The sequence below is a fragment of the Anastrepha ludens genome, chromosome X (genome assembly GCF_028408465.1).
Source record: "Anastrepha ludens isolate Willacy chromosome X, idAnaLude1.1, whole genome shotgun sequence".
NCBI lineage: Eukaryota > Metazoa > Arthropoda > Insecta > Diptera > Tephritidae > Anastrepha > Anastrepha ludens.
The window spans coordinates 68,722,531-69,299,246 of NC_071503.1; the positions used below are offsets into that span (position 1 = coordinate 68,722,531).

The following is a 576,716-nucleotide window of genomic DNA, read 5'->3' on the forward strand; positions in this document are numbered from 1 at the left end:
GTTCTTGTAGTCGCTAGGCATAGAATTTTAGCTTTGAACGACATACGCATTTACAGGAATAAAGTGGTCTGTGTGTGCGGTTATATGTAGATGCATATTAATAAGCATTGTTTTGCTGGAAGTTCAGAACACAAATATGTATGTACGTACATAGGCTAGGCCATAGTATAGCATACATACATATGTATAAAAAATTCAAACCAAGCGTCCTACGAATGTTTGCGTGTATGTTAGTACGTCTGTGTAATACACGCGTTACGACGCACATAATAGCAACCGCGTGTGCTGTATTGCGTCCGTATTTTTATATTCGTAAATATTTTCATTTTTAAATATTTACCGAAATTATGCCGAATAATGCAAAAAAGTGTCGTGAATATCGACAGAAAAAAAACAAAAAGAAAATAAAACTAAAACAGTTTTAATTGTGGCAATTTATATTTCACCGAATCAATCAATAAATAATATTAGCATCACGGAATTCATTCACAAAAATTTAATAAAGTATACACCAGAAGTATCGCGGATACTTAGAAAAGATTATGATAAAGTTCCAATGATATTAAGTGGCGATTTTAACGTAAATTTTGCATTGGACACAGCGGTTCCTTTAATTGACTTTCTCAATACAACATTCAATTTAAAAATGTGTAACAATCGCAATGAATCGACAACACGATCAAAAACACGATCACTAATTTTAATTGAACAATTATTATATCTTATGATAAAGTTTCCGTTCGTAATTGGTTTCTCTTTATTACATGTTTGATTCATTTGTAAATTTACAGCATTTTTAACAATAATCGTTTTTACGTCTATGGCTAGAATTTCAAGATCCTTATTTCTGGTGAGGTGACAGTTTTGTTTTAATATACAGTGTTTACTTGGTTTCGGAGGATGGTTCCATGTGTAGAAGTCCACGCAAGTGGGGAAAGTTACGCAAGGAAAGAAAGCCATAGGACCTTGCGACATCTACCACAGCTGCCATGTAAAGGAGCGCAAATTCGGTGTCGGATTTGTTGTGGGAGAGAGACTTCGTCGCCAAGTACTGGCGTTCACTCCGGTGGACGAGCGTCCCGCAACAATCCGCATCAAAGGCCGTTTTTTCAACATATCGCTAATTTGCGCCCACGCCCCGACGGAAGAGAAGGACGATAGGACCAAAGATTCCTTCTATGAGCGCCTGGAACGTTCCTATGAGCACCGCCCCCGCCACGACATAAAAATCGGTCTTGGCGACTTCAACGCCAGGGTGGGCAAGGAGGGAATTTTTGGTCCCACAGTCGGAAAATTCAGCCTGCACAACGAAACATCCGGTAGCGGACAGAGGCTGATCGACTTCGTCGGGGCCCGAAACATGGTAGTCTGCAGCACCAGATTCCAGCATAAGAAGATTCACCAAGCCACCTGGCTGTCTCCTGATCGAAAAACACAAAACCAGATCGATCATGTTGTGATAGATGGAAGACACGCTTCTAGTGTATTAGATGTACGTAAGATCCGAGGACCCAACATCGACTCGGATCACTACCTTGTTGCAGCCAAACTGCGCACACGCCTCTGTGCAGCAAAAAACGTGCATCTACCTACGCAAAGAATGTTCGACATCGAAAAGCTGCAATCACAACAGACAGCCAGAAGATTCGCCACTCGACTCTCACTCCTGCTCTCAGAGAGTGCTGCCCAACAAACCGGCATGCATGAGCAATGGAGCAACATTTCTCGTTCTCTACGTACCACCGCCGAAGAGGAAATCGGATTCCGGCGAGCCCGAAAAAACAATTGGTACGACGAGGAATGTCACGCTGCCGCAGAAAGAAAGGATGCCGCCTATAGAGCCACGCTGCGATCGGGCGCAACGCGAGCCAAGTGGGATCGCTACAGAGAGCTGATAAAGGAAGAGAGACGTATTATCCGAAAGAAGAAACGAGAGGCCGAAATACGTGAATGCGAAGAGCTTGAGATGCTGGCCAACAGGAACAACGCCCGAAAATTCTACCAGAAAGTTCGGCGGCTTACAGAAGGTTTCAAGAGCCGGGCGTTTTCCTGTAAGAACAAAGACGACGAACTGGTGACTGACGTTCAGAGCAATCTTAAATTATGGAGGGAACACTTCTCGAACCTATTAAACACTGACAGCTGCGCATGTCACCGAGAAAGTGAAGATCCCGATACCCCAACCGTCTACGACGGAATTGTCGTTCCGCTACCCGATCATGACGAGGTCAGAATAGCGATAACGCGGCTAAAGAACAACAAAGCCGCGGGCGCCGACGGACTGTCGGCTGAGCTATTCAAACATGGCGGCGAGGAACTGGTAAGGTGCATGCATCAGCTCCTATGCAAAATATGGTCGGATGAAAGCATGCCTGCCGATTGGAATTTAAGTGTGCTCTGCCCAATCCATAAGAAGGGGGATTCTGCAATCTGGGCCAATTACCGCGGGATAAGTCTTCCAAATATCGCCTATAAGGCTTTAGACCTGGAAAGTCTACCATCGACCAAATATTCACAATACGCCAAATCTTGGAAATGACCCACGAAAGGAGAATCGACACACACCATCTTTTCGCCGATTTCAAAGCTGCATGCGACAATACGAACAGGAGTTATCTGTATGCCGTGATGTCTGAATTTGGAATCCCCGCAAAACTAATACGGCTACGTAAGATGACGTTGCTCAACACCAGCAGCGCCGTCAGAACTGGGAAGGACCTCTCCGAGCCGTTTGATACCAAACGAAGTTTCAGACAGGGTGACTCGCTGTCGTGTGACTTCTTTAACCTGATGTTGGAGAGCATCGTACGAGCCGTAGAACTTAATCGCTCAGGCACAATTTTTTATAAGAGCATACAATCGCTGGCGTAAGCCGATGATATTGACATCATCGGCCTTAACAACCGCGCTGTTAGTTCTGCCTTCTCCAAACTGGATAAAGCGGCGAAGCGAATGGGTCTGGTGGTGAACGAGGACAAAACGAAGTACCTCCTGTCTTCAAACAAACAGTCGGCGCACTCGCTTATCGGCACCCACGTCACTGTAGACAGTTATAATTTCGAGGTTGTAAAAGACTTCGTCTATTTAGGAACCAGCATTAACACCGATAACAATGTCAGCCTTGAAATCCAACGTAGAATCTCTCTTGCCAACAAGTGCTACTTTGGGCTAAGTAGGCAACTGAGCAGTAAAGTCCTCTCTCGACGAACAAAACTAACACTCTACAAGACTCTCATCATGCCCGTCCTAACGTATGGCGCAGAAGCTTGGACGATGACAACATCCGATGAAGCGACGCTTGGAGTGTTCGAGAGAAAGATTCTGCGTAAGATTTTTGGACCTTTTCACGTTGGCAACGGCGAATATCGCAGACGATGGAACGATGAGCTGTATGAGCTTTGCGACGACATAGACATAGCGCAGCGAATAAAGATCCAGCGGCTACGTTGGCTGGGTCATGTCGTCCGAATGGATACAAACGCTCCGGCTTTGAAAGTATTCGATGCGGTACCAGCTGGTGGTAGCAGAGGAAGAGGGCGGCCTCCTCTGCGTTGGAAAGATCAGGTGGAGAAGGACTTGGCTTCACTTGGTGTGTCCAACTGGCGCCGGTTAGCACGAGAAAGAAACGACTGGCGCGCTTTGTTAAACTCGGCCAAAATCGTGTAAGCGGTTGTAGCGCCAATTAAGAAGAAGAAGTTTACTTGGTTTCAATCTTTTTAAAGACTTTTTTTTTTCAAATAATATAGTTTTATTCGCATAAATGAATATTTCTTCTATTTTTGCTTCTATTTCGTTATTTTCTTTATTAGGTATTGGAATAACCTTTCTTATTTTTACATATTCAAAGTTTTTAGGTATTTTAATGCCGAATATTAGATAGGTGTTATTTAAAATGGCTGTGCCTAATTGTAGATACTTAAGCTTATTATAATCAATATTATATTTTACTATATCTTCACTAGTTAAAATATTTGGGTGTAATATTCCATATTTGGCTGATACAACATTTTCTTGTATTTGCTCAATTTTACTTTTTAATAACTGAATCTTTGTATACTGGAATAAGTATACATTTTGTTTATATTCGTCATACATAAAATTAATAGAATTAAGTTCTTTTTCAATTTTTACTCTATCACTTTTAACAATTTCTTTGAGATGCTCTATAGCTGAACTGAAATAATTGTTTATTTTGATTTGTTGCTTCAATGTGTCATTCGTCTGTAAAAAGTGCGTTTGTATATTTTGTCTATCGTCTTCGTCCATTGTACCAAAAAACCATTTTGACATACTACCTATTGCATTAATTAGTCCGCGTTTATTTCTAGTTTTTACTGGCATGAGCGGTAGTAACTTATTCCTTATGTCTAACAACTCTCGTTGTAGTGTCTCTTTATTTTCTAATTTCATTAATATTATATTGTCCGTCATTTCGTTGATAATAGTTTCTAGTTTGTAAACGTCAATCATGTGTAGTACCATGTCACTATCCTTGGGTATTTCTTGGTTTCTAATTTGTGAATCTATAAATCCGGTTTGTTCCGTTAGTTCCGTCAAAGTAATTATACCTTTACATTGTCGTATCGTTAGTATTATTGCTATCATCATGATCCATGTCAGTAAATTTTAAAGGTCGTTTAATATTGCTTTTATGGACTTTATCTAATTTGTGTTTTCTGTATTTGGGTTGTTCTTTGTGTCTAACTGTCTTGTAATTCTTTATAAATCCTTCTGTTCTTTGTTCCGTATACTCTTCTCTGTTTCTATTTAGTTTGCCAATTGTTTTTTCCTTTATCTGTTCCAAATTTCTTCTTACAACATCTTGATTCACTTTATTATTATGTACCTCGTAAGGAGTGAATTTTATAGTAGAATGAAACCTATCATTATAGTTTCCAATAGCTTTTTGTATTAACTGTTTAACTGATATGCCCTTGTTTAATTTATGTAACATTCTAAACTTTTCAGAAATGGTAGTATGGAATCTCTCAATGTCCGCATTGCCAGTGTGACTGTTAGGCTTGGTTAAATGAAGTTCTATGTCTTCATTGCTTAGAAATTCCTTAATCCTTGTCACATTAAATTCGTTGTCAGCTATTATCTTTTTCGGTTTACCTATTTTAGTGAAGTAGTCTTCCAGTTGTTCAATGATAGTAATATGATTTCTGTCGTTTAAAGAATATGCTACTCCATACTTTGAAAATTTGTCTATAACTGTTAGAAAGTGGCAACTCTTCATGACATAGGTATCTATATGAATAATTTCTCCCTTATTTGTGGGTGTTTCCGTGTGAAAAAACTTTGGTTTGATTGGTCTTCTATCATATTTAATTTCCTGACATGTCTCAGATTGATTAATAACTATTTGTATTAGTTCCAATAATTTCGGGTAGTAAATTTTATTTTTAAGTTGGTTATATGTTTCTTGGATACCTGAGTGCATGCTTTCTCTAACATGATATAGCGAAATTTGTTTAACCGCTTCAACTTTCGGTTTCGATATCTTGTGCTCTTATTGTGCACTTTATAAACTCTATTTGTTTATCGTTGGAATACATTTCTTTTAACTTTTCCTGAACTATGTTATATTTTTGTTCCGATATTTCCGAGAATATTCCTACTTTTCCTTTTGTTATGTATTTCCTGAAGATATCCCTCATCCTGTCGAAATCGTATTCGGATACAAAAATTATTTTTTTTCCATGTAGCCTTTTTAATTCCTCTACCTTGTTGTTTGTTAGAATAATTTGTGTTTTATATTTGTTAACTATCTCGTCTTTAATATAGAAATGATCATTTAAGTTTTCTTCAGCTGAATGTACCGTTTCCATCGACACATCGTCATCTAAATTGTCGATTATATTTACGTTACATTCATAATCTTCTAAATTTTGTAATGACTGTGCTTTGTTGGTATTTTCACCCTCCTCCTTATCTTTAATAACGTCCTCGTTATTCTCTATTCTGCTTAAAAAGTCTGCTACTCTATTTTCCTTTCCTTTAATATATTCTATATTAAACTGATATTCTCCTAATTTTAATAGCCATCTTTGATGTCTCGGTGACATATCTTTACCTCTATATTTTGAATGTAATATACATATTTTATTGGTTGATGGTCTGTTACTATTTTGAATTTCCTTCCATACAAGTATGGTCTAAAATAATTCACGCTCCACATAATAGCTAAAAATTCTTTGTCAGTTGCTGAGTAGTTTTGCTCGTGTTTGTTAAGTGTTCTTGACGCGAAGCATACTGGATGTCCTTCTTGTGATATAAATGCGCCAATTGCATAATTTGATGCATCTGTGGTAAGTGTAAATTCTTTTTCAAAATTTGGGTATCGCAAAATTGGATGCGAACTGACCAGTAGTTTAAGTTTTTCAAAAGACTCTATATATGTGGGATCTTTTACATTAATTTTTACGCTCTTTTTTAAATATTTTGTAATGGGCTGTGCTACCTTGGCATAATCTTTAATGAATTTCCGATAGTAGCCAGTATGTCCTAAAAAACTTTTTATTTGCTTCTCAGTTTTAGGTAATACAAGATTTTCAATTACTTTAATTTTATTTGGGTTCGTCTTCATGCCGTCTTTTGTCAAGATATGCCCTAGAAATTCCGTTTCTTTCTTTAAAAAATTACATTTGTCTATTTGTATTTTCAAATTTTTATATTCAAGAACTTTAAATATGTCCTGTATTGTTTTGATGTGCTCACTTAATGATGTACTAAATATTAAGATATCGTCCAAATATACAACGCAAGTTTTGTTTATATAGTTTCTTAAAATTTCGTTCATTAGCCTTTGAAATGTGGCTGGTGCATTCTTTAAACCAAATGGCATTCTTATGAATTCATATAACCCAGGTGGAGTTACAAATGCCGTTTTTTCGCGATCTTCAGTTTTTACTAAAATTTGGTGATATCCTTTTGCCAAATCTAACGTGGTAAAGTATTGAGCTCTTCCTAATTTATCTAAAATTGAGTCAATATTTGGAAGTGGGTATTTATCGTCTATTGTAACTTCGTTTAGTTTTCTGTAATCTATTACCAAACGGTATTTCTTTTCACCTGAATTATCTAGTTTTTTTGGTACTACTATTAGAGGGCTTGAATATCTGGAGTGACTTTATTATGCCTTGTTCTTCCATATCTTTAATTTATTTTCTTACTTCTAATTCATGTTGGGGTGGATATCGATATAATTTTGAATTGATCTGTTGTTGAGTTGTAGTTTTGATTTCATGTTGAATTTCCGTAGTGTTAGTTAATTTATCGCCTTCTTTGAATAATAAATTATTAAGGGGTTATATACCTTGTGGTCCGGTGAAATTAGCGAAAGTTGGGTTTTTTTTAAAGATATGTAGCAATAATTTTATTGTATAAAAGTTTTTATTATTGGATATTACAATGTTTAAAGAAAAAAAAAGGCTTTGTTTGTGTAAAAATATTTAAAAATGGCGGAGTTATGGCGTTTTCCCCCAAGACCCTTTTTTTGGAAGAGGCTTGCGGTGGACGCGATTCAAGTCCACCAAGTCAACTGAAATCAAAAAATCGAAAAGATTTCATTAGTATAGGGTTATATCTTCTTAGTGAACGATCAATATATTAAATATTTTGATTTTTGTGAAAATAGGAACATGTTTTTAAAAAACTCCACTTCTACAGTCCTAAAATTGGCATTAAAAAATTCATATCTGCAAAATAAAAATTTATACATAAAAAGTTAATCGTTCACTAAGAGGCGACATCAATTACGAACAATTTAAAAAAAAAATTATAAAAATCGGTTGAATACTTTTTTTGCAATCGCGTCCACCGCAAAAGCATTTTTGGAAAAACACGTTTTTGAGATAATCGCGTTTAAAGTTTCAAGCGCCGCATGAGGCCGTACGCTCAGGACGTGACGACGCACAATTTAAAACGCTGTAACTTTCGATCTATTGCTCAGATCTCTATGAAATTTTTGGAAAATGTTCTCAAGGGATTGTACTTTACGATAAAGAAATAAAATTTATTTTGATTTTTTTGAAAAACACAAGGTATATAACCCCTTAAATCGTTTTAGTAATTTTGTGATTTCTCTATGCTCTTCTGCATTCAGATGGTGTAATGATAATCTGTCTAAACTTAAGTCAGTAGTTTCAAGGCTATGAATTTGGGTAAAATTGAATGGGTCATTTAAAAAACTGCATTCCCTTTGGTTTAGAATTAAATATTTTCTTTTCTTCAATATCTATTTGTGCATTTAGAAAGTTTAGTATATCCATGCCAATTATGAAATCGTATTTTCTTCCTATGAGTGGAGTTGCTTTCCATCTCACTCTTGCGTTGCTGGGAAGATTAAATTCTGTTGGTGCCACTGTGCATATTTCATAATTTATCATATCTTTGTTAGTAATTGTGCTGAATCGTATTTGGTCTTTTAATTTTATTTTAGGAAAGTCTTTTATTTCACTATTAACTAAACTTAGGTTAGCTCCTGTATCTATCAATGCATTATAATTTTTATTTTCTATTCTCATTTCTATTTTTGGTAAGCATTCCGAGGCTGTTTCATAAAAAAAATTGAATTGTTGATTTCTCCTTGATTTTCAGATTCTCCATAGCTTTGCCTAGATAATTGCAAGTGATTTTGGCTGCAATTATGGTTAGGGTGTCCTGCATTTGGCGATCTATCGTAATCTCTTTCCACATTATCTATTTCCATTGGTTCTCCTCGATTTTCCCTTATTTGCTCTAAGTTATTGCCTCTATGAAATTGTTGATTCCTTCTTCCTTGACCTGAATTGTTATCTTTATAAAAATGTTGATTATTTCGCCTTACTGGACCTGAATAATTGTCTCTACTTCCCCAGTTTGGTGTAAAATTTTGATTATTCCATCTCCTTTGGCCTGAATTGTTCTCCCTATTTCCCCAATGACTTGTAAAATTTTGGTTATTCCACCTCTTTTGGCCTGAGTGATTGTCTTTTTTACCTTCGTGGGAACATTTTTCACGCTGTTTATACTGGTAATGTGTTTTATTCTGTTTAAACTGTTCGTCTGTTCTTCTAAATTTTTTGAATTCTGTCCGGATGCAACTGTCTTCATATCGTCGTTTTGTCATTATTTCTAATATTGTATATAAATCGTGTTCCTCATATATCTTGTCCAACAATGTCCCCTGAGAGATTTCTTTTAAGTTGTTCACCAGTACACTATTTATATTACTTAAATCTATACCTGCATCTCCTTTATAATAAACATTAATTTCATCTCCCTTATACTTAATTTTTTGGGCTTCTGTTGCCAATTCACTTACCGTGTTTGCTCGCAGGTTACAGATTTTTCTATATATTTCGTAAGGCTCCACGTCTGGTTTGTATCGAAGTTTAAGCGCCTTCTTTTTTTGACTCCAGTTGTCCGGTTGAGGAATGTTGATGGCTACGTCCTTTGCTTCACCTTGAATTACTCTACAGAATATTGCTTTTGTCGCTTCTCTTCGCGTTCCTTCGTCTTGAATAGTTGATAGCACATATTCGACACTGCTCATGAAGGAGTTGACTGTTACTTCGCCTGTTCCCGTAAATGTCGGAAGGTGAGTAATGTTCTTCATTATTCTCTGTAGATCGTTGTCATTGGCTGCGTGTCGTTGTTGTAGTTCGATGTAAGCCAGTCTTAGCTGTTCCAATTGCTGTTCTCTCCTCGCCAGTTCTTCCACGATATCCTCTGGCGGCATCCTTCCTTGAGCCTGCTCCATCTTCCTTCTTTCGTCAAAACTTTGCTGTCTTTTGTTAATTTTTTCGATTGTTGGTTTATCAGCTTGCTTGTTTGCTAAGCTGATGGTTCCCTTTTTTTATGTTGGTGGTGTCTACTTTATAAGTATTCACTGCACTGTAGTATTAAATTATAGTGGCGTTCACTTTGTAAGTGTTCACTGCACTATTTTCTTAATTTATACCCTGGAGGGTCCGGTCAACTACTGAGTTGGCTACGGATTCGCAGGATTAGTATGGGTATTATAGTGTTTATAATTTTTGTTCACTACTTTATCCCGTATTTTCGTATCACTATCCTTTCATTACTTTTTTTTTTGAAAGGACAACCGACTGCGCCAATTTTATAATTGATTTAGGAAAAGGGGTTTTTAAAAAAACGCAAAACAGTTGTTTGACTATAAGGTTTCAGTCACAGACTATCTTTATTAATTAATTTTAGGTTTAATGAAATCTTACAACTGTATACATAATTGCTTATTCAACATATTATATTGCTTAATAACAAAAATGCTTATTTATTAAAATGCTTATTTTATTAAAATGCTTATTTATTAAAATGCTTATTTACCAAAAATGCTTATTTTTGAGTTCGATGAAATATTGGGAAATCAACGGAAATGATATCATATTACTTTCCTATTGTTTGGTTTATTTGACTGATAAATTCTGCAAACTTATCATTTTCCTTTACCTGTCTATGTGCATATGTAACTCGCGCAGAGGCATACACTAATGATGTAAACAAAAGCCGCCGTTAGCTTAAGATAAGTTTACGTCATCGAAATTTCGTACTATTGAAGATTTCGAACACATTTCTTTTTGTTCCCTCATAGCAAATAAATACTTAATTAAAATATATTTTCACATCTTATCCAATTAATGAAAAGTTGACGAAATATGTACTTAATTAAAATATATTTTCACATCTTATCGAATTTATGAAAAAATCGACGAAATATGTATAGAAACCAGATTGCTGCTTTTTATGCTGTAGTGTATCTATATTTACATATACATTTTTCTGCTGCGTCATGCAGTGTCTTCTTCGCGGGCACAAATAAAATGTGTTATTTTCCCAAATATATACGTATTTGGATTGTTAAAATGCTTTAGAAAAAAAATTTAACTTCATTTTGGACTTAATTTCATAGAAAATGTAAAAGCTATGAAAAACCAAAAAATAATCCGGAATGTTCTGAATCTAGCTCACTAAGGAAACAATTTTTATCAAAATGCATTCATTTTTCCCACTGTTTATATTGAGCCTTTACTATTTGTGTTTACGAGTAAAGCCATCATTGGGGGTCTTTATTACTCGACACGATGATTTGCGTATCTCTATGCATTAAGTAATATTATGATACTGGCTTCAACCAACACGCTTTCAAGCTCGATTTAAATACGATTCAATACAAAAACATTACTTGATCCATCGAACTTTTTCAACGGCCCAGGAGCAGTGCTTTCGTAGAACCACTAGAACGGAAAAGTCTATGTTGGAAAAATAACTTTTACGATTAAATAATTAACACTAGTATTTTATTTATGTTTACTTTGATGATTGCCTTTTATTTTATAGGTTACTTTTTAAGCAGCACCAAAACCACGTCTACCTAACCTATACCTAAATAGTGTTGCATAATGTTATATTATTATTTGAATAAGGGTATTCCAACACGCTCCCTTCAAATATAACATTATTAGTAAGCTTACAAACAAAAACAAATATTCAGTTATTAAGCTAAAGTTGTTGGTGTGCGTTCTTGTAAGTGTTAAATGATTCAGCATTCGCTGCAAGGATATAGGAAAACCCAGAAAATCTTATATATATATCATATAAACTTAACATATGTGTTTCAATTGACAAATTAAATATTCAATGGTTTCTTTTGTTTAACACAAAAAAAAAAAAATTCTTAGAATTCAAAACATTGGTGTACATATATATAAAAAAAGCTCTCTTGAAGCAATCTCAAACTGTCTCGTTGTTCTGCAAATCGTCCAGCAGGGGTAGCGGTTTGTTGAAGATGTCAGCCAATTCATTTTCTGTGGATATATACTTAATACAAATTTCGTTATTCTCAACTTTTTCTCCAGAGAAATGATATTTGATATCAATGTGTTTTGCTCTCTTATGAGATGTTGTCTGCTATACTAAAACATCCTTGATTATCTTAGTTACTTTGTTTGCTGTTTAGTAAAAACATGTTAATCTTTTGTTATTCTTAACATATGTTTATCTTTTGTTATTCTTAAAATAAATATGTTTGGATTTGTTCAGTCCTGCATGATTATACTTAGAATTTACTTAACTCTTCTTCTTCTTAATTGGCGCTATAACCGCTTACGCGATTTTGGGCGAGTTTAACAAAGCGCGCCAGTCGTTTCTTTCTCGTGCTAACCGGCGCCAGCCAAGTCCTTCTCCACCTGATCTTTCAAACGCAGAGGATGCCTTCCTTTTTCTCTGCTACCACCAGCTGGTATCGCATCAAATATCAGGTCAGTCCATAAGTTCGTGCGTATTTTACCCATAATTTCACTTTGGTTCCCTCATCATGTTGGTCTCCTTGCCGCGGGGATGAGGCTTAAGTGTTGGTTTAACTCCCATATTCATGGAGGGTAAACCACCACGAACTAAGAGGGAAGCTCCCTATGGGTATTGGCTAGCCACCCATCCGTTAAACGGTGGCGGTTGCCCTTCAATCACCATGCGGAGATTACCGTACCGACGATCCCATTGTCACTCCTTATCCTGGTATCCTATCATTTCCTTTCCCTGCCCCCCCCTAATCCAGGGTGTTACGCGTCACCGTGCCCAATGGATGGTTTGCAACCAGGGGTATCCGGCTGTATTCTAACGGCGCCCTCCTGAAACTGAGTCACCTCAGGAGGTAGAATGACCTTGCCATGGTAGAGAAGACTGCCATGGTCGACGTTTCCCCTTTCCCCCCTAAAAAACTTAGTCCCCCACGCTTGCCACGTCGAGCAGCGCGGACGATTATGAAATACGCAAATGAACAAAAAATACCTAGCCTCGGAAAACCAAGGCACAACAAAACCAAAACCTAATCCCTCGGGAAGGTCCCCTTCAGGGACTGCCTCCAAGGCAGCGAGGTCTCTTGCTGGCCTCCATACCAACAACCCCAACCCTGTCTTAAGACAAGTTGGGGACAACACTCCATCCACGTCTGGTGCCAGTAGTAGACCCCCCCCCTCGCAACACAACTCTTGGGAAGCAAAATCAGCCCTGTCAAAAGACAAGCGGATCTAGCTGTCCCTGTCACTCCAGGTGACACGGGAGCTCCGGGAGGAGAAACACCCACAGCAACGTCGGCAGCACCGGACCACATGGCTCAGCCAATGGCTTCTGGTGCCTGCCCTTCTGATACTATCTCTGCCCCGGGTAGTACCCACCCCCGGAAGCAAATAAGTGCCTCAGAAAGGAACTATCGTACCAGGCGATCCGCCTTCAGAATCCTGGAGAGACTGAAGTACATCAGACTAGAGGACCTGACTGAGGAACAGCCAGACTCCAAGGCGTGGGCTGAAGCTTTCATCACCGAACACCGGGAGAAGGCCAAAATAGACTCTGCGCAAGGAAAACGCAACCGATCGAGTGAAGGGGCATCGGCCGTAGCCAAAAGAACTTAGATGCTCGCCACTCAGACGATAAATGTTACGGCAAAGAAGTCCTTCGCGGATATAGCGAAAGAAAGCTACATACGGGCGGTGATTGATCGCAGTTCCCATGATGGTGCGATCTCTCAAGAAAACTGGGACCTGATAAACAGGAGTCTTTGGAAGGTGTACAGGGTCATCCTAAAAGAGAATCCAGGACCTCCACCCAGCTGCTCGGATGCGGGATGGTTTCAATCCCGCGTCAAACTAATAAGGTGCGCTGATCAGCGATCCGTGGACCTTTACACCCTGGCGATTAATCGCATAGGGGAACCTTGGCCGGGGGCTCGCCTTGATGTCGTCCCTCGAGAAGACATTCCCAACCGGCCAAGATCGAGAGTCTGGATACCAGACTTCCATACTGACACAGAGGAAGTACTGGAACTGATTAAACTAGGCAACCCTGAGCTACCTACCAGCGACTGGAAGGTAGCAAAGATTGACGAAGTGGACGGCAAGAGAAGACTAGCAGTGATAATCCTAAACGAGGAATCACTAGACCCACTCGCCAAAAGCAAATGGAAGATAAACTATGGCTTCCAATCACTAACTCTCCATGCCTACAGACAGGATGTAGCTAGTAAGAACACCTCCACAGAAAATACGACCACATCTGCAGAGGCGAACGAAGTTGTCACAGACAACGATGAGGTGGCATCCAACTCCGGCATGGTTGGTGAACTCTTTGAAAGGGTTACCTTAGAGGATATGGGGGAGTACTCTGATTTCTCCGCTATGGAGGATGAGGAGTCTCTCCCCCCTACATCCGATGAAGAGAACGCCGACCAAACCGTGGTTGGCTGCCCTTCAATAACGCATACAAGCGATGGTGAGGGTTGTACAAATCAATCTTCACCACAGTAAGGCGGCCTCGGCCGCACTCATCCTCCGTCTCGCAGAAAGAGAAGAGGATATAGTGCTCATCCAAGAACCATGGGTCGTAAAAGATCAGGTTTGCGGTTTGAACAATAAAGAATACAAATTGATCTATGTCACTGACAAAGGTAAACCCAGGTCGTGTATACTAGCAAAGAAATGTATTAATGTATATTTACTAATACAATTTAGCGATGCGGATAACGTCATCATATCGGTGGAGTCCTGCGGAAGGACGATATGGCTTGCCTCCTCATATATGGCACATGACGCGGAGCAACCACCTCCATCACCACTTATAAGAAGTGCAACTGAGCAAGCATCGAGATGCGGTACCCCATTCATACTGCGAGCAGATGCAAATGCACATCATCATGTCTGGGGCAGTTCAGACACAAATGCACGCGGTGAGTACATTTTTGAATTCATTATGTGCATTAATCGCTATATTAGCAATATAGGCAATACCCCTACCTTTGTAACTACTACAAGAAGGGAAGTTCTAGACATCACTTGTGTCAATGAACAAGGGGCGCGAATCTTACAAGAATGGAGAGTGTCTAAAGACAACTCCTTCTCAGATCATAGGTACCTAATGTACAATATTTCATTACCAACTAAGAAGTGCAAGCCGGTCATAAACCGCAGACGCACAAACTGGGGCGTGTTTGAAACCACATACCAAATTGACTCCGAGCTACAGATCGGCACAGCGGTTGACGAGATAACCTCAGCATTTCAACAAGCTACGAAAGCAGCATGTCCTCAGAGAACAAGAAGAGGCAAACCGAAACCCCCTTGGTGGTCCACTGACATAGCAGACCTTAGAAAGGAGTGTAGAACTATGTATAACGAAGCGAAGAGAACTAACTTTTGGATAGATACAAATAATGCCAACGTAGATTTAAGTATGCCATAAGGGCAGCAAAAACAACGTCTTGGAGAGATTTCTGTCAAAAGATAGAAAGTGTTTCGGAGACTAGTAGGCTCCGGAAAGTCCTATCAACGAGCCCAAGCAGCCCTAGCTACCTCGTAAAAGAGAACGGCCACTGGACAACTAGCAGTGCAGAAACACTAGAATTACTAATGCAGACACACTTTCCAGGTTGTCTCTGCAACAAAGACAGTGGAACTCAAACTATAGTTCACAACGGGAATCCCCCAACAGATTTCATAACGGAGGATAACATAAACTTTGCCATTGGCAGCTTCAGACCTTACAAATCGCCAGGTCCAGACGGAATCATCCCCGCTGATCTGCAACATACAAGAGATACGATCGCACCTATACTCGCCTTAATCTTCAAGGCCGCGATACAACTCAATTATATCCCCAAAAAGTGGGCGGAAGTAAAAGTGATATTCATTCCCAAGGGAGGGAAAACCACACACACGAAACCGAAGGACTTCAGGCCGATTAGCCTATCATCCTTTCTGTTAAAAGCCCTAGAGCGTTTACTAGATATGCATATCAAAGGAGAAATTGGCAATAAGCTATCACCGTCCCAACACGCATACAGCAAAGGCAAATCCGTGGAAACAGCGCTCCACGCGCTAGTTGACACGGTTGAGAAATCACATCACTATAAGGAATACACCCTCGCTGCCTTTCTAGACATCGAGGGTGCCTTCAATAATATTTATCCGGAGGCTATTACAACTTCGCTAACGGAAATGGGTGTAAACAGGGCCCTTGTCTCGTTTATAGAACGAATGCTAACTGGGCGAACAATAATTGCAAATTTGGGTGACACATCCACCAAGAAATTCCCGATAAGGGGCACACCCCAAGGTGGGGTAATCTCTCCACTTCTGTGGAACTTAACTGTCAATAATCTTCTCCAAGAACTTGAAAAAATGGGAGGGAAAATAATTTCATATGCCGATGATATTGTTATAGCAATCTCGGGGAAGCACCTTCCAACTTTATGCGATCTTCAACAAAGATCCCTCAATAGACTATCACTCTGGTGCAAAAGTCGAGGGCTTGAAGTAAATCCGGAAAAAACGGATCTGATACTATTAAGCAGAAAACATAAAACACCTGCTCTTAAACACATATTCCTAGGAGGGAAACCACTTAGAGTAACAGAAAAGGCGAAATATCTAGGACTTATACTGGATAGGAAGCTAAATTGGGGGCTCACAGTCGCAGATAGAGTACGCAAATCTATGATGGCGTTGTACTCCAGCGGAAGGCTAATTGGAAAGAGATGGGGATTGGAACCCAGAATGGTACACTGGCTGTACACAGCAGTGGTTAGGCCTATTCTCTACTATGGCATTGTAATATGGTGGAATGCCCTTGAGAAGGGGGTGAACATCAAAAAACTTGACAAGGTTCAGAGACTAGCATCTGTTCTCATAACTGGCGCGATGTCAACCACACCATCGAAAGCATTATATGCGATATTAAACTTCCTGCCAGTAGATCTGCAGGCAAAATATATCGCGCGCAGCACGGCAATAAGGCTGAACACTCTAAGCAAGTGGTCAAATAAGAGCTACGGTCACGGCAAAATCCTGGCTGGCACTTCGGAGATTCCCGGATTGGTGGACTATGCACTCCCGCCCACACCTGCCATTACATCGTTCACGACCCTCCTACCCTCAAGGGAAGAGTGGGAACGGGACGATGTAAGACAGGGCGAGTCCATTCATGTATACACAGATGGCTCAAAGCTCGAGGGCAGGGTGGGCGGAGGTGTATATTCTGAACATCTGGGGATCTCCTTCAGTTTTCGGCTCCCCGACCACTGTAGTGTCTTTCAGGCTGAACTGATGGCAATAATAAAAGCCGCGACACTGGTACAGTGTGATGCGATATCCGGAAATTATATCTACATTTTCACTGATAGCCAAGTGGCGATAAAATCCCTCACAAAACAGTCGACAACCTCCAAGGTAGCCATAAAATGCCGCACATCTCTTAACGAGATGGCTGACTCATTTCGCCTAAGGATAATATGGGTTCCTGGCCATCGCGACATTGAGGGTAACTGTAGAGCCAATGAACTAGCGAGGCTCGGCACCAAGTTGACCGATGAGTGCATAGACAATGACATAGGCATTCCCTTACAAACATGTAAGCTACTTATCCTTGAAGAAATCGTAAGGAAAGCAAACGAAAGATGGCGCAATGAAGCCACCTGCAAAATCGCCCATCAACTGTGGCCGACTCTTAGTGCTAAACGCACAGAATCTTTGCTAAGCCAAAATAAACACAATCTTAGCACACTGATTTCAGTCATAACGGGACATTGCCTAATAGGTAGGCACGCCCAAAGGATGGGTGCGCAAGCACACGACTTCTGTAGAAGTTGTCTTGATGAGGAAGAGGAGGAGACAATCTTGCACCTTCTGTGCCATTGTCCTGCTCTATCCAGACGGAGATTTGCTATTCTAGGCAAGCAATTTTTTAACGAATTGGAAGATCTCAGTTCCACAGAAATAGGAGATCTTCTAAAATTTTTGAAAAGCGCACAATGGTTTTAGGAGAAATAGGGAAAGCTCCCCCACGCGGCATCACAATGGGCTATGAGCCTGAGTGTGTCCCACAAGACAACCGCTTCAACCTAACCTAACCTTCACTTTGGTACGATTTTTGCATACAAAAAATTATTCGCGGAATATAACGGAACTATTTATATTTTCTTCGATATATTGTGCACTCAACAAGTGATTTTAATCGCGGATTGAAGCACGTGTTGTTAAAAAATTAAATGGAATTTTCGAACGCGTATAAGAGACATATTTTGTATTTGTTTTATAAAAGTGGTAAAAATGCAACAACTACTGCTGCAGAAATAAACACTGTTCACGGAAAGGATACCGTGAGTGTAAGGGCCGCACAAAAGCGGTTTTCAAAATTCCGAAGTGGTAACTGCGACGTGGAGGATGCCCCGTACGCTGGTCGTCCTGGAAGCTGAGCCAAATTTGACAGTCGATATGATAGCTCAGAGGTTAAATTCATCGCATGGAACAGTTCACAGGCACCTGGTTCAGATGGGAGAGGTTTCAAAGCTGGGAAAATGGGTTCCGCATAGACTATCGGTCGCCAACCTTCAGCAGAGAGTGAATGTGTGTTCTCAGCTGCTGCAACGGCTTGAAAATGAAAGTTTTTGAACCGTACCGTTACTGGTGATGAAAAATTGGTCCTTTACAATATTCCTGTTAGCAAACGCCAATGGATAGATAAAGATGAAACACCAGAATCGATCAGTAGAGACGGCCTTCACCCCAAAAAGATTCTCCTGTATATTTGGAGGGATATGACCGGTATTGTTTATTACGAACTTCTGGAACCAAACCAGACCATAACTGCTGATTATTACTCCCATCAGCTGTCAAACCTGAATGAAGCACTTAAAAAAATCGACCGTCTTTAGTGAGAAGACGCAAAGTTTTGTTTCATCACGACAACGCAAGACCTCATACTGCAAAGCAAACATTAGGCAAACTGAACGAACTCGGATGGGAGCTAATGCCACATCCACCATACCCTCCGGATATTGCACCTTGTGATTATCACCTTTTCCGTGGACTTCAATCCCATATGAGTAACAAGAACTACTCCTCAAAAGAAGCTATAGAAAGGGATATCGAAGCGGTTTTTGGCTTCAAGGACAAACAATTTTTTGAGCAGGGAATTAAAATTTTGGCTAAACATTGAGAAGACATTGTAAATAATGAAGAAAAATATATTATTGATTAATAAATACTTATTTTTAAAGTTACCTTTAAAAAACGCACGAACTTATGGACTGACCTGATACTTTCAGAGCCCGAGCGTTTGTATCCATTCGAACGACATGACCCAGCCAGCGTAGCCGCTGGATCTTTATTCGCTGCGCTATGCCTATGTCGTCGTTAAGCTCATAAAGATCATCGTTCCATCACCTGCGATATTCGCCGTTACCAACGTGCAAAGGTCCAAAACTCTTCCGCAGAATCTTCCTCTCAAACACTCCAAGCGTCGTTTCATCGGATGTTGTCATCGTCCAAGCTTCTGCGCCATACTTTATGACGAGCATGATGAGAGCCTTCTAGAGTGTTAGTTTTGTTCGGAGGGAGAGGACTTTACTGCTCAGTTGCCTACTGAGTCCAAAGTAGCACTTGTTGGCAAGAGAGATTCTACGTTGGATTTCAAGGCTGACATTGTTATCGGTGTAAATGCTGGTTCCTAAATAAACGAAGTCTTTTACAACCTCGAAATTATAACTGTCAACAGTGACGTGGGTGCCGATACGCGAGTGCGCCGACTGTTTGTTTGAAGACAGGAGGTACTTCGCTTTGTCCTCGTTCACCACCAGACCCATTCGCTTTGCCTCTTTATCCAGTTTGGAGAAAGCAGAACTAACAGCGCGGTTGTTAAGGCCGATGATGTCAATATCATCGGCATACGCCAACAATTGTATGCTCTTATAAAATATTGTGCCTGAGCGATTAAGTTCTGCGGCTCCTACGATGCTCTCCATCATCAGGTTAAAGAAGTCACACGGGAGCGGGTCACCCTGTCTGAAACCTTGTTTGGTATCAAATGGCTCGGAGAGGTCCTTCTCAATTCTGACGGCGCTGCTGGTGTTGAGCAATGTCATCTTGCATAGATGTATTAGTTTTGTGGGGATACCAAATTCAGACAACGCGGTATACAAGTAACTCCTTTTCGTACTGTCGAATGCAGCTTTGAAATCGACGAAAAGATGGTGTGTGTCGATTCTCCTTTCATGGCGTATTGTAAATATTTGGTCGATGATAGACTTTCCAGGACTAAAGCGCACTGATAAGGTCCAATCAGTTGGTTGACGGTGGGCTTCAGCCTTTCGCACAATACGTTCGCTAGAGCCTTAAGGGCGATATTTAGAAGACTAATCCCGCGCTAAGTGGCACAGATTGCAGGATCGCCCTTCTAATGGATTGGGCAGAGAACACTTAAATTCCAATGGGCACGCATGCTTTCATCCGACCACATTTTGCATAGAAGCTGATGCATGCACCTTACCAGTTCCTCGCCGCCATGTTTGAATAGCTCAGCCGGCAGTCCGTCGGCGCCCACGGCCTTGTTGTTCTTTAGCCGCGTTATTGCTATTCTCAACCCGTCATGGTCGGGTAGTGGAACGTCAATTCCGTCGTCAACGATTGGGGTATCGGGATCTTCACATTCTCTGCGACATGCGCAGCTGTCACTGTTTAACAGGCTCGAGAATTGTTCCCGCCCTAATTTCAGATTGCTCTATACGTCAGTCACCAGATCACCGTCTTTGTTCTTACAGGGAAACGCCCCGGCCTTAAAGCTTTCTGTAAGCCGCCGAACTTTCTGGTAGAATTTTTTGGCGTTGTTCCTATTGGCTAGCATCTCAAGTTCCTCGCACTCACGTTTTTCGGGATCTCGTTTCCTCTTTCGGATAACACATCTCTCTTCCTTTCTGATCTCTCGGTAGCGATCCCACTTGGCTCGCGTTGCGCTTGATCGCAGCGTGGCTCTATAGACGGCATCCTTTCTTTCTGCGGCAGCGTGACATTCCTCGTCATACCAATTGTTTTTTCGGGCTCGCCGGAATCCGATTTCTTCTTCGGCGGCGGTACGTAGAGAACGAGAAATGTTGCTCCATTGTTCGTGCATGCCGGTTTGTTGGGCAGTACTCTCTGAGAGCAGAAGTGAGAGTCGAGTGGCGAATTTTCTGGCTGTATGTTGTGATTGCAGCTTTCCGATGTTGAATATTCTTTACGTAGGTAGATGTACGTTTTTTGCTGCACAGAGACATGTGCGCAGTTTAGCTGCAACAATTCTACATCTATTGCACTAGAAGCGTGTCTTCCATCTATGACAACATGATCAACTCGTAATCCTTGTTTCGTTTGCAGTGGTCGTCATCAGTATGGGAAGGTCTCATCCGAAGCTTTTTTAATATTTTGATTGCGGGGGATTTTTAAGTGGCGGGTTCCAAACCCAGCACACAACTAGCTATCCTGGAATGTTTCGCCTTCTCACGCTAGCTCACTCCCAAACGGGTGCTTGGAAGCTACCCAGAGGATACATGGGCTAGTCCCGGACGTTGGGAGCTGCTTGAACCATAAGCAGAAGAATCGTCCTGGCCACTCCCAAGTGAATGGGGATCAGTATCTTTCCCCAGTTGCGTGGACTGCTATGTATGAAATCATCCTCCAATGTACTTAACTATTTTTATTTATTATTTGTGAATGAAATCATTCCTTAACTCCCCCCTTCTGAAATTAAATCGTCCCGATTTATACCGAATTAATGTTTGTTCCTGGTGCTTGCCTAAATAATTTGTACAGTTATTCACTCTAGTGTAAATATTGTTGCTTAGTTCTAAGTGGTGTGAATTTAAATAGCTTACAATGATTATTCATGATAGGATATTTGTAAATAGCAATGATAGGATTATTAGTTCTTATTAAATATTTTTTCGTATGATGTGGCAATTTTTTGTCAATTAGATACGTAGAATAAAAATGTGAATTCGTCAAATAAATATGCATAGTCGGTTCTAGCTAGAATATATTTCCTGTTAGTTATGGTTGTTATTTTGTTGTCTCCTTCTACTTGGATTGCGATAATGATGACCATGGCTAGTTATATCAGGTATTTCATTGTCGTCTCCTTTAACTGTGTAATTTTTTACGTGGTCTTTGTGAATAACTTTTCCCTCCTTAGTCAAAATCGTGTCTTCCCGATCTTCCTGCACTACGTACTTTTTGTAACGACTGTGGCTTTTACTTCTGATGTTAGTCCTTAACACCAATATCTAGTCTCCTTGTTTGAAAGTTCGGTGTCTAGTTCCCTGATTTAGACGTTGTAATGTTTTCTTCGATGCGTTTTTTAATTTTTTTTACTACGCCTTCCTTGCTGTATGATATTAGGTTAATCCTATGATATTGGGTATATCCTTTGGTTTTTTACTGTGACGGTATGGGTTGTGTTGTTCAACTCCTTTATATTGTAGCTACAAATAGCTCCTCGGTTGCTGATGTTGAATTCTTTATTTTTAATATTCTTGCCAATTCTGATATGGAATTGTGCGTTCGTTCTACCTGACCGTTTGCCTTTGATCTATATATTGCTGTCTGTATTTTGTTGATATTTTTTTTTATACACATTTGTTTTAACATTGGTGTATTCAGACAACTTTCGTTATCTGCCATGAGTCGTTTACAGTTCGGAAAATTGTTGTTAAGAATTTCTTCTACTCTTTTGACCAATTCTGTTTTTAAGTTTAATTGTCTGACAGTTATGTATTTTGAGAATTTATCTACTGTATGTATTCCCCTGGTTGTGTTGGTAAGTCTGATTCTTTTAATGGTTCTCTTGTGGGATTCCGTTCGTATTTGCCGTAAAGACAAGCTGTGCACTTTTTGTTGTATGCCTTACATTGTTGTTTTATTTTCGGCCAACAGTATTTTTTTAATAGTTCTTTCACATTATTTTTGTATCCCCTGTGTGCTCGCTCGTGTGTTTATTTAACTAATTCTAACTGTCCATATGGTTGTGTTATGTATTCGAGTTTATTTGGTGTATACACGAATTGCATATCTGTTAACGTGTTTTTTATAATTTGTCCGTATCTAAATAAATCCTCAGCTGTTGTATGTATTGCTGCGATTTTTTCGGCTGCAAAAACCTTTTTAACTCGGATATCAGATAATTTTCGTCAGCAAAGGTTATTGTGTGACGTATTTTACTTTGAAATATAATACGCGAACTTGTATCATTCTTTTGTGTGTTTGGTATCAATTCTATTTGGATACCGCAGGCATTTAGCGGCTGGCATACTGCCTTGATTATGTCGTTGTATGAACTATAAGATGAGTGTACAGTATCTACCTATAGAAGATATGTTAATTATTTGTCGTGACAAGGCGTCAGCTACAACATTGTGTGCGCCTGGTTTATACACGACTTTTGCTCAATAATCTTCGATAATATTTTTCCATCTTTTTAGTTTATGATTCGGATTCTTATCCGATATGGCGTAAGTAAGCGATTGATGATCGGTATATGTATGTATATGGTTAAGTCGGCTATGCCGTATATGTAATTTCGTAATTTTTGTAGCGTTATATGGTCGCGAAGTAACTCTTTCTCGTTGGTACTATAATTTTGTTCTGTGCTACTGAGTGTGCGTGATGAAAAATAAATCGAATATTTATTTTGACTCAATACAGCTCCAATGGGTATATTGGAAGCGTCTGTAGTGAGTTCAAAAGCTTTCTCATAATTTGGCTGGCATAATTCCACCTGCCCCTTTAAGCAGTTTCTCAGTTTATTTACGGCTTCTATGGCCGTTTGGTCTAAACTAATTTTTGTGTTTTTACTTTTATTTTTTCCGATATGAGAATTATCTTCTTTAAGATGTAAAGTTAAGGCTTTAGCTGGAACTGCATAGTTGTTTACGAGTTTTTTATAGTATCGAGTTAGTTCTAAGAATCCTCTAAGGTCTTTGAGGGTTTCTGGTATTGGGTAATTTTCTATCGTTTTTATTTAATTCGGATCAGTTGAAATTCTATTGTGCCTTACAATATGACCTAAGTATTTAACCTCTTCCATGAAAAATTTTGACTTTTCATTGGACAATTTTAAAGAGGCATTATTTAATGCGGCCGCCGTACCCGAATGGGTTGGTGCGTGACTACCATTCGGAATTCACAGAGAGAACGTAGGTTCGAATCTCGGTGAACCACCAAAATTAAGAAAAACATTTTTCTAATAGCGGTCGCCCCTCGGTAGGCAATGGCAAACCGTGAGTGTACTTTTGCCACTAGAAAGCTCTCTTAAAAATATTTGCCGTTCGGAGTCGGCGTGAAACTGTAGGTCTCTCCATTTGTGGAACAACATCAAGACGCACGCCACAAATAGGAGGAGGAGCTCGGCCAAACACCCAAAAAGGGTGTACGCGCCAGCTATATATATGTATATATATATTATTTAATGCGTTAAAAATAGTTCGGATGTGTTTCATATGCTCTTCATAGCATGAGGAGTAAATGATTACATCGTCAATGTAAACATATGCGAATTTACCTATGAAGTCGGATGCAGGATGTCATCCACACATCTTTGGGAAATAGATTTGGCGTTCTTCAATCCGAAAGGCATTCGAATGAACTCATATTTACCTCCATTCACAGAAAACGCTGTTTTCTCTCTGACACTTTCTTTTATCTTAATTTGATGAAAGCCGGACTCCAAATCAAGTGAGTGAAAAATTTGGCTTTCCCTAAGTTTTGCAGCGTAATATTTACGTCTGGTATTACGTATCTGTCTGTGATCGTATGTTCGGTTAATTTCCTAAAATCTATAACCATACGTCTTTTGGGTTTTCCGCTCTCATCTATACCTTTCTTATGTACGGTTAACATGGGTGAGTTGTATGGGCTGTAGTTTTTTTGTATTGTTCCCTCTTTCAATTGGTCAATTTCCTTATTTATGAATTCTACGTAATTTATATTACTTGTATATTGTTTGGTCCATATAAGATCCTTTGTATCTGCCCGTATGCTAGCTTCAATCCTTGTAGTGAAGGGTAACGGTCCTATGACATTATTGTCCTTCATTAACCTATCGATTTCTGGTCTATACGTGTCTATCCCTATAGTGTAATTTGCATAATTTTTTTCACTAATTTCCGACTTTCTTAACACCTCCAATGCCATCTTGTTCAAATTTATAACCGCGTGCAATTTCTTTATTCTGTTCCATCCTAGTATCAAATCAAATCCATCAATCTCATCTACCTCAAGAAAATCTAAGTCTTCATTCATAAACTTAATAGTTTTTATCGTATTAATTATAGAATTACCATGCATTGATATCACTTGTAATGGTTTTACTTTTTTGGTTATATTAAATTTGAAAGTTTTCTTAACATAGTTATGGGTTGCACCTGTATCTACTATATTAAAACATTATAATTTACTTTCCAATCATTCATTACTATACTGGGCCAACCCGTTTATTAGTATAAATACTTAACTACTAAACGATTTTGTCTACCTGTCTCTACAATTTTGCTAGAGTTGTCTTCTTCGGATGTTAAGTTCTTGGTACGCATGAGTATTGGTTGTTGGTATTGATTGGTGAACTGGCCACTGTTACCTCGTGGTGTTTTCCAATTTTTCTTGTTTCTATTCACGTCGTATTAGTTGTTTTGATGCTGAGTTGGTTGCCTGAATGTTGTGTTTCCAGAGGTTGTGTCCATTGGTTATAGTTTTGGTAACTGTGATGGCGGCTGGTAATAGTTGTATTTTGCTGATACATGGGACGTTTCTGGTGATGTTGTTTCCCATAGTAGTGTTTATTGTTGGTTGGATGAATGTTCTGTTGTGCATAGCCTAGACGTAACTTTCGATGTTCTTCATCGTGCTCTATGGTACGGGCTACTGCAAATGCATGCTCTAAATCCCCTATAGGATTTCCGCATAGGGTGGAACGAATATATGAGTTATTTATTCCATCAACACACTTAAACACTCTTACCGCTTCTTGTGTTGCCTCATCAGTCATTACTTTGGCCACTTCTTGGCTATGACCAGACATAGATATTTTTGACGTGATTAGCGTCCGGGCTCTATTCACATTGCCAAGGAATTCACTTAAATTGTGTTAACCTTGTGTGAGTCTCTTCATTTCGTTCTGCAACAGATTTAAGGTCGTTGATCAGCATAGGTATAGTCCAATCTATTCCTGATTGCATCAAAATTAAGTATTGTGTAATGGTTGGACAACACGTCAGCTGCTAGTTTTTATAATTGATAGAGCTCCTACGTATCTGTTGGAATTCCTATGATTACTAATTCCATCCATAAGTCTAGAGACATCTTCCCTCCATACGCGGGATTTGGAAATGTTGTCGTCAAATACCGGTAGTGCTTTAAACAAGGTCCAGGTTGATATTGGTTGGATTGGTAAAAGTTATATTGACTGGCTCCAATCGTTCTGCTGCTTGTGGAATCATTGCTGGGTTAACTTGGATCAGATCTATCCGGGCTCTTAATGTCGCATTTTCGGCTTGTATACTCTGAAGCAATACTTGCACATTGGCCATCTGCTGAATCATGGTGTTCACGTCGATTTGTTCCATAGCGTCAATGGTGTATAAATTTCTTCGTGTATTAAGTTTATTACGTTTCTCCAAAGATTTTCTCATCTGCTACTTTCTATGAGAATTAGATCACTGTTTTTATTTTTTTTTAATGGAAGAAACACGAATAGTTTTTCTACTGATTATACTTAGAATTTACTTAACTATTTTTGTTTATTATATTAATATTTCTAAATGAAATCATTCCTTAACTAGCTTCTCTCACAGCCTCAAATAGGGCCATATAGTCATTTTTTACTCAAAAACTTTTTGAAATCACTCAATCTTTTCATGTTTTCTGTAGCTATTACTACATCATCAACGTAAAACAATACATCAATATTTTCTTTTATCACACCTTTGTCGAGGATATGTACAGGGGGGCCATATAGCGTTTGCTTTTTGAAGCACCTATTTTTTTGAGAATGGTAACACAAATGACATGTCAAATGTGTTCATAATTTACTTAAAGGTTTGACATTTACGAAATGGGACGCTATACGCTTGAACAAAATTGGGAAATATTGAAAACCTATTTCCAAAGTTGTGAGTCTTCTTCTTCTTTTCTGATGAAGCTCATTTTCACATCGGTGGCTACGTCAATAAGCAAAATTGTCGGATTAGGGGCTCAGAAAATCCACACGTTACTGTAGAGAAGCAAATGCATCCACAACGAGTCACTGTTTGGGGCGGTTTTTGGTCTGGCGGCATCATCGGGCCATTTTTTTTCGAAAATGAGCGGGGAGCCGCGGTTACAGTAAATGGCGAGCGTTACCGTGACATGCTCAACGAGTTTTTGTTTCCAAAAATTCAAGAGGATGACATGGACGACATTTGGTTTCAACAGGACGGTGCAACTTGCCACACTGCCAAAGTTACACTCGAACTTTTGGCTACCGTTTTTGAAAACCGAATAATCAGCCGAAATTCCGATATCAATTGGCCGCCTCGGAGCGGTGATTTAAGCCCGTTGGACTATTTTTTGTGGAGAGCCGTTAAGGACAAATGCTATGCGAACCATCCAGAGACGATTGATGCTTTAAAACACGAAATCGAAGTTGCCATTCATGAAATTGGAGCCCAAACAATCGAAAATGTGCTTAAAAATTGGGTTGATCGAATGGCCTACTGTAAAGCCACCCCTGGCAGTCATTTGAACGATATTATTTTTCATTCATAAATTACAATGTTCAATATTCAAAATAAAAAAAAAAGTTTAAAAAAATATTGATTCGTTTTTTTCTATAGCCGATTCAAAAAGAAAATTTTACATGGCCTACCCTATATATAGCGATCTACTGGATAGTTTTTAAAGCTACATTCTTTCAATGCATGCTCAAACACCTGAAACCAGCACCTAGCTGCCTGTTTAAGTCCGTAAATTGCCTTATCTAACTTAGAAATATTTTCTGCATCGCATGGTACGCCTTGAGGAGGTTGCACATATATCTCCTAATTTAAAATTCCATTAAGGAATGCTGTTTTAATATCCATTTGATGAAATTTTATATTATATTGAGCTGCTAATGCTAGAATGGATCTAAAACTTGCAATTCTAGCAACAGGAGCAAACGTCTCATCATAATCAATTTGGTACTTCTGAGTAAATCCTCCTGCAGCTAGTCTAGCTTTATATTTAATTGGAATTCCTATCTCATTAAAATACCCATCTACTGTTAACGATATTCTTATTTACTGGCTTCTTTGTAATTGTCCAGGTGTTATTAATTTCATGAGCCTCCAACTCTGTCTTTACTGCTTCCTACCAAGCAGGTTTATCATTTCCTCAAATGAACTTGGAAATTTATAAAAAATTATGTGGGCATATAATACCTTTCACTTTTTCTAGTTGCTACTTTTGTATCAGTTTTCTTCTGAAAACAATTTTCTGGTTGTTCAGCTCAATCCATACTCTCATTCTGGATACATATTTCCTTACTCTTATTCAGGAGATCAGTTTGTTTTCTCTTTCTACTTTCATTAGGAAAATTAAGGTGATTACTTTCCTTACTTTCCTTACTTTCATTCAGGAATTCTGGCTTATCACCTTTCGTATCATTTCGGAAATAAGGCTGATCACATTCCTTACTTTTGTTCGGGACTTCTGACATATCACCTTCCGTACTATCATTCCGGAAATTAGTCTGGTCACATTCCTTACCTTCGTTCAGAAATTTCTCATTTTTACTTTCCTTACTCCCATTTAGGACTTCTGGTTTATAACCTTTAACTGCTCTAGAATAAATCATATTTGTCTCATCAACAATAACATCTTTAGCAACAATAATTTTTCTTTAATCACATCCCACAATTTATAGCCATTGGGCTTATACCCAATAATAATGGTTTTATATGATTTTTCATCGAATTTACTCGTTTTAATCTTATTGTGAACATATAATACAGCCCAATCCTAAATATTCTCGCGGAATTTCTCTCTTGTGTTTTTCGAATGCTGTTTTGCTTATTGTTGTCAATTTTGCAATGCGTTTAAAATGTGAATATTGTTTATTTTTGCGAAATATAAATTGCATTTAAATAGAAAACTGAAAAATGAATAGCTTAGCATTAAATATGTTAGTGAGTGAAATAAATGAAGAGGAAAGGGAGCACTTAAACGGGCCACGAGTGGCGAGGAGGAAACTCCGGGACTTAATGAACCCCTTGAAGATGCCTCAATCTTTGTAACGAGTGAAGAAAAGTGTGTTAAAATAACTAAATATTCAACTTTTTTTAATTGTTTAAACAGATTTCAGAAGTATTTCAGGTTGAATAAACCAGCGTTTGAGTACTTGCTAAAAGTGGTGACGACTCATAAACAACCAGCTAGGAAGCAGTTTGCTGTTACTCCAGTAGTAAAGTTAAGCGCATGTTTGCGATTCTTTGCGGAAGGCGGTTACCAGACGGGTGTGGGAAAAGACCGCGACGTGGGGCTAGCGAAGTCCAGTTTCTGCAAAGCACTTGCGGACGTCCTCTTCATATTAGAACAATATCTATGTCCAAGGTGGATAAAGTTTCCAGTGACAGCAGAAGAAAAAAGTAAAATTGCGACTGCTTTTTACATTAATCATAAAATTCCATCTGTTGTCGGTTGCGTTGATGGAACGCACGTTAAGATAATTGCGCCATCCCAAAATAGTCACCTATACTACAACAGAAAGGGTTATTATAGCTTAAATGTTGTGCTGGTAAGTTATTAAATCCTTTCTGAAGTACATTTAATGATGCTTTATAATAATAGGTATGTGACCATGAATTAAAAATACGCTACGTCGACGCTTCTCATCCGGGTACTAGTCATGATTCGCTAATTTGGAACGTTAGCGAATTACGTTCCCATTTTGAGACACAATTCTCAAACCACCAAAGAACTTTCTGGTTGTTAGGTAAAATTTTACATTTATAAAAATTGTTTATTTATTAAATTTTATTTTATAAATTTATATACTCACTCAAATCTGTAGTCATAAGCAATAATCGCCTAAGTCGTTAACTTTGCTTCCGAGATAAATAACCTTTTATATTCAGAAGCGTTTCTGAGAAATGTAGAAAGGAGCTTTAAAAAACTGTAAATACATAATTATTGATCATTTCAAGTACAATGCTCAGTTAAACAATTATAATGAAACTTGGCTTTGTTTAGGAGAAATTTAATAAAAAGAAATAAAAATGTTTATTGCAAACATGACATATGATATAAGAATGACTATGTTGACTAAGGCTTTTATTGTAAAAGAATTGATTGCTGTTTGTATGGCAGATATTGAGTTGAGGAACTATTGCACATATAAATTTACCAAGATAAAGAGTTAGTCCATTTCACTAATACGAGTTTATTTAAAAAAAGGGAATTTTACAAGTTCATTATTTTAAACTAAATGACATTTTCCGAAAACTTATTTTTGTAATATTTATATGTAATACTAGCGTACCCTCGCCCGCTTCGCTAGACGATAAATTCAATGATTTGCTGAAAGAGAATAAAATTAATACGAAACAAAGCAAATTCTTTGATACAATTTCATTCGAACTTTATTGTAACACTTTTTGGTAGACAACGTTTTTGGTTTTTTCATCTTTCGCGTGAATAATGACGATGGTTTGCCAACTCGTGAGCAAGCAACATACAATTGTCCATGAGAAAAAATTGGGTATTCTAAATTAATACCGCACATTTATAGAGACTGTCCTTGCGCCTTATTAATTCTCATAGCAAAGGCAAGGCGAATCGGGAACTGCAAACGTTTGAAATCGAATGGTAAATCCGCCGGAATCAGTGGAATTCAGGGTATCAAAATGTCTTCTCCTTTGTACTTTCCTTTCAAAATTGTTGCTTCGATAACGTTACCCATTAGCTTCTTCACAGCGAGTCTGGTACCGTTGCAAAGTCGGGGCACATTACTATTGCGCCTGGCCTATTGGTAAGCCTGGCAAATCGAGTGAGTTTAAGAATTCAGTTGGATAATTTACGACCTCATCTTGATCAGTAATAGTGTCCATTGACTTATACGCAACTATGTCACCAGGTATTTGATCTAAAATAGCTGAATTTATATCATTGACGTCCTTATTTTTCCCAGCTAAAATTGCTCTTTCGCTGAGTCAATCATGGTTTTTGTAATGTTGAACTATGTTTGGAAATACACTCTGTATCAATGCCTCTTTAGACTGTGCAAAAGTGCAGAAATTGTTAGGCAATGTTATCATTCCTGTTGTTTTTGAAAAAAGGTTTATTTTTTTTGGTTAAAAAGTGTTTTTTGAAGTTTTGAAAAACACTTCGCTCTAACAAATTTCTTCTCAGTTAATTGCTGAAAATTAAATATTTTGAAAAAACTATTTTTTTTTAATTTAACGTTTTTGAGAAAATATTTTTTCTTGAAAAAATTTCATACTTTTGTAAAAGTTTAAATTGATTTGTTAAAAAAGATTTTTTTCCGCTTTGAAAAACACCCCCTCGAAAAAATTTATTCTCTATTAATAGTGGAATATGAAATGCTTTGAAAACACCTTTTTTTTTAATTTTGTTTGGTTTTCAGAAAATTTTGTTTTGAAAAAATTTCATACCCTTGAAAAAGTTTTATTTTATTTTATTTGTTTAAAATTTTTGAAATTTTTTTTTTTGTAGTTTTACCTTTGAATTTTTCCAATGAAGCACCATTCATTTTAAATTTTCCAAGAATTTTTTTTATCATTTCGCGTTTCTTTCCTTTTTCATTCGATTCCAACATTTGTTCATAGCCGAAAACATCGTTTGCAAACGCATTCATTTCCATATAGAATTGGTCAAAGAAAGCATTGCTCAATTGAATTGAAACATTATTTTCATAAATACTTAGGACCTTAACTAATGCACCTTGGTACATACCTAACGCAGATATTCATCGCGACCTTGATATCGATACTATTGATGAAACAATACAAAGCGCTAGCAGAAGACACATAAATAGATTATTAACGTACACAAATTCTATGATGAGAAGACTATTAAATAAAGAAAAATCTACCCAAAGTCGGCTTAACCGTCAAACACCAACAGATCTTGCAAAATCCATGTAACCAATTGTCAACTAATCGTATATGTCATTGTTTGTTAACCACTTGTTTTTAAATAATATGTATATTTCTTCTAAATGAGCTTGGGGACATTGGCCCTTCAATATCACTCTCATTCCATCTTTTTGTAAATCAAATTACTTATTGTCTAACAACAGGTGTAATATTTTATGGAAGAAATAAAAAAAAAAAAAATTTTCATTCGAATCATTTGAAATTTCTGTATACAATAACGAAAAATTCAAAAAAAGTTGTACACATAAAATGAATGTCGATTCGAAACTTACTTTAATCTAAGAATCGAGCAAGTTTTGTTTAGTACAATATTTTGATTTTTTCTTTTTTTTATATGAAGAAAATATTTAAAAGATATTTTTTTTTTGCTAAAAACCTTCCCCTAGTGGATCCCTATAATATGAAAAAAGAACGAATAAAATTGGCCTCGTATCGGCCCAAAAAAATGCGTACAAACGAACATCATTTCATTTTTATATATATAGATTTATTTAAAAGTATAAGTGTAATATATCAGTCGAAGTTATTCGGTTTCTGATTCACCTTCTACTAAATCTGGATGTACATCAGTTGAGTTATCTGTTAACAAACTTTTATAAAAAGGATGAAAGCATGGATTTACAAATGGTAGTAAATCAAGGAGATCCTTTTTCTTTTTTGAGCTGATCTTAATGTCTTGTGTTAGCATTGATATGTCGCTTATTGCTGTTGAATTTACACCACGTTTTAACAAGTTCAATGTTTTAAAAGGAGCGTGTTCGTCTAAAGTGGTTTTATAAAGAATTTTTGCAAAATTGCTCTTTGTAAATCTTAGCCATCTAATATATTTCCAAACGAATTTTTCCCCATCTAGATTATTGCTTCTCCACATTAGCTTTGTTTTTAAGAAAAGCTGGAAATCAAAAAAATCTTCTTAGTTCATTTCAATTACGTTGAACGGATTTCTGGAACGTACACTTCTTATAAAATTGTACCAGTCACATGGATGATGCATTTGTGCCTCAGTTCTTTTCTTTTTTCTTTCTCTCACAGCGTTATCCACATCGCATTCCATATGCGTGTGCCCAGGTTCTAAAAGTTTGTGATCAATAATTTAAGTAGGGTTAATTTCAAGAGCCAATGTGAACATTGCACACACGAATGAATTCTTATTTTGTCCCATACAGGAACCACTGTAAAAGATTGCATGATTAACTTGTGGAAGATTGTTTATATGTTTGAATAAGCATGATGCGATTTGATTGCTGCCACGGGCAGAAAGTGCCTCATGCCACATAAAGCAATGTGGGGTGCCAGTTGTACAGTCGTGTACGGTTAAATTATAGGTCCAAAGCTGCGTTTTGTAGAAACTTATTGAGTTTCTTAAGTATGGGGTAGGCAAGCATTACTGCAAATCAAAAGTATTCACTTTAACTTTGGGATCATCGGAAGCGCAAGTTTTGTCATTTCTTTTTTACTCATATGCAAAATCTGCTTTACTCGGATGGGCTAAGAGTTCCTTTTCTAAATCACGTAGTAGAATATCATCGGATTCCTGTTTAGCAATAGCAATTTTAGATCTAAATTTTTCGCACGTAGAACAGGTATCAAGCATTGGCTTCTTAAATTTTATATTCATGGCTGTAAAACATTTTTTAATGAAATAATTATAAGAAGCGTAAAAGGCTTCTTACACTATATGTTTTGTCATATGTATATGTCTATTAAGAAAACTGCAGATACAAAATAGAAACGATTCTATTTTCGCCTGACACATAACTACATTAACCTCTTCCTTAATTTGTTGGCAACATTTTTTGGAGTTATTTATTTATTGTAAGAAAAAAGCAAATAAATTGAACTACTTAAAGCATTGGAAGTCATACGACAATACGTGAGTGTAGAAAGAATGACAAGTCATATGTACAAACCATATCGTGTAGAAAGGCCTTAAGGGGGGGGTAGGGTCACAAAATCGACATTTTTTTTCTTCACTCATCTTATAGTAAATCATTTCAAGAATGTTGTGTCAAAATTTTAAGTGGATCGGAGCAGAACTCTCAAAGTTATAGCCTTTGTAGGCACTCTACCTCGAATGCGGAGCATCGATAATTTCTCAGAGTCATTTTTTCAAACGCGTTTTTCCCGAAACGACTTCTTAAAAGTCGGTGCCAATCACAACTCCGAAACTATTCAACCGATTCTTTTCAAATTTGGCACACGTTTTCTAAATCAAAAATATCTCCCCCCTACACTGTTTTTTTTTTATTTTTTTTTCTTTAAGGTTGTTTTTCACTTACAAATATGGCGAAATTTTTCGCCAAAAATGCTCGTTTTACGTTTTTTTGCCACCAAAACTACAAATGTGAAAAAAAAAAAATTTTATTAATGTAGGGGGGAGCATTACGTCATACTTTAACTGAAAAATTCGACTTTTTTAGTTTCAGATGATTCTACGACGAATGCCGATTCGCACCGCAGAGCACCTCTCGAAAAACATATATTATCTCCAAAAAAACTCTGTCATGGGCTTATTTGTCAATATTTTATTATTAATATTTTTTAAAAACTTATTGAAAAGATGTACAATAACATGCAACTGATTTTGTTAAAGTATCTTAAGCCATATTTCTGTAAAAAATTCAAAAAAAAAGTGTTTTTTTTTTAGCGCTAAACCCACTAAATTTCAAATGATTCGAATGAAAATTTTTTTTTTTTATTTCTTCCATAAAATATTACACCTGTTGTTAGACAATAAGTAATTTGATTTACAAAAAGATGGAATGAGAGTGATATTGAAGGGCCAATGCCCCCAAGCTCATTTAGAAGAAATATACATATTATTTAAAAACAAGTGGTTAACAAACAATGACATATACGATTAGTTGACAATTGGTTACATGGATTTTGCAAGATCTGTTGGTGTTTGACGGTTAAGCCGACTTTGGGTAGATTTTTCTTTATTTGATAGTCTTCTCATCATAGAATTTGTGTACGTTAATAATCTATTTATGTGTCTTCTGCTAGCGCTTTGTATTGTTTCATCAATAGTATCGATATCAAGGTCGCGATGAATATCTGCGTTAGGTATGTACCAAGGTGCATTAGTTAAGGTCCTAAGTATTTATGAAAATAATGTTTCAATTTAATTGAGCAATGCTTTCTTTGACCAATTCTATATGGAAATGAATGCGTTTGCAAACGATGTTTTCGGCTATGAACAAATGTTGGAATCGAATGAAAAAGGAAAGAAACGCGAAATGATAAAAAAAATTCTTGGAAAATTTAAAATGAATGGTGCTTCATTGGAAAAATTCAAAGGTAATGAGAACATACACAAGATAAAGTTAGAATTCGAATTTTTAGATTTATTTTGTTTATTTCTCATTTTTTCAGAAGTACACCACACAACAACTCATTCCAACTCTGATTTTGAAATCCTGTTGGAATTGGTGATCGATAATTTTGTCACTATAATGGTCAATGGAAATTTGCGTGTATCAGACCCTGCATATTATTTACCATATCAACTTTTTATGGAACATATGGACCAAATGAACACAAAAAAATAATTTAGTTTTGTTTTGATTTTTTGCTACATTTTGGTTTTCAGTTAATACAATAAAAACAATACTGTTTTTTCGTGAACACAAAATTCTAAATTTATTACGTTGTTTGTTTAGAATTTTTTTAGAAAAAAAGTAAATTTTTTGGTTTTGAGGAAATTTGTTTATTGTTGCTATTTGTGAAAGCGTAGATATTTGTAAGTATTTGACTATAATCCTAAAAGTTAATGGAATACCACTATGACACATAGACAACATTTTTTCAAAGGGGTGTTTTTCGAAAATTATAAAAAAAATTGTTTTCAAAAATTTTGAAGAAATAAAGTAAAATAAAAAAATTTCGAAAGCATGAAATTTTTTCAAAACCAAATTTTCCTCAAAAAGATAAAAGAAATTTCTTCGAAGAGGTGTTTTTCTAAAACTACAAAAAAAAAATTTCAAAAATTTTAAACAAATAAAATAAAATAAAACTTTTTGAAGGGTATGAAATTTTTTCAAAACAAAATTTTCTGAAAACCAAACAAAATTAAAAAAAAAAAGGTGTTTTCAAAGCATTTCATATTCCACTATTAATAGAGAATAAATTTTTTCGAGGGGGTGTTTTTCAAAGCGGAAAAAAATCTTTTTTAACAAATCAATTTAAACTTTTACAAAAGTATGAAATTTTTTCAAGAAAAAATATTTTCTCAAAAACGTTAAATTAAAAAAAAAATAGTTTTTTCAAAATATTTAATTTTCAGCAATTAACTGAGAAGAAATTTGTTAGAGCGAAGTGTTTTTCAAAACTTCAAAAAACACTTTTTAACCAAAAAAAATAAACCTTTTTTCAAAAACAACAGGAATGATAACATTGCCTTTCTGCACTTTTGCACAGTCTAAAGAGGCATTGATACAGAGTGTATTTCCAAACATAGTTCAACATTACAAAAACCATGATTGACTCAGCGAAAGAGCAATTTTAGCTGGGAAAAATAAGGACGTCAATGATATAAATTCAGCTATTTTAGATCAAATACCTGGTGACATAGTTGCGTATAAGTCAATGGACACTATTACTGATCAAGATGAGGTCGTAAATTATCCAACTGAATTCTTAAACTCACTCGATTTGCCAGGCTTACCAATAGGCCAGGCGCAATAGTAATGTGCCCCGACTTTGCAACGGTACCAGACTCGCTGTGAAGAAGCTAATGGGTAACGTTATCGAAGCAACAATTTTGAAAGGGAAGTACAAAGGAGAAGACATTTTGATACCCTGAGTTCCACTGATTCCGGCGGATTTACCATTCGATTTCAAACGTTTGCAGTTCCCGATTCGCCTTGCCTTCGCTATGAGAGTTAATAAGGCGCAAGGACAGTCTCTACAAATGTGCGGTATTAATTTAGAATACCCAATTTTTTCTCATGGACAATTGTATGTTGCTTGCTCACGAGTTGGCAAACCATCGTCATTATTCACGCGAAAGATGAAAAAACCAAAAACGTTGTCTACCAAAAAGTGTTACAATAAAGTTCGAATGAAATTGTATCAAAGAATTTGCTTTGTTTCGTATTAATTTTATTCTCTTTCAGCAAATCATTGAATTTATCGTCTAGCGAAGCGGGCGAGGGTACGCTAGTATTTATTAAAAATGCTTTTCTGAAATGCAAGCGGAACCTTTGATTTGCACTTCATGCGACAATCAATAATAAGAGGTCTCAATTTTCTTTCCGACACAACAACACCCTTTACATTAACGTATGCCTTTCCCAAGTTCCGTCTTGTGCATGATTCTTTCCTCGAATAAGCTCTTTGGGATGTAGTTGGGGCCTCATAGAGCAGTTCTTCATCGTCTAAATTGCTACTAAATATTTCCATTATTAGCAGAAGTTGAGTCCTCATAGTCGGAATCTGGGACTGAGTCATCACTGTCAAAACGGAGATTTTCCTGTAAATTTGATTTATCTGCCTCATTCTCACTGCATAGTGGAGTATTAGACACATTTGTTAGTAAATCAGCCCCACTGCCCTCTAAAAACGACATGTGACTGCTTTCATCATAACCTATTAATTGCAAAAATTTAAACAACTTAGCAAAGCTATTTGTTTGTTCAATCTTACCTGTTACATTTACTTCGTTTTCCATTTCATTAATTTTAAATATTTTTATTAATTGCTTTATTATATGTATTTTTTTGGTTCAGAAAATATTCAATTTAACCGAAACTTGTTTTTTCTGACCTCTTATAACCCCTGCATGAATCACAGGAAATTGCTTAACTCAAATGATTTTAAAATGGCGCTTTAGGCATACCAATCTAACTGCACTTTGAAAAAAGAATAAGAGCATATGTCATTCGCATTTGTCGCGTATGAAGATATAGCTCTCTTAAAAACTCACAACAAAAATGCATTAACAACTTTTGAAGAGATAGTGCATGCTTATAATAGGACTATGAATAAGTTCGTGCGGTTTTTTTTTCGAAATTTGAAACTTTATTGACGTAAAATGGTTACAAATTTAATATTCAAAATATTGTCCATCGCTTACTACTACTTTTTCCCATCTTTCTGGCAATTCACGGATTCCCTTTGTGAAAAATTCGGTCGGTTTTGCCGCAATCCACGAATCGATCCATTTTTTGACTTCATCGTAATTACGGAAGTGCTGGTCAGCCAGGCCATGTTGCATCGATCGGAAGAGATAGTAATCGGATGGCGCAAGGTCTGGACTATACGGCGGGTGGGGTAGGACATCCCATTTGAGCGTTTCTAAGTATGTTTTGACCACTTGTGCAACATGTGGCCGAGCATTGTCATGTTGCAAAATAACTTTGTCGTGTCTATCGGCGTATTGCGGCCGTTTTTCTCGCAGTGCTCGGCTCAAACGCATCAATTGTCGTCGGTAGATATCCCCCGTAATCGTTTCATTCGGTTTCAGTAGCTCATAATACACAACACCCAGCTGGTCCCACCAGATACACAGCATAACCTTCAGGCCATGAATATTCTGCGCCGACGTCGATGTTGAAGCATGGCCAGGGTATCCATACGTTGCCCGACGTTTTGGATTGTCGTAATGGATCCACTTTTCATCGCCAGTCACAATTCGATGCAAAAAACCCTTTCTTTTGTGCCGTTGAAGCAGTTGTTCGCATGCCATAAAACGGCGTTCAACGTCTCTTGGCTTCAATTCATACGGCACCCAATGGCCTACCTTTCGGATCATTCCCATGGCTTTTAAACGTTTGGAAATGGTTGATTGATCAACTCCCAAAGTTTTTGCAACCTCTTCTTGCGTTTGAGCCGGATCTTGATCGAGCAATTCCTCCAATTCGGTATCCATGAACTTTGGCGGCGCACCCTCGCGTTCTTCGTCTTCCAAGCCAAAATCACCACTTTTAAAGCGTGCAAACCACTTCTGGCACGTTCGCTCAGATAGAGCATGCTCACCATAAACTTCCACCAAGATACGATGACTTTCGGCTGCTTTTTTCTTCATATTAAAATAATGAAGAAGAATTCCCCGCAAAAACACATTATTTGGCACGAAATTCGACATTTTCAAGTGTGGTAAAAATATTGTTGTTTACGCTTCAAATAAAAAACTTATACTGACGTTTGTGCCTTACGACAGTAGCTCTCCAATGAATGTTTGGAAATGTGGATCGATGGAATAATAATCAAGTTACGCCATCTGTTGTAAAACCGAAACGAACTTATTCATAGTCCTATTATATATTTTCAATTTGTAATAAACACTCACCTTCACGTTGGCTCTTATGTCAGCTCTCTTGTGTATGACAAACTTAAAAAAAAATTAGGAGCAAAAACAACTTAAGTTATTATAGACCATTTAAATATAACAGTATTGTAATTGACCATCTTCTTAAGTATACTTAGACTCATATAGTAAATGCAATAGCGCTTCGTTCCGAGTTAGGCTAATATGTTTTTATTAACTTTTACACTAAAAAAAATAGTTAGAGTGATAGGAACTTCGCGTAGATATACAGTTTTATTAGTTGAATATGCTAGTATACATAATGCATTTCATTCTTAAGTCGATTTAAGCGATTATTGCTTATGAACACAGAAATATAGAGAAAATCTATTTCCAATTATTTATTAAGGTGATGCTGGATATCCGTTAGAACCATGGCTTATTACTCCTTATCGGACGCCGAACCAAGCAGAAATTAAGTTCAACAAAATGCATTCATAATTGAAAGAACTAATGGTGTTTTAAAGAACCGATGAAGGTGCATTCTTGGTGGACGAGAACTACACTACGCTCCAGAGAAAGCAGCACAAATTGTAAATGTTACTTGTTGCGTGCATAACATCTGCATTCATTTCAGAGCGAATATACCCGATACACCCGATGCCGAAGCGCAGTTAAACCTTTTCTGAAATTCACGACGTCCATCCATAATTCAGTTACATAAAATCTTAGCTAATAAGTCTCATTATTAAATTAATTAATTGTTTTGGCGTTTGCATGTTTCCAGTTCTTGTATTCCAAGCAGTCTTTTATTTTTTTCTAATTTGTGTTCAATCTCTTTCCTTCTCATTTGTTCCATTACATAGTTATGCCTTTTATTTTCTTCCAGCTTTTCTCTTTTGATAGCGTTAGCAATTTTGATTTCTTCCAGTTTCTTCTTTTTAATAGCCTCGATCGCCTTCAAATGCGTCTTCTTTAGCTCATATAACACTAGTCTACAAGGAAAAGTATCCGAAATAATTTAAACTAATATCTGCTTCTCTGTCCATGCAAAATTCGGATTGATAACTAAAATTAATTTATTAGTTTGAGCTTTCGAGATATCCTAACCTAAAAGTGCAAAAAACCCCATTTTTGCCCATATTTGAGGTTATGTAGCCTTGCAGATGTTTTCTTTCACCAAAATTAAAGGATGGCATCTTTAAATACAATCCTTCTTTTTTCAAATGGCGTTTTGTTTGCTCAACTATCATTTTTTTTCGCAGAGATATCGCATTTTGAAATTTTCATGTTTCGAAATTTTCCTACACCTGAAAATAGATTAAGATAACATAGACATGATATAGTCGCTTACTAATTTTCTTGGGTTTGAGGGCCTGAAATATATGGATTAATAGTATGTAAATTTGGAGTTTGTGGGAAAGCCTGCTTGCGGTTATGTGGGTTAGCCTGCTCGCGGTATGATAGGGGTGGTTTCTAGGGGTTAGGGCTGTGTGTGACTCGGTACCCAAAGGTTAGATAGTGTAGGGATGTGGTGAGTCAGCACACTTATGGTGTGAGACAAAATTTTAAGAAAAATAAGACTCAATTCAAGAAAATTAGTAATCGAATATATCATGTCTATGTTATCTTAATCGATTTTCAGGTGTAGGAAAATTTCGAAACATGAAAATTTCAAAATGCGATATCTCTGCGAAAAAAAATGATATTTGAGCAAACAAAACGCCATTTGAAAAAAGAAGGATTGTATTTAAAGATGCCATCCTTTAATTTTGGTGAAAGAAAACATCTGCAAGGCTACATAACCTCAAATATGGGCAAAAATGGGGTTTTTTGCACTTTTTCTGAGGCCAGATTTGGATTCAGCGCATCATAAACCTTCGGAAATATATAGTCTGGTTTCTGGGTCTGAATGTTGGTTAAATTTTGTCGGCCTGTGTAATTTATCTAGCCTTCATGCAGGCAAATGTTTAATTACTTACACATTTTTGTAAAACTAATATTAACCTCTGGTATATTTTTTTTAAGTTTTCACGTTGCCCGTCCTGGTTTGTAACCGCAGTCTTTATATTAGCGCTGATCTCCCTTTGTATTTTTATTTCCTCATCTTGTGCATGTAAGGAACTTTCTTTTTCCGAAGCCTTTTGGCTAGAATATGCTTTTTTACTTGATGGTGCCACTTCGCTTTTATCTGCAGAGGGGTCTTCATTCGTAAACGCCAACGAATCTACAGAGACAACTGGTGGACTTATAGGACTTACTCCGCTGATGTCCATAAATCCATCCAATGTGCCAGTTTGGGTCAGATTTAGAGACTCCACTTCTGGGCAGTTTTCTTCACAGGACATATCCAAGTTCTCCTGAATTCCAAACTTCTTAACCGCCGGCCCCTCTACTGACTGCTTAATGCCAATCAATTTGAAAATTGCTTATTCAAGGGGGGAAAGTACCTTCTCCATATTTGGGCCGCCCCCAGTACCTTTTTGCATTTTTATACAATATTATTCGCCACTTTTTGGCGAACATATTTCTTCTGGCCTGCCCATACCTAAATAAAGGATTCAACAATTAAACAATGTACGCATTTGTATAGTTGAAGCATTTACAAATTATTCTCCCAATTTTGCATGCATACACTGATTAACTATTTGAAACATTGGCAACTAACGAATCATTGCCACTAAGAACTTATAAATCTTCAAGTTACCTTTATTCATTCGACAATTGTTTTAATTGGGGGACCTGCCGCATTCAGCTCCACATTCACCTTTTCCCAAAATCTGGCGGCCTCCTCCTTACTTCCCTTAAAAAATCCCCGCGCAATAGCAGAATTACCTTCCATCATATTTACCAGCATTCCCATTTGCATTTTATTTTTTGATTTCGTCCTTAAACAAACAAATTTTGTATTTTTCTCTCATTTTATTAAAATACTCACATTTTTGCTGCAAATTCCCTTTCAAAATATAGATGAAAAATTTCTAACGGAATGTGAACAGTTTCCGCAATTATTTCATGTTTAAAATACCTACTTTTCGTGTTCGAAATTTTTCGAAGATGTTTAGGATATTCCGCAAAAACATTTTTATTTAGGATAGTAGGATTACGGAAAGGGGAAAGACTCGTTGGGAAATTTTATTTCGGATTGGGCTGATACAGTTGAACCGAAAACTTTAAGAGACTTTAAATTATGTTGAAAACTTCTGATTTAAATTTTAGTAAATAGGTTACACAGTAATGCGTATATTGATCTACAAAGATCACAAAATAATTTTTATCATCCAGTGTTGTTGATGTAATTGGGCCACAAACATCTAAATGTATTACAAACAAGTGTCGCTTAATGTAATTTTTGCCTTTAGATTGCTTAAAAGGTAACCTAGCCTGCTTTTCAAACACGCATGACTCACATATCTCGTCTGACATTTTTAAATTAGCTAAGATGTTGCTGCCACTAAACAAATCATTATTCTTTATTTCAAATAATTTACCCTTGCTCACATGACCTTACCTCTCATGCCATAATTGATAATTATTCCTTGCATCTACACTGTATGCTTGGAATTTTACAACAGGAATATTGTTGATGTGTTATGTTATATCCATTTTGTAGCCTCACAATTCCACACTTTGTAGCAAATATATATTCGCCCTCTTTCGCTACAGCAATCTTCACTGGTTCATCATTAATTCGGTGATCAGTTGCATCCGAGTCAATAATAAAATTTAGTTCAGAATTTAGTTTTTTATTTTGGCGCGATAACCGCTTACGCCATTTTGGCCGAGTTTAACAAAACACGACAGTCGTTTCTTTCTCGTGCTAACCGGCGCCAATTGGACACACCAAGTGAAGCCAAGTCCTTCTCCACCTGATCCTTCCAACGCACAGGAGGCCGCCCTCTTCCTCTGCTACCACCAGCTGGTACCGCATCGAATACTTTCAAAGCCGGAGCGTTTGTATCCATTCGGACGACATGACCCAGCCAACGTAGCCGCTGGATCTTTATTCGCTGCGCTATGTCTATGTCGTCGCAAAGCTGATAAAGCTCATCGTTCCATCGCCTGCGATATTCGCCGCTGCTAACGTGCAAAGGTCCAAAAATTTTACGCAGAATCTTTCTCTCAAACACTCCAAGCGTCGCTTCATCGGATGTTGTCATCGTCCAAGCTTCTGCGCCACACGTTAGGACGGGCATGATGAGCGCATTGTACAGTGTTAGTTTTGTTCATCGAGAAGGGACTTTACTGCTCAGTTGCCTACTTAGTCCAAAGTAGCACTTGTTGGCAAGAGAGATTCTACGTTGGATTTCAAGGCTGACATTGTTATCGGTGTTAATGCTGGTTCCTAAATAAACGAAGTCTTTTACAACCTTGAAATTATAACTGTCAACAGTGACGTGGGTGCCGATACGCGAGTGTGCCGACTGTTTGTTTGAAGACAGGAGGTACTTCGCTTTGTCCTCGTTCACCACCAGACCCATTCGCTTTGCCTCTTTATCCAGTTTGGAGAAGGCAGAACTAACAGCGCGGTTGTTAAGGCCGATGATGTCAATATCATCGGCATACGCCAACAATTGTACGCTCTTATAAAAAATTGTGCCTGAGCGATTAAGTTCTACGGCTCGTACGATGCTCTCCCACATCAGGTTAAAGAAGTCACACGACAGCGAGTCACCTTGTCTGAAACCTCGTTTGGTATCAAACGGCTCGGAGAGGTCCTTCCCAATTCTGACGGCGCTGCTGGTGTTGAGCAATGTCATCTTGCATAGCCGTATTAGTTTTGTGGGGATACCAAATTCAGACACCGCGGCATACAGATAACTCCTGTTCGTATTGTCGCATGCAGCTTTGAAATCGACGAAAAGATGGTGTGTGTCGATTCTCCTTTCGTGGGCCATTTCCAAGATTTGGCGTATTGTGAATATTTGGTCGATGGTAGACTTTCCAGGTCTAAAGCCTTATAGGCGATATTTGGAAGACTTATCCCGCGGTAATTGGCACAGATTGCAGAATCCCCCTTCTTATGGATTGGGCAGAGCACACTTAAATTCCAATCGGCAGGCATGCTTTCATCCGACCATATTTTGCATAGGAGCTGATGCATGCACCTTACCAGCTCCTCGCCGCCATGTTTCAATAGCTCAGCCGACAGTCCGTCGGCGCCCGCGGCTTTGTTGTTCTTTAGCCGCTTTATCGCTATTCTCACCTCGTTATGGTCGGGTAGCGGAACGTCAATTCTGTCGTCGTCGATTGAGGTATTGGGATCTTCACATTCTCTGTGACATGCGCAGGTGTCACTGTTTAACAGGTTCGATAATTGTTCTCTCCATAATTTAAGATTGCTCTGTACGTCAGTCACCAGTTCGCCGTATTTGTTCTTACAGGAAAACGCCCCGGTCTTAAAACCTTCTGTAAACCGCCGAGCTTTCTGGTAGAATTTTCGGGCGTTGTTCCTGTTGGCTAGCATCTCAAGCTCCTCGCACTCACGTATTTCGGCCTCTCGTTTCTTCTGTCGGATAATACGTCTCTCTTCCTTTATCAGCTCTCTGTAGCGATCCCACATGGCTCGCGTTGCGCCCGATCGCAGCGTAGCTCTATAGGCGGCATCCTTTCTTTCTGTGGCAGCATGACAATCCTCGTCGTACCAATTGTTTTTTTGGGCTTGCCGGAATCCGATTTCTTCTTCGGCGGCGGTACGTAGAGAACGAGAAATGTTGCTCCATTGCTCGTGCATGCCGGTTTGTTGAGCAGTGCTCTCTGAGAGCAGGAGTGACAGCCGAGTGGCGAATCTCCTGGTTGTATGTGGTGATTGCAGCTTTTCGATGTCGAACATTCTTTGCGTAGGTAGATGTACGTTTTTTGCTGCACAGAGGCGTGTGCGCAGTTTGGCTGCAACAAGGTAATGATCCGAGTCGATGTTGGGTCCTCGGATCTTACGTACATCTAATACACTAGAAGCGTGTCTTCCATCTATCACAACATGATCGATCTGGTTTCGCGTTTTTCGATCAGGGGACAGCCAGGTATTTTGGTGGATTTTTTTATGCGTTTTAAGTGGCGGGTCCCACAAACCCAGCGCACAACCAGCTATGCTGGGATGCTTCGCCTTCTCACGTTAGCTCACTCCCGAACGGGTGTTTGGAAGCTACCCAGAGGATACATGGGCTAGTCCCGGACGTTGTGAGCTGCTTGAACCATATGCAGAAGAATCGTCCTGGCCACTCCTAAGTGAATGGCGATCAATAACTTTCCCCACTTGCGTGGATTTCTACACATGGAACCGTCCTCCAATATATAACTCGTGTCAATGGAAGTCATAGTTTTCGCAAAACAGCTGTTGAAAGTTAAAAAAAAGGCATGTTTGACGTTTTTTACTAAACTATCGAAGTTTATTAACTTTTTTCTGGAACAAAAAAATTTTTTATATCCACATAATATAGGTTTTTTGAAAGACAATTTTGTCACCTAGACTTTAAGCCTAAGTTTGTCTGAATCGACGAAAAATTGTAGAAGTTATAACGTATTATGTGAATGAAGACAATTTCATCGTCTGTCGTATATCCTTTTGATGTACTAAATACAATACGGTTTCGAACAAAAGTAAATCATGCCAGCCTGCGTATTGAGTCATGCAAACTAACTGTTCTTAGGCTCACTATAATTAAAAACTATATGTATTTCATACAAATAAATAAATAAATATATATATATACCTTCTGCTCAAATATGAACGAGACGTTATCAATAAAACGGTCCGCGGATGACATGTGGCAAAAATAATTTTTTTGTTTTTTGGTAGGATTGTTATAAGCTTACATGGCAAATTTCAGCGTGATATGTCACATAGTTTGTTTTTTGTGCTACTGTTAACAAGTCAAGCTCGAGTGTGTTCTTCGAATTATCTTTTATGACTTTAATTGTCTCAAAATGTTTTCCACGGAGCGGCAACTTGAGCTTGGGAAACAGGAAAAAGTCACATGGAGCCATATCAGGCGAATGCGGTGCTTGCGGAACGATATTAACATTATTTTTGTTCAAATAATCGCGAACAAGACGTGATGTGTGAGCTGGTGCATTATCGTGATGCAAGAACCATGACTATTGTCCCACAATTCCTTCCTTTTAAGACGAATGTTCTCGCGCAAACGCTTTAAAACGTCTAAATAATATTCAGCGTTAACCGATTTTGCGATTTGTGCGATTGTCAAGCACAATTTCCTTTACTTTTCCGATGTTTTCGTCGTTTACTGATGTTGCTGGACGACGTTCATGAGGCAAGTTTTCAACCGATGTACGGCCCTCTTTGAACGATTTGTACCACTGGAGAATACGTGCACGCGATAGAGCAGAGTCCCCATAGGTTGTCTGCAACATTTTTAAGGCGTCTGAAGCCGAAATTTTGTTGGAATAACAAAATTTCAAACAAATTCTTTGTTCAACTTGAATTTCCATCGTTAAATTCGAAGAACACACTCGAGCTTGACTTGCTTACAGTAGCACAGAAAACAAACTATGTGACATATCACGCTGAAATTTGCCATGTGAGCTTATAACAGTCCTACCAAAAAACAAAAAAATTATTTTTGCCATATGTCATCCACGGACCGTTTTATTGATAACGTCTCGTTCATATTTGAGCAGAAGGTATGTATACATATGTCGCAGAATAGGCTTATTTGCCCATTGTACCAATTCCAGCTAAATAAGAGCTAGGTATGACCATTTTACGTCTGTGTATATTTTTCGGTGGCGCCATATTTCTGCAAGTATGGTATAAATTTGTGCACGACGACATAGGGCTAATGAAGAATTTTGTAAAAGTTTTGGCAAAAAAACCGGAAAACACAGCCCTTAAATACTTGAAAACCTAACATAGTTCCCAAGATTGTCAACAGAGAAAATCAAAGCGGGTATATTCGTCGGCCAACAGATAAAGAAGTTGTTTACGGACACAGAATTTCAACAATGCCTTGACAGTTCCGAAGCTAAAGCTTGGAAAACTTTCCAAAAAGTTGTTCATGGATTCTTGGGAAACAACTGTAGTATTGTAAAACGTACATACTCCAAAATATATTTATCATATAAATTGATTGGAAAATTATTGGAAAATTTACAATTAACTTTGTTTTTGTTAACAGGAGCTCGCATGTCGTTAAAAATGCACCTACTTCACAGTCATTTGGATTTTTTCAAGGAATGATGAGCGACTCCTGCTAGATGCAACTTCGTGAAGATTCCGTGCAACATAAAAGAAGAAGTTTGAGAGTAAAAGCGTATTTTCGACCTCAAACATAGCCAAGTCAAAAGCTGAAAAATCACACGTGTTGACTTTATGGTTCATAACTTCTACAATTTTACGTCGATTCAGACAAACTTAGGCTTAAAATGTAGGTGACAAAATTGTCTTTCAGAAAACCCATCTTATGTGGATATAAAAAGTTTTTTTGTTCCAGAAAAAAGTTAATAAACTTCGATAATTTAGTAAAAAACGTCAAAAAGGCGTCATAAAAACGTCAAAAAGGTCATATGTGTGCCTTTTGAAATTTATGCACTTCAAAGAAATGGCGCGCACTGTTTTTGAGATTGCAGGTAATAACTGCACTATTGCCCAAAAACAGGTTTTTTGGGAATATCTCGGAAACCATTCTTTGAAAAAAATAAAATAAAATTCATTTTTGGTTTCAGCGACCTCAAATTAGTTTAAAAAACGCTTTTTGGTCGAGGACCATTTTTGGTGTAAACTAGTGCAATGCCCTAATCCGAAATTTCCATACGGAATATTTCTCGCCATTGAACGGTTTGTGCTTATTCTTTTCCAATATGTTTTTTTTTAGGTGTGCAACTAGGTTGTCGCTGTTTTTTTTTGATGAAAATACAACTTTATTCTGAAAAAATGGTTACAAGTGAATCATTGAAAGTATTGCACATCGCTTGCTACTACTTTTTCCCATCTTTCTGGTATGATAGATCTCGTATACCGTCGTGGTAAAACTATTTTTTGAGGCTATCCACGGAACAGGTGATAATCGGACGGCGTAATATCTGGAGAATATGGCGGGTTCGGTAGGATTTCCCATTTCAGTGTTTCCAGGTAGGTTTTAATGGGTTTGGCAACGTGAGGCCGAGCGTCGTCATGCTGTACAATCACTTTTTCATGCCCTTCCGAGTATTGCCGCCGCTTATCCCGCGGTGCTCGGCTCAATCGCACCAATTGAAGTCGATATCGATCCCCAGTGATGCTTTCGCTTGGTTTTAACAGTTCATAATAAATAATACCAAATTGGATTCACCAAATACATAGCATAGCCTTCGCAGCGTGAATATTCGGCCGAGGCGACGACGTAGAAGCATGACCGAGCAGTCCCCGTAACTTTCCTTTCTTCAGACTGCTGTAATGAATCCATTTTTCATCTCCCGTCACGATGCGATGGAGAAAACCCTTCCTTTTTTGCCGTTGGAGCAGTCCGTCTTTGAAGCGACGGAACCAATCTCGCCAAGTTGTTTCACTTAAAGCGGCATGCCCATCAACTTTTTATAGCTCTCGATGCGCTTCAGCCGCCGTTTTTTTTTTCAAATGAAAGAGGGAAATTAAAACTTCCCGCAAATGACGATCATTCGGCACAAAATCAGACATTTTCACAAAGCCAAAAGTATATGATTCCAAAACAAAATCACGAATGTGTCCAAGCAGTTTGTTTACCATATGTCTAAGCTTGGGTTATGACGTTTAGGTTATCTTAGAATCGACAAGCACACACTGCTGGCGGCATCTATTGACAAACAGCGGGAACTTAGTTACGCACGTAATATAAAAAACAAACACTGATAAAAAAAATGTATGTACGCAAAAGTGCGCACGTAGAATAATTTCACAATAAACTGTATAAATCTAGTTTCTTTAAATTGGAATGGACTGGGCCCATAATCTGTTGGAAAACTAACTTCTACGATTGGATAAATTACACTAGTATTTTATTTATGTTTACTTTGATGATTGTCTTTTATTTGATAGATTATTTTTTAAGCAATACCAATACCACGTCTACGAATACAGAGAATCAAACAATAAGGGAGAGATCAATTTTCAGTGTGACAAGATATACTTATATTTATATAATTGGCGCGTACACCCTTTTTGGGTGTTTGGCCGAGCTCCTCCTCCTATTTGTGATGTGCGTCTTGATGTTGTTCTACAAATGGAGGGACCTACAGTTTCAAGCCGACTCCGAACGGCAGATATTTTTATGAGGAGCTTTTTGATGGCAGAAATACACTCGGAGGTTTGCCATTGCCTGCCGAGGGTCGACCGCTATTAGAAAAATGTTATTCTTAATTTTAGTGTTTCACCGAGATTCGAACCAACGTTCTCTCTGTGAATTCCGAATGGTAATCACGCACCAACCCATTTGGCTACGGCGGCCGCATTTTTTACGCATTGATTAAAAAAGTTAATACTATTAAAAGGAAATAATTAAAGTGAGTATAAAAATTTAGGGAAGTTCGTTTTGTATTAATTTTTCCGACATTTTTAGTAATGGCACTAGGATGAAAAGAGCTTTCTGATGATTTAAAAAAACTGGTTATAAAATATCATAAGGAACATGAATCATTGCGAGAAATCGGTCGTTTGATAGATAGGAGTTTTGCTACAGTTCAAAAGATTGTGAATAAATATAAAAGTGCGAGAAGCACCTCTAAAAAAAGAGCGTTGTGGGCGTCCGCCGCTCTTAAGTCCCAAAGAAAAAAGCTTAGTCGTACGGAAAATCAGGACAAACCCCAAAGTAAGTGCGCCCAAATTGAAATCTGAAGTTGAAAATGAGACTGGAAAACAATTTACCATCCAAACTATTCGCCGGGTTTTTCATAGTGCTAGTTATCATGGGCGCAATGTTAGAAAAAAGCCTTTCGTGAGTAGTGTCAATCGGAGTAAACGGATTTCATTCGCAAAAGATCATGAAAAATATGACCAAACGTTTTGAAACCAAGTCATATTTTGTGATGAGTGTAAGTTGAGTATCTGTGGATCTGATGGCCGTGAAAAAGTTTGGAGAAAAGTTAACGCGGAATTGGATCCAAACAATACGACCGGCCTGTGAAGCATGGAGGGGGCTCTGTGATGGTTTGGGGATGTATGGCTGCGAACATGGTTGGAAACTTGGTATTTATCCAAAATATTATGGACCGATATGGTTATTTAAATATTTTGGAAAATAATTTAAAAGAAAGAGCCACGAAATTAGGCCTTGGAGGAACGTTTATCTTCCAGCAGGATAATGGCCCCAAGCACACATCCAATATTGTACGAGAGTGGCTGTTATACAATGTGCGAAAACAGCTGACAACACCGTCACAGTCCCCGGATACCAACCCAATCGAACATTTATCGGAACACTTAATGGTTATCCTACCAAATACTAGGATTTGATTTTAATTATGTTTTTGATTTCACAAATTAATAATATGGGTATGCTTACTTTTGAAACATGAATTTTTATAAAGTTTGATATAAAAGCTATAACTTGGTTCCTTTTTAAAATTTTGTCATTATTTGGATTAAATATGATTTTTGTATTTCATTAATGTAAATAAAATACAACTTCGCTACAACTTAGGTTTTTGAAGGAATCGATTGTGGTAAAATTGAAAACGTGTCCGGTATATACTTACTTCTGTTACTAACTGTATGTGGGATAGATTACTGCGGGTCCATTCACATAACTTTAAAAATTCGCGGTCGGCAACGCGCTGTTAACCGATGCTTTTTCAAGCAACGACAGCTTCAGCAGCGCAAATAATAATCGTACAGCTGCAGCCCAACGTCCAACCAGGCCAACTTGAGGTTGTCTATGAAGACATCGTGCCACCGCAGCAGTGGGTCGCAACTAGGTCGGGTGAAGTGATACGCCCTATCCACAACCTCGCCGTACTACCAGTGGAAAACAAAAATGTAAATCTGTTGGATTCCTTCAAGGTGACCGGTGTCACGCCAGATTCTGGCAAACTTTCTCATAGAATAAAATAAAATAAAATAAAATTGAATTTGATATATTAAAATTAGTATTAAGTAGCTAATAGAAATATTGTTTTAAATTTTAAGTAATTGAAATTAAACAAATAAATATGGAAATATTACTTATATTTAAGCTTAATATTAAGTTATATATACATATATACATTGTATGTACATTACTGTTTCTCGCTTTCCTTTTCTCCTTTCGCTATTTACTTTCGATCAGTGATTATTTCTACAGCTATACTTTCCGTTCTTCTTATTTCTATTTACCTAACTACTTACTCTCTCTTACTATCCACGTACTGTTCTTTCATTTCCGCTATTCCTTTAATCTTAGTTTTGAGTATAATATAAGGACAGAAATTAATAAAGAGCATCACTTTTAACTTGTTAATCGGACGTGTGCGGTGTTATTTTTTAATTACGCAAACGGGCAATATCAAATTAAGTTCGCGCTACCCCATATATAAAGTTTTTTAAACAATTTAAATATCTTTACCAGGCAGTAAACATTTTTCACATGTAATAGACCGTAAGCCAGCGACAGTCGATAACTCGTAAAATGCTTCAAAGAGTCGCATTATGAAGCGTTGTAAACGTCAGCTGCGGCTCCGAGGATGGGTTGAGCAGTGGTAGCCGCCCACGCACGTAATAAAAAAAGAGAATGTCTGTAAAGTCGGTTTACTGTCGATAGTTTAACGTGACAACGTAATAAGAAAATACTGATGGAATGTTTGCATTTTTCAAAAGAAAATTTTAATTTTATTTGTTTGATAGATATTTTGTATGGATATAGACAAGGAGGTAAATGGAATCGCAATGGAATTGATCAAGTTACATTTACACAAACGTGAAAGATTACGAAGCATTTATCAAATTCATGAAAGATATGTTCAACTTCAATTGTGCATCAGACGTTAATAAGTCAACAACACTAAGAGGCACCATCATCGATTTGACTTTTTCAAGACATATTACACTCGAAACACTCCCTTTCATTTCCTACTTTTCCTATCATCGTCCTATTCTCAACAGAGAAATGGTTCATTACCATGTACACAGGAAGAAAGCATATGCAAATACAAATATGTTATAAATTCACATATTCGCATTCCGCGCCCTCGCTTGCAGTTCAAGCAAAGTACATTAGCTTACATTTGCTTGCGTACAGAATAGATTCGTACATTTGATATGTCCATATAATTTGTATGCATCTTTACATATACATTTGTTCTTTTTGTTTGAAAATTACGCGAAATTGTATATATGCATGCTTACATGTATTGGCATAGGACATATGTGTATTATATATATATATAATTGGCGCGCACATATGTATATTAGGCTATGGAAATTGCACCAAAGTATATGTATGTATGCATGTTTATATACATATATTAGTATACAACATATCTTATAAGGTATGTGGTAAATGTTACCATACATTTTTTCCTTCATATATAATATAATAATAAATTAATATTAAAAACATCAAAACAACAGGTATTATTAACAACTAGTCGTCACTAATTATAAATTCGATAAGGATGATGTTGATACAATTGGTTTTATTTTAAATTCTTCAAGTAAATCAAATTAATAATTCTCATAGAGAAATGGTTCATTACCATGCACACAGGAAGAAGGCATATGCAAATACAAATATGTGAATTTATATATGTACATATGCGCATAAACATACACATACCTATATGCCCACTTAAGTAGGAAAGAGCCAGATGTCGAACATTGCCGAACATGGGGGCCGATTGTGCCTCTTTGTCGTTCGTTCCGCGCTCTCGCTTGCAGTTCAAGCAAGGTAACGCCTCATGAGCAAGATAACGCCGGATGAGCAAGATAACGACGCATGAGCAAGAAAACGCCGAAATTGTTGGTATGTATGTGTATCAGCTAAATGTATCAGCTAACGAGTTTTCCCCTAACATACTGCCAGCTGATTTTTTTTATTACTTACAGGATCATATCAACAATCCGTACAAAAATTTTATTTCGGGCGGAAATGACGTGCTTAAAGTTATTCAACATTACATTTAATGTGCAAACTGAAATGTATAATTTTGTGGCAATGATTCGATTAAACCAAATTTTTTAAGGGAACTCTACGATTCTTAAGAATAGAAATAAATAAATACTTTGCTAAGCAAATCAATTAATTTGTAATTTTTCAGTATTTAAATTAATTAATAATTTTATATAAAAAGTTATTAAGCTGCGTTTAGACGAGTATATTGTATATGATATTGTTTTTATTTTCTCTCTCACGTAAGTAAGTGATACTAATACTAATACTCATGGCGTAAATGTAATATACACAATCAAACAAAGTGTATAGTAAATAACACAATCAAACAAATAAGCATTAACAAAAAAATATTCTAAGACCGTCAGATTATGAAATAATGCAGCCACTCACGAAGGGCTTTTTTTTTAATTGTATGTGTTGTACTGTATTTTATATGTGAAGTTATGGATAAATCCCCAAATTTTATTTTGTTAATTCATATTTTTCGTTCTCGCTTTGACTTATGTTACTTTCATGCAGTGTGGCCAGATGGTGGGGTTTGTACAACATTTCAACTGGTGAAGCAGCACCCGAAAATATTGAGAATTTCTCGCTCAACGTTGAAGAGGAGGGTAATACAAAAAGAAGATTTTATTCAAAATTGCGTAAACGACCCGAACAAGTTTGAACAGAATATTTCTAAGTGGAAGGGTTATACTTTCACAGACATGATTAAAAAAAAGAAAATTACAGTTGCCCGAGGAGAGATAGAACTGCGAATGCAACGTGACTTATTCGGACAACTTCTTCAAATTTCTCTAAAAAAAAAACTTGATATGGATAAAGTGCTTACTTATCCATTAACACCAGTGCCACTGTCTCTGTGTCACCTTGACGGCACCATTTGCAAAACACTAAAGTCGGCTTTGGTGACTTTATTAAAAAAATATAATCAATCTGAACCTTCTCAAGATACAGACGTTATTATATACGATGGATATTTCATGTTACATCAGATGAAAGATGTACCGCTTAGCTTTGGAAACATTTAAAAAAAAAGTATTGCAAATTATTTGTGCAAACAGAGCAAAAGTCATTATCATTATTTGATAGATACATTTTCCCATCGATTAAAGACACTGAGCATAAACTCCGAGGTATGGAACAAGTAAACTTCCGTATCGATGGTCCAGATTAAGTGCGAAAAAAAGATTTTTCAATTGAGTTAAAAAATACCAACTTTAAAGAAGCACTTGTACAGTTTTTTAATGAAAATTGGGAATAAAATTATATGGCACCATATATTAATAATAAAATAATTTATGTGAATGCTGAAGATTGTTTTAAGTACGTAGTTACAGCTTCTAAAGTGGTAAAAACGGTAGAAAAAACACTTTCGTGTCCAGCTCACGAAGCAGCCGACACAAGTCGGTGTCGGAAAAAATCAAAGATTTATCAACGTAACACAATTACATAAAGCACTGCATTTCACGCATTCACACTTTCACATTCACACACGCACTTTTTTAAGAAGGGGAAAAAACGCCCATTTTCAATAATGTTACAATCTGAAGATTTCACTGAATTTTTGATCCAATTGTCCCAACCATCTGAGAAGAGACTTGGCTTTTTTGACAAAATACAAGAGTTTGTATGTAATGTATATGGCTGGAAACGATTAAAATTTATAAACGAGGCAAGAGGAGCATTGTTTCAAAAAACATACAAATTTCTTGATAATGACAATTAGTTTCGATTACCTAAGAAAGGTATTGATAGCTCATCTCTTCCGCCGTGCAAAACGGAAATTTGGTCTCACGCACACCTGAAAGTACCAACTGTCAATGTACCTTCTGACTATGGCTGGGTACAAATAGATAACAGATATGAATTCATGTGGTTTTCTGGTACTCAGTTACCAACATCCATTGATCAAATAACTCAATCAGAAGAAGGTAAGAATTTTTTTTTAAGTTTATTCGTGTAACGTTAAACATGTATACTAAATTATTTTTTGTACTTTTGATAATCAAGAAATGGTGAGAAACAGTTCTGACAGCGAGTCTGACAGTGAGTCAGAAACAGAAGAAAGTGAAATGAGCAGAAACGAAAATGATTAAATTACCAAACATAATTAAATTACTTTTTGTATTAAATATTAATAATGTTTAAGATTAATTTAAATACTGAAAAATTACAAATTATTTGATTTGCTTAGCAAAGTATTTATTTATTTCTATTCCTAAGAATCGAAAAGTTCCCATAAAAAATTGATTTAACCGAAACATTGGCATAAAATTATACATTTCAGTTTGCACATTAAATGTAATGTTGAATAACTTTAAGTACGGCATTTTCTCCCGAAAAAAAATTGTTGTGCGGATTGTTGACATGATCCTGTAAGTAATAAAACAAATCAGCTGGCAGTATGTTGGGGGAAAACTCGTTAGCTGATACATTTACTTAGACTATAAACGTTTCCGACTAGATCCTACGTTACTCCTTCAGGGCATCAGCTGACACACATTCCACCTACATATAGCCAGCTGACTTATTTATTTATTAAAAACAATACATAAACTATCATCTGATACATTTTTTTTTGGGAGGGAATCACTGAACACATATGTATATATTTTTTTCATATTAGTGTAACGTTGACGTATAATCCACCACTTTATAATTAGCTGACAATTTTATTTCTTCAAAATATTAGTCTAACTTTCACTTGATCAATTTTTTCTTCTTCTTCTTAATTGGCGCGATAACCGCTTACGCGATTTTGGCCGAGATTAACAAAGCGCGCCAGTCGTTTCTCTCTCATGCTAACCGGCGCCAATTGGACACACCAAGTGAAGCCAAGTCCTTCTCCACCTGATCTTTCCAACGCAGAGGAGGCCTTCCTCTTCCTCTGCTACCACCAGCTTGTACCGCATCGAATACTTTCAAAGCCGGAGCGTTTGTATCCATTCGGACGACATGACCCAGCCAACGTAGCCGCTGGATCTTTATTCGCTGCGCTATGTCTATGTCGTCGTAAAGCTCATACAGCTCATCGTTCCATCGTCTACGATATTCGCCGTTGCCAACGTGCAAAGGTCCAAAAATCTTACGCAGAATCTTTCTCTCGAACACTCCAAGCGTCGCTTCATCGGATGTTGTCATCGTCCAAGCTTCTGCGCCATACGTTAGGACGGGCATGATGAGAGTCTTGTAGAGTGTTAGTTTTGTTCGTCGAGAGAGGACTTTACTGCTCAATTGCCTACTTAGTCCAAAGTAGCACTTGTTGGCAAGAGAGATTCTACGTTGGATTTCAAGGCTGACATTGTTATCGGTGTTAATGCTCGTTCCTAAATACACGAAGTCTTTTACAACCTCAAAATTATAACTGTCAACAGTGACGTGGGTGCCGATACGCGAGTGCGCCGACTGTTTGTTTGAAGACAGGAGGTACTTCGTTTTGTCCTCGTTCACCACCAAACCCATTCGCTTTGCCTCTTTATCCAGTTTGGAGAAGGCAGAACTAACAGCGCGGTTGTTAAGGCCGATGATGTCAATATCATCGGCATACGCCAACAATTGTACGCTCTTATAAAAAATTGTGCCTGAGCGATTAAGTTCTACGGCTCGTACGATGCTCTCCCACATCAGGTTAAAGAAGTCACACGACAGCGAGTCACCCTGTCTGAAACCTCGTTTGGTATCAAACGGCTCGGAGAGGTCCTTCCCAATTCTGACGGCGCTGCTGGTGTTGAGCAACGTCATCTTACATAGCCGTATTAGTTTTGTGGGGATACCAAATTCAGACATCGCGGCATACAGGTAACTCCTTTCCGTACTGTCGAATGCAGCTTTGAAGTCGACGAAAAGATGGTGTGTGTCGATTCTCCTTTCATGGGTCTTTTCCAGGATTTGGCGTATTGAGAATATTTGGTCAATGGTGGACTTTCCAGGTCTGAAGCCACACTGATAAGGTCCAATCAGTTGGTTGACGGTGGGCTTCAGCCTTTCACACAATACGCTCGCTAGAACCTTATAGGCGATATTTAGAAGACTAATCCCGCGGTAATTGGCACAAATTGCGGGATCGCCCTTCTTATGGATTGGGCAGAGCACACTTAAATTCCAATCGGCAGGCATGCTTTCGCCGCCATGTTTGAATAGCTCAGCCGGCAGTCCGTCGGCGCCCGCGGCTTTGTTGTTTTTTAGCCGTGATATTGCTATTCTCACCTCGTCATGGTCGGGTAACGGAACGACAATTCCGTCGTCAACGATTGGGGTATCGGGATCTTCACATTCTCTATGACATGCGCAGCTGTCACCGTTTAACAGGTTCGAGAAGTGTTCCCTCCATAATTTAAGATTGCTCTGTATGTCAGTCACCAGATCGCCGTCTTTGTTCTTACAGGAAAACGCCCCGGTCTTGAAACCTTCTGTAAGCCGCCGAACTTTCTGGTAAAATTTTCGGGCGTTGTTCCTGTTGGCCAGCATCTCAAGCTCCTCGCACTCACGTATTTCGGCCTCTCGTTTCTTCTGTCGGATAATACGTCTCTCTTCCTTTTTCAGCTCTCTGTAGCGATCCCACATGGCTCGCGTTGCGCCCGATCGCAGCGTGGCTCTATAGGCGGCATCCTTTCTTTCTGCGGCAGCATGACATTCCTCGTCGTACCAATTGTTTTTTCGGGCTCGCCGGAATCCGATTTCTTCTTCGGCGGCGGTACGTAGTGAACGAGAAATGTTGCTCCATTGCTCGCGCATGCCGGTTTGTTGGGCAGTGCTCTCCGAGAGCAGGAGTGAGAGTCGAGTGGCGAATCTTCTGGCTGTCTGTTGTGATTGCAGCTTTTCGATGTCGAACATTCTTTGCGTAGGTAGATGTACGTTTTTTGCTGCACAGAGGCGGGTGCGCAGCTTGGCTGCAACAAGGTAATGATCCGAGTCGATGTTGGGCCCTCGGATCGTACGTACATCTAATACACTAGAAGCGTGTCTTTCATCTATCACAACATGATCGATCTGGTTTCGCGTTTTTCGATCAGGAGACAGCCAGGTAACTTGGTGTATCTTTTTATGCTGGAATCTGGTGCTGCAGACTACCATGTTTCGGGCCCCGGCGAAGTCGATCAGCCTCTGTCCGTTACCGGATGTTTCGTTGTGCAGGCTGAATTTTTCGACTGTGGGACCAAAAATTCCCTCCTTGCCCACCCTGGCGTTGAAGTCGCCAAGCACGATTTTTATGTCGTGGCGGGGGCAGCGCTCATAGGAACGTTCCAAGCGCTCATAGAAGGAATCTTTGGTCGCATCGTCCTTCTCTTCCGTCGGGGCGTGGGCGCAAATTAGCGAGATGTTAAAAAATCGCGCTTTGATGCGGATTATTGCGAGACGCTCGTCCACCGGAGTGAACGACAGTACTTGGCGACGAAGTCTCTCTCCCACAACAAATCCGACACCGAATTTGCGCTCCTTTACATGGCAGCTGTAGTAGACGTCGCAAGGTCCTATGGTTTTCTTACCTTGCCCCGTCCATCGCATCTCTTGGATGGCAGTGATGTCAGCCTTTACTCTCACGAGGACATCAACCAGCCGGGCAGAGGCACCTTCCCCATTAAGGGACCGGACATTCCAGGTGCATACCCTCAAATCATATTCCTTATTTCGTTTGCAGGGGTCGTCATCAGTAAAGGCAGTTCTCATCCGAGGCTTTGTAATTCTTTTCATTGGGGGGGGTTTTAAAGTGGCGGGTCCCAAACCCAGCGCACAACCAGCTATCCTGGAATGCTTCGCCTTCTCACGTTAGCTCACTCCCGAACGGGTGTTCGGGAGCTACCCAGAGGATACGTGGGCTAATCCCGGCCGTTGTGAGCTGCTTGAACCATATGTAGAAGAATCGTCCTGGCCACTCCCAAGTGAATGGCGATCAGTAACTTTCCCCACTTGCGTGGACTTCTACACATGGAACCATCCTCCTGATCAATTTTTTAATCAGGAATAAATGATTAAAAATAAGTTTTTTTATTACGTGCGTGGGCGGCTACCACTGCGCAAATCACCCTCGGAGCTGCAGCTGACGTTTACAACGCTTCATAATGCAACTATCTGAGGCATTTTACGAATTATCGACTGAGAAGAAATAATTGACAAAAATTAGCGCCTGGCCAACGGGCTTTAACTTCGCTTTTCGATCATTCAAAACGTTTTTGTGGAGTTTTTTGATGAATGAGCCGAGCTTTTGCATTTTCTAACTACGTTGACAAATTTTATCTGACATGGCCAGTATGTTGATTTAACTTTAGTTTTTACAACATAAAATAACGATTTGAATTTTGCGTTGCATATATGTAAATTGAAGATTGAAATAGATGTAGACAATGTAACACGTTTTTTTTATATCTGTACAGTGTTAGCTAACTCACGCAACTTCACTTTTCAATCATTCAAAACGATTTTATGGATTTTTTGATGTTTTCTGGTGGTATCGCCTCATTTGGACGTCCACAGCGTGTGCATCATTGGTGTCTCTACGACCGAGTTTGAAGTCACCAAACCATCGTTTTATTGTTGTTTATGATGAATCGGTGTCCCTATAACCCTTTTCAAGCGATTGATTCGCTTGAACTGTATTTTTTCTCATGAAGAAGCAGTGTAAAATTAAGTCACGAAATTCTTTTTGATCCATTGTTTGTAACAAAAGTAGCGCTCCTTTTAACACAATAACTCATGCACTAATACATATAATAACATGAAATTTAACAGCTATCTTTTTAAGGTTAGTAAAAACTGAATGCAATGAAAGTGCCACCTACAGTATGTGAAGAATGTTGTTGTTGCTGTTGAAGTAGTTGAGTATTTCTACTGAAATAATCCTAATTAGCGACCAGCACCGTTTCACTACCACTATCCTCGTGTGATGATGTCTTGTTTGTTTTTTTTTTTTGTGCTTCTAAGCCAGATCATTTTGTGAGACCCAAGTATAGCAGCAAATTCTTAATCTCGATGACTGAGATCTCAGTAATTTGCTGTAAGAAAGGCTTACCGAAAGAGCGAAGTCGTGCCCTAGCTAGCCCTCACCATTCACATAAGAAGTGGAAAAGACTTCCGTTCACCCCTTCCGCTTATCAGCTTCTGCAGGTGGGATTGAAAGCGAGGTTGAGTTTGGCTGCATGATCCCCTACCTTCCAATGACCTGTAAGAGTTGCAGTGTTGCGTGAAATGTTTGGTCGAGAGCATCCTAACAGGTGATTCGTCGTTTGGATATTGTACGGCGGCTATGTGTTTTGGTGTTTCAAGGCATTGCAACGTTTTGGGCATTTTTGTTCCGCGAGAGGGGAAAAAGATATAACGTAGAGGAAAAGGAGAGAAAGAGCTATACCTTATATAGGTATATCTTAGATTTACGAACTTTACACTTTAGGCTATTCACGTCTCCCTTTTTTTGTTTTTGTACCATAAAATATTCTAAATTGTTCAGCGCCGTCGCGACTAAAAGAATCATGGCCGCTGCGACTGCGTCTAGGAATGTTTTTTGTTTTTGTAGTCGCTGGTGTGAATGCGCTGAGTTTTTGTTGTGTTCTAGAACATTTTGGAATGCGTGGTGCTAAAGCGGCTTTTGCGTTGCGCTTGCTACTGCTTTTGCGTCAATCAAGGTATTTTGTTTTTGTCAGTGCAATATTCGGAATATCGACTGGTGGAAGACAAAAGTACACGGAAGCAAGAAGGGGGCGCTGTGCTCGCGCATATGTGCATGTATGTTTGAACGTGCATGGATGTAGTTACATATGAATACAATTATTTTGTAGGAAGTTTAGAAGGCAAGTAGGTATGTGTGTATGTATGCATGCTAGGACCTAAAGTGGGTATATATACATACACACCTACATAGGCTTTAGAGCAAAACTGTTTTTGCACTTGTTAGGAAGAAACTCATTCAATAGTGCATATGTGTATCTGTTTTCTTGTAGGAATGTGATGTGCTGTGACATGTGAATAAATAAGTCAAGGTTATTTGGGCATACATGCATATGTACATATGAAAGGAATATGATGTTCTTGCGCTTGTGCATTATTGTTTTTCATATATAAATGTATATACATACATATGTAATTTGCCGTCGAATACATCTAAACTAATATTATAAAGAGGAAAGCTTTGTTTGTTTGGTTGTAATGAATAGGCTCAAAAACTACTGGACCGATTTTAAAAATTCTTTCACCATTCGAAAGCTACATTATCCACGAGTAACACAGACTATATTTTATTTTGGAAAAAATAGGGTTCCGTAAGATATTTGGATTTTTCGGACACAAACTGAAAAAAATCAACCAAAGAAGTTACTTATTTTGTGTACGCTGCCTAAACTACAAAAGATAGAACCATAAAATGTTATAATTAATTGTAGATCTTATAATCTTATAAATATCTACAAAAAAGTCCGCGACACACTATACTTACTGGGTATTTTTAGTCGAGCTCCTCCACTTATTTGAGGTGTGCGTCTTGATGTTGTTCCACAAATGGAGGGGCCTACAGTTTTAAGCCGACCTCAAACGGCAACTATTTTTATGAGGAGTTTTATCATGGCAGAAATACAATCGCAGAATTGCCGTTATCTACTGAGTGACGTCGGCTAATAGAGACTTTTTCTATCATTTGGTGTTTCATGGCCGGAGATTCGAACCTGGGCACTTCCTATTCGACTGCAGCGGCCGACATGTGAAGATCCAGCTAGTAAACTATAAATTGAAATACAACAAAAAATAAGTGTTGATTTATCTTAAACCATTATTTTATTTTTGTAACTTTGTTTTCTCTGCGAATGTTGTGAATTTATTTAGATATATATTCTTTCTCTCATTCTCTCTCGGGTCTCTCCCTTTTTCTTTGTCTGGCTTGAAAGTTTCACTTCTGTTATGTGTACTACGCTACACGCACTTTTTTTTGTTGTAATGCATGTAGTTAATTGCTTCCATCTTCTTTTGGCTAAAGCATGATAGTGTGAAGCAATGGATGCTTTTATTGTGTTGAGTGGGGTGGAGACTGCCATCGACTCAGTTAGGTATAGTGCCGAACCTTTTCCTGCTAGCTCATCCCCTATCTCATAACCCCATATGTTCCTATGACCAGGAACCCGTATTAGAATAATTTCAAGCCAATGACTAAGCAAACCTAGTTCCTCTCTACTCTGCAAAACTAGGTTGGATGAAATGGAGTTGGAGTCTAAAGCCTTGATTGCTGCTTGACTGCCTGAAAAGTTAGCTACTATTGCTGCAGTAGAGTAGAGTTTTAGTCATTGACATGCTTCTCTGATCGCTAATAGTTCTGCCTGGAACACGCTGGCATAGTCAGGAAGTCGAATTGACTGAGATAGGTTGAGCGGCTCCGAATGGAAGCCACCTCCCACACCACAGTTCATCGTATAACCGTTAGTGTAGATTTCAATAATGTATCTCCCAATCATCTTTCCTTTGCCCCATACGGCTCTCGGTGGAAAACGTACCGTATAGTCTTTCTTGAAGTTAAGGTCGGGGACTGCTTAGTCTGATCTGTTTTTGAGCAGCGAGGGTCCCTGTAGGAGGATCTTGCTGTGACCGTACGATATTGTTGTTCAGCTTCCTATATCTCTGAGTCACACCGCGCTGCAAGTAGCGATTGTTTGTATATGTAAGTCTAATGGTAATAGATAAGTTAGTATATTGAGCGGTTAAGTAGAACTAGTGCTAAGCGCTCCTGTAAAAAGATACACGATGTTCTTTGTATCTTTTTCAGCTTGGTTTGATTATATTTCTTTTCTATTACGGGCCACCAGACTAGTGCCGCATATTCAAGTATTGGCCTTACAATGGCTGTGTAGGACCAATTGGATAGTTTTGGTTGGAGACCTCATTTTTTACCCAACATTCTCTTAAACGTGTAAAGTGCTATACTCGCTTTTCTTTACCCTGTACTCTACGTTGGACCTCCAGCTGAGTTTGGGATCTAAGATAACACCTAGGTATTTTGCCTGTTGGGTTAGCAGAATTCTTAAGAACTACTAGCAAACCCGGCCCGCTTCGCTGGGCACACTAAAATAGAATAGATATGGTTTAGAACAGAAAAGATATGGTTTTCATATTATTTAATTCTTTATTCAAGCGCTTTGGCATAAACAATATTTCTTGTTTTTCTATTTGTTTTTGCGTAATTATATAATGTTGTTGGCTTCCCAACACGTGAACAGCCAACGTATGGTTGACCATGGGTGAATACTGGTTCTTCTAAATTCATCCCGCATATTTCTAAAGTTTGCCCTTGTGATTTATTGATAGTTATTGCAAATGCTAAACGAATGGGCAGTTGCAAACGCTTGAATTCAAATGGCAATCCAGGTGGAATCATTGGAACTCTTGGTATTAGAACGTCTTCATTCTAGAATTTGCCAATTAAAATAGTTGCTTGGATAACTTTATTCATCAATCGTTTGACTACTTCATTTTGTTCTTGACGTTCTTCTGATGTCGCGTTATTCCGGGCATTTCTCATTCGCCTCTTATTATTTGTCGAACGACCAATATGATTACGTGATTGTCTTGACATTTGTACTGTAATAAACATGATTGTAATTATGGTATTCTGAGATTTTAAAACATGTTTTTTTTTTTAATTTTGTAAATTATATTTTCGATGCATATGTGTTTAAAAGCCCAAGTCCACATGGTCAGGATTATTTTATTTTGTTGTGATTTTCTTAAATCATCTCTTTTCTTCTGAAAATTGTTGACAATTTGCATGATAAGACTATTAATTTCTTCATCAAAGTTACGCATTTTTCGTGCTCTTCTTTTGCATCCTTTAACAATTTCTTTGGTTTTTTCATTTTTTTTAACAGTTTTTTTATTCATGGTGTATCGTAGCTTATCGCATATGAACCGAAAAAATAAATCTACAAAACATAATTTCATTTGAACATTCGGATTTCACATTAAATTCTCAAATTTCGTAAGAAATTATTTACTGTTCCAAAATCCACTCCAAAAAAATTCACAAAAAATGTTTACACTTTGCACTTACGTCTTCTCCTTATGGCGTCCAAATCAGAAAAAAATATGGACACATTGTAACTCACACTGTCAATTTGACAGTTCAGTTCCGCCCCAAGCGTTAAAAAAGTAAAGGACATTATATCTGGTTCAAAAGAACGCTGTACGCGTTGTCGGGGTTCCGAATTACAACCAAACTTTACGAAACCCATTTTCAATACTTACTTAACAATGTGAGTAAGTTTGGTTTAATTCGGTGCAAAGACACGGCGGGTCCACGTTTTGGCATATATTTCGAGACCCTAGTCATCAATAGGTATGAAAATTACCCCGTATTAAAGCACTTATCAACAGCTCTCATTTGATACCCATATTGTACATACACAACCAAAGGTTACCCGGGTCCACGTTTTGACCTATATCTCGATACCCTAGTCACGGAACGGCATGAAAAATACTCTGTACTACAGAAATCAGCAACAGCTTCCATTTGCTACCCATATTGTACAAACACATCCTAGGGTTACCCGGGCCCATGTTTTGGCCTATATCTCGAGACCCTAGTCAAGGAACGGTATGAAAAATACGCTATATTATAGAAATCATCAACAGCTTCCATTTGCTACCCATATTGTACAAACACATCCTAGGGTTACCCGGGTCCACGTTTTGGGCTATTTCTCGAGACCCTGGTATCCGATTCTTAAAATTTCGAAACACAAATCTTCTCCACATGTGTCTCTTCAATGTGGCAAAGTTCGGTTAAAATCGATTGAGCTATTCTCCGTAAAGTTCATCACAACGCGAACACGGCTGAATTTTTATATAGGTATATAGTTGACCGATTGCCACGCCCCCTTTATATATTTCTTCACATTATCACTACATATTATAAAACAAAGTCGCTTTTTCTGTCCCTATGTCCCCTTATACGCTTAAATCTTTAAAACTACGCAACGGATTTTGATGCGGTTTTTTTTTAAAGATAGATTGATTGAAGAGGAAGGTTTATATCTATATAATGTGAAGAAATATATAAAGGGGGCGTGGCAATCGGTCAAAATGTGGCAAAAAAACATAATTTTTTTGTTTTCACGGTCATTAATCATAAACGAATCAACCAATTAAAATGAAACTTTCTTGAAGTTTAACTTTGAAATATTTACTTTCGTTCTGCATCAAAAAAAATAATTGATTTATTTGTTATTTAACCAAAATTGTTTAAACAAAAGCAGCTCTTTTTCCAAAAAAGCTGTTTGTGTGTGTGTTCGCTGCCAACCGAATGAAGCAACAGGCGTTAAGCGATAACCTCACCACACCTCATTAATGTTGAATTACATCGTATGGTGACGTATGTATGTATGTATTTACGAATCGCTCGCATTATTTCATTTCGGACATATGTACATATGTATCTATGTATGTACTGAATTCCATGTAATTATATGTACATACAATTTTACAGCGAAATAAAACGCTATTTTCAGGTTCTATATTAGTAAATCGCACATACACATAGTAGAAAAAGTCTGCGTTCACCTATGCAAATATTCTTTGCATTAGAAAAAGTTCAAAACAATAAATATTTCAGAATTTTTTTTTAAAGAGTTTTATTAAGTTCACTTAAACGTAACTATCACACATATTTCGCTACCAATAACAAAATCAAATTTAAAATGAGATCACATAAAATTAAAAAGGCCATTCAAACTAAACGGAAAAAGTTTGCGTTCACTTCAATAATAATAAAATAAAAGGCTTAAGATCATAGAAATGTTTTAAAATTAATAGCTAGTTGGATATCCCCGGCTTTTTATGACTTCTAGGAGGCGTCTTTTCATTGATCCAACTAGGTTGGCTGTTATTTCTGGACTTATGGGTTCCCATTCCTCGTTTAGCGCGTTCTTAAGCATTTCCTTGCTAGTTATTGTACGCTCTCGTATTTTTTTTTTCTAGAACGTCCCATAAGTGCTCAATGGGGTTAAGGTCAGGTGATTGTGGGGGTGTGCGAAGTTGTTTTGGAACATTATACAACAACCACAACCCAACAATCTCTGCTGTGTGTTTCGGGTCGTTGTCCTGTTGGAAAACAAATCTTTCACCGAGTCCCAGTTTGATTGCACTTTCTCTCAAATTCGTTTTTAAAATATCGAGATAATCATGTCTGTTCATTATCGACTCAAAAAACTGCATATTTCCAACGCCCGAACTAGCCATACACCCCCATATCATGGCACCTCCTCCCCCATGCTTTACCGTAGGTACCAGATTTTGCTTTCCAAGTGCCGTTCCGTTTTTCCTCCAAATAATTTTACGACTTTTTATCCCGAAAATGCAAAACTTGCCCTCATCTGAAAAAATCACACTATTCCAAAACTCAGGTGGCTTGTTTACGTATTCCTTGGCGAAAGCCATCCGCTTAAGTCGATTTACTCGCTATATGAAGGGTTTTTTTCGGGCCACTCTGCCGTGAAATCCGATTCTTTTTCGAATTTTTCTTACTGTATCTGGATGTACTATCTTTTGGTATTTTACTTCTATGTCTTTTGAAATTCGGCTTGCTGTTAGTCGTGGATTAGAATTCACAAGAATAGTTATGTTGCGTTCTTCTCTTTCCGTCATTTTTTTTGGACGCCCAGAACGAGGCTTAGACTCCAAACAATTCGTTTGCTTGAAGTTGTTTATCACTCTTTGGACTGAGGAGTATTGCCTCCCAACAATTTTCGCGATTTCCCGATAGCTCTTACTATTTTGCCGATAGCTCTATCTTTTCGCCTTTGGTCCATAGTAACAAAAAATGTTTTGTAGATTTATTTTTTCGGTTCATATGCGATAAGCTACGATACACCATGAATAAAAAAACTGTTAAAAAAAATGAAAAAACCAAAGAAATTGTTAAAGGATGCAAAAGAAGAGCACGAAAAATGCGTAACTTTGATGAAGAAATTAATAGTCTTATCATGCAAATTGTCAACAATTTTCAGAAGAAAAGAGATGATTTAAGAAAATCACAACAAAATAAAATAATCCTGACCATGTGGACTTGGGCTTTTAAACACATATGCATCGAAAATATAATCCACAAAATTAAAAAAAAAAAACATGTTTTAAAATCTCAGAATACCATAATTACAATCATGTTTATTACAGTACAAATGTCAAGACAATCACGTAATCATATTGGTCGTTCGACAAATAATAAGAGGCGCATGAGAAATGCCCGGAATAACGCGACATCAGAAGAACGTCAAGAACAAAATGAAGTAGTCAAACGATTGATGAATAAAGTTATCCAAGCAACTATTTTAATTGGCAAATTCTAGAATGAAGACGTTCTAATACCAAGAATTCCAATGATTCCACCTGGATTGCCATTTGAATTCAAGCGTTTGCAACTGCCCATTCGTTTAGCATTTGCAATAACTATCAATAAATCACAAGGGCAAACTTTAGAAATATGCGGGATGAATTTAGAAGAACCAGTATTCACCCATGGTCAACCATACGTTGGCTGTTCACGTGTTGGGAAGCCAACAACATTATATAATTACGCAAAAACAAATAGAAAAACAAGAAATATTGTTTATGCCAAAGCGCTTGAATAAAGAATTAAATAATATGAAAACCATATCTTTTCTGTTCTAAACCATATCTATTCTATTTTAGTGTGCCCAGCGAAGCGGGCCGGGTTTGCTAGTATAGATATAAACCTTCCTCTTCAATCAATCTATCTTTAAAAAAAAACCGCATCAAAATCCGTTGCGTAGTTTTAAAGATTTAAGCGTATAAGGGGACATAGGGACAGAAAAAGCGACTTTGTTTTATAATATGTAGTGATTACCAATTGCCGAACTAACAAAAAACTTGCAAAATGCTAATTAAGCAATACTAACATTTAGACAATAAGCAAACTAAAATTATTAAGAAATTGGTTTATTATTAAAATACAGAATAAGCTATTTTGTAATTAATTTATAAGTTTCATTTAAACATTTTTAACAATAACAAATCAATTTTAATTCTGTGGTGAAAGATCCAAGTACTTTGTTTTTATTTTTTCCATCTTTTGAGCAAAACAGTTGTTCGAGACTCTCGAACAGCGGTTTGCCCAGGGTTAACAATCTGTCCTTAAATAGGGCAGGGCATTCATAGAGAAAATGGAATATTGTTTCTTTTTCTCCGGTTGTTTCAGTATGTGTTGCCCATTTTGGCCTCTTGTTCTCCGACAGACCAAAAGCCAGTTATGACTGCCGTTAGTCTCCAGGCATCCAGTCGTTTCATGCTTAACAATATTGACGATTGTTTGAGGTTGTAGGTAGGCTATAACGACCTGTTAATTTTGCATTTCGTCTGGTCTCTGCATCTACAATCCGCGATTCGGAGGTAGTTTAGGGAAATTGTATTCTTGAATACACCTCATGGTGTGAATACCGATTCTGCAACAGCGTTATTCATGGCAAATCCCCCTCTTGCCAGTTCCTCTGCTTTTTTGTTACCTTCAATGTTCCGATGTCCCGGGGTCCAGATCAAGACAACTTTATGGTTTTCACTCAAGGGGAAAGGCTATTCCTGCTTTGTTCCACCCCCATAGAAATTGTTGTAGCTGAATCCAGTGTCTTGATTACAGCCTTGCGCCGACGGACTGCCGGCTGAGCTATTCAAACAGGGCGGCGAGGAGCTGGTAAGGTGCATGCATCAGCTTCTATGCAAAATATGGTCGGATGAAAGCATGCCTGCCCATTGGAATTTAACTGTGCTCTGCCCAATCCATAAGAAGGGTGATCCTGCAATCTGTGCCAATTACCGCGGGATTAGTCTTCTAAATTTCGCCTATAAGGTTCTAGCTAGCGTATTGTGTAAACGCTGAAGCCCACCGTCAACCAACTGATTGGACCTCATCAGTGCGGCTTAAGACCTGAGAAGTCGTTGCTAAACACCAGCCGCGCCGTCAGAATTGGGAAGGACCTCTAAAAGCCGTTTGATACCAAACGAGGTTCCAGACAGGGTAACTCGCTGTCGTGTGATATTGACATCATCGGCCTTAACAACCGCGCTGTTAGTTCAGCCTTCTCCAAACTTCGAGGCTGTAAAAGACTTCGTTTATCTAGGAACCAACATTGACACCGATAAAAATGTCAGCCTTGATATCCAACGTAGAATTTCTCTTGCCAAAAAGTGCAAGTGCTTTGGGTAGTAAAATCCTCTTATCATGCCCGTCCTAACGTATGAGTGTTTGAGAGAAAGATTCTGCACAAGATTTTTGGACCTTTGCACGTGGGCAACGGCTCTGAAAGTATTCGATGCAAAATCGCGTAAGCGGTTATCGCGCCAATTAAGAAAAAGATAACCGCCATATACAATCATAATGTACGCTTAGGTTGAAGACGCCATCTTCTTCCAAGCATACGTTTACAGGCATATTAAGCAATTTTTGCTTTCCTTACCCGTTCTTCGACGTTTAATTTCCAGCTAAGTTTGGAGCTCAAAATTATCCCTAAATACTTTGCACTGGGTTAAGTGAGGGAGTTTTTCCGTATATATTTTGTAGGGTAAGGGTTGATAGCTTATACATATATATAATATATATAATTGGCGCGTACACCCTTTTTGGGTGTTTGGCCGAGCTCCTCCTCCTATGTGCAGCATGCGTCTTGATATTGTTCAACAAATGGTCCCTCCATTTCAAGCAGACTCTACCTCTACAGTTTCAAGCAGACTCCAAACGGCAGATATTTTTTATGCAGAGCTCTTTTATGGCAGAAATACAATTGGAGGTTTGCCACTGCCTACCGAGCGCGAGCGCTATTAAAAAAAACTTGTTCTTCATTTTTGGTCTTTCACCGAGATTCAGAATGATAGTCACACACCAACCCATTCGGCTACGGCGACCGCCATTGGTACCTTATATATGGTGGTTAGCCTGGTTGGCAATAAGCCACGCATAGACCTTTTGGTTCCTAGCGGTACCAGATGGAGACCGACGTATATGAATACCTAAAGTAGACATCATGTAGAATGTCAGCGCTTTTGGCGAATCTAAGTAAAGCTGGGAGCTCCGCTTTTGAGACGTCCTCCAGACCCTCAAACAGTGAGGCTCCCAGGCACCTTAGTCGCGTTTTTAATAATGCCTGACAAACGCACAGAAGGTGTTCTAAAGTTTCCTTAACATCCTCTCTGCATTTCCTGCATTTCTCCGTGCTAGCAATCCCTATCTTGTACGCATGTGCAGCCAACAGATTATGGGCTGTTAGCATACCTATGATACACGAAAGGACTGCAGCGAGAGCGTAAGTACGAGCTGAGTAAGTTTTTTGTCGTTAGTTTTACACATAATTTTTGCTGTTTTGCATGTGGTCAGATTAGTCCACCTAGCTTCCACTCGCCTTTTCATGTGGCCGTCCATTTCATTGTATATTGTGTTTAGCGGTTTTGGTATGTGGTTCTCTTGTTCAAATGGTAGTCTCACAGCACTTTTTGCTATCTCATTTACTATTTCGTTCCCCATAATGCCTTTGTGACCAGGTATCCAGTAGATATACAGCCTTCTGTTTGCGGCTAGGCTTTCTATGGCCTCCCTGCTCCGTCGAGCATTTTTGGACTTAATACAATATGAGCTTATTGCTTTTATTGCTGCTTGACTATCCACGTATATATTAATTGTTGAGTTCTTTCTTGTTCTAGTGTAGGCTAGCTCTGCTGTGGTCTGACAGCTTGATAGGCTGCCGTATCCCTAGTTTTGAGCAGTAAATACCCGCTCCCACTCCGTCTAAAGTTTTAGAGGCGTCTGTATAGATGTAAAAAAAGTACCATGGCCAGGCTTCACGCCTTTGTGCCATTCCTCTTCTTCAATCGTAGTGCGAAACCTTCTCTCGCAATTAATGTACGGAGTCATGTAGTCCGTGCAACCTGAGCTCCACTTTCCTATTGAGCTGTGACCGAAGGTTCTGCAGGTGAATACCCCCGCAGCCACTAGCCTCCTCGCGGATTTCGCTGCCAGGTTTTCCGCCATAAGGTCAGTAGGTGGCATGCTGAGTATAATTTCCAGCGCCACCGTTGGAGTTGTTTTCATCGCTCCTGTTATGCACAGAGCAGCGAGTCGTTGAATCCTTTCCAGTGGCATTAAGTATGTCAGTTGCCTTGTCGCAGTCCACCATACTAAGGTTCCATACAGCAATATCGGTCTAACTACTGTCGTGTATCACCAATGCATCAGAGAGGGTGATAGACCCCAACTAACGCCCATCATTCTATTACATACGTACAACGCATTACTGGCCTTTTTCACCCTCTCCTCAAGGTTGTGCTTCCATAGCATTTGCTGTCCAGTATTACTCCGAGGTACCTCGCCAGATCTTTGAGAAGTAGTTCGGTGTTGCCTAGCTTTGCGAGGTTCCACGCCGGGACCTTGTACTTCCTGGTAAAAAGTACCATGTCCGTTTTTCCCACGTTTATCCCTAGCCCTGCGCAAGATGTTCATTGGTGTACCGTTTTGAGAGTGTTCCCGTAACTACTACAGCTATGTCATCGGCATATGCCACTAGTTTAGGTGCCCCTCCGTCAAGTTTCTTGAGCAGTTCATTTGCTACAAGTAACCATAATAGCGGCTATAGTACCCCACCTTGCGGGGTACCTCTGCATGCATATTTGGTGACGCTCGCATCGTTCAACTCCGCTCTTATCTTTCTGCTAGCTAATAGCTGCCTTATCCATAGATTAACCGCGGGTTGCACGTTAAGTACTCTATGCTATTTAAAATAGCATCTTTTGTCACGTTGTTAAAGGCCCCTGATATATCTAGAAATACTCCTAGAGCATACTCCTTATATTCTAACGCCTTTTCTATGTTTAGTATAAGTGAGTGAAGTGCAGTTTCAGTGGATCTGCCTTTAGTGTAAGCATGCTGCGCCTTGGATAATTCCTCCGGCGCAATTGTGTCTCTAATGTATGTGTCTAACGTTTTCAGGACAAATGAGGTCAGACTAATGGGCCTGTATTCCTTTGAGTATAGAGGGTTGCTTTTTCCCGCTTTTGGAATAAACACAGCTTTCGCTTCTCTCCATAATACAGAAACGTAGCTGAACCTCAGGCATCCCCTTAATATTGTTCTTAACCATGGCACCACAATATGGCTAACCTTTTGGAGCATGGCTGGGAAGATTCCATCCAGTCCTGGCGATTTATATGGGTCGAAACTTTGTATAGCCCATTCTATCTTGTTGGTCGTAATTACGTTCGTCGGGATTTCGTGCACAATATCTCCTCTAGGTTCGAGATCTGCAGTGTCTACACACCCTGGAAAATGTATGCTGATTAGGTCTTCTAGAGAGTCCTCACAGCTGTCAGCTCACTCCCCTTTAATTTTTCGTTTTGTTCTTGGCATACACGGATTCTTGGATAACAGTTTCCTAAGTCTAGCTACATCGTTAGTGTCTTCCATACTGCTACAGAAGTCTTTCCAAGACTCTCTCTTGGCTTTACGTATCTCTTTCTTGTATACTTTTAGTAGATCCTTATACCCTTTCCAACAGAACTCATTGTCAGCAACCTTGGCTAACCTATAGAATTCATGTACCCTACGCCTCCTAATTCCTTGTTCCACCATGGAGGCTTCACCTTGCGTCTATTACGTGTTGGAGGGCAGGATCTTTTAAAGGCTTTGACAAGAGTAGTTGCAAACAATTCAACCCCTTTCTCAAGCGCGATGCTTGACTTATATTTCCGGGGTATCATTGATGTTTTTCATAGTAAAGGGTTTTTCAATTGGCGCGGGTCGATTTTGGCGCCCTGTGGCAGCCATTTTGTTTTACTGACATCTGTCAAATCTCTTGTTTATTATTCACTGGTTTATGCCAAATCATCAAACTTTATAATCAAAATGAGTGTTCATTAACGCAAACGTTTTTCAAATGACGCGGGTCGATTTTGTTGACATCTGTCAAATCTTTTGTTTATTATTCAGTTGTTTATGCCAAACCATCATGGCAAGTTACACGATTGAACAGCACGTTCAAATGATAAAACTATATATAATTAAAATGAGTGTTCATTAACGCAAACGTTGCGCGCATTGCGCCCATTTTTCGGTAGACGTGGTGGCCCTTCCAATTTTTTATGGCCCATATTGAACCATATGGACCCAGACGACATGTTGTTCCAGCAGGACGGCGCTACGTGCCACACAGCAAACGCCATTTTATTCCATTTCAACATCTACCCGCCATTATCGAAAAGCCCTTTATATCCCTATACAAGTCCCAGTTCTTATTCTTAGGATTTCTAAAGGATATACGTTTATTTTTGAGCAGAATATAACCTGAAAGCTTATGTACCTGTGATCAGAGAATGAGGTCCTACTCAACACTTCCCATTTCTGTACCATAACATGCTTGCTTGTGTAGAGTGTTAAATCAAGTACATTCTTCGAGGTTGGTCCCACATATGTTGGTTCTTCACCTCTATTAGCTATATCTAGGCTACTCTGAAAAATATAGTTAAATAATGACTCACCTCGGTCGTTTATGTCTGCACTACCCCAGACCGTGTGATGTGCGTTTGCGTCCGTTCCTACCACCAGAGCAATCTTCTTTCTGACAGCTGTTTCTACCAGCTTCCGAAGTTCCGTCAGTTCCAGAGAGTAACGTCTCATCCCTACAACCCTCCAGCGCCACCACTATCAGATCGTCTGAAGAGAGATCATGATCAATATAAGAACATGTACTTTTTTGAGCATTATCGCTGTTCTTACCTTAATTTTGGCAATCGGGATGTATGTGTTGAAGTTGTGTGACTTTAGACCGGACTCTTTGTTGCCCTATGCTATCCATGGTTCCTGGACTAGAGCCACATCGTAGCCGACTCCCTCTATGTTGAGCAGGAGCTCGGCTGAGGCGTTTTTACTTTTGTGGAGGTTTATCTGAAGGACTTTCACCATCTGGCCCCAGTACCTTCTCGGGGTTGGATACTACCTCCTACCTTGTGGTTGTCGTCTGCCGGGTTGCGCTTTTTGAGGCGAAGGTGCACGCTACCAACTCCCCAAGCCATCCTCCCGAATCGTGCGTAAAGCAGGTCCTCTGCCGACTTGTTGATTTGGATAATGCAGTCTTGGCCTCCATCAGCAGTTGGTGGTTTTGCCACGCTCAACACTTTCCAATCGTCTGTGGCACGTCTGTGTTCTGTCTTTGTAGTAGTCGCAATGAATTTTCCGATTTTACCACTCGCGGAATGAAAACCTTTGCCTTAGGTATTGAGGGAATGCAGCTGCGATCAACTATTTCTAGTGATGCCCCCTCCCACAGGCCTCGAAGCGTTTTTACTGCTTCCTTTAGCCATGTGAGCGTGGGGTCATCCTTACATTTTATAGTTTTGACGCCGCTGAACCACCCTGCTCCGTCGAATGCTGGCATGGGTGCGTTCGGCTCTGCGTCTATTTTCGTAAACAGGGTTTCCAGTAGCTTCATTTCTACTACCTTTCACCGTTCCTGCGACATTCACCCCAGCTGGTTACTACGGTCAGTGAGTGCCACTATGAGGCGCCTCTTGGCAATTTCACTGGCAGGTGCCACTGCTTTCGACGTCGTAGGTCTTTTGTCTCCGTTTTTCGGTGTAGCCATCTCGTGCCTGCGCTTCTGTTTTTTCGATGACACTGAGGCTTAGCTATCCGCAGAACGCTGCCTCTTGATGGCTAGCTCTTCTTCGATTTTGTTCGCATACTTTGGATTGGAGACTGCGAACATTAGTTTCGCTGCGTAGAAGGCCCGACCATTTTTGATCTCCTCTCTGGCCCAAGCCAACCGTTCCTCCTCTTGCTTCGTCAGATTGGACTTGCTGCCAAATCGGTCACAAACTTTATCCGCGGCCTTGTATCGAGCTTTGGCCTTCAGCTTCTCTTTATCAGGCTTGATCCTTGGCCTGTTTTTGCTATCAGAAGCATAAGCCGACAACGGCACCTCCGCGAGGAAGAGCGTTATGTGTGTGCTTGGCAGTAGCATTACGACCACTGTAGCCTACTCCCGCTGCAATGGAAGTACTGTTGCTTAAATTATTATTGGTATTCATCTTTTTCGTACGACCACCTGCTCGACGAGGCGAGCGCAGTGGTCTATTTATATAATGGGAAATTAAAAACGGTCCACCACGGCCCCATGCCGTGGCAAGGCCACAGTTACGCCCTAAGGGGGCCCGGTGTTAGGAAGGCGCCGTTGAAATACAAACCATCCAACGGGCACGGTGTCGCATAACACCCTGGATTAGGGGGTGGGCAAGGAGAGTAAATAACGGAATGAAAGGGGTTTGGGGATGACAAAGGGTACGCCGTAAAGCGGATGGCTGGCTAGCCAATCCCCATATGGAGCTTCCTTCTTAGTTCCACCTCTATTAAGTTGTATTAAGTGGAGATAATACTCCCCCCTGTGGAGTACTATCTATCTATGGATCCTCTAGCTAGTTATATTAGCTCTAATGGTCCTTGTTTCTAGCACAGAGATGATCCAATTGCTGATACAATTTTCCACCCTAAGTCAATAAACGCTCTTTGGATAGCATCAGTTCTAACGTTATTAAATGCGCCTCATTTTTCTAGAAAAGCCGCCATGGTATACTACTTGTTTACTAGGAACCCCTCTATTGTTCAGATTGAGGTAAGTGTGTTGTACAGTTGATATACTGGAGATCTCCAACGAATTTCTAATGTGCATATCTAAAAGCCGTTCTAAAGTTTTTAAAAGAAATGGTTAATGTCCTCTACTACCTTCGTTTGTTATGAAGGCGCTTCTAACAAGTTTTCAACTATCATATTTGGAATATAGCCTAGGTTTAGATACGCTTTGAAAAGTTCTATTAGTTCTATCAAGAGTTTCCTGTAACATCTTGGGATAGATCCCGTCAAGGCCTGGAGATTTGAAACGTGAAATTGATTTTATTTTTTATTGTCCATGCTACCTTTTCTTTCGTAACTATTACATCGACAGGATGCTGGAGGTCATATCGGCTCGGCCGAATTCTCCCAGCATCACTGTTATGAGTGCTACGTCCCGGAAAATGAGTATTTAAAAGAAGTTCTAGAGATTATTCTCTGAAAGTCCAAGTACCATCTGGCCTCTTGACCCAAGAAGCTATTGAATGATATTTGGTCGAAATACCGCTAAGCCTCACATAATCTCTGGTAAATTCGATAGAAGAACTAAATTCCCTCCTGCTCTCTTAGTTGGAGGCCCTGATTGTACTCTTGTATTATCTCCGACTTTCTCTATACAATTACCAATTACCTGTTGAGTAGCTGAGATTAAAATTTGATCTGGCTTCTTACTTTAATTTTGAGAGCCCTACTAAATGTCTTCTTCAATGTTGTGACCCTTATGTCAATGTTTTCTGTGAGAGTGATTTGATCAGAATCCTGCCTATCCTGTTCACTACTACATTTTTGAGCCGCTTCCAATTTGTTCTAAAACGGTAACGATATCGTAACGGTGGATTTACTTCAAGATCGAGGCGATAGAGGATCCAGCTATGGTCTGACAAAGACTTTCTCCTTGAGACCTGCTGATTTTTTACCCTCACTGAAGTATTTTCAGACAGTAATGCTATATATGTTGTTGTTGTTGTTGTAGCAGTAACTTTGCCCTGTCAGCGTAGTGTAATCACCGGTCATCTTCGTCTAGCTGATTTAACTGTAGGCCCAGGAAACTAGCTGTTTCGTCGGGTTGGGTCCAGCGGGAGAGGGGTGTTAGATGAGTGGGTTTGATTGGGCATGCGAAAAGGTGGTTGGTGTCGTGCCGGGTGCCTTCACATGCCGTACATATGTTTAGTATGTCGGGTCGATTCTGGATGGGTAGGAGTTTAACCTGCTACAGTATCCAGAACGTAATTGTGCCAAGGTTACGCGGAACTCGCGGGGAAGTTGGGTCTCTTCGTCTGCGGTTGGTGGTGGTTGGACTCCAATAACGGCATTCGTAGGTAGGGAGGTTAAGAACGTGGTGAGGGTCTCCCGATGAATGTAGTTTATGGCCTGTCTGTGCACTGTACAGCCCTTGGTCGGAAAAACCTGAGTCATTCCGGTTACGTAGAACCGGCTGTGATGTTATATCTATTATTTCGTCCTATCCTCTGAAGCATTACGTGCTTGTAAAGGTGAAATTCATATAAGAACTCACCTCTATAATTCGTTTCGGTACTCCCCCATAAGGTGTGCCTCGCATTGGCGTCCCATTCTAGTAGCAGGATATTGTTTTTGTTATCAAGTCAGGCTGTTCTGGTTGATCATGTGCCATATAGATGGACGCAATTTTGATTCTGACGATTGCTGTAGAATAGGATTAAAAATATTTTTAAGTTTTTTTTTAGCTACAATACATGCCTTGGGGTTACCCTGAGGCCACTTATAGTAAAAGCTGTAGGTTGTGAGAGAGAATACGCTTACGTTAATCTCGTTCTGCTTATCCTCCGGATTTGCAGAACAGAATAACTTCAGATGCGCTTTCTTCACGCAAAACCGAAGTTTGTTGTCTACTTTTTCCAGTGACTTAATACTCTCCTCCGAGATTTAGAGAAGAAAGGACCCACTGTTTTTTGCGGAGCCTTCGCTTTGATGATGCTCCAGTCATCCATCGGAACAGTGCGGTTGTGTGCTTGCAAGTATGGGATTAGCAGCTTAGCTTCGAACTCCATGTTCGGTATACAGATACGAGCTCTTGGCCATCGTAGGATCTCGCTGACCGGGATTAGTTTGAGCTTCAAACCTTCCCAGTCGATCCGGATTTCGCTAAAAGCATTCTGCAGGGAATCAAAAGGGAACTGATTGTTATATTTGATCTCCCTGTATTCTGGCACCGGACCCTCCGGACTTGGCATGACGTGATCAACGGCGATCCGTGATAGCCGTGGCCCGATTTCGGACCACTTTTCCAGCGCAGGTTTGCCGCAGGTTGTCAATCCACTAACGCCGTTTGCAGGTGATCCCGTGCCATCTCATTAAACGCGTGTTTGGCTGGTTTAGGCGTCAAAGCAGTGTGTGACATTTTTTTGTTTTTTTACCATTTTACCTCTCTCGTCCTGCGAACGATTGCGTTTCACGGTTTCTGCCTTCTGGGTGGCTGAAACGCCAGGTACTCATCGACCACCTTTTGGCAATTCGCCTTATCGGCCGCGTCCTTTGAATGAGTTTCCCTTTCGGCCTCATTTTTGATTATACTGCCGAGAATAGCCAGAGACTTCTGGCTTATAGCTTATACCGAGATGAACCTTTTTTAACGTATTGACGCATAGTAGTATATAGTAGGTTGATTTAGAGTTGATAGCGTGCTGTGGCCAACAGATTTGTGACCGCCCTGTTTTAACATTGGGTATGTATCTTGTTCGCCTGCTTGTCCGTCTGACTGCCCATTCGTGTTGTCTTTATGTCAGTCCGTTTGGCCGAGCTTAACAAAGCGCCCCAATCGTTTGTTTCTCTTGTTAACAGGTCCCAGTTGGAAACACCAAGTGAAGCCAAGTCTTCCTCTACCTTATCTTACCAACACCGAGGAGGCCTTCCTCTTCCTTTGCGGCCACTAGCTGGTGCCACATCGAATACTTTAAGAACCGAAGCGTTTGTGCATTCGGACCACTTGATCCACCAAACGAAGCCTCTAGATACTTATCCGCTGAGCTACCTCTATGTCGTCGTAAAGCTCATACAGCTCATCGTTCCATCGCCTTTCTCCAAGGGACGCCTCATCTGATGTTATCATCGTCCAAGCTTCTGCGGCAAACGTTAGGACGGGCATGATGAGAGCTTTGTAGAGTGTTAGTTTTGTCCTTCGAAAGAGGACTTTACTACTCAATTGCCTACTTAGTCTAAAGCAGCACTGGTTGGCAAGAAAAATTCTCTGTGGGATTGCAATGCTGACATTGTTATCGGCCTATGTTGGTTCCTAAATAAACGAAGTCTTTTACAACCTCGAAATTATAGCTATCCACAGTGACAGGAGATACTTCGTTTTGTCCTCGTTCACCACTAGACCCATTCGCTTTGTTTCTTTATCCAATTTGGAAAAGTCGGAACTAACAGCGTGGTTGTTAAGGCCGATGAAGCAAATATCATCGGCATACGCCAACAATTCTACGCTCTTATAAAGAATTGTGCCTGAGCAATTAAGTTCTGCGGCACGCACAATCTTTTCCAAAATCAGGTTAAAGAAGTCACACTACAGCGAGTCACGTTCTCTGAAACCTCGTTAGGTATCGTGTTATATAGGCAAATCCTTTTCGTACTGTCGAATGCAGCTTTAAAATCGACAAAAAGATCATGTGTCTCGATTCTCCTTTCATGGGTATTTTCAAAGACTCCAGTCTAAAGCTATGCTGATAAGGCCAATCAGTTTATTGACGGCGGGCTTCAGCCTTTCACACAATACGCTCCCTAGAACCTTATAGGCTATTTTTAGAAGACTAATACTGGAGTAATTGGGCATACCGCAATTCAATTCCCATCATCAGGTATGCTTTCACCCGCCCATATTTTGCATAGAAGCTCATGCATGCATCTTATCACCATGTTTGAATAGCTCAGCTAGCAGTCCGTCGGCTCCCGTGGCTTTGTTGATCTTTATCTCCGTCATTGCTTTTCTCATCTTATCATGGTCGGATAGCGGAACGACAGTCCCGTCGTCAAAGATTGGAGACCTTCACATTATCTGTAACATGCGCAGCTATGCCTATTTAGCAGGTTTGTTTCCTCCGTAATTCTGGATGTCAGTCACTAGATCGCACTCCCTGTTCTTATAGGAAATCGCCCCGGTCTTGAAACCTTCTGTAAGCCGTCAAACCTGCCGGTAGGCTTCTCATGCGTTTTTTCTATTGGCAAACATCTCAGGCTCCTCGCACTCACGTATTTCAGCCTCCCGTTTCTTCATTCTAATAATGCGTCTCTCTTTCTTTTTTACCTCTCGGTAGTGATCCCAAAATTCTTGTGTTGCTCTCGACGGCACCGTGACCTTATAGACATCGTCCTTTTTTTGAGCGGCAGCACGACATTCTTGGTCGTACCAATTGCTTTTTCGGGCTTGCTGAGTCAATTTCTTCTTCGGCGGCGGTTCGTAAAGAACGAGAAATGTTGCTCCAATGCTCGTGCATGCCGGATTGGTGAGCAGTACTTTCAGAAAGCAGGAGTGGGAGTGGATGGGCGATTCTTCTGGCATTCTTTTGCGATTACAGCTTTCCGATGTCGAACGTTCTTTGCGTAGTTAGATGTAGTTGTTTTGCTGCACTGGGACGTGTGAGTCGATGTTTGGTCATCGGATCGTACGTACATCTGAAACACTCGAAGGCTGTCTTCTATCTGTCGCAATATGATCAATCTGGTTTCGAGTTTTTCGATCAGGTGACAGCCACTTAGATTAGGTTAGATTATACTGGCTAGTCGAAGCCTTGCCATTTTGGTCTATAATGATACCAGATCAGAGTCCTTTTTTTGGCGAAAATATGCATCAGTCAAGATGCGTACTGTTCGCGAATTTTGTAGGTTCAGGGGTCCAGTTCAGAGATAGATTCTAGCCTTTTAAAACTGAGAGCACCCCGGTACCCGGGTGCCCTGTTAGTCTACCAACTAAAGTTCTACAATTCCTTCTATCGAACTTATATTGTTTAGTAGTACTTGTCATTTAGTATACTTGATTTAGTATACTTGTCATCAATGCGTGTTTACGTATGATCCTGGCAACTTTGCAATTGGTTAAGCTAAGCTATCTGCCGTCCGTCTTAACACGTGCTCCTCTAGTTTTGAATTGGGCGTAGGGGTTTAAGTACTTGACTTACTTGATCCCCTGTAAGTTTCGCGCCTTCTTTAGCTATTCAGTTCACTGTCTCATTTTTCTCTATGCCGTTATGCCCCGGCACACAATACACAAAGCTTGCGGTTACGAGCGAACTTGTCAATTGTTTCCTTGTATTCCTGGACTTTTTGGATGATGGAATTGATTTCATAGATCCCGTAATATAAAGCGTGGAGAGTCAATGGCTTGAGATATGTTTTCTTCCTAACCACCTTCCACCACACCAATGTGTCATACAGTAATATTTGTAGGTCTAACAATTGCAGTGTAGCACCAGTGCATATGAGCAGGTGAGACCCCCATGTGTTTCCAAGCATTTTTTTACATACGTATAAACCATCGAGGACTTCTTCACCTCAACATTGGATTCTCACGTTAATTTATTGTCTCCTATTACTGTTTATTCTAAACAAACACATCAATATATTGTCCTCTTAAATTCTGAAAAGCGAAAGGACAATGCAGGAATGAATAACCGCACCAACATAGCCAAACGTTCAGTTATTTTTTAACTAGGAGCGCAAGGACACATCCAAGTGACACCACACCAAATACCAAATTCTATTTCAAAGGCCTAAAACGGATAAACAAGTTAATATTAACATAATTGTTAATAAATTTATAACCAATATACACCCACACACACTTGTACACACACCCTATTATACCTTTATGTACATATAATAATAAAATTATAAAGAATTTAAACTAACTCTACTTTTCCTTATTTCGGAATCGGCTACATATCGTCGACATACCCCGGCATTTGGTCCTTCGAGCCAAATAGGAGCATTTCAAAAGTGGAAAATATGATTGGAATATTTACCCGATATACCCAAAACAAAAACCCAAACAGAGGAAACATTTATGCAGACATATGAGCAGAAGCTACCAAAACCCTACAACACATAAGCAATTATTTACAATATTAAATAAAAATCCACACGGAAAACTGTAAGTGCGACCCAAAGTTCTCGAAGTTATCAATTTTCTCTTAAGTGCAATCACAATTTTTCAAAAAAAAGAAGTTGTGATTAAGCTAGCTAGAAAAGCTAGTTACTTGCAATATATATTCTGCTTTGCACTTTTTTGTACATACATATTTGCGTAGGAGTGGGAGAAAAGACGAAGGACCGCACAAAAGGGAGACGTAAATAGGCTAAAGTGTATCTAAGATATACATATATAATGTATAGCTCTCTCTCTCCGTTTCCTCTACATTACATTTTGTATTTCTCTCGCGGAACGAAAATGCCCAAAACGTTGCATGGCCTTGAAATTTTACTCTCCATTATCGCTCGTCCATCGACGCCAAAGAAGTTTCACTTCAAAAATTCCTTCGCGAAATTTTAAATTCAAAAGCCCTCTTGAACTTAAGTTTCCAATTAGTAAACGAACTCAATTCAATATATTCGGTTGTAAACCTTACCCCTTTTTAAATAATATGGAGGACTCATAATTAACAACTTCTGATTTGATCGAATTCGCGGATGATCATTTCCAGACCCTACCAGAGACAGTTTATACTTTGGAAATCAAAAGAGTTGAACTTGATTCTCTCTTCAAAAATTGAAGAATACATACGATACCTTTCGCAGAGCCCCTAAGAGTACCGACGAAACCATCGACTTAAACAAAATGAAGATAGATATAAAAAATGATATCAAATGTATCTAAACTGTTTAGCTTCAATAAATAAGAATGTGGACATTCTAAAGAACCCGAACCCTACCCAAACAATTAAGGAGAGCCGTTCAGAGGTCCCGATGTTGGAGCTTGCACCCACAGTCCATCTACCTCCATGCGACACGGACATATTTTACGGAGATTATGTCACAGCGCCTACATTATAGACAAGTTCGCAGCCATTATATCCAGAACACAAGGATAAGCAATGTGGAAAGACTCTTCCACTTAAATCAAAATACCCGAAGCGAAGCTCGGGAAGCAATTAGATACGCACCCCTAACGAACGATGGTTTCATACAAGCATGGAAAATATGAAAAACATAACATGATAATGCAGGTGAATACTCCACTGAAAATCCACAAGTAACCCACGAGACAAGCAACTCCATTAAAAACCTACAAAAGAACGTTTAACAGTTATTTGACGAACTTAACGAATCTCGGGATAGACACAATAAGCTGGGACCCGATCCTAATATACCTTTGTAACTCTAAACTATCAAAGGAAACCCTAAAAGCCTTTGAATACACCCTCGAAGATAACTCCACAATACCATCATGGTCGACTTTCGATAGTTTTTTTACTTTAAAAACAACACGTCGAAACTCCAACGGACTCTATGTAGTAACCCTACCTTTCAAGGACCCCGAAAGCATGGAAATCGGGGAATCAAGGCACATAGCGCTAGCTCCATATTTCAGGTCCTTTCTTTAAAGACCCGAGGTCAAGGCGGAATACGATAAAGCCTGGAACTTGGTCACATGAAGAAAGTAGAATATAAGCCTTCGGATAAAACAACTTCATATTATTTACCACATCACGCGGTCGTTAAGCGCGACCACATAACAACAAAGTTACGAATGGTATTTAATGCATCAAGCCCCACATTGAATCGAAAGAGCCTCAATGACATTTTACATATTGCACCCACGCTTCAAAAGGGCTTAGTTCTTCTAATTCTAAAATGGCGGCTCTTCCGATTTCTTTTTAACGCGGATATTCAAAAATTGTATCGACAGATACTTGTCGACCCGAAACACATCCGGTTCCAAAGAATACTTCTCAGAAAATCTATCGAAGACCCAATAGAAGACTTTGAGCTCCAAGCAGTTATATTCGGTATAAATTGCACACCATATTAGCCATTTGAACCCTATTAAAGCTAGCCGATTATGTCCAAGATACACACCCTATAGCATCAAACATTCTCCGAAAAGAAATGTACGTCGACGATCTTAACAGGAACCCACGACCTATTAACTGCTAAAAGAGCTAGAGATGAATTAATTTCAGCCCTAGAGCCCGCTTGATTTGTCTTACGCAAATGGAGCTCAAAATACCCAGAAATATTAATAGATCTTCCTTAGGAGCACAAATTAGACAAGGAATCACTGAATTTACCTGAGTTCGACAACACCAAAACCCTAGGTATTCGATGGAACTCCAAAAAAGATTATTTTTTCTTTCTAGTCAATCCAATCGAAATTAAGCCCAAACGCGAAGTTTTATCAGCTACAGCAAAGTTATTTGACCCCGCCGGATGGCTCAGTCCAGTAATAATAACGGCAAATTATTATTACACAACAAATATGGCTTGACAAATTCGACTGGCACGAAAGTCTTGAACCACTCACGCGTCACAGATGGCTGAATTTCGTAAAAGACCACGAAAAGGCAAATAACATTGAAATACCCAGATGGACTCATTTCTCGTTATCGGCAACCATCGAATTTCATGGATTTTCCGATGCCTCCAGGGAGCTTATGCCGCAAGCTTTTACATTCGAGTCACTATCGAAACCGTAGTATGGGCCAGCCTATAAGTTTCGAAAACAAGAGTTGCCCCACTCAAAATCATATCGCTGCCAAGGTTATATCTCTGTGGAGCCGTTATACTAGCCAATCTTGTGGTCTCTACCCTACCCCAATTAAGCTTAGATTAATATAGAAGCTATTTTTGGACGGACTCAATCATAGTTCTCTCGTGGTTATGCAACCCGCCATATTCGTGGGGCACATTCGTGTCTAACCGAGTCACCACCATTATGGAAGTTGGAGTTAATAACTGGCGTCATGTCGGAAGCCATGACAATCCCGCAGATTTGGCAAGGCGAGGATGTACGACCATGGAACTTCTGAACTGCGAACTCTGGTGGCATAGACCCAAATGGTGAAGATTCGAACAAGAGCAGTGGCCAAAAACTCAAAAACTGAGAATCTGCTTCCAAAGGAATGGAAATTAGGCCGAATAAAAAAGGTGTACTTCGGTTCAGATAATATGACCCGAGTGGTTGACATTCGTACCGCCCAAGGAACAATAGCCGTTCCATAACAAAATTAGTTAAATTACCCAATAATTAAAAGTTTCTTTTTCATAGGATCATGGCTCCCCAAACTCCCAAAAGGAAGAAAACTTCATAGCTCAACGCCATTCGCCGAAGCAGCCCAACGTTAAGCATCCGCTCCCTCAGCACGACCCGCAGTATGTCACCACTCCCGGTCGAAAGAGCTCTAAGAGCTTTCGCAATTCGCTCCCGACGATTCCGTGCGACTCTTTCTTCTATTCAAGAAGAGAGAGATAGTCGCATCCCCCGCACAGCACGTTCCACGTTATCTAACATTACCCGACATAAATACAATGCACACCGACATGTTGCATGTGGGATTTGCAAGAGTTTGACGCAGTAACAACACACAAATATTGCATTAATTGATTGGTCAGATCACATCGGACAAAGGATTGTTCGAGTGAGAAGAAATGTTCCACATGCAATCGAAATCATCATTCCACCCTGCATGGGCACCCGAGATTAAAGTAGACGACGGTCGCTGTTAGTGCGAAGGCATTTTGAACCCTACCTCACCCACCAAAAAAAAAAAACACTGCTTGCCATTCCATTAACATCTTTACTTGCTGTGCTGATAACACGTTTGGAGGCGTCCACTAACTTCGCAACAGTCGGTTTTCCATTGTGGCACGCTTGTGCATCGTGGCCTACCTTGTTGCACTTCGTACACTTCTGCTTTTATTGTGGTTGCTGACATTATGACGCAATGTGATCGTATTGATTGCAGTTGTAACATTTGAGTTTTCTCTCATTCGTTGATCCAGAATTTTTATCGTTGTTAGCTTTCTCGTCCATCGTGCTTGCCTTTGATGGTCCTGAAGCATTAACCATATCTTTGAATGAGCGCAATAAGTCATTACAACTTGGCAACTTAAGCGCTTATAACGTGTGTGTTAATGACGGATCATTTAAGCCCGCAATAATATACGAGTTGATAGATTTTTCATCCATCCGCCAATACTCAGCATGATGTAGTAGTACTCTTCAAATGACTCTTTGGGTTGACGTTTCCGTTGGGCCATATTGCGGTGCATTTGCGCTGACGTAACTGAAGCTGGAAAATCAAGCTGGAACGCTTGCATGAAATCTGACCATGACTGAAAAACTGTTTGTGAATCTAGCCACTCCTTGGCCACTCCTTTAAATTTCGATTGTGCTGCTACCAATGTCTCTTACTCGGACAATTCGTATGCCCTACGAAATTGTATTACTTTTTCGACAAAAACTTCACTGCTTACGTTGTCCTTCAATGGATTATACTCTGGCATTAAAGCATAAATTTCCCGCAAATTACTTGTTCGATTGTGGACAGCGACTCCTGTTGCTCGTGTTGCGTTTCCGACATCACTTTCATTTGATGGCGTTGACGAAATATTTACAGTCCCTTATGCTGCACTTGCACTTGCATTTGGCCTTTCACGTGAGGTTACCAAATCGCTCACCATCTTTGTCGTCCATTTCATGACGAGCACCTGTATTTTCCCCATCGTCTTCAACTTCGTCCACATCTATTTCATTATCTGGATATATATATTTCAGCCCGCCTTCACTTTGTTGCGTCTCTCTTTGCAACTTCTTTCTTTGCTTGCTTTTCCCCTTATCATCAACGTATCGTCGATGAAAGGCGATTTGAAAGATTCAAATGAAATAATTGCCCAATCCAGTCTTTCGTGGTTAATTAGGTCTGTTTTAGTGAATCCCACTGTCACCCTGACTGGGTTGGTATTCCTTAGGTCAACTCAGCCTGGAAAGTGGGTGCTTATGAGATCTTCTAGAGATTCTGCGCTGTTTTTGATCCATGTACCATCTTCCTTCCTGACAGGGCTAAGTACAGAATAGCTTTCTAAGTCTTGTCAATTCAACCGTTTTTTCTAAACCTGCGCAGAAGTCCTTCCAAGAGGTTCTTCTCATTTCTTCCCAAATAACCTCACATTCTGCCAACCTCGCTAGTTTGCTTTAATATTGTATGCTTTAATAAAGGCTTTTGTAAGACTACGTATTTTTCCTAATTTCCTTAGTCAGACTCTTTCCATAAAGATCCCAGTTAGTGTATTTGGGATTCCTCAGAAGTTTGCGGATTTTTGTGAAATGGAAATCAATATTAAAACTGAAGTCATTATGATCTGAGAATGAGGGATCTTCCAGAACCTTCCAGTCCCTAATGATAGTTTTATCTACAGTAGTGACTCCCACCTGGCTCCTGTACATGGAGCTAGCCTGTTATTGTTCTTATCCTTCGGAGGCCGCTTTATGAGTCGGAGGTACACGCTCCCCACACACCACACATTTTTCCGAAGCTCGGGGAAAGGATATCCTTGGCCAACTTGTTGATTTAAGGGATGCAAGTTTGTCCCTCGTCTTCAACCGGTTTGATGACTTTCAGCACTTTTTGGCACATCAGGATTTTATCGCAGTAGGCGTGGCGCATCTTCTGGCTTTACCACTCGAGGGATAAGGACCTTCGCTTTGGGCAGAGCGATGCATCTTCCCATAGGGCTTGGGGCATTTTAACAATCTCCCTTAACCACTTCGTGGTTGGCTCATCCATACATTTAAGAATTTTAACTCCACTGAAACAGCCAGAGCAGTCGAACGATTGCATTGGAGAATCTGGTTAAGCATCCATTTCTGCGGTCATGGTGTCTAGTAGTTTCATCCCTACTACCTTCCAATTGTTTTGCGACATTTGTCTTATATCATTGCTGTGGTCGAAAAGTGCTACGATCAACTGTCGTTTAGCCACCATCTCTACAATAGCTGCTTCAGACGTGGACGCTTCCGGCTATTCCTAGCTTTCGTCCTTGGTTTTATGTTGTTGGTAGCAACATATTTTTGTTTCAGTCTCTTACCAGAAGGAGCTTCGCATTCCATTGAGCGCTGCTGCTTGCCTCTTCCTCGGTACAGTTTGCAAACTTCGTATCCGAGGCCTAGCAACATTTTTGGACATTGAAGTACGCACGACCTTTCTCCACCTTGTCTTTTGCCCCGACCAACCTATTCAGACGAGCGCAGAGTTTGGTCGCCACCTTGTATTGCGCTTTGGCTCTAAGCCCCTTCTTGTTCGTCTAGGCTCTAGGCCTGTTCTGTCTTATGAAGTTGCTTTTGGCAGCTTTCATGAACCGAGTCTGCTGGAACTATGGCATCACTACGTTGCAGCATGCTGCCATTGTTGTTGGAGTTACGACCCGTGTCTGCAAGGGCTCTGGCAGCAAAACTCCTTATAGCGACAGTAGTATTACAACTGCTGGAACCTGCTTCGAACACAGCAAAGGTGCAATCGCTGACGATGCGGTTTATAAGTTCACCGCGCCCGCCGCTGGTAGCAACTGGTTCTTTGGGCTGATATTCTAGACCGGCCTTTATCCTTATTGGATCCCAGCATGGTTTTTGTTATGGTAAACCAACCGTTACATATTATGCCAGGCACCCCAAAGCTATGACTTGAGAAAGGACTGATAAAGTATGAGCATACATAAACGACTCGTAGACGTATTTGCACGATCATACCATATGAGAAATTTCTTTCGTCCTTACTAGACTCACCGCATCTCCTGGCAAGCCTCGCTGTGATCATAGACACGCTCCAAAATATCCCAGCTCGGCCTGCCAGGGGAAGGGTGATGCACATTGCTCGGTCAGCACCCACGGGGAAGGTTTGCTAACATGTTTTTTGCCAACCAAACAGGCACTTAGCATAGTGTATTTTGTATGCTAGAATCTGGTGCCATGTTTCGAGCGCCCGCGAAGTCGATCAGCCTCTACCCGTTACCGGACTTATTACATGCTCAAAAACTTTTCCAATAATGTCAAGCATGCAGAGAGGCCTGTACACTGTCGGCTGGTCAGATTGTTTATCGGGCTAAACACCAGGACTAAGCGCTGTTCTTTCCAACTCCTGGGGAACGTGCCTTCGGCCAGACACCAGCTATAAAGGTTAACAAACACAATTCGATTTGCACGAACCGCGGCTTTTATCGCTTATTCGAACCAGCGTGTTCAGCACCTCTGCAACGATACAGCAGGTGTCTTGTATTTATCCATATGCGTACTAACGTCATTATTACATTCCTGTTGGGGAAAGAGCGTTGCGACTATTCTTTATAGCAGAATAGGGCATATTGGTTGAGGAAATTTAAAACATTTAAGCTTTGTCATCACCACTTTGTACGCAATACCCCGCGGATTGTCATCAGCGCCTTTAATCATATTTTTTAAGCACTTATTTTTACTAGCTTCAATGACTTTGCTAGTTTTCGATGTTTATGTCGAAATTCTTCGTGAAGTTGTTGGAAAATCGATTTGCCCTTGCACTCTGGTACCTCCTATCTGCTATTTCATCTGACCGCCAATACACCGGTTGTCTCCAGTTAAGAGAGCCGGTAATTGCCATTATTGTTGGTGTTTGTTATTATTCGTGTGTTATGTGTGTTTGCCATTTTTTCGATTTAGGCAAACCTCCGACTGTATTTCTGCCGTGAAAAAGCTCCTCATAAAAAATATTTGCCGAATGAAAAAAACTTTTTGTTTCATATATTTGAGGTTATGTATTGTAACAAGATAAAGTACTCCTTTTTCAAAATGATCGTTATGGGTGTTTTCTGTATGCTCAGGTATTCTTTTGTTTCTTTTTTTCATTTATATGAATATAACCTGTTGCTTTAAATTTCAACTTTAATTTTTTAATTTTCGCATTTTTGCTATAAAAAAACACTAAAATTATTGTCACGTACTCTCTGATGGGCGCAATCTTGTTTCCATGATTCTTAATATTTTTCGCATATCACCCAAGAATGATAGAAGCAAGATTGGCGTCACATTAGTGTAGTAGTGCAGTATTGCAAACCCTTTGCTCTTCGCAATAAATTTAGTGCTTTAGTGCAAAAAATGCGGAAATTTTCGAATTGGTGATTACCATTTTAATTAGAAGATAGAAACATTTTTTTAATGTCAGGAAGATAGAACTAAAATATGTTTCATTTATTTTAAGTCTTTATCACCAATTTGCTATCACAAAAATATACCGCGTACAAAAGATATTTGTTAAATTTTAAGCTCTTTAAAATGTTGTGTCCCATATCCTCCTTAAAGCTCTCGTTTGGTTTTAATTGGATTAAACTCGCTTCAGTGCAGCAAATCGATTCTATCGTTTTCTTTTGTGTTTAATTTAATTCAAGGGAGATTGATGAGGTGTTTCTTTTGCAACACATTAACTTTCTTAATCATGCGAGAATTTTTCGAAGCTCTTACCCTTGTTATCTTATAAGATATTCAAAACGAATTTCAAGTCCAATGCATCTATTCCCCGGGCTCTGCGCGAATTTAATGATACCTCGAACTCCATATCGATAGATTGTACAACTAAAAAAATTAATAAGTAAATAATAAATAATAAAAATTAATTTCTTCTTTGACGCATCATTTAATTCTCTAAAATAATTGTATTACGTTTATCAAGCTGTATTTTAGTTTTGGTTCATTTTATTTGTTATTCTATTAATATATTGTTTATATTAGCACTAAGTCAATAGTCTTAATGTTTTTGACTAAATTAAACTAAAAAATTAATAAAAAATCGGAGATTAAAGGAAATAAGAGCTAAATTTAAGGGGTTAGGGGTAGTCAGAGGCCCGAAAAAATGATGATTTTCACGAATTTTTTTTTGCTACTTAATTAATTTATTTAACAAAAATAAAAACATAGCATAAAAACATCATGTTTTAACTTGACTTCACCAAAATTTCAAAAAAAAAAATTAATAATTGCAAAAGTTATCGCTGTTTGTGTGAAGCCCGTTTCTCCAGAAGTCCCTTGCGGTGAACATCACAAGTCCTTGCAGATTCATCTAAAACCAATCGGATGAGAAAAATTATTTTTATTGATAGATAATCTCGAGCCGGATCGAAGCTTTTTTTTTTTTTTTCAAAATGAACAAAATGGCGGCCTCAGGAAATATTTTTCAGATTTTCGGGAAAAAACCAACAGTTAATTGTTAAAAAAAAATCGAAATTTTTGAAAAAAAAAAAAATCCTTCGATCAGGCACAAGTTTTTTATGTTTTTCAAAAGCTGTATAAATTTTATTGAAATCTACGTAGCGGTTTTTAAGTTACAGTGTTCACCAGTTTGAAAAACATAGTTTTGAGAAAAACGCATTTAAAGTTTTGCTATCGGCTCCGGAGCGGCCGAGCGCCCTTTATTAATTGTTGAATAACTTGAAAAGTATTTGTCGGATTCACTTCAAATTTTTACACAATATTTTTAAAACATTATACTATAAGAAAATGCAAAAAAAACAAAATCGATTTTTTGAAAATTCTGACTACCCCTAACCCCTTAAGTACGAAAATGGTAATCTAGGCACACTGATCGCCAATGGTGCTAGGGTGACGTCACGAAAATCAGGTGATATTGTCAAATTCGCTAAGGGGGCGTCCATAAATTACGTGAGATGTTTAAGGGGGGGAGGGGGTCGAGTCAAATCTCATCTAATCTTACGTTGGAGAGAGGGGGGGTCTCGGCAAATATCACGCAATTTTTTTTCTGATTGAAACAAAAAAATTGTACATGCTTAAGATTTAATCTCAAGCGTAATCGTAGTATGGTTAAGATCATTCACTAATTCGTTCGAAAGAAAATAATTTCATTCATACTTCGACGTTATACATTACTACTGTCAAACCACCATATTTGTTATATACCAAATAGCTCAATTTAATCAGAATTTGCGGTACAGTGTAGCCCGTCGGTTGTTTTCGCGCCACTATGAGCCGAACGCCCTATCACTCAGGTTGACGTTTGACAATTCCGGACTTTAAAGAACATGACGGAAAATCATTTGCTCCATTTCTAATACGCGTACCGATTCAACCGCTGAATGCCTTCATCAGCACGCCTATTGATCTCTATTGCCCAAGTATACGTGATGATTTAGAGAAAATATGCTACAGTACATGCGGTATTTACTTCGCATCTATCACAAGAGCTGCAGAGCACAGGCGAGCAGCTCACATTGCACCAGCTAAGCAAGCGCGTATGTTCCGCAAAGTGCGTCCCTGACGGATTGTCACAAGATGAGCTAATGAGTTACTGTGCGCAAGCGTCAACGGCTTAGAGTGGCTAGATTAGAACGAAGTTGATCATATGCTCCTGATTTTACTGAAAATCATATGGACATGTTGGTCCCAATAGTCTCTCTTGAAACCGCGCATGATTCTCCATGGACTGAATTAGAGTAGATATTCTTTTTTTAATCGCAGTAGTTACGATTTAAGTCTTCTATTGTTAAATTTTTATTACACTTATAACTCTCAGCAATATTGATTACTAGTCTTAACTAGTCGTAAATAAAAGCACGAAGCAAATTTTTTTTCTTTTTACAATAACAATCCAACGCGTTTACATAAGAAACCCACATTTTGAAAAATCTCACGTGAGATTGGGGGAGGGGGGAGGGGGTTGAATAAAATCTCACGACATCTCACCAGGGGGGGAGGGAGGGTCAGAAAATTGAAAAAAAACACCTCACGTAATTTATGGACGCCCCCTAAGCGCAAAGCAACGTGACCACGATAGGCGCTATCGCATTATTCTCTCCATCGTGGTATATCATCAAATACTCTCAGTTTTTTCGTAAAAAACCGCCACCACAACCCCCATGAAGTGACGAAGACATAAACTTCGTTAAAAAACTCTCTCAACCCAAGGTGTGATGCGACCCGTGCCTATTGGGTGGGTTTGGTAGCCGGGGCAGGGACCGTACGAAACAGTAATGAACACAGAAAAAAACGGATAGCATCCACAAATGGACTGAGAAGCAGACAGACAAACGGACGGACAAGCAGACGCACCCATTGACAAAACAGATGGACAAATGGACTACACGGACCGACACTAGCGAACTGAGGAAGTTGGAAACTTCCTCAGAGGATGAACTCTTGACCTCCAGCCAAGAGACAGTTGATGACAAAGCTGTAGGCCACAGCACGCCATCAACTTTAAGTCAACCATCCAAATCCCCTGATGTCAAGGGCCAAAAGCGTCAAAACGTAAAAAAGGGCCCTCCTTATAAGCTTTACCAGGGGTCTCTGGCTATACTCGGCAGAATAAAGAAAAAATGAGCCGATAAGTCAGGGTGCCAAAAGGTGATCGTTGAATACCTGGTATTCCAGGTCACCCAGAAGGCAGAAACCGTGAAACGCAATCGTTCGCAGGACAAAAGCAAAAACCTACGAAGAAGCACAAAGTGTCGGTTCACACCACCTCAATACCAAAACCAGCTAGCTCAAACTAATCCCGGCCAGCGATATCTCTCGACGGCCGAGGGCTCGCATCTGGATACCGAACATGGAGTTTGAAACTATACAGCTAGTCTCATATTTACAAACGCACAACTGCACTGTTCCGATGGATGACTGGAGCATCATCAAAGCGGAGGCTCCGCAAAAGAACATTTGTCCTTCCTTCTCCAAATATCGGAGGAGAGCATCGAGCCACAGGGAAAAGTGAACAACAAACTTCGGTTCGGTATGAGGAAAGCGCAACTGAAGATATTCCGCTCTGCAAATCCGGAGGATGAACAGGAGGCTGGCGGCGGAGGAGGACGTCGACATCGCATTAATCCATGAATCCAAGGTGCGGAGCACCGAGGTGAAGGGGCTTACTCGAAAAAACTACAACCTCTTTCACAAACGGACTGAAGGTAACCCCAGATCTTGTATTGCAGCTAAGAAATCTTTGCAAAACGTCGTGTTCAATTAAATATAGCAAAAAATCGTATCCTCCCTGGTGGAGCAATGAGTTCTCGAAATTAAGGGAAGATGCCAAATCAAATTTTAATCTCAGTTACTCAACAGGTAATTGGCAAATGTACCGAGAAAGATGGATACAGTACAAAAAAGCAAGTAGGGCCTTCAAGAGGGAGAGGTGGAGAGACTTTTGTTCTTCTTCTTTTAAATACTAATTTTCCGTTGTAGCGCTCACGATAGTGATGTTGGGAGAATTCGGTGCAACCACTATGTTCTACAGCATCTTGCCGATGTAATAGTCACAAAAGAGAAGGTTGCATTGCATTGCAATCAAATCATTTTCACCTTTCAAATCTCCAGCCCCTGACGGGATCTTTCCCAAGATGTTAGGGGAAATTCTTGATAATATTCTACCATGGCTAAAGGAAATTTCCAAAGCGTGTCTAAACCTATTTTATATTCCAAATAGCTGGAAACTTGTTAGAGTCGTTTTCATGCCAAAGGTAGGTAGAAGGGGACATGAATCAGCAAAGGACAATTAGTCTGTCGCCCTTCCTTTTAAAAACATTTGAACGGCTTTTAGACATACACAGTAGAAGCTTGCTGGAGAGTTGTAGTATATCAATTGCACCTCAAAGGTAAATCGAAGGAGACAGGGTTTCACGAGGTAATACGAAAAATAGAGGGGTCTCTAGCAAGCAAACAGTATACCATGGCAGCATTTCTTGAAGAAGAAGGCGCTGGGTGATGACTGGCCAACCCAGTTGACTTAATTTTTATCCGCAAATTAAAACACGAAATTAGATTGAAAAACAATTCTTTAGTTCTTAAACGTAAATTATTTCGATCCGAAGCAAAAAAGGGCGATGAAGTAATTTATGCTTAATTGATTAATTACCGATACCGGGGGAGCTGTGATGGAAAACGAAAACGAAACTGTATCAAAAGTGCTTAGGCTGGTCCTTTTATAATGGTTTTCGGCACCGCTATCCCTTTATCGATGCTAGGTGAAGGGGAGATCACGCGAAGACGATGCGACGTGGGCTTTATGTATTTTTTCGGTATACATATGTGTCTATGTGCATATATGTTGTTGGCAATGCAGATGTACTAAATTCTGCGCAAAGAAATGATGAGTGAGTGATAACAACAAAGTGTAAAAGAACAAAGAGCGAAATAAACGATGAGAAGAAATTAGAGCGATGAAGAAGATAGAGAAGTGAAAGGAATAGGGTGAGCCCAAATTGTGGGTGATGCGAAAATAAAGTTTAAACCCTTAACTAATGCTATCCAGCGGGCGTTAATAGACTTACGGGTGGAAAATTGTATCAGCAATTGGATTATCTCTATGCTAGTAACCAGGATCATTAGAGCTAGTATGGGTAATTTTAATATAACTAAGAGAGTCCATCGGGGTATTCCACAGGGGGCAGTATTATTTGACGCTGATGCTGTGGTGTTAATGGCGCCCTAATAATATCAGTGGGATCATTCAAAGGGCATTAGGCGAGCTTCACTCGTGGGCCACAGGCTGTGGCATAAGTTTAAACGCGCGTAAAGCAGAGCTCATGCTATTTACGACCATATATAAGGTACCAATTTTTGCCCTGCCAAATATTAACGGACAAACCCTCTCACTTTCAACCAGAGCAAGGTACTCCTAACTTAGTTGGAAATTAGATACCGAAGAACTTGTAAAGAAAGCAGGAATCGCTTTATATGCCTGTAAACGTATGCTAGGAAGAATATGGGGTCTTCAACCCAATTTTATCGTATGGTTCGGGGGTTTGGTGGAAAGCTCTAGAGAGAGAATACAGCATCAAATTGCTTGGCAGAATAAAAATATCAGCCTGTGGAATAAAAGTCGGTGCAATCAGATCATGCCCTAGGGAGGTTTTGAACGCACTGACACACGTTTTTCCGGTAGATCTGCATATCAATGAAGCGGGTCACTGGAAGGAAAAAACTCATGGCCATGCCAGTCTATTACTGCGACAAACTCAGTTGATGTCGGTAGGACTGACTAAATCGTCCCGACGGTAACTTTCGATAGGAATTTCGCCACTTTCTTTCCATCTCGTCTTCCTGATGCTTACAGTGTCTTTTTGGCGGAAGTACTGGCAATTGGCGAAGCTTGTAGGTTACTAATCGCAGATTTCTCTTTTAAGGGCAATATCGCTATTTTTTCGGATAGCCAAGATGTAGTCCAGGCACTGGATTCGGCGACAACAATTCTAAACTGGTAGAACAAAACAGGAAAAGCCTTACCACCTTGAGCGAAAACCATAACCCGCGACATCGGAACTTTGATGGTAACGAAAAAGCAGGTGAACTGAAATACTAAAATACCTCCGAAATAAATACCAGACGAAATGCAAAGTTAGCAGAACGTTATGGCCCACCTATAACCTTAAGTAATCGTCAACATTGATAAACATGAAACAACGGGGCGCCTGGAGACTAACGGCAGTCATAACTGACTTTTGGTCTGTGGGAGAACAAGCAGCCAAAAAGGGCATCCCTCACAACACATACTTTCACAGTTGCAAACAACCGGAGAAAAAGGAAACAATTTTCCATTTCCTCTGCGAATACTCTGCCCTGTGGAAGGACAGAATCTTAACCTTGGGGAAACCGCTGTTCGAGAGTCCCGAACAATTGTCTGGATTAGATGTCAACAACCTGATAGGGTTCCTGAACCGCACAGACTGGATATAGTCATGCTGTAAGTAACTGGTAAACAAGTTGGTAACGAGGATGTGGCAACAAAATGGCGTGGAAGCACTAGTTGGAATCTGGACGAATCACCACTTAAGCCAACCAACCAAGCCCAACCAGTAAAAAATACGTAAATAAACAAAAAATTGAAAAATTAAGATTTAAGTGAAATTATCCAAAATTCAATAAGAAAAGTAATCGCCACGAAAAACTATTTTATAAAGAAAAACATAAATAGTGCAATTTTGGAATATAAAGTAAGTAGAGGAAAACAAAACAACAAAAGAAAAGGTTAAACGCCAAGTAAAAATAACTATTAACGGTTACGAAGACAATCTTAATTTTTTTATAACTTAAAAATAGTCAAAAAAAGTATTTATGTTTGTAAAATATAATATAACGAACTAAAAAGATCACAGCCCAAGTTAAATCCAATTAACTACACTTTTAATACTAACCGTACCGGTGTATCACCTATACCTATTCTTACCGCAACCGGTCATTTAACCGATTATGAAATAATTGTTTTTTCAAAACAAATTTTTAATTTTTTGTAATACATATTAATATTTTCAAATAACAATAAAATATTTTCATTTTTTTTGTATTATATAATACAAAGGAAACAAGACATTATAAGTGCAGCCTTTAAATTCAATTTTGTAACCGGTCATTTGACCGGGCGCGGTACGGTTAGTGTTAAAACAAAGCATAAAAAAACGGGTGATTTTTTAGCTATTATCTTCTTAAACAGTTGGTTTAACCATGAATCGTCTTACAAACGAACAACGCTTGCAAATCATTGAATTTTATTATAAAAATGCGTGTTCTGTTAAGAAAGTTTATCGCGCCCTTCTTCCATTTTATGGTCAGTTTACTCGACCCACTGAAGCGTCTATTCGAGCTATTGTGACTAAGTTTAGAACCAAATTTACATTATTGGACATCAAACCACCAACACGCTTACGTAGAGTGCGAACTGAAGAAAATATCGCAGCTGTATCGGCCAGGGTTAATGATAACCATCAATTATCGATTTGTCGCCGTTCGCAGCAATTGGGCCTCTGTTACTCAACAACGTGGAACATTTTGCGAAAGGATTTAGGTGTGAAGCCTTTCGAAATACAGCTGGTGCAAGAATTGAAGCCGAACGACCTATCGCAACGCAGAATTTTTGGTGAATGGGCTCTTGGAAAGTTGCCCGAAGATCCATTTTTTTATCGAAAAATTGTGTTCAGCGACGAAGTTCATTTTTGGATCAATGGGCACGTAAATAAGCAGAATTGTCGATTTTGGAGTGAAGATCAGCCAGAAGAATTGCAAGAGCTACCAATGTATCCAGAAAAGGTCACAGTTTGTTGAGGTTTATGGGCTAGAGGTATCATTGGACCGTACTTCTTCAAAGATGCTGCGAATCGTAACGTAACTGTGAATGGTGAGCGCTATCGTGAAATGATATCCAACTTGTTTTTGCCCAAAATGCAAGAGCTTGACTTGCATGACATGTGGTTTCAGCAAGACGGTGCCACATGCCACACAGCACGCGTAACAGTGGACTTGTTGAGAGGCGAGTTCGGTGAACATTTTATTTCACGTTCGGGACCTGTCAATTGGCCACCCAGATCGTGCGATATAGCCTTTAGGGGCTATGTTAAAGCTCATGTATATTCATACAAGCCTGCTTCAATTTACGCATTGAAAGACAACATTAAAGAATTTATATGTGAGATACCGGCCGGAACATTGGAAAGAGTATGCCAAAATTGAATTAAGCGGATGGACCATTTGAAGCGCAGTCAACATTTGCATGAAATAATCTTCAAGCATTAAATTATATGGACTCTACTATCGATTTAAATAAAAATGTCATGCATTTTTCTGAATTTTACGTGTGTTTTTTTGAACAACTTTCCTATAGCTCTTAAAAAATCTACCTTTATAATTAACCCTGTTTCAATAAGGTCATTATTCACTTTTTTAAGAATTTTTTCACTTCGCATACGTGTTGGGGTTTCAGTTCTTCAAGGATTTCACTCTCTTGATCGTAGTTCGTTGCAATATATTACTCCTTTTGAATAATAAAGCGTCTTGTGTGGGGTAATTTCAACGATGATTGTATTTGAAAACGGTGTTAGCGTCGTCAGTTTGTTAGCTTGTAAGGCGTTTTTGGTTTTGATTAAACTTTGGCCGCTAATAATTTTTTTACAATATTCAACTTCGCCGCAAGTTGAGTTGCTTGCTTTTTGTATCAGAAATGGTGATATATTGTTTACATTGTCGATATTATTGGATCTAGACATGAGTAGGTATACTGGTTCGATTGATGTAAAGCTCGATTGTTTTGTTTTGTCCCCCTTTAGTGAAGGTAAATTGTGAAGTAAATGTATTTTATTGTCAGGTGGCTTATTCATTTTGAGTGGGGAATAAGAAGGTATTTCTTATTTAACAAATTCATTTCATTCACTAGTTGTTAATTTAATTCTCACTAGTTTTGTTTATGGACTTTACACGTTTTGTTTTACTACCGATTTTCGCGAAAATACGTTCGTATACTTAGAAAAGTAGTTTGTGACTGACTGTTATCAATTTGAAATCCTTTCCGCGTCGGCGATCTATTTTGTCTTTATTTTTCGTGTTTAATACTATTCAAGGTGTTGTGGGTTGTCCCTCCATAATTACATTCTAAGTGTTGAAGAGAGTATTATATCTAGTCCTAAGACTTTGGGGCACTTCAGTAAATCTTACAAATCTTGTATTATAGCCTAGACAGATGGCGGTGTTAATTGGAATTACCGGCGCAGTAAATCCGATTAAAATTGTAGTGTGACAGACGCTGTACTCGCCTGCCATTTCGACAGCAATGTCATTGTATATTTTAGCATTTATTTTTGCCCACCGAAAATCATTTGCGCGTTCTCCCAACTTGGTTATGAGCGCCTGCTCGTCCCTCTCCGTCCAGGTGGAACGATTCTCTCTGCTTGCTACATGAATTTGAAAAACGCATTTTTAAACTTAAAAATAAAACGAAAATGCTATAAAATACTGACTCCACATGATATTGGTCAATAATTGTTTGCTGCAATGATTGTTTTTAGTCTTTCTTGTTCTACTCTTTCAAAGTTTCATTATTTTTCATTTATAGTAAATACTAACTATAATTTTTCGGTAATGTTGCCAAGGAAAATTCCTCTGATCCGCTTAAATTATGAAAGTTAAGTCTCAAACCTGCCAAGTTGTCAAGCCGCATTGCACTTAATTTAGAGGTTTTTTATCTTTTATTTTGGATTACTTTCCACTTATTAACTCAAAATTGGTAATTTGGTGGGAGGTGAATTACTGTTACATGGGTATAATCAATGAGATCTTGTTGTTTGACCGTTATAAATTCAGAGGAAACATTACTGTTACAAAAGAAGACATAGAAATAGTGGAAAAATTCCTGAATTGTGTCCTGAGGAGTTAAAAGAGTCCACTCGGAGAACTTAGTGCGGAAATGGGAGTATGCGAACACCAAACTCTTTCTGTACTAGAGCTGGAGTTATGTTGCTGGTGAACTACTCAAACAAAAAGGTTTGACAATTTTGGCCCTACGTCGAAAGGTATAGGGTGTCCGGTGGCAGAATAAGGTTTTAAATTTCAAGTTTCTCGCTTAACGCTGTGCGTATGAACGAGGAGGGGACCCCATCAACTTTGTTAGTCGTGCGGGCTTAAAATAATAAAAAAATATTAAAGAAACCTATATGCATATATAGGGCAACTAAGCAAAAGTTCAACTGCAGCTTTAATTCAAACATATGTATGTACTGAAACAACAATGAACTACCTCCCGACGCATCGGCTCATAATATCCACATACGGTAATTAGCGAATAAATACACGAATGATCAAATATATATTACACTAGCGTACCCTCGCCCGCTTCGCTAGGCGAAAAATTCAATGATTTGCTGAAAGAGAATAAAATTAATACGAAACAAAGCAAATTCTTTGATACAATTTCATTCGAACTTTATTGTAACACTTTTTGGTAGACAACGTTTTTGGTTTTTCCATCTTTCGCGTAAATGAATAATGACGATGGTTTGAATACTCGTGAGCAAGCTACATACAATTGTCCATGAGAAAAAATTGGGTATTCTAAATTAATACCGCATATTTGTAGAGACTGCCCTTGCGCCTTATTAATTGTCATAGCGAAGGCAAGGCGAATAGGGAACTGCAAACGTTTGAAATCGAATGGTAAATCCGTCGGAATCAGTGGAACTCTGGGTATCAAAATGTCTTCTCCTTCGTACTTCCCTTTCAAAATTGTTGCTTCGATAACGTTACCCATTAGCTTCTTCACAGCGAGTCTGGTACCGTTGCAAAGTCGGGGCACATTACTATTGCGCCTGGCCTATTGGTAAGCCTGGCAAATCGAGTGAGTTTAAGAATTCAGTTGGATAATTTACGACCTCATCTTGATCAGTAATAGTGTCCATTGACTTATACGCAACTATGTCACCAGGTATTTGATCTAAAATAGCTGAATTTATATCATTGACGTCCTTATTTTTCCCAGCTAAAATTGCTCTTTCGCTGAGCCAATCATGGTTTTTGTAATGTTGAACTATGTTCGGAGATACACTCTGTGTCAATGCCTCTTTAGACTGTGCAAAAGTGCAGAAATTGTTAGGCAATGTTATCATTCCTGTTGTTTTTGAAAAAAGGTTTATTTTTTTGGTTAAAAAGTGTTTTTTAAGTTTTAAAAACACTTCGCTCTAACAAATTTCTTCTCAGTTAATTGCTGAAAATTAAATATTTTGAAAAAACTATTTTTTTTTAATTTAACGTTTTTGAGAAAATTTTTTTCTTGAAAAAATTTCATACTTTTGTAAAAGTTTAAATTGATTTGTTAAAATAGATTTTTTTCCGCTTTGAAAAATACCCCCTCGAAAAAATGTATTCTCTATTAATAGTGGAATATGAAATGCTTTGAAAACACCTTTTTTTTAATTTTGTTTGGTTTTCAGAAAATTTTTTTTTTAAGTTTTATTTTATTTTATTTGTTTAAAATGTTTAAATTATAATTTTAGAAAAACACCTCTTCGAAGAAATTTCTTTTGTCTTTTTGAGGAAAATTTGGTTTTGAAAAAATTTCATGCTTTCGAAATTTTTTTCTTTTACTTTATTTCTTCAAAATTTTTGAAAACAATTTTTTTTATAATTTTTGAAAAACATCCCTTTAAAAAAATGTTGTCTATGTGTCATAGTGGTATTCCATTAACTTTTAGGATTATAGTCAAATACTTACAAATATCTACGCTTTCACAAATAGCAACAATAAACAAATTTCCTTAAAAGCAAAAAATTTACTTTTTTTCTAAAAAAATACTAAACAAACAGCGTAATAAATTTAAAATTTTGTGTTCACTTGTGTTCACGAAAAAACAGTATTGTTTTTATTGTATTAACTGAAGACCAAAATGTTGCAAAAAATCAAAACAAAACTAAATTATTTTTTTGTGTTCATTTGGTCCATATGTTCCACAAAAAGTTGATATGGTAAATAATATGCAGGGTCTGATACACGCAAATTTCCATTGACCATTATAGTGACAAAATTATCGATCACCAATTCCAACAGGATTTCAAAATCAGATTTGGAATGAGTTGTTGTGTGGTATACTTCTGAAAAAATGAGAAATAAACAAAATAAATCTAAAAATTCAAATTCTAACTTTATCTTGTGTATGTTCTTATTACCTTTGAGTTTTTCCAATGAAGCACCATTCATTTTAAATTTTCCAAGAATTTTTTTTATCATTTCGCGTTTCTTTCCTTTTTCAATCGATTCCAACATTTGTTCATAGCCGAAAACATCGTTTGCATTATTTCCATATAGAATTGGTCAAGGAAAGCATTGCTCAATTGAATTCAAACATTATTTTCATTCGAATCATTTGAAATTTCTGTATTCGACTCTTTAATTACTACACGACACAAATCTTTTCACAATAACGAAAAATTCAAAAAAAGTTGTACACATAAAATGAACGTCGTTTCGAAACTTACTATAATCTAAGAATCGAGCAAGTTTTGTTTTGTACAATATTTTGATTTTTTCGTTTTTTAATATATATATTTTTTCGTTTTTAATAATAATATTTAAATAAAAATTTTTTTTTGCTAAAAACCTTCCCCTAGTGGATCCCTATAATATGAAAAAAAGAACGAATAAAATTGGCCTCGTTTCGGCCCAAAAAATTGCGTACAAACGAACATCATTTCATTTTTATATATTTACCATATAATTGGCGCGTACCCCCTTTGTGGGTGTTTTTAGCCGAGCTCCTCCTCCTATTTGTGGCGTGCGTCTTGATGTTGTTCCGCAAATGGAGCGGCCTACAGTTTTAAGCCGATTCCGAACGGCAGATATTTTTTATGAGGATGTTTTTCATGGCAGAAATACACTCGGAGGTTTGCCTGCCGAGTGGCGACCGCTATTAGAAAAAACTTTTTCTTAATTTTGGTCTTTTACCGAGATTCAAACCTACGTTCTCTTTCTGAATTCCAAATGGTAGCCAGGCACCAACCCATTCGGCTACATATGTATATATAATTGGCTCATGCAACCTTTTTTGGGTGTTTGACCGAACTCCTTTTTCTATTTGTGGCGTGTGTCTTGATGTTGTTCCACAAATGAAGGGACATACAGTGCTGCAGAGTTAAGCAACCCTTAAAAGTTTACGAAATGGAGCAACTCTGCGCCAAGTTTTCACTTATCATTATAACATAGCTTTACTCTTTTATACGCTCATTTCATTTTCTTCGGTGTACACGGACACATATAAGAAATATACGTAAGGCTCAATTGAAATATGAAGAATTAGAGAGGAAGCTAAGGTAAATAAAAACTTAAATATAATTAAATAATGAATTGTCAAAACAAATATGTAAAAACGAAAAGAATAAATAAAATACTTTTGCAGGTTTTTTAAAGCATCAATCAAATAAAGAAGCTATTGGAAATTTGATAAGAGGGATACTTATTCTTTGCAACAAAATTGTTTTAAAAACTTTATTAAATAATGGCGCACTGAAACGGTGCTCCAGCAACGCTAAACACATTGGCTGAAGAAGTTGTAGTGCAAAATGATTGTGGGTATAACCTCACTAATCATGCACCGCCTGCAGATCAAAATTTGCAAATAAATCTAGATAGCGACGGTGGCAGTCTCAGCGCACCACAAGAATTGCTAATTCATAGCAAAACAAAACAGCTCCATTTACAGCAACTAGAAGAGACCATGCGTTTAAGAGAAGAGTATTTGCGCGAAAAATTTCGCATTTTAAACGCAAAAGATACAGACGAGGTTATAGATATTGTCAACGGGGGCCCATGTGTTATTGGCCCCACCAAAATGTGTGGAACTAATGTGAGCGGTAACACAGCATTTTCCCCAACTCCACTGCAGCCTTTACAGAACCATGTCATGTGTCAAGCGTGTGACGTACCGGTACATACAGTTATGCAGTCACCACGTCAGCCGTCGACGCGGACTGCGGCTGAGCGTAGTCAGGCCTCACATGTACACTGCAACGGTAATTCACTAAATATATTTACAATGTTCACATAATCAACAAGTACAGCACGTTCGCCAAATCAGGTATTCGCTACTCAATCAGCCGATACCTGTAATTTGACGACTTCGCAGTTTGCAGCGCGGAAATGTGTGCCAAAAGACTTGTCGATATTTAGCGGTGACCCCCAAGAGTGGCATATTTTTGTTAGTGCATATGAACAGAACACGCAAATGGTTGGTTACTCTCATCATGAGAATTTAGTTCGCCTTCAAAAATGTCTACGTGGTAAGGCTAGGGAGGTCGTGCGCAATTTACTGGTATTACCGGACATGGCACCTGATATTATACTTAGGATGCTATCCATTTCAATTCAACCGGGCTATTCGGGTCATGTTCTTCGATTTCGATGTAACTCAAATATGTTGCTCTCTGGTCAAAATAATGAGACACGTAGTTTTTTGTTCGCCCGAAAAAAATTTGTTTCAAGATTTATCGGCAATTTTGTTTTTCGGCTCAAAATCGATTTTTTTTAATTATATAAGAAATTTTTTTTTTTAAATGCACATAACTTAGGGTGCGGCCAGAGTGAACGCTGATGCCGAGCCGAGCCGAGCCGAGCTTATTGACGCTTATTTTCATGCGAGAAGAAAATTTGTATATAACACAGTGAATGCGAGAATCAGCGCTGAAATTCTGTTTATTCCATGTGTTTTGCTCTTATGTCACTTAGTTTTGTTGTTCATTTGTGTTTATAAAATTGCTGTACACGGTAATGGATTCATCTGATGAAGAGTATTTTGCTTCTCCGAGTGTGATTAATGCAATTATTAACACAAAAGAGTTTGGAAAACATCCAATTACACTAAAAAGGAATGAATTTGGTGAATTTCATCATTTATATTATGATTTAAGAAAATAACCATTAAAAACCACAACTGCACTCTAAAAAGTAAACATCAACAATCCAAAAAAGCGAGCAAAACGCTTTGAAACTGTTTTCTCGCACTCATCGGCTTTGCTCTCTGCTCTTGTCGGCGCTCACTGTGTTATACACAAGCTTATTTGTATTGACTTGTATGTAACCAGTTTTATCGCACTAACAATCTTTATCGCATTGACAATCTCGGCTCGGCTTTCAGCGTTCACTCTGGCCGCACCCTTAGTCAAAAATGAACCGATTTTAATGATTCTCAGTTCAAAATGATTGTCATTACTTACAAGAGCGACTTCATGTAGAAACAATTGCAAATAGTTGAATCTTTTTATTCTGCATTCTATGCCCAGATGCGCAGTATGTAATAACCCACATAAGGTTCCTCAGTACGATTGGTTTAAGGCACTCACTATGAATGAGAGATGGGACTTTGTTAAGAGGAAAAATCTATGCCGCTAGTGTTTGGGAACACACTCTTGCCGCTGCTGGAGTAATAGGTCGTGCGGGGTGGATAGCTGCACAATACGTCACCACAGACTCCTTCATAATTCTGATGTTAACAACAACAACACCACATATTTTCGAATCTTGCCGGTAGTTTTGTATGGAAGAAATAAAACAATATCCACATACGCGTTTATGGATGGTGGATGTACACTGACACTTATAGATCAAACACTTGCAGATGAATTGGGTGAGGCTGGCGTTCACGATCCTCTATGCACTCGCTGGACTGGAGATAATATATAATCCGATATGAAGATGATTCGACAACGACTCGATTTACAAATTTCAGGTAATATTCAAGGTGCGAAAATATATCCACTCCGAGGTGTTTACACGGTTAGTAGCTTTAATATGTCATCATCAATATTGATTGCTGACCAATTGAAAATAAAATATGCACATTCAAAAGGCATTCCCTTGCCAACATTTATCGACATAGTTCCTAAGCTAATTATTGGTGTAAATAACCCCAAATTGATAATGGCACAAAAGGTACATGAAGGTGGATGGCATGATCCCGTAGGGCGAAAACCAGATTAGGAGCATTCCATGAAAAAGTGGAACTCTGAACTGTTTTACAAATATGCATTTTTTATATATTATTGCACGTACACATAGTAGAAAAAGTCTGCGTTCACCTATGCAAATATTCTTTGCATTAGAAAAAGTTCAAAACAATAAATATTTCAGAAATTTTTTTTAATGAGTTTTATTAAGTTCACTTAAACGTAACTATCACACATATTTCGCTACCAATAACAAAATCAAATTTAAAATGAGATCACATAAAATTAAAAAGGCCATTCAAACTAAACGGAAAAAGTTTGCGTTCACTTCAATAATAATAAAATAAAAGGCTTAAGATCATAGAAATGTTTTAAAATTAATAGCTAGTTGGATATCCCCGGCTTTTTATGACTTCTAGGAGGCGTCTTTTCATTGATCCAACTAGGTTGGCTGTTATTTCTGGACTTATGGGTACCCATTCCTCTTTAAGCGCGTTCTTAAGCATTTCCTTGCTAGTTATTGTACGCTCTCGTATTTTTTTTTTTCTAGAACGTCCCATAAGTGCTCAATGGGGTTAAGGTCAGGTGATTGTGGGGGTGTGCGAAGTTGTTTTGGAACATTATACAACAACCACAACCTAACAATCTCTGCTGTGTGTTTCGGGTCGTTGTCCTGTTGGAAAACAAATCTTTCACCGAGTCCCAGTTTGATTGCACTTTCTCACAAATTCGTTTTTAAAATATCGAGATAATCATGTCTGTTCATTATCGACTCAAAAAACTGCATATTTCCAACGCCCGAACTAGCCATACACCCCCATATCATGGCACCTCCTCCCCCATGCTTTACCGTAGCTACCAGATTTTGCTTTCCAAGTGCCGTTCCGTTTTTCCTCCAAATAATTTTACGACTTTTTATCCCGAAAATGCAAAACTTGCCCTCATCTGAAAAAATCACACTATTCCAAAACTCAGGTGGCTTGTTTACGTATTCCTTGGCGAAAGCCATCCGCTTAAGTCGATTTACTCGCGATATGAAGGGTTTTTTTCGGGCCACTCTGCCGTGAAATCCGATTCTTTTTCGAATTTTTCTTACTGTATCTGGATGTACTTTCTTTTGGTATTTTACTTCTATGTCTTTTGAAATTCGGCTTGCTATTAGTCGTGGATTAGAATTCACAAGAATAGTTATGTTGCGTTCTTCTCTTTCCGTCAGTTTTTTTGGACGCCCAGAACGAGGCTTAGACTCCAAACAATTCGTTTGCTTGAAGTTGTTTATCACTCTTTGGACCGAGAAGTATTGCCTCCCAACAATTTTCGCGATTTCCCGATAGCTCATACTATTTTGCCACAAGCTTACAATGATTTTCCTTTCACCAATATCTATTTCTTTTCGCCTTTGGTCCATAGTAACAAAAAATGTATTTCTAATATCAATTTTTCCCTCTTTAGATTTGTTCTTAACCGCGTCAACTACATGAATGATTTAAAATTTAATTTAACGTAATTGCCATGCAAATAATCGTCACTATTCGAAATGAACGCACACTTTTTCTGCTTAGCCTATTTAAGTAACTGTACTACAATCCCGTTATCTGAACACGACGCAGCTCAAACTCCAAAAAATTTTGTTCATAACCTCTATGAATAATTTTCTTTGAAATAAGTGAAAAGAAATAACTGAGAGTTTTAAGATAAACACGTTAAATTATTTTAATACTTTATAACAGTGGGTGAACGCAGACTTTTTCTACCATGTGTACATAGTGAGATTATGTTCTCATCACTACATATTATAAAACAAAGTCGCTTTTTCTGTCCCTATGTCCCCTTATACGCTTAAATCTTTAAAACTACGCAACGGATTTTGATGCGAATTTTTTTTAAAGATAGATTGATTGAAGAGGAAGGTTTATATCTATATAATGTGAAGAAATATATAAAGGGGGCGTGGCAATCGGTCAAAATGTGGCAAAAAAACATAATTTTTTTGTTTTCACGGCCATAAATCATAAACGAATCAACCAATTAAAATGAAACTTTCTTGAAGTTTAACTTTGAAATATTTACTTTCGTTCTGCATCAAAAAAAATAATTGATTTATTTGTTATTTAACCAAAATTGTTTAAATAAAAGCAGCTCTTTTTCCAAAAAAAGCTGTTTGTGTGTGTGTTCGCTGTCAACCGAATGAAGCAACAGGCGTTAAGCGATAACCTCACCACACCTCATTAATGTTGAATTACATCGTATGGTGACGTATGTATGTATGTATTTACGAATCGCTCGCATTATTTCATTTCGGACATATGTACATATGTATCTATGTATGTACTGAATTCCATGTAATTATATGTACATACAATTTTACAGCGAAATAAAACGCTATTTTCAGGTTCTATATTAGTAAATCGCACATAATTAAAATACAGTTTTTGAATAGTTTTTATTGATTCGGAGCGCGTTTAGTTTGCTATCAATTCCATACAATAACATTTTTTGTCATTTACTTTTTACGACAACTAATAGCTTATTTTCGAAGCGATTTCAGCAAATGGGTACAATATTAATCCTTATCCAATTAAATACCTTAAATACATTGTTGTTTTCATATAGATCTATGTATATGGCTCTTTACAGCATATAATTAAAAACAATATTTTTCAAGATATTACAACAGTAATTAGTAATTGAGATCTACCGGAAAAATTGCGTTAGCTGTTGCGTCATCCGGCATTGCCGCTACTCTTTTGGAAAGAGTCTTTTGGAAAGAGGCCGAACCACACACTCTACAATGAAGCACCCGCTGAAAATCGCCACCGATGATAACAGCGTCTGTAGTGTTTCTAGACAGAGCAATACAGGAAAATTGATGCGTGACTGCTCATTAATAGTCTGGGACGAAGCTACCATGTCAAACAAGACGTCTGTGGAAGCACTGGATAGGACAATGCGCGATTTGCGCAACAAAAATGCACCTATTGGTGGATATACAATTCTGTTCTCAGGAGATTTCCGTCAAATCCTACCAGTTGTGACTCGAGGAACACGTGCTGACGAAATAAATGCTTCGCTAAAAAGATCCCACCTTTAGTCGTATGTCAATAAATTAGAGCTTAAAACTAATATGAGGATTTCGTCATCTTCACGTGAGAACAGGCTATTTCCAGAGATGCTGCTAAAAGTTGGCAATGGAGAATTAACACAAAGTGAGGGAAGGATTAACCTAGAAAACCTTTGTGTTTTGATAGACAACATCCAAGAGTTAGTCAACAATGTCTATCCAGACATTGATAACATAAGTTATAAGACAATATCTTGGTTTAAAGAAAGAGCTATTCTGTCACCAACTAACGAACAAGTAGATAAAGTAAATAACTTGATTATTTCAAAGGTTGATGCGCCGACGAAAATATACTACTCGGTCGATACTGTTCTCGATTTGGAAGAAGCTGTTCAATTTCCTACAGAATTTCTAAGTTCTTTGAAACCGTCTGGACTCCCTCCTCACAAAATGGAGCTGAAAATAGGTTGTCCTGTTATTTTATTAAGAAACCTAAGTCCACCTAAACTTTGCAATGGCACGCGTTTGATGGTAAAATCACTGAAAACTTTCATAATAGAGTGCACAATACTCACAGGATGTGGTACCGGAGAAGATGTATTGATTCCCCGAATCCCTCTGATACCATCGGATCTACCATTCCAATTTAAACGCTTACAATTTCCGGTAAAGACATCTTTTGCAATGACCATTAATAAATCTCAGGGTCAAACCTTCAACGTTGCAGGCTTAGATTTGAGTGTTGACTGTTTTTCACATGGCCAACTGTATGTCGCTCTTTCAAGAGTAACCTCTAGAGAAAACATGTTTGTATTGTCTAATGACAAGAACGCTATGAACGTTGTATATAAAGACATTCTGTAATATAGTAATTGTTGTAAAAATAAAATAAATACATATGTAAAAATGCAAAAAGTTAATATGCAAAAATGTAGGGTATGAATTTAGATATCCCAAAGATAGCAGGAAATATTCATGCTATAAAGAAAGGAGAATTGTTTTACTCCAAATTTAACGCGTGCGGGCCACGGGCAATAATGAATAAGCCAAAACTACTGGATCGATTTTAATCATTTTTTCAGTGAGTGACATAGGGTATATATTTTATACCCGTGCGAAGCTGGGCGGGTTGCTAGTCTAAAATAATTTACAAAAGTTGTAGTGAGTATGTCTGATTTTTTGTAAATACCGTTTTTCATTGAGAGTAACAACAAGTCGGATTTTTTCATTAGTCTTTACACAACTTTTTGCGAGGTCGCTGCCGCTATTGTTTATCAGATATAAACTAGATTTCGGTTCTTCGTTATAGTGTATGGTCCGCTGTATTTAACTGCATACTCATTTTTTTGGTTAAGTGTTTTTTTGATAAGAAATTAATCATAACGGAAAGGTAAGTTTCGATGTCCCATACGTAACGCTTAATTCCTTTTTCTATTAATAATTGTAAAACAAGTCGACTATACAAATTGAATTTTTCTGTTAACAGCTAACTTTTAGCGGTTTAAAAACTGGTGAAACAATTTTGTTTGAAATCGCTTTGCTTACAATATATTCTTGGTGGTTATAAAGTGTCTGTACGTAACGCCGAAGAATAAGTTATCTGACATCTTCAACTTTTACTGGCGTTTGTAATAAACAAAGCCCCTCTTTGTATTGCAAAACTCAATAACGCAAAAATGAGCGACCAGCAACCATCAAGCAGTGCTAGCCGCATGCGAAAATTTCGAGAAAAGCAAAAAGAGAAAGATCCAAACTTTACCGCTAATGAGACTAAAAGATTGCGTGAGCTTCGTAAACGAAAAGCAGAAAATCTTTCTGAAGGTGAGTTAAAAGCAATTTCACTTAAGGAAAGGGATAAGAAGAGATTGCAAAGGGCAAAAAAGCGGGTTGAACTTAAAAATCCTACTGATTCTCCTGTAAGTACTGAATCTCCGTACAAGTCGAAACAGACTTTATCTAAAGCTGTTCAAAAGTCTCTAAAAGCACTGCCCCAATCACCAAGAAAGAAAAAAGCGGTTGTTACAGAACTAGCGCGTAAAATGAACATTGCTCTAGCAGAAAGCCCAAACATTAGTACATCAGGTGACGATACACGTTATGTCGATGTGAAAGCATTTTAGTATCGTCCGGATATTGTGTATATCTACCTGCCCAGGCGCAAATGATTTCATCGTTGTTTGGGAAAACGGCATTAAGAAGAAGTGTCAAAAGCACGAGAAGCCTTTTTCATTTTTAAAGAATTTTTTCCTAATATCGAAATTGGATTTTCAAAATTTTGTAGTCTAAGACCGAAAAACGTTTCGCTAATGAAAGACACGCCTTCAGACCAGTGCAAATGTTTAACTCATGAAAATTTTATATTCAAATTGAAAGGTTTGAAACAAAATTATTGTAACGACTGGTGGACTATGATTTTATGTGATCCTTCTTTGGATTCGAAGTGCTGAAAAAATGAATGTGATACTTGTTCTGATGGCAAAAAAATATTAATTTCTATCGATTTAAGTAAAGGGTGTTTTTTTAGAGGTTAGGTTTTCAAGTTGGCACTACTTTTTTCGTAGATGGTCTTTTTGACAGCTGTCACTTGATTTATGCTCAGTTTGGTTTGCCATTTCATAATGAATAGACTTACACCTGAACAACGTTTGCAAATCGTGCAAATTTATTACGAAAATAATGGTTCGGTTCGCGCGACGCATCACGCGCTGCGTCCAATATTCGGTCGACATAATCGTCCATCAGAGTCACTAATTCGATTAACCATGGATCGGTTTCGCACCACGTTTGCTCTAGTGGATAATACGCATCCTCAGAGACGTCGTAAGGTGCGCACCGAAGACGCTATTGCTGCTGTGGAGCAGAGTATCGAAGAAGACCCGAATGAGTCCATCCGCCATCGCGCGCAGCAATTGGAGATGTGCCCATCCACTTTATGGAAGATTTTGCGGAAGGATCTTGGTTTGCGGGCTTACAAAATCCAGCTCGTGCAAGAATTGAAGCCGAACGATCATCAAGCGCGTCGCACGTTCGGTGAATGGGCCCAAAACGAGATGGCCACCGATCCCGATTTTCACAAGAAAATTTTGTTCAGCGATGAAGCTCACTTTTGGTTGAATGGGTATGTCAATAAACAAAATTGTCGCATTTGGAGTGAACATAATCTTCAAGCCATTGCTGAGACGCCGTTACATCCTCAAAAAGTCACTGTTTGGTGTGCTCTATGGGCAGAGGGAATCATTGGTCCATATTTATTTAAAAATGAAGCCGGCCATAATGTTACAGTCAATGGAGAGCGCTATAGAGCCATGATTAATGACTTTTTCGTGCCTGAATTGGACAATGTTGATGTGGACGACCTTTGGTTCCAACAAGACGCCGCTACATGCCATACAGCCAACGCAACAATCGATTTATTGAAGGAAACTTTTGGTGAGCGCATTATCTCGCGCCGTGGACCTGTGGCGTGGCTTCCAAGATCGTGCGATATAACACCGCTGGACTATTTCTTGTGGGGATATGTGAAGTCGCTTGTCTACGCAGATAAGCCCGAGACGATTGACGTCTTGGAAGAGAATATTCGGCGCGTTATTGCTGACATACGGCCCCAATTGCTGCAAAAAGTGGTCGAAAATTGGGCCTCTCGGCTGGAATTTATTCGAGCCAGCCGCAGCGGCCACTTGCCCGAAATCATTTTTAAAACATAATGGCAAACCCTTATCTTTATAATAAAGCTAAATTCTTGGCCATAACATTAAATTATATACGTTTTATTTCATCTTGAAAACCTAACCTCTAAAAAAAACACCCTTTACAATCTGTGTATAGAAGTAATGGGAAAAAAACTCAGAAAATAAACTACGTTTAGTAAACCACGAAACAAGTTCACGTGAACTTAAAGAAAAATTGATTGATTCTATCCATATTATGCATGTTAATTTAAAACGAGTTCAAGTCGGTGAATTTCAAAAAGACCAACGCAATGAAAATGTGCGAGTCCTTCAAGTTGATTTTGCCATGTTTTTTGGCTGTGAATACCAGAATGAAATTCAAAGCGCACTCTGGTCACGAACAAGTGTTCTTTTATTTACTGCTGCAAGTTTTTACAAAGGCAAATACTTCAAAAACATTTCCTTTTCACTGCTTTCATGATAAAATAATGTACGCAAATTGAGTGCCTATATTCAAGTAAACCAAGAATCAAGCACAATATTACAACTGCTGAAGTTTTACTGCTGCGAAATACCGTGGAATAATATTTTAATGCAAGTTTATTTTCGAACAAAATACAGTATTTACTTGAATTATCAGAAACTCTTGTGTTACTAGATGTTGTTGTTGTTGTAGCAGTAACTTTGCACTGTCAGTGTAGTGTAAATCACCGGACGTCTTCGTCCAGCTCATCTAATGGTAGGCTGTTTCGACAGGTTGGGTCCAGAGGGAGAGGGGTGTTAGATGAGTAGGTATGATGGGACATGTGAAAAGGAGGTTGTTGTCGTGCGGGGTGCCTTCACATTGCGGACATATTCTGAGTATGTCGGGGTCAATTCTGGATGGGAAGAAGTTTAAACTGCTACAGTATCCAGAACGTAATTGTGCCAAGGTTACGGGAGACTCTCAGGGATGTTGGAGCTCTTCGTCTGCAATGGGTGGTGGTTGGACTCCGATGACGGCATTCGGGGGTCGGGAGCTTAAGAAGGTGGTAAGAGATGAATGCCGTTAATTGTCTGTCTGTACATTGTCCGATCCAGTAATTGTCGGTCTGTTTTGTTCTGGATCTCATCCGCGTAATTGAGGAGGTGCCCTCTGAAGTGCCTGGTAGGCGGCTCAGGCTCAAGCAAGTGCCTCCATGGGTGGCACTTGCGGTAACACTACTTCAAATACGTCAATAGATCAAATTCGTTGCCTTAATAACCATTTTACATTTAAAATTACTACTTCAAATACGTTGCCTGAATAAACATTTTCTTCCATAAATATTATTGCCTCTAATCGAGTGAACCGCAATGTATGTACACTGAGTCAAAAAAGTATTGTCACACTCGAAAAATCAAAGTTCGCAGTGCTATAACTTTTCTTCTAATGAAAGTATAAAAAAATAGAAAACGGTATTTTCTACATGTATTTATTTATTGCGTATCTGAACAAAAAAAAACAATTAATAGCGACATAGTTTTACAAGCTCAACCTTGAAAGGTAAAATAAGGTACTACTGTTAGCTTATGCTTTTGGCGTCGTAACGGTAAACTCCCATTATTTTTACTCTTGCTTTTTACTTATTAGTACGTTTTAGGAATGGCATATGGTCGCAATCACTTTGGATCGTGATTTCAACGGACATTGACCAAAATGCGCCGTGGTGCTGAAGTTCCCTAGAACTACGGCAATTAATGTATCTAGAAAAAATATCCTATCGCAAAATTCGCAAACTTGTCCATAAATCATGGTCCAGCGTTCGAAACATCATTATGCATTATTGCAATACTGGCCAAAAAAGTTCTGGAGAGCAGATCTGGTCGCCGAAAAAAATTAACCGAACGACAGGGGCGAATTGTGGAGTCCACGGTGGCACAAAATCCAAAAACTTCGGCTGCCAAAGTGGGCAAGCCTCTGAAAAATTCATTTGAAATCAATTTTAACCCCTAAACTATTCGGAATACCCTACATAAGGCTGGGTATCATGACCGAGTTTCTGGGCGCAAACAATCCATTTCCAAGGTAAATAAGAAAAATGGGCTAGAATTTGCTAAACAGCATTTAAATAAGCCCGATGCTTTTTGGAACACCACCATATTTAATGATGGATCAAAACTCAATTTATTTGGGTCAGATGGAGCATAAAAGATTTGGCGAAAGCCAAATAAAGAGTTTGAAGAGAACAGCCTGCTCAAAACAGTTAAATACCGTGGAGAAAATGTGATAGTTTAGGGGTGTTTCGCGGCATTTGGTGTCGGAAAGCTCGTGTTCATAGATGAGACAATGGATAAGCATGTGTATCGCGACATTCTTAAAGAAAATTTAAATCAAAGTGTCGAAAAACTGGGCCTTAATGGGACAACCTGGCAATTTCAACAAGATGATGGGCCAAAACATTCGTCTTATCTTGTGCAGGAGTGGTTGATATGCCATAGCGAACAACTCAAAACACACTCCCAATCGCCAGACTTAAATCCTATTGGGCATGTGTGGCATCGTCTAGAACGGAAGATACGATCTCACCACATAACGTCAAGGATTCTCTAAAAGAGACAATAATTGATGAATGGAATAAAATAACACCTTCCGAAGCTTCAACTCTGGTAAATAGTATAAAGAGACGTTTGCAGGTCGTTATTCAGTCTAAAGGAGGATTAGCGGAATACAGCTGCAATGAAGCTAGCTTATTACGCGACCTGTGCCAATATTTTTTTGATGTGGATTTGTGCCTTATTTTACCTTTCAAGGTTGAGCTTGTAAACCTAATTCAAAATTAATTTTTTTTTTGTTCAGATATGTAATAAAAAAATACATTTAGAAAATACCGCTTTCTATTTTTTTATACTTTCATCATCAGAAGAAAAGTTTTAGCACTGAGAACTTTGATTTTTCGAGTGTGCCAATACTTTTTTTACTCACTGTATATAGATATAGATTAAAAATTTTTAGTACTTACCAATAATATCGGCCATTTAAGCACTATTCCCATAAACTTTAGGGTAGTATTGTATGCTGCAACAGAAATCATAAAAAGGAAAAGTCCCTTTCATTATCCAACTTTTAAATAAATTGTACTCGAAAAATACCAAAAAATACTCTTTTTAACCAGGTCTGATGCTGAATTGGGATATTTACAGTAGACGTTTTTTCCGAATGCTATATATTTTATTTTTGTTTTGTAGCCGGTATGCAAATTATTTTCAACATTCAAAATAAAAAAACATTTTTTAAACTACATAATTACATTTTTTATTGTAAATAGAATATATGAGATTATAAGTTCAAACACACACGGAAATTCTAAGTGACATTTAATATTTCATCTAAACATCGTATGAGCGACCAAGACGTTAAAATTCCTTACAATATGAATTTCGTCAATCTGTAAGTTTTTATTTAAATTACAATGCTATGCATTAGAGTTATAATAGGATAAATGTATGGGTCAAATCTATTATTATTATTTTTTCACATTTTAGGTATCGATTCCATTCCACTTCTTAAATAAGTTCAAAGCCTAAAGCCTGCAATATTACATTTAGACTTTTGAACCTCTTATACCATATAAATATGTATAATATATATGGTACACCTTTTTTGGATGTTTGGCCGAGCTCCTCCTTCTATTTGTGGCGTGGGTCTTGATGTTGTTTCACAAATTAAGGGATCTACAGTTTTAAGCCGACTCCGAACGGCAAATGGTTTTATATGAGCAGCTTTTTCATGGTAGAAATACACTCGGAGGTTTGCCATTGTCTGCCGAGGGGCGACGCTATTAGAAATAAACTTTTTCTACATTTTGGTTTTTCACGGATATTCGAACCAACGTACTCCGAATTCCGAAAGGTAGTCATGCACCACCCCATTCAGCTACGGCGGTCGCCTCTTATGTAGTATATGTGTAATTGCGGTAGTCAAGAAAAAGGATTTGAATATATATTTAAGACACATACGATATACATATATACAATTTTATATTGTACACAAAGATTAAAAAGGTTCAGTTTACATATTTCCTAGAGCTCCTGCTTGAATTTAGCATCGTTTTGATAATGTAGACGAAATTAAGCAAAAGTTTTGGTTCATGGTATACAAAGACAAAAATTATCCGATTATGAGTAATTTAGTTATGAATAAGTTGCCTTGAAAAAACGATAGCAAACTTCAACCATAATACTTTCAACCACTTTCTTTCTTTGCTCATATATAAAGTGATATTCAGACAGCATTGTCATAATACCACATAAAAGCACCTATGAAGGTAAGTATAATGCTATTCGACGACCACAAAAGTTTACGTTCCACGGCATGCCATTAAATTGTTCAAAGTTACTTTCTTATTGTCTTAGAACGGATAACACTAATCTGGGTGCATTCACTGTTCTAAAATCAAAAATTTAAATGTCAGAGCGTAATAGGTTCGCAAAACCACATATATCTAATAAAATACATTTTTTTGGTGTCCTTCTTCATAAAACGCTCGTTAAGTGATTTTGTGTGAAAACAGTATATTTATTTCAAATATTAAAACACACCTTTTACGTGAATCGTTCAATAATTTGAAGCACTGCTTTGACTGGCTCATTTGGACGTTATGCGAACAGGAATACACGCTTATCTCTTGTAATAATTATAACAAAAGCACAACATGCTCAAAGTGCAATTTTTTATACCATATATTTTTTAAGTGGTGGGCTATGTGGTGCGATAAAAAGTCACGGGCATATGACATATAGTATGTATGTATGCAAGAAAATCAATTGACCAGCTACACTTATATTAAAAACTACTATTAGAAACTTATATTACGCATTGTAAATGGTTCCTTTTAAAAGTGTTATAAACATTTTTGAATACTACATTGTTTACCATATATCGATTATATTGGCTGAAAAATACATCATGAACATAACCCGACTTTAAACAAATGTTCGTCTCTTATATATTTCTATTTAACCTCTCTAGATCCTACTTACTTCTATTTCACCCTGCGTAACGATTTCTATAGCATTTGTATGATCTTCCGATTCCTCATGCTGCATTACATTGTGCTCGTGCGCAAGGTATTCAACTCCTATACTCGCCTTTACGGCTGCCATATTTGAAGAGTGATAATTTGGAATATTAGGTATAGCTGTTTTGGCGGATGTACTTGTATTAAATGTGGTAATAGGTAACGTTTCACTACTCGGTGCAGCTGAAATTATGGTTGGCGAGCAACTCAAGTTTTCCATCGCATTGTCCATGTCAACTTGTAGCTCGTTAATTTTGCTAACAATCTGTCTGAGTAGAGCATCTTTTGGCAGCTTCTGGTTCAAGTCGATCTCGCTCGGTTTCCGCTCTTGTCCATCATTACAATGAGTTGTCGCACATATACCTTCGTACGGGCGTGAAGTTATATTAGTATCTGTTGTATTCATTGCTCGTTGGATTTCAATATATTCAGTATCTTGAATTACAACATGCCCTTGCCTATTTTGTTTGTAAATAGGCGACAGCTCCTCTTCGTTTCCAGCATTTGGAATATTAGTATATGTGGTTACAATTTTCCTGCCATCTCTGTAAAATTTCGTTCTGATTTTATTGTAATAATTTAATTGAAAAAGGCGGAACCTACCCTTCATTTCTTCTTTCACGTAACATAGTGTTGATATCAGTGCATCGAATAATTGGATTAAGGGAACCTGCGAATTTAAACATACTTCAATGTTAATTTAAACTATACGAAAAAACGCTAATAGAAAATGATTTTGTATTCCCCGCATAGATGATTCTATTGCTTTAAGCAATATAATGAGGATCCTATTGAAAACATCTAATTGTTGCTCCTGTTGTAGCAGTTTCCAAATCTAGTCCAATGCAGTGAAGTCATCGGTCGTCGTCGTCTATAACACCCAGCGGCAGGCTCAGAAAACAGGATATTTCGACAGGTGAGTGGCTTCCCAGATTTCGGTAACGGGCCCACTCTTCCTGCTTTCTACTTGTCACCTGCAGGCTTTTGAAGGTTTTAAGCTTTCTGAGGCCAACTTTTATTGTTGTTGTAGCAACTTACCAAACCCTGTCAGTGCGATGAAGTCAGTGCCGGTCGACTTCGTCTAGCTCATCTTGTGGTAGGCCCAGGAAACATGCTGTATCGACAGGTTGGGTCTAGACGGTCAGGGGGGTTAGTTGTAAACGTAGTAGGTAGGTATCTGGAACGCAATTGAGCCAACGTTATGCGAGTCTCGCGTTCGTTCTCGTGCAGAAGTTCTTCGTCGGTAATAGGTGGTGGTTGGACTCCGATAACGGCGTTCAAGGGTCGGGAGTTTAGAAAGGTGGTGTCTCCCGATGAATGTTATTTAGCTTCTGTTTGTACACTTTCCTGTCCAGTAGTCGTAAGTGCATTTTGCCCTGGATATCGTCAGAGTAGTTGAAGATACGAGCCTGGGAGGCAGCTCAGGGTCTAGCAAGTGTCTGCAGAAATGATAGCCCTAGCAGAAACTGATTGCTGAGCATTTTATTGTGCTCCTTGACGGGGAGCATTCAAACCTCATTGCAGTATTTTGACATGTCTGTAGCTTTATCCACTGCGAATCAATTTGATCTTTAGCTGTAGTTTGACCTCCTTCATCCAGGTGGTGAAGAGGGTCGACGTTGGATTTAGTGGTGGAAAGTTGGAGATTTCTCGCAGTGAGAAAGACTGGTGAGGTAATCGTTTATTTTGCCGCACAGACCATCATTTCATTGCTTGACACCAATATCGAACAATCGTGAGCATAGGAGATCAGGGAGACTCCCTCTAGTGGCAGGGGCAGCTTCGATATAAAGAAGCTGAAAAGCAAGAACGATAAGACACCACCCTGTGGAACACCTTGCTTTATCCTTCTCTGTTTTGAGTTTTGGTCTCAAAAAATTACTGGACGAGTGCCGACCACTCAAATAGTTCGCGGGCCACCTCTTCAAGCCCGGCGGGATTGTAGACTGTATAATATAATCTAGCAGCGTGGCTGACTGTATCGAAAACCTTCCTCAGGTCCAGCACTACTAAGACAGTCCTTTCACACGGCGATTTTGGCTAAGCACTCGGTTAATTTGGGTGTTTATGGCAACCGCCCTAGCCGAATGTGTTGGTACGTGACTACCATTCGGAATTCGAAGAGAACGTAGTTTCGAATTTCGGTGAAACACCACTCCCAGTGGATTTCTGCCATAGAAAAGCTCCTCATAAAAAATATCCGATATTCGGAGTCGGCTTAAAACTGTTGGTCCCTCCATTTGTAGAACAACATCAAGACGTACCTCACAATAGATGGAAGAGCTCGGCCAAACACCTGAGGGTGTAAGCGCCAATTATATATATATATATATATATATATATATATATATAAACGGCGGTGAGGTACACTCTCTGGAATCCATGCTGATGTGTAACTGGGGTAAGGTGTTTCATGTAGAGTGGGAGTAGAAGGGCTTCAAGAGTCCTCATTACTAAGAACAGTTGTCGGACGATAAGACCCCTCTTGGTTGGCGGGTTTCCCAGAGTTTAGTAGTGCGACACTTCTCTGCTTTCCACTTGTTAGAAATTATGAGAGTGACCATAGACAAGTTGAATAGCCTTGTGAGAAATCCTACTCCCAATGGACTCAGGTGTTTAAGCATCAACATGTTAAGTCCGGCAAGGCCAATGGCTTTAGAAGCTTTTGCTTTATTGATGGCCACCTGAACTTCCTCGCTGGAGAAAGTAAGTTACGCATAGTTGTTTCTCAGTTTGAGCAGCCGTCTGGTGGCACGGCGCTCGGATCTGCCGACCGCATGATGCAATATAAATTGCCAGCTTCGGGTCCGACGAAGTGCAACCGCTGAAGGTGATTGCCTCCTTGTCGTTGTGCTTCGTCGGTTTCGACTGAGACCTTACGGTGGACCAGGGTTTACTCACACCAGTAGTGAAGTTAGTTCCAGGTCTTCAAATGGTGGAAACGGGGGCATATATCCCAAATCTTTCAGCAGGAATGATCCGAGCCGTAGCAGCTGTAAGCACCTTGCGGAATGCGCATACCTTGGAGGGGAAGAGCGGGGGAGAGCGAAAAAAGTGTTTTCGGAAATTTCAACGAAGCCGGCCCAATTAGGTTTGTTAAAGTTAACGTATTGCCGTTGATTCGCGGAAACGAAGTTGGCAGGTCTCTCAGTTGATAATGGACAGATAGTCTGAAGTCAATTATAGCATAGGTCGCTCGGATATGCTATTTATCAGACCAGCGCTAGGAATTGTTAGGTCAGGCGAGCTGCTGCAATTGCCCATTTACCCTTGGGGGGTGCGTCGACGTTCACTGTGGAGAATGTTGAATCGTCTATTTGCTCTAGTGTTGTTCCCTACGATAGTTTGGCAGGCTTGGGTGCGCCTACAAGTCACCTACAACCAATCGGTTTTCACCACTAATGAGCACACTAATTTCAGAGTGATATCATATCGGGCAGCAATTGGCAGGGGGTAGGCCATCACCACGGCCTCGCTCGCGATCTTGTCTGTGCACGTTATAGCCCTCTCTGGTTATCAGGATTCCATGTCGGCTTATGAAATCAATTACCTCATCAATCTTGCTCATGGGTCTGTTGCAGCTGAACTGAAGGAGTTTAAGGGTCCTCGGGATGGCGGTCGCTATTCGGGGTGTGAGAGACGCTTGATGTTGTCTGCGTTGGCCCTGCTGTGCATTCCGCTGTTGTTGTTGCAGCCTGATGGTGGTGGGCAGGCGCACCTCAAGGACGGTTGCGAGTACAAAGCTCTACAGCAAGGATCAATGTAAGCACGTGTCTAGTTTCGGGTGGTGAGTTGGCCAGAGCACCTTCGAAAATGGAACCAGCCATTGCAGAAATTGAATTTGACTGATAGCAGATTCCGAGGTACTCTTGTCTGAAACACGAACAGACTGTGCGGGGGACTAAGAGCTGCACGGAAGTTGGTTCGAGAAGCAGGAGGGGCCACCGTCATTGCTGGAGAAAGTGAGTGGTAGCATAGTTTTTGGAAGCCGGAGAACGCAATAAGAAATGTCGGCTAAAAGAACTTGCGCATCTCTGTGGATCCGATGAAATACAATCACCGAATTTGATTGCCCCACTGGGATTATGATACGTATGCTTGAAAAGGGACTTTACCGTGAACCAGAGCTTACTCACATAAGGGCAGAAGTTTTAGGTATTCATATGCTCAACCCATTTTGTTTGATTTAGGCAAATGTAAGGTTAGGCGAGCTATTGCAGTTATCCAATATCATTAAAGGTGCCGTTGTGATTGTTGTTCTTCTTCCTTCTCAGCTAATAAAGGGTGATCAGATTGGAGGTACTTTTTCGAAAAGGGTTTTTCTGACAGATCACCCGTGACTACTATCAAACTAACTACAATACTCATTGACATTCTATCATGGAAAGACTTACGCCTATACAAGGCGGTATGGAGGTATGTAAAGTCTAAATACTTTGTGGATAAATAAGCTCCGATTAAGGCATTGGAAGCCAACATTACTAAAGTAATTCACGAGATACTGGCCGACGTTCTCCTGCGAGTCATTCAAAATTGGTGTTTAGGGATGTCCGAATCATGGTGCAGTTGAGGTCAACATTTGAATAGGATTATCTTAAAAAAATAAATATCATTAAAGGTTATACACAAAAATAATAAAGATTGTTCAATCAATTTGAATTTTCGTTATTTTATTTTATTTTAAAATCCAATACCTGTAAATTGATCACCCTCTAGCTGTCCTCTGCGATCATTTGGCAGGCTAGAGTGCCAGATATCTTAATGGTTAATGAAGTCACCAATTGCCTATCGGTTTTCATCTCGTATGTCAGGGTCATATCCTGGACGGATGCAGGACTCTACAGAAAGGGCCAGAGCATCTCCCAAAATAGCTGCAGCTGTTGATTGGATGAGAGAGAAGGGGAGTTATGTTGCTCTGGTGAGGTACGGAAAATCGGGAAGGCTCCGTTTTTGGCTTCTTAGAAGAGGCTCTGGCGCGGTGAAGGAAGTTGAATCCGTAAAGGCCAATGCGCCCAAAATTTAAAGTGGCTACTGAACAATATATGCAGCGCAATTTATACCACGGTACCTACAGTCAAGAGCAAGTTATGAACCCGAAAAGCTAGCAAAATTAAGGCCGACGCTTCGACTATTGTCAAGTTAGCCTCTCCTAAACGCAAGTAAATGATTGACCAAAGCAGGACACGCATTGCTAAAAACTGCGTTGTGATTAAAAAAACATACAAAAATATTTTCAGTTTTCACAAGGCGCAGACAAATCTTCATAATTCTCTCTGTCGTAGCGATGCACTTGATTATGTGCCATCTATGAAAACGGTGAGAAATTTAGTTGGAACCGACGAACAGAATTTAATTTTTCGCAGCGATATTTAAATTATTAATTTTTCATTCCCTTGTTGTTAATTTTCTGACATTTCCAATTACAAATTTTTCTTTTGTTGTGTTATTCTAAAATGTTGATATTACTTTTAGATCTATTACACTGTGCGACAGTGATATTATACATTTATGGAGACCTAGTACAACTTGTAGGTATAGTAAAACTAAGACAAATGGTATAGGAGAAATTTCCTATACACCCCCAAAATCTCATTTTATGGCCATAAAACCGATTTTCAGTAGATTGATGTGAAGAATCACTCCTAACTTCGCCAATTTCCATCCGATTTCGAATTTTTTTTTATAGTAGTTCGAAAGAACAAAAACAAGCCTTTTTGACAGTGTGTTGACAATTTTTCTGAAATGACAACTGACGAGACTGTAGACGGAAGTATTAGGAATTTTTATATTTTTTCTCTATTTTTTCAACTTTGACATAATTTTTACCATATTATCCGATATTGAGGATTTTTTAGTACACTACTTTTATAGTAAATTTAATTTTGCGTCGAATGAGCTATATTTGACTGTAATTGAATTAAAATTAATAGAGTTGTGTGAGTTTTAAGAATTTATTTATTTTTTATTAATTTCGGATGTAGGTATAACTTACGCTAAATGGGAATAAGGGCGCGTTTCGAAGCATGAATATGATAACAAGTGTCATTATAAACACATAATATTTATTGGAGTATTGTGAAGTGCAGCACTGTACGGTATGGTATGCCGCGGTACGGTGCAGTACACAACGGAACTGGTTCCAAACTTAAAAATGCATTGGAAACGGCCCTTTTGAGTTTAGTATGGTACGGTACATTTGTCATTCTCTTCATCAGTTTTGAATACTTCTCCGTAAGGAATTCGATCATCATCATTCATCTGAAGTCGTCATCAACTAAATTCCACTGTTTAAATCGAGAAGCGAGCGTTTCAGATTGCCTTCCCGATAGAAGTAAATCACGAGAAAGATCCTGAAAATCTGAATTTGATACAATGTGTCGTTCTGAAGACTTAGAACCAGACACATTAATAAACTAACTTAAATTGCCCGTGTACAGTTGCTTACGCGAGTGATATCCGAGGGTTTAGTGTTATTATATAGGTGTGAAACAATGCCCCTTGGGGCATCCCCACCTAGGGAAAATAGGTTCGCCCTACTTTCCCCTGGTGTTCATAGCAAGCGTAAAAAACCCAACAAAACGCGAGAATCATACCCCGAACTACCTCCAATTGTTTTTGCGAAAACAGACGATCCTAAATTTATTGTGATAAAATCAAGTGAAGAAAAAAAACCAATATCCAATTATTCCTGCTTTGCAGTGCACAAAGCTATATTAGCTATCAGCAAGGACATAATTTCCATTTCTGAGTTGCGTGATGGAAGCCTCTTAGTGCTTACTAAGAATAAAAAAATCGCTGAGAAATTCATGTCTTCAAAACTTCTTCCCGGTATATGTTTAATTAATGTAACTTATCAAACAAATTTAAACTGTGTGAAAGGCACCATATTTGCCCCTTTCTTAAACAACCTAACCGATTCAGAAATCGTTGATGGCTTAAAAATGCATGGCGTGATCGCTGCATACAAATTCCAAAAGAAGTCACAAGACACTCTAATTCCAACTGGCGCAATACTTCTATCATTCGACAGCTACTCTCTGCCAGAAAAAATAGACGTCGCCTGGAGGAAAGTTTCTGTTCGTCCATATTATCCAAACCCAATGCGATGTAAGTCATGCCAATTACTTGGTCATACTTTAAAATACTGCAAAAATCCTTCCACCTGCGCCATATGCAGCCTACCACCACATGTAGGGTCCGAATGTTCTAGAACAATGTGCGCAAACTGCGCTGGCGACCACCCATCATTTGCAAGCAACTGCCCAAAGTTCGTACAAGCTAAAGAAATACTAAAAATTAAAACAATAAATAAATGCAGTATGCGCGAAGCAGCAAAAAAATATAATGCCTCCACCACCTCTAAACCCTCCGCCTCAACATTTTCTCAAATCATCGCAAGCACTTCTTCTGCAAAAAGCACAATCATGCAAAGCAAAGAATTGACAACTACCAATAATTCGACAACAACCCAGTCTCCTCTTGCCACCGTCTCCACTAATTCCTCCTATCCCACATATTCTCAAATAACCGCAAACACAGCTCCCTCAACCAAAAATTCAATTATACAAACACCTAAAGAATCGATAGCAACACAAAATTCAATATCATCCCATTCTTCTACTTCTATAGCTTCTACTACCTCTTTCATTCCCTTAACACACCCTCCTCTAAAAACCAGCTTCTCAGCTGACTCTATCGCAAAAACAAGTACAAAGAACGATAATCCCCCTTTGTATTCATTTCCAAATTCGAACAATATAAATTCAACAGTTTTCAACATTCTTAATACGAGTACTAAACCAATTTATACTAACAACTATGATTCCGTTTCTCAGACACAGCTCACCTCAGATTGTGATGACGAAATGTCTACTGTCTCAGTTCTCACTAAGACAAATGACATTTCACCACGCGTCAGCTCAGATTAACCTTCTCAGACGACTCGCTCAGCTCTGCCTCGCAGAACTTTGATACGTAGTCAAGTCTTGCTTAATCTTTCTCTCTACTTAGATCACTTTCCTTTCTTTCTATCCTTATGTTCTCAATTATACAATGGAATATCAATGGCTATTTCAACAACTATATTCACCTTGAAATCCTCATCAATTCTTACTCACCTGCAATTATTCTCTTAAGCGAAACTCACCTTCCTCACAATTACGCACCACATACACCAAGGAAATATATTGGTTACTTTCACAATTTGCCCAGTATTAATACAAATAAACAAGGCACTGCGATACTAATTAGGCGCAATATTCCACACAAACAAATATCAATCGTATCAAATGTATCTTCCATAGCGCTAGAAGTTGACTTGCCTAAAAAAATTGGTATTGTCGGCCTATATATCCACCCTACACAACGCATTGTTTCGAGTGATATCTTAGGAATCATAAAACAACTTCCTTCTGATTTAATTATGGGCGGGGATTTCAATGCTTGGAGTACAATTTGGGGTTCCGCGTATACCAACTCAAGAGGCGAATGTATCGAAGATGTTTTAATGTCCTCAAACCTTATATGTCTAAATGACGGATCTGCAACACACTTCTCCACCCGGAATTCCTTCACTACTGTCGATCTAACTTTGTGTTCTGCTTCGATTGCACCACTATGCTCATGGCAAGTCTCTAACTCTCTTCACGGTAGCGATCATTATCCGATCACCATCCAACTAAATGCCCAAACCCAATCCACATTTAAGTCAAACGCTAAGTTCATTCTAGAATCAGCCGATTGGGCGAAATTTAGCACTAAATGTATTAATTTGTGTGAAACTTTACGTGCTTCTAGCAACGTCAACCAAGAGGCAGCCAATATTTCAAAAATTATTCGAACAGCAGCACATCACACTATACCACAAACTTCACCAAAAAGCAGTAAGAAAAGGATTCCTTGGTGGAACTCTCAATTATCCCAACTTCGTGAAAACAAACAGAATAAATGGCACGAATACAAACGCTTTCGCACTATTTCAAACTTGGTAAGCTACAAAAAGGCAAATGCTCTTTTTAAGCGCGCCGCCAAAAATGCCAAGCGTAAGAAGTTCGAAGAGTTAACGGCTAGCATAAATCCTAACACTAAGCCCCGAAAAATATGGCATGATATTAAAATGCTCACTGGTTCAGGCAAGCAAACTACTTTCGCCCACATTAACTCCACAAATGGCGTTATCAACTCTCCACTCGAAATAGCCAATTATTTTGCCTCCTTCTACGCTTCTAACTCAAACGACGCCAGCTTTTCAAGCAACTTTTGCTCGGCAAAATACAACTGTCTAAACGACCAAGCAAACATTATAAACAATTTATCACCTGCTGCCAGGACAATCGAATCGAAAATCACTATTAATGAATTGGAGTTCGCGCTCTCTACCGTGAAAGGTAAAACTCCTGGGCTTGATCGAATTTCTTATCCTATGATTCAAAATTTACCCAGTTGCATGAAATACAGGCTAACTAATTTGTATAACCAAATCCTAAATTACGGCTTTTACCCTCAAGCGTGGAAAACTTCCTATATCGTACCAATTTTGAAACCCAATAAATCTCCCACTTCTGTTGAAAGCTATAGGCCCATCTCTCTGTTATCATGCCTGGGTAAACTAATGGAAAAACTGGTTGCAAATAGGTTGATGTGGTATATTAAGAACAACAAAGTTATTAGTTCTAACCAGGTAGCATATAAAAAAGGCAGTGGCACAATTGATGCTCTTTTGCACCTTGACTATGTCGTCACAAACGCACTCTCGTCAAGAAACCATGTTTCACTTCTAGCAATCGATTTGGAGAAGGCTTTCGACCGAATTGGAGTGCATATCATTTTGAAACAATTAACTAAGTTGAAGGTTGGTTCCAAAATTATAAACTTTGTTAAAAGCTTTCTCACTAACAGAAAATGCAGAGTGAGAATAAACGGTTTTGCCTCAATTATTGTAAATCTAGAGAATGGAACGCCACAAGGGTCTCCACTCTCCGCGCTTCTTTTTATAATAGCGTTCGATGAAATTGCCAAGCTGTCAGCGAACTATCCCAGTATAGAATGTCAGCTCTACGCCGACGATGTTTTCTTTTTCACGAAAAATGCTAATCTTCTTTCAGTCTCGCGTATTTTCGAAAGCATTCTCCGAGACATAATGACATGGTCCTCAACCTCAGGCACATCAATTTCTTTCGAAAAATCTAAAACTTTGCACATTTGCAAAAAATCTAGTTGCTCTGGGTTGCCAACACAATTTTTTGGCCATTCCATAATGCCAGTAAAAGAAATAAAAATTCTAGGTGTAATTATAGACTCTAAGTATAAGTTTAAAAAACATTGTAAATACATAAAAGATTGTATTATGACACGGTTAAATATAATTAAATACCTATCTTCTAAGAAATCTTTTGTACATCCGTCTTCACTTGTTCATGCATGCAGAGCACTCATCCTATCAAAAATCGATTACGGCCTTCCTATATACGGAAACGCAGATAAACGTTCAATTAGCCAAATATCATCGCCTTATCACTCTGCGATACGCAGGAGCATTAGAGCGTTCCCAACTACACCACTTCGAAACTTGTTTGCGGAAACAGGTTTGCCAAGGATTCCAGATCGGATCGAAGACAGTACTCATAAACTTTTACCAAAACTACTTTTCACCTACAATGTCAATCTTATTAAAGATTTCAGAAACGCATCTTTGAGAAAGAGGAGTCCTAAAATTACGGCGGTTGTAGCCAAATGTTTGAGCTTGCAAAGAAGACTTGAACTGCCGGGTACCCTTCGCTACCGCACAGCTGAAACGCAACCTCCATGGACGATACGCAATATTCCATTTGCTATTAACACGCTGCAGCGACCAAAAGAACATACAGCGAAGGAAATTTACAAAGCACTGTTTACATCCGAAAAAGAAAAGTACTCCAAACAGGGATGGAATTTTATATTCACAGATGGATCAAAAACTCAAACCTCAACATCTTTTGCCGTCACAAAGGAAAACGGGGACACGATCAAATATGGTTTTTTGCACCCAATATGCTCTGCTTTTACAGCAGAAACAGCGGCATTGTTAGAAGCCTCCATTTATGCCAAACAAATTAAAGGCAAAATAATTATATGCACAGACAGCCAATGATGCATCAATGCCATCGGTTGTCCAACACACGATCAAACTCATATAAATACAATTAGAAATATTCTAATAAGCTATCCAAACAAAATTAAGCTAATGTGGGTTCCAGGACATTCGGGGATTACCGGCAATGAAAACGCTGATGCCGCAGCTAGAAGCGTTTCTAATCTACCGTCAATGCTTCATAAATACTACTCTAAAAGTGACATCCTCCTAGAGATTACAAAACAACGGCGCATTTATCTGTTAGATAACTGGAAAAACTACCAACACCACTACGCTTTCTTAAATCCATCTAGATCAAAGATATCACTTCCTTCCGATCTGCCATTAAAAGTTCTCAAACCGTACTCGCGCCTACGCCTGGGCCACACTATTCTCACACATGCACACCTCCTCCAACGTACGCTGCCAGCCGATTGCCCCTTTTGTGACGAAACCGCAACCTTAGATCATATTCTACAATCTTGTCGAAATCTACACACCTCCAGACAACAATTCTTTGGATCCTCTCCTGCACTGGATTTTCTTAAAGAGCCATCTGCAAGCAATATACTGACTGTCTACAAATTTCTAAAAGCCAACGACTTGTTAAGACGGATCTAACATGTACCTTTGTTTATTTTATTTAGTTATAAGCTTGTAAATATGATAATTACTTAACGTTAGACCTTATTTAAAGTACATTTAAATTTTTTGTTATCTGACAGCCGATGGCCAATGCTGCTAGTGCTGCTGCCTTCTTATATTTGTATAACTTGTTATTATACAAATTTAATAATAATAATAATAATAATAATGAATACTTCTCTGTAAGAAATTCGATCATCATCATTCATCTGAAGTCGTCATCAACTAAATTCCATTGTTTAAATTGAGAAGGGAGCGTTTGAGATTGTCTTCCCGATAGAAGTAAATTACGAGAAAAATCCTGAAAATCTGAATTTGATACAATGTGTCATTCTGAAGACTTAGAACCAGACGGAAAATACTCTTTATCATCAGGTTTATTGTTATCAGTTTGATCATAATCAGCAATGAGTTGAACTTCCTTCAGTTCATGACCTGCAGTTGAGTCAATCATATCGTCCAAGACTACGGGGTTCTTAGCAGTTGCAACATCAGCACACTTTATGTGCTTTCGAGTTTTATAATGATAAACGTTTACGTCCGTTTTACAAAAATAACAATCATCTGGTTTATGATAAGGCTGATGATGCCACATCATCGGAGAATACCTATAAAGAAATTCGACTTTTCTGGCAACGTTTTTATTTATATCTCTTGAATTTCAATGAACACTCAGTACAAGCAAATTCCGGTTCATACCAGCGATCAGAAGTAGTATATGTAAGCTTAAAGAAACCATCAACCAGAGCTTTATTACTCTGTAACTTCAAACAATGCTTTTGATCCACAAACCACATATGAAACAAAACTTATTGCGATTACATTTCTTTCTCACAAATTGAAGCAAGCTTTTTCATATTTCTATTAAAAAAAAAAAAATGTGTGATAATATGTGAGATATTTTCGTAAGTTCTAACCAGTTCTGTTGTATGCAGTACAGTGTACTCTTATGTTTACATATATACTTCAATAAATATTACGTATCTATAATAACGCATCAAAACACGCCCTTATTCTCATTTAGCGTAAGTTATACCTACATACCAAATCAGTAAAAATAAAAATAAAATCTTAAAACTCACACAACTCTATTAATTTTAATTCAATTACAGTCAAATATAGGTCATTCGACGCAAAATTAAATTTACTATAACAGTAGTGTACTAAAAAAAATACTCAATATCGGATAATATCGGAAAAATTATGTCAAAGTGGAAAAAATAGAGCAAAAATAAAAAATTCCAAATACTTCCGGCTACAGTTTCGTCAGTTGTCATTTCAGAAAAATTGTCAACAAACTGTCAAAGGCTTGTTTTTGTTCTTTCGAACTACTATAAAAAAACAAATTCGAAATCGGATGGAAATTGGAAAAGTTAGGAGTGATTCATCACATCAACCTACTGAAAAACGGTTTTATGGCCATAGAATGAGATTTTGGGGGTGTATTGGAAATTTCTCCTATACCATTTTTTTTAGTTTTTCTATAGCCACAAGTTGTGCTAGGTCTCCATAAAAGTATATTTAATTTTTTTTTTGTGTCACACAGTGTTATTGATTTGACATTTCATTTAAATCACATCTTCGACTGAGTCCATCCCTGAAGGGAATAGTCAAAGTACTAACCACTGGACAATATTACGCGTGATATGTAAGAGAAGAAAAAGATTAAAATCTAAGTAGGGCAATTTATGAGTTTAAGCATTACCTTGAGAATTCTCATATTTTAAATGAATAAAAAACTACAAATTCTTTGGAAAAACAACAACTAAAGTAACAAAACAAATAACACAATACACTACTTTGAAACTATCAATAATCTGTTCTTAAAATTTGATTTTTCAACTTCTTTAAAATATGTTGCGTGATTAACACATTGACGCCCGGGAACGAAATTTCTCATTTTCTTTAAACATTTGTAGGTGTACTGCTATTGAACCTGATCCACTGTGTTTCTAGAAAAGTTTTCAGTTCGGTTTTTATTTCGCAAAGTGTTTTTGTTTTGTTTTATAGTTGTATGCCTTCGTTTTGGATGAGGAAGACTTTTTTGCGGAGGACTTTTATGAATATTTGACCGATGTACCCAGTAGGTGTGAAAGTGAGAACCGTAATTCGCATAGAAGAAAGTTCAAATGGTGGCATGTTTTCTTTTAGAAAAAGTTGTACTCGTATTCCATCTTATGAAGACAGCGATTCTGATATAAAGCAAAACATTTGTAACACAAGTAAAAATATGAGTAATTTTGTGTGGAATGAAGTTGATTCACCACCGCAACTAAAAACATTTGAGGGCACACCAGGATTGGTTACAAATTTTGGAAATTTAGAAAGCATTGCTGAACTGACTAACTTGTTCTTTAAGATTTTTTGCATATTTGTGCCGTGAAACAAATAGATACAACAATCAACAAAAACATAAGTTTAAAATTGTAAAAAGCACATTGAAGTGGGTTGATGTCATTATTCATGAAGTGAAGCGATTTCGTGGTATAATTTTAATAGGTTAGGTGAAAAAAGCAAACATTACGTAGTTATCGGTCAACAGATCCGTTAATTGAAACACCGTTGTTTGGAAAAATGATGACCTGTAAATGGTTTGACCAGATTTTTACATTTTGGCACTTTCAAGACAACACTCATATAACACCAGATGCAGATAGACTAATAATAAAAAATAGTTTAAAAAAAACTAAAAAACACGCTTTTATTGCTAATCGAACTAAAAAGTAGAAAATAAATTTTAATGACAAAGAGATATGTAATGAAGTAATAGCAAATCGAACGATCAGTCATAGTCAACTACCTCAGAACAGAATTATAACAAAAATTAAGATACAAATAGAATAATTGAAATCAGAGTTAAAAGCGTGGGATGCGTGATATAGTAAATATTACAATCATTCTATTGGCAACTACCTATGTACAGAGGGTTATGAAAATGAAGCAAAATGCATCCCACGCTTTTAACTCTAATTTGAATTATTCTAATTAATATTTGTATACTGACATAATCAATATGTTACATACTTTTTCCCATATAGATCATTGATTGAAGGTCGAGCCTTGTTTTTCTGAATGAAAATTATTGTTTTCATTTAGTCAGTGATTTATAGTCCGAATTAATTGTTATATTTAATTCCTTCTTTACCGACTATATGTCCAAAGATAGGCCAGCATTGGCCTTGACACAGAATAGATATTCTCAGCACAGAAAAAGGAGACTGTGGATTATATTGACACAATCAAAACGAGATGTAAAGTTCCAGTTTGGTTTTTTTAGTCAACTTTTGTTGTGAATTGTACTTTAATCGATAAAATTTTATAAATGAATTTATGGTCATGATAAATTCCTTCTTTATTTGCCAAACTTTTGTTCCGTAAAATAATTTCAAAATTTATGTTTTGATTATTTGATTGTAATTAACAAAATTACATCTTATATAAAAATTATTTCATCTTATATGAAAATTGAATAGAGTAAATTTGCGTGTATGAGACTTGTAGTATCTACGCATGTGTAAGGACTATACAAAGTGAGAATGCAACTACCCTGAAAACGTTTTAGCCTTCTATTCGTACTGCAGTGCCGCGTGCCCGAGCAAGTTCGAATTCGAAAGAGTAAGTCGTAGACTCCCGAAATCAGTAAGAGTAACTCGGAGAGTGCAGGCATGCGCAGACCGCGCGTTAGCTCTGTCTTTCTTACTCTTCTACAGAAGATCTAAAAAAGAAAATATTAGTCCTGGCAATCCTAATAAGGATAATGGAAAACCTTTATCAAATTATTGCATTGTCATCGGTCCTTGATAGGTGTGCAAAATTCCAAGTCGATCAGATTTTTAGAAGCCAGTGAAAATTAAGCTCAAAGATTCCGTTACATTCATCCATACATACATACATACAACCCGAGCTAATAAAAGCGTGTTTAAAATACAACCACTTTTAAATAATTTTATCCCAAAGTTTCAGGCGTGTTACAAACCAAATGGTAAAAGTTCTTTCGACGAATGTATAATTCTATGGCGAGAGCGGCTATGCTTTAGGACGTACAATCCGGCAAAAATTATGAAATAAGGATTACTAGTACGCGGAGTCTGCGAAAGCAAATCTGGTTTTATTATAAACATTGAAATATACTCAGGAATTGGCAAAAAATTAGAGGACACTATGCTTTCTGTTTTAAGTGCAGTTTTTGATAAGTGACACCATCTATATCAAGAGAATTATTACAATTGTGTTAAAACTGCTGAATTGTTGTTAAAAAAGAAAATAAGAGTGAGTAAAACAGTAAGATTAAATAGAAGTTTTCCTACAAAGCTAAAAAATTGTATAGGAAAAATGAAGTATGTTTTCGTCGAAAAGATGACGTTCTCCTACTGATATAACAACATATCCGGCAAGTTAAAATGATAAGTACAATCCATAGCGCAGATATTATAACAACTAGTAAACTATAGGGTTTTTCAGTAAGAGCGCTTCAACTTTTGAACTTTTTTGAATAAAACACAAACGGTTTGACTTTTTTAACTAATTTTTTTTTTTTGTTATCGAGTTTGAACATATACATTTAAGCATGAAATTCGATTTCTTTTGCATGACCACCGCGAGCACGTTTTACGAAGTCCAATCGTTGAACCCAATTTTCGACCACTCTTTTGCATAAATCGGCCGAAATTCCAGCAATTTCGCGTTCAATATTGGCTCTGAGCTCACAAATCGTCGCTGGCTTGTTACTGTAGACCAATGACTTCACATAACCCCAAAACGGGACGGCTTGTTAAATGGCCGTAATGCTCTTAAAGTAGCAGCAACAGAACGATTATTTTCATAATAATTTGCAAGTGTGTAGCGTTCCATGATGAAATGTATACTAATGAAGTTTACAAATGACAAGCGAAAAATAAAAAATATTGCGTCGTTCGCCCTCCCTATCGGAAAAAAGTTGAAGCGCACCTATGAAATAACCCTATAGATAGAAAAACTAAGAAATATATCAAAAAATCTTTGTGCAATAACAGAGTACAACAAACATATGAAAGGCGTTGATCGGTCAGATCAATACCTTTCATACTACGCAATACTTCGAAAAACTGTAAAATGGACAAAGAAAACGGCAATGTCTATCATAAACATTTAACAATTTTATTAAGTTTAATGCAGTAAATCAAACCAAAAAGAAAAAAATACAAGGACTATTTATTGCCTGTAGCAATAATATGGATAACTGAAGAAATTGATGAAGAACAACCAACCCCATCAAGAGGCACTGTTGCAACCATATACCAGCCTTGTAGATTGTCCGGAAACATGAAACAGCACACCCCTTAAGATATAAAAGCAAAAGCAAAGAAACAATTTCACAATAAAAGAAGCGAAACACGATATATCTGTAATTTTCGTTAAGTACCATTACACAAAGGTAACTGTTTTACAAAATATCATAGAATAAAAAACTATTAGACTTACTCTAACTAAATAAAAAAAGATTTCTTCAAATATATATTAAATTTCAAAAAGTAATTTTCAGGTCTAAAATCACCGGTCTTTTAGTAAACTCCAGCAAAATATTACCGGGAGGCAATGTGTTAACTTCGATTTACCGTAATCTCTGCTTTGCAATAATCACTTTATGCTTTGGTTTTATCATTAAGTAAACACTTTTTGTTTTATTCGGACTTCAATTTTAAATACTGTGTTTTTAAAATGCCTGACAAAAGATTTCTTATTGCGCGATTATTATATTATAATTACCACTTTGGTAAAAGTGTTCAGGAATTGTCTGAAATGTTTTCGGTAACACTTCAGACCGTTTATAATGTTATATGTAAATAAAGCGGAAAAAGAGGGTAGATTAGAACAAAAGCGTGCAGAGCAGGTGGACCTAAAACTAGAATTATTGGATTAAAATCCGAGAATTTCCTTGAAAACTCTTGCAAAAGAGCTTAACGAAGAGTGTGGTATTGCTGTATTTCATGAATCAGTGCGTCAAGGCATTCTGCACTACAAATATTCATCGAGATCAGCACGCAAGAGACTATTGATATCTGCACAAAATGCAGAACGCCTGTCTTTTTCTTTGAACCACATTTCCGGACCAGAAGATTATTGGGATAACGTTATATTCTGCGATGAGACAAAGATAATGCTGTATTACAACGTTGGACCGACTAGAGTGTGACGCAAGCCCTTGACATAAAATCCAAATATATGTGATTCCCATGATTAAATTTGGAAAATTTTCCATTATGGTTTGGGAGCGCATTTGAAGGAAAGAAGTAGAAGACTTTTCGTTTATAGACGGCACAATGGACGCCAAACAATATTTAAATATATTGAAAAAAAAAAAAAAAAATTAGTGGGCAGTGCTGAAAAAATTGGGTTTATTACTGATATTAAAGAAGAAAAAGTGCATAGTGTGCAGAAGTTATAAATAAACCGACCCAGAGTCACGACATAAGCCTGATTGAAAATTTGTGAGCCCTTTTGAAGAAAAGTACATATAGTAGTGTATTTCTCATTGACTACTTTTATATGAATGACTTAAGGTGAACTTTATTATATCACCAATTACCCATACTTTCTTTTTCCAAACATAACTTAATTTTCTTGACGTTTGACTTCTCAATGACTGACAATTGGTGTCAGAAGAGGGCTGGTTGAATAAAGTCTCAAGAACAGGATCGTGAAAATGACAAAGCTAAACGAACTCAAGGGTCAGAAGCTTAAGAAAAAGTTGGAACAGCGAGGCTTGTTAACTACTGAGAACAAGGCAGAATTACAAATACGGCTGCGCGAAGCTATGTAGGTAGCGGGCGTCGATGTAGACGAATATGTGCTCCTGTTTAAATCTTAGGAGTCATCGACTAAAATGGAACATCGCGATCTTTGCGAATTGAATCGGAAATGTTATCACAGGTGTCACAAATGTCAGCCGAGTTGTCGTTAAAGTTAGATGTGCAACTGGAAAACACAGAATACACATACGAATATATCTAAGTTAGAAGCTGAGAAGACATATATGACGTCACAATTGAAAACGACTGACGCCGAGGTAGACCCAGTGAAGACTCGTCTATATGAATTGCAATTGAATCGTCCAAATATGTTAATCAGTGGCCCGAAAGAATAGGACCATCATTCGACGGCTCTGTACCATTCCCCTTATTTAAGTTAATTTGTGTTAATCAGTCCGACTTCCGTGAACGTTTTCTCTCTATCCAGTTAAATGCCCCTGGGATAGATGGTACAAACCCTGTTTTTCTAAAAGCTGTTTTCCCGGTTCTGCTTACATACACTGTTTTAATATGATACTAACAACGTCCGTTTTTCCAAAATATTTGAAAACCGCTAAAATTTTCCAGATCCCTGAAACCGACGGTGAACTCAGATCAATCGCAATTTTAAGCTATGTTTCAACGATATTCGAATCACTCACGTGTTTCTTTGTAAGAGCTCTCCTTGACACAAGCGGAGATCCGGGTTTCGAAAAGGACATAATTGTATAACTGTGCTTATTGACGTTGACGAAGTTATTCGTGAGTCTCTTGACGATGAAAAAGTCACTTTCCTTTAATTGCCTCTTTTCTAAAGGTCACGTCTGGTCCACAGACATTATCTATTTTACGAGTAGAAATGAACAGGAAAGTTCCGCAGGGATATATTCTTTACCGAAATGCGCTATCATTCGTTCGCAAATCATGTCCTGATTTATCGACCTTGCAAGCTGAGTGATATAAATGACTGTGTTCTTAAAATCAACCAAAATTTATGCCGCATTAATAAATGGGCATTCCACAATGCACTAGGTTTTAACCTTAAGAAATCTGAAGTGGTTGTTGTTTCCAGAACTTTTCCAAAAATCGTACTTGACGGCATTGCTCTCAATTATGTGCATACGGCTAAAAATCTCGGAATCATTTTTAACCAAAGACTAATCATAGGTAAGTTGTACGGAATGCTTTGCAAGCTCTGGACTATGCAACACTTTACTCCTCTACGCATTCGCATTCTAATGGTTAAAATATATGTCATGCCATCGTTATTGTATGGTTGTGAATTTTTGTAAATTATGGTTATGGATCAAGGCAAGAGACCACGTCTATCATCCTGCTGACACTTTCTCTTCCATGTCCATGGATAAGCTTCCTCGGTTCAGATCTTACTTTTGCCTAAAATCTACTACCCGAAAGTACTGGGTGCCTCACCTACAGGAATAACTGCCAAAAAGTCAATGAGAAACTCTAAACTTATCGCTGCTACATGCAATTAGGTTCTGGTGGTAGTCGGTAGGTGCGACCAACTCACTTGAACCTTCCAGGTCCGTTGTGATACTACTGTGCCACACGGGCACCTTATTTATTTATCTTCATGAAACCATTTGTGGCTCTTATGAAAGAGAATTGAAAAAGTATTTACCTAGACAACCTGCTTTGATTTTAGCTATGGCTGGACAATTGCAAAGAAAGAGGTCAACTGTTTCTTCCTCTTCCTCATCTCTAAAACTGCTACAATACTTATGGGAGAAAACTCATAGTCTCAAGGAATGGCTGGACCTTCGAGATATCCTCCTTTGAGAGGCTAAGCAGTTCCTTTGTCTTTTTTTTTTTTTGTTTATTTGCGGCCATAGTAACCAGACTTGTATGCATGTACCTTTATCTTTCCATTCCCTATTGGCCTCTTGGGTAATGCTATTCTTAATTATTAATGTGCTCGTGGGCATAAGTAACCCAATTGTACTTCCATCACTGAGCAGTTGAAGAGTAATACCGTTGTTGGATAGCTCATCGGCTTTACAATTTCACTCAATATCTCTGTGCCCCGGAACACAAATAAAGCTGACCTTGAATACGACACTAATATCATTTAGGGCTGCCCGGCATTCCTGTACAACCTTTGATCTTTGTAAAGCCGCATGCATTAATTTAATAGCCGCCTGGCTATCCTAGAATATATTTATAATAGTTTCTGTTATGGTATGCGTATTTAGATACGTAGCCACTTCTTATACAAGTTCTTGGTTCATATGGACTTCAGAATTCTCTTCCCTACCAAAATTAAGTATCTGTAAGTAGCATGAACATACGTACAGGCGAACTTAAGAGATATGTTAGTACTAAAACAGATAACATGAACTCATAGTGACTTTTCTTGTTCCTTTAAATGTTAACTTAGTATGCTCCTCAATGTAACTTGAAATACCTATGCAAACTTTATCCTGAAAATTGTAACCTATTGTGACTAGCACTAATAATTGTAAGGTTTACCCTGGCTGTGTTAGGAATGAATCTCTTAATAAATAAGTAAATAAATATCTCTAATAATGTCCTGCAATAGGTGGATGATTATTTATTTTATTAACAAATAGTTTATATTAACACAAAGTCAATAGTCAGTGAGAACTTTTGTGTTGTTTGACAAAAATTAAATAAATCGAAAATACCTTGAGAAAATTTTTTTTCTTAAATACTACCAAATGTTTTTACGGTGATTGTTTTTGGTATAAAAACCACTTAACTACTCTAAAATAAGCATTATCGCATTTCGTTCTCACCATCAGTTTGAATATTCTTCTGCGCTTCATCTAATACTTCTTGAGTATGCTCTTCAGCAATTCGTCGAATATTATCTATATCGTAATCTGTATGTACTAATTGCGAAACTTCATTTGGTATGGGTGAGGGCGTATTAGTGGTTGCAGCCTGATCGAAACTGGTCACAGATTCTGTAATGAGTGCGTCAATTTTAGAGTCCCTTTCAAATAGTTTTAATATATCATACTACTTGTTTCCAAATTATTTTCCACTTCAGTTGACATTATATTTTTATTCCCGTTATTAATTTTATAAATTTTACTTTGCCTTGTTTGTTCATTCGTCGGTAAAGAATCATTCAAAACAGAAATGTCGTTTATAGCTGTTGGTGCTTGTTTGCTGTCATCATAATAAATTTCAATGCTTTGATTTAAATGCAATTCAAATTCACTAGACTCAGACTCGTCTAGTTGACTTTTAGCAATGCGTTGTTCCATGTTATCTTTTACAGCTTCCATATTAAATATACATTTCTCCATAACGTCATTTCTATTGATCTTGCTCAGAGCATGTTCCAAGGCGTTGCCCGTAGCTTTGTGTCCTTGTTGGCGCAGCCAAAGGTGTAACATGACCGTAGACTTCTGAGATGTAGGTTCAGTGTATTCCGCATTGATACTCTCGATATCGGCCTCGGGTACACCCAATTCTTTGGCCAAGCGCATCCAGTCGTCATCAATCAAGTCACATATATCTGATAAGTGCATATCTGCTTTGTGTATAACGTTTCTGCCGTCCGGATGAACATGCAACGTTATGCCCTGGTTAAATCCTGCCTCTCTAGCATCTATTGCCCCTTCTATTACAGTAGAAGGTTTAAATTCTATCGACTTAATACCAGCGTTTAATAAGTCCCGATAATTGAGACCACGATCGATTTTTATATTGTTCAAACTTTTTTGGCTGCCATCCAAACGGTTGGCGTTTTCCATAATGTCTCGACGTTCTAATGATATGTTTAAAATACAAATTGGTTGTTGTGGCGGTTCCCTTAGACCAATTTTTGCTTCACCCATAAAGCTTATGCGACCATAAGGCTCTTCTTCATCTTTGACATGTACAATAAATGAGAGGCGATTTTCACGGAAAGCCTGAAATTTAAAATTAAATTGTTCGCCTGATTTTAACACTGGCACCAAATTGCCTGCGAACTCCAAATAAACATCTTGATCTTCAAGTATTTCAACATCTCGGCTCTTCGCTATCTCAGTAAAAAATTCTTGCTGCTCCAGAGTTTTATCTTCTTTGTCGTCGGTCATACAAAAAACGGAAAGCTTTGCTTCTGTTGCTGAAACTCGTTTCGCAAATACAACAAATTTTACTATAAATGGAACTTGAGTCATATAGGAATAGAGCTCGGTGGCCATACGACTGGCATCGGCGATATTACGACAATCCATTAACCAGAAACGTGCAGACACTGTCGTTGTAAACGTGACACTATCCTTCACAAAAGCAAAAGGGGTTGAGCCAGTAACATCTTCCCAGACGGCACGATTTGGTCCCCCCGTAATTGAGCATAAAAGCCTCAGCGTTGGGGCGTTACCTGTATATGATGAATTCACCATGCCTTGTGTGCACGCCTTTGGAGCTGGTATACTAAGCGTAATGGCTTTATGAAATTTACGACGGCGCGGCTCAACGGTAACGACTGGCGACACGGCCACACCCTGACCGAGCAGCTTGCAGCAACTGTTCAAATCAACCGGCTGTGCCTGAAGACCGACACGAATCTTCTTTGTAAGCGCATGCGGCGGAAAAATGGCCTGCACGTGTGGCACTGCTTGTGAGGAGACGGTGCCACCGTCAGGCCCAATAGCATGCACCTCCTGCCGAATACGCGATACTACTGCAAAGAATTGTGGAAAATTTCGTGTCAAAATGCGCACAATGCGATTAGTGTGCAAGTCTTCAAGTGGATTAAGTCCGTCAATAATGGTTTCCTGCAAAACCTCTATCATTGCATCGATAGCATCGTTATCGTACAAAGTATGCTCGCGCCAACTATCTCCATTGTCCGAACGCAAAATTATAATTTCACGTTCCTTGTCACGCAAAGAGCCGAAGTGTGGCACTTCAAGCACAACTGGGCTGGAAATTTAATAAATCCCATAATGGTAGGTAGCAAAAAGATAATAATAATAATAATACTACGTCACAAAAATTAACTTACCCGAGAAATTTGGCCTCGACTGGAGATAACTCCATTATACGGCTAACCAAGGCTTCACCTTCCATCAAAGGTGGGGGATTATGTACGCGTTGCGGCTTCACATAACGGCAAGTAATACGCGTTGGTTGCGTACAAGCCTTCGGTGGCACAATCACGCGAACCCCGCTATGGCGGCACCCACGCATTGAACCCCCACGCGCATCTACTAGGAACGACACAAGGAAGCTGCATTTGAGCAAAAAAAAATAAAAATCATGTATTGAAGGGCTAAAATATATATGGCTTAGTATCTCTGCAAATACCTACCCCAGATGAACAGGCGGACGAGTTATCACAACATTGTCGATCTGCTTTAACGGATATTGGGTTGATGAAGCAAAACCTTCATTGACTTAGTAGAAAAAATAAAAAGCGAATAAATGAGCATTATTACAAATCAGTAATGTAATTAAAGCATATATGGAATATAAAACATATTCTTACGCAAGAGACATGTGCAAACATATATATGACGTTACAGCCTGAAAAAATATTTACAAAATCGCTGCAAACAATTAATAATTTTTACATTTTTAAAGCAACCAATTATTTCTAAGTACTGCACATTAAATGAAATTCTTTGCTATGGAACTGGCGCAAGTTTCTCCCCCAACTGGTGAGGTGCATGTTAATGCCACCAGAGAAGGTTTATTTGTATTCTTTAATTTAAATAATACTTTTCATGGCAGAAATACTGCCAAAGGAGGACAGCCGGCGAAAAAAAATGTTGATGTTTTTATACACACTATAGCTTGAACCCAAGAAAGAACGCCTTGGGGGACAGCGAATTACAAGCAAAGAAACAACACAAACCTGGTTGAATAAATAACTTGATGCCTTGTAGTAAAAAAAACATGCACTATTACGGAGACCAGTAAAAATACTGGGAAATTTCAGCTAAACCAAATGGTGGTTAGGCGCTAGCTAACTCGGTTGTCACGTGCAACTATTTCCGTCATGGAAGTTAATATCGAAAGAATCATTCTATACACACGACCTAAAATGCTTGAAATAGTATATGAAAAATAGAGCTCCAGGACGGCGAACCTCAGCAAATGTGTCCGTAATCTTTCTCTATCATTAATGTCACAAAACTTTCTACCGATTAAAAAAGTTAAAATCCTCGAATTGTATTATAATAAAGCCTAGCAAATGAGATTAGTCTGTGATATAACTTAGTAAAATTTTAAACCATGTAAGTCAATCAATGGAGATTTTATTCACCCATATTTCTATTTGGGAATGTTTGATCGAGAATAGAAAATCTCAGCATTACTCAGTGAAAGAAAACTGCTGTCAGCAGTACAAAGTGTGACTGTTAAGTTTATAACTTAGGAACTGGCAACTGGGTATTGCTGTACTAAGTCAATAGCATTGGCTTATGTTTTAAGCGTATTTTTCGAACACATGTTAAAATCCACCTTTGTACTCGTATATCTGTACAATTCGAGGATAACTTGTAATTATTTATATTGAATGTTTAGGAACGAGTATTTTCATCTGAATACTTAATCAGTGTTAAAAAAGTTTTGTTTTAGAATTCTTCTTTTTATTCCTGCATTATATAAGTATACATAAAAATGTGCTTTCAGATTTCCTTTAAGTGAGCGCAGAATCAAAAAATTAAAACCTCATTTCCAAACAAAAAAGGGTAAAATTTTAATAGTACAGAAATAGCGTTTTCAAAATGCACATAATTTCACACTTAAAGCTCTGTTAAAAACATACAGTTTGTCAAGAATGAGTTTTGACATTGAAAAGAGATTCAATTTTTCGATTTCAATAGAAAAAAATAGCACTCTTTATTTATCTTTGGCTTCTTTTTTGTACTGATTCATATTTATTCACAGCATTTAAAAGGAATTAATAACAAAAACTTAAAATTCTTTGAAAAAACAACAACTAAAGCAAAAAAACAAATAACATACTATTTCGACACTGTCAATAAATTGGTTTTACAAACCTTAACACGGACTTTTTTTTATTATTGTAAATACATAATGTCAATACGTAATTTTTTGATTAATTTAATATTTGGTATGGTAATCATTAGCTTCAATAACATTTTGCAGACGCTTTTTCATGGTATAGATCAATTTGTTTACGTCGTATTCGTTCGGTATATTCTGTCCTCCATTTTTGCAGTTTTTAGTGCTGCTGCATTCTTTGGATATCTTCTAGCAAGTCTGTTCTTCAAAAAGACCCACAATTTTTCAACCAGGTTAATATCGCGGCTCTGCGTCGGTGTATTTATAACTTTACCGCATTTGTAGAGAAGCCACATCTGCACATTATGCTCCTTATGCTTTGGATTCTTATCTTGGTAAAATCGAAAATTTCTTTACTTGAAACGCACTCCCAAACCATAATGGAAATGTTTCCAAATTTAATCATCGGAATTACATATATATTTTATTTCAGAGCTTGCGCCATACTCTAGTCGGTCCATCGTTGTACTACAGCATTATCTTTGTCTCATCGCAAAATATAACGTTATCCCAATAATCTTCTGGTTCGGAAATGTTGTTCAAAGAAAGAGACAGGCGTCGTTCTACATTTTGTGCAGACATGAATGGTCTCTTGCGTGCTGATCTTGATGAATATTTGTGGTGCATTATGGCTTGACGCACTGCTAAATGAGAGACAACAATACCACATTCCTCGTTAAACTCATTTGCAAGAGTTCTCAAGGAAATTCTCGGATTTTAATCCGATTTTTCGATCATCAAAGTGTTACCGAAAACATTTCAGACAATTCCTGAACACTTTTACCAAAGTGGTAATTATAATATAATAATCACGTAATATCAAAGGATAATCTTTTGTCAGGCATTTTAAAAACACAGTATTTAAAATTGAAGTCCGAATAAAACAAAAATTGTTCAATGTATGATAAAACCAAAACATAAAGTGATCATTGCAGAGTAAATTAAGCAGAGTAAATTAAAATTAATCACGCAATACATTTTAAATAATTTGAAAAATCAAAATGTAAAATCAGTTTATTGACAGTGTCGAAGTAATGTGTTATTTGTTTTCCTACTTTAGCTATTGTTTTCCAAATAATTTGCAGTTTTTTATTAATTCCCTTTAAATGTTGGGAATAAATATGAATCTGTACAAGGAAGAAGTCAAAGAGAAATAAAGAGTGCTATTTTGAAATCGAAAAATATAATTTATTTTCAATGTCAGAACTCATCCTTGACATACTGTATGTACACATATACATCGGATGGAATTAAAATTTTTCGTTGCTTCGATTAAACAGCTCGTTTAAGCTCGGTTAAGTTAAACGTTTTAACTAATTTTCTGAAATCCTTAAATCCTTTTATAGTATACGGAAAATTTCGAACCAATATGTTTAAAATTAATAAGTGAAGATTCTTACTATATATGTCGAAGTGAATCGAATGGACCAACCCAAAAAATTATGCATAATAAAATCACAAATGCGTGCAGTCATACTGTACGTATGTATATAAGATTCTGTATATTTTATGTGCATGAAAATAGGAACGCCATTTACCTTTGTCACTTTGAAAAGTGTTACGCCCAGCCGATTCTGTATATTGCGCCTGTTGAACCTGTTTTTGTAGGCGATTATCGATGTTGTCATCATTTTTGGTTGTATCGTAATTTTGATGATCCTGTTCAGACGCTCTTAAATCATCAGTCGCCATGTATTTGTATTGATGATGATCTATATGTTCGTCACCACCTTCGTCATCAGAGTCGGACATAAATGTTTCATGCATCAATTCCGGCGCAGCAACTTTATATTTCTCTTCCAACACGCCAGTGATGATATTCGTTACTGATTTTTCGGTAACCACTTTTAGAGTTTCAACAGCAGTAATGTATCCCAAATTGTTGGCAATGCTTAAAGCAGTTTGGCCGTTCTATTTCATGAATTAAAGGTAAAAAAAGTAGACAAAAAACATTAATACACAATTTTTGTAATAAAAAATTCTATAACTTGAAGATCTTACAAAATTAATTTAATTTATTTTATCGAGTTAAAAACCGAAAGCAGCATTTAAGCATACACGAAAGATTACTGTAATATTAAAACATTACATAGACGATTATTATAATGGGGTAATATACGAAAACAAGTATGAATAAAAAAACCCCAATAAGTTTTCAAAGAATAAAAAATATAAAAGAGCAAAAGATCTCGTTCAAACGATTAAACTGAAACGTGCTTCCCTACATCCTACGCAGAAAGTCAATTGAATCGATTCTTTCTTTCTTCGGAAAATGCGCATACGTTGAATTTATTTTTAGCATGAAGACGCAAAATTCAATATCGATGCCACATACAATTCTACTCACTTTTTACCAGAAATATATGCATTGCTCACATGTATACATCCACGTATGTTTATAGGTATATGCACAGGGTTGTCCATACAGTAGCTAAGACTTAAAAATTACAAAAATGTACAAAATGATTCATTTATGGATTGTTCGCATAACATCGGTCCTTCACGGCATCTCACGAAAAGGCTAATGGCATCAAATAGCAGTACCGTCTGATAACACAATTACCAACTTTTTTTTGAATCCATTTATTTATTGCAATCTGTTTTCTAACATTCAGTAGTAATTGTGCTTAAAACTAAAACAATTTATTAAGCATGTGAGGAAAACATCCAGTGGAAAGCAACCCTTTCTAAAATGTTTGCTTATTAGTATAAGAAGTCCATTGTTGACTTCCTCTTCAGTCCGTTAAAGGAGATGTGATTGAGAGTTATTTCTGCAATTAGAGGGTTTATGTGTGATTGAAGTATTTTATTATGGGAGGTGGAACACTTTTTTATTTCTTCAGCTATTGTGGCGAATTTGAGATCACGAGGTATTTGAGCATTTGTGATGTAGCATGGTGCGTTTGTAATCATGCTTAGGGTTTTTGACTGAAATCTTTTGAGTATTTCGATGTTAGAGTTAGCTGCAGTTGGTTTTAAGATAACTGAATAGAGTAAGAGTTTACTTTTGAGAGAAACATGAGAATTTCGGTTAATTAACCAGTATAGGTTTCGGAGTTTATTTCCAAGTGCTTTGCTTTTGGTGAAAATATGCGTTTTCCATGTAAGCTTGCTGTCGAGCTGCATACCAAGATGTTTCGTAACATTATTTTGGTGAATGATTACATTATTGAGTTTAACGGGTGGGCAATGTTTCGTTTGAGTGTAAAGAGAACTTAAGCAAGTTTCGTCTCCTTAGCTTTTATTTTCCAGTCTTTCAACTATTTAGTCATTTAATCAAGGTCTTTATGGAGTTTGAGGGAAGACACTTCGGAGTGGGAGTCTATAGGGAGTAGGGCGGTGTCATCTGCAAAGGTTCCGACGATAGTTTCCCCTGTCATTGGTAGATCTTGTGTGTAACGCCTTGCGGTACGCCAACTAAACATTCAAAGAGTATAGACTGTTGTCCGTTTTGCTTAACAAAAAATTAGCGGTTTTTGAGGTAGAACTTGATAAAAGTGTAATAATTAATGGGTAGAGTGAGTTTTATTTTGCAGAGTAAGCCGTCATGCCAGACGCGATCGAATGAGATATGATACATATATCAAAAAATGCGGCTGCGCAATATTTCTTCTAAGCTTGGTGAATGCTATTTACGAGGCTGGGTTCTTGTTCGATGGTACCGTGTGTACCGATGGTACCAGTTAGTACGATAGCTTTACATATACATATATGTGAGAAAAGAGATTCCTTTATCGGGCAGTTGTTTGAGTAGTTCTTCAGTGATGAGATCATATCTGGGAGCTTTCTTTGTTTTGAGCCTTTTTATTGCTGCTTTTACTTCGTTTTTCGAAAAAAAAATATGGGCGGGTCCATCTGGTGGATGAGTTCCAGGATGGCTTTGACTTTTTGTGCTATAGTCTCTGGGTAAGTACGAGCAAATGTAAGTATGAGCTTTTTCAAGATCCGATTTAGCCCACTTATTATTTTCCATTTTGATGGCTGACTGTGATAAGATTGGTCTTTCGAATTTTGTTGCTACTTTTCAAAGAGAGTATTCAGAGGATGAGGAGGCTTCGAGGTTACTGAGATGGTTATGAAGCTGAATGTTATGTTCTTTTTCAAGGAGTTGTTTTAATTCTCGTGCGAGCGAGTTCGGAGTTTTTTTGTCTTCGGGGTGTCTGTGTCGTTGCCATTTTTTCGCTCGGCGCTTTTCTTTTAGCTTTTTTTAAACCTCGAGGGATATCTAAAGGTGTTGCTACTTGGTTATGAGTGGTGTTGAGTTTCAATCTGCTTGCTGAAGGCAATTATTGAAATGTTCAACTGGAATTGTAATGTCTGCATTAGACTTGAGTGGGAGCGCCAGGTTATTTGTAAGGCAATTAAAATTCGGAAACACTGCCAATCAATTTTATTGCTCTGAAGAGTGCAGGGGGTAAGAGATTCAGCTATGTCTTTATTTAATTTCATCATTACTGGAGAGTGATCAGAGGTTAATTCATAACATGAGTTACAGATTATTTCACTTTCTGGAATACTTTTCGCAACGCAAATGAGGTCGGGGGATTTTGTTTGTGTCACTAGGCCAATATGTTGGAGAGCCTGGGGAGGCTGTGATGAGCTTCAATTTTGTGATGGAAGCCTTGCCGACCGAACTTGGTGCGCAAAAGACCGATTGTGGCATGGCGCGCCATTCTACTGAAACCAGAAATTTTCTAAGTCCATGTCTTTAATTTCCGGCCACAAAAAATATTTATCCTACGCTCATCGTTGGTCAAAATGGAGAATGCAGAACTATTGATTTCTCGACGATCACGAGAGGGTTGTCTGATACCCAGAGGCGGCTTTGACATCTTTTTCAACAACCGCTATATCATATTGGGCTACACAATATTGAATTAAAAAATAAGTTTGCAATATTTTCCAAACTTGTTCGGGCGATTAATTTCGGAGATATGATACCGACTTTCTGTCAAGATTTCCATCAGGAAAAAGCGGTCACTGTGGGGCAGCCATGCATGGTGCAGTCAGGAAATATAGTGGTTTATGAAAAGTGGAATAGAACATTACCTTTCAAGAAGCAACAAGTTTTTGAGTGCCAATATTTCACTCCCTTCACTTACACCTTATCAGATAAAGATACGATTTTTTTGTAAAGTTTTCTATATTTCATAATATTTTGCGAAAATAGAAAAACAGATTATGCAGATATTTTCTTTATTTTGCTTTATTTCATTTCTCAACACCAAATAAAAACACGTAACCACTCATTTCATTGTAATGCCAAAAAAAAATTAAATCATACAGAAAACTCACGCCGCAAATTAAACGATACCGTTAAAAAAGAGCAACTATTTATTTCTAATTTTTAAAATTTGAAGGTATTTAGTACTTTGTTGGGCATCCTTTATTATAAATTACAGCTTGCAGTCTACATGGCTTGGAGTCAATCAATTTTTGTTTTGTGTATACTGGACTCATTTGGATTCACTCTTCAAGTATCGCTTTTTTAAGATCAGATTTGATACGGCCACAAAATTTCGATGACGTTAAAATCCGGTGATAATGCAGGAGTTTCAACAATGTTATATATTAACCATGTTTGTATTATTTGTGACTTCTGCTTATGGTCGTTACCTTCATAAAAACGAAAGTCATCTTCTTTTTGTAATTCTCAGGCGCTTTGAATTGAATCTTATTGCTAAAGTTTTTAATTAATAATTTGTTCATTGTTTCTTCGAAAGAGGCTTAACTTTCATTTGATAACATGCATGCCCAACGTGCCTACACGGTATTTTATAATAGCTCGCATATTTTGGGGTTTGAGCTCTATATCGGCCTCGTGCTATATGAAAGGTCTGCCATCATGTACAAAAAAGGGTACTTTTCGACATTCAGTTAACTTTGAAGCGCTTGTTGCTGGATTTTTCTTCACTTGGCAGACCAACCACTGACATTCTTTCTCTGTGAAAGTTTTTTTTTTTAAATCTGTGGTCCCTTATTTACCACACGATTTTCATCTCTTATATAAAGCGTTCAATAATGTCCTGAACTGTTGCCGAACTTAAATGTACAATTTCAGATATCTTACGATACGACATTCTTTTTTTGAAAACCTCTAAAATTAACCCACGCTTTTCTACCGAAGTACGCGGACTCCTGGCTAAAAAGCACAAGCATGCATGTAATATTGCTTTATGTCAAACTCACTGTACAAACTCTCGCATACTAAACTATTAGACTTTGTTGGAACTTGCGTCGGGGATAGCGATACTTTTAACTGTATCACTTAAGCTGCGGCGTGAATTCTCTGTATGTTTTTTTTTTGTTTCATTATAATGAAATGAGTGGAGGCTTTTTTGTATCGTATTTTATGTTGAGAAATTAAAAAAGCAAAATAAATAAGATGTGAGCATACTCTGTTTTTCAATTTTCGAAATATATTGTGATATTTAGAACATTTTACAACAAATCGTACCTGAATCAAATAAGGTGTGAGTGTCTGTATAAATATATGCATAACAAAGAAAGTAACGAAAAGTAAACATAAACGGAACTACTTATTGAAAAGGATGACTTTAACTTAATTCAATTGTTTCGAAATTGAATGCAAGAGTCCGCACCACATTAGTGCGACTAATTCAAATGAATGCATTGCAGTGCAGAACAACGTCGATGGGGAAAATAAGCGCAACAAGGTATTTTCAAAAGTTTTCAGGTGTGGAAGTATTTTGGAAAATCTCACGACAAAAAATTGGCCAAATGCGGAAAAAAATACAACACGAATAGAAGTACAAGTAACTTACGTGATCATTTAACAATATTTCATCGCTATAGCAACAAGAATGAAGAGTATTAGGAAATTGACTATACTAGCTCGTCTGGAAGTCGTCCATCCAGCATAAGATAGGTTACGTATTACTGCAGTTGCTCATTGAATACAACAATACGACAAAAAAAAAACAGATAGATTATGCTTTGACTTGCTTACTGATTGAGGGTTATCAATCCATAAACATAGTGTATAATGATGTGTTCAAAAAGTTTGTCCATGTTCTAGATCCAGGTTGTGTATTACCGCGTGCCAATGAACCCCGTGTGAGTGATGAACTGTTAAAAAAAAAAATTCGACAATACTACGTTGAAATCAAAAGACATTTTGTCCGAGGTCGCTCCATTTGTGGAACAACTTCAAGACGCACGTCACAAGTATAGTGACAGACAATGCCAACGCAATGATTATTGCTTGTAAGCGGTGAACTAAAAATTTGAATGAATGTGAATTTAAAAATTAATATTAAATGGTTTTATTTAATAGCTTAAAAATGAATAAATAAAATTACTTACACAAAGAGATCAAAGAATTGACTTGACATTGACTGACGCTCAACTGATGGTAATGAATCAAAGATATGTCCTCGTAAAAGGATTACAAACTATAACATATTCACATAAGAGAATTATTTACAAACAAGACAATTTTTGAGAAATTTAATCAAAGTGTTAACTCTAACAAAAACATATATTACAACGATTTGTGAACTAGTGTGTGAAGTGAAATTATAATCAGAATTAAATTTCCGAAAGAAACAAGTTTTTACAGTGGCCGACAAAAGTCTACATACACCCCCCATTTCCACGGGATTGAAAGTTCAAAAACTTTACTGAAAAATGTGTTTACACAGTTTTATTTGAAAGCTTTTTCTAATCATTATAAACTTAAAAAAATCCATACATTAGCATAAAATACCAAACCTAAAACCAACGTTGACAAAAGTCGACATACATACAGTACACAAATATCTTACTTCAGTATGAAAAACTTTACTTAAAAAAAATAAATAAATAATTGGCGCGTACACTTCTGTTAGGTGTTTGGCCGAGCTCCTCCTCCTATTTGTGGTGTGCGTCTTGATGTTGTTCCACAAATGGAGGGACCTACAGTTTCAAGTCGACTCCGAACGGCAGATAATTTTATGAGGAGCTTTTTCATGGCAGAAATACACTCGGAGGTTTGCCATTGCCTGCCGAGGGGCGACCGCTATTAGAAAAATGTTTTTATTAATTTTGCTTTCACCGAGATTCGAACCAACGACCTCTCTGTGAATTCCGAATGATAATCACGCACTAACCCATTCGGCTACGGCGGCCGCCATCGAAAAACTTTACTTAACTCTAAGTAATATTGCTTCTTAGTATTTTGTTGGTCCACAATTAGCATCAATTACAGCTTAAAGCCGTCGTTGCATCGAGGTGACTAAATTTGTTAACACTGCAGAAGTTATATTGTTCCAAGCTTCTATTAGTCGTTCTTTGAGTACTGAAGCGCTTGAAATCGAATTTTTTCAAATTTTTCGATCTAAAATTTCCCAGACATGTTCAATAATATTCCAACCAACCCTTCACAATGTGTGATGCGTGTTTTAGATCGTTATCCTGTTGAAAGACCCAACCTGGACCAAGCTCCAAATCATCCACCGAAGATTTCAGATTGACTTCCAGTGATTGGTATATATTATATTATATAACGATTCATATTACCTTCAATAAATACTAATCTTTCAACTCCAGATGCGGCAACACCTCCCCAAAACCAATTCATTGCCGCCACCATGCTTCACTGTTGATACCAAATTCTTCGAACTCAATGCAGTGTTTTCTTCCTCCACACTTTTGCTCTTCCATCGCTACCGAATATATTAAACTTCGACTCATCTGTAAACAAAACTTTTTGCCAAAAATCCATCCCCTTTTCCCTGTGTGCTTTGGCGAACTTCAGGCGAAGTTTACGGTTTTTTCAGAAATAAGAGGCTTTTTTCGTGGTGTTCTACTATGAAAGCCGTTTTTGTTCAGAGCTCTTTGAATTGTTCTTGGATGAACACACTTGTTGAATAAGCTTGCTATAATCCTCGGCCAATTTCGGAGCAGAAACTTTTGGATTTTTGTCCACTTCTTTTAGAATCAAGCTGACGTCTCTGCGAGATAGTTTGCTCGGCCGGCCACTGCGCGGTTTATTTTCGGTGGAACCACTATTTTTAAAGTTTTTTTCAATGGTCTGGAGTGTTGCACGATTTAAGTTTAAGATTTTTGAAATTTCACCATATGATTTTTTTCTTTCCTGTGCTGACTAACTAAATTTATAACGTCAACTGACAACGGTATTTTACCGTTATCATAACAGAGGATATCAGAACACAAGCTAGGAAACCGGTTCTATATGTACACTTTTGTCAACGCTGTTTTTGCGTTTTTTTTTAGCATAACTGTGTTGTTTTATGTTAAAAAATGGATTTGTTTTAGTTAAGTCGATTAGAAAAAGATTCCAAATGAAATTGCATAAACACTTTTTTAAGCAAAGTGTTTATACTTTGTAAACAACGAAAGGGAGGGGTGTATTAAGACTTCTGCCGGCCACTGTATATATGTATATGTATATAATTGGCGTTTACACCCTTTTTTTTGAGTGTTTGGCCGAACTCCTCCTCGTATTTATGGCGTAAGTCTTGATGTTGTTCACAAATGGAGGGACCTACAGTTTTAAGCGGACTCCGAACGGCAAATATTTTTACGAAGAGCTTTGTCATGGCAGAAATTGCCTGCCGAGGGGTGATCGCTATTAGAAAAAAACGTTTCTTTATTATTGCCTATCACGGATATTCGAACCTACGTTCTCCGAATCCCGAATGGTAGTCACGCACCAACCCATTCGGCTACGGCGGCCGCGCGTAAGTATATACACTGAGAAATTTTCCGAAACAAGAAGTAAAGAACAATCGACGGGAAAACTTATTAAATACAAGTGAGCGCAAGTTTTACTCGAAGATATTAAAAAAATATTGTAAAAACATATTCATGACCGTGCAACAATTTAAGTTTTCAAGGGAATCGGACAGTACGCTGAACTTAATTAGCCCTCTATCCAGCAGATTATAAGTAATCGTCAAAAAATCATGCAAAATTCATATTCTATTTTACATTACCGGTGTTTGTTCATTCACCAGGTAACAAAAAAGGTAGACCGTCTACAGACGGTCTTTCTGGATTAAGCGTAAAAATTAAAACAAAGTAATTTTAAATTCAATACAATAAGAGGAAGTTTTTATTGTTCATTTCACCGTATAATACAATACTAGGTAACATCTAAAATTTAATGTGAATGATTATTTCACTGTGATGAAGAAACATACCTGTTTTGAATTTTTGAAGAAATTTTTTCAATGTTTTGTCACTTTTTCACAAACGAAAAGATGAAATTTTTCAACTGTAATTTTTTCGACTGATTTCAACGACGGAGATTACTAAACTGACGATAAACATCAAAATGAAACAAATGAACACTGTAAATGATAAGCCGTTTCAAGGCAGCCATGCCGGCTCACACGGAGAGAAAATTCCATATAAAACCAAGGAAGGTTTTATGATGACCATCTGTAGGCGGTCTTACTAGATAGAGGGTTAAGCGGTCTGAGCCAACACAATCCAACAACAACATTAACTTTTTTGTGGAGAGTAACATCAATCTACGAGCGATACCGTAGCTGGCAAAAAGTTCAACGTATTAGAGTTCAGTATTGTACTTAGTTTTACTATTTTGGTTGTTATACTTAAAATATCGGTCAGTCCATAAGTTCATGCGTATTTTACCCATAATTTCACTTTTGTACGATTTTTGCATACAAAAAATTATTCGCGGAATATAACGGAACTATTTATATTTTCTTTGATATATTGTGCATTCAATAAGTGATTTTAATCTCGGATAGAAGCACGTGTTGTTAAAAAATAAAGTGGAATCTTAGAACGCGTATAAGAGGCATATTTTGCATTTTTTTTGTAAAAGTAGTAAAAATGCAACAACTGCTGCTTCAGAAATAAACACTGTTCCCGGAGAAGATACCGTGAGTGTAACGACTGCGCAAAGGTGGTTTTTAAAATTCCGAAGTGGTAACTGCGACGTGGAGGATGCCCCGCGCGCTGGTCGTCCTGAAGTCTTTAAGGGGTTATATGCAGTTATGACTTTCAAAAAAATCGATTTTTTTTTATTGCATTTTTGTAATGTACATATATTCAAAAGTATACGCACGAAATTTGAAGTAGATCTAAGCAATACTTTCGGAGTTATACCTAAATATGTAGAGATGCCTCGGCACGTTTTAAGGTAGGTATTGAAACTTTAAACGTGTTTTTTCAAAACGGCATCTTTCAAGTCGGTGTACACGATATCTCGAAAACGGCTTGTTTGATCGGTCAACCGTTTTAACTCAATCTTTAAAGATACATTTTCTAGTAATTAATCGTTCCTTTTGTAAATCTGATACTTATTTTCCATTTTATAATCAATTTACGGCCAAATTTTAACGTAAAAATCGAAATCATTTCTTTTAAAAGCTGCCATTTTGTGAAAATTCACTATTTTGATTAGCCGAACGATTAATTACTAGATAATCTAATATATTAACAAAATTTGTTTGGTTTTTTGATTTCAGATAATCCAATCCTGAGTTACGATGTACACCGTAAATCGTCTTTTTTTAAAGGAGGTTCCAGAAATCGCCTGCAGCGCGCTCTATAATCAACATTTTCATAAATAAAAAATTTTGTTACGTTCTTGAAGGATGCTTTTATAACCGCCAAAAATTTTGAAATTAAAATATTCTGAAGTTTCTTCAGGATAAATCCTTGACAACCCGTCTTTTATTTGCTTCATAACTGCGTATAACCCCTTAACTCCGACGCTTTGCTGAACTCGTGGAAGCTCAGCCAAATTTGACAGTCGATATGATAGCTTAAATTAAATTCATCGCATGGAACAGTTTGCAGGCACCTGCTTCATTTGGGAAAGGTTTCAAAGCTGGGAAAATGGGTTCCGCATAGACTTTCCGTCGCCAACCTTCAGCAGAGGTTCAGCAGCAAAGTTTTTTGAACCATATCGTTACTGGTGATGAAAAATTGGTCCTTTACAATAATTCTGTTCACAAACGCTAATAGTTAGATAAAGATAAAACACCAGAACCGACCCCTAGAGATGGCCTTCACCTCAAGAAGATTCTCCTGTCTATTTGGTGGGATATGGCCGGTATTGTTTATTATGAACTTCTGGAACCAAACCAGACGATAACTGCTGATTATTATTGCCATCAGTTATCAAACTTGAATGAGGCACCTAAAAAAATCGATCGTCTTTAGTGAATAGACGCAAACTTTTGTTTCACCACGACAACGCAAGACCTCATACTGCAAGGCAAACATTATGCAAGCTTAACGAGCTCGGGTGGGAGCTAATGCCACATCCACCATACTCTCCGGATATTGCACCTTGTGATTATCATCTTTTCCGTGGACTTCAATCCCATATGAGTAACAAGAACTACTCCTCAAAAGAAGCTATAAAAAGGGATATCGAAGCGTATTTTGACTCCAAGGACAAAAAACTTTTTGAGCAGGGAATTAAAAATTTGCCTAAACGTTGGGAAGACATCGTAAATAAACATCTTTTTTATTCATTTTAAAACCACCTTTAAAAAACGCACGAACTTATGGACTGGCCGATACTTTGGGAAGCAATATTTTTGTGCCTTTTGGTCGACGAAAATTCTGTGCTGAACTATGTAGAATTCCTTGTGGGAACTGCTTAAGATGAATTAAGAGTTCAAATTGAAGAGCTCAAGCTCAAGTCCTTTAGAAGCAGAGTGTATGTTACCATAATTCCAGGAGTTCCACAGACTCATACGGATCTTAACCTTAGAAGCCGTCGCCAGAATTCATGGGAAATATTCTCGAGTACCCGGCTTGGTGGGAGGCGGTAAAGTTCGTCATCAATTATTGTTATGAGAGCTCAGGAGCTTATTATGTTGCAATGCGCATACTTCGCAAAAAATAAAATTTGAGTGCCTTCAACTCTCCTCTTAATTTTAAGGCAATTGTTTCAAGACAATATCAGTTCTATGCTAATATGTCAACCCATATTATGATGTAGTTGACAAATAACTCGTCCTGATAATAAATAAAAAATATTATGACATACAACGGAAGCAAGTTACTTATAATCGCGTTTTATTAAAAAGCCAAATCCTTCGGACTTATCTACAGTACTTTCAACAGCATAAAAGACAACTACTACTAGGTACAAATTTGCCAACACATATGCCGTTGCTGACTCTGTTCGAAATTCTCGAAACTCCACTTTTTCACGGAGTCATAATTTCAACTATCCTCAGATACCTCCTGAAGGGTTTTCTTGCCAAATCAAATCAGAACCCAGTCCCTATGGAAGTAAATTACGGAAGTTCGCACATCAGCCGACGCACCGATCTCAAAAATAATCCTTCAAATATTCCCCATAACGCCCTGAAATCAGTTTGCTCAATTTGAGCAAAATAACAGTAATCATGCGAAACGCGTCAACACAGTCGCCCATTCACTAAATCCAACAAATTAACGCCATTGAAAATTAATCTTACTATAAAGAAGACGAATCCTATAATAACAAAAATGAATCCTTTGAAGAAGTTAATGTTTTAGGCTCAAGTCAAACTTGCCATGTATTAGTAGAACCCTTCAGAATGGGGAAGCGACATTGGACAAGCTTGTGAGCGACCACTGAGGTATGATTTTATTAAATGTAATGTTGTGAATGAGAAGTTAAACAAGCTGCTAAGTTTGAAAGCTAGATGCTCGTGATTGACAGTGTCGAAAGCTTTAGAATGATCCAGAAGTGTTAATAAAGTTACACGGTTATTGTCAATGTTGAATCTGATATCATATGATGCCCTAATTAGAGCCGTTTTATATATAAGTCCAGCTTCGGTTGAATCTAAAACAGGTTAGTACTGATTACCCAGCAGATTTCGACTCATAAAAGAATTTATCTGAGCACGCATTTACGCTCAAATACCTTGGACCCGTGAGGAGTTGCCTGATCTCCCATCGGACGCGTCCCAGGTGGTGGATAGGGAAGCCCTGGCATCACACGAGTAGCCTTCTCTGACGGGTTAGGCTCAACACTCGTGTGATGGCTCAAAGTTGGCATAGAATCAGGGTGCCATCCGCGAACCAAACTTGCTAGGGAGGAGTTCCGAATGAAAACCTTCATCGAAAATGGAGAACAATAGATTTAATACTCCAGGTGGAACCCACACAAGTGGCAATCCACCCGCTTCGGCGGCAGGGGCATAGATTCTGGAGATCCCAACCATTACCCAAGTCTCTCAGCTGTATGAGCGAGAGCGCATCCTGGAGGAGACAGAGGTTGCTTTCGCAATCTCCTCTTCTTGAGAGACAGAAAGTAGTTTCCCAGTTTCTGAGGGCTCGCGTTGTGAGGTCACTGAGGTGCCGGCATGACGTCCTAAAGAACCCGGGAAATGGAAGATCGTGGCAAGGAGATAAAGGAGAAAACTGCTATCAAGGCTTATTCGGGAGAAATCCTCATGTGGCTTAGCCCTTCTGCGTCTGTGTCTTCCAAAAGACGTCGGTCGGCGGAAGTGACACCCACGAGAGCTAACGATTCCTCGGAGGGCTCGCGCGCCCCTAAACTGTCTCACTCTCGAGGAAAGCGAAGACCGTGCTGACTGCCGCTACCCTGCAACTGCCGCTAATGGCCGAGCCACGACCTAAAAGGTACGAGCGCGGTCTTAGCGCCAGTCAATGTGACAGGAAAGGGTACTGTAAACCACGTCCTGGTGGGCGCCTCGACAAAAACTCCAACACAGCTGTCTTCCCAACGGAATTTTCGTCAGTGGAGGATGGCGGGCTGAACCCTCGCCTAAGCACATCCAAAGGTGTGGCCCAGCCATCCTATAGCGAGAGAGCTGCGGGCCCACGACTTGTGGCTGTGGGGCCTGACCATCAGCTGACGGATGCAGAAATCAAATACTGCAAAAGTCTGCTAATGCGTCATCTTATTGCCTCCGGTCCTGAAGCCAATGCGAAGGGCTATGACGCAAAGGACGGCACCATGAGGGTAATGTGCGCGTCTCTAGCCAACTTCGAGAGGACCAAGACCGTGGTCAATAACGTTCCCAAACTGGGATCACTCGCTTCGTGGTATATAGCGAACAGAGCGCACCCCTCAGGAAGGCCATCTGCTAGATTCTGAATCCTGACCTGTCTACAGCAGATCTCCTGCCCTGCCCAGAATATGGGCATCAGCACGAAACTGTCGCATACCAGGGGTAGCAACCGAGAAGGGAAGGAAGGGGCTGCTCTTGCGTTGCGAGCGGATGAGGCCAATGCTGTTGTCATGGCTTCACGGTATAGGAACCGTCTGAGTCTCTTCTTTGGGACTGTTCGTTTCTACATCTTTCGGAGATGATTGGCTCGGACGGTTCCTGTAGCTAACGTCCCTTAACGGTGACAGAGATTAACTTGCAGAATTTCAAGCGCTGCCACACTAATAAGTAGACGGCTTACCCAGCTGCACACATTACCCGACATAGTAACAGAGGAAGAGATCTGGGTCTGAAGGGCCGCCTCTTTGGCTTTAGCGCGTTGAAAGGGGCCACGTATTTATATGGCATGAGTTCGAGTAGACCTAGAACCGGTCTTATATTATCATCCCATCGCACTGTGACGGGTCTTGAGCAATTCTGTTTCCAACACCTGGTAGCGACTGAGGTGTGTTATAGAGGTAGGTGCGGATGGACGAAGTTTGTGATTGCATCTGCTTATTTTTCTTACGATGCCCTGGAAGGGCCACCAACAGGGAAGGCCACCAGTCCCTTGATATATTGTTTTCTTTAACTATTGCTGGCTTAACTACTTTTCGGCAATAGCGACATACTTTCTCATGTTGGTCTATACCGACGAGCGTGGACAATAAGTGTACACATTTTTTGTCGTTCAAACGAACCACCGACACATTATTGTTTGACTTAAGGATTGATGATGAACCACGGCCCTCCCTTTTCCAAACTTTTTCATTATTTAGCTTTCGTGCTGCTTTTTTTAAAAGGTTCGGCAGCAAAGTCTGTACTTATAGTATGTCGCTCTCTCTCGAATACTGAGCAAGAGACAAACTTGTAAATGAATCGTCAGCATACATTTTGCGAAACTTCCTCTAGATATCGGAACATAAACGAATGACTACATTTCCGCGATTGTTTACACCAAGAATTTGTACTTCGTTAACGTTTGCGGGTGCTTAGGTAGATAACTTTTTAATGATAAGCGCCCCTTGAAAGGATCAGCATTTCATCTACCGCCAAAACTTCCCCAGGTTTACAAGCCTTTTTGAAACTCTCGTTAAAACGATCAATATAGTGTGAATAGTTAAAGGAAATTCAAGAAAATGTATCTAAAAAAAACGCAACAATCCATTACATAATTACCTTTATCTTTGTTGCCCATAAAAACTTCATTGTTATTTGTGAAGAACAAAAAGCTTCGAATTTTCTCAAAGTGGTATAGAGGCATGCTATTTGCAATGACGTGACAACGTAAGCCGGACTCGGTTTCCCAATACATCCTTATACGGGGGTATTTTATATACGACATTACTAAATTTATGCCGGGAAATATTCATATTTCACCTATGTCCATACAGAAGAAAAAACAATTCTGCAATACAAAACGATTCGTTTCTTCGGTAATCATTGTCAGCATTTCCTTGTCGAAAAAGGTAAAAAATATTAAAAGGTTGCTTTCCCTCTCAAGCCTTCGATATCTTTCTCCGGGTACCAAACAAGAGCAGGCTAGATTATATCGACTTCTTCCAAATCAATATCTACAGGCCCGCTTGCTTCGTTTACGTCAAACTCACCGATTGTTTTTCCTTGAATGAAGATCTCTTCTTCGTCATTCATATCTAAGATTCCAAGAAAGTCGTCATCACAACCGCTTTATTATCTGACCGCTCGATCAGATCTCGCATTTCTATTGAAGACAGTCTCTTTCTAGCTATATTAAACCTTTTCGATAAAAATTATTTTAAAGAATGCGCAACGGATTGCTGTAAAATGATGGCAAAAATTGATCAGAATTCAACATTCGAAAGACCTCATTAAAGAGGCGAGAAAAGGCGAAAACTTTCTTTGGCGCATTGTAACTGGTGATGAAACGTGGTGTTTCCAACCTGAACCTGAAACTAAGCAACAAAGTGCCCGATGGAAGGCAACCCAATAAATCGCGTTTGGAGAAGCCAAAAATCAAGTCGATGCTCATTTGTTTTTACGATTCCAAGGGAAATGTCCACAATGAGTTCGGAGGAAGGTTCCATATGTAGAAGTCCACGCAAGTTGGGAAGGTTACTGATCGCCATTCACTTGGGAGTGGGCAAGACCATTCTTCTACATATGGTTCAAGCAGCTCACAGCTCCGGCCTTAGCCTCTGGGTACCTTTCGAACACTCGTTCGAGAGCGAGCAAACGTGAGAAGGCGAAGCATCCAAGGCTAGCTGGTTGTGCGCTGGGCTTGGGACCCGCAACGTAAAAATCCACCCCAATGAACACAGCAACAAAGCCTCGGATGAGAACTTCCTGTACTGATGACGAGCCTTGCTAACGAACTAAGGATAACGAATTGAGGGCATGCATCAGGAATATGCGGTCCCTTAACATATACCCTAGCAACGTCTACTACAGCTGCCATGTGAAGGAGCGCAAATTCGGTGTCGGATTTGTTGTGGGAGAGCGACTTCGTCGCCAAGTACTGTCGTTCACTCCGGTAGACGAGCCTCTCGAAATAATCTGTATCTAAGCGAGATTTTTCAACATCTCGCTCATTTGCGCCCACGCCCCGACGAAGAGGAGGACGATGCGACTAAAAACTCTTTCCAAAAGCGCCTGGAACGTTCCTATGAGCGCTGCCCCTGCCACGACATAAAAATCGTGCATGGCGACTTCATCGCCAGGTTGGGAAAGGACAGTCGGAAAATTCAGCTTGCACAACGAAACATCCGGTAGCGGACAGAGGCTGATCGACTTCCCTTGGGCTCGAAACATGACAGATTTTAGCACAAGAGGATACACCAAACTACCTGGTTGCCTCCTCATTGAAAAACGTGAAACCAGATCGATCATGTTGTAATAGATGGAAGACACGTTTCTAGTGTTTTAGATGTCGACGATCCGAAGACCCAACATCGACTTGGATCATTACCTTGTTGCAGCCAAACTGCGCACACGTCTCTGTACAGCAAAAAACATACATCTACCTACACAAAGAATATTCGACATCGAAAAGCTGCAATCATAACAGACAGCCAGAAAATTCGCCACTCGACTCTCACTCCAGCTCTCAGAGAATACTGCCCAACAATCCGGAATGCACGAGTAATGGAACAACATTTCTCGCTCTCTACGTACCGCTGCCGAAAAAGAAATCGGATTCCGGCGAGCCCGAAAAAACCGGTACGAATGTTATGCTGCCGCAGAAAGCAAAGATGCTGTCTATAGACCCACGATGCGATCAGGCGCAACGCGAGCCATATGGGATCGCTACCGGGAGCTAAAAAAGGAAGAGAGACGTATTACCCTAAAGAAGAAACGAGAGGCCGAAATACGTGAGTGCGACGAACTTGAAATTCTGGCCAATAGGAACAACGCCCGAAAATTCTACCAGAAAGTTCGGCGGCTTAGAGAAGGTTTTAAGACCGGGGCGATTTCCTCTAAGAACAAAGACGACGATCTGGTGACTGATATCCATAACATTCTTAAACTATGGAGGGAAAACTTCGCGAACCTGTTAAATAGTGACAGCTGCGCATATCATAGAAAGCCATGGCGGCGAGGAGCTGTTGGTAAGGTGTATGCATCAGCTTCTATGCAAAATATGGTCGGCCCAATCCATAAGAAGGGTGATCCTGCAATTTGTGGCAATTACCGCGGGATCAGTTTTCTAAATATCGCCTATAAGGTTCTAGCCAACGTATTGTGTGAAAGGCTGAAGCCCACCGTCAACCAACTGATTGGACCTTATCAGTGCGCTTTAATCCTGGAAAGTCTCCCATCGACCAAATATTCACAATACGCACAATTTTGGAAAAAACCCATGAAAGGAAAATCGACATACACCATCTTTTCGTCGATTTCAAAACTGCATTCAACAGTACGGAAAGGAGTTGCCTACATGCCGCGATGTCAGAATATGGTATCCCCACAGAACTAATACGGCTATGCAAGATGACATTGCTCAACACCAGCAGCGCCATCAGAATTGGGAAGGACCTCTCCGAGCCATTTGATACCAAACGAGGTTTCAGACAGGGTGACTCGCTGTCGTGTGACTTCTTTAACCTGATGTTGGAGAGCATCGTACGAGCCGTAGAACTTAATCGCTCAGGCACAATTTTTTATAAGAGCGTACAATTATTGGCGTAGGCCGATGATAACGACATCATCGGTCTTAACAACCGCGCTGTTAGTTCTGCCTTCTCCAAACTGGATAAAGAGGCAAAGCGAATGGGTTTGGTGGTGAACGAAGACCAAACGAGGTGCCGCCTGTCTTCAAACAAACAGTCGTCGCATTCGCGTATCGGCGCCCACGTCACTGTAAACAGTTATAATTTCAAGGTTGTAAAAGACTTCGTTTATTTAGGAACCAGCATTAACACCGAAAACAATGTCAGCCTTTAACTCCAACGTAGAATCTCTGTTGCCAACAAGTGCTACTTTATACTACGTAGGCAACTGAGCATTAAAGTGCTCTCTCGACAAACAAAACTAACACTCCACAAGGCTCTCATCATGCCCGTCCTAACGTATGGCACAGAAGCGTGGGCGATGACAACATCCGATGAAGCGACGCTTGGAGTGTCTGAGAGAAAGATTCTGCGTACGATTTTTGGACCTTTGCACGTTGGCAACGGTGAATATCGCAGGCGATGGAACGATGAGCTTTATGAGCTTTACGACGACATAGACATAGCGCAGCGAATAAAGATCCAGCAGCTACGTTGGCTGGGTCATTTCGTCCGAATGGATACAAACGCTCCGGCTCTGAAAGTACTCGATGCGGTACCAGCTGGTTGTAGCAGAGGAAGAGGAAGGCCTCCTCTGCGTTGGAAAGATCAGGGAAGACGGACTTGGCTTCACCAACTGTGACCAACTGACGCCGGTTAGCAGGAGAAAGAAACGACTGGGGTGGTTTGTTAAACTCAGCCAAATTCGCCCTGAATACCGCGAAGGAAGAAGGTGGCGCTTACTGCATGATAAAGCTCTATTTCATCGATCCACTCTTGTGACTGATTTTTTGACTAAACATTTTAACCATCAATCACTCACCGTATTCGCCTGATATGGCTCTCTGTGAAACGGTTTGCGTCCGTAGAGCCCATCCAAAAAGCTTGTACCGACATCCTGAAGGACATTCTGGTCAATGACCTGAAACACTCTTTCGAAGAGCTTTTAGATCGCGCAAAACCGTGTATCGAGGACGGAGGGGACTATTTTGAATAAATAAACTCGAAGTTATCAGAACTAAGTTGCTGCCGTTTCTATATTAGCTCAGTCTTATTTATTTGGGACTTCACCTTGTAAACAAACTAATGCAAACGGAGTGCTGCGTGTTAAATTGATAAAGCACAATTTTTTTTAAATTTTTATATTTATTTTTATTATCCAATTATTTATTGCGATGTGTTTAATAACATTTAGCAATATTTATACTTAAAAGTAAGATAATCTACGATACGTGCATGGAAAGCAGCCAGTGGTGCAACCATTCCTCAATTTTCGCTTTCTAGCACATGAAATCTATTGTTGATTTTCTCTGCAATCTGATAAAGGAAATGGGGTTGGTGGTAATTACTGTAATTACTGTAATTAGTGGGTTTAGGCGAGACTGAAGTTTTATATTGTGTGCCTCATCATTATTTGATTTCTTCAGCTATTGTGGGAACTTTGAGATCACGGTGAATTTGGGCATTTGTAATATAGTATGGTGCGTTTGTGATCATTTTGATAGTTTTTGATTCGAATCTTTGGAGTATTTCGATGTTTGAGTTCGCCGCAGTGCCGCAGAGTTGTATCCCATAGGTCCATATTGGTTTTAGGATAGCTGAGTACAGTGAGAGCTCATTTTCGAGAATTGCGATTTAAAAGCCAATAAAAACCTCGAAGTTTGATTCCTAGTGCCTTGCGTTTAGTAAAAATATGGGTTTGCTATGTGAGCTTGCAGACAAGATGCATTCCGAGATACTTTATAACATTACCTTGGGGTATGATTGTGTTATTGAGATTAACGAGTGGCCCAGTACTGCGCTTGAGTGTAAACGTAACTTCAACAGATTTTGTCTTATTTGATTATATTATCTAGTCTTTGAGCCATCAAGTCCTTCTTGGAGTTCAAGAAAAGCCACATCTGGGAGGGAGTCAATTGTCAGTAAAGAGGTGTCATCTACAAAAGCTCCGACGATAGTTTCCTCAGTAACTGGTAGATCGTGAGTGGAATACAAGTATAAGATGGGACCTATAATACTACTTTGGGGTACGCCAGCTAGACTTTCGCAGAGTTGAGATTGTTCTTCATTTTGTTTTACAAAAAATTACCGACTTTTTAGATATGATTTGATAAAGATATAATAATTTGTGGGTAGAGTAGCCTTTATTTTACAGAGTAAACCATCATGCCAGACGCGAGTGAGGGCTTGAAATAGGTATGTCGAGAAATGCAGCTGCGAAATAGTGACTCCAAAACTTTTGAGGTAAGAGGCAGCAAGCTGATGGGTCGATAAGATTCCATTTTTTAGCGCTTTTTCCGGCCTTAAGGATGATTTTTATCAGTGCAACTTTGCATTGAGGAGGAACCAAATCAGTTAATATTGAGGCAATGTACATATGCGTGAGGAAAGATATTCCTTCTGCTGGGAGTTGCTTGAGTACTTCTCCAGTTATGAGATCATATCCGGGGATTTCTTGGTTTTAAACTTTTTTATAGCTTCTTTCCACTTCGTTTTTGAAATTTTTTGGGTTGGTCCATCTGGTGGGTGAGCTCCACGGTGTCTTTAACTTTGTGAGCAGTACTTAGTGAGGGTTCGATATCATGTGAGGTAAAAACTCGGGATAAGTAACGAACAAATGGTTGAGCTTTATCAAGATCCGACTCAGTCCATTTGTTATTTTCCATTATAATGGCGGATTGTGCTAAAGAGTAATCTGTGTACCAAAGAGAGTAATCTGAGGGAAAGGATGCATCGAGGTTACTGAGATAGTTTTGTAGTTGAGAATTACGTTCATTTTTGAGAAGTTCCTTCAAATATTTTGTAAGCGAGTTCAGAGTTTTTTTTTTGTCTCCAAGGTGTCTGGTTTGTTGGCAATGCTTTTTCGCCTGGCGTTTTTCTTCATCGATACGAGATATCTGTGAGCGTGGTTGCTTGTCTACGCAAGATGTGGATTTCAAAGCTGCTTGCTGAACGCAGCTATTAAAATGCTCTACAGCATTAGTTATATCTTCGTTGGTCTTGAGAGGGTGCTTCAGATCAATTGCGGAGGATACAGGCATCCGGAAGTATTTCCAATCAGTTTTACTGTTGTAAAAACAGCATGTGGCAAGTAAGTCAGCTGAGTATTTATTCAACCTGATTTGTACGGGAGAGTGGTCGGAGGAAAGTTCATAACATGAGTTACAGGTTATTTCACTAGCTAGAGCACCTGCACAAAAGTCGATGAAATGGTGTATTTTATTTGTGTCAGACGACCAATTTGTTGGGGAGCCTGAGGAGGCTGTGGTGAGATTCAATTTTGTTATCGCTGCTAACAGCTGGCGACCTTTTGGGGTAGAAAGTCGAGATCCCCACTGCGTGTTATAGTATCCCCTGCAATGAATCTGTTGCCGAGGGTTGAGACAAATTTTTCACATTCCTCAGATTTTATAGCATGCTTGGGTGGGCTCTCCGACGTTGTTTCTTTTTAATAACTTGGGAATATGAAAGTGAGTTAGGGCAGTGTCTGGGCGCTTAAGTAGCATGGACTTTGATGAATTTTGAGCGACGGGTATTGGGTTTTTTTCTCAATGGTGGGTATCTGAGCTTCTGTAGATTTTTATATGTCATGCAGCCTTCATATTTTGCTGGGTGGTTTCCTTCGCGAAAGGCACATTTCACGTCGTCTGTTTTATACTAATAGATACTTGATATCAGATATATCTTTATTGTTCGGGCTCGGTTTCAACTCGACAATGAACATCGGAAGTGATTTTTTTGTAATTCTGTGCTTGATGTTGTGTATATTTGTCGCTGTGTGACCGAGATCTTTAAGCTCTTGAGAGATTCCTTCACTACCAATAGATGCATCCATTTTTGAGAATTACCTTGAAGTTGAGTTTTTGTTTTGGCTTATAGGTATGTACAAAATTCGGTGTCTTTTTGCTCCAGAAGAGTAACTTTTTTTTTCAGGCTTCACGGGTGGATGATTGTATTTTTACTTGCTCATTGTTAATGAACTTCAAATCGTAAGAGCCAGGAGCATTTTGACTTAAGAGCTTCATCAAAGCATTATATTGTTTGTCAACAAATATTGATGGTGGCTTCGGGATATATTCTTCTTCCGGCTTGGGGGTTTTTCCATGTTCTCCTTCATTTTCGACAGAAGAGGAACTATTTTCAGAGGACTCGGAGGTATCTAGCCAATACTGATAGAGTTTAGCTTGTTTTTGGGATATTTTTGACTTACCAGGGCTGTCACGTGGTTTTTTTTTTGGGTCAACAGTTTGCCAACCGCTACCTGGGGAAGATTTGTTGATTGAATGTGTTGGAGAGAAACACTGCTGTTGATTTTCGGGAGGTTCATTTGGAGCGGGTTGGTATATATACTCAACAACAAAATAATTTACACACATTCATACTTGCATTGTAGCTGCACTGGCTGCGCCCTCGCTATAATGATAATAAACCGCAACACACAGCGACGCTCTTTTTATCACTTGTTAGCATTCTCTTCGCTTATCACTCTTATCAGGACTTAGTGAAAGGAGAAGATTATGTTTTCTCAACTCTATTAGATAGGTCACTGACCTAATAGATGTAAATATGTATGAAGCGTTATTATAACATAATATACAATACTATAATTTCAAACGCATAGTGGTGCATAAATAGGTATATAAGGGCACAGTGACCTTTGTATGACACAGTCCACAAAATACTTGCGCAGACCCACTAGGACTTAAGTAATTTTTGCTTGTTGATAAAGGCAAGTGGAAACGCCCACTCTGCACATTCAGATGGAAAGGTCAATAGTGAAACAAATTGTCGAAAGCCCGCAGTGCAGCCTCTGTCAGGGTGAGAAAATAGGCCAGGAAACAGTCCGAAGAGTTCTCTTAAAACTCAAATTTTCATCAAGGAGTGCAAAAACAAAAATACAGTACTACCGCATTCTAGCGTTGATAAATTTATTTTGCTCTAACTCATGTTTCGCAGTCATTGGAATATTAGGAATTTTTTGTGATGCTATATAACCTTGATTAACAAGAAAAAAAAGAACATTATTTTCACAATGAAATCTGGGAAGTTAAGTGCAAGTTCGTGGACCATGTCTAGTAGTGAATCTTTGGTTCTGCCACCTCAGCGTTACATCACAACGAAGAGTTAGACAATCAACATTATTTCTCGACAAATATTTATACAAAGTGTAGGTCAACCGATACTGCCCTGCACTCACTTCTTGATATTATTAAAAAATCTCGGTTAACGAATATACTCCAGCAGCATTCTTGGCCATTTAAGAAGCGCTTAAAAATATCTCTTTAGAGACAATACGCTTGACGCTTTGTTGATGTGTCAATTAGATTTATGATCAGGGCAGTAAAGGAGGCAATCTAATGTAAGCCGCTCTTAATAAGCTGTCTAGGTGGGCTCTAAATAGCGGTTTGGGTGTGAACCTTCAGAAAATATAATGAGTGCTGTTCTCGCTCCAGCTCCTCCTCTGCGTTGGAAAGATCAGGTGGAGAAGGACTTGGCTTCACTTGGTGTATCCAATTGGCGCCGGTTAGCACGAGCAATAAACGACTGGAACGCTTTGTTAAACTCGGCCAAAATCGCGTAAGCGGTTATCGCGCCAATTAAGAAGAAGAAGTAGGAGATATCGCCAAATATTTAGGTGAAATTCTCGACCAGAAACTAAATTGGAACATGAATGTAGTAGACAGATTAAGGAAAGCTACCAGAGCTCTATTTTCATTCATCAACAGGATCGTTATGGACAAATGGACGGCTCTCGATAAGACTACGATTCAACGGATGGCACATATATGTATCAGCGATGTTCTTAAATCACACTCTCTGATGATGTTCTGAATACTCTTTTCTTCTTACCTCCCCTAGACTTAGTTAGTAAACCGAATGCAGGTAACACTGATGCTGGGTTGCCAACTAATCAATGGCGATAACCCTCAATCTGGATCCAAGTATTCTTGTTGACTATTTTTTGACTATCAGAATAGTTATAAGTGATCCACAACTGAAGCAGGTGAGAGAAACTATTTAGCAAAATTGCTAGCAGAGGCCTGCTCCACCAGTTGGCAAAACATACGGTTAAAAAAGCGTGAGAAAGCTTCGGTCAAGACTCTAATGGCTATAGAGATTAGAGATCTCGATGAGATTACAACTAAGAAAAGCTTTGTAATACTCTAGAAAACGAGTTCGATGGAATAAAATTCTCGGAAGGAAGCTTGAAGACACTCAGAGATGCCTATAGTTGAACTAAAACAATGTGAAAGTCCAGCCGATAAAATGCTTTAAATGCTTCGAGTTTGTCCATCTGGCGAGAAGCTGTAAAAGTCCGTTCGACCTGACAAACCAATGCTTCATCTGCAAAGAACCGAACCATAAAGCCATTGAGTGCACAAAAAAGCGAAGTGCGCTATTTGCTCTAGAAGGAACTTGTCCCCGAAGAAGCATAAAACTGGTGGCAAAGAATGTCCTTATTATAAAGAGGCGTTAAGAAGAAGAATTTCTGCAACCAAATTTAGATAATTGCAAAGCGGTACAAGAGCTCTTGTAGCAAATGGTAATTGAGAAGAATGTAGACACAGCACTTATAAGTGAACCGTATAAGACGGAAAACAACCAACCATGAGCTACTGTCGTCAGCGGACGAACAGCTGTATAGAGCTGTGCTAAAACACATATTCAAATAGAACGAACATAGGCTTTGCATGTCTACAGATTTCGGGACTGGTAGTGTACAGTTGCTACCTTTCATCTTGGGCTAGCCTTGCTGATTTTGAAAGTACAATGGACCAGTTGATTAGCGATGCGCGAACTAGAACGTCTGTAGTAATTGCAAGCGATTTTAATGAGTGGGCTCGTGAATGGAGAAGTCGTTGGATAAAGGCTAAGACTCTTATTACAGCACTATCTACCTTAGATATGACACTCCTAAACAGGTAACACAGTTTACATTCGAGAAAGGATGGGGTCCTTTATAGACTTTACTTTTATAAGCAGCAGACCATTTCGGGAGCGTCTTGGGAGGTATGTGAGCTGTATACGCATAGTGATCACCAGGAAATCATCCGCAGGATTAAGAAAAAGAATGCATTACACTGATGGATATTACGCATGCTTGATAAAGAAGAGTTAAAAGTGGTGCTGGCTGAGATTGTACTGCCAGAGGGAGCCACAAACAGCCAAAGCAACTAGTGTGTAGCATCAAAGTAGCATATGATGCATCGAGGAGCAGGTTCAACAGTTCGACGCTCACCTATTTATTGGTGGAACGAAGAGATTGCGGAACTAAGACGGAACAAGGCGAAACTGCCAGAGAAATAGAAGACAGAACTCAATGTTCACAGATCAAAAAAATTCGTACAAAGATATGGGTTAGGAACTTGAATGGGTCATAAAGGCAAGCAAGAATATTTGCTTTATTAGTTTCTGTGACAACGCTGAGAAAGATCCCTGGGGCTTGGCATACAAAGTCGTAACCAAAAAGATGGAAAATGGTAACGACCTTTTTTCATGCCCTAAATGGCTGGAACATATAATAAGCTTACTTTTTCCCGCACAGCTACCATTTGATCGGGAAATTTTTCTTAAGTACGAGAACATCCAGGTCGAAGAAATGCATTCTTCTCGCGGTTAGGGAATTTAAAAACCGAAAGTGGCAAGACCCCAAATCTTTTCCCTGAGGAGCTACAAAGATCTACCCAAGGCCCGTTGCTCTGGAACGTAATGTACGACGACATTCTGCGATTGTAAATCCCTAAACGTGCAAAGGTTATTAGCTTTGCATACGTAGTTATTCATTTCACAAATCCAGACGTGGCTGGCGGAAGCGGACCTCGAGTTAGCGCAACATAAAACAGAAACAGCGTTAATAAGCAACAGAAAGATGCGTGGGGATGTTAATATCACAATCGGGGGACATGACATCGTCTCAAAAGCTGCCTATAAAAATCTGGGCATTATGTTTGATATTGAGTATTGACATATTGAGTATGCAGTAGAGAGCTGAAAAAGTAGTAGCGGCGCTACGTTGGCTCATGGTTAACTCGGAAGGGCCCAGATAACAACGTAGGCTGCTGTAAGACAGTGCGGTAAAAAGTCTTCTTCTGTATAGGTGCACCGTTATCTATCTGGTCTGATGAACTGGATAAAATCTTATATGCACTCGAAATGAGATCCTTGTACCGGCTTTGCGAAATAAGAATATGTAGCATGTTCCGAACTACATCCAGAGGTAGCTGTGTGCTTGTGATATCTGAGCCTGGCCCAAAAGACATTTTGGCGAGGGAGATGCTGAATCCTCAAAAAGTAAGGTGAGTCGTCAAGCAGTGAAGGTTGGTGGAGCAATTCACCCAAAAGATGTTGGACCTATCCCTTGATTCTTTCTGCACAAAGTTAGCTAAACAGACGACAGGAAGTTGTGGAGTCCCACCTTACCCAAAAATTAACAGGACAGGCTTGCTTGAAATTTTATTCACATAAATTCGGACATGAAGGCGACCCATACTGCACCCTTCTGTTCAAATTACGTTATTGAAAATGCAGAACATTGTACATATTTTTTTGCCTGTCCGCAGTTTGAAACCGGTTGATAACACGTGGGCTGAAAATACCGGGACATAACGCATAGACCACACTAATTTTTTCAGTTAGTGCTAACCGTAAAAAGACAGCTATTAAATTTTCATGTTATTCTATTCATTAGTTCGGGAGTTATTGTGCTTAGAGTTACGCTTCCTTTGTTATTTTCAAAACAATGGATCAAAAAGAATTTCGTGTTTTAATTTTACACTGCTTCTTCATTGTGTAAAAATACCGTTCAAGCGAAGCAATGGCATAACAAGTGTTATGGGGACTCCGCTCTATCAGATACAACAATAAAGCGATGGTTTGCTGACTTCAAACGTGGTCGTAGAGACACCGATGATGTAAAACGCAACGACCAAATGAGGCGGTAACACCAGAAAACATCAAAAAAATCCAGAAGATCGTTTTGAATGATCGAAGTTGTGTCAGTTAGCTGACATAAAGATATCAAACGAACGTATTGGCTTTATTATATTCTATGAGAATTTGACTATTAGAAAACTCTGTTCAAAGTGGGTGCTGCGTTTGATCACTGCTGACCAAAAACAAGAACATGTTGATGATTCTGAGGAATGTCAAAACTACATGAATTGAACTTCGAATTGATCCCACCAGGGTTTGTATTAACAACTTCGTAGCAGCAATATTACCGAAAACATTGCTTTGCTCATGCTATTAGTCTGAAATTGAACAGATGAGTAGTGGTAGCAGTAGCAGGTAGCGCAAAACGCGCGATCAACTGTTTTACTCCGCTCCAAGCTACGTTTCGTTATTGCTAGTAGCTCAGAGTATTAGTCAAAAAAAAATTTCAGTACTCTCTGTAGTTGAAGTAGTAGCAGAAAACTTAGAATCGGTCGAAGCGCTCCAGCTAGTGCTACTACTCTCACTGTTGTTGCGCTACTACTCCCATAGCTGCTGTTTGAGCATTGTTCGTTTTTCTTTCTGCTAGATGCATTTTGTATACGGTTTTGTGGTTTTATATTGAAAATATAACCGTTATTAGGTACGTCCGTATACTGCAGATTGTAGGTATGGCTGAATATAACTTAAAATTAGATTTTTTATAGTTCCTGAACTCTCTAAATTTTTATATTAAAAGAAAAATCAATGAATATATGAAATCTGCTGATATCTTAAGTATTTTTTAAACGACTTATTATTTGGAATATGGCATTCTATGGCAAATCATTATATCATTAGTAAATATGTATCATATGTTGTACGCAAGCTAACAAAAGAATGTGTGTACTTCATAATTTTATTTGACAACAAGCAGCAACAGTGTGTAAATGCAAACAAGCGGATATTTCAAGTGATTAATATCACTACAAACAATGTCTCTATTGTAACATGAAAGTAAAGACAGCCCACAGAAATCTAAATTTTTACTGGTTGTGCTTGCCGTTAATTCAGTGGTCTTGAACCTTTTCCATTTTCATATATTTGAGGCAGGTGACAGCTGCACTAATTTCCTAATTATTTATAAAAACTAAGCAGCGTATTGATAGCCTGTGTTTTCAAGATTTTCAAACTTTTGTTATTGTCGCATTATCAATCGCCTACCTGCTAAAATTTGTGAAAATGAAAAAAGGCTCAAATTCATTGAATAACTGGCGAGGGAAACCATAACAATAAAACTTTAGATTTCTGTTGTCTCTCTGTCCTTTCGTGTTTTAAAATAATACCTTTGTTTGTAGTAAATAAATATTAATTACTTGATATTTCCATCTACTTGCTGCTTGCTCAATAATTAAATAAAAAACTATTCAAATAAAATACTGAAGTACAATATACTTACATACATACATACTTATGTACATATATTTACTTATGATATATGATTTGCCACAAAATGTTATATAGCGCCATATTCCAAATAATGGGCATACATATATAAATAAAAAGTCGTTTAAAAAATAGATAAGGTATCAGTAGATTTCATATATTTATGGGTACTCTTAATAAAAAAAGTTGGATGGTTCAGGAACTATAAAATTTATCATTTTAAGTTGTATTCAACCATACCTATATCCTACAGTATACGGACATACCTAATTTGCCGGTTATATTTTTAGTGTAATATAACACCGCAAAACCGCATACAAAATGCTTCTAACAAAACAAAAACGAACACTCCTCAAGTAGCTGCTAGGGAGTAATAGACGAACAACAAAAGTGAGAGTAGTATCGCTAGCTGGAGTACACATAAATAATCTCTCAAGTTTTCTGCTACTAGCGGTAACGAAACGTAGCTTGGAGTGGAGTAAAACAGTTGATCGCGCGTTTTGCGCTACCTGCTCCACTACTCATATGTTCAAGTTCAGAGTAGTAGCGAGAGTAAAAATGAAAACTAGGAAGAAGCTTAGCAATTTCAATCCCTCGGTCCCACACCCACCGTAGTCGCCAGATTTGGCTCCCAGCGACTTCTGGCTGTTCGCAGACCTAAAAAAATTCTCGCCGGTAAGAAATTTCACTCGAGGTTACCGCTGAAACTGTGGCCTATTTTGAGGCAAACGATAAATCGTTCTACAAAAGTAGTATTGAAATATTAGAACGCCGCTATAATGATTTCGTGGTTCTTGATGCAAATTACGTTGATGAATAAATCTAATTATGAAAAACGTGTTTTTTTTTGTGAAGCCCGCGACTTTTCAGCCCATGTGTTAATAACACTGCTTTCAATACTTTGTGCCGCCTCTAAAAACAACAAAAAAACTGATGGATGAAATTCCCTTGCAGATTTAGGAATGAGTCCGTAGCTGTAAATACAGTGTGGGCTCCCCCTATGTTTTACTTTTATATGTTAGTACGATTCGAATATTTGGTTAAATTTGTTGCACCAAATTATGTGTGCCAATATGGCAAGGACGAATAGATATATATGTAAGTAGGGAACTGACAACAGCAATTTTAATTTTAATCTATAGTATTATTTTAAAACATGGCGCTTATTCTGACTAAACTACAATATGTACAGATATGAAATATATATCAAAAGAAAGGTTTTGATGAGCATATTTCCGGAAAACTATAAAAATTAAAATTGGTTAATTTGTTCATGAAATATTTGCGTGTAAAGTTATCAAAATTTTCATATTGATAACAGCGATGTCTATGCAAAGCGGGATGACACACAAATTTAAGCCTATATATGAGTACGTTTGCTTTGTTTAGCTCTCTTTCAAATGAGCACAGCATTGTATACATTTGGATTCTCAATAATTGTTTTGTTTTGTTCTCTTTACTAATAAATATGTATTCATGAACATAGTCCCAACGGGTGCTGCAAATTTTTTTCAAAGTTTTGTTGTGATGGCAATAATTGGTATAAATTGACAATTGACTTGAAAGAGTTCGTAAAAGAGTTCCTACTTTAAGTGGAGGAATAGAGCAGGTAAGTAAGTGATAAATGTTTAAAACGTCACGTATTGGATATGATTGGTAGAAGCATCCACTTTTGTTTTCGTTCATATATGGTACAGTTGAACTACAATATATTATATAAACGTATGTATGTATTTAAAAATTTTGTGTGCGTTTGATCCTTTTTGCAAAACTCAAAATTTTAAATATTTTTAAAAAATGAGGAGAGAGAGACAAATTAGTTATTTATGTGATACTATTTCAAAGGTAAACTGTATTTGGGTTATTCTCAGAAAAATTGTATAGTAATAGACGATGCCCAACGCCATTTAAAAGAACACTATTACCCATCAAATCAACGAACTTTTTGACACAGATATACATTTTTAAGTGTTTTTTTTTTTTTCTTTGTATTGTATTCTATGTGTGTACATTAGACCGGAGTGAAATACGTAAAGTTTTTCAAATCATATCGTAATAGCAGGGAAAAGTTGCTGCATATCAATACAAATTCAGGAAAAAAAAGAAATTTTAAATCGGTTAACATCTTCCGTTCGCGCATTGTATTTAAAATTTACAAATTTTTTCCCAAATCCAGCTGATTTACGAAAACTTGTAGAAGTTGTAAATGATTAAAGATCGAGCTCACTTTTTATACATAGCACTTTCAGCATTGAGTAATAGATTTCTAATTTACTAATCTATCTATTTCTGTGGTTCTGAGCGATCAACTTTCACCAATTTTATACCACATCTACTAAGGAAGCCTATGCCAAATGAGGCTTGCGTGAAAGCGGCTTACGGCTACTATAACACGTCTGTGCTTTAGATCGTCTTCCACTTGATTACTTGTATTTCATCGTCTTTCTTTTCACTTTGCTTTTTATTCTGGCATACCGATAAACGAAGTGCACAGAAGAGCTAGTACTCTCTGGTTATTACCAATTCTGCTTTCACTCTTGTCGAACAGCACTGTTTGGTCAACAAAAATTCTATTCGATGTTCTTTTGAATTACATAGTTTACACAATTACTTAACATTAAATCGCTTCAAACATTTTAATCATGTCTCTTACTCGTAAGGACATACACTGCCCATTTTTTGGTGCACCTAAACCACTGCTGTCATCGGTCCTTCCCACTAATACCGACATTATACAATGTTGGCAAGAAGTGAGGTACAAAATGACAGTAGAATCTTCTGCTGCCAGTTCTGGTCAGAAATTAAGCTTCACAGTTGTAGCAGACACTGTAGCTAATCAGACTGAGTCCCTTTATTCCAAGGCTTCGATTCCAATAGTTTCCCACATAAGAGTTGTACAAAAGATCAAACATCTACATGATCGATACTACACTCCTCGTAAATCTCATTCAAGGGACAAAGACACACCTGAGAAACAAAAGAAGTACAATGATTTTATTGAACAATCTTCAAGAACATTATTTGACATTTCGTCCTGCAAGTGCGAGATAACACCCAATTGCTTTTGTCAAAAAAGCTTTGACAAGCGTATTTGTCCCAGGCCGGTAACTATCAACTGCACATGCGCTAAAGATAGAAAGATACCGCCATTAGAAATCAAATTTCTATATGCTCAAAGATATCTCGGACAAGGTAAGATTGGGACAGTAGATACCAAAGAAACTCAAAAGCGTACATTAAAGTTGCAGAGAAAAGCTAGTCACTTAAGTTAGACCAACTTACCTGGACCTTCTTGTAGTAGCATTGATTCTGAAACAGAGATAACTCCTGAAATTGACAATGATAAGAATGATCCCGATTTTCAGACCCCACGCTCTATTTCCTCTCAGTCAGCAAGTTCAAAAATACACAGGTGCGCTTATCACTTCCAGCAACGGTTTTAACAAGTGATCGTTTTGGAGTATCTGATAGAGCAGCAGCAGCTATTGTGTCTAGTGCATTTAAAGACGTTGGTCTTATAACGGACAAAGATACTTCTTTTGTTGTTGATCGAAGCAAAATTAGAAGAGAAAAAGAAAAATGTAGACTAAAACTTATCGAGTCGGGGAATGCAATGAGCAATTAAACGACCCGATGTGTGTGTATTTTGATGGCAGGATGGATGACACTTAAGTTTTAGTTGAAAAAGGAAACAAACGTTATCAATCTATAAAAAAAGAAGAGCACAAACATTCTTCTCTCGATGGTGATAGATGACAGAGAGCATGTCCGCGATCTTGGATTGAGGCGAGTTCTGAAAATAAAGGAAATCCCTTCAAAAGACAAAAATATTAGAAACTTTTTGGTTCCTAAACTAAACTTTGAAGCAAATAAATATTTTGAATTAATTAATTGGTCTGAAATGATACTTACCTGCCCCCAAATTTTAGACAGCCTTTCTTCTGAAGATATCTTGCAATTAATTTCTGATAAAGAAAAAACCAAAATTAACCATAGATTTAACAAATATTCCATGCCATACGCAAGTTGTGGAGCGTTGCGTAAAACTAGTAACTTAAGCGTCCTCAAAAGTGTATGGGAACGAGGGACGTGATGGGTTTATAAGAGCAACACTCACTTCTCGTACAGTTATGCCTCAATTGGACACTAAAACAGACTTTGCCACTCCCGAAAAAATAATTTTTCATTTTTGGTTGGTTGGTTGGGAAGGGAGTGGATGGAACTCGTAGTACAGTCACCTTCACGCGGTGAGTTCTGAATCGTCCAAAAAGGGCGGGCCAAGAGCTGTACAAAACTTATTTAAGACAGTGTGGCTAGTGGGCGCGCTAAGAGGGGAATAATTTATTCTACTTATATACTCAAGAAGACTTATACAAAAATTAAAATAGAGAAACTAACCACCCGCAATTACGTAAATTTATACAAAAAATGACATTTTCCACTTCTTTTCAGGGGCTGTAGGGGCTTTGATAGAGTGGTAGACGTTTTTCTTTTCAAACTATACCTGATGTTGTAATAGTCTACAAAAATGAACTTTATCTAACATCATTTCCACCTCTTACAATTTTTCGAATATTTGTTCAATTTATTATAAAATTTGTAAATTTTAAATGCAATGCGCGAACGGAAGATATTAACCGATTTGAAATTTCTTTTTTTCCTGAATTTGTATTGATATGTAGCAACTTTTCCCTGCTATTACGATATGTTTTGAAAAAATTTACGTTTTTCACTCCGGTCTAGTGCACATGTATATTTTTATGTATGCAGCCATTATCAAATCATATATGAATATGAACTTTGAAAATTTTTTTTACCATTCTTCTTAAAATTTTTTAAAACGTAAAGATCTGTGGAAAAAAAATTTTTACTTTTGCAAATCCAAGAAATTTTATGAATGGCAAAAAAAAATTGTATAATTGTGTTGGTGAATGGCACACGACTTATCATAAAGCAAATGCATCCGAATGGTTTGCACGCGGAAGTGTTATGCGGAGAGGTTCAGGGAAGGCGATTTCTATTGCCTCGTATAAATTTGCAGCCGAGCGAAACCACACTTCCTTTTAGGTTGAAGCGCCGCCAATTTCCCACTACAATAGCCTTCGCCATAACAATAAATAAGGCCCAGGGGCAAACATTATCAAAGGTGGGCCTTCATTTAAAGGAGGATTGCTTTGCTCACGGCCAACTTTATGTTGTGTTAAGCCGGGTTAGATCCTGGAAAAATATACGAGTTCAAATGGGCAATAACGAAAACTTGACACAACTTCAAAACAAAAATTACTGATTTAACTGAAAAAATTTTAAAAATGTTATATGCATAAGTTCTCACATATTACATTTGAATAAAAATATACACTTTTCTAATCATCATAACTTTTAATATAAAAAAGTGTCACATATGCTGTTTACTTTCCGTGGGAAAAAAGCCCACCCGATTTTCGGGGGTTACATACTAGTCTATAGTAGTGCGGCATCTTAGTAAAAAGTTGTTTATTGCTGCTTTGAGAGTTGCGACAGGAATAGCCGCAATTGTTGCCCGAATGGATTGTTTTAGTTCATCCAAATTTGTTGGCTTTGTTTTATAAACTTCTTGTTTACATAAACCCCACAAGAAAAAGTCAGGTGCAGTAAGGTCAGGCGACCTGGGGGGCCAACGAAATTCGGAGTTTCTTGAAATCAGTTTATTGGGAAATTTTCGTCGCAACTCTGTCATAACAGTCTGGGCTATGTGAGACGTTGTCCCATCTTGTTGAAACCACACAGAGTTGAAAGGAATTCTCTTTCGGCGTAGTTCTGGATAGAAAAATTCTTTCAGCATTTTCAAATAACGGTCTCCAGTAACCGTAACGGTGTGACCATTTTCTTCAAAAAAATAAGGCCCGACAATACAGCGTGAAGAAACCGCACACCACACTGTCACGCGAAGAGGATGCAATTCCGTCTCGTGAAGTATCTGTGGGTTAGAAGTACTCCATATTCGACAATTTTGTTTGTTCACATTGCCGTTTAAATCGAAATGGGCCTCATCAGACATGAAAAGGCAGTTTAACATGTTTTGGTCTTCTTCCACCATTTGCAGGATCTTCTGGCAAAATTCCAAGCGAATCGGCAAGTCTGCTGCATTCAGTTTGTTAACCATTTGAATTTTGTAGGGAAATAAGTCTAAATCTTTGTGCATTATTGTTTGCAAAGACTGTCGGCTGACACCAAGTTGAGCATATAAGCTTCTTGTTGAAACCCTTGGATTGCTTTGTATAGCTGCAGCTACAGCAGCGATCGTTTCCTGAGTCCGAACTGGTGGGTTTCGATGATAAGGCCTTCTTGCGACTGTTCCTTGCTCAGCAAAATTATTCACCAGTCTCATTATGGTCCATCTGCTCGGGGGATCGCCGCCAAACATCCGCCTGTACTCTCTCTGTACCAAAACTACGGACTCCAGTGCGTGATAGCGGCGGACTATCCAAATTCTTGTTTGCGTGTCCCAGTTATCCATTTTAATAAATTTTAAAGATCAATCTGCAAATTAAAACAAAAATGGAACAGATAACTTAAGAAGAAAAAAAGTTATTCAATTTTTTTTTGGTAGCGGCTTTCATCAGCCACCCTGTATTTAAAAATTTTGTGTGCGTTTGATCCTTTTTGCAAAACTCAAAATTTTAAATATTTTTAAAAAATGAGGAGAGAGAGACAAATTAGTTATTTATGTGATACTATTTCAAAGGTAAACTGTATTTGGGCTATTCTCAGAAAAATTTTATAGTAATAGACGATGCCCAACGCCATTTAAAAGAGCACTATTACCCATCAAATCAACGAACTTTTTGACACAGATATACATTTTTAAGTGTTTTTTTTTTCTTTGTATTGTATTCTATGTGTGTACACGTATATTTTTATGTATGCAGCCATTATCAAATCATATATGAATATGAACTTTGAAAATTTGTTTACCATTCTTCTCAAAAATTTTTAAAACGTAAAGATCTGTGGAAAAAAAATTTTTACTTTTGCAAATCCAAGAAATTTTATGAATGGCAAAAAAAAATTGTATAATTGTGTTGGTGAATGGCACACGACTTATCATAAAGCAAATGCATCCGAATGGTTTGCACGCGGAAGTGTTATGCGGAGAGGTTCAGGGAAGGCGATTTCTATTGCCTCGTATAAATTTGAAGCCGAGCGAAACCACACTTCCTTTTAGGTTGAAGCGCCGCCAATTTCCCACTACAATAGCCTTCGCCATAACAATAAATAAGGCCCAGGGGCAAACATTATCAAAGGTGGGCCTTCATTTAAAGGAGGATTGCTTTGCTCACGGCCAACTTTATGTTGTGTTAAGCCGGGTTAGATCCTGGAAAAATATACGAGTTCAAATGGGCAATAACGAAAACTTGACGTTGAATGTAGTTTATAATGAAGTAATTTAAAAACAAAAATTACTGATTTAACTGAAAAAAATTTTAAAAATGTTATATGCATAAGTTTTTACATATTACATATGAATAAAAATATACATATATATATAATTCTAATCATCATAACTTTTAATATATAAAAGTTCACATATGCTGTTTACTTTCCGTGAAAATAAAGCCCACCCGATTTTTGGGGGTTACATACTAGTAAAAATAATTCCCGGAAAAGTAGTTGGCCTTTTTGAAAACGAGGAATTGTACTTACATCTGCAATGGCATTGGGATTAGCCTTATGTCGCAACAAAAGATTTATAACCATTGTATGACCTTGTTGTGCCGCTTGATGCAGAGGGGTATAACCGACATTGGTACTCATTTCGATGTTGGCGTCATTTTCAAGCAAAAACTTGACCATGTTTATTTGGCCGTAGTGTGCTGCTATATGTAAAGGGGTGTATCCAGCCTTTGTACGCTCAGATATGTTAGCCTGATGATCGAGGAGTATTCGAGCTATTTCTGCCTTATCTTCTTGAGCACACAGGTGCAGCGGCGTTAAACCGTTCTTTGCTTGAACATTTACACCAACCCCATGTTCCAACAATAAATTTACCATATCAACCTGACCTTCCTGGGCTGCCAAATGTAATGGTGAGAAGCCGGATTTGCTTCGTATATCTGGATCCGCACCAAATTGTAAAAGTTGCTGGGCGATTTCCATTTCATTTTTTTTGGCAGCTATATGCAAAGCGCTATGGCCATTCTTTGCACAAAGTAGGGGAGAAGCCCCATGCTCAAGCAGTAAAAACATGACCTTTTGATGACCGAAATGTGCTGCAACATGTAGCGGAGTAACATCGTTCTTGCCTTGGCAATCGATTTTAGCTCCGCGCTGCAATAGTAGTGCAATGACTTTTTCTTTACCATATTTAGCAGCCAAATGCAACGGAGTAAAACCCTTTTTGGTTACTGTATCTAATTGCGCATTGTTTTCCGCCAGTAACTGAGCCACCTCTTCTTGTCCTTCTTTAGCTGCGATATGCAATGGGGTATACATATCCTTGGTTGTAGCATCAACGTTAGCATCATGTTGCAGCATCAGCATAATTATGTCGATGTTTCCAAGTCTCGATGCTACATGCAACGGTGTTTGACCTTCTCTAGCACGAGCCTCAACGTTAGCACCATTGCGTAATAAAATACGTATTATGTCAGTTTGGTTTGCTCTCGCGGCTAAATGTAGCGGTGTCTCTCCTCGAACAGTTGGTGCATCGGGTAGAGCATCGTGTTGTAATAGATAAATGACAATGTTCATGCATCCCATAAAACTGGCAACGTGTAATGGTGTCAAACCGGATTCTGTCGTGGCGCTTATGCTGGCACCATGTTTCAGTAAGAGCTCGACGACGTTAATGCGATTTTTCTTACATGCGATATGCAAGGGTGTAAATCCATTTAGAGCGCGCGCATTTGGATCTGAATTGTAATTTAGTAGCAGCTTGGCTACACGCACATGTCCACAGTGCGCTGCAACATGTAGCGCTGTTAGATAGTCGACAGTTACCTCATCGACGGGGGCTTTATGCGCCAAAAGTATCTGGGCTGCTTCATCATGCTCGCCTTGTGCAGCCATATGAAGTGGAGCAAGACCATTTTTCGTCTTTGAAAGTATCGGAGACTTATTCGCAAGTAGTATCTCGATGACCTCTACATGGCCTGACCGTGCTGCGCAATGGAGCGGAGTGAGGCCATCACGAGTAGTAGCATTTATATTAGCTTTATTTAATAGCAATAGTTCCAGAATATTTGTTTTGCCCCATTTGCAGGCAACGTGCAACGGTGTTATATTATGCTTTGCTGTGAAATTTACATCCGCACGACGTTCAATTAGCAACTTAGCAATATCAACATTGCCATAGTGTGCTGCAATATGCAGGGGCGTGAATCCTGATTTGGACACAACGTCCGGATTAGTTTCGCTTTGTAGCAATAAAGTAGCAGTGTCAACATCGTTTTTCTTAGCAGCAATGTGCAAAGCTGGAAGACGAACTTTTCCACGAACATCGCACTCGAGAAGGACCGCTACCACTTTATCGTGGCCTTGTTGCATGGCAACAGCAAGTGGTGTGAACCCATCCTGCAACAAAAAACATATTTTATATTATATATTTGTAAAAAGCTTTCTTCCATTAGGAGATATGAAAATGGACATAAACGCTTCAGCCATTTTGGTGGTAGCAGAAGAAGAAGGCAGCCCTCTGCATGGAAAATACTGAGTGGAGAAGGACTTCCGATTCACCTAGTGCTACTAATGGACGCGAGTTAGCTCAAGAAAGAAACTATTGGTGTTAGGTTAAGCGGTTTTTTGTACAAAGCTCCATGACTAAATCCGTATTGCGTATTAAAAATATCAAAATGAGAGAAAGATGTAAACCTCCGAGTGTATTTCCACCACCAAAAAGCTTTTCATTCGGCTGAATAAAACTTTGGGGTTCTCCAACGCGCAACACAAATTGATATTTTCCGGTCTAAATCCTAGCTAAATCATTATATTCCTTAGGTTATAATTTATAAAGGGTCCGTCGCAAAACATCTCGGACTGCCTTCACATTTCAGTGACCAGTTTTAACCAGTAACCTTCACACCTACCATGGAAGTCCTGATATTTGGTTAAATAAAAGCTGAGATATTACCCAAAGTGAAATTACTTTTGAACCATTGAAAATTTAATTTTAAATAAAGAACCGATATACTATCTATAGTATTATTTTAAAACATCTATAGTATTATTTTAAAACATGGCGCTTATTCTGACTAAACTACAATATGTACAGATATGAAATATATATCAAAAGAAAGGGTTTGATGAGCATATTTCCGGAAAATTATTCCGCGTAAAGTTATCAAAATTTTCATATTGATAACAGCGATGTCTATGCAAAGCGGAATGACACACAAATTTAAGCCTATATATGAGTACGTTTGCTTTGATTAGCTCTCTTTCTAATGAGCACAGCATTGTATACATTTGGATTCTCAATAATTGTTTTGTTTTGTTCTCTTTACTAATAAATATGTATTCATGAACATAGTCCCAACGGGTGCTGCGAATTTTTTTCAAAGTTTTGTTGTGATGGCAATAATTGGTATGAATTGACAATTGACTTGAAAGAGTTCGTAAAAGAGTTCCTACTTTAAGTGGAGGAATAGAGCAGGTAAGTAAGTGATAAATGTTTAAAACGTCACGTATTGGATATGATTGGTAGAAGCATCCACTTTTGTTTTCGTTCATATATGGTACAATTGAACTACAATATATTATATAAACGTATGTATGTATTTAAAAATTTTGTGTGCGTTTGATCCTTTTTGCAAAACTCAAAATTTTAAATATTTTTAAAAAATGAGGAGAGAGAGACAAATTAGTTATTTATGTGATACTATTTCAAAGGTAAACTGTATTTGGGTTATTCTCAGAAAAATTGTATAGTAATAGACGATGCCCAACGCCATTTAAAAGAACACTATTACCCATCAAATCAACGAACTTTTTGACACAGATATACATTTTTAAGTGTTTTTTTTTTCTTTGTATTGTATTCTATGTGTGTACATGTATATTTTTATGTATGCAGCCATTATCAAATCATATATGAATATGAACTTTGCAAATTTTTTTTACCATTCTTCTTAAAATTTTTTAAAACGTAAAGATCTGTGGAAAAAAAATGTTTACTTTTGCAAATCCAAGAAATTTTATGAATGGCAAAAAAAAAATTGTATAATTGTGTTGGTGAATGGCACACGACTTATCATAAAGCAAATGCATCCGAATGGTTTGCACGCGGAAGTGTTATGCGGAGAGGTTCAGGGAAGGCGATTTCTATTGCCTCGTATAAATTTGAAGCCGAGCGAAACCACACTTCCTTTTAGGTTGAAGCGCCGCCAATTTCCCACTACAATAGCCTTCGCCATAACAATAAATAAGGCCCAGGGGCAAACATTATCAAAGGTGGGCCTTCATTTAAAGGAGGATTGCTTTGCTCACGGCCAACTTTATGTTGTGTTAAGCCGGGTTAGATCCTGGAAAAATATACGAGTTCAAATGGGCAATAACGAAAACTTGACACAACTTAAAAACAAAAATTACTGATTTAACTGAAAAAATTTTAAAAATGTTATATGCATAAGTTCTTACATGTTACATATGAATAAACATATACACTTTTCTAATCATCATAACTTTTAATATATAAAAGTGTCACATATGCTGTTTACTTTCCGTGGGAAAAAAGCCCACCCGATTTTCGGGGGTTACATACTAGTTCTATATTAAACTCGGTAAAACACTTGATCTGGAACGTATGAAATTATGCAAAAGCTCAAATTTTGTTATTTATCTAGTACCTCTACTTATAAGTGGTTTAAACGATTTCGGTCGTCCACGAACGATAAAACACGTAAACTCAAAAACGAATCGAAATCTTCATTGTGCCGATTTACACATGGTGACATCTGGAAGGGAAACACTGGAAATTCTCTTTTCATGCATCTTCTGGTTCGGATATATTCTACAACCCGCTAACATGTAAAGCGGTGAACGTCCGCAACAGTTTCTTAAATATTTCAATAAAGAATGCAAACTGGTTAAATAAATTTATTATTTTTTTAAATTTACATTTATATCCATTTTTGTACTTGAATAAAATAAAAATTAAAATAAAAGTATTTCATATTAAACAACATAAACATACTCCATAAGTTTTTTAAATTATTGTATATTATACTTACTTTACTTTAACAAAAAGAATCCTGCATTTCTCAAAGAGCGTTCTGATGTTTGTCATCGAATGATCGAAAACGAATGAAGCAACTTTCAAAAATTGCTTTAAGATTGGGAATACGAATAAGAAGCGCAAAGCGTGTCGCCAGTACGGCGACATGTGACATCTTTCTGTTTTAGAATGTTAAGGTCATTCGGCTATTCAGTTACTGCAGCACACACGGTTTCCATGGATATTGATGTAGCTGCTCGAACCAAAGATTGTTTAAAGTTCTCCAAATTTTTGTGAGATCTTCGACAGGTCATATTTTCCAATTCTGACCACTAACTGCAGTCTAATAGTCATGCTGAAAGAACCAACGCTCTCCAGTGAAGAGAATACTGCTCAACTGCTTCACCACGCCTTAAAAGACATCTTCCTGGTACACTTTTGCCCCGGTCTTAACCTCTTTTTCGCAGAAATTAAGGGACGTAACTCCTTTACAAGGCTTTGCGTATGTTTTCATTCGGGGGATTCGGAAGCTACCCAGAGGATACTTGGGCTAATCCCGGGAGTTGTGAGCTGCTTGAACCATATGCAGAAGAATCGTCCTGGCCACTCCCAAGTGAATGGCGATCAGTAACTTTCCCCACTTGCGTGGACTTCTACATATGGAACCATCCTCCATGTCACAGAGAATGTGAAGATCCCGATACCCCAATCGTTGACGACGGAATTGTCGTTCCGTTACCCGACCATGACGAGGTGAAAATAGCGATAACGCGTCTAAAGAAACACAAAGCCGCGGGCGCCGACGGACTGCCGGCTGAGCTATTCAACCATGGCGGCGAAGAGCTGGTAAGGTGCATGCATCAGCTTCTTTGCAAAATATGATCGGATGAGCGCATGCCTACCGATTGGTATTTAAGTGTGGTCTGCCCAATCCATAAGAAGGGCGATCCTGCAATTTGTGCCAATTACCGCGGGATTAGTCTTCTAAATATCGCCTATAAGGTTCTATCTAGCGTATTCAGTGAAAGTCTGAAGCCCACTTGAAAGTCTACCATCCACCAAATATTCACAATACGAGAAATATGGGAAAAGACCCATGAAAGGAGAACCGACACACACCATCTTTTCGTTGTTGTTGTTGTTGCAGTATCTTCGCCCTGTCAGTGTAGTGTAATCACCGGTCGTCTTCGTCTAGCTCATCTAACGGTAGTCTGAAGCCCACCGTCAGCCTACTGATTGGACCTGGAAAGTCTACCATCCACCAAATATTCACAATACGAGAAATATGGGAAAAGACCCATGAAAGGAGAACCGACACACACCATCTTTTCGTTGTTGTTGTTGTTGCAGTATCTTCGCACTGTCAGTGTAGTGTAATCACCGGTCGTCTTCGTCTAGCTCATCTAACGGTAGGCCCAGGAAACTAGCTGTTTCGACGGGTTGGGTCCAGAGGGAGAGAAGTGGGCATCTGTTTAGTATGTCGGGGTCCTACTTGAGTTTAACCTGTTCCAGCATCCAGAACGTAATTGTGCCAAGGTTACACGGGAGTCTTCCCCGAGCTGGAGCCCTTCGGCTGCAATAGGTGGTGGTTGGACTCCGATAACGGCATTCGGAGGTCGGGAGCTTAAGAAGGTGAATGTCGTTTATGGTCTCTCTGTACACTGTCTGATCCTGGAGTGGTCTGTCTGTTTTGTCCAGGGTCTCGTCCACGTAGTTGAGGAAGTGCCTCCTGATGTGCCTGGGAGGCGGTTCAGGCTCAAGCAGGTGTCTGCATGGGTGAGGCCTACGGTGACATCCTACCAGAAACTGCTTGCTGAGCAGTTTATTATGCTCCTTCACAGGAAGCATGTGAGCCTCGTCATGCAGGTGTTGTATTGGGGACATCAGGAGACATCCTGTCGCGGTCCTAATAGCATTATTTTGGCAGGTCTGGAGCTTCGTCCACTGCGTATCACTGGTTCCGGACGACCAGACAGGCGCAGCATAGTTAAGAACCGGTCGCCCTATTGGTTTGAAAGTCGACAGCAAAATTTCTTTGTCTTTGCCCCAAGTGCTGCCGGCGAGAGACTTGAGGACCTTGTTGCGATTCTGTACTCTCGTTGCAATAGCGGTTGTGTGCGCTGAGAAGGAGAGCAAGCTGTCGAAGGTGACTCCCAATATTCTGGGATTGTTTACCGTCGGTATTGGGGTATCAACCACGTGTACCTGAAGATGCAGCTTGATCTCCTTTGCCCAGGTGGTAAAAAGGGTCGCCGCGGATTTAGTGGGAGAAAGTTTTAGGTTTCTCGCAGTGAAGTAGCGAGAAAGGAGGGCGAGGTAGTCGTTTACTTTTGTGCATAGGCCACCAAAGTCATTGCCCGACGCCATTATCGGGCAGTCGTCGGCGTATGAGACCAGTGAGACTCCCTCTGGTGGCTGGGGGAATTTCGAAATGTAGAAATTAAAAAGCAAGGGTGAAAGGACACCACCCTGTGGTACTCCTTGCTTTATTTTTCTCAGTTTTGACGTTTGGTCTCGAAATATCACCGACGAGTGACGACCACTCAGGTAGTTCGCGGTCCACCTCTTCAGCCCTGACGGGAGTGTCGACTGTAAAATGTCACCTATTAGCGTGGAGTGGCTGTATCGAAAGCCTTTTGTAAATCCAACGCTACTAGGACAGTCTCCTCGCACGGGTGGTTTTGGTTTAGTCTGCGGTTTACCGGGGTGTTTATGACGGTGAGTGCCGTGCTGGTGCTGTGCACTCTTCGGAAACTATGCTGGTGTGAGGCTGGAGTCAGGTGTTCTGTAAGGAGTGGGAGTAGAAGGGCTTCAAGCGTCTTTACTACTAGAGAAAGGGGAGTTATCGGACGATAGGACTCCCCTTGTTTGGCGGGTTTCCCTGGCTTCAGTAGTGGGACCACTCTCCCTAATCTTCACTTATCAGGAATGATGAGAGTGGCCATAGACAAATTGAAGACCTTGGTGAGAAATTCTACTCCCAGTGCACCCAGCTTTTTCAGCATCAGCATGTTTAGTCCGTCAGGGCCAATGGCTTTAGATGGTTTCATATGTTTGATGGCCACCTGAACCTCGTCACTGGAGAAAGCAAGCGGTGCACTATTGTATGTCAGTTTGTGCAGCCGTCTGGTGGCACAACGTTTAGATCTGTCTACCGGAGAATGCAGTATAAATTGCTGGCTAAAGTAGCTCGCGCATCTCTTCGGATTCGACGAAGTTCGACCGTTAAAGGTGATATCCACCTTGTCGTTGTTCTTCGCCGGGCTCGACAGGGACCTTACGGTGGACCAGAGCTTGCTCACACCAGAGGTGAATTTGCAGGACTTCAGATGCTCTACCCATTTGGTCCGCTTGTGTTGGGTTAACAGTTGCCGGATCTCCGAATTGCGGTCCTTTATTCGAGGATCCCCGGGATCTTCCTGGCGTAGGCGATCACGCTCGTTCGCCAGAACAGCTGCTTCAGCTGGGAAATTGGGACGCATGTCCCGGATCCGTCCAGCGGGTATGAAGCGAGCCGCGGCGGCTGTGATCACCTTGCGGAATGCGCGTTCGCCTGCGCGCACATCGGTGGGAATGGGTAGGGCTGCGAAGATGTCCTCAGTAAATTCCGCGAATCTGGTCCAGTCAGCTTTGTGAAAGTTGGTATATGACCGGTGATCCGTGGAAACAAAGTCGGCAGGTTTCTCGATCGAGATGATAATGGGCAAGTGGTCTGATGCAAGCGATAGCATAGGTCGCGAGGTTATGCTATTTATCAGACCTGCGCTAGCAATTGTGATGTCAGGCGAGCTGCTGCAATTGCCCACTACCATAGTGGGGGCGGCGTCGTTTACAGTGCTGAATGTCGAATCGTCTATCTGCGCTGCCAATAGCTGTCCCCTACGTTCATTTGGCAGGCTTGAATGCCAAAGATCGTGATGCGCGTTAAAGGCACCTCCTACCAATCGATTTTCTCCCCTGATGAGCGCACCAATATCAGGAAGATATCCTGCAGGGCAGCAGGTGACAGGGGGTGTATAGATATTATAAATTTCGACCTCGGCATCGCCTGACCGGACAGCTATACCTTGACATTCTAAGGTGCTGTCCCTGCGGTCGATACGGAACGATACTGCACTGAATGGTGGACTATGAGCGCTAGGCCACTACCGTTCTCTCGCTCGCGGTCCTTTCTATGCACGTTGTAGCCGTCCCTAGTAATCAGAGGGGAGCTGGCGTGCAGTTTTGTCTCCTGGACCGCAGCTATCTTGATACCATACCGGCTCATGAAGTCGACTATTTTGTCAATCTTGCAGTTCAGTTGCAATAGCTTGAAGCTTCGCGGGAGTATGGTTGTAACTCGGGGGATGAGGGATGCGTGATGTTGTCTACGTTGGTCCTGCTGTGCGTTCCGCAAAATTGGTTATGACCTGATGTTGACTGGCGGCCGCGGCACTGGGGGCGGTAGCGGGTGCAGAGCTCTGCAGCAGGGGGCAACGAAGTCGCGTGTCCACTCACGGGTGGTGTGCAGGCCGGAGCACCTCCGAAAATGGCACAAGCCACTGCAAGAATTGCATTGCACTGTTGTCAAGTTCCGAGGAACTACGGTCTGACACACGGAGCAGACTGTGCGGGGGACCAAGAGCTGCTGCTTTGTCCTCGCACTGGGGTAGGAGCAGAAGGGTTGTGGGCCAGAGAAGGAGTTGTGTTACTCGTGGGGGCTCCTTATCGTTGAGGTGTTGTTGGTGGCGGCAGTGTGATATGCCGGCACTGAGGGCAGTGTCGCCGTTGAGGCAGGGGCTGCCTGTGAGCGGGAGCAACACGTGGCCACATACCTTGCGGGCCACTCCCTGTGAGTCTTAAGGCCTGAACAGGTCTTAAGATGGCACCACCCGTTGCACTTATTACACCTAACCGAGGTGGAGTTCGGGTGGAGCCGTTTGTGGCAAGTGCAGCAGTAAAATACTTCTGGTCCGGGGTTGGGTTCGACGCCAGCCCGGAAGAAAAGTATTTGGAGCAAACTTGCTGCAATGAATTGGTCCTGTGACGAAAGATTGGGGGAGGGATACGGTACACTAGACAGGGCTAGTTTACTGGAGCGGCAGCCCATGGTCGAGAAAAACCCGAGTCATACCGGTAACGTAGAACCGGCTGCCATGGGAACGAACCATCTTTTCGTCGACTTCAAAGCTGCATTCGACAGTACGAAAAGGAGTTTCCTGTATCTCACGATGTCGGAATTTGGTATCCCCGCAAAACTACAACGGCTATGCAAGATGACGTTGCTCAACACTAGCAGCGCCGTCAGAATTGGGAAGGACCTCTTCGAGCCCTTTGATACCAAACGACGTTTCAGACAGGGTGACTCGCTGTCGTGTGACTTCTTTAACCTGATGTTGGAGAGCATCGTACGAGTCGTAGAACTTAATCGCTCTGGCACAATTTTTTATTAGTGCGTACAATTATTGGCGTAGGCCGATGGTATCGACATCATCGGTCTTAACAACCGCGCTGTTAGTTCTGCCTTCTCCAAACTGGATAAAGAGGCAAAGCGAATGGGTCTGGTAGTGAACGAAGACAAAACGAAGTACCTCCTGTCATCAAACAAACAGTCGGTGCACTCGCGTATCGGCACCCACGTCACTGTTGACAGTTATGATTTCGAGGTTGTAAAGGACTTCGTATACTTAGCAACCAGCATTAACACCGATAACAATGTCAGCTTTGAAATCCAACGTAGAATCTCTCTTGCCAACAAGTGCTACTTTGGACTAAGTAGGCAATTGAGTAGTAAAGTCCTCTCTCGACGAACAAAACTAACACTCTACAAGACTCTCATCATGCCCGTCTTAACGTATGGCGCAGAAGCGTGGACGATGACAACATCCGATGAAGCGACGCTTGGAGTGTTTGAGAGAAAGATTCTGCGTAAGATTTTTAGACCTTTGCACGTTGGCAACGGCGAATATCGTAGGCGATGGAACGATGAGTTGTATAAGCTTGACGACGACATAGACATAGCGCAGCGAATAAAGATCCAGCGGCTACGTTGGCTGGGTCATGTCGTCCGAATGGATACACACGCTCCGGCTCTCAAAGTATTCGTTGCGGTACCAGCTGGTGGTAGTAGAGGAAGAGGAAGGCCTCCTCTGTGTTGGAAAGATCAGGTAGAGAAGGACTTGGCTTCACTTGGTATGTCCAATTGGTGCCGGTTAGCACGAGAAAGAAACGACTCTTGCGCTTTGTTGAACTCGGCGAAAATCGCGTAAGCGGTTATCACGAGAATTGAGAAGAAGAAGAACTCCTTTACAAGACAATCCCCACCAAACCCATTACGGAAGATGGATGGTGGCCACGCCGAACCTTTGGAACAACATTTATTGCGTCTTTAGCTTCTGTCACCGAAGAAGGTGCTTTAATCTGTCAAGTCTAATTTTCATCATGCGCGTTGTCAAAAGATTAACAGATGGGCGATGGAAGGATTTTATGTGGAGATCATCACAATTAGTTTTGACATGGATCTGGTCGATGCATTCATTTCCCTGGACATGATTTTTTGGTTTCTAAGGGGACTTCTGAGAATTTTTTCGAACGCTTTTATGGCTGCACTGGTTCGAAGCACGCGAGGAAGACAACTTTTTTTTCTCTCTGTCACTTTAGACGCTTGATGGTGCCTTAAACCAACATTCTCGAAATATTAAGTTTTTTCAGCAAATCGTAAACCTCCCTTGCACTTTTACTATACTTATGTAATGCAATCGCTGCAATGCTCCACTCCATTATTAACAAGCGAAATTTCCAAACTGAGTATAATTTATGATAATAATAATAACAATTTTATACAAAAACAAAAATCACGGAACTTCTTTCCGCAAATTTGTTCTCGCCGTATGCATTGTAAAATTTTTTCCAGAATTTATGGTATGACAAAGTATATTTATTTATTTTATTTTATTATTAAAGTCAAACATAAAACCATGCAATGATTAACCTTAAGAATAGTGTACATATTTAAATATTCTAATAGGACTATCAATAAGTTCGTGCGGTTTTACAACAGATGGCGTAACTTGATTATTATTCCATCGATCCACATTTCCAAACATTCATTGGAGAGCTACTGTCGTAAGGCACAAACGTCAGTATAAGTTTTTTATTTGAAGCGTAAACAACAATATTTTTACCACACTTGAAAATGTCGAATTTCGTGCCAAATAATGTGTTTTTGCGGGGAATTCTTCTTCATTATTTTAATATGAAGAAAAAAGCAGCCGAAAGTCATCGTATCTTGGTGGAAGTTTATGGTGAGCATGCTCTATCTGAGCGAACGTGCCAGAAGTGGTTTGCACGCTTTAAAAGTGGTGATTTTGGCTTGGAAGACGAAGAACGCGAGGGTGCGCCGCCAAAGTTCATGGATACCGAATTGGAGGAATTGCTCGATCAAGATCCGGCTCAAACGCAAGAAGAGGTTGCAAAAACTTTGGGAGTTGATCAATCAACCATTTCCAAACGTTTAAAAGCCATGGGAATGATCCGAAAAGTAGGCCATTGGGTGCCGTATGAATTGAAGCCAAGAGACGTTGAACGCCGTTTTATGGCATGCGAACAACTGCTTCAACGGCACAAAAGAAAGGGTTTTTTGCATCGAATTGTGACTGGCGATGAAAAGTGGGTCCATTACGACAATCCAAAACGTCGGGCAACGTATGGATACCCTGGCCATGCTTCAACATCGACGTCGGCGCAGAATATTCATGGCCAGAAGGTTATGCTGTGTATCTGGTGGGACCAGCTGGGTGTTGTGTATTATGAGCTACTGAAACCGAATGAAACGATTACGGGGGATGTCTACCGACGACAATTGATGCGTTTGAGCCGAGCACTGCGAGAAAAACGGCCGCAATACGCCGATAGACACGACAAAGTTATTTTGCAACATGACAATGCTCGGCCACATGTTGCACAAGTGGTCAAAACATACTTAGAAACGCTCAAATGGGATGTCCTACCCCACCCGCCGTATAGTCCAGACCTTGCGCCATCCGATTACTATCTCTTCCGATCGATGCAACATGGCCTGGCTGACCAGCACTTCCGTAATTACGATGAAGTCAAAAAATGGATCGATTCGTGGATTGCGGCAAAACCGACCGAATTTTTCACAAAGGGAATCCGTGAATTGCCAGAAAGATGGGAAAAAGTAGTAGTAAGCGATGGACAATATTTTGAATATTAAATTTGTAACCATTTTACGTCAATAAAGTTTCAAATTTCGAAAAAAAACCGCACGAACTTATTGATAGTCCTATTATAATGAACGGGGAAAACTCGAGATTCCTGGAAACTATAAAAATGTTTGCCACACATATAAAAATGCCCTTAGGAAATTATGTAGTGCAATTTTGAACTTAAAAATAGGATATCTTTGATTAAAGTGGACTTACACCATTTTGAAAGTAATTAACTTTATAAACTACGAAAATTGGTTATGATTAAATGAACGCAAATTTAAAAAAATTTGTTTGGAAATAGTTTTTTTTTATTAAGGCATTTAAAGTATAAGCAGAATAACGTCTAGAAATTACAACTAGTACAACTAAATACAGATACTATCGAGCAATTTTTATTGAATATATGTATAAATTAAAAAAGGAAAAACTAAGATGCCTCAATATTCATAAATTCATTATGAATGTATAAATATACTGTACTGGGTGCACATCTGGTCTAAATCTGTTTTACGCTTGAGCCTCCGACGATGAGTATTTGGCTGGAGCAAAGCCAATGCTTCAGCGTTGATATGTGTACTTAAACGTTGTCTGTGAGCCATGGCATACTTTTTCGCCACGTCAGTGACGAGCAGCATACCAAGATCACGATGGAGGTCGAGATTTCTCACATAGTATGGAGCATTGACGATGTTGCGCAACACTTTATTTTGGAATCGTTGGATAATAATCATGCAAGATTCGCTTGAGCATCCCCATAGCTGAATGCCATACGTCCAGACCGGTTTAAGAATTTGATTATATAGCAGTAGTTCACCGCTTATTGCAATTTCGTCGTTGTAGTCTCGATTAATTCTCCAACTGCTAGGATAGCCGTGTATTCTGCAAAGGTTGCGGTAACATGTTGCTCGTGAACCGGTAAGTCATGCATATACAAGAGGTATAGGAGAGGGCCTAGGATGCTTCCTTGAGGTTGGAAGTACTGCCAGTCGGTGGAGTTATTAAATAAACGAGGAGACGTTTCATTTAGTACCACCGCATTTCCTGATATTTCTAAAAGGATCGGTGAGTGGTCAGAGTTCAGATCGAAGCCTTCAGAAATAGAAAAATAGTTTGCTGGAATATTTTTGAAGACAACAAAGTTAATAAAATCAGGTACTTTGTTGGTGTCTGAAGGCCAATATGTTGGCTTGCCTGTTGATATTATATCGCAACCTTTGTGTCTTATGGCTTTAAACATTTCGCGCCCTTTTGTCGTTGTAAACCTAGACCCCCAATGTATGTGCTTAGCGTTAAAATCACTTCCTATAATAAATCGTCCTTTGTATCTTTCGATGAGAGATACATAATCTTCAAATTTTAGTTGGTGTCTGCGTGGGCTGTATAAAGCTGTTAGTAATATTTGTTGCTCGCAGGCCTCGACAGCAACGGAAGTTGTTTGAAATTTCTCAGCGCTGGGTTGGTCTTCCAAGTGGTGAGTTATATTGTTTTTTATGAAAACGGCGCTGCCACCTCTTGCACAAGTGTAGGGGTGAATAATATGGTATAGGGAATAATGTTTAAAATTCAATTATGAATGTCTTGTGAAGTGCGCTTCAGCTATTAGGCATACGCCAATTTCGTCGTTTTTTAACAGAACTTCCAGCTCAGTTTCGTGTTTAGTTGGCATTCCATAATATTATTTTTAGTGTTTTATTCATAGTCAAAAAATTGCATGTTTTGGCAAGGCACACAAGCGTTGTTAAATTTATTTGCAGATTTGGCCTTGTTGTTGTTGTTGCACTACCTTTGCCCTGTCAGTGTAGTGTAATCACCGGTCGTCTTCGTCTAGCTCATCTAACGGTAGGCCCAGGAAACTAACTCTTTCGACGGGTTGGGTCCAGAGGGAGATGGGTGTTAGACGAGTGGGTTTAATAGGGCATGTGAAAAGGTTAGTGTCGTGCGGGGTGCCTTCACATGCTGGACATATGTTTAGTATGTCGGGGTCGATTCTGGATAAGTAGGAGTTTAATCTGCTACAGTATCTAGAACGTAATTGTACCAAGCTCACGCAGGACTCTCGGAGAAGTTGGAGCTTTTGTTTGTTAACAGTAATAGTAGCCCCGCCAGTGTCGGGTATAACACCTGTCATCTTCGTCTAGCTCATCTAGGGCTAGGCCCAGGAAGCATGCTGTTTCGACGGGATGGGTCCAGAGGGAGAGGGGTGTTAGATGCGTCGGTTTTAGAATGTGAAAAGGTGGTTAGTGTCGTGCGGGGTGCCACACATGCCGGACATATGTTTGGTATGTCGGGGTCGATTCTGGATAGGTAGGAGTTTAACCTGCTACAATATCCAGAACGTAATTGTTCTCATGGCAGCCGGTTCTACGTTACCGGAATGACACGGATTTTTACCGACCAAGGACTGCCGCCGCAGTAAACTAGCCCTGTCTAGTGTACCGCATGCCCCCCCAATCTTTCATCACAGGAGCAATCCCTCGCAGCAAGTTTGCTCCAAATACTTCCCTTCCGGGCTGGCGTGGAACCCAACCCCGGACCAGAGGTATTTTACTGCTGAATCTGCTACAAACGGCTCCACCCGAACTCCACCTCGGTTAGGTGCAACAAGTGTAACGGGTGGTGCCATCTTTAGACCTGTTCACGCCTTAAGACTCATAGGGAGTGGTCCACAAGGTATGTGGCCACGTGTTGGTTCCGCCATCAGGCGGCCCCTGCCTCAACGGCGCTACCGCCCTCAGTGCCGGCACTTCAAACTGCCGCCACCAATAACACCTCAACGATAACGACCCACAACTATCCTGCTCCTATTTGGCCTTGTTCATTTAATTTGCTTAATATAGCTGAAAGGGGATAGGTATATTTTGCTTATCCTCATAGCTGTGCCAAGGAATATTTTCATTTGACAATAATTTTGTTACAGACCGATAGTCGTACGAATCGAACGTTATTTCTTTGCATGCATCGTTGTTTAAAAGTTTAATGAAAAATATATTTTTTATTGTAGTAACAAGTTGACTATGCATTTTTTTTTAAATCATTATTACCATTGATAGTTATTGGAGGAGGACGAGCTATTTTACTAACTTGTTCTGTTTTTGTAGGTTTTGTTGAATCATTAACACTATTTGTAGATTTTGATGATGTTACAGCTTCAGGAGAAGATTCAGCTTTACGCTCTTTGGATGGCCTTTTTTCTTTAGGATCCAGTCGGTTTCTCTAGCAAGCTCTTCTCATCAGTTTCATAAACTTCAAGACATGTTTTTTTTTGTGATGTTCATATCAGTTATATTATCATCAGCACATATTACAGATTTAAGTTTGCCGTTTTCTAATTTAGGATAGGATATCTCATTTTGTAAAGCAAGGCATAATTTTTCTAAGTCAAAAATTGTTTGCATAAGGTCTTTATTACGCACTTCACTGTGTTGGAATGATGGAATGGGCCCACCACCCTGTGGTGGAGAACCCATTTCACCTTGGTATAGGCCGTATGGTAACACTCTTTTCGTATGGTCGATAATGCGGTCAACGGTGACAGCTGTTTGTCAGCCACACGAGATTTGTTTACACTCGCGATAGCGGAGTTTTGTTTATTGCAAATTTTTTCTTTACAGTTTGCTTTTGTTTGGTTTATTAACGTTAATTTTTCACTAAAAATCAATATCGCGATTTTAAGTGCTTATTATGAGCTGGTATTCGTTTAAAGTTTCACACACCTACAAATTCAGTCCTTGCAGTTGTAGTTTTTATTATTCTTTTAAGGAATTTTGGTCCCTTTTCTTCACCCTTTTTTCAATTCTCTTTAACACAAATCGTGTATATAAATAATAAGTTCATGGTAAATTGCATTAATTTTTATCATTAACTAATTTTTTGTGAAAATGGACTTACACCACTTTTAAAGAAAACGGCTCATATTGGCTACGTCGTTTTCGAATATTATGTGCCAATGAATGGACCGAACGTTAAACTGTGCTCATATGTAAAAAAATATTCCAAAATTTACTGTGCAATATTTTTTAAATAGATAATAGATAACTAATTCTTAATTAGTTTCCGGAAAAGTCTTATAAATGCGTCCTCATGTTGAATGGCTGAATGAGCCAACTAGCAATTGAAAAAAGTAGACTGGATTTTGATGGAAATACGTAAATTGCAGAAATAGAAGAAAAAAGCTGGATCTCCAACCAAACAAAAAAAGGATTCAGAAGATACATCGAAAAGAAGTAGAAATACAGAAGAAGAAAGAAGTGGTAAAGTATGAAATAAACAAAAAATAAAATAAAATAACTCTAATGCATTCCTCTTACACCTCGTATTTTATAAAATGGCAACACATCTGCACTATACAAAATCATACTTCAATAATATTAAAAATTGGGCTTGGATTGTTGAGGGATGCTACCACAAGACACGACATTCATAGTCAAATCGAAATACGCATATTTCAAATAAATTTAATCAGTAAACAAAATATCGAAAATGGAGTTAACAATATTATAGCTGATATTACAGATCTTTATATAAATTTAAGATTCTTCTGTACCTAATGGTATGTGGTGCTGTTGTATAGTTATTACTGTAAATCATATTTATGTTTCCGCTACGTTGTTTTAAAGTTAAACAAATTTAAGTCACATCTTCTTTCGTAAAAGTTAAGTCTCTATAGATATAAAAATGTACTTCTTAAATATGTTTTGAGTCGACTTCGATTCTCGCAAATCGTTAATAAATTATACATATTTGGCAGCATATCCATTCGACACAATCGAAACTGTTTTTGGGTAATAGCAAATCGAACGATCAGTCATAGTCAACTACCTCAGAACAGAATTATAACAAAAATTAAGATACAAATAGAGTAATTCAAATTAGAGTTAAAAGCGTGGGATGCTTGATATAGTAAATATCACAATCATTCTATTGGCCACTACCTATGTACAGAAGGTTATGAAAGTGAAGCAAAATGCATTGTTTCTTAATTTTTGTTATAATTCTGTTCTGAGGTAGTTGACTATGACTGATCGTTCGATTTGCTATTACTTCATTATAGGTCTCTTTGTCATTAAAATTTATTTTCTACTTTTTAGTTCGATTAGCAATAAAAGCGTGTTTTTTAGTTTTTTAAACTATTTTTTATTTTTCTTTTCTAAATGGTTATGGATTTTGATTTATTTACTTTTGTTTTCATTTGTATCTAAGTATTTATGATTCACGAAACTTTTTTATGGGATAAATGCAACAAGTGACCATTTGTGAAGTATGTGATAAAAATAAATTTTTATAAGTATCATATTTTTATTTCATCTTAAGTATGGTATAAAGACTCTCCATTTCATTTAAAAAATATTTTAAAACCTATTTACAAGATTGCCCATCCATGTGTACATTAATTTTTAATTTCGAAAAAAATTCAGTAATAAATATCTTATTTGGTCTCTTATTGTCAATTTCAAGTGTTTGGTCAGAGTTATAATTCTGAGGATCATAGTTAATTTTAAATATAATGCAGACGTTGTGAAATGCCGCACATGCATTAGCAAATCCTGCCACTTTTGTAGGATGGTATCGTTCTCCCTTGCCATATCCTAAAATTCTCCAGCGCTTCTTTCAATAATGCATCTTGCCTTGGGGTGAATATCATTGAAAATTGCTTCACTTCAACCATTCGCAGCGTTTCTATAAGGGGTTATTCTCCATGGTTCTAGTGGGTAGCCAGAATCCCTTGTTAGAATTTAAAAAAAATCAGAATACACGTTGTGAAGGTTTGAAGATTTGGGAACATACATAAAAACCTTAGGTTCTCCTGCCTATTGTGCTGAAATCATTCTTCCAAATCTGTTCTCTGGTCTGAATTTTTCCGAACGAAGGACTCGTAAGCTGCACCACCGTATTGGCAATTAATTGCCAAATTATTGTAGGTGTGGTCACATACCTGGTAAAGAGATTGTAACAAATATAACTTTTATTCAAGCAATATATAGTGCTTTATATTGCAATGATGCTATGATAGCCTTTTCTATTGAAATTCATACGATTGTTTGCTGTGGGCTTTTCCTAGCCGATTCATATTTTAATGGTATTTATTAAGTTTTACAACAGTTTTGACAGTTCCAAAAGATTGTGGAACTTTAAAATTGTTATGAACTGAAAATAAGTTACAATCCATTTGCATTCGTTGGTTTCATTGCGATTCAGCTTACACGATTGGCGTAGCAAGTAATTTTCTTTCATATGGTTTTGATCTGTGTATGGATGTGATTATTCGACCCCTGTAAATAAGTGATGAGCAACGAGATTTGAAAATAATAATATAAAGATTGGCTTCCAAAACTACTTGTCTTTTTCCCGATAATACCTCGGAGTCTTGATGATAGTGCTGTACTAAATTTAAACAAATTTCATACTTTTCATACTGATGAGAAGGAGATTTTGAGCAAGTTTAAATGGAATCAAATCTTTGACATACAATTTTTTGCAATATGTAGTCCGAAGAAAGCCCAAAAACAGTTTCGATTGTGTCGAATGGATATGCTGCCAAATATTTATAATTTATTAACGATTTGCGAGAATCGAAGTCGACTCAAAACATATTTAAGAAGTACATTTTTATATCTATAGAGACTTAACTTTTACGAAAGAAGATGTGACTTAAATTTGTTTAACTTTAAAACAACGTAGCGGAAACTTAAATATGATTTACAGTAACAACTATACAACAGTACCACATACCATTAGGTACAGAAGAATCTTAAATTTATATAAAGATCTGTAATATCAGCTATAATATTGTTAACTCCATTTTCGATATTTTGTTTACTGATTAAATTTATTTGAAATATGCGTATTTCGATTTGACTATGAATGTCGTGTCTTGTGGTAGCATCCCTCAACAATCCAAGCCCAATTTTTAATATTATTGAAGTATGATTTTGTATAGTGCAGATGTGTTGCCATTTTATAAAATACGAGGTGTAAGAGGAATGCATTAGAGTTATTTTATTTTATTTTTTGTTTATTTCATACTTTACCACTTCTTTCTTCTTCTGTATTTCTACTTCTTTTCGATGTATCTTCTGAATCCTTTTTTTGTTTGGTTGGAGATCCAGCTTTTTTCTTCTATTTCTGCAATTTACGTATTTCCATCAAAATCCAGTCTACTTTTTTCAATTGCTAGTTGGCTCATTCAGCCATTCAACATGAGGACGCATTTATAAGACTTTTCCGGAAACTAATTAAGAATTAGTTATCTATTATCTATTTAAAAAATATTGCACAGTAAATTTTGGAATATTTTTTTACATATGAGCACAGTTTAACGTTCGGTCCATTCATTGGCACATAATATTCGAAAACGACGTAGCCAATATGAGCCGTTTTCTTTAAAAGTGGTGTAAGTCCATTTTCACAAAAAATTAGTTAATGATAAAAATTAATGCAATTTACCATGAACTTATTATTTATATACACGATTTGTGTTAAAGAGAATTGAAAAAAGGGTGAAGAAAAGGGACCAAAATTCCTTAAAAGAATAATAAAAACTACAACTGCAAGGACTGAATTTGTAGGTGTGTGAAACTTTAAACGAATACCAGCTCATAATAAGCACTTAAAATCGCGATATTGATTTTTAGTGAAAAATTAACGTTAATAAACCAAACAAAAGCAAACTGTAAAGAAAAAATTTGCAATAAACAAAACTCCGCTATCGCGAGTGTAAACAAATCTCGTGTGGCTGACAAACAGCTGTCACCGTTGACCGCATTATCGACCATACGAAAAGAGTGTTACCATACGGCCTATACCAAGGTGAAATGGGTTCTCCACCACAGGGTGGTGGGCCCATTCCATCATTCCAACACAGTGAAGTGCGTAATAAAGACCTTATGCAAACAATTTTTGACTTAGAAAAATTATGCCTTGCTTTACAAAATGAGATATCCTATCCTAAATTAGAAAACGGCAAACTTAAATCTGTAATATGTGCTGATGATAATATAACTGATATGAACATCACAAAAAAAAAAACATGTCATGACTGATCGTTCGATTTGCTATTACTTCATTATAGGTCTCTTTGTAATTAAAATTTATTTTCTACTTTTTAGTTCGATTAGCAATAAAAGCGTGTTTTTTAGTTTTTTAAACTATTTTTTATTTTCTACTTTTTAGTTCGATTAACAAAAAAGCGTGTTTTTTAGTTTTTTTTTTTAAACTACAATATTTTTATTATGAATGAAAATTATTATTATCATTGCAGTCAGTGAATAAATGATTCGATATATTCGTGTTATATTTAATTTCTTTCTTATCGACTGTGAGTCTAAAACTATGGAGTTATCGGCCGTGATAAAGCAGTAATCGGGATGAAGAACTTATTTCGTGGAGGGAGCCTGAGAAATTGATTTACAAGAACAAATAAAGATTTTTCATTTTACAACCAAATTCACCTTACTTTTTGCCCACAAGTCAAAAAAGAAAATATTAATCCTGACAATCCTACTAAGGATAATGGAAAACTTTTATCAAATTATTGCATTGTCATCGGTCCTTGATAGGTGTGCGAAATTCCGAGTCGATCCGATTTTTAGAAGCCAGTGAAAATTAAGCTCGAAGATTCCGTTACATACATACATACATACATACATACAACCCAAGCTAATAAAAGTGTGTTAATATCTCCATTGAGCACTTAAAACTAAAATTCAAAATTGCAGGTACATATTTTCCTAAGTTGTCGCGTATTGCCGTTGAATCCACTTTTATTGCTAACATTCTCTCTTGTACAAGCATCTTTCAAAACTGCAGAAAATGTTGACTGAGCCATTAGTAGATCCCAATTCATACAACCACCATGCTTAACCGAACGTAATGTCGACGCGATTTTTCAATACTCATTGTATTTTCTCTGTATATACATACGTAGGTCGGATTGGAGTGCGCGGGTTTCCTCTAGAAATTCCCAGATGAGAGAAAATATATTTTCTAATAGCGGTCGCCCTTGACAGGCATGACAAATCTCTGCAGCAGTAAGTGTATTTCTGCGATGAAAAATCTCTTCATAAAAAACATTTGCTCATCGAAGGCGGTTGTGAAACAAAATCAAGACGCGCGGTGAAACACCTAACAAAGGGTGTGAGCACTAATTATATAGTTATATTCAAAACACTTGATATAAAATGCACATCCAACCTGGTTCGTAGTCAAATCCTATCTGATCTTTTATACGTTTTTAAAAATGACTGTTAGCCACGCTTTTAAATAAAACAAACAATACTTAAGATCTAGACACTTAGCTTAAGGTATAAACAAATTTTTAAGTTAAATAAGAACGCATATGCTTACAACTCGGCCATCCGGACTATTAGAATCCCCTGATTCTACGGTTTACATATGCATACTTCTTGTTTCATATTCGAACCACGGTTTTAGGTTTGTAACTGACCAAATACCCTTGTATGGTATCTGTGTTTGTTGAAAGCCCTCAACATCTTCGACCAAGTAACAATCATACTCTAAAATTTTGGCTACTTTATACGGTCCTCTAAGCTTTGGTACTAATTTACTTGAAGACCCTGCTGGGGAACTGGAATTTGTTGTCACAACATAATCCTCTAGTCTAAGCTTACGCGCCTGTGCCCGTTTAGCATCTACGTACTCCTTGATATACGATTGTGCTTTGCGTTGTACTGCTTCAGCTTGTTACCTGATGTTCCTAAGAGACATTTTCTTTCCGCGTATGCCAAAATCCAGCATTACGCTAGGATGCTCGTTAATCGCCTTATGTATTGCGTAACTCATAGCGCACTAGCGTAACAGTGAAGTTCGGTAGCATCGTTGGGATCATACATATAATATATTGCTTACGAGAGAGATTATACCAACTTTTCTTCAAGTATAGTGAAAGTTTCCATTTCTTTTTGACCGAACGTAAATTTCTCTTCTTTTTTAAAGGGGCATAAAATGATGAATGAAGTCTTTTATAAATCTGCAAAAGTTTGAACAGAGCCCAAGGAAGCTATGTACTTCCTGCACCTTTGTGTTCACTGAGAAATTTTCAATGGCTTGCAGTTCTTTTTTGTCAGCTCTAATACCTTCTCCAGTAATCAAATAACCTAGATATGAAATTTCTGAATGAAGAAATTCGCACTTATAACTAACTCTAACATTTTCTGAACTAAACGTTGGAAAACATTCTTTAGGGCCTGAATGTGCTCGTCCAAAGTTACCGTTGCCACCATAATATCATCAAGGTATATTATAACTTCGCCCCTGCGTATCATATAGGCAAAAATTGTATTTATAAATTTTTGAAAAGTTCCTGGGGTATTTCCTAAACCAAACGGCATTCTCTGAAACTCAAACTGTCCTAGAGGTGTTGTGAAGACGGAATATTTTACGGACTGTTCCTCAACATAAACATGAAAAAATCCGTTTTTAAGATCTAGTTCTGTAAAAAACTTCATATTTGGTAGTCTATTTAACAAGTCATCTATCAAAGGTATGGGATGGTTGTTTCTCGGTGTAATTTTATTTAGTTTCCTATAATCAACACACATTCGGAGGTCGCCGTTTTCTTCTTCACTAACACTATTGGAGAAACAAACTCGGAATCGCTAGGGCGCGTACTCCCTTTTGCGAAATATTCATCCAATATATTTTGTAACTTGGCTTTTCCGCTATATGACAATATTCTGGGAGCACAGTAAAATATATTAGTTTATTATTTTCTAAGACCAATCGAATCCCTTTGTTAACTGAAGGTAAAGGGTGGGCCGTATAGCGTTTGCTTTTTGAACCACCTATTTTTTTGAGAATGGTAACACAAATGACATGTCAAATGTGGTCATAATTTACTTAAAGGTTTGAACAAAATTGGAAAATATTGAAAACCTATTTCCAAAGTGGTGAGTCTTCTTCTTCTTTTCTGATGAAGCTCATTTTCACATCGGTGGCTACGTCAATAAGCAAAATTGTCGGATTTGGGGCTCAGAAAATCCTCACGTTACTGTAGAGAAGCAAATGCGTCCACAACGAGTCACTGTTTGGTGCGGTTTTTGGTCTGGCGGCATCATCGGGCCATTTTTTTTCGAAAACGAGCGAGGAGCCGCGGTTAGAGTAAATGGCGAGCGTGACCGTGACATGCTCAACGAGTTCTTTCCAAAAATTGACGAGGATAACATGGACGACATTTGGTTTCAACAGGACGGTGCAACTTGTCACACTGCCAAAGTTACACTCGAACTTTTGGCTAACGTTTTTGAAAACCGAATAATCAGCCGAAATTCCGATATCAATTGGCCGCCTCGGAGCTGTGATTTAAGCCCATGGACTATTTCTTGTGGGGAGCCGTTAGAGACAAATGCTATGCGAGCCATCCAGAGACGATTGATGCTTTAAAACACGAAATTGAAGTTGCCATTCATGAAATTGGAGCCCAAACAATCGAAAATGTGCTTAAAAATTGGGTTGATCGAATGGCCTACTGTAAAGCCAGTCGTGGCACTCCTTTGAACGATATTATTTCCATTCATAAATGACAATGTTCAATATTCAAAATAAAAAAAAAAATTTGAAAAAATATTGATTAGCTTTTTTTTATAGCCGATTCAAAAAGCGAATTTTACATGGCCCACCCTTTACTTCTGGTTTAACCGCATCTACATATTCTTTGTAGAAAATTTCTTCGAATCGTTTTTTATTATAACCATTAACTTTATGTCCTATAACATGCTCAACTTTGTTTGCGTCCTGCATCTCAATTGCTCATAGCCTCATTCGACTCTTTGTTTTCGGAATTAGCAGTAGCGTTTAAATTTTCAACCTAATCTTATTTAAAGCTTTTTCCAGGAAGGAAAACCCGCCTTGGGGAACAACGGAGCTCTCTGAGCTTAGGGCCTCAAGTAGACGCCTTTTTAACAGGGCTAAAAGAAATAGGTCTCCCTCGGGATGGGAGCTGTATAAAGTAGGGCTAGGAATATATTAGTCCTAAATAAAGAAGGCTGAGAAGGACTCTTGGAGAAGCTTCTGGGAGAGCGTAGAGGTTTAGGCGAGTACTCACGAAGAGTTCCGCTACGTTGGGGTCCTTAAGAGACAAATTAGAACGTTGGGTGATGAGTCACTGAAGTTACTTCTCGACGCCCATTTTCCGACGAGCCCAACACCTAGCAGCACCGGCCTGGATAGCATTTAAACTTGTCCTCGGGTCCAGTCTCCCATCTTTTTTACTGAAAACCCTTGAAATACTGATTGACCTGCACTTAAGAAACGAAATTCCTCGTGGTCGGTTGTCGCATACCCAACATGCATATTGCAAGGGTAGATCGGTAGAATTTGCCCTACATACAATTGTGAAAGGGATTGAGGAGTCTCTTTTTCAGGAGTTTGCGGTGGCAGCCTTCCTCTACATTGAGGGGGCTTTTAACGACGTCCTCTCGGAGGCAATCACCAGGTCTCTAGGTAAAATGGCGGTCGGAACGAACCTTATAATATTTATCTACAAAATGCTTAGCGACAGAACTGTCGCGGTTGAGTGGCGCGGCATTTCCATCCACCGGCAGGTGAGTAGAGGCACTCCGCAAGGTGGTGTTCTCTCACCATTCCTCTGGGTTGTTGTTGTAAATTACTTGCTGGAAGAGCTGGTGAAAGGGAGCTGCAGGGTAATTGCCTACGCCGATGGCGTGGTACTAATTGTTAGAGGAAAATTTGGGATACTCTGTACAACTTGATTCAGGGATATCTGAACGCAGTTGTTAGATGAGCAACGGATAGCGGTCTGTCGGTAAATCCTCTTAAGACGGAGCTCGTGCTATTTATAGGAAATATAAAACACCCAGAGCTCAGCTTCCCTCACTAGGGGGCGCTCCTCTGATGCTTTCTGACAAGGTGAGGTTCCTAGGTATTATCCTTGACAGCAAGCTTACATCGAAGCCCAATATTGAGGAAAGTGTGAGGAAAGCAACAATGGTGGAACTCACTAGAGAGGACGACACTGGTAGAAGGCAACAATCGTCTTGTATGGGTGCAAAGGCGCAATTGGCAAAAGATGGGGCCTTTCGCCTAGAGTTGTTTTTTGGCTATGTAATACTACTGTAATAAAAACCGTGCTTGGCGAGTTCAACGCCAGGGTGGGCAAGGAGGGAATTTTTGGTCCCACAGTCGGAAAATTCAGCCTGTACAACGAATCATCCGGCAACGACAGAGGCTGATCGACTTCGCCGGGGCCCGAAACATGGTAGTCTGCAGCACCAAATTCCAGCATAAAAAGATACATCAAGCTACCTGGCTGTCTCCTGATCGAAAAACGCGAAATCAGATCGATCATGTTGTGATAGATGGAAGACACGCTTCTAGTGTATTAGATATACGATCCGAGGACCCAACATCGACTCGGATCATTACCTTGTTGCAGCCAAACTGCGCACACGCCTCTGTGCAGCAAAATCTACCTACGCAAAGAATGTTCAACATCGAAAAGCTGCAATCACAACAGAAAGACGGAAGATTCGCCACACGACGCCTGCTCTCAGAGAGCACTGCCCAACAAACCGGCATGCACGAGCAATGGAGTAACATTTCTTGTTCCTTACGTACCGCCGCCGAAGAAGAAATCGGATTCCGGCGAGCTCGAAAAAACAGTTGGTACGACGAAGAATGTCATACTGCCGCTGAAAGAAAGGATGCCGCCTATAGAGCCACGCTGCGATCGGGCGCAACGCGAGCCATGTGGGATTGCTACAGAGAGCTAAAAAAGGAAGAGAGACGTATTATCCGAAAGGAGAAACGAGAGGCCGAAATACGTGAGTGCGGGGAGCTTGAGATGCTGGCCAATAGGAACAACGCCCGAAAATTCTACCAGAAAGTTTGGCGGCTTACAGAAGGTTTTAAGACCGGGGCGTTTTCCTGAAAGAACATAGACGGCGAACTGGTGACTGACGTACAGAGCAATCTTAAGATTGGAATTTAAGTGTGCTCTGCCCAATCCATAAGAATGGCGATCCTGCAATCTGTGCCAATTACCGCGGGATTAGTTTTCTAAATATCGCCTATAAGGTTCTCGCAAGCATACTGCTGCATTCGACAGTTCGGAAAGAAGTTACTTGTATGCCGCGATGTCGGAATTTTGTATCCCCACAAAACTAATACGGTTATGCAAGATGACATTGCTCAACACCATCAGCGCCGTCAGAATTGGGAAGGACCTCTCCGAGCCCTTTGATACCAAACGAGGTTTCAGACAGAGTGAATTTGAATTTGAATTTGAAAAGGTCGAGCCAAGGAGCACCAGGAGATTTGGTGGCTCCTAAAACACTCAGGCTAAAAAAGCCCATTGTATTTAAAGCTCTGGAAAGGGGGTAGATAGTCAAGGAGGGAGGGAGAAAAGTATCATAGAAAGAGATAGGAAAGAATAGAGACAGAGATAGAGATAGTTAGTCCTGTGAGAATTTTCCAGATTCTTTGACAAATTTGTAAATATCCTCCAGTTTTAGAGAACGAATAATACTCATTCTCATGACATCGGAACCCAATACTCGTAGTCGCGCTCTAGCAAAGGCAGGACACTCACAGAGAAAGTGCTCAGTGCTATCCGCCTCCTCCAAGCACGACAGGCATACCGGGTCCTCGATGATTCCAATGGTGGCCATATGCTGACCCCATGGGTTGTGTCCTGTAATGATGCCGACCATCAACCGAATGTCTTTCCTTCTAAGTTTTAGTAGAAAGTTTGACAGTTTTCTGTTCGGACTCGTCACAAAACACTTTGCAGTTCTGCAGCGTTCTAGACCGGACCATCGCTCTTTATGTAGATTGCCTACATAATCGTTGATCCAGTTCTTGATTCCTGCGGGACTGATTCCGATTATTGGCTCTGGCCCCTGTGGAGGCACCGCTGATCCACGGTTGGCCAATTCGTCGGCAATTTCGTTTCCTTGAACACCGGAGTGTCCTGGAACCCATATAAGTACAAGCCTGTTCTGTTTTGCGACAGAATTAAGCTTCTTCTTACATTCTTGAACAATCTTTGAGGTTTGCTTCGCGTTCTCCAGGGCCTTCAATGCAGCCTGACTGTCACTGAAGACTCCAATCTGTTTCCCGCTCCATCTCCTCTCGATTATCCATTCGGCTACTTTTAGGATGGCAAAAACTTCTGTTTGGAAGACAGTTGCCATTCCCCCCATAGCGTAGTGATACTTATTACTATCGTTTAAGTACCATCCGGCTCCAGACCCTATTTCAGTCTTGGACCCATCGGTAAAGAAAATATCCGTCAAACCTCCCTGCATGCCTCCTGGATTGCTCCATTGCTCACGCAATGGAAATCTGACATCAAATTTCCTTCCGAATGAAACTGTGGGTATCAGGTCATCTTTAGGTGCCAAAAACAGTGGATACTGCTCCGACAGCAACTTAAAGATTTCTCTGTGTCCCGAAGCTCCATCTTCGTGCCAGAAACCATATTTATGGAGTCTACACATAGCTTTTATTGCTTCCTGTTGTATCTTAAGATCCAGGGGGAGCAAATCAAGCATAGCATTTAGGGCATCTCCAGAGGTTGTACTCATGGCACCCGTGATGCATAAACATACACTTCTTTGCAGCGTGTATAGTTCCCGGATTGTGGACTTAACCATGCTCCGTCGCCACCAGACCACAGAAGCGTAAGTGATGATTGGTCTGATAAGTGCCGTGTATATCCATAGGACCACAGCAGGTTTCAGACCCCAAGTTTTGCCAAAGGCTCTACGGCATTGCTGAAAAATCTTCAATGCACGATTCACCTTCAGTGAAACGTGTGTCTCCCAAGTCAGCTTCTTATCCAAGATTACTCCTAGATATTTAACTTCGTTGGAAAGACCAAGTGTCACACCTTTCAGTGTTGGAAGACTGAGTCCATCCAATTTCCGTTTTCTCGTAAACAAGACTATAGTTGTTTTGTTCGGATTAACGGAAAGACCTTGTCTCATGCACCAATCATCGATTTTGTCAAGAATCCTCTGCACTTTCGTGCAAAGCCTCCTTAAGGATTTATCCGATGTTAGCGCACAGACGTCGTCCGCATATGCTTGGACGTGACAGAGGTGACAGACAGGGTGACTCGCTGTCGTGTGACTTCTTTAACCTGATGATGGAGAGCATCGTACGAGCCGCAGAACTTAATCGCTCAGGCACAATATTTTATAAGAGCGTACAATTGTTGGCGTATGCCGATGATATCGATATCATCGGTCTTAACAACCGCGCTGTTAGCTCTGCCTCCTCCAAACTGGATAAAGAGGCAAAGCGAATGGGTTTGGGGGTGAACGAAGACAAAACGAAGTACCTCCTGTCTTCAAACAAACAGTCGTCGCACTCGCGTATCGGCACCCACGTCACTGTAGACAGTTATAATTTCGAGGTTGTAAAAGACTTCGTTTATTTAGGAACCAGCATTAACACCGATAACAATGTCAGCCTTGAAATCCAACGTAGAATCTCTCTTGCCTACAAGAGCTACTTTGGACTAAGTAGGCAACTGAGCAGTAAAGTCCTCTCTCGACGAGCAAAACTAACACTCCACAAGGCTCTCATCATGCCCGTCCGACCGTATGGCACAGAAGCGTGGGCGATGACAACATCCGATGAAGCGACGCTTGGAGTGTTTGAGAGAAAGAGTCTGCGGAAGATTTTTGGGCCTTTGCACGTTGCCAACGGCGAATATCGCTGGCGATGGAACGATGAGCTGTATGAGCTTTAAGACGACATAGACATAGCGCAGCGAATAAAGATCCAGCGGCTACGTTGGCTGGGTCATGTCGTCCGAATGGATACAAACGCTCCGGCTCTGAAAGTATTCGATGCGGTACCAGCTGGTGGTAGCAAAAGAAAAGGAAGGCCTCCTCTGCGTTGGAAAGATCAGGTGGAGAAGGATTTGGCTTCACTTAGTGTGGCCAATTGGCGCCGGTTAGCAGGAGAAAGAAACGACTGGCGCGCTTTGTTAAACTCGGCCAAAATCGCGTAAGCGGTTATCGCGCCAATTAAGAAAAAGAATACTAATGTAAAGCCTATCTTGTTATATGGAGTCATAGTCTGATGGAACTCAATAGAGTGGACGATATTGGTAAAGAAGCTGGAGAAGAAGAATTAGGAAAGGAGAGAATTAGGATCCCCCTGACTGCCAGCGGTCTGCTTCTGAAAAGAGTGGCATCTCGCAAGCTCAGCGAGCGTTGGGAACGTACACAAACTTGTAATGTCGCGAAATCCTTCTGGCCACGTGTGGACCGGGGGCTCTCGGGCGAGCTTCTGATGTTGACAAAATATCAGTTCTCGAATCTCGTGGGTTTTCTCACAGGTCACTATGCGCGAGGAATACATGCTGTGAGACTTAGAATTACCTCAAGTCCATTTTGCGCTGGATGTATGGAGGATGAAGAGGAATCATCTCAGCATCTTCTCCTTAGCTGCCCTGTTCTGACGGGGCTAAGATCCAGGCATCTTGGCTCTTAATTCTTTGTTACGCCTGCTGATATGGCTGGCGTTGACATTAAAAATCTGATGAATTTCATCAGCAGCACAAAGCTGTTGACGAAAAAGCAGCACAGTCATCGTTCGTAATCCACACACTTTTAACTCACCCTCCTAACCATCCCAGCACCACCTCTCCCCGCCCTCTCTCTGCATCCCATCGGTCTTTCTCTGTCACCTCACATCCTTCATAATGGTATCACAAAGGACGAAACCGTTTTTTCTTCGCCCAAGTGTACTCAATCCTTGGGCAACCATACCAACCGTACCTAACCTATTTATCTAATCAACAAATAAGACGTAGACAAAGACCTTATGATAAGAGTCTTATAAGTAACTTCTTAGAAGTAAACTTACAATAAGATAAATCTAAGTCTAAGGAAGAAGAATAAGCATTAAATTGAGATAATATACTTCTAAAAGGGCCATTCATTCCATAAACAGTTTTAGCAATACCCACAAAAAATAATTCATTAAAACCGAAAAAGTGTGAGGAAACATTACAATTAATTTTATTGAGCAGATAGGGACAATCTATAGAACCCGCACAAATATCACAGACCAAACACATCGACAACAGAGCACGCCTAGACTCTAAGTACCTTAGATTTATTAATAAGTAACGAGAGCGATAGGACGGAATTGGATCAACGAATTTCATCGAGCGCAAATCAAAGCGCACAAAAGCACACACAGATTCTAATCTATTAATATAGACTGCGTGAAATGGTCTTCAAACGAATTCCGCTTATTCTAACCTAAACCGAATTAAGGACGAGTACTACAGTTTAAGAGTGATCAGAAAAATATTTCAACGAATAAAGGTTAACATTCCGCACGATTTAGAAAAAATACAGTTTATGTGCGTGGTGAGCTTGAGCTTGAAGTCAAAATAAACACCCAGGCCTTTTAATTCACTAATTTTCTTTAGCGGCGAGTTTAAGATGTAGTAAGCTGTTGGAGCAATATTAAAAACATTCGCATACGAAGTATAGTGACATTCATTATTGTTAAGGAACAAAAAATTACGCACACACCAACTATTGTATATAAGTAAATTATTCAACTCACGCTGGAGAGTGGATGACTCTTCTAGACATTTAAATTCATAATAGATTTTCAATTCATCCACGTATGGAAGAAAATGACACATTGAAAAACAGGAGGAAATATCGCACTGCATAATTGTGATGTTTCTGACTTTGGATTTAAAGCGCTATGTGGGCGCGTCCTGTCTGACACTGGTCCCCACGATTTGAACCCGTTGACGATTGAAATGGTTTTGTTACCCGAGGCTGGTTGTTTGTCGATTCGTTAGCATATTGCGTTTTTGGTAAGTAGGTTGCTAGCCTTTCTACCCTAGCTTGGTGATAGTTCAACTATCCGCACCTCTAAGCAGGTATTTGTCTGTTTTGGTCCGCGAATGGTATTTGATTTCCCACTTACCCGGCATAATGCTGAACGCCTGGGGACGCGTCCGATGGGAGACAGACAACTCCACATGGAAAACTGCATTAATCTGATATCATCGGTTCTTAACTGGAATCGTTGACCACACAAGTATGTGGAAATGTTTTACGCACTCAACCACAGCTAACGGTTCTCGTCTGATGATCTGTGACAGTACTCCACCTATTCCGAATGCGCTAACAATTGTATTCACAACGAACTTTTCTCCCGTGACCGGATGCGCTAACATAGGCGTAGTACATAGACGCTCTTTCAATGGCTCGAACGCTTTTCTTTGTGCTACACAAACGCGAAATTTCTCTAAGTAAGATTGTGAAGATTTCCTGCAACAAAAGGACGGGTTTCCTTGCACATTTCTTCGTCGTGGCCAATCTTTTAATGCTTCTATTTTCTCCTCGTCCATCTTGATACCCTCGGTTTTCACCTTATGACCAAGATACGTGACTTCTGTTTTGAACAAGGCACACTTCTTCGGATACAATCGTATTCCCGCGGAGAAAATGCGCTGAAGAACTTCATAAAAGTTTTCAGATTAAATTTTCGTTAAAATTTTTACGTATTGGAGTCCCCTCAGCCCATGCTCCATCAGGCGCTCAAAGGTTGCTGGTGCGTTACATTACCCGAAAGGCATCACAGAAAACTGCTGTAACCCATCTCTTTTGCCGTATTTCTCCAGAAATTTCTAAGCCTTCGTCCTCTCTAGCCCTCTTATTTCTTGCAATCAAGTCCTTATAAAATTGAAGATTTTTGTTCCTGCTTCCTGGAATTTTTCCGGTTCCTGTTGTGGTCCATCGCAGTTTACTTTAGCTTCTATAGCCCGACAGCTCCCAATTACAGCTCTTTTATCTAAAATAACTGGTTGAAATTATTTCGGACTTCTTCCTTTTCCCGTCTTCATTAGTGCCCTTCTCACGACTTGGTTTGCCGTCTCCTAAGCAGCTTCTATGACCCACACTTCGCCGCTCTCATAGCCTCCTTCCACATTCGATCCTACAACTGCTTCAGATTTTGGCAGAATCCGTTGACGTGGACTTAGGGTTACCTTTCTGGACTGTACACTTTGTTCATACCCGGTGCTTAGCGGTATCTCCATATTTTGACACGACACAACCCTTTTACCCATATCCAACGGAAATCCGTGCAGCAGCATTAAGTCTACGCCAATTATAATATTACTTCATCCGAGATTTCAGCCAGTAAAAATGTGTGAACTACTGACAAAACTCCAATAACGACTTCGCAAACTACCTTCCGGAAATCGTAGCTCTTTCTCTTGTAGCTGTCTGGAGCTTGTAACCAACCAGTGGTTCCATATTATCATTTACGAAATCTGACCGTATGATCGAGTTCGTTGCACTTGTGTCTAGAGTAAGTACCTGGGATCGACCAATTACAGTTCCCCTTATCGTCAAAATTTTGCATTTCCGTCCAATTTGCGAGACAGAGACTGTGGGTCATTCAGTTGTGGGAACCAGTTCTGGCCCTTTAGAGCTGATTTTTTTCGCCTGGCTAGCTTGTTTGTTGCTGTGCGTTGGGAGCGTCACTGTTAGTTTCACCGCTTCGCCTTCTTCCTCCTTCGGTTGACCGCGTCGATATGTCCGGTCAATATGTCTGGTCATACCGCAGATTTCCGCCATCGAGGTATGCTCTTGAACATCAACTCGATGAATTTTGTGCACTAGCTTGCTCAAGAGAGCTGCTGTTTCTTGTGTCAACGCAAACGATTCTGTTTCAGCAAACGTCTGCTTCAGTGTTGGGTATGCTGCCTGTTTTGTATCCTGATCTCATATACCTCTTTTAAATGCTTGGCACTTCATCTTCTCAATGAAGCTTGCGGTTTTTTTCGTATATGCCAAATGTGAAAACCGCTCAATCTCTTTCGCGTATTCCTGCAAGCTCTCATTTGCCTCCTGAAAGCGATTCGTCTTTCTATTGCTGCCATTCAACTTTCATAGTTGTCCCATCGGGTTCTGAAGCTGCAGTACTTCGCCGGAGGAACCCTTGAGCGAGACAATCAATGTAACAACTTTGTCTGCAGTACTCCAGTGATTTGTTGTTGCTGGTGCTGGAGCTTAAATATCGGGAATGGTACAGTGTCGTCGAATGATGGGGCTTTTACTTTCAGACCAGGGGTTAACATATTCCGACGACTCAGCTATAGTTCACAGAGGCGAGCCTTCACTGCATCTACCTCAGCCTTAATCGTTTCCAGTTGCAACGCTATATGACTCCATTCTGTTTCCAATTTGGATATACGCGTATCCTGTTTCTTCAGCTGCGTATCTATCTTTAACGAGAACTCCGCTGACATTAGTGATAACTGCACTGAGATTTCTGATATTCGCGATTCCATTTGGAAATACCACGATGACATCTCCGAAGAAATTTGCGACATTTCCGATAATATTTGCGAAGACATTTGCGTCAATGCAGCTATAATCAATCCCATGTGTATACTTGGTGAAGGTACTGTAGGTTCCGCATTCTCTTCCATTTTTTTCGTTAACTCCTCAGCTTCTATCTGGAACACATCTTCGTCTACATCGATATTATTTTCTAAAATTCAAATAAATCTCCTACAATAACTTCTCTGAGTCAAATAAAATCACAAATTAATGGTAACACACTTGCTTTACTTTATGTTTTTTTTAATGTACACGTTCACTACAAGTTTAATTTCCAACTGAATACCCCACACGCATGCACCTCTGCTTATATATGTGTGCCTAATAGTTATCGTAATTTCTAGATCTAGCTCCTCGTATCTTCTGGCGAGTTCTGTTCTAGCAGCACCTCCCACTCACCTGTCATCTTCGTCTAACTCATTTAGCGGTAGACTCAAAAAGCGTGCCCTGTCTCGCTATTTGCTGTCGCAATCAAGGCTATTTATTGTTTTTGATTTGACCTCTCGTTTGCTACTGTTCCCAGTCGATTCGCGAATCTTCGCTATTGCAACAAAAGTATTAATCGATTGATGACTTTCCACCTTTTACACATAGTAGATATTTGTAGTAATCAATTATCGAACCAATTATTTAGCATGTGTCTATAAGAGTTTTTCTGTCATCATGTATTTATATTTTTATGAACAATTACACTGTGGGACAAATTCAGGTTAGCAAAAATTAGGTCCATTCTGAGAGTGGCGGGTGAAAATAGAGGCGAAATTAGAAGACCCGTATCGCGCCGTGTTTTTATGTTAGTTCGAATTTTTTTTTAATCGGCCTTCGAAGTTTGCAGTCAAATGCCGATTTTCAGTATATTGTTTCATAAGTACCACAAAAATTTTCGAAATCAATTTTTTCAAAAATTGTAATTGTTGTACAGGTCTCTAGCAATAATTTGGCTTTTACAGATTGAAAAAATATCAATTAGTCGACGAGTTATAGCCAAAAAACCATATAAACAATTTTGCTCCGATTTCGAACTTCGAAGGCCGATTAAAAAAAAATTCGAACTAACATAAAAAAACGGCGCGATACGGGTCTTCTAATTTCGCCTCTATTTTCACCCGCCACTCTCAGAATGGACCTAATTTTTGCTAACCTGAATTTGTTCCACAGTGTTATGCTACTGAAATGCTTTTTATTTTTCTATTTTCCTACAGTCCTTATATGAGTATATGGATATCTCTAACTGCAACCCAAAATCATCTGACTGCCTCTATTGGTTTTCACCACCAAATTTTTTATGACTGCAAATTAGTGAATACCCGAATCATCTCAAGCCATAAAAATAGTCTCTAATATAAACTCTCAAAATTAATAGCTTGAAGTTGGTGTAAATGACTGAATACCGGCATACATTTATATTCCACAAGATAAGTTATAATGTATGGGCTTCCTGCGCATACTATAATGCACAAGATCATTATAAAGGCTTTTTTAATAAGAGGTGTTATTTTGATATTCAACGAAAAATGCTATATTTTAATATAATTGATCAGATGCTTATTTCATTATAAAGAGGAAGGTATGCCGTTAATAGTGGAAAATATAATAACATCAGGCAAATGACCACCACGACCACGCTTACAGGACTATATCCTTTTCATGAAATTTTCCATAACCGAATTGCTGAGTGGCTGCCCTATGTTCGCGATAGCCTCACGAATTTCATCTTTTATCTTTCATCTCGGTGGCCAATTGTGATCATCTCTTCGAGAAATAACACGATCCAGAAACTTTTCCCGTAAAAGAGGAATGGTTTCGCTGCTTGTGTGACACGTAGCGTCGTGTTTTTGCAAATAAACGTTGTCCCGATCAATACCATCCAATTCCGGCCATAAAAAATCGTTAATCATCTCTCGATAGCTCAATCCATTCACCTGTAACACCTGTTCTTGGAAAACACTGTATCTGTCATATAACGGTTGTATGTAAAGGTATAAAGGAATCGATATGATACGGACGTACTATATATAATATATACCGAAATGAAATCAGACGGAAACAAAAATTTCGTAATATGTTAACTTTTTTTGAAACTCGCTCGCTGGAATACTTATTTCTTGAAAATTTGTTAGTAACAGATTAGCTTCAAGCTATTTCACAAATCTTACAATTGCAGTTTTCACCTAACTTTGTATGGTTTTTTCACTCACTCAGTTGAATATTTTTTTATCTTAATCTGTGGGATCTATACTTTTTTTGCCCTATAACAGGAGTTCTTAATGATGCGTTAGTTTAAATGAGGTACCATGTCTTTATAAAGAAAATTAGTCAGTACCAAGACTTAAAAAAAATTCGAGTACGCAGTTTTATGGCCAATTGAATTTTGGGTCAATAAAGTGTAAGTTTGAATTGGCATTGTTTTCTTCAATATAAAAGCAATGTCAAGCATTCGTTATAAATACTAGGTTGCTCAATAAGTTTTGTAGTTAGATAAGAAAAATACAATTTTATGGTCCGAGAAAGTTGGCTTGCTTGGGCTTTGACTCCCTCTTTCTACAATGGCTTAAATCTTATTTGACGGACAGACGGTGGGCGATAAAAATTGATGGCATTTTATCGAACTAATTTGTTGCTAACATTAATTTTATTCTTCCAAATTCGTATTCGGTTCTAGGCTTCATCCGTCGCTATATAGTTGAATTTTCTGATCCGTATACCTTTAAACTGATATTTACGGCTGTTGTTCGTTCTCACTTAGAGTACGCTGTTATCATTTCGAGACCTTACCTACCTTAGAATAGAGTGCGTTAAAAAAGAAGTTTTCGGAATTTTTATCCTTTTTATGAGGAAAACTTTAAGACTAAATATGCGAGTAATACACCCATTAATCGCACACTTCGGGACATTATCTAGTACCAGTCTGCTTAATTTTGCTGTATCTAGATCTATTTTTATAAAAAATTTAAGTTTAGCTACTTAATATTGTATTTATATTGATTGCTAGTATCATAGTTGCCAAATTGGGCTTGCTTTTCTTTACCTTTGTGTCTAGTATGTAAGGTATTTTGTTCTGTAGATTAATAAAATAAATACACTGAATTATTCAGTATAGTCTCCTTGAACACGAAATTGTAATTTATGAATTCCGTTACTAAACTGAGAATCTGGAAGGGCCGCAAAATACGCTCCCACAGCTGTTATAACTTATCATTTATTTATTAAATCAACAAGCAAGACGCTTACAGGCTATTACATAAGTATCTAGATACAAACAAAGACCTTATGACTGGAGTCAGAGACATAAGCAACTTCTTAAAAGTAAACTTAGAGTAAGAGAAATCAAGGACTAAGAAAGAAGAGTAAGCATTAAATTGAGCTAGCGCCCTTCTAAAAGAAGCATTCATTCCATAAAGAATTTTAGCAATACCCACAAAAAACAATTCATTACAACGGAAAATGCATGAGGAAACATTAAAATTAATTTTATTGAGCAGATACGGACAATCTATTGAGCCCGCGCAAACACATCGTCAACAGAACACGCTAGACTCTAAGGACATTAGATTTATTAATAAGTATCGAGAGCGATAAGACGGAATGGGATGAACGAATTTCATCGAGCGCAAAGCAAAGCGCACAAAAGCTCTCTGAACAGACTCTAATCTATTAATGAAACGGTCTCCAAACGCATACAGCGTAGTCTAACCTGGACCGAACTAGGGACGAGTACAATAGTTCGAGAGTATAGAGATCAGAAAACGAGGGACTATTTCGACGAATAAAGGCTAACATTGCGAACGATATAGAAATAATAAAATTTATGTGGGTGGTGAAGTTGAGCTTGGAGTCAAAATAAACACCCAGGTCTTTTAATTTACTAATTGACTTTAGCGGCAAGTTTGAGATGTAGTAAGCTGTTAATATTGTTCTTAAATAGTTTCGCATACGAAGTATAGTGACATTTATTAATGTTAAGGAACAAACGATAACGCACACACCCACTATGTAAGTTATTCAACTCATGCTGGAGAATGGATGCATCTTCTGGATATTTAATTTCATAGTAGATTTTTAGATTATCCGCTTATATGTAAAAGAAAATTACACAATGAAAAACAGGAGGAAAAATTGTTAATGAAGAAGATAAATAGTAGTGGACCTAGGACACTACCGGGGGAGCACCAGATGAGGCAACAAAAGGATAAGACGATAGATTATCAAGTTGAACAACACAGTGCCTATTATTAAGATAGGAAATTAACCACATAAGAAATTGAGAGTGAAAGCCGAAACCCTGAAGTTTAGCTATTAATATTGGGTGAGATACCCTATCAAAAGCCTTAAAAAATTCTGTATAGATTGTATCCATTTGGAAACCTCTTTAAAATCTATCCCAACCGTCCTCCGCAAAGGCCGCTAAATTTGTTAACGTAGATCTGCCCGCAACAGTCCCATGTTGATTGGGACATAACACATGCTTAACAGTAAAGTATACTTTCTCTTAAACTATACGAGGTGTGTCCAAAAGGTATCGCGAATTTTGTGTTTTATTTATTATTTATTTATTCATTAATATCTATTTGCCACCTTCAAAGTAATCCGTATGAGATATTATGCACTTGTGCCAACGTTTTTTCCAAGCACTTCAAAAAATCATTATTTTTATCTTGTTCAGCTCCTCCTTCGATGTCGTCTTTATCTCGTCAATCGTAGCGTAGCGTCGTCCTTTCATGGGCCTCTTCAGTTTCTGGAGCAAGAAAAAGTCACAGGGGGCCAGATCTGAGGAATACGGTGGCTGTGGCATCATTAGTGTATTGTTTTTGGCCGCACAGCAGCTGTCAACAATTAATTGAACATTCAAAATTGCCGAACTCGTCGGCATGAGTGAGAGACATGAGTACCAAAATATCACCACAAAAAAATTGAAATTCGAATATACGTAAGCTGCGAAAATTCAAAATTCGAGATATTTTTTGAACACACCTCATACACTCAAATAATTTAGAAGCTGTAGTTAGCTTGAACATAAGCCCATAACTTTCAATATTATTTTTGTTGCCGCTTTTAAGGATAGGAGTAATAAAAGTTAATTTCCAGTCATCAATAAAGACTTCAGCAGAAAGTGACGTGTTAAAATATGTTCAAAGGCGATACTAAAGCAGGACCACTTTTAATTAGAATAACCGATAGACCATCAACATCGGTATTAGTGGATGACTTAAGCTAATTTATGCCAACATTACATTCTCGTCAGTCAAATGTAATTTCCCAAAGTTGCTGGAAGTATCTAAATTAAACAAGATATCTTCATGAGCAAAATCAAAATCAGTATTGCCTGAAAAACAATTTTTGTTTAATCCATTTATTTATTACAATCTGTTTAGGTTTCGGAGTTTATTTCAAAGTGCTTTGCGTTTGGTGAAAATATGCGTTTTCCGTGTAAGCTTGCTGTCGAGGTGCATACCAATATATTTCGCAACATTATTTTGGGGAATGCTTACATTATTGAGTTTAACGGGTGGGCAATGTTTCGTTTGAGTGTAAAAGTAACTTGTGCAGATATCGTCTCGTTAGATTTTATTTTCCAGTCTTTCAGCTATTTAGCTATTTTATCAAGTTCTTTCTGGAGTTTGAGGGAAGCCATGTCGGGGTGTGAGTCTATTATTATGTTCACATATAAATAAACGATCTCTCTCAAAATCTGAGATTATAAAATAATCCTAGATAATAACCATACTTTTTGACATACAACCCTGTGTTTTCTGTGTAATAGATTATTATTTTTACGCGTGTAAAGACAAACTTCAAAGTATTTATTTATTTATTTTTACAAGAGTAACAATTATAAATAACTGTCACGCGTAAGTACTAAGCGCTGGCTGCCAGGGCTTTCGGCTTATGATAATATAAACTTAAGTAGCTATATACTACACATACATACTAGCATACTAATTTGTTTTTTTGGGTGAGGTTAAAGTTAAGGGAGGAGGAACTATGGTGGAGGGGAAGGATAGTTTTTGGGGTGAGTGTTAGGGATAGCTGTTATGGATTGTATGGCTTGTTCAAAGCTTAATGATCTATATACTTAATCTAGTTTCAGAAATGAATTTACAAATTAAGGTAATACTATTAATATCTGTGTTTCTTAATAAATCAGTGGGCTTGCAGTTAGGAAACATCGCATTTCTACATTCCTCCCATTTTTTGCCGTAGTCAAGAGTATGTAGGGTTGAGTAATCGATGGAGTTGCCGTGAGGACAGAGTGGTTTGGGCGAACCATTTAGCAAATGAACGTGAGTAGATATTGAATGGCCAATCCTGAGTCGCGTCAATTCTTTTAGAGTTTGACAGGCTATATTAGAGGGATATAAAGGTTTCGCTCCGGTGGGATTGTATTTCTTATAAAGGTACTGAAAGGTATTCCAATTACTTGCGTAAAATTTATGCAAATGCTCTTGTACCAGCTTTCGAATGTCTTTGTTAGTAATATCATCACTAAAAAGTAATGGTTCATGGCCGGCTTCTTTAGCCCTTTTGTCAGCATACACATTTCCTGGTATCCTAGAATGGCCAGGAACCCACATGATTCTTATAATGTTTTTATTGAGAAGTAATATGTTTCGAATGGTTGTAACTAGTGGTGTTTCGTTTCTCTGGTTCTTAATAGCATCCAAAGTAGATTTGCTGTCGCTGCAAATTATAAATTTTCTCCTTTTCTGGGAAGCATATTTAACTGCTACAAGTAATGCAGCTGCTTCAGCTGTGAATACCGAGCAGTATATTGGCAATGAACCGACAGCAATGGTGACACCAAGCTGATTTGTTACTGCAAACGTAGTATTGGTGTCCGTTTTGGATCCGTCTATATAAATAGTCTCCCAATCACTCTCCAATTGAGCTAATGTTTGGTTGAAGTGATGAAGATATACCTCTGAAGAAGTAGATTCCTTTGGTAAGTTAGACAGGTCTGTTAACAGAAACTCATCAGGTTTAATGTTTGCAGGAAAGGCTGGAATTGGTATCAACCTCGGTTTTGAAATTATACTCAATTGCTGGTATAATTCTACGCAGCGTTGAATGGCGGAAGGCTTATTGTTTTTTTTTTTCCTGACGTAAGCAGAGCTGAGTTGACTTGTGAGAAAAGAATTTCATTTCTATAGAGCAGAAGCTTTGGCAAGAGAATCGTTGTATTACGCATAGCTCTGACGGTTATATCCGGTAATTCAGCTTCAGTAAGAACAACTTTCGTTGGGGACGTCGGAAAAGCACGAATACTTCTTCGAGCTGCTGCATGGTAGGGAGCATATAGTAGGTTTAGATTTACATTTGAACAATTTCCATAAATACAAAGCCCAAAATCGATTTTTGATAGCAATAATGCCTTTATGATATTTACTAGCACTTGTGGATGTATATGACAATGTTTTGATGACAAAAATTTAATTATATTTAGTCTAGCAAACAAGCTTAGTCTAGTAGCTTTACAATACTCTTTGTAAGTAAGTTTTTTATCGAATATTAAACTTAGTATTTTGAGTGAGTTGCAATGAAGAATTATTATATTTGAGATGGATAATGGAGGAAAGTGACAGACATGTTTTTTACACAAATGAAAGGTAGAGCATTTGTTCGTTGAGATAATAGCTCCCGATGATTCGGACCATTTACATATTTTACTTAGTATACTAGAGAAAATATTGTTAACTTCTTTAAGATCTTTTATTTTTGAGAAAATCAAAACGTCGTCTGCGTATGTGAAATGTTCTACAAGTGAGTTAGAGGTAATGATTGAACTGATTTCGTTAAATGCTATTGTGAACAACGTCACCGAAAGCGGTGAGCCTTGGGGAATACCATTTGTTAGTTTATAAGTCTGCGATCTGTAGTTCCTCACGCTGACTGAGAGTTTCCGGTTGCTTAAGAAGGATTTAACGAAGTTAAATATTTTGGTGCCAACTTTCCAGCGTTTAAGTTGCCTGAGTACCACATGGATGCCAATCCTATCAAACGCTTTCTCAAAGTCTAACTTCAGTACTGAGACATGATTACTTGATGCTAGAGCTGTGTTAGAAAAATGCTCAAAATATAAAATCGGTTCAATAACACCCACGCCTTTTTGGAAACCAAATTGGTGGGAAGAGATAAATCCGTTTATTTTTGCAAACCACATTATTCGTACCGCTATAATTTTTTCTAATATTTTGGATATACTTGGAACTAGGTATATTGGACGGGAGTTAGCAGTGAGGTTGGAAGGTTTATTTGGTTTTGGGATGGGGATAATTAAGGCTGATTTCCACGCTTGAGGAAAAACACCTGAAGTGAATATATCATTAAAAAGATTTACTAGTCTATTATTTAAGGCGTAGGGTAGATTTTTCAATATTGTGTAGGAAATTTTATCTGCCCCAGGTGTTTTTCCTGACATTTTAAAAATCGTGGAGTCAAATTCGTAGTTTAAATTGTCATTTCAATTAAGGAGGCTTTGGGTGAAGGGGAAGAATTTGAATAACTGTAATGAATGATGCGGTTTTTTTGAGTGTTGAATGTGGGATGAAAATTGCAATTATGTGAATAAGCTGACCAAGATATGGCAAATAGTTCGGCGATATCTTGTGGAGAGTAAATAGGTTTTTGCCCATTGTATACGAATGGTATGTGAAAACGAGGGGAGGAACCAGTTAGTATTCTTATGTCAGACCAAATCTGCTTAGGATTAGAAGAAGGGGTGATATTGGACGTAATTTTTCCAATGATTTTCTTTTAGCAGCCTTTAACTCTCTTCTGAACACTGCGTTTGCTTTTTTGAAGTTGATTAAATTAGATTCATTCATTGTTTTCTTATATATTGTCCAAAACGTTTTTTTTTATTTCTGAAAGAGGTAAGCAAGTTAGACCAATAAGGTAACTTTGCGGAAATTTTTTTAGTGCTTGTTTGTGGTATTGATATGTGGGCAGAAGAACGGATTATTGATTTAATATTAGCTGCTTCCCTGTTGATGTTGTGTGATACTGGTTTTTTATTCTTTAAATCAACAGCAATGCTTTGGAACCTAACCCAGTCTGCCTTATCTGTAATAAACTTTGTAATTGGCTTGACTGCGTACTTCAAAGTGAAAGCTAAATAAAATGGATCAAGGCAAAGAAAACATGTTGTTGACATAATTCTAATGTTTGTTAGGTATTATTAACTAAGCATTCATATAACAGAAAAAAGGGCGTGCCCATAAACGTGTGTCCTCTTATTACTTATTATAAAATGTTTTGAACCTAAGTAAACGTCGTTTACGAACTTTCTCCAACTGTTCATTATTAGCAACCAATGGCGCAATTAAATTAGTTATTCCTTCTCCTTCTAAATTAGCTATCGTTAATAACACAGGTCTGCAAAAAAATGGGTTCGGAATGTTCTATAAAAGTGTAGTGTCATTTCCGAAGTAAATTTTTGCGTAGAATCCGAATCCGGGGTTTAAATTGCTCTATCACGTCAGGATTTTGAGATATCCTAATCTAAAAGTGCAAAAAACGCTGTTTTTGCCCATTTCTGAGGTTATGTAGCTACGAAGATTTTGCTCTTCATAAAAAGTAGACGTGGTATTTTAAATTATAAGTCTTCTTCTTTTAAATGCCGTTGAGTTTGCTCAAATATCTTAATTTTTCACTGAGATATCGCATTTGAATTTTTTTTATTGTTTTTGTGCGACTATGTAATCGACCGTATCACGTCTCATGTTATCTCAATGGATTTTTGAATATCGAAAAATTCACAAACATGGAAACTTCAAAATGCGATATCTCAGTGAAAAATAAAGATATTTAAGCAAACTCGGCATTTAAAAGAGGAAGACCTATACCTTAAAATACTATGTTTACTTTTTTATGAAGAGCAAAATCTGCGTAGCTACATAACCTCAAAAATGGGCAAAAACCGCGTTTTTGCACTTTTAGGTTAGGATATCTCAAAATCCTGACGTGATAGAGCAATTTAAACCCCGGATTCGGATTATACGCAAAAAATTACTTCGAAAATGACCCTACACTTTCCTAGAACAAAACGTTGTTGACCTGTGTAATAATTAAACAAACCAAAAACACCGAAATATTCCACCAAAATAGTTTCTATAAAGAAAAACCTTTCACAAAAGTATTGACAGCTGATTGTCAATTTTGCAGATAATCTGCCATATGTGAACGGGCAGATTAATTTTGTGGATTTATTGATACGAGTAATTAATGCATATGTGAACGTACTTTATAGCGAGTTCTAAAAAAACCCCGTTAGTCGATAGCATTACATATATACGTAAGAAAAGAGATTCCTTTATCGGGCCGTTTTTTGAGTAGTTCTCCAACGACGAGATCATATCCGCGAGCTTTCTTTGTTTTGATCCTTTTTATTGCTGGTTTTACTTCGTTTTTCGAAACAAATTTTATGGGCCGGTCCATCTGGTGGACGAGCTCCAGAGTGTTTTTGACTTTTTGGACAGTGCTTACCGAGGTTTTAACTTCATATGGTATAAAATCTTGAAATAAGTAACGAGGTTTTTCAAGGTCCGATTTAGCCCACTTATTACTTTCCCCTTTTAATGGCTGACTGTGTTAAGGAATGCGTTAAATGTTATGTTCTTTTTCAAGTTTTTTTAATTCTCGTGCGAGCGAGTTCAGAGTTTTTTGTCTTCAAGGTGTCTGCTTCCTTGCCTTTTTTTCTCGCTCGGCGCTTTTCTTTTAGCTTTTTCTGAACCACGAGGGACATCTGGGGGCGCTGTTGCTTGGGTACAGGGGTGTTGAGTTCCAAGCTGTTTGCTGGAGGCAATTATTGAAATGTTCAAATGCAATTGTAATGCCTTCATTAGATTTGAGTGGGAGCTCCAGGTTACATGTTGAGGCAATTAAAGTTCGGAAGCACTGCCAATCAGTTTTATTGCTGTGAAGAGTACAAGGGGTAAGAGATTCAGCTATGTCTTTATTTAATTTCATCATTACTGGATAGTGATCAGAAGTTAATTCATAACAAGAGTTACAGGTTATTTCACTTTCTGGAATACGTTTCGCAACGCAAAACTTATCAGAGATTTGCCTAGTGACTCAATATGTTGGAGAGCCTGAGAGGCTGTGAAGATATTCACTTTTGTGATGGTGGCCAAGAGTTGCCGACCCTCCAGGGTAGAGAGACCGGGATCTCTGCGTGTTTTTCGCGTTATAGTCGCCTCCAGCGAAAAAGCTATTTCCGAGAATTTTAAAGAATTTTTCGTATTCCTCCGCTTTAATATAATGCTTTGGTGGGCTATACAGATGAAATATGCTTTGTATAGTTTTGGTTCAATAGGAGTTGATGCCGTAGTGTTCAAATCCGTTTTTTATTTAAATAGCGGAGCCAGCATGCGCTTTTTTATATGGCTGCATTGTGTGATAAAGTTTATAACTTCGTATTCGAAAATAGATTTTATCAGTGGTATGAGTTTCAGATATAAGAATAATATCTATTTTATGGGATTTGAGTAACGTTTTTATTTCCAATAGGTGTTTGAGAACCCTTTGGCATTCCGCAGGAGAATATTCATGAAGTTTTGAAGGGTTGAAGTTTTGAGTCGTGAGAGTTACGAGCAGATTCATCATTGATGAGACCTGTTACAAACCTTGCTTGAGAAACGCGATAATTTCTCGCATTTCACTTCAGGATTCTGATGTTATTTCTTTGAATTGAGAGAGAGAGGGGGCATTTGTTTTTGTAGAATATTTTTAACAACTTGTGAATAATAAGGTGAGTTTGAGTTGTGTGGTTGAGTGGCAGGGATGAACCTGAATGAGTTCCGTGGTTGGATATTTCAGTTTTCGGATGTGGGAGCTCAAATAAAAGTTTTGTGTTTAGAAGATTGTTGACGCCATAACTATTAATTAATTAAATAAATAAATATTATTTTGATTTTGTTTTAATTCAATGATGAACATTGAGATAGGTTTTTTAGTGGTTCTGTGTTTCATATTATAAATACATATTTATTACATTGTGACCGAGATTTGCAAGTTCCAACGAGATATCTTCTGTGCTAATGAAGTGATGCATGTTTTTTAAAATAACTTTAAAGTTCCTTTCTGTTTGGGCTTGTATGTTCTGTATTGTTTATTTTTCTTCTAAGAGCGTAACTATAGGCGTCGGGGTTGAGCGGTTGTATTTTAACCTGCTCATTATTTATGAGATGAACGAAAGCAGGTATATTTAAGCAGTTTTTTTTAGATTTTAAGGAACTCCAAAAGGACTTCGGGTTACATTTAATATTGCTCTATACATTACGAATATACTTAGTTCCGCCATAAGTTCTGTTATAAGTTAAGTCCGTTATAGATATGAAATTATACATAATACTTTTTAAAGCAAGTAATTTTTATATAATCATGTAAATATTAAAAAAACATTTAAATTTTCATTCGAAAGAATCACTATTTGCTTTTTCACAAGCCTTCAAACGATTAGGCTATTCAGCTATTGCGGCACACATGGCTTGCATGGATATTGACGTCGCTGCTCAACCCCAAATATGGTTTGAGGCTCTTCAAATTTCTGTTAATTCTTCGATTGCCCAATTCTGACCATAAACTGTAGCCCAATAGACTTAGGTCTGGACTTTCAGACTGCCAATCTTCTGCAGCTATGAACCCACGAATATTGTTTTTTAGGCACTGCTAGGTGGTTTTTACCTTATGTACTGGAACGAAATCTTGCTGGAAGTTCCAGCGTTCTGTTCTCCATTGACGAGAGTACTGCTCAACTGCTTCACCACGCCTTCTAGAACATCCTTCTGGTACACTTTTACACCGGTCTAAACCTCTTTTTCGCAGAAATGAAGAGACGTAAGTTTTAGCATAGTTTTTGTCTTTTTGCTTTGCCTTCTTCAACAATGAAAGTTTTCTCTGTGAAACGAAAATTTTCATGACCGTTGACCGCGTGTCGCCGAAGAAGCTGCTTGCACCTGTCGAGTTTAATTTTCATCATGCGCGTTGTCAAAAGATTAACAGTTGATTGACGGAAGGCTTTCATGTGGAGATCATCACAATTAGTCTTGACATGGATCTAGTCGATACATTAATTTCCCTGGACATGATTTTCTGCTTTCTAAGGGGATTTCTTATTAATGAAGACACACTTTCCAGGTTTTCAATGCAATGAAGACGGTAGAACTCATTCTATAGTTCACAATGGAGGTTCCCAATAGATTTTATAACGGAGGACAACATAAAATTTGCCAACGGCAGTTTCAAACCTTACAAATCACTGGGACCAGATGGTATTTTCCTCGCTGACCTGCAACATACAATAGGTATGAGTGCACCTAGACTCGCCTCAATTTTCGAGGCATCAGTACGACTTAATTATATCCCCAAGAAATAGACTGAAGTAAAAGTGGTCTTCATTCTCAAAGAATGAAAAACCACACATACGAAACCGAAGGAGTACTGGCCGATTAGCCTATCATTTTTCCTGTTAAAAACGTTGCTAGATGTGCACATCAAAGGAAAGATCAGCAACAAGCTATCACCTTCTCAACATTCATACAGCAAAGTCAAATCAGTAGAGACTGCGCTCCCCTCCCTAGTCGATACGATTGAGAAATCACTTTACTATAAGAAATACATGCTTGCTGTCTTTCTGGACATCGAGGGTGCTTTCAATAACATACGTCCGGAAGCAATTACCAAATCGCGAACGGAAATGGGAGTAAACGAAGCGCTTGTCTCGATCATCCATTAATAAATTCCCGATCAGTGGTACACCACAGGGTGGGGTAATCTCTCCACTTCACTGGAACCTGACCGTCAATAATCTTCTTCAGGAACTTGACAAAATAGGAGGTACGATAATTTCATATGCCGATTATATTGTAAAATCAATCTCGGGCAAACACGTCCCAATACTGTGTGATCTTCAACAAAGAGATCTCAACAGACTATCACTTTGGTGCAAAAGTCGAGGACTAGAAGTAAGTTCAGTAAAAACGGAACTGATGCTGTTCAGCAGAAAACATAAAACACCTGCTCTTCAACAATTTTTTTTAGGGGGAAAACCCCTTAAAGTAAAAGAAAGCGCTAAATATCTAGGACTCGTACTGGATATGAAGCTAAATTGGGGGCTCCCAGTCGCAAACGGAGTACGCAAAGCTACGACAGCGCTGCGAAAATCGGTATCAGATTGACTGATGAGTACATAGACAATGATATAGGTATACCCAGGCAAACATGTACACTACGTATCCTCAAAGAAATTGCAAGAGTACCGAATGAAAGATGGCGGAATGAAGCCACTTGCAAAATCGCCTCACAGCTGTGGTCGACTCTTAATGCTGATCGCACGGAACTTCTACTAAGAAGAGATAAGGACAGTCTTAACACACCGATTAAACCGGGACACAAAAATGTCTGTAGTCCGGGCGCCACCTATCTACGGGCATGTTTGTCGACCCGCTGAATACGAATTTCAAGTTAGTTTTGGCCGTCCAGCCTTCAATTTCGAGTAAAATGCAAAAACCTAAAAAAATAGCGAAAATTCACTGAAAGAAATTCACAAAAAGAAAAAAATTGAGATCTAAGGAAAGCATAATTTTTATGTATTTTAATCCGTTACATACTAATTTCGATCGTACTTTAATCAAAAACTTTTTTAATTCGAAAAAAATTGTAAAATATCCTTAAAAATTGCAAAAATCGGAGAAAATTGGAATTATTTTGGTATAAAAAATTTTGTGGATCCGGATTGACGAAGATTTTCATGTAATTTAATCTGCTCAATTTGATTCTGCAATGTATTTGGCCTCAAACATTCATAAAACTGCAAAAAACCGCCCTGGGTTAACGGCGTGTGTGCCGTCATGGCAGGTACAAGTGATGAGTAATTTACGATGCAGGGATTCGGAAACTTAGTATCGGCGTCTGGTCAGGGTGAGAAAGCACACCCGCAGGCGTCGTCATCCAGCGACTGCAGCTCTTCAGTAGTGGAAAACTTGGCTACTGGAGAATATAGTATTACAAGAAGCAATTCCCATCTATGCAATAGGAGTCCTGATCCATTTTGTTACGTAAAAGCGTTGAGCCGGTAAAAAACCGCAGAACGTTTTCAGATAGATTAAAACGAAATTATAAAATGCTTTTGCATTCAAATTACAAATTTGGATCCAGCCTGGGTCCCACACTTTGTGGTCGATGTAATATTATGTTGACGCGATGCGAAAAAACCAAAAACAGAGAAAATTTGAAATTTACAATTCCCATGACCTGGACTTCACCAACTAGTTCGCATAACTGTTACTTCTGTATGACTGAAATTGCCGGTTTTACTTCATCGAATAGAAGTAAAATACTAATAATATCAAATTAGGTCTCATGAAACAATATGTCAAAGCTCTGGAAAAGGATGGTGATTGTTTTCAGTACTTGAGAGAAAAGTTTCCGGCGATAAGTGATGCCAAATTAAAAGAGAATTTTTAATGGACCCCAACTTAGAACTCTATTTCAGGATGCTTATTTTATAGGAAAAATGAATGATACGAAGAGAGCAGCTTGGCTAATTTTAAAAAATGTGTGTCATAACTTTTTAGGAAATAATAAAAGTGAAAATTACAGGACAATAGTCAAAGAATTAGTGACAAATTAGGATGCTTAATGAATCTAAAATTACACTTCCTAGCTTCTCACATCGACTACTTTTAGTGGAGCGCCCGGGGGTTTTGACCTCGGATCTCATAGGGACTAAATGAATTGCCATGTAACCAACAGGATTTTCTTTTGTATGCTCTAAATTGTAACTTCTACCAATTTTATGTTGTGCAATTAATTTTTTCATTGTTCAAACAAAAAAATATGAAAAATTAATATATTGGAGCATAATATTTAGTTGGAAATAATTTGTTTTTAGTTCTACGTTAAATTTTACTTAAATAGATAAAGACAAACATCTTCCTAACGTTCCATTTTATTTGAAGGCTCGAAGAGACCTTAAGCAGGTAGTCCAACTTGAAGAGGGGAACGGCAGCTGCGGCGTGCTATGAATTTGTTCTGGCTAGTTCAATTATAAGTGACACGTGTTGAGTGAATGTTTTTAATACGAAATAGGGAAGGCTGCACAAATTTATCTGCAGGATATGAAGGAATTACAGTATAAAATGGATCCAGCAGAGTTCGAAAAATATACAACAGGATATTTCACATCTAGGCGATCAGATTTTTTTTTTTCTGGTATTGCAAGTGATCAGACTATTGAGCAGACTTTAATGAAAGGAATGAGCGTCGAAGGGGGTCCTTTTAACCGAGGTGCCACTGAAAGTGTAGTTTATAAATGGATCAGAGGAGTTATTTATAGTAAAGATATTATTGAAAGCATAGACAATTTTTGTGACATATCTTTCAATAAAAGTCATCAACACAGTGATTCTACAGATGCTAGAATAGAAAGGGATGGTATCGATGTAAAAAGATTGGTAGACTTTTTCAAAGAACACAGTCCTTTTCCTGATACAGATGCAATTATGTCAATTGCCACTGGAATTACCGGTGATAAAAGTATAAATTGTTACAATGCTTTTGAAGAAGGCTTAAAAGTTATGAAGAAAATCAAAGGGAGAAATGTACGCGAATTGAAGTTATTAAGGAAAGATAAAATAAATTCTCTATTGGCTAAAAATAATAAAATAAAAATGCATGACAATGTTATTCCCGTTGATCCATTGTTGCTGTTTCAACGTATTTGTGTGTTGAAAAAAACAGATGATGAACTAAAAACTTATATGAATTATAAACTGGCACCATATCCACTTGCTCTGTTTGAAGATGGCCAACTGCGAAAGACAAAAAAATCAACTTTCTACGAATTATTCCCAGAAATTCAGATTAATTTGAAAAGCTTAGAAAATGTTCATTATGTTATTGATGGAGGCATGTTGTTATATCGTTGCAAATGGCAATTAAATGAAACATTCAAAATGATATGCGAACATTACGTAAGATATTTGAGGAATAATTATAATAACGCATACGTGGTATTTGATGGATATAAGAAAGACGGTATTAAATCTGCTGAAAGGAATCGTCGCGCACTAAAAAATATAAGTACAGATATTGAATTCGATGAAAATATGCCGTTAAAAATCGCTCAAGATAAATTTCTAACGAATAAAAAAAATAAATCTCGCCTAATCGAAATGTTAAGAATAAAATTAGCTGATAACAATATTTTTACATGCCAAGCGGAAAGCGCTGCAGATAAATTAATTGTTGATACAGCAATTAGATTAGAATCTCAAAATATTGTTGTAATTTCTGAAGACATTGACGTCTTGGTTGTGTTAACGGCATTGGCGCCTACTGATCGTGAAATATATTTTTTAAAACCATCCCGAGGCAAAGTTAACCAACAAATATTTTCATCGAAAAGTTTGGAAAAATCTCTACCAGCATGTAAAGAACATGTTCTATTTTTACATGCTTTCACGGGCTGTGATACTACTTCTGCGTTTTACAATAAAGGAAACATTAAGTTTATCAAAAATTTTGAGAAGCGGAATGATTTACATGACTCAGCAGCAGTATTTAAAAATGTACATAAAGATGCAAATAATATATTTCAAGCTGGTATTACATGTATTTTGGAACTGTATGGTGCTTCGGCAAAAATGACAGATTTGAATACATTCAAGTTCAATTCCTTCATCAAAGCAACTGCCAAAGACACAAGTGTTCTTTTATCTTCGTTACCTCCCACATCTGATGCAGCATTTGAACACTTAAAACGGGTTTACCTACAAATCCAGATGTGATTAGGGAATGATTTAATCATCGAAAATTAGGGATGGAACTATTCCAATAATACCTATCATATAATATTTACGAATCAATTACCTGCTCCGTAAAATTTATTAAAAATAATATTTTGCAATTGCAAAAAAGTATGTGGAGCTGCATGCGGATGCCGAAAAAGTGGATTATACTACAGTGTAGCATGCCTACAGTGCAACGACGACAGCTGTCTAAATGTAGCACCTATGATTAACATCAGTGAAATTGAAGATGATATTTGAAAAAATGTAAATTTTTCAATAGACAAATTTTTTTGTTAATTAATTTTTTTCTTTTAAATAGTCATAATTTTTTTGTTTTTAATAATTAATTCGATTTTACTTTTATGCTATAATAACAGAAAACAATTTTTTATTTATTTTTGTATGCTATTTATTTAAATAAGCAAATAGTTTACATAATATTTCTTTTTTAACATTTAATTATCCATAATCTATTTATTTTTTCAGTTGCTTCCACCTCTGTTACAAAAAAAATAAATTCTACAACGATATTTGCATTATAGCACATAAGTTATTGCAATCATAAATTTTTGCTATTTAAAAATCAAATGCACAACTTTTAAATAGGTAGAGATTATTACTTATGTTATTCACAACACATTTTCGCAAAGATAATTTAATTTCATCCAGTCCCTAAGACATCCTAGGTTTTAATGTTTTTAACGCTCCAGACACTCCACTATTTCCTGAGAATCGTGGGGAGTACAGTGAAGAACAAGGAGAACGTTTTCATCAAGACATAAGTGAAATGGAGACTAGGTATGAAGGAAATTGGTATATCAACATGATGGCAGACTATTTCTCAACACTCAGAAGAGATATACCAAAAGATAATAACAAACGAAAAATAAATCCTCTTCGTAGATCATTTGAAAATAAAAGAGTTCGATACCACCGGAAGAGATATACCAAAAGATAATAACAAACGAAAGAGAAATCCTCTTCGTAGATCATTTGAAAATAAAAGAGTTCGATACCCATTTTTTGCTATTTTTCTATTTTATTCGAATTTTCGCTATTTTTTGGGGTTTTTTGCAATTTACTCGAAATTGAAGGCTGGACGGCCCAAACTGACTTGAAATTCGTATTCAGCGGGTCGAAGAACATGCCCGTGGATGGGTGGCGCCCGGTGTACATACAACTTTTGTTTTTTGTGTGCCAGTGTTATTATTACGGGGAACTGTCTAATCGGTAGGCACGCCCATAGAATGAGTGTGCAAATACATGACTTCTGCAGAAGTTGTTTAGACGAGGAAGAGACGATCCCGCACCTTCTGTTTCACTGTCCTGCTCTATCCAGACGTAGACCCGCTATTTTGGGTAGACAATCCTTTAATAAATTGGAAGATCTTGACTCTGTCGAAATTAAGGATCTTACAAAATTTTTGAAAAGTACACATAGGTTTTAGAAGGGATAAGGGCTAGTTCCCACGCGGCATCACAATGGGCCATGAGCCTGAGTGTATCCCACAGTGGACAACCGCTTGAACCTAACCTAACCTAAAGGATTTTTGAGAATTCTATTTCGAACGCTTTTATGGCTGCACTGGTTCGAACCGCGCGAGGAAAGAAGTCTTTTTCTGTCAGTCACTTGAGACGTTTGGGAAAAACGAAATATAACTGGCTGCAAGCGAGAGCACAAAATTAATATTATTGTAGAACTAACAAATATCATATTAATTCTAAAATTCGATTGAAATCATTTAGAAAAGTATTGATTTGTGATAACTCAATACATAGCAAGTTATCAATTAAGTAAGATTCGCATAAACTATTAACATTAGATGGAGTGAGAAAATTAGTATTAATATCCATAGAGCTCCAGGAAATATTACCTAAATTGAAATCGCCCAAGACATTAAGTTGACTATCACCAATTTTCTCATAAAGTGCTAGGATGTTGTCAATATGTGTCTTATATATACAGGGTTTGATTGAAAAGTCATGAGCCTTCCCGCGCGGAGCGTCTGCCAAGCGATCAACCGTATCGGCTGGTGGGGAAAATTGCTCCCAGTTCGCTGGAAACAGCGGTGCAGTCAACATCGCTCCGCACGTGAAAGCTGTTTTAAAAGTGTGTTGGATCTTGCAGTGGTGAAAATGCAGCGATCGTTGGAGCAACGTTACTCCATCAAATTTTGCGTAAAGCTAAACAAAACGAGTTCCGAAACCATTACGCTACTCAAGGAGGCTTACGGAGACCAATCTCTGTCCAGTGCCCAGGTAAAACGGTGGCACAAGTAGTTCAAAGAAGGCCGTAAGGACGTCGAAGACGAACGGCGATCTGGAAGGCCTTCGACGACGCAAACAGACGAAGATGTGGTTGTTCGTGAATTTTTGAACATTGACCGTCGTGCTACTCTACGTGAGATCAGTGAAGAGTTAAATTTAACTTATTACAATGTGCGGGAAATCGTGACCGGAAAACTTGAAATACGCAAAGTGTGTGCCAAATTGGTTCCAAAGGTTTCGACTGATGAACAAAAGCAATTGCGTGTGGAAAAGAGTCGGGAAGTATTGGAAAGTGACGAACAGGATAATACTTTAGACAATTGTATCACAGGAGATGAAACTTGGTGCTTTGAAAAACCGCGTCGCCCGGGTTCGGCCCGACCTCGTCAACAATTGGACCCTTCATCACGACAATGCGCCGGCGCACACCGCCTTCCTCTGCACCTCTGCATTGGCCAAGATGGGGGTTCCGGTGCTTCCCCACCCTCCCTACAGCCCAGACCTGTCCTCTCCGGACTTCTTCTTGTTCCCGCGCCTGAAAAGAGAGCTGTAGAGGAGGCGTTTCGACTCCATCGAGATGATCCAAAAAACTGTGACAGCCGAATTGAACGCGATTCCGGCGGATGAGTTTAAAAAATGTTTTCTGCAGTGGAAGGACCTCTACCAGCGATGTATTGACGCTCAAGGGTCCTATTTTGAAGAATATTAGTTGAATAAGCCAAAAGGTATAAAAAACTGCTTAGTCCTTATATCAATAACCGGGTACCCGGGAACCCTTTTCCATCTTAGAGATAGTACAATTCAAACACTGCTTGATAAACAATTTTTTCCGCCCGGATCCTCGTTATTTGGTCAATTCTACATCGATCTATGCTTTTAACTTGTTTTTTTATGAAAATAGCATTTGATTCCTGGGGGTGAAACTAATTAACGCGCTTGTTCAATAACCAGCTTATCCGGGTACGCACTTGATTCCAGTGTATTGTTCGTGCTGTAATTGTAATAAAATCAATATTGAAAATGTAAAATTGGAGAAAGGGTACCTAGAATTACTACATACAAATCATTATTATTGATACAAAAAATTTATGAAAAATATTTAGTGAACATTAAGTCATTCAAGACATTTAGAAATAGATTTTTAATGCTCGTCACAAACAGGCTTATTACATTCTGAGCATGAGCATTCAGGCGGCCGCCGTAGCCGAATGGCTTGGTGCGTGACTACCATTCGCAATTCACAGCGAGAACGTCGGTTCGAATCTCGGTGAAACACCAAAATTAAGAAAAACATTTTTCTAATAGCGGTAGCCCCTCGGCAGGCAATGGCAAACCTCCGAGTGTATTTCTGCCATGAAAAAGCTCCTCATAAAAATATCTGCCGTTCGGAGTCGGCTTAAAACTGTAGGTCCCCCATTTGTGAAACAACATCAAGACGCACACCACAAATAGGAGGAGGAGCTCGGCCAAACACCCAAAAAGAGTGTACGCGCCAATTATATATTTATATGATTTTCGTGTTTTCCTCCTTTTTCTAAATTCACCTTTATAACATATGTATCACGACCCTACAACAATTTTTCGTCCGGAATTATCGACTGCTTGTGGTTGATGTTGACTGGTCGATGCAACAGGCGGAGGTGCCAGAGGTGGTCCAATGACACTTTCAATTGCATTTCTCTGTAGACGTCAAATCTTTCCAAACGAACTTTTTTTCAGGATTTGCTTTATTATACTTCTGATACTCCATGTTTGCTTTCCTGTTAGTGTGTCGTATAATGATATCAACTATTTCATTCGTGACAATCAATTTGAAAGTGGCCAAGATTGGCAATGTCTGCGTGCTTCGCTGAGGAGTATATCTCTAGCGAATTATATTTCGAGCTGCAGTTTGACGTTGAATGGAAGTTGGTGTTTTATTCCATATTGTACCGTCCTTGGCCACAAGTAAATCAGGCTTCGATTCATGTGATCAGTAGGCTCGTCGTCATCTTCCCCTTGCTCATCATTTTTTTTACTTTCACTAAGTTCGTAAATTTATACCGAATTACTAATTTTATGTAAGTTTACCTTGCAAATTTTTGCGTAGATAGTTCTTCCATTTTCTTCCCAATTAGGTATTTTGTTTTGAATCACACCGAAATCGTCTACACTTCTCCACTACTCAGCGAAAACTAAATGAAATAAACGCCAAAGACCCGGTCACATTACAACCCAGGTACCTTATGACGTCAGTTTTTGACGTCATAGGGCTCTGGTAGTCGCACATCTGCCTACCATTTGTAGGGGAGCGTGCGATTACCTGAAAAGCCGGTACGTTATAAGACTATTCCTAGGAAAATGCAAATAAAAAATATCTGAAAAATACTGTACTTGTTCAAACAGCTACAGATCTTTCAATTATACATATATTAACAATAACAAAAAACCGTGGGTACCACTAAATACGCATATACGCATTTTATATAAGGTGGGTACCCCGGTTACGAACAATGGCGAAAAAGTAGGTTATAGACAAGAGGGTTAAAAAAATAAGGCTCATTACTTTTCAATCAAACCCTGTATATCATCTGAGCTGCCCGAAGGAATATAGGACAAGCAAATATACAGCACACAAAACACGCCTTGTAATTTTTCGCAAAGTTGATCCAGCACGGAATATGAATCCGGTAGCACATAAATAGAAGTACGAAGATGACTGCGTGTAGCAATAAATACACCACCACCTCTACTAACACCAGTTTTCGTAAAATCTTTACACACATCCTTCAAAATTCTTTGAAATGAGTAAAATTCTGACATAGTTGCAAAGAACTTCGATTGTGTTAATATTACAAAAAAAATTGTATACCAACCTTGTTCAGCTATTTATATGTCAAAAGCTCTACAAACGAAATTTTTGTCTATTTTCAATATTTAGCGAAATATATTCAAAAATATTTAAATTTAAATACCGAGCCATTGACTACGCAAATTTCATAAAAATTAGCTTGGTGTCAACTTTAAACTTTTTTACATTCTTTTAAATGCAAATCAAACACACTTTTTTGAATATCGAATCATTGAGAGTTTGCAAAGCTTTTATTATTAACTTTTAATTATTATCACTAGAGATCGGATTTTTATGCAAATTGAATATGCAAAATATATGCAAAAACATGCAAAAATATGGAAATATGCAAAACATAGGATCCTTTTAATACAATTTTTATTATGATGAGTTTCTACCTAGGTGCGAACTTCATGTGAAGTTAAACAAAAATATGCACTTGCATAAGAATCCGATGTCTAATTATCACATAACAAAGTATCCTCACGCTAATTAAAGAATAATATCTTAGATCTGGGTAAGGCTTTCTCAAGTGGGCCTCAAAATTACCAAAGTGAATATTTTGCGATGAAATTCAGCCGGGACTGAGTTCTATCATCCAGAAGCATTCTCAGAAAATTTTGTTGTAAAATTCTAAATAGTTTTTTTTTCATTAACTATCGAAGTTTTTTGCAGCGCTTGAATAATTATCACATTTCTCGTAAAGTAAGTATCCGATTACAACGATTTTTCAACTGCAGACTGATAAAGGATGATATTTTCCAAAAACGTTATTTTTGTTCCGAAACTTGATGTTTTGTTTTTGTAAATAATTTTTTTTAATAAACAATTAAAAATTTAACTAATTTCTGCGCCTCTGGGATGAAAATTTTTTAAGGATATTAACGTAATAAACATCTGTGCATTTATGTATGAAAAAAAATGCGTGCAATTCGAAAAGGATTAATTATAATTAATTTTTTTGTGCCAGAATGCGCGCTTCGACTTACGCGGACGCGCACGAACACACAAACGGCGACTCGCAGGCGGCTTGCGAAAAACCGTTTTTCGGACACGTCTCAACGCGATATGCTTCCGTACGATCAGATTTGCCGACTTTTCCATTACTGGTGCTTACTTGTTTTTAAAGATTGGCCATATAAATAATTTACGTATAACAGAATTTGCGCTTTCACTGTCGCGGAAATGTTTAATGATAATTAAATCAAATGTATTCAAAGGAATGTAAAAGCTGTCAAGCAAGGTTTCATATATACTTCTTTATTACTAACGTTTATGTTTACATATCAGATCTATACCTACATTGTAAGTTCAGTCAGCAAATGCCCTTAAAATTTCTCGCTGAAAAACAACAACAATTCACGGACGGACACAAAAAGTGAAAATATATAGAAAGTTAAACAGATATCGCATATTCATTTGTTATTTCGAGAAAAAATGAAAATCATTCACGCTTTTTACACTTTTCATGTAGTTTACTTTTACATAATGGGTATAATTTTAGATTGATCGCGGGCTGAAAATATTTTGCACTCGATGGAATTTTTAACTTTTGGAATAAAAGAATGGAACTGCCTCGTATTTTTCAAAGTTTACGCTTTGGAATAGCGCTTTTTCAACTTACTAAAGTGATTTTCATGTTCTTGTTTATTACAGTAATCAAAACTAATTTTCTTAGAATTGACTTTTGCCCAATCATACAACTGTTTCGGTCCCGTAATTTTCACCGGGATTTTATCTCGCAAGCTTGCATGGTACGCATCTCTCTTTATAGCACCACCAATACCATCGCAGGCACCTTTCCCATGTGTAAATTTATAAAATTGTACTTGTTTTTGTACTATGAGGCCGCCCCGTCGGAAAAATAATAGATTTTTTTCACATTTCGTTTACCAAACTGTTTAATCAAATATTGAATCAATTTAGAATTGAACAAATTGACTGCGGAACTGTCATGTTCCAATGCTTCAGAAATTATCACAAAATTCTTATGCTGTTCTACGCAGTTTTCTTTGTAATGCACAACGTAAGGATGTATTGTTGCCTGCGTTGTGTTCCAGTATTCTGATTGCACAGAATTTTGAACACGACACTAAATTTCGCATTTTGGTCACTTATTCGGATTAGATTTGTGTAAAACGACTATGGTTTTGTTTTCCGAAAGGGTTACAACAACGATTTGCATGTGGCATTATATTAGTCTATACTTAGTTTTGTACACATTAACGTACGCGATTTATATAATATCACAGTTTTTATTATCACCGAAACACATCACCACAGCAGTCGGAAGGAGAATAGACACAACTAATGACAATGTCGGCAAAACTGATCTTACGGAAGCATATCGCGTTGAGACGTGTCCGAAAAACGGTTTTTCGCAAGCCGCCTGCGAGTCGCCGTTTGTGTGTTCGTGCGCGTCCGCGTAAGTCGAAGCGCGCATTCTGGCACAAAAAAATTAATTATAATTAATCCTTTTCGAATTGCACGCATTTTTTTTCATACATAAATGCACAGATGTTTATTACGTTAATATCCTTAAAAAATTTTCATCCCAGAGGCGCAGAAATTAGTTAAATTTTTAATTGTTTATTAAAAAAAATTATTTACAAAAACAAAACATCAAGTTTCGGAACAAAAATAGCGTTTTTGGAAAATATCATCCTTTATCAGTCTGCAGTTGAAAAATCGTTGTAATCGGATACTTACTTTACGAGAAATGTGATAATTATTCAAGCGCTGCAAAAAACTTCGATAGTTAATAAAAAAAAAAACTATTTAGAATTTTACAACAAAATTTTCTGAGAATGCTTCTGGATGATAGAACTCAGTCCCGGCTGAATTTCATCGCAAAATATTCACTTTGGTAATTTTGAGGCCCACTTGAGAAAGCCTTACCCATCTCTAAGTAGAGACATCATACAAAAACACAGAAAAAACGAGGGATAGATTTCTGTGGGATAGATGATAGCGGATAGTGGATAGAATTGTAACTAAATAATTTGACAGGCCAAACGAGCAGAGAAGGAAAGTCGTGGAAAAGTTACCGAGCATTAGGGCGCCCTCACATCACTGACGCGGTGTCCCATCTCTGCTATAAGTGTGTTCTCAAACGCACCCTCGCGTTTTCGCGCCAAATTCTTAGTTATTACAAATCTACCTTTAGTGATAATTCTATCGACTATCCACTATCCAAGTGAAATCTATCCCTCGTTTTTTCTGCGAAGTCAACACATTAAATAAAAAAGTACTCGTAATAATAATAACAAAGTTGTACTACTTATATAAGATATGAAATTTAAAATAATTAGCCTGTTCTCATATAAATATTATGGCTTTACGTAGCGAATTATTATGTCCAGTATTTGGACATGGACGGGTGTTTAAACCTAATGTTTTACTAAGCTACGAAGATGTAATTCTATGTTATTTATGGATTAGTCAGAATAAGAAAAATCAATTTAAAAATCTTGCAAGTGACACTTCCGTGGAGGTATCTCAAAATTTATTGGATATTTGGAAATCAAAGAAAAACCCCGGAAAAATTGTTCATTCCAGGTGGCTTACCATGGCGAAAAGAATTTTAAGATTGTATGTATCAACAAGTCATCCTTCAGAAAATCTTATGATGTTAGTTCATTTTATTGTAAAAGTGTATGCACCAATGTGGTTTGAAATAAAAACTAAATCAAGTTCCATGTATGGGTCAAAACATTTACATTTAACTATAGTCCGATTGAGATATCTACCAGAACCTAAAATAGATAGTGGACCCTGTAATTCAAAGAAATGTTTTTTTTCGGACATCCGGGAACATGTTGTTGGCAATGTTGGCTGATGAAAGAGTGGAAGTGAAGGTTTTGGCGTTAAAAAAAATAATTAAGAGTAGAAAAACACCCGGTGTAAGCATACGGTTTTTTAAAATACCAAAATTTAATTTTAGTCCAAAAGACTATACGGAAATGATTACCTGGAATGATGTTACACTCACTGAGCCACCACTCATAACGAAAATAAGCACAGATGTACTTAATGAATGCAAGCAATCACCCCAAAAAGTGGATGCACTCATATTGTCTACGGTAAAAAAGTACCCATGCCACACTCAAGCCACAAAAAGATATGTTAAACTGGTAACTGAATCATCACCTGCTGTTTGTGGAGAAACTAGTAGAGATGGATTTATTAGAGTGCGATTGGAATCTCGTAAAGTCATGCCAAAAATTAACTCTAAAAAAGATTACAGTGTTTGTAAAGATTAATTTTAATTTCAATGCTTAAAAATGAGATTTGATACAATTAGAATAAAATAAATGTTTGAAATGTTATATTTTGTTACACTTATTCCTTTTTTGATAAATATGTAGGAATTCTTATTGATTTCTTGACTATGATATAAAGGTTCTTGGTATTAAAAGGCAGTTGAATTTACATATTTTTTAATATATTTCGCTAAATATTGAAAATAGACAAAAATTTCGTTTGTAGAGCCTTTCACACATAAATAGCTTAACAAGGTTGGTATACAATTTTTTTTTGTAATACGAACACAGTCGAAGTTCTTTGCAACTATGTCAGAATTTTACTCATTTGAAAGAATTTGAAGGACGTGTGGCAGTATTCGCGTTCAAAGTTTTGACATGACTCCATAAAAACATTTGATTGTCTTTATATGAGGCAACTTTCCCGCATAGGCCGAAATAAAAATTAAAAAAAAAAAAAATTTTCCATACAACTTTCGATCCACCCTATTAGATAAGTCTCGGTTAGGACGAAACAGTGATAATCCAAAATATGTACGGCTTCAAATTTGATCCTTAGTAACAAAGTATTTTGATAATAAATTTATCTTGCGGGCTCCAAAAGTAGAGGGATTTCTTACTTCGTAAGTTGAAGCTGACGACCTTTTTTAAAAAATCAAGTGGTCGGATAGAAACATTTGAAGGCCAAATATTTGATGTCAGCAATTTATTGACATTCAGGAACTATAAGCTCGAAATTTCTATATTTAACATCCTTCGAATTTGTATCTTTCTTGCTTGTATTATTCCTATTGATAGCAGAAGTTTGGCAACATACGAGTAGTCAAGGAAGTTTTCAGTCTTAACGGAGGATAAAAAAGATAAGATATGCAGCCATTTTTGACGAAGTACGACTCCAAGTTCAGTGTTATCGTTAGTTCCACTTTTTCTGTTCAAAATTACCTTTATTCATCAACGTAATTTTCATCAAGAACAACGCTATCATTCCAGCGCTGCTCTAACATTTCAATACCACTTTTGTAGAACGAGTTATCTTTTTCCTCAAAATAAGCATTCGAGAGAAATTTCTAACCGACGAGCATTTTTTTAGATTTTTAGCTAATGAACTTAGGAGCAACTCGAAGTTTAATTCACGTAGTTTTTCCATTGCTCAGAATCATCACACACGTTCTTATTTTTGGTCAACGGTGATCAAATGCAGCACCTACTTTGAACAGAGTTTTCTCATAGTCAAATGCTCAAAATCAAACCACTACGTTCTTTTGTTATCTTTACGATGTCAGGTAACTGCCGTCATTTCACTTTTCGATCTTCTGGATTTTTTTCATGTTTTCTGGTGTTACCGCCTCATTAGAACGTTCACTGCATTATGCATCATCGGTGTCTCTACGACCACGTTTGAAGTCAGCAAACCATCGTTTTATTGTAGTTTCTGATGAAGCGGGGTCTCCATAACACTTTTCAAACCATTGCTTCGGTGGAACGGTATTTTTCCCCATCAAAAAGCAATGAAAAATAAAAACACGAAATTCTTTTTGATCTATGGTTTTGAAAATGACAAAATAAGCGTAACTCGAAGCACAATAACTCACGAACTAATGAATATAATATCGGTAAATTTAAATTTAATAGCTGTCTTTTTAAGGTTAGCACTCAACTGAAAAAAGGTGAATGCTATAAAAGTAGTGCCATCTGTGTGTTAGACCCGGGAATTTTCAGCGCATGTATTATATGTGGTTTGCGCTCAGTGGTCGGTTTTTAACTTGAGTTGATTCGATTGTAAAAAAAGTTCGTTTTTAAAAATGTGCGATTAGGAAATTGGACATTGTGGAGTTTCCCTATGTATGTACAATACATAGACATATATTTTATCATTAAAGCATTTAAACACCTTTGTTAAGACATATTATTTTAAGTACTAGTAATTTTAAATATTCTTGCAGATCCTTGAAAAGATTTCAATTTAGCAATTTTAAATTTCAAGCCATAATATAAAGACTGCAACACAAATGGCGATGTTTAATCCTCATTATACACAACCCGAAAATATTATAAGGCCAACTAAATTGCTAATATTTTTGTTATCAGTTTAGGCCTAAATATTTATGTTTATAATATTTAAACGTTTAATGATAAATTTTTACAAACATCCAGAAATAAGCACACATTTCACGAAACTTTAATTAATTATTATTCTTCCTGATTGGCGCGATAACGTGATTTTGGCCGAGTTAAATAAAGCGCGTCAGTCGTTTCTTTCTCGTGTTGACCAGCGCCATTTGAAAACATCAAGTGAAGCCAAGTCCTTCTCCACCTGATCTTTCCAACTTAGAGAAGCCCTTCCTCTGCTACCACCAGCTGGTAACGCATCGAATACTTTCAGAGCCGGGGCGTTTGTATCAATTTGGGCGACATTACCCAGCCAACATAGCCGCTGGAGCTTTATTCGCTGCACTATGTATATATAGTCGTAAAGCTCATACAACTCAACTGTTCCATCGTCTGCGATTCTCGCCGTCACAAATGTGAAAAGGTCCAAAAATCTTCCGCAGAATCTTTCTCTCAAACACTCCAAAAGACGCTTCATCGGATGTTGGCATCGTCCAAACTTCTGTGCCATACATTAAGATGGGCATGATGAGAGCTTTATAGAGTGTTAGTTTTGTTAGTCGAGACAGGATTTTGCTACTTAGTCCAAAGAACCGCTTGTTGACAAGAGAGATTCGGATTTTAAACCTGACATTGTTATCGGTGTTAATGGTGGTTCGTAGATAAACGAAGTATCTTAAAATCTTGAAATTATAACTGTCAACAGTCGATTCCCACGGCTTTGTTGTTCTTCAGCTGCGGTGTCGCTATTCCCACTTCGTCATGGTCGGGTAGCGGAACGACAGTTCCATCGTAAACGACTGGGATATCGGGATCTTCACATTTCCTCTGACATGCGCAGCTGTCACTATTTAATAAGTTCGAGAAGCGTTCCCTCCATAATTTAAGCCCTGGAAGTGAGTCAGTCTCTCTTTTTTAGGTCCCAGTAGCAATCCTCGCGTTGCGACCGATCGCGGCGTGGCTAGGTAGGCAGGGTTATTTTCTTTTCTTTTTCGTGGCAGCAAGTCATTCCTTGTTGTACCAATTGTTTTTCCGAGCTCACCGAACTTCGATTTCTTCTTCGGCAGCGGTACGTAAAGAACGATAAATTTTGCTCCATTGCTCGTTCATGTCGGAATGTTGGGTAGTACTCTCTGAGAGCAGTACGTACAGTTGAAGTAGACGTCGCAAGGTTCTATGCTCTTCTTGCATGCCCTCAAATTATTGTCCTTAGCTCGTTTGCAGTGGGAGCTAGAGGATACTTGGGCGAAGCCCGAAAGTTGAGAGCTGCTTGGACCGTATGCAGAAGATTCATCCTGGCAACCAAGGATTTTCCCCATTTTCGCGGACTTCTACACATGGAACCATACTAAACCAATTAATTATTAAGAAAAGTTATTATATTTATAATGGTGTTAGTTTATAATTTGGAGCTTAGTAATTTGTGTTAGATCCTAATTTGATTATAACTTGTTCAAGTCGTCGAGGCTGAAATTTCTTCACTATTTTGTGAAGATATTTAAATGTTTAAAAAAAAAAACTTTATAAGGGTAGAAGCGCGAACTAAAATGAGTATTGCCTGTAGCGCCGCGTAAATAAAAAGGAACACCGCACACGTCCGATTACAATTTCAAAAGTGGAGTTTATTACACATGTACTGTCCTTATATTAGGCCTAAAACTAAGATACGAGAAATAGCGGAAATGGAAGAACAGTATGTGGAGAGTTAGAGAGAGTTTGCAGTTAAGTAAATAGAAATAGGAAGAACGGAAAGTAGGTATAGCTGTAGAATAAAGTCAATGCTCGGAAGTAAATAGAAACAGGTAAAGAAATAGCGACAGCGAGAAACAGTAAAGTATACTATATACCTACTTATAAATAAACAATATAAAATAACTTAATATTAAGCTTTAATACAATTTCAATTTTTAAATTCAATATTATTTAATTTATTCTATTCTAATTTACGTTACATTATTCTATTATAATAGTTTGCCAGAATCTGGCTTAACAGAGGCATTGATTTGATTAAATTTTTTTTAATATTTTGAAAGCTTTTTTACCATTCGAGGTTAATCGAACTTTTAAAGCTTTTAGCGCTATCAAACTGTCTTCTATTTTTGAAAACCGATTTAGAATGAAATGCCCATACATTTTCGATTGGGTTACGGTCAGGGCTGTATACATGCCATTCTAAAACTGGTATTATTTTTCTGCTGCCAAAAAATCTTGTTGTTTTGGCAGCATGAATGGCAGCAATGTCATGATGGAAAATCCACAAAAAAAGTAATAAGTAATTCCAGTAAAAGTTCTAAATATATACTTGACTCTATTCATTTTTGCGGATAAGAAACATATAGGCGTTTTGGCAGAACACCTCCGAAGTCATGAGCCATTCTCTCCTCCTTTTTCTTGGAGGGAACCATGACAATACATTTGGAAACCATCTGGTCCCTCTAGATGGAATTTTTTTCATAAAAAAAAAAAAAATTACTCTTTGCCATTAATCTTCCCAATATTGGTACTTTTCTGGGAATGTCAATCTGGCCTGTTTGTGTCGTGTGGTTAACGTAGAATTAGGTACCTGTTTTACATATTCTAGACTAGAATCCGCTTCCACAATTTGTTGCACACGATAGGTAGTAACTTCCAAATTAAGGATGTGTTTAATTTCAGCAGGGCTATTTTTTTTATTTGTATTTATTGATTTCCCAAACATCTCTAGCGCAAAGTTTTGGTTTTCTACCACTTCTCTTGGTACAACCGTACTTTTCTTTCAAATGGAAATAATATATACAAAACCACAGTTTTGCTTCTTTTTAATTTTAAGGCAGTCTCTCGCATTGTAAGGCCCCTTTCTCTTCATACTGAAGTGTGTGCCTGCTCAAATTTAGACAAAGTTTTTTCGCATGGCATATTTTTTGTTTCTAAACCAAAACACAGACGCCGGCTATCATTCAAAGCGATCAGACGTAATTCGGCAGTGTGTATTGGCGTATTAAATTATTTAATCCCGTTACTCCTAATACGTATTTTCTGCGTTTATTTTTCGTTTTCTTTCTATTCTTATAGTTGTTAGGCCACCAAATAGAAGAAAAAAAGAACGAAAATCCAAATGATTTCCCGCAACTTCATCGCAAATCGACTCTAACCAACAACCCAAAATTTATACTAACTAGGATCGCCCATACGTCAAAATTTCGACGTTATTCGACGTTATATAATATAAATACGGAGAGCAAAATTTAGTAATACCTTTTTTTAGTATTTATAGTCATAGAAAAAAGTTGAAACATATATAAATGGATTGTTTATGTTGAAACTTTTTACATGATATATGTGAATAGATGTAGTAAAATTAAATGTGAAAAATATCCCATTTTCCTACGTTAAGCGATCCTATATTTGTGTATTTCAAATATTATAATTTTTTTTTTATTCATGAATTGGAAACATTTAATTTCATGTTTTACGAAAAAAAAATTATAATTTTTTTTTTGAAAAACCATAATAAAACACAATCATTAATTAATCCATGACCATCATAATTTCTGAATCAAATTTATAATACTATGCATTCACAATAATATTATTAATTTTTATACATAATTTTTAAGCGATCCTATATTTGTGTATTTTAAATATCATAATTTTTTTTTATTCATGATTTGGAAACTTTTAATTTCTTGTATTACGGAAAAAAAATTAATTTTGTTTGAAAAAGCATACTAAAAAACAATCATTAATTAATCCATGACCATCATAATTTTTGAATCAAATTTATAAGAGTATTGATTCACAATATTGTATATAAGTTTCCAGTTGTTTCATAAACTTTTATATCATGATACAAATATATAATATCATGATACATATTATAGCATGATATATTATAATACAGGTAAAATAGTGTGATTAATTTTACCTGCACCTATTCACTTATGTATCTTTAATATTTTAGTGCATTGTGCAAACCGTCTCGAAACAAAGGTACGACAAAATTGTGGTCTCCGTATTAATATATAGTTGTCGTCCGCCGATAAAAACGTTTGGGGGCGTCCATAATTTACGTGAGGTGTTTTTTTTTCAATTTTCTGAACCTCCCTCCCCCCCTGGTGAGATGTCGTGAGATTTTATTCAACCCCCTCCCCCATCCCCCAATCTCACGTGAGATTTTTCAAAATGTGGGTTTCTTATGTAAACGCGTTGGATTGTTATTGTAAAAAGAAAAAAAATTTGCTTCCTACTTTTATTTACGACTAGTTAAGACTAGTAATCAATATTGCTGAGAGTTATAAGTGTAATAAAAATTTAACTATAGAAGACTTAAATCGTAACTACTGCGATTAAAAAAAGAATATCTACTCTAATTCAGTCCATGGAAAATCATGCGCGGTTTCAAGAGAGACTATTGGGACCAACATGTCCATATGATTTTCAGTAAAATCATGTGCTCCTTCAACTTCGTTCTAATCTAGCTACTCTAAGCCGTTGACGCTTGCGCACAGTAACTTATTAGCTCGTCTTGTGACAATCCGTGAGGGTCGCACTTTGCGGAACATACGCGCTTGCTTAGCTGGTGCAATGTGAGCTGCTCTCCTGTGCTCTGCAGCTCTTGTGATAGATGCGAAGTAAATACCGCATGTACTGCAGCATATTTTCTCTAAATCATCACGTATACTTGGACAACAGAGATCAATAGGCGTGCTGATGAAGGCATTCAGCGGTTGAATCGGTACGCGTATTAGAAATGGAGCAAATGATTTTCCGTCATGTTCTTTAAAGTCCGGAATTGTCAAACGTCAACCTGAGTGATAGGGCGTTCGGCTCATAGTGGCGCGAAAACAACCGACGGGCTACACTGTACCGCAAATTCTGATTAAATTGAGCTATTTGGTATAAAACAAATATGGTGGTTTGACAGTGGTAATGTATAACGTCGAAGTATGAATGAAATTATTTTCTTTCGAACGAATTAGTGCATGATCTTAATCATACTACGATTACGCTTGAGATTAAATCTTAAGCATGTACAATTTTTTTGTTTCAATCAGAAAAAAAATTGCGTGATATTTGCCGAGACCCCCCCCCCCCCCCCCCTCTCTCCAACGTAAGATTAGATGAGATTTGACTCGACCCCCACCCCCCCTTAAACATCTCACGTAATTTATGGACGCCCCCTTTCACTGTGTCAATTGAATCCCTTCGCCATAAAAAAATCCATCGAAGCCATTCCTTCTGAAGTTGACTCGATATCGCAAATCAGAGACGGTAATCTCCTGATATTAACGCGCAACTTCTTGAAAGCCAAAACTTTTCCAAACTTATCCCCAATAAATGTAAAACTCCACGATCACTTAAATTCTGTTCTAGGGTTATATTCGCGCCTTGTCTTCAGCACGTGGCCGAAGACGAAATAGTGCAGGAAATGAAAGATCAAAACATTACCGGATTGTAGAAGTTTTTCCGCCAATTTGAAGGCAAATCGATTTTCACTGGACTTATGGTTGTTACGTTTGATTTACATCGCCTCCTAGAATCTGTCGACGTCGAGCGGTACAAGATTACAGTTCAGCCTTATATACCTAGCCCCATGCATTGCAAAAACAGCCAACGACTGGGGCATACTCAAAAACGATGACAGGCTAATCCTGCTTTTAATACTTGCAGCCTCCGACCACACATCCCCGCAAAGTTCACTAGAACCCTCTGTGCCAATTGTGCTAATGAACACCCTTCTTCTGACCCTAACTGCCCTAAATATGTTCAAACGAATCAAATATCAATGCTACCACCGCTTCGTCGTCATATAAAAATACTTCATCTTCTACAAATACTAATAATATTAGTCCATCTACTCATACAAATTCTATTGAAATACGTAAAATATACACTATTCTAAACAAACCTACCCCAATTCTAAATACCGCAGTCACTTCTAGCACCACATCCCATAACTCAACCACTACAGATACAACTGACTCTATCTTGAACCTATCTTCATATAAATCTTCAATTTCTCTTTATACCAAAACATTCTTAAAAAATAACGACTACTATTCTACTGGGATTCTTCCCAGGAAGACTCATAATCACATTAACCGAAATCTTCTGCATCTTACTTCTTTGATATTCCTTTTGTAAAACCAGTTTTTACAAATGTTTAATATCTTTTCATGCATATGAACTTTATTATTCTACAGTGGAATATGAAAGGTTTTGTAAACAATTATTCTGAGCTTCAGATTCTTATTGAACAGCATAATCCCTATTTCATCGCCATACAAGAAACACACTGTAGCAGCTATTTTTCTGCTATACTTCCTAAGAACTCTACGGGCTACTTTACTAATGCAACGTCAAATACCCAATCAAAAAAATCACTGATAAAAAACGATATAAACTATTAAAGAATAAGTTTTAGCTCGCCACTTTAGGTAGTAGCGATCGAGATCGAAATGTTCATAAAATTTACTATCATTTCGATTTACATTCCTCCATCCCAAAGATTCTGTAGCAGAGACCTTACTGATATATTTGGGGATTGGGGACCTGCATAGTTAGAGTAATTTGTGGAGATCAAGCTCAGTTAATGCTTGGGGTCGATACGTAGAGAACGCTTTATTGCAATCCAATTTGTGTACTTTGAATGATGGTAGTGCGATTCATTTCTCCATCCACTCTACGTTCACACACCTAGACGTCTCTTTCTGTTCACCCTCCTTCTTTCCACTTATTTCTTGCCATATTTCTAACGATCTATTCAACAGCGATCACTTCCTTATATTACAAAAAGTGTCTTTAAATCCGGATAGACCACAGCGCGTAAAAGCTCCGCCGAAATTTCACTTAGACCACGCGGACTGGCCCAATTTCGCTAAATGGGTTGACTTTGGACTAGAAACACGTACGCCCTCTATTTCACCTAACCAAGAGGCTGCTAACTATGCTAGAGCCATTAAAATAGCTGCAAACCACTTTATCCCACAATCTATTCACTCTAGAAAACCGAACGTTGCTTGGTGAAATAGAGAATTGCAAAGAAAAAATGGAAACTTGGCACAACTTAAAATTTCAACTTTTTCGAATTCACCGAATCCGTTAACCCAAACTCCTGTATTACTTCAATATGGAGCAAAATTAACAGACTCTATAATAAGAATGCGTTTAAGCCCGTCATTTGTGTAAGAGTCAACGGCTCAACAACATCCGATTCTAGAGAAATTGCACATCAATTCGCCTCCGACTGGTCTATTTACTCATCTGACTTGAATTTCTCCAGTTTCTTCCGATCTTCAAAACAATATGTGGATAAAATCTCATCAACGCTCTCAAGCACACATCCAAGAGCCATGTTAATCGAAAAACCAATAACTAGCACCTTGGCCAAATCCAAGGGCAAAACTCCGGGCTTTGACCGCATATCCTATAAGATGATAAAATCCATGCCCAGTCTCGCAAGGTCTCGTTTGCTTAGCCTTTACAACACCATTTTGGATTCTGGCGTAATCCCACATAGCTTTAAAATTGCAGCGGTAATGCCCATACCCAAAGTAAATGAGGATTCTCTCGACACAAACGGATACAGAGCTATATCGCTGCTCTCCTGCATCTCTAAAATTTTAGAGCACATAATAACCAATCGTATAGCATGGTTCTTGCAAACCCTGCAACTCATTGCTAATATTCAAGTTGCCTTTGAACGGAATAGAGGTTGTTCAGACACTCTCCTCCATGCCGATTATTACATAACAAAGTCTTTATCTGCACGACAGCACACATCTTTTCTTTCTGTGGATTTCGAAAAAGCCTTTGAGCGAATTGGTCCACACGTAATCCAAAATGTCTTCACACTTGGGGAATCGGCCAAAAAATGTTTTGCTTTGTCAAATCCTTCTTGACTAACAGACAATTCAGAGTAAGGCCTGGCAATACTTCTTCAGATTCAAATCCCTTAGTTATGGGATACCACACGGATCCCCTTTGTCATTTTATTTTCTACAAGCTTTTAACGAAATGAGGAAAATAATCAAAAGCAATGACGCAGTCGATCACTGTCTTAATACAGACGATTTTAATATCCTCTGTAACAAGAATAACGCCACCGTAACAAAGTCCACATTCGAAGGTATTATAAAATATATCTTAGAATGGCCAGATTATTCTGGAGTGAAAATATATTTAGAAAAAAACAAAGAACTTACGTGTGTGTAGGCGACGTATTTGTAATTTTCATAATTTTAAGATACATGTAAACAATATTGAACTTGAAAATGTTAAAAAATTAAAAATTCTCGGTATAATATTTTTTAGTAAATCTATTATCATACTTATCAAGCAAAAAATGTCACAAACATAAATAAATAACATAAATACCTTAACCTATCTAACTAAGACGTTAATTTGAAGTAAAGTCGATTATAGACTACATCTCTATGGGAAATCCCCACAGTCAACTATAACAGCGTTTAGTCCGGTTTACCATCAAGCCGCCGAGGTGTGCAGCCGTGCCTTCAGAAGTACGCCCGTAAAAATATTTTCATCAGACTCAGTTATGGACAACGATATCAAACACATACGGCTTACAAAAAACAGCCAAAGGATTCCATCTTCCTTGCACCTAGTAGTTCTTGAGACCGTAAAGAACTTAAATCAACCCGGGCCCGAGGGAAACTGCATTTTAAAGATTCTTTTCACAACCTTCCATATTGGTCTACGCCACGCTTGAGCATGATGGGGTAAATTCCATCAGGTCCTGGGCACTTCAAGCTTTCGAATGACGAGAAGGTAAACCTTATCGCTTCCTTGGTCAATCACGTCTGCTGGTATTTACTGTTGGCCAACAACATTTTTGCAGCCAGGGAAATGTGTTGAAAAGAGAACATCGTTCACTTCTGACTTCCAGTTAGTATAAGCACCAACAGGATTGAGCAGTGAGTCCAGCTTAGCCCCCCAGTCCCTTTGGAGGTCCTTGCACAACCTCGCTGAATTCTTTCGATCCTTCAGTTCATTGCAAACGGTCTTTAAGAGGCCAATTTAGATTATCTAATTTTCGTCTAATATTCCTTCTTCCACAGCTGCTTCGGCTCGCTTCATTCCTGCTGGAAGGTATACATCAGGGATATACATCCCAATTTCCTAGCCGAAGCAGCTGTTTAAGCAAACGAGCGTGACCACCGCCAGGTCGATTCTGGGGATCCCCGCATAAGGGATTCGAAGATTCAGCAACTGTCCCCAACGCAAGCGGAACAACTGGGTTGAGCACCTGAAGAGCTGAGGCGGATATCACCTTCAATGGTTGCACTTCGTTGAACCCGAAGAGAATTCATACTGCATCCTTCGGCCGACAGATTCAAACGACGTACCACCAGCCGGCTGCACAAACTAACGAACAACAGAGCGCCGCTTGCTTTCTCTAGTGATGTGGTCCAAGGGGCCATAAATAAAATGAAATCATCGAATATCATTGGCCCCGACGGACTTAACACGCTGATGCTGAAAAAGCTGGGCAATTGGGAGTAGAGTAGCTCACAAGGGTTTTCAATATGTCCATGGCCACTCTCTTAATTCCTGACCAGCGGAAATCATGGAAACACTATGCACAAAACATCTGACTCCAGCCACACATCAGCATGGCTTCCGAATAGTGCCCAGGACCACAACAGAATTCATCGCCATAAACACGGAGATCAATGACGCGCTTTACCAAAACCGACCCTGAGAGAGGTCTGCCCTAGTAGCGTTAGACTTGAAGAAGGCTTTCGATACTGTCAGCCATTCACGCTAACAGATGACATTTTACAGTTGACACTTCCGCCAGGGCTGTAGAGGTGGTCCGGCAACTATCTGAATGATGGACATCCGTCAGTGATTTTTCGAGGCTAAATATCTGAACAGAGCAAAATAAATTAAGGTGTTCCGCAGGATGGTGTCCTTTCACCCTTGCTATCCAACATATATACATAGAAGCTTCCAATCACCAGAGAGTCTCCCTGGTCTCATACGCTGACGATTGCACGCTTATGGCGTCGGGCAATGACATCGATGGCCAGTGCGCCAAAGGGAGCGATTACCTTACCAATCCTTCTCGCTTTTTCACTGCGAGGAATCTACAACTTTCTCCCACAAACTGCAACTCAAGTTAAAAGCCGATGAAACTCCAATTCCATCTGTTAAAATTCCCGAAATTTTGGGTGTAACCTTTGACAGTTTGCTATCCTTCTCTACGCACACAACCGCTATTGCCACTAAAGTCCAAAATCGCAACAAGGTAATCATATCGGTTGCCGGCAGCACTTTGGGCCAAGACAAAGAAATGTTACTATCGATATTTATGGCAATTGGCCGGCCGGTTCTAAACTATGCTGAGCCTGTCTGGTCGCCTGAAACCAGTGTCACGCAGTGGATAAAGCTCCAGACTAGCCAAAACACCGCCTATCCGACAGCGACGGGTTGCCTCCTGATGTCCCCTCTTCAACACCTTCCAGATGCTCCCTGTCATGGAGCACAATAACTGCTCAGCAAGCGGTTCCTGTTAGGGGGTTACCGCCGGTTTCATTCTTGCAGACACCTGCTTGAGCCAGAGCCGCCTCCTAGGCACCTCAGGGTACACCTCTTAAACTACGCCGACGAGATCCAGGACAAAACAGACAATTACTGGGCCAGACAGTGTTTAGACAGACATTTAACAACATTCCATTACCATTCCGTTACCACCACTAGTGACGCGCAATGGATAAAGCTCCAGACTTCCTAAAACACTGCCATTCGGACACCGCCGGGTTGCCTCCAGATGTCCCCTCTCCAACAGATGCAACCAGTAAAAGGCCGCAATAAACTGCTCAGCAAACAGTTTCTGCAAGGGTGCTCCCGCCACGTTTGACCCATGTGGGTACCTACTTGAGCCAGAGCCGCCTCCCAGGCAAGTCAGGAGACACCTCTTCAATTACGCCGACGAGATCCAGGACAAAACGAACAGACAACTACTGGACCCAACAGTGTTTCGACATTAATCGGTAGACCCTTACCACCTTCTTAAGCTCCCGACCCCTGAAAGCCGTAATCGGATTTCAACCCCCACCCACAGCAGATGCAGAGGTCAAGCTACTCCGAGAGACCCGCGATATCTTGGCACAATTACGTTCCGGATACTGTAGCAGGTTAAACTCCTGCCTATCTAGATTTGACCCCGACATACTAAACACATGTCCAGCATGTGAAGGCACCCCGCACGACAGTAACCACCTTTTCACATGCCCCATCAAACCCACTCATCTAACACCCCTCACCTTCTGGACCCAACCTGTCGAAACAGCTAGTTTCCTGGGTCTACCGTTAGATGAGCGGTCGATTCGGGATAAGTAGAAGTTTAACCTGCTACAGTATCCCGAACGTAGTTGTGCCAGGGTTACGCGGGACTCTCGGGGAAGATCGAGCTCTTCGTCTGCGATTGGTGGTGGTTGGACTCCGATGACGGCATTCTGAGGTCGGGAGCTTAAGAAGGTGGTAATGGTCTCCCGATGAATGTCGTTTATGGTCTGACTGTACACTGTCCGATTCAGCAGCTGTCTGTCTGTTCTGTCTTGGATCTCGTCCGCGCAATCGAGTAAATTCCTCCTGATGTGCCTAGGAGGTGGTTCAGGCTCAAGCAGATGTCTGCATGGGTGAGGCCTGCGGTAACACCCTAGCAGAAACTGCTTGCCGAGCAGTTTGTTATGCTCCTTCACAGGCAGCATTTTCGCCTCGTCGTGTAGGTGTTATATCGGGGACATCAAGAGACATCCTGTCGCGGTCCTTATTGCAGTGTTTTGGCCGGTCTGACTTCGTCCACTGCGAATAACTGGTTCCAGGCGACCAGACAGGCGCAGCATAGTTTAGAACCGGTCGGCCTATTGCTTTGAAAGTCGACAGCAACATTTCTTTATCTTTGTCCCAAGTGCTGCCGGCAAGCGACTTGTGAACCCTTTTGCGATTCTCCACTTTAGTTGCAATAGCGGTTGTATGCGCTGAAAAGAAGAGCAAGCTGTCGAAGGTAACTACCAATGTTTTGGGGTTGTTAACCGTCGGAATTGGTGTGTCGTCGACCTTTACCTTAAGTTGCAGCTTAACCTCCTTTGTCCAGGTGGTGAAGAGGGTCGCCGTGGATTTAGTGGGGGAAAATTGTAAGTTTCTCGCAGTGAAGAAGCGAGAAAGGCAGGCGCGGTAGTCGTTTACCTTGGAGCATAGGCCATCAATGTCATTGCCCGACGCCATTATCGTGCAGTCGTCAGCGTAGAAGACCAGGGATACTCCCTCTGGTGGCTGGGGGAGTTTCGAGACATGGAAATTGAAGAGCAAGGGTGAAAGTACAACACCCTGCGGAACTCCTTCCCCTGTTTGGATGTTTGGTCTCGAAATAACACCGACGAATAACGACCACTCAGGTAGATCGCGGACCACCTGCTCAGCCCTGGCGGGAGTGTCGACTGTAAAATGTCATCTGGTAGCGTGGCGTGTCTGACTGTATCGAAAACCGTTTTTAGATCTAACGCTACTAGGACAGTCCTCTCGCAGGGGCGGTTTTGGTTTAGTCCGCGGTATACCTGGGTGTTAATGACGGTGAGTGCTGTGGTGGTGCTATGCACTCTTCGGAAACCATGCTGGTGTGAGGCTGGGGTCAGGTGTTTCGTAAAGAGTGGGAGTAGAAGGGCTTCAAGAGTCTTCACTATATGACTCCTCTTGGTTGGCGGGTTTCCCAGGCTTCAGTAGTGGGACCACTTCTAATTTCCACTTATCAGGAATGATGAGAGTGGCCATAGACAAATTGAAGACCTTGGTGCTGTCCCGATGCACCCAGGTTTCTTAGCATCAGCATGTTTAGATCGTCAGGGCCAATAGCTTTTAATGGTTTCATGTGGTTGATGGCCTCCTAAACTTCATCGCAGGAGAGAGTAAGTGGCGCACTGTTGTCTGCCAGTTTGTGCAGCCGTCAGGTAGCACTACGTTTGGATCTGTCGGGCGGAGGATGCACAATAAATTGCGGGCTCGCGCATCTCTTCGGATCAGACCAAGCACGACCGTTGAAGGTGATAAGGTGGATATCGTTGTGCTTCGTCGGGTGCGACAGGGAACTTACGGTTGACCAGAGCTTGCTCACGCCAGAGGCGAAATTGCAGGACTTCAGATCCTCTTCCCATTTGGTCCGCTTATACCGCGTTACCAGTTGGCGGATCTCCGAATTGAGATCCTTTATCCGAGGTTGGTCACGCTCGTTCGCCAGAACAGCTGCTTCAGCAGGGAAATTGCGACGTATGTCCGGATTCCTTCCACCGGGTATGAAGGGAGCCGCAGCGACTGTGATCACCTTGCGGAATGCGCGTTCGCCTGCGCGCACATCGGTGGGAATGGGGAGAGCGGCGAATTCCACGAATCTGGTCCAATCAGCTTTGTTAAAGTTGATATATGACCGGTGATCCGCGGAAACGAAGTCGACAGGTCTCTCGATCGAGATGATAATGGGCAAGTGGTCTGATGCAAGCGATAGCATACGCCAGTTTATGCTATTTATCAGACCTGCGCTAGCAATTGTGATGTCAGGCGAGCTGCTGCAATTGCCCACTACCCTAGTGGGGGCGTCGTTGTTGTTGTTGTTGTAGCAGTATCTTCGCCCTGTCAGTGTAGTGTAATTACCGGTCGTCTTCGTCTAGCTCATCTAACGGTAGGCCCAGAAAACTAGCTGTTTCGACGGGTTGGGTCCAGAGGGAGAGAGGTGTTAGATGAGTGGGTTTGATGAGTGGGTTTGATGGGGCATGTGAAGAGGTGGTTAGTGCGGGGTACCTTCACATGCTGGACATATGTTTAGTATGTCGGGGTCGATTCTGGATAGGTAGGAGTTTAACCTGCTACAGTATCCAGAACGTAACTGTGCCAAGATTATGCGGGACTCTCGGGGAAGCTGGAGCTCTTCGTCTGCGATAGGTGGTGGTTGGACTCCGATAACGGCATTCGGGGGTCGGGAGCTTAAGAAGGTGGTAAGGGTCTCCCGATGAATGTCGTTTATAGCCTGTCTGTACACTGTCTGATCCTGGAGTGGTCTGTCCGATTTGTCCGGGATCTCGTCCACGTAGTTGAGGAAGTGTCTCCTGATGTGCCTGGGAGGTGGCTCAGGCTCGAGCAGGTGTCTGCATGGGTGAGGCCTACGGTGACACCCTAGCAGAAACTGCTTGCCGAGCATTTTGTTGTGCTCCTTAACAGGGAGCATGCACGCCTCATCATGCAAGTGTTGGATAGGGGACATCAGGGGACATCCTGTCGCGGTCCTGATGGCAGTATTCTGGCAGGTCTGGAGCTTCGTCCACTGCGTATCACTGGTTCCAGGCGACCAGACAGGCGCGGCATAGTTTAGAACCGGTCGGCCTATTGCTTTGAAAGTCGACAGCAACATTTCTTTGTCTTTGCCCCAAGTGCTGCCGGCGAGCGACTTGAGGACCTTGTTGCGATTCTGTACTCTCGTTGCAATAGCGGTTGTGTGCGCTGAGAAGGAGAGCAAGCTGTCAAAGGTGACTCCCAAAATTCTGGGGTTATTAACCGTCGGTATTGGGGTATCATCGACGTGCACCTGAAGTGGCAGCTTGACCTCCTTTGTCCAGGTGGTAAAAAGGGTCGCCGTGGATTTAGTGGGAGAAAGTTTTAAGTTTCTCGCAGTGAAGAAGCGAGAAAGGCGGGCGAGGTAGTCGTTTACTTTGGAGCATAGGCCATCTATGTCATTGCCCGACGCCATTATCGTGCAGTCGAGGCATATGAGACCAGTGAGACTCCCTCTGGTGGCGGGGGGAGTTTCGAAATATAGAAATTAAAAAGCAAGGGTGAAAGGACACCACCCTGCGGTACTCCTTGCTTTATTTTTCTCTGTTTTGAGGTTTGGTCTCGAAATATTACCGACGACTGACGACCACTCAGGTAGTTCGCGGTCCACCTCTTCAGCCCTGGCGGGAGTGTTGACTGTAAAATGTCATCTAGTAGCGTGGCGTGGCTAACTGTGTCGAAAGCCTTTTGTAGGTCCAACGCTACTAGGACAGTCCTCTCGCAGGGGCGGTTTTGGTTTAGTCCACGGTTTACCTGGGTGTTTATGACGGTGAGTGCCGTGGTGGTACTATGCACTCTACGGAAACCATGCTGGTGTGGGGCTGGAGTCAGGTGTTCAGTGAGGAGTGGGAGTAGAAGGGCTTCAAGCGTCTTCACTACTGGGGAAAGGAGAGTCATCGGACGATAAGACTCCCCTTGGTTGGCGGGTTTCCCAGGCTTCAGTAGTGGGACCACTCTCCCTGCTTTCCACTTATCAGGAATGATGAGAGTGGCCATGGACAGGTTGAAGACCTTTGTGAGATATTCTACTCCCAATGGACCCAGCTTTTTCAACATCAGCATGTTTAGTCCGTCGGGGCCAGTGGCTTTGGATGGTTTCATGTGTTTGGTGGCCCCCTGAACCTCGTCACTGGTGAAAGCAAGCGGTGCACTATTATATGGCAGTTTGTGCAACCGTCTGGTGGCACAACGTTTGGATCTGTCGACCGGAGGATGCAGTATAAAATGCCGGCTAAAGTAGCTCGCGCATCTTTTCGGGTCCGAGGATGTACGATCGTTGAAGGTGATATCCACCTTGTCGTTGTGCTTCCTCGGGTTCGACAGGGACCTTACGGTGGACCAGAGCTTGCTCACACCAGAGGGGAAGTTACAGGACTTCAGATGCTCTACCCATTTGGTCCGCTTACGTTGGGTGACCAGTTGCCGGATCTCCGAATTGAGATCCTTTATACGAGGATCCCCGGGATCGGCCTGGCGTAGGCGGTCACTCTCGTTTGCCATAACGGCTGCTTCGGCTGGGAAATTGGGACGTAATTCCCGGATCCGTCCAGCAGGTATGAAGCGAGCCGCGGCGGCTGTAATCGCCTTGCGGAATGCACGTTCGCCTGCGCGCACATCGGTGGGAGTGGGTAGGGTTGCGAAGATGTCCTCAGTAAATTCCGCGAATCTGGTCCAATCAGCTTTGTTAAAGTTGATGTATGACCGGTGATCCGCGGAAACGAAGTCGGCAGGTCTCTCGATCGAGATGATAATGGGCAAGTGGTCTGATGCAAGCTATAGCATAGGTCGCCAGGTTATGCTATTTATCAGGCCAGCGCTAGCAATTGTTATATCAGGCGAGCTGCTACAATTGTCCACTACCCTAGTGGGGGCGTCGTCGTTTACAGTGCTGAACGTCGAATCGTATATCTGCTCTGCCAATAGCTGTCCCCTACGATCATTTGGCAGGCTTGAATGCCAAAGATCGTGATGCGCGTTGAAGTCACCTACTACCAATCGGTTTTCTCCCCTGATGAGCGCACCAATATCGGGGAGATATCCTGCCGGGCAGCAGGTGACAGGGGGTATGTAAATATTATAGATTTCGACCTCGGCATCGCCTGACCGGACAGCTATACCTTGACGTTCTGAGGTGCTGTCCCTGCAGTCGATGCCTTCATCAATAAGACGATACTGCACTGAATGGTGTACTATGAACGCTAGGCCACCACCGTTGTCTCGCTCGCGGTCCTTTCGGTGCACGTTGTAGCCGTCCCTGGTAATCAGGGGGGAGCTAGCGTGCAGTTTTGTCTCCTGGACCGCAGCTATCTTGATTCCGAACCGACTCATGAAGTCGACTATCTCGTCAATCTTGCACGTGAGTCCGTTGCAGTTCAGTTGCAGAAGCTTAAAGCTTCGCGGGCGTGTCGTCGTAATTCGGGGGGTGAGGGATGCGTGATGTTGTCTGCGTTGGTCCTGCTGTGCGTTCCGCAACATGGGTAATGGCTTGATATTGTCTGATGGCCGCGCCAACGGGGGCGGTTGCGGGTGCAGAGCTCTGCAGCAGGGGGCAACGTAGTCGCGTGTCCACTCACGGGTGGTGTGCAGGCCGGAGAACCTCCGAAAATGACACCAGCCACTGCAAGAATTGCATTGAACAGTTGTCAAGTTCCGAAGAACTACGGTCTGACACACGGAGCAGACTGTGCGGGGGACCAAGAGCTGCTGGTTTGTCCCCGCACTGGGGTAGGAGCAGGAGGGTTGTGGGTTGGAGAGGGAGTTGTGTTGCTCTTGGGGGCTCCTGACCGTTAAGGTGTTGTTAGTGGTGGCAATGTGATGTGCCGGCACTGAGGGCAGTGTAGCCGTGGAGGCGGGGGCCGCCTGTGAGCGGGAGCAACACGTGGCCACATACCTTGTGGACCACTCCCTGTGTGTCTTAAGGCCTGAGCAGGTCTTAAGATGGCACCACCCGTTGCACTGGTTACACTGGGGGCGTCGTCGTTTACAGTGCTGAAGGTCGAATCGTCTATATGCTCTGCCAATAGCTGTCGCCTACAATCATTTGGTAGGCTTGAATGCCAAAGGATGCGATGCGCATTAAAGCCACCTACTCCTTCTTCTTCTTAACTGGCGCGATAACCGCTTACGCGATTTTAGCCGACTTTAACAAAGCGCGCCACTCGTTTCTTTCTCGTGCTAACCGGCGCCAATTGGACACACCAAGTGAAGCCAAGTTCTTCTCCACCTGATCTTTCCAACACAGAGGGGGTCTTCCTCTTCCTCTACTACCACCAGCTGGTACCGCATCGAATACTTTCAAAGCCGGAGCGTTTGTATCCATTCGGACGACATGATCCAGCCAACGTAGCCACTGGATCTTTATTCGCTGCGCCATGTCTATGTCGTCGTAAAGCTTATACAGCTCATCGTTCCATCGACTGCGATATTCGCCGTTGCCAACGTGCAAAGGTCTAAAAATCTTACGCAGAATCTTTCTCTCAAACACTCCAAGCGCCGCTTCATCGGATGTTGTCATCGTCCACGCTTCTGCGCCATACGTTAGGACGGGCATGATGAGAGTCTTGTAGAGTGTTAGTTTTGTTCGTCGAGAGAGGACTTTACTGCTCAGTTGCCTACTTAGTCCAAAGTAGCACTTGTTGGCAAGAGAGATTCTACGTTGGATTTCATTGTTATCGGTGTTAATGCTGGTTGCTAAATAAACGAAGCCTTTTACAACCTCGAAATTATAATTGTCAACAGTGACGTGGGTGCCGATACGCGAGTGCGCCGACTGTTTGTTTGAAGGCAGGAGGTCCTTCGTTTTGTCTTCGTTCACCACCAGATCCATTCGCTTTGCCTCTTTATCGAGTTTGGAGAAGGCAGAACTAACAGCGCGGTTGTTAAGGCCGATGATATCGATATCATCGGCATACGCCAACAATTGTACGCTCTTATAAAATATTGTGCCTGAGCGATTAAGTTCTCCGGCTCGTACGATCCTCTGGTTAAAGAAGTCACACGACAGCGAGTAACCCTGTCTGAAATCTCGTTTGATGTCCTTCCCAATTCTGATGGCGCTGCTGGTGTTGAGCAACGTCATCTTCCATAGCCGTATTAGTTTTGCGGGGATACCAATTTCTGACATCGCGGCATACAGATTACTCCTTTTCGTACTCTCGAATGCAGCTTTGAAGTCGACGAAAAGATGGTGTGTGTCGATTTTCCTTTCATGGGTCTTTTCGAAGATTTGGCGTATTGTGAATATTTGGTCGATGGTAGACTTTCCAGCTCTAAAGCCACACTGATAAGGTCCAATCAGTTGGTTGACTTTGGGCTTCAGCCTTTCGCACAATACGCTCGATAGAACCTTATAGGCGATAATTAGGAGACTAATCCCGCGGTAATTGGCACAGATTGCAGGATCGCCATTCTTATGGATTGGGCAGAGCACACTTAAATTCCAATCGGTAGACATGCTTTCATCCGAACATATTTTGTATAGAAGCTGATGCATGCACCTTACCAGCTACGCGCCGCCATGTTTGAATAGCTCAGCCGGCAGTCCGTCGGCGCCCGCGGCTTTATTGTTCTTTAGCCGCGTTATCGCTATTCTCAGATCGTCATGGTCGGATAGCGGAAGGTCAATTCCGTCATCGACGATTGGGGTATCGGGATCTTCACATTCTCCCTGACATGCGCAGTTATCACTATTTAATAAGTTCGAGAAGTGTTCCTTCAATAATTTAAGATTGCTCTAGATGTCAGTCACCAGTTCGCCGTCTATGTTCTTACAGGCAAACGCCCCGGTCTTAAAACCTTCTGTAAGCTGCCGAACTTTCTGGTAGAGTTTTCGGGCGTTGTTCCTGTTGGCCAGCATCTCAAGCTCCTCGCACTCACGTATTTCGGCCTCCCGTTTCTTCTGTCGGATAATACGTCTCTCTTCCTTTTTTAGCTCTCTGTAGCGATCCCACATGGCACGCGTTGCGCCCGATCGCAGCGTGGCTCTATAGACGGCATCTCTTCTTTTTGCGGCAGTATGACATTCCTCGTCGTACCAACTGTTTTTTCAGGCTCGCCGGAATCCGATTTCTTCTTCGGCGGCGGTACGTAGGGAACAAAAAATGTTACTCCATTGCTCGTGCATGCCGGTTTGTTGGGCAGTGCTCTTTGAGAGCAGGAGTCGAGTGGCGAATCTTCCGTCTTTCTGATGTGATTGCAGCTTTTCGATGTTGAACATTTTTTGCGTAGGTAGATTTTGCTGCACAGAGGCGTGTGCGCAGTTTGGCTGCAACAAGGTAATGATGCGAGTCGATGTTGGGTCCTCGGATCGTATATCTAATACACTAGAAGCGTGTCTTCCATCTATCACAACATGATCGATCTGATTTCGCGTTTTTCGATCAGGAGACAGCCAGGTAGCTTGGTGTATCTTTTTATGCTGGAACCTGGTGCTGCATACTACCATGTTTCGGGCCCCGGCGAAGTCGATCAGCCTCTGTCCGTTACCGGATGTTTCGTTGTACAGCCTGAATTTTCCTACTGTGGGACCAAAAATCGATCTGGTTTCGCGTTTTTCGATCAGGAGACAGCCAGGTAGCTTGATGAATCTTTTTATGCTGGAATCTGGTGCTGCAGACTACCATGTTTCGGGCCCCGGCGAAGTCGATCAGCCTCTGTCCGTTACCGGATGTTTCGTTGTACAGGCTGAATTTTCCTACTGTGGGACCAAAAATTCCCTCCTTGCCCACCCTGGCGTTGAAGTCGCCAAGCACGATTTTTATGTCGTGGTGGGGGCAGCGCTCATAGAAACGTTCCAACCGCACATAGAAGGAATTTGTGGTCACCTCGTCCTTCTCTTCCGTCGGGGGGTGGGCGACGTCGCTGTAATAGACGTCGCAAGGTCCTATGGTTTTCTTACCTTGCCCCGTCCATCGCATCTCTTGGATGGCAGTGATGTCATCCTTTACTCTCACGCGGACATCAACCAGCCGAGCAGAGGCACCTTCCCCATTAAGGGACCGAACATTCCAGGTGCATGCCTTCTAATCATATTCCCTCTTTCGTTTGCAGGGATCGTCATCAGTAAAGGCAGTTCTCATTCGAAGCTTTGCCATTCTTTTCATTGGGGGGGATTTTTTTGTGACGGGTCCCAAACACAGCGCATAACCAGCTATCTTGGAATGCTTCGCCTTCTCACGCTAGCTCACTACCGAACGGTAGTTCGTCGGTTTTCAGCCCTGATGAACGCACCAATGTCAGGGTGATATCCTGCCGGGCAGCAGATGTTAGGGGGTATGGTATATAAATTCGAGCTCGGCATCGCCTGACCAGACAGCTATTCCTTGACATTCTAAGGTGCTGTGTGTTTGTGGCCGTAACTCGGGGTGTGAGAGACGCGTGGTGACGTGACTGACGTTGACTGGTGGCCGCGCCACAGGGGGCGGTTGCGGGTGCAGAGCTCTGCAGCATGGAGCAACATAGTCGCGTGCCCACTCACGGGTGGTGCACAGGCCAGAGTATCTCCGAAAATAGCACCAGCTAATGCAAGAATCGCACTGGACTGTTGTCAGGTCCCGAGGAACTATGGTCTGACACACAGAACAGCCTGTGCGGGGGACCAAGAGTTGCTGGTTTGTCCCCGCTCTGGGGTAGGAGCAGGAAGGTTGTGGGTCAGTGGGGGAGTTGTGTTGCGCCTGAGGGCTGCTGACCGTTAAGGTATGGTTGGTGCCGGCAGTTTTGCGTGCCAACACTGATGACGGTATCGCCGTTGAGACAGGGGCCGCCTGATGGTGGGAGCAACACTCGGCCGCATACCTTATGGACCACTCCCTAAAGGTCTTAAGATCTTTACAGGTCTATAGTTATTGCTATGCTTATATGCTTATTTAAAAAATTCGGATTTTCTGAGATTAGTCGTCATGGTGCAGCGATCGAGTCTGCTCAGATCTTTCTCAACGCGCGGGTACATGTGCGTGTGATCATCTGGTACTATGACCCTAATAAATAAGATATTTTGCCAGAACGCTTGCGATTCCGTACATCATTCGTGTTGGCTATATAACACTTTGCGCGTGCTCTAGTTGCAAATATGCTGTGTACAAGTCTAAACATTTGCCCTCCAGCCTTCTTGCTACATATTTCCTTCACAGTTGACAAGGGCACTGGACTAAAAGCACTGGATTAAAAGTTACTTCATAGTCGTCGCATATTCGAATGTTGTCATCTTTCTTACGTACAGTAACGATCAGTGAGGCCCACTCACTCTAGTCCACTTTCTTCAGAAGCTCTTCCGCAACTTGTTCTTCTAGTTGACGCTCTACATCTTTTAGTAAAGGAAAAGTGGCTCGTCTATGTTTAGCAGACGTAGCGTAGCGGTGTATGTTTCACTATACTGCATCTCATTCTAATCGACTTTAATCTCACGCAGCCATTCTCTGTCTAGAAGTGGTTTACGCTCTGGTTTTACAATATGCAATTCACTTACTTAATTCGTCCGCAACGCCCAATGCTATCTAAACAATTCAAAGGTATGCCACAATAACTTCTCAGCCGTAGTTTAGCTTCTTTTAGCTGCGATTTGAAGTTATGAGAAGCTGTTTTTTTAGATCTTGCTATACTCCTTGAATATAGCAGCGCTATAAACCTGTTTTTTTTTCGAATGCCTCAAATTTCATATATATTGTAGTTTTTTTTAACAACTTAAAACTATGTTGCAGAACAGAAATATTTTTTGAAATAATTCTTTAATTATAATCTGATATATAATTTCGGAGAATGGTTCCATATGTAGAAGTCCACTCAAGTGGGGAAAGTCCCTGATCGCCATTCACTTGATAGTGGCCAATACAGTTCTTTTGCATATGGTCCAAACAGCCCACAATATTCGGGCTTAGCCCAAGTACCCTCTGGGTGGCATCCAAACATCTGTATGAGAGCGAGCTAAAGGCAAAGCATTACAGGATAGCTGGTTGTGCGCTGGGTTTGAGACCCGCCGCGTTAAAACCGAACGATGACTGATTTACGGTGGTGTTAGCCACTTAGTACTGCTGATAAATTTGAACAGGTTTTTAATATCCATGCCTTCTATGTCAGCAGACGTGGCAAACAGATGAGAGCCAAAATGCTTATATCTTAGCCCTGGGAGAGCAGGGCAGTTAAGGACAAAGTTCTGAGATGATTCCCTCTATCCAACTAACGCAAAAAGGAATTGAAGTATTTTCGAGTCTCACAGCGTGTATTCCACGGGCCACTGTCCTATAAGAGCACCCACGAAATGCGAGAGCAGAGATTTTTTAACCGCAAGGAGATCCTTCAAACGCTTCCGATCCACTCATAGCCGAAAAGATTTCTCGACCTTCAAATTGAAATTTGAAAAGTTCGAGCCAAGGGGCACCAGGAGATTTGGTGGCTCCTAAAACACTCAGGCTAAAAAGACCATTGTACAATATTTAGAGCTCTGGAAAGAGGATAGATAGTCAAGGAGGGAAAGAGAAAAGAATCAGAGAAAGATATAACAAACAATAGACACAGAGATAGAGATAGTTAGTCCTGTGAGAATTTTCCAGATTCTTTGGCAAATCTGTAAATATCCTCCAGTTTTAGAGAACGAATATTACTCATTCTCACGACATCGGAACCCAAAACTCGTAGGCGTGCTCTAGCAAAGGCAAGACAATCACAGAGAAAGTGTTCAGTGCTATCCGCCTCCTCCAAGCATGACAAGCACATTGGGTCCTCAATGATTCCATGTGCTGTAATAATACCGACCATCAACCGAACGTCTTTCCGTCCAAGTTTTAGTAAAAAGTTTGACAGTTGTTACGCCAAATGGCTTAGAATTTTAATTTTTAATTTAATTTTATATATTTAATTTAATTTTAATCATTATTATAATAATTTGTTAAATTCCATAATTTCTCATAACGTTTCAATATTAAGCTTACTGTTTTCTAAAATACTGTTCAATTTTCGTATATGAATTTAAAAATATCACTATATATGTATAAACACCTATAGTCACAGAGCAATACATATTTACTGTAATTACATAAATTTGAACTCAATCCGTTAGGCTAAGACACTATAAAAACTCGAATTTAGAAATAAATAAAGCACTTGTGAAGTTACCACCGAACGCGCTCGCATTTTATTTAACAGGCAATTGTTGTGTTCGCGCATCCTTCCCACGTAAAATAATTTCTCTTAAAAACGCTTAAGATTTTTCATGGCGCCCGAGCAGGGACCTGATGCGTGAGGCAGAATATACTTTGAACATAAGCAAACTATTAAGGGAAGTAATTCCAAATACAAAAAAAAAATAATAATAAATTGGTGAACATAATCGGAAATTATTTCGAAATACACAAAACAATAAACATATAAAAACGATAAGTGCTTTAATTAGTAACAACAATTGCCTGCGCGGTCCGTTCACAAGCAAAACAAAAAGTCGTCTCGCAAACAAAAAATTAAAAAAAATAACAAAAAAGACAGCAAAACTAATATATGTACATACATATGTATATGCATATACAAAAAGTGCACAGTGACAAGTGAGCCCCCAAAAACCAAAAAAAAAAAAAACGTTAAAATTATTTAAAAAAAAAACAAAAAAATTATTTAACAACAATAAAATATTTATAGCCAAAAAAGTTAAAAAAAAAAATATATATAATAAATAAAAAAGAATAAACTACAATACACAGTGCAAAGCTGAAACAGTGCGGTGCTTATATAAACGGTCACAGTGATATTTCGTCGCCCTCGTGTATATATCACTGTCCGCTGTCACAGTTCTCGCAGTTATTGCCATACTCGCCGCTGCTCTCATCACTGTAACCGTCGCTGCTACTCTGGTCACTGCTGCTGCCGTCATCGCCCGCTGTCGCTGCAATCCCTACCGCTGGTTCTGTCGCCGCCAGGAATGACCTATACAGGTAACAAGTGCAATAAATTGAAAGTTGTGGTTGTTGTTGATAAACACTCTCAATTTTTTGCATCCCCTTTTCACTTTCTTGCATATATATACATACATATATGTACACACTCCCATATGTGTACATGTACCATATATACAATTATCTATACAAATATACGTATATAAAACTCCGCGAAAGTGAAACAAGGGTACGTTGGGATTTGATAATAAAGGGTGTGACCTTAAATGCGAAATCGTCAATAAATTTAAAAAACAAAATTAAAGAAATTGAAGACCTTTTTTTCGAACAATAAGTTCAATTAAATTAAAATTATTATAAAGTTAAATAAATTTTTCGTAAATACGGATTATTTACAAGGAAATAATTTAAACAAAAATCGATTTTTCGCAAATCTGTTGAACAATTTTCGTAGTGTTGTGCTACTGTGCTTGCTCATCCTTTCGTGGCCTGACCACAGCCTTGTCCAAAAGCTATTTTTCGTTTTTCTGATTGAGATTTGTGCAGGCTATTCAGCCATCTTTTCGTTTTCGTTTTTTCAGCCACAAACTCTCACAGATATTTTTTCGTTTCTGTGGACATTGAGCAAATTTTTCGGGAGTTTAAATAATTTAACTCAAAATGAGCAAGCCAAAGACAGCAGTTCCAAGTCTCTCTCCAAGTAAGGAGATTATGGAATTGAAATCACTAAAGCGCCAGCGAACTGTTGCGAAAAATAGTATAGTGCGCATAAAAACGGGTCTCCTCGATAAAACAATGTCGTTAGATCCAATTGAATTGGAGTATCGACTGGACATTTTGAACTCTCATAGCGATAAGCTTATGAAGTGCCAGTCGAAAATTGAAGAAATCGACGAGGAAGACATAGCCCGTGGGGAGTTAGAGGACCTAATAGTGGAAACTAAGTCCGTTATAAAATCTATTCTGGCGAGAAATAAATCGTCAATAGCCGAATCATCCTTTGTTGCACCTCACAGCTCGCGACTACCGAAAATGTCGCTACCGAAATTTAAAGGGGAATATTCAGAATTTAAAAATTTTATGAGTCTGTTCGAGAGTTTGGTGCACAACGATCCTACAATCCCAGACATTGAGAAATTTAATCACTTGGTTAACTGTCTGTCTGGTGAAGCTTTGGGAACGGTAAAGGCCTTCCAAATGTCGGACGAAAATTATTCGAAGGCGTTGGCTAGTCTCAAAAAAGTTTATGACAATAAATGCTTAATATTTTTCGACACAATTTCCAAACTTTTTGAACTGCCAACTATCCCAAAGCCATCTGCGCTTTCATTGCGCACAATGATTGATACAGTGTCGGCTGTTTACGACTCGTTGCTGTCGTTAGGTGACGAGAAAAACATCACAAACGCTATCATAATTCATCTGGTAATGTCAAAAGTTGACACCGTTACTCGGTCAAAGTGGGAGGAACAGTTGGATTATGATAAGCTGCCATTATGGCGTGAGTGTGAGGCAGCATTAAATAAACGCTACCAACATTTATCTGCCGATGAAGCCTCAACGTCGAGGCTCAAGCCGTCAAGCAGTCACAGCATTCAGAAACCCCACCTTCATGCGGGAAGGACGAAAGCTGCCTTAGTGACTTCAAATATAAAACAGCCGGTGTGTCCGCACTGTAAATCAAATGATCATAGTATACCCGCGTGTCCTACTTTTAAAACTCTCTCTGCTCAGCAGCGATTTGAGTTTGCTAAATCAGTCCCCTTATGCATAAATTGTTTGCGAAAGGGGCACTCAGTTTCAAAGTGCAAAGCGGATCGGTGTCGTGTTTGCAACCGTTCGCATCACACGTTGCTGCACCAGTACCCTGTATCCTTTGCAACTGCACCACAACTTTCGACCTCGCATGCCATGCACACGACGAGTACACCAGATCGGGTTATGTTGGCTACAGCCGTAGTCAACGTAAAAGGTAGCTCCGGAGAGTACCTTCCTGCACGAGCCTTGCTGGATTCTGGATCTCAGGTGAATTTCATGACAGAGGATTTGGCGCAGAAATTACGAATTCGTCGCGAAAGTACGACCTTAAATATTATCGGCATCGGAAATGCAACCAAAAAAGTAAGGACGAAATTAAATACGTTTGTAAAATCGCGGGTCAATAATTATGAGTTTTCGGCACAGTTTTGGATAATGCGATCCATTTCAGCCAGCCATCCAGATCGTAACGTAAATATTAATGGCTGGAAAATTTCTAAAAACATTAGCTTAGCGGACCCAGAATTTTATAAGACTCAAAAGGTAGATCTTTTGTTAGGTGCTGAAACATTTTTCGAGCTTTTAGCTGTAGGTCAGATCAAGGCCAGCCCCAATCACCCAACATTGCAAAAGACACTTTTAGGCTGGGTTGTGTCTGGCAAATACGCCTCCAACCAACGTCCTCCTCCCACAGTCAGTAGCACATTATGCCATACTGAACAAGATCTAGCAAATATAGATTCCATTGTCCAAAGGTTCTGGGCGATGGAAGAAATACCTTCAGGAGCTAGTTCGACAAAATTCACAACTGAACAAATAGAGTGTGAAACATTTTTCGTAAAAACTACTAAAGTTTTGCCTTCAGGAAGGCTTCAAGTAAGACTGCCTTTCAAAGATGACCGTAAGTTACTCGGTAATTCCTATGAAACCGCGTCTCGGCGGTTTCAGGCCCTGGAGAGAAAGACCTTGAAAGATCCAGAACTTCGTCAAATGTATCTGGACTTCATGAATGAATACATCGAATTGGGTCACATGAGCCCAAGAAATAATAAGATCCCGAGTGAGCCACACTACTTCATTCCGCATCAATGCGTTCTTCGGCCTGAAAGTACGACGACTAAATTACGTGTTGTTTTCGACGCATCAAGTCGTACCTCTTCTCAAATTGCGTTGAATGAAATCTTGATGGTTGGGCCGACCATTCAAGAAGAGCTGTATTCAACACATCTTCGTTTTCGTTTGCATAAATATGCATTTACGGCGGACATTACTAAAATGTACCGCCAAATTCTCATGCACGAAGAAGACAAAAACTTTCAGCTTGTAGTGTGGAGACGGCATCCATCTGAGCCACTTCAAATCTTTCGACTTAACACCGTAACATACGGCACTGCGCCTGCTCCATTTCTCGCTACACGGTGTTTACAAATGCTCAGCGATGCCAATACACATATGTATCCACTCGGCTCAAAGGCAATAAAAGGGGATTTTTATGTAGACGACCTGCTTACAGGATCCGATAATTTTGAATCTCTAGATCTTATTAGAAGTGAGGTAGTTAAAATATTAAACTCGGCAGGATTCAATTTATCTAAGTGGTTTTCAAATCACCCATCATTTTTCGATTGTGAGAGTTCTGAGAAGGCCTTAAACTTCAATCACACAGACTCCACAAAAACACTTGGAATCCATTGGTTGCCGAAGGAAGATTTGTTTCGGTTTGTCTTAAATGACAACTTTACCAGTTTACGAGCCACTAAGCGAAACATATTATCAGTTTCGGCTCGTCTTTTCGATCCTCTTGGTTTACTTGCCCCACTAGTTACCAAAGCAAAAATCTTATTGCAAGAGCTTTGGCTGCAAAAACTAGATTGGGATGAGTCGATTCCATTGCACCTCGACACCAGCTGGGAAAATTTCAAAGCCAATCTACTGCAGCTACCATCAATAAGCATTCCTCGGTTTGTACACACCGAGTCGAGTGCAAGCTGCCAAATTCATGGCTTTGCCGACGCCTCAATACGAGCGTATGGCTGCTGTATATACATACGTAGCCATTCGGCTGGTGGAACGAAATGTACGCTGCTTACTGCAAAGTCTAGAGTGGCTCCGCTGAAGACTAAATCTCTTCCGCGTCTAGAGCTCTCGGCAGCCCACTTGCTGGCCAAATTATGGTCACGAATAGCGCCAATGTTGAGTCGGCCAATTGAAAATATAAACTTCTGGACAGACTCCGAAATTGTTTTGCATTGGATCAAAACGCATCCATCTGTACTACAGACCTTTGTTGCAAACAGAGTGTCCGAAATCCAAGAGTTGACGGATAAAGCTACTTGGCGACATGTGCCAACTAAGCAAAATCCCGCGGATCAAGTGTCTCGGGGTTGTAACGTGGACGAATTGAATAATTCTATCTGGTTTAGCGGTCCACAGTTCCTCCTAGAAGACCCTGCGTTATGGCCAACAAACACCCACTTCCAGCTCTCTCCAGGAGACGAAGCATTAGAGAAGAAACGGAACGCAACAGTTTTAGTTGTTCAAGCAAATGAATCGCATCCAATTATGGAACTCACCAAAAGAGTATCTTCTCATCAAAAACTGCTTCGTATTGTCGCTTACATATTAAGATGGATAAAACGCATTAGAAACCCATCTGCGACATTCACACAAATGCTGACGGCTGAGGATATTAAATTAAGTTTCCTCAAAGTCATTCAGGTGGTTCAACATGTTGAATATGGTGAAGAAATTATGAAACTCACCAAAGGTACCACCCTACCCTCAAGTTTGCAAAAACTTAATCCATTTTTGCACAACTACTCGGAATTGTCGCTGTCGTTTAATTTACTCCGAGTAGGAGGCCGCCTATTAAATGCGCCTCTCCCATATGATGCCAAGTTCCCACTGCTCTTAAGCAAGAACTCGCACTTCGTTACCACATACTTACGGTACCTACATTTTCGAAATCACCATGCTGGAGCAAAGGCATTGGTAGCGCTTCTCCGAGACCGCATTTGGCTGGTCAATGCTCGAGAAGCTTGTAGTCGTACCGTTCGAAACTGCACACACTGCTTTCATTATAAGCCGAAGCTGCAATCCCAAATAATGGGAAATTTGCCTGCCGATAGGCTTCGTGCACTACGACCCTTTCTAATATGTGGAGTAGATTTTTGTGGTCCCGTATATACTACATTGAAAATACGTGGTAGACCCCCAGTAAAAACATATATCGCAGTGTTCGTTTGTTTCACTTCAAAGGCAGTACATTTAGAACTAGTAACAGACTTGTCTTCTAATTGTTTTATTTTCGCCCTAAAAAGGTTCATTGGACGCCGAGGAATGCCGCGGAAAATATACAGCGACAACGCCACCAACTTCGTCGGCGCCGATCGCAAGCTTCGCGAGCTGAGGGATGCTTTCGAGGCCCAACAACCGGAAGTACAGAAATACGCAACGGACGAAGGATTCACCTTCGCCTTTATACCACCCAGGGCACCGCACTTCGGCGGGTTATGGGAGGCGGCAGTGAAGTCCGCCAAACACCTTCTCGTGCGCGCAATCGGCAACGCGCTGCTCACCGCCGAAGAACTACAGACGCTGCTCGTCGAGGTCGAGGCCGTACTCAACTCGCGACCCCTGGTACCACTGAGTCAGGACCCGAACGATGGAGAGGCCCTAACACCAGCGCACCTATTAGTTGGGTGCCCCCTTCGAGCGCTGCCACCAGCCCAAGTATCGATGGACCCAATGCGTTGCTGCGACAGATGGCAACTTGTCTGTTGTCTCAAGCAACAGTTTTGGCGACTGTGGTCCAGGAACTACCTGTTGGGTCTTCAACAGAGGAACAAGTGGTTGCATCCGAAGCGCAACCTCGAGCTGAACGACCTCGTCCTGGTTCAGGAAGACAACACACCACCGCAGCAATGGGTGCTCGGCCGCGTCGCCGCAATCGTAACAGGGCAAGACGGCAAAGTCCGCGTAGCAGACGTGGCAACCAAAGCGGGCGTAATTAAACGCCCCGTTCACAAGCTCGCCGTACTGCCATCAGACGTTGAAGGACCATGAGCCTTTCAAGGTGGCCGGTGTTACGCCAAATGGCTTAGAATTTTAATTTTTAATTTAATTTTATATATTTAATTTAATTTTAATCATTATTATAATAATTTGCTAAATTCCATAATTTCTCATAACGTTTCAATATTAAGCTTACTGTTTTCTAAAATACTGTTCAATTTTCGTATATGAATTTAAAAATATCACTATATATGTATAAACACCTATATTACATAAACGTAACAGAGCAATACATATTTACTGTAATTACATAAATTTGAACTCAATCCGTTAGGCTAAGACACTATAAAAACTCGAATTTAGAAATAAATAAAGCACTTGTGAAGTTACCACCGAACGCGCTCGCATTTTATTTAACAGGCAATTGTTGTGTTCGCGCATCCTTCCCACGTAAAATAATTTCTCTTAAAAACGCTTAAGATTTTTCAACAGTTTTCTGTTCGGACTTGTCTCAAAACACTTTGCCGTTCGGCAGCGTTCTAGACCGGACCATCGCTCCTTATGTAGATTGCATACATAATCGCTGATCCAATTCGTGATTCCTGCGGAACTGATTCCGATTATTGGCTCTGGCCGTTGAGGGGGAACCGCTAATCTACCGTTGGCCAATTCATCGACAATTTCGTTTCCTTGATAACCGGAGTGTCCTAGAACCCACATAAGTACAAGCCTGTTTTGTCAAGCCGTTTTGTCTGTAGGTCCAAGAAACAGTGGATACTGCTCAGATAGCACCTTTCAGATTTCTCTGTGTCCCGAAGTTCCGTCTTCGTGCCAGAAACCATATTTATTTAGTCTACACATTGCTTTTCTTGTTTCCTGTTATATGTTAAGATCCAGAGGGAACAAATCAAGCATAGCATTTAGAGCATCGCCGGAGGTTGTACTCATGGCACTCGTAATGCATAAACATACGCTTCTTTGGAGCCTGTATAGTTCCGGGATTGTAGACTTAACCATGCTCCGTTGCTACCAGACCGCCGAGGCGTAAGTGATGATTGGTCTGATAAGTGCTGTGTATATCCATAGGAGCACAGCAGGGTTCAGACCCCAGGTTTTACCAAAGGCTCTGTGGCATCAGCTTCTTATCCAAGATTACTTCTAGATATTTAACTTCATCGGAAAGACCAAGTGTCACACCTTTCAGTGTTGGAAGACTGAGTCCATCCAATTTCCGTTTTCTCGTACACAAGACTGGTGGTTTTGTTCGGATTAACGAAAGACCTTGTCTCATGCACCAGTCATCGATTTTGTCCAGAATCCTTTGCACTTTCATGCAAAGCCTCCTTAAGGATTTACCCAATGTTAGCGCACAGACATCGTCCGCATATTCTTAGACATGAAAACCGAGTTCCTGCATCCCCGCTAGTAGAGAGTCTACGAACAAGCACCACAGCAGAGGAGAAAGAACACCCCTTTGGAGACATCCTTGCTTGGCCCTGACGGTGAGTAGTTTGTCACCGCTCCCACCAGCGGTTAACAGCCTCTCAGAGAGCATGGAATATATCCATTTTACCATGGTTTGATTAACTCCATGTCGTGCGGCAGAAGAACATATTGAGCCGAAAGTGGCATTATCAAAAGCCCCCTCAATGTCCACAAACACGCCCATTGTGTATTCGTCAGCTTCCATCCCGGCTTCAATCTTGCTAACAAGATCGTATAAGGCTGATTCACATGATTTTCCACTCTGGTAAGCATGTTGATTTCTACTAAGTGGAACGGCCTTACAAGTTCATGTACTTGCACAGTGCTCGCTGAGTTGACGCGAAGTCCACCTCTCGAGGAGCAGACCGCAGGCAGTCAACGGGATCCCAATCCTCTCGTTTTGCGGGGTACCTACATCTTGTCTAGCCTGCTCGTCTGCCTCGCAGTTTCCTGCGATGAGCTTTATATTGAAGAATTCGGATGCAATGAAAAGTGAAATCAGGCATTATCCAACCAGTTTCGAGTACACCATCAGCGAGTCCAGGGCGCTGCTTGCTGCTTGACTGTCGGGTTCATATTAACCTCCGTGATAGTTATTATAAAAGTGAGCAGCCAATCAGCTGCTTCTTTAATTGCCGCTACCTCTGCTTGGAATACGCTGCAGTGGTCCGGTAACCGGAACTTGAGTCTGATGTGAAGCTACTTGCAGAATACTCCTCCACCAAACTTTCCATCCCATTTTGTGTCATTCCCGTGAAGGAATATAAGTGGAGAATGTTTCGCTTGGACTACGCAGTCGCGAAAGGAGTGAACCCAAAGTGCCTTGGGTTTCTAAGGATACTTGAGTATGCGTAGACAGACTGAGCCTCTCAGTCTGATTGCGGTACGTGTAGCCGCAGCTTTGCCTACAGGTACTACATTTAGCATTGCATTAAGCGCTAGAGTAGAAGTAGTTCGAAGCATACCTCTGATTCCAATGAGGCCAAACCTTTGGATTCTCTCCAGCTTCTTCACCAATGCCACATTTTCCACTGAGCTGCACCAGACAACGACTCCATACAAAAAAATTTGCTTTATAATGATATTATATCGAATCTCGGGACACACCAAAATTAAGAAAAAGTTGTGTCTAATAGCGGTCGACCCTCGGCAGGCAATGGCAAACCTCCGAGTGTATTTCTGCCATGAAAAAGCTCCTTATAAAAATAAAAAATTTCTGCCGTTCGGAGTCGGCTTGAAACTGTAGGTTCATCCATTTGCGGAATAACACCAAGACACACGCCACAAACAGGAGAAGGAGCTGGGCCAAACACCCAAAAAGGGTGTACGCGCCAATTATATATAAAGAATTTTCCAATAAGAGGTATTATTCCCGTTAAAGACCAATGGTTTCGTTGCTTGTGTGGCACGTAGCGCCGTCTTGTTTAAAATAGCCGTTGTCCAGATCAATACCATCCAATTCCGGTCAAAAAAAACCGTTAATCATCTCTCGATAGCGCAATCCATTCACCGTAACTGTTTTCCAGCTTCATTTTCGAAAAAGTAAGGTCCAAGGACTCCAACGGACTATAAACAGCACTAAACAGTCGCACGTTGAGGATAGAGAGGCTTCCGACAATTGTGCTTGTTGACGAAGCCACCGAGGTGGAAATGGGCCTCATCACTTAAGATGATTTTTCGATGGAATTCCGGATCACTTTCAAGCATTTCAACGACCCAACCAGCAAAGACACGACGTTGTTGATGATCGGCCGTTGTTGAGTTCTTGTGTTAACTGGACTTTATAAGCCTTAAGTTCCAAAGCTTTATGCGAAATACAGTGTAATGACGTTTTTGGAATGCCTAATTCCAAAGATCGACGTGGAATGGACAAACCTGGGTTTTCTTCAACACTTTCGGCTACAACAGCAATGCTTTCGGCTGTTCTTGAGCAACGTGCACGGGTCTTATTCTTCTAAGAGGTCCAAAAAGCTCGAATTTTTTCACCAATTTCTGTATTGCGGTCCGAGAAGGTACTTCCCGATGACCCAAAAATGTTCGAGTTCTACGAACCGTCTCTGCCAATTTTCACCAATTTTATAGTAAATTTTAATAACTTCAATGCGTTGTTAAAGCGTGTATCGTTCCATTTTTATTAATGGCGTAGTTTCTACTTGTCAAATATCAAAAAATGACAGCTTAAAAATTGACATCTACCGAAGTAGTGGGCTATTCAAAATAACACCTGTTATTGGAAAACCCTTTATATAAATATATATATACAAAACACAACTTTAAGCGAGAGGTTCCATCTTTTGCCAATAGCTCCCTGTCATCCATACAAGGCTATTAATATTGCTTTCTTATCCGCTCCTTAATTTTGGGCTTTCATGTTAGTTTTCACCTTGTCAAAAAGCAAAAATAGAGCACCCACTATTAAAGAGAGTTGAGCTCTGGCATTTTGTATTTTCTCGTGAATAGAAAGAGGTCCGTCTAAAAAGGATTCACCGATAGGTCGCAATCCGCTGCCCACCGGACAACTCCGTTCAGATATCCCTGTATCAAATCGAACAGGGTATCTACAAACTTTCCTCTTACAATTAGTGCCATGTCGTTCACGTAGGCAATTAGTCGGGAGCCCTTTTTCACCTGTTCCTCCATCAAATCACCGACAACGACAACTCAGAGAAATAGTGAGAGAGCACCGCCTCGCGGAAAGCCCCTACCCACCTGTCGCCGGAGAGAGACGCCGCCCCATTCAGCCACGACTATTTTGTCGCTAAGCATTTTGTAGATAAACCTGATAAGGCCAGCTCCGACCGCCAGTTTATTCAAAGATTTAGTAATTGTCTCCGGGAGGACATTATTTAAAGCCTCCTCATTGTCGAGAAAGGCGCCCACTACGAAATCCTTCTGATAAAGGGACTCTCCTATATCTTTAATAATTGTGTGTAAGGCAGATTCTTCTGACCTGTCTTTACGGTAAGCATGTTAGTATACGACAAGCGCCCCGTGGAACTTCGCTTCTTATGTGCAGGCCATACAATCTCTCGCATAGATAGTGGTTAACCAGCGACGCCATGATGCCATTAGGGCCAGGCGATTTGAACAGCTTGAAGGTGCCAATGGCCCCAGCCAGGCAACGCTTATCCAGTAACCAGTCATGATCGCCGCTCATCGCCCAACATAGCGATTCGTCTCTTAAGTACCCCGAGGGAGCTGAACTCTTCAAGAGAACTCGTCTAAGCCTCGAAGACTCATGGCATACCTCCACGCTCTCACAGAAGCTCCTCAAGGAGTATCTCTTATCCTTCCTAATGTCGGATTTATAGATTCCTGGCCCTACTTTATCAGTTCCCATCCTGAGGTAGACTTAAACCTTTAAGCCCTATTACATAAGAGTCGGCATTAAGTTCTAAACTCAGAGAGATCAGTTGTCCACGAAAGACAATTTCCTCCTTCAAGGACAACGCTTTTCATTAGGGACAGGAGCTTTTATCAAGAGCACTATTAAAACATGAGGTGCAAATCTCCACCAGTTCGTCGATCGCTCCCTCCGAGAGATCTAGATTTTCCCCTCGGTACTTCAGGGAGTAGGTTAAGCAAATTTCTACATATAGCAGATTTCTGTAGGAGGATCTCTTTGGACGAGTTTCAGTAAGAAAGATCTGAATATACCTATGATCCGAGAAGGAATGAGTACTAAGTACTTCCAATCGGAGAATCGGTGTAACAATGAGGAAGAGGCCAAAGTGAGGTCCACCCACGCTTCCCTGGTTAAAGTGATAAAAATGGGGTCCTTTCCCCTGTTGCAAATAAACAAGTTCGAATTTTAAATAAAAGTGGCTTACCACTTGCGTTTATGTTAGAACTTCCCCAACAGATGTGATGCGTTGGTTTGTCCCTATAATAACACCGGTTTTCCCTCGTCTCCGTTCAGCCAGGACTTCCCTTACTATCGTCGGAAGTGGCTCCACTCGTCCTCATGCGCCATATAGGCCGACGTCAATCAAACCTTTTCGTTAGGGTCCTCCAGGCCCAAAGTCACAATGTCTTCATTGCTTAAAATTAGAACAATGCATTAAGTTCCTTCCTGATGAACAACGATTTTGGTTTACCTGTCCCGTTATCCGCCATTAGTTTGTGGCTTTTCGTCCTGAGCCCACAAGTACCGCTACTGCTCACCCATAGCTCCTGGATCAAGCCTATATCAGAGTGGCTCAAGGTGGATTATAAACATCTTCTGGAGAATAATAATCTTCGATAATCCTCTCCAGCATTCCAAGGACAGTGTCCCAGTTCTCCGGAGAGAAGAGCCTCTTCTCCTCCGGCCTGTCGAACTTGTTCCGATGCTGATGACGGGCCCCGGTGCGGAGGGAACGGCGCTAATACTGCCAGCGTCCAACGTGACGGATTCTATATCCATGTCCACAGGAGCCTCCTCTACTCTGGGCTTATCTTCTTCAGCAGCCTTCCGATGGGCAGGGGCATTTCCTCTGGAATCGGTTTGGTAGACCTTAAGAACTTCCTTCTTGAAGGCATAGGTGAGGCCCCGTTTCGACGAGAGGGCCGAGAGACTCTGCATTCAGCAGAATTAGCGCTTGGCGATAGGGTCCTTCAGTTTTCTCCACCTTAATCTCTTTCCAGTAGTAGGTGGGAAGTTTCGGGTTGCAATAAAGGTGGATTTCCTCCATCTCCTCTGAAGTAGACGGTTCAGAAGAGAACTAGACATGAGCTCGCGAGGTCCTTTTTGTCCACCACCTCTAGTTTGGCTCCTTTCCACACCTCTCCCAAAAAGGCCACTGACCTCCTGTACATAGAAGCCGACCATTCGTCGGCACAAACTATCTACTTATACGATCAATAACGCCATCCGGCATGGGGAGGTCCAGGATTTTCCCTTACTGCCTTCATAAATACTGCAGACCGACGCTACTTTTTTCCATTCCTCTCTGGAAACAGCGCAGTTTCCCTGCTGTTGTTTATTACCCCAAGGATTGTAGAACCTGCCTGTTTAACGACTTTGCAGATTGACTTAGGAATACCATCACCAATCCTTGGCCTTTTTTCGAGGGAAACGTCCTGATCCTGGGAGCGTTGTTTTTCGACCCCCGACTTCGGTGGAGGTTCGCTTTCTCTTGATAATTTTTCGTAAATTGATTATTTTTTTTTTTGGAGTAACTTTTGACGCTTAATTGTCCAATTTACTACTGAATTCAGTGTTAGTAAAACAGCAAGCATAATAAAAAGAAAGAAAAACACTGTACTTTACTTTATCACAACCCAGTACAGCAGTGTACAAGTTTGCCACTTCGTTCTGTATGTAAAATTTTGTCAACGCTGTTTTTTGTTGTTTCAGTTAAAGAAAGGATTTTTTCAGTTTATTGAGATTAAAAACAGGTTGCAAATAAAACTGTTTCACTTCCCAACCCGCGGAAATGGATGGTGTGTGTAGACTTTTGTCCATCACTGTATAAGAATTTTAAATAATTTCATTTTCAGAAATTTTGTACAATTCAAAAAAAAAAATATTAAGAAAATTAGAAACTTGGTGCCGGACATATTTTCGACCACATATTTTTATATTGCTGTTTTATAAAGGGGATTCAATCCAAAGAACCTTCAATCTGATCCATATTAAAACCTTTATCGTTGGTATTCAGGTATATCATTTGGGTGAAGCTATTATAATGGTGAGTAATAAAACCATGTATGTTAAAATATACATATGGGACTTACCTCAGTAGCTAACGAAGGATTTGCCCCTTTAGCCAATAAGAAACGTACGCAAGCATCATGATTTTCCTGCGCCGCCATGTAAAGAGGTGTGAAGCCATTCAATGATTGCACATTCGCATTTGCATTATACTGAATAAGTAGTTTAATTACGTCCTTCTGGCCGGCCAGAGATGCAATATGAAGTGCAGTATTTCCCTTTTTTGTGGCATTATCTACTTTAATTCCACGTCGCAGGAGCTCACTTACGATGTCGATATAACCATCTTTCGCAGCCAAATGAAGTGCATTTAGACCATTCTGTAAGGAAAAATATGGCTTTAAAAGCATATAACCTTATTGATCAATCTAACACGTTAATATTAAAATTACGATATAAAATAAGGTACTCTGGCTTAATCAAGGCAATAGTTTGTGCTAAATAATATTCACTGTACTTGTGCAGAAACTGAAGGAGGCGCTTTCCGAAAACCGCTAATTTATTTTTCTCGATATTACCAACAGGTTGGCGTCATAAGTTGGAAAATACAAAATAAATAAACAAAAGAAACAAAACGAAAATTACTTGTTTGTAAGCATTGAGTGAACGGCTTGGTAATAATGTAATCTAAAGTTTTGTGATTTTCATATTAAGCAAACTAATAAAAACGAAGTGACGAGTATTAAATTTTCAAAGCAAAATATATGAAAACACCATCGAAGTTTTTCTCGTTTTCAGACGGTGACACCATGGCAAGAATGTGTATGTGTGTGTATAATTTCTTGTGTGTGGTAGTTTTTATTATTTTCGCGTCCTCTTCACAAAACAGTAATTTCCCTTCCTTTTGCTTGTAACTATGATGTATTCTTAGGCCACGACGTCGCAGCGAATTTGGAAAACGCAATATTGCATTCTACTAGTCATGGATAATACTTAAATACATGGATTGCCTGAATATTTAGATTAATGTTGGACCGAAAGTTATCTGCGAAACTTAATATTGCGAAAATGACAAATAGGTTAAATCAGCTTTATACTGCTGCTGATGGGCTATTGTCACGCCCAGACTTCTTGTCTGAAGAAACATACTGAAAACCGATGTGGGATGGGCTTTTAATTTTTTTTAATTCCCATGAATTCAGATAGGAACAAAGGCCTACAAAAAATTCCTTCCATTCAGATCTGTTCTGTGCCAGTATTGTAGCTTCATTTTAGGATAACTTTATGGCACGCGTTTCCAAACCAAATAATTTTTTCCAAGTGTTCGTTAATCTTTCTTTACGGCCCTGGCTTTGGGGATTACACTCTTTTATTGATGATTGCGTAATAACGTTTAACGTTTGTTTACCGTGCTTAGCAAAATAACATCTCTCCAGTTTTTAAATTCCGTAAGGTTACCTTTGTTTGGGATCTTGTTCATCGCGCCATCTTTGAGTTCATCTGGAAGGTTCCCAGTGCCCCAGAACTTTTTGATGGTAGGGTCTCGGGATCGGCTTTGAAAATTTCAGGTGATATGTTATCACGCCCTCCCCTCTGACACGATGTCACCTCTTCCTACGTGCATATTTTCTCGTAGTACCCATTTGTTTGGAAAACATGTCGGCATAGTACTGTGTCCAAATATGAAACTGCTGTTCTGCTGGCGCAGCAAATTGCCGTCTGGCTCTTTTATTGACAATGAAGACGTATTTTTGGTTTGTGTCATCCTTTTCATCATCTTAAAAAGGTCCCGGGTGCGTTTACTTGCATCAACCTTAGGACCTCTTGAAAAAGCGACGATAGTTAGGCGCAAAGAAGAAAACTGGAATGAGTGCAGCTGTCTGCACCACTCCCATCCTAGGTATATTTATTTATTAATATCCAACCCATCAACAATTGGCTATGTTTCAGTACTGGATATAAGGAAGATAACAATATATTCAAAATTTAATTCTAAAGCTTATTTCTAAGCCTACTACATCTAAAACATGAGATTGAGACAAACGTTAAATACTATGGATGAAAAAGTTAAGCTAATGGGAAAAAAGACGAAAACCAGATCAATATATGTACTAACAATTGCTAACATGTTTTCGAAGCTCGTTTTTAAAACGAAGCTAGTTTTTAATATTTTTCAACTTATGAGAGAAACTGTACCAAAGACGAATAGCGAAAACAAAAAAATGCGTTTTCTGTCATGCAAGAAATCTACATCGCTCTTAATTGCGTCCCCGCCAACTCGAAAAAACGAGGGTTATATTCATACGCAAGACAGATAAAACGTATAACAGGCTTTCATTTATTCTAAAGGTGTTCAGGCCTATAAGTCTTACTTCATTTATCCTAAGGGTGTTTGAAAATTTAACACACAATATGCAGAACGTAATTAAGCCAGTGTTACGCGGGTCTCTCGGAGAAGTTAGAGCGCTTCACCTGCTATAGGTGGTGGTTGGACTCCAATTACGTCATTCGGTGATAGGGAGCTCAAGAAGGTGGTAAGGGTCTCCCGATGAATGTCGTTTAATGTCTGTCTAAACACTGTCTGGCCCAGTAAATGTCTGTTAGTTTTGTCCTGGATATCGGCGGCGTAGTTTAATAGGTGTCTCCAGACGGCTCTGGCTGTAGCAGGGGAATATCTGGGTAAAACCCTAGCAGGAACTTCTTGCTGAGCAGTTTATTATGTTCCATTACAGGAAGCACCTGTGCCTCATTGTGAAGGTGTGTAAGAGGAGACATCAGGAGGCTACCCGTCGCTGTCCGAATGGCGGTGTTTTGGCAAGTCTGTAGCTTTATCAACTGCGTGTCACTGGTTCCAATTGCCGCCCAATTGCCATAAATGTCGATAGCAACATTTCTTTGAGCGATTTGAGGTCCTTGTTGCGATTTTGGACTTAAGGAGTAACACCACTGTAGAAATTTAAAAAAATTGATTTTTTTTTATAAGCTTAAAACATTCTTTGAACCTTTTAAAATACAGAACAAAAAGTTTTATACGTTACCGAAGTTTATTTCATAAATATTTTAAGCTTTTAACCAAGCGTTAGTGACTGCTACCTAACGATTTCTCCAAATTTCCAAACTTTAAACGCGTTTTTCTCAAAACACGTTTTCTGAAATTGGCACGCAGCATAACTCAAACAATTTTAAATATTTTTAATCAGGTTTTTCACTAAGTCTGTATAATAACCTTCTTAAGAGAAGAGCGTAGGGGATTTTCGATAGATTAATTTAAACGATTGTTATAATTATTTAAGTGCCGTTTTTTTAGTCCAAAATAAATATTTTTTAAATCCCCTACGTGTTTCTCTAGCTATTCTTATCTAGATTAAGAAAAAAAATGTTTCTTTGTTCCAGATTAAAATTTGCACCCTCTGTGCTGCGTGCCGCGGAGCTCCTTCAAGAGAAACCACATTACAAAAATGTCTCCAATGCCGCCATTTTGTAAAATTTTTCGATCAAACTTTGTAGTTTTGTATTTTAGTATATAAGTAATAACTACCCAAATCAGAGTGATTGTTTTCCTTTTCTTTCTATACAAAAAAATTCTTTAAAAATCGTGTTTATTTTACGCGTGTAGAGTGGTGTTACCCCTTAAGTGGCAATTGAGCTTATGTGCGCAGAGAAGGAGAGCAAACTGTCGAAGGGTACACGCAAATTTTTGGGATTGTTGAGTGCTGTGTCGGTGCTGTGCACTCGTCGGAAACCATGCTGATTTAGGGCTGGGGCCAGGTGTTTCGTGAAGAGTAGGAGTAGGAGGGCTTTAAGTGTTTTCACTACTGCGGAAAATCAGCGCGTTCGGTCCATCAGGGCCATTGGCTTTTGATAGTTTTGATTTGTTGATGGCCCCCTGAACTTCATCACTGGAGAAAGTAATTGGCGCACTATCGTTCGTTAGTTTGTGTAGTCGTCTGGTGGCACGACGCTTGGATCTGTCGGCCGGAGGATGCAGTGGGAAAAGTCGGCTAAAATAGCTCGCGCATCTCTTCGGATCCGAAGAAGTGCAACCATTAAAGGTGATGGCCACCTTGCCGTTGTGCTTCGTCGGGTTTGACAGGGACCTTACGGTGGACCATTTCGTCCCCTTGTGTTGATGTACAAGTTGCCGGATCTGCAAATTGAGAGCCCTTATGCAGAGATCCCCGGGATCGACCTGACGTAGATGGTCACGCTCGTTTGCTAAACTGGCTGATTCGGCTGGGAAATTAGGACGAATGTCCTTAAGCCTTCCAGCAGGGATGAAGCGAGCCGCAGCAGCTGTGAGCTCTTTGCGGAATGCCCGTTCGCCCACGCGCACATCAGTGGGGATGGGAAGAGCGGTGAAGGTGTCTTCGGTGAATTTCGCGAAGCCGGCCCAATTAGCATTTTTAAAGTTAAAATAGGATCGGTGCTTCGGGGAAACGAAGTCGGCGGGCATCTCAATCGAGACGATTATGGGCAAGTGCTTTGATGCAAGCTATAGCATAGGTCGCCACGTTATGCTATTAATCAGGGTGATATCCTGCCGGGCACCAGGTGACAGGGGGTATATAAATCGTAAAAATTTCGAACTCGGCATCGCCTGTCCGGATAGCTATACCTTGACATTCTAAGGTGCTGTCCCTGCGGTCGATGCCTTTATCAGTGAGACGGTACTGCACTGTGTGGTTGACTATGAACGCTAGGGCACCACCGTTGTCTCGCTCGCGATCATGTCTGTGCACGTTATAGCCAACCCTGTTTATCAGAGAAGAGCTAGCGTGCAGCTTGGTTTCTTGGACCGCAGTTATTGGGATTCCGTGTTGGCTCATAAAGTCAACTATCTCGTCTACCTTACTCGTTAGTCCGTTGGTTGAAGCTTCTCGGTAAGTATGTTGCAACTGCTGTGCGTTCCGTTGTTGTTGCTGCGGCCCGATGGTGGTGATCGGCCGCGGCACGGGGGGCGGTTGCGGGTGCAGAGCTCTGCAGCATGGGGCAACGTAATCAGTTGTCAACTCACGGGTGGTGCGCAGGCGGGAGCATCTCCGAAAGTGTGTTGGGTGAGTTGTTTTGCACCGATAGGCTCCTTACCGTGGAGGTATGGGTTGTGGTGGCGGTTGGAAGTGCCGGCTTATCAGGCACCCGTTGCACTTATTACACCTAACCGAGGAATTCGGGTGGAGCCTTTTATGGCATACGCAGCAATATAATACCTCTGGCCCAGGGTTGGATTTAATACCAGCCCTGAGGAAAATTATTTCAAGCAAGATTGTTGCAAGGAGTTGCTCCTGTGACGTAAGAGGTGGGGTGATATGCGGTTCACTAAACAGGGCTAGTTTACTTGGGCAGCAGCCCTTGGTCGGGAAAAACCCGAGTCATTCCGATAACGTAGAACCGGCTGTCATGGGAATGCTGGTACCTCCGTCTTCATTGAGCGTTTCAATATGTAAACGGGAGTCGAAGAAGGGGTTTTCTCTGAATCTATTTCCTTAAAACTGCCGAATACTGCTAGTGTTTTTCAGGCAAAAGTCATTGGGATACTGCAGGAATGTGGAGCGCGGAAGATATTCACATTTTTCGGATAGTCAAACTCCGATCAAGGCTCTGACGATGCCATGGTGCAGATAGAAACTGGTCAGTATCATCCTGTAAGCAGGAGATAAAATTTCCTAAGTGTACAGCTAACATTTTTTTAATGTGTTCTAGGACATAGGAATTTAGAGGGAAATGAAATTGCTGATGAACTTGCGAGGAAGGGGTCGAGTGAATTGGACGCAGAGGTCTTCTACCCGGTCGTTGGTGTCGCTCTCTTATTTCTCAGGAAAGCGAGGAAGGTCTTTTCTCTTCGCCAATTTTTTCCTAGCTATCTCTCTGCTCGGCTCACTTGAGAAAAAATTTGCTTGTGAAATCAACAACAAAGTTATCAAGCAAGATTAGCTGCTAGTAAGTATAGTTATACCTCATAAAACTGGTGAGTAAATTTTACAAACAAATGTAATTTTAGGCAGCTCTATTTCAGCGCTGCGAAGATATGTTTCTTTTATGTCTATTTATCCTATAATAATTCATTATATTCTTTGGCTTAATAAATAAATCATTAAAGAAATAAAAAATTCTCAGATTTAATAAATTTGCATGGCAAATTCATGGAATAAATTTTAGGCGCATATATTGTAATAAGCTCGCAACTTTCTACATTGTTTGAAGTATATGTACGTCTAATATTGTGGTTATATGTATAATACATGCAGCTTTTCATTGCAGATACTGTTAAACCTACCGAATAATTCACAACCATAAAATAAAGCCTGGAGGATGGTTCCATATGTAGAAGCCAACGCAAGTGGGGAAAGGCAGCTCACAACTTCCGGGATTATCATAAGTATCCTATGGGTAGTTTCGGAACAGCCGTTCGAGAGTGAGCTGATGTGAGAAGGCAAAGCATCCTAGCATAGCTGGTTGTGCGCTGGGTTTGGGACCCGCCACGTTAAAATAGTCCCCCAATGAAAACACGAACAAAGCCTCGGGGGAGCACTTTCTATACTGACAACGATCCCTGCAAACGTACTAAGGATTATGATTTGAGATAATGCATCTGGAATACCCAGTCCCCTAATGGGGAATGTGCCTCTGCCCGGCTGGTTGATATCCTCGTGAGAGTATGCCATTGAAGAGATGCGATGGACGGGACAAGGCAAGAAAAGCGTAGGACCTTGTGACGTCTACTACAGCTGTCATGTAAAGGAGCGCAAATTCGGTGTTGGATTTGTTGTGGGAGAGAGACTTCGTCGCCAAGCACCGTCCTTCAATCCGGTGGACGGGCGTTTGCAAATAATCTGCATCTAAGCGAGATTTTTAAACATCTTACCCATTTGCGCCCACGCCCCGACGGAAGAGAAGGACGATGCAACCATAGATTCTTTCTATGAGCGCCGGGAACGTTCTGATGAGCGCTGTCCCGCCACGACTTAAAAATTGTGCTTGGCGACCTCAACGCCTGGGTGAGCAAGGAGAAAATGTTTGGTTCCACAGTAGGAAAATTCAGCCTGTGCAATGAAACATCCGGTAACGGACAGAGGCTGATCGACTTCGCCGGGGCCCGAAACATGGTAGTCTGCTGCACCAGATTCCACCATAAAAAGATACACCAAGCTACCTGGATGTCTCCTGATCGAAAAACGCGAAACCAGATCGATCATGCTGTGATAGATGGAAGACACGCTTCTTGTGTTAGATGTACGACGATCCGGGGACCCAACATCGACTCGGATCCTTGTTGCATTCAAATTACGCACACACCTCTGTGCAGCAAAATCCGTACATCTAACTACACAAAGTATGTTCGGCATCAGAGAGCTGCAATCACAACAAACAGCCAGAAGATTCACCACTCGACTCTCACTCCTGCTCTCAGAGAGTACTATCCAACAATCCGGCATGAACGCGCAATAAAGCAGGATTTCTCGATGTTTATAGGGGCTATAGGGGCATATAGGGCCACGCTGCGATCGGGCGCAACGCGAGCCATGTGGGAACGCTACCGGAAGCTCAAAAAGGAAGAGAGACGTATTATCCGAAAAAATAAACGAGAGTCCGAAATATGTGGGTGCGGTACCATACGTTCAAGTTGATGGTAGTTAGGTTAGATTATACTGGCTGCCCGAAGCCTCGCGGAGACAATTGTGGTCTACAGCGATACCAGATGAGTCCTTTTTTTAGCGAAAATATGCACCGCTCAAGATCCGGTTCACGCATAGATTCTATTTTTTTTAATTGAGAGCACCCAAGTAGCATAGTCTAGTTTTCGAGAGGCCCGGACCGTGACGGAAAAAAATGTTTCAGGGTTTCTCTTGTGTCCGGCTCATTACACTGCCTGCAAGCATTGTTAAGAGATAGATTTGGCTTGTAAGCATGCGCTGCAACTAGGCAGTGCACTAACGTAGTAGCTAGTAGATCAACTAGAGCTCCACAGTTCCTTCTATCGATATTACCGATTTAGTTATCTTTCATCATAAGCGTGTTAACACATGATGTCTTTAGTTATTTTTGAATTGTGCGTAGGGGTTTAAGTACCTGACTTATTTGATCCTCTGCAAGTCTCTTGCCTTCTTCAGCTATGCCATTCACTGTCTCTTTATGCCCCAGAACCCAATACCTTCTGCTCAAATATGAACGAGACGTTATCAATAAAACGGTCTGCGGATGACATATGGCAAAAACAAAGGCAAGTTTTCAACCGATGTACGGCCCTCTTTGAACGATTTGTACCACTGGAAAACACGTGCACGCGATAGAGCAGAGTCCCCATAGGTTGTTTGCAACATTTTTAAGGCGTCTGAAGCCGAAATTTTGTTGGAATAACAAAATTTCAAACAAATTCTTTGTTCGACTTGAATTTCCATCATTAAATTCGAAGAACACACTCGAGCTTGACTTGTTTACAGTAGCACAGAAAACAAACTATGTGACATATCACGCTGAAATTTGCCATGTAAGCTTATAACAGTCCTACCAAAAAACAAAAAAATTATTTTTGCCATATGTCATCCGCGGACCGTTTTATTGATAATGTCTCGTTCATATTTGAGCAGAAGGTATATTATACAAAAAGCCTGTGGTGACGACCGAGCTTGTTTATTGCTTCCTGGCATTAATGGACATTTTTGGATGATATACAGTATCAATTTATCGCCTTTATAGCCGCTTGGCTATCCACGTAGAAGTTTATTGCAGCAAAGATCTCAGCTTGGAACACAATACAATAGTTAGGGAGTTTAAATGACTTGTTGATGCTTAATTCCGCACAGTATATGCTGGCGCCAGCCCCCTTGACCATAATCGCTGTGCATAAAATCGTGGTATGCATGACAGCCTTTGTCGGTACTTAACTCCCAAGTAAAATCGTATGTCAGATAAATTGAGTCATGTTTGGAAAAAACTTTGGTATGCCTAAAGTGAGTAGACATTGAAGAATTTACCGTGGATAATCCAAGATTTTGCATAGAAAGTGAAAATCTAGTATCACTAAGTAAGTGGCTCTTGAGATTACGTAAAATCCTCAAAAAAGTTCTCAAAAGCAAAAAAAGTCAAATTGTTTGTTAGCTGTGTATACAGATCTAATTAAAATTGCATAGTTTTTAGCATGAATTTCAGAAAAGATATCCTCGAAAGCACTTGTGTTACTAATTAGATGCGCAAGTTTCTCTACAATGTTACAATATACACAATCCTTCCCCCACCTCGACCTATAATATCTTGCTGAAAAAGTTTATAGCCGCTAACACCCAGAGAATCATTACTGTGTCATGGTGTGAACCATGTTTCAGAAGCACACCCTACATCGCCGTCGGATTGTTCAAAAGAATATCTAAATTCATCAATTTCACTTGGTAAGTTTTGCCCTTTAATATGACAAAGTTTGAACTTTTTGTTTGTCCAGAATTCTTATGCTATGAATTATACGTCATTAAATATTACCAAAAAATATCTCATATCAAGTACAAACATCGGAAACGATCTACATATTATAAGGCACGGCACACTAAGCACAGATGCACCGTGTGAAGGAGCACAACAAACTGCCGCAGGACTCACCCATGCAGACTCCTGCTTGAACCTGAGCCGCCTCCCAGGCATGTCAGGAGACACTTTTTCAATTACGCCGACGAAATCCAGGACTAATTCTTTATTTATAACGTTTTTCAATAGGTGCGCTTCAACTTCTTTCCGATAGGGAGGACGAACGACGCAATATTTTTTATTTTTCGCTTGTCATTTGTAAACTTCATTAGTATACATTTCATCATGGAACACTACACACTTGAGCAACGATTGCAAATCGTGCAAATTTTTTATGAAAATAATCGTTCTGTTGCTGCTACTTTAAAAGCATTACGGCCAAAAAATCATCTTCAGTGATGAAGCTCACATTTGGCTCAATGGCTTTGTCAACAAGCAAAATATGCGTTACTGGGCAGAAAGCAATCCACACGTGATTCATGAGGCACCGTTGCATCCCGAAAAAATCACTGTTTGGTGCGGTTTACATGCCGGCTGCGTAATTGGCCCATATTTTTTTGTTGACGAGAACGATCGCCACGTACTGTGAATGGAAATCACTACCGCGACATGATAAACGATTATTTTTGGCCGCAATTGAATGGTATGGACTTAGACGACATGTGGTTTCAACAGGACGGGGTCACAAGCCACACAGCACACGCTACAATTGATTTGTTGAAGAGTAAGTTCGATGAGCGCATTATTTCCAGAAATGGACCGGTCGAATGGCCGCCGCGCTCATGTGATTTGACGCCTCTAGACTATTTTCTTTGGGGTTATGTGAAGTCATTGGTCTACAGTAACAAGCCGGCGACGATTTGTGAGCTCAGAGCCAATATTGAACGCGAAATTGCTGGAATTTCGGCCGATTTATGCAAAAAAGTGGTCGAAAATTGGGTTCAACGATTGGACTTCGTAAAACGTGCACGCGGTGGTCATGCAAAAGAAATCGAATTTCATGCTTAAATGTATATGTTCAAACTCGATAATAAAAAAAAAATTTGTTAAAAAAGTCAAACCGTTTGTGTTTTATTCAAAAAAAAAGTTGAAGCACTCTTACTGAAAAACGCTTTATTTATAAATATTGCATCTTAAATTTGAATAATTTGTACCATAATTCATTTAAATATATAAACACATAAAAAAAGAAATAATAAATTTGTGGCAATAACAATGTTGTCTGTCAGAGCTCAAAAATTAATCACTAATTAAACTTTGCACTTTGACATATCACGCTGAAATTTGCCATGTAAGCTTATAACAGTCCTACCAAAAAACAAAAAATTTATTTTTGCCATATGTCATCCGCGGACCGTTTTATTGATAACGTCTCGTTCATATTTGAGCAGAACGTACATCTCCATTTTTAAAAATTGGGAAAATTAATAGGGTATTAATAAGGTATTCTATCTTCTCCTAGCGCTTGATCTCAGCATTTCCAATGGTTTTTTCAACTTTCATAAAAGTTATATCTTTATAGATATCTTCATCTTTACATAGCGCAGCTGTGTCACCGAATGGGTTGATGCGTGACTACCATTCGGAATTCACAGAGAGAACGTAGGTTGAATCTCGGTGAAACATCAAATTAAGAAAAACATTTTTCTAATAGCGGTCGCCCCTCGGTGGGCAATGGCAAACCTCCGAGTGTATTTCTGCCAAGAAAAAGCTCCTCATAAAAATATCTGCCGTTCGGAGTCGGCTTGAAACTGTAGGTCCCTCCGTTTGTGGAACAAAATCAAGACGCACACCACAAATAGGAGGAGGAGCTCGGCCAAACACCCAAAAAGCGTGTACGCACCAATTATATATACATATATATAGCTGCGTAATAAATGTCTTTTTTTAATTGCTGTTTGTTTATTTGGCTTTGAAAATAGTGTTTAAAATAGTATTTAAAATAGTTGGCAGTAATAGTTGTACAAACTTGAAATTAATTTCCTCTTATATCCTTCACTAAACTCTACCATTATTTTGCATTTGCAGTTTTGTTCATTCAGTTTTCAATTTTTTCATAATATTCTTTTTTTGCTTTTTCACATGCGTTCCTTTCAAGTTCATTTCTCTGTAGATATTATTGCTTATCGTCTACAATGTTAGATTTTCTGAGGTCATTCATATATTTGAAGGATAGCGCCCTAGCCTTAAAACATTTGAAATTGAACCATGCCTTTTTAAGTGATTTTAATATTTCTGACAGGTGACTGTAGCACTGACATTTTTATTACGTAGGCAAGCTTCTCCAGATCCATTATTTCTCCTCCATTTTTAAACTTATTTAGATATTGGTTTAGGTTGAGTTGATAATTTATCTTATCATTTTCTTTAAGCATTACCTTCGGCAATAAGTTGATGTTTTCCAATTCATTTAGTACCACATTTATTTTTGATATTCATTTAATTGGCATATGGTCAAATCACACTTTTGTTTCAACTTCGAACCTTTCAATGTATTTCAAACCTTCTTGGGAAACTGCTGTAAGTCAAATTGCCTTCCTCATCACCAGTTGTTCTGCCATTCTATATAATTAGAGTAGTCTTCACAGAAATCCATAGTCTTCACAGAAATCTATAAAATGTTTGCCTTTACTATTTAATACGGCATCTCTTGAGCTCGTTTTCCAATATTTGTTGAGAACGTAGCTGCGTGCATGTCTTCGATAGTTTGTTGTATATCTCCAAATCTGATAGTTAGGTCTTCCATAACAACTGAAATCTTCTCTGTGCTTTCCTTGAAAAATTCCCTCATCATCTCAATTTCTTCATGCCTAGCTGCTGCTCATATAATGATATAAAGGTTATTATGTCATCCTTTACGTGGAATTTTATCACATCTACTCCATTTTCGGTTTGGAAACTATATTATATGCCCTTTTTTTGGAATTTTTTTTTTACTCCATACACGCAACCTCCACTCCAGATGCTCTTCCAAATTTTCTGGTTTCCAGCAAGTGTCAAAATCTGATGAATATTTCTTGGTTTGACTTGCTTTCAATTCCGTTTTTTAACATACTCGAAAAACGCATGGAAGATATATTTGTTTTCAAGGCCACTGACATTAAAGGAAATAATATTAATTTTCACTGTGCACAAGTTTTTAAATTATTAATTTATTATTATAAATTTTTTTTAATAATTTTGCTATGATAGACGTTCTCTAATTTTTTGAATTACTTTTACTTAACAATATATTATAATCTGTATTATTCTGTTTTCATATAGAAGTTGCAAAGTAATATTTGCAACCAACTTTTTATCTTTATTCCATTTGTTTGCTACTTTCATCCTATCATCTCGGACGCCCATGCGATGTTCAAAGGAAATCGCCATAATATCCTTTTTAAACTTCATCATAACTTTCTATTCTTGTTATATATATAATATGTATATATATAATTGGCGCGTACACCCTTTTTGGGTGTTTGGCCGAGCTCCTCCTCCTATTTGTGGTGTGCGTCTTGATGTTGTTCCACAAATGGAGGGACCTACAGTTTCAAGCCGACTCCGAACGGCAAATATTTTTATGAGGAGCTTTTTCATAGCAGAAATACACTCGGAGGTTTGCCATCGAGGGGTGACCGCTATTAGAAAAATGTTTTTATTAATTTTGGTTTCACCGAGATTCGAACCAACGTTCTCTCTGTGAATTCCGAATTGTAATCACGCACCAACCCATTCGGCTACGGCGGCCGCCTGTTGTCGTTCTAAATTAAGATGTCTTTCAAAATAGATTGTTGTTCCCGCAAGCTTACTTAAGTTTTTAAAGATATCTCCGATATCCTTTTCCGATTTGATTTCTGCCAGCACCGTAATTTTTCCATCTCGCTCGTAGATTTTCTTTGTTGATTTAACAGTCGATGCGACGTTTATCTTTAGTACTTCCTTGCACACTTTGTCAACTTCCACCTTGGTCGAAGTATTTACAGTTAGGCCTTTGGGAATTAAATTTTGTTTGCCAACAAGGAAAGATCCAGGACAAAACAAATACTGGACCGCACAGTGTTTAGGCAGACTATAAACGACATTCATCGGGAGACACTTACATCCTTCTTAACCCTTGTGTAGCCACCTAAAAAAATCTACATACTCTGCCACCCGGGTACCCCAACGAGAATTTATTGCGTATAAGTCCTCTATATCCCGAAATAGTTGTATACATTCGATAAATGTTTATTTATTTATGTTGTAGGAACGTAATTCTAATTGAATACATCAATAATATTATATACAGGAACTTTCGTACTCCTATATCAGGTATAAAACGCAGGCAGCTGCACCCTAAATTTCTCGTTTTTGTGAAGGCCATGTGGATTGAACTTGAACTTATACCTAAGGTATGTTCGAAAACAGTTTTAAAACCAATATGGTTAAATATTTTGAAAATCAGTATACAGTAGACTCGCGGTTGAGGGAACCCCGGATTGAGGGAACTACTCGGTTGAGGGGACCACAAAAATTCTTTCATTGAGTACTCGTAGAGAGAACCTTCAATATAATAAGTACCAAGTAGAAGGAACCTCAAAATTTTTATGCAATTTCAGTTATTTTACAGTTATGTTAGAATGTGTATATGATTGGTATATATGTACATATACATATATGTATTGTATATTGTATACATTGTCTAGTGTAAAGCTATTTAGTTCGGTTCAGTGCGTTGAAGCAATTGTGCGAAATAAGATAGTGATAAAAAGATACATTTACTTTTGCTAGTTAACTATGAAAGCGAAAAGATTTTTACCCCTCAAAACAAAATCTGAAATTATACAAAAGCTCGATAAAGGCTTTACATTAAAATCATTGGCTTATCAATATGGTGTTACCAAATCGACCATATCACATATAAAAAATGGCAAAAGAAAGATTTAAAAGCATCGACAGCGTGCAGCATTAAACGGAAGTCTCTGAAGAAGGGTGAGTTTGCTAATATCGAAACTAAGCTATATAAATGGTTCATCACTCAAAGAAGTCGATATATTCCAATATCTGGAAACCTTATTAAAGAAAAAGCTAAAGAACTACATGCAAAAATTTATGGAAATGGAAGTGGCTTTAACGCAAGTTCGGGCTAGCTAAATGGATTCAAGGCTAGATTTGGAATTAGATTGTTGAAAATTTGCGGTGAAAAACTGTCTTCTGATCAAGAAGCAGTGCCAGCATTCAAGGCAAAATTTTGGCGACTAAAAAATTATTTACAGTTGGATGAAAACCAGACAAAACATACGTTAGCTCAAATGAAAAAAATGCGTGCGGAAGAAAAAGTGAAAAGGCGCGAGTCACAGTTTTAGTATGCACTAATGCAACTGGCAAACACAAATTAAAGCCATTAGTAATAGGTCAAGCCAAAAAACCACGATCATTCAGAAATTTTCAGCTTCCGTTGAACTACAGTTGCTCAAAAATAGCATGGATGACTGCGGACATTTTCGAAGAATGGTTCCACATTTCCTTTGTACCAGAGGTAAATTAAATTATTAAAATCATAACATAGGTAAATAATAAATTGAACTAAATATATATTTTTTTGTTTTTTAGGTTACCACATTCCTAATACACGAGGGTCTACCAGTCAGATCTGTTTTGATCTTAGATAATGCACCGTGCCATCCAAAACAAGAGTTATTAAAAACAGAATGTGGTTCAATTTTCGTTTTATATATGCCACCAAATGTAACACCCCTTCTCCAGCCGATGGACCAGAATGTAATAAGGTTAACCAAGTTGCACTATTGAAAAAATTTACCTATTGGTAAAGACGAAATAGCCGACTTTAAAAAAAAATTACTTTGAAAGAGCCATTTGCCTTTTGACCCAAGCATGGCAAAAATTCGATGCCGACGCTATTAAAAAATGCTGGTGTCCATTACTTAACTATAAACATCCGATAGACAATGATGAGTGTATCGAAGATGATGTGCCTCTCAGTGTTTTAAGACAGCAGATAGTTGCACAACAACATTCCGAATTTGAAGAATTACTCAATTTAACTGAAACTGCATTTCCACAGGTAAAAAACACAATCATTACAGTTACATGTGCACTTAACATGCCATAATTTTTGTATTTCAGTCAAACCTAAGTGTCAACGAACTAAGAATATGGACAGGAATAGATGATAATTGCGCTAATGGTACGATTATGTTAATCAACCTGTTGAGGCATCTGATGAGGATGAGGATGAGCATGACGAAAGAAACGGCGACAAGTGCACAATAGAGACGGCTGAAGCCATTAAAATGCAACAAATGTGACAAAGCAATCCATTGGACTGAACACAATACCAACTGGCGCGAACACATCATTTTTCTTAACAATATCAGGGATATAGCAGTGAAAAAATCACTGAAAGCTAAAAAAAAAACAAAGAACTATATTGGACTTTTTTAAATAATATGTTTTTATTATATGATAAATACACTCACTGCCCAAACTATGTACCTCGACCTTACACAAACTATGTACCTACCTAACAGTATTAATAAAATATTTATAATCCGCCTACTTCTGTACATGTATAATTTCAATCTCAATTGAAGGGAAAGTCTGGGTTGAGGGGAATAGCCCTTGCACGAATTAGTTCCCTCAACCCCGAGTCTACTGTAGTTCAGTTTTCATCGTCGAAGAAGCAAGACATAACGGTGCTCAGTCATTACTAAGATAGTTTGGTTACTTTAGCGTACGTGAGCACGCGTGTGTTAATATTTTATGTGATTGTGTAACTTTATATCGAGTGACGTATTTCCTGAAATTTGTGTATACTTTTTGAAGTTTTTTATCTAAAATAACAAATAAAATTGCAATACCTAAGTGCAAAACCATGGAGAAGTTATGGAGATTGGATTTTTTGAGGTAATGTAAAGAATATATGTAAATAGGATATCAAAAATATTTATAATACATTTATTTTTTATTTAGATTGAGTGAAGCTGAAAAAGATAAGTATTTGAAACAGCTACTAGGCGAGGACGATCACGATAGTTCGGATCCTTCGAACAGTGCAGACGACGAGTGGTTTTCAAGCGGCAATAGAACGCATAATTCTCGTGATACTGAAGCGCCAGATAATGAAGAAAGTGCAAATGTCGTCGAGGAACAACAGCAACAAGCACGGCAAGCAAGGTAATTCTGGAGAGGTGAATCAAGGAGAGCGAGTGGTGAAAGAACTTGTCGTCGCTTACAAAGTATCTGGCCGAAACATTAGCATGAACAGATTTTTTTCGTTACCTCTGGTTAAAAGTCGTCTTTCTTGGAACCTTACTATCGTTGATACTTAAAAAAAAACAAAAAAACGTACATTACTCCAGAAATGAAACCGTCGAATTCTAGAGAACTTTTATGGGTTTCACTAGACAGGGCTAGTATACTGGGGCGGCAGCCCTTGGTCGGGAAAAACCCGAGTCATTCCGGTACGTAGAACCGGCTGCCATGGGAATGTACCGCCCCCGGAGGCGCGGCCGCCCACCACCATCAGGCCGCAACAGCCACAGTGGATTGCGCAGCAGGTCCAACGCAGACAACACCACGCGTCCCTCACCCCCCGAATTACACTGACCTCACCGAGAAGCTTCAAGCTTCTCCAATTCAACTGCAACGGACTTACGAGTAAGGTCGACGAGATAGTCGACTTTATGAGCCGGCACAGTATTAAGATAGCTGCGGTCCAAGAAACAAAACTGCAAGCTAGGTCATCTCTGATCACCAGGGATGGCTATAACGTGCACAGACACGATCGCGAGCGAGACAACGGTGGTGGCCTAGCGTTTATAGTCCACCACACTGTGCAGTATCGTCTTATCGATGAAGGAATCGACCGCAGGGACAGCACCTTAGAATGTCAAGGCATAGCTGTCCGGTCAGGCGATTCCGAGCTCGAAATATTTAACATATATATACCCCCTGTCACCTGCTGCCCGGCAGGATATCACCCTGATATAGGTGCGCTCATCAGAGGTGAAAACCGATTGGTTGTAGGTGACTTCAATGCGCATCACGATCTTTGGCATTCAAGCCTGCCAAATGATCGTAGGGGACAGCAACTGGCAGAGCAGATAGACGACTCGACATTCAGCACAGTGAACGACGACGCCCCCACCAGGGTAGTGGGCAATTGCAGAAGCTCGCCTGACCTAACAATTGATAGCGCTGGTCTGATAAATAGCATAACGTGGCGACCTATGCTATCGCTTGCATCAGACCACTTGCCCATTATCGTCTCGATCGAGAGACCTGCCGACTTCGTTTCCGCGAACCACCGGTCCTATTTTAACTTTAAAAAAGCTAATTGGGCCGGCTTCACGGAATTCACCGAGGACACCTTCTCCGCTCTTCCCATCCCCACTGATGTGCGCATAGGCGAACGCGCGTTCCGCAACGTGCTCACAGCTGCTGCGGCTCGCTTCATTCCAGCTGGAAGTTATAAGGACATTCGTCCTTATTTCCCAGCCGAAGCAGCCAGTTTAGCAAACGAGCGTGACCACCTACGCCAGGCCGATCCCGGGGATCCCCGCATAAGGGATCTCAATTAGGAGATCCGGCAACTGGTAAACCAGCATAAGCGGACTAAATGGGTTGAACACCTGAAGACCTGCAACCTCACCTCTGGGGTGAGTAAGCTGTGGTCCACCGTTAGGTCCCTGTCAAACCCGACGAAGCACAACGACAAGGTGGTTATCACATTCAACGGTTGCACTTCGTCGGACCCGAAGAGATGCGCGAGCTATTTTAGCCGGCTTTTCATATTGCATCCTCCGGGCGACAGAACCAAGCGTCGTGCTACCAGAAGGCTGCACAAACTGACGAACGACAGTGCGCCACTTACTTTCTCTGGTGATGAGGTTCAGGGGGCCATCAACAAGTCGAAATCATCGAAAGCCATTGGCCCTGGCGGCTTAAACGCGCTGATGCTGAAGCATCTGGGACCCCTGGGAGTAGGATTTCTCACAAGGGTCTTCAATTTGTCCTTGGCCACTCTCATCATCCCTGACAAGTGGAAAGCAGGGAGAGTGGTCCCACTACTAAAACCTGGGAAACCGGCCAACCAAGGGGAGTCTTATCGGCCGATAACTCTCCTTTCCCCAGTAGTGAAGACACTTGAAGCCCTCCTACTCCCACTCTACACGAAACACCTGGCCCCAGCCCCACACCAGCACGGTTTCCGAAGAGTGCACAGCACCACCACTGCACTCACCGCCATAAACGCCCAGATAAATCGCGGGCTTAACCAAAACCGCCCCTGCGAGAGGACTGTCCTAGTATCGTTGGACTTGAAGAAGGCTTTCGATACAGTCAGCCACTCCACGCTACTAGATGACATTTATCAGTCGACACTCCCGCCAGGGCTGAAGAGGTGGTCCGCGAACTATCTGAGCACTCGTCAGTGATATTTCGAGATCAAACTTCAAAGCAGAGAAAGATTAAGCAAGGCGTACCGCAGGGTGGTGTCCTTTCTCCCTTGCTGTTCAATTTCTACATCTCGAAGCTCCCCCAACCACCAGCGGGAGTTTCCCTGATCTCATACGCTGACGACTGCACGATCATGGCGTCGGGCAATGACATCGATGGGCTGTGTTCCAAAGTGAACAACTACCTCACCGACCTTTCTCGCTTTTTCACTGCGAGGAATCTCCAACTTTCCCCCACCAAGTCCACGGCGACCCTCTTTACCACCTGGACAAAGGAGGTCAAGCTGTCCCTTAAGGTAAAAGTCGATGATACACCAATTCCGACGATAAATAACCCCAAAATTTTGGGTGTCACCTTTGACAGCCTGCTCTCCTTCTCTGCGCATACAACCGCAATTGCCACAAAAGTCCAAAATCGCAACAAGGTCCTCAAATCGCTGGCCGGCAGCACCTGGGGCAAAGACAAAGAACTGTTGCTTTCGACATTTTAGGCAATTGGCCGGCCGGTTCTTAACTATGCTGCGCCTGTCTGGTCGCCTGGAACTAGTGATTCGCAGTGGACAAAGCTACAGACCTGTCGAAATACCGCCATTCGGACAGCGACCGGGTGCCTCCTGATGTCACCCATACAACACCTTCATAACGAGGCACAAATGCTCCCAGTTGCGGAGCACAAGAAATTGCTCAGCAAGCAGTTCCTGCTCGGATGTTACCGTAGGTCTCATCCCTGCAGACACCTGCTTGAGCCCGAGCCGCCTCCCAGGCACGTCAGGAGACACCTCCTTGACTACGCTGGCGAAATCCAGGTTAAGACTGACCGTAACCTACTGGACCGGACAGTATTTAGACAGTCTATAAACGACATTCACCGGGAGACCGTCACCACCTTCTTGAACTCCCGTCCTGTGAATGCCGTAATCGGAGTCCAACCACCACCTATCGCAGATGAAGAGCTCCAGCTTCCCCGTGAGACCCGTGTAACACTGGCACAACTATGTTCTGGATACTGTAGCAGGTTAAACTCCTACATATCCAGAATCGACCCCGACATACCAAACACATGTCCGGCATGCGAAGGTACCCCGCACGACACTAACCACCTCTTCACATGCCCCCTCAAACCGACTCATCTAACCCCCCTCTCCCTTTGGACCCAACCTGTCGAAACAGCATGTTTCCTGGGCCTACCCCTAGATGAGCTAGACGAAGACGAACGATGATATGCCTACACTGACAGGGCTACCTATGCTGTTAACAACAAAAACAACAGAGAACTTTTATCAACTTTTTTTGGCTTTCATGAACCAGTTGCCAAAGAAAAACAATGCTGTGATCCTTCTTAGTACGATGCATTATGATGCTATGATCTCTGATTATCTCATCAAAAACCAGAAATGATTTTGTTTTACAACTAAACCAAAGCCGGCGTTGGTATTATGGATCAAATGTGCATGGGGTACTCTACGCAACGGCGAACTTGCAGATGGCCGCTAGCTTTCTTCTACAATATGTTGGATATTGCTTGTGTTGCTGCTAACGTCATTTATTATGAAAATAATAATATGCGTTCAAACAGAAGCAATCGACGCAGAGTCTTTTTGCGCCAGCTTTCAGAAGAGTTAGTTATGCCAGTGATTGAAGAGCGAGCTTCCAACCAGCAGGTTATGCGAAACCACGCAACGAGGCTTGCAGTCGAAAGTAACTTCGAAAAACCAGTAGCGGTGGTTACCTGCTGACAACCAACGTCGAGACGTCACTGGCAGAAAAGTTGTAGTTGGGTCATGCTACATTTGCAACGAGCAGCCTATTCGTAAGCGAAGAAAGACAAGAAAGTGTTGTGCCGAGTGCGAAAAGCCCGTTTGTGATGAGCAGTCAGAAAAAATCAATCAATGTTTACACTGCGACCAGTAATTTTGGATTACGCTAAAGATTAATCGTTAAGATTTAATTATTTATATGTATTTCTCTATTTATTACTTTTTCACGTATGTGAACTGTGCAAATAGTGCAATGTCGATGTTTTTTTTTCGAAATCATGTGGATCCATAAGGAGGCTTATCTCTTTCGTTCTGGATGCTATAGCAAGTTAAACTCCTACCTATCCAGAATTGACCCCGACATACTAAACATATGTCCAGCATGTGAAGGCACCCCGCACTAACCACCTTTTCACATGCCCCATCAAACCCACCCATCTAAGACCCCCCTCCCGAACCCAACCTGTCGAAACAGCAAGTTTCCTGAGCCTATCGTTACATGAGCTAGACGAAGATGATCGGTTATCTACATAACACTGACAGGGTCAGTATACTGCTACAACAACAACATCTACATATAACAAGGAGGGTATAATTATTTTTCGCAGATGTATACAAATATAACAATATAAAAAGAGAATGTAATAAAATAAGTTCAGAAAATAGATAATGCAAAAATATAAATATTATTAACATTTCAATTACACTGCTGCACTTTGCGGTCAAACTTGTAAAAGCCACTTGTCCGAGGAGTGAGAAAACAATCACCAGTATCTTCTGTCCTTCACTCTTTTCCTCGTGAGAGCGCTGTCAAAATGTACATTTTTAACACACAAAAAATTAATAAAAATAGAAAAACTAAATAAATGTTTCTCTCAGCTGTCAAGAAAGTTGTTTTACATATCTACTTTGAGCATCATTTGTAAAGATGATTTGATATACACCTCTATCTCAGTGAGTTGTTACACACGCGCTTGCCACCAAGCAGTCATAAAAGGATCGTAGAGTAATTTGTTGATCAAAATATAAAATCGTTCGTAAATTATAAAGAACGTAAAAATGCCTTCAAAACGGGCATCGTTTGAGGTGACTCGGTTGGTGTATTATAATTATAAAATAGAAAAAAGTGTTTAACAGTTATCACAAATGTTTCAGCTAACCCGACAATCTAAAGCTTTTTTCAGTAAGAGCGCTTCAACTTTTTTTGAATAAAACACAAACGGTTTGACTTTTTTAACTAATTTTTTTTTTATTATCGAGTTTGAACATATAGATTTAAGTATAAAACTCGATTTCTTTTGCATGACAACCGCGTGCACGTTTTACGAAATCCAATCGATGAACCCAATTTTCGACCACTCTTTTGCATAAATCGGCCGAAATTCCAGCAATTTCGCGTTCAATATTGGCTCTGAGCTCACAAATCGTCGCCGGCTTGTTACTGTAGACCAATGACTTCACATAACCCCAAAGAAAATAGTCTAGAGGCGTCAAATCACACGAGCGCGGCGGCCATTCGACCGGTCCATTTCTGGAAATAATGCGCTCATCGAACTTACTCTTCAACAAATCAATTGTAGCGTGTGCTGTGTGGCTTGTGGCCCCGTCCTGTTGAAACCACATGTCGTCTAAGTCCATACCATTCAATTGCGGCCAAAAATAATCGTTTATCATGTCGCGGTAGTGATTTCCATTCACAGTAACGTGGCGATCGTTCTCGTCAACGAAAAAATATGGGCCAATTACGCCGCCGGCATGTAAACCGCACCAAACAGTGATTTTTTCGGGATGCAACGGTGCCTCATGAATCACGTGTGGATTGCTTTCTGCCCAGTAACGCATATTTTACTTGTTGACAAAGCCATTTAGCCAAAAGTGACTTCATCACTGAAGATGATTTTTTGGAAAATCATGCTCTTAAAGTAGCAGCAACTGAACGATTATTTTCATAAAAAATTTGCACGATTTGCAATCGTTGCTCAAGTGTGTAGCGTTCCATGATGAAATGTATACTAATGAAGTTTACAAATGACAAGCGAAAAATAAAAAATATTGCGTCGTTCGTCCTCCCTATCGGAAAGAAGTTGAAGCGCACCTATTGAAAAACGCCTTATTTCTATTCATAATAAATAGTACAAAAAATTAAAATAGATTGGAGCAAAAATCTGTGAGTAGAAGACCATGGAAAATATCTGACCACGTACGTATTTTATTGAGAAAAGTAGCCTTAACGCAGATTTCAACGAGAAATCTTAATAGTTAGCTTTGAGATAAGTGCGCCGTCGAAGCTTCGCATGAAACATTCCGCCAAGGTTTGCAAAAGCAGAATTATACTTCACGATTTGCGCGAAAGGAGCCTTTAGTCTCTGCACATTATATTGAAAAGCGGTTATTTTTCACTAGAACGTTCCTAGCTCGACCAGATATCTACTAGGATAATGTGATATTCTGTAATGAGAGTAAAATCATTTATTACAATTATGGTGTGGGGATGCATATCCAGCAACGGAATGGGTTGTTTGGTGTTTATAGAAGATAAAGTAAAGCATTGGATACACCATCCCAAAGCCCGGATATTAATTCAACAGAAAATTTGTGGGATTATTTAAAGAAAAAGTTGCAAAGACAGTCGAAAGGTCAAGCAAAGCTCAAAAACGTTATTTTTGAGGAATGGCACAAGATATCCCAGGACTACGATGTCCAAAAATTTATTCCTTCTATGAGAAGCAAACTACAAGGTGTTATAGTGTGTCATATGCTCAAAAATTTAGATTTAAATTATATTATTCAAACTTGAAACCCAAAAGCAATGAATACCAAAAACATAATCATAAAAAATACATAAGGTATTGCAATTTTTGAATATAACATAAAGTAGGTAACAAAAAGGTAAGGTTGTAAGGTATCGAACAGTATAACCCATATATTTTAAATTATGCCTAATAACCAGACAAACATTAGATAAATTCCCGCTTATATCTATTTATTTAGCAGCAAACTGAATACTATTGTTCTTAGATTTGAAGTTTGTATTTGGAAGAAATTTCACAAAAAAAAAAACTTGACTATGCGCACTGCAGTCTCACATCATAACATCTAACCTTGTTGAGGAATAACGCCTTACTGTTGGGCTGGGATATCACACATAAAAATCATGTTGGCAACGAACAGACTACCACAACAAATTGGGCTCTACGTCAAAATTCAATGAATCAGAATTCTTTCGCGAGGGTACAAAACCTCACATGAAGAAAATTACCAACGACTGGGAAGACACGGAATTCATAAGATACTGGAGGAATTTATCCTACCTTTTGGAAAAGCATCAAATAGGTTCCTCTAGATAGAAAGGACTTCCGAACTCTCACTGGATCCTATGTATATACGGGACATTGTAGTTTTTATTATTATTTCAGGAGCCTAAGACTAGTAAAACTAAGCGTCTGTAGGTTTTGCGAACTGCGCGATGAAAAAACAGAGCACATCCTCTGTTATTGCGCAGCTTTCGTAAGACGAAGACACATTCACCAAAATGGTGTGACTCTTTATCCATTATAAGCTTTAGGCCATTAAATCCATTATCAAGTACAATAGACCACATCAGACGCCGCAGTGCGTCATTGTCCAATAATACTAAAACAGAACTAAAGGCGGTGGTGAGAAATACGTGTACCAAGTTTGGGCGAGTTTTATTATTACATAAAAAAATTAATAAAACACTCTACTCACTGCATTGCAAGCGTTTATATCTGTAATCTGTCCAGATTCTAAGAAATCCAATACTTTACATAGGTCACCACTCCGCGCTGCTCGAAGAAATGAAATAGTCGCATCATTCTGCAATACAGTTAATAATAATAAAAAATTAATAATTTTAAAGCTTAGTATTCAAATAAATTAATTCTCCCAATATCAAAAGTTGAATATTTAATAGTTTAATGGAATATCGCCACGTCGCAGTTGCATGTGCAATATTACCAATATGCTGATCAACATTCTTAGCTCGCTAATGCTGTGTCAGCACTTAAGCGGATGCGGGTGTGGTGTAACTAACCAGATTATTGCCGAATTCGCAGTGATTTCGAAAACAATTGTGTTAACCACTTTCCTATTAAGTTAACTCCTTGTTTGCCATGTCGCCTAGTTTGTTTTTAACTTGTCTGGATGTTTGTTAACATATTCGTTTGCAAAATCCATGCGTTTTTTGATTGTTTTCGAATATCTACGGTTTTCTACGTTCTACACGTCCACAATACCCATCTTTTTTAAGTATTTTACGTACAGTATTATCGTGCATTTCACTGATTGCAATATGGTTCGTTTTTCACGTACGGCCAACTTGCAAGGTCGACCAGAACGTGGCTTTAACACAATTGAACTAGTTGTATTGTATGTTTGCACGACATACTGTACAGGAGAGTGACTTCTTCCTATGATTTGCCCAATTTCTTGGAAATATTTGCCTTCATTTCTAAGTATCAGGATAATTTTTCTCTCGCCAACACTAATTCCCTTAGTTTTAAAAGCGATCGTGATTTCTTGTACACAAACATTTAAAATAACTGCAAAGTAATGTAGTCACAGAAAATCAATTACAAATTAAAATAAAACCGTTTTTGGATATGAATATGCCACTGCATACTGCGGGAAATCCCTGTTTTCATGTGTACGGAAAATTTTTCTGTTTCGCCGAAATCGACGCTATAAAACCCGAAACGCTTGAAAAGGTGATGACAAACGCAGAAAAAAGATCGCAGTTCGTGATTGCTAATAAAGGTGCACCATATTTTATGTCGGTATGTAAACGCTGAATAACTTTATCATATACCAACCGATCGACTTCAACATACATGTTTTCGAAACGTCAATTCAGTACAATTTCAACCATGGATCGGTTTACACTGAAACATCCGAAATCGACGCTATAAAACCCGAAATACTTGATAAGGTGATGATAAACAGAAAAAAGATCGCAGTTTGTGATTGCTAATAAAGGTGGCCACTTGATTAGTATTCAAAAAATAGTTTTAATAAATTGTAAATAGCCAAACCAAATAAAAATACCTCACTCATATAAATCAGTTGGTTTTTTTCAAAGTTATTCAATGTTTTCTTACCGATATAAAAAATGGCGCACCCTATATGTATATATTATAAATTGTTACGAATTTGTTACGTTTTTATTCAAATAAAATGCCTAACAGTAATTCCTCTTAGTTCGATCATTCGATTGCTAAATAAAAGTCTAAAATTAGTGGCAACACAACTTGCTTATTTTATGGTTAAGAGTGAATATCCTATGCTCGTGAATATCCTTCGTAAAGATTTCTCCGCCCACAAACTTGGTTTTGAGGGTTGTGTTGGGACTATCTTTCCAAGTAAGCTGGAACGAGGAGAGAGCCAGTACGGATAACTCTACTTTGACCGACGAATCCAATATGAAGTCTGAGGTGGGAGCGGGGGCTTTCTCTAAATCAGCCAATATTTCAGTCTTCTTTAAACTTCCGAAAACTAGTAGTGGTTTTCAAGCAGAGGTTCTCATGATCTTGCAGGCATACAAAATGCTTAGAATTCGCTACTTGGAGGAAGACATAGGTATCTTTTTCGATAGTTAAGCTGCGGTCAGGATCCCATCGTCGCCACGTTGCAGCTCTCTTCTGGTTAAATCTTTTAAGGAGCAGATCAATCGTCTCTAACGTCCAGGAGACATTTCAATTATCTAGGTCCCAGAGCATAGGAGCATAGAGTTTCCCGATGTGCTTGCCAGAAAAGGGTCGACGAACCGGTTTCTGTTGTTCCCTTGACCGTGCTAAGTGTGCTTCATAACTCTCGTAATTTGTAGATTTGAAAACTCACATCTTCTGGCGAGATTTTTCTCCCCTTGTTTCGAGATAGAAATAAGGCAAAGATCTCTAGATGAACTACTTAGGCTTTCCTCCGTCCAGTGTTGCATTGTTGTTCACTACACACCACACCACTCAATCTTTTAATCACCTTGTAAGGACCTTCCCAGGACGCTTCAGCTTTGGAGAAGTATCTTTCCTTCTTTGCCGGTTATAAAGAAGTAACAAAATTCCCTTCGCTGAATTATTCGGAGTTCACTGCGTGGTCAAAGCTGTCATTCATTTTCTTACTCTTTAGTTTGGTATGTTGCCTCACATTTCTTCTATACGCAAAATTACCCGGAAGCCTTAAATCACTTCTAAGATGGTCGTTACAAGCGATTGGCCTAAAGTTTTATGTACAGATGAGCGATAGGCCAACAAGAACGTTTGCATGTGTTTGTCCCAATTTCGTTGTCACTGTTCAATTACGTTTCAGGGGAATGATTTCCATCTTCACTTCCCCATACGCGATACAGAGCTCTATCACTTATTTTAAGGCTATTACACTGCACCCAAAACGCCTTAGCCATAGGATTTTCTATATTTATTTCAGGTCCAGATGTACTGTCTACAGCATCTTTCGCTTCCATGGTTTCTCCCAAGTTAGTTCCCACTCATCATCAGGTTGCGACTGCATTAATCTGATATCAACTATCTCTTCAGATGTATTGACTTTGGAACAATGCATACACTCTAGACCACAAGGTCGTCGAGAGAGTGTATCAGCATTTCCATGTTGTTCCCCTTTCCGATTCACGATCCCGAAGTCGTAATTTTGCAGCCTTTCGCTCTACCGTGCAATTTTTCCTTCCGGATGCTTGAATTGGAGTAACCATCTCAATGCTGCATGGACATGCGGTAGCACCCAAACAGGAACTGCTTGCTGAGCAGTTTGTTGTGCTCCATTACAGGGAGCATCTGTGCCTCATTGTGAAGATGTTGAATGGGGGACATCAGGAGGCAACCCGTCGCTGTCCGAATAGCAGTAATTTGGCATGTCTGCAGCTTTATCCACTGCGTGTCACTGGTTCCAGGCGACCACACAGGCTCAGCATAGTTAAGAACCGGCCGGCCTATTGCCTTAAATGTCGATAGCAACAATTCTTTGCCTTTGCCCAGAGTGCTGCCGGCAACCGATGTGAGGACCTTGATGCGATTTTGGACTTTAGTGGCAATAGCGGTAATATGCGAAGAGAAGGAAAGCAACCTGTCAAAGGTCACATCCAAAGTTTTGGGATTGTTTACTGTCCTGATTGGTGTGTCATCAACTTTATCCTTGAGAGGCAGTTTGACCTCCTTTGTCCAGGTGGTAAAGAAGATCGCCGTGGATTTAAAGGGGGAAAGTTGTAGATTCCTCGTAGTGAAAAAGCAAGAAAGGTCGGTGAGATAATTGTACACTTTGTCATTGTGCGACGTCATGCAGTCGTCAGCATATGAGACCCGGGAAATTCTTTCTGGTGGTTGGGGGAGTTTCGAGATGTAGAAGTTGAACAGCAAGGGTGAGGGGACACCACCCTACGGTACATCTTGCTTAATCTTCCTCTGCTTTGATGTTAAGTCTCGAAAAATCACTGACGCATGACGACCGCTCAGGTAGTTTGCGGACCACCTCTTCAGCCCTTCAGGTCCAACGCTACTATGACACTCCTCTCGCAGTGGCGGTTTTGGTTAAGCCCGCGGTTTACCTGGGCGTTTATGGCGATGAGTGCAGTTTTGCTGGAAATCGCATCTCTTCCTCCTGCAGCTATCTGAAACTTGTAGCAAACCATTGATTCCAAATTACCGCATATTAAGTCTTACTGCGAAAACAGCAAGTTCCTTCTTGTTGAGTAGCAAAGAAAGGCTGGTACAGGGCGAGTGTCTGGATTCCGGGTCCTTCCTGGTACTGGGTATCGATTTTGTGTCTCTCTAGGTTCTGAGGTCGAAGTACGGATGCCGTCTTCACCTACATCTGGGGCAAATCCATTTCCGTGTCCAGGATAAGGGGGAGGACAAAGCGTAAATATACTCAGTCTCATGATTGAAGTAATATTTACAGATAAATCTGCAGCATAGCATAGCGTTTACGGCTCTCTTGTGCCGTAGGCATGCAAAACTGCAAGCAAACCCACACATAATAGGAGTACAAGAACCATGGGTATGTCAAAAGCGTATCTCTGGTCTAGGTGCTATGCCGTGGGGACAAATACTTCATTGTGAAGGGAATGTGAGACCGCGAGCATGTATTATCAAGCCAAGGTTGATCGAACACACGATGTTAAAAGAGCTATGGAGATATCGTTGTTGTAAAGTACTTGAAGAGTGGGAACAGTGTCGAAGCGATCATAGTTTTGACCTACTTACCCTACGACTCTTTACAGCCACCTCCTTCGAGGGAGCTAAGAGAAGTGGTCAAGTATTCAGAATCCAATAATCTGGTGCTAATAGTGGGCTGTGACGCAAATTCACAGAACATTGTATGGGGAAGCAGCAAATGCAACCCCAGAGGTCTCAAGTTACTGGATTTTATCCTGTCAGCCGATTATGTCATTCAAAACACTGGTACCAAACCAACTTTTGTGACCAAAAGGAGACAAGAGGTAATTGATTTAACACTTACCAATAAGTCAGTTGGAAATCAAATCAACCGATGGCGAGTTTTCGAAGAGGACTCTCTTTCTGATCATCGTCTTATCGAATTCCGACTCGGAATTGATACGATATCAATACCTTCCCGTAGGAATCCTCGAAATGTGGACTGGGACAAGTATGGTGAGCTTGTAACAGAGCGATTGCCAAACCGGAAAAAACTCAAATCAGTAGAAATGATTGAAGATGCTACTAAGAAATTAGAAAGTACTTTAATCAAATGCTTTGAGGAGCTGTGCCCACTCAGGCAAAGTACACAGGGGAAAGCGATTCCTTGGTGGAACTCTGAACCTTCGAAGCTTCATGTACGGCCCAGAAAACTTCTTAATAAGGCCTTAAAGACCTAAACAGAAGAGGATTAATTATCGACTTACAAAGAGAGAATATTAGAAAAAAGTACGGAAAGCCAAACTTGAATCCTATAGAAATTCCTGCAGTAACGTCGTGGTTCATACACCATTTCCAAATCGGAAACGTTTAATGCTCTACTCGAAACCCATTTTCCGGGCAGTAGATTTCTCTCTGAAGGAGAAAGTGGCATGAACAATAACGGCAGCAATGGTGAAACCTCTAGGTACAGCTGGTATATTGATAGTCGGATAGTGACCAAAGAATCGATAAGGTTTTCCTTGTTTTCCTTGAGAACTTTAAGTCCCCTGGACCTGACGGAATATATCCAGCAATGCTTAAAAAAGGAGGAGACAGGCTGGTTGAGGCCCTGAAAAGGATTTTCACAGCCTGTCCTGCACTTGGTTATATACCATCCCAATGGCGACGCGTAAGAGTAGTATTTATTCCGAAACCAGGAAAAAATTACTATTCCCTAGCAAAAAGTTTTAGACCAATCAGTTTGACATCGTTCGTGTTGAAAAGTCTAGAACGAGTGGTGGAGAAACATATTCGAGTGGGGGTATTGCCGAGAAGTCTACTTAGTAGAAATAAATACGCTTACCAGAGTGGACAATCAAGTGAATCACCCTTACACGATCTTGTTAGTAAGATTGAAGCCGGGATGGAAGCTGATGCATACACAAATGGCGTGTTCGTGGGCTTTTGATAATGCCACTTTCGGCTCAATACGTTCTTCTGCCGCACGACATGGGGTTAATCAAACTATTGTAAAATGGATATATTCCATGCTCTCTGAGAGGCTGTTAACCGCTGGTGAGAACAGTGACGAGCTACTCACCGTCAGGGCCCCCAAGGGGGTGTTCTTTCTCCGCTGCTGTGGTGCTTGTTCGTAGACTGTCCACTAACGGGGATGCAGGAACTCGGTTTTCATGTCTAAAAATATGCGGACGATGTCTGTGCGCTAACATTGGGTAAATCCTTAAGGAGGATTTGCTCGAAAGTGCAAAGGATTCTGGACAAAACCGATGACTGGTGCATGAGACAAGGTCTTTCGTTAATCCGAACAAAACCACCAGTATGTTTTCGAGAAAACGGAAATTGGATGGACTCAGTCTTCCAACACTGCAAGGTGTGACACTTGGTCTTTCCGATGAAGTTAAATATCTAGAAGTAATCTTGGATAAGAAGCTGATGCCACAGAGCCTTTGGTAAAACCTGGGGTCTGAAACCTGCTGTGCTCCTATGGATATACACAGCACTTATCAGACCAATCATCACTTGCGCCTCGGCGATCTGGTGGCGACGGATCATGGTTAAGTTTACAATCCCGGAACTGTACAGGCTCCAAAGAAGCGTATGTTTATGCATTACGAAAAATTTGATGTCAGCAATCCAGAATGGTTAAGTTTACAATCCCGGAACTGTACAGGCTCCAAAGAAGCGTATGTTTACGCATTACGAAAAATTTGATGTCAGCAATCCAGAATGCATTCAGGGATGTTTGACGGAGAACGGAAAACAAACCTCAAAGATTGTTCAAGAATGTAAGAAGAGGCTTAATTCTGTCGCAAGACAAAACAGGCTTGTACTTATATGGGTTCCAAGACACTCCGGTTTTCAAGGAAACGAAATTGCCGATGAATTGGCCAACCGTGGTTCAATGGTTACCCCACAAGGGCCAGAGCTAATAATCGGAATCAGTTCCGCAGGAATCATGAGTTGGATCAGCTACTATTTATGCAATCTACTTAAAGAGCGATGGTCTAGTCTAGAACGCTGCAGAACGGCAAGTGTTTTGTGACAAGTCCGAACAGAAAACTGTCAAACTTCCTACTAAAACTTGGAAGGAAATACGTTCGGTTGATGGTCGGTATTATTACAGGACACAACTCATGGGGTCAGCATATTACAATATAGCCATCATATGCCTACATCAGAGGAACCTGGATGCAGTTACCTGTTGTGTTTTCGAACATAAACGCGGCTCTACCCAGAAGTTACACTTTTGTGGTCGCAGGGTAGAATTAGCCGAGGTGGACGATTGTTATAGTATTAATGGGGGCGGCCTTTACAGCTCGTTCGTTTAAGCTTAATGGCTGCTGTGTCTCGGGAGCGCAATTAGCAGTCTAAGCGCTTCGCTTTCTTCTACATGAGTTCGTCTTCAGTTGGAAGCGGTCTCACAGCAGTTTGTCACACTTTAAGCCCGAGCTTCTCAGTAATAGTGTAATTTGAACATCTGGAACATTTGCTGCTTGTGATCACTTAGGTAACGTATCTCTATTGCTGCCATCAGACTCTCGCAGTTACCCCGTTGGGCTTCTGCAACTGCCTGCAGCACTTCGGCGGCGGAACGCTTAAGCAAACCAACCGAAACAGCAACTTTGTTTGCAGTACCCCAGAGATTTGTTGTTGCTGTTGTTTCGAACTCGAGCTGAAATATCGGGAATTATATAGAGTTTCGAAAGATGGATATTTTACTTAGCGACCACTGGTGTAAATATTTTGACGATTTAATTGTACTTCACAGAGGCGAGTCTTCACTGCTTCTACATCAGTCTCAATCATTTCCAGTTGCGGCGTCATATGAGTCTTCTCCGCTTCCAATTTGGATACACGCGTACGCGTATCCTCTTTCTCCAACTGCACATTTATCTTCGATGACAATTTATCTTTCGTGACATCTGCGACGACATTTCCGCTGATATTCGCGACCATACTTTCGTCATATTGATGCCGACTGCATTTCCCATGCTATTTATAACAATATTTGTGACATCTGTGACATTTTATTTATTTTTGTTTTTATCAAACACACAATCACACGTTATTTTAAACTGTTACAAATAATGAATATTATTCCTTATAATAATATAGTGTAAGTACACATAAAAATAATGCATATCGAGTTAGCAGAGGGACTCAGCAGGATATAAACTATATAAAGAATGTTGAAATTGGGAAGGCATTGAAATAGCAGGGAAGAGAAAAGTGGGAAAGAAGGATATATGTGCATTAAGAATGGACACCAAAATATTGGTCAGGCGAGAATCGTTATAACGTCAAATTTATGTAAGCTATTCGCACTTATCCAATATTATTAGCTTAAAGACACCTGGAACTCCTCTTCTCCTCATTGCATTATAAAACTCAGAGTCCTGAATCTGTTTGAAGTCTGCTTTGACGTATGTTTCATCGTCCGTGACCACTCAGCCATATTTATGAATATCATAACTGTATAATATTTGCGGACGTATTTTATCAATCTTATTTGGTTTATCATTTCGATTGAATCCTACAATCTTTTTACATGACCTTCACATTTGCACATTTCTTGGAAGTATCCTTCCCTCACATGGGCCTGTTTTGCAGCATTTCGAAGTGAAAGTTCAACTTTTTTCGAAATAATCACACCATTATTTGGCTCATGTTTCCGACCGAAATCCTTTTCTTCTTCCACTGCTAGGCCTTCGTTCCAACGTCAAAGTACAATTTTCTCCGCTAGCTCACACTTAAACGAATACATTTTGAAGAATACGCGGAAGTTACAAAAAGCGAATACGCCAAATTAATAATGAGAACAAACATTATGATTATGTATACGTATTATTTAATTACGTTTAGTTTCACGCAAGTGATAAGTAACCACATTCGACTATTTTTTTTTCGAGTCCATTCTTTATTAGCAACTATTGGCCACAAAGTAATGTATCAGTTCACTTCTAAAGCGCTCTGTGCTTCTAATAATTTTGATTTTTAATGGTAGGAGGTTCCAAAGATGAACAACAAGGACAAAGGACTGACGTTCTGTTACTAGGCGACTGTATTTCAGACCTAGTAAGTTAAGAGATAGAGACAATTTGGTAAATTAAAGTCGGTCCATAAGCTATTTGGACTCCTCAGAACTGATAACTTTGTGGAGAAGTGTTAAACATTTAAACTTTAGCAAGTCGTTAAATCGTATGGAGAATATAAGTTTAGAAAAATCGGATATGTGCTCGTGGCGTTTTATACAATTAACGTGTCTAGCAATATTGTTGTAAAGAATATTACAGCATACAGTTCACAACCATTAAGTGATGTGATTCTTCCAAATCAGATCTCTATTAAAAGTTATTCCTAGGCTCTTTGCAGTGCCCACAAATTTTGTAATAGAATTTTTCAGTTTTTCTTCACTGTAGTCGTCAAGATTAAATGTTTCTTTTTTTTGTAAACAAAGATACACTGTGATTTGTTGGTATTTAAGAGCAACACTTTACCCACTTGTTAACGTTTTGTAAGTCAGTTTTGAGGTTATGAATACATTTATTGATTGACACAAAAGGACAACTAACACACAATTGAACATCATCGCCACTCCATTATTAGCAAGCGAAATTTGCCTCGAAACTGAGTATAATTTATGAGTAGACGCTGCCTTTTCTGTGAATTTGTTCTCGCGTATGCATTGAAAAATTTGCCACAGAATAAATGGCAAGACTAAGTATATAAGCGTTACAGTGCAGCTCTTTTTTGATCGAAAACCAGATTGGTACGGATGAGGAATATATTTTCGACGACTTTCGTGATATTGCAGCCATCATCACAATCATGTCTATTCCTGGTGATGGTCCTGCATTCTCTGCGGTCAATTCCGTTGTTGTCGAAGATTCCTCAGCTTCTTGCTGAAACACATATTCGCCTATGTCAACGCCCTCTGCCTCCATATCCTTATTTTTTATTCTAGGTATTTACCGCTCGGTATTACCGGAATATGTAGATGCTCAACATCAGCAGCGCCGTCAGAATTGGGAAGGACCTCTCCGAGCCGTTTGATACCAAACGAGGTTTCAGACAGTGTGACTCGCTGTCGTGTGACTTCTTTAACCTGATGTTGGAGAGCATCGTACGAGCCGCAGAACTTAATCGCTCAGGCACAATATTTTATAAGAGCGTACAATTGTTGGCGTATGCCGATGATATCGATATCATCGGTCTTAACAACCGCGCTGTTAGTTCTGCCTTCTCCAAACTGGATAAAGAGGCAAAGCAAAATGGATCTGGTGGTGAACGAGGACAAAACGAAGTACCTCCTGTCTTCAAACAAACAGTCGGCGCACTCGCGTATCGGCACCCAAGTCACTGTTGACAGTTATAATTTTGAAGTTGTAAAGGACGTATACTTAGGAACCCGCATTAACGCCGATAAGAATGTCAACTTTGAAATCCAACGTAGAATCTGTCTTGCCAACAAGTGGTACTTTGGCCTTAGTAGGCAATGGAGTAGTAAAGTCCTCTCTCGACGAACAAAACTAACACTCTACAAGACTCTCATCATGCCCGTCCTAACGTATGGCGCGGAAGCGTGGACGATGGAGTGTTTGAGAGAAAAATTCTGCGCAAGATTTTTGGACCTTTGCTCGTTGGCGACGGCGAATATCGCTGGTGATGGAACGATGAGCTTTATGAGCTTTACGACGACATAGACATAGCGCAGCGAATAAGGAACCAGCGGCTACGTTGGCTGTCATGTCGTCCGAATGGATACAAACGCTCCGGCTCTGAAAGTATTCGATGCGGTACCAGCTGTGGGTAGTAGTGGAAGAGGAAGGCCTCCTCTGCTTTGGAAATATTAGGTGGAGAAGGACTTGGCTTCTCTTGGTGTGTCCAATTGTCGCCGGTTAGCACGAGAAAGAAACGACTGGCGCGCTTTGTTGAACTCGGGCAAAATCGCGTAAGCGGTTATCGCGCCAATTAAGAAGAAGAAGATTACCGTAATTGCTAGTCGGTTCGCGAAATTTCGTGTGTTGCTACAATATCCTTATATATGTATATATAAGGCAATTAAAACAAGAATGAAAAATATTTAAGGAGGTAATAGCGGCCGCCGTAGCCGAATAGGTTGCTGCGTGACTACCATTCGGAATCTAGAATCGGCAGGCAATGGCAAACGTCCGAGTGTATTTCTGCCATGAATAAGCTCCTCATAAAAAATATCTGCCGTTTGGAGTCGGCTTAGAACTGTAGGTCCCTCCATTTGTGAAACAACATCAAGACGCATACCACGAATAGGAGGAGCTTGGCCAGAAAGGGTGTACGCGCCTATTACATATATATATGACAGCAGAGATGTTGCAGGCATTCGCGTTCGCATTCGCATTCGCAAACGCTAAACTTCCATATTAATTTAACATTCCCATTCGTAATAATCCATGCGGAAATTTTGCGAATGTGGCGCAAGTCATGATAAGAAAAGAAATAGTGGGCACTAATTTACCAAGTAGAGTTTTCATTTCTATTATTTTATATAAATCACGAATATATATCACGAATTTTGCGATATGTTGTTCTTAAAGATAGACCATATTAATAGAGAGTTTCAATAATTTTAACGTTTTATTCTATCGTGTAAAGTTGTACAACTGTCTACTTGACAAATGTAAAGAGCGTAAGTTCTATTGTTCTGAATATTCTTAAATAACTGTGAATGTTTAATGTTTACACATACGAGGTGTGTTCAAACAGTATCGCGAATTTTGAATTTTCGCAGGTTACGTATATTCGAATTTCTATTTTTTTGTAGCGATATGTTGGTACTCATATCTCCCACTCATGCCGCCTGAGTATGCTGGGGTAAAACTCATCTGAAGTGGATGGTTGGCTAATGCCGTGACTATCCCTGTTCCGTTAAATCCCTGACAGGCCTAGGACGACGTTCCAAACTCGTCGCTATTGGATTGGTAGTGTAGGTGCGATTGAGATGACTCCCGCTTTGCGTCGGATCTGCCTCATGCATCAACCCTCGCATGGCCTCTACCTAGGCACAGATAGCTATGTGATCTTTTAGGGACGACTACTTCGGGTTTTGGGTGGCACTTTGGCCACAATATAAAGGGCTGCAGTAGCTCTGGTGGGAGAGGTCTGCAACGGAGCTAACCTCGAAGCTGTGAACAAAACGGACATGCCTTTGCGTCCGCATGCCTGGGGTTGGCTTCCCTCTAAACCATCTGCTCCGGAAGAAATGGAGGAAAGTCTCCGTTATTGTAACCCAGAACTTCTCTCACACAACTGGGAAAGTTGGGACAATAATTCAAGAAGTAAGTCACTTTTTGATTTTATTCCAAGCGAAGAATTGGTTATTTTTAATAGGGGTAAGAACACCATTTTTCTTACTGCTTAATGCTCTAAACTCTCTGAAACTAACGCTTCGCGTAGACGGCTCTTTTATAGATCCAAAAGAATAAAGCCTCCCTTGGGATGGGAACCGTACAAAGAAGGATTAGAAATCTAAAAGTCTGAAATTAGGAAAGTGAAGCAAGACTTATGGAGGATATTCTATGACAGCGTGGAAAGCTTACATGTTCAGACATGTTCACTCGAAGAATTATATACCTATGGGGTACCTGAAAGACGGATCGGGGTGCTGGACGATGAGCAGCGAGAAATCACTCAGGTTGCTTCTCAACGTCCATTTTCCGGCAAACCCATACTCGAGCAATATTAGCTGAGGCAATGTGCAAAACATTCCCCATACCCATAGCTGCTTGCTGAAGAAGCGCCGCCTGGCTTAAGCGATTGACTCTTTGAAGCCCTTCAAGTCACCAGGCCCGATGGCATTATACCTTCTCAATGGCAGAAATTTGCGGAGGTATCTTGTCATTGCTACACGAGCTTTATAGATAGGAGCTAAATACCCAGACCTTAGAGGGATGTGAGTGTTACTTTCATACCCCAGGAAGATGAAACCTCACATGTACGCCCTAAAGATTTCAGGCCAATCAGCCTCTCATCATTTTGAAAGCTCTTGGGAGACTTATATCCCTGCACATAAAGTGTGTAATTTTCCGGGAGCGTTTACCGTACGCTCAACATGCCTATTGTAAAGGCAGATAAGTAGATTATGTCTTGCATACTATTGTTACACATATCGAGGTGTTCCTCTCTCAGAAAGAGTTCATTGCGGCAATCACTAGGTCTCTGAATAAAATGGTGGTCAGAACCGACCTTACTAGGCTTATCCACCAGATGTTTGGCGATAGGACGGTCGCGGCAGAGTGGGCGGCGCTTTTCTCCGCCGGCAGGTGAGCAGAGGTACTTCGGAAGGCAGTGTTCTCTCGCCACTACTCTGGGTTGTTGTGCGTAATGACTTGCTAGAGGAGCGGCTTCAAAGTTATTGCTTACGCAGATGACGTGGCACTTATTGTCAGAGAAAAATTCCTAGATATTCTGATGGAACTGATGCAGGGTTATCTGAATCTAGTTGTGAAATGGACCGCAAATTGCGGTCTCTCGATAAATCCTCTGATGAAGGAGCTCATCTTATTTACGAGGAATTATAAAATACCTTGAGTACTTCTCCCGTCAAAAGCAGGCGCTCCATTTGTGTCTCTGACAGGATTAAGTACCTGGGACTTATCCATGACAGAGGGCTAACGTGGATACCTAACATTGAAGAGAGAATTAGGAAGACTACAGTCGTCTTGTATGGTTGTAGGGGCGCTATTGGCAAATGTGTTTTTTTGGATTTATAACACAATTATAAAGCCAATATTGCTGTACAATTGCTGTCTGGTTGAACTCGCTGGAAAGGATGACATCAGTTAAGAAGCTGGAGAGGGTCGAAAGGTCAGTCCTGATTGATATCAGTGGCACGGTCCGAGCCGCTCCTAATCTGGCACTCAACGCTTTGCCTAGTGCCGAAAATATGGTTGGCCATTGGAGGTTTCATAATGGTACCAATACGGCACTCTAGTGCTACTTGGTAAGTGCCAGAGTGATAGTTCAACTCTTTCACCTACCAACCTATAGTAAGGTCCGCCATAGTCGATACCACAATAATCAAACGGTTTAGAAGTATTGCAGCGATTTGAAGGAAGATTACCTATTAGGTCCGTGAGTGTTGAGAGGTTCTGCCTGAAGCATTTTACACATCTATGAATATACTGTTTGACAGCTGATAGAGCTCTGATAACACAATAACTCAGTCTTAAAAAGTTTAGAGTTGGATGAGTTCCTCCATATAAAGTAGATTCATGAGCGTGCGCAATTAACAGCTTATTCAGTGCTCCCTGTCGTGACCAAATGACGAAAGATCGCTCACACTCAGAAAGAAATCGTGCACTCTGTAATCTTCCATTTAGTCGAATGATGGCATCTTCGTCAATAATTAGATTAAACTGGAGTAGAATGTCAATGTCAGCGTCCTCGCGGCTGACCAGGATTTGGCGAGAACATTTTTCTATTTCTGCCATTTGCTCAACGCGGTGCAGACGCTATTGTATAATAATTTCACTTAACTCACTGGACGGATAACGAATTGGATACCGTCCTGAACTTGTTCGCTGAACAGTGTTTTTAGAAAAATCTGCGCAAAATAATTACACAGGCCAACAACCAAAAAACTTTTTCGATAATTTTAACTAATTACTTTGTAATTTGGTGTCCTGATTACGAAAAAAATTATTAAAAAGTTATATCACCCATGAATTTTTCACATTTTACAATTAAGTAAAAATAAAGTTTATGTACCAAAATGTATCGGATATATTTCACAGTCCTGCGAGGTACAGTTTCTAAAACGGCTATGGGTGTTTCTTGAAGGTTTGTTTATGCTGAAAACGAATATGACCTTGAAAATGCTCCAGCACGTCAGGAATTTTGGCAATTCGAGGTTAAATAGTAAAAAAATGCAGATTTTGGCCATTTTTTTAATTTTTTTTTTGAGCAAGGTAAAGTTTTTTTTAATTTTCCACAACGGCATCGCAAATTACTAGTCTTCAGCTTTAAAATCCATTTTTAAAAATATTTTTGCGATTAATAATAGGACTATGAATAAGTTCGTGCGGTTTTTTTCGAAATTTGAAACTTTATTGACGTAAAATGGTTACAAATTTAATATTCAAAATATTGTCCATCGCTTACTACTACTTTTTCCCATCTTTCTGGCAATTCACGGATTCCCTTTGTGAAAAATTCGGTCGGTTTTGCCGCAATCCACGAATCGATCCATTTTTTGACTTCATCGTAATTACGGAAGTGCTGGTCAGCCAGGCCATGTTGCATCGATCGGAAGAGATAGTAATCGGATGGCGCAAGGTCTGGACTATACGGCGGGTGGGGTAGGACATCCCATTTGAGCGTTTCTAAGTATGTTTTGACCACTTGTGCAACATGTGGCCGAGCATTGTCATGTTGCAAAATAACTTTGTCGTGTCTATCGGCGTATTGCGGCCGTTTTTCTCGCAGTGCTCGGCTCAAACGCATCAATTGTCGTCGGTAGACATCCCCCGTAATCGTTTCATTCGGTTTCAGTAGCTCATAATACACAACACCCAGCTGGTCCCACCAGATACACAGCATAACCTTCAGGCCATGAATATTCTGCGCCGACGTCGATGTTGAAGCATGGCCAGGGTATCCATACGTTGCCCGACGTTTTGGATTGTCGTAATGGACCCACTTTTCATCGCCAGTCACAATTCGATGCAAAAAACCCTTTCTTTTGTGCCGTTGAAGCAGTTGTTCGCATGCCATAAAACGGCGTTCAACGTCTCTTGGCTTCAATTCATACGGCACCCAATGGCCTACCTTTCGGATCATTCCCATGGCTTTTAAACGTTTGGAAATGGTTGATTGATCAACTCCCAAAGTTTTTGCAACCTCTTCTTGCGTTTGAGCCGGATCTTGATCGAGCAATTCCTCCAATTCGGTATCCATGAACTTTGGCGGCGCACCCTCGCGTTCTTCGTCTTCCAAGCCAAAATCACCACTTTTAAAGCGTGCAAACCACTTCTGGCACGTTCGCTCAGATAGAGCATGCTCACCATAAACTTCCACCAAGATACGATGACTTTCGGCTGCTTTTTTCTTCATATTAAAATAATGAAGAAGAATTCCCCGCAAAAACACATTATTTGGCACGAAATTCGACATTTTCAAGTGTGGTAAAAATATTGTTGTTTACGCTTCAAATAAAAAACTTATACTGACGTTTGTGCCTTACGACAGTAGCTCTCCAATGAATGTTTGGAAATGTGGATCGATGGAATAATAATCAAGTTACGCCATCTGTTGTAAAACCGTAACGAACTTATTCATAGTCCTATTATAAAAAAAGTTATACTATTTTGAATTCGCCCTTTACAGGGGCGTTAGAGTGTTAGAAAGGTTGAATTTGCATATCTAAAAGTCTCCAATTCAAAATAGAATAACTTTTTTTATATTAATCGTAAAAATATTTTTAAAAAAGAACCTTAAAGCTAAAGAGTAGTACTTTGCGATGCCGTTGTGGAAAATTAAAAAAAAAACTTTACCTTGCTCAAAAAAAAATTTAAAAAATGTGCTGGAGCATTTTCAAGGTCATATTCGTTTTCAGCATAAAAAAACCTTCAGGAAACACCCATAGCGGTTTTAAAAGCTGTAAAAAAGCGAGATTTTGCAGGCCTGTGTTATTTGTCATTTTAGATGTAGATGGTATATCATTAAATTCATGGAATTTCCACAATTGTTGAACTAGGCGAAAAACCAAGATCATTTCCAAAAACATCGTAAAGCATGGTAGTGAGTAGTATCTAACACCAGCATTGAAATATACATACAGCTACTTGGTTGTTCGCTGATTAAAATAGAAAGACAAAATTGATCACATACATACAGTCTGCATAGCTACAAGCTATAATGGCTTCATATCTTCGAGTACTAGTTTGTGTTAATTTCTGCGCACGTTATAGAGGTAATCGGTTCTAAATCAGCCGCTTGCTTTAATAAGAGTGCATACTTGTTTTCATTTTAGGTTTTACTTAACTACTGTTCAAAATTTTTCAATAGGTTGGCATGAAATGACTGGGAAAGACTAATCCAACACTTCAATCCCGTTTCGCTGTTTCCACTCTAGACACCTTCGTCTTGATACTTAGCTTCATTGTCTTCTTGTTAAATACATACAAGGTTAATTAACTTCTCTGTTTCCTCAGTTGTAATCTTCGCTCGCTCTGCGCACATAAGAATTCGCAAAGTCTCCAAAGAGACAAAGCTTAACGATCTCTACGGTGTTTTTTGGGTCATTATTTGTTGGAACCGACACGCTATTTCAAATTCCATTTTAACATGCTCAAATACCCTCATTTATCCATTCTCGACTCAGTAAATTCTAACTGACCCGCACCATTTGCCGCCATGCATCCTTACACCGTAACTTCACCACCATCGTATTTGGTTGTACTAACAAAATTTTGTTTCTCAAGAGCAGTGCCTGATTTCCGCCAAACAATTTGAGTAAGTTGATCTCCTACTGTAAAAACACCATTTTCAGAAAAACGCGTTCAAAGTCTGACTTGTACTTTCAAGCACTCTGAAAAGCCTTATCAAATTTGCGTGTAACTTCGAAAATATTCACCCGCACGATATTAATTTTTCTGTGTGTATTCTTAAATGTATGTACATTAAGAAAAAAAGTAATTTTTTTTTTATAATTCCAACTGTATATAGCCCCTTACGATCCTCTCAGCGATCAAGACTCAAGAGGATGCCATCAAACTTCAAGCTGATATGGATAGGCTTTACTTGTGATGCCCGAATTCACGTCTTTCGCTGAATTTATCTAAGTGTTTTCAAATATCTTACTCAAAAACGTTCAACATTTTGTGCACTAAGTACAGTATCTCGACATGTGTCCTGCAGTGTGTTCGCGAGTTTAAGGACCTTGCCGTTATCTTTGATAACAAATTTTCTTTTAATAACCATATAAATTATATTACTTTCAACTATTGTATCATAGTCTGTAAGAATTGTAATTCATAGACTTAAATAATTAAATACGTAAATTTGTATAAAGTGTAAAACTTACCAAAACGCACGCAATTTCGTTTGTCGAAAAATAAATGCAGAAACATAAAAATAAACGCATTGAAATTCCTTGCAAAATACAGTCGACCATTATAAGTCGATCAATTTGATTTTCTACAGAACCAAAAACTGGAGAGCCAATATAATTAATAGAGAATTCACTCCAAACAGCTCTGTTAAAAGTTTCACCAAATCACGGCTGCTTCCTCTTCAGAAACAAGTAATTTCCCTTTCTTTAATTCGTTTATTCATTGACTCTGACGACAGAGCGAATTCGGAAGTCGCAGCCATCATCCTTGGTATGTATATACAAGGTGAAGTCCAAAATAAACAAGACTGAGCTAAAATAGAAACGACAGGAGATTCGAGTTTATTTGTTCTATTGTTTTCACGATCTAAAAGCTTTTCGAAAGAGTGTTTCAGGTCATTCACCGTAATGTCCTTCAGGATGTCGGTACAAGCCTTTTGGATGGCCTCTACGGACCCAAAACATTTTCCTTTCATGGCTAAATGCAATTTTCCGAATAGTAGTTACAGGGCGCCATAACAGGCGAATACGGGGAGTTATTGATGGTTAAAATGCGATTTCTAGTCAAAAAATCAGTCACAGGAGAGGATCGATGAGATGGTGCATTATCATGCAATAAGCGCCAGCTTCCTCTTTCGCGGTATTCAGGGCGGATTCGACGAATGCGATGCAACAAACGCTTCCAAACGCCTAAATAGAAAATTTCATTAACGGTTTGGCCAATTGGCACGAACTCCTTGTGGACAATTCCCTTGGAATCGTAAAAACAAGTGAGCATCGAATTGATTTTTGCCTTCTCCAAACTCTGTTTTTCGGGTGGTGGCTTCTCTGGGACCTTCCATTCGGCACATTGACGCTTAGTTTCAGGTTCATGGTTCAGGTTCTCTTTAATGAGGTCTTTCGAATGTTGAATGCTGAGCAATTTTTGGTCCTCAGTTAACTTGTGCGGAATTAAACGTGCACAGACCTTTTGTAAGCGCAAATGATCAGTTAAATGCGATAAATCGATGTTTCGGAGATGTTCAATTCCGATTCCATGAATGTCAACGATGATTTCGGTTCATTTTTGATAAATTTACGAGAAATTTCGATGGAGTTTTTGGTGATCACTGATTTTGGGCGGCCCGTATGTTCATTGGCATTTATGTCCTCACAGCCATCCCCGAAACGTGTAAACCACTCGCGTGCCAGATAGACAATCATCGCCATAAACTTTTTTCATCAAGTCAAATGTTTCGGTAAACGTTTTACCGATTTTAAAACCAATATTGATATTAGCTCTTTGTTCGAAAAGCATTTTTGTGGCGATGACACAAACGTGCCGAACGGAATGTCACCAAGCTTTCACTGGAAGTCAGCTAGGGATGTAACTTCCAACGCCCTAACTCATTAAAAAGATGGCATCATCAAAAACATTTTCATGACGCTAGTCTTGTTTATTTTGGACCTCGCATGTCGACTAATCCACAAAATTTTGCTGCACTATTTAACCCTAATCTGAGGACTCTCATGACAAATAAAAATCGACGATTTATTTCATAAGAGTGCGCGACTAAAGGACTAGAATTTATGTTACAATCAGCACACTTATCACACTGCAAAATAATTTTAAAATCAAGTCCTCGTTCAGAACCAGTTTGAAACTTAAGTGATCCGTCACAGATCTTACATTTCACATACGAGTATTCAGCAATTCAGCTAAACATGTCCGTCCCTCCAAGCAAAACTATTATGAGAAGAAGGCGGCAAACAGGGTCTTATTTAAATTAAGAGAGGTAGCAATAGACCAGCTAACTGAAGACCAGGCTAAATCGCTAGAATGGGCAAAGGCAGTAATATCCGACTTGGGCAAACCTGCGGGTGCTACTCCTAAAAGACAACGGTCTGCAGACAATAGAAAGGGTCGCCAAAAGACAGAAGGTAGGTGGCAATAAACATCCCACCTTTAGTGAGGTTGTAAAGGCAGCGGTGAGATACTGGCCGTCATTGACAAGGGAGAAGAGGAAGGAGTCATTCCTAAGGAAAAATGGAGGTGGATTGAGGAGCGCCCCGAAACTCCTCCCCTTTGTCATGACGCATGCTGGTATCAGGGTAGATCTAAACTCATCGCCTGCGAAGCCACTAGGTCAGCCACACTCTACAGGTTGGCCGTAAGTAAGGTACAAGACGTTTGGCCGGGAGCCAAACTCGAAGCGGTCAGTAGGGATGGAATTCCAAACAGGCCTCGAGCTCGAGTTTGGATTCCGACCAAGCCGGCAGAGCCAAATAAAATTGAGCAAATTTTAAAATCCTGCAATAGAGACCTGCCAACCCATAAGTGGAAAGTAGGTAGAATAGACGAACCAGTAGAAGGTAGGCGACAGGCGATGCTCATCCTCAATGGAGAATCGCTCGCCCCACTGGCGCAGCCTTTCGAATCTATCGCAGCGACAAGCCAGTTTTGCATTCATATGAGGAAAGTGACAAGGCCAGCTTGCGCAGCGATACTGCAGAAGGGTTGACCAGCAGTCAATTCTCAACCGACGCGGAGAGGCTGACAGGTGTGGCGCCACTTTTTAACGCAGAGGACCTCCTCGCTGACACAGAGGGTGGAGGGATCTCGGAGGAGGTCGTCGAGGTCACGATGGTGGAGATGAAACGGACAGATTCTCTTGAAGCTGATCCAAATTAATCTCCACCACTCCAAACTTGCGTCCGCGCATCTCTCCGTCCGCTTGGCTGCCGGTGGACTTGACATAGCCCTCATCCAAGAGCCGTGGATATACAGAAATAAAATCTGCGGCCCCGGAGTGAAGGGCTCTAAACTGATTGCCGTACAACACACAGGTAAGGTTCGTAGCTGCATGCTCGCAATAAATAATATAAATATCTTCTTGCATCCACAGCTTAGTAGCGGCGACATGGTGGCGGCAAGCATCGAGCTAGGGAAGAGCGGTTTTTGACTAGCCTCCGCCGAATGAAGTTCGAACGCTGGTGCAAGAGGCAGCCCGGATGAACAAAGACTTGGTTGTCTCCTGCGACGCAAACGCTTACAACATCCTGTGGGGCAGCAGCGACACTAATGCTAGAGGTGAGTCACTACTTGACTTTATTCTAGAAAATAAAATGCGTGTTTTGAATTGAAGCTCAGAGCCGACTTTTGTTACCATAAACAGAGAGGAAGTTCTGGACTTGTTTTCTAACCACATTAAAAGATGGCGAGTTTCAAACGAAAATTCAATCTCAGACCATCGGTATATCGACACTAGGTCTTCCCAAGTTAGTCAGTTCAGAAATATACGGAAAACTGACTTGGGAGTTTACAATAAAAAATTAAGAACTTTACTGCCAAAGAGAGCCCCCAAGAATCACACTACTTGTGGGGAGCTGAATAAACTGGTTCATCAAGTAACTAAAGCAATGAACAGCTCTTTAGCAGCCAGCTGTCCGATTCAGAAGGAAGTTTAAACCACCTTGGAGGTCCAAGCATCTAACCTCGCTACGAGAAACCCATCGACCACTATTTAATCTGGCAAAGGCCACGAGAAGGTTAGAGGACTGGCAAGCCTATCAGGCTGAATTGAAAAACTACACAAACGCAGTTAGAACTGCGCAGCGTGAATCTTGGCAAAATTATTGCCAAGAAAGTGAAGAAACTTCAGAAGCGGCCAAATTAAGAAAAATCCTCTCAAATACGCCATGCAACCTAGGCTATCTACAAGGTCAAGGGAATACATGGACTACATCAAGTGAGGAATCATTAGGTCTTCTCCTAGACACACCCAGGAAACAAGTCGGTGGAACAAAACCATTCCGCCAATAATGAAAGGCAATCCGACCTAGGAATTGTCTTAGTTACAAACGCAAAGATCAAATGGGCTATTAACACTTTTGGTCCTTATAAATCGCCAGGAATTAACGGTATCTACCCTGCTGAAGCTCAGCAATCACGAGATATTGGGTATATTCAGAAACGCATTATAAATGCGCAGTAATTGCAGCGCTGGCAGCACTGCCAATGTGACAAGTGTTGCAATTGATAGATTGGCAGTATTAAAATTTTTCCTGCAAATAATGCGCGACGTTTGATACAAAAATGGCGTTTTGGAACGCGATGCATTTGCAGTACTGCCACATTTGCATTTCTGAACGCATTGCCAACACTGCAAAAGTACGTTGCGCATTATAATGCGTTATTGAATATACCCATTATATTACCGTTTATCAAAATTGTCATTAGAAGTTGTCTTAACATGGGCCACATTCCGCTAGGCTGGAGGGAGGCAAAAGTCTACTTCATACCCAAGGCAGGTAGGTCCTCACACACTAACCCCAAAGACTTTTCTACTCAAGATCTTGGAGAGTAATGGATGAATACATACGGGGGTCGTGCCTTTAAATAGGCTCTCCTAGGCGCAACATGCCTATACTAAAGGGAAGTCTACAGAAACCGCCTTACACTCACTTGTCGGGTTGGTGGAAAAAAGTTTGTTATACAAAGAGTTTGCATTGGTTGCTTTCCTAGACATAGAAGGCGCCTTCAACAATATAAATGCAAATTCTTATATAGATTCATTAAAAGATTTTTGAGTTGAACCACACGTCGCAGCCCTGATAGAAGATATACTCGCCAAAAGAAAGGTAACGGCTAAATTATGCAGCACTAATCTAAGCTGATAGGTCTGCAGATGCACACCGCAAGGCGGAGTCCTCTCCCCTTTTCTTTGGATTTTAGCATTAAACTCCCTATTTCTGACCCTTGCCACGTCACTGCTTGCGCAGATTATTGAGGAGAGAGTAAAGAAGGCCAACGTTGCATTATATACTTGCAAAACAGCGGTCGCTATTAAATGGGGGTTAAGAGCTCGTGTTACACATTGGCTCTATACTTCTGTAGTTAGGCCAATCTTGATTTATGGAATGCTTGTATGGTGGCCATCTGCTCAAAACGTGAGTTACGCTAAAATCCAAAGAACTACTTTTTTATGCATTTCGAGCGCTTTAAGGACTACTCCAAACAAAGCGCTGGAAGTGCTAATCAATTTACATCCCCTAAATCTGGTAGGGAAACACGTGGCCGCCGCCTCGGCGCTCAGACTCAAAAGTATGACGCTATGGAAAGACCGGTTGTTTAGCCACGCTTCTTTTTTGGACTCTCTGAATAGTCACAAACAAGAAATAGACTACTCTACTCACCTTTGAAAGGATCTTCAAGACGAGTATACCGGCAAGAAGGGAGTGGCAGACACCAAGGCCATGGAGAAGGGAGGAATTAAATTTTTATACAGATGGTTCCAAGCTAGACGATAAGGTTGGGTATGGAGTTTTCTCGAAGGAATTAGGACGGGAACTATCCGTTCGACTACCAGACTATTGCAGCGTCTATCAGGCAGAGGTTCTAGCTATAAAAGAAGTGGCTACATATCTAAATACGCACTAGCCAGGCGGCCATCAAATCAATGATCGAAGGTTGCTCAGGAATGCCGAGCAGCCCTAAATGATATTAGCGTCGTATTCAAGGTCAGCCTTATTTGGGTTGCGGGGCATAGAGATATTGACGGAAACTGTAAAGCTGATGAGCTAGCCTGGAAAGGTACTGCTCTTCAACTGCTCAGTGAAAAAAGTACCTTGGAATACCCATGGCCACAAGTAAACTAATAATAAAAAAACAACATTATTGAAGAGGCTAATAGGGCATGGAGAAATGAAGATACGTGTCTAACAGCTAGGCTACTATGGCCGCAAATAACCAAGAAAATAACAAAGGAATTGCTTAGTCTCTCAAAAGACAATATCTCGAAGGTCGTGGCTTGTTTAACCGGCCACTACTTGGCAGGCATTCCTCGAAACTAGGATTTTTCTCCCATGGATATTGCAGAAGTTGCAGAGATGAGGAAGAAACAGTTGAGCACTTCCTTTGCATTTGTTCAGCCCTAGCTTAAATCAGAGCAAGTGGTTGAGGTAAATACGTTTTTAATTCTCCTACAGAGCTGTCAGGCGTGTTGTTGGGATCAATACTACGTTTCATAAGAGCCACAAAATGGTTCTACGAAGGAAGGCAAATGAGGTTCCCATGTAGCACAGTGGTATCACAATGGACCTGTAGGTCTAAGTGAGTTGGTTGTGCAGACCGATTGCCACCATAACCTAACCTAACCTGCGTATGTTAAGAGACTTGCTCATTTCTCTAGAAGACTTAATTTTCACGAAAAAGTTACAGAAAAAATATGAACGAAGTCACAAGTTTACTGCTTTGCTTAGCTGCTTATATTGACTACCACTCTTAGATATTTTCCAGTTTGGGGAGAGCAAAATATTTTAGGTATAAAAAAATAATAACACACTATTGCTTTACGCATATAAATACATTAGAAAGGAACATTTACAATAGGCAGGTGCATAAAAGGGACAGCATTTCATTTTTTGCTTTTATAACTTAAGAATACAATGAAAGAATAAATAAATAAACTCTGTTTTCAATTATAAATTTATAATGAATTTTTAATAAATAATTTGGGTTATGAGCATAAGACATCGACAAGACTCTTCCATCGCACACGGTTCTAGGCTGTTGTTTTTGCGCCGTCCCATGTGATGTCAGCATCTGCTAGTTGGCGCAACATCGACCGTCGCCAAGTGATCTTTGCCCGACCGCGATCACTGCCTTCTTACGGATTCCAGTCAGGCACCATTCACCGGATGCTATCTGGTGGTTTTCGAAGCGTGTGCCCTATCCATCGCCACTTTCTGCGTTTGATTTGCTATGGGCGTCGTTGCTGATGGTGTTCGGCCAGAATATTCTACAGATGATGCGGAGGAATTGTAGTCTCTATGTGATGGAGTTGGAGACAAGCCATTCTTCATTTCCGAACAACAACACAGACTTCATACATGAGCTGAATATTCGCAGTTTAGTGCGCCTAGAGATCTGCAAGCTCGCCCATACTGTATGCGTTCGCTCGAACGCCGCCCATGCTTTGTTTAGCCTGCAGTTGACATCGTCATCTACTCCGTCGCCTGTCGTGATAGTGCAGCCGAGGTAGCAGAAGCACTCGACAAATTCTACAGGACAACCGTCAACCATTAAAGGTCTTGCTTTATTGTGGTTTACTCTCATAGTCTAGGTCTTGGATATGTTCGCATCCAGTCAGGCAGTGCGTGCCACCGTGACAAGTCTGTCCACTTCGCTTCCATGTCAGTGGGATTGTGAAAGAGGAAGCATGGTCAATTCGTTCATATCGTCGTCATAACGACAGGGGACAACCTTGCCTTACACCAGCGTTGGTGGTGAATGGGTCGCTGATGTCGCCGGGAACTCTTTCTACTCAACGCCAGTCATATTGAGTCTTTTTTGATTGTGTCGAATGCCTTCTTGAGGTCGACGAACAGCATGTAAAGCGGGAAGAACCACTCAGCTGATTGTTCTACCATGATGCAAAGAGTGTTGGGTTGTTCAACAAACTTAGGTGACGGCGAAATCTGGTTGATTGTCCCTTAAGGAGTGTTCGATACATTGGATGGCTTCACGATGATGTTTTTCGTCCAGGATGGAAGCAGTTTTTCATTGCACCAGACGGCGGTGATGTGAGGATGCAGAATTTGCGGGTCGGCGATCAGTAGTTCTGGCTGTAAGCCATCTTCGCCTGTGGCTTTGTTGAGCTTCAGCTTCTTGATTGCATCATTGATCTCTGTTAGACTAGGGCAGGATGTTGTTACTTTGCTGCTGGTTGTTATACTGCCTACTTCGCTCCTAAGTGCGATGTTGCTAATTACCAGTGTTCTTTCCATCTACGGATCTGGTAATCATTGGAGGTCAGTTAAATACCATTCTGATCTCTGATTGGTTGGTTACTAGTTACTGCTGGTTGGTTAGGCGGCCAACTATGCGGTACAGCTGCCGCTCCGCCATCGCTAGTAAGAACTTTCTCTCATCGTTTCTGGCTGATTTCTTCACTTACTTCATCGCCTCTCTGTAGGCTGACCGAAGTGAGCCATCGCTGGTGAGTGGTCTTTTGAGTTCATTTCTGCGCTAAATGATGCCCAAACTAGTATCAAAGATCCAAGATCCACGCAAATGTGGTCTATATGATAACGAGTCGTCCCACTGGGTGAAGTCCAGATGTATTTAAGGATTTAGTTGTGGGAGAAGCTAAAACGTCGGGCACACATCAATAAGCCTGCTGCCGGTGTTTTTGCGTGATCCGCCGCCATGCACGTCCATGGCTTGCTTTAGACCAGAATTGTTGCACCTATTTTCGCATTGAAGTTGCCCATGAGAAAAGTTATGTGGCCGTTAATTGTATATAGAACTCGTCTTTGACAAGCACAGTCAACGTCTTCTGTCGGCGTGTAGCATTGCACGAGGGTAACGTGCCGCTGAGCGTTATTGTAAAAGCGAGCTGGAATTATGCGGTCTGCGATTGGCTTCCAAGAGTGCAAGGTGTTATGCATTCCGCTGGAAATTATTAAGGCAACGCCGCTTTCACCTCCATCTTCTTTTCCGCTATGCAGTATTGTGTTGCCCTACACTGATATGCTTTCTCTGCTGCCGTTCCATATCATTTCGCTTATGCACGTTACTGAAGAAGTGAGTTAAAATTAAGCGGTCTTCGATTGGCTTCCAAGAGTGCAAGGTGTTATGCATTCCCCTTGAAGTTATTAAGCCAACGCCGATTTCCCCTGTATCATCTTTTCCGTTGTGCAGTATTGTGTTGCCCTACACTGATATGCCTTCTCTGCTGCCGTTCCATTTCATTAAGCTTACGCCAAGTATGTCCATGTTGAAGGTCGCCATCTGTGCTTCGAGTGGGACTTGTCTGGATGCTTCGCTTAGAGTTGTAACGTTCCATTGTGCTACTCGAGTACTTGTACTTGGGACAAATGTCACCATAGGTGAGATCATATATTCGATCTTTTTCTTGTGTTGGTTACTCAGGTATATTACTGCCAAGGTAGGTGCTAAGCATACCGCTAAGAGTACTAAGTAATGGAATTGCCCACTTGTCGCTGTTTAGAAACAACGCGTTCCGGTGACTATAGCGCCATATGTGATTGTTGTCTCTCACAAGGATCGCACATATGGTTGAGGGCTGGGCTAAAGTTGAATCATACCGCGATGTTTACCGCTTCCTATGTGCATATTCGATTGAAAATTCCAACATCAACTGAACAAACTTCGAAATTATAAGTTTTTTTGCACATAATATTTTTGGTAAACTATTCGCACCATCGCCGAGCATTTTAAAAACCTCATTCTTCGTCAAATCAACTTCACACGTTCTGCTCTAATACTATCTTCGACAAAGTTTGTCCTGGAAGCGTACTCTTTTATAATTGTGAGCATTTGTCCCCTTTGAGTAATAGTTTTCTAAAATTGTGTTTATTTTCATGCAGTAATTTGCATTTTAGGGGGGATGAGTCCGCGTGTAGAAGTCCACGCAAGTGGGGAAAATACCTGATTGTCAGCCACTTGGGAGTGTCCAGAACGATTTTTAAGCGCACGGTCCAAGTAGCTCACAAGTTCCACGATTCTCCCAAGTAACCTCTGGATAGTTCCCGAACATCCGTTTCCGAGCGAGCTAATGTGAGAAGGTACCTGGCACAAATTCGACCATATCTCAAAGCTTCTAGCAATGATTTAACTGATTTATCCGCTTTTGTCTCTCGTTGGAGTTCGATATACGATATCCGTAAACTATTTAATAATTCTTCTTCAACTGCATACACTTCTTCTGTATATTTGTGTTCAGCTATGATTGGCAGCCTTGAGAGCCCATCTACGTTGTGATTTTTTAGCTATTACCTTTTTAAACAGTTGGTTTATAAAGCCGACGCACGTTTCGTATTTTGTTTCACTCTGAAACATCTTCAGTTTCATGTCTATTCAGACAAGCCTGCTTCAATTAACACATTGGAAGACAACATTAAAGCATTTATATGTGAGATACCGGCCGACACTTTGGAAAGAGTATGCCAAAATTGGACTAAGCGGATGGACCATTTGAAGCGCAGTAGCGGTCAACATTTGCATGAAATAATCTTCAAACATTAAATTATATGTACTGTACTATCGATTTAAATAAAAACTTCATGCGTTTTTCTGATTTTTTCGTGTGTTTTTTTGGAAAACTTTCCTATACCTCTTAAAAAATTACATTAGTGTTGGCTTTTGAGCGCTTGCATTTGATGACGTAATCGTACTGTTCTAGAAATAATGTATAATGTTGCATACGAGTTGTTGAGTGGATAGGCATCCCCTTACTCATAAATATTTGCGAAATTTCCCCGATTATCTGTAACGAAAATAAACTTTCTACTATACAGGTATTGTTAAAACTTGAGTATTCCAAATATGATTGCATAGGCTTCTTCGACCAGTTGCGAATACCGCTGCTGCATGTTCATATGTGCGTCTCAATACTGCGCCGACAACAATTGCATCTGTTTCTTTATCTCTTTGAATGCATTCATATATTTGTTTGAAAAAAATGTTGGCAACCCTTAACCCAACCGAAAGTGAATCCATCAGTGAATTTTTTTATGTGAAAGATTACCTGAGTATAAAGTGGCAAAAAATATAAATTTGTGCAAACCCGATTAAAGAAAATTTTCTTAATCGGTGGTGTATAAAATAACATACAAATAGTGTGCAATAAAAGTAAATTCTCTTTATTAAAAATTTGGCGCTCAGAGCTTGAGCAAAGTGAAAAATAAAACAATAACAAAAACATCAAACAAAGGCGTCAAAACAATAAACCAAAAATCGAACCCAGCCAGCTACAATAAGCTCGGCCTAAAAATATGCAAGCTTTTCGTACCTCTGCATAAATCAAATTTACTCAGTGTTGCCAACTGACATTTCCTAAAACACATTAATTTCTTAAAACACCAAAAAAAAAAAAAAAAAAAAAAAATGAGCGTGAATAACGCTCAAACTCTAAGACGAGAGCCTCAAACAAAAACAAAAGTGAATAATGCATATTTCACATATTCACACGCACCAAGCCACACCCAAGGTAACAGTTGCCTTAACGCGCCTGATAGAGATATCAATATCAATACTCCCTGGAGTGCCCAGTGCGCATCACCATCAACTCCAATTCTCCCGCACATATCAAAAACATCAACCGGTCAACCAAGCCAACAGGTCGCTCTCTCCACTCTTCCTCCCACAATGACATCAACAACCAACACAACAACAACAGCAAACACAGCAGCTACAACATCAGTATGTTCCCTGGCACATCTGATTCCCTCTTCGGCAGTAACTTCAAAAACTTCCACAACATCGCAAGTACAAAATATTTATACCATTAGCCCCAAAGAACCCAATAAGCAAGAAAACCTCAAACGACACCGTGACGGACAGTCCCCAAACAACTCAAACGAACAGATGAACACTAATAAAAAACATAAAAACAAAACTCAAAACACTGCACAAAAGACACTCAAAGAGTACTGGCTGGACAAGCCTAATTCAAGCAACCGTTTTGAGTTGCTAGCACAAGAAGCTGAAACGAATGAACTACTTACTGACAGTGGGACAGAACCGAAAACAAAACCACAAATCCAAACAGAACAACGCAAACTCAAACCACCACCCATCTATGTGCAAAACGTTGAAAATGTACATGCATTAACAACAGCCCTTAAATCACTAACTGATACAAAATACGAACTTAAAGCACTCTCAACAAATGAAATTAAAATCCAACCACAAGAAAGCATTCACTACACAAACATTCTGAAACTATTAAAAGATAAAGAAACAAAATTCTACACATTTAGACCTAAAGACCAACGAGGCTTCAAAGTAATACTTCGCAACGTTCATCATGCAACTGATAAAAACGAAATAATAATGGAACTAGCAGAACTTGGTCATGAAGTGCTAAACATACACAACATTCAACGCAGTAACACAAAACAACCTCTCCCGCTTTTCGCTATAGAACTAAAGCAGCAAGACAATAACAAGGAAATCTACAAAATAGTAACCCTTCTACACTGCAGAGTCACGTTTGAGCCCCCTCACCAAAAGCGGACAATCCCCCAATGCACAAACTGCCAAAAATATGGCCACACGAAGAATTATTGCACAAAAGACCCAGTATGTGTGAAATGTGCTGGTAAACATAACACCCTTAACTGCAAAATCCATCACTCCTCCAACAAAAATGAAATTAAATGTGCCCTATGCGGCGAAAATCACACCGCAAATTATAAAGGATGCATGGTCTACAAAGCCCTGCAAATACAAAAATTCCCCTCCCTCCGTAAAAAAGAACTACCAGCAACGCCAACGCCACCCACAGATCAGTATCAGAACTCTGGCACAAATAAACAAATAATCCCAGAAATATCGTAAGCAGAAGCACTTACCAAAAATATGCCTTCATCAACGAGCCATAAACAGCATTCTCCCACAACTAACACCCGACGCAACAACAAGACGACTTACAAGAATTGAAACAAATGATGAAACAACTAGTTGATCAAATGACCAACATGATGAATATCATAACCGTGCTTGTAACTAAACTTGATAAACAATAAATTAATAATCGCTATCTGGAATGCTAACGGACTATACCGCCACTTACTAGAATTGAAAATATTTTTAACAGACAATGCAATTGATATCATGCTCATTTCCGAAACCCATGCCACTGAGAAGACCTATATAAACATAACAAACTTCGATATTTATTATACAAATCACCCTGACAACAAAGCTCATGGAGGCACAGCTATCATAATAAAAAGAGCAATAAAATGCGTAGAAATGGATGGCTATAAAGCAGAACATATACAGGCGACTACAGTCTGCATCAACACTTTGACTGGCCCAATAAATATATCAGCTGTTTATTGTCCACCCAAGTATAATAATACAACACACCAATACCTTGATTATCTTAAATCAGTTGGAAATCGATACCTAGCAGGGGGAGACTACAATGCTAAGCACGTAACATGGGGATCTAGGATAACCACCACGAAAGGAAGACACCTATATGAGGCCATTAAGGCAAATAACAACAGCATATTAAGCACAGGAGAACCGACGTATTGGCCAACTGACAATAAAAAACTTCCTGACTTAATCGACTTCTGTATTACGAAAAACCTGACTCACGAAAACATTGCAATAAAATCATGCCTTGACTTATCATCAGACCACTCACCATTAATAATAACGCTCCAGGATAGACCTGTTAGAAAAACCATCACCTCGCTATATAACCATAAGATGAACTGGAATATATTTCGTGATGTCATAAAAGAAAACATGGAAACTCGAGTCTCTTTGAAATCCTCCTCCGAACTGGACAATGCAATCGTATACTTAAACGATAACATAATAAAAGCAGTAACACAATCGACACCAATATTAGACACCTTAATAACAAAGAAAATCCCTGCTTTTATTTTAGACAAAATCAAACAAAAACGCAAACTCAGGAAAGACTGGCAATGCTCCAAACACCCAGCCGATAAAGCTAAACTAAACAAATCATCAAACGAACTCAAAAAAGTTCTCCAAGAACATAATGACAACCAACTGAAGAAGTACCTTAGCAGCCTCGAAACAACTACAGCTACCAACTATTCCCTGTGGAAAGCAACTAAAAAGCTCACTAAAACAACCATACACAAGCCTCCAATAAAAACAAACTCCAACACATGGGCTAGAACAAGCAAAGAAAAGGCTGAAACATTAGCTGACCACTTTAAAACAATATTCACAAATAGCATGGATAATAAAGATATTGATCTGCCGAACACAATTGAGAATGCAGACCACACAATACAAAACACGACAAAAGAAGAAATCAAATATTATATAAAGAAACTTAAAGACAAAAAGACACCGGGATATGACCAAATAAATGGGAAAATACTAAAGGAACTACCCGATACTATAATAAAATACATACGAGACCTCTTCAACGGAATAATTAGGTTACAATACTTCCCAAAAGCATGGAAAGTTGCACAAGTTATAGCGATCCCCAAGCCAAACAAGAACGCCACTGTTGCTAGCTCGTACAGACCAATTAGCTTGCTGCCCATCCTCTCTAAATTGTTTGAAAAAATACTGCTTGACAGAATTGCCCCGATTCTAAAACAAAAAGACGTTATCCCCTCACACCAGTTCGGTTTCCGAAAACAACATTCAACTGTGCAACAGATTCACAGAGTAGTCAACAAAATTACAGACGACTTCGATAAGAAGAAATATTGCATTGCCGTGTATTTGGACATCGCGAAAGCTTTTGACAGAGTATGGCACAAAGGACTTCTATATAAACTAAAAACCATTTTACCACTTAACATATTTAATATCCTTAAAAGCTACATGACTGATAGACACTTCTTCATAAAATATGACGATGAGTGCTCTGCTATCTTGACGGCGTCTGCTGGAGTACCTCAAGGAAGCGTACTGGGCCCCATACTATACTTAGTATACACAGCAGATATACCAACGCCAACTACTCGAGGATCAATGATAGCTACATTTGCAGACGACACAGTTTTAATGTCAGCTAACCACAATGAAGAAGCAGCAACAAAAACACTGCAAGATACGCTATCAGCTACAACAAAATGGTTTGAAAAATGGGGCATTGAGGTCAATAAAGACAAAACACAACATGTAATATACGCGAAGAGAAAATCTGCAAGATATCCAATCCAAATTAACGGGGAAGACATAAAAATACACTCAAGTGCAAAATACTTAGGCATAACGATTGACTCAAAACTCACATGGAAAAAACACATACTAAACAAGAGAAACGGGATGAAAAACAAATTCCGACAACTCTACTGGCTTCTAGGAAAACAATCAACCCTAAGCTTACTTAATAAACAAATGATATACAAATCAATAATCAGACCGACATGGACCTACGGACTAGAAATTTGGGGGACTGCCAGTAAATCCAACCTACAAATCATTCAGAGAAGTCAATCTAAGATGCTAAAGACCATCACAAACGCAAATTGGTACATAAAAAATGACGATATTCACCGCGACCTCGGCATAGACACTGTCACTGAAGCAGTAAAAAGAAGCAGCAGTAAGCACATCTTGCGACTATTAGAGCACAAAAACCATGAGATGAGACTGATACCGGAAATGGAACTTAAACCAAGAAGACTAAAGCGCAAAACACCCACAGATCTTGCCCGTACTGTGATATAAAATAAAATATAATAATATAAAATTATAGAAAACTATATATTAGTAAAATTGTAACTAAATACCACCAAACACAATAATGTTCTCTTTCAAAGGGAAGGGACATTTTAATTCCAAACCCTAACACCAATTACTTATTGTTAATATTAACAGATCGTAATTTATAATGGAAATAAAAAAAAAAAAAAAAATATATATATATTTGTTATCGAAAATGAGTTCCACGCCGTTTTGCTGTAACCGATTAGTGGGGTATACTACATATGTCACTTAAATTTCGCACAAATCTGCTGTAATAATTCACGAGGCCCATAAAGGCCTCCCCTCGATTAGTAGCCACTTTCAGGTATTAGATTGCCTGAATCTTACATTTCATTCGCCGAATGCCCTCTTTGCTGATAATGTAACCATAGTATTATAGGCTTATTTAAAAAAATCGGATTTTCTGAGATTAATCCTCGTGGTGCAGCGATCGAGTCGACTCAGATCTTTTCCAACGCGCTGTAGGTGCGTGTGATCACCTGGTGGCCTGATCCTAATATCGTCTAAAACTACTGACACCCCTGTATAACGCATCGCTTAGTAATTGCACAGTTAGACGCTGCCATTTTGCCGGAGCGCTTGCGATTCCGTACATCATTCGTGTTGGTTCATATAACCCTTTGTGGTCCAGCCATCTTGCTACATATTTCCTCCACTCTTGGCAAGGGATATTCTTCGACTATTAACACTGGATTAAATGTTACCTAATAGTCGTCGCATATTCCAATATTGTCATCTTTCTTACGTACATTATCGATGAATGTGGCCCACTCACTCGTGTCCTTCTTCTTCAGAAGCTCTTCCGTAACTTGTTCTTCTAGTTGACGCTCTACATCTTTTAGTAAAGGAAAAGTGACACGCCTGTGTTTAACAGGCATAGCGTAGCGGTGTACGTTTCACTATACTGTATCTCATTCTAATCGACTTTTATCTCACGCAAACATTCTCTCTTTAGAAGTGGTTTACGATATGGTTTTACAATATACAATTCAGTTACTCAATTTCTCCGCAACGCGTATCCCAATGTAATCTAAACAATTCAAAGGTGTGCCACAATAACTGATCAGCCGTATTTTAGCTTCTTTCAGCTGTGATTTCGCGAAGTGTATTTTGGCATCTTGCAAGTTTATTATTGAAACAGGAGATTCTGAGTGCAATTCAAAAAAAATTAGTATATTATTCACCGACAATTTACACTCAATTCTTCTTCCTACGTTGTTAACTTCCCCATGCATTTCCATGTTGAACAATTCTTCGATGAATTTGCCCTTGACTTGGCTTATTCGGTTCAAACGCTTGTTCAGATTTCTGCTTAAAACACATTTTCTGCAGACACACATTCTTTTTTTATTGCAAAAGTGACAAGCAAAATCTTTATAATTGCTTTTGCCTGCAAGATGCGTGTCACTTCAATACTTTCTTTAACACACTTTCAGCTTCTCATCGCTCTCTCTTTTCTAATTTATTTTCGCGCAAAACTTTATTCACGCTCTCCTAGTCTTTTTCTCCTTCCAATTCTTTACCTGACGTTTTTGTCATTTCATGCCCCGTAGTCACACTAATGGCCGCAGTAAGACCCAATAACTTCTTTTTTAATAAATTACTTTCAATGCTTTTATCTAACAACCCAAATACGAATTGATTTCGTTAAGCCTTTTCCCAGTATAGTCCAAAATTACAATTTACCGCCAGTCGTTGCAATGACACCGCGAATTATGCACAACTTACCATATATACTTACTTGTAGGTTTTCTCTTCTGGCTTTTGCGGCATGTTTTTATCGCACAAAAAAGTAAAAAGCAGTTTTGCATGTTTTGTATCTTCACTTTCGTATAATTCCAACGCGGTTTTTATACACTCAACCCAGCGTGACCACGAAGTTTTATTCGCGTCGAAACGCTTGAAATTAAAAAAAGAATTAGCTGAAGCCATGGATTTTACTGTAGAAATTCAGAACATGAGTTATTTTTCTTCTCGTCGTCAAAATTTTATATCCCAAACATTCGCGTATTAGACTTAGACTGCTTTTTTTAATTCAGAGATGGATATACATATCAGGTCTGTCCATAAATTCGTGCGTATTTTACCCATAATTTCACTTTTGTACGATTTTTGCATACAAAAAAACATTCGCGGAATATAACGGAACTATTTATATTTTCTCTGATATACATATTGGGCATTCAAAAAGTGATTTTAATCGCGGATAGAAGCACGTGTTTTTAAAAAATAAAATGGAATCTTCGAACGCATATAAGAGGCATATTTTGTACTTTTTTTATAAAGGTGGTAAAAATGCAACAACTGCTGCTTCAGAAATAAACACTGTTCACGGAGAGGATACCATGAGTGGGAGGTCTGCGCAAAAGTGGTATTCAAAATTCTGAAGTGGTAACTGCGACGTGGAGGATGCCCCGCGCGCTGGTCGTCCTGAAGACTTTAACTCCGACGCCTTGCTCGAACTCGTGGAAGCTGAGCCAAATTTGATAGTCGATATGATAGCTCAGAGGTTAAATTCATCGCATGGAACAGTTCAAAGGCACCTGGTTCAGTTGGGAAAGGTTTCAAACCTGGGAAAATGGGTTCCGCATAGACTTTCCGTCGCCAACCCTCAGCTGCAACGACGGCTTGAAAATGAAAGTTTTTTGAACCGTATCGTTACTGGTGATGAAAAATGGGTCCTTTACAATATTCCTGTTGGCAAACGCCAATGGTTAGATAAAGATGAAACACCAGAACCGACTCCTAGAGATGGCCTCCACCTCAAGAAGATTCTCCAGTCTATTTGGTGGGATATGGCCGGTATTGTTTATTATGAACTTCTGGAACCAAACCAGACGATAACTGCTGATTATTACTCCCATCAGTTATCAAACCTGAATGCGGCACTTAACAAAAATCGACCGTCTTTAGTGAATAGACGCAAAGTCTTGTTTCACCACGACAACGCAAGACCTCATACCGCAAGGCAAACATTAGGCAAGTTAAACGAGTTCGGATGGGAGCTAATGCCCCATCCACCATACTCTCCGAATATTGGACCTTGTGATTATCACCTTTTCCGTGGACTTCAATCCCATATGAGTAACAAGAACTACTCCTCAAAAGAAGCTATAAAAAGGGATATCGAAGCAGGGAATTAAAAATTTGTCTAAACGTTGGGAAGACATTGTAAGTAATGAAGGAAGATATATTATTGATTAATAAATACTTTAAACATATTTTTTATTCATTTTAAAACCACCTTAAAAAAACGCACGAACGACCTGATATATGTTATCTTGTTACTGTATAAAACATTTAATGTAAAGTTAAGTCTGATAACACTTTTAAGTTTGGACAGTTTACAATTGTAAATATATTTGTCCTTTTCTTATATTCTATCGATCTCTGCAAGGAAGTGCTCAAGAAACGTGGCGAGCGATGGTTCGCCGTTCTAAATACATTTACCAGAGTACGATAATACAGGATGGTTGCCATGCTAGATGAACAGCGGTAGCCGGTCTCTGAATTATAACTGATGCTTGTACCGAAATCAATGAACATAAAACAAACTATTAATCTTTGAACATACTGGTTGCATAAGATGTGGTTCTTACTCAGTTCAGAACCTCAAGAGTTAACGGAAAAGCCCGGAAGTACTATTCCTGCGCAAATAAAAACAGCCCCCATCAAGTAATATATAAATATATAATTGGCGCGTACACTCTTTGTGTGTTTGGCCGAGCTCCTCCTCCTATTTGTGGTGTGCGTTTTGATGTTGTTCCACAAATTGAGGGACCTGCAGTTTCAAGCCGACTCCGAACGGCAGATATTTTTATGAGGAGCTTTTGCATGGCAGAAATACACTCGGAGGTTTGCCACTCCCTGCCGAGGGGCGACCGCTATTAGAAAAATGTTTTCTTAATTTTAGTGTTTCACCGAGATTCGAGCCTAAGTTTTCTCTGTAAATTCCGAAAGGTAGCCACGCACCAACCCATTCGGCTACGGCGGCCCCAATTAAGTAATATAAATGTCAAAACTGTGCATGGTGATGGACAAAACCTACGTCGGTTTGAAAGTTCGAACAGCTAATTCACATTTGTGTAGATAAAGTTCGCTTTGTAATCTTTTTTAATGACAATAAACTACAAAAATCGATTCTTTAAGATAGAATAACAAAGTTATGAGAAAAAATTAAGTTCCTGTAGTGTGAAAACTTTACCTAATTCTAGATATTATTGTTTTTTAATATAGTATTTAGATGGTCCACCGTTAGCATCAATAACCGCTTGAAGTCGGTCAGCCTTGAAGATGTTATACTAAGCCATAAGTTCTGTTACAATATAATTCCATTATAAATATGATATTATAATACTTTTTTAATGAAGTTAGTTTGGTTTAATTTTTATTCGGAATGCTTTTACACAAACTTTCAGACGATTAGGCCATTCAGCTATTGCAGAATGCACGGTTTCTATGGATATTCAAGCCGCTGCTCGAACCAAAGATTGTTTGGGAGTCTCCAAATTTCTGTGAGGTCTTCGAGGCCATGTTCTCCAATTTTGACCAGAAGCTGCAAGCCAATGGATTCAGATCTGGACTTCCAGACGGTCAATCTTCTGCGGCTATGATCCCGGGAATACTGTTTATTTTGCCACTACTGGGTGGTTGTTGCCTTATGGGCTGGAGCGGAATCTTGCGGGAAGGTCTAACGGACTCAATTGAAGAGAGTTCTCCCCAACTGCTTCCTCCACCCCTTCCTCCTGGTACACTTTTGTCCCGGTCTTAAGGGGGGAGCCTGGTTTATGAGGTCTAAAAATTGCATCATCTTTTAATGAACATTTAAAAAGTATAAAAAATTTTTGTACTGGTTAAAATAAGTTGAAAAAAATGTTTAACATAGAAATTAGTAGAGCGCTACAACGCTGGAGTTTCCAACTGGCGTACAAGATACAGCTCGTAATTATTATCTAAAGCAAAAAATTCAAATGGATTTCTAATTATCATGACTTTTTATTCTAGATGAACTAAGAAAGCTGAGAGAAATTCCAAAATTTCAACTTTTTGGAGGTTTTAAAGAAAAAATGCCTTTCTATAAAAAAGAAATTCAGTTCAACTTTTTATTAAAATCTTGAAAACATTTTTTTTATCTATTTTGTTAGTTCAAATAGAAGAGAATTTAATACTGAAGGGAACAAGCTATGATTCATTTCAAAAGGTTCATTAGTTTTTTTTCATTCATGTACGCCAATTCAAAGAAATCATAAAAATTAAAGTCGAGAAAAGAAGATAAAGTTTGTACTACAGCTATCCGGTCACAGCGTAACTTTGGCAAGCTTTGTATCTACGGAAATATTGAGAATTAGGCTCTGTAGCTTTGTGTGAATATTCTGAAATATATTAGGAATCGCTTAAAACGAAAAAAAAGAGGTTGTCTGTAAAGTCGGTTTACTGACGATAGTTTAACGTGATAACGTCATAAGAAAATACTGATTGAATGGTTGCATTTTCAAAAGAAAATTTTAATTTTATTTGTTTGATAGATATTTTGTATGGATATACAGAATGAGTTAACATTAACATAACATAATATACTTTAACATAACATAACATAACATAACATAACATAAAATAACATAACAAAACATAACATAACATAACATAACATAACATAACATAACATAACATAACATAACATAACATAACATAACATAACATAACATAACATAACATAACATAACAAAACATAACATAACATAACATAACATAACATAACATAACATAACATAACATAACATAACATAACATAACATAACATAACATAACATAACATAACATAACATAACATAACATAACATAACATAACATAACATAACATAACATAACATAACATAACATAACATAACATAACATAACATAACATAACATAACATAACATAACATAACATAACATAACATAACATAACATAACATAACATAACATAACATAACATAACATAACATAACATAACATAACATAACATAACATAACATAACATAACATAACATAACATAACATAACATAACATAACATAACATAACATAACATAACATAACATAACATAACATAACATAACATAACATAACACAACATTACATTACATTACATTACATTACATTACATTACATTACATTACATTACATAACATAACATAACAAATTACCCCGTATTAAAGCACTTATCAACAACTTTCATTTGATACCCATATTGTACATACACAACAAAGGTTAGCCGGGTCCACGTTTTGACCTATATCTCGAGACCCCAGTCACGGAGCGGCATGAAAAATACTCTGTACTAAAGCATTCACCAACAGCTTTCATTTGATACCCATATTGTACATACACGTCCGAAGGTTACCCGGGTCCACGTTTTGACCTATATCTCCAGACCCTATCTACCAATAGGTATTCAAACTATACGGAAATCATCTTCAATACCTACTTAACAATGTGTGTAAGTTTGGTTTAATTGGGTTCAAAGACACGGCGGGTCCACGTTTTGGCATATATTTCGAGACCCTAGTCATCAATAGGTATGAAAACTACCCCGTATTAAAGCACTTATCAACAGCTTTCATTTGATACCCATATTGTACATACACAACCAAAGGTTACCCGGGTCCACGTTTTGACCTATATCTCGAGACCCCAGTCACGGAGCGGCATGAAAAATACTCTGTACTAAAGCATTCACCAACAGCTTCAATTTGATATCCATATTGTACAAACACATTCTAGGGTCCACGTTTTGGTCTCTATCTCGAGACCCTAGTCACGGAGCAGCATGAAAAATACTCTGGACTAAAGCATTCACCAACAGCTTCCATTTGATACCCATATTGTACATACACATCCGAAGGTTCCCCGGGTCCACGTTTTGACCTATATCTCGAGCCCTATTTCCAAAATAAAATATAATCCATGTTACTCGTGGATGATGTAGCTTTCGAATGGTGAAAGAATTTTTAAAATCGGTCCAGTAGTTTTGAGCCTATTCATTACAAACAAACAAAGTTTTCCTCTTTATAATATTAGTATAGACAACATATCTTATAAGGTATATGGTAAATATTACCATACATTTTTTTCCTTCATATATAATAAAAAAATTAATAATTATAACATTAAAACAACAGGTATTATTAACAAACTTGGTTTTATTTTAAATTCTTCAAGTGAATCAAATTAATAATAATCAATAAGAAGGCATATGCAAATACAAATACGTGAATTTATATATGTACATTTGCGCATATACATACATACATATATACGCTCACTTAAGTAGGAGAGAGCAAGGTGTCGAACGTTGCCGTTCGTTTGCTTTGTTTGCTTTGTCGTTCGTTCCGCCCTTTCGCTTGCAGTTCATTCAATGCAATGAGCAAGGTAACGGCAATGAGCAAGGTAACACTAATATGAGCAAGGTAACACTAATGAGCAAGGTAACACTAATATGAGCAAGGTAACACTAATGAGCAAGGTAACTACATATGAGCAAGGTAACACTAATGAGCAAGGTAACTACATATGAGCAAGGTAACGACACATTTTTTCGTGCGTGCAGCCTGTTAAATCGAATTATAAGACGTTATCACGTCAAAAAAAAGTTGATTTTTTTGACCTTATAAACCAGGCTCCCCCCTTAACCCCTTTTTTGGAGAAATGAAGAAATGTAACGCCTCTACAAGACAACCTCCACCAAACCAATACTTGGAATAACATTTTTTGCGTCTTTAGAAGTTTTAGCATAGATTTTGTCGTTTTGCATATTAAAAATTTCTTCAATACTGAAAACTTTCTCATCTGTTAAAGGATTATTTTCATGGCCGTTGACCGCGTGCCACCGAAGGAGCTGAAGATGACCAATTGAGCGACGGAAAGCTTTCATGTAGAGATCATCTCTAATTAGTCTGGTCGATACATTTCTCTGTACATGATTTTCTGCTTTCTAAGGGGATTTCTGGGAATTATTTTTCGAACGGTTTTTATGGCAGCACGGGTACGAATGACGCGAGGCAAAACTGGCAAAAGGATTGATCCCGCGGTAAACAAATGTAATTTTCCTTAGCTCCCCACTCCATTGTTAACAAACGAAATTTGCCACGAAACTGCGTATAATTTATGAATATGAATACGAACAAAAGCAAAAATAACGGAACTTTTTCTGCGAATTTGTTCTCGCCGTATGTATTGTAAAATTTGTTAGTGCCATAAAACTATATCTCTATACCGGCTGCAAATAAAGCTTATAATACAAGCAAGGTGTTTTGAAACTGCCGTTCCTAACTACTTCTAATCTTTAGTCCTAAGCCCTGTTCACTAAGTTTGGCACGTCATAATGTATTTTTTTCTAAACTTCACTTGAATTCATAAAATATACAGTCACGCGCGTATTTTGCTGGTTTTTATAATTGTATTCGAAATATTTCTATGAAAATTAAATGCAAATGCATTTCCAAATATCATCACTTTCCAATTTTAAACGTGGATAACAATTCATTAGAATTACAACAGTATTGTGCTGTTGTATGGCTGAAAATGAAAATAAAATTATGAACAAAAACTAAGTATTTCAGTTCAGTGTTGATGATGGGGATGGGGGTTATAATGCCTCCTTACTGCACACACGTATCCGACGTTATAGTTTATGGTTTAGTGGTTTTAACGTGGAAAGGAGTTGTACAAAAAAATACTATGTAGCCGGAATCGGAGTGTTGAGGGCCGAATGCCGTCCTCGCGAAAAAAGTTCAAGGCAGAAATACCACAAGAACCCCTTTGTAAAGCTTATCGAAACAATACAATACACTCACAAACCGTACCTTTTGGTTTTTCATTACTTTATAATTTTTTGTGATACCTTTTATATCATTCTTTTCAAGTTTCGATGAGTTATATACGTCTACATAAGCCAGACAATAGCGCGGTTTTTATTCAAAATTTCCTCCTGCGACGCAAATGCAGATTTACAAATATCCTTCTAGTGAATGTATCTGCATACGAACTGCGGTCTTATTTGAGGTGCCTTCCAACACCCACTTTTCGCTAAATTACACAACTTTAACAATAAATTACTTAAAAACTATAAGCCTCCAGAGGGTGTGGTTTTCATTTTTAAGATTACATCCCTAAGGATACATCCCTATATCCCCCTTACCCTATCTTTTTTGCAAAGCGTGTTGCATTATCTATACTAATATTATAAAGAGGAAAACTTTGTTTGTTTGTTTGTTTGTAACGAATAGGCTCAAAAACTACTGGACCGATTTTAAAAATTCTTTCACCATTCGAAAACTACATTATCCAAGAGTAACATGGATTACATTTTATTTTGGAAAAAAATACGGTTCCGTAAGATATTTGGATTTTTCGGACACAAACTGAAAAAAATCTTATACAATATATAAAATAAAGTCAACTTTTTGTGTGTGTTCGCTAACCGGCCGTGTCTGCACCGAATTAAACCAAACTTACACACATTGTTAAGAAGGTATTGAAGATGGTTTCCGTATAGTTTGGATACCTATTGGTGGATAGGGCTCGAGATATAGGTCAAAACGTGGACCCGGGTAACCTTCGGATGTGTATGTATAATATGGGTATCAAATGGAAGCTGTTGGTGAATGCTTTAGTTCAGAGTATTTTTCATGCCGCTCCGTGACTAGGGTCTTGAGATAGAGACCAAAACGTGGACCCTAGAATGTGTTTGTACAATATGGATATCAAATTGAAGCTGTTGGTGAATGCTTTAGTACAGAGTATTTTTCATGCCGCTCCGTGACTGGGGTGTCAAGATATAGGTCAAAACGTGGACCCTGGTAACCCTCGGATGTGTATGTACAATTTGGGTATCAAATAGAAGCTGTTGGTGAATGCTTTAGTTCAGAGTATTTCCATCCGCTCCGTGACTAAGGTCTCGAGATAGAGACCAAAACGTGGACCCTAGAATGTGTTTGTACAATATGGATATCAAATGAAAGCTGTTGATAAGTGCTTTAATACGGGGTAATTTTCATACCTATTGATGACTAGGGTCTCGAAATATATGCCAAAACGTGGACCCGCCGTGTCTTTGAACCGAATTAAACCAAACTTACACACATTGTTAAGTAGGTATTGAAGATGATTTCCGTATAGTTTGAATACCTATTGGTAGATAGGGTCTGGAGATATAGGTCAAAACGTGGACCCGGGTAACCTTCGGACGTGTATGTACAATATGGGTATCAAATGGAAGCTGTTGGTGAATGCTTTAGTTCAGAGTATTTTTCATGCCGCTCCGTGACTAGGGTCTCGAGATAGAGACCAAAACGTGGACCCTAGAATGTGTTTGTACAATATGGATATCAAATTGAAGCTGTTGGTGAATGCTGTAGTACAGAGTATTTTTCATGCCGCTCCGTGCCTGGGGTCTCGAGATATAGGTCAAAACGTGGACCCGGATAGTAGTAGATAGATGTAGTTTTTGAAGTAAATTTTTTTATTTTATAGATACACGAGGTGTGTTCAAAAAATGAGGTTTATTTGCAAATTTAGCGGGCTACGTACGTTCGATTTTCGATTATTATCATTTTTATGTGGGTGCACTCGTTTCGAACGGTTATTTTAGTTTGTTTGTGAGAGGCATAAATAAGACAGGTGTTTTGCGTGTTTGGCGATTTTGTGTTATCGACTCTTGGCTCTCCTGGGCTTTGGTTTCGATGTCATAACCATATACCCATGATTCGTCCCCAGTTATGACACTTTTAAGCAAATCTGGATCTTGGTTGACGTCATTCAACAATTCCCGAGCGATGCTCATGCGACGTTGTTTTTGGTCAAAATTCAGCAATTTCGGAACGAAGCTGTCACACGCTTCATGCCCAAAATTTCGGAAGAGATTGCATGGCAAGAGCCAGCCGATATGCCGACAGTCAACATTTCAAAACACTTGAATTCTATTTTTACACAAAATTTTATACAACTTATTTCATCCTTTTTTTCGATAGCAGAAAATCGCCGAACACGCAAAATACTTGTTATATTTATTATACTTGTTATATATTATATTTAAAAATTATTATCGAAAGTCGAATGTACGTAGCAGGCGAAATCTGAAAATTCGCCTTATTTTTTGAACGCACCGTATAAAGAAACTTATTAAATAAAATGCACAATTCATAAATGTTCAGTTGGCAATAGTTTGCCATAACTTTACTATATGAGGTGTATGCTTGGGGTCGTTGTTTTGTTGAAAGCAGTATTCATTTGATAACCCCAACATCCCAGCACCTTGCTTTGTATTAAAATATCCACTCAATCATCGACTAGCACTCTTGGGGTTCGGTTGTGTTTTTTCATAGTCTAGTGATTACAATCTGAGTTCATCGTAGTTTTCATTTTCTTACATCGTTTTGTCTTTTACGTACTTATATTGCTTGTCACCTTGCGGACTTAGGTAAGAAATAATGCCTCATTCTCTCGGAGATAACCGGTTTGCCTTGATTTCGGCAAGCCCTCAACGCAAAAGAAAGAAAGCGCAAACAACAATTACAAAGGAGTTGTTGTTAGTTAGCACTGCCGGCAGTGATAAAAGAAAACCCCAAATATTTAATTACAAACGCACTTGATACTTCCAAGCCCCTCAGCAAATACTGTTGTTGTTGTTGTAGCAGTATCTTCGCCCTGTCAGTGTAGTGTAATTAGCGGTCGTCTTCGTCTAGCTCATCTAACGGTAGGCCCAGGAAACTAGCTGTTTCGACGGGTTGGGTCCAGAGGGAGAGAGGTGTTAGATGAGTGGGTTTGATGGGGCATGTGAAGAGGTGGTTAGTGTCGTGCGGGGTACCTTCACATGCTGGACATATGTTTAGTATGTCGGGGTCGATTCTGGATAGGTAGGAGTTTAACCTGCTACAGTATCCAGAACGTAACTGTGCCAAGATTACGCGGGACTCTCGGGGAAGCTGGAGCTCTTAGTCTGCGATAGGTGGTGGTTGGACTCCGATAACGGCATTCGGGGGTCGGGAGCTTAAGAAGGTGGTAAGGGTCTCCCGATGAATGTCGTTAATAGCCTGTCTGTACACTGTCTGATCTTGGAGTGGTCTGTCCGTTTTGTCCGGGATCTCGTCCACGTAGTTGAGGAAGTGTCTCCTGATGTGCCTGGGAGGTGGCTCAGGCTCGAGCAGGTGTCTGCATGGGTGAGACCTACGGTGACACCCAAGCAGAAACTGCTTGCCGAGCATTTTGTTGTGCTCCTTAACAGGGAGCATGCACGCCTCGTCATGCAAGTGTTGGATAGGGGACATCAGGAGACATCCTGTCGCGGTCCTGATGGCAGTATTCTGGCAGGTCTGGAGCTTCGTCCACTGCGTATCACTGGTTCCAGGCGACCAGACAGGCGCGGCATAGTTCAGAACCGGTCGGCCTATTGCTTTGAAAGTCGACAGCAACATTTCTTTGTCTTTGCCCCAAGTGCTGCCGGCGAGCGACTTGAGGACCTTGTTGCGATTCTGTGCTCTCGTTGCAATAGCGGCTGTGTGCGCTGAAAAGGAGAGCAAGCTGTCAAAGGTGACTCCCAAAATTCTGGGGTTATTAACCGTCGGTATTGGGGTATCATCGACGTGCACCTGAAGTGGCAGCTTGACCTCCTTTGTCCAGGTGGTAAAAAGGGTCGCCGTGGATTTAGTGGGAGAAAGTTTTAAGTTTCTCGCAGTGAAGAAGCGAGAAAGGCGGGCGAGGTAGTCGTTTACTTTGGAGCATAGGCCATCAATGTCATTGCCCGACGCCATTATCGTGCAGTCGTCGGCATATGAGACCAGTGAGACTCCCTCTGGTGGCTGGGGGAGTTTCGAAATATAGAAATTAAAAAGCAAGGGTGAAAGGACACCACCCTGCGGTACTCCTTGCTTAATTTTTCTCTGTTTTGAGGTTTGGTCTCGAAATATTACCGACGACTGACGACCACTCAGGTAGTTCGCGGTCCACCTCTTCAGCCCTGGCGGGAGTGTTGACTGTAAAATGTCATCTAGTAGCGTGGCGTGGCTAACTGTGTCGAAAGCCTTTTGTAGGTCCAACGATACTAGGACAGTCCTCTCGCAGGGGCGGTTTTGGTTTAGTCCGCGGTTTACCTGGGTGTTTATGACGGTGAGTGCCGTGGTGGTACTGTGCACTCTACGGAAACTATGCTGGTGTGGGGCTGGAGTCAGGTGTTCAGTGAGGAGTGGGAGTAGAAGGGCTTCAAGTGTCTTCACTACTGGGGAAAGGAGAGTTATCGGACGATAAGACTCCCCTTGGTTGGCGGGTTTCCCAGGCTTCAGTAGTGGGACCACTCTCCCTAATTTCCACTTATCACTATGATGAGAGTGGCCATGGACAGGTTGAAGACCTTTGTGAGATATTCTACTCCCAATGGACCCAGCTTTTTCAACATCAGCATGTTTAGTCCATCGGGGCCAATGGCTTTGGATGGTTTCATGTGTTTGATGGCCCCCTGAACCTCGTCACTGGTGAAAGCAAGCGGTGCACTATTGTATGGCAGTTTGTGCAACCGTCTGGTGGCACAACGTTTGGATCTGTCGACCGGAGGATGCAGTATAAATTGCCGGCTAAAATAGCTCGCGCATCTCTTCGGGACCGACGAAGTACGACCGTTGAAGGTGATATCCACCTTGTCGTTGTGCTTCGTCGGGTTCGACAGGAACCTTACGGTGGACAGAGCTTGCTCACACCAGAGGGGAAGTTACAGGACTTCAGATTCTCTACCCATTTGGTCCGCTTATGTAGGGTGACCAGTTGCCGGATCTCCGAATTGAGATCCTTTATTCGAGGATCCCCGGGATCGGCCTGGGAAATTGGGACGTAATTCCCGGATCCGACAAGCGGGTATGAAGTGAGCCACGGCGGCTGTGATCGCCTTGCGGAATGCGCGTTCGCCTGCGCGCAAATCGGTGGGAGTGGGTAGGGCTGCGAAGATGTCCTCAGTAAATTCCGCGAATCTGGTCCAATCAGCTTTGTTAAAGTTGATGTATGACCGGTGATCCGCCTAAACGAAGTCGGCAGGTCTCTCGATCGAGATGATAATGGGCAAGTGGTCTGATGCAAGCGATAGCATAGGTCGCGAGGTTATGCTATTTATCAGGCCAGTGCTAGCAATTGTTATATCAGGCGAGCTGCTACAATTGCCCACTACCCTAGTGGGGGCGTCGTCGTTTACAGTGCTGAACGTCGAATCGTCTATCTGCTCTGCCAATAGCTGTCCCCTACGATCATTTGGCAGGCTTGAATGCCAAAGATCGTGATGCGCGTTGAAGTCACCTACTACCAATCGGTTTTCTCCCCTGATGAGCGCACCAATATCGGGGAGATATCCTGCCGGGCAACAGGTGACAGGGGGTATGTAAATATTATAGATTTCGAGCTCGACATCGCCTGACCGGACAGCTATACCTTGACGTTCTGAGGTGCTGTCCCTGCGGTCGATGCCTTCATCAATAAGACGATACTGCACTGAATGGTGTACTATGAACGCTAGGCCACCACCGTTGTCTCGCTCGCGGTCCTTTCGGTGCACGTTGTAGCCGTCCCTGGTAATCAGGGGGGAGCTAGCGTGCAGTTTTGCCTCCTGGACCGCAGCTATCTTGATTCCGAACCGACTCATGAAGTCGACTATCTCGTCAATCTTGCTCGTGAGTCCGTTGCAGTTCAGTTGCAGAAGCTTAAAGCTTCGCGGGAGTGTCGTCGTAATTCGGGGGGTGAGGGATGCGTGATGTTGTCTGCGTTGGTCCTGCTGTGCGTTCCGCAACATGGGTAATGGCCTGATATTGTCTGATGGCCGCGCCACGGGGGGCGGTTGCGGTGCAGAGCTCTGCAGCAGGTGGCAACGTAGTCGCGTGTCCACTCACGGGTGGTGTGCAGGCCGGAGCACCTCCGAAAATGACACAAGACACTGCAAGAATTGCATTGAACAGTTGTCAAGTTCCGAGGAACTACGGTCTGACACACGGAGCAGACTGTGCGGGGGACCAAGAGCTGCTGGTATGTCCCCGCACTGGGGTAGGAGCAGGAGGGTTGTGGGTTGGAGAGGGAGTTGTGTTGCTCTTGGGGGCTCCTGACCGTTAAGGTGTTGTTAGTGGTGGCAATGTGATGTGCCGGCACTGAGGGCAGTGTAGCCGTGGAGGCGGGGGCCGCCTGTGAGCGGGAGCAACATGTGGCCACATACCTTGTGGACCACTCCCTGTGTGTCTTAAGGCCTGAGCAGGTCTTAAGATGGCACCACCCGATGCACTGGTTACACCTAACCGAGGTGGAGTTCGGGTGGAGCCGTTTGTGGCAAATGCAGCAGTAGAATACTTCAGGTCCGGGGTTGGGTTCGACGACAGCCCGGAAGAGAAGTATTTGGAGCAAACTGGCTGCAATGAGTTGCTCCTGTGACGAGAGATTTGGGGTAAAATACGGTACACTAGACAGGGCTATTATACTGGCAAATACTCTTGCTTTGCTGTTCACAAGGCATTTAAAAATGTTAGTCCTGACACTATAAACATTTAAGAGACGGAAATTTACTTCTGTTTGTAAAAAAATAGGAATCTAGCAAACAAATTTTTGCAAACTAAAGTTCTTCTTGGTAGCTGCCCAGCTAAGTTTGAACTTCATAACAACCTTAATTCTACTAAAGGCACTATATATGTGGAATGTGTTTAAATATCATCCCTAAATGTGAAATAGTTGACAATTTAAAGGATCAGGCAGTTACTTCCGTATACAAGTTTCTTTCGTAGACGGCAAATCCGTACCTTCTGGAGTGATGCTATTAGCCTTTGATCTCTACCACTTGCCTGAAAAAATTGAAATTGTCGTGGTATACTATACAACAAAAGTAAGACAGTTCTATCCTAATCCCATGCGGCGCAAAAGTTGTCAACTACTTGACCATACATTCAAACCATGCATAAAAACGCCTGTATGTGTCGGTTGATCACTCCCCCCTAACGGCGATTTGTCATGCTCCCACACGCTTGTGCAAACTGCTCGGGTGCTCACTTATCCTCAAGCAAAGTTCGCCCTAAATTCATCCAAATGAAGCAAATCATCAAAATTAAAACCGATTAAAAATGTACTACGAGTATGCACGAAGCCATAGCTCTACGCAAACAACAAATTCCCTTTTAATCGAACGAGAGCTCTAATCCTTTCTCCAATATAATAAAGCAATCAGCAACCAACCAAATCAAACCATATTAATTACTCAAAATCAAATCAAACTAATTTCTCAAAATCAAGTCAAATTAACATCAATAACAATGACGAAAATCCTACAAATAATTAAAATACTTTCACAACAAACAACAAAGAAACGAAGCACTATCGTTTCAAGCAAAAACTCTCTAGAAATGAACTGAGATGATAATCAAACACAACAAAGATTGCTATTCGATTCCACATGACTTGACCTCTTCTCTTTCAAACTCTTTAAGTCTTACTCTTAACCCTGACTCTTCTCAAGCTACTATTTTAGAAACAAACTCTTTCAAAGAGATATAAATCAGATCAGAATAAGATATACAAATCAAGCGGCCACCGTAGTCGAATGGGTTGGTGCGTGACTACCATTCGGAATTCACAGAGCGAACGTAGGTTCAAAACTCGGTGAAACACCAAAATTAATAAAAACAATTTTCTAATAGCGGTTGCCCCTCGGCTGGCAATGGCAAACCTCCGAGAAAAAGCTCCTCATAAAAATATCTGCCGTTCGGAGTCGGCTTGAAACGGTAGGTCCCTCCATTTGTGGAACAACATCAAGACGCACACCACAAATAGGAGGAGGAGCTTGGCCAAACACCCAAAACGGGTGTACGCGCCAATTATGTATATATATATGTATATATATATGTATATATATATATATATATAAATCATGAAGATAGTATAGGGTTATTCAATAGGTGCGCTTCAACTTTTTTCCGATAGGGAGGGCGAACGACGCAATATTTTTTATTTTTCGCTTGTCATTTGTAAACTTCATTAGTATACATTTCATCATGGAACGCTACACACTTGCAAATTATTATGAAAATAATCGTTCTGTTGCTGCTACTTTAAGAGCATTACGGCCATTTAACAAGCCGTCCCGTTTTGGGGTTATGTGAAGTCATTGGTCTACAGTAACAAGCCAGCGACGATTTGTGAGCTCAGAGCCAATATTGAACGCGAAATTGCTGGAATTTCGGCCGATTTATGCAAAAGAGTGGGTTCAACGGTTGGACTTCGTAAAACGTGCACGCGGTGGTCATGCAAAAGAAATCGAATTTCATACTTAAATGTATATGTTCAAACTCGATAATAAAAAAAAATTAGTTAAAAAGTCAAACCGTTTGTGTTTTATTCAAAAAAGTTCAAAAGTTGAAGCGCTCTTACTGAAAATACAATGGATTGCCAATAGTTTTCTATACAACTATGTTGAACTTAATTTAATTTTCCAATAGTACTCTCCTGAAATACTTTGCCTACAAGAAACACACATTCCACATAGTAAAACAGCTCACGCTCCAAAGAAATACCATAGTTACTTCAGCAATAACCCCAGTAACCAAGCATGTACAGAAGGTGTGGCTATGTTTGTAAAAAACACCTTACAGATTTAACCCAATAGCTTCTAATATTCAGACTGTACTGTAAAAGTATATGTAGGTTTTAAAATTAAAATTTTTACATGTTATATTCCACCTACAAAAATCTTAAATATCAATCTTTTTTCGGATCTTATTATCTTTTACCAAAGTCTCTCAGCTCTACGAGCGAGGGCGCATCCTAGATGAGACGGGGGTTGCTATCGCAATCTCATTTCCTTCAGAGTCTGAGAAACGTTTCCCTGCTTCTGAGGGCCTGAGTTGTGAGGTCTCCTCGGTGGCTGCACGACCTCCCAGAGAAACCGGGAAATCGAAGAACGTGGCAAGAAGGGAGAGAAGAATGCGGCGGGCAAGGTTCATGCGGGAGAAATCCTCATGTGGCTCTGCCGGCCCCTCTGCGTCTGTGTCTTCCAAAAGACCTCGGTCAGCGGAAGTGACACCCACGAATCCGTCTACCGAATCCTAGTTGGGCACGGGCGCTCCCAAGTTGTCTCGCTCTCGAGGTAAGCGGAGAAGGACGGTGGCTGAAAGCAGTAAACCTCCCTGCCCTGCGGTTGCCACCAATGGCCGAGCCAAGACCCTCCAAGTATGAGCGCGGTCCTGGCGCCAGTCAATGTGGCGGGAAAAGGTTCTGCTGAGCCACGTCCCTATCGGTGCCTCGACAAAATGTCCAGCAAAGCTGTCTGCCCGGCGAAATCTTCGTCAGTGGAGGATGGGGAGCTCCCAAGCACATCGAAGGGTGCGGGCAAGCCATCCTATAGCGAGATGGCTGCTGGCCCACGACCTGTGGCTGTGACCTGACCATCAGCTGACGGATGCAGAAATCAAATACTGCAAAAGTTAACTGATGCGTCAGGTTATTGCCTCCGATCTTGAAGCCAACGCGAAGGGCTATGAGACAAAGGACGGCACCATAAAGTTGACGTGCGCGTCTCTGGCCAACTTCGAACGGATCAGGACCGTGGTCAATAACGTGCCCCCCATGAAGACTACTCGCTTCGCAGTATACAGCGAGGAGAGTGTACCCCTCAGGAAGGCCATCTGCTGGATTCCGGATCCAGACCTGTCTACGGCGGATGTCCTATCCTGTCTACGTGCCCAGAATCCGGGCATCAACACGAGGCTTTGGCGAGTCCTCTCGTACACCAAGAGTTAAAACCGGGACGGGACGGAAGGGGCTACTCTTGTGGTGCGAGTGGATGAGGCTAGTGTTGATGTCATGGGCTCACGGTACGGGAACCGTCTGAGTCTCTTCTTTGGGACGGTCAGCTTCCATGTCTTTCCCAAATGAGTGACTCGGACGATTCCTGTAGCTATCGTCCCTTGACGGTGACGCAAATGAACTTGCAGCATTCCAAAGCCGCTACTGCACTACTAAGTAGAAGGCTTTCCCAGCTGCACACATTACCCCACATAACAGCAGTGCAAGAGCCCTGGGTCTTTAGGGGCCGTCTCTGTGGCTTAAGTGCGTTGAAAGGGGCCACGTTATTATATGACAGGAGTTCTAGCAGACCTAGGACCGGTCTTATAGTATCATCCCATCTCACTGCGACGGGTCTTGAGCAATTCTGTTGCCAAGACCTGGTAGCGGCTGAGGTGTGTTATAGAGGTAGACGCGGATGGTCGAAGTTTGTGATTGCATCTGCTTACTTTCCTTACGATGCTCTGGAAGGGCCACCACCCGGGAAGGCCACTAGTCTCGTGAGGTTCTGTGAGCGGCGCGGTCTGGGCCTCATCCTATGTTGCGATGCCAATGCCCAGCATACAATCTGGGGCAGCAGCAAGTGCAATGGACGGGGCTCTCGACTATTCGAATTTATCGCGTCCTCCTGCCTAGACATACAAAACAACGGCTCACAGCCAACGTTTGTAACGGCTAGAAGACAGGAGGTGATTGATCTAACCCTATCAAACTCAAAACTTGGGTGGTCAATCAAGAACTGGAGAGTCCTTGTCGAAGATTCGTGCTCGGACCACAGGTACATTGAGTTTCAGTGTGGCGAGGAGGCACAAATGCCATTGCCCTCTAGAAACCCCAGAAAAACAGACTGGCAGAAGTGTAGGGAGGCATTGCGGGACCTTGACGTTACGCCACCAAGACTTCGAAAAGAACAGGCCATTGAGGCGGCTGTTGAGAAACTCAACGCTGCCCAAACTGATTGTTTTGAGTCAGCCTGTCCAATTCGACCTCTCCCTAACCGGACTCCCGTTCCTTGGAGGAATAAAGACCTCCAGATGTTGAGGCGTGAGTCGAGAAAACTTCTAAGGCGGGCCCTCAAGACTAACCTTGCAGAGGACTGGGAGCGATACCGTGATGTTCAGAAGAACTACAACAGGCTTATTCGGGAATCGAAAAAAACCTCATTTAGGGAATTCTGCAGCGGTATTGAATCTCTGAGTGACACGGCGAAATTGGTTAGGATCCTGAAAAGGGACCCAACGGCAACGCTGGGGTCACTTAGGAAATCTGATGGCTCCTTCACGGAGCGGAAAAGTGAGACACTCAGCTTGCTGATGGAGTCTCACTTTCCTGGTAATCAGATAAGCATCAGCCGGCGACAGCCCTTATTGATAGAGGCAGTTGTCAGAGCTGCTACACCTTCTCGGCATGACTGGTTCGTTGCCAGATCTGTGGTGAATGAGGCCGCCATTCGATTTGCCATCAAATCTTTTGGCGACTACAAGTCGCCCGGACCAGATGGCATATTTCCTGCCATGCTGAAGGAGGGTGCAGAGTTCGTGACAGCAGCCCTGAAGAAAATCTTCTCGGCATGCCTGGCACTGGCTTACATACCACGCTCTTGGAGGATGGTGAGGGTCGCTTTCATCCCAAAGGTTGGAAAAGACGACTACACCAGCCCCAAAAGCTTTAGACCCATCAGCATGACCTCTTTCATGCTGAAAAGTCTCGAACGACTGGTGGAACTGCGCACACGTCAGAAGTCGCTGAAGGCTCACCCTCTGTCTCTATTTCAGCATGCCTATCAGAGTGGAAAATCCTGCGAGTCGGCACTGCAAAACCTTGTTGCTAGGGTAGAGCTGGCCATCGACAGGAGGGACTACGCTATGGGTATCTTTTTAGACACAGAGGGTGCGTTTGATAATACCACTTTTGATAGTATGTGTAACTCTGCTAGTAGGCACGGCGTAGACCGGGTGCTAGTAAATTGGATTCGTTCGATGCTGGCCCAAAGAATCGTTTCGGTGCGAGCAGAGGAAGATCTGCAGGTGTCATCTGGGGTTAACAGAGGCTGCCCCCAAGGCGGTGTGCTGTCTCCATTACTCTGGTGCATGGTAATCGATCCTCTACTCACCACCTTAAACGAGTCGGGAGTCTACGCACAAGCATGACGATGCGGACGATGTTGCTTGTTTGGTAACAGGCTCTTCGCTTATGAACATCTGCAGGAAAGTGCAGAAAACTCTGGATCGGATTGACACTTGGTGCTGTGCGAACGGGCTGTCGGCAAATCCCGCCAAGACTGGTATTGTCCTCTTTACCAGAAGGAGGAAGCTTGACGGACTCGTTCTGCCAAGGCTAAAAGGAGTCACAATCCCGCTATCCAAGGAAATTAAATATCTAGGAGCAATCCTCGATAGTAAGCTCCTATGGAAATCACACGTTGAGACAAAGGCATCCAAAGCGCTGACAGCTTTCTGGCAGTGCAAAGGTGTCTTTGGGAAAACGTGGGGTCTCTCTCCTAGCAAGGTCCTATGGATCTACACGGCTATGATAAGACCCATTATCACCTATGCATCAGTGGTCTGGATGAGTAGACTATCCCTAGTGGGAGTCAGGAGGACCTTATCGAGACTACAACGCACTGTGGCCATCTGTTACACCGGAGCTTTTCCGACTACTTCAGGCCCGGCACTAGATGCTCTGATTGGTTTATCACCACTTGATGCTTTCATCCGAGGAGAGGCCTGGAAGGCCATCTGCAGACTGAAACACAATGGGAACTGGTACGGCCCTTGTCCGGCATTGGAACACAGAGAAGGCATGGACATCGATCCAACGATTCTCTCCATGCCCCTTGACTCAATGCCATCAAGAGTCGTACTTGAAAAGAGATACAGTGTAGTGCTACCAGAGGCTCAGTTGTGGGGAGACTCAGAAAATGAGCCCGGCAAACACTGTTTTCGCATTTTTACGGATGGCTCCAGGACCGAGCATGGCTCCGGCTCTGGGGTCTACGTGGAATCCAGCGGGACAAAACTGCACTTTGCTCTTGGAATGCATGCATCTGTGTTTCAAGCGGAGGTGTATGCAGTTCAAGAAGCGATGAACTTTGTTGTGGAAAAACGATGGAGAGGCAGATCTATATGTGTCTGCAGCGACAGCCAAGCAGCGCTTATGGCCTTAGACAGCCCTCAAACTACATCAGGGGTAGTGAAGTCCTGTAAATCCAGGCTGAACTATGTCGGCAGACATAATAGCCTGATGCTAACATGGGTCCCGGGACACGTGGGTATCAAACACTGTTTTCGCATTTTTACGGATGGCTCCAGGACCGAGCATGGCTCCGGCTCTGGGGTCTACGTGGAATCCAGCGGGACAAAACTGCACTTTGCTCTTGGAATGCATGCATCTGTGTTTCAAGCGGAGGTGTATGCAGTTCAAGAAGCGATGAACTTTGTTGTGGAAAAACGATGGAGAGGCAGATCTATATGTGTCTGCAGCGACAGCCAAGCAGCGCTTATGGCCTTAGACAGCCCTCAAACTACATCAGGGGTAGTGAAGTCCTGTAAATCCAGGCTGAACTATGTCGGCAGACATAATAGCCTGATGCTAACATGGGTCCCGGGACACGTGGGTATCGCGGGTAACGAGACCTCTGACTCCTTAGCTAAGATGGACTCTGAAGCCAACTTCTTTGGCCCAGAGCCCGCTTTGCCACTCCCCTCTGCGGCCATCACGGCCACGGTTAGCAAATAGGTAACTACTACCCACAAGCGAGCTTGGCAGGCTAAGAGAGGCTGCAGATGGACAAAACTGATGTTACCTGTCATGTCCGATCGACTGTCGCAAACCCTTCTGTCATTAAGCAGAGGGGAGTGTAGACGGCTGGTTGGACTGATGACGGGCCACTTTCTGTGGGCAAAACACATGGAAAGGTTGGGCATCTCAGACAGTGTACTCTGCCCAGCTTGTGAAGAGGAGGATGAGACGGCGGACCACTTCCTGTGTGTCTGCCCCGCCTTCGCCCGAATCAGGTTTGAGGTCTTTGGCACTGATGTGTTAAGAAGCGACCATCTTGGCTCCTTGGCACCACAAGATCTACTCAGATTTCTTCGGAGATCGGGTAGATTTAAAGAAAATTAAAAGGGAATCCAAGTGTAGTACAATGGACTCAATTAATGTTTGAGTGCTGCACTTGCTAGTTGTCCCGACAAAAAAAAGAACAAAAAAAAAAAAGCGGATGGACCATTTGAAGCGCAGTAGCGGTCAACATTTGCATGAAATAATCTTCAAACATTAAATTATATGGACTGTAGTATTGATTTAAATGAAAACTTCATGCATTTTTCTGAATTTTACGAGTGTTTTTTTGAAAAACTTTCCTTCACGCTTGGGTGATTTTTTAGCTATTATCTTTTTAACCAGTTAGTTTAAACAGCTGACGCACGTTTCGTGTTTTGTTTCACTGTCAAACATCTTCAGTTTGGTCTATAATTTAAGCATGAATCGTCTTACAAACGAACAACGCTTGCAAATCATTGAATTTTATTAAAAATGCGCGTTTTGTCACGAAAGTTTAAGATCCCCTTTTTTTATCGAAAAATTGTGTTCAGCGACGAAGCTCATTTTTGGATCAATGGGTACGTAAATAAGAAGAATTGTCGAATTTGAGTGAAGATCAGCCAGAAGAATTGCAAGAGCTACCAATGTATCTAGAAAAGGTCACAGTTTGGTGCAGTTTATGGGCTGGAGGTATCATTGGACGTACTTCTTCAAAGATGCTGCGAATCGTAACGTCACTGTGAATGGTGAGCGCTACCACGAAAAGATATCCAACTTTTTTTGCCCACAATGCAAGAGCTTGACTTGCATGACATGTGGTTTCAGCAAGACGGTGCCACATGCCACATAGCCCGCGTAACAATGGACTTCTTGAGAGGCGAGTTCGGTGAACATTTTATTTCACGTTCGGGACCTGTCAATTGGCCACCCAGATCGTGCGATATAACGTCCTTAGATTATTTTTTGTTGGGCTATGTTAAGGCTCATGTCTATTCAGACAAGCCTGCATCAATTAACGCATTCGAAGACAAAATTAAAACATTTATATGTGAGATACCGGCCGAAACATTGGAAAGTGTAAGCCAAAATTGGACTAAGCGGATGGACCATTTGAAGCGCAGTAGCGGTCAACATTTGCATGAAATAATCTTCAAACATTGAATTATATGGACTGTACTATCGATTTAAATAAAAATTTCATGCATTTCTCTGAATTTTACGAGTGTTTTTTTGAAAAACTTTCCTATAGCTCTTAAAAAATCACCCTTTATAATGCAATTAATTATTTATTTTTTCTTTTTCTACATTGTTAACTGTTTAAATCAATAGCCCAAGGCCTTAGCAACTACTTGCTTGTTATTTTTTTAATGGAATAATTATTTATAATTATTACTCTTTTCAATAAATAAATAAATAAATAAAAATATCCACATAAGCAAACTTATCCATTGTTGAATCAATAAAGGGCAATTCCCCCCTGCCATTAGCTGACATACACACCCACACCATCACCACACCCCTACCAGTTTGTACCAAATTTCCATACAATTTTTCTTCCCTTGATACCAAAAAAACTGAATTTCATCCAGAAAATAAACTCTTTTCAGAAGCTTTGTGATTATGCTCATTTTGCGAAAGCAAAGCGCTTTGTCTATTTACCAGGTTGTTCAATAAGTTTTGCGGTTCGATAGGGCCACTACTAGCCAACATTTTTTTTGTTATGTTGGTACACTCTTCATATGAACATACCTATGTGAAGTTTCATTTCAATGTCCCAATTCATTTTTTGATTACAAGTCATTTAGTATCGACGTGTTACTCAGTATTTGTATTTTCCACAATGGAAGAAAATCAAGAACCGTAAAGTGATTCCATTTTCAATTGTTTTAAGGTTTAAAAGCAAAGGAAATTTATGAACGAATGTTGAAAGTGTATAAGGACTTCTCGCCATCAATTTGTGCAGTAGAAAGATGAGTTGCTGAATTTAAACGCCAGAAATCGTAGAAAAAAAAAGTTGTCGTATTGGAAAATCATTACGTGACTGAAAGAGATTTAGGAGCAGTGGCGGATTTACACTAAGTGCCAACGGTGCCTGCGCACAGGGCGGCAGATTCTAGAAGGGCGGCAATACTAGGAGAAGAATACTGAAAAAAAAAAAAAATTATACTCGAGGAGCGGCGGATATTAGGGGCCACCTTAGGGAAAACGCTTATGGAGAAAATAAGAAGCTGATCTCGGATTAGTTTCCAACAGTTAGTGAAAGTTTAGACATTCATCTATGCGAGAAATAATTGTAAGAATAGAAAAGTTTATTTCTGAACGTTAGTTAATCGTGCACACAGAAATAATCGTTATCTATTGTGTACGTGGCCCACAATACCCGCCAGGCATAGGAGCGATTTTATTCATTGACTTCTCTAGGGCATACAAATTGATTTTATTCGCAATAACAAAAATATTTCGAAGTTGGAGAGAGTCCGGTTAGCGCAAATGTGGCGCAAGATGTAACTGAGAATGCTATAACGAGACAAAAAGCTAGAGTACTGAGGATTCAATTAGAGAGACTTGAGATAACATTCATGCACATTCTTTGGCATTTTTTACTATCACGACTCCACGCGGTTAGTAAAAGATTACAGAAAGTTGAAATCAACATTACTAATGTAGTTAATGACTATCGTGGACTAATAAAAGTAGTAGCAGATACAAGAATGCAATTTGAAGTTTATGAAAAAGAAGCGTTGGACATGTCAGAGAGTCAAGAATATCAGACGACTGTTTCGAGAAAAAGAAGAAGAAAGTTACAAGCTGACGAATCAAGAGATGGGGAAGTTCAATTGACAGGAAGCGATAATTTTCGAGTAAATACCTTCAATATCATACTAGACAACGTTGATTCAGAATTGAGAAAGACAAGCCAAGCAGGGCAAAGAGGGCAAAAAGTAAGGTGAATTTATTTGTCAAACTTCGCGGGATTAAAATTTCGCTCTAGCTATTTTTTTCATAAGTTGGCAGCACTGTTAGTAACATCTGGGCCAACTTTCATGCGAATGTCATTATCAGTAATATATTTACGCTTGTGTTTACCAAACGACCAAGAGTGCATTTTTCGATTTTTACAATGTCTGATTTGATTGAGCAGAGAAGTGCCATCAAATTTTGTTTGCGGAATGAAATTTCGGCTGCGGAAACGTTTAGCATGTTGCAGAAGGCTTTTGGTGATTCGACCATGTCGCAGAAAAATGTTTATAAGTGGTACAAAGACTTCAAAGAGGGTCGAGACTTGGAGCGCTCCGGACGACCATCGATTTATGCTTTCGACCCTGAAACAACCGACCAATCAAGCGAATATCGTGCTAAAGCCGAGGCCAGACCGAAAAGATCACGTCAAAGTCGTTCAAAAATAAAGGTCATGATGACAGTTTTTTTCGATTTTCGTGGTGTGGTGCACTATGAATTCCTTCCATCTGGCCAAACTGTTAAAAAGGAATATTATTTGAGCGTTATGCGTCGTTTATGTGAAGCAATTCGTCTAAAAAGACCAGAATTATGGGTCAACAACTCTTGGTTTTTGCATCACGATAATGCACCGTCTCACACTGCACTCGTTCTTCGTGACCATTTCGCCAAAAATTCCACGCATATCGTTCCGCAACCACCGTATTTGCCTGATTTGGCTCCGTGTGATTTCTGGCTATTCCCAAAACTCAAGAGACCACTCCGGGGAATGTGTTTCGAGTCGATTGAGGAGATAAAAGCTGAATCGAAGAAGGTGCTGATGGCTATACCGGAAATGTACTATTTGGCATGTTTCGGGGATTGGAAAAATCCTTGGCATAAGTGTATTTCATCGAGAGGGGATTATAAATAAAGATTCTTCATTTTACAACCAAATTCACCTTACTTTTTGCCCACATGTGTATGAAAGGTTATACGAGAAATTTTCAATGATTACTAATTTTGGAGGTTTGAATTTCAAAGAGCTTCGTGAAAGATCGGAATATTTGAGAAAAGCTTATACTTCAGACCTTGAGATTTCATTCACTGACGAAATGATTCATTTTCACGCGTACTGTTCTGAACGAAAAATAGAACGTAACTAGCCATCTGATCTTCTGATTCTTCTGCGGACGAACGAGTTATATACTGAAGTTCCAAATGTGGAGATAGCATATCGAATATTTAACACATTAGCGTCAACAAACTGCAGTGCAGAATGTTCATTTTCATGTCTGAATAGAGTAAAAAATCATTTGCGTTCAACAAGTCTGAAAACCGTCTGAATAGTCTGGCTCTACTGTGCATTGAGTCTGATTTACTTGAACGCTTGAATTGTGACAATTTAATACATCAGTTTGCAGTACGAAAAGTCAGACGTATTCGCATTTAAGGTGATGTGTCAAAACTTGATCTCATAAAAGCAATCATTCCTCTTTTTTGCTCATCTAATAAAGATTGATAATATGTTTAAGCAAGTATGCTGTTCTATAGTTTCAATTGGATTCTATTTTTTAAGATGCACTACTATATTTTATGCTATTTATTACATTTTCTTGGCACTTAATTTATAATTAAACAATAAAAATTTTGCTCAACAATAAAGGTTGAAATATATCAAATATTATTCTATAGTCTGTTAATTGATGGATAAAACTACCCAAAATTTGTTTTGTTACACCTGTTTATTGTGTAACGACGATTTTCTGTACTACAATACAAATACGCACACACAAATTTAAAAAATTAGGGCGGCATTCTTCATGGTGCACAGGGCGGCATTTTGTGTAAATCCGGCACTGTTTAGGAGAAGCCCTAAGCATCTCATTGGACAGTGTAAGCAATATTTTGCCTGAAGTATTGGGTTTCAGAAAGCTGCGTGTGCAATGGCTGCCGCATTCGCTAACAATGGAACAAAAACACATTCGAATGCGACTTTCTCACCTGCATTTAGGGGGTGTTTTCGACAGGATAAATTGGATTTTGGGCGTCGAATCATAACTATGGATGAGACTTGAGTCTATCACCATAATCCTAAATCGAAACAAGGGGCTAAAGAATGGTGTGAGGTTCTTCGGCTCAGAAACGAGTTCGTGTCCAGAAATTGGTCAGGAAGGTGTTAGCATAAGTTCTCTGGAATACGAAAGGAATTTTTTTGTAAATTACTTGCAGTCTGGCAAAACATAAAATTCTGAATTTGATTGTAACCTTTCAAATAAGCTGATGGAAAAAAAGCCGAGTTTGCTAAAGAAAAAATATTCTTTATCAGGACAAAGCACCGCGTCACAAGAGTATTTTGACAATGGCTAGAGTCCATGAAATAAAGTTCGAATTGTTGGAGCACGCACCGCATTCACCAGATTTGGTGCCTAGCGCCTTCCATCTGTTTTCAGACCAAAAAATGCATGCGTGGAAGAAGCTTTTCGTCAAATGATCAGAACATAACAGCTGTGAAGGCGTATGTAGAATAGGGTGTATCTGCAAATTTGTAAATAACAGACTCCCTAATGTAGAAGGGCCGCAACTTCCATATTCTTACTTCCGGGATGACATTCATGTATTGGAATCTCATTGGACCAAGTGCATTGAAGTTCAGGGAGACTATACTGAATAATAAAGTGTATTCCAAACCATAAAATTGTGTTTTTTATCGAACCGCCAAACTTATTCAATAACCTAGTATCAGGCTTTTCTTAAGACTTTAACAGTTGAAGTACTAATACATTTTTAGAAATTATCCTTATTTCATCGTTCAATTTTAAAGCAGCAATCTCTGCATATTTCTACAATATTATAAATTTTCCTTCTCTGTTAATTTAAAAGGACGTCTTACTATTGACCTTGAAGTTATTTATAATTCTGATATTTCCCTAGTTTTCAATTACTGTCTGAACTGATGCTCATGCCTGCCTGTTGTTCTTTTTATCTGTCGCCTAGTTTTGATCTTCTTTCCATATTTTTATTATGATTTTCCTCCCACCAATGCCCATTCTTTTTAATTTTGCTTCCATTGCACAAAATTCTATTGAAAACCGATAAACCAATCGATTATTAAAAAAAAAATGGTTTTAATTACCAAAAAATCTTCCTAACAACACAAATAGTGCATCCGCAAATGATGAGCGTACACTCTTGAAACTCGCCTTTCTACGAATTGCCGAGAATAAGTACCGTTAGAATCGGCGGAGATGCATTGCATTGATAATTTTTGTCGGCAGCATGACTAGTACGATAGTAAAACACGGAGATGATGAATTTGAATTTGTACCCATCTTACCGATAGCATTTTTTATTGCCATTTGTCAAAATAGGAGAAGCGTAGAATTATGACACCTAGAGAATGTCCTTGAAAAGGTTACTAACCTGCTTTGATGCTACTGCTGTTGTATTTCTAATTATATTGGTATTTTTCTCGTTTGTTGAGGCCACTGCCATTTCATCTGTTTGATGCTGATTGTTCTGTTTTTGTATACCAATGGTTTGTCCCAAGCTCATATCACTATTCTTTGTCAGGACCGACACATTCCCATTGAGTATTTCACCGAGCGTCATTTTTTGTTATTTAATGCAGGTCTACAGAAATAAAAACAAAATAGTTTATACTTCATTAATTAAATTTTTTGTTATTGAGAAAACAACCCAGTTTCTTCGAAGGGGAAAATATTTTGTTTTATGACATTTACACATTTATTTAAAGGGAAAAAACTAAATGTATATAATTCTTTCGCTTACATACTAAAACACTAGCTGCTGGTATAGGATAATATTATGCTATACAATAATAATTCAAAATACTATCAAATTTTGTCATATTCGGATATGTACAGGAGAACTATATATGTCACACATGGACTGAAAAGACCCCTAGTTTTGTTGCATTCACCCATTTCCAGTTAGTACTAACCTTAAATATATTAATACAAGAAACTGTGGTGGTGGTTTATCCTTTATAAAGAGGGAGAGGTCCGTCCGCGTACGTGTATTATCATGCCGAAAGCGGTTGATTGCACTTTGTTAAGACAATTCTGCTGTCAAGACTTAGTTGCAATCAAAATAAAGTATCGATTAGAGGGGAAAGAAGTAGAGACAATTGTCGTCTCGGCCTATTTTCCTTGCGACTCCATTCTCCCTCCCCTTACGAGGGAGTTTATGGAAGTTGTAAGATATGCTGAATGCATGGGATTGGGTCTAATTGTGGGATGTGACGCAAATTCACAGAACACACTCTGGGGTAGCACAAAATGTAACTTCAGGGGGCATAAACTCATAGACTTCATTCTGTCATCTTGCTTGGTCATACAGAACGTTGGCACCAGTCCGACTTTTGGACCAGCAGAGGGCAGGAAGTGATTGATATGACATTATCTAACGATAAAATATAAGATCATATCACTACATGGAATGTACTCGATAAAGATTCCCTGTCGGACCATCGTTTTATAGAGTTCAGGCTTGCGGCCGAGACAATCTCGACCCCAGCAGGCCAGAATCATCGAAAAGCGGATTGGACACGATATGAGGATCTCACTAAAGAGGAAATCCTTGATGTTCCCAAACTCCGCACAATAACTGCGATTGAAGAAGCCACAAACTCATTGGGGCGAATTGGATCGAGTGTTATAATAAGGTGTGCCCAGAACGTAGGAGAAAAGAGGATAAGACAGTCCCTTGGTGGAACGCGGAACTCTCGAAACTCTGGAAAACTTCCAGGAAACTTTTTAACAAAGCTCTTTAAACTCAGTTGGAAGGAGATTAGACTGCCTACCGAAAGCTGAGGAAGGACTATAAAAAGAAAATTAGATCATCAAAATTGGACTCTTATAGAACCTTCTGCAGTGAATTGAAGGAACGGACGAGTTCAGCGAGGTTATGCAAAGCCCTCCAAAGAGACCGGACGGCTAGGCTAGACTCACTGCTCAAACCAGATGGTACTTATACGGACTCAAAATCAGAAGTGTACAATGTTCTCTTTTCAACACATCTTCCTGGCTCCAGGAATGTTGTTGGTCAAAGCTCTATCGATCAATCTGATCATGCCAATTTAAATACCAGCAGACGTGATTGGTTTATTGCATCCCAGATAGTTAACGAGGAAACGATAAAGTTCGCCTTCTCGTCATTTGAAAACTTTAAGTCCCCAGGATCCGATGGCATTTACCCAATCATGCTCAAGCGGGGCGCAGAACAACTAATGAAGGCTTTGAAAAGAATCTTTACGGCATGTCCCGTGCACGCTTATGTTCCACAATTATGGCGTTAGGTGAAAGTTGTATTTGTCCCAAACCCAGGGAAGGACAGCTACGCTTTGCCAAAAAGTTTCAGACCTATAAGTCTGACATCGTTTATGCTTAAGGGTCTGGAACGTATGGTGAAGTAGCACATTAGGACATGCTTATCAAATCATTACTAGGAAACGCAATATGGAAGGCCTGTTACTACCCACATTGAAAGGGGTAGCACTGCAACTGTCTTCTGAGGTTAAATGTTTAGAAGTAATCCTAGATAGTAAACTTACTTGGAAGAAGCACGTCGAGCAGAAGTTCCCTCGAACATTAAAAGTCTTCTGGCAGTGTAAAAGAACCTTTGGCAAGACATGCCATTCAGAACTTGCAACCTCTAGATCTTCAAATTCGAAAGGCCGCCTTAATTGCGGCGTACAGGCTCAAGTTAAACGGAATCTGGGGAAATGAAGTAAGCACTGGCCACTGTTAGATATACCACCAGTTGTCCGAGCGGTGCACACTGTTCTCCATGCCAGTGGACAATCTGGTGCCTGTCGTTAGTTTCGGTAGGAAGTATGATGTTTTGATCCCAGATAGCGATCAATGGTTAAGTCCAGAGAACCTATTAACGGGATATCAGCACACTATCTACACCAAAGGATCCTAAACCAGTGATGGAAGCGGATCTGGATGGTATCATACTTAGACGAAGACACTAAGTACTCCTATGCCACAGGACAGATGGTCACGGTATTTCTTACGGAAATCTATGCCATCTCGAATGTGGCGTACTGGCTAATTGAGAAAAAGTGGCGGGGCAATAGTATTGGTTACGTACGTACACATAGCTATATGTTGGTACTCATGTCTCTCACTCATGCCGACGAGTGCGGCCGTTTTGAATGTTTAGTTAATTGTTGACAGCTGCTTTGCTTGCACGTGTTTCGGCTCGTTTTCGATTTTTACTTATTCAAAGAGATGGATCAAAGAATCTGCACCAAATTTTGTGTGGAAAACGAAATTAAGTGCGCGGATGCATTCCGAATGTTGACTGTGTCATACGGAGAAGCTACTTTGGACCAAAGCAACGTTATCGGCGGTACAAAATGTTCTCAGAAGGCTGAGAAGATGTGAATGACGAAAAGCGGGCCGGACGCCCGAGCACTTCAACAACAGACGAAAAAATTGATGAAGTGAAAAAAATGGTATTGGCCAATCGTTGAATCGCCGTTAGAGAAGTTGCTGAGGACCTAGACATATCGATTGGCTCGTGCCATTCGGTTTTTTTTTCATAGATTAGGGTATGAGACGGGTCGCCGCGAAATTCGTACCCAAACTGCGCAATTTCGACGAAAACCAGCATCGATCGCATGAACATTGCTAATGAGATATTGGACTCTGTCCGCGAGGACCCAAATTTGCTCCAGAAGGTCATAACTGGAGACGAATCCTGGGTTTATGGTTATGACGGGGAAACCAAAACTCAATCATCTCAATTGAAGTTGCCGCACGAACCAACACCGAATGTTCGGTCGAATGTTTTCTTCGATTGTAGAAGCGTTATGCATCATGAGTTTTTGCCACAGAGTAAAACGGTCAATAAGGAATATAACCTGCAATTTGCGCGAAGCAATCAGCCAGAAACGCCCGGATTTGTGAAAGAACGAAAATTGGCTCTTGCATCACGATTACGCCCCTGCTCACACATCGTTGTTTGTGCGCGACTTTTTGGCCAAAAACAACACACTAATGATGCCACAGCCTCCGTATTACCCAGATCTGGCCCCCTGTGACTTTTTTTCGTTCCCGAAACTGAAGAGGCTCATGAAAGGACGATGCTACGCTACGATTGACGAGATAAATACGCCATCGAAGGAGGAGCTGAACAAGATAAATAAATGATTTTTTGAAGTGCTGCGAAGATTGGAAAAACGGTTGGCACAGATGCATAATATCTCATGGGAATTACTTTGAAGGGGACAAAACAGATATTAATGAATAAATAAATAATTTTACAATAGAAAAAATTAATATAAGTCATAGAAGCTTCAGCAATTCTTCAATATTAAATGTTTGCCCTTTTCGGTTTCATTCGCAGGCTGGAGGTATGTAGAGTAACATCCAAATAAGTCGCACTCCTGTTTCAGAGTAAGTTTCTAACTTTGCGGCTACATGTACTTAATCCTGCCGTAAGTTCTATTACAAATTAAGTCCGTTGTAGATTTGAATTAATAAAAATTTTGTAATGACAGGCCATTTTGACCACAAGCTGTAGGCCAATGGCTTTGGATCTGGACTTCTAGACGGCCACCATTGTGCGGCTTTGAAGCGGAATCCTGCTGGAAGATCCAACTCTCTTCATTGAAGGCAGAGACTACTCAACTGCTTCACCACAACTTCTAAGACATCCTCCTGGTATACTTTTGCCCCGGCCTTAATCCCTTTTTGGGAGCAATGAAGAGATGTAACGCCTTTACAAGACACCCCCCACCAAACCATTACGGAGGCTGGATGGTGGCCACACTGAACACTTGCTAGATTCTGTTATTTTACTTATTAAAACCTTCTTTAACAGTGAAAATTTTCCTATCTATGGAAAGAATATTTTCAATGCTGTTGCTCGCGTGCCAACGAAGAAGCTGTTTGCATCTGTTGAGTCTAATTTTCTTCGGGCGCCTTGCCAAAAGATGACCAGTTGAGCGACGGAAGACTTTCATGTGGAAAACATCTCTAATTAGCCTTGACATGGATCTGATCGATACATTCATTTCCTCAACATGATGTTCTGGTTTCTAAGCGGATTTCTGCGAATTATTTCTCGAACGGTTTTTTTGGCTGCACTGGTCCGAGTCACGCGAGCACTACTACTTCTTTTTCTATCAGTCACTACAGATGTTTGGGAAAAACGATTGATCGTGCGATAAACAAACATTCTCGAAATATTAGGTTTTTTCAGCAACTCGTAAATCTCACTTGCACTTTTACCACAGGTATGTAACGCAATCACTGCACTGCGATTTTCCTTACCTCCCCACTCCATTATTAACAAGCGAAATTTGCATCGAAACTGAGTATAATTTATGAGTTGACAGTGTATAGGAACAAAAGCAAAACAAACGGACCCTTTTCTGTGAATTTGTTCTCGCCGTATTCATTGTAAAATTTTTCACAGAATTTACGGCCTAAGTATATAAGTAGTATATACATGTGTTTTTCTGCTCTTTTTCTCAATGCACATTAGGACTGATATCGAAGCGGAAATAAGAAAAAATTTTGATGCACCTGTTTGGAGGTGCAAAAATTAAAATCTTTAGTTATTAATCAAGTTGAGCTAGTGCAATCAGATTTCAACAAGAAATTTACTTTAACGGCAAATAATATAATTGGTGGAGTTTTGAGCCAAGAGGATAAGCCTATAACATTTATTTCAACAGAATAAAATTATGCAACTAATGTAAACGAACTTTAAGTAATTATGTAGTAGGCATTAAAAAATTTAAAAAATTATTTGTATGGAGTCTCTGATTTAGAAATCCACACCGATCATCAACCGTTGACTTTTGCAGTATCGTTAAGAAATCCCAACGCTAAAATGAAGCCAGAATGCAGTTATCGAGGAGTACGCCCCTAAAATAATATATCATACATATAAGCCAAGAAGGACAAATGTCGTTGCTGATGCACTTTCGAAGGAATGTTTTAATAATTTATCTGAATATTTTAATAACATGAGACATTTGATTGAGGAATTCATCAAACCAAACATAGGAACTTGTACATATTCATTGCATGGTCGAAGATTTGTATGAGAGAAAGAAACTTTTCCAATAAATTTTTGTATTCGCAAAATTTTCCAACGGATGTATGTAACAGAGATTATCAAGGTAATATCATCGAACAAACACATAATTTAGTAGTCGAACATATTGAAGATATTGAAAAAGTTTTAGAAGCACTACAGGGCTTCCCTGATGTCAAGAGGATAGCATTAGATTTGCTTCCGTACAATTTAAGGCTTTCGCTCAAAGAATGAACATTGAAATATATTTCTGTGATACAAAGTATTCAGTCAGAAATGGCCAAGTAGAAAGCGTTCACTCGATCATAATCGAAATCGAAACACTGTGGACACTACTGTTTGAATATTCGGAAGCGGATGTTGTTGACTATAGTAGGGAGGACTATGTTTTTATAGAGGACAGTGACGTCGCTTTGTATGACGATGACAGAAACCTTCTTCACGTGACAAATTTAACATACCTATGGAAATTGACAGATGAGATGAGCATTCATTTTTTCAAAAATTTAGGGTAGTAAACTTATAATCAGGAAACACAAGAAGAGCAAAATTTTAGTGTGGACTCTACTATGACCCGATTTACACGAGGAGACATCTGGAAGGGAGACACTGGAAATTCTCTTTTCATGTCTCATTCGCGGCCACACGGGCAAAATTGTTTTCGGCAACATTTTGACATTTAATGCTTTAGCATCGTCTGGTTCGGATGTATTTTCGCACGCGCTTACATGTAAAGCGGAAAACGTTCGTCAACAATTTCTTAAATATATGAATGAAAAATGCAAACTGGTTAAATAATAAATAATTTGTTGTTTTTTTATTTAAATATATTTATAAATTGTTGTACTTGAATGAAAAAAATTAAATTAAAAATACTTCATACATATATAATTAACTTAAAATTAACTTGAGTATCTAGAAATGCGGGGAAAATTAGAATTCAACATAAACATGCTCCATAATATATTTTAAATTATACCTACTTTACTAAAATAATCGTGCATTTCCCAAGCAGTGTTCGGATGTTTGTCATCTTTGTTATCTTCCGTTTGCTTGAAAACCAACACATAACTCAGAACCTTCTCCCACAAAAGAAGAAAACAAATGAAGCAACTGTCAAAAATTGCTTTAAGATTGGAAATACGAATAAGAACAGCAAAGCGTGTCGCCAGTACAGGAGACAAATTCCCTTCTCTCTTCCGCGGCCGTCCTTCACCCCCGAACAAAATGTTTCCCTTCCAGATGTCTCCTCGTGTAAATGGGCACTATGTAAGTAGAACTAACAGAAACATTACTGGGGCAGTTACAATGAAAACGTCAAAAAGGCAAATAAATGAATTAGGGTAAATGTGAAAATGGATAGACAGAACACCTGACCATCACGACCTTATTATAATAAATTGTATGAATTAGTTGAAAGCAATACGGCCGCCGTAGCCGAATGGGTTGGTGCGTGACTACTATTCGGAATTCACAGAGAGAACGTAGGTTCGAATCTCGGTGAAACACCAAAATTAAGAAAAACATTTTTCTAATATCGGTCGCCCCTCGGCAGGCAATGGCAAACCCTCGAGTGTATTTCTGCCATGAAAAAGCTCCTCATAAAAATATCTGCCGCTCGGAGTCGGCTTAAAACTGTAGGTCCCTCCATTTGTGGAACAACATCAAGACGCAGACCAAAAATTGGAGGAGGAGCTCGGCCAAACACCCAAAAAGGGTGTACGCGCCAATTATATAATATATATATATATAATAATAAAAAATTTACGATAAATTCAGAAATATTTAAAGCAATTACATGCTTAACAGACACATTAAAGAATGTTAATGCAGATTCACATCCCAGATTGATTTTTAAAAAGAGAAACAGTTTTATTTAAAATGAACTGCAAAATTAAAACAAACTTTAACTTTAGGAAAAATAAGAATTTGAAACCCCAAAATTTTACTCCTTGATGAAATTAGAAATTTGGACATGAACATTCAAAAATGACAACAACAGACCTTATGGACGTGTCCGAGTTTAAGATTTTGCAAAGCACTGACATAATTGTTATTTACACAAAATATCCGAAAATAAGAAATAACTCTAAATTTTTTGATGTAAGAGCAATAGCTCCAAATGATGGAAAATTAATTTTAAGCAAAAATACTGCCAAGAAGGGAAAGAAGTTTTTGAATGTCCCAAATTGTAAAAAAGAGCTTACAAATAATTTTTGTAAACACGGGAATGAAACTTCCTGTTTGTCCGACATTTTATTTAAATGTAAAAAAAAAACGAAATAATGACGTAGAAAAAATAAAAGAGCAATTTTAATTTCAGCAAAGCATAAAGTAGATAAAAAGTCTTTAATAAAGTCTAAATTTACGAAAATGTTGATTTTAAAATATGGAACTATGTAACAAACAATAGAGTTAACAATTATGAAATAATTGAATATATTGAATATGAGGACATCAATCTGCAATCGGAAAATTTGAATGTTTTAAGGAAAGTAAAGTTATTTGGACTTTTTTATTATAATTGTTATTGTATTAGTAGTTTGCCTTGCATTTCGATTAAGCTGGACACAGACGGAAAACAAATCCAAACAATCGGTTGAAACTCATTTTGCGTTTGAGGATTTGTTGATAATTTTAGTTTCACGCTTATCGTCTATGAGTAAACATGTAACGCGGAAAAAAAATGTTTATAATGTATGGTATTTACTTGTGCATGAAAAGAGGGAACGAAAATAAGAGGAAAAAAATGCGATGAATTTGGGTGTAGGACTGCTTAATGTTGTCATTTTTCCGTTAATGTGCACACTTTAAAATTTCAAAAGATATGAGAAAAAGTGAACTTCGGGTCAGACACACGCAGCAGATCGCTTCGCAAACCATAGTGCTGATTTGCACACGGAGACATGTGGAAGGGAGAAACTGGAAATTCTCTTTGCATATTTCATTGGCGGTCACACCGGCCAGAGAACGTTAATGTTCAGAGAAGTTTCACGAGCTACGAATAGTATGAATTGTCAAAAATGAAGTGATGCCGCGAAGACTTTTTCACCTCGCTCAACTCGACAGCGGAGTTTAACAGAGCTGATTACAGTGAATTATGTACAAGTACATTGGCTCTGCTCAGTTTTTGGTTTTTGTATGATATCAAATTGACGAATGCTGATGGCACTTTGCAAGGAATTTGTTTGTGCATTTTTATGTTCCCTTGATAAACGTAATTTTATTCAATATATATTTTCAAACAAATTTAAATGTAGAATCAAAGGATACATATATTTGAATTATATGCGCCAACATTTGAAATCAAAGTAACTTTAATGTTTATTGATTTAATTTAAAAAATAGAATTTAAACAAAATACATTATAAAACGACTTCACATTTTGTTGTTCGCGTTTTATTAAATTTAAAACTCCTAACAAATTTGATGAAAATGCTTACTAATTCTTCGAGTCGAAATTAATTTTAGACAAGAATTCATAGAACATACAAGAGTTTTGGTATATTGATAAATATGTATATCAATATGTAAATATATTATGTTAGTTATGTTTGTGCAAAAGTACTCATGTGCATACGCAACCATACAGCAACCATGACCTATGTCACGACCCATCGCCTTATCATATTTACATGCAATAATTAGGGAGTAAATACCCAAATGATCCAATTCTTGCCTAACAAATGCTCAAACAATTACCTATATTTTGCATATGCGTGTACATATTTGTATGTGAGTATGCACACTTTATGCCCTAGCCTATGTTCGTACATACATATTTGTGTTCTGAACTTACAGAAAACAATGCTTACACATATGCGTGTACATACGGGTGGGTCATATAACGTTTGCTTTTTGAACCACCTATTTTTTTGGGAATGGTAACACAAAGAACATATGAAATGTGTTCATAATTTACTTAAAGGTTTGACATTTGCGAAATGGGACGCTATACGCTTGAACAAAATTGGGAAATATTGAAAACTAATTTCAGAAGTGGTGAGTCGTCCTACCACTCGCGGTTACAGTAAATGGCGAGCGAGTTTTTGTTTCCGAAAATTGAAGAGGATGACATGGACGACATTTGGTTTCAACAGGACGGTGTAACTTGTCACACTGCTAAAGTAACACTCCAACTTTTGGCTACCGTTTTTGAATTCCGATATCAATTGGCCGCCTCGTAGCTGTGATTTAAGCCCGTTGGACTATTTTTTGTGGGGAGCCGTTAAGGACAAATGCTATGCGAACCATCCAGAGACGATTGATGCTTTAAAACACGAAATCGAAGTTGCCATTCATGAAATCGGAGCCCAAAAACTCGAAAATGTGCTTAAAAATTGGGTTGATCGAATGGCCTACTGTAAAGCCAGTCGTGGCAGTCATTTGAACGATATTATTTTTCATTCATTAAAATATTGATTAGATTTTTTTTTATAACCGATTCAAAAAGCAAATTTTACATGGCCCACCCGTAGAGGCCATCATTCTAGTTGCCATAGTGCTGAACAGTCTGAAATAGTCGCTGCGTCGCTAAACAGTTTCAACTATTGTACTGTACAACAAAAACTCATCATCAAAAAATTCATTGATAAATTCGAACTTATAGTTCTAAGAGCAAAGTACTTTCATTCATAAACGAGCCGCCCATATGCCAATATTCTCGACCATTCGAAAATAGTCAATATTGGAATATTTCGCTTTGAATTAATTGCCAATATTTGATAAATCTTGAATTTTTGTCAACTCGTGTGCTCGCGGCTCCGTACATATGTATGCAATATATGTATGTAAATATGTTTTTCTAAATGCTCGACAACCGCAGCTGCTGTGCGTCAAGTGCGGGCATGAGCATGCAGTAAGTTGCAGAAAATTACATAAGTAGCTTATAAAAAAGTTCTGTGTCGGACATTTCAATACTAGAAGTAAATTTCGAAACAATAATATTATGTTCTCTGATAGTAGGTAAATAGTTAATTAGTATGTTACTTTATGTATGTAGTTCTTCAATTGATAAAAAGTGCACAAAACGATATGCATATATGTATCTACAAGGTTAGAAACTTATTCTGAAATCAGAGTATTTGAAGGTTACTGTACATACAATGCTGTGCCTATTAATGCGCGCTGGATTTCTTCAGAAATTTCACCTTAATATTTTTTGCTGTGGCAAGTTCACATACATACATATGTACATACACACAGCATATATATGTTTATGCGCATATAAACTCATATTTAAATTTGCATATGCCATCTTCCTGTGTGCCTGGTAATGAAGCGTTTTCTATAGAGAATTTTGATTTGGTTGAAGTGAATTCAACAAAGGTATAAGGAGCACCTTAGACAGACATAGTATGATTTAATAGATACAATATAGACACATAAAATATATAATTTTGGATGATTTGAAAAAAATTCAAATACATAGGTCATATTAATAAGTTACCTAACTAACATTCTTTGCTTCTAATCACCAACAAATTCTTATCGACTGCTGCTAAATTTACATAATTTAGTCCCTTACTGTTAACTTTTGGTGAAAAATGTGTGTGTAACGATTAGTCTTCGCGAAACGAGTACCCATCAAAATTCCATACGTTCCTGTCATTGATACTTCTCTATACATTAAATTTCTCTACGCGGGGAAAATTGTTTTCGGCAACATTTTGACGTTTACTAGCATCTTCTGGTTCGGATTTATTCTACTACCCGCTAACATGTAAAGCGGTGAACGTTCGTCAACAGTTTCTCAAATATTTCAATGAAGACTGGTTAAATAAGAAATATTTTTATTTACATATGTGTACTATATATACCTATATACATCGGTTGAAAATCAACACAGAACTCAGAACTTTCTCCCACAAAAGAAGAAAACGAATGAAGAAACTATCAAAAATTGCTTTAACCCTAGAACACACACCCGGGTACAAATGTATCCACTTCAACTTTGAAGTGTTGTAACTTTTGAACCGCTATACCTCTATACCGCTAACTTCGGATCTAGGAAAATTATTTAGTTTTGAGTTCAAATTCAACCAGAACCATTTGAACCAGATCGGACCATTGGTTCAGGAGCTACAGCCTTCCAAACACATTATATACGTAAACACACACCCGGGATACGTTTGTACCCCAATAGTAAAAATCCTCATAATAATCAAAAAAAAAAACATTTTTTATATTATTTTTTTATTTGAAAAATTAAAAATATTCATTTCACACATTATATTATTGACTTTTATTATAAAAATTATAAAAATGCATCTTATATCTAAGAAAAATCATGGCAAATAGAGCAATTTGTTATGTGACCGAATGTTCAAGACACATTGGCTTCTTACATTTGGCGCACAGCTTTCTGGTTTTTCTACGGCGTTTTTTCTCTTGTGCGTAACATAAATAGCAAGATCCGGACACAGGTTTTGGCGTGCGCGCTGCGGCAGATGTTGATGCTGCTGTTGACACCATTGATTCCAGCGGTCGGTTGAAATATGCTTCAATAGCAATTTTAGTCGAAAAATTTCGCGTCACTTGACGATTTATGGCTCTGGCTTCAATAATGGGCATACACAATGCTTCAGCCAAGCTGCGCAGGATCTGCTTACGCTTGTTGTTTGTTCTCCAAGGCAACATAGGGTTATTCAAATCGTAGACAATGTAGGCTGCAAGAGCTGTAATGTCCAACATGTTGAAGAACATCGCTAGTGGCCATCGTTTTGTTTGTCTTTGTGTTGGATATTCCGCAAACATTTGGCCCATTCGATCAACACCACCTTTGATAAGATTATAATATTCAATTATTTCAGGTTTCCCACTGTCAGCTATTTCAGCATCATTATGCATGGTCGAAAGCAAAATTACTGCTTTATTTTTTTTGGGAACGTAAGAGCACATTGTCACATTATTTTTGAAGCCAAATGTCGTTGAACCAATTGTCCTGTTTTTGTTCTGCTTCATTTCTTGAGGAATATATGATTTGTTTTTGCGCAAAGTTCCAACGATCGTGAGTTTCCAGGTGAGAAGCAGTTCTGCAACTGGCAAGGTCGTAAAAAAATTGTCCATTGTAATGTTTCGGCCACTTCCTTGGTATTTGGCAGACAAAACCTTCACCACTCGTTCGCCTTGGTTCGTTTCCCTACCAGTTTCTGCTTGGCCAGTATATATTTGTCCATGCAGTGGATATGCATTTGTGGCATCGCAAATCCACCAAACCTTGACACCATATTTAGCAGGTTTTGACGTGTGCGTCCACGGTAAGAAAATAATTGTTCATCAATCGTCAAGCATGAGCTGGGCTTGTAATGTGCAGCAAGATTATTGTTCATCATCGTCCACAACTCACTGATCGGTGCTGCTTTATCAGTTAGTAAGCGTGTTGCACGAGTGTTTTTATCGTCAAATCTTAGGAACCGCAATATCGAACAGAAACGGTTGACTCCCATTGTGGCGCGATATAAAGGATAGTTTTTGACGCTCCATAATAAGTGTGCCAAAAAATGCATACAGCTCTGTTATTGACACAGGCGTCCATGACTTAGGAGTTGTGTTTGGATGCGCATTGTTGTAAGCATTATAAGTTTCTTTTGCTAACTTATTTGTGTGGCGCATAATTATATCAGCCATTTCAACGTTCATGAAACATTTGAATGTTTGCTCTATTGACAACATTTCAGTGCATCTAGCTGGTCCAGAACGTTCTCTTATAATATTTTGTCTGAGTACCTGACGACTTACATTTGGTTCTTTCAACCACTCAGTACCATCACGAGCAACAAATTTTTCGCCACTAGCAGGTAATTCATTATTTTCTTCTACTTCTTCTTCATCGTCTTCTTCATCATCCTCATAGTCCGCATAATCAGGTAATACTTCTGCGGCACTTTGCGAAACTTCAGCATCGTCATCAGCAATTTCAATGTAATTGAATTGAATTTCTTCTTCATCTTCTGAGTCAAAGTCATAGGGAGCATCATCGTCACAAATTTCATCAAATAAAGATTGTATATATGATTCTCGCTGTTCCTCAGTTAGCCTGCATAATAAAAAAAATTAGTATATGTTTACATTGTTGCTTATTTTACATTTTTTACCTTCTATATGCTGCACTTGATAAATATTCGTTTCTTCTTGAAGTCATTTCGTATCCAGTTATTTATAGTTTCAGTTATATTTATTTTCACTTATATTTTCACTTCTTACACTTTTGAGCACCAAAACAATAATGAAAATATCAACAGGCAGCATTTATAAGAACACCTCGTGTGAAAACAACCCTTGCAGGTGCATATAAAATACAAAAACCAGTTATACCAGTGTATTTGCTACCTACGTACCCATACCTTGCTCGACCTTTTTGCACATATCTTTTGAACCAGGTAGAATATTTCAATGAAATAAAAACCAAAATGTGTATTCGTTGTTACTCTACAAGTATATTATTATAAATTATATTATTTTGTTTTGCATTTATCAGGACAACAACAAAAACAAAAATCCACTGTTGCATGTCCTGACTTTATTTGCCCATATCGCTGGAACCAGTAGGAATCTTCGAATGAAACAAAAGACAAAATACTTGTTATATATTAAAATATACATTTCAAAAAAAAAAAATCATAGAAATCGGCTGAATAAGCATTAAAAAAACCGCAAAATAAGGTCCCGGGTACAAACGTATCCCGGGTGTGTGTTTACGTGGTATTTTCTGGGTGTGTGTTCTAGGGTTAAGATTGGAAATACGAGTAAGAAGCGCAAAGCGTGTCACCAGTAAGGGAGGCAAATTCCCCTCTCTCTTCCGCGGCCGTCCTTCTCCGCTGAACGAAATGTTTCCCAGTGCACTTTTTTTTTGTTTTTTTTTTTTTTTTTTGTCGGGACAACTAGCAAGTGCAGCACTCAGACATTAATTAAGTCCATTTTACTACACTTGGATTCGCTTTTAATTTTCTTTAAATCTACCCCATCTCCGAAGAAATCTGAGTAGATCTTGTGGTGCCAAGGAGCCAAGATGGTCGCTTCTTAAAACATCAGTGCCAAAGACCTCAAACCTGATTCGAGCAAAGGCACACAGGAAGTGGTCCGCCGTCTCATCCTCCTCTTCACAAGCTGGCCAGAGTACACTGTCTGAGTTGCCTAACCTTTCCATGTGCTTTGCCCACAGAAAGTACCCGGTCATCAGTCCAACCAGCCGTCTACACTCCCCTCTGCTTAATGACAGAAGGGTTTGCGACAGTCGATTGGAAATGACAGGTAACATCAGTTTAGTCCATCGGCAGCCGCTCTCAGCCTGCCAAGCTCGCTTGTGTGTGGTAGTTACCCATTTGCTAACCGTGGCTGTGATGGCCGCAGAACGGAATGGCAAAACGCCAACTTCTTTGGCCCAGAGCCCATCTTAGCTAAGGAGTCAGAGGTCTCGTTACCCGCGATACCCACGTGTCCCGGGACCCATGTTAGCATTAGGCTATTATGTCTACTGACATAGTTCAGCCTGGATTTACAGGACTTGACTACCCCTGATGTGGTTGGAAGGCTGTCTAAGGCCATAAGCGCAGCTTGGCTGTCGCTGCAGACACATATAGATCTGCCTCTCCATCGCTTTTCCACAACAAAGTTCATCGCTTCTTTAACTGCATACACCTCCGCTTGAAACACAGATGCATGCATTCCAAGAGCAAAGTGCAGTTTTGTCCCGCTGTCCTGGAGCCATCCGTAAAAATGCGAAAACAGTGTTTGCCGGACTCATTTTCTGAGTCTTCCCACAACTGAGCCTTTGGTAGCACTACACTGTATCTCTTTTCAAGTACGACTCTTGCTGGCATGGAGTCAAGGGGCATGGAGAGAATCGTTGGATCGACATCCATGCCTTCTCTGTGTTCCAATGCCGGACAGGGGCCGTACCAGTTCCCATTGTATTTCAGTCTGCAGATGGCCTTCACGGCCTCTTCTTGGAAAGTGGCATTATCAAACGCCCCCTCTATGTCTAAGAAGATTCCCATAGCGTAGTCCCTCCTGTTGATGGCCAGCTCTACCCTATCAAAAGGGTTTTGCAGTGCCGACTCGCAGGATTTTCCATTCTGATAGGCATGCTGAAATGGAGACAGAGGGTGAGCATTCACCGACTTCTGACGTATGCGCAGTTCCACCAGTCGTTCGAGACTTTTCAGCATGAAAGAGGTCATGCTGATAGGTCTTAAGCTTTTGGGGCTGGTGTAGTCGTCTCTTCCAACCTTTGGGATGAAAGCGACCCTCACCATCCTCCAAGAGCGTGGTATGTAGGCCAGTGCCAGGCATGCCGAGAAGATTTTCTTCAGGGCTGATGTCACGGACTCTGCGCCTTCATTCAGCATGGTAGGATATATGCCATCTGGTCCGGGCGACTTATAGCCCCCAAAAGATTTGATGGCAAATCGAATGGCGGTCTCATTCACCACAGATCTGGCAACGAATCAGTCATGCCGAGAAGGTGTAACAGCTCTGACAACTGTCTCTATCAATAAGGGCTTTTGACGGCTGACGCTTATCTGATTACCAGGAAAGTGAGATTCCATCAATAAGCTGAGTGTCTCACTTTGCCGCTCCGTGAAGGAGCCATCAGATTTCCTAAGTGACCCCAGCTTTGCAGGATCCTAACCAATTCCGCCGTGTCACTCAAAGATTCAATACCGCTGCAAAATTCCCTATATGAGGCTCTTTTCGATTCCTGAATAAGCCTCTTGCAGTTCTTCTGAACATCACGGTATCGCTCCCAGTCCTTAGTAAGGTTAGTCTTGGGGGCCCGGTTTAGAAGTTTTCTCGACTCACGCCTCAACATCTGGAGCTCTTTATTCCACCAAGGAACGGGAGTCCGGTTAGGGAGAGGTCGAATTGGACAGGCTGACTCAAAGCATTCGGTTAGGGCAGCGTTGAGTTTTTCAACAGCCGCCTCAATGGCCTCTTCTTTTCAAAGTCTTGGTGGCGTAACGTCAAGGTCCCGCAATGCCTCCCTACACTTCTGCCAGTCTGTTTTTCTGGGGTTTCTAGAGTACAATGGCATTTGTGCCTCCTTGCCACACTGAAACTCAATGTACCTGTGGTCCGAGCACGAATCTTCGGCAAGGACTCTCCAGTTCTTGATTGACCACCCAAGTTTTGAGTTTGATAGGGTTAGATCAATCACCTCCTGCCTTCTAGCTGTTACCCCAGTGCACTTACTACTTTAGCATCTTCTGGTTCGGATATATTCTACAACCCGCTAACATGTAAAGCGGAGAACGTTCGTCAACAGTTTCTTAAATATTTCAATGCAGAATGCTTCTTCTTCTTCTTTAATTTTAGGTTTTCACCGGTGTTTCTTCACACAATTGTATAGTTATAAATTACAAAGTATTATTAAAATTCAAAATGACGAAATGTTATTGTCCTTCCGCTGATGTCAAGATCCAGCTTTCGCGCCATCTCTTTGGTGGTCTTCCAGGTGCGCGCTTTCCATATGGTATATAGTCCCTCGCTATTCGGATAATTCTGTCGTCACTATCTCTAGAAACGTAATCATTCCAAGCTCGTCTTCTTGTTCTTATAAACTTCACTACGTCATTAACGCCAGTTTCGTCACGAATGACCTCGTTTCTAATGCAGTCAAGACGTGTTTTTCCAACGATGGATCGTAGATCTTGCATTTCAGCTGTACGCAGTAGCTGTTTTGTTTTTGCGTTTTCAGCTCGCACACAATTATATAGTTATAAATTACAAAGTATTATTAAAATTCAAAATGACGAAATGTTATTGTCCTTCCGCTGATGTCGAGATCCAGCTTTCGCGCCATCTCTTTGGTGGTCTTCCAGGTGCGCGCTTTCCATATGGTATATAATCCCTCGCTATTCGGATAATTCTGTCGTCACTAGCTCTAGAAATGTAATCATTCCAAGCTCGTCTTCTTGTTCTTATAAACTTCACTACGTCATTAACGCCAGTTTCGTCACGAATGACCTCGTTTCTAATGCAGTCAAGACGTGTTTTTCCAACGATGGATCGTAGATCTTGCATTTCAGCTGTACGCAGTAGCTGTTTTGTTTTTGCGTTTTCAGCTCGTGCTTCGGCTCGTGCTTCGGCTCCATAGGTAAGGATTGGTCTTATTACAGTCTTGTAATTCAGTGGTCATATATTTGTTCCACCATACAACATCACTAATGCAACCTGCAATACTTGCGCCCTGCATACATCCATTATTGTATTGAAGAGTATTGGGCTCAGCGAGTCTCCTTGACGTATCCCGCTTGCGCATGGAACTTCGTTGATATATTTTCCATCTATTCTTATTTTTGTTTTGTAATCACAGTTCAGGTTTTTAATAACGGTATGAATGTCTTCTGGTACACCTTGTTTGGCCAGGTTGTTCAAAACATCTTGCAGTTTGACTCGGTCGAATGCTTTTGTTAAGTCAACAAAGCACATATATGCAGATGCATTAAATTCAATTGACTTTTCCACTATCTGTTGAATGACATACAGTGTGGCTGATGAATTTTGCTACATTAAGAAACTCAAATAACTTTTTTTTTAGTGTATGGAATTCATTTATTTTTTTTTCAAGTTGAAGGTCATTAAATTTTATTAAATGTAGCTTAACTAGTTTTAAAAATAATTGAATTTAAATACCCCCCATGCTCGTTGACACAAGTGCGGCATCTTAGTAAAAAGTTGTTCATTGCTGCTTTGAGAGTTGCGACAGGAATAGCCGCAATTGTTGCCCGAATGGATTGTTTTAGATCATCTAAATTTGTTGGCTTTGTTTTATAAACTTCTTGTTTACATAAACCCCACAAGAAAAAGTCAGGTACAGTAAGGTCAGGCGACCTGGGGGGCCAACGAAATTCGGAGTTTCTTGAAATCAGTTTATTGGGAAATTTTCGTCGCAACTCTGTCATAACAGTCTGGGCTATGTGAGACGTTGCCCCATCTTGTTGAAACCACACAGAGTTGAAAGGAATTCTCTTTCGGCGTAGTTCTGGATAGAAAAATTCTTTCAGCATTTTCAAATAACGGTCTCCAGTAACCGTAACGGTGCGACCATTTTCTTCAAAAAAATAAGGCCCGACAATACAGCGTAAAGAAACCGCACACCACACTGTCACGCGAAGAGGATGCAATTCCGTCTCGTGAAGTATCTGTGGGTTAGAAGTACTCCATATTCGACAATTTTGTTTGTTCACATTGCCGTTTAAATCGAAATGGGCCTCATCAGACATGAAAAGGCAGTTTAACATGTTTTGGTCTTCTTCCACCATTTGCAGGATCTTCTGGCAAAATTCCAAGCGAATCGGCAAGTCTGCTGCATTCAGTTTGTTAACCATTTGAATTTTGTAGGGAAATAAGTCTAAATCTTTGTGCATTATTGTTTGCAAAGACTGTCGGCTGACACCAAGTTGAGCAGATAAGCTTCTTGTTGAAACCCTTGGATTGCTTTGTATAGCTGCAGCTACAGCAGCGATCGTTTCCTCCGTCCGAACTGGTGGGTTTCGATGATAAGGCCTTCTTGCGACTGTTCCTTGCTCATCAAAATTATTCACCAGTCTCATTATGGTCCATCTGCTTGGGGGATCGCCGGCAAACATCCGCCTGTACTCTCTCTGTCCCAAAACTACGGACTCCAGTGCGTGATAGCGGCGAACTATCCAAATTCTTGTTTGCGTGTCCCAGTTATCCATTTTAATAAATTTTAAAGATCAATCTGCAAATTAAAACAAAAATGGAACAGATAACTTAAAAAGAAAAAAAGTTATTCAATTTTTTTTTGGTAGCGGCTTTCATCAGCCACCCTGTATATTGCATCTACAGTGGATCTATTTATTCGAAAACCTTGTTATTCTACCTGTGTGTCCAAGTACGAGTTTAGTTTGCCTAATAATGTCTTTAAGAATAGTTTTTTCGTTGATTGAAGCAATGATATACCTCGATAATTTTGTGGATCTTTTTTGTCACCTTTTTTAAATATGGGTATAGTACGAGTAATACTGGTTTTCCATCCTTGCGGATTTCACCGATTTTTATTACGATATTGAATAAATAAAATGCAAAACTGATTAAATAATAAATAATTTTTTTTTCTATTGTATTTACACACATATATCGCACCCTAAATACAAAAGGGTCACAACTCAAAATGTACGTTCTGCTCAAATAGGAACGAGACGTTATCAATAAAACGGTCCGCGGATGACAAATGGCAAAAATAAATTTTTTGTTTTTTGGTAGGACTGTTATAAGCTGACATGGCAAATTTCAGCGTGATATGTCACATAGTTTGTTTTCTGTGCTACTGTAAACAAGTCAAGCTCGAGTGTGGAAAATTTTGAGTTGTGACCCTTTTGTATTTAGGGTGCGATATGTATATAAATTTTGTATCTGAATAAAACGAAAATTAAAAATACTTCATACATAAATAGTAAACTTAAAATTAACTTGAGTATCTAGAAATGCGGCCGCCGTAGCCGAATGGGTTGGTGCGTGACTACCATTCGGAATTCACAGAGAGAACGTCGGTTCGAATCTCCGTAAAACAACAAAATTAAGTATTTCTGCCATGAAAAAGCTCCTCATAAAAAATAACTGCCGTTCGGAGTCGGCCGGAAACTGTAGGTCCCTGCATTTGTAGAACAACATCAAGACGCACACTACAAATAGAAGCAGGAGCTCGGCCAAACACCCAAAAAGGGTGTGCGCCAATTATATGTATACTCGTATATATATCTAGAAATTGGGAAAAATTAAAATTCAACATAAACGTGCGCCATAACTTTTTTAAATTATACCAACTTTAGTAGGAAAAATAATCCTGCATTTACCAAGTAGCATTCTGATGTTTGTCATCGTTAATTTCTTCCGTTTGATTGAAAACCAACACAGAACTCAGAACTTTCTCCCACAAAAGAAGAAAACAAATGAAGCAAGTGTCAAAAATGTCTTTAAGATTGAAAATACGAATAAGAAGCGCAAAGCTTGTCGCCAGTTCGGGAGACAAAATCCCCTCTCTCTTCCGCGGCCGTCCTTCTCCCCCGAACAAAATGTTGGGAAATGCAGGATTATTTTTGCTAGTAAAGTAGGTATACTTTCAAAGTTATGGGACATGTTTATGTTGAATTTTAATTTTTCCCCGCATTTCCAGATACTCAAGTTAATTTGAAGTTAAATATTTATATATGAAGCATTAACAAATTAAAATTAAACAAACAACAAATTATTTATTATTTAATCAGTTTGCATTCTTTATTGAAATATTTAAGAAACTGTTGACAACGTTCTCCGCTTTACATATTAGCGGGGTGTAGAATATATCCGAAACAGAAGATGTTAAAGTAGTAAACGTCAAAATGTTGCCGGAAACAATTTTCTTCGTGTGCCCGTGAATGAAACATGAAAAGAGAATTTCCAGTGTCTCCTTTCCTGATGTCTCCGTGTGTAAATCGGCACTAAGATACACAAAATTGAGCAAAACTTATTCCGTAGAAAACAACTGTGTTCTTTTAGTTACATATTTACACAATTCATCGGCTTATATGTGTTTGTGTTTGGTTGTATTGACACAATGATATTTTTGGATACACACTTTTACACACCTCCGAGTTATCAGTTACAATTTTTCATTGTATAATAAACCAAAGGCAAATATCAACAAATGTAATAAGTTCATTTATCTATACAGGGTTTGATTGAAAAGTAATGAGCCTTACTTTTTTAAGCAGTGTTATTAAACCTTTTGGCTTATACAACCAATATTCTTCAAAATAGGACCCTTGAGCGTCAATACACCGCTGGTAGCGGTCCTTCCACTGCAGGAAACCTTTTTTAAGCTCATCCGCCGGAATCGCGTTCAATTCGGCTGTCACAGTTTCTTGGCCGCTGTCACAGGCGCGGGAACAAGAAGAAGTCCGGAGGGGACAGGTCTGGGCTGTAGGGAGGGTGGGGAAGCACCGGAACCCCCATCTTGGCCAATGCAGAGGTGCAGAGGAAGGCGGTGTGCGCCGGCGCATTGTCGTAATGAAGGGTCCAGTTGCTGACGAGGCCGGGCCGAACCCGGGCGACGCGGTTTTTCAGCCGAAGGAGCACTTCTTTGTAAAATGCCGCATTTAGAGTGCTTCCTGGAGGTACAAACTGTTTAGCTTTACGCAAAATTTGATGGAGTAACGTTGCTCCAACGATCGGTGCATTTTCGCCACAGCAAAATCCTAACACACTTTTAAAACAGCTTTCACGCGCGGAGCGATGTTGACTGCACCGGTTTCTAGTGGAAGCGGAAGGTCCAACGATCATTTTCCCCCACCAGAAGAGGTTGATCGCTTGGCAGACGCTCCGCGCGAGAAGGCTCATTACTTTTCAATCAAACCCTGTAATTAACATTATTCAACCTTGTTTGTAAGTTACTTTAATACAAATTATAATTTTTCTAATGATTTGTAAATGATTTCGAAATGTACTGTTTGGCAACACTGTGTGGTGAGAGAGCACTCAGCTGACATGATTGTACGGAAACAATCCAAAATCCCACGTCAACGATCTATGATATTACGGAACGGAACGATGGTGAGAATTCATTTACATGGGGCTCTCATTAGTTTCATCGTGTCAGCTCAAGGATGATAGATACCAGGTTTGCTAGTTAGATATGGTGAAAAAATTTCGTAAATACTCCTAAATACTCTTTTCACCGTTGCGTCAGTTCATGCGGGCGTACGTTCACATTGCTGAGTGTGACCACCATAAGCTTGAAGAAAAGGATGTCGCTCTCTCTACGTTAACTACTGAGGTAAGAAATCTCAAATGCATTGGTGCTAACTCAGCTTATATTCTCGGTAGTGAAAATTCAAATCATGCGAACTCCTCGCTCTCTCCACTTTCTGTTCGTTGTCCGTCTATTGACAATGAGAACAATGCGTTGAGCTCTGCTGCTATGTCTAAGCCTGCGTCGCAAACATCTGTTTTGCATGGTTCTGCCGTCGCTAAAGAAAAAAAAGCTAGGCCTACATCTAAGACGGCCGCTGATACTGCTAGCATTCGCTTCTTTTGCTGCTACATCTCAGGCCTCTGCGACTTCTCTTTTAAATGCTGCTACTGAATCTGTGCCCGCAATGCGACAGGAATCTCATTGGGAAATGGTAACAAAAAGTAGTCGAAAGAAATTTAATAAGCCTATTATGATTGGTTCTAATAACAATAATGAGTTACAAGTTGTCCCAATATTTAAATGGCTACATTTATCATCATTTTCGCCAAATGTCAAAGAAATTGATATCTTGACTTATGTTTCGAATCATACGGTCTTTGGTATACTACAAACTTGTTAAAATAAGAGGTTGTCTGTAAAGTCGGTTTACTGACGATAGTTTAACGTGACAACGTCATAAGAAAATACTGATGTAATGGTTGCAATTTTCAAAACAAAATTTTAATTTTATTTGTTTGATAGATATTTTGTACGGATATAGAGAAGGAGATAAATGGAATCGCAATGGAATAGGTCAAGTTACATTTACACAAACGTGAAAAATTACGAAACATTTATAAAATTCATGAAAAATATGTTCAATTTCGATTGTGCATAAGTCAACAACACTGAGAGGCAACATCATCGATTTGCCTTTTTCAAGACACTTTACACTCGAAATACTCCCTTTCATTTCCTACTTTTTCTATCATCGTCCTATTCTCAACAGAGAAATGGTACATTACCATGCACACAGGAAGAAGGCATATGCAAATACAAGTATGTGAATTTATATACAAACGCGCATATACATACATATATTTGCTCACTCAAGTAGGAGAGAGCCAGATGTCGAACGTTGCCGAACGCGGGGGCCGATAGTGCTCGTTGTCGTTCGTTCCGCGCTCTCGCTTGCAGTTCAAGCACATTAGCTTACATTTGCTTGCGTACAGAATAGATTCGTACATTTGATATGTCCATATGATTTGTATGCATCTTTACATATAGATTTGTTCTTTTTGAAAATTGCGCGAAATTGTATATGTATATGCATGTTTATATACATATAGTAGTGTACAACATATCTTATAAGGTATGTGGTAAATATTAACATACATTTTTTCCTTCATATATAATAAAAAAATTAATAATAATAACATTAAAACAACAGGTATTATTAACAACTAGTCGCCACTAATTATAAATTCGGTAAGAATGATGATGATGCACTTGGTTTTATTTTAAATTCTTCAAGTAAATCAAATTACTAATAAGATGTCGAACGTTGCCGAACGTTGTGCTCTTTGTCGTTCGTTCCGCGCTTTCGCTTGCAATTCATGCAAGGTAACGACCATGAGCAAGGTAACGACAAATGAACAAGGTAACGACGAATGAGCAAGATAACGACGATTGAACAAGATAACGACCATTGAGCAAGATAACGACACATTTTTTCGTGCGTACAGCCGGCTTAATCGAATTATAAGACGTTATCACGTCAAAAAGATACAGAATTAAATACACTCAGAATAATTAATTTTAAATTGGGTGTATACGTATGCTCTTTTGAAAAGGTGCTCATCGCGGAAGTGTGTAAAAATGAGAGTGTGTTTCTGGGTTGAGAACTAAATCTAATCAACTTTTAGCGTTTAATTCACACATGGATTATGACATTTTGGTTCTCATCGAGACATGGTTAAATGAGAACTTTTTCGAAAATGAGTTATCTGATCCAAATTTATACAATGTATATCATAAACACCGTGATGAAGACCGAAGAAAGCTGGTCTCTGCAGAGGAGGAGGGGTTTTAATAGCTGTTCAACAGAAGTACCGCTCATCACTAGTAACTCTGAAGAACAATGATACACTCCTGGATCAGCTGTGCGTTTCCGTGAATGGTGCTTCAAATATCTTGTGTTGTGTGTGATATAGACCTACGTCAAGTATTGACACTCCGTATAAAGCACATGTGGTTAACGTTTTAGCTCTAACATCGAATAATGGCATCTTTTGTGATCTTGGTGACTTCAATCTGAGTAATATTGAATGGTCTAATATAGATGATAGTATTGCATTTTGTCCCAACAATGTTGGTGGTATATCTGAAACCTATTTGATTGATAATTTTTCAAGTTTTGGATTGGTTTAGGTAAATAATTTCTGAAATAGTCATTCTCGATCTCATTTTCATTAATGATAATATACATATTTCTTTACTGGAATGCGTTGACCCTCTGTCCATCCCTGGTCTGCATCATGTACCACTTATCCTTCATATAGAATTCTATGAGTTTGGTGACTTGTATCCTGATAATGGGGCTACTAGTTTTTGTTCTAGAAATTTTGGTTTTAATATCACTAATTTAGTAGCTGATATTTTAGATTCGAATTCTTTATTTACTGGAGTTGAAGTTGCCAATTGTTACGATATTTTTAAGCATAATATAAATGATATCTGTAAAGATAATATACCTGTGATAAAAAACACTAGTTATAGAGTGCCATACCAAGGAACTGAGTAAACTTAAAAATTTGAGAGATAAATATTCCAAAATGTTTAAGTTTTCGCACTCTATCACTCATTAAGATAAATATCTACATTTCTCTAGAGAACTTAAATCTTAGCATAGAAATTTAAAGCTAAATTATATTATTAAGTTCCAAACGGACACAAAATTATATCCTAATGTTGTCTACAATTGTATAATTAAACTCAAGCATATTCTTTTATAGATGCAGCTAATCTTTTTGCAGATTCCTTTTGTTCAAATTTTCAAGTAGACTCTGATTTAATTCATGAGTGTCACTCGAACATGAATTCCTCAATCAATATTGTTTCGTTAACCTAATGCTTTCTGATGATGAAGACTTTTATTAATGTTTAACAATTCCCTTGAACGAGGAGAGTTCATGGCCGCCTGGAAAGTATCAACAATTAATCCAGGATTCAAAAGTGGCAATAAAAACAATATTGCTAATTATAGACCAACTACCAAATGATCCACGGCTTCAAAATTATTTCAACTAATAGTGAAAGAAAAAAATTATTTTGCAGTTAATGGGTATAGGTATTTCAGCAAACCAACACAGTTTGATGAAAGATAGATCAACTGTTTCAAATCTTGCAAAGTTCTCTGAATATTGTATATCATCTTAACAAAAAAACTCAAGTTGTTACACAGACTTTTTCAAAGCATTTGATAGGGTTAATCACAGGGTTTTAATTTCCAAATTGAGGGCTATAGGATATAATTCCACTCTTTTAAAATGGATTAAATCCTATCTCTTCTCCCGTAAGTGTGTAGTTAATGTTGATGGAACGTCATCTATATCTTTTATTGCGTCCTCTGGTGTACCCCAAGGAAGTTTACTGGGTCCCCTACTTTTTATAATTTTTGTTAATGACATTTCTTGTTGTTTTAATAGCGCAAATTTTCTCTTGTATGTCGATGATTTAAAGATATACTCAGGATGGTAAGTACAGTGGACTCTTTAAATCTTTAATCTGATTAAGTTTGTTGCTTGGTGTAAAGGAAATAAGTAAGATTTAAACGTAAGCAAGTTTTTTTATGTTTTCTTATTCTAAATCTAGTTCTCTTACACTTATTTCCTACACAATTTCAAAGTCCTATTCCGTACTTACGTCGAATAAACGTTTTATTTCGGACTTTGTTGATCCATATACTCTAAAGTTGTTACATACGTCTCTGGTGCGTTCGTAGTTGGAATACGGTAGGCTCATATTAGTAGGCTTGAAGTGTCCAGAAAGCTTTTGTGCGTTATGCTTTGCGTTCTTTAAATTTCATCGATTCAATTCCAACATATAAACGTCGGTGCTTGCTCATTAATCTAAAAACACTAGATATTTGAATGACTATTCTTTCCATCACTTTCCTTTTCGATTTGATAAGTGGGGTCATTGACTCCCCATTGCTACTCGAGAAAATCGATTACAATATTCCTCAGCGAAGTTCACAGAATCATGATTTTTTTTGGTTAGGTATGGTAAGAACTAATAATGTTTTCAATTCTCCGATTTCTAGAACTCTAAGAGAATTTAATTGCATACTGTCCTGATTTTTCTTCAACAAAGAACCACTTCAAATTGGTACTAAATGAATTGTTGAACTAAATTCTTAGTATTATCTAAAAATTTTCCTCTGTAAGTTATAAGAAATGTTATCGTTTTCTTTTTCTCATTACAATTGAAACTAGTTAATTATAGGTTAAATTTTCAAATATTGTATTTTTTAGACTATGAATACAGATTAATGCTAAATAAAGATTAATGCTAATCAAAGTAAAATTTAACCTATAATTAACTAGTTTCAATTGTAATGAGAAAAAGAAAACGATAACATTTCTTATAACTTACAGAGGAAAATTTTTAGATAATACTAAAAAAATACAATATTTTTTAGACTTTTAATTGAATAAATAAATAAATATTTCAGATATGATAATGTGAGCCGTAGTTGGCTAGGTGAAGTCTAAAATAAACAAGACTGGCGTCGTAAAAATGTTTTTGATGACGCCATCTTTTTAATGAGTTAGTGCGTTGGAAGCCACATCCCTGGCTGACTTCCAGTGAAAGCTTGGTGATATTAGGTTCAGTGGAAGCGAAGTGCGTTTCATTCCGCACAAGTTAACTGAGGACAAAAAATTGCTCACAATGCACCATTCGAAAGACCTCATTAAAGAGGCGAGAAAAGACGAGAACTTCCCTTGCAACATTGTAACTGGTGATGAAATGTGGTGTTTCCAACATGAACCTGAAAGTAAACGTCAAAGTGCCGAATCGAAGGCCCAAGAGAAGCCACCGCATTCGTCGAATCCGCCCTGAATACCGCGAAGAAGGAAGCTGGCGCTTATTGCATGATAATGCACCATCTCATCGATCCACTCTTGAGACTGCTTTTTTGACTAGAAATCGCATTTTAACCATCAATCACTTACCGTATTCGCCTGTTATGGCTCCCTGTAACTACTATTCGAAAAATTGCATTTAGCCATGAAAGGAAAATGTTTTGCGTCCGTAGAGGCCATCCAAAAGGCATGTACCGACATCCTGGAGGACATTCCGGTCAATGTCCTAAAACACTCTTTCGAAAAGCTTTCAGATCGTGAAAACAATATATCGAGCCTAGAGGGGACTAGTTTGAATAAATAAACTCGAAATTATCAGAACAAATCTCCTGTCGTTTCTATTTTAGCTCAGTCCTGTTTATTTTGGACTTCACCTTGTATATACATACCAAGGATGATAGAATACATGGCTGCGTCTTCCGAATTCGCTCTGTCGTCAGAGTCAATGAATAAACGAATTAAAGAAAGGGGAATTACTTGTTTCTGAAGAGGAAGCAGAGAACGTTAATGTATAGAGAAATCTCATGGCCAACGAAGTGTCAATTGTCGAAAATGAAGTCGAACCGCGGCCGTGATTTGGTGAAACTTTTAACAGAGCTGTTTCGAGTGAATTTTTTTCTGTAGAAAATCAAATTGATCGACTTATAATGGTCGACTGTATTTTGCAAGGAATTTCAATGTGTTTATTTTTATGTTTCTGCATTTATTTTTCGACAAACGAAATTGCGTGCGTTTTGGTAAGTTTTACACTTTATACAAATTTATTTATTTAATTATTTAAGTCTATGAATTACAATTCTTACAGACTATGACACAAAAGTTTCTGGAAGAATTCTGGGTTCACAAGTAAAGCCTATCCATATCAGCTTGAAGTTTGATGGCATCTTCTTCGGTCTTGATCGCTGAGAAGATATTATGTATAACCCCATAACAGTTAGAATTATTAAAAAAAAAATTTACTTTTTTTTCGTAATGTACATATATTTAAGAATACACACAGAAAATTTAATATCGTGCCGGTGAATATTATCGAAGTTACACGCAACTTTGAAAAGGCTTATCAAAGTGCTTGAAAGTACAATACAAGTCCAACGTTTTTCTGAAAATGGTGTTTTCAAAGTCGGAGACCAACATTACTCGAAAACGGTTAAACCGATTAGTCTCAAATTTTAACACGAGCTTCTTAAATATATTTTTTAGTAATTAACCGAAGATTTTTTTTCCTCGATAAATATTGTTTTTTATAAACAATTTAAGGCCGAATTTTTGGTCAAAAATCGATTTTCTTTTGTGAGAAAGCGCCATTTTGTCAAAAAAAGGACCTGGCTTTTTCCTTCGATTAATTACTAGATCTTCTTCTTAATTGGCGCGATAACCGCTTACGCGATTTTGGCCGAGCTTAACAAAGCGCCCCAGTCGTTTCTTTCTCGTGCTAACCGGCGCCAATTGGACACACCAAGTGAAGCCAAGTCCTTCTCCACCTGATCTTTCCAACGCAGAGGAGGCCTTCCTCTTCCTCTGCTACAACCAGCTGGTACCGCATCGAATACTTTCAAAGCCGGAGCGTTTGTATCCATTCGGACGACATGACCCAGCCAACGAAGCCGCTGGATCTTTATTCGCTGCGCTATGTCTATGTCGCCGTAAGGCTCATACAGCTCATCGTTCCATCGCCTGTGATATTCGCCGTTGCCAACGTGCAAAGGTCCAAAAATCTTACGCAGAATCTTTCTCTCGAACACTCCAAGCGTCGCTTCATCGGATGTTGTCATCGTCCAAGCTTCTACGCCATACGTTAGGACGGGCATGATGAGTCTTGTAGAGTGTTAGTTTTGTTCGTCGAGAGAGGACTTTACTGCTCAGTTGCCTACTTAGTCCAAATTACTAGATCTAACATTATTTTATCGAAATCTGTTTGGTTTTTTTAATTTCAGAGGATCCAGTTCATATAGAAATATAGTGGTCACCGCAAAACGTCTTTTTCAAAACAAATATTTTTACTAATACTCGTACTAAGTCTTAAAATACAGTTAAAAGGTAACATAATATTATATGTGTACAAATTTTTAGATCAATAAATTTAAGTTCGGTTTTTTCGGCCATCTAACTGTAAATAACCCCTTAAGGTCTTGAGTAAAATTTAGCAAATGAGTAACAACTTTTGATGTCATTATTTCGATTTTTTGGGCTCCAATTTCATGAATGGCAACTTTGAATTCGTGTTTTAAAGCATCAATCGTCTCTGGATGGTTCGCATAGCATTTGTCCTTAACGGCTCCCCACAAAAAATAGTCCAACGGGCTTAAATCACAGCTACGAGGCGGCCAATTGATATCGGAATTCAAAAACGGTAGCCAAAAGTTCGAGTGTAACTTTAGCAGTGTGACAAGTTGCACCGCTCTGTCGTCCATGTCATCCTCTTCAATTTTTGGAAACAAAAACTCGTTGAGCATGTCACGGGAATGCTCGCCATTTACTGTAACCGCGAGCGGTAGGAAGACTCACCACTTTGGAAATAGGTTTTCAATATTTCCCAATTTTGTTCAAGCGTATAGCGTCCCATTTCGTATATGTCAAACTTTTAAATAAATTATGAACACATTTGACATGTCATTTGTGCTACCATTCTCAAAAAATAGGTGGTTCAAAAAGCAAACCCTATATGGCCCACCCTGTACAACTGTGTAACATAGACACACGTTTCTAACACTTTTTATTAATAAATACCATAAAGCAACAATTTAAATTGCATTTTTAAGTTGCAAACTCCAAATATTCTAGCGAAATGAACAATAACTAAAGAGCATGACTGAAATGGAGTGCTGCCATAATTTCCACCCACTCTTTTCTGTTAGAATAATGAGGGGATTTTCGACTGCGGCACATTATTTGTATGTGCATCAAATATTAATAATATAGTGATCGCGCGATTTTTTATTCCAAATTTTCACCTACAACGCAACTTTTTTGTTAAATAAAACATATATATTTATATCACATATAAATAATATAATGAAAATATGAAATAAAAAATAAAAATACATATACAGTTGTGTTCAAAAATATAGTAGTGCAGCACCTCACAACATTCATATTCATTTGTGACATGTTAAACGGTGTTAAAAGAACACGTGTTCATTTGTGTTCTCAGAATAGGATGCAAAGAAGAGAATAGCGATTAGATCCCGTTAGTTTTGCATTGGTTTGTGTAAGCTTTTGATGACTTTTGCGAAATGCACCAAAAAGGGGCTGTTCATAATTATAGTAGTGCTTGGTGTGAGTGGTTGCAAACCAATTGTAATAATTTATTAGTGTAACAATGACCTATGACCGGAACTGACACCCAGGGTTCCGGAGGAAGCGAACTACTAGTGGTGAAACATGGCACATTAGTTATGTCAATGGAGAGCCGAGTCAGCGTGAGCGATACACCGTTGTCGAAACGATCCGAAGCAACTGAACAAGTTATGGAGGATGAGGAGATGGCGGACAATCTTTCATTAGACTCAGATGGATCCCTGGTACCGAGTAAGTCTTTGAAAATGGTCAAACCCGGAGCAAATAAGGTAAGTACCGGTAAAAAGACTGAAGTTATTGGAGATTCGAACGCATTTGTTTGTCTATACGCAAGGCTGATCAAACGAAGAAAACAGAAGGCGAAGAAAACCGAAGTATTAGTTAAGGTAAGTACTCAAGTTCCGTCAACTTCGACACCTGTAATGGAAACAGGAAAGCGTGGCAGAACAGAGGATTCCGCTGTAACGTTGAACTCTTCCGGAAACGAAACGGGGTCTATGCCAACGACCGGGAAGAGGAGAAAGGCAGAGAAGAGGAAAGTCGAGAGACGGAATTCGGAAATGCCTGCTTCCTCGACCCAATCCAAGGCAGTTAAACCTTTGCCTGAGAAGGCAAATGCTAAGGGAACTCAAATGTCGAATAACACTCTTTCGTCAACGTCTGGCGAATCATTCGCGAGAATGGCAGCAAAGGCAATGACCGTGGAGATACATACCGAACGCTAAGACGGTCTACTGTCCAAAGGGCAACAAGACTATCTTGACAGCTATCTTTGGAAAGCTATCGGTGAGTCGAAAGACGCGGCGACTTTCGAGGGTAAAAGCGAGGTGGATGGCATCGTAAAAGTGCACTGTTCCAATGCTTTTTCCCGAAAATGGCTGGAAAAAGAGATAGCAAAAATTCCAGCCTGCGAAAACAACAAGTTCATTCTTGTTGAGAGTAGCAAAGAGAGGCTGGTACAAGCGAGTGTCTGGATTCCGGGTCCTTCCTGTAGTTCAGCACAGCTCCTCACATGCAACCGTGTTCAAAAGAAAGATCTTGACACGACTCTCTGGAGAGTATACTCGTGCACTAGGCAGAAATCCGCTAAATCTTCGGAGGCGGGTTCCCACCTGGTACTAGGTATCGATATTGGGTCTCTCAAGGTTCTTAAGTCGAAGTACGGGTGCCGTCCTCACCTACATCTGGGGCGAATCTACTTCCGCGTCCAGGATAAGGTGGAGGACAAAGCGTAAGTATACTCAGTCTCATGACTGAAGTAATATTTACACAGATAAATCTGCAGCATAGCAAAGCGTCTACGGCTCTCTTGTGCCGTAGGCATGCAAAACTGCAAACAAACCCAAACATAATACTTATACAAGAACCATGGGTATGTCACAAGCGTATCTGTGGTCTAGGTGCTATGTCGTGGGGACAAATACTTCATTGTGAAGGGAATGTGAGACCGCGAGCATGTATTATCATGCCGAGGTTGATCGAACACACAATGTTAAAAGAGCTATGCCCCGGAGATATCGTTGCTGCAAAAATAAAGTACTTGAAAAGTGGGAACTGTGTCGAAGCTATCATAGTTTCGGCCTACCTACCCTACGACTCATTACAGCCACCTCCTTCGAGGGAGCTAAGAGAAGTGGTCAAGTATGCAGAATCCAATAATCTGGGGCTAATAGTGGGCTGTGATGAAAATTCACAGAACATTGTGTGGGGAAGCAGCAAATGCAACCCCAGAGGTCTCAAGTTACTGGATTTTATCCTGTCATCCGATTTGGTCATTCAAAACACTGGTAACAAACCAACTTTTGTGACCAGAAGGAGACAAGAGGTGATTGATTTAACACTTACCAATAGGTCAGTTGGAAATCAAATCAACCGATGGCGAGTTTTGGAAGAGGACTCTCTTTCTGATCATCGTCTTATCGAATTCTGACTGGGAATTGACACAATATCAATACCTTCCGGTAGGAATCCTCGAAATGAGGACTGGGACAGGTATGGTGAGCTTGTAACAGAGCGATTACATAACCTGAAAAACCCCAAATCAGCAGAAGTGATTGAAGATGCTACTAAGAAATTAGAAGGTACTTTAATCAATTGCTTTGAGGAAATGTGCCCTCACAGGCAAAGCAGGCAGGGGAAAGCGGTTCCTTGGTGGAACCCTGAACTGTCGAAGCTTCGTGTACAGTCCAAAAAACTTCTTAATAAGGCCTTAAAGACCTAAACAGAAGAGGATTAATTATCGACTTACAAAGAGAGAATATTAGAAAAAAGTACGGAAAGCCAAACTTGAATCCTATAGAAATTCCTGCAGTAACGTCGTGGTTCATACACCATTTCCAAATCGGAAACGTTTAATGCTCTACTCGAAACCCATTTTCCGGGCAGTAGATTTCTCTCTGAAGGAGAAAGTGGCATGAACAATAACGGCAGCAATGGTGAAACCTCTAGGTACAGCTGGTATATTGCTAGTCGGATAGTGACAAAAGAATCGATAAGGTTTTCCTTTTCTTCCTTTGAAAACTTTAATCAATGCTTAAAAAAGGAGGAGACAGGCGGATTGAGGCCCTGAAAAGGATCTTCACAGCCTGTCTTGCATTTGGTTATATACCATCCCAATGGCGACGCGTTAGAGTAGTATTTATTCCGAAACCAGGAAAAGACGACTATTCCTTAGCAAAAAGTTTTAGACCAATCAGTTTGACATCGTTCGTGTTGAAAAGTCTAGAACGAGTGGTCGAGAAATACATTCGAGTGGGGTATTGCCGAGAAGTCCACTTAGTAGAAATCAACACGCTTAGTCGAGTGGAAAATCATGTGAATCAGCCTTACCTTATCTTGATAGCGATACTGAAGACGGGCCGGAAGCTGACGAGTACACAATGGGCGTGTTCGTGAACATTGAAGGGGCTTTGATAATGCCACTTTCGGCACAATATGTATTTCTGCCGCACGACATGGAGTTAATCAAACCATTGTAAAATGGATATATTTCATGCTATCTGAGAGGCTGGTAACCGCTGGTGAGAACAGTGACGAACTAATCACCGTCAGGGCCAAGCAAGGATGTCCCCAAGGGGGTGTTCTCTCTCCGGTGCTGTGGTGCTTGTTCGTAGACTCTCCACCTCGGTTAGGTGCAATAAGTGCAACGGGTGGGGCCACCTTAAGATCTGTTCAGGCCTTAAGACTCATAAGGAGTGGTCCACACGGTATGTGGCCTCGTGTTGCTTCCGCCAGCAGGCATCTGATGCCTCCACGGCTACTACTCCCCCTGATAGGCCGGCACCACCAACCACTACCACAACCCACACCTCCACGGTAAGGAGCCTATCGGAGCAACACAACTCCCTCGACTTAATCCCCGCATTAGGGATCTCAATTTGGAGATCCGGCAACTGGTAGATCAACACAAGCGGACGAAGCACAACGACAGAGTGGCTATCACCTTCAACGGTTGCAATTCGTCGGACCCGAAGAGATGCGCGAGCTGCTTTAGCCGACTTTTTGTACTGCATCATCCTGCCGACAGAACCAAGCGTCGTGCTACTAGAAGGCTGCACAAACTGACGAACGACAGTGCGTCACTTGCTTTCTCCGGTGATGAGGTTCAGGGGGCCATAAATAAATCTAAAACATCAAAAGCCAGTGATTTTTCGAGATCAAACATCAAAGCAGAGGGAGATTAAGCAAGGTGTACCGCAGGGTGGTGTCCTTTCTCCCTAGCTGTTCAACTTCTACATCTCGAAGGTCCCCCAACCACCAGAGGGAGTCTCCCTGGTCTCATACGCTGACGACTGTACGATAACGGCGTCGGGCACTGACATTGGTGGCCTGTGTTCCAAAGTGAACAACTACCTCACCGACCTTTCTCGCTTTTTCAGTGCGAGGAATCTCCAACTTTCCCCCACTAAGTCCACGGCGACCCTCTTTACCACCTGGAAAAACGAGGTCAAGCTGTCCCTTAAGATGAAAGTCGACGACACACCAATTCCGACGGTAAACAATCCAAAAATTTTTAGTGTAACCCTCGACAGATTGCTCTCCTTCTCAGCGCACACAACCGCAAATGCCACTAAAGTTCAACATCGCAACAAGGTACTCAAATCACTTGCCGGCAGCACTTGGGGCAATAACAAAGAAATGTTGCTACCGACATTTAAGGCAATTGGTCGGCCGGTTCTGAACTATGCTGCGCCTGTCTGGTCGCCTGGAACTAGTAACACGCAGTGGATAAAGCTACAGACATGCCAAAATAGTGTCATTCCGACAGCGGCCGGTTGCCTTCTGATGTCCCCTGTTTAACACCTTCACAACGAGTCACAAATGCTCCCAGTAACGGGGCATAAAAAACTGCTCAGCAAGCAGTTCCTGCTAGGATGTTACTGCAGGTTTCACCCTTGCAGACACCTGCTTGAGTCTGAGCCGGCTCCCAGGCACGTCAGGAGATATCTGTCAAACTACTCTGACCAAATCCACCACAAAACTGACCGAAATCTACTGGACCTGACAGTGTTTAGACAGTCAATAAATGACATTCACCGGGAGACCGTCACCAAATTCTTAAGCTCCCGTCCTGTGAATGCCGTAATCGGAGACCAACCAGCACTTCCTCGTGAGACACGTGTAACACTGGCACAATGACGTTCTGGATACTGTAGCAGGTTAAACTCCTACTTATCCAGAATCGACCCCGACATACCAAACATATATTCGTCATGTGAAGGCACCCCGCAGACACTAGCCACCTTTTCACATGCCCTCTAAAACCGACTCATCTAAGACCCCTCTCCCCGTGGACCCAACCCGTCGAAGCAGCATGTTTCCTGGGCCTCCCTTTAGATGAGCTAAGCGAAGATGACCGGTGATATGCCCTACACTGGCGGGGCTTCTATTACTGTTAACAAAGAAACAAGCATTGTGCACTTTCGCAAAATAAGGCCGTCAGCATCATCTAAAGTTATCAAAAATGAATTCAAGCTCTCGGTCAGTGACGTTACAGTCCGTCGTCGTCTAATAGAGCAAAATCTAAATGCCAGAAGTCCTAGAAAAGTACCCCTTTTGACATGGGAAGCATGTGAAAGGACGACTCAGATTTGCAAATGCTCATCTGGTCTGGCCCGCAGAAAAGTGGCGAGACATTGTGGACAGACGAAGCAAAATCGTTTTATTTGGTGAAACAGGCTCTAGGTAGTATGTACGACGTCCACCAAACACCGAATATAATCCTAGATACACAAAGAAGACAGTTAAGCATGGTGACCTACGTATAATGATATGGGCTTGCAATGGGGTTGGCCCTATCCAAATGATAAATGGCATTATGGATAGATCTATTTATGTAGACATTTAAAAAATACAATGCTACCATATGTCGGTTGGGAAATGCCTATAAAATGGACATTGCAACAGGACAACGATCCGAAACAAACGAGCAAGCTTGGGAAAGATTGGTTTGCATCCGAAAAGATCGATCTTATGCTATGGCCACCTCAGTCCCCAGATATTAATCCGATCAAAAACTTATGGGGAGATGTTAAGCGGGTTGTAGCAACTGCAAATGCTACAAAGAAAGCTGTGGGTCAGGAAGAATGGTCTCAAATCCCCTTGAAGCGTTGTCAGGACCTTATCGATTCCAAGCGCCGCCGATACGAACCGGTTATTAAAAATAAAGGCTATACAACTAAATATTAGACTGTACATATTCAGTATGAAGAACTCACAAAATCATTTTTTAATGAAGTTATTCGGTTTTGTTTTTCCTTTACACAAACCAACGGAAGACTAACGGGGTTAAGTGTTTGTTCTCACATCAAAAGGACGGCACAGGGAGTATATATGCGCAATACAGAGGGTTATTCCAACCCCATAGCCTCTACTAAGCCAAGACCGTTAGTGCGTGATGAAGAATCACATCCTGAGCGAGGTAACCCTGCTACTTAACTCAGTAAGATCCCCTGCTGTCCGATGGCAAATAGGGTGATTACTGAGTTAAAACAGAACAGAACGGGTTCCTCTTCAACAGTGGCTCCCTTGAAGAGTATTAATAGGGTCACAAACGGAGATGAGTTCAAACCAAGACTAGTCTGCACGGGATACCCACACTTGTGGCAATCGTCCCGCTTGTTCTCCAGTGGCTTGGGCATCGGATGTGCAGGCCCAAAACTCATTCACCACCACGACGACCAGCGCTGAAAATCAGGGCCCTGGAGGAACCAAGCTACTGGTTGAGGATGGACACCTATTGGACGGTGCATCCTCGTCAGGTTCTATACGTAGCTCTATATAGAGCCTGTGGAACCAGCGAAAGCAATGGAGATGCAGGTGACCCCTGCAAACCCTTTAGCTGATCTTGGGGAGGCTGCGCTAACTCATTTACGTCTCCGTGCTCTGACGCTTTCCTCTGCGGACGGAAGTAATGTGGTTACTTTGGATGCAGATCCGAAAAGTACTACTGCACTAACGGCTACAAAGAAAGTGTCTGATTCGGGAGGCAATTTGGAGGAGGCAGACGTGGTTATGACGCAGGTAACCCCTGCCTGTCATGTCACCACGACTGAGAAAACCAAATTGGTTCCTGTCCTGGCACCAGTTTGGGCGACTGGTGGGGGCTATGGTTAATCAGAGTTCACGCTCAGAAAGTACCAGCGCACCTATAGCCACGGAACAGATGCCAGCATCAGGAGGAAATCTGTCTAACAGACAGAAGAACAGGCAAAGGCAGAGGAACCCGAAGAAGGCAGGAGAAACAGTAGGTACGACTACAGCTAACGTAGCTATGCCAACTGCCACTCGAGCCGGAGTTGCGGCTCATCTGTCTACGTCCACTCCTGTAGCTGAATCTGGCAAGAGGAACAAATCTGATGATGGCCATCTGATCTGGCCACCTTGACAGATGAAGCGCCGGTGAGCGCATCAGTTGGCATGAGGAAGAAGAAAAGGAGGAAGGGTAATAAACCGGAATCCGAAGTAAGCAACCTTTGACAACAGGTTGTAGTGACTGCAGGAGAAGCCTCCTCCGCGGGCGCTAAGAGCGCAGTAGCGAGCGCGAAACTGGGTCCGCCTAGTGATTCACTATTGTCCGTTGGAAGTAACTATGCTGCGGCAGCAGCCAGCGGCATGATGGTGGGAGGCGATAGGGAAGTCGAAAGATGTACCTAGATTCGGGCGAATGAGAGTTGAGCAAGGTATCTTGAAGGTGCAATGCTCACACATCCATGCCTGTCTTTAGCTTCGGTAGGAAGTATGATGTTTTGATCCCAGATAGCGATCAATGGTTAAGTCCAGAGAACCTATTAACGGGATATCAGCACACTTTCTACACCAAAGGATCCTAAACCAGTGATGGAAGCGGATACTAAGTACTCCTATGCCACAGGACAGATGGCCACGGTATTTCTTACGAAAATCTATGCCATCTCGAATGTGGCGTACTGGCTAATTGAGAAAAAGTGGCGGGGCAACAGTATTGGAATTTGTAGTGACAGTCAAGCTGCACTGAAAGCCCTTTCTACGGACGCTGCTCTTCGGAGTTAGTCGATGAATGTAAGACAAAACTGAACAGTGTTGCGAAACACGACAAAGTTAGTCTTATTTGGCTGCTTGGACATTGTAGTATTACAGGGAACGAGTTAGCTGATAAATTGGCAAACGAAAGCTCTGCAAGTATGCCACTAGGCCCTGAAACCTTTCTAGGTGTCAATTCCGCATCGATTCAACTATGGATTGACGACTTCATAAGGTCTACCCACAGAGGTCGTTGGCCTGAGATAAACTCGTGCAGAATAGCCAAGTGCTTTGTGCAAGAACCAAACAGGAAAACAGCGACCTTTCACACAAATCTAATCTAATCTTATCTAATGGTATTCTTAGAAATATATAAAAGCCAGTTTAATTTGTAATGTTTAACATATAGAAAAATTTATATGAATATTTTGAGGTGCTGCACTACTATATTTTTGAACACAGCTGTATATGTATGAAATATTAATATATAAAATATATATGAAGTGTGTTCAAAAAGTATCGCGAATTATGTGTTTTTTTTTCTAAAATTATTTATTTATTCATTAATATCTATTTTGTCCCCCTCAGAGTAATCACCACTTATCCCAAGCGTTTTTCCAATCTTCTTGTTCAGCTCCTCCTTCGATGGCGTATTTATCTCGTCAATCGTAGCGTAGCGTCGTCCTTTCATTGGCCTCTTCAGTTTCGGGAACAAGAAAAATTCACAGGGAGCCAGATCTGGGGAATACGGTGGTTGTGGCATCATTAGTGTGTTGTTTTTGGCCAAAAAGTTGCGCACAAGCAACGATGTGTGAGCAGGGGCGTAATTGTGGTGCAAGAGCCAATTTTTGTTCTTCCACAAATCCGGGCGTTTCTGGCGGATTTCTTCGCGGAAATTGCGCATAACTTACGGTAATATTCCTTATTGACCGTTTTACCCTGTGGCAAGAACTCATGATGCACAACGACCCTGCAATCGAAGAAAACGGTAGGCAAACCTTTTACATTCGACCGAGCTTGGCGCACTTTTTTCGGTCTTGGTTCGTGCGGCAGCTCCCATTGAGATGATTGAGCTTTGGTTTCCCCGTCATAACCATAAACGTCGCGGACAGAGCCCAACACCTCATTAGCAATGTTCAAGCCATGCTGCTTTTGGCCGAAATTGAGCAGTTTTGGTACGAATTTTGCGGCCATCCGTTTCAAGCCCTGATCATTGAAAAAAATCGAATGGCACGAGCCCATCGATATGTCTAGGTCCTCAGCAACTTTTCTAACGGTGATTCCGTTCACATCTTCTCGGCCTTCCGAGAACATTTTGTACCACCAATAAACGTTGCTTTGGTCCAAAGTTGCTTCTCCGTATGACACAGTCAACATTCGGAATGATTCGCGCACTTCATTTCGTTTTTCACACAAAATTTGATACAGATTCTTTGATCCATCTTTTGGAATAGGCAAAAATCGAAGACGAGCCGAAACACTGGCAAGCAAAGCAGCTGTCAACAATTTACTGAACATTCAAAATGGCCGAAATCGTCTACATGAGTGAGAGGCATGTGTACGAACATATCGCCACAAAAAAATCGCTATATATACGAGGTGTGTTCAAAAAGTATCGCGAATTTTGAATTTTCCCAGGTTACGTATATTCGAATTTCCATTTTTTTGTGGCGATATGTATATATAACCAAAATAGGAGAATTGTTGGTTTGTTTTTCAAATTTTTAAATCAAATAAGTCATTTCAACAAGCAGAAGTGATGCCAGACATCTTAAAAATAAACAATATAAAATACTTTAGAAGATAAGAAATTGTATGGTTTATTTCTATATTATATGGTATTTGCGTATATAATATAATATAGAAATAAATCATGAAATTTCTTATCTTTTTAAGTGTTTTAAATATTTCTAGATATATGTATATAAATATAAATATATATATATATATATATATACAAATATATCTATATATATATATCTATGTATCTATATTTATATATACATAGGTAAATATAATATCGATGGCTTAATATAGAAAAGGCGTATCTACACTTTTCGTTACTTTTCAGGAGAAGGAAAAATCTGAATAAAACCTCAAAAACTTGAGATGCAAAAAACATTTCTACTGCAATTTTTATTCAAAACAGGTAACAAATTCAATTCTGGTATAATTTTGTTATTATTTTTAATTTCTTTGAAGATATTTGAGATACCAGAATACATTAAAAACGCTTTTTGTTTTTTTTTTTTCTTGAAAATAAATTTAAGTTAGGGCTTTTTGTTGCAAGTTAAAATTCGGACAAACTATTATAATAGTTCATATTTGAAGTAAAATAAATAAATGATTAAAACTAAAATACATACTTCAAGGCAGATGTTATTATACTGAGAACAAATTAGGTTTTATAAGGTAAATTATCATAAAAATGGTGGCAATCTGCTGGAAGAAATTTTTTTAGATCTTGCAAATGGTCCCACTTTTTTTTTAGATATGGCTATTTTCCCTTTATAAAGACAATCGGGGGACACATTTTGAATCGGAAACTTCGATCTCTGTGGGAGTAACTGATATTCATCTGTTACATTGGTTTTAAAATAAATTGATCCTGACGAGTCACGCCAAGGCTCGAACCATGCTTACTGTATGAGCATGGAAATTCCTTAAGTGCTTAATAATACATGTAGCAAAAACGGAAGAGACTAAATTTCCATCTGTTTCGTCCCACACATAATTATCTGATTCATGCGTTACAATATTATAGACAGTAAAGTTATGTAGTTGAAGCTTCATTTTATAATATGCAGCACTCGTGTTTGGTTGAGGCACTAATTTAACTGGCTGCACATCCATACAGAATACTGCACATAGTCCAGATTCAGCATGTTTGATATCGTTTTGCTTTTCTACACGCATTTTTCCGATTTCTTCTCTATGTTTTTCGTATTGCTCATCGGAAACATTATTAGCTTTAAGTGATACGCCTAAATTGCACTGATCTTTTCTTGGCTTAAAAATAGAATAATTTAATTCCTTTCTTAATTGCGTAAATATTGGGTACGACAATTTTAGGCCTCCATTTTCTTTTTCGGATTCACACTCGTTGACATAAAGCTTGTAAATCTCCTGATATGAGGAAAACTCCGATTCGAAGTAAAACTTTTTGCTATCTTTTCGACAATAATGTTACTCCATTTTTGACAACTCCTCTACCCATTTTTTTAGAAAATCACGTCGGTTTTTGTTGCGCTGACCTATAACTGATGATCGCTTAGCATTTTTGCGCAAAATTAAAGCTTTATCGAGACTGCATTGAGTACCGTGTTTACCGCCACTGCTAATCCAATTTCGAACCATCTTTTTCTTTACTCCTAGTGTTGAATAAAACATTTCACGGCACACTTGTAATCGCTTTGAATTATGACTAAAGAAATATGATATGGACTGATTCCGTCTCGAATTTTCAGACGTTTTCCTTTTTGTTTCAGAAAAGTTTGTAAGACCTGCAACATACTGCCTCTTTTGTTCCCAGGACATCTCCCAAAACAAACTAAAAATTTCTTTTCGCGTGGACTCATTAAACGTCGAACACTTTCTCACCGCACTTTTTACACAAAATCGTGATGAACATGGATCTCCTAATTGCCTAGAAGGTTTTTGATAAAGTTCTTTTTTTGATATACCCAAATATTCCACGCCTTCCATTCTTTTTTTTTATTTACATTTTGTTTCCATTCGGATTTGTTAGCAGTATTTTTCCTTTTTGGAACACCATCTGAATCAGAGTTTTCTTTTGCACAATTCATGTTATTAAAGCTTTCAATGAAAAAACTGTTTCCAACACAAAAGCGTTAATTGAACTGACACAAAAAAACAAAAACGCGCCGACGAACGCAACGTAGCACAGAAAATATTCTTGTGCTAGACAAACTCGGGGAAATCCCTTTTTCTTTTAAAGTAAATACAAAAGCAAAACCATAAGAATAGACACACAATCAAGGCAACAAAAAAATTCGCCAAGCAAAAACCAATTTCTGTTGTGGCTTTGATTGTGTGTATATTTTAAATTCAACTTTAAATGACTTAGGGCTTTTTTCTTTCAAAAAAATCTTCGAATAAGTTAGGGCTTTTTTATATACACTATAAATCCGTTATTTGCGATCATAGCCCGCTAAGTTTTTAAGGGGAGGTGTATTTGACAGAGGTCTACCAGAATACATTAAAAACGCGATATCGAAAAAAATGTAAATACGCCTTTTCTATATTAAGCCATCGATATGTATAATAATTAATATCCAGTAATAAGTCATTTAAATTGGCCAAGTCGTATAAAGAATAATTAAATGATAACCCGGCGTCAGACGGAACAGTAATAAAAAAGTAAAAGTCGAGTTTAACAACTAAGGGTAAATGATGTTTATCTTCAGGAGTTATGGGATGCAAGCATTCATTTACCTTATAGTTTATGTTATCATTTACAAATATTAGGTCCAAGGTTATATTCAGAGAATTAAAAAAATTATTAATTTGAAATAAATTAAAACTAAGAATATTATCAATAAAATATATTTCACGATTTGCAGTAACATTATTTGGTGTGAGAATAGAGTTTGAGACACTATTTCACCAATTTATCTTACTTAACCCTAGAACACACACCCGGGTACAAATGTATCCACTTCAACTTTGAAGTGTTGTAACTTTTGAACCGCTATACCTCTATACCGCTAACTTCGGATCTAGGAAAATTATTTAGTTCATTTTATTTAATTCAAAATTTGAACCAGATCGGACCATTGGTTCAGGAGCTACAGCCTTCCAAACACATTATATACGTAAACACACACCCGGGATACTTTTGTACCCCAATAGTAAAAATCCTCATAATTATAAAAAAAAAACATTTTTTATATTATTTTTTTATTTGAAAAATTAAAAATATTCATTTCACACATTATATTATTGACTTTTATTCTAAAAATTATAAAAATGCATCTTATATCTAAGAAAAATCATGGCAAATAGAGCAATTTGTTATGTGACCGAATGTTCAAGACACATTGGCTTCTTACATTTGGCGCACAGCTTTTTGGTTTTTCTACGGCGTTTTTTCTCTTGTGCGTAACATAAATAGCAAGATCCGGACACAGGTTTTGGCGTGCGCGCTGCGGCAGATGTTGATGCTGCTGTTGACACCATTGATTCCAGCGGTCGGTTGAAATATGCTTCAATAGCAATTTTAGTCGAAAAATTTCGCGTCACTTGACGATTTATGGCTCTGGCTTCAATAATGGGCATACACAATGCTTCAGCCAAGCTGCGCAGGATCTGCTTACGCTTGTTGTTTGTTCTCCAAGGCAACATAGGGTTATTCAAATCGTAGACAATGTAGGCTGCAAGAGCTGTAATGTCCAACATGTTGAAGAACATCGCTAGTGGCCATCGTTTTGTTTGTCTTTGTGTTGGATATTCCGCAAACATTTGGCCCATTCGATCAACACCACCTTTGATAAGATTATAATATTCAATTATTTCAGGTTTCTCACTGTCAGCTATTTCAGCATCATTATGCATGGTCGAAAGCAAAATTACTGCTTTATTTTTTTTGGGAACATAAGAGCACATTGTCACATTATTTTTGAAGCCAAATGTCGTTGAACCAATTGTCCTGTTTTTGTTCTGCTTCATTTCTTGAGGAATATATGATTTGTTTTTGCGCAAAGTTCCAACGATCGTGAGTTTCCAGGTGAGAAGCAGTTCTGCAACTGGCAAGGTCGTAAAAAAATTGTCCATTGTAATGTTTCGGCCACTTCCTTGGTATTTGGCAGACAAAACCTTCACCACTCGTTCGCCTTGGTTCGTTTCCCTACCAGTTTCTGCTTGGCCAGTATATATTTGTTCATGCAGTGGATATGCATTTGTGGCATCGCAAATCCACCAAACCTTGACACCATATTTAGCAGGTTTTGACGTGTGCGTCCACGGTAAGGAAATAATTGTTCATCAATCGTCAAGCATGAGCTGGGCTTGTAATGTGCAGCAAGATTATTGTTCATCATCGTCCACAACTCACTGATCGGTGCTGCTTTATCAGTTAGTAAGCGTGTTGCACGAGTGTTTTTATCGTCAAATCTTAGGAACCGCAATATCGAACAGAAACGGTTGACTCCCATTGTGGCGCGATATAAAGGATAGTTTTTGACGCTCCATAAATCTCGAACATGTTCTCCATTGCTATGGTTCGCACCAGTCATAATAAGTATGCCAAAAAATGCATACAGCTCTGTTATTGACACAGGCGTCCATGACTTAGGAGTTGTGTTTGGATGCGCATTGTTGTAAGCATTATAAGTTTCTTTTGCTAACTTATTTGTGTGGCGCATAATTATATCAGCCATTTCAACGTTCATGAAACATTTGAATGTTTGCTCTATTGACAACATTTCAGTGCATCTAGCTGGTCCAGAACGTTCTCTTATAATATTTTGTCTGAGTACCTGACGACTTACATTTGGTTCTTTCAACCACTCAGTACCATCACGTGCAACAAATTTTTCGCCACTAGCAGGTAATTCATTATTTTCTTCTACTTCTTCTTCTTCATCGTCTTCTTCATCATCCTCATAGTCCGCATAATCAGGTAATACTTCTGCGGCACTTTGCGAAGCTTCAGCATCGTCATCAGCAATTTCAATGTCATTGAATTGAATTTCTTCTTCATCTTCTGAGTCAAAGTCATAGGGAGCGTCGTCGTCACAAATTTCATCAAATAAAGATTGTATATATGATTCTCGCTGTTCCTCAGTTAGCCTGCATAATAAAAAAAATTAGTATATGTTTACATTGTTGCTTATTTTACATTTTTTACCTTCTATATGCTGCACTTGATAAATATTCGTTTCTTCTTGAAGTCATTTCGTATCCAGTTATTTATAGTTTCAGTTATATTTATTTTCACTTATATTTTCACTTCTTACACTTTTGAGCACCAAAACAATAATGAAAATATCAACAGGCAGCATTTATAACAACACCTCGTGTGAAAACAACCCTTGCAGCTGCATATAAAGTACAAAAACCAGTTATACCAGTGTATTTGCTACCTACGTACCCATACCTTGCGCGACCTTTCTGCACATATCTTTTGAACCAGGTAGAATATTACAATGAAATAAAAACCAAAATGTGTATTCGTTGTTACTCTGCAAGTATATTATTATAAATTATATTATTTTGTTTTGCATTTATCAGGACAACAACAAAAACAAAAATCCACTGTTGCATGTCCTGACTTTATTTGCCCATATCGCTGGAACCAGTAGGAATATTCGAATGAAACAAAAGACAAAATACTTGTTATATATTAAAATATACATCTCAAAAAAAAAACTCATAGAATTCGGTTGAATAAGCATTAAAAAAACCGCAAAATAAGGTCCCGGGTACAAACGTATCCCGGGTGTGTGTTTACGTGGTATTTTCTGGGTGTGTGTTCTAAGGTTAAGTTGAAATCACCTTATGTGTATTAGGCATTATGATTGTCATTTAGATTATTCAAGACTAGATATACTACACATGTTGCCAAAATGCGCTTTGTACAGCTCGTATGAACTTTCAGGCGGTAAATACGAGGCAAGTAGATATAAAGAGCCTTGTGAATGGGAACAAGTTATGCAGACGGCGGCCGCCGTAACCGAATGGGTTGTTGCGTGACTACAAAGAAGAACAAAGAAAAGCGGCCGGAATTAGACGGCAGACATGACAAACTGATTTTGCTGGATGACAACGCCAGGCCACACGTTGCTGAATCTTGCCCCACCCGCCATATTTCCCAGACTTTGCACCTTCGGGTTACCAAATGTTCCGATCAATGCAGTCAGCCCTTTTTGGAGAGCGGTTCACTTCTTACGCGAGCATCGCAAACTGCCTCTTTGATTGGAGCAAGTCAAAATAATTTGAATTTTTCTTCAGAGGAGTCCATACGCATCCTGAAAGATGGAGGAAAGCTGTAGCTTCCAATAGCACATACTTCACATAACATTGTGCATTATTTAATTGTTTAAATAATTCGTAACTCGGCCAATAAAATTGGTAAATTTTCTATAAATTTAAAATTCTCGGGCCTAAAAGAGTTCCCTTGAACCTTACACTCTGAATAATAAACGAATTAGCTCATTTCAATATATTCGGTGGTAAACCTCGCCTTTTTAAATAAAATGGAAGACCTCAAAATAATAACTTTTGACTCTACCCGCAGAAGAGTTAGTTTAAACTTTGGAAATCAGAAGAGTTGAACTCTTTAACTCTCTTTAACATAAATTAAAGAAAGCATGATGCTTTTCGCAGAGCCCCTAATAGTGCCGACGAGACCATGGACTTAAACAAAATAAAAGATAGATATAAAAAATTATATCAGATGTATCTAAACGATTTAGCTTCAATAAATAAAGATGTTGACATTCTAAAAACCCCAACCCTACCCAAGCAATTAAGGAGACACCTTCATAGATAGTGATGATGGAATTTGCACCCACAGCTTATCTACCCCCATGCGAAATGGACATCTTTTACGGAGATTATGCCAGATGATACAATTACCACTTCGCTAAGGGGAATGGGAGTAAACAATGCACTAGTCTCCTTTATAGAACGAATGGTAACTGGGCGAACGATAAGTGCAAATTTGGAGGGGGCAAACCACTTAGAGTAACAGAAAGGCAAAATATCGAGGACTTGTACTGCATATATATAATATACAATATAACCCCCAGCGGGTTAAGGGGTTAGAATTTGCCCGCGGTAAGGTATGCCTGTTATAAGAAACGACTAAAATCCAGATCTCGGCTTATTTATCTTGAGCATCAACTCAACGCTAATGGGCTGAGCAAAACAGGTATAGCAACAGCTTGGTGGCGATGGGAACACTATTGTCATTGAGGCGTTGAACTAGAACAAGAAAATGCTGAGTGTAAGCTCTTATGTAGTTGTGAAATCCCATCAGCAAGTGTCTTACAGTAAGCGGCTGCTGGGTCAGCGTCTGACTCAGAATGAGCGGTTGAACCACCACGGAAGGTTGACTAAAGTAGTCAAAACGGGCATTTGCCGACTTCATGCTACCACAACGGATACTGGATTCTGAGCCCAGTAGGATTCTAGTATTATGTCACTGGAAAACGATTTGAATTGATTATGTGAGCTGGTAACTGTAGTGACTGTCTCATTAGTATGTGGATTTAAACCCTACAGAAATTGCGGTAAAGATATTGCTACAATTGCCCTTGTCCCGGTAAAACCGTGGGAGGCCTTGAGGTACGTTCTCAGTTCGTGAATAATTTAAGACCAACATACAAGAATAATCCTCTGAAGGAAACAACGGAGTACCTAACTAAAGACATCGAAATACCGTCACCATTTCAAAAAGACACAAAAACAGCGAGATCCCCAGTACGTGTAACAAAAATTAATCCAGAGATGGAGGTTATCATCGTGCAGACACCGAAGACGATTGCTGTTTCCACTAGAGAACGCTACATAACGCCAAGGAGTACTCCCAGTGACAGCTTTTTTGGGACTGTGTCGACTATGGACGACAGACCTGAATTGGACACGCAACAAGTTATAAAGCATGGTGCATCCACAACCACGGCACAACCAGTAGGAGGTGCAGCTCTTATCTAACCGCAGACGGTCACCCAGCAGCCCCAATTGTGCTTAATGTCTCTGGGAAGAGAAATTATTGAGTTGCAGAAGTTCTGCACATTGGATCAGAACAGATGTCATATGCTGATATCCTACGGGCGGTCAAAGCCAATGATGCCACAAAGCCGCTGATTGAAGAGGTCCATACATTGAGGCGTACCCAAAAATGAGAGCTTTTGCTTGAGCTCAGCAGAACAAAAATCACTAGTACCTGTATACTACAATACAGGGCGTACTTAAGGAAGACGCATCGGTGCGGGTGAAGACCCACATGATGACTATTCATTGTAAAGGCCTGGTAACGGATATTACCAGCAAGGAAGAGCTGTTAGATGCTCTAGAGATGCAAGCTAAAATCAGGAGGCCAGAAGACTCTGCAGTAAGATTGGCAAAAATGGAGTATGGAGGTACGCAGACAGCATACATATCGCTCCCTGCAGAAGACGCCAAGATGGATCTAAACCTGAAACATCCCCGTGTAGGATGGGTCCGACGCTCGCTATCGGAAGCAACATCTCCGATTAAATGCTACAAATATTGGGAGCATGGACATGTAGTTACAAAATGTAAAGGAATTGATACATCAAATCTTTGCAGAAGATGCGTAGAGGTTGGCCACAGAGGTGCAACATGCTAGAACCTAGAAAGATGTGCACTTTGCTGTGGTGCACATAACGAAGGGAGCACAAAATGTTCTAGATTCCAGGAGGTAGTTAATAAAAAGCGCGGATGTGGATAGTACAAATTAACCTTAACAATTGCAGAACTGCTGAAGTTATATTATGGGAGAATATGAGGGAGCTTAATGCCGACATGGCTCTAATCTCCGAACCATGTTCTGCTATTGACACCTATAACTGGTTAGCTGATGCAATATACGGGCCTGCGATCTGGATACCGGGAAATAAAGCGCTGCAACGCAAGCCAGATGATCCACAGAAGGGATATACATGGGCGCAAGTACACGGCCTTTTCATTTTAAGCTGATAGCAACAGACTTCCGACACAAAAGACCTCTTATCATTGCAGGTGACTTTAAAGCATGGTCGACCACGTGGGGAAGCCTACGGACCAACCCCAGAGGAAGAATACTATAAGAAACGTTTGCTAGTCTGGATCTGACTGGTCAGGTACTAGACGATCAGTCATAGACCTTGCCTTCGCCGATAGATGAACGGCAACTCGCGTACAATGGCATATTTCACGCGTGAACACCCACAGTGATCACCATGCAATCTAATGGACCTGTACACAAATCGCACGCTCAAGCCGACAAGAAAAGTGCAAAGAGTGTCTAGGAAGGGGGATGCTTTCGACGCAGAATCTTTCCTAGCGATCTGGAGCGGGGCGTACTTTGCTGCTGAACCTGCAGAACAGCAAGCAAACCAAGTAGCAAAGCGATTGGAAGAAGCCTGAGATGCAGCGATGCCAAGACGCTGAGGAACTTTAAACAGGGAGCCTGTATATTGGTGGACAGACGAAACCGCGAAACTTCGAAAACGTTGCAACAAAACTCGCAGAAGAGCTCAAAGAGCGCGTCACCGGCCATCTTATCTCAGCAGGCCCTTCATAAAGAAGCCCGACACGCATTGCAACAGACAATACAGCAAAGCAAATTCCGTTGCTTTATTGAATTAAGAAACTCCGCAAATACTGACCCTTGGGGTAAAGCATATAGGACAGTTATAAAGAAAATGAGAGGACCAAAAACCTCCCAACCCACATGCCCTGTCTTGCTGAGAAAGGTGGTCCCTTACCTATTTCCACCCCAGACCCCTGTAAAGGTAACGGATCTCCATCCCTCCCCCACGCAGTCAGAAGAGAATACGGTCTCAAAAGAAGAGGTATTGGCCGCTCTTAAGAGAATCAGCGACGCAAAAGCTCCAGGTCCAGATGGTGTCCCCAATATTGCTTTCGAAGCAGCGGTCCAAGCGAGCCCAGACATTTTTGCTGAACTTTACACTGAGTGTATCAAGTCTGGTATGATTCCCAGGAGATGGAAGCGACAGCGTGATACTGCTAAAACCGGGCAAAGTACCAAATGAGCCATCAGCATACCGACCCTTATGTCTGTTAGATACAGTGGGGAAGGTACTAGAAATAATCATCTGTGGGCGGTTGCAGAAATACCTAGAAGGCCAACAGGACTTGCGGAGCGACAATTTGCTTTAAGGCAAGCAAGATGCACTGTCGACGCCATTCGACTGGTGGTCGAAATAGCAAGCGAGGCTATTAGCACGACAGGTGGGGCATCCGGCTCCATGAACTATTGCGCTGTCATAACGTTGGATATAAAGGACGCCTTCAACTCTGTAAATTGAACGCTAATTCTTTCAGCACTGAGTGGTCTTGGAGTGCCTTCGTACCTGCTTAGGATTATCCGGAGCTATCATGATATTTCGATAGCGGGATTCTTGAATACGACACAGACGATGGACCTCAGATATACACAGCGACAGGCGGAGTACCGCAAGGCTCGGTTCCCGACCCTACTTTGAGGAACGCAATGTACGATGTCGTCCTCAAAATGGAGCTGCCCATGAATGCGACACTGGTAGGATACGCAGACGATATTGCGCTGGTTGTAACGGGGAAACAGGTCATTGATGTGGAACTCACTTGCAACGATGCGATAGCGAGGATTGAGCGCTGGTTATACAGTGCTAAGCTCCAGCTAGCAGCGCAAAAAACTGAAGCAATCTTGTTGACCAAAAAGAGGAAGAGGGAGAATTTGACGGTAAATGTCGGAGGTTACAACATCCAGTCCAAGCTGGCTATACAGTACTTAGGGGTTATGATGGACTCGCGGATGACCTTCAGAGAGCACGCGGTGAAAGTCAGTACGAAAGGCGCCGTAGTTGCAAATGCTCTGACACGGTTGCTGAAGAACATTGGGGGAGCCCAAGGTACAAGAAGGAGACTTCTATCTACTGTGACAGACTCCATCCTGTTATATGTCACCCCGATTTGGTCACAAGCCCGAGAAATACAGCTACGAGGGGTCATGCAGGTATATAGACTGAGTGCTTTGCATACCGGACAGTATCTGATGATGCAATTTGCGTGATTGCAAGAAAAATTCCACTGGATATCCGAGCAAGTGAACTAAACCGTCTCTATCTAAGGCAAGGTGCAAAACCTACAAGGACCAAAACTTGGCACAGAGAATGGCGTCACTTGACGAATGGCAGCTAATATGGGATCATTCTTCTAAAGGCCGCTGGACGCACGAACTTATCCCTAACCTTAACACGTGGTTACGGCGAAGACACGGAGATGTGGATTACTTCCTCTGCCAGATGCTAAACGGACATGGGTGCTTACAGTATTATCTGCATAGGTTTGGTCTTTCCGCTTCGCCGCTCTGCCCTACATGCCCAATGTTGAAGACGCACGACAAGTACTCCTCTACTGTCCAAGATTCCCAAGAGAACGTGAGGAGTTAGCCAATATCCTTGGGAGACAGCCAAGTGAGACTAATTTAACTGGCAATATGTGCATTTCAAAACACTGCTGGGATGCTGTACGCAAGTTTTCCAAGCAAGTATTGCGTACGCTACACAAGCAAGACGAAGAAAGGCGAACAATTGAGCTGTTTCAGTACCGGCAGCTAGAGCAAAATAATATTAACGCCCTGTGCCGCGTCTGATCAAACTGAACTTCCCGACAAGTGCTATAGCTAACATGAAACAGTGTTCCACAAGAGGTCGACTCAGACATACCGAGAACAATTCCGGACGCTTGAGTTAATGACTCACGACCATATCATACGCAGACAAGACGGTAATGCACACGACATTACTGCACACTTTCGAAGTTCCATTTACTTCTTAATGGAGTAATGGAGACAATCACCGACGGATAACGTCCATACGTCATAGGTAGAGAACCTGGACGCAGGTTTCTTTTGTGGTTGTTATCCACAATCACGGCTCCACCCTCGGAGTAGTGAAAATGAGGTCCCGGGGTGGAAGTCAGCCGAAGAGCGGAGGTCTGTTTTAGTGGGAGCGTGCCCCACATATCATTGGCGCGACGGCATCAATTGAATGTTTCTGACATTTTTATCCTCCCTTCCCACAAAAAAAAAAAAAAACAAAAAAATATTTATATACAGTAGGATTCTGTTTTTATGCAGTTTTGAAATAGTGCGGTTTTGAAAAAAAAATTAAAAAAGGAATGTCGGCCTATCGGGAATTGTACATATAAACAAGATTCTAAACCAGCTAAGCAAAAACTCATCACAGATTACATCAAAAATGCTAACCCTACAAGTATGAAACCGCCTGCATCACCATCCAGATCAGACGTGTACATTTCCTTAAGTCACGGAAGTGATTTTACGCCAAATCCTAAACGAATGCGGATTGATTCTAACGTTTCTTAAATAAAGATATATTTTTCAGATATACAATTTTTTGTTTATGCGATTTTATTTAATTATTTCAGACTCACGCGGTCTATGGAACGTATTTATAGTTATAATATGGGACTAGTACCCTTTTCTTATGCGATTTTATTACATTATTTCAGATTTATGCGGTTCTTAGCACTTTTGAAACGTATCTATAGTTTTACTATAGAACTGGTAGCTTTTTTATGCTGTTTCTTGCGGAACGTATATACCGCATAAAAACAGAATCTACTGTATATCTATAATTGGTGCATACACCCATTTTGGGTCTTTGGCCCAGCTCCTCCTCCTATATGTGGTGTGCTTTTGATGTTGTTCCACAAATGGAATAGGAAGCTGGATACGAAGCTAAATTGGGGGCTCACAGTCGCAGACAGCGCACGCAAAGCTATGACTTCGTTGTACTCCAGCGGAAGGCTAATTGGGGAGAAATGGGGATTGGAACCCAGAATGCTACATTGGCTCTACACAGCAGAGGTTAGGCCAATTCTGTACTATGGTATTGTAATATGGTGGAATGCCCTTAAGGAGGGTGTGAACATCAAAAGACCTGACCAGCTTCAAATACTAGCATCTGTTCTTATAACCGATGCGTTGTCAACCACACCATCGAAAGCATTATATGCAAAATTAAACTTCCTTACGGTAGATCTGCTGGTAATATATAACGCACGCAGTGCGGCAATAATGCTGAACACTCTAAGTGGTCAAACACGGATTATGGTCACGTTAAAATCCTGGCTGGCACTTTGGGACTTCCCGGACTGCCGCCTACATTTGCCATTACAGTGTTTAGGACTCTCCTAAGTTCAAAGGAAGAGTGGGAGCGGGACGATGTAAGACAGATCGAGGCCATTGATGTATACACACATGGTTCACAGCCCGACTACTGTAGCTTATTTCAGGCTGAACTGAAGGCAATAATGAAAGCCGCGATACTGATACAGTGTGAATGCTATATCCGGAAATGATATCCACATTTTCACTGAAAGCCAAGCGGCGATGAAATCCCTCACAAAACAATCGACAACCTTCAAGGTAGCCATGAAATGCCGCACATCTCATTTCACCTAAAGGTAACATGGGTTCCTGGCCATCGCGGCATTGGGTAACTGTAGAGCCGACGAAGTATTGAGACTCGGCACCAAATTGACCGTGGTGCAGAGGAAGATAAAGCAAGGTGTACCGCAGGGTGGTGTCCTTTCTCCCTTGCTGTTCAATTTCTACATCTCGAAGCTCCCCCAACCACCAGCGGGAGTCTCTCTAGTCTCATACGCTGACGACTGTACGATAATGGCGTTGGGCAATGACATCGATGGGCTGTGTTCCAAAGTGAACAACTACCTCACCGACCTTTCTCGCTTTTTCAGTGCGAGGAATCTCCACCTTTTCCCCACTAAGTCCACGGCGACCCTCTTTACCACCTGGACAAAGGACACACCAATTCCGACGGTAAACAATCCAAAAATGTTGGGTGTAACCCCCGACAGATTGCTCTCCTTCTCAGCGCACACAACAGCAATTGCCACTAAAGTCCAACGTCGCAACAAGGTACTCAAATCACTTGCCGGCAGCACTTGGGGCAATAACAAAGAACTGTTGCTATCGACATTTAAGGCAATTGGTCGGCCGGTTCTGAACTATGCTGCGCCTGTCTGGTCGCCTGGAACTAGTAACACGCAGTGGATAAAGCTACAGACGTGCCAAAATAGTGTCATTCGGACAGCTACCGGTTGCCTCCTGATGTCTCCTGTTCAACACCTTCATAACGAGGCACAAATGCTCCCAGTAATGGAGCATAAAAAACTGATCAGCAAGCAGTTCCTGCTAGGATGCTACCGCAGGTTTCACCCCTGCAGACACCTGCTTGAGCCTGAGCCGCCTCCAAGGCACGTCAGGAGACACCTCTTAAATTACGCCGACGAAATCCAGAACAAAACTGACAGAAATTTAATGGACCAGACAGTGTTTAGACAGTAAATAAACGACATTCGCCGGGAGACCATCACCACCTTCTTAAGCTCCCGTCCTGTGAATGCCGTAATCCGAGTCCAACCACCACCTATAGCAGATGAAGAGCTCCAGCTTCCCCGTGAGACACGTGTAACACTGGCACAATTACGTTCTGGATTCCGTTAAACTCCTACTTACCAGAATCCACCCCGACATATGTCCGGCTCATCTAACACCCCTCTCCCTCTGGACCCAACCCGTCGAAACAGCATGTTTCCTCGGCCTACCTTTAGATGAGCTAGACGAAGACGAACGGTGATATGCTCTACACTGGCGGGGTTCTATTACTGTTAGCAAACAAACAAATAAGGTGATATCCACCTTGTCGTTGTGCTTCGTCGGGTTCGACAGGGCCCATACGGCGGACCAGAGCGTGCTCATACCAGAAGTGAACTTGCAGGACTTCAGATGCCCTTCCCATTTAGTCCGCTTATAACGGGTTACCAGTTGCCGGATCTCCGAATTGAGATCCTTTATCCGAGGATCACCGGGATCGGCCTTGCATAGGAGATCACGCTCGTTCGCCAGAACAACTGCTTCAGCTGGGAAATTGGAACGTATGTCCCGGATCGTTTCAGCGGGTATGAAGCGAGCCGCTGCGGCTGTGATCACCTTGTGGAATGCGCGTTCGCCTGCGCGCACATGGGTGGAAATGGGGAGAGCGCCGAAGATGCCTTTGGTAAATTCCGCGAATCTGGTCCAATAAGCTTTGTTAAAGTTGATATATGACCGGTGATCCGCGGAAACAAAGTCGGCAGGTTTCTCGATCGAGATGATAATGAGCAAGTCGACACACCTCCTATCTGAGCGGTCGACACACCTCAGTTATTTTTAGAGACCAAACATTCAAGCAAAGGAAGATAAAGCAAGGTTTTCCGCAGGGTGATGTCCTTGCCACCCTTGCTGTTCAACTTTTATATCCCCCCGCCACCAGAGGGAGTCTCCCTGGTCTCTTACGCTGACGGCTGCACGAGGTAAACACGTGTTTTCGGATACTCAGTGTTTTTTATTATAAATAATTGATAAATTGTGCAGTATTTTCTGCAATTCTGTGCCTTTGTGATTCTGCGTGCTACCTGTCGTAACTAATATCTGTATCTATTTTTCTACACTCTGTTCCTGTAATTATGGGACCAAAAAAGTTAAACGTAGAATTGGCATACTGTGGCAAGTGCTCTGCAATTGTCCGCGAGGGAACATGTAGTATTCAATGCACAGGTTGTCGTCTCTGGTTTCACCATAAATGTACCAATCTCTCAACCGCTGATTTTAGGAATCTGACAAACCGTTGTAAAGGTGATGCAGGATCGTCAATGTATAAGTGTTATTATTTTATGGAAGAGCTTTAGAGCAAACCTGCCGACTAAAGATTCCTTTGTAAATAAAAGATTTTTATTCAGTTAGGGCAAATGACTGCCTTCCAACTATCAGGTTGAGACTGAGCTGAGCTGCCTTCTGATAGAATGACTTTATTTTTATACTTTCTTTTTGTCTTGTCATCAATAAAATATGCATAATTACAATCAAACATTGTTACAAGTAAAAATCAATAACAAAATTGTAAACACTTGAAAATACTATACAAATGAAATTCTGCTTAGGTTGACTTAAATTTTGTTTAGCTTAACAGTAAGCTATGGCTTTGCTTTGGAGTGGGGTATCATATGACAAAAGAATGTATTTGGTGTGTGCCATGTGTTTACTTATGTTTCGGGTTTCAAAAAAAGGAAAAGAATTTTTGTCATTGAAATTAAAGAGTAGAGTAAATTGAAATGAAAAGAATTATGTCATTAAAGTAGAGCAAGTTGAAATGAAAAGAATTATGTCATTAAAGTAGAGCAAGTTGAAATGAAAAGAATTATGTCATTAAAGTAGAGTAAGATGAAACGAAAAGAATTATGTCATTGAAATTGAAGAGTAGAGTGAATTGAAATGGTTTACATTATTTGAGTTTGAGTATTAAAAGTATATTTAAAGAATTCGAAAGAAGTTTGAAAGTGAAGGGGAGGTACTCTACACCGTATTAAGAAAGGTGGAGCCGAAAGTACAAACAATCTGGCAGACATCAGAGCAGAGGTTAGTAAACTGTCCCAACTAAATGTTAACCTCTCCAATAAATGCTCTAAAATTGATGAGAGGTTAACGTTAGTCGAGAATAAGATTAACTCCCGTGTAATCTCACCGGCATCCAATGAAGCAGCTGAGCGAACGTAAACGCCGCGAGGCTAATGTCATTGCGTTCAACGTCCCTCAATCACCTAAAGCAACTGGAAAAGAGCAGCCTTCGGCCGCGCTTCAAAAAAATAACCCTCATCAGTCCAACTCCGGCTACGCAATCCACAGTACTTTTGCGTAGAACTCCTTTTCGCTATCCTGCCACCAGAGTTATCTTGTGACTCAATTGGCCTAAAACTTCGTAGACTGGGACGTCACATACCAGGTCGTTCCCGTGCACTACTTATAGTGACCCCAACTGCAACGGATGCAATCACCTTACTCAAAAGTAAGCCAGCTGATGGTAACATCACGATATCTTTCAAACCGGATCTCACTCTAACACAGCAGGAGTATCTGAAGAGCTTATGCTCTGAGCTTGTCTCTCTTGAGAAGAATGGTGATTTGAGCAAGACAATAAAATATGTGAATGGCATACTGAAAATAGTAACAAAGAATTTTCGTTCGATCAGAGACGAGGAGGAAAGTGACAAATCTCATCGTCTATTACCAGAACGTCCGCGGTCTACGCACAAAACTCTGAGGAACTTCTCAAAATCACGTCACTACGATATCATCTGCATCACCGAAACCTGGCTCCAGCCCGCTATACATGATGGTGAAGTAGTGGACAACTTAATATACAACATTTAACGCACAGATCGTAACCAGGCAACGAGTGGTTGTGAGCGTGGTGGAGGTGTGCTCATAGCTACAAAACGGCACATTCAAGTAGAATCGATCCAAATCAAGGAGAACAATATTGTGGAACTCTTTATTAAAATTAAGATTAACAATGGCAACCTTATTTTAGGCTGATGGTTCCATGTGTAGAAGTCCACGCAAGTGGGGAAAGTTACTGATCGCCATTCACTTGGGAATGGCCAGGACGATTCTTCTGCATATGGTTCAAGCAGCTCACAACGGCCGGGATTAGCCCACGTATCCTCTGGGTAGCTTCCGAACACCTGTTCGGGAGTGAGCTAACGTGAGAAGGCGAAACATTCCAAGATAGCTGGTTGTGCGTTGGGTTTGGGACCCGCCACTTAAAAATCCCCCCCAATGAAAAGTTTAAAATAGCCTCGGATGAGACCTCCCTATACTGATGACGACCCCTTCGAACGAAATAAGGAATATGATTTGAGGGCATGCTCCTGGAATGTCCGGTCCCTTAATGGGGAAGGTGCCTCTGCCCGGCTGGTTGATGTCCTCGTGAGAGTAAAGGCTGACATCACTGCCATCCAAGAGATGCGATGGACGGGGCAAGGTAAGAAAACCATAGGACCTTGCGACGGACCTTGTATTCCCATGGCAGCCGGTTCTACGTTACCGGAATGACTCGGGTTTTTCCCGATCAAGGGCTGCCGCCCCAGTACAATAGCCCTGTCTAGTGTATCGTATATCACCCCACCCCTTACGTCACAGGAGCAAACTCTCGCAGCAAACCTGCTCCAAATATTTCTCCTCAGGGCTGGAGTCGAATCCAACCCTGGGCCAGAGGTATTCTACTGCTGCGTCTGCCATCAACGGCTCCACCCGAACTCCACCTCGGTTAGGTGCAATAAGTGCAACGGGTGGAGCCACCTTAAGACCTGCTCAGGCCTTAAGTCGCACAGGGAGTGGTCCACACGGTATGTGGCCACGTGTTGCTCCCGCCAACAGGCGTCTGATGCCTCCACGGCTACCACACCCCCTGATAGGCCGGCACTACCAACCGCCACCACAACCCACACCTCCACGGTGAGGAGCCTATCGGAGCAACACAACTCCCCTTTAACCCCTCCTATCCCTTCCTGCCCCAACCCCAGTGCGGGGACAAACCAGCAGCTCCTGGTCCCCCGTACAGTCTGTTCCGTGTGTCAGACCGTAATACCTCGGAATCTGGTATCAGTCCAATGCAATTCCTGCAGTGGCTGGTGCCATTTTCGGAGATGTTCCGGCCTGCGCACCACCCGTGAGTGGACAACTGCCTACGTTGCCCCCTGCTGCAGAGCTCTGCACCCACTACCTCCCCCGGAGACGCGGCCGCCCACCACCATCAGGCCGCAACAACCACAGTGGATTGCACAGCAGGTCCAACGTAGACAACCCTACGCGTCCCTCACCCCCCGGATTACACTGACCTCACCGAGAAGCTTCAAGCTTCTCCAGTTTAACTGCAACGGACTTACGAGTAAGGTCGACGAGATAGTCGACTTCATGAACCGGCACAGTATCAAGATAGCTGCGGTCCAAGAAACAAAGTTGCACGCTAGGTCATCTCTGATCATCAGGGATGGCTATAACGTGCACAGACACGATCGCGAGCGAGACAACGGTGGTGGCCTAGCGTTTATAGTCCACCACACTGTGCAGTATCGTCTTATCGATGAAGGAATCGACCCCAGGGACAGCACCTTAGAATGTCAAGGCATAGCTGTCCGGTCAGGCGATTCCGAGCTCGAAATTTTTAACATATACATACCCCCTGTCACCTGCTGCCCGGCAGGATATCACCCTGATATAGGTGCGCTCATCAGAGGTGAAAACCGATTGGTTGTAGGTGACTTTAATGCGCATCACGATCTTTGGCATTCAAGCCTGCCAAATGATCGTAGGGGACAGCAATTGGCAGAGCAGATAGACGACTCGATATTCAGCACAGTGAACGACGACGCCCCCCACCAGGGTAGTGGGCAATTGTAGAAGCTCGCCTGACCTAACAATAGCTAGCGCGGGTCTGATAAATAGCATAACGTGGCGACATATGCTATCGCTTGCATCAGACCACTTGCCCATTATCGTCTCGATCGAGAGACCTGCCGATTTCGTTTCCGCGAATCACCGGTCCTATTTTAACTTTAAAAAAGCTAATTGGGCCGGCTTCACGGAATTCACCGAGGACACCTTCGCCGCTCTTCCCATCCCCACTGATGTGCGCGTCGGCGAACGCGCATTCCGCAAGGTGCTCACAGCTGCTGCGGCTCGCTTCATCCCAGCTGGATGTTATAAGGACATCCGTCCTCACTTCCCAGCAGAAGCAGCCTGTTTAGCAAACGAGCGTGACCACCTACGCCAGGCCGATCCCGGGGATCCCCGCATAAGGGATCTCAATTTGGAGATCCGGCAACTGGTAAATCAACATAAGCGGACTAAATGGGTTGAGCACCTGAAGACTTGTAACCTCACCTCCGGAGTGAGTAAGCTCTGGTCCACCGTTAGGTCCCTGTCGAACCCGACGAAACACAACGACAAGGTGGCTATCACCTTCAACGGTTGTACTTCGTCGGACCCGAAGAGATGCGCGAGCTATTTCAGCCGGCTGTTTACACTGCATCCTCCGGGCGACAGAACCAAACGTCGTGTTACCAGAAGGCTGCACAAACTGACGAACGACAGTGCGCCACTTACTTTCTCCGGTGATGAGGTTCAGGGGGCCATCAACAAGTCGAAATCATCGAAAGCCATTGGCCCTGACGGACTAAACGCGCTGATGCTGAAGCATCTGGGACCCCTGGGAGTAGGATACCTCACAAGGGTCTTCAATTTGTCTCTGGCCACTCTCATCATCCCTGACAAGTGGAAAGCAGAGAGAGTGGTCCCACTATTGAAACCTGGGAAACCCGCCAACCAAGGGGAGTCTTATCGGCCGATAACTCTCCTTTCCCCAGTAGTGAAGACACTTGAACCCCTCCTACTCCCACTCTTCACGACACATCTGGCCCCAGCCCCACATCAGCACGGATTCCGATGAGTGCACAGCACCACCACGGCACTCACCGCCATAAACACCCAGATAAATCGCGGGCTTAACCAAAACCGCCCCTGCGAGAGGACTGTCCTAGTAGCGTTGGACCTAAAGAAGGCTTTCGATACAGTCAGCCATTCCACGCTACTAGATGATATTTATCAGTCGACACTCCCGCCAGGGCTGAAGAGGTGGTCCGCGAACTACCTGAGCGGTCGGCACTCGTCAGTGATTTTTCGAGATCAAATGTCAAAGCAGAGGAAGATTAACCAAGGCGTACCGCAGGGTGGTGTCCTTTCACCCTTGCTTTTTAGCTTCTACATCTCGAAGCTCCCCCAACCACCAGCGGGAGTTTCCCTGATCTCATACGCTGACGATTGCACGATAATGGCGTCGGGCAATGACATCGATGGCCTGTGTTCCAAAGTGAACAACTACCTCACCGACCTTTCTCGCTTTTTCACTGCGAGGAATCTCCAACTTTCCCCCACCAAGTCCACGGCGACCCTTTTCACCACCTGGACAAAGGAGGTCAAGCTGTCCCTTAAGGTAAAAGTCGACGACTTGGGGCAAGGACAAAGAACTGTTGCTTTCGACATTTAAGGCAATTGGCCGGCCGGTTCTAAACTATGCTGCGCCTGTCTGGTCGCCTGGTACTAGTGATTCGCAGTGGATAAAGCTTCAGACATGTCAGAATACCGCCATTCGGACAGCGACCGGGTGCCTCCTGATGTCACCCATACAACACCTGCACAACGAGACACAAATGCTCCCAGTCGCGGAGCACAACAAATTGCTCAGCAAGCAGTTCCTGCTGGGGTGTTACCGCAGGTTTCACCCCTGCAGACACCTGCTTGAGCCTGAACCGCCTCCCAGGCACGTCAGGAGACACCTCCTCGACTACGCTGACGAACTCCAGGACAAAACTGACCGAGACCTACTGGACCGGACAGTATTCAGACAGTCAATAAACGACATTCACCGGGAGACCGTTACCACCTTCATGAACTCCCGTCCCGTGAATGCCGTAATCGGAGTCCAACCACCACCCATTGCAGATGAAGAGCTCCAGCTTCCCCGTGAGACTCGTGTAACATTGGCACAATTACGTTCTGGATATTGTAGCAGGTTAAACTCCTACTTATCCAGAATTGACCCCGACATACCAAACACATGTCCGGCATGTGAAGGTACCCCGCACGACACTAACCACCTCTTCACATGCCCCCTTAATCAGACTCATCTAACCCCCCTCTCCCTCTGGACCCAACCTGTCGAAACAGCATGTTTCCTGGGCCTACCCCTAGATGAGCTAGACGAAGACGACAGATGATATACCTACACTGACAGGGCAAACTATGCTGTTAAAACAACAACAACAACAGCGACGTCTATTACAGCTGCCATGTAAAGGAGCGCGAATTCGGTGTCGGATTTGTTGTGGGAGAGAGACTTCGTCGCCAAGTACTGTCGTTCACTCCGGTGGACGAGCGTCTCGCAACAATCCGCATCAAAGCCCGTTTTTTTAACATATCGCTAATTTGCGCCTGGAACGCTCCTATGAGCGCTGCCCCCGCCACGACATAAAAATCGTGCTTGGCGACTTCAACGCCAGGGTGGGCAAGAAGGGAATTTTTGGTCCCACAGTCGGAAAATTCAGCCTGCACAACGAAACATCCGGTAACGGACAGAGGCTGATCGACTTCACCGGGGCCCGAAACATGGTAGTCTGTAGCACCAGATTCCAGCATAAGAAGATTCACCAAGCCACCTGGCTGTCTCCTGATCGAAAAACACGAAACCAGATTGATCATGTTGTGATAGATGGAAGACACGCTTCTAGTGTATTAGATGTACGTACGATCCGAGGACCCAACATCGACTCGGATCACTACCTTGTTGCAGCCAAACTGCGCACACGCCTCTACGCAGCAAAAAACGTGCATCTACCTACGCAAAGAATGTTCGACATCGAAAAGCTGCAATCACAACAGACAGCCAGAAGATTCGCAACTCGACTCTCACTCCTGCTCTCAGAGAGTACTGCCCAACAAACCGGCATCCACGAACAATGGAGCAACATTTCTCGTTCTCTACGTACCGCCGCCGAAGAAGAAATCGGATTCCGGCGAGCCCGAAAAAACAATTGGTACGACGAGGAATGTCATGCTGCCGCAGAAAGAAAGGATGCCGCCAATAGAGCAACGCTGCGATCGGGCGCAACGCGAGCCATGTGGGATCGCTACAGAGAGCTGAAAAAGGAAGAGAGACGTATTATCCGAAAGAAGAAACGAGAGGTCGAAATACGTGAGTGCGAAGAGCTTGAGATGCTGGCCAACAGGAACAACGCCCGAAAATTCTACCAGAAAGTTCGGCGGCTTACAGAAGCTTTTAAGACCGGGGCGTTTTCCTGTAAGAACAAAGACGGCGAACTGGTGACTGACGCACAGAGCAATCTTAAATTATGGAGGGAACACTTCTCGAACTTATTAAACAGTGACAGCTGCGCATGTCACCGAGAAAGTGAAGATCCCGATACCCCAATCGTTGACGACGGAATTGTCGTTCCGCTACCCGATCATGACGAGGTGAGAATAGCGATAACGCGGCTAAAGAACAACAAAGCCGCGGGCGCCGACGGACTGCCGGGTGAGCTATTCAAACATGGCGGCGAGGAGCTGGTAAGGTGCATGCATCAGCTTCTTTGCAAAATATGGTCGGATGAAAGCATGCCTGCCGATTGGAATTTAAGTGTGCTCTGCCCAATCCATAAGAAGGGCGATCCTGCAATTTGTGCCAATTACCGCGGGATTAGTCTTCTAAATATCGCCTATAAGGTTCTAGCGAGCGTATTGTGTGAGAGGCTGAAGCCCACCGTCAACCAACTGATTGGACCTTATCAGTGTGGCTTCAGACCTGGAAAGTCTACCATCGACCAAATATTCTCAATACGCCAAATCTTGGAGAAGACCCATGAAAGGAGAATCGACACACACCATCTTTTCGTCGACTTCAAAGCTGCATTCGACAGTACGGAAAGGAGTTACCTGTATGCCGCGATGTCTGAATTTGGTATCCCCGCAAAACTAATACGGCTATGTAAGATGACGTTGCTCAACACCAGCAGCGCCGTCAGAATTGGGAAGGACCTCTCCGGGCCGTTTGATGCCAAACGAGGTTTCAGACAGGGTGACTCGCTTTCGTGTGACTTCTTTAACCTGATGTTGGAAAGCATCGTACGAGCCGCAGAACTTAATCGCTCAGGCACAATTTTTTATAAGAGCGTACAATTGCTGGCGTATGCGGATGATATTGACATCATCGGCCTTAACAACCGCGCTGTTAGTTCTGCCTTCTCCAAACTGGACAAAGAGGCAAAGCGAATGGGTCTGGTGGTGAACGAGGACAAAACGAAGTACCTCCTGTCTTCAAACAAACAGTCGGCGCACTCGCGTATCGGCACCCACGTCACTGTAGACAGTTATAATTTCGAGGTTGTAAAAGACTTCGTCTATTTATGAACCAGCATTAACACCGATAACAATGACAGCCTTGAAATCCAACGTAGAATCTCTCTTGCCAACAAGAGCTACTTTGGACTAAGTAGGCAACTGAGCAGTAAAGTCCTCTCTCGACGAACAAAACTAACACTCTACAAGACTCTCATCATGCCCGTCCTAACGTATGACGCAGAAGCTTGGACGATGACAACATCCGATGAAGCGACGCTTGGAGTGTTCGAGAGAAAGATTCTGCGTAAGATTTTTGGACCTTTGCACGTTGGCAATGGCGAATATCGCAGACGATGGAACGATGAGCTGTATGATGAGCTTTACGACGACATAGACATAGCGCAGCGAATAAAGATCCAGGGGCTACGTTGGCTGGGTCATGTCGTCCGAATGGATACAAACGCTCCGGCTTTGAAAGTTTCCGATGCGGTACCAGCTGGTGGTAGCAGAGGAAGAGGGCGGTCTCCTCTGCGTTGGAAAGATCAGGTGGAGAAGGACTTGGCTTCACTTGGTGTGTCCAACTGGCGCCGGTTAGCACGAGAAAGAAACGACTGGCGCGCTTTGCTAAACTCGGCCAAAATCGCGTAAGCGGTTATAGCGCCAATTAAGAAGAAGATATATACCGCCACATACCACGTACGAAGCCTATCACACGCACTTATCTGCTATCTCTTTTCTTTCCGATAGCTTCAAGAATGCCAGTCTATTGGTCCTTGGTGACTTCAACATGGTAAGTAGCTCACCCAGAAATGAATGCACGAGATTGTTATACGACAGCTATTCTACATCCGGATGCAAGCAATGCCATCATGTATTCAATGAACAGGGAAACTTACTCGACCTTTGCTTCAGCAACACCGACACAATCCCGTATGGTACTGTTGCTCTGGTTCCTGAGGATAAGTATCACCCGGCCCTAGCCTGTCAGCTCAACTTCCAGCCTAGCCTAACACCGGTCGGTATCCCTAACTATGCTTTCAAGAAGGCGGACTATGCCAGTTTGAATGTCTTTTTTATGAGAACCAATTGGACGGATTTATACCAGCAAGAATCTGTTGATGATAAACTGCGTTGGCTCTACAACATTATTCAGGAAGGTGTTACCCAATTCGTGCCAGTTTGTTTCAGCGAACCCAGTAGATTTCCACCTTGGTTTTCTAGGGAATTGACAGAGAAAATCATCCTGAAAAAAGGAGCGCACACACAGTATAAAAAAACAGAAAACCAGGCGAAACTACACACTCTTCAGTAACCTGAGATAAGAGTACAAAAATCTCTGCAACAAGTGTTTTAATGTGTATGTTGATAAGGTAGAAGGGTCACTGAAAGGTGACACCAAAGCCTTCTAGAATTATATCAAGGATAAGAAGCGAGGAAACAGTGTCATTCCAGCATCCATTCACGCGATCGCGAACTCTCTTACCTGCAGTGTACACACTCAATGGTGATAAAATAAGGGAGGTGGATGACATCAAAGACCTCGGTGTCACGATTGACGCCAAACTAACTTTCCACAAGCACATAGATGGAATAACTGAGAGAGCTTTTAAGATACTCGGATTTATAACTAGGAATAGTAAGGAATTCAAGAACCCCTACTCCCTGATTTGTCTTTTAAAAACTCTAGTTCTTCCAATATTGGAGTACGGATCCATAATCTGGTCTCCATACACTGAAGCAGGCATTACTAGAATTGAAAGAGTGCAGCGTAAGCTCTGCAAGACCTTAGCCTTCCGGGATTCATCATCAACCGTTTCAGCCACACAAGATATCTACATTCGGTACAACATCAACAGTCTGCGGGCTCGCCGTCGCATTACTGATCTGGCGTTCTTCTATAAAGTGGTAAATGGTATTATTGATGCCCCGGAAATACGTAGCTCCTTCGAGTTTGCCCGGCTGGCCTCACTCTGAAAACAGTCGCTACCTACAAAAGCTACGTCTATCACGTCCCATGCAAAAGAATAGCCATCAGCGTCAACTCACTTCATGGTGTTCTCGATTTCTATGGTGGAACCTACGATACTTTTCTACGAAATGCCAAAAATAGCATCCTATGGTAATACACTGATTTTTCTCAAGAACCTTCTGTCCCATAATCTTTATCATTGTATTTCTTACCAGCCCTCTATAAATTCTGATTCTGTACACTCTTCTTATTTATTTTTATTTGTATGTATATTGCCGATTGGCGTTTGTTTAATAAAATAAAAATAATGGCGTCGGGCAATGACATTGATGGCCTGTGCGCCAAAGTGAACGTCTAGCTCACAGATCTTCCTCGCTTTTTCACTTCGATGAATCTCCAACTTTTGTATGTTCTGTACTACATTAAATCAATTATACTATTGCAATAACGTAAATAAAATTGAACAATTTAAAACTTCTAATTTTAGTCAAATTATGTGTTTCTTGCAATCCGGTGACCCCCACGGCTCTACAAAAAATCTTGGTGCCAGTCACCAGTGACCCCCATGCCATTCAACGTGTTAAACCGGTTGGGCAAAGACAAAGAAATGTTGCTATCGACATTTGAGGCAATTGGCCGGCCGGTTCTAAACTAGGCTGCGCCTGTCTTATCGCCTGGAACTAGTGACACGCAACACACTGCTTTTCGGCCAGAGACAGGTTGCCTGCTGATGTCCCCACTTCAACACCTTCACAACGAAGCACAAATACTATCTGTAAAAAAGCACAACAAACAGTTTCTGCTAGGGTTCTACTGCAGCTTTCATTTATGTAGACACCTGCTTGAGCCAGAGCCGCCTCCCATGCATGTTAGGAGGCACCTCTTCAAATACGCCAATGAGATCCAGGACACAACGAACAGACAACTACTGGACCGGGCAGTGTTTAGACTCTTACCACATTCTAGAGTACGGAGTCTATTTTATAGCATAAAAGACCCAGTAGGGTCACTAAAGTCCCCCACAAAAAAATTGTTTTGTTTAGATTACAAGTTGGCATATTATTATTACAAAGACTGTTAGTAAATTAAAAAACGATGTTTTTTTACAGGACTTAAAATAAAACTCGAGTATCTCAAGGGGTAAAAGAGTAAGAAATTATATTTACGAAGTTATTAAAGAAAAACTTATTTCGGGGGACCACAAGTTCCCTACTCCGTAATCTAAGGGTTAAAACCAATTGAGTGCGAATGAAAACAAAGTGACATAGTTTGCTTATAATGTCTATGTGCGTGGACCGAATTTAATAACTATTACACTCAAATGTAGTCACTACAGGGCCGTGGAGAGAATATTCGAGCCCCGGGGGAAACTTGAGATGCGGGCCCCTTAACATTTTTTTTATTTATCAAAATGCGTATTATGTTATAGTGATATAACATTTAAACATTGAAAAACTCATTGATAAAATTTTTGATAGAATTAATTATGAAATATTGATTAAAATGACTTTTAGAAAACTCTTCAGCAGATCTGAAATAAAAAACGCAGCTGAAAAAAGTTAAAATTTTTTATTCATTTTGTTAGCCTTACAAATATTTGAAAATGACTGCCATGATGCTTAGAATTTTGCTTTAGCTGTGGCAAAAGGTCTTATAATATCATCGAAGTCGAGTTTCCTTGCTAACTCAGATTCCAAATACAAAGTTGCCAATCCTGTTACTCGACTCTGACTTGAACAAGAACGATGGTAGTCTTTGATCCTTGATAAAGCGCTGAACGATCTTTCGGCGCCGGCAACCGATACTGGCAGGGTGCAGAATATTCGCAAAGCAATGCAGATGTTCGAGAACAGAGTATCCAAGTTTTTAGCTGTGATGACATTCAACAAGTCGAACGGAGGCATACAACATTCCGAATTTCCAGTAAAATTCGCCTTGTACACACTCTTCAAGTGTTACATCTCAATTGAGATTTCTTCCGACACATCAGAAGGATATTTTTTAGCAAAATTAAGAGCTGCTGTCTGAAGTTCTGCTTTTTCAATTTTAGGAAATAGTCACGGGAATGAGAAAATGTTTTTTATGTTTTTAATTGCAGTAAACCGATTTTCAATACCAGTGATAACTGAGTCCATGATGACGAGAAATGTGTTCCTCTTGAAATCAATTTCTTCGGCAGTCATATTTTCCGCTGAATTCTCAGGTTCTTCATCATTACGTTTCTTCAGCGTAACAATTGTAGATCTGCTACTAGGCATTCAAGATTCTTTACCTCGACGTCAATCGTTGCTTCTTTTCTTTGTAAAATCAAACTGACGTAGTTTATTGCTGTGAGAATCTTGAACCATATGGAAGACATTCAGACACATTCAAATTTACTTATGTACTTAATAATTCCTTCGACACCGCGTTTCGTTTCTACGGTGAGATTAAGTCCTGTCACTTTTGTAAGAGCTTTCCTCAGTCCAGCTAGATTTTGAGCAAACGCTTTGACAGCATCAATTGAAGTGAAGTTGGTCCACATTCTTTCCGTCACGTATTCGCGCTTCTAGATCACGTTTCATGTTTCATGTAACAATGAAAATGATCCGAGCTATTTTCATGAGATTTATTGCTATCTCTACATTTAATTCTTTATCAACGTAAGGACAAATTGCTTTAAGGAATAACTACGTCTCAAAATTGGTCTTCATTTAAAATACAACTATCTAAATTTAATCTAATCATCACTATAATTATTAATTACCTTATAAATCAGTAGCATAAAATGTTCCATTTAGATAAGAGCTCAATAATATACACTTTTGTATCACCATATTATATTTATTCTTCGTAATCGTGATCATAACATTCGACATGGTCACACCAAAAAAAGTCTGTGACGGAACTCTGGTAGAAGTATTATTTACTATAGTTTTTCAAGCAGGAAATTTCTGGGAATTACCCTCGAGTCCGGGCCCCTCTGAAAACTCCGGGCCCGGGGGAAAAAATACCCGAGAAAACAGCAGTTCAAACTTCGCTTTGGCCTCAGGTTGGCCAAAGTGAAAGTCTTCCCCGCCTCTGTCGCCCTGGACGACGACTTGGAGAAATTGGGAGATGACACCAAGAAGCTGCTCGACGATCTGCGGCGATCATGTCGTTCCCATGGCAGCCTGTTCTACGTACCGGAATGACTCGGGTTTTTCCCAACCAAGGGCTGCCGCCCCAGTACACTAGCCCTGTCTAGTGAAACTCATATCATCCCACCCCTTACGTCACAGGAGCAAACTCTCGCAGCAATCCTGCTCCAAATACTTCTCCTCAGGGCTGGAATCGAATCCAACCCTGGGCCAGAAGTATTCTACTGCTGCGTCTGCCACAAACGGCTTCACCCGAACTCCACCTCGGTTAGGTGTAACAAGTGCAACGGGTGGAGCCACCTTAAGACCCGCTCGGGTCTTAAGTCATATAGGGAGTAGTCCACACGGTATGTGGCCACGTGTTGCTCCCGCCAGCAGGCGTCTGATGCCTCAACGGCTACTACACCCCCTGATAGGCCGGCACTGCCAACCGCCACCACTACCCACACCTCCACGGTGAGGAGCCTATCGGAGCAACACAGCTCCCCTTCAACCCCTGCCCTACCTTCCTGCTCCAACCCCAGTGCGGGGACAAACCAGCAGCTCCTGGTCCCCCGCACAGTCTGTTCCGTGTGTCAGGCCGTAATACCTCGGAATCTGGTATCAGTCTAGTGCAATTCTTGCAACGGCTGGTGCCATTTTCGGAGATGTTCCGGCCTGCGCACCGCCCGTGAGTGGACAACTGCCTACGTTGCCCCCTGCTGCAGAGCTCTGCACCCACTACCGCCCGCGGAGGCGCGGCCGCCCACCACCATCAGGCCGCAACAACCACAGTGGATTGCGCAGCAGGTCCAACGTAGACAACCCCACGCGTCCCTCACCCACCGAATCACACAGACCTCACCGAGAAGGTTCAAGCTTCTCCAATTTAACTGCAACGAACTTACGAGCAAGGTCGACGAGATAGTTGACTTTATGAGCCGGCACAGTATTACAATAGCTGCGGTCCAAGAAACAAAGTTGCACGCTAGGTCATCTCTGATCACCAGGGATGGCTATAACGTGCACAGACACGATCGCGAGCGAGACAACGGTGGTGGCCTAGCGTTTATAGTCCACCACACTGTGCAGTATCGTCTTATCGATGAAGGAATCGACCCCAGGGACAGCACCTTAGCATGTCAAGGCATAGCTGTCCGGTCAGGCGATTCCGAGCTCGAAATATTTAACATATATATACCCCCTGTCACCTGCTGTCCGGCAGGATATCACCCTGATATAGGTGCGCTCATGAGAGGTGAAAACCGATTGGTTGTAGGTGACTTTAATGCGCATCACGATCTTTGGCATTCAAGCCTGCCAAATGATCGTAGGGGACAGCAACTGGCAGAGCAGATAGACGATTCGACATTCAGCACAGTGAACGACGACGCCCCCACCAGGGTAGTGGGCAATTGCAGCAGCTCGCCTGACCTAACAATAGCTAGCGCGAGTCTGATAAATAGCATAACGTGGCGACCTATGCTATCGCTTGCATCAGACCACTTGCCCATTATCGTCTCGATTGAGAGACCTGCCGACCTGCCATGACGGACTAAACGCGCTGATACTGAAGCATCTGGGACCCCTGGGAGTAGGATTCCTCACAAGGGTTTTCAATCTGTCCCTGGCCACTCTCATCATCCCTGACAAGTGGAAAGCAGGGAGAGTGGTCCCACTACTGAAACCTGGGAAACCCGCCAACCAAGTGGGGTCTTATCGGCCGATAACTCTCCTTTCCCCAGTAGTGAAGACACTTGAAGCCCTCCTACTCCCACTCTATACGAAACACCTGGCCTCAGCCCCACATCAGCACGGTTTCCGACGAGTGCACAGCATCACCACTGCACTCACCGCCATAAACGCGCAGATAAATCGCGGGCTTAACTAAAACCGCCCCTGCGAGAGGACTGTCCTAGTAGCGTTAGACTTGAAGAAGGCTTTCGATACAGTCAGCCACTCCACGCTACTAGATGACATTTATCAGTCAACACTCCCGCCAGGGCTGAAGAGGTGGTCCGCGAACTATCTGAGCACTCGTCAGTGATATTTCGATATCAAACGTCAAAGCAGAGAAAGATTAAGCAAGGTGTACCGCAGGGTTGTGTCCTTTCACCCTTGCTGTTCAATTTCTACATCTCGAAGCTCCACCAACCACCAGCGGGAGTTTTCCTGATCTCATACGCTGACGACTGTACGATAATGGTGTCGGGCAATGACATCGATGGCCTGTGTTCCAAAGTGAACAACTATCTCACCGACCTTTCTCGCTTTTTCACTGCGAGGAATCTCCAACTTTCCCCCACCAAGTCCACGGCGACCCTTTTTACCACCTGGACAAAGGAGGTCAAGCTGTCCCTTAAGGTAAAAGTCGATGATACACCAATTCCGACGGTAAATAACCCCAAAATTTTGGGTGTAATTTTTGACAGCTTGCTCTCATCCTCTCCGCATACAACCGCAATTGCCACAAAAGTCCAAAATCGCAACAAGGTCCTCAAATCGCTGGCCGGCAGCACTTGGGGCAAAGACAAAGAACTGTTGATTTTGACATTTAAGGCAATTGGCCGACCGGTTCTTAACTATGCTGCGCCTGTCTGGTCGCCTGGAACTAGTGATTCGCAGTGGACAAAGCTACAGACCTGTCAAAATACCGCCATTCGGACAGCGACCGGGTGCCTCCTGATGTCACCCATCCAACACCTTCATAACGAGGGACAAATGCTCCCAGTTGTGGAGCACAACAAATTGCTCAGCAAGCAGTTCCTGCTTGGATGTTACCGCAGGTCTCATCCCTACAGACACCTGCTTGAGCCCGAGCCGCCTCCCAGGCACGTCAGACTACGCTGACGAAATCCAGGACAAAACTGACCGTAACCTACTGGACCGGACAATAAACGACATTCACCGGGAGACCGTTACCACCTTCTTGAACTCCCGTCCTGTGAATGCCGTAATCGGAGTCCAACCACCACCTATTGCAGACGAAGAGCTCCAGCTTCCCCGTGAGACTCGTGTAACACTGGCACAACTACGTTCTGGATACTGTAGCAGGTTAAACTCCTACATATCCAGAATCGACCCTGACATACCAAACACATGTCCGGCATGTGAAGGTACCCCGCACGACACTAACCACCTCTTCACATGCCCCCTTAAACCGACTCATCTAACCCCCCTCTCCCTCTGGAGCCAACCTGTCGAAACAGCATGTTTCCTGGGCCTACCCCTAGATGAGCTAGACGAAGACGACCGATGATATGCCTACACTGACAGGGCTACCTATGCTGTTAACAACAACAACAACAACGACGATCTGCGGCTGTCTGGGACGGACGCAGTTTCTGAACTGGGGGAGCAGTCGTAAGGTAAGTAACACTTTTGAACAGTTTGTTAAAAGTATTACAAATTAACCTTCGTCATTCCAAACTAGCCACAGATAACCTACGAGTCACCCTCCGGGAGGAGGACATCGATGTCTGCCTGATACAGGAGCCTTGGATCTGGCAGCAAAAAATCATGGGACTGAGGGACAGATCCTATGACCTTTTTTATGTCCAAACTGATGGTAAGCCAAGGGCCTGTATCCTAGTTAGGAACACAATTAATGCCTTTTTGCTATCTGATTTTAGTTCACCGGATGTGACTGCGGTCAGGGTGGAACCATCCAGTGGCAGTTGCTTTTGGTTGGTGTCTGCCTACATGGCCCACGACAGATCGGCGCCTCCTGAGGAGTTGCAACATCTAGTGGATACTCTCCAGCCTAAGAAGGAGAACATCCTGATCGGATGCGATGCGAATGCCAGACACACCATTTGGGGCAGCAGCGAGATCAATGAACAGGGTGAGTCTCTGTTTGATTTTATACTAAGCCGTAATTTATTTTTTTGGAACAAGGGCAACTCCCCAACTTTTGTCTTCCCGGCATCGGGAACATCAAGAGGTTTTCGAGGAAGTTCTTGATATCTCTCTTTCTACAAACTCATCTGCTGTTAGGGTTGAAAATTGGACGGTCTCCCAGAGGAACCCGTTTTCGGACCACAGGATGATCCTCTACGAAATCGATTTCGCTCGGCAGACCTTGCTACACCGCAGGAACCCTAAACGAACAGACTGGGCTCTTTTCCACAGGGTTTTCTGCAAGAAGCTGAATAGGAGTAAGTTCTTGACTACCACTAAGGAACAACTGGACACGCAAGTTAGACACTTAGAAGGGTCCTATCAGACTGCCTTCAAAGTGGCCTGTCCAGTATCCTTTAGCAAGAAAGACTTTCCTCCCTGGTGGAGCAAGACGCTGATCGACTTGAAAGAAGAGGATACGAGAGTCTTCAACAAATGTTACCAAATAAGGGACTTTCAAGATTACCGGGAAATTTTGAAAGTTTATGAGAAAGCCATTAGAGATGCGAAGCGCAACTCTTGGAAAGAGTACTGCGAATCCATCGAATCCGTAAGAGACTCGGCCAGACTCAGCAGGATCCTATCCACGGACCACTCCTGTAAAAGTCTTGTCAAAAGAGAGAACGGAAAGCGGGCTGAATCTGCAGGTGAATCATTAAAAATCCTTATTGATGTCCATTTCCCGGAAAACTCTATTGATCCGGTCTGTAACGAAGACGCGAACCGGCAGGAGGGGTTACCTGCGATGTCCCTGACACCGGTCCTGACCGTCAACAGAATAAACTGGGCAATCGAGAGTTTTTCCCCTGTCCAATCTCCAGGCATCGATGGTATCATGCCAGTAATGCTTCAGAAGACTAAGACCGTGGTGGTTCCCGTTCTTCAAAAGATCTTCTCGGCGTGTATCTCGCTGAACCACGTTCCTGCTAGCTGGAAGAAAACCAAAGTGGTCTCCATTCCTAAGGCAGGAAGGAGGGGCCACATCCTGGCCAAGGACTTCAGACCTATAAGTCTTACCTCCTTCATTCTCAAGGTGTTTGAAAAAGTGATCGACTGTCACATCCGAGAGCACTGTGAAACCAGACTGTCTCCAGCCCAACACTCTTACCTGAAAGGGAAATCTACCGAGTCAGCCTTACATGAGGTAGTAGGGACTGTAGAGAAATCTCTGGAGGGAAAACAATTCACTTTGGCGGCCTTTATAGATATAGAGGGCGCCTTTAATAATATTACGGCGGAGTCAATTGTCACGCCTCTAAACAGGCTAGGGGTGGAAAGACCTATCTACCGCTGTATCTCGTCCCTGCTTGGTGGTAGGGAAATAAATGCGGTGGCAGGAGGGGCTAGAATCACCAGATTCGTACATAGGGGCACACCGCAGGGCGGCGTCCTCTCGCCTCTCCTTTGGCTAGTAGCTGTAGATGAAGCCTTAACTCGCTTAAACAGGGGGGCGGGGGTAAAGGTGGTAGCATATGCCGATGACTTGGTCCTGATGGTCTCAGGTCCCTTCCCATCAGTATTGGCTGAAATTTCGGAAGGTGCACTGGCTACACTCAGCAGATGGGCCGCCAGTAGCGGTCTCAGAGTCAACTCTGACAAAACGGAGTTGACGCTATTCACCAGAAAATACAAGCCTCCACCTTTTAAGCTTCCTAGACTTAACAACCAGTGTCTTACACTTTCATCGGAAGTCAAGTATCTTGGTGTAATACTTGACCCCAAGCTCCACTGGAAGCTGCACATAGAAAATCGAGTTAAGAAGGCCAATATAGCCTTCTACGCCTAAAAATCTATGTTCGGCAAAAAATGGGGTCTCAAGCCACTGTGCTTTGAGGGTTGTGCTAGGGCTATCTTTCCGAGCAGGCAAGATTGGAAAGAGGGGAGAGTTGTTGCGGATATAGATGCCTCTGTTTTCACTGACGGATCCAAAATGGAGTCTGGAGTGGGAACGGGGGTCTACTCCAAATCAGCCAGCATTTCAAAAATTTATTTATTTATTTATTCATCAATTAAAGTATAACTTAAATAGATTACTAATATTAAAGCTTAAATATAATATATAATAACAATACTGTGAGATACATTAGTCATAATTCAAAAAGTGCATCTCCAGATTAAGTCTTGCTTTGAAAGTATCTCGTGAGTTAGAGAATATATTCAAATGTTTGCATAATTGGTTAGACTGTCTTATACCACGTGCAAGCGGTTCATTTCGACTAAAATTGGTCTTGTGATAAGGTAAATGGAACATATTGTAGAGTCTTAGGTTACGAGTGGGACAATTAAAGAGTATTAGCTCCAGCAAGAAGTGATATTTGATATGATTCGTAACTATGTCTCTTATAAACATTACCGATGAAGTTTTTCTCCGCATTTCTAAAGTTAGGGTGCGTGCATGTCAGAGATGCGATAAGCGATAAGAGCGAAGCGTAGAAAATTAATGCATGTATTTTAATAGAAGTGTGCATGTCGGAGCAGCGCGCTAACTCACTCTTCGCTCGCTATCATCGATAAGAGCGTAGAAATTGTAGGCTAGTATTTTCTTCGCTATTATCGATGATGGACACATAAGATTTTATAAGTGCAGTATCTTTAAAACCTGCAATTTGGGATCAAAAAGATCCAAATCACCACAACAGGTTCATTTTGGATAAATTGTGGCAAAGTATTGTAGCTGACACATGAACTGGTTAATAAATCAATACCTATTTATATTGAATGTAACACTGAAAGCACCACGGCTAGATGTGATGATAATGCACAAAACAATGAATATCCGATTTAGATTCACAATATTCTAAATGTTAAAAATATTTCATTTTTTCTTGTTATTTACCAATGAATATGTTAATTTTTCTCCAATAAAATTATTCGTATGTATGTACCTTATTGTAAGCATCAATCGCTCCTCTTGCAAGATTGGTCTGTTGTGGCAGTTTTGCCAATTATGCTGCAGTCGATCCGAAGTTTGAGACAGAATATAATCGAATGTATCGCTTGTCATTCTCATATATTCGAAAAACTTTTTTGGATCCTGTCTCAAACTATTATAGAGATGGTGAAATTCTCCGAGTTCTAGTCTTGCTTGGTTTATAGGATGCGCCGAAAACTGGCGTTTTTCTCTTACAGTATTATGTAGATGATAATATGCAGCAGTAGGCGTCAACAACAACACATTTTCTTCCTCTGAATCACTCATTATTATAAATATTATAGCTCTTCACTTTTCAAAACTTAAATTGCAAATGCAACTAACGCTCTTATCGCAGCTCTGTTTTATACACCACACAAAACTATAGCTCGACGCTATGCTTTTGTCGCTGCTCTTATCGACGCTCTTATCGCTTATCGCATCTCTGACATGCACGCACCCTTAGCAATGCTAACAAAAGACATCTACTTTTATATGCAGGCAAACTGCAAGGCCAACGAAGTGAATGAATAGCAAATCGAGTGAAACGTTTTTGAACCTTCTCAATTCTTAAGGATGAACCCTTATAGAATGGATCCCAAATGATGCTGCAATATTCGAGGTTTGATCTAACAAGAGAAAAATACAAATTTTTCAGCGTAGAGATATCCTGGAACTCCCTTGAATTCCTTATTACAAATCCAAGCATAGATCTGGACTTGGCAATCATAAAGTCTATATGTTTGGAAAACGACATTTTCGATGTAAATATGACCCCCCAAGTCTTTCTTTTCGTAAATTTTTGTGAGGGTGGTAGTGCCCAACTTGTAATCGAAATCAATCGGAACTTTTCTTCTACTGAATGACATGTGCTGGCATTTACCAGCATTAAGAGGTAAGGAGTTATCATCACACCAAGCTTCCAATCTGGCTAAGTCTTCCTGAAGTCTTATGCAAACAGTTACGTTCTCTACCCGACTGTAAATTTTCAGGTCATCTGCATACATCAGACAACGTGATGTCTCGAAAACGTCTGGAATGTCATTAACAAACATTAAGAACAATAGTGGCCCAAGATGGCTACCTTGAGGTACGCCTGAGGTAACTTTGATGGCATCAGATTTTATGTTATTTATACGAACGAATTGAGTTCTATCTGTTAGATAAGATGCAAGCCACTTGAGTAAGCTAGGATGAAGACCAAATGAACCCAGCTTTTTAAGTAGGATACTATGGCTGACTCGATCAAACGCTTTCGAAAAATCGGTGAATATGACATCGCATTGTTGGCCTAAGACATAATTTGTAAATAACCCTAAATTCGTAACAGTAGATCTACTCTTAACAAAGCCGTGCTGATTAGGCGATATGAGATTTGAAATTTGGAAGAAAATCAAATCATAAACTAGCTTTTCAAAGAGTTTAGGTATGCAAGAGATTTTGCAGATAGGGCGATAGTTTTGGACTTCCGACTTACTTCCAGACTTATTTATCGGTAAGATAAACGATTTTTTCCAATTATGTAAAAACTCACCAGAAGCTAGTGATTTATTGAAGATAATTGTTAATGGTTTTGCTAGCGATATAGCACAGTTTTTTAGTAATATAGGAGGGAAGCCATCTTCTCCAGGAGTTGGGTCATTTGCCAAGGCCGATAGGCTCCTGAGTACATCATTAAATGAGAGCTGGAAACCTTTATTTGTTCGTGGGCTGTTAAAAGAGGTATGTTGTTGTTGTTGTTGTTAACAGCATAGGTAGCCCTGTCAGTGTAGGCATATCATCGTTCGTCTTCGCCTAGCTCATCTAGGGGTAGGCCCAGGAAACATGCTGTTTCGACAGGTTGGGTCCAAAGGGAGAGGGGGGTTAGATGAGTCGGTTTGAGGGGGCATGTGAAGAGGTGGTTAGTGTCGTGCGGGGTACCTTCGCATGCCGGACATGTGTTTGGTCGGTATCTTCTATTCCGGTGTCGGATTGACGAACATAAACAGATCGAAAAAAATCTGCAAAAAGATTACTAATTTTTTGAGTGTCCGACAACGTTTCCCCCAAATAATGCATTTTTTCTGGAATTCCAGTGGTTTTCTTTTTACCGTTAATGAACTGCCAAAAAGATTTATTGTACAATTTTCTTTGATACCACTCTCTACTTTAGAAATGTAGTTCTGATATAAAAATTTGTTCAGAACATCGAATTCTTTTTGCAAACGATTGTACGCTTCATAAAGTTTTGCGTTATTTTTAGATTTGCGGTATAATTTGTATGCTTTGGTTTTTTTATTGTTAAGATTAATGAGCCTGGAATTGTACCAGGCCGGTTTGGACTGATTTTTTGCAGACACTATTGGAACAAACATATGAATTGCCCTTTCTAGTCTTCCTACGAAATCATCATACATCTGTGATAGTACGGGTTTGTTTAAGACAGTTTCCCAATCTACCAAATCCAATGACCGCGATATCTGGTTGAAATTGGCTTTATAGAAGTTATAATTTATGCAATTATTAATAACTGATTTGATATAGCTTATATGTTTAAAACGTACACATAACGCTTTATGGTGTATGGAGTTAGGAAGAGGGGGTGAAGAGAGGGACTCGACATCGGACTTTAGATCATTGCTTATGAATACTAAATCGAGTAAGCGATTCATATCATTGTGTACTCTGTTAATCTGGCAGAGGTTATATTCGGCAAAAGTGTCAAGCACCTCACATTCACTCTCGCTTGATACTCCATATGGTACTAATTTCTTAGCATCATCGTCGAAACACCAATTAACATTGGGTAAGTTGAAGTCACACAAAATAATTATGTGTTGACCGCCAGTTAGACTATCCAGTATTGTACAATTAATTACATGCTTTTTATATAATTCAATTGGGCTTGAAGGCGATATATAACTTACACTAATGTATAATTCATTCGATTTTCGTAAATTAATTTTAATTATTATTTGATCAACATCAAAATATCCGTTGTCGGAACTCATACTTGGTGACAAAGTGATTTGTGTACTGGGTAGCTTCGAACTTACAGCAACAAGTACGCCACCACCTTTAGAGAGACCAGTAGTGCGGGAGATTCTGTCTTTACGAAATACATTATACAGTTGACAGTCAAATATTTCTGCTGTATAATGGCATTCAGAAAGCCAAGTCTCTGTTAAAACTATGATATCATAGACAGATGAAGAGGAGAAGAACAACAATGGTAGCATTTTAGTTCTTATGCCGCCAGCATTCTGATAATACAGGAGAAAGTCTGCCGTATTTGATAACTTATTAACGTCGGTACACGTTAGGTGTGCGGCGGTTTCGTCTCTTCTCTTTGAAAATTTTTAAACGGACGCACTTTTATATTCTATTGCCAAAGAGAAGCGTCGAAAATCTTGTTATAATTTTTTTCAGACACACCAAGCTTAAATGATACTCTCTTTAGTCCTTTAAGTTCGACGTCTTTCTTTACTAGCATATAACAAGAAAGGTCGCTCTTATCGATCGCTCCGTGGTTGTGTACATATTCGATTATGCTTTCAGCGGTCACTGTGGGGTTGAAATATGACAAATGTACCCACTTCATAGCTACAATTACATCCAGTTCACGGTTTGCATTACAGCCAACAACAGTGTTTTTCGGTTTACGTTTTGGATTTTTGTTCTTAGCAACAACAGTTGTAAACATTTCATCATTAACCGACTGCTGCTGCGAATCAGCAAGAGAAGGGTTATCCGACGGCACTGCTTGATTGCTTTGTGATAGCAACGACGTAAGCAGCGCTGGAGAGTGCGTAGCATGTTTTTGTGTTTCTACTGTTTTAGATTGTTTGGCATTAGGCGGAGCAGCGAGAAAGAGCTTATTGCAAACCTTAGCATTTCGTACGGTATTGACTGGAGAGTCGGCAGCGGCTGCAGCAGCGGTGGTGTTGAGTTAGAAACAAGTACTCGATCCTTGTTTTTTGTTGTTGCAGAATTATTGTTGTGTAGTACATGTAAATTGTTGTGAAGGGCTTTTATATCATTAGCCAAAGCGGGAATAGTAGCAGCGACATCGAGATCGCAAAGTTTGTGACGAACGGCTTTTACCTCAAACTGTAGTTCTTCTATCTTTTTAACTATATTTCTCTTGTCAGTTTGCAAAGAGCTAATTACAGCTATCATTTTCTCCTGAGCATATCTAAGAGATTTAATTTCGTCGAAAACAGCTTGCAGGTTGATTTCTTGCTTACTGTACTCCGCTGATGGATTCGGGCTTACGGGTACCGAAGTAGCTGGAAGCGACGAAATATTGGTGGTCTCAGAAATATTTTCATTGTTGTTGTTTGCATTTATTGGCGGAGAAACTGAGCGAGGCGACAGTAGGATCGAATTAAAGCGCGCTTTTGTGCATTGTTTACAACAATACTTCTTATTTATTTTCAGCAGGTACTCAATGTCAGCAGGCAATAAATTTTCACAAGTAAGATGGTAAAATTCACTGCACTTAACACACTGAATTTTTTTGTTTGGCTGCCCACGGTCAACCTTTTGACCACATATGCATGGCATTGTGGATAAAAAAGTGTCCAAGTAAAACGATAGGTTAAATCGAGTCACTGTCGCACGAACGATTAGGTATATTACCAACGGTATTAAAGGTATTAGTTAACGCGGGAGGTCGGAAAAACACGTCCGTTTACGTTCAACGCTTGCACTCTTTTTGGCAAGCCGCACGTAAGTGCTACTTGTAGCGTACCTGGGGTACTCTTGCCATCTTACCTACCTACCTACCTACCATAGCGATAAAGTAATATTTTCATAAAAAGTGAAAATTTGGAATACAAAATCGTGCGATTTTTTAATCAAAAATTTCGGCTGCGGTGCTTTTTTGTTCGAAAATGTTCATATATACATGTTACAAAAAACAAAAACAAACTTTTATAATTTTTCCGCCAGGATTTAATCGAAAGTCGAATGTACGCTGCATCAAAAAATTGTAAATACAGCACTGACTTTCGGAAGAAAGTGATAATACCTTTAGGATTCAACGATTTTTGGTGAAAATTTGTACTCTCTTCAATCTTTGATTTCATAGTGAAAGCAATAACAAAAAATGTAACGAATAAATTAAGGATATGCACAGCAAAAATAACACAAAAGAAATTATCATAAAAATTTTACAAAAAATTGTACAAACAGTAAAGGAGATTCAAAGTTTACTTAAAATGTATAGGTTTGACGTATGGCATCCATTTGTTTCAATGCCACCCTTCAGTCAACTTTTCATGGAACATACCAGCTTCTTGGTTTAATCAGGCGAAATATTTTGCCTCTCCTCTTCGATAATTCGCTTCAAATGCTCTTTGTGTCTTATTGTGTGCTTTCTAATTTTTTTTTTCCAAAATATCCTATAAATGCTCAATCGGATTTAAGTCTGGAGACTGGGGCGGATGTGGGAGCACAGATTTACAATTTTAAAGCAAGTAAGTTCTTATAACTTCCGAACTATGCTTCGAGTCATTGTCTTGTACCACCCTGAAATCCGAGCCGAAAGCAAGTTTTTCAGCGCTCTGATTTAAATTGTCCTTTAGAATAGATAAATATTTAAATCTATCCATAGTGCTTTCTACAAATGCAAGATTTCAACACCGCTAGCCGCCATTATGCCCCAAACCATTACATTACATTTCCGCCACTATGCTTGACGATAGGAGTGAGGTTTTCCTTTCTGAGAGCAGTATTCGCTGTCCTCTATACAAATCTTCTTCCATCTGATCCAACATGTTGTATTTACTCTCGCTCATAAGTATAACATAGTTCCAAAAGTCATCTGGCTTATCAACATAGGTTCCCGCGTACTCCAATCGCTTTTTTGCATTCTTGATAAACGTTTGATTCTTTTCAAACGTTTTTACGACGGATTGAATGGTAGCACGTGGTCTGTCAACAGTTGCTGATATCTCACCGTAGCTCCTTCCTTCTAGCTTTAACTTTAGAATTAATTTTTTAATATCAACCGGTACACCTAAATGCTTTTTTGGTGCCTGACTCTCCATGTCGAGGTGTTTACAATCAAAAGTATAAAAACGCACTAACAAAACGAGTATGGTTTCTAGGAACTGTACATATGTATGTCTCAAAAATATTTAACGCTATTTAAAACAGCAAGCATTGAGTGATTGTCGCGAAATATATTTGCTGTATGCACAATTATTTGAGCTAAGTTTAACGGAATGTGGGGGTTTACTCAAATCAAAAGGAAATGCTTAGAAATTGTCAAAGAATTGTTAAAGCTATTTCATCCCCATAAAGTAACAATTAATCGATAGTCAAAATTTTCACCAAAAATCGTTTAATCCTAAAGATATTATCACTTTCTTCGGCTGGAATTTAGAACAATGTCTATTTTGGAATTTCTGGCAAACTTTAATGTTTTTTTTAATGAAACTTGGTGGAGATGTTAGTGAGGTGTTAAGGAACACTCTTTATAACTTTAAATTAATCGGGAAATAATAATTTTTTAATTATTTACATTCAAAATGCCCTTGGGAACATGACTATAATTTGGCACATTACACTCTATATTTTTTAACATTTCACTATAAATCACCAAATATACACTCACACGCGTGTTTTTACCGATTTTTATGCTAATATTCTAATTATATCTATTAAAATTAAATGCAAATACATTTGCCTATGCAATCACATTCCAATTTTAAGCGCGAATAAGAAGAAGATTGGAATGCCAACAGTATGGTGTTGCCGGATGCCTGCAAATGAAAACAAAAAATAAGTTCTTGAGTTTAGTCTTAATCATGGGGGTCGGGGTTATTGTGCCTCCTTACTACATACACCCATATGACGTTTTAATTTTGGGTTCAATGGTTTTAACACAGAAAGGAGTTTTACGCAAAAATACTGTGGATTGCGTAGCCGGAGTTGGACTGATGAGGGTTATTTTTTTGAAGCGCGGCCGAAGGCCGCCCACGCGTAAAGGGGTTCTACGCAAAAATACGGTGGATTGGGTAGCCGGAGTTGGACTGATGAGGGTTATTTTTTTGAAGCGCGGCCGAAGGCCGCCTACGCGAAAAGGAGACCCACGCAAAAATACTGTGGATTGCGTAGCCGGAGTTGGACTGATTAGGGTTATTTTTTTGAAGCGCGGCCGAAGGCCGCCCACGCGAAAAGGAGTTCTACGCAAAAATACTGTGGATTGCGTAGCCGGAGTTGGACTGATGAGGGTTATTTTTTTGAAGCGCGGCCGAAGGCCGCCTACGCGATAAGGAGTTCCACGCAAAAATACTGTGTTAATTAATTTAATTTAATTTTAATTACTTTATTATTTTTTGTGATACGCTTAATATCATTGTTTTTAAGTTTAAATGAGTTGTATGTTTTTATTTTCAAAATTATTTCTCAACTTTAAATTACAGCAAAAAATACTGCAGTTTTACAATGAACCTTCCACTGAACATCCCTGCGTGCGAACTTCGTTTTCATTTCAGGTGTATGGCAACACCAACTTTTCGCTAAATTATAGAACTTTAACATTAAATTACTTAAAAACTATAAGCCTCCGGCAGGTTCTGTTTTCAGTTTTAAGATGGGGATACACCCCTCTATCACCCCCTTTTTACCGTTTTTTCCAAAGCGATAGACATTATACTAAATTCTAGCCCCTTCACCTTATTTTCACACACCTCATACATACATGTAATAAAATAAAAAAAAAATATTTTTATAAATAGTGAAAATTTAAAATTAATTTTTAGACTATTAATTAATTAAATAAATAAATTAAATAAATTGCGAATAAAAAATCCTGCGACTTTTAGTCTTAATTTCCCCCTGTGGCGCTTATAAATTTTACGATTAAACAATATTTTCTTATATAGTGTGAATTATAAAACTTTAGTTACACCTATACAGTGTTAACCATTGCGTTATACATTTCCCTTCAACGATATTTCTGTACAATAAGCAAATACGGTCGGAAAAACGTAAGCCTTAAACTTTTCCTGGGGGTCCTGTCGTGAGCCTAGGAGGTTGGGACTTTCATATTTATAATGGTAAGACCTTGTTCTTTCTGGTGGGCGGTGCCACGACCCTTCCCTCCTATCCGCCTGTCATCCAAATACATCGTGGTTGTAATAAAGATTTAAAAATTATAACGCACAAATGTAGTCACTATATCAGACGCTTATTTTACTTAAATACAAACACAGAAAAGTAACAATATTCACTTATAAACAGTCTTTATTAATTGAAGATTTGATTTAAACCTATTTTTACACAATAATACTACGAATTTTATTAAAATTCTATCATTACAAATGCTCTTCTAAACGTTTGTAATACCGTGCGAAATAAATGTGCGGGACGAACTATCAAAGGAGCGATAATGAGAAAAGAATAGAGCGAAAACGAAGAAACCTAGTCAACCAACAATGAGGTTCGATAGATTTTTTGTAGTTTTTAAAATAGTTAAATTAACCTTTGGCCTTCGATAGATCATTATTTACAAAAAATAGTGAAAATTTTAAATAAAATATAGCGATAAAGTAATATTTTCATAAAAAGTGAAAATTTGGAGTACAAAATCGTGCGATTTTTTAGTCACAATTTTCGGCTGCGGTGCTGTTTTGTTTGAAAATGTTCATATATACATGTTACAAAAAACAAAAAAAAACTTTTATAATTTTTCCGCCAGGACCACTTATAAATTTTACGCTAATACAACATTTTCATAAATAGTATGAATTATAAAACCCAAGTGCTTGCTGGGTTAATAAGTGCTTGATACATTTCTCTTCAACGATATTTCAGTACAAGATGCAAATACAGTCGTCAAAAACCTAATTTTTAAACTTTTCCTCTGGGTTCTACAGGGACCATAGGAGGTTGTGACTTCCATCGTTATAATGGTGTGACCTTGCTGTTTCTATTGGGTGTGGTGGATGGTGCAACGCCCCATCACCTCCGCCTACCCCCGAATATATCGTGGTAGTAATGGAAAGTTGTGGCAAATCCAGTATATGTATATATATATATATATACATATATATATATATATATACATATATATATATATATATACATTAATATATACTATACATATATGCATATAATGTAGATATAACCCCATTTCGTATCATAGTTATCCGCTAACGTTTTATATTGTTCATTTTCAAGGCGTCTGGAAGAACTTCTTGTTGAAATAGCCAAAATTGGTGTATTGTTCTTCACTTGGAAATAAAATAACTTCAAATTACAAAGGGTGGGGCTTTTTTTTAGGATGTAGGATACCCGTTCTACGCCACCGACGGACTACCACTTCAATCATTTTTTTCTCAAAACACGGGGCATCAGCTGGAGTTTTCGGCTGAAATTTGGAATTTCACTACTTTAAAGATGTATTAAAGCAAACGCGAATGTTTGTTTTACTATACTATAATTATGTTCTTAATGTTCTCCACTGGCAATTAATGTTTAGATTTCCTATTTACGACCGGTGAAACGTACAGCCCCAAATATGTGTATTTAGCAAGATGACTTTAAATAACATTTACAAACCATTGAAACGTTTTTACCACGATATAAAAATTCTTTGAATGTTTTAAGGCATACGTATAAGTCAAATTCGTTTTTACACCGAACAAACATGTATCAGACCGAATAACTTAATACCCTTCCTTCTATCGAATTGTATTATTGAAATTCACATTCGTGCGTTTCTTTATTTATTCGGCATTGAGCACCCAATTTTCACGCGTTGACTCATTGCCAGTGTTGTCGTTTCCTGTACATAATTGTTTGTTAAAAGTAAAATTTATCACAGTTGATGGCATCCGCCCAGCTGATTTCTTCGCCATAGATATGAATACCGTCAAAGTTATTTGTTTTGTTAAAATCTGTGTGTTTACTTTGCCATTCATGTGTATTGAAAATGTATAGTTGATGATTTAAATAATATCTAAAGTGAAATCTTAAGCAATAATACAATAAAAATGGTACATTGGACTCGAAAAAGGTTGAGCGGGGTAAAGTACCGGCTGGGATTCACAATAATGTCTATTGGGCCATTTTTGGCAAACAATAATGTCTTTATAAACGAAATTTGGTGGCGATGTTAGTGACGTGTTAAGGAACACTCTTTATAACTCCAAATTATTCGGGAAATAATAATTTCGTAATGATTTGCCTTCAAAATGCTCTCGGGAACTTCAATATAATTTGCACATTTCACTATTTATTTTTTTACACTTCACTAAATATACATTCACACGCGTGTTTTTACGTATTTTTATACATATATTCAAATAATTTTCATTACAATTAAATGCAAATGCATTTGTCCATACAATCACTTTAAAATTTTAAACGCGAATAAGAAGTTGGAATGACAACAGTATGGTGTTGCCGGATGCCTGCAAATGAAAACAAAAATATGAACAAAAATGAAGTATATCAGTTTAGTGTTAATGATGGGGATGGGGGTTATTGTGCCTCCTTATAACACACACGCATACGACGTTTTAATTTTGGGTACAATGATTTTAACGCGAAAAGGAGCTCCACGCGAAAATACTGTGGACTGCGTAGCCAGAATTGGACTGATGAGGATTATGTCTTTGAAGCGCGGCCGAAGGCCGCCCACGCGAAAACGAGACCCACGCAAAAATACTGTGGACTGCGTTGCCGGAGTTGGACTGATGAGGGCTATTTTTTTGAAAGGTATCGAGCTTTTTAATACAGACAACTACGACCACCCTATTTGGTTTGCAGATATGCTAATCGAATTTTTGTGGAGAAAATCTGTTTATAAAAGGCATAAGAACCCGTTTGTAAAACTGATCGAAGCAGTACAATACACTTATAAACTGTAATATGTGGGTTTTGATTACTGTATTATATTTTGTGATACGCTTAATATTATTGTTTTTAAATTTCGATAAGTTGTATGTTTTTATTTTCAAAAATACTTCCCAATTTTAAATTACAGCAAAAAATACTGCAGTTTTACAATCAACCCTCCACTGAACATCTCTGCATACGAACTTCGTTTTTATATCAGGTGTATGGCAACACCAACATTTCGCTAAATTAAAAAATTTTAATATTAAATTACTTAAAAACTATAAGGCTCCGGCGGGTTATCAGTTTTAAGATGGCGCTACACCCCTCTGCCCCCCCTTTTAACCATTTTTTTCAAAGCGATAGACATTATACTAAATATTTCACAAAGTACCTTTTTGTAGCGTTCCTGGAGGTGAACCGAAGTGGCAAGTGTGGAGGATCAGCATGCGCTCCTTCGGTGTGATGGAATTTAAAAAGCAAAAGCAAATCGCACGTGTGATTTAACTTATATACAGATGCTATCACTTCTAATAAAGTTGCCTAAGGGATTATCAATTCGAATAGACTATAGTAGGTGCCGCCTTCCAAAAACTGCTCCTTTATTTTTCGAGATTTTGAAAACTGTAGGTTGTACAAATCAGTGAATGGCTTATCAATATTGTGATTTGATTTAATTCAAATAAACTATGAAAATTAAGTGTGCGTGTTAAATTGTGAAAGTTGGTGGAAGAAAGTGTGTGTGTGTATAATTTCTTGTGTGTGGCAGATTTCATTGCCCTCGCCTACTCTCCCTCTCCACAAACAAGTGATTTAAACTACTTTATGCAAACTTTTCTATATGTCATGTTGATCAAGTCTGAAACAATCTTTGAATTATTTCTGTCGTCTCAACTTATGCAAATATACAGCGTAACTCAAGAATCAAGTAATATTCCAATCATATCAACTCATAGAGACACGGGAAGACTGCACTAGCAGCATTTAATCGTGTTATTGAACGATTATCATGGCGAATTGAGTATCATAGGTGGCGTCTTGCAAAAACAGTTACTTTATTTATCACGACTAGCGGACCCTCAACCTCTTCGCTGGGTGAAAGAAACATATAAATGAAAAGTGTTCTTTGCTTTTGTTTTGTTTCATCATTTAATTCATACTCGGCCATTATTTTGTGACTTATTCTAATAACAATGTTTTATTTATTTTAGTGACTTACTCTAATGATTATAAACTAACAACTTATTCTAAAGCCTTCTGATACACAAAGTTTTTGGTTTTATTTTCATGCGGTGTATAAATATAAAGTAACGATGGTTTCCCTACTCGAGAACATCCTACATACAGTTGCCCATGTCCAAAGCATGGATAAGTTAGGTCAATTCCACATAATTGAAGTGTTTGACCTTGAGACATAATGATTGTAATAGCAAAAGCAAGGCGAATGGGAAATTGAAGTCGCTTAAAATCAAAAGGCAAATCTGTTGAAATCATTGGAATGCGCAGAATCAAAACATCTTCACCTTTAAATTTGTCTTTCAAAATTGTTGCTTCAATTACTTTGTTCATTGTCCGTTTCACGCTAATCTTGTCCCATTGCATAGTTTCGGCTGATTGATATTTCGCAACGTAATGATCACTGCGCCGACTTTCAATTGCAAACGATGTGGTGGCAAGCCAGGCAAATTAAGTGAATTCAAAAATTCAATTGGATAATTCACTACATCGTAGGGATTAGTGATTGAATCAATTGATTTATAGGTGACAACTTCACCTGGAATTTGAGTCAAAATACTGGCATTGATTTCATTGACATCGAAAGCAGCTAATGTAGCTCTCTCGCTTAGCCAATCTTGATTTCGATAGTTTTGTGCAATATTTGGGAATACATTTTGCACAAATTGTACTATTGATTCTGTTACGGTACAAAAATTAGTTGGAAGTGTGATCATGCCTGTATTCTTATCAATTAGCTTTCGTCCATTTCCAATTTGCAACAAATGTTCGGAAAATTCAGCAGCTGTTGGATGATTCTGTAACAGCACACGAACTGTAGTAGTTAATGTGAGCTTTTGAACATATCTCCACAGATTAGAAGATTTAAGGCGCGCTCTCAATTCATCAGCTGCTGTTGATTTGGGAATAACAGGCAAAGTTTGTCGAAAATCACCGGCCAATAGACTGAGTGCACCACCAAATATGTTTGTGTTATTTGGAAAATCTTTCAGTGTTCTATTTAAGGTTTCCATTTATTTTTATGAGCCATCGTACATTCATCCCATACAATAATATTACATGTGTGTAAAACATTTCCCATTCCAGAATTTTTAGAAATGTTGCAAGTTGGTTCTTCATTTACTTGCATATTTAATGGTAACTTTAATGCAGAATGTGCAGTGCGACCGCAGTCCAATAAAGTTGCCGCTATTCCAGATGATGCCAAAGCCAATGTAATATTATTCTGTGATCGAATGGTGGCCAAAATTAACGACAACAAAAACGTTTTTCCAGTCCCACCTGGTGCATCTAAGAAGAATATTCCTCCTCTTTCATTTGCAACATTGTCTATAATTGTGTCATATGCCTACCTTTGTTCTGTGTTTAATTTTGGTAGGTTTGTTGTTACAAATGTGTTCAAATCATTTCGATCATATTCTTTTTCACGTCTTAATTTTGCATTGTATGCATCATGCATCGGATGATTTGGTGCGATCATACCTAACTCACTCAGAGTTTTATTTGCATCATCAGGCAAAAGTATTCGATTTTATTTGGGAAGTTGAATTAGTTTTAAAGGTGACACACAGATGGCGCTATTTATCGCAATACTGAATATATATTCATGACAAAGCCTCATCCCTAGGCTTTGTTTATCAGTATCTGTCATTTCGCTGAAGTATAAACAACGCAGTGTTTTCGTGCTCCGAGTATGTCAACTTTCGTGCCGTCGAAACGCAATTTGCGGGAAGCTTTGCTTTTCTGCTTCAATTTGAAAAAAAATACAGCCCAAGCCCGTGAATTGCTGCAGGAGGCCTACCCAGACCATACTCCGTCGATTTCAACATGTGAGTACCGGTTTCGACGATTCAAAAGTGGTGATTTTCACACCGAAGACAAGGAGCGTCTTGGCCAGCCCAAAAAGTTCGAGGACGCGGAATTGGGGGAATTGGTAAACGAGGACTCGTGCCAAACCCAAGAAGAGCTTGCTGAATCATTGGGCGTTGATAAATCAACCGTTTGCAAGCGTCTAAAAGCGATGGGAATGATCCAAAAGCAAGGACATTGGGTCCCGTACGAGTTGAAGCTGCGCGACGTCGAACGGCGATTTTTTTTTGTTTGTTTTTGTTTTTTGCTTCGGGTGGTGACTGGCGACGAAAAATGGATCCACTACGATAAGCCAAAACGCAAAAAATCATGGGGTTTGCCCGGCCACGCATCAACGTCGACGGCCAAGCAGAATATTCACGGCAAGAAAATCATGCTCTGCATTTGGTGGGATCAGGTCGGCGTCGTATATTTTGAGCTGCTCCAACCGGGCGAAACAATCACGGGGGATCGTTACCGACTGCAATTGATGCGTTTAAGCCAGGCATTGAAAGAAAAACGGCCGGAAACGATAAAAAGGCACGACAAGGTTATTTTGCAACATGACAACGCTCGGCCGCATGTTGCTCAACCTGTCAAAAAAAACCTTGGAACGCTTGGCTGGGAAGTGTTACCCCACCCGCCGTATAGTCCAGACATAGCTCCCTCCGATTATCATTTGTTCCGGCATATGAGTCTCGATTTGGCGGACCAGCGGTTCTCCTCGTACGAGGCTACCAAAATATGGGTTGAGTCATGGATAGCCAAGCAGCGGCCAGAATTTTGGAGAAACGGCATCCGGAAATTGCCCGAAAGATGGGCGAAAGTTGTAGCTAGCGATGGCCAATACTTCAAATAAAATATTTTGTACCGTTTTTTCACAATAAAGCCCCAAATCTTCGAAAAAAACCTTTAAAACTAATTCAACCTCCATATAATTAATGCCTCATTATAAAATTCATCTGTATAATTCAAATTTGGATTTGCAGTAATGCAACGTACTTGATGTAGGATATCTTCTGTCATGTATTCTTGGTAAGTACTCCACAATTTTTTGGGTTTGCTGGGAAACATGTGGCAATAATGATGGCAAATAGTGTTCTTATTTGGTGTGGAGAACTTGTTGCACGTGCATCCATAAGAGTTGCATTCCACTGATTATCATTTTCAAGCAAATTCAATTCTTTGCATGCTTGCTGATAAGTACAACAAAGATGACCATTAACTCGTTTCAAACTTTCGAATGATCTTGGGCCGGGAATATCAACTAAGAGTAAACGTGAATAGAAACATTCCACTTTACTTGGATGCACAGTGTAAAGTCGTCCGATTGCATCACCCAAATGAACACCTGGATATCCATCTACAGGTATTCGTCGTTGCCTTCGTACCCAGGACCTTGATGATGCATTCCAAGTATAATATTTAGGAACATTTGAATAAAGCAATGTTCTTGCAAATGAATCTGTTTCACATAAGTTGAAAAATGCAGTTAGTGTTTTTGCTGGTGGTCGTTCGGCCATTTGTTGAGCAGTATTTTCAGTGAAATAAACACTTTGTTCATTTTCTAATGAACTGACAAATGAATAACAGCTGGATGGCGATCATGAATCGGAAATGATAATATTCTCCAAACTGCTTCGTTGCTACTAATGTATCTTCCCATTTGGTAATTAGTAATTTCATCATTTCGATTTACAACTCCAAATACTGCCATGTCACTTCCTTTATTGATATATTTGCATATGTATTTGATGGATTTTACGGAGTTACAATATTCAACATTTATATGTGCGTTAAACGTTTTCGATAATAATTTCGAATACGAAACTATCCAACGGTTATCGATCTCCACATCTTGATTATTTATTTTCACAGCGACTGTTTTTCCATTATCTTCTGGTGATCTTCTATGGAACAATGGATATCCATCATTTGCAGTCATTGTTTCAGCAATTAATTGCCTTGGGTAGTTTTTTGAACATTTACCATCAACCATACATGTTGTAGAATTTTGATTTAACGTACCACACGGTCCATGAATCATGTTTTTGGTTACAGTAGAATGTAATTCTGGATCTTCATTTATATCTGGAATTTCAGCACATATAATATGATCAATTTTATCTGTGGTTAGTTTTTGTTTTAACCAAATCAAAATATGCGGATGAGGCAAGCCTCTTTTTTGACATTCCACAGAATACATGAAACATTGTACATCTCCATAAACTTTATGTTTTACAATGAAATCCATTAGAGACTGTAGCTTTCGTCTAAACACTCTTGCAGTAATGTCATGCCCATCAGTAGCTGATTGTCCAGTATATAAATGATTCTTAATATCATCCCATTTCGGATTGCATGTGAAAGTTATGAATAAGTCGGGTCGACCATAATTTCTGACATAATACATTGCATCTTGGGCGTATTCATGCATATGCCTTGGACTGCCTGTATACGATGAAGGTAATATTACCATTTGACCAATGTTATTAACGTTGGTATCGTTGTTAATTGCATCTCGTAAATGTATGTATTCGTCACAGCGTAATTTTCTTTGGTTGAATCTAATGTAATTCAATCGTTCTGTTTCTATTTTCGCATACATGTCAACAATATACTGATGAAATAATTTACGACATTTTAAAATGTGATTCTGTTGATTTTCTCTTATCATGATTCTGTATGCATAATAATTCATTGCGCTTACATTTTATTTGTTTCTTGACCATTTGCTGGATTTATTTGTTTTATATCAATCGAATAACCATCTTCACCACGACAGAACATAAGAGGATATTGCAATGCATCATAGTTTGGATGCGTTTCATTAACACGTTGCAGTGTATCATTTCTTCTTTGCAAAACAATATCTCTTGGTTGAAATTCATCTCCAGATATAAAAATTGTAACCTCGTTGCTTGAAGTTGGTTGATTGTATCTTCCACGATGTTCGCCGGCAGGCGTTTTATTTGCATCAATTTTAATTTTATGATTATCAGATGACAATCTTTCGATTGTTGTTTTAAAATTTTGCCCCAAAACATTGTGTGTGTGTAATAAATGTTGTAACTCTCTCATAATGACTCTGTTTATATTTCTTCGAAAATGCACACCGTGCTTCAAGTTCATCATCGTTGTCATTAATGAAATAAATTTGCAATAATTTTCACTGTTGATCGGGTAGTGGTAGTAATGAACCTATTAAGTGATATGCTTGCCCTTGAATCTGAAAAAAACCATAATTTGTGTCCATAAAATCTAATGATTCATTAGATGTGTCAACGAATGTTGTTTGGAGTTTGAAGTTTATGTATTACCTTGAACGTTGGCATGAAGTTATCGGTTATAATTTTTCCAGCACCAAAAGATGTCATTTGAAAACATGAATTATATGTGGACATTTTTTCAAGAAAATGTTTGGAATCGGGTGATGTTCCCGATAATAATGTAGCTAATGGTTCGGGCGGATATTGTATGTCTGGTAAACGAACTTTTCCTGCAGCGCAACACATGCCTGGTGTTTCAGTTTTAAATTTCAATGCTTGACAAAATCCGCAAATTTTATCCATACTTCCAATGACAACGTATTTGTGAGATGAATAATCAAGTTGTGGATTATATTGAAATGCTGCACCATTCAAATTTACAGAATTGATATTTATTGGCCGATTTTGAGATCGTGACCTAGTACGATCTCTTTGTTGACTTAATCTATCAGCATGATTTTCCTCACTTTCATTTTGTCTGTGATTTTGCACATTTCTATTGTGATGTGTATTACGTCCGATGTTAGCATGTCTTCTACCTCTTGGCATTTCTTTAACCGAATCAAAGTGGTCTTCTTTATGTCACTCTGAGCTCTTGATTGCTACTTTTCTTGTTTTTAAACTGGAATTCAAATTAACATACTGTTAGGGCCATCTTTTAAAAATATAATTGAACTGTGAGCACGCGTTGAAATAAAAATTACACAGAACAGAAATGGGAAATGATCAGCAAAAATAATATATATTTTTGAAATTTTTCTTGAAAATATCTACGGAAAGTGTGAAAACAATCTCTTTTCATAAATATCTGAAGTAAAAACTTCTAAAATATTAATTATTTTTGCCGATTTCTGTTGTGTGTATTTTTCACACCATTTATTCACTGTTTCACTTGTTATCAATCATTTGCAAAATTAATATATATTTTGTAAATTTTTCGTGAAAATATCGTTGGAAAATGTGAAAACAATCTCTTCTCTTAAATATTTCTGACACACTTTTTTTATCTCTTTGGTTGATGCCTGGAAACTGCTTCACTTGAACACTTTACCAAATAAAACACTTTCTTGTTAGTTTTAACACTTACTTTCACTATGCACTATTACTGATAACCTTTGGTAATCTCCTAAGAAAACTGCCTTGCTTAAGAACTTTTTTAGCGACGACCTGTTCAGGTTCGTTGAGCTAATGGTTTTGCTTCGGTTATCCCGAAGTGTGGGTGTAAAGAAGAAGTATTTAAGCAAAGTGTTAAGTTAGTCACAGCAGCATTGTGTTACGATTAATTATTGCAGGCGGTCAGCTACAGCTGCTGAGTACTTGTACATATGTGAGTAAAATGTACGCTCCATGCAACCGTTGACAATAACAAGCACCCGCGTAAGAAGAACGCTGCCTCGTGTATACTATGTGTTGACGAAGAAGTAAAGGAGATTTTAACCAAACATAGTTACAAACCTTCTCCACATGTGTCTCTTCAATGTAGCAAAGTTTGGTTAAAATCGGTTGAGCCATTCTCCGTAAAGTTCATCACAACGCGAAAAACGGCTGAATTTTTGAATGAATATATTGTTCAGATCTTAATTTTTGCTTGGTTGCAACGAATAAAATTAAGACGTTCTGTTTCTATTTTGACATACATATCAACGATGTACTGATGATATAGTTTACGACATCTCAAGATATAATTTTGTTCTTGTGGACGAACGATCAATCGATAAGAATAAAAATTCATGGCACTAACTTTTTTCTGTACATGTAGACCTGAAAATAAGTGGAAAATGTGACTTAAGAAATTTCCACAAATGATGAAATGTCAACACACTGAAAATATTATTTACCTGTTCGTGGACCATTTTAACTGGTGGTAGTACATAAGAATGCAATCTCTTAACCTGAAGGCGAGTTCCCAATTGGTCTATATCTGGAGTCCTTAGTTACCCAGCGAAAAGAAAAGTCCTCCTTTCATTAGCATTTATCAACAACTTACAATGGATACTCATGTGGTTCAAACACATCCTAGGGTTATCCAGGTCCACGTTTTGGTCTATATCTCGATACCCTAGTTACGGAGGGGCATTAAAAATACTCTATACTATAGCAATCATCAACAGCTCCCATTTGCTACCCATATTGTACAAACACATCCTAGGGTTACCCGGGTCTACGTTTTGACCTATATCTCGAAACCCTAGTAACGGAACGGTATGAAAAATACTCTATCCTATAGAAAACATCAACAGCTTCCATTTGCTACCCATATTGTACAAACACATTCTAGGGTTACCCGGGTCCACGTTTTGGCCTATTTCTCGAGACCCTGGTATCCGATTCTTAAAATTTTAAAACACAAACTTTCTCCACATGTATCTCTTCAATGTGGCAAAGTTTGGTTAAAATAGGTTGAGCCATTCTCCGTAAAGTTCATCACAACGCGAAAAACGGCTGAATTTTTATATATATGTTATAGAAGATTTTATCAAGCCTGAACTCAGTTCCATTCCAATACAAAACACATGAACGATGCAAGCAAAAGGAGGAGGAAATATCCATACATGCCTGTTAAAATCCAGTGAATGGCTTGGTAATATTGTGATTTGTTATTTTTCGACTAAACAAATTAATGAAAGCGAAGGTATGTTGGCGATGTAGACGAAGGTATGTTATAGATTAAAGCTTAGGAGTCATCGACAAAAATAGAAGAGAAGGCAGAACCTACCAGATGAACTAGGTATTGACATAGGGGTGATTATGGCTGCATCAGCCCAAATGTCATCATACAGGAAATCGAAGATGATGCAAATATCTTCACAAATATCATCGCCGTCTTTGCAAATGGAACTGAAAATGTCACAAATGCCATTATAACGCACCAGCAACCTTTGATCGTTGATGGAGCATGTCCTTTGGGAACTAGATGTGTTTTGTCTATCTGGATGACATCTTTATCATGGGTAAACATTTTAGCGACCATCTCTTATCAAGTCGCGGGAGAAGAGTTCGTTGTGGATACAGATGCTAGGCATATGGAATTGGTGGAGTATTGTCACAGATCATCAAGGGGCAAGAAAAAGTGATAGCATACTACAGCAGAGTCCTCGGGAAGCCGGAGATGGATTTGTTCGTGACCAGACGTGAACTATTAGCTGTAGTTGAGTGCATAAAATATTTCCACAAATACTTGTACGGTCAATGATTCCAGTTAAGAACAGAACGTGCAGCATTCAGATGATTACTCCAGTTCAAGCATCCGTAAGGACAAATTGCAAGACTCCAAAATTACGACTTCGACATCGGAACATCGAAAAGGAGAGTAACATGGAAATGCTGATGCACTATCTCGGCGACCTTGTGCTATAGAGTGTGAGCATTGCTCCAAAGTCGAGAGATCTGAAGGGATAGTTGATATCAGACTAATGCAGCTGCAACCCGAGGATGGAAGCCAAGTGCGATAAGAAGACAACAATTGAATGATGCTGACTTGCGAAAGATCATGGAGGAGAAAGACGGTGGAGAGAGACCATCTAAAAAAGAAACGGCAAAAGAAAGAACTGTGGGTAAGGCGTATTGGGTTCAGTGGACTAGTCTTAAGTTAATTGATGGAGTTCGGCATCGTGTTAGGGGAAGTTAGAGGAATTCCACATTGGGCCAAGTGGAGTTCATCTGGGTATTACCAAAACGCAGAGAATCAGTAGAAATTGCGAGGAGTGTATGGTAGCAAAAGGAACACAGGAGAGAAGTCGTGGAAGATTACAGCAATACAACGCAAGGTCACCATTTGAGCGAGTGGCCATAGCTGTTGCGGGTCCGTTTTTAACAAGTGATTCTGGCAACAAATGTGTGTTCGTTGTTATAGACTTCTTCAGTCAGTCTTCTCTACCAAACCAAGGGGCCAAAACCATTGCTGACGTTTTTGTGCAGAATTGGGTGATTCGGTTCGGACTACCTATTGAATTACATTCAGATCAAGGTAGGATCTTCGAATCCGCAGTGTTCTAAGAAATGCGTTGCTTACTGGGAATTAAGAAAACGCGTACAACACCCTTACACCCCCAATCAGATAGAATGGTCGAAAGTTTCAACTGCACTCTCTAGGAGCACTTGTGAAAGATAGTTGGAAAGTTCCAAAGAAATTGGTATAATTGGCCTATCATCAGCTGTATACGAAACTACTGGCCAATAGTCTACTACTCAATACGTGCAATTTTGACCTATTTATTTATTTACCTATACCTAATGAAAAAACCCTGACAAGGTGTTCTCGTTGAATGTTTACCGTAGAGTGGTCAAGCGGTAAGTGCCTTATTTTTTTATTCATTGTATAATTTTATGTTAAATATTTTTGTTATATTATGTATATGTTTTTAAATTTAGTTATACCAACCAGCTTGGACATTTTAAGAATTCTTTAGTTGATTACTACGTGCGCGCGTATTTGTTAGATCGCGTACGGGAGCCCATGAATAAACAACCAAAAGGAAGGAGAATTACATTTTTATGAAGAGGAAGAGTAGGGGAAAGCAATGCAAACAATCAAACACAAGAAATTATACGCACCCAAAACACATTTTCTTGCCACGGCATATTCCGCATAACAACGCAAACAAACTGCATTTGGAGGCATAATACTAATTTGTGCTTTTACAATTTAACACATGGCACAAACAATTTGTTTGTTTCGTTTAAATCTCGCATATAACAGTACTACCAAGCCATTGACTGAATTTTCACAAACATGTAATTACTCCTACTTCTTTGTTTCGTTCTTTTGTTTTGTATTAGAAAGGGAAATGACGCAAGACTTGTCAAAATCGCGAAAAATTAAGTAACTGTTTTGAGAAGGCTACTCCTATGATACCCACTTCGCTGTGGCGAAGCAGATTTCGAGAGAAGATACGTGCTGCCAGATCTAGAAATTACGATACGTACAGAGAACGTTAAATATAGAGAAGTCTCACGAGCTACGAATGGTGTGAATTGTCAAAAATGAAGTCTAACCGCGGCCGGGGTTTAACAGAGCTGATTGCAGTGAATTCTCTCTTCCTATATTGGCTCTGCACACAGAGAACGTTCTCTGTATATCATAACGTTCTCTGCTTTTGCTTCTGTAGAAAATCAAATTGACGATTAGCCGACGGCATTTTGCAAAGAATTTGCTTGTTCATTTCTACATATGTATGTTCCCTTGATGAATGAAAATTTATTCAACTAAATGATTATTGATGAATAATTTGAATATTTATTATATGCGCCAACATTTCAAATCAAAGTAACTTTAATATTTTGATTTAATTTAAAAAAATGCACTATAAAACGACCTCTCACATCTTGGTATGTGCATTTTAGTAAATTGAAAACTTTACAAATTTGATGAAAATTTTTACATACAAGTGCTCTGGTATTTTGACATATGTATGTAAATATATGTATATCAATATATACATACATATGTATATGTATTATGTTAGCTATGTTTGTGCAAAAGTTCAATTGGATCTTCAATTCTTATAGTGTTACATATGTATGTATATATCATATTTACATTTGAATATGCATTCATTTGTTCCTTTGCAAACGAAATTTTTTTCAATTTAGATTTATTACATGGAATAATATATGTATGCATTTTATAGATAGTATAAAACTTTGAAATTTAAAATAAATAAAAGAAAACTTCAAAGAAACGTATGTATTTGCATATACATATATATTTGTTATTTTTGGACAAAAACAAATTGGGCATTGTTATACATACATTTGTTTGAAATAAAATTGACCGACAGCATTTTGCAAGGCATTTGAGGCATTACGTTTTTATTTCTGTTCTGTAATTTTTCATCCACATCCTATTGCAGGAGGTATACAAGCATGGTTTGTATACAAGTTTTGATATTCAAAATAAATAAAAGAATAATTTTAACAAACCCAAGATATCCTCCATATTTACATATTTTATAGGATAAAAAAGCATATTCGTATGTTACTGTAAGTATGTATATTTGGATTAGTAACAAAATCTGTTTAAACTGTTTCTTACTACAAACATATGTATGTACATGTATGCATACACATGTAAGAAACAATTAAGCAAAAGTTCAATGTACTGAAGCAACCATGACCTACCTCACGTATTGGCATATTGATGCCCTATTGTATGTATGTCCGTACATACATATACATACATTCTCGACTCCCAGCAAAACTATGCTTATTAGTATATACATACATATGTATGTACATACAACAGCACACACAAAGCACTGGCTTTATGCCTCTGCACGCGTATGTTTCCAAAGCTAAAATTATAAGCCGAGCGACTGCAAGAACAAAATACATTCATAGGCGCAGTCGCAGCGGTCAGATTTTTTTAGTCGCAACGACGCTGAAAAATCCAAAATATTCTATAACACTAAGTTCGAACTCATATGCTCATATGCCCATATGCCAATTTTCTCGCCAATTCGAAAATAGTCAATATTGTAATATTTCGCGTTGAATTATTTGCCAATATTTGGTAAATCTTCAATTTTTGTCAAGTCGAGTGGCCGCGGCTCCGTACATATGTATGCATCAATATATGTATGTAAATATGTGTTCTAAATTCTCGACAGCAATAGCAAATCGAAATACTTCTTCTGTCGCAAGTGCTCGCAGCTTCATATGTATGTATGGCTATGGCAGTTTGTATGCATGTATTTATGTACTATATATGTGTGTTTGCTTTTGCACGTCCATAGGAACGATTTTTCATATGCAGATATTTATTTTATTGAGCTGAACGAATATATTGATATTGTAATGAAATCCTGTCAATTATATTATTGGTATATGTTTCTTTAAGATCCTCTTACCAAATAAATATTGTTATCCTTAAGAAAATGAAATACTATTTTTTTTAATTTTAATTTTTTATTTTTATTCACAAGTAATTTAAGTAATCTTATATATACATGTATATATATTACAATGCTATAAATAATAGGTATTTACATTTCCTGAAATGAAAAAAAAAATATAAAATTGAGAAAGCACGAATTACGAAATTGTTCTCATACTATAACAATTTCTCACACGACTTCGATATTGACATCGATTAAGTCATTGCGATTTACCTGATTTTTAAAACACTACTCTCAATCCATCATGATTAAGAAAAAATTGTAGTGCTTAAAAATCTAGGCTCGGGTGCTAGCTGAAAGAGAAGAAAAAATAAAAAAGAAACCTGTAAAATAGACTAAAAAATAGAGAAAACCTGAAACGGAAAATACCTGTAAAATATATAAATAAAAAAAACCTGAAATATAGAAAAGTGGAAAACCCTGAAATAAAAGAATAGGTATCATCATATGCAAAAGATAGCTAATAGATTATTAATTACCTGTGTGAACGGCGAATCTCTTTTCGTGGGGCCCTGGCTTACAACCTACAGCTTTTTTAATTTACTTTGTAGTTTTCTTTCTTTGACTTTATTGACCTCATTTCGCAAGAGCCACTTTGCATTCTTGAATAAAAGGACAGTTAAGAGAAAATCTAATAGCTTCTCGCGATGATCTCTACACTCGCCAGATCCTACAAACCAGTCGGGACACACTTTTTGTGTTTTTTCTTTTAGAGCGGACAACATTAAACACCTAAGACCTGCAATGTGGGCATATTTTGCGAAGAGCTGACGGTACCACACCATTTGGAGTCGACACACTTCGAAAACCCTGTCTTCAGGATTGACAAGCCTTAAATCGCTGTCATCCGTGAAGTTTTTTGATCTTATCAGGGCTTCTGAATGCAACTTCAGCTCCCCTTTTGTTTTCGTCATGGCGTGGGTGCACTTTTCACATTTTAACTTGCACAGCATTTTCTGGTAAATACCATAGCCTGTGAAGTAACGCTGCACTTGTACCTCAGCTTCATTACTTTCTTCAGCAAAATGTATGTCTTCCACATCAATCTCTTCTAAAACGAGATCCTCATTTCGCTGGTCTCCTACCTCTGTCTCAAGATGACGATCCTCGGGGCCTATATACCAATCTAAATTTATATCGTCATCATCTGTACAATTAGAACCTTTCTTCTCAAATCTCTGGCGTAAAATTTTCATTGAGATCAGTCGCGCAACTATGTATTGAATTTCGTGAGCTGAGGGATGGGTATTCATACCCTGACTAGCTCGTATGCGATAGAAAAAGTTTTCTAACGCATCTTGATTCATTTTCCCGGTGAAAATAAATTTGAGGGAGCTGTGCTCAATGAAAAGTTCCTCGCATAACATTTGTATCGCTGAAATCGTTATGCGGAAACCTTCGATGCACTGCACGCGTGCGCTTTCCGGCAACTGGAATGACCGCAAAAAATCTAGATGTTCATTCAATCTATCAATTTTTTTGCTGTCACCCCGCCTAATCGGACATTTTGAAGGATTTTTCGACTGGAATCTTTTTGCATCCAATTCATCGAACAGATCATTCATTTTTTTAACGAACATCTGTGTGGGCTTAGCGCATTTTATCACGTAGTCGTCACTGCCTAATAAATTTTGGGACAAGGCCATGTCGATACCAGAGGCTACCGAATTGCTCAGGACCTGAGTCGCGCGTGAAACGCTCATTTTATCCATAAAATTGGGATATATATGGGCCTCCGTTAGTTTCGGACAAATTTTAAAATGGGGATTCATTTGATCTATATCAAACAATTTTTCAATCACCTTGAAGCTTGTCACTCCATCTGATGTTAAGATGTCATATTTCATCAAGGTATTTCGGACGGACTTTATCAAGTGACAGTAATCGAACATGCAAAAAATTTTTGTGCCTTCGTGCACGTAAAAGGGGCTATCCTCATAAATCCCCAAAGATTTAAAGATACTACTGTTGGAGGGCCCTTGATCGCAAACTATACCTTTCAAATTTAACCCCATTTTTTTTAGTTGTGCGACATTTTTGTCCAAAATGGACATCAATGTCTCCGTACGTATACCACCACTGGAGATATAATACGAAAACACGTATTTCCATTTGGAGCACAATCCCTTAACCATGAAAAATAAACATTTATTCCCAATTTTGTTTTCGCGTTGACCTTCCCCATGGTCTACAAACCCATCGATAACATCTCTAGCTTTATTATAGCTCAAGTCCGACTTGATGATAATTTCATCGAATAATAGAACGCTTATGCGTTCGGTGTCGGACATATTTGAAACAATTTTTTCTAAATTATCACAGACATTGGTGTTTTCTCTTTCTTACCGAGCGGACGTGTGTGAAGTGGCTCCGGGAAGAATCTAAAAGAGTCACGCAGTGCGGGCGCGCCAAAAGCGAAAAACGCCACAAAAAATAGCAGCTCTCGTAGCTGCTATCGGGTCGCAAAAACCAGCTATCTCCATAGCGCTGTGAAGGCAAATTTGTCAAATTTTGATTGAAATAATAAACTTTTTTGTTCATTTTATTATAACAAAAAACACTCAAAAAACTAAAAGAGAAAGTGAACTCACAAACAAATTTAACACTATAGCTGTTTCACGTAGCTGAAAAGCAGCTGACATTCGAATACAGTGTTGTAAAACGTAAATTTACTTTACACACTACATTAAACTTATAAAGGCATGTACGCAGCTCAGTCGCCAATCAAACAAAAGTTTGCGCAAACAAGCGATCAAACATGCAGACAAAAAAAATCTTGGAGCTCTCAGTATGAGTCACCAACAACTAAAGATAAATCGACCTCTCCGAAAGGTATCACAAATAACTTGAAAAACATGAATAAAGGTGCTACGCCTGCAAAGCGCGGGAGATCTAGTCCAGGTAAATTTACACCTAATAAAACAAAACAATCAAAGCTTGATAACTACTGGCTAGCATCGCCATCTGCAAGCAACTCAAATCGATTCGCAGTACTCGACCAAGAGGAAATCAATCGTAGTACCCCCCCACCTCAAACGCGCAAGGAACCTAGGCCCCCACCGATATTTGTATCTGGAGTGAGCAACATCCAGCCACTTCAAGACCTACTCTTAAATGTTGCCGTAGATGGCTTCGTATTAAAAGTTACTGGAGGAAGCGAGGTTAAAATCCAACCGCAGTCAGCAAAGCAATACACTGCAATAACTGCGGCCCTAGCGGAAAAGAAAACTGAGTTCCATACATATAAATTAAAACAAGAACGTAACTTTAATATAGTCCTTAAAGGTATGCATTCATCGACACCCACAGACGACATTTGTGAAGCAATAGAAAACCTCGGCCACCAAGTGGTAAATATTTGCAATATGCGTCAATGGAAAACAAAAAAACCGCTTCCAATGTTCTACATTAGCCTCAAAGTAGGCAACAAAAATAAAGAGTTATATGCATGCGATAATCTGCTTTATACAAAAATTAAATTTGAAGCACCAAGAAAACGGCGCGAAATTCCACAATGCACAAGATGTCAACGCTACGGGCATACAAAGCACTTTTGCAATCGTAGTCCAAGATGCGTTAAATGCGTTGGTAATCACTTAACCATTGACTGTCCAAAAAGGGGTATTTCAAAGGAAGTTAAATGCGTGCTATGTGATGGTAACCATCCCGCTAATTACAAGGGTTGCACTATTTACAAAGACCTGCAACGAAGAACGTACCCAACGCTGCGAAAAAAAGAGCTGCCAAATGTTGTGCCTAACTCCGAAATCTCGCAACCCGCAATAACAAAAAACACGCTGTCCCACGCGGAAGCTCTGAAAATCAATAATGGAGCACAAGAAAAACCACAACCAACTACTGAAAAAGGTACTGTTCAGAAAGAAACTAATAATGAAATAGAAGAACTGAAAAGAATGGTCAGAACTCTAGTCGAACAGATGGGTACTGTACTCAATCTGCTTACAGCCATGCTTCCGAATGTTCCAAAATGAATAGGCCGCTGCTGCTTGCAATTTGGAATGCCAATGGGCTCATCCAACACCGCTATGAAGTGGAAGTATTTCTAGCAGATAAAAATATTGACATAATGTTAATATCTGAAACACACTTGACAGACAAATGTTACGTAAAAATTCCAAAATATGATTTATACCACACAAATCATCCTGCTGGTACAGCAAGAGGAGGCACAGCCATCTTAATCAAAAATAATATTGCGCATATGGTTCATGGAAACACTAAAAATTACAATCTATAGTCGACTGCTATAACAGTCACAGATGGAAAGAGCTCTCTTGTGATTGCTTCTGTGTACTGCACTCCAAATCAATCAATAAAAAGCGTTGAATACCAAAGGTATTTCAAATCGTTGGGACCTAGATTTATAGCAGGTGGCGACTACAATGCGAAACATCCGCAATGGGGCTCACGCTTAATAACTCCAAGAGGGCGCGAACTCCTCAAAGCCATGCAGGTCAATAAATTATTCCACGTCTCAACAGGACAACCCACTTACTGGCCTAGTGACCCAAATAAAACACCGGATCTTATAGATTTTTGCATATGCAAAGGTGTATCTAAAAATCAGGTCTCCATAGACACATGTTTAGATCTCTCATCAGACCACTCACCTTTGCTGTTAACAATAAACTCTTGTTTTCAAAAAAAGGAAATGACACCAAAGCTACACAATAAAATGACAAACTGGGAATACTTTAAAGAACTAGTCGAGGATACACTGTGCCTAAATATTCCACTAAAATCCAACTCTGATCTGGACACGGCCGTTGAGATTTTCAACAACTGCATTCAAAGAGCTGCGTGGACCGCTACGCCGGAAATTAAGCACACTCACGCTGAAGCGCACATTAACGATCACGTCAAAATTTTAATATCAGAAAAACGCAAGCTTCGGCGCATATGGCAAAACACCAGAAACAGAAACGACAAAAAAAAACTAAATAAGCTCACAAAACAATTAAAAAACACTATAAGAGACGCAAAAAATTCAGAACTGCATGAATACTTATCCAACTTGTCACCCACGGAAGCTACTGACTACTCACTCTGGAAGGCAACGAAAAAGATCTCACAACCAACGCCTCACAACGCAGCGATAAAAACGTGTAGTGGAGATTGGGCAAAAACTGATAAACAAAAAGAATAGAGTTTGCCAAACACCTATCAAATGTTTTCCAACCATTTCCGAGTCAAAGTGTGGAGGTAGACTCAGAAGTTAACGAATTTCTCTCAGCTCCGTTTCAAATGGATTTTCCGACTGTACGATTTACCTGGAAAGAAGTTAGATACGCAGCAACCAAAACTCTCAAAACCAAAAAGGCGCCAGGTTACGATCTAATAACTAGTAAGGTTTTAAAAGAACTGCCCAAATGTGGATACAAATTCCTCACCATTATATTTAACGCGATGATAAAACAAGAGTATTTCCCAACTCAATGGAAAGTTGCTGAAATCATCCTTATACAAAAGCCAGGGAAGACCCCGAGCGTGGTATCCAATTACAGGCCAATAAGTCTATTGCCTGTTGCCTCCAAGCTCTTCGAAAAGCTGCTTTTAAAAAGGATAAATCCAATAATTGCGCAAAGAAATCTCATTCCAGCCCACCAATTTGGTTTTCGTAAGTATCACTCCACCATAGAGCAAGTTAATTGTGTGTATGATTTCGCTAGACAAGCACTTGAGAGGCGGCAATTCTGTACAGCGGCATTTTTAGATATAACGCAAGCCTTCGATAAAGTCTGGCATGAAGGCCTGCTATACAAGCTTAAGCAGGGCTTACCGCACAACTGTTATATGCTCATAAAGTCATATTTGCAAAATAGACATTTTCTTGTTAAAGTAAACAACGAAACCACTAACCTTCACGCAATCAGAGCAGGTGTACCACAAGGAAGTGTTCTAGGCCCCGTCTTGTACACTTTGTTCACGGCAGATCTTCCACTATCAAAGAACACATATACAGCCACGTATGCAGATGATACAGTCGTCATGGCCAGGAGTACCCTTCCCTCAATTGCTTCTGATTACCTACAAGAAAACCTTAACAGTGTTAGCGGCTGGATGAAAAAATGGCGCATAAAAGCTAACGAAAGCAAATCGACGCAGATAACATTCACTCTTCGAAATGGCTCATGTCCTGCCGTATCTCTTAACAGCGTTCCAATACCACAAACAGATAAAATATTTAGGTATTCTATTAGACCGGCGTCTTACTTGGCGATCGCATATATTTTTAAAGCGAAAGCAACTTGGACTGAAATTGCGATCACTACACTGGTTAATCGGCTACAATTCAGCACTTACACTAGACAATAAGGTGCTTATCTACAAAGCTATTCTGAAACCGATATGGACGTATGGCGTTCAATTATGGGGCTCAGCAGCAAAATCAAATCTAGAAATCATGCAAAGATTTCAGTCAAAGGTGCTCCGCATGTGTGCCAATGCGCCATGGTTTGTACGAAACGAGATATTGCACCGTGACCTAAAAGTTACGACAGTTTTCGAAGAAATAAACAACCTCAGCCAGAGATACAACAACCGACTTGCCACTCATCCGAATAATCGAGCAAATAACCTTTCCAAGATAAGCTACTCCTCAAGATTAAAAAAATGTCAGCCTAACGATTTAATGCAAAGATTTAAACCGTAATATACGTAAATGCAAAAGTTGTAAAATTGTATAATATATGTATATGTTATATGTTGCTCATTATTAAGTAACGAATTCCACTGGGAATTCTTACTCTAAGCTATTCTTATTTAAATTGTAGGTAAAAATAGTACTTATTGTTATTGTTATGACAGATTGTATGGAATAAATGGAGTTCGAAAAAAAAAAAAAAAAAAAAATTGGCATCGAACCCCGGAACAACATATTTGATGGGGCGCCAACGCGAAAGGGATGATTTATGGGGCAAAGCAAAACCTAGATCGTCACGCATAAACGTATATGCTTTGGAGGACATATAATTGATGTTTTGGGCCAATGTCTTTTCCTCCTCGCTATAACGATTTTTTTGGCCACTGACGATCATTCATGCGAAAGTTACAGCATCACTGCTTGAAGTTTCTTCCGCAAGAACTGCACGAGTACACAAATATTTATATTTTTGCAGTAGCTTCTCATTTTCTGCTTCTAACTCTTGAATTCTTTTTTTTAATTTTATTTCATTGCTCCGATAATAACGAGCAGCCTGAGCAAATCGTTCGCTACTGCTTGTGATTTCTAAGCCCTCACAGATGTTTTTGTTTTTGGGTACCTGCCTTGTTTCCTCTAGCATAGAATATTTTTCGAATTCTTCTAACGTGAGATCATTTGCTACACCTACACCTACTGTACGATTTACGTACACTTTAGTAACGGGCGGGCAAACCCAATCAGAGCCAGTACTAGGTGAGCGACTTCTAGTAACTGGCTCTAATCTTAAAGATGGAACAGCCCCATCTAAAACTTTATAACGAGTTACTTGCTCTGGACTAAAGTGGCGCTTACAAACATATAGCCTGTCAGAATCTGCTGGTTGCACGTTGCAAGCCAGGGCCCAACTAATTCGAGCCTCTCCTCGTCGAGGAAATTCGTACAACGTATGACCCTTTTCCACCACGCATCCTACCACGCAACAGCTCCGTTGCTTTTTTGAAATTGTACAGCTGTATGTAGGGTCATCGTCGTGCCCTATTAAGAAAATTTATTTTATAATATAATATAAACGTATAATAATTCAAAGAAGGTTATAGGCATGTTTTTATGATGGAACTCCCTTCCCACAGCCCCCAGGCCGCGCCACCACTCTCATTCATCACTAATAATCGAATATTGCTGAATGTACTTTAAATCTCTTCCTATTAGTCCCTACTCCTACTACTACTATTTTTACCTTACTTTCCTTTTAATACTTTATCTTTACTACTATCTGTAATTTTAATTTTAATTTTGATTTTACTGTTTATCTTTTTATGTAAACTATTCTTAAGGTCAATCATTGTAAAAATAACCTATGGTTGTATGTTTTGACTTAGTAATAATAAATAATAATAAATAAATAATATTTGCTTCAATTTAATCTAAAAACTCTTAGTTTTCCCTATTTCCCACTATTTATAGCACACTCTAGACTTCACAATCCGCATAAGCTGTTCAAATGCAAAGTTCAAAAACGGTTTGAGATAGAAAATTAATAAAAATAATTTTGCTTGATATTTTTCTGATTGGTTGTTTTGATTTTATTCAACAAGGCATAGTAACGGATGCCGGGTATTGTAATATTATGGTTATTAATAAAAAATTATTTTCTATGAAATATATGCACATACACATTCAAAAATAATTTAAATTTCTTAACTTCCTCCACTTTCCTGCCTCAAAACTCTAATGCTACCAGTTAGCAAACCTCACCCTCAATAAAACCTATCCACCCTAATATTATATCAAATGTATGCAATACATATGTAGGTATGTGTGTTTGATATTCTTGTAGGTTCGCTTTAGCGAAATATAAAAACACACATACCTACTTATGTATTGCGCAAAAACTTACCTAAACGAAGGGTGGGGATGGCACCCATTTTCAAACATTGTCCCCCCACAACACATGCCTCAAAGTGTTTTACACACACAAATGAGTTGTGGGGTGGAAGATGTTCCGTCCTGGCAATATGCAAATTCTGCCTCCATTTGTCTGCTAATATGGGGTCCTGTGGGAAAGAAAATAATTTCACTTCACTGTTTTTTTAAATAACAATCGCGCACACGACACGTTCTGCTCATTTTTAAATCGAAAAAGTTTAAAAAAATTCGGAAAATCGAAAGCGTTTGAAAATTGCGCGACGTCAATCAAAAGTTTTTCTCAAACTAAAGTTCATTAGACTCTTTTGGTTTGACATGGAAATTTTGGCGCAAATTACGCAAAATCAATTCAAATTCAAAAATGAATTTTCATGCAAATAAAGAGACAAAAAGCACCTGTAACCTAACTTTGGCACAAAACGGAAAGTTTCCAAAAAAAAGCTCTTAATTCTCAAAAGCTGTTAAATTTCTGCAGTTGAGCATATTTCTGTTAACGTTCTCTGAAAAATGTCGCTGTTGTGTACCACGCGCGCAAAACGAGTACCCCTGAAAAGTGCTGCCATTTCAGTCATTGAGACTTCTCTATATTTAACGTTCTCTGATACGTATGCGGCCGCCGTAGCCGAATGGGTTGGTGCGTGATTACCATTCGGAATTCACCGAGAGGTCGTTAGTTCGAATCTCGGTGAAGGCAAAATTAATAAAAACATTTTTCTAATAGCGGTCGCCCCTCGGCAGGCAATGGCAAACCTCCGAGTGTATTTCTGCCATGAAAAAGCTCCTCATAAAAATATCTGCCGTTCGGAGTCGGCTTGAAACTGTAGGTCCCTCCATTTGTGGAACAACATCAAGACGCACACCACAAATAGGAGGAGGAGCTCGGCCAAACACCTAACAGAAGTGTACGCGCCAATTATTTATTTATTATTATACGTATTAACCCATCTTCTACCGGTAATAGATTCCGTGTAGATAATTGCGTGAAATTTTGTATGGTTGGTATTAAAGGACTCCTGAGCACCTTTACAAATTTTCAGACCGATAGTCTTCCGGATGCACCAGGACAGACTGTTGCGAAAACGCTGTGATTTTATTCATAGAAATAATATAACTTACGCAGAGTTGTAGTTGGGTATTTTTTTGAATTCTCTTTATTAATATAGTTGTATTTTGTTAAGTTAACAATGTAATAGTTTTGCAATATTTAAAAAAACATTATTTTTTCTTATTTCCTAAATCTGTATGGTATTCATCAAAACATTTTGGATTTAATCTCAAATTACATTTTTTACAGTCATAAACAGCTTGTGCATCTTTTACGTTTGTTGCCTGGAGGTTTCCATACGACATGATCACGAACATTTATGCGAGGTAAATGGACTGGTCTCTCTGCTTCTTCGATGTCTGATGAATCACTTATTTCATCAGATACTTCTTCACAATATAAAAGTAAAGATTCTGCAATTTCAGTTTTAAAAGAAATTTGAGACATATGGCGAGTTCCTTCTGCCTTACAAATCAGGCAATGAATTTTCCATGCGTTAACAGTGGTACTATTTACTGAATTAGTCCATAACGGCCACCACCATTTTTTTCACACGAATACCAACGCGATAGCTAGCTACGGCATTATCATGTAGGTCTACCCCTCCCATGTGTTGATTGTAGTCATGAATAAGTCCAGGTTGTTCAACAGATACTTTTTTCTTCTCGGCTTTGCACCAACGTTTTTAGACAGCTAGTGGGTCGACAGACTTGAAATTAGAAATGACTGTTACTTCTGCATTATCTTGCCAACGAGCAACAAATAATTTATTATTTATCTCGGAACAGTAGTCGTATTGGTGTTTTTTCAGTTTTTTTCCAGTGCTTAGCAATTTCTCTGCACCTCTTAAGACGATTTGATCTTACAGTTCCTGTTGCTCTGAAACGTTTTTCACTCAACAAACAAAACAAATAGTATGACGAAAAAAATTATCAAAATATATGGCATGGCTATCTGCATTTCGAACGTTTTCTAACAATGATAGAACAACAGAAGCGCCTAAGCCTACATTCTTTTCATAAGGTACACTCGATCCTCCATATGGTGCTACTGCATATAAATAATCGCTGTCTGAACAAAGAGCCCAATACTTGAAACCAAATCGAATTGGTTTGTTACGAATAAACATTTTGCACGAATGTCGACCAAAATATGGTATCATTTGTTCATCAATTGACAGAAACGTTTCAAAAACTGCAAACTGCATGTACTTACGATTCAGTGCATCAATAAGTGGACGAACTTTAGCAAATCTGTCTGTGGCATCAATGCCATAATTGTCCATTAGATGAAATATTCTTTTGATCAACTGGAAGTTATTACGTGATAAAGCTTGCTTTACTATAGGTATACCAAGTGTTTGCTGTGTACTCCAATAATGTTCAACGTGAAGTACTTTATGATAACCACTTAGTATCAAAATTCCGAGCAAACTGTTGTTTGCTAATATCCACTACGATATTATTTTGGTGAGCATACATATTTGTATTCACGACCAGCATTTCCATTATTTCTTCGTCGAAGAACTGCAGAAACAATTCAAATGGTGTTTTGCCACCTGAAAGAAAAATTTTATGAGCCAAAAATTATCATAGGAATAAGATATTCAGACTCACTCATAGAATCAACAATATTGCTTTTTAAAGATTCCACACCTGATTCGTCAGGGGGTCCAAATTTAAAATCAATTCGTTTGGTTTTTTTCCAGTTTGATGTACCGAAATCTTTTTCTGCTGTGAACCTAGTTGTTTTTGCAGAACAGGATGGTCCATCATCAGGTATTCCAACTAAGCATGACGGCGGCGACGCAAAATCTTCCACATCTGATTCATGTTCGACCTCCAACTCTCCACAAACATCCGTCATAGCTGGTACCTCTGTTATCATCTCATTATCGTCAATAAGTTCTTCGTCACTTACAGCATCAACATCTGCTGGTGGAATACCTATATACGACAGAAGTTATTTTTTTTCGAAATAGGCTTAACAATTTTCATTCGTTTAGCTGAAACTACTTCGCCTTCATCCTCACTGCTCGAAGTATTTATGTAGGATTCTATTTCCCCAATGGTTAAAAAACGCCGACGATCCGTTACTCTTCAATAAAGAATTAAGTAAGGGTACAAAATTTTGACAAAAAATATCAAGAGCACATTAGTCTTACCAAAACGATAAAAGCTTTCAACGAAATACTTCTAAATGTATTTTTACTTGCACAAATAAAAATAATAGCACTAATGGTACAAATTGCCATATGAAAATGACAATTTTCCCGGCAAAAATAATGTCATCAAAACGTTGAAGTCATATGAGTCGTTTCAACCAGCGTTGCGTTTTCGCAACACCTGTTTTTAAGAGTTTATTTTTGCAAGAAAACTTCAGCTGCATTAGCAGCTGGTATGATAATGTTATTATTTCATGTCTTATTTTTAAGAAACTAGTAGAAAACGTAAAAAAACTATTTTTAGTTCTCAAACAGTTTCAGTTTAAAGTTATTATTTTGCACACTTTTTTATACACTTGTCCTGATTTGGAACAAATTTGCACACAAAAAATCTTAGAGCATAATTATAAAGTCAAAAGTCCAAATTACAATATGAAATATAACATTTTAGAGATATCTTTTTTTTACTGTAGCCACAAAGGTTCCAAGTTGCTGTTGCGAAAACGCAACGGCGGTAGAAAATGGGTTAAGTTAAACGTGTGAGCGAGTAAACGAGAAGTAATGAAGTGAACCACTATAGCAAGCAAGTACTACTCGCGGGCCAAAATAGACAAACATCTGCTTGGAGGTGTATTACAACCACGTGTGTATTTCGAGCCCGTAGTTTCGAAATCCCATCAGTGCTTTCTTACTTTCTTTCCGCTTACTAGGCTGTTGGGTCAGCGCCTGAGTCAGAATGAGTGGCTGTATATGCAAGGCCCACGCTCCCACAGGGTCGGACAGCATAGATGATCTATAAGCTACCGGAAAGATCGGCAGGCTGCGGTGACCCGGACGGCCTATAGTAGTAGGTTAGTTGCGAATAAATGAATTTAAATAAGCAATCACCGATGATAAGCGACAGGAATCGAGGAAACGGTATTAAAGTCAGCAAATTCGAGAACATCCTGCCTCTATAATATAATGAAGATGTCAGAAGTATGTGATCTACGCAAAAAAGTGGTTTGCTGATAGAGCTCAGGCGTAAAAAAGACGCCAATACAGCGAAGTATCAAGCGACTACCGAAAAGGTTTTAGCAAACATGGCAACGGTTGATCTACGCACGCAAAGATTAAAAGGCCAGAAATATGCTGCATAAAAAGCACACAAGCTACATACAGTGCTATGCGTTCTACCTACGTTTTCTTACCAGTAGGTAATGCTAAAAGAGTACTGTCACTTGGCCACCTTAGAGTTGGTTGGATGCGTTGCCGCCGCTGCTATGCCTGAGCCTTTCTAATGTCCTCAGAATCTTTTACTACTTTCCAGTATGCTTTGAACAAGTGACTCGAAAGTGCAGTTTTCTGCGAACTTGCACCGTAGCGGTCGTATTGTGCTTCCAAAACGCGTGCATTCGAAAAACACGTGTTGCAGATTTTCAATAGTGTCTCTTCCCTATAGGGTCAGATTCGTGTTTGGACTGATGCATGTGGGACTTAAAGCATCCGTGCCCAGTTAAGAACCGTATAAAATACAAATCTACCTTACTCAAGCCAAAATTTCAGGCCCGGGATGCAGAGGTATGTTCAACGGCCGTTGGTTGAATTGTTTCATATTCGTTGTCAAACTTGCATGCTGCTTTCTCTTGCTGCAGAACGTTCGATTTTGCTCTCGAAAAGCTTTGCTGCCTCTTCTGCTAACATATGGTATCGACTGGATACATTTCGGCTACTACTAATGCTGCATCGTCAGATACTATTTTGAAAGCGCTACATACCCTAAGCGCACATGGCCGATACGTTGACTTAATGCAGCGGATATACGACGCGTGGTGCATGGCATTGTGCCAAACCGGTGGTCACAGGAACAGTTTGCATCCTATCCTCAATGGAAACAGATTTCAGGGGAAAACACCCGAGCAAAACACAAAAATAAATTCGAGAGGTCGGTTATTCGAAAAGTTCTTCGCTTCCCTGAATCTGGTGCTATTGGAGGAGCACGCAGTTCAGATTTTCAAGAACCAAAACGGACAGTCAGTGACTGATCTCGCGTTCGCCGGAAAAATGGGAAGCGCAAAAGGAAATGGGCAGACAAAATACACGCTCATTGCAATCATCTCCCAATCACAATATATATCATCAGGTCCATTAAAAAGCCAACCTGCCACCGAGTCTTGGAGCTGTCTGTGTGAAGGCGACAAAGGTTAACAACGCGCTTATGGGTATCTTACCGAACATGGGAGGACCACAGGGCGTTAGGAGAAAAATTCTTTCCACAGTGATTGACTTTATAATGCTGTATACCTTCCCAATCTGGGCCAGAACAAAAAGTGTAGTTTTAAAGAAATACTGCAGGTCAGTAGAACAAGTTCGCTGCGTCATAGCTAGCAAAATGCTTACAAACATCCGGGTAAATGAACAGAAAAGGTTCTACCTGAACGACAATTCAAATGGGACTGGCACAAAAATGCAGGTGGTTGCATACGTTGATCCCACGGATTAACGAGTGGTATCGCTGTAAGATAACCGTCGGACTACAAATGTTTATGTGCCGGTTGTGCTGGTAAAAAAGAAAGATGGACGTACCGTATTATAGAAAGCTGAATGAAGTCACGAAAAAGTATAGCTACCCATTATCCAACGCGAAATAGTTGTCCATGATTGATTTAAAAAGTGATTACTGACAGGGAGACATTGAACACTGCGATCGTGAGAAGACAGTCTCCAGCATGGGATGTGGCAGTTTTTATGATATCATTCGTATTATGCGACGTACCAACAACCTTTAAGCGTCTGATGGGGCTTGTATTTAGTCGATCTGGATCTTCGGAGGATGGTTCCATATGCAGAAGTCCACGCAAGTGGGGAAATTTACTGATCGCTATTCACTTGAGAGTGGCCAGGACGATTATTCTGCATATAGTTCAGCTCACAACTTCCGGGATTAGCCCAAGTATCCTCTGAGTAGCTTCCGAACACCCGTTCGGGAGTGAGCCAACGTGAGAAGGCGAATAGCTGGTTGTGCTCTGGGTTTGGGACCCGCCACTTAAAAATCCCCCCCAATGAAAATATATACAAAGCCTCGGAGGAGAACTACCTTTACTGATGACGACCCCTGCATGCGAAATAAGGAATACGATTTGAGGGCATGCACCAGGGATGTACAGTCCCTTAATTGGGAAGGTGCCTCTGCTCGGCTGGTTGATGTCCTCGTAAAAGTAAAGGCTGACATCACTGCCATTCAAGAAATGCGATGGACGGGGCAAGGGAAGAAAAACATAGGACCTTCCCACGTCTACTACAGCTACCATGCAAAGGCCCGCAAATTCGGTGTTGAATTTGTTGTGGGAGAGAGACTTCGTCGCACTGCCCCCGCCACGACACAAAAATCGTGCTTGGCGACCTCAACGCCAGGGTGGCAAGGAGAGAACTTTTGGTCCCACAGTCGGAAAATTCAGGCCGCTCAACGAAACTTCCGATAACGGACCGACTTCGCCGGGCCCGGAACATGGTAGTCTGCAGCAATAGATTCCAGCAGAAAAAGTTACACAAAGCTACTTGCTGTATCCTGATCGAAAAAACGCGAAACCAGTCCGATCATGTTGTGATAGATGGAAGACATGCTTCTAGTGTATTAGATGTACGTACGATCCGAGGGCCTAATATTGACTCAAGGCATTCGCCTCTGTGCAGCAAAAAACATCTGCTTACGCGAACACTGTTCAACATCGAAGAGCTGCAATCACAACAGACAGCCAGAAGATTCGCCACTCGACTCTCACTCCTGCTCTCAGAGAGTACTGTCCAACAAACCGGCATGCACGAGGGATAGAGCATGGCACGATGAGGAATGCCATGCTGCCGCAGAAAGGAAAGATGCTGCCGGTAGAGCTACGCTGCGATCGGGCGCAGAGAGACATATTATCCGAAAGAAGAAACGAGAGGCCGAAATACATGAGTGCGAGAAGCTTGAGATGCTGGCCAATAGGAACAACGCCCGAAAATTCTACCAAAAAATTAGGCGGTTTATAGAAGGTTTCCAGACACGGGCATTTTCCTGTAAGAACAAAGACGGCGATCTAGTGACTGACATCCAGAGCATTCTTAAGCTATGGAGGGAACACTTCGCGAACCTGTTAAATAATGAAAGCTGCGCATGTCAAAGAGAATGTGAATATGCCGATAGCCCGACCATGACGAGGTGAGAATAGCGATAACGCGGCTAAAGAACAACAAAGTCGCGGGAGTCGACGGACTGCCGGCTGAGCTATTCAAACATGGGAGCGGGGCTGAGCTATTCAAAATTGGGGTAAGGTGTATGCATCAGCTTCTATGCAAAATATGGTCCGATAAAAGCATGCTTGCCGAATGGAATTTGAGTGTGCTCTGCCCAATCCATAAGAAGGGTGATCCTGAAATCTGTGTCAATTACCGCGGGGCTAGTCTCCTAAATAAGAGATATATGGTTCTAGTGAGCGTATTGTGTGAAAGGCTGAAGCCCATCATCAACCAACTGATTGGACCTTATTAGTATGGCTTTAGACCTGGAAAATCTACCATCAACCAAATATTCACAATACGTCTAATCTTGGAAAAGACCCATGAAAGGAGAATCGATACACACCACCTTTTCGTCGATTTCAAATCTGCATTCAACAGCAAGAAGATGAGTTACCTGTATACCGCGATGTCTGAATTTGGTATCCCCCCAAAAGTAATACGGCTTTGCAAGATGACGTTACTCAATTCCAGCAGCGCTTTCAGGATTCGGAAGGACCTCTCCAAGCCGTTTGATACCAAACGAGGTTTCAGGCAGGGTGACTCGCTGTCGTGTAACTTCTTTAACCTGTTGTTGGAGAGGATCATGCGAGCTGCAGAACTAAATGGCTCAGGCACAATTTTGTATAAGACCGTACAGTTGTTGGTGAGTGCCGATGATATTGGCATCATCGGCTTTACCAATCGCGCTGTTAGTTCTGCTTTCTCAAAACTGGATAAAGAGGCAAAGCGAATGGGTCTGGTGGTGAGCGAAGACAAAAGGAAGTATCTCCTGTCTTCAGACAAACAGTCGGCGCACTTGCGTATCGGCACCCACATCGCTGTTGACAGTTATAATTTCGAGGTTGTAACAGACTTCGTATATTTAGGAACCAGCAGTAACACCTATAACAATGTCAGCCTAGGAATCCAACGTAGAATCTCTCTTGCCAACAAGTGCTACTTTGGACTATGTAGGCAAATGAGCAGTAAAATCCTCTTTCGACAAACAAAATTCACTCTCTACAATTCTCTCGGCATGCCCGTCCTAAACGCTTCGGCTCAGAAAGTATTCGATACGGTACCAGCTTTGTTTAACTCGGCCAAAATCGCGTATGCGTTATCGCGCCAATTAAGAAGAAGGACGATGACATCTTCATTATGGGTAAACATTTTAGCGACCATCTGAAAAATTTGGAAAAAGTCCTTCAGCGCATCGCCTCCGCGGTAATACGATTGAAGAAGTGTGCCTTGTTGAAAACAAAAGCCACATATCTTGGACATGAGATGACAACCGAGGGCGTGGAGATTATAAAACCAGTAAAAGATTAGCGACGATCAAGAAACGTGCAGGAGGTGCGAAGTTTCTTAGCGCTGTGCACGTATTATCGTCGTTTTGTTCCAGGATTCGCAAATGTGTCCACAATCTTTCCAAGAAAATTTGCACTTTTGTAAGACACAAGGACTAAGAACCAGCGTTACAGCAGTTGAGAGAGCTCTTTGTACTGCACTTATGTTAGCGTCTCCGGTCGCGGAACAAAAGGTCGTTATGGATACAAATGCTAGCGCATACGGATTAGGTGGAGTACTGTCACAGATCATCAGTGGGTAAGAAAAAGTAATCGCCTACTTAAGCAAAGTCTTCGGAAATCCAGAGAAGACCAGGCGAGAACCGTTATTAGCTGGGGTTGAGTGGGTAAAATATTTCTACAAACACTTGTATGGTCAACGATTCCAGTTCAGAACAGAACATGCATCATTCAGATTATTACTCCAGTTCAAGCATCCGGAAGAACAAATTGCAAGGCTCCAAAGCGACATCGGAGCATTGAAAACGAGAACAGGATGGAAATGCTTATGCACTATCTCGGCGACCTTGTGTTATAGAATGTAAGCATTATTCCAAAGCCAAAAGACCTGAAGGGATGACTAGTATCAGACTAATGCAGCTGCAACCCGAGGATGGAAGCCAAGTGCGATAAGAAGAAAACAATTGAATGATGCTGACCTGTGAAAGATCATGGAAGCAAAAGACGCTGGACAGAGATCATCTATAAATGGAATGGCGAATAATACTGTAATAATACCAACCATCAACCGAACGTCTGTTCTACCAAGTTTTAGAGGAAAGTCCATCAGTTTTCTGTTCGGGCTTGTCACAAAATACTTTGCAGTTCTGCAGCATTCCAGACCGGACCATCGTTCTATATGTAAATTATATACATAGCCGCTGATCCACTTCTTGATTCCTGTAGAAATGATGCGGATTATTCACTCTGGTCCCTGTCGGAGAACCGCTGATCTACAGTGGGCCAATTCATCGGCAATCTCATTCTCTTGAGATCCGCAGTGTCCTGGAACCCATATAAGTACGAGCTTATTATGTATTGCAACAGAATTAAACTTCTTTTTACATTCTTGAATAATCTATGAGGTTTACTTTGCGTTCTCCAGAGCCTTTAGCGCAGCTTGACCGTCACTGAAGGCGCAAATCTGTTTCCCGCTCCACCATACTTTCAGAATGGCAAACATTTTCGAAAACAGTTACAGTTCCTCCCGTAATCTCGTAATGGGTGGGCCATATAGCGTTTGCTTTTTGAACCACCTATTTGTTTGAGAATGGTAACACAAATGACATGTCAAATGTATGCATAATTTAATTAAAGGTTTGACATTTACGAAATGGGACGCTATACGCTTGAACAAAATTGGGAAATATTGAAAACCTATTTCCAAAGTGGCGAGTCTTCCTCTTCTTCCGCGGTTACAGTAAATGGCGAGCATTACCGTGACATTGTTTCCAAAAATTGAAGGGGATGACATGGACGACAATTGGTTTCAACAGAACGGTGCAACTTGTCACACTGCCAAAGTTACACTCGAACTTTTGGCTACCGTTTTTGAAAACCGAATAACCAGCCTATATTCCGATATCAATTGGCCGCCTCGTAGCGGTGATTTAAACCCGTTGGACTATTTTTTGTGGGGAGCCGTTAAGGATAAATGCTCTGCGAACCATTGGTGCTTTAACACACGAAATCGAAGTTGCCATTCATGAAATTGGAGCCCAAACAATCGAAAATGTGCTTAAAAATTGGGTTGATCGAATGGCCTACTGTAAAGCCAGTCGTGGGTGTTATTTGATCAATATTATTTTTCATTCATAAATGACAATGTTCAATCTTCAAAATAAAAAAAAGTTTGAAAAAATACTGATTAGTGTTTTTTTATAGCCGATTCAAAAAGCAAATTTTACATGGCCCACCCTAAACATTGAACGGAATTTAGATTTCAATTGCCTATTTAAGCGTTCAATCGGGTTTCGTGTTGTAAAGTGTTTTATATTTTATCTCAAATGAAAAACATTGAACATTCTTAATACCTTTTTTACCTTTGTCAGGTGTTGCTGGATTTCTAACATATTGATGAATTGGAATAACTTGTATCACCAACAAATTCGCCAATATATTCAGATCAGAACGTTATCAGCTGGCAGCTGTTTCAAATTCTAGCATCACGCTGGAGCCACTCGATCATGCAATATAAAGAATTTTGTAGCTTGCATCGTATATAATCTAATTTTACAATAAATTAATACGAATAGTACGTCTTTCTAATAAGACACGGGAATGTCCAAATATACTTGTATAATATAAATATAAGTTTATTTCGTTTATTTCAAGTTTAAATCATAATTACTGTTTACAGACGACTTATAGTCTGTGTCAGAAAAAGGAACCGCGATTTTTCATGAAGTATAAAAGACATATATTTAAAATTTTTTTTACTTCTTCATACTTTGAACCAGCTTTTGTGTGTAGTTCGTCGACAAACAGGACTAGATTTTGCGAACTTGACGCACGAGTTGCTTTAAATCATGGACTGGGCTTCCGGCAAGATGCGTTCTCATAGTTCCCTACACATTTTCCATGGGGTTGGCATCTGGGTACTGGGAAGGCCAGTCCCATACTGTGACCCCATTTTCTTGTTGTTTCTCAATGTGTTTTTCTGAGAGCAGTGGTTTTGATGATGTGGGACGATAGGATATGTTCGCCTCCTTCAGTCGACGTTCGATGGTGTTGACACTCACTTCTATTCCTTTTTTAGCAAGAACTGATCATGCTTGGCGTAGTCACAAAGAAGGGTCCCACTTAAAAAGTTGGACGATCACCTTATCTTGCTTTTTTGTCGTCCCTCGCTTCAAGCCGCGCTCGGAAAAGTTATCATATTTTTGTACACCTTACACCGCTGATTCCGCGGTCGCCGTAGCCGAAGGGTTGGTGCGTGACTACCAATCGGAATTCACAGAGAGAACGTAGGTTCGAACCTCGGTGAAACACCAAAATTAAGAAAAACATTTTTCTGAAAGCGGTCGCCCATCGGCAGGCAATGGCAAACCTCCGAGTGTATTTCTGCTATGAAAAAGTTCCTCATAATACTGCCAATACTGCCGTTCGGAATCGGCTTGAAACAGTAGGCCCCTCCATTTAACATCAAGACGCACGCTACAAGTAGGAGGAGCAGCTTGGCCAAACCCCCAAAAAGGGTGTACGCGCAAATTATATATATATCGTCCCCTTAGTATTAAAATAGCCTATACATTTTTTGATGTTTTGAGAAAATGAATTTCAAACTTTTTGTCGAAAGTAGCTCTCACTCAAATCTCGTTATGTCTGTAAATATTTATTATTTTTTGACTGACGTTTTGACCCACTTTGTGGAACTAGAATTTGACAAAATTTTGACCACATATAAAATCGACGATGGAGAATTCAATAAAAAAATAACAGCCTATGAGCACATAGGCTATTGTTATACTAAGGGGACGATATATATACCGCTGATTCCACATCACAACAAACTTTTTTGATTTATTAATTTCTTTTGCAGCCGCGGCGTAAGACAATTTCGGCCTTTTCCAATGCGTGCATAAAAATACCGCCTCAACACGCTTCGTGTACTTCTCACTCTAATACTACTCTGACACTAACCTGAGCTAGCACTGGCGTCGTAGCCCTTGAGTGGGACTATAATGCAGCAAAAAGCAGAGCGAAATAGATCTTGAAGTTATAGGAAAAAAACCGGTTATTTTCTTCTGACACAGAGTGTAGATTTAATATGAGTTTAAATTATTGCAGATAATTATTAAATATATTAAAAAAAAGAGTTTAGAAATTTATAAAATTCATTCTTAGAAACCGAAAAGTTAAGCGGAATAGAACTTGAGATCTCATCTAAGATGGCGCGGAGAATGGGAGAATTACGCGTGTAATTCGTGTTAAGACGAAATGGGTAAGTGATGAGAGTGAATGATACGTAATAGGGATGAACAATCAATTTTTCTTTAACTACACTGAAAACAAAAGACAGTGAGAGTATAGACCTTCTGCTCTCTAGAGACTTGAAGTTAGTTAAATCAAACGGGAATTATAGGAAGGGATAGGATTTGAGAATTTTAACGACCAGAAGAAAGTTGGCAAATGAAAAGCAGGTAGTAATATCATTAATACAAGAACGAAAAATAGAGTCCCTAAAACATTGCCTTGTTGCCCTGAAGATGCAATGAAAGGTTCCGAACATTTACCCTCAATCATTACCACTCATCGTCTATCGGATGAATAAGATTACAACCATTGAAAGAAAACAGAATGAAAACCAAGCGAGGCTAATTGACGTAATAGAATTTAATGAGAAATTCTATCAAATGCTTTAGAAAAGATGGTGTAAAAAGAATCGACTTGAAAACCTTCAGCAAAATTTTAAAAGCAATATTCACCGAAAGCAGCCAGGTTGGAAACTGTGGACGAGATAAATCCACGCTAATTGGGGGAGATTAAGCCCTTAGTTTCAAAGTACATCCTTTCTTTTACTATTTTTTTGAAAACTTGAGATATAATAGAAAGCTTCGAGATCGGCCTATAGTTGCACATATCATTATTTTTGCCACTTTTGAAGATAAGGGTGATAGTTGTGATTTTCCAAACGTTGATAAAAACTCCAGAAGATAGAGATTTATTAAAAACTAGTTTGAGAAGAATGATAATAGCCGGGCAATTAGTGAGAAAAATTACGACAGCCCATCCTTATCCGTCTACGAAGAAGTTTTTAAACCCAAAATCCCATTCACAATGTTTAGAGAAACAAGGTTCAATAGCCAAAATTCATTGATGAAAATAGATTAACATGACAAGAAGAAAACGGGTACGTATCATCACTAATGAAATTAGATTTAAAAAAAAATCGGCAAACAAATTGGCTACGTCCGCAGGAGTTGTAGCTGATTTGTCATTAAAACGAACCGCAGAAATGACTCCAGCGCTTGACTTTTTAGATTTAACAAATCGCCAAAAGGCCTTTGAATTAGACTTAATATTCTCTTCAATCCGAAGAATATAATTAGTTCCTGTACAAAAATTTATTTAAACAATTGAATTTTTTTAAGCTTTGCTGGTAATTTATAAAGATAGATTCATTCTTATAATACGTTCACATATGCGTTAATCATCTATAAATCCACCAAATTAATCTACCCGTCCAAATATGGCCGATTACTTGCAAAATTGACAATCAGCTGATTCTATTATTAACGATATGAAGAAAATACAAGAAGAAGGAATAACTAATTTAGTTGCTCAATTGGCTGCTAATAATAAACTGTTGGAGGAAATCCGTATGCGACGTTGACTGAGATTGTAAAAAATTATGGCAGCAATATGCGTGCGAAATTCGATATTACATTGTATAACAAGCAGGAATAGGTCAAAGCGTTTATGGACACACGTAAGTAATTGTGTTTGTTTTTGTTTTTATAAGTGAATATAATAAGTAACGCGTGCCCGTGTATTCTAGGTGAGGCCTGAAAAATTCTGGGGGCTCTTTGCAACACCGAACAGGTTTTAAAGGAGTGCTTTAGGATGAGACGGGATTCCTTTGCCTTTTTATGTAACGAAGTCATGTCAAATACTGCTATAACGTATAGGAAATGCATTCCTTTAGACAAACATATCGCGATTGCTTTATATGCGCTTGATTCTTCAGCTGAATACAGGACGATCGGCAGACTGTTCGGCGTATCAAAAGGAAGCGTATGCAATATTTTACAGGAGTTTTGTTCAGCGCGTACACCCTTTTTGGGTGTTTGGCCGAGCTCCTCCTCCTATTTGTGGTGTGCGTCTTGATGTTGTTCCACAAATGGAGGGACCTACAGTTTCAAGCCGACTCCGAAGGGCAGATATTTTTATAAGGAGCTTTTTCATGGTAATCACGCATCAACCCATTCGGCTACGGCGGCAGATTCTTACCCAAAGGAAAATTGAAGAGTGTGTTAAGGGGTTAGAGAAAATTGGATTTCCACAATGTTTGGGTGCTGTCGATAAGTGTGTATATTTTACGTAATGCTCAAAGATCTCATATAAGTTTAATCAACTTCAGATTGATGCCATATTGAAATAAGACCTTCAGCCAGTGATGCTGTAGACCAGTGGTCGCCAACCTTTTCAATGTGTTGGCCTACTTTCAAGATTTTGAAATAAACAGCGAGCTACTTGCACAAGCCAACATAAATTAAATAATACACAGTTATATTCGACATACAATACATGTATTGATTTTACTAATATACGTTCTATATATAATAAATTTATGACTTATAGTGCTTATACTTAAGCATAACTACATCCATGTTGACACCTATCAATCGTAACAAAATTTTTTGCAGTCATAATGGCAAATCACAAGCAACTTAAAAAAACAACAAAACAGTAATAGTACATTATTATATAAATAAAATATTTGCAGATGAAAAGAGCATATTTAATGAGAAGGTTCACATTCTGACTCATCGATAATTTTTTTTAATATTTGCAGTATAATTTGATACAGTCATTCGAATACAGTTATCCAAATGTATATCTGTAAGCCGATTGCGGTATTTATTTTTAATAAGTTTCATATTGGAAAAAGAAGATTCACACAAATAAGTTGAACTGAATAACGCTTTCACTTTCAACGCAACACGACATAAAACTGAATACTTATCTTTACTTACTAAAGTCCATATACATTTTGTATTTGAACCTGAAGATCAAGTCACTTTGAAAAGCAATCAGTTCCATTTCTGTCACAGCAATGTCTTCGCCAAAGTTGTTCATAACACAAGTTGCAAACTGTTGTATATCAATGTCCATAAAGGGTGAAACAACAAATTGCGTCACTAAAGCAAGTTAGAAACTATTTCCATATGACAGTGAATGTCAAAGGGCTCTAATAGATTTTTGGATATCTTTTCGGAAAGAATAGGAAAATGCTTAGTATCGCGGTTTTTTAGGTTTTGTTCCCAAAATTCAAGTTTTGTAATAAATGCATTTATATAGAAATCATTTCCGCTAATTCTTTATCCCTGGCTTGAAGCTGCAACTTAAGCTCATTTAATTTCTCTGTAATGTCCACAAGAAAACCAAAATCTCTTCATCGCGTTCTTTGAAAAATTGGAGTATAGCAGGCAGAACATCATTGAAACGTTTGAGCACTCGTCCTCTGCTTAACCATCGCACTTCAGAGTGAAGAAGTAGCTCTCCGTATTGACAGTCAATTTCATCAGCCAAGGTTTTAAATAATCTTCTTTGTAACGCTTGAGCTCTAATATTGTTCACAATTTTCACCACCAGTTTCATAACGTTGTTCAAGTTTAGAAAATTTCCACAAAATGCTTGCTGATGTATAATACAGTGGTAACTAAGAAATTGTGGAAAACTTTCATCCTTATGACATAGCGCCACGAGCCCCTTATCACAACCCACCATAGCTGGAGCACCGTCAGTTGTCAGGCCTACCATTTTTGATATTGGAATTTTCTCAGAAGAGATGAGATTTTTTAAATGAGAAAACAGCTCTAGCCCAGTAGTATGTCCTTTGAGTGGAATAAACTTCAAAAGATCTTCTTTAATTGTAAAATCACTAAAAGCCATCCTGACAAATATGGCCATCTGTGAGGTGTCAACTACATCTGTTGATTCATCCAGTTACAGTGAAAAATAAATACAGTTATCTAAGTCACTTCTTAACTGTAAAAAAATATTATTGCTCATTACTTCTAATCGCCTCATCACTGTATTAGCAGAAAGTTGCATAGATTTTATAGCAGACACTATTTCGTCTTTATTTCTAAAGTTGGCGAATAAAGAATCTGCAGCTTCCAAAAATGCTTGTATTGACTGTTGTCCAATTAACTGGATTTTTAAATGTTTCAGTTTTTCTTTTCTGGTGGCAGAATTTAACAGGAATGCCTTCTCAAAATTCGAATGTACAGTTTTATGATGCCTCTCAATATTTCCTTTTTTAGGAACTGACACAGATGTATTACATAACAAACAAACACCTTTGCCTTTAACTTCTGTGAAGAAGTATTGTTCTTCCCATACCGAATGGAAATGATATGTCTTCGCCTTCATACTACTGCTTGCCATAATGTTTCGAACTCTAACCCAACCGCTGCACGCAGAACGTTGATTTCACTATTTCGTCTTTATTTCTAAAGTTGGCGAATAAAGAATCTGCAGCTTCCAAAAATGCTTGTATTGACTGTTGTCCAATTAACTGGATTTTTAAATGTTTCAGTTTTTCTTTTCTGGTGGCAGAATTTAACAGGAATGCCTTCTCAAAATTCGAATGTACAGTTTTATGATGCCTCTCAATATTTCCTTTTTTAGGAACTGACACAGATGTATTACATAACAAACAAACACTTTTGCCTTTAACTTCTGTGAAGAAGTATTGTTTTTCCCATTCCGAATGGAAATGGTATGTCTTCGCCTTCTTACTACTGCTTGCCATAATGTTTCGAACTCTAACCCAACCGCTGCACGCAGAACGTTGATAATGCCGATCAGTATTAAACTGAGCGCAATGTCGACCTGCATTGCGTATATATAAAGCCAAAAAATTCTCGAACACGCTAATCTGTTCCAGCCGATCCTAGAACGGAGACGCGACTTCGCGTCGTGTTTGTCGGCGCGAAATCGCTTACCGCAGTGTTGCCGCTGTTTATCTATTTATTATGAAAATTTCTGAAATTTGCTAATACTGGTATGATTTTCAGACTGTTGGATTTTTTGCAACGTGAGCAGCGCGAGCTACCAGAATTGCCTATTATATATTAACTATAAGAGTTAAGTTGGTTTTACTAGCCCTCGTTGACTACAGGTGAACTGTTTATATTGTATATAAGCTCGATGAAAATACTGACCTTAGTTTTTCATAGGTATAGGTTTATGTATATAAATGTTGGCGAACCTGGCCGCTGCAATGATTCTCAAATTTTCGAGCAGTCGTTATTAAACAAATTTCGAATTCGTAAATCAACGAGCGCAACCAGAACGGACGCACTATACTCAAGACCACAACGTCAGCGCATAACACATTAAAGAATCAATTGCTTCGTTTTTATCTTCCTTTTAAATTTCATTTATTTCACATTTCTTTTAAAATCTTTAGTTTTTTTTCAGTGTGGTTTTCACGAATTTGTAATCATTAAACCACTCTACAGCAATGCGATCGCTTTTTCTATAAAATGAGTCCGTAATTAACACTAAACCTACCATGGACGGGCCAAATGACCCATTTTAAACTTTTTGTCAGAAGTTCTTAGAAATAACATTATTAAAACGTCATTTGCCTTCACGACTTTTATTGAAAAATACATCGAATGTATAATATTTTTCAAGATTTACTCATCCCTTGCTAATTGTTTTACCGAGAAATATATTTGATCTTAATAATATACATATAATATATAATATTTTAAAGACGGGTCATTTGACCCATATAGGTTTAGTGTTAATAATATTTAACAAAAATTTTATTAGAATTATGTTTACAGAGCTGTTTTCTTTGTGTTATTTTATGTTTCTCCTCACATTCGTAATAATAATTATCATTCACACAGAAATCACAGGGTTGTATGTCAAAAAGTATCGTTGTTATCTAGGATTATTTTATAATCTCAGATTTTGGGATAGAAATTTTGTATGGGAAGTCAGGCTTTTTAATTACGGATTTTGAGTTAAGCACGAAAAAGTAAATCATCTACTTATATAATATAAGATTCTAAAAATTGCTTGTGAAGGTTATTCCGATCATTTTTAAGTTTTTTAAGTTGATAAGTGTTCCATGGAAGCTTAAAGGGTTGTTTTTTAATTTGTGGACATATTTCGTAAAAATTTCCAGCAACTGCGCTTTAAAGGATTTTTTTTTTAACAATTAAAAAAAAGGAAAAAGCGATGTCTAAATTTTTTAGGCTCTTAATTTAACTTCTTTTACATACAAAAATGAATTTTTTTTTATTTTAATAATTTTAAAAATAGCGTTGAAGTTAACCCTCCCGAAAAATTGGACATAGACGGTGTTCCATCTTGGCTCTTCTATTTATCTGAAACACAAAAACCAAAAAATTATTAATCATTATGACTGTAGCTATGTTCCGCTACTAGAATAAAAAAAAACGGAAAAACGGCGCGGTTTTGATTTTGAACTCTAAAAATCGGGGTTTTTCAGTTAAAAAAAACAAAATTCAAATAATAATATGATTCTAGTACGGGCGATAACCATTGATGTTGTGAGCAACATATTAAAATTTCAGACGATTCGGTTGAATAGGTTTTTTTTTTTGACAACACCAGGCCCAAAAAAGTCGTTTCGGGATAAATGAACTTAAAGTTTGAGGTACAGGAGCGCGCGGACCACTCTTTACCTAGTTAATGTGTTGTAGGAGCTATAATGTTCGGAATTTCCGCGTGAAAGCATTAAAATTACATGATGTTTATCAGCAGGCGAGCAGGATGAGAAGCATTCAGAAATAGAAGTATTAATATTAGCGCTGAGGAATATGAGATCAAGAATTCGCTTATTTTCGTTATTTTCGAAAGAATTAAATTGTACTAAATCAAGGCTTAATAGATTATTGATTACTAGACTAGAGCATGCTAGTTAGTAGCGGAAAATTAAAATCCCCAAAAACACTAATATGCTTATTATCAATCTTACTTAGAACTAGGGAAACAATGTTGTCCGTATGCGATTTTTAAAGATCATAGTTACTATTAGGCGGTATGCAAGATACAAGTAAGTAAAAAGAGCCATATAGAGGATCCCTTAACACAAATACACAATTGATCAAGAATGGGGTTCTTATTAAAAGCAAAATATGGAAAGATTGTAGCTCACGTTGCACTGCAATGAGAACTTCACAGCGTAAAGAGGAACCCGTACTTTCTACATTTCGGTCTTTCACTATATAAGTTTGAGTCAAAGTTAACACTATTGAAGGATGGTTCCATATGTAGAAGTCCAAGCAAGTCGGTCTATACGACCAACTCACTGAGACCTTACAGGTCCGTTGTGATACCACTTTGCTGCACGGGAATCTAATTTACCTCCCTTCATGAAACCATTTTGTGGCTCTTATGAGGATTGGTCCCATCCTCACGCCAGACAGCTCTGTAAGAGAATTGAAAAAGTATTCACCTAGGCAACCTGCTCTGATTTTAGCTAGGGCTGGGCAATTGCAAAGGAAGTGCTCAACTGTTTCTTCCTCATCTCTACAACTTCTGCAATATTCATGGGAGAAAACTCCTAGTCTCGAGGAATGCTTATGACCGGTTATACAAGGTACGACCTTCGAGATATCATCTCTTGAAAGGCGGGTCAGTTCCTTTGTCTAAGGCCATAGTAGCCTAGCTGTTATCTCCATGATTTACTGGCCTCCTGGATAAAGTTGGTTTTATTTTTTTAGTTTACTCGTGGTCATAGGCATCCTAATGGTGCTTTTATCACTGAGCAGTTGAAAGGCAGTACCTCTCCTGGCTAGCTCATCGGCTTTACAATTTCCCTCAATATCTCTGTGCCCCGGAACACAAATAAGGCCTTGAATACGACGCTAATATCATTTAGGGCTGCTCGGCATCCGTGTGCAACTTTTGATCTTAGTATAGCATGATTTAATGACCGCCTGGCTATTCGAGAATATATTTATAGTCGTTTTTGTTACGTGCGTAATTAGATATGTAGCCACTTATTTTATAGCTAGAATCTCTGCCTGAAAGACGCTGCAGTAGTCGAAGCATAGTTGAACGGATAGTTTCAGTCCTAATTTCTTCGAAAATACTCCATGGCCAACCTTATCGTTTATCTTGGAACCACCTGTATAAAAATTTAATTCCCTCCTTCTCCATGGCCTTGGTGTTTGCCACTCCCTTCTTGACGGTATACTCGTCTTGCGCAAAATAGAAGCGTGGCCACACCACCGGTCTTTCCACGGCGGCCACGTTTTTCCCTACAAGATTTAGTGCAGGCAAATTGAGGTAGCCCTCAATGCATCAGAGATGCATAAAGAAGCTGTTCTTTGGACCTTGCTCATGATTTTAGCGTAACTCTCAGCATGAGCAGATGACCGTAATATAAGTATTCCATATATTAAGATTGACCTAACTACAGAAGTATAGAGCCAATGAGTAACACGAGCTGTTAACCCCCATTCAATACCGACCGCTGTTTTGCAAGTATATAATGAAACGTTGGCCTTTTTTACTCTTTCCTCAATATTAGGTTTCCACGTGAGTTTCCTATCTAATATGAGTCCTAAGTATTTGACATTCCCTTCCACAGGAATTTCCAGACCCTTAAAAATTAGCGGGTAAATTATAGGGAGCTTATGTTTCTTTGTAAAGAGAATTATTTCAGTTATTTCAGGCTTTATGCCGAGTCCCATTTGTGGAACAACATCAAGAAGCACGCCACAAATAGAAGGAGGAGCTCGGCTAAACACACAGAAAGGGTGTACACGCCAATTATATATATAATATATATATATTTAGAGTCCGCTGCTCTCAGTCCAGCTTCTAAGTGAGGCCATGTTAGAGCGCAGAATATCCATAAGTTTGTTAGGATATTTCCCTTTAACGTCAATTGCTAGGTCTTTTGCGTAAGCGGTGACGTGGCAACCCCCTCCCCCCTTTTCCAGGGTCAGCAATAGAGAGTTTACCGCCAAAATTCAAAGAAGAGGGGAGAGGACTCCACCTTGAAGTGTACCTCTGCAGATCTGTCTAATTAGAGTAGTGCTGCCTAATTTAGCCGTTACCTTTCTCCTGACGAGTATAGCTTCTATTGCGACAACAATGTGTGGTTTAATTCCAAAATCTTCTAAAGCATCTACTATAGCGTTTGCATTTATGTTGTTGGAGGCGCTTTCTATGTCTACGCAAGCAACCAATGAAAACTTTTTGCCTAGTAAACTTTTTTCCACCAACCCGACACATGTTGCACTGAGGGGAGCCTCTAGGATATTGAGGAGGAAAGACGTAAAACTAATGGTTCTGGAGTTTTTGGGGTTAGAGTGTGAGCACCTATCTGCCTTGGGTATGAAGGAGATTTTGTTTCTCTCCAGCCTGACGGAATATGGCTCATGTTAAGACAACTTCGGATGATAATTTGAATAAACGGTGAGACAATGTCCCGTGATTTCTGCAGTTCAGCAGTCACCGTCTAGTTGTAGCGATTTATAAGGACTGAAAGTGTTAATAGCTTATTTAATCTTTGCATTTGTAAATAATAGACTTTCTAGATCAGAATGCCTTTCATTATTGGCGGAGTCATTTTGTTCCCCCGGCGTTTTCCTGCGTGTGTCTACCAGAAGACCTAATGATTCCTCACTTGCCTAGTCCATATATTCCCTTGACCTTGTAGATAGCCTAGCTTGCACGGCGTCTTTGAAAGTTTTTTTTTACTTAGGCCACTTATGAAGTTTATTCGATTCCTTTGCAATAATTTTGCCAAGATTCATGCTGCGCAGTTCTGACTGCTTATTATAACTTTTCAACCTTATAAGTTTTCTAATCTTTTGACCTTCTCGTGGCCTTAACCAGTGTTAATTAGTGTTCTGTGGGATTCTCGTAGCCAGGTTAGTTGCTTCGACCACCGAGGTGTTTTAGACTTTCCTCTGTGTCAGAAAACCGGACAACTAGCTTAAGGAGCTATTCATTGCTTTGGTTATCTGTTTAATCAATTTATCCAGCTCCCCGCATGTAGTGGGGTCTTTGGGGGCTATCTTTGGCAGTAAAGCTTTTAATTTATTATTGAGAACTCCTCAGTCGGTTTTCCGTATATTCCTAAACTTACTAACTTTAGAAGGTGTAGCGTCGATTTCAAATTCAATATACCGATGATCTGAGTACGAATTTTCGTTTGAAACTCGCCATATCTTAACGTGGTTAGAAAAAATGTCGGAAGTCAAGGTGATATCCAGAACTTCATCTCTGTTCATAGTAAAAAAAGTCGGCTTTGAGCCTACATTCAAAACACCAGTTTTGTTTTCTAGAATAAAGTCAAGTAGTGACTCACCTCTAACGTTGGTGTCGCTGCTCCCCCACAGGATGTTGTGAGCATTTGCGTCGCAGGAGACAACCAGATCTTCGTTCTTCCGAGCTGCCTCTTGCACAAGCGTTCGAACCGCATCCGGCGGGCTATATAGGCAGAGGCTAGCCAAAAGCCGGTTTTCTCGATGTTTGCCGCCACCATATCGTAGCTTCTACACTGTGGAAGCAGAAAAATGTTGATCTTATTTTTTACTAGGATGTAGCTACGAATCTTACCTGTGTGTTGTACTGCAATCAGTGTGAAGCCTTTCACTCCCATACCGCAGATTTTATTCCCGGATATCCACGACTTTTGGATGAGGGCTCTATCAACCCAACCGGTAGCCAAGCGAACAGAAAGGTGCGCGGACGCGAGTTTAGAGTGGGGGAGATTAATTTGGATCGTCTTTACGTGAATCTGTCCATTTCATCTCCACCAGCGTGTCATCGACGTCATCCACCGAGATCTCCCCACACTCAGTGTCAGCGATGAAATCTTCTTCGTTAAAAAGCTGTGGGACCGGTCAGCCTCTTTAAGCCGATTGAGCATTGGCTACTAGCCAACTCTTCTTCAGTATCGCTGCGCGAGGTTTGCTTGGAATTTCATTCTTACTGACCGCTTTGAGTTTGGCTCCCCGCCAAACCTCTCATACCTTATCCATGGCCAACATGTAGAGCGTGGCTGACCTAGTGTCTTCGCAGGCGATGAGTTTAGGTCTGCCCTGATATCAGCCTGCGTCACGACAAAGGGGAGGAGATCCAATTTGTTCCTCGAGAACCTGGAATTAGACTTCGGCGATAGCCTCCTCAAGCCAACTCCATTTTTCCTTGGGCATGGCCGCTTTCTTTTTTCGCTTGTTAATGATGGCTAGTATCTCACCGCCGCCCTTTACAACCTTTGTTTTTTGGCGACACTTTTTATCGCTTGCTCTGCAGATCGTTGCCTTCTAGGAGTAGCACCCGCAGATTTTCCCAAGTCGGATATTACTCCCTTTGCCCATTCTAGCGATTTAGCCTGTTCTTCGGTTAGCTGATCTGTTGTTACCTCTCGCAGTCTGAAACCATCCTATTGGCCGCCTTTTTCTCGTAGTAATTTTGTTTTGAGGGACGGACATGTTTAGCCGGTCCCTGCTGTCTTACGCTTGTAATTCGCCTAGAGATACTAGGCCCTTCAATGGCAGCCGGCCGGTTAAACCTAAAAGCAGATGCCAACCCCCGCCTCTTATAAGGGGATGAGGTGAAATGCTTCTTGTTCGCCCCAAGCGGAGTTGACCCCGTAACTGCTGCTATCGGCCAGTTGGAGGCTGGTTTACCCTCCCGCTTAAGCCCCCTCTATCTGTTAATAATGGCGCTCTGACCACTACCTTGCTCGCAGCTGTGGCAGTAGTCGGAGTCACCTCTGTTTGTTTTATGGGAGGACCGACCTCTTTGTTAGAAAAAAACCGGAGGTTGCCAGATAACCGGACCACTTCTTTCGCAACTGGGCTATTTTTGATTTAGGTCCTCAGCCAGGCTGAACCTCGGCACGGGTCATATAACACCCAACCCAGAGTAGAACTTGGTCATCGTTCAAAAAGCAGCCCGAACCAAAGGAGTGGAGTGCATTCGCTCAATACTGGAATGTATTTATGCGACATCCACTGATAAGGTCTGCTTAGTGATTCGATTAATTCCCCGCACCACAACAAGTTGCCTGCCTTTGCGGAGGATCCTCTGGATAGCTTTCGAACATCCGTTCAAGAGCGAGCTAATGTGAGAAGACGAAGATATCTGGTTGTGCACTCGGATAGGAGCCGCCACGTATAAAGCGGCAAGCAATAGCTATGAAAAATTGTTTGATTCAATAGAACAAAACCAAAATAAAATTGAAAAGATCATTGGTAAAAGAAAATGCAACTATTACTGAAGCGGTAAAACAAATAAATAAAAATTAAGTATGACATCCACCTGCCAAAAATGAGAAAACCAAAGATATTAATATGCGGCTTGAGTGAAAGTCTAGATAGTGAGTTAGTAGCGCAACCTTCCCTCCGCGGGCTAGGGGCTAGAATTTGCCCGAGGTAACGGATGCCTGTCGTAAGAGGCGACTAAAAGCCACACCTCAGCCTGTTATTTATGAGTTAACTCAACGATAATAGGCTGAGCTAAACAGAAACTGCTTGGTGACGATGGGAACACTGTCGTCATTGGAACGTTCAACCACCTAAAAGGGCATAATTTTACAAAATGGATAAATGGAAAACAAAACAAAAAACATAACGTCTCGAAAGACGAGCTGCTTGCTTCTAGCCAGGACACATTGGTCGGACCCAGCACGTCGAGTGCTCACCATAGCCCTCCACTTCTCAAATCCAGCCATCTACAGCCAATAACTCAACAAACGCAATCCTCTTCTCCGGCGACCTCTAGTAGGGATGCCAAAAAGAAAAATAAAAAATCCTCTCGGTCGCTGCTTAAAGCTCGGTACCTGAAAGCCAAATTCATTCTGGCTAAGATAACTAAGATTGAATTGGCCGGTAGAGCAGATCATCACGATGCAGGGGACAAGGTCATATATGATACTGTAGTTTCGGAGTACGAGACCATAACCGCGAGGAAATCTACCTACCTCCAATTACATATAAATCCTCGGAACCAACAAGCGGCGAAGCGTAACCTGACTCAGGGTGTTGAGGGACCTACCGGTGGTTGCGACTGCGAGGGTTGCTTATAGCGAGGCAGTCAAGGACCATCTCAAAGCTTCACTCGTAGACGCAAGATCCCATAGTGGTAGGGAGGTGCTGGCCAATCGGGGTGCCATTGAGGGACACGGCTGTCAGAAATCCTCGTAGAATACATCATGACAACTCGAGGAAAAGAAGCACAAACTCCGTTTTGGGCTCAGGGCGGCCAAACTTAAGACCTTCCTCGCGTATAGCTCGACAAACTGCGAGCGTTTGCGACAGACGCGGAAGTCCATGGAGCGTGATCCAAGAACTCAGGGTTCGGCAGTCTAAGATCTTAGGCCTCCGGAGCAGACACTATGATCTTTTTTATATCCAGTCGGAAGGTCTGGGCTTACCGTGTATCCTCGTTAGGAATACTATTAATGCCTACCTGACTTTTCATTTCAGCTCACCAGACGTGCCAGTTGTCCGTGTAGTCTGCATACAAGGCCCATGAAAATGCAGCACCTTCTGAGGAAGAGGGGCGTTTGGTGGACTCACCGTCATTTAATAAAGAGGCCATACTCATCGGCTGCGACGCCAATGCGAGACATACCATTTGGGGAAGCAGCAATATAAATGATGGAGGTGAGTCTCTTTTTAATTTCATTATTCGCAGTAATCTTCTTATTTGAAACAATGCCAACACCCCCACGTTTGTATTTCCAGCATCGGAAACATTAAACGGTTGGGAGGAGGTTCTTGATATCTTTCGACTAATTCGCCTGCCGTTAAGGTTGATAATTGGAACGTTTCTCAGAACAATTCCTTTTCGGATCACAGTTTGATCCTTTTCGAAATCAATTTCGCACGGGAAACAATATCTAACCACAGGAACCCTAAAAGAACCGACTGCTCTTTGCTCAATAGGGTTTTCAATAATAAATTGAACAGGCGAACTTTTTCTAACTCATCCACTGATCAACTGGAACACTTGCAGCGATCTATCATACGGCCTTCAAAGTGGCATGTCCAGTATCTTTTAGCAAAAAAGACTTTCCTCCCTGGTGAAGCAAGACGCTGACCGACTGGAAAAAGAAGGTCAGGAGGGTTTTTAACGAGTGCCACCTAACTAAAAACTTTGAAAATTACCGTGTTTTTAATACATACAAAAAAGCCATTAAATATGAGAAACGCAACTCCTGGAAGGAGTACGGTGAATTTACTGAATCCGTGAGGGATTCAGCAAGGCTAAGCAAGATCCTTTCGAGAGACCACTGCTGCAGAACTCTTGTAAAAAGGAGGATGGGGAGTGGTTTGAATCTGCAGAGCAATTTTTTTTATCCTGGTAAATTTGCCGGAAAATTCTATTACCCCACGTGACATTGTCGATTCGAGCCGACAGGTAGGCTTACTTGATGTTCCCTGAAATCTATCCTGTCAGTTGATAGAATCACGTAGGCAATTTAAAGGTTTCCCCTTTTAAATCTCCTGTTTCTTACGATATCTTGGCTGTGATGCTTCAGAAAACAAGCACCTCGGTGGTGGCATGTAACGCTCTTACGTGATGTCTCCGCCAACTGGAAGAAAACGAAGGTTGTTTTCATACCCAAGGCAGGGAGGAGGGGTCACGCCTCGGCCAAGGACTTTAGGGCTACAAGTCTTAACTCATTTATCCAAAAGGTGTTTGAAAGATTGATTGATTATCATAGCCGAGAGCACATCGAATCCAAATTACATCCAGTGCAACATGCTTACCTGAAAAGGAAATCCACGGAATCAGTCTTACTCTATGTCGTAGGGACTGTGGAAAAATATCTGGAAGGCAAACAATTCACTTTGGCGGCCTTCATAGATATAGAAGGTGCTTTCAATAATATCAGGGTGGAGTCAATTGTCACAGCGTTAGATAGACTAGAGGCGGAAAGACATATCTGCCTTTGGATAATGCTAAATAAGGGGTTAAGGTAGTAATATACGGCGGTATCGGGACCGTTTCCCTCAGTCCTGCTAAGATTTTGGAAAGTTCACTGTGTGTACTGAGTAGCTGGGCTGCCATTTGTGGTCTCCGAGTCAACTCTGACAAAACGGAGCTGGTGCTATTTACCAGAAAATATAAGCCTCCACACTTTCGACCTCCCAAATTAAACTATCACGTTCTCCCGCTTTCATCGGAAGTTAGAATACTTGACTCCAGACTTCATTGGAAGTTACACATTGAAAATCGGGTAAAGAGGACCAGTGCAGACTTCTATTCGTGGAAATCTATATTTGGAAAATAATGGGGACCCAATGGATGTACAACGTAGTGGTTCTGCCAGTTTGGTGGGAAGTTCTTCGGAAGGGCTATAATATCACTAAACTGGGGAGGGAGCAAAGGACTCTATTGGCATCACCGGAGCATGTAAAACTTCTCCCAGTACTGCCTGAATGTCGTTTTTGTTTACTGCCTGTTGTCTTGCATCTCTGTCTTCACTGACGGTTCCAAAATGGAATCGGGAGTCGGAGTAGGGGTTTTTTCTAAATCAGCCAATTTATATATATCCTTTAAACTGCCGAACGCTGCTAGTGTTTTCCAAGCACAAGTCTTTGCGGTCCTGCAGGCATGCAAAAAGCTTAGGGATCTTGGGAGCGAGGGAGATATTAACATTTTCTCCAACAGTCAAGCCGCGATCAAGGCTCTGACGCCATGGTGCAGAACGAAATTAGTAAACTCCTGTAAGGAGGAGATCAAATCTCTTAGGTGTGCATTTAACATTTCTCTAATCTGAGTTCTAGGACATAGGAACATAGAGGAAAATGAAATTGCTGATGAGCTTGCAAGGAAGGGAACTGAATTGGCCTCAGAGACCTCCTACCCGGTCATGGGCATCCGCTTGACAGTTGTTAAAGGGGAACTGCACAAATTATTTCTCAGGGAAGCGCGGAAAAGATGGAGCTTTATTTCTTCATGTGCTATTTTCAAAACGCTTTGGTCCCATTGCAAAAGACGGAGGACTCAGAAAGTTCTTTGGACTCTTCGCCATTCAATTTCCAAACTTGTAGCTGTGTTAACCGGTCATTGGACGATTGACACACACTCGGAAAGCTAGGTTTACCATTTAACCCAATTGCAGAAGCTGTGGGGACCTTTCCGAGAAGGAGACTGTTGAGCACTTTCTCTGTAAATTACCAGGTTTTGTAGCTAGACGATTAAGGTCACTGGGCGCTCCTTTCTTTGACTGCCTGCGACAGTGTGCCAACCTAAGTCTCATCAATCTTCTCTATTATATCAACAGCTCTGGTTGGCTGTAGATATCTACCTGTTGGAGGTCTCATATTGGTATCAAAACGGCGCTTTTGTACTACATGATGAGTGCCAGACCGGCACTTAAACCATTTCACCTATAGAAAAACCAAACAATCTAGGGAACAGTGAAGTAAAATGTATGAAAGTATATAAATCGTACAAAAACCCAAAATTATAATAGTAATGAATACAAAGAAGTTCAACATCGAATGTACGAACTGTATATAAAAGCTGGGGATTCAATCATAAATCCACTGTATGCAAGGAAAAAACCAAATATGTACCTATATGCCGAATTGCGGAGTCTCGGGACATACATTCCGTGAATATACGAACGAATTTCTGAAATGTGTAAATTGTGTTAAAAGGAAAGAAAAATTTAGCCGAACTCCAAGTGAACCATGACTGTAGGATTCGAATTGCTAAACTCTTCAAAAAAAGCTATCAATTATGAAACTTGATTTTGCTTGAATTGCAGAATTAGAAAACAATGAAATCCATCGTTTCAACACATCAACAATAAAACATGAATACTAATGAGAATAAGAATCAAAAAAAGTTAAATAAAGCAATTTGGACAAAGCATTTAATGCAACGGTTCTTCTGCTACATCCAGCGGTAGTTTCCTAGACATGTCAACGTACTAATTGATGCAATCAGTAGAAGTAACAGTGGTCATTGATTCTTCAATAATCTGTACCAAATTTTGATTATTTTGTGGATCGGCCAGCAAATTTCGTGTAGCCAATTTTATTTTTGAAAATACCTTTTCTATAGGATTTAACATGGGGGAATATGGTGATAGAAAAATTAACGTATGATTAGTCTCACTGATCTTTTCGCGCACTTCACGAGTTTTATGCATTCTGGCATTGTGCAGAACCAGCCATGCTTCTACGATGTTACTTTCAGCAAGTTTATTAAATAATCCATCAAAAATGTTATAAAAACATTTGCTGTTGAGTTAAAAATTATTTGAGAATGTATAATACTATTTAAATTCATGGCTTAAATTAATGAAACATTTCTTTCACTTATTGTTGGAACTATTACATTGGCTGAAGTATTTATCCTCGATCGAGCTTTGTTTCTGCGAAGATGATAGTTGAAACCGGATTTACCAATAAATATCATTTTCTCATCTGTTTGTTGAGCATTTTGTGAAAAATTTAGTGCATAATTTTTACGTTGTTCAATTTTTGATTTGGAGTTTAAACGGTCCAGGTTCATTGTAGCGGTTTTTAATGTTATTTTTAAAGCTTTTAATGCATTAAATACCGTTGTCGTGGTCATGTGGACGTTTTTATTTCCAAAATTTTTTTTTTTAATTTTTTAATGTAATTGATGGGTTTTCTTCAATTACTTTCTCCAGGATAATTGTTAGCAAGGCAATACGGTTTCCGACGCAGAAATTCAACCCTTGGCGCAATAGAGGAGGTAGTAAGCAGCGCTCAACGTAGACGCCACTACCCGAACCGCATCACCGTCCTGGCAACGCTTGATAAACGAAACGCCTTTAACCGCCTACGATGGACAGACATTATAAAGGCACTGCGAGAAAGGTTTCTAATACGTGCATACCTGCTAAAGATTCTCCAGAGCTACCTGAGCGAGCGCGAACTGCTGTACGGCACACCAGATGGTCAGAAAACAAAACAGATAACGTCTGGCGCAGCTCAAGGATCTATTCTTGGCCCCGATCTCTGGAATCTGAGCTACGATAAGATATTAAGCATAGAAATGCCAGAAAATACATATTTAGTAGGATACGCGGACGATACAGTGGCGGTCATACCAGCTCGGGACACTGAGGACGCTAGAAGGAAGCTGAACCAAGTCATGATAAGGACGCAGATATGGCTTGAGGACCACGGCCTGGAACTCGCCAAACATAAAATCGAGACCATCCTTATGACACGAGGTCACATGCCACTCGAGGTCAGCATGCAAATAGGCGACACGTCTTTAGTGAGCCAAAAAGTAGTAAAATACTTAGGTATTCAACTTGACTGCAGGCTTACTTTCTGGGTCCAGATACGGCATGCGGCTACCAAAGCAGCAAAGGTCACGGGTATGCAAGGTAGATCAATGGCAAACATCGGCGTTCCAACACATAGCAGAAGAATGCTAATTATGGCGGCCACAAGCTCAATTCTGCTGTACGGCAGCGAAGCAGACCCGTAGCCAGACCTAACCAACTGTACGGGCAGACACTATCGAAGGACGGGCAGGATTAAAAGTTTGCAAAAACAAATAATTAAATGAATAATTGGTTAAAATTATTTATGTAACAATTTTTTTTTATAATAAATTATTTTATTATATAATTAAATAGTAAATAATAAATAAAATAAATAAGAAAATTCAATTAATGCTTAAGAGAAACATACAAAAAATATTGTTAAGAATAGATACTTAGTACAATGGCAGTCTACGATTTTTGTTATTATTAAATTTTCGGAGAATCATATCTATATTAATTGCACGTGTGCGATGTCTTTCAAAAGCTAAGTAGAGGAGATCAGCCATGCGGGCATGGGTCATGGACAGGCGTTGCTGTCTATTAATTGCGGTTAATGCCGAAAACGTTGATTCGCAAGTTGCTGTACTGCACCCAAATGTCTCAATAGTTGCCATCAGCTCGAACGTATCACTGAAGGCTTCACGAAATCTGAAAACTACTTCCAACTTTGTTCCATCGTAAGCCTGTTCCTTTCGATTCTTGAAAAAGTTTTTCACGACTGTCAATTCTTCTTCGCTGGGAACTTTCAAACCTGTAAATATGTAAATTTATAAGTGCTAGTGAAATGGAAGGGACAAATTTTGTGTTGATGGTAAATGTTTCGAATTAACTAGTTCTCTAAAGCTCTTCAAATCATCCGTTTTGAATTCACTAATGTTGGAAATCGCAGTAACTAGCTCTTGATTCTCTGAGAAGTGTCGTTTGATATCGTTTATTATAAGATCAAGGCATTCATTGGATCAGCTTCTTATTTGACTCTAGTACATTGGATGCTAAGTTGTTTTAATTTTTCGTTTGGACATTGTTTCGTTCATAGGTTCAGTCATGGGCTTATGAGCTTATACGCATCTTCCAAGATTAATTCAAACTCCTTCCGGCTTGATCTCATAATTTGAAGTTGTTGAAGAACTGACTCTATGACGTCTAGTCCGTCTTTCAAGCTCGCTGTTCATGACTGCATTGCAGCGTCCGCTGGATGAAAAATCCCCAGAAACTTTTTAGTAAAAATTAAACAAAATCGAGATTCTTCCGTTTTTATGACTGTTTTGATCCTAATACTTTTTGCTCTTTCTTCTCCATTGAACAATTTAGACTGGGTAACTACTTCCTCAAGCACTCGATTTATTTCAGGGTAATTAGATGACACAACCTGTGTAATTGCAAAATGACCGGATTATCGTTGCGGTAGCAATAGCACTATGGTTTTACCTTCATATAAAGAAGAAATTTTGGGATGGTGAAAAAATTCATGTAACATCAAACACATATCGAAAAAGTTTCTCAGCGAATCATTGTCAGACACTGCTTTTACAACAACGAGATGGAGACGATGGTTGAAGCAGTGTATGTAAGGAATTTTACGATTTAGGTGTTGTTCGAGAGGACCAGAAACATCTCCTCTTTTACCACTCATCACATTAGCTCCATCATAGCATTGGCTCAAAAGACACGACAAATCGATACTATTCTCACGTAATGTTTCAATTGTTTTTGGTGAATGTTTTAGCGTCCAATCCATAAGCTGTAATAATATCGAGTAATGATTTTCGAGCTTTTCCTTCCTTCACGTATCTGAGAGCGATAGCTATATTCTCTCGGTTGTTTTTGTCTTTGGTTCCGTCTACCATTAGCGTAAATCGTGCAACATCCGCATTTTTCACATCAGAAACTACTGATTCTCTAACTGATTTAGCCATGATTACAATTACTTAGTTTTGTATTTCTGGGGACGTGTGTTTAACAGTTTTGGGAATAGTTTCGTTGCACTTAGCTAAAAAACTATCCTTTTTTAACGTGAACTCGAAAAGTTGTATGAATAAAGATCCGCGAAAGGGAAGTTCATTGGTCGCCAGGAATTGAACGACTTCAATAATAGATTTTATGTAATATCTATGTTTACCAAGTGTTACGTCATTGACAAGAGTTTAAATTTCTGTGTTTGTATTGTATTTTGCCGATTCAGTTTTTCCTCCCACAAAATCATAGCTTCAACATGCCATCCTGTCCTTTCATGTCGTGGAAAACCTCTTTTAGCATCTTTTGCATTTTTCCAGTTCCTAAAGCCACTCAAAGTAAATGCCACATCCTTCAAATCTGAAGGTTTAAACTGCATACATGCATAACAAAAAGCAGCGTCCTTTGTCACCGAATATATCAACCATTTATATTCGTGGAACCATGATGAGAGAAAAGAACGGTTATTATTTTTAGGGTACTGCGTCAAAACTATTTGTTTGATAGGTTCTCTTCTCTTTTTACGTAAATCTTTTATCTCATTTATTGATATTGTTAATGTTGATTGAGATTCTTATTGCGAGCTAGCCTGAGCATCTATAGTATTTTTGGATGAAGAGGTAGAAGGCACGTCGGAAGTCTCTTCTAAACGGGAACACCGAAATAATTCCTTATGTCCATAATAGCTGGAAAAGATAATTGCTTCAAAAACCCCAACAGAAAATCGAAATGATACTTACGTTCACTTTCTGATTTGAATATGTTAATGAAAAATGTACTGTAGAAAAAAGTAGCCTAGATATTCCAACCAACTTCATCCAATGCCACCGAAGCTTAACATAGAAACAGTTTTTCAATAGTGAGTTTCAAGATATTTCACACACTTGTTTTCGAGAAATTTCAAATTCAATAGAACTTAAGTTGGACCAAAACAAACAAGTGTTACGTTTTTCACAAAAGTTAACATTAAGAGTTTTGCATTTTTTTAGCCCTCGGACGCGCACATGGTTCTGGCCAGGAATATTTCGATTTTGAGCTTAATTTAACATACTTCTTATTAAAATATCGAAAAATGCTTCCAGGTACCCTCCCAAAATTAAATTTTCTTTCGATCTATGCACTAAAAAATTGAAAAAAGTCCTTAAAACAGGTCGAAAAAAGGACTTTAACTTTACAACTTTGTACACGCACATGATGCCTGACCAGACCTCTATATATTTTGTATGGAAACATATGGAATGTAATGAGTTTTGTTGATTCAATGTGGTTTTTTACCTCTCTTATATACATATTATGTTTTACATGCCATATATTTATATATTCACACTAGCGAAAACCCGCCCGTTCCGCTGGTCGTCTTTAAAAAAATCTAGATTAATTAATTAAATTAAGCCGAAAAATATTGTGTGTATTTTATAAAAATTCTCGCGCATGAATAGTAATGAAAGAAGTTTTAAATAGTAGTAGCAATTAAAAAACGTTTGATGTGATTTACTTTATTACTTTTTTTATTGTAATGCTCTTTAGTATACAATATTCTTCGTTTTTCCATGCGGTGTTGAATAAATGAACAATACCGATGGCTTACCAACTCTTGAGCATGAAACACAAAGTTGGCCATGAGAAAAACATGGGTATTCCAAATCAATACCACAAATTGATAAAGTTTGGCCTTGTGACTTATTAATAGTAATCGCGAATGCAAGGCGAACAGGAAATTGAAGACGTTTGAATTCAAACGGCATATCCGATGGTATCATTGGTATTCGCGGTATTAAAACGTCTTCACCAGAGTATTTTCCATTCAAAATTGTTGCTTCAATGACGTTATTCATCAATCTCTTAACTGTTAATCGAGTGCCATTACATAGTCGTGGTTGATTTATGTTTCTCAACATAATAATCGGTGCTCCTATTTTCAAGTTAAGCATGTGTGGCGGTAATCCAGGTAAATCAAAGGAATTCAAAAATCCAAACAGGAACTTTGCCATTTCCAATATCCAATAATTGCTGTGAAAATTCAGCAGCTGATGGATCATTTTGCATAAGAACACGTACATTTGTAGTTAGTTTGAGTGTTTGAACATGTCTCCACAAATATGATGATTTCAAACATGGAACCAATTCATCTGCTACAGTTGCTCGAGGAATAACAGGCAGTGTTTGTCTAAAATCACCTGCCAGCAGCACTAAGGCACGACCAAACATTTAATTTTTACTACGTAAATCTTGTAATGTCCTATCAAGCGCTTCCAGTGACTTTTATGTGCCATCGTGCACTCATCCCATAGACCCGATTTACACGAGGAGACATCTGGAGGGAGACACTGGAAATTCTCTTTTGATGTTTCATTCGCGTACACACGGGCAAAAATGTTTCCGCGACATTTTGACATTTAATACTGTAGCATCGTCTGGTTCGGATGTATTCTAGCACGCGCTTACATGTAAAGCAGAGAGCGTTCGACAACAGTTTCTTAAATATATGAATGAAAAATGCAAACTGGTTAAATAATAAATAATTTGTTGTTTGTTTTTATTGAAATATATTTATAAATTCTTATACTTGAATAAAAAAAATTAAATTAAAAATACTTCATATGTAATTAATTAATTAATATAACTTAAAATTAACTTGAGTATCTAGAAATGCAGGGAAAAATTAGAAATCAACATAAACATGTCCCATAACTATTTTAAATTATACCTAATTTACTAGCAAAAATAATCGTGCATTTCCCAAGCAGCGTTCGGATGTTTGTCATCGTTGTTATCTTCCGTTTGTATGAAAACATAACTTAGAACTTTCTTCCACAAAAGAAGAAAACGAATGAAGCAACTGTCAAAAATTGCTTTAAGATAAGAAATACGAATAAGAAGAGCAAAGCGTGTCGCCGAGTACGGGAGACAAAATCCCTTCTCTCTTCCCCGACCGTCCTTCGCCACCGAACAAAATGTTTCCCTTCCAGATGTCTCCTCGTGTAAATCGGGTAATACAATTATAGAGAACGTTAATGTATAGAAAAGTCTCAATGACAGGAACGAATGGAATTTCGAGGGGTACTCGTTTTGCGCGCGTGGTACACCACAGCCACATTTTTCACCAAAAGTTAACAGTAAGGGGCTGAATTATGTAAATTTAGCATCAGTCGATAAGAATTTGTTGGTGATTAGAAGCATAGAATGATAGGTAGCTTTTTAATATGACCTATATATTTGAATTTTCCAAATCATCCAAAATTATATACATATGTTATATCTGCCTATCTGGTGTCTGTAAAACTTTGTTGAATCCCTTCAACTGAATCAAAATCCTCTATAGAAAACGCTTTATTACCAGGCGCACAGGAAGATGGCATATGCAAATGTAAATTTGTGAATTTATATACATTTGCGCATATGTGTATGCTGTGTGTATGTATGCTCACCAGCCACAGCTCAAAATAAAACGGTAAAACTTCTCAAGAAATCCAGCGCGCATTCATAGGCACAGCATTGTATGTACAGTAACCTTGACATGTTTACAGGCACCTTCAAATGCTCTGATTTCAGAGTAAGTTTCTAACTTTGCAGATATATGCATAGGTTTTGTGCTCTTTTTATCAATTCCAAAACTACATACGTAAAGTAATCTACTAATTAACTATTTGCCTACTATCAGTTAACATAAAATAATTGTTTCCAAATTTTCTCTTAGTATTAAAATGTTCGAATCAGACCTTTTTTTTAAGCTACTTGTTTTCTTCTGCAACTTACTGTATGCTCATGCGCGCACTTGACGCACAGCAGCTGCGGCTGTCGAGCATTTAGAAAGACATATTTACATACATATATTGATGCATACATATGTACGATGCCGCGGGCACTCGACTTGACAAAAATTCAAGATTTATCAAATATTGGCAAATAATTCTACGCGAAATATTCCAATATTGACTATTTTCGAATGGTCGAGAAAATTGACATATGGGCGGCTCGTTTTATGAATGAAAATACTTGCTCTTAGAAGTATGAGCTCGAGTTTATCAATGAATTTTTTGATGATGAGTTTTTGTTGTACAGTACAATAGTTGAAACTGTTCGGCGCCGCCGCGACTGTTCAGCGCTATGGCAACTAGAATGATGGCCGCTACGCCTGCGTCTATGACTGCATTTGGTTCTTGTAGTCGCTAGGCATAGAATTTTAGCTTTGAACGACATACGCATTTTGAGGAATAAAGTGAATGCCCTGTGTGTGCGGTTGTATGCACATGCATATGTGTATATTAATAAGCATTGTTTTGCTTGAATTCAATTCACATATTTATATTTGCATATGCCATCTTCCTGTGTGCCTGGTAATGAAGCGTTTTGTATACAGAATTTTTTGATTTGTTTGAAGGGATATGGGCACCAAGTGTACATACGCACATACAAATATGTACATGAATATTCAAAAGAAATTTGTTTTAGCATTTGTGAGGCAGGAATTTGATCATTAGGTTATTTACATGAAATATAAGGCGATGCTCGTGAGGTAGGTCATGTTGCTTCAATGCACACATATGCGTGCAACACTATATTTAATAAAGATGCAATTAAACTTAGTTGTCCCATATATGCAAATACGTTTCTTTGAAGTTTTCCTTTATTTATTTTAAAGTTTTATACTATTTAGAAAATGCATACATACAAATGTATGTATATTATTATTCCCTGTAATAAAATGTAAATTGAAAAAAATTTGGTTTGCCAAAGGAACAAATAAATGCATATTCAAATGTAAATACATATGTCGATATACCAAAACACTTGTATGCTATGAATTGATTTCGACTCAAAAAATTAGTAAAAATTTTCATCAAATTTGTTTAGTTTTAAATTTACTAAAACGCACATACCAAAATGTGAGAGGTCGTTTTATAATGTATTTTTTTAAATTAAATCAAAATATTAAAGTTACTTTGATTTGAAATGTTGGCGTATATAATAAATATTCAAATCATTTTTTCATCTTTGTTTGAAAATACAAATTGAATAAATTTTCGTTTATCAAGGGAACATAAAAATGCACAAGCAAATACTTTGCAAAATGCCGTCGGCTATTCGTCAATTTGATTTCCTACAGAAGCCAAAAACTGTGCAGGGCCAATATGCTAAAGGAGAAATCGCTGTAAACAGCTCTGTTAAAAGTTTCACCATACCCCGGCGGTGGTTACACTTCATTTTTGACAATTCACACTATTCGTAGCTCGTGAGAATTCTCTATATTTAACGTTCTCTGCAATTACGTGTGCGAAAAAGCGGAGATGCAGAAAAGAACTGTTCTATTCCCCCCCGCTTTAACCCAGCTATGTGTTCAGGTGCAAATGACGTTTTTGCGTGAAGTCTGATATAAAATAAGATCTATTTACTCTTCTTAAATGGATATAAACTTTTCCAGGCGAAGTAAAAAAACTGACATATATTTGCTTCAACCGTATATTTGTGAGTACACAGGTAATACGTAAATATATGAATGATATAGGTAATATCTCATATTAGCATAACCTTTCTGCAAAAAATTAGGGAAACGATCACCTATCACGCCGGCAATGATACAATGAAATTTTCACTATAACTGACTTCAGATTAACGTTTATATAATAAGCGTATATGTAACATTTAAACATTTTTTTAGAATTTTTTTTTAATTTTTAATAATAAGTGGTCTTCCTCTTTCTCTTCCTCTTCCTGTAGCTATTCTTTTTCCTCTTCCATCTCCAGCTCCATCTCCTTTCTTTATCCCGGAAACGGGCAGTAAAAATTACTTCACTTAAAAGCTTTCATCAACAGCTTCTATCTGATACCCATATTGTACAAACACATCCAAGGGTACCTTGGTCCAACTTTTCGGCTATATCTCGAGACCCTGGTCACTCAGAGATCTAAAAAATACTCTGTATTAAAGCACTCATCAGTAGCTTTGGTTTGATACCCACAATGTAAAAACACATCCTAGGGTTACCCGGGTCCTCGTTTTGGCCTTCGGCAGCGCCACCTGGTGGCGAGTGGAATCAATAAGCATATTATACTAATCTTCACCGTGGAAATATATATATATATACCAAATTCATAATCGGCCCAGACACACACGACCAAAATGTATTCAATTCTAATGAATGCTATGTGCGGTACAAAAAATACGTGCGGCAAATAGCAAAAACACACTCACTTAACTGACGCACCGCACACACACGCGTTATCGGATTTCAACCAAACTTCACAGAAACCTTTGCCAAAGCAACACCAACAATGTGTGAAACTTTCATTGTTTTCCTTACACGCGTTGATGAGATTACCCCGGACAAACGCACACTTTGTTTCGGCTTAATTTTTATATATACCTATAGATATGACACATTGTTGTTGCATCTGTCAATTCTTCTATTTCACTTTTTTGTTCTGCTTCTGTTTGAGAGTCAGATGTAGTTAGAGCGCTGAATAGACAACAACGACTGTGAGAGTAAACGTTTTTGCGAGTCAATTTTTGTTTGTTTATTCGTTTCTTTTTTTCCAATAATAGATAATGAGGTGGAATTTATTTATAATACGCGATTGGAAAGAAGAAGTCTCCGAACGGACTTTCATGCACGATTATCAGCGGCTTTATTGAATGATTTTGAGCGGGAGAAAGAGGGAGACGAGGATATCGATCGCTTTCAGGATGATGACGACGATAGAGACGGCAATTATTTGCCAGAAGATGATGCATCGAACATCGAAAATGAAGTGAATATTGAACCGAATGAAGTTTTTGATAGTGATGAAGAAATTGAAGAAGAAAAGAAGGGATGAACGATGTTGATGAAGTGAATCAAATCGATGATGGTTTTATGTATGGCAAAGATGGTACCAAATGGAGCAAAGGTCAGCCCGCTGCATCTCGCATTCGTCAGCATAATATAATGCGTTTTCGAGCACCCACAACACAAAACACCATTCCACTCGAGGTATTCAAGCTCTTTTTTTCACAAAATATTTCACTCCTCATCATTACAGAAACAAATCGACATGGGCGAGAGGCAATCCAAAAATGGAATGAACAACATCCAGACTCGAAATAAAAGGAATGGGTTGATTTGACCAGTACTGAGTTGGATGCATTAATTGGAATTCTCTTGGCTTCTGGTGTTGCGCATAGTAACATGCAGGATTGGGGAATTTTGTGACGCTCCCAATATTCCGTGCACCTTTGTCACACAAACGGTTCGTTGCTTTGTGCCGACATATTCGTTTTGATGATAGTCGTACGCGTGCGTTTCGACAACAAACTGACAAAGCAGCTCCCATTCCTGATATACTATATGGAATTTTTTGAATGAAAATTTGGCCAAATATTATGAAACAATGAAAATGTAACCGTCGATGAGCAGCTATTCCCATATCGTGGCCGATCAATATATTCCATCGAAACCGGCAAAGTATGGTATAAAAGTATGGTGGGCATGCGATTCGAACACTAAATTTCCATTACAAGGAAAAGTATACACTGGAAAGGAAAAAGGAGGTGAGCGAGAAGTGAGACAAGGTGAAAATGTATTGATGGATTTTGCAAATCGTTACACCAACAGTGGCAGAACAATTATAGCCGATAATTTCTTCACAACACTCAATGGCGCTCAACGATTGGCTGCTCTTGGTATCGCATTTGTTGGCACCATACGATCAAATAAGAGATGTTTTCCCGAAGAAGTGAAGAAGAGCAATAAAAGGCCAGTCCTTTCATCAATGTTTAGTTTTTTCGACAATCTTGTTTCACTTTGCAGTTACGTACCAAAAATGAATAAGGCGGTCAATTTGATTTCCACCGTTCATTACACAGAAAATGTTGAAGGCGAAGCCAAGAAACCAGAAGCAATTTTGTTTTATAATATGGCCAAGGCTGGCGTTGATTGTATGGATCAAATGTTAACGCATTATACAACAAAACGGCCAACCAGACGCTGGACATTTGCATTTTTCTGCAATATTATTGATATAATGGCATTGGCCACTTATACGATTTGTAAAGAAAACGAGGGAATCACTCGAAAAGATGGAAGACCCACATTTTTGAATACGTTTTCCAAAACATTGGTCCTCGCAAACATTGAAACCCGAATGAATAATCCACACATTCTCGCACAGCTTACAACTCGTTTAGCTTATGAATCGTTCTTCGGCAGAGCAATAAATCTTGCGAACACTTGTGTGGTTACTCAACGAAGTGGTGCTGATACACTCACAAGGCGAAAAGACTGTAGATTTTGTTTACAACTGGGCGATAAATTGCGTCGTAAAACTAGTTTTTTCTGCAGCAAATGCACTAATCCGGTGTGCCAACAACTCTCAAAAGTTGATTATACATGCTTCTTATGCCTTTTCCCTCTTAGAATGCCACAAGGCACTCAATAATCTGGCATCCAAAAACAATGTTTCATTAATTTGGGTACCGGGACATGAGGGATATGACGGCAACGAAAAGGCAGACGTTCAAGCCAAAAAAGGGGCAGATGAAAACTTCATCGGACCTAGTCCTATGTTCGGATTCAACAAAAACAACGTAAAACAAAAAATAAAATACTGGGCCAAAACTCTATTAAATCAGCATTGGAACAATGTAGAGGGTCTTAGACACTCCAAAAAGTTCCTAAGTTTCAACGCTAAAAGAGCCAACATGGCCCTCACGTTAAACAAAAAGAGCATTCGCACTCTCACAGGCGCCCTCACGGGTCACTTCACCTGCAACAAACACTTACATAAATTAGGCATAACTAACACCAGCACCTGCAGATTCTGCTGCGAAGATGAGGAGTCTATGGAACATCTCATTATCGAATGTCCGGGGTTGACGCATAGAAGAAAAAGGTTTTTAAACAAGTTCATGATTACAGATGAAGACCTTCAATCACTCCCTCAGAAGGAGCTGGTACAATTCATAAGCACACTTAACAGTCAATAGACAGCATAGGGTGCACAATAGATCAATATGGTCGCAGTGCTAAAGGGCTACTCCTTAACCCTCTACAACCATTAACCATTATGCCTTTTCCCGAATTCATAAAGAGATTTCGTATTACATCTATATATGTAAAAGAAAGTCATGTTAGTTACATTATTTACAATATAACTCGAGAACGGCTGGACCGATTAGGCTGAAAATTGGTGGAGAGTTAGCTTAGAACCAGGAGGGGGACATAGGATACTTTTTATCCCATTCGAACGCGTTTCCGTGAAGTCACTATAAAATGTAGTATAACAAAAACGCGTCTGATATGGAATACCAAAACGCAAATGACAGCTAAACGTAATTTTGTCTATGGTTAAGTAGAAAATTTGATAATATAAATTTTGTCAGGAATATATAGTCGCAGTAATTTGTATTCTCTTTGAATCATTATTATCAAGTTTTATCAGCATCGAAAATCATCATCTGATTTTACTGTCTGGCGGCTTCCGCCAAACACTGCCAGTAATTCCAAGATCAACGGCTGCTGACGAAGTAAACGCTTGCCTCAAATCATGGAATATATGACGCCGTGTGTAGAAGTCCACGCAACTGGGGAAAGCTACTGATCGCCATTCACTTGGGAATGGCCAGAACGATTTTTCTGCATATGGTTCAAGCAGCTCACAACTCCCGGGATTAGCCCACGTATCCTCTGGGTAGCTTTCGAACACCCGTTCGGGAGTGAGCTAACGTGAGAAGGCGAAACATTCCAGGATAGCTGGCTGTGCGTTGGGTTTGGCACCCGCCACTTAAAAATCCCCCCCAATGAAAAGTTTAAAAAAGCCTCGGATAAGACCTCCCTATACTGATGACGACCACTGCAAACGAAATAAGGATTACGATTTGAGGGCTTGCACCTAGAATGTCCGGTCCCTCAATGGAGAAGGTGCCTCTGCCCGGCTGGTTTATGTCCTCGTGAGAGTAAAGGCTGACATCACTGCCATTCAAGAGATGCGATGGACGGGGCAAGGCAAGAAAACCATAGGACCTTGTGACGTTTACTGCAGCTGTCATGTAAAGGAGTGCAAATTCGGTGTTGGATTTGTTGTGGGAGAGAGACTTCGTCGCCAAGTACTGTCGTTCACTCCGGTGGACGAGAGTCTCGCAACAATCCGCATCAAAGCACGTTTTTTTAACATATCGCTAATTTGCGCCCACGCCCCGACGGAAGAGAAGGATATTATGCTACCAAAGATTCATTCTGTGAGCGCTTGGAACGTTCCTATGAGCGCTGCCCCCGCCACGACATAAAAATCGTGCTTGGCGACTTCAACGCTAGGGTGGGCAAAGAGGGAATTTTTGGTCCCACAGTCGGAAAATTCAGCCTGCACAACGAAACATCCGGTAACGGACAGAGGCTGATCGACTTCACCGGGGCCCGAAACATGGTAGTCTGCAGCACCAGATTCCAGCATAAGAAGATTCACTAAGCCACCTGGCTGTCTCCTGATCGAAAAATACGAAACCAGATCGATCATGTTGTGATAGATGGAAGACACGCTTCTAGTGTATTAGATGTACGTACGATCCGAGGACCCAACATCGACTCGGATCATTACCTTGTTGCAGCCAAACTGCGCACCCGCCTCTGTGCAGCAAGAAACGTGCATCTACCTACGCAAAGAACGTCCGACATCGAAAAGCTGCAATCACAACAGGCAGACAGAGGATTTGCCACTCGACTCTCACTCCTGCTCTCAGAGAGTACTGCCCAACAAACCGGCATGCACGAACAATGGAGCAACATTTCTCGTTCTCTACGTACCGCCGCCGAAGAAGAAATCGGATTCCGGCGAGCCCGAAAAAACAATTGGTACGACGAGGAATGTCATGCTGCCGCAGAAAGAAAGGATGCCGCCTATAGAGCCACGCTGCGATCGGGCGCAACGCGAGCCATGTGGGATCGCTACAGAGAGCTGAAAAAGGAAGAGAGACGTAATATCCGAAAGAAGAAACGAGAGGCCGAAATACGTGAGTGCGAAGAGCTTGAGATGCTGGCCAACAGGAACAACGCCCGAAAATTCTACCAGAAAGTTCGGCGGCTTATAGAAGGTTTTAAGACTGGGCGTTTTCCTGTAAGAACAAAGACGGCGAACTGGTGACTGACATCAAGAGGGAACACTTTTCGAACCTGTTAAACAGTGACAGCTGCGCAGGTCACAGAGAATATGAAGATCCCGATACCCCAATCGTTGACGACGGAGCTGTCGTTCCGCTACCCGACCATGACGAGTTAAGAATAGCGATAACGCGGCTAAAGAACAACAAAGTCGCAGGCGCGGACGGACTGCCGGCTGAGTTTTTAAGGATGGCGGCGAGGACCTGGTAAGGTGTATGCATCAGCTCCTATGTAAAATATTGGAATTTAAGTGTGCCTTCCCCAATCCATAAGAAGGGGGATCCTGCAATCTGTGGCAATTACCGCGGGATTAGTCTTCTAAATATCGCCTATAAGGTTCTAGCGAGCGTATGGTATGAAAGGCTAAAGCCCACCGTCAACCGACTGATTGGACCATATTAGTGTGGCTTTAGACTTGACCAGGAAAGTCTACCATTGACCAAATATTCAAAATACGCCATATCTTGGAAAAGACCCACGAAAGAAAAATTGAATTTGGTATCGATACAAAACTAATACGGCTTTGGAAGATGACGTTGTTCAATACCAGAAGCGCCGTCCGAATTGGGAAGGACCTCTCCGAGGTCGGGGACAAAACGAGGCACCTCCTGTCATCAAACAAACAGTCGGCGCACTCGCATATCGGCACCCACGTCACCTTTGACAATTATAATTTCGAAGTTGTAAAAGACTTCGTTTATTTAGGAACCAGGATTAACATACAGCATTAACATAACAATGTCAGTCTTGAAATCCAACGTAGAATCTCTCTTGCCAACAAGTGCTACGTCTTTCGACGGACGAAACTAACTCTCTACAAGGCTCTCATCATGTCCGTCCTAACGTGTGGCCCAGAAGCTTGGACGATGACATTATCCGATGAAGCGACGCTTGGAGTGTTTGAGAGAAAGATTCTGCGTTAGATTTTTTGACCTTTGCACGTTGGCAACGGCGAATATCGCAGGCGATGTAACGATGAGCTGTGTGAGCTTTACGACGACATAAGCATAGCGCAGCAAATAAAGGTCAAGCGGCTACGTTGACTGGGTCATATCAAATGCTCCGGCTTTGAAAGTATTCGATTCGGTACCAGCTGGTGGTAGCAGAGTAAGAAAGATCAGGTGGTGAAGGACTTGGAAAGATCAGGTGGTGAAGGACTTGGCTTCACTTGGTGTGTCCAACTGGCACCGTCAGCACGAAAAAGAAACGACTGGTGCGCTTTGTTAAACTCGGCCAAAATCGAGTAAGCGGTTATCGCGCCAATTAAGAAGAAGATGTTATATTGATATCAAATAGTATACAAAAACATTTCTTTTTTTACTTAAGTATTTTTTTGTAGTAGTGTGACACCAAAGTAAGCGTCTTAAAAAAAAGATAGGTGGCTTGTCAACAAGATTTTGGCTTTCCAGAACATCTGAAACAAAAAAGTTAAACTTATTATTATTCTGTAGGCTTGTCATTCATGTTTGTCTGCCCACGGCTTCAAAGCAACCTCCAGAAAACTTTCCCGATAATATGTCGCATTTACTTTGACCTAGGCTCGATGAAAACGATTGGACAGTGATCATCTGCAGTTACAGCGGCCCAAACCAAAGGGGCTTTACAAATATGTTGCTCTCTGGTCAAAATAATGAGACACGTATTTTTTTGTTCGCCCGAAAAAATTTTTTTTCAAGATTTATCGGCAATTTTGTTTTTCGGCTCAAAATCGATTTTTTTTTATTATGTAAGAAAATTTTTTTTGAAATGCTCATAACTTAGTCAAAAATGAACCGATTTTAATGATTCTGGGTTCAAAATGATTGTCATTACTTGCACGAGCGATTTAATGTAGAAACAATTGCAAAAAAGTTGTTGAACATTTTTTATTTTGCAAAAAAAAAAAAAAAATTCGAAATTTTTTCGAAATTCAATATTTCAAAAAGTGTATTTTTTTTCTTTAACTTTTTCCAAATCAAGAGAACACCTCAAACTTCAATTTAACTGAATGCCCAGTAGCTAAAATGAGTTGTTTTTGAGTAATGAATTTTTGAGTAAAAAACCTCTTTCGCACTTTTTGTTTTTTGCAAAATAAAAAATCTTCAACTACTTTTTTGCAATTATTTCTACATGAAGTCGCGATCATTTTGAACCCAAAATTATTAAAATCGGTTCATTTTTGACTAAGCTGACTGAGCATTAAAAAAAAATGTTCTTATATAATTAAAAAAAATCGATTTTGAGTCGAAAAACAAAATTGCCCATAAATCTTGAAAAAAAAATTTTTCGGGCGAACAAAAAAATACGTGTCTCATTATTTTGACCAGAGAGCAACATATTTGAGTTACAGCGAAGTCGAAGAACATGACCCGAATAGCCCGGTTGAATTGAAATGGAAAGCATCATAATATTTTATCAATCCAATTAGTATTTGTCTGAATTTCAAATCATAGTTTTAGTTTTTCAGAAATGGTTCTATTAAATCTTTCTACAATGGAAGATTTCTTTTCACTAAATGTTTGATACATTTTAATATTATATTTATCTAAAACTTCTGGCAAATATATATTTTTGAAATTCTTTACCAGAATATGTATGAAGTAAATTTGGTGCACAACCTGCATTTTTAATAATATTTAAAATTCTTCAGAAGTTGTTTTTCCATCCTTCTTTTTTAATGGTTCTATAGAAGCAAATTAAGAAAATGTATCAATTACATTAAGCATATATAGGGTTATTCAATAGGTGCGCTTCACCTCGATAATAAAAAAAAAGAGGTGTATGTGTCAACTCCGACACGCGACTGGAGTTTACTCCTTAAGAACGATTACCGTGATATTTAAAAATATATTTAATATGCAAAAGGAGTAAATGAAGACCTTTTCTATATTACTGGAAAAAAATAAATTTAAATAATATATATAAATAAAAATCACAGTGGTGTTCCCCCTTAATGAGATGAGAAGGCGCAAATGTTACTGTTAACTATTTTTAGTAAAATTGAGATTTGAAAGGTTTGTAGCAGCAGATAATGTTAATTATATGCAACAGAATGCAGAATTCTCTTGCATGTTAATTAACATTCTCTGCAGAAACTCATTTAAAACGTGCATTGGGTAAAATTTCCGGTACGTTGTGCTGCTACCTACTCGTCCACTGTTTGATGTGCACTGTAGTAGCGTCTTTGCAAAATGGAACCAGAAATGGTGCGAAGCTTAGCTAGCGCAAATTCTTAACCAAGTTTCTATTGCTGCTCTGGTGTGGATGCCTTGGCCGGCGGCGTATGAAAAATGGCTGTTCTAAAGTTTAATTTGCTTTACACGGTAACTGCGCAATTAATAATTAACATGCACAGTTACCAAAATTTACTTTTATGTAGGATAGCTAACAGAGGCGTTTATGCTATTAGCAAAATTAGTGAATATACTTTGTAAGCCACACATTTATGATGATGAGCCACAGTTTGACGTAAGTACTGTGAGTAGTTTCTCCATTGTAACAAAACATTCGCAGGCACAATTACACATGCACAGTTTGAGGTGAAATGTAGTAGCAAAAACACTGAGTAGCTGCTGTATGGTTTGTTGTTGCACTATTGCGCTGCGCAGATAATATTCAAATATTCAAAGTGGTGGTTTGTGTCTTCGTTGGAAAAATTTAAAATAAACACTTACCAACTAAATAAACCATCAAAAACTCAAAGCAAAAGAGAAAAGGGCAACGCGTCATTTCCGTCAGCGTACACTTCCGGTGACTCACGATTTTACTTCCCATATATTTCATACCATGGGCCTTATATATCGTTTCTTAAGGAGTAAACTCCAAAAATTAGTTAAAAAAGTCAAACCGTTTGTGTTTTATTCAAAAAAGTTCAAAAGTTGAAGCGCTCTTACTGAAAAACCCTATATTTGTATCCTCTATTAATTCTAACATTAACAGTTGTCATAATTAGTAAATCTGCTGCCCATAGTTCAGTTATGCCTTTAGTAATAATTTTTTTTCTTTCAAAATTTTTTCTTACTGGTTTATGCAATTCGTTTGCTATTTGATAATCATTATTTTTTTTTATAATTTGATTTATCTTTTTCCATTTCTATATATGTATTTAAAAAAAATTTTTTTAATTTATTTAATTATAGGACTATGAATAAGTTCGTGCGGTTTTTTTTCGAAATTTGAAACTTTATTGACGTAAAATGGTTACAAATTTAATATTCAAAATATTGTCCATCGCTTACTACTACTTTTTCCCATCTTTCTGGCAATTCACGGATTCCCTTTGTGAAAAATTCGGTCGGTTTTGCCGCAATCCACGAATCGATCCATTTTTTGACTTCATCGTAATTACGGAAGTGCTGGTCAGCCAGGCCATGTTGCATCGATCGGAAGAGATAGTAATCGGATGGCGCAAGGTCTGGACTATACGGCGGGTGGGGTAGGACATCCCATTTGAGCGTTTCTAAGTATGTTTTGACCACTTGTGCAACATGTGGCCGAGCATTGTCATGTTGCAAAATAACTTTGTCGTGTCTATCGGCGTATTGCGGCCGTTTTTCTCGCAGTGCTCGGCTCAAACGCATCAATTGTCGTCGGTAGACATCCCCCGTAATCGTTTCATTCGGTTTCAGTAGCTCATAATACACAACACCCAGCTGGTCCCACCAGATACACAGCATAACCTTCAGGCCATGAATATTCTGCGCCGACGTCGATGTTGAAGCATGGCCAGGGTATCCATACGTTGCCCGACGTTTTGGATTGTCGTAATGGACCCACTTTTCATCGCCAGTCACAATTCGATGCAAAAAACCCTTTCTTTTGTGCCGTTGAAGCAGTTGTTCGCATGCCATAAAACGGCGTTCAACGTCTCTTGGCTTCAATTCATACGGCACCCAATGGCCTACCTTTCGGATCATTCCCATGGCTTTTAAACGTTTGGAAATGGTTGATTGATCAACTCCCAAAGTTTTTGCAACCTCTTCTTGCGTTTGAGCCGGATCTTGATCGAGCAATTCCTCCAATTCGGTATCCATGAACTTTGGCGGCGCACCCTCGCGTTCTTCGTCTTCCAAGCCAAAATCACTACTTTTAAAGCGTGCAAACCACTTCTGGCACGTTCGCCCAGATAGAGCATGCTCACCATAAACTTCCACCAAGATACGATGACTTTCGGCTGCTTTTTTCTTCATATTAAAATAATGAAGAAGAATTCCCCGCAAAAACACATTATTTGGCACGAAATTCGACATTTTCAAGTGTGGTAAAAATATTGTTGTTTACGCTTCAAATAAAAAACTTATACTGACGTTTGTGCCTTACGACAGTAGCTCTCCAATGAATGTTTGGAAATGTGGATCGATGGAATAATAATCAAGTTACGCCATCTGTTGTAAAACCGCACGAACTTATAAATAGACCTATAAATAACGATGATATCAGATAAAGTTTTAATAGAATATATTAAAACACAAAAAGAGTTGAAAAATAAACTTCAACAATATAATTTAAATAAAGTAATAAAACAAGAAAAAATTAATGAAGATCTTCAAGCAATTATTCAATCATTAAATCAATCAGTTATTAATAATCACAATTTAAATGATAGCTTTAAAAATTTAATAGAAGACTTAAATCAATCAAATCAATTATATAAAAAAACAATAGATGGACATGAAAATACTTCGAAACCAATTAACAATATCAAACATGTTTCCGAAGGAAACGATTTGGAAAGCGAATATAATTTACAAACTAACGAAGTTAATAAAAAGCAATTAGTTGAAAAGGATTTGCCAGGTACACCAACAGCTAGCACATGTTCGTCAACATCAAAAAACGCTCTTGTTCGTAGTGCAAATGAAACTTTATCTACACCAGTACAATTTATTTCAGAAAAAATTGGAAATATGGCAATGAAATATTTAAATTTAAATAATTAACTGTTTAATTAAATTAAACATATATTTAAATAAATTTAAAAAATTGTATTCTAATAAATGGGAATTGATAAGTTTGGACAAAAATCTTTTTCAGAATTAAATTCATCTAACAAATATTCTCTTAATAGAATAATATCGTTAGAAAATGATGTTGAAGAAATTCGTTTAAATAGTGATCAATCAAAAGAGAGTGTTAGTAAATTAGTAGATTTAAATCAACTACTTCAAAAAGAAGTTGCAGAACTAGAAAAATGTTTAAAAAATAAAGCGGCAGCTATTTTTGTTTTAAATATAGAAATAGAACATTTAGAAAAGAATATAAATCATAATAAGTCTAATATTATTGACATAATTAAATAAAGTAGATTTTATAAATACACACATTGAAAATTTTAAAAACAGTTTAGAAAAACAATTGGATAGTTATTCAGAAAAGCAAATTTTAACCGATAATTATCTTAAAGATTTAGTTTTCCAAATAAAGACAATATTAATACAAATAATACTACTAAAAAAAAGGATGAAACTAATAATAAGATTGGTAAAGGTATTCAAGTAGATGAGTTTATAAAACAATTAAATATTGAAAAAAGTGAAACAGATATTGAAGAAATTGAATCAAATATTGAAAAAAGTGAATCAGATATTGAAAAAAGTGAAAAATATCTTGAGGAAATTGAATCAGATAGTGAAAAATAAATTGAAGAAATTGAATCAGATATTGAAAAAATTGAACCAAATATTGAAAAAAGTAAACTACAGACTGAAACGAATATAATTGAAAAATAATTAAAAAATATATGCTTATCTAAATGCAAAAAAATTAAAAAAACCATAAAAAATAATAATAATAATAAAAATTAAAAGCGTTTCCTTTTGGAAATATGTTCACACCATATTTCATTTGGAAATTAAAAAAAACTTAATCTAATGTAATTAATAATTTAAATATCAAAACACTTAAAATAATCTAAGTTAATATTAATGTATAATAGAGAGGGGGGTTCGTTTTAGTTACCTACATTTCCTATTTCATAATGTCCCCAGGGTAATTTATAAGTATGTTTCCTTCGGAAACTGTTGACAGAGTCAATATTATTTAACTTATTTTGTATTTCATTATTATTCAACTTTTTATTAAAATGAAACTTATCATCATAGGGTGACAATCCTATTTTATTTTCTGCTATAGTATATAGTTTCATATCATATGATCTAATATAATGAAGAGTTTCATTTTTATTTTCTAAATTAATTAAACAATTCTTATAATTTTCAATTGTTAACTTTTTGATATTATTTTTCTTTATTCCTTTACAAACTTTTTTATCACAAACGTCTGTTTTAAATGCATATATTTTACTTCTAAGTCCACAAAATTCTCTAATTGGTACTCCATTATATTCATCTTTAAATTTTCCTGGTACTTTTTTGTTAATATTAAATTTTTAATTTTTAATTGGAAAATTAGCCATATAGTCACTGGTATCATAATTATCTAAATCATCTTTCATTTCAGCGTAAATATCAAAATCATCACCAATAAATTTTCCTTCGAAATAAAGAATAAATGAATCAGAATCTGTTCCTAATAACTTCATTCTATTACCAAATTTATTTTTCAATTGTATATATATTTTTAACATTAATAATTTTGATAAATCTAAAATATTTTGACAGGCTTATTTATATTAAGACAGGTTTATTTAGTTTAATATTGGAATTTTTACCAAACACTACACACATATTTTTCTTGATATAATTTTTCTTGATTGATATGTATTTTTACTTATTTGTTTTCTTATTTTTCAGTTTTAACTATTCTAACACTAGGTCTATTTCTAACATTTTCCATTTCCTTACCATATACAAGTTCTTAGAATTAAGAAAACAATATTGTATTCCTAGAATTAAGCAAGCATTTATTGTACTCCTAGTTTTAAGCAAATCTGAAAGGGCTAGCGTCAAAATAAAATTTAGTAAGATTCAAGCAGCAAACAAGTGAAGTTGTGAAATTACTCAAGCAGCAAGCATCGGTTAGAAGCCCCCAGTGTATTCAAAAGATAAATCAACCAATAAACTAAATCAACTGGCGCCCAACGGAAAGGAACTCAACTCTGACCCGTCATAAGAGAATCAGGAGGCCTTAATCAACTTACTCCTGCCAACGATGTGGATTTTATTGTAAGCTCTTTTTTGTAAGCTCTTATTTAGCTATTAAGAAAGTGAATTTGTAACAAGAAATTGTGAATCTCAATTAGTGAAAAATTACATTCGGTAAAGTTAATTAAGCTCAAAATGAATGAGACGCAAGTAAAAGAATTATTTGATGCCTTCGCAAATAAGGTAACACAAGCACTGCAAGCATATATAAGTGAATTAACAGAAAGAGTGGGCAGGTTAGAAATACCAAATCAAATAAAGGAATATGAACCAATTTCAGTAGTTACCGGTGTGACTTGCGAAGAGCCTTTAGATATTGTCAAGACATTACCTGAATTTGCCGGTGATAAAGCGTGTTATGTTTCATGGAGGCAGGCGGCGTTTGCGGGTATTATCAGGTAGTTGCAATTATAAGAAATAAAATTGTAGGTCGCGCCGATGCCACGTTAGCTTCTTTTAACACAGTACTGAATTTTCAAGCGATAATAGCCAGACTTGATTTCGCGTTTTCGGATAAACGCCCGATTCATTTAATAGAACAAGAATTATCGACTTTGAGACAGGGACCCATGAGTGTGAACAAATTTTATGAGGAGGTAGAGAAGAAACTAACCCTTAAAATAAATAAAGTGATAATGACTCATGAGGGAAATTCCGAACTTATTACATCACTAAACGACAAATATCGTAGTGACCCCTTCGAGTGTTTATATCTGGATTGAATAAACCACTGTGTAATATCTTGTTTTCTTCGAAACCAGGTAATCTGCCCAGTACTCTGGCATTAGCGCAGGAACTCGTATCAAATAATGCTCGATATGCTTTGGCAAATGCTTTTGAAAATTCCCATCATAGGATGTACAGATATAATTATTCTCCGCATTACCAAAGTATATCTAATATAGCGAATAAAAAATTGACAATTCACAGATCCCTGTGCCAATGGAGGTTGACCCAAGCACCAGACGGTTTGTAAGGACAGCGGGGAATACTTTTGCCCAAAACAGAACAATGAATAGTCACAATATAAATAGATCAAATATTTTTAGCAACCGGATACAGGATAGAAACAGGTTCAATGTTTTTAATAATGAAAACAGGCCTACCGGGAGAACACAACAAGCATCCAATAACCAACAGCGTATAAATCATATCGAAACAGACGAATGCAATTTTTTAGGTTAGAATCGCGCCTGCCATATATTGAGAAGCACTTAAATGGTAAGCTGCTTAAATTTCTTTTGGACACGGGTAGTGCCAAGAACTATATAAAGAATGCAACATTTTTAAAGGGGGTTAAGGAACTTGAGAAACCGTTTACCTTAAAGACAGTGAATAGGAAATTGATTATAAATCAAAAATGTCTGATGAACGTGTTCAACGAGTATTCTTACTTTTATATATTATATTACCCGAACTTCAGTCGTTCGATGGTATGATAGGATTCGATTTTATTAAACAAATAGGGGGAATTATCGATGCGAAAAAAGAAATACTTACTTTTAACAACGGCATAGAACCGTTAAAATTTAAAAGTTGCGCGAATGTGAATCAGTTGGAACTGGAGCATTACCTGCCTTCATATGTAAAGGCTTTTATGAAATATTGAGCGATAATAAGAAAGTTTTCGCAGACCCAAATGTTAAATTAGCGTATAACACAAATGTAGTAGCAACTATAAGTATTTCCAATGGCGGTAAGTGAATATGTTAATAAGGAAATCAAGGAATTGTTAGGGAACGGTATTATGCAACCTTCCAAGTCGCCCTATATCAACCCAGTATGGGTAGTTGACAAAAAGGGTTTAGACGATAATGGCCAAAAAAAGAAAAGATTGGTCATAGATTTTAGAAAACTAAATAACATAACTGCTAGTGACAAATATCCTATAACGGAAACTTCAGTTATTTTATCTAATTTAGGCAAGGCGAAATATTTCACCACGCTATACCTTAAACCGGGCTTCCATCAAATCCTGCTACATGAAAAAGATAGGAAAAAAACAGTTTTTAGCATAAATAATGGAAAATACGAATTTTGTCGTATGCCATTTGGCCTAAAAAATGCGCCTATTATTTTTCAATTTACAGTAGATGATGCATTAAGACCAAAAATTGGAAAATCATGTCACGTATATGTGGATGACATTATAATATTTTCAGAAAATGAAAACGATCATTTAAGGCATATTGAGGAAATTCTAGCTTTATTAAATAAAGCAAACATGAAAGTAAACATAGAAAAATTGCAATTTTTTAAAGAGGAAACCGAGTTTTTGGGTTTCGTTGTATCCAAAGAGGGGTTAAAAACTTCACCAGAAAAGGTTAAATGTATTCTCGAGTATGAGGAACCAAGAACAATCCGGAGCCTCCGAGCATTCCTCGGGCTGACAGGTTACTATAGAAAATTTATAAAAGGTTATGCCGACATCCCGAAACCTCTTACAAAATTTTTGAGAGGTGAAAATGGCAATGTTAGTGCGAACCAATCAAAAAAAATTCCTGTGGAACCTGACGAAGAGGGAAGTAAAGCATTTCAAAAGTTAAAGGAAATTCTTACATCAAAACAGGTAACCTTGTTGTACCCGGACTTCAGTAAGCCCTTTGATTTAACAATTGACGCATCATCTCAGGCAATTGGTGCAGTATTATCCCAAAACAACTCACCAATTTAATTTGTTTCGCGAACACTTTCCAAAACAGAATCCATCTACGCGGTTAACGAGAAAGAATTACTGGCAATAGTATGGGCCATAAAGAATTTGAGAAATTATTTATATGGTTGTAAAGGACTAAATATCTTTACCGACCATCAGCCTTTAACATATTCAATGTCGGACAAGAATCCTAACTCCAAAATTAAGCGATGGCGAGCTTTTATAGAAGAGTTCGCTTCCAAATTTTTTTACAAACCTGGAAAGCAAAATTTGGTGGCGGACGCTTTATCGAGACAAACTCTAAATCATTTATCTGAATATGGCTCACATTCGCAGCTATCTTTAACGGCCACCATTAAAATAGTGCAAACTTGTTTAAACAGTTTCAGAAATCAAATTATAATTACCAGAGGCGATGAAGACAGGAAAAAATCAAAAATATTGTTTCAGAGGTATACGCGGCATGAGATAAGTTATACAAACGATCAGGGCCTGATAAAATTGCTTAGGGAAACTATAAAAGCTGATGTGGTAAACGCATTTTATTGCGATGAATGTTATTTGGACAGGTACAAGAAATACTGTTAAAAAATTTTCAGGGGGTTGAATTTGCATATACGCAAAAATCAGTAATAGACGTAACGAATAAGGATGATCAAGAGGAAATTTTAAATAATGAACATAACAGAGCACACAGGAACGCTAAAGAAAATCATAAACAAATAACAAAGGATTATTTTTTTCCGAATATAAGGAAAAGATTGACCGAACTAATAAAATCATGTAAAACGTGTTTTATTTGCAATATAATAGAAACCCAAAAAATCATACAATCGAAGCAACGCCGATTCCAACACGACCCGGAGAAATATTACACATAGACATTTACTCCACAGCAACAAATTAATTTTTAACGTGTATTGATAAATTTTCAAAATTTGCGGTTGTAAAAAAATTGGAAACCAGAACAATTCCCGACATTAAAGTGGGTTTAATGGAAATCCTAAATATATTCCCTAATACAAAAATTTTGACTTGCGATAACGAACCAGCATTAAAATCAGAAATAATGAAAAGGTACGTTAAGAATAATCACGGAATAGAACAGTTCGAAGTGCCACCCTACCACAGGAAATCTAACGGTCAAATAGAACGCTTTCATAGCACATTAACGGAAATAGCCAGGTGTATAAAACATGAAAAAAACACGAGTAATGTGGTAGAAGCAATCCTGTTAGCGACAATTAATTATAACAACTCAGCCCACTCGGTAACGAACTGTAAGCCAATAGAAGTAATTTACGACAGGAAAATAATGATGAAGGATATATAAATATCATAATAAAAATGCGGAGTATAAAACATACAATGTAGGAGACATAGTGTACGTAAAACTTAATAAAAGACTAGGAAATAAGTTGTCTAATATCTATGTTGAAAAGATAGTTGAAGAAGATTTAGGTACTACTGTTAAGATAGAAGGAAAAAAGATTCACAAAGATAATATTCGGTAATTTCGGGCTATATTTCACCGTTACGGCGGCAAAAATCATAGATTATTCAAACTCATCATACATTTTAATAGAGGATGGCGAAGTTGCAGTATATGAGGAAACAAAGTATCTAATTCACAAAACGACACTAAAAGATTTCTCTAGAATTGCTCATGAATGTCTGGAAATGGCCAACGACTTTTCATACAAGGAACTACAAAAGACAATAGAAATAGACTCGGAACAAATTATTAAAATGGTTAACATATTAGCACTACATCATAGACAAGCCCGTAGCATCAAATACTTAGGCACCGCTCTCAAATATGTCGCAGGGACACCCGATTTTTATGACTTTTATGATGTGAAAGTAAGAACAGAGGCATTAATTGAAAGCAACAATGAGCAGGTAACAATAAATGCAGAAATTATAAATAAGATTAAAGAATTAACAAAAAAAATTTATGAGTTACAAATGGAAAAGTCAATAACCAAAGAAGACAATCTTTTCGAGCTTATTTCACATAGGAATAACATAATTATTTTAGAATTACATAATATAATATATTCAATTGTTATGGCAAAAATGGATATTGTAAACCCTTTATTATTATCTAATAATGAGTTACTAGTAATATAATTGATTCAAATGTTAAAGATAAGGTTAGTGTAACAAACATACTAAGTAATTCTAAATTAAAAGTAGTGTTAAGTAATGAGACCATATATTTTGTAATCCAGTATCCATTAATTAAGGAATATTTAAAGAAGTTTATTGTAAAACCTGTAATTAAGAACAAAAAAATTGTCAACCTTGAATCTAACATGGTGGGAAAAAACGCAAATCAATTTCATTTGCTAAAAAACTGTAATAACAAGACAACAATTAATTTTTGCCAAATAATGCAGGAAGACGGTTGCTTGTTAGATCTACTTAACCAAAATGCCGCAAGCTGCAACACAAGTAACCCAAGAAAGTGCAAAGCAATAGAAAAAGTCAAAGAAGGAGTAATAATATTAAACGATAATCAGTTTGTCATAAGGGATGGAAAAAATAGTGAAACTTCGGTTAACGGAACATTTTTATTAATATTCAATGTAATATTAATTATAGTATGTCTCATAAAACTATTCAATAATAAAAATATTAAAATTTGGACGAGGAGACAGCCTCAACTAGGAAATAACTTCGTCATTGAAGAGGTGTTGAGGCAGGTCAATGCAAATGACGTGAACAACGGCGAGTAATTGCGGACGATTACATTTAAGAGGGGGGGAGAGTCAACAGTTGACTCCCACGCTATAAGTAAACACTTGACTCCCTCGTTATATTGGTTTACATTAGAGTTAAGCAATGCCAGCAGCAGCTATGGCTGCAAGTGCAGCTGCAACTAAGTTCCTAGAATTAAGAAAACAATATTGTATTCCTAGAATTAAGCAAGCATTTATTGTACTCCTAGTTTTAAGCAAATCTGAAAAGGCTAGCGTCAAAATAAAATTTGAATAAAATTTAGTAAGATTCAAGCAGCCAACAAGTGAAGTTGTGAAATTACTCAAGCAGCAAGCATCGGTTAGAAGCCCCCAGTGTATTCAAAAGATAAATCAACCAATAAACTAAATCAACTTACACTATTATTCATAAGTTTGAAAAAATCTTTTTCAAAATCATTTTTAGCTTCTTTTCTAAGTATTGTATTTTTTTCAATATAATTTTTTAACCATCCTTCTTGTCTACATTTAATACCTCTGTGAACTTTATTTAAAATTACTCCATTTTTTAAATATTCTTTTAATAATCTTATATCAATTATATAATTTTTCTTTTGTAACAACGTACACATTAATTTTCCCTTTATTAATTAAGTCTTTTTGAAGTGGTGATAAATCTTCAAATTGTGGAACATAATGATGAAGTGCTACAGCATTGTCACTAAAAAAGTTGTGTAATTCACCAGGAATGTCTATATCAACATCTAAAGTATATCCAATAATATTATCATCAAAATTATTACTTAAAATATTATTAATGTTAGAGTAACTGCGGGTATTGTGGTATACCCATTTTATTTTCGTCTATAAAATCGTTAAATTTTATTTGATTTGAATGAAAATTTATCAATAATATGCTACCGTTATTAAGTTCAAATAAACCCAGCTTCAAAAGCCTTAGAGCCGCGAGTTTCAGAAATATTTAAGAAAGTACTGCAAAAGACGGAAACAAGCCCTTGAAGAAATTGGCGGGTAATGTGGTATACCTTATTCTGGTAATGTGGTATAGTATACCACATTACCCGCATATGATGCTTTTAATAATAAGTCAGTTACTTTTGATTGATAACTAAAATTTTATTGCGAACCATTTAAAAAAGGAATATGAACTGAATTAAAACATATTGAACAAAAATATTTTAAGCTTCAATTGACAAAAAACGCAACAATAAAATTCATAGCACTTGTAAGAGTATTACTTACAATATTACTTACAAGAATCGCAAAGAAAAATAGCACTTCGATTGGGAATACACTTTTCGTGGGCCGTTGCAGACAAGAGGTCCAAGGCTTCATTATTATATCCTGCCCATAAATTTTGCCACAGTAGTTGCAAGGCGATTCTTTTGTTGGTGGAACATCTGGAAACTCCTCTTCACTGTCACTTGAATGCGAGTCAACAAACGATTTGGTAGAAATATTTTTTTTATTAGAGGGTTTTGGGGATGGATGCTTTCAATGCTCTGTAACAAATTACACTTATAAGGCGAAGTTGTTAAAACAGTTGCCTTTGTTTTCCGGCCTTTCCGATTAGGTGGTGGATCTCGTAGCTTTGGTGGTGGAGATATTTCCCAGGGAGTACCGAGTCCTCGGCTTGTGCTTGCTTCTATAAACAAATTAAATAGCGTTCCTAAAATTTCCATAGATTTTATTTCGAAACTTACGAATTTCAGGCTCAATTTCCATGGCTGATGCGCTTGGGGTTTCTTCTGTCGTTGAATTTATAGTTTCAACTGGATCCTCTGAGAAGACAATATATCTAGCAAGATTTTTTTATATTTAAAACTGAATTGTACCTGATGATGATGAGTTCCCAGCTATAAAATCTGCATCTGTGAAAATATGTTTGTCAAACGGATAAATCCCCGTGGCTTTAAAACCATTTATTGCCATTTGTCCAGTTTGAACCCTCAAATAGGCCTTAGTAAATAGTCCTGCGATATCAAAATGTGTAACTTTTCTGCCCTGTTCACGCATAAATCGTCTTATTTCGTCATTATAGTACTTCTTAAAAGGTCCCATAAAAGCCTTATCCAACGGTTGAAGTTTGTGTGTTGAATGGGGTGGCAAAGAAATTATAGTCACATTGTGTTCGCGAGCTAGATCAATAACTTCTATATTGCGTGTGTGGCTATAATGCCCATCTAATATAAGAAGCAGAGGTTCAGACGGAGATGGTTTCGTTACGCTTAAAAAATGCCTGAACCATTTCGTGAAGATGGGAATCTGAACCCATCCAGACAAATGGCACGCCGAGTTTGAGCCAGGAGGAGCGTCTTTCATTAGAAGAGGGTTATGGTTTTTTCGTGGAAAGATGAAAATTGGTGGTACGAAACCACCTCCTGCGCTCATGCAAGTGATGACTGTAACAAGCGATCCTCGCTCAGCTGAAGTCATTGTTCCAATCTGTTTTTTTCCTTTCCGAGCGATTATTTGTGCCTGTTGCGAAGGAACTACTCATATTCCGGTTTCGTCAACGTTCCAGATACGAGTAGGCGGAAAATTATGTTTTCCGTTTTCTTCTTCCAGCAATTTGAAAAATATATCAACATTTTCTCGAGAAAAACCACGTGCACGGTCGACGCTTGTTCCAGTTGGCTTTCGAAAACTCAGAACATTTCGGTGTCGGTTACAGAAGCCTTTTAGCCAATCCTTGCCAGTGCACTCTTTAATAACGGAGAACTTATTGGGAATGTTGTTTTTTGTGGCAATTTGATAACACAATGACCGCACGTCTGCGCGTGTTAGTCCCCAGTACCTTGACTCCATTTCTAGTAAATATTTAACTAAGTCATTTTCAATTTCCGCTGTTAAAATCGGAGCCCGGCCAAGTTTAGTTGTCAACAGCTCCTCGATGGATTTCTCGCTTCTTGCCATGCGCTGCAGAGTGGTATGGGGGACACTAAATGTCTTGGAAGCCAAGAGAATACCCATTTCACCTTTTCTAACCGCTTGGATAGCTTTTTTCATATCCTCTGCTTTCCATTTTGGTATTTCAATTTTCTTCGGCATTTTTTTGATCGAGAGGGTAATATGGTACACTATACCACTTTAGCCGCCTTTACCCATCCCACAATAGCCGCATTAGAGTTTGAACAAATTAATTTTGAATAATTAAATATCGACCAAATATACAAAAATATTGCTTATATGCTTCACTAGTATTAAACTCACTTATTACTTCCCGATGGATAAATACAGTTTAAAGCACAGGATTTTAATTTGCCAGAAATTTTCCACTGAGCACAAAAAAATGTCAACCACACAACCACGCGATTTTTTTACAACTGACTCATTGTATGCTTTGCAAAACACAAATCAAATCACGCGTTCTTAAGATTCTGAGAATGCCGAAATATCTAACTTGGTCCCGTTATTTCCACGACTTTAGTTTTCGAATAAAGCTGCTATACCACATTACCCGCCTATACCACAATACCCGCAGTTACCCTACTAAAGTATTTAATTTCATCTTCATCTAACCATTTATGATCATCAACACTTAATTTTTGCGACATAGCCCATCTGTCAAGCCAGATTCTGGCAAATTACTTTAATAAATGAAAATTAATAATAAATTTATATTATAATTTATAATTAGGTAAATGAATAAAATAAAATATATAAATATGAAAATGTAAATGAATAAAATAAAATATGTAAATGTAAGTTATATTTAAGTTTAATATTAAACTATTTTCTATTTTTCGCTACCTTCTTTACCTGTTTCTATTTACTTTCGATCATTGACTCTATTTCTACAGCTAGAAAAAAAAAACTGTAGCTACAGCTATACTTTCGATCTAAACAATAACCCATGGGGGTTGGGCTACAAAATCGTTATGAAAAAGCTAGGAGCCAAATCCCCTGCTGCTGATTTGGAAACCGAAGTGGTAAGCAAAATAGTCGACACACTCTTTCCAACACACTGTGTTAAGAGGGAAGAACTCGAGCATGAAGCAACGGAACCTGTCCCATTCACAGAAGAAGAACTAATGGATGCTGCAAAAGCAATGAAATGCAATAAAGCGCCAGGACCTGATGGCATAGTTGCAGAAATATTGAAAGAAAGAAGGAATTTTTCCAGAAATATGGAAAAAACAAAAACTACTACAAATCACTAAGGGAAAGGGAGATCCAAAATTAGCGTCCGCTCATAGACCGTTATGTATGCTGGATAGCGCAGAAAAACTCTTTGAGAAACTGATAAAGCATAGGCTTAACGCAGCGTTGGGAACAGTGGCGGCCTCTCCGACAGGCAGCATGGTTTTAGAAGTGGCAGATCCACCTTAGGAGCCATCCAAGATGTAATAGCTAGCGTAGAACATGCCCAGGCGGGTAATCGATACTCCAAACGCTTAGTATTACTAGCCCCACTGGATATTAGAAATGCTTTCAACAGTTTAAGCTGGAACGACGTAATTGAAGCCTTAAAGGTAACATTCAAGATCCCGAATAATTTATTGAAGATTATTCGTAGCTATCTCAGCAATCGCGTGCTCTTATACGAAACACGATAAGGGTGTAAGACTAAACAAATAACAGCAGGTGCGGCTCAAGGATCAATACTTGGACCTGAACTCTGGAATATAAGCTACGATGAAATCCTTAGAATAGAGATGCCTGAGGATGTGCATTTAGTGGGATACGCAGATGACATTGCAGCTGTAATAATCGCCCGAAACACCGACGAAGCCAAAAGAAAGTTAAATCAGGTGATGATCCGAGTCCAGACATGGCTAGAAGACCATGGATTAAAGCTGGCCACAGAGAAAGCAGAGCTAATCCTTCTAACGAACAGACGTATCCCATTAGAAGTAGACATACAAGTACTTGATGCCACTTTATCCACAAAAAGAGTGGTCAAGTACCTAGGAGTGCAATTAGACACAAGGCTAACCTACTGGGCGGATATAAACCATGCTGCCACAAGAGCTGCCAAGGTAAGCGGCATGTTAAGTAAGCTCATGGCAAACCTTGGTGGTCCAACGCAGAACAAGCGCAAACTTTTAATGGACACGACGAACTCGATTCTCTTATACGGATGCGAAATATGGGCAGATTCGCTTAAGGTGCAATGCCGGCGGAAAATTCTGCAATCTGTGCAACGCACCTGTGCTCTCAGAGTGGCTTCGTCATACAGAACAGTATCTGAAGCAGCGGTGTTAGTTATCAGCGAAACTATCCCTATAGATATTCTGGCACAAGAGCGTAAACGGAGATGGGAGGCAAAAAGCACAGGAATCCCAGTACCATACTTCTCCGATAATAGAGTTCAAACACTCACACTTTGGCAGGCAAGATGGAACTCTGAAAGGTATGGTAGATGGACAGCGAGACTAATACCCGATCTAAAAAAGTGGGTAGAAAGAAAGCACGGTGAGGTTAACTATTACCTCACACAGTTTTTGTCCGGACATGGGTCCTTTCGTAAGTATGTGTGGCGAATGGGAAAAGTGAGCCAACCAAACTGCATATATGGAGATACTGAGTATGATGATGTGGAACACACCTTCTTTAAATGCGAGAGGTGGAACGTAGAGAGAACAGGTCTGCAGCGAGCTATTGGTGTATTTACACCTGAAGAAATTATTGAGAAAATGATGATAGACGAAGAAAAATGGAATGCCGTCGCAAATTTTGTGAAGGATATTATCCGAAAAAAGAAGCGCGAAATGGAAAGCTATGCTGAAGAGCATTGAGCATAGGCTTCTCAAAACAGGCGACCCTGGACGCAGGGTGAGTAAGTAAGTGTCCTTCTTAGGACGCCGTCTTGGCCCTCTACCTCGAAGCAATGCGGAAGCAGTCCCGGGGAGGAGGGAAAAATCCAAGAGAAGAGGAGGGATATTTTTAGTGGAATCACCACACACGTAGTAGGGACGGTTACTATATGGTGCGAAGGCATTTTTAACCCAACCTCACGGCCAAAAAAAAAAAAAGCAGCTATACTTTCCGTTCTTTCTATTTCTATTTACTTAACTACATTCTCTCTCTAACTCTCCACGTACTGGACAGAACATGGAAAATAAAGTCACCTTTACAATTGTTAATCGGACGAGTGCGGTGTTCCTTTTTAAATTCGCGACGCTACAGGCAATTTCAGGGACCTGAGTGCGAAAGTGTAAGTGATAAAAGTGGAAATATGATAGCAATATAAAGTAAAAATAACAAATAAATCGTCAAATAAGCAATAATTTTTTGAACTTAATTTTTCAAAATAAAAATTTAAATTAATGCAAAAGTTATTTCCAAAAAACATTAAACATAGTTATAATAAAACATAAATGCTCATATAGTGCAATAAGAATATCGGTTAACAAACAAAAGTCGTTTCGCAAAACAAAAAATTAAAAAACAGACAAACAAATCTATAATAAACTAATATATACATATGTATATACATACAATATATAAACAAAAGCAAGAGGTAAAATAAACCAGTGCAGTGAACTGAAAAACGCAGTGACAGTGAGTCCCCAAAAACGAAATCAAAAATTCTATCAACTAAAAAATTAATTATTAAAAAAAAATAAATAGCATAAAATAAAATATTTACATACACAAACAAAAAAAAAGGAATTATATTTAATATAAAAATTGAAAAACAAAAAAATTGGTACGAAGGGGAGTTGGAGCTGTACGTCATATTCACCGGTTCATCAACTGTTTACCACCAATATCAACCGTTACATCGGACATCGTGGGAAAAAGGTATGACTTGCAACTGCGTGGCCTGCCAAAGGGAAGTGGAAGCTGGAAACAAACCAGTCCATGATAAACAGGTATTGAGTGCGAAAAATTGAGGCTAGAAATTGGTTTTGTGATTGACCGAGATTATTACAGTTGCTGATAATCGTCTCACAATCCAAGGGCTTCAATAATTGGCATCTCGAATATCCACTTCTTATCTATATATATATAAATTCAGCCATTTTTCGCGTTGTGATGAACTTTACTGAGAATGGCTTAACCGATTTTAACCAAACTTTGCCACATTGAAGAGACACATGTGGAAATTTGTTTGGTTAAACTCTCCTTTACTTCTTCGTCAACACACAGTACAGAGAACGTTAAATATAGAGAAGTCTCAATGACAGGAAAGTGTTCATTTTTGAGGGGTACTCGTCTCGCGAAGACAATTTCACCACAGACACATTTTTCAACAAAAATTAACAGTAAGGGGCTGAATTATGTAAATTTAGCAGCAGTCGATAAGGATTTGTTGGTGATTAGAAGCAAAGAATGCTAGGTAGCTTTTTAATATGACCTATATATTTGAATTTCTCCAAATCATCCAAATTATGTACATATGTTATGTCTGTCTGTCTGGTGTCTGTAAAACTTTGTTGAATCCCTTCAACTGAATCAAAATCCTCTATAGAAAACGCTTTATTACCAGGCGCACAGGAAGATGGCATATGCAAATGTAAATTTGTGAATTTATATACATTTGCGCATATGTATATGCTGTGTGTATGTATGCTCACCAGCCACAGCACAAGATAAAACGGTAAAACTTCTCAAAAAATCCAGCGCGCATTCATAGGCGCAGCGCACATTCATTGGCACAGCATTGTATGTACAGTAAGCTTGAAATGTTACAGGCATCTTCAAATGCTCTGATTTCAGAGTAAGATTCTAACTGCAGATATATGCATATGTTTTGTGCACTTTTTATCAATTGAAAAACTACATACGTAAAGTAATCTACTAATTAACTATTTGCCTACTATCAGTTAACATAAAATAATTGTTTCCAAATTTTATCTTAGTATTAAAATGTCCGAATCAGACCTTTTTTTTAAGCTACTTGTTTTCTTCTGCAACTTACTGTATGCTCATGCGCGCACTTGACGCACAGCAGCTGCGGCTGTCGAGCATTTAGAAAGACATATTTACATACATATATTTTTGCATACATATGTACGATGCCGCGGGCACTCGACTTGACAAAAATTGAAGATTTATCAAATATTGGCAAATAATTCTACGCGAAATATTCCAATATTGACTATTTTCGAATTGTCGAGAAAATTGGCATATGGGCGGCTCGTTTTATGAATGAAAGTTCTTGCTCTTAGAACTATGAGCTCGAATTTATCAATGAATTTTTTGATGATGAGTTTTTGTTGCACAGTACAATAGTTGAAACTGTTCGGCGCCGTCGCGACTGTTCAGCGCTGTGGCAACTAGAATGATGGCCGCTACGCCTGCGTCTATGACTGCATTTTGTTCTTGTAGTCGCTAGGCATAGAATTTTAGCTTTGAACGACATACGCATTTTGAGGAATAAAGCGAATGCCCTGTGTGTGCGGTTGTATGTACATGCATATGTGTATATTAATAAGCATTGTTTTGCTTGAATTCAATATTTATATTTGCATATGCCATCTTCCTGTGTGCCTGGTAATGAAGCGTTTTGTATACAGAATTTTTTGATTTGTTTGAAGGGATATGGGCACCAAGTGTACATACGCACATACAAATATGTACATGAGTATTCAAAAGAAATTTGTTTTAGCATTTGTGAGGCAGGAATTTGATCATTAGGTTATTTACATGAAATATAGGCGATGCTCGTGAGGTAGGTCATGTTGCTTCAGTGCACACATATGCGTGCAACATATACATATTTAATAAAGATGCAATTGAATTTAGTTGTCCCATATATGCAAATACGTTTCTTTGAAGTTTTCCTTTATTTATTTTAAAGTTTTATACTATCTAGAAAATTCATACATACAAATGTATGTATATTATTATTCCCTGTAATAAAATGTAAATTGAAAAAGATTTGGTTTGCCAAAGGAACAAATAAATGCATGTTCAAATGTAAATGCATATGTCGATATACCAAAACACTTGTATGCTATGAATTAATTTCGACTCAAAAAATTAGTAAAAATTTTCATCAAATTTGTTTAGTTTTAAATTTACTAAAACGCACATACCAAAATGTGAGAGGTCGTTTTATAATGTATTTTTTTAAATTAAATCAAAATATTAAAGTTACTTTGATTTGATTTGGCGCATATAGTAAATTCAATCATTTTTTTTTCTTCATCACCTTTGTTTGAAAATACAAATTGAATAAATTCGTTTACCAAGGGAACATAAAAATGCACAAGCAAATACCTTGCAAAATGCCGTCGGCATTCGTCAATTTGATTTCATACAGAAACCAAAAACTGAGCAGAGCCAATGTACTTGTACATAATTCACTGTAATCAGCCCTGTTAAGAACTTCCCCGCTGTCGAGTTAAGCGAGGTGAAATAGTGTTCGCGGTTTCACTTCATTTTTGACAATTCACACTATTCGTAGCTCGTGAGACTTCTCTATATTTAACGTTCTCTGCACAGTATACACGAGGCAGCGTTCTTTTTACGCGTGTGGTTGTTATTGTAAACGGTTGCATGGAGCGTACATTTTACTCACATATGTACAAGTTAACGCAGCAGTATTTATGCCTAAATTTTCATTCCATTACATACATTTCAATGGAATGTAAACATACATACATATACATATATTCATACAGCAGTGGCTGCACGCCTGCATTCGCATAGAATAGAAACATACAAATTAGCAGGCACAGTTGTAGCTGGCCGCCTGCAATAATTAATCGTAACACAATGCTGCTGTGACTAACTTAACACTTTGCTTAAATACTTCTTCTTTACACCCACACTTCGCTATAACCGAAGCAAAACCATTAGCTCAACGAACCTGAACAGGTCGTCGCTAAAAAAGTTCTTAAGCAAGGCCGTTTTCTTAGAAGATTACCAAAGGTTATCAGTAATAGTGCATAGTGAAAGTAAGTGTTAAAACTAACAAGAAAGTGCCCATTTACACGAGGAGACAACTGGAAGGGAAACATTTTGTTCGGGGGTGAAGGACGGCCGCGGAAGAGAGAAGGGAATTTGTCTCCTGTACTGGCGACACGCTTTGTGCTTCTTATTCGTATTTCCAATTGTGAAGTTGGCTGCAAAACAATTTTTGACAGTTGCTTCATTCGTTTTCTTGTTTTGTGGTAGAAAGTACTTTAATATAAACCTATTTTGAAAATGGAGTGCAAGTGGAATCATACAAACATAGAAAAGCTAATAGTGTATATACAAGAAAATGCTTGTTTATACAGCATAAGATGTAGTGATTATATGAACAGAGCCAAAAAAGCTATGGCATTTGCGGAAATTCATAGAAAAATGGCAACAGAAATGGTTGGAGTTACACAAGACGACATCCATTTGAAAAGATTTATTGATGAATCCAATAAGCGCACTCCTTCATCATTAGCAACTGCATCATCATCAGGCAAGGACTTATTGCAGCTGTCTATGGATGGAGTTTTTGAAAAGGATGATTTTTGCTAGCAAAGTAGGTATAATTCATAAAACCTATGAGACATGTTTATGTTAACTTCCACTTTTTTCCGTTTCTAGATACTTGAGCGCCAAAAAAGTGATACTGCATTAAAAGCCACCAAATATGGAAACCAAAGTGCCTATTAAATATAAGACTGTATAATATATTTAAGTTAAGACGAAAGGATTTAATTAATATTTTAAGTAAAGTATTTATACATGAAGTATATTTTATTAAATTTTTTTTTAATGAAATACAAAAGCTTATATACCTATATACATTTACGTTAATAAAAATAAAAGAAATTATTTATTATTTAACCAATCCACTTTGCCTTCTTCATTGAAATATTTAAGAAATTTTTGACGAACATTCTCCACTTCACCTTTTCTCGGATTATATAATATATTCGATCCAGTTGGGCAGTTATTGTTTACAGTTTCTACATTTCCGCTACCATCAGTGTATGTTTCGCCATTTTCAATTAGATAATTATGTAAAGTACAGCACGTTAGTACAATTTTCTCTACAGTGGCCACATTTAGATTTATAGGAGCAAGAAAAACGCGAAATCGGTTCGACAAAATTAGAAATGCATGTTCCACTACATGCCTTGCCCGGGAGAGTCTTCGATTGAATATTTGTTTTTCTTGACATTGCGTGTGGTAAGGATATGGCTTCATTAAATGCACCTGCAGAGGAAATGCATCGTCTCCGACTACAACATACGGAACGCTTCGATTGTTTCCAATTAAAGCTGCTTTTGGTATTTCTTTCTCATCTTGAAGAACAGTACTTAATTTGCTTTGTAGAAAAACTCCAGCATCACAATTAGCATCCACCAGGGCTAATAAAATTATGCTGTTAGTGCCTTTGTAATTATAATAAAAAGCACCGTCAGTGCGTGAGGGACGGAAAGTTATATGCTTTCCATCTAATGCGCCAATGCAATTGGGGAATTGCCACTTAACCGCGAATTCTGTTGCTATAGCCTCCCATTCGGATTTGCTGCTCGGAAACTGCGAACAAATTTGTTATTAATTGCGAAATATTTATTATATTATAAAATGTATCCATACCTTTAAATATGACGATTTTAATTTGTTAAACAAAGCACTGCATACCTCGGGAACTATCTTGCAAATTGAGGATTTGGATATTCGCGTCTGGTAAGACTCCCCTGAAAATAAATAACTTCTTATAACAATACTACATATATCACCATCTCTTTAACTCACCAGTGCTGAGAAACCGCAGCGTCATTGCCAATTTTTCTGCTGCGGGAATCGCGTTTCTCATTGAAGTATCAGAACGTTGAATATCATCTGCAATTAGCGAAAGCAAGTAATGAAATTGTCCATTTGACATCCGTAGATAATTCTTATAGCTCTGCTCATCGTGCACCAGCAACTCTTTGTTTAAAAAAGCGAACGAGCCGTGATCGCTTCTGTTTTTTCGCCATTATTTTATCCATTGCCGCTTGGACCTCTTGATAGGCAACAATGAAACTTTTTCGCCCAAATTTGCTAATCCTAATTGGAGTATATTTTAACAATTTAATGCGCACATTTTACAAGCATGTAGATGCTTACCTAAAAGTATTTCTTCTTTATCGCTGTCGTCAGAGTCTAATTCCGCAGCCTCACCAATGCATTCCCATATGCTTTTAATCTGTTCACATTTTTCTTCGTAATCCTTATTTAATCGCAATAAACTATTGTAATATATTTCTTCACAATATAAAATTCAAACAAATCACGGCTATACGAATGAGAGAAACGTCAAAATATGCTAACGATTGTTGCCGAAAACATTTTTGCCCGTGTGTCCGCGAATGAGACATGAAAAGAGAATTTCCAGTGTCTCCCTTCCAGATGTCTCCGTGTGTAAATGGGGTGAAAGTGTTTTATTTGGTAAAGTGTTCAAGTGAAGCAGTTTCCAGGCATCAACCAAAGAAATAAAAAAAGTGTGTCAGAAATATTTAAGAGAAGAGATTGTTTTCACATGTTCCAACGATATTTTTACGAAAAATTTACAAAATATATATTAATTTTGCAAATGATTGACAAGTGAAACAGTGAATAAATGGTGTGAAAAATACACACAACAGAAATCGGCAAAAATAATTAATATTTTAGAAGTTTTTACTTAAGATATTTAAGAAAAGAGATTGTTTTCACACTTTCCGTAGATATTTTCAAGAAAAATTTCAAAAATATATATTATTGTGTAATTTTCATTTCAACGCGTGCTCACAGTTCAATTATATTTTTAAAAGATGGCGCTAATAGTATGTTAATTTGAATTCCAGTTTAAAAACAAGAAAAGTAGCAATCAAGAGCTCAGAGTGACATAAAGAAGACCACTTTGATTCGGTAAAAGAAATGCCAAGAGGTAGAAGACATGCTAACATCGGACGTAATACACGTCACAATAGAAATATGCAAAATCACAGACAAAATGAAAGTGACGAAAATCATGCTGATAGATTAAGTCAAAAAAGAGATCGTACTAGGTCACGATCTCAAAATCGGCCAATAAATATCAATTCTGTAAATTTTAATGGTGCAGCATTTCAATATAATCCACAACTTGATTATTCATCTCACAAATACGTTGTCATTGGAAGTATGGATAAAATTTGCGGATTTTGTCAAGCATTGAAATTCAAAACTGAAACACCAGGCATGTGTTGCGCTGCAGGAAAAGTTCGTTTACCAGATATACAATATCCGCCCGAACCATTTCATTATTATCGGGAATATCACCCGATTCCAAACATTTTTCTTGAAAAAATTTCCACATATAATTCATGTTTTCAAATGACATCTTTTGGTGCTGGAAAAATTATAACTGATAACTTCATGCCAACGTTCAAGGTAATACATAAACTTCAACGTTCAACAACATTCGCTGACACATCTAATGAATCATTAGATTTTATGGACACAAATTATGGCTTTTTTCAGATTCAAGGGTTAATAGGCTCATTACTACCACTACCCGATCAACAGTCAAAATTTTTGCAAATTTATTTCATTAATGACAACGATGATGAACTTGAAGCACGGTGTGCATTTTTCAGAAATATAAACAGAGTCATTATGAGAGAGTTACAAGATTATTACACACAAGAAATGATACACTGCAACGTGTTAATGAAACGCATCGAAAATATGATGCATTACAATATCCTCTTATGTTCTGTCGTGGTGAAGATGGTTATTCGATTGATATAAAACAAATAAATCCAGCAAATGGTCAAGAAACAAATAAAACTGTAAGCGCAATGAATTATTATGCATACAGAATCATGATAAGAGAAAATCAAGAGCATCACATTTTAAAATGTCGTAAATTATTTCATCAGTATATTGTTGACATGTATGCGAAAATAGAAACATAACGATTGAATTACATTAGATTCAACCAAAGAATAATAAATACGCTGTGACGAATACATACATTTACGAGATGCAATTAACAACGATACCAACGTTAATAACATTGGTCAAATGGTAATATTACCTTCATCGTATACAGGCAGTCCAAGGCATATGCATTAGGGTGGTCCTTATTTTTCGAAATCAAAATTTTCAATGCAGGAATCTCTCATTATGTTGTTTTGATAAAAAAAAATATTTCCTAAAGTTTCATACCGATAAATTACCGTTATCACGTGCCGCAATGCCATTGAAATCAGGCTTAGAAAAGATATATGAAAAATTGACGATATGTTTCATTAAAAAAAAAAAACATAAATAAAAAGAAATTCAAATAATTTTTGAATAAAAACTTAGTTCACTTGTTATTTTTGTTACTGAAGTCGACACTCATAGCCTCTCTGGTGTGTTTAGGGTAAGTTTTTCTATATTTCTCCAAAACCTATAATTATAATATAAATGAAAATCGTTAATTTTTAATAAATAACAAAATTTTGTATGACGTGTTTTACTTACTTGAAGAACGAACTGCTTTTGGTTCTCATTTTTAGTGAAAGAATTGTTGAATTCTTCCATCAACTTCACCCCCCTTTCAGCTGTGTCGTTGACTACATTAATGTTGTCCAAGATTTTTTTCCCTTCAATATATTTCGGGTTAAGATGCCATTCAGCAGCATTTTCATTCAAAAATGCGGGATTTATATTGATGCGTTCAAATAAATTCATTGAATTTTCAGTTATTAAACAACTTGGAAGGTCTTTTTGTAAAAAAATTTTCAGGTCCATGTATTGAACAGAAAGTTTTTTCGAGGCATCGGTTTCATTTTTTGATTCACTTTGTTTATCCTGCATTATATTTTTAAGCTTTTGCGCCATCTTCTCTCTTTCTTTAATTGGCACATTGTGATCAAATAATGAAAACACGACCGCCTCATCTGCCAAGTACCAGAGATGATTTATAAACTTCATTATACATGCTTTTGTCACTGTTTCGTCTTTTTGTAGGTAATTATTCAAGTTTCTCAAAAGACAAATATCTTGCCATGGAGCCTCGATTGCTCTGTTTGCTCTAAACCATGGTTTTATGTAGTTAACAACAATAAAACCACATATTCTGCATAATGCTTGTTTTTCATCTTCCGTTGTTTCGACTTCATTCCGTAATAGAAATATTTTTATACTATAAATGGCCTTTGCCATCCACCGAGCTTGATGATAAGCACCTGGCTTTCGTATGATATTGCCCTTAGGAAGTGTTCCACCCAAGAGTATTATCGATAATTCAAGGAATTCCTTATAATCATTGCGTGGTTGGTGCTCTTTTTCAAGTGTTGTCAAGCAAAATTGTAATATTTCATCGCGTTTTCCTTCTAATAATGTCATTAACATACTGCTTGTGCTAAAGTCACAGATATTTTGTGTATTGATTTTTGAAAAGTTAGCTTTGAATTTTTTAAATAATGGAATGTCCGGACCAGTAGATTTAAATAGTTTTACACTTGAAATAGCCGATTGCAGCACCAACTCATAAACATGATGCCGACAAGCTAGATATAAAATGCTGCGACCAAGTTTCACTTCCAACATGGCACAGGCTCCATTTAATCGGCCGGTATTGGAAGATGTTGTATCAAATACAAAGGCTTGAACTTTATGTTGCAATGACCACTTTTCTAATGTGTCATAAACTGCGCTGGAGATTTCTTTTCCACATCCTGAAGGAATATGTGGAACTCCTAAAAGCTGCTCGATTACAGGCGTTTTGACTATAACGGGTAGGCGGTCAACTTTACTCGTATTGGTCAAATCTGGCAGTAATTTGGTATCCCAGTGCACTATTGCAAAGTCAACGTTTAAGCCTGAAAAATTTCTTTCGATATCTTTTGCTATATCTTTGCGATATTTATGTCTTGCTCGTCTAATAGATGACCGATTTATGACAAAGTCCATTGGATCTAAAGAAAGACTTTCCACACAAGCATTTAAAATATGTACTGCATCTCTATCACTGACATGACATTTATCTAAAGCAGCAGCAAGTCTTCCAGTCAGAATCAAATTTCTTGCTCTGCGGAGTTTTCTATTATCAGGCACAAGCGATAAATTATTTTGTTCTTCCCATGATGCTGTAGGATCGGAACAAGTATTGAGAAGTCGAGGTTCTGCCTCACCAAAAACGCTGCCTCTTTCAGAAGTTTCTGAATCAGAAGAAGAAAATCTGGGAGTTGGAACTAGAAATCAAAAATATTTATTTATGTATTTTAATTGCTATTTTATAAATTTAATATATTACTTACCGTAGGTTTGATTTTTTTCCTTTTCAGCTTGTAGTTTTTGCTTTTTCAACTCTTTCTTTTTTTCAGTAACTGCTTTTTGTTTTTCTGCTGCAGTTATCTTGTTATCTATGCCAAGCATACTACCTACACGATTTGGTTTTCTTTGGGCAATTAAAAACTGTTTGTCTTTTTCAATAGACATAATGTTCAAAGCATTTGCATGGGCAATGTCAAACAGATTATTTAATTTTTCGCTGAACGCCTTTTCTTTACCTTGTTGGTTATCTGTTCTTCGTTTACAGCTTTTTTCTAAATTTCGCCATTTTTCATACAATTTTTTTAACTTTTTCACACTATCACTCTTGTCTTTGGTCGGAATTCTTGCCTTTCGCCAAAATATTTCACACTCGTCGATCACTAAATTTGCCGCTTCTGACAAATTCAAGCGCACATTTCGCATATTATTAAATAAAACAGATAAGCAATCTTGATTAGAAGGCAGCTTGCTGCCAAGAATTTGATTTTTCATTGCACCTACTAAATAAATTCCTTGTCGCGGCATTTTAAAGTTTTTCTTAAATGACAAATTTATGCCTCTTAATTTTTACTTCACTTCACTTATAATGAATCACACAAATTGCGTGGAGCTTAAAAAATTTTTAATGCAACTACAACGCTAACAGAATAACGGAACTATTCGCAAAATAATTACAACACATATGTGTTATTTAAAGCAGTCAATATGCCCTTTATTGCTTGCTTCTTTTACGCTAATTATGATAACGGTAAAAAGAAAACCAGAAGATAGCAAAATAGCAACACAGCAGTGTATGACAATTTCGTCACTATTGCCTTGACAACGTAACTTCAGTGGCATTGCGGCACGTGATAACGGTAATTTATCGGTATGAAACTTTGGGAATAATTTTTTTTTATCAAAAATATTATATTGAGAGGTTCCTGCATTGAAAAGTCGCCAAAATATTTCATGCAGTACATTTAAGGACCAGCCTAATATGCATGAATACGCCCAAGATGCAATGTGTTATGTCAGAAATTATGGTCGACCCGACTTATTCACAACTTTCACATGCAATCCGAAATGGGATGATATTATGAATCATTTATATACTGGGCAATCAGCTACTGATAGGCATGACATTACTGCAAGAGTGTTTAGACGAAAGCTACAGTCTCTAATGGATTTCATTGTAAAACATAAAGTTTACGGAGATGTACAATGTTTCATGTCTTCTGTGGAATGTCAAAAAAGAGGCTTGCCTCATGCGCATATTTTGATTTGGTTAAAACAAACCACAGATAAAATTGATCATATTATATGTGCTGAAATTCCAGATATAAATGAAGATCCAGAATTACATACTACTGTAACCAAAAACATGATTCATGGACCGTGCGGTACGTTAAATCAAAATTCTCCATGTATGGTTGATGGTAAATGTTCAAAAAACTACCCAAGGCAATTAATTGCTGAAACAATGACTGCAAATGATGGATATCCATTGTACCGTAGAAGATCACCAGAAGATAATGGAAAAACAGTCACTGTGAAAATAAATAATCAAGATGTGGAGATCGATAACAGTGGGATGGTTTCGTATTCGAAATTATTATCGAAAATATTTAACGCACATATAAATGTTGAATATTGTAACTCCGTAAAATCCTTCAAATACATATGCAAATATATCAATAAAGGAAGTGACATGGCAGTATAATGGGAAGATACATTAGTAGCAACGAAGCAGTTTGGAGAATATTATCATTTCCGATTCATGATCGCCATCTAGCTGTTATTCATTTGTCAGTCCATTTAGAAAATGAACAAAGTGTTTATTTCACTGAAAATACTGCTCAACAAATGGCCGAACGACCACCAGCAACAACCTAACTGCATTTTTCAACTTATGTGAAACAGATTCATTTGCAAGAACATTGCTTTATTCAAATGTTCCTAAATATTATACTTGGAATGCATCATCAAGGTCCTGGGTACGAAGGCAACGAGGAATACCTATAGATGGATATCCAGGTGTTCATCTGGGTGATGCAATCGGACGACTTTACACTGTGCATCCAAGTAAAGTGGAATGTTTCTATTTACGTTTACTCTTAGTTGATATTCCCGGCCCAAGATCATTCGAAAATTTGAAACGAGTTAATGGTCATCTTTGTTGTACTTATCAACAAGCATGCAAAGAATTGAATTTGCTTGAAAATGATAATCAGTGGATGCAACTCTTATGGATGCATGTGCAACAAGTTCTCCACACCAAATAAGAACACTATTTGCCATCATTATTGCTATATGTTTCCCAGCAAACCCAAAAGAATTGTGGAGTACTTACCAAGAATACATGACAGAAGATATCCTACATCAAGTACGTCGCATTACTGCAAATCCAAATTTGAATTATACAGATGAATTATATAATGAGGCATTATTTAAAATCGAAGACTTTTGCTTGATGATTGCAAATAAAACTCTGAGTGAGTTAGGTATGATCGCACCAAATCGTCCGATGCATGATGCATGCAATGCAGAATTAAGACGTGAAAAAGAATATGATCGAAATGATCTGAACACATTTGTAACAACAAACCTACCAAAATTAAACACAGAACAAAGGTAGGCATATGACACAATTATAGACAATGTTGCAAATGAAAGAGGAGGAATATTCTTCTTAGATGCACCAAGTGGGACTGGAAAAACGTTTTTGTTGTCGTTAATTTTGGTCACCATTTGATCACAGAATAATATTGCATTGGCTTTGGCAACATCTGGAATAGCGGCAATTTTATTGGACGGCAGTCGCACTGCACATTCTGCATTAAAGTTACCATTAAATATGCAAGTAAATGAAGAACCAACTTGCAGCATTTCTAAAAATTCTGGAATGGGAAAGGTTTTACAAACATGTAATATTATTGTATGGGATGAATGTACGATGGCTCATAAAAATTAATGGAAACCTTAAATAGAACACTGAAAGATTTTCGAAATAACACAAACATATTTGGTGGTGCACTCAGTCTATTGGCCGGTGATTTTCGACAAACTTTGCCTGTTATTCCCAAATCAACAGCAGCTGATGAATTGAGAGCGTGCCTTAAATCTTCCAATCTGTGGAGATATGTTCAAAAGCTCACATTAACTACTACAGTTCGTGTGCTGTTACAGAATGATCCAACAGCTGCTGAATTTTCCGAACATTTGTTGCAAATTGGAAATGGACGAAAGCTAATTGATAAGAATACAGGCATGATCACACTTCCAACTAATTTTTGTACCGTAACAGAATCAATAGTACAATTAGTGCAAAATGTATTCCCAAATATTGCACAAAACTATCGAAATCAAGATTGGCTAAGCGAGAGAGCTACATTAGCTGCTTTCGATGTCAATGAAATCAATGCCAGTATTTTGACTCAAATTCCAGGTGAAGTTGTCACCTATAAATCAATTGATTCAATCACTAATCCCGACGATGTAGTGAATTATCCAATTGAATTTTTGAATTCACTTTATTTGCCTGGCTTGCCACCACATCGTTTGCAATTGAAAGTCGGCGCAGTGATCATTATGTTGCGAAATATCAATCATCCGAAACTATGCAATGGGACAAGATTAGCAGTGAAACGGACAAAGAACAATGTAATTGATGCAATTTCGTTGCTACTAATGTATCTTCCCATTTGGTAATTAGTAATTTCATCATTTCGATTTACAACTCCAAATACTGCCATGTCACTTCCTTTATTGATATATTTGCATATGTATTTGATGGATTTTACGGAGTTACAATATTCAACATTTATATGTGCGTTAAATGTTTTCGATAATAATTTGGAATACGGAACTATCCAACGGTTATCGATCTCCTCATCTTGATTATTTATTTTCGCAGTGACTGTTTTTCCATTATCTTCTGGTGATCTTCTACGGTACAATGGATATCCAGTCATAGTTTCAGCAATTAATTGCCTTGTGTAGTTTTTTGAACATTTACCATCAACCATACATGGAGAATTTTTATTTAACGTACCACACGGTCCATGAATCATGTTTTTGGTTACAGTAGTATGTAATTCTGGATCTTCATTTATATCTGGAATTTCAGCACACATAATATGATCAATTTTATCTGTGGTTAGTTTTTGTTTTAACCAAATCAAAATATGCGCATGAGGCAAGCCTCTTTTTTGACATTCCACAGAATACATGAAACATTGTACATCTCCGTAAACTTTATGTTTTACAATGAAATCCATTAGAGACTGTAGCTTTCGTCTAAACACTCTTGCAGTAATGTCATGCCTATCAGTAGCTGATTGCCCAGTATGTAAATGATTCATAATATCATCCCATTTCGGATTGCATGTGAAAGTTGTGAATAAGTCGGGTCGACCATAATTTCTGACATAACACATTGCATCTTGGGCGTATTCATGCATATGCCTTGGACTGCCTGTATACGATGAAGGTAATATTACCATTTGACCAATGTTATTAACGTTGGTATCGTTGTTAATTGCATCTCGTAAATGTATGTATTCGTCACAGCGTAATTTTCTTTGGTTGAATCTAATGTAATTCAATCGTTCTGTTTCTATTTTCGCATACATGTCAACAATATACTGATGAAATAATTTACGACATTTTAAAATGTGATTCTCTTAATTTTCTCTTATCATGATTCTGTATGCATAATAATTCATTGCGCTTACAGTTTTATTTGTTTCTTGACCATTTGCTGGATTTATTTGTTTTATATCAATCGAATAACCATCTTCACCACGACAGAATATAAGAGGATATTGTAATGCATCATATTTTCGATGCGTTTCATTACCACGTTGCAGTGTATCATTTCTTCTTTGCAAAACAATATCTCTTGGTTGAAATTCATCTCCAGATATAACAATTGCAACCTCGTTGCTTGAAGTTGATTGATTGTATCTTCCACGATGTTCGCCGGCAGGCGTTTTATTTGCATCAATTTTAATTTTATGATTATCAGATGACAATCTTTCGATTGTTGTTTTAAAACTTTGCACCAAAACATTGTGTGTGTGTAATAAATCTTGTAACTCTCTCATAATGACTCTGTTTATATTTCTGGAAAATGCACACCGTGCTTCAAGTTCATCATCGTTGTCATTAATGAAATAAATTTGCAAAAATTTTGACTGTTGATCGGGTAGTGGTAGTAATGAACCTATTAAGTGATATGCTTGCCCTTGAATCTGAAAAAAACCATAATTTGTGTCCATAAAATCTAATGATTCATTAGATGTGTCAGCGAATGTTGTTGAACGTTGAAGTTTATGTATTACCTTGAACGTTGGCATGAAGTTATCAGTTATAATTTTTCCTGCACCAAAAGATGTCATTTGAAAACATGAATTATATGTGGAAATTCTTTCAAGAAAGTGTTTGGAATCGGGTGATGTTCCCGATAATAATGTAATGGTTCGGGCGGATATTGTATATCTGGTAAATGAACTTTTCCTGCAGCGCAACACATGCCTGGTGTTTCAGGTTTGAATTTCAATGCTTGACAAAATTTTATCCATACTTCCAATGACAACGTATTTGTGAGATGAATAATCAAGTTGTGGATTATATTGAAATGCTGCACCATTAAAATTTACAGAATTGATATTTATTGGCCGATTTTGAGATCGTGACCTAGTACGATCTCTTTGTTGACTTAATCTATTAGCAAGATTTTCCTCACTTTCATTTTGTCTGTGATTTTGCACATTTCTATTGTGACGTGTATTACGTCCCATGTTAGCATGTCTTCTACCTCTTGGCATTCCTTTTACCGAATCAAAGTGGTCTTCTTTATGTCACTCTGAGCTCTTGATTGCTACTTTTCTTGTTTTTAAACTGGAATTCAAATTAACATACTATTAGCGCCATCTTTTAAAAATATAATTGAACTGTGAGCACGCGTTGAAATGAAAATTACACAATAATATATATTTTTGAAATTTTTCTTGAAAATATCTACGGAAAGTGTGAAAACAATCTCTTTTCTTAAATATCTTAAGTAAAAACTTCTAAAATATTAATTATTTTTGCCGATTTCTGTTGTGTGTATTTTTCACACCATTTATTCACTGTTTCACTTGTCAATCATTTGCAAAATTAATATATATCTTGTAAATTTATCGTGAAAATATCGTTGGAAAATGTGAAAACAATCTCTTCTCTTAAATATTTCTGACACACTTTTTTTATCTCTTTGGTTGATGCCTGGAAACTGCTTCACTTGAACACTTTACCAAATAAAACACTTTCTTGTTAGTTTTAACACTTACTTTCACTATGCACTATTACTGATAACCTTTGGTAATCTCCTAAGAAAACTGCCTTGCTTAAGAACTTTTTTAGCGACGACCTGTTCAGGTTCGTTGAGCTAATGGTTTTGCTTCGGTTATCCCGAAGTGTGGGTGTAAAGAAGAAGTATTTAAGCAAAGTGTTAAGTTAGTCACAGCAGCATTGTGTTACGATTAATTATTGCAGGCGGCCATCTACAGCTGTGCCTGCTAATTTGTATGTTTCTATTCTATGCGAATGCAGGCGTGCAGCCACTGCTGTATGAATATATGTATATGTATGTATGTTTGCATTCCATTGAAATGTATGGAATGGAATGAAAATTTAGGCATAAATACTGCTGCGTTAACTTGTACATATGTGAGTAAAATGTACGCTCCATGCAACCGTTTACAATAACAACCACACGCGTAAAAAGAACGCTGCCTCGTGTATACTGTGCAGAGAACGTTAATGAATAGATAAGTCTTAATGACTGGAAAGTGTTCATTTTCAAGGGGTACTCGTCTCGCGAAGACAATTTCACCACAGACACATTTTTCAACAAAAATTAACAGTAAGGGGCTGAATTATGTAAATTTAGCAGCAGTCGATGAGGATTTGTTGGTGATTAGAAGCAAAGAATGCTAGGTAGCTTTTTAATATGACCTATATATTTGAATTTCTCCAAATCATCCAAATTATGTACATATGTTATGTCTGTCTGTCTGGTGTCTGTAAAACTTTGTTGAATTCCCTTCAACTGAATCAAAATCCTCTATAGCAAACGCTTCATTACCAGGCGCACAGGAAGATGGCATATGCAAATGTAAATTTGTGAATTTATATACATTTGCGCATATGTATATGCTGTGTGTATGTGTGCTCACCAGCCACAGCTCAAGATAAAACGGTAAAACTTCGCAAGAAATCCAGCGCGCATTCAAAGGCGCAGCGCACATTCATAGGCACAGCATTGTATGTACAGTAACCTTGACATGTTTACAGGCACCCACAAATGCTCTGATTTCAGAGTAAGTTTCTAACTGCAGATATATGCATATGTTTTGTGCACTTTTTATCAATTGAAAAACTACATACGTAAAGTAATCTACTAATTAACTATTTGCCTACTATCAGTTAACATAAAATAATTGTTTCCAAATTTTATCTTAGTATTAAAATGTCCGAATCAGACCGTTTTTTTTAAGCTACTTGTTTTCTTCTGCAACTTACTGTATGCTCATGCGCGCACTTGACGAACAGCAGCTGCGGCTGTCGAGCATTTAGAAAGACATATTTACATACATATATTTTTGCATACATATGTACGATGCCGCGGGCACTCGACTTGACAAAAATTGAAGATTTATCAAATATTGGCAAATAATTCTACGCGAAATATTCAAATATTGACTATTTTCGAATTGTCGAGAAAATTGGCATATGGGCGGCTCGTTTTATGAATGAAAGTTCTTGCTCTTAGAACTATGAGCTCGAATTTATCAATGAATTTTTTGAAGATGAGTTTTTGTTGCACAGTACAATAGTTGAAACTGTTCGGCGCCGCCGCGACTGTTCAGCGCTATGGCAACTAGAATGATGGCCGCTACGCCTGCGTCTATGACTGCATTTTGTTCTTGTAGTCGCTAGGCATAGAATTTTAGCTTTGAACGACATACGCATTTTGAGGAATAAAGCGAATGCCCTGTGTGTGCGGTTGTATGTACATGCATATGTGTATATTAATAAGCATTGTTTTGCTTGAATTCAATATTTATATTTGCATATGCCATCTTCCTGTGTGCCTGGTAATGAAAATGTAATGAAGCGTTTTGTATACAGAATTTTTTGATTTGATCGATTGATTGATATATAGATATAGTTAGGGATCAGGTGTGCATATACATACGCACATGCACATGCGTCGATGCATATGCAGAAGAAGTTGTTTTAGCATTTGCAGGAATTCGATCATTCGAATATTTACATCCTAATTATTGCATGAAATATGATAAGGCGATGCTCGTGAGGTAGGTCATGTTGCTTCAGTGCATACATATGCGTGCAACACTATATTAAAGATGCAATAGAACTTAGTTGTCCCATATATGTATGCAAATACGTTTCTTTGAAGTTTTCTTTTATTTATTTTAAATTTTAAAGTTTTGTACTATCTATAAAATGCATACATATATGAATTATTCCCTGTAATATACATAGGTAAATTTAAAAAATTTTCGTTTGGCACAGGACCAAAAAATGCATATTCAAATGCACATAAATATGATAAGGCAATGCGTCGTGAGGTAGATCATTGTTGCTGCAGTGCATGTGCACATACATACATTTCTAACACTATAAGAATTGAAGATGCAATTGAACTTTTGCACAAATATAACTAACAAAATATATGTATGTATATATACATATATTGATATACATACATATATTCAATGCTCTTTGAATTTTTGTCTAAAATTAATTTCGACTCGAAAAATTAGTAAAAATTTTCATCAAATTTACTAAAACGCACACAACAAAATGTGTGCATTAAAGTTACTTTGATTTTAAATCTTGGATTTTAAATCTTTATTTGGTTGTATTTGTTTGAAAATACAAATTGAATAAATTTTCGTTTACCAAGGGAACACAAAAATGCACAAGCAAATGCCTTGCAAAATGCCGTCGGCATTTGTCAATTTGATTTCATACAGAAACCAAAAACTGAGCAGAGCCAATGTACTTGTACATAATTCACTGTAATCAGGTCTGTTAAGAACTTCCCCGCCTTCGAGTTAAGCGAGGTGAAATAGTGTTCGCGGTTTCACTTCATTTTTGACAATTCACACTATTCGTAGCTCGTGAGAATTCTCTATATTTAACGTTCTCTGTACTGTGTGTTGACGAAGAAGTAAAGGAGAGTTTAACCAAACAAATTTCCACATGTGTCTCTTCAATGTGGCAAAGTTTGGTTAAAATCGGTTGAGCCATTCTCCGTAAAGTTCATCACAACGCGAAAAACGGCTGAATTTATATATATATAGATACATACATATACTGCCTATGAAGTGAAAGATACAGTGGGACCCGAGGTAGAGGAACGTGTTTGTCGCCAAGTAATTTGCGAGTACTATTTTTCGGTTTGTTTTCGGGACTTTTTCAAAAACAAAACAATGTAACTAAATTGCGGTTTCTTATTTCAACCGTAATAAATTCAATATTATATTTAAAAAAAAAATGTTTTTTCGACAATACAAAATTTGTTTGAGCAAATACTCAATTGTTCGCTGCTTATTTTCGTTCTCGTTTTCATTGGTTCTGGTCAAGTTTCAGCTATTATACATTTCAGTAGTTATCGCTTTCGTTTTTGTGCTGAGGAAATCGACGAAGAAGACATTGCCCGTGGAGAGTTAGAGGACTTAATTGTAGAAACAAATCCATTATAAAGTCCATTCTGGCGAGAAATAAATCGCCAATTGTCAAATCATCTTTTATTGCACCTCACAGCTCGCGACTACCAAAAATGTCGATACATTCAAAGGAGAATATTCCGAATTTAAAAACTTTATGGGTCTGTTTGAGAGTTTCGTGCACAATGATCCCACAATCCCGGATATTGAAAAATTTAATCATTTAGTATCATGTCTATCCGGTGAAGCCTTAGGGTGCGTGCATGTCAGAGATGCGATAAGCGATAAGAGCGTCGATAAGAGCAGCGACAAAAGCATAGCGTCGAGCTTTAGTTTTGTGTGGTGTATAAAACAGAGCTGCGATTAGAGCGTTAGTTGCATTTGCAATTTAAGTTTTGAAAAGTGAAGAGCTATAATATTTATAATAATGAGTGATTCAGAGGAAGAAAATATGTTGTTGTTGACGCCTACTGCTGCATATTATCATCTACATAATACTGTAAGGGAAAAACGTCAGTTTTCGGCGCATCCTATAAACCAAGCAAGACTAGAACTCGGAGAATTTCACCATCTCTATAATAGTTTGAGACAGGATCCAAAAAAGTTTTTCGAATATATGAGAATGACAAGCGATACATTCGGTTATATTCTGTCCCAAATTTCGGATCGACTGCAGCATAATTGGCAAAACTGCCACAACAGACCAATCTTGCAAGAGGAGCGATTGATGCTTACAATAAGGTACATACGTACGAATAATTTTATTGGAGAAAAATTAACATATTCAATGGTAAATAACAAAAAAAAAAATGAAATATTTTAAACATTTAGAATATTGTGAATCTAAATCGGATATTCATTGTTTTGTGCATTGTCATCACATCTAGCCGTGGTGTTTTCAGTGTTACATTCAATATAAATAGGTATTGATTTATTAACCAGTTCATGTGTCAGCTACAATACTTTGCCACAATTTATCCAAAATGAACCTGTTGTGGTGATTTGAATCTTTTTGATCCCAAATTGCAGTTTTTAAAAATACTGCACTTATAAAATCTTCTGTGTCCATCATCGATAATAGCGAAGAAATTACTAGCCTACAATTTCTACGCTCTTATCGATGATAGCGAGCGAAGAGTGAGCTAGCGCGCTGCTCCGACATGCACACTTCTATTAAAATACATGCATTAATTTTCTACGCTTCGCTCTTATCGCTTATCGCATCTCTGACATGCACGCACCCTTAGGCACAGTGAAATCCTTCCAAATGTCGGAAGAAAAATATCCAAAGGCGGTGGCAAGTTTGAGAAAGGTTTATGACAATAAATGCCTGATATTCTTTAATATAGTGTCTAAACTTTTTGAATTGTCAAAAATCCAAAGGCCTTCTGGGTCGTCTTTGGGATCAATGATTGATACAGTGTCTGCAGTATATGACTCCCTTTTATCGCTGGGTGACGATAAGCTTATTTCAAATGCGATGTTGATTCACATAGTCATGTCGAAGGTTGATTCCACTACTCGGTCAAAGTGGGAGGAGCAACGTGACTATGATAAGCTGCCGCTTTGGGCTGAGTGTGAAGCTATGCTAAATAAGAGATACCAGCATTTATCAGCTGAAGAAGGCCAAACAATGAAGATACGCGGCAGAAAACAAAAAATCAACAACTGCGACACTCAAAGATCACACATTTATCGCGACAAATTCCAAACTGCCGACTTGCCTTCACTGTGGTTCTAAGGACCATTATTTAATAGATTGCCTAAAATTCCAAGCGCTTACTGCATCTAAAAGATTTGACTTTGCAAAATCTATTTCCCTGTGCATAAATTGTTTGCGCAAGGTACATACGGTCTCAAAGTGCAAAGCAGATCGCTGTGGTGTATGCAACCGTTCGCATCACACCATGTTGCATCAATATCCGATCTCTTTGAGACCGAGTCTCAGCCTTCGACGTCACAGGCCATGCATATTAGCAGCCTGCCTGACCGAGTCATGTTAGCTACAGCCGTAGTTAATGTAAAGGCCAGCTCCGGTGTTAACGTGCCAGCGCGGGCTCTACTTGACTCCGGTTCTCAAGTCAACTTTATGACCGAAGAGCTTATGCAGAAATTGCGAATCCGAAAAGAAAAATTCGCTCTAAATATAGTTGGAATTGGCAATTCAAATAAAAAGGTCCTAGGCAAACTAAAAACCTATATAAAATCGAGGATCAACAACTTTGAGTTTTCGGCGGACTTCTTTTAATGTAATGCGTTCGATATCAGTCAATCACCCAGATCGGACTGCAAACACAAATGGCTGGATAATCCCACGAAATAATGAACTAGCAGACCCAAGTTTCTACAAATGTCAGAAAATAGACATACTTTTAGGAGCTGAAATATTCTTTGATCTGTTATCGGTGGGTCAGATCAGAACCAGCCCAAGGCAGCAGAGTATCTCAAATTGGGGCATATAAGTCCAAAATATAATCGACTCCCGAGTGAGCCGCACTATTTCATTCCGCACCACTGTGTGTTAAGACCGCAGAGCACAACTACCAAGCTACGCGTAGTTTTTGATACTTCGAGTCGCACATCAACACAAGTTGCGTTGAATCAAACCTTGATGGTCGGACAGATCGTTCAAGAGGAGCTTTTTTCGACCCTCCTTCGTTTTCGATTGCACAAATATGCCATGACTGCCGACATCACATACGGCACTGCGCCTGCACCATTTCTCGCCACACGGTGTCTGCAAATGCTAAGCGACAAAAATAAAGCCAAATATCCGCTCGGTTCCAAAGTCATTCGGAATGACTTTTACGTCGACGACTTATTAACAGGATCCGACAGTATAGAAAGCCTCACCCAGATACCACAGGAAGTAAATACAATTTTAGAATCGGCAGACCTGAAATTAGCAAAATGGTTTTCTAATCATACAAGCTCATCGGATAGTGAGAGTCTCCAAAAATTATTGCAGCACAGCTATACTGATTCCACCAAAACGCTGGGAATCCACTGGCAGCCGAAAGATGACATTTTTCGCTTCCTTCTGGAAAATAATTTTATTGACCCTCTTGGTTTGTTAGCCCCGCTAGTCATGATGAGTCGATAGTCGTAATATGAGTCGATTGCATTGCGGCTTGACACTAGCTCGCAAAACTTTAAAGCCAATTTGTTGCAGCTTCCATCAATTACCATTCCTCGGTATGTTAATACAGAGTCGAGTGCCAGCTGCCAAATTCATGGCTTTTCCAATGCTTCAATAAGAGCGTATGGCTGCTGCGTATATATACGTAGCCGTTGCAAACTTTCGTCGCAAATAGAGTGTCCGAGATCCAAGAGTGGACCCAGAATGTGTCGTGGCGTCATGTGCCCACAAAATCAAATCCAGCGGATCAAGTGTCTCGGGGTTGTAACGTGGACGAATTGGGTAATTCAATATGGTTTAGTGGTCCACAGTTCCTAGAAGACTCTGCTACATGGCCAAAAAATGTCAACTTCAGTCTCTCTCCAGAACAAGAAGCACTCGAGAAGAAGAAGAACACAATTACGTTAACTGCAATCAAAGCCACAACAAATCCACTTCTCGAAATAACTGACAGGTTCTCATCTCATAGAAAAGTGCTTCGGATTTTCGCTTAAATACTCAGATGGCTTCGAAAAATACGAGAGCGAAAAGCAGAATCTGAAATAATACCCACGGCAAAGGTATTACAATTGAGTTTCCTTAAAATTGTCGAAATAGTTCGACATTTTGAATTTAGGGATGAAATTAATAAATTATCGAAAAATAACGTACTTCCCTCAAGTTTGCAGAAATTAACTCCATTTCTGCATGAAGGTGCGTACTGTACTTTGTGAAGGTGCGGTTCCTACATTTTCGTAATCACCATGCCGGTCCAAAGGCATTGGTATCGCATCTGCGAGAAAAAATATGGCTGGTAAATGCTCGAGAAGCCTGTAGTCGAACTGTAAGAGAATGCATTCACTGTTTTAGTTATATTATAAGCCAAAATTACAAGGTCGATTACTGCGGGCCCATTCACGTAACCTTAAAAATTCGCGGTCGCCCTCCCGTGAAAATGTATATTGGCATTTTCGTGTGTTTCGCTTTAAAGGCAGGTCATCTGGAACTTGTAACTGATTTAACTGCTGATAAATTTATTTTCGCTCTCCGAAGGTTCATTGGGCGCCGAGAGATGGCAGCTAAAATGTACTTCGTCAACGCGAGGAGGCCGAGGGAGCTCCGGGAAGCCTTTCTGGCACAGAAAGAGGAGATTCTCCAATACGCCGCCGACGAAGGATTCATCTTCGCCGTCATACCTCCGAGGGCACCCCAATTCGGCGGCCTATGGGAAGCAGCACTGAAGTCGGCCAAACATCTGCTGATGCGCGCCGTAGGCAACGCGCTGTTAACCGCCGAAGAAACCGCAACGCTTCTCGTTGAAGTAGAAGCGGTACTGAGCTCCCGACCGCTCGCACCACTCAGCAACGACCCCAACGATGGCGAGGCGCCAACGCCGGCGCATCTACTAATCGGTTGCCTCTTGCGAGCTTTGCCACCGGAGAAGGTACCCGACAACCTCAGCCGCTGCTTAGAGAGATGGCAGCTTGTTTGCTCTCTCAAGCAACAATTTTGGCGCGCGTGGTCGAAGAGCTACCTTCTGGAGCTTCAGCAACGTAACAAATGGGTGCACCCGCAGCCCAGCGTCCAATCAGGCCAAATCGTCGTCCTCCACGAAGACAACGTACCCCCGCAGCAGTGGGTGCTGAATTGAGTAACCGCAACCATTCCCGGAGCGGACAGAAAAATTCGCGTCGCAGACATTGCTACAAGATCGGGTGAAGTACGCCGCCCTATCCACAAACTCGCCGTGCTGCCGGTGGACAACAAAAATTGAAGGCTATTGGATTCCTTCAAGGTGGCCGGTGTCAAGCCAGATTCTGGCAAATTACTTTAATAAATGGTTTTTCAATAAGGGCGGGTAGATGTTGAAATGGAATAAAATGGCGTTTGCTGTGTGGCACGTAGCGCCGTCCTGCTGGAACCACATGTCGTCTAGGTCCATATGGTTCAATATGGGCCATAAGAAATTGGAAGGGCCACCACGTCTACCGAAAAATGGGCGCAATGCGCGCAACGTTTGCGTTAATGAACACTCATTTTGATAATAAAGTTTTATCATTTGAACGTGCTGTTCAATCGTGTAACTTTCCATGATGATTTGGCATAAACAATTGAATAATAAACAAAAGATTTGACAGATGTCACCAAAACAAAATGGCTGCCACAGGGCGCCAAAATCGACCCGCGCCGATTGAAAAACCCTTTATAATAATATATTCTAAAATTGAATTTAATAAATGAAAATTAATAATAAATTTATAATTTATAATTAGATAAATGAATAAAATAAAATACATAAATATGAAAATGTGAATGAATAAAATAAAATATGTAAATGTAAATTATATTTATGCTTAATATTAAGTTATTTTCTATTTTTACATTACTGTTTCTCGCTTTCGCTACCTTCTTTACCTGTTTCTGTTTACTTTCGATCATTGACTATTTCTACAGCTATACTTTCCGTTCTTTCCATTCCTATTTACTTAACTACATCTCTCTAAATCTCCACGTACTGTTCTTCCATTTCCGCTATTTATTTTATCTTAGTTTTAGGACTAATATAAGGACAGAACATGGAAAATAAAGTCAACTTTAGAATTGTTAATCGGACGAGTGCGGTGTTCCTTTTTAATTACGCGACGCTACAAGCAATATTCATTTTAGTTCGCGCTTCCCCCCTTATAAAGTTTTTTGAAACAATTTAAATATATATATCATATAAACTATTTGCATCTCAATATAAAATATAACTTGTTAATTTTTTAGAATCGTATATATGTACCTTTAAGAGAAGCTTCTTTTTTACTTAATGTATGAACTTGTTCTACAACATCCTCATGTTCACTCTGTGAACCGTTTCCTCCGGAAACGTAATAATAACAATTATTAGCTTCAGCATAGTTATGTGAAATTTGTGATATTCCACCTCTAGTTCCATTTTCATAAAATTCATGTTTATCTTGATCTGTTAATAATTAATAATTACTTAAGTGTGGTGAACTTATATAATGTATAGGGTCTAAGTAATAACACAGGCCGACAAAATTTAACCAACATTCAGACCCAGAAACCAGACTATATATTTCCGAAGGTTTATGATGCGCTGAATCCAAATCTGGCCTCAGAATTGCTCTATTAGTTTGAGTTTTCGAGATATCCTAACCTAAAAGTGCAAAAAACCCCATTTTTGCCCATATTTGAGGTTATGTAGCCTTGCAGATGTTTTCTTTCACCAAAATTAAAGGATGGCATCTTTAAATACAATCCTTCTTTTTTCAAATGGCGTTTTGTTTGCTCAAATATCATTTTTTTCGCAGAGATATCGCATTTTGAAATTTTCATGTTTCGAAATTTTCCTACACCTGAAAATCGATTAAGATAACATAGACATGATATAGTCGATTACTAATTTTCTTGAATTGAGGTTTATTTTTCTTAAAATTTTGTCTCACACCATAAGTGTGCTGACTCACCACACCCCTACACTATCTAACCTTTGGGTACCGAGTCACACACAGCCCTAACCCCTAGTAACCACCCCTATCATGCCGCAAGCAGGCTTACCCACAAACTCCAAATTTACATACTATTAATCCATATATTTCAGGCCCTCAAACCCAAGAAAATTAGTAATCGACTATATCATGTCTATGTTATCTTAATCGATTTTCAGGTGTAGGAAAATTTCGAAACATGAAAATTTCAAAATGCGATATCTCTGCGAAAAAAATGATATTTGAGCAAACAAAACGCCATTTGAAAAAAGAAGGATTGTATTTAAAGATGCCATCCTTTAATTTTGGTGAAAGAAAACATCTGCAAGGCTACATAACCTCAAATATGGGCAAAAATGGGGTTTTTTGCACTTTTAGGTTAGGATATCTCGAAAGCTCAAACTAATAAATTAATTTTAGTTATCAATCCGAATTTTGCATGGACAGAGAAGCAGATATTAGTTTAAATTATTTCGGATACTTTTCCTTGTAGACTAGTGTAATTTTTAAAACATTCTTTTCTAAAATTATCAAACACATCACTTAAAAGAATAACATCTAATTTTAAATACCAATTATGATAATCTTTAAAAGTTTTACAATTAAAATGTTTCCAAAATTTCTTAGCAAATCTATAATCTTTATCATTAATATTTCCATTTAATTTTGAGTTAAAATCTCCATGATTTGGAAGTTCTGTTATACTTAATTTTTTATAATCATCAATAAATTCATATGGATATACACTAGGCCGGGTCGATTTGTGGGGAGGCAAAAAAATCGCCCATTGCTCTGTGAAAATCATATTCTAGGGATCAAAATAAGAAACTTTGCCGAAGGAACCATACCTCTAAAACGAATTCTGATGTCCCCCAATTTGGGTCGAACTGAAATGATTGGATGGGGAACCCCCCAGGGGAGTTCCAGGGGGTGTGCGACTGGCATGGGTGGATCGGCCGTCCAAAGTTAGTGGGGGTCGGTACATTTGAACTCGATTGGAGCACTCTAAATAGGTCAAAGTGGGATTTTTCGTTCGACCCAAATTGGGGGACATCAGAATTCGTTTTAGAGGTATGGTTCCTTCGGCAAAGTTTCTTATTTTGATCCCTAGAATACGATTTTCACAGAGCAATGAGCGATTTTTAAATCGACCCGCCCTAATATACACCTTTTCTAAGTAGATAACATTTATCTTTTAATGATAAATCTTTAAAAACGTTACTAAAGTTTTCTAAATGATTAAAATGAATAAGTTTTTTATTTTTAATATTACATACTGAACACTTGCTATAGGTTAGAATTTTACTCTCATTATTTACATCAAGATTCTTCCAATACATAGAATTTATAGTTCTTATTTTATATACGTTATTAACATCTAATAAATTTTTAACAGCTTTATCTAATGAAGTACAAACAAATTCCATTGAATCTATAACTCTTAATTCTATTTTTTCGTATACAATATATAATTCTAAATCTGTTGAATTACAATTACGACAAGTGTCTCTTGTTATTAGATTATACTCATATTTACATTTGCCATTTTTACATTTTAAATAATTATTTTCTTCTACAACAACACCTTTTGTAATTTGATTAAATTTTTCAGTACTTGTTTCTAAAACACTAGTTTCTGTTTTTGGATAAATCTCGTCTAAATACTTTACAAATGACTTTGAATCATAACCTTTTAAATTATGAATAACAATTGGTAAGAATTTTGGTATCTTTAAATTTATATTACATTTATTACACAGTGCCATTCTATATTTACTAGTTGAATGATCGTGATCTCAACATTGTACAATATAATATCTTTAGAAAATGAAATATTACAAATTTCACAATTTTTAGTATTATCAAATTTTAATATTGATTCTTTATCTTGAATTAGATTATTTGTTTTTCTTACTTTATTATATTCTTTAGCATATTCCAATAAATCATTAAAGAATGATATTAACAATCTTTTTTTATTAGAATCATTCTTTGAAATAAATTGTGTTGAATAAGAATTGTGTGTGAATAAGTGTTATAAATACCATAACTATTTGGAATGTGTTCATGAAGTACTCGTAATATTATTTCACAATTGTCAGATTTTCATGTATTAATTTTTTTTCAAAGTACATTCAAAATCAGCATATAAAGTATATGGATGAAATAATTCTGCTCCATTCGATTTATATTTTAAAATATTTTCACCTTCTTTAGGTAACTCTATATTTTGAATAATATCATTATCATCTTTTAATGTGTAACATATTTTTATATGTTCTTCCAAGTCATTCGTTGTCTTACATTTTTTAAAACATTTATTACAAATATTTAGATGCTTATCATAAATATTTGTGAATTTTACCACTTAAAAATGCAGATAAATTAATATATTAATTAATACAAAATAAGTTTTGTAGTTTTCTTTAGTAATATTTTCTTCTATATATAATACATTAATATGTTTTCTAATTAATCCATTAACTAAAGAACCAAAAGAATTATTTTTATACAGTAGTTTAATTTGTTCAGTTGTATCATTTTCTTGTGAATCAAAATTCATTGTAATATTATTGTAAAATAATCTCATATTTTTTTAATTTTTTCTTCATTAATTATAACTGGATAATTTAAATTTAAGTTTTTAAATTTATCATCATTTTCTTAATCTGCAAGACATTTTTTATATTTTGTTGGTCTTTCTGGATGAATTTTTAACGTATCTTGATGAATAGAATATAAGATACAATATAAAATACAACACATTTATTATATATTTTTAATGTTAATACATTTCTACATGAATTGCTCAATAATATCAAAATTATAATTATCAAAATTTTCAAATACATTTTGAATAACTTCTTGGTTATGTTTTTCTGTTGAAATATTTATTAAACTTAATAAATTATTTTTATTTTTATTGTACCAATAATTTGGTAGTTGAAAAATATGTTTATTTTCTCTAATATATTTTTTTATAGTTTTTAGATTTTTAGATTTTAACTCTTTAATATTAATTGGATTCATTTTTCTTTATTTATATAAAAAAAAAATTTTTAACACGTTGACTGCCAAGGCCATTTTCAGAAAACTGGCCAAAAATGACATTTTGATTTTTTCACATTATATTACTAAAAACTCTATTTCTAGATCATTAGTATCATCAAAAATCAAAAATGATGTTTTTTAAAGGAGAAAAAAAGGAGAATTATCTCGTAGTAGGTAGGTCCTTTTTTTCCTAAAAAATAACATCATTTTTGCTTTCTATAGTATTTCGTTTTATAGTTATTATTATTTATTATAATTATCATAATTTTATTATTATTTTCTTTCTTTTTAGATTTATAAACATTCTCTAAAATTACTGTTATAATTATCAAGAACCCAATATGGATAAGAAAAGGTCACTGAATCAAAGTGAAATTGAGTACAACGCAAATCTAAGTGATTCAGAAGATGATTTCAGCGATGGTAGTAACGACTTTTATGAGCCTTCTGAGAATACAAGTGATAGTGCAGATGAAGTCATCTCCGAACCTGAAGACGTCTCCGAATCTGATAATAATGACGATGATTTTCAAGCAACAACGTCAAATGAGAATGATGATTTGTGGACAGAAGTTCAACACAATCCTGAATTATTTCTTTTCGAAGAAAATGTTGGTGTGAAATTAGATACATAAAATTTTACAGTATCTACAAACGCTGGTGGATTTATTTTTTTCGGATGAGTTTCTTGCATTACTGGTAGAACAAACTAATTTATATGCTGCGCAAGAAATTGCAACATTGGAAAATGGGAATCCAAATGCTATAAAAAAATCTAAAAGGATATCAAATTGGCAAGACGTAAGTGCTACAGAGATGAAAGTTTTTATTTCACTTTTATTGCAAATGGGACCTTGTACTTTTCCAACAATAGAACATTACTGGAACACAAACAAGCTATATAATGTAAACTTTTGGCGCACACATATGACCCGCAATCGATTCCAGTTGATACTTCGTTATTTTCATTTGGTTGATAACTCACAAGCATCTACCGACAGATTATACAAGGTGGGAATGTCTGGCACTGACCGATCAGATCAAATGATTTCGAAATTACTCATCTCTAATAAAGACTATTAGATGGCACAAAAAGGTTTCACTTCATATTATGCTCACAGAATTTACCAAAAAGTAACTTCATCTAAAATAAAACTGATAAAGTTCAGAGAAGAATTCATCTTGGCGTTGATTGGAGATTTTCAACCAGTTTTTAAAAAAAATAGATCTAAAGAGCTCCATTATTTAGAGTGTTTACCACCAACGGAAAAAAAACAGCGTCCGACAAAGCCATGTCGTGTATGTACCCAAGAAAAAAAACGGCGAGAAACGCCTTACTTCTGTCCAGCCTGTCCAGAGAAGGCAGCCCTTTGTGTGGAAAATTGTTTTAAAAACTTCCACAAACAATAATATATTACTTTATTTCTTGTATTTGAGTTAATTTTTCCATTATATTGAATGAATTTTTGCATTATATTAAATGAATTTTTTTTTTTATAAAAAAAAGCTCACGGAAGCCAAACCGAAAATTTTTTTCTTTTCCCAAAAGCCATTTATCGATACTAACACTATTATAATACGGCTTTACTCGTAGCTACACAAAAAGTGGTAGTTTTAGGTTGGAAGGGAAAATCATACTACGAGTTATCTCGTAGTTGGCAGTCAACGTGTTAAATAACTTTATTTCTAAATTTGGTAATAATTTAAATATTAAAAATGTGATGTATTCCAAATGAGTTTTAAACATTTAATTATTTACGTTAAAATTTTTTTGATGAAATTTAGAACGATAATGTAAACTCTCATTATTTTTAGAATAGGTTCTTCCACATTTACATAATATAATATTTGAATATACTTTATGTTAATATTCTGTGTAGCATTGTTTACTTGCAAATAACTCAGATAAATTCTTTTTTTGTAAACACTTTACACAAATTGTTTTACCATCTGTAATAGACAAACATATTTTTTCACCATTTACTATTTTATGATATAATCTTTGTTTTGGTATGTTCACTTCGGAAACTGTTTCCTGCGGATTCATAATTTCACCCATTATTTCCAATTTATAAACAAACATTTTTTTTAATTCATATCAGTTCACTTTTCTAACATTCAGGGGTTATACGCAGTTATGACTTTCAAAAAAATCGATTTTTTTTATTGCATTTTTTTAATGTACATATATTCAAAAGTATACGCACGAAATTTGAAGTAGATCTAAGCAATACTTTCGGAGTTATACTTAAATATGTAGAGATGCCTCGGCACGTTTTAAGGTAGGTATTGAAACTTTAAACGTGTTTTTTTCAAAACGGCATTTTTCAAGTCGGTGTACACGATATCTCGAAAACGGCTTGTTTGATCGGTCAACCGTTTTAACTCAATCTTTAAAGATACATTTTCTAGTAGTTAATCGTTCCTTTTGTAAATCTGATACTTATTTTCCATTTTATAATCAATTTACGGCCAAATTTTAACGTAAAAATCGAAATCATTTCTTTTATATTAAAAGCTGTCATTTTGTGAAAATTCACTATTTTGATTAGCCGAACGATTAATTACTAGATAATCTAATATATACTATTAACAAAATTTGTTTGGTTTTTTGATTTCAGATAATCCAATCCTGAGTTACGATGTACACCGTAAATCGTCTTTTTTAAAGGAGGTTCCAGAAATCGCCTGCAGCGCGCTCTATAATCAACATTTTCATAAATAAAAAATTTTGTTACGTTCTTGAAGGATGCTTTTATAACCGCCAAAAATTTTCAAATTAAAATATTCTGAAGTTTCTTCAGGATAAATCCTTGACAACCCGTCTTTTATTTGCTTCATAACTGCGTATAACCCCTTCAATCTTATACTAATTTTTTCTTTTCTAAAATCAATTAAAGTATTATCCTGATCAACTATATAAATAGTTATATTTCTAATGGTATTTGTATTGACTGGATAGTATATTAAATTTTTTGGTATTTCCTTTATTTTTTCACCTGGTTTATCATTGATAAAAAATTCATGAATAATATTTGTTTGTTTATTATTTTCATAACTATCTCCTACAATATTACATTTTATTCTAATAGAATTAACATTCATAATATTTACAGGTAAATCAGATGATACTAATGTATTAGGTTGAATAACACTGGATCACAAATTTCAACTTTTTTTTTGCACCAGAGACGCCGTTATGAAATACCTATGTAAAATCACCGTCTGATTCCGAAAATCAAGGTTATTTTTTATTCTATGGTAACGTTTTTGAGATATTTACGAATTACCGTTATTTCAAAAAAAAAAAAAAATTCGGCCGTCTTAATCATATATATCTCGAAAACGAATTGAGCAATTCCAAAACCGTTTAAATCTTTTGAAAGGTAATAAAATTTGCTATAAACTGTGTGTAAAACACCTTTTGCTAGGCCCTGCAGATTCAAAGATAACGAGCTATAATAACGGATTTTTTAAATTTTTTTTGTAAAAAATTTGTACTTTGAGAGAAGGGATCTCGAAAAATTTTTACTTTTTCGTGTATTTTTTGATTTCACTCTAAGCTCTGTTTTATTACAAAAAAAACTTTGATTCAACAAAATCGATGAACGAATACAAAAGTTACAAACATTCAAGTAAATATATCCATATAGTAAAACTTAAGTACCCTACAAATAATAGCATATGTACATATGATTCTGTCTTAACTTTATGATCTTATTTTATAATTGAAAAAGTTATGTGTCTTGTTTTGACGCAAGTACGTAAAAACGAGAGTAATTAATAATTCGTTAGTCGAGTGTGATCAGGGCGTGGCTAGAAAAGTAATCTCAGCATTGACGAAGCAATGGATTTGGCGAAGCACATAAAGCCCTTAGCTGGTGAGTCAGACTGGCCTATATGGAAAAGGAAAATGCGCGATATGCTAGACTACCACGAAGGAGCGTTGGAGGTTATCGATAATACATTAACTAAGCCAAGACCTTTGGGGGAAGGAGCTAGTGATAAAGATGCGCAGGAGCACAAAAGGAAGTGCGATTTATACGCAAGCCTAACAGCTATGCGAAATCAATGATTTCAAGTTCAGTAACAGACGCGGTATACGAGAAAATCATGGGCAAGGAATCTGCGTACGAGGCGTGGGAAGCATTGAATCAGCATTTCGAGGCATCGTCGAAGGATCAGCTGTTCAAGATTTGCACAGAATTTTTTGCATTTAGCTGGGCGCGTGGAGATGATGTAAGTACGCACGTCGCAAAGTTGAAACGTTTGTGGAATGAGTTCAACATTGGACTGAAGGCCCGAAACGAGAATGCATTACCTGATTTGCTTTTAGTTTGTAAAACGCTGCAGATTTTGCCGAGTGATTTTGACAATTTTCAATCTAGTTGGATGTTGCTATCCAAAGATGAAAGTAAAACTTTTGATGAATTAATATCTCAGTTGTGCATGCATGAAAGAAATTTCAGAAAGATTGCAGACACTGAAAAAGTCACCGACGAGGCTCTACTCGCAAAAATGTCCTTTCAAAAGAAGAAGTATAGCACTTGTAACTACTGTAAGAAAAAAGAACACTGGGTTAAAACATGTAAAAAGTGGATTGCAGACGGACGACCACCGAAAAATAAGGCACAAGCCGATCCTCAGAGCAACGCATTGGATACGGATGTAGCTCTTGTTTGCATCAGTGTAGATATCGGCGCAACTGGGAGGAGTTCTACAGGGTGGTGGATTGACAATGGAGCCACGAAGCATGTGACAAATTGTCCGGATCTATTAATCGAATTTGAGAAGTTTCAGAGTACGTGTACCATAAAAGCTGCTTTTAAAGAAGCACTTCAAGCAGTCGGAAAAGAAACCATTGAAATTTTGTCTTTTACAAGGGAAAAAACATTAAAAATGATTTTGAAAGATGTTTGGTTTGTACCAAAACCTTCAAAGAATCTTTTTTCAGTCTTAGCAGCCCAAGACAGAAACAACGACAGTCAATTCGGTTCCACAGCTACGAAGTGTTGGCTAGAGGTCAATGGAAGCACAGTGCTTTGCGGAAATCGCGAAGTGTGTGGAACTTTGTACAAGGCAGCTATTGAACCAGTTATATCTAAGAAAGAAGAGAGGATCAACGTAGCTGAAGCAGATACTTCTACGCTGCAGCTGTACCACGAGCGGTGGGGTCATCAGGACAAGCGGCACGTAAGAGAGCTACTGAAGAGGGAACTGGGAGTCAACGTGAAGATGGTAAGAGACATATGTGAGCCCTGTATTTTTGGTAAAGCACATCGCCTACCATTCGGCACTAGAGTAAAGGCAACGAAACCAGGAGAACTTGTTTCAACAGACGTTGTAGGCCCATTTTGCGAACCCTTTAGTAAAAAACGATTTCTAGTTGTGTTCAAAGATAGCTACACAAAGTTTCGTTATGGCTTCGTAATTAAGCATAAATCAGATGTTAAAGTTATGTTAAAACAGTTTTTAGCACATGCAAAGACACTTGGGCACAGCATTGAAGAGCTACTCAGTGACAATGGAGGAGAGTTCGATTGTGAAGAAATCAAGGGCATCCTAGCAGAAAACGGAATCACGCAGAGACTGACAGCGCCGACACGCCTGAGCAAAATGGCGGCAGTGAGCGTGAAAACCGTACTATCGTCGAGATGGCGAGAAGTTTCAAGTACTCAAATCCTGAGATTGTTTTTCCGAATGCAATATGGGCAGAATTGGTGACGTCACCAATTTATATTCTCAACAGAACGGGAAAATCGTCTGCAGACGGTGTTAGTCCTTATGAACTGTGGATGAACAAGAAACCAAGGCTGAAGCACTTGCGCATTATCGGATCGTCCTGCTATGCTCACATTCAGGAAGAACACAAGGTAATTTTGTCAAGAGACGTCCAATTTCAAGAGAAGCCAAAAGAATGTGAAGAAGAAGTCAAACTACCAATGAGAGATGTCGAGAACGATGGTGAGGACCACATTGAAGAAAGAAGAAGTTCATCATTGAAGACTAAGCAGACATGTGGCTCTGAAGAAGATATGAGCAGCGAAGAAGAGTATGAAACTGGAAATGAGTCCGATTCAGAAGAAGAAGAAAACTCAAAATTACCAACAGAAAGAAAATTGAGAGAGGTCAACGATTTCGAAACCGAAACAGCTCAAAGATTATGTTTTAACAGTAGAGCAGTTTGCCAACATCACTGAAGATCCTGAAACATTTGATGATGCTTTGCAAAGTGTAGACAAAAATGAGTGGAAAAAGGCCATGGATCAGGAAATCGCCTCTTTAAATGAGAATCAGACCTGGATCATGTCAGAACTTCCTTCAGGTGCAAAGGCGATTCCATGCAAGTGGGTTTTTCGTTTGAAAAAGAGTCCTGACGGCACAATCAACAAGTACAAAGCAAGACTCGTCGTCAAGGGATTCAGTCAACGACATGGCATAGACTACAGCGAAACTTTTAGTCCGGTTGCAAAATTAGGAACGATTCGATCAATTTTAAGCATTGCAGCAAACGAGCATATGTTTTTAAAACAGTTTGACGTCTCTACAGCCTTTTTATATGGAGAACTTGAAGAAACTGTTTTTGTGGAACAGCCCCAAGGATACGGAGATGGAACCAACCAAGTCTGCAAGCTCAAAAGAAGCCTTTATGGTCTGAAGCAAGCGCCAAGATGTTGGAACAAGCGTATTGGGGGGTTCCTGAAAAAACTAATATAGGATTTCAGGTTAGTGGTGCAGATCCATGTCTATACATTCAAGAGAAAGATGGCAATAAACTCATACTTGTTATTTATGTGGATGACGGCTTAGTTGCAGCTACAGATCCACGAAATCTGGAGTTTTTCATAAAAGAGTTGGAATCGGAATTTAAAATTACTTCAAAGAAAGCTGACTACTTTTTAGGATTAGAAATTCAACAAGAGGAAAACTTCATTAAAATTTGTCAATATTCTTATGCAAGAAAAGTTTTAGAGAAGTTTAATTTTTCAGAATGCAAGCCGATCTCAACTCCAATTCCCAAGAACTCAGAAACTTTGGGACCAGGGAAAGATGATCATAAGTCAGAGAAGTTTCCCTACCGACAGGCAGTCGGAAATCTAATGTATCTCATGCTTGGTTCAAGACCTGATCTGGCATACAGCGTAGGATTTGTATCCAGATCCCTGGAGAACCCTCCTCTGAAGATATCGTCCGAGTCAAGAGAATTTTTCGATACATAGCAGGAACTTTAGATTTGGCCCTAGTTTATCAACGAAACAAGGAAAAAGGTATTCTGGAAGTTTACAGCGATGCAGATTTTGGAGGATGTTTGAGAACAGGTCGCTCAACTT

General features: G+C 39.2%; 3 protein-coding genes across 10 annotated transcripts; 1 reads left to right on the forward strand and 2 right to left on the reverse strand.

Moving 5' to 3' along the window:
- Positions 1-90,091: 90,091 nt before the first annotated feature.
- Positions 90,092-453,568, reverse strand: LOC128869480 (ankyrin-3). 8 transcript variants are annotated; one of them, XM_054112037.1, is made up of 14 exons: positions 453,363-453,568; positions 368,137-368,346; positions 305,694-305,801; positions 281,335-281,631; positions 180,811-182,679; positions 144,938-145,310; positions 141,679-141,763; positions 141,373-141,597; positions 139,390-141,290; positions 139,163-139,333; positions 118,467-118,533; positions 117,826-118,408; positions 115,806-115,861; positions 90,423-90,480 (listed from the first exon to the last, which is right to left on the reverse strand). In XM_054112037.1, exons 2-13 carry the CDS (start codon positions 368,323-368,325, stop codon positions 115,844-115,846), a joined length of 5,886 nt encoding a protein of 1,961 aa, XP_053968012.1. In that variant the 5' UTR covers positions 368,326-368,346; positions 453,363-453,568; the 3' UTR covers positions 90,423-90,480; positions 115,806-115,843. The 8 variants fall into 8 exon arrangements, with proteins under 8 accessions (XP_053968011.1, XP_053968008.1, XP_053968009.1 ...); XM_054112036.1 differs by lacking the exon at positions 115,806-115,861 and having other exon boundaries at positions 90,092-90,480; positions 139,393-141,290; XM_054112033.1 differs by lacking the exon at positions 115,806-115,861 and having other exon boundaries at positions 90,092-90,480.
- A 14,179-nt stretch (positions 453,569-467,747) lies between these two features.
- Positions 467,748-470,439, reverse strand: LOC128869435 (uncharacterized). Its single transcript, XM_054111987.1, has 2 exons — positions 468,372-470,439; positions 467,748-468,312 (listed from the first exon to the last, which is right to left on the reverse strand). The coding sequence occupies exon 1, from the start codon at positions 470,181-470,183 to the stop codon at positions 468,417-468,419; it is 1,767 nt and encodes a 588-aa protein (XP_053967962.1). The 5' UTR covers positions 470,184-470,439; the 3' UTR covers positions 467,748-468,312; positions 468,372-468,416.
- Positions 470,440-563,921: 93,482 nt separating this feature from the next.
- LOC128870188 (uncharacterized) lies at positions 563,922-564,488 on the forward strand. Its single transcript, XM_054112782.1, has one exon. It carries the CDS (start codon positions 563,922-563,924, stop codon positions 564,486-564,488), a length of 567 nt encoding a protein of 188 aa, XP_053968757.1.
- The last annotated feature ends 12,228 nt before the right edge of the window (positions 564,489-576,716 follow it).

What these genes read in the sequence shown, in the direction of transcription:
- LOC128869480 (XM_054112033.1), bottom strand. Translation starts at nt 368,325, where the DNA reads ATGACGCTCGGTGAAATACTCAATGGGAATGTGTCGGTCCTGACAAAG. An exon ending in ATCCCAATGCCATTGCAGAT is followed by an intron (nt 145,311 to 180,810) that starts GTAAGTACAATT and finishes TTCATGAAATAG; the next exon opens with AACGGCCAAACTGCTTTAAG. An exon ending in TTACGCAGGGTGAAATAGAA is followed by an intron (nt 90,481 to 117,825) that starts GTAAGTAGGATC and finishes TAATTTTTTTAG; the next exon opens with TTGTACAATCTATCGATATG.
- LOC128869435 (XM_054111987.1), bottom strand. Translation starts at nt 470,183, where the DNA reads ATGTCCGACACCGAACGCATAAGCGTTCTATTATTCGATGAAATTATC.
- LOC128870188 (XM_054112782.1), top strand. Translation starts at nt 563,922, where the DNA reads ATGTACTTCGTCAACGCGAGGAGGCCGAGGGAGCTCCGGGAAGCCTTT.